Source organism: Mercenaria mercenaria, chromosome 2 (genome assembly GCF_021730395.1).
Source record: "Mercenaria mercenaria strain notata chromosome 2, MADL_Memer_1, whole genome shotgun sequence".
Classification (NCBI taxonomy): Eukaryota; Metazoa; Mollusca; class Bivalvia; order Venerida; family Veneridae; genus Mercenaria; species Mercenaria mercenaria.
The window spans coordinates 22,094,126-22,578,281 of record NC_069362.1 but is presented as its reverse complement, the minus strand read 5'-3'; the positions used below and the strand labels follow the sequence as shown (position 1 = coordinate 22,578,281).

Here is a 484,156-nt window from a genome sequence, read left to right as displayed (position 1 = left end):
ACTTATTGTATCATGGTTTACCTGCAGTGTCATTATAACTGTTAACTTCTATCTGTAATATTCTTCAACTGTGGAAGAGTCGTGGCTATAACCCGTACTCTAACTAAGTTAGAGAAAATGTTTTAGGTCCCGCCTACATATAGAATACTGTAGGGCAATGATAAACTTTCTGAAACCGTTGTTGCACCTCAAAATGGTAGCAACGCATTTTGATAGTCACTACCAAAATTCGGCCGAGTAGTCACTACCAAAATGCGTTACACTCAACGCAATTTGGTAGCTTACAAAATGTAGTACCTAAATGCGTTGGATATGTACACATCAAACGCAAAACGGTATTAATAATAATCTCATGATTTACAAAAAGAATATTTTGTGATGAATGGACAATATTATCTCAAAGAGAGTAACCCTACCTTGACCTTTTGACCTTGAAAATATAACAAGCAAGGACCATTGGAACACACGTGAGAGAGGTCAATACAACTCAATGAGAGATATTGAAGGAACTTGGCACAATTGTTCACCGCAATTATTTGATGCGTCGTTCACATGACCCTGGGACAGGTTTCACAAACGCCCATAAGTAAGTATAGACTGTTTGAGATTAATATTCAGGAGATTCACGAGAAAAGGTCACATAAGACATAAATACATGCAAGGTAGACATGCAACCTTTATCCACCAAAAATCTTTAGACTATTTCAATGTTGTTTAATATAGTGAAATACAATTAAAAAATCCAACCTGGTAGTGAATTTAATTCCGAGGGTTACCGATTAATTTATTCACCGAGAGTTACCGAGGTTGGTCGAGTAAATATCAGGCACTCGTATTTTTGTATACCGGATATAACTTTTTTGCCGGAAATATTTAGCCAAGACCCCCCAAAAACACGCACGGAATTCACCATTTATGTTTATGTGGGATGTTTTAAAAAATATCTAGGTGGAGGACCCACGTGCCATCCTTACATTTATACTTCGTTTTACAGAATTCAACATTTTCGTGCTTTAGAAAATCTCGGTGGATTATCCCTCCGACAACACTAGCACATTAAAACAACAAAACAATACAATGTTATTGTATAGGAAGCGTTGTTTGAGGCCCCTTTCAAACGCTCAGGAATATACATTTTGGTTGTTTTAATACGAAAACTATATCTCGGGAGGGGAACTCCAAACATCCTCCACCTTTTTATGGGAGACATTCCCTTCTTTTATCTCTCTTTTGTGCCTAATTTAAAAATAAGCACAGCCCCTGATGTAGAAAAAACTACCAAAATACGTTCCATTCCATGATCCTTAACACATCATATGTACCCTTGCAACGCATTTTGTCGCTACCAAAACTCGGCCGAATTTTGGTAGTGACTACCAAAATGCGTTGCTACCATTCTGAGGTGTAACAGTCTCTATTTCAGTTAGAGTACGCTTATCTAATATCAAATTTAAGCTGTGTGGTTAGCTTAAAATGGAATGTTAACTTGTCAATCAAAATTAGCCGAATGCCTTGTTCATATTGGCGGACCATGATACAAAACAGAAAGCGTAGGGCCACTCGAATAATGAGGTTATTTCTCGAAGACTACGCAATAAGGACCATACATAAGTATATACAAACTGTTTACTGATTGAAAGTATACACATTTTACACAAATGAAAAACGAAAGAAATCGCAAAAACACAGACAGACTAAACAGATACAAAATATACATAAAGAAGAGACACTACGGTGCATATAACATGTCTACAAGACAGTTTTTTTTTACTTTTATACAGCTGTATTCTTGATAGCAGACAGCTGACTTCAACGACTGCCTATTTCAAATACAGCGGCCGTTTTCGACAGTCTTTGTTTCTCGACCATGCCTATTCAACGGCTAATATACTAAGTACTTTTTCAGGAATAACGTAGAACCCGGAAACTTCACACATGTGTTCCGGAAGGACAAATCTGTTAAACAAGATGAAAAAAGTTTTCATAGGTTGTTCATAAACAAAACAATTTGCGCAAAACTTTGGATTTTTGCTCGATTTTTCAAACTGAAGAAATTGTTAGCGAATATCTCAAAACATAACGATCGTTTTTGACCCAGAAATTGTAAATGTAAGCCATGGTCATTCCTTGACAAAACTGTCAAGTTGATTTGCAAGAATTGGCTTCGTTTTAATAGAAATAAATGAAAAACGTTACCAACCGATTTACAGCTGGGTTACATTTCCAGCTGGGTTACATTTCCAGCGGGCGTCAGGATAGCCGGTTATCCAGTGTGTGTATGGTATCCAAATTCTGTCATTACATACTCACGTGATTATTTGCATATTAAAGGTTGAGTGATACAATCTGCCAAATGATTTGTATCATAAGAAGTTATGTACCTTTTAACTAAGGTTCGACAATACGTGATTCTGATTATCATACTCGAGAATACAATCAGACTTACACTATAGGTTAGTTTAAACATATTCTCAGAAAATAAAGTACAAACACTAATACATATGTCACACTTTGATCAAATTAACACAGGAAAGGATTAGAATGGAAGACAAGTCTTATAGAATTCTTCTCCTTCGCGGACATATCGAGCATATATTTTATGGGACTAGGAACGGAATATAGTCTTAAAACATGAACATAATAAGCTTCATTATCATTGTCCTTTTGGTTTAGGGTCTAAAAGTTGCTATGTTCCTTTCGTCCGTCCGTCCGTCCGCAGTGTCTTGTCCGGGCTCTGATTCTACATGCATAGACTGATTTTTAAGTATTGATTTTTAAACTTCAAACATGTGTAACCGATGATACACGTATTAGTGAGGCCCATTCATTAATGACCACCTCCAATGTCAGTGTAACAAAAAAATCTTTAACACAGAGCTATAAATAAGTATTTTGTGTCAGACTGGCAATTCCTATATGCATAGACAAAATTTCAAATATATTGCGTCGTATAGTAGAACTTTTATTTTCATGCGGTTTTATTTGATAGCTGACTGTGTAAGATCGTAAACAAGCAAAGAAGAGTTCCGATCTACCTTGTTATATGTTGATTAAAGCTACATGTGGCTGCCATGTTAAGAAATAACTGATTAACAGTCATGTGAGATTTTGCAAAGTTCTGCTTATTTAGATCTGAAACAGTCGTTTTCAATCGTTTGCCTCTATACATCAAACAACTTGCAGTTAGTTTTAGACCATGAATAAACTGTTGAAAAAGGTATTTATGAATAAAACAAAATGGCAGATATACATTAGGAGCAGTTAAATAATTATGCATGAGCAAAAAAGATTATGCCCCTATCAAGAACACTTTTCAAAACAAGAACGGGCATTTGAGATTCATTAAAGATACTGAATTCTTCAAACGAAATTCAAAGGACTGTCGACCAGAGCAATCATTTGAACTTGCAAAACCCGAGGTGAAATTACTTTCTGCAGTAGCCCGGAGGCACCTGTAGTGGGTTTCCCTCAATCTCCGTTCGTGTTTTCGCCTTCGCGGTCAGCAAGGCGAAAACGCTAAAACACGATACAAGATCGCGAATACACGATGCGAAAAATATCGCGTTTTCGCGCTATTAATATAATCTCTGGAGAGATCACGGTTACGGGGACCATGACGACGGCTACACTACAGTTCGCGGTAGACGTGAGCGTGGGGGACGTGGCCGTGGACGCGGTCGTGGACAGAGCAGGAACCGTGGCCGATATTAGCTTAATATCGGGTTTTGGAACGTTAAAGGCTGGAACTATGACTGTAATTCAGATAATTTTAAAGTTAGAGCTAACTGTGTTTTATTTAACAATTTTGATATCCTAGGTATTGCTGAATCACATCTTTTGAAACATGACGGTATTCATCTAGACGGCTGTCAGTGGATAGGCTTCAGCACAGCAAATATTCATAAAAATGCCAGAAATGGTTCTGGTGGTGTTGGTTTCTTTTTAAAGAAGACTTTGTATGACACATTTAACATTTCTATAGCTGATAATTCATCAGAAGGTATTCTATGGTTAAAGCTAGCTCACAAGTTTGAGAATTTGACTATTTTTCCATGTGTTTGCTATTTGCCTCCCAAAACTCATCAAGATATTTTGATGTGAATGCGTTTAATGACAAACTTTTGTCTGACGTTTATACTTATCAGTCACAAGGTCAAATTTGTATATTTGGCGATTTTAATAGTCGTGTTGGAGATTTAGACGACAATATAGTAGGTGTTGATAATATTGTAACAAGAGATGTTAAAGATTTTACAGTGAATGCCTACGGAGAAATTTTCATAGACTTTTTGGTCAATTCAAACATGTGTATTTTAAATGGCAGAAATTTTACAAAAAATGATTTTACATCTGTATCTACAAAGGGAGCCTCTGTCGTCGATTATTGCATTGTACCACAGGATGCTTTAAATTTGTATTCTGATTTTTGTGTTACATTAACGTCTGATGTCATGATGAATTGTGGCGGCATCAGTAGTTTGTCACCATCATGTATACCAGACCATTCACTTTTATCATGGAAGCTTTTATGCAATGTTTCTATTATAACCACTCCGAAAGAGGACTTTAGTCAAAACGAGAATGTATATGATAAGTTTGATAGATCATATTTTAACAGTTCTTTTTTGAGCAATCCGGATGTTTTGTCAGAAGTTTATAATACAATTGATAACCTTGAACAGGGTTTGCATTGTCAATTTGATGTAGATATTGCATTTGATAAATGGTGTGATATATTGAAAAATGCTATGTACACAAATATACCATAAAAACGTATTTTAATTGGTAATAGTACAAGAAAACGTCGCCCTGGTAAACCTTGGTGGACAACCACTTTATCTGATTTGTGGTTTAACTTATCTCGTGCAGAAAAATGTTGGCTTGATTGTAATAATAGAGCTGATAAGACTAAGTTGAAAGCTATTTATGTTAAACTTTGAAAGCAGTTTGATACAAAGGTACAAAGGTCAAAGCGACTTTACTGGTACAACATGCAACAGGAATTGTTGGATGAATGTAATGTCGATAAGTCATGTTTTTGGAAGTCAATTGGAAAGATTGGGGTTGGGCATGCTTCTAAAAAAGCTGTTCCTGATGAGGTTGTACTTGATAATGGCGCTATATCATCTGATACTGGTGACGTTTTGCATAAATGGAAAATTGAATTCTGTTCATTGCTTAATAATCCAAATACTGTAAATAGAGATTTGAGTATACTTAATAATGTGTTTGACAATTCGCTTTGTTTTAATAACGATATATCTATTTTTGAAGTGAAAAAGGCAATAGATGCTGGTAAACGGAGAAAAGCTTGTGGGATTGATAGCATCCCTACTGAGGCTTTGCAAAATGATACAGCTGTTGTATTTTTACACGCTTTATTTAACATCTGTTTCAAAACTGGTAAAATTCAAACTATATGGGGTAAGAGTGTTATAAATCCCGTTCCAAAGTCTGCTTCAATGGATCCGAGAAATCCTTTGTCTTATAGAGGTATCTCATTATCTTGCTCTGTATATAAATTATATTGTTATATTTTAAATGATAGGCTTAGTACCTGAGCAGAAAATGAAAATATCGTAGTAGATGAACAGAATGGTTTTAGAAAGAAACGTAGCACCATTGATCATCTTTCAACACTGACAAATATTATTGAGACTAGAAATAAACATAAGCAATCGACATTTTGTGCATTTATCGACTTTAAGAAAGCATATGACTATATAAATCGTGATCTTTTATGGAAAAAATTGTATGATATTGGTATTAAAGGTTATATGTTGAGAGCAGTACAATCACTCTATTCATCTGTATATTCTTGTGTAAGAGTAAACTCTAGACACACAGACTGGTTCACTGTAAGTTCTGGTTTACGTCAGGGTTGTATTTTATCACCCCTATTGTTTAATTTGCACATAAATGACTTGGTCATATATTTAAAATCTTTTGATCTTGGAATAGAAATTGATTCTGAGAAAATTTGTGCATTGTTATATGCAGATGATATTGTTCTGTTGGCTAAAAGTGAAACAGATTTACAGTGTCTTATAAACGCACTGAACGATTGGTGTAACACTACTGATATGTATATTAATTGTGTTAAGAGTCAAATTGTACATTTTCGACACACATCTGTTAGTAAAACAAATGTTATTTTTAAATGTGGTGAAAATGTTTTAAATATTGTAGATAGATATATGTATCTAGGCTTAATGCTGAACGAACATCTAGATTACAATGTAACGGCCAAAATTGTTGCCCAAAGTGCAAGTGGAGCACTAGGCCTTCTCATTGCCAAATGTAAAGCTGTAGGTGGCCTTCCATATAATGTTTTTACTCATCTGTTTGACACAACTGTTTGGCCAACCATAAGTTATGGCTCTGCTATCTGGGGTCATCGTTCCTACTCATGCATAAACGCAGTTCAGTATCGTGCCATGAGGTTCTTTTTGGGTGTGGGTAGATATACGCCAAACGTTGCGGTTGCCGGTGAAATGGGCTGGATAACCCCAGATGTAAGACAGTGGAAATCCATTTCTCTTTATTTGGCTAGAATCTCTTTGATGCCGGATACAAGACTCAATAAACGAATTGCACTTTGGGCCTCAACCAGTGCAACACGATCTTGTAGAAATTGGTTCTATAACGTTTATGATATGCTAAAAAATGGTTTACATGAGTATTGTACTATCATAAATGTAATTCCAAAGCAAACTTTAATAAACAGAATTGAATTACTGTTAATGGATAAATTTAAATCTTCTTGGATTGAGACGGTAAATAGTGTAACAGGTCCTTCAGGTCGGGGCGCAAATAAGTTGCGTACATATCGGCTTTTTAAAACCGAATACGGGACAGAAATGTATTGTCGTCTATCATGTCTCCGCGTCATCGTGCCGCATTTAGCAAGTTCCGTTGTGGTGTGGCGCCGATCCGTATAGAAACTGGGCGTTATGAAGGCTTGGGAGTACATGACCGGAAGTGTCCTTTCTGTGACACTATTGAAGACGAGAGCCATGTATTACTTGACTGTCATATCTATGAAGATATTAGACATGATCTGTTTGAGAAAGCAAGAAATGTGGATGACACTTTTGTAACACTATCAAAATCAGATAAACTGAAGTTTCTATTTTCCAAACCTGAAATGATACGTTTTTGTGCCAAAACCTGCCATAATATTTTACAACGTAGACTTTTATTCATTTGTAAATAATGCTAATAGGCTTTTATTTTGTTCGGATATAAATTCATTTTATCACCGTCTAAGACATAGTTGCTAATCAGTTCATATTCGATCTAATGATAACTGATATTTTAGACCGTTTTTTAGTTACGCGCAATAGTGCCTATATTGTCTTGTCACATTTTATATCTTTGATTCTTAAGTAACTTTTAGTCAGGATTAGCGACTACGTCTTGGTTTATCTTGTAATATATATATTTGTTCCATTTGTGTAAAGTGTATGATTCAAAATGTATTGTAAATGTATACATTTGTGAATGTTTTAATTCTTAAATGAGCCGTGCCATGAGAAAACCAACATAGTGGGTATGCGACCAGCATGGATCCAGACCAGCCTGCGCATCCGCGCAGTCTGGTCAGGATCCATGCTGTTCGCTTTTAAAGCCTATTGGGATTGGAGAAACTGTTAGCGAACAGCATGGATCCTGACCAGACTGCGCGGATGCGCAGGCTGGTCTGGATCCATGCTGGTCGCAAACCCACTATGTTGGTTTTCTCATGGCACGGCTCAAATATAGTCTCGTATACTTCTGATTAGAAGGGTCACATCCATTATATATAATTGTCGATTTGTATGTTACATTTTATGCATGTATGTGAATGAGACTTAAATAAAGATTGAAACCTATAATGTTTTCGCGTTTTTGCCCTACTCACCGCGAAAGCAAAAACACGAAAACATGATGGGAGATCGAGTGCGAAAACACGATATTAATAGCGCGAAAACGCGATATTTTTGGCATCGTGTTTTCGCTTTATCGCATCGTGTTTTCACTTTGTCACATCGTGTTTTCGCGCCAATGCATCGTGTTTTCGCGATTTCGCCCTTAGGACGACAGCGCGAAACCACCATGGCCCTAACAGAACACCGTAGTCCAGTCATAGAACCTTGCTACCGTTAGAGACCAAGATCGGGTACCTTAGAGCACTAAAGGCGAGAGCAGTTCATAGAATGTGATCTGGTAGTGTCATCATATTGCGCATAGCTAGCAGTGCTACGGGCCTCGTTCGAGCCCCAACAACCTGAAGATATACCCGCACTTTACACGGACATAGAAGTTGTGACCACAGTTTAAAACAAAAACCATGTATTTCGAGAAGCTCTAGACAGCATGGTAGGTTAAACATTGATGTAAATACTATGTCGTCCTAAATGGTGGGTACTTACACGTACAAAACGTATACACCATATATGGATGCGTAGGTAGATGTATCCTCTTTATATTTGTACTACTCAAGAGTCAGTAAAATGTCTTTCAAGCTAGTAACATGGAGTAACCAAAACAAACTTATTTATTTAACATTAAAATGTTAAGTTTTGAATTAAGGTAGATCGCAATATATCATACGAATGGTACAGTTTCTCATGTTTTCAGGACATATGGTTGGTTCAAATCACACCAGAGCCAATTTCTAAACCTTGCTTTGTGTGTATGTACGTGTATGTGTGCGTGCGTGCGTTCGTGCGTGCGTGTATGTGTGGTTTGTAGCTTAATTAAAATCTGATTCTTTGAAAATCTACATGGATAACATCTGATTATTTTAATAAGATGGTGTATAGCCTAGACATTTTTGGATACCATTTTTGTTATGAACCTTCAAAACGTTTGATTGTGATAGCATTTCTAATAGATATTAATTTCATTTTGATAAAATGTCTGCTTTTCGTACATGAAAAAGAACCATTTTGATTTATTTTCATCAGACAACACTGAAAGGTATCTATAAACATTTATTTTGACTATAAAAGATTAATATTAAAAAGAAATAGTCACTGCATACGAGTCGTATAATGTCTCGATCTGGTGATATTTTTCTTCAAAATGGGGGTCTGGGAAATTATTGGACTATATTTGGAATTTTACTCATAAAATATATATGTATATACATAGTGCTTTCAATGCGTGTATATATATTTGTTTTGGTTTCTAGATTTTGCTTTACTTGTTATGGATGGAAAACCTTAATAGAAATATGCTTTTCCGTACTTACACGAAAAAGCTCATACCTGTGGGTATTTCCTGAGTAGTAACAAAAAATTGACACGAACATCTTTGGTAGTTTCGAGATTTTGTTCTTTGAAAAAAAAGATGACACTGCCAACTTGGTCATTTCACGATATTTTAGTAAAGAAAATTGCGCGAACAACTTCTGGTTTGTTTCGCAAAATAAGCAAGTTTAAGCAAAAAAAAAATCTACATGTCACCTTTATGCCACCGTACATTCTCGAATTTGAACATATTGGTTTAAAACATACTGATTGAGCATATGACTTAGAGCTAAAAAGTAACGAACGATTGACAAAAGATGTTGTATTTGGCTACATGTACGTTTTCCACAAATTAATATATCGGTAACCGTACTGATGAATTGAGTTCTTGAAAGAATGTAGTAATCGCGGTTGTTCAAATCCTTTGTGAATTTTAACCCGTGGCTTCTGGATCCCCAATGCACCCACTATTCACACTACAAACAGGTAGGTAGGTACCCATTGGTAGTAAAAGTACCGACCTTCCACGAGCTAGATGAATGACTTCCTCGTACGAAATGCGAACACTTCCGGTGCTGGATTTAAGCTTTCGACCTAAACTCTTAGTCTCTTAGGCCCCATTATTCGCACTGACTCGATAAAGAAATGTGTATGTCTTATTGAAGTGTCACAACATCGTTTATGCTCGAGCTATCGGAAAATTAAATCATTCTAATTTGGAAAACAATTATTGAACGACATGACAAGACGTCGCGGTCTGTTATTCCGCGGTAAATTGCCATGAAATGGGTTTTATTCTCGGTTAATTGAAAAGACACAGGCGTAAATAATTTTTCTATTGCCATGTTACTTTGACCTTTCAATTCTCACTTGATTTATTGAAAAGAATAATAATTTTATGAAATATGTATCAAGTTTCAGTGATTGATACCCCTTTGATATGAGAACTGGAATACGCCGTGTCTTTTTGAAGGACCATTGTGCAGTTACACAATTTGGGAGGTCTGTGGTTGAGTCCTGCAAAGGCGGATGATTTCGGGAATGATTCATATCAATTAAATTTCTATTATTATCAATTAAGCTCACTGTTTGTCGAATAGAGATTGATTAATCAGAAAGATTGATTAATGATCGGACTGGTCAGTGAAATAAAGTCGGCCCTCTTGAACAGTTTAAATAAGGTAAACAACTCCGTTTGGTTTGTTAATTACATAGCACAGTAATCCTTCTTAGTTAGTTTGTCGGTAAATACACACCACCGCCGTCAGTTCAGATTTACATAACACATACACTTTAAAGTAAAATTTCAATTTCGAGTCGTTTTAGGATGAACGTTTTATATGCTTACCAAGAATTTCATGTTTTCTGTCCGGAAGTGGAACGATCAATAGTCCTCCCACGTTAACGATTTGTATTTTCATCTGCTTTTAATACAACGAACGTGATTACGTTCCTTGGTCTAAAATGAAACTTTTAATAAGAGCTCATTTAATTTCCTGTTTTACTTACGCCAACATTGAATTTATGTCATATGTCGTTTTTACAATCATTGCTTACAACCATCCATAGACACTTAAGTTGTTGTGTACATACTGTAATATACTTAAATGCCCTTTAACATTGAATTCTCAATTAAGGAGCGTGAAGTAAGGCTTTCGAAACATTAAATACCTAAATTTGAAACATATAAAAAAATCTTCAAAGGTGGTTAAAAATAAAACGTTTTTTCCCATTAATTTGTTGTTTTTGTTTTTCAGTTTCATTTCGTTCAGAAACATCACAGTCGCTAGTGAGTGCACAGGATTTAAACCCAAACTAAGTACTATACTACAATTTGAGAACATTTTATTTTAAATAAACTTTACAAATCCTGTCCCAAAAACCTCAAAATTATTTTTATGGCCTATGCGTTTTGTGTCTCTTATATTTTTTAGAGCCAGTATGTAGCTAGCGTATAGCGCAGGGACTCAATGATCGTATTTTAATGTTTTCATACCTTTAAAACCATACCGCGATAGTTTAATATATTCCTATATCATAGCCGCCAAGGTTTACTATGTTAAAGTAAAGCAATACAATGTCATGTTGAAAACCACCTGTGACAAAAACGTTTGAAAAATTGATTTACGTTGGAATTTTAGCGGACGTTTCTCTTCGATTATATTAATTTGATGGTGTCTTAACGTATTTGATGCATTCTGTATTTAGTTAAAACTGGACTATTTGAGAGGGAGTTAATACTACAGGGTCGGAGAGAGGCTGAAGGTCTACAATGTTTGCATCAATTGAACGATGAAGGTTAAGAAAGAATGAGACTGCCTGGACATTTGGATTTAATTTTATTTATTTTATTACTGGATTTATGCATTTCTTACATACAGGGTAAGTCAAAATCTGCAAAATAGGTAACTATGCCACATATGTATGTATCTATGTATCAGCTTATACATAATGTATTATACCGTTTAAAATGCCCTAACCTATTGAATATAACATCCATTTACATCTTAATAGTTTATAATAATTTCAACGAAATAGTTAAATTAAAGCGGGTTTCAGGTTATGATGACAAGACAAGAACCTTATGTTGTAAAATTTTGAATTTGTTCTTATTAAAGATTTGATGATACAAGAGAGTTGTTACATAAATGAGGGATTGAATTTTCGCACATCTCAACAAATTTTAAGATACATGGTGAAAATCTGCCTCTCTTTAAGTAATTTAAACGTTAATCGGAGAAACAGTTTTAATAATAATAATAAAAAAAACAACAGAAATGTCTTAATAAAATCATTGTCACCCTTGTATTTTATGTAAGTGAGGCGATGCTGGTCTCTAGCAAAAAGTCAAGTCGTGTTTTATTTTCAAAATAATATTTCAATATTCTATTCAAAAGACCTATACTCGTGAAAAATGCAAATTTTTGCTTTGATATAAAGGTAAACATAATATTGGTCGATATGACTGTGCGTGCGTGCTTTCAGCCACAAGGGTTTGAGTGCCTGTGTAATGCAAATAAATCTTCCCAAGACATATTCTTTGTACCAAAAGACCTGTGAAAATTTATTCATTAGGTCTAGCAGCTAATTAGCATATTTTAGCATATTGTTTTGAGCCAAATATCAAAGAAAGATGACACCTCGTTGACCATAAATTGCTACGCCTTACAAAACTATGCAGTCAAGTCTGTGATACATTTATACGGTATTGTTTACAGGTTATGGTTAAAGACATATGCCAAAACGGTGTTATTTTGGACATTTTAGAGCAATGTAACCAATTAATTTCACGTTACGTATGCACGCGACATACTTTTGAAAAAGCTGACATGTCTGTCTCAGTAAATCAGCCTCCAATATCACCCCTGTAGCGTCGTTAAGCACTTGTAATTATCATAAATAAAAAAGGAGCACGCTTTATTCATTATTTTACTTCTGGTGCATTTCTATAAATGCAAATTACTTACATTATTAACAGTTTTTCTCAGCTACTGAGGCGGGTTAATTTATTGCACTTGTAGTGATATAAAGATTTTGTAGCGTCTCATCATTTTAGTGTTACAATATGCAAAGTAAGATTTAAATTTCACTGAGTAGGTTTGAATTCACACAGCGGCAGTTTATCATCCTTTAAGTCAGAGACGCTGCAATCGGATGCATCTTTAACGATGACCGGAATATATTTTTGAATAAAAAAAAACTGTATCTATTTAAGTTAAAAAAGTAGTACGTAACGCAAGTCGCAATACTAAAATAACGTAAGATAAATTGGGCAAAGTTTTTAATGTCTTACTTGTAAAGGCAGAGATAATTTAACAATCTTAATTGCCGATGATATACCATTAATTTATATACTAAATGTATATCTCACATTATGAGTTTAGATTGCCTTGAAGTTAGGCGGTGTCAAAATTGAATAAAGGCATACATGGCTGATATGATCTCAAAACGAATCGTCAAATATATTTTATGGCATACAAAAGGTCCCTTGTTTATGGTACTAATGATTTTAATGGACTTAAGTTCTGCCCAAACTCGGGGTGGTATCATATCTTTTAACATCGTATTTTTCTGCATGGTATTAAAGTTCCCTTCTCGTACAGATCTTGTGGATATGTTACTGACGTGCACCGCTACAATTTCATACACCTTATTTACAGACACATCAAATGCCTCGATAGTGGAAAATCAATGTTTTGAAATCATATTTTAATTGTTTTTTAATGTAATTGATACGCGTTCTGAATGTTGAATGACATTCTACTACGTACGTAAAATTGAACATAGCGTGACTTCTGTGGTTGCACATGATTTTGACAAACAATATTTGAAGTATCTGATTACAATAATAAAAGAGATGTTTCTTCCACTTTGGAATGGTAAATAGCAGAAATCATGAAACAGACTATATCCCGTTTTTCGGACCCTTATAGGTGCTCGGAGACTGTGCTGGCAAACTCCTGCATGGTATATTCAGTTACATAAACCTGAATACCTTATATTAAGTATATAACATAATTGCTGGAACTAAGATATACTGTGATGAAAGAAAGAAAGAAAGACAGGCGGACAGACAGACAGAATACAATACTGTGTACCAGACGGTCATAACCTATAAGTTTCAGGTTATGCTTTTTAATTCATTCCTCGACTCACATCGATAAAGTTATTTCTTTTTTACGCAAGGTTAGTAAAAAAGAATTATTTGACGTGAAAGTTACAACGATTGGACAAGTAATTTCTATGCACAAGTACCTCTCTTTATTATGTTAATAAACGCCTGTTTACAGCGTTCCTTTTGATGATGTTTAATTTCGCGTAAGATTGTGTCCTATCTTTTTCACCATATCTACTTTAAAGAAAGAAAATCACAATAACTAATTTCTTGCCTAGGAGCATATTCAACTTGTATCATTTTCAGGTCATTAATATACATTTGTATAGGTTGTTTTTCGTCATAAATTTACCGCATCTTTGCAGTGTAAATCTCAGAATGTACTTTTATATTTGGCAAGGAGGTAAATATTTGCGTTGTGTATGGTGTGTCAAGAAAATTAGTAAAGTTTTGTGTTTGGCATAGAAAATAAAGTCTGTAGGAAAATCCTTTTGAAACATAGAACGCAATCAAGTTAAATAATAGCAGACTCGGATTTGATTCAGACCGTTCATGAGACGTAATGAAATGTGTAGCCTCCCTCAAATTGAATGGACCAAATGATCCCAAAGTACCAGAAAAAAAATAACAACACTGATACCTTTTCAAAATCTTTTTATTGGAAATATAATAATATTCGAGTTCTGTGAACAAAAACAAGACTTTAAAGGCTACATGTATTTGATGAAAATAAAGCATATTTATATTATACAGTATTAGTGGAATACAACTGTCGAGCCGAAACAAAAATAAAATGATGAACAAATAGTGTACTTTTTATTTATAAGTAAACCTCCCATGGCATTTTTTTTCCAAATTATTAGCATCAGTCAGTTCCATACTAGTTTGTAATTAACAAACATATTCGAGTGCACGAAATACACGTGCACAAATAGACTGGCATCAGTCGTAATGTAAAGCACTTGGCCATAAAATCAATCCTCTTTGACAGCACTTTCTGAAAAAAAATTACAATGGTTTTCTTAGAAAATATTAGTGTCAGTATGAAGAAAAAATAAACTTTATTACAGATAAATTTATCTCAACAGACTTTGTAAGTCTAGTGCACAAAATCGGCATGCTTGGTGTTAAAATGTATGTCAGGTGCATGTGCAAAAAATAAATACTTCGAGATATGCATTAATAAACGCGAAGAAATATACGCATGATTATAATTACGAGAACTTTATTAGACGGCAAAACTCGTATTTCGAATATTAAGAATTGCATGGGATGAGGAATCCTGGTTGAAAGTGGTCTTGAGATTAAATATCAAGACTTGCGGAGAGGGGAAAAGCCTGGGTGGATAGAAAAAGATAGTTCAAATATAATAATGGTGACGTGTACACGGACGTCTTCATAATAGGGCTGAATTGTTCTCTTAAAACATGATTTATTGTGTATAAACATTCAGGTTGCCATTCTATGATTACAACTTTCGTCAGACACTAACATTCTTTCCATATACATGTTTATTTACTTTTATGTTTGATGGATATTAATTAGGCAAAATAAACATCTGCACAAGCGACAAACAATACAAGGCGGTTCTGTTTTCAGTCCTCTCATTTTTTGTGCACGTAATGAGGAAATAATAAATTAACATTTGTAAAATAATGCAAATGAGCGTTTTTAAATCATATTTTCAGTCAGGAATATTTAATAAATCTTTTCTCCATTTAACGCCAAAGTGATTTTCGGAGACATATTTTGGGCTTGTCTACGATTTACGAGCGATTTTATGGTGATGTGCTAGTTTTTTAATGATACCTAATAAAAATGGTGGATTCTCGCCTTCCTCTAAGCAGTTTTCATTTAGTTTTATGTCATTTTTACTTGCTTGCGAATTATCTTTATACTGAAATAAGATTATTAATACTGTCTAAATTGATATTACACTATTCTAAATATACCATTAAGACACTGACTTTGCGCCATCATATTTCTGATGAACATCAATAGATACATTTTGATAGAATATTTGTTTCACTGTTGTTGTTTTTGTCGTGTCATGATTGTGGCGATATATCAAATGAAACGGCGATGGTTTTTTATCTTTAACTTTCCACCGAACCAGTAATTGAGACCATTTTAAGCATTTTCTCTATTTTTATGGCCATTATTCTCAAACAGGATTCAACCATATGTTTATTTTTGAAACTGGAGCAAAATAACGGACATGTACAACTTGCGAAAACTGCAAAATGAAGAATCCACGGCAGTCTTGCCAATGTCAAGTTCAGGTTTATATTTCACATTGTGTTTAAACTTAAGTAAATTATCTTTAAATGGATGTCAATTTACAAAATAAATTACCATATATTTTATGTGAATCTGCGAAAGAAGTCAACAAAAGTTGGGTATGGGTTTTTGGTGAATTCAGGTCGATTTGTCGCTACTTTTCGACATTTTTACACTGTATTAAATTCAGTTCTTTCGCCGTATCATCTTACCCAAACAGATAACAAGTTCCCATTCGTAAACTGATCCGGGTGCCGATGTAATTGTCAAGTTATCATCTGTTATCTTAATACATATTTTGATCCAATTCATCTACCGACGGTAGCAAAGGTACGAACGACTGGAAAATGTCACTTGCAATCACAGGCACCAGTATCGGACCTGGGACAAAGAATATGGCCTTGTTTGTCTACAGTAGACATATGTATCTTTTGTAGGGGGCTCATATTTCAGTACATATTTTTCATTTTGAACTCATTTAGGATGAAAAACAAGGCCATATTCTTTGTCCCAGGTCCGATACTGGTGCCTGTGCTTGCAATATGTGAAACAACTGTAAAAAAATAAATGGTAAGGGTAGATTTCCCTGAAGCAGAGAGCACCCCAAACACAGCTACAGGGCCATGCATCGTAAAGTAGGCCCACAACATACTATGAAGAAACTGTAACGGAAAAATATAGCAGACGGGTTGCTTCAAAAATACAACGACAAGTACATTTTTATAACTAGTATATGCAAAATACCAAATGGGTAAGGGGTAGATAAAGGGGATTGGGGTGTTGGGGAAAATGGAAAAACAACGAGGAATATTCCGCAGAGAAAGTAAAGACATGCAAAACATGTATTCTCTGTAATAGGATACAACACAAAAAATAACTGTTCTTTATTCTATATAAAATTGACATATTTCCAATGACCGCAGCACACATCAGGACCCATTTTAAATGTCTGTAACTTTCATTTTCTTGAAGAATATTGTCAATGTTGAATAAAAATCAAAAGAAAAATGGGGTCATGTTTGATGCAAGAAAAACATTTTCAGTGAAACACACACACTGCAAAATCAGCTAAAAATGAGACCCCAAATTGTTGTGGTGGTGTATGATTTAAGTTTCCATGAAAAATTTTGTCATGCTGTTATTTCATTATGAACATGCTACCTACATGTCATGCATATCTGTCATGTGATTTCAGCAAAACAGTTGCAAAGAAAATAACAGCTCTACAGAGCAAAAAAAAAAGCAGAGTCCGCCTTTATGCGATTTTCCTATTTAGTGTCTGTATGTCTATATTTAATACTACAATACATACATCCATTAAGCTTCTTCTAATTCTATTTTAATAAAAAATTATTTATGCATTTTTTTTTAATTTTTTTTTTGTAAATAAGGAGCAGGGACAAACTGAATTTTCTCCAATACCTGGAGTTCTTACTCGAAGATGCGCCATGTATGTATGCCAAAAGGAACATATTCACTGATAACAACTTTGTCATCAGCCCAATTTCTCCGGTCGTGTAGATAATCTTCGCGGGGTATCATCGCTAATACATCACTCACTTCATTGGATTAAAAAAGAAATTATCATCACTAGAAGAGATTTACTGGATTAGAAACCTCTCGAAATAATTGTAATACGTATTGATAACCAGGAGCAATAACCCTGAAAACGTTTTCTCTGACTAAACTATGGAATGCTGATCTGACGTCACTTCTTTTCTCTCACAGCTCTTGAGTGGCAATATCAAGGGGGGTATTCGATCTACTCCTTACCACCAAAACAAAATGGCGGCCAAAACTGAAAATGTGAGTTTTTCTTACTTTTTATCTTTTTTAAGGATTTCTAGACCATGACACATGGCTATCAACCTGCTCCACTGTTTTTTCAATCTATCGGTACCTTTAACATTGGAAACAGTGCTGTAGTTTGTCTGGAATGCTGGTCATGGGATTTGAATCGATGGAAAATCCTCCGGTAAACACGGGATAAGGAATAGTGCGATTAGCAAAAATGGTCTTTTTTCCTTATAATTCAAATAATTGTGAGCTATTTTTCTGATTAGAAGAAAAGAATCAATATATATTTCCATCATGGTTAGTCTGGAGTCGATTAAAAGTCGTAATTTTAAATTACACAGTTTTTTGTCTGATGGTAAGGAACAGTGTACGAAAATAAGAGGATAAAGTGCAGTTCACTTCTTCAAGCAACTTTTTACTTCGCTCTTTTCAGAGACAATCAAGTAAAATTCTGTTACAATAATATTTTGGTGATCATTTATAAATATCTCTTACTAAATGTAAGATTTAAAAGGTATCCGCCTGTCTATCAGACACGTGATGTACTGAAAGCCAAAAGTTTAGCAAGTATTTAATATAGTATCCCTCGCTAACATTTAAGTATTTATAACTTTCTATTTGGTATAGCGCCCAAAGTCATTAATAACAAGCAATTGCCTTACAAAAATGTTGAAATATTATTTTTTTGTCTTAAAAAACCATTAAAAGTTAAACCTACTTAAAATACAATGTGTTTTACTAAAGATAGTGAAAACTCAGCAACACCACTTAACTTGTTTAGGTGTTATGCATTCTTTGTAATTTTGCGTTAAGATACATTCGTTATGCGACATTTAGGCGCACTAATTCACGATTTTATTGATACAAAGACCAGAAATTATTCGTGGTTGAAGCTATAACTATGTATACGACTTTTCATAATTATGGTTAACTTTTACATTATAAGTTAACGTTGGCTTAGTGTTATTAAGGAATATTACCTCGCGAGTTCGCTAGTAGATTATTGAACGAACATTTAACTGTAACAAAACATATTTAAAAACATTGACAAAAGGCAAATCGCAAACATAATAAGCTCATAAAATCATAGATATACTCTTACGATGCCATTAACATATACATTTGGAAGAGCAATTTGAATATTTTACGTGTCCTGCTTGTATCTTAAGCTGCACTTCAAAAGTAACGTAAGTATCATTGCACATAGGTATGAGAAAAAAAATACATTTAAGTAAGGCTTAATATGTGGCAAATATGATTGTTATTTGCCAATATTATGTATCTTATACCACGAATTTAAGAACATTTAATTATCAAGCTTTTCTTGGAAACATTTATGTCAATCAACAATAACACATATTAAACTTGTCAAAACATAAAACATGCAACTTTACAATAATACTTTTTAACAACAAATACTGTGGTTATACCTTTGTAGTAAAACCGTTGACATATAATCAGCATAATCTTATGCACAATATGACTATACAATCTTGGTTACCATCTGATCAGAAATATGCTGATGGTAACGTATGTATCCCAAATTAACGAATAAATTCATTTTCGGGCATCAAAATTCGTGTTTAAGATTGCCATTAAATTGAAGCCGACCATTGTAAATCAAAAGCACCAAAACTTATTTATTTAAATTAATTATTTCTTACGATTGTCAAATTAATTATTCGTATTTTCAAAGGCGGCTTTGATAACCTCGTTCTCTTGTATATTTGTAAGGTGGCAGCCCTTATAACAAGTGCTTTTATCATTGAATCCACGAATCACACAAGCCCGCCCGCTTAGCTCAGTAGGTAAGAGCGTTGGTCTACGGATCGCGGGGTCGCGAGTTCGATCCTCGGGCGGGGCGTATGTTCTCCGTGACTATTTGATAAACGACATTGTGTCTGAAATCATTAGTCCTCCACCTCTGATCATTCATGTGGGGAAGTTGGCAGTTACTTGCGGAGAACAGGTTTGTACTGGTACAGAATCCAGGAACACTGGTTAGGTTAACTGCCCGCCGTTACATGACTGAAATACTGTTGAAAAACGGCGTTAAAACCAAAACGAAAAACGAAACGAAATGAATCACACAACATTAAGCTGTATATAATGAAATGCACAAAGAAAAAGTACTTATTCTAATATTAAAAGTTAAATGTAACCACAAGTCACCGTGTCAGAACTTTTCCAAATAATGAAGAAAAGACAATTTTATTTGAGTACAACCACATTCATGAACCAAGCACCAACAAAAACCAACAATTCTACATATAAAATTTCATTCAGAGTTAACAGTTCTATTAAATCTGTCTTTACTGTAAAGACTTTTTCAAATATATTAACAGTCTTGTAAAAAATATTTCAAGATATATCACGATTGGAACAAAACTTTATGCCCTTTTACTTGCAGATTTTTACCTTAACAGTAATTAAAGCTAGCTCTTTTACCTTTTAGCTACCAGTTCTACGACAGCGATTCGTATTAAGGTATCGATTTTAATAGAAATGAAAATAAAGTAATATAAGGTGTCATACGTTCTTAGTAAAAACTACAAACACTATCTTTTCGGTTAAGCCTGCGCCCGAACAACCAAAGCCTATTCAACAAACTAAGAAACAGACTCCCGATACTCCGAAAGAAACATGGTACATTTTCACAGGGAATGTATAATGTCATATTATACATTTCTTGTGAAAAGGTACTGTTTTTTTCGAAGTCTCGAAGTCCGTTTCTCGTTTTGTTTTTCTTATTTTCTCTCCTCCTTTTTCTGTTTGCCCAATGATTTAATTAGTAGGGAGGTAATAGTTTCACTGTCTGATTCTCTCTTTTTAAAGTAGCGCACTGTCTTTAGCCTTCTCACATTCTCGATACACCTTTCAGATTTTAGCCCTTGATGTTACAATAATGTAAACCTGATGTGCAACCCACCACGAGTCAACAGTTAGTTATTATTACTGATATAAGCACACATACACCAATAACCTATGTATTGATACATACGTTACCGATCACTGTGCTATGGGTACCACGGGTATGCTGTTTCCATTCATCTGTATTAAAAAAAAAGTTAAACATGTATCTTTATGATAAAAACACTATGACATACGACCAATTCTGTAAACAAAACCTTTTTAACAAGAAATTAATATTAAAGCATATATTATCAGATTTTAAAAATAGAATTTGCATGACGTGTTTTAAACAAAAATAGTGATAAAAACAAAACTTTTTAGCAAATTAAAACGCCTGAGCGTATTATCTTGGAACCCTGACTTCAAAAAATAAAAGAAGCCTCATGTTGTATAAAAAGGACTGTCAGTAATATAGCAGGCATGAAAGGATACATACGTTACCATACGTAACGTATGTATCAATAATTTGTACTGCACATGTGTTTATGGCGTACTCAATATGTACAACAACATAAATTTAATTGAAACAAAAAATATAATTGTCATATAATCACAAATAGGTTTTACTTTAAGCTTCCTATTTAAACCGAACATTACCAGCGGAGCCCATTGAACATTTTCAGAAAAAGAAAACACGTCTTCAAGGACAAATGTGCGACTTTACCTGTGTGAAATCTGCATCTTACGACGTAGACGATACAAACTGATGACACTGTCAATTAAAACTGAGTGACACTTTCTTGTTTATGATATTTTAAATAAGATTGGTAACGTTTGTATCGATCACGTATCATTTTGCCATTTCTTATGCCATTTAAATTAAGAAGGACCTCTGCTTCATAATAGACAAATGATAGATGTATTGAAAATGCATACACTGTTTTGGCATGAAAAAACTACTCTTAGTTCAACATGAACTGCTGTGATTTTCAGTGTCTTAGAATAAAGGTAACGTTTGTATCATAGAAAGTGGAATCTTTACATAAGGAAAGTTTAAGTGAAAAATATATCACTACTAAGTATATCTTGTATCAAATGTTATAACATATAGTTGAAATAAAACTAGAAATAACCTTTAAAGACATAAAAACGCTATTCTTTATATGTCGAGCTCATATATTCATCGTAGGATAGAACCATAACCTAAGTATTCCTTCATCGGCGTCATATCTGTTTTATTGTTTAGGAATCGTAATAACACAAACATACATATTATGATGCAGGTATTAATAATTAGGGAACATGTATTCTTTGCATTTACTAAAAAATCCGTCATTAACTATAAAAGCGGTCAAGCGTTGTGAATTTTTGTATAAAACTTGCGCATGGCGTCAGTAACGTATGTATCATTTTAAATTGTCTTTTGTACATTTTTTGGATTATGGATATGATAAATCCAATTGACATTAGGTAACAAGTATAAACACATATTCATTGGAATTATAGTATGTTTAATTTGCTTCTGGAGCCTATTTTTAAACAACCACGATAAGGAACACTCGATTGTTCGTCATTTACGACTTCTAACGACAGGAGGGTTTACACTATGGTTCATCTACAATATTAGTGTAGTTTAACAGCCAGGGTCACGATTCAGACCTCTTTAATTATTACATGGTAGAGAAATGACAATTGGTTATCTCAGAAACGATGAAAGAAAACTGTAAAATCCGTTTGAAAAAAATTGCACTGCACCTTATCCTCTAATTTTCGCACACTGTTCCTTACCATCGGACAAAAATTGTGTTTTTTTGAAAATACGAACTGTGATCTGCTCAAAATCAACAGTATTAGATAAGTATGTGGAAATATTCCTTCAAGTCAGAAAAATAGCTTACAACCTGCGGTATATTAGGTAAAAAGACCATTTTTGCAAGTCGCACTATTCCTTATCCCGTGTTTACCGGAGAATTTTCCATCGATTCGAATTTCATGACCAGCATTCCAGACAAATTAAAGTGCTGTTTCCAAAGTGAAAGGTATCGGTAGATGGAGAAAACAGTGGAGCAGGTTGATAGACATGTGTTATTGTCTAGATATCCTTGAAAAAGCAAAAAAGTAAGAAAAACTCACATTTTCAGTTTTGGCCGCCATTTTTTTCCATGGTAAGGAGTAGATTGAATAACCCCCTTGATATTCATGAACGTTACCTGGAAAGTAATCCGTTTAATAAAGTTAAATTCCTGGTACACGTAATAATAACAAAATGCGCTACAAGTATTAAATCCACTTAAATTGGACAGAGGACCAAGTTCAACAGGAAAAGTCTCAAAGTGTGCAGCCACGCACGGCGATGTAGACAGAGTATACATGGGTATACATATTTATACACATACTGTCATTTATCTAAGATAAGTATGAAATGATAAAAACAAGAGGGTCATGAAGGCCCTGTATCGCTCACCTGGCCTATTGACTTGAAGATCATCAAGAGTAACATTCTGACCAAGTTTCATTAAGATATGGTCATAAATGTGGCCTCTAGAGTGTTATCTAGCTTTTCCTTTGATTTGACCCAGTGACCTAGTTTTTGACCCGAAATGACCCAGATTCGAACTTCACCCAAAGATCATCAAGATTAAAATTCTGACTAAGTTTCATGAAGATACATCATAAATGTGGCCTCTAGAGTGTCAACAAGCTTTTCATTTGATTTGACCTAGTGACCTAGTTTTGACACCACCTGGCCCAGATTTGAACATGACCTATAGATCATCAAGATTAACATTCTGACCAAGTTTCATTAAGATACGGTCATAAATGTGGCCTCTACAGTGTAAACTAGCTTTTCCTTTGATTTCACCTGGTGACCTAGTTTTTGATCCTACATGACCCAGATTCAAACTGGACCTTAAAATCATCAAGATTAACAATCTGACCAAGTTTCATGAAAATACAGTCATAAATGTGGCCTCTACAGTGTTAACAAGCTTTTAATTCGATTTGACCTGGTGACCTAGTTTTTGACCCCAGATAAACCAAAATCGAACTTATCCAAGATTTTATTAAGGGTAACATTCTAACCAAGTTTCATTAAGATTGGGCCAAAATTGTGACCTCTAGAGTGCTAACAAGCTTTATCTTTAATTTGACCTGGTAACCTAGTTTTTGATCCCAGATGACCCAATATCAAACTCTTTCAAGATTTTATTGAGGGTAACATTGAGGCCAAGTTTCATTAAGATTGGGCCAAAATTGTGACCTCTACAGTGTTAACAAGCTTTTCCTTTGATTTGACCTGATGACCTAGTTTTTGACCCCAGATGACCCAATGTCGAACTCATCCAAGATTTTAATGAGGATAACATTCTCACCAAGTTTCAATAAGATTGCGCCTAAAGTGTGACCTCTAGAGTGTTAACAGTCAAATTGTCGACAATGACGGACGACGACGCATGCTGACGGACGACGGACACAGGGTGATCACAAAAGCTAAAAATACAGATGCACCAAACACACGAAAAAATTAAGAAGAACACTGTGGCCGAGTCCAACATTAATATCGATCGAGTTACATTCCTTAAGGCCCGGTCACACCGACCGAACTTTGTTGGAGCGTTCCTGGAGCGGTGAAAAAATTTCATCACCGCTCGTTACCGTTCACCACCGTTTAACAGAAGTTGGCCCCCGTTAAGGCAACCCCGTATACGCTCGGCCACCGCTAATGGTCCCTCCTACTGCTCCGAAAGTTTTGAGCTGCACAAAATATTGCGAGCGGTGAGGAGCGGGCAATTTTCCGCTCCGCCAAAGTTCACCACTGCTCTAACAACGCCCAGTCAAGTTTGGCACCGCTAGACGCAAGTTCGTGGACGCTTGGGTCCGCTAGGCCAACGCAGAAATCTTGAACGCTGGACCACCGCTGCTTCGCCACCTTTGCCCGGGCGGTGATTAAACGTTGCACAAACTTTGGTGGAGCGGTTGTAAGCATATTACGAGCGGACACAGGATTGCTGGAACGGTGTCGGGCGTTGAAGCAGCGATCCATTGCGGTGATGAACTTTGGTTTGGCGTTGGTATGGAGGTGTCGGAGCGGGACCAGAACTTCACTATCGACTTCTATAAAAAAATCTATCAGATCACTTTACTTTCGTTTTATGAAATTACTGTATTCATTTTTGTTCTTTTTCCTAAATAACAGGACTAGATCTAGATGTGTTACTTTTTAGAACAAGAGACCAGACATATGTCCTGTTTCATTGTGATAGGCATGCTACAAATTGCATACTTCTAAGTTTCATTAACCAAATATTTTACAGCATGATTTATCACCAAGTGTGTTTCAAAATTTACAAAAACTTTATGCCTGATATTAAAGGTTTTATGGAAATAATAAGAAAAATGTCTACACATTTGATCAGGGGATTGATAGAAGTCCCAGAGTCTAGCTTTTCAAATAGTGTATTCTAATTAACATTCTGGGTTCTTTTAACAGTCCTCTTCAAAACATATCTAACAATGTAATTAGCCACTATATTGGCTGTTGCAGGGTTTAAAACAAACATTAACTGACATGAAATCATAGAATAATGATTATTTTTATAGTTTAAAAGATAAGTTCAAGTATAAGCAATTTCATGCAAGTTAACTACTCAAATATTACAAGGTATGAAATCTCAGCAAAGTTCGGAAAATATTGGCACGTCGGTGTCATTTCTGTTTGACAACCAAATTTTATATTGTGACCAATCAGAATAAGTTAAAATTTTACACATGAATTTTATAATTTTTAAAAGTTCCGTTAGGCCTCACCAAATTAAAAAGTTGTTCTTCGGATTTGCCGCTCGTATATTTTCCGAAACACAAAAAAAAATTTATTTTTTTGTTTTTGGTTTGCCCTCGCCTCATTGAAAAAAGTCAATCCAAAATTTTTTGGTGCACTACTTTTTACGGACGTAAAAGTGTATACAGTGTAACTTCCGAAAACCGGACCTTCTGAAAACCGCAAACCTTTGAAAACCGCACGAAACTCAAGGTCCCGTTTTTTTCTGTTCTTATTTCTATATATTTTTAACCTCTGAAAACCGGAACTTCTGAATTCTGAAAACCGGACGATTTTTGAAAGACCGTTTATATTTTAACACTAAAATTGACTTCCGAAAACCAAACAGCAAAATATTTGCCAGATTAAAAGTGTCACCTGTTAATCCAAAAATGCCTATGGCAAGTTGTCAACATGCTTTTTAGCCCACCATCATCAGATGGTGGGCTATTCAAATCACTCTGCGTCTGTGGTCCGACGTCCGTCCTTCCGTCCTTCCGTTAACAATTTCTCGTTATCGCATCTCCTCAGAAACTACCAAGGGGATTTTGACCAAACTTTGTCAGAATGATGTATTGGTACCCTAGTTGTGTCCCCCTGAAAATTAGACTGGTTCAACAATTCATTAGTGAGTTATGGCCCTTTGTTTATTTCTATAATTTACATAGATTTATATAGGGAAAAACTTGAAAATCTTCTTGTCCAAAACCACAGAGCCTAGAGCTTTGATATTTGGTATGAAGCATCATCTAGTGGTCCTCTACCAAAATGATTCAAATTATTTCCCTGGGGTCTAATATGGCCCCGCCCCGGGGGTCACATGGTTTAAATAGACTTATATAGGGAAAAACTTTGAAAAACCTCTTATTCAAAAACACAGGGCCTAGGGCTTTGATATTTTGTATGCGACATTATCTAGTGGTCTTCTACTAAGATTGTTCAAATTATTCCCCTAGGGTCAAATATGGCCCCGCCCCGGGGGTCACATTGTTACCATAGACTTATATAGGGAAAAACTTTGAAAATCTTCTTGTCCAAACCACAAAGCCTAGGGCTTTGGCATTTGTAATGTAGCATCATCTAGTGGTTCTCTACCAAGTTTGTTCAAATCATCCCCTAGGGTCAATTATGGCCCCGCCCTGGGGGTCACATGGTTCATATAGACTTATATAGGGAAAAGCTTTTAAAATCTTCTTGTCAATAACCTACAACATTCAAGTTTGGACCACCTGTATGGTTTTGAGTGGCAAGATGAACCTTGACATGAGTTGACCTTGATTTTGACCTAGTGACCTACTTTCACATTTCTGTAGCTACAGCCTTCAAATTTGGACCACATGCATAGTTTTGTGCACTGAAAAAAACTTCGACCTTGATATTGACCTAGTGACCTACTTTCACATTTTTGAAGGTACAGGGTTCAAATTTGGACCACATGCATAGTTCTGTGTTCCGAAATAAAATTTGACCTTGATTTTGACCTAGTGACCTACTTTCACATTTCTCAAGCTACAGCCTTCAAATTTGGACCACATGCATAGTTTTGTGTTCCGAAATGAAATTTGACCTTCATTTTGACCTAGTGACCTACTTTCACATTTCTCAAGCTACAGCTTTCAAATTTGGACCACATGGATAATTTTGTGTACCGAAACAAACTTTGACCTTTACATTGACCTAGTGACCTACTTTCACATTATTGAAGGTACAGGCCTCAAATTTGGACCACATGCATAGTTCTGTGTTCCAAAATAAAATTTGACCTTGATTTTGACCTAGTTACCTACTTTCACATTTCTCGAGCTACAGTCATCAAATTTGGACCACATGCATAGTTTTGTGTACCGAAATGAACATTGACCTTAAGATTGACCTAGTGACTTACTTTCACATTTCTGTAGGTACAGGCTTCAAATTTAGACGTACATGCATAGGATTGTGTACTGAAGCAAACTTTGACCTTGACATTGACCTAGTGACCTACTTTCACATTTTTGAATATACAGGCTTTAAAGGACCACATGTATAGATTTGTATTCTGAAGTGTAATTTGACCTTGATTTTGACCTAGTGACCTACTTTCACATTTCTAAAGTTACAGCCTTCAAATCTGGACCACTTGCATAGTTTTGTGTACCAAAATATACTTTGACCTTAAGATTGACCTAGTGACCTACTTTCAAATTTATCAAACTACAGCCTTCAAACTTGATGCACGTGCATAGTTTTGTGTACAAAGAACTTTGTCCTTGAAACTGATATAGTGACCTACTTTCACATTTCTCAAGCTACAGGTTTCGAATTTTGACTACATGCACAGTGTTTTGTACGGAAATGAAATTTGACCTTGAGCTAGTCAATAAGTCTTAAAATTTGGAATTCTCAATAATAGCACATTGGTGGGCGCCAAGATCACTCTGTGATCTCTTGTTTGTTTATCTTTTAGCAGCAGTCGTTTGTTTTGACATAATTTGTAATCACAATGATCATTTGATGCAAAAGTTACTTTCATTTGTATTCTATTTATGAAAACGTGATGAATTAAATATCTTACGTGTGAAAAACTTTCTGAGGTTTGAATGAAAGAAAGACCGGTGTTTTAATTGATTTAGTTACATCGATAAAATTAAACTTTTATATACATTATCAACATTAATTAAATATTGACGAACTCAGGACTCAAAGAGATGGTAAAATTAAGTGGAAAATATTTGAGTAAATGCTTTTATTATAGATATGTAGTTTTTTATATTTGTATTTATTATCCTTAATGTTTGTAATTAAATAATTAATCAATCAATTAATTAATTACTATATATTAACTTATAAAGAATAATAATCTCCTTCATCCTACATATAAGAAAATATAACTCTTGTGCACCACGTCCACTTTGTCTACAAATTTTCAAACTTCTGAATTCCGGACACTTCCAAATACCGAACTTTTGGGCTGGTCCGGAGGTCGTTCGGTTTTCGGAAGTTACACTGTAAATGCTTATAATTCCAGTCCCAGATTGTTCTCAAATGGATTTTAATCAAAATAAATACATACTACGCACACATCGTCTATAATAAATCATAACACTTATATTTAGTTGCATTAAAGTTATTTCCCCTTTATGCAGTTATGCCATTTTCTTCAAATGTTTACCAAATTACATGCTACAAAAATCGATTTATTTCATTGAAAACTGGATGAAGAAAAACATACTAATTTATTTGATAACATCAATCTACATCATTTTGGTAAGGGTAAATACTTATTGATGCATGTCACTTATCTGTTTTTTCCTGTCCAAATGATCAGCATTTGCATACGAAAGTTGGTGGGGTAAGGAATTTACATTACGAGTTGTTTATAACAAATTTAATATGTCATGAAAGTTTAAAGTTAGAAAAAGAGCTGTACATAAGACATCATGCTTGACTTTTCTGAATCAGAGCATTGCCAGTAAAAGGGCATGGTTCGCACAGGCCATGAAAATTCCTTGAATTTGATGCCTACTCCTTGAAAACTACTTGAATTTTGTAACAGTCAGAAATTACTTGAAAACTACTTGAATTTAGGAAAAAACGTACAAAAGATGGCAAATATTCCTTAAATTCATCGGGTACGAAGTGAAAACGGACAAACGTTATAAACGGACCAAAATAAACTAAAAAACGACGAAAAGAAACCAACCGTTACTGCCATTAGGGCCTGCCACGGAGCCGGCGATAGTACGGTACGGTACTGTACTTTATGGGTTTTATGCTCTTTCAAGTAATTTTCACACTGTATAATTTATCCGTGATGCGTTGAAGGAGAAAAACATGAGTTCTAAAAGTACAATTGTGTCTTTTCACAAAAGTGGCTTACTGATGACAATTATAAACATTGGCTATGGGAATTCAAAGGCGAAAAACGAAAATGCCTTTGTGTTTTTTTGTGACAAGATAATCGACATTATCAATTTGGTTTGGCCTTACTAATGTTAAGAAGTACATTTTTACCACAGTCATGTACTAATTTTCAGAAAAGTGCTTAAATGTGATTAACCAAGACGAAGGAAAAATGTTATAAAATTTTACTTTAATTAATGCTATTGACAGAAATGAAAGTGTATTTCACGTAAGCTGCTTGAGGTATATAACAAGAGATAATATAAAGAAATCTAGTATTTCCTATCAATAGTGAATCCCCTTAAGCTTTTAAAGATGTATTAATTACAATTTATGTTTACTTTTCTGATTTCCAAATTTATCATTTTGGATATAGCACATCTAGTTATCATAAAGGAAATGCTATTAGCATATCATATCATCTTTATGTACCTGTTTTAATCAACAGGTTATCCCAATATTTAGCTTTATCAAAGGATTCTTCTTTCAAGGCACATAAATATTCTAATTTTCATTGAAATTATCTAATATTTCGAAAACTGCTTATGTCAGGATGAGACAAGACTTTTAAAATTATACAGATTTTTTATGTGATAAAAAATAATCATGTGAAATTTAAACACTACTGATGTTTTTACCCTTGTCTGTAATATGAAGAAGATATATTTTGAAATGAAAAAGGAGAGAATAATAATATTATATTGTATTCTGTTTTAAAAGGACATTATTTTCTATTATGTTGTTTTGTACTTTCCACTGTTCTGACAAACAAATATTCTAAAGGGATGCATTATTGGTTGTTTAGAACTAACAATAGCACATTTTAAGAGAAACTGTTCAGTTATAAATATTGTCAATTTGAATTTGAACATGATAACAGGATTATTTTCCATTTCTGGGAGAAAAAAAACTTCAAACTTTTGCATTTTGTTAAGTGAAATAACTGATATACATAATTTCCAAAGGGCAGTAACTCATATTGACAAAGCATAAAACGTGCATAGGTATTTTGGGTTTAAGGACTGGTCATAACCTAGCTTGTTGTTGTCATTGTATGGGAACGTTTGTAATGATCTTGTTTGCAAATGGCCTGATTTGCATGTATTTGTAGTAAATTGTTAACCACTTATTTAGCATAACCCGTAAGCGAATAGAGAAACACAAAAGCAGAACTATAAAGTCTCTCAAATATTCTCTTCCTACATTGTAAAGCTTGGGTGATAAAAATGTTATTTCTTGCACTGTACATAAATTATTTTCGTATTTTATTCTGAAATCACAAGGGACTGGTTAGTTGAAAAGTAGGTCTTTTCCTAAATTTTATTGATGTACGAAACACCATTGAGGAATAAATTTATACAGAGGATATGAATTTTAAAATCTTCCACTTCGGGGAATCTTTTCTTACTTGATATATTATATTAAAGCTACTCGCCCGCAGTTTTAGTGAATTCTTGCAATATTGAATATGTTCATTTCAACTAAGTTTGGCATAGATCGTATATATGACACCGAAAAATGATAAAGTTGATGAAAATAAAAGTTAGATATTGGTAAAAATGCAAGAAGAATTTATGTAAATTATTTCAAAAGTGTTGCAACCATTTACTACCTTCTGCACAATATTTCTTGTTATTTATAAGAATATCTTATGTCAATATATTTGTACCACTTGTCACTGTCAGAGTACTCATTTTTTATCAATTTTTGAGAGAAATTATTTTTCACCTAAATATGTGGGTTAGTCACTTGAAGCTGAATAAATTAATACAATTAGTTGCAAATTCTGTTTACATCATTGTCACAATTTATGTAGTAATGTAGCAAGATATATCTTATGAACATATTGCCATCTATATATTATCACAGGTATTACCATGTCATTATCTATTGCCATATTTAAATAATATTGAAATAAATCAGATTTCAAATTGTTGCACAGGTGTGTTGAATTTAATTTTTCCATTAAGCAATGATGCTAATAATAATGCACAGTGACTAAACCCTAGTGCTACCACCAAAAAGTGGTGATAGGAAAGGAGCTGTCGGCATTTCCGTGGTGCAGCTATCGCCAGTTTCATATTATGAACAGGTAAGTAAAATTTTCATTTTGTTTTATATTTTATTTGATAGAGCTTATTTCGAAAATTGGAGATTTGGAGATTATGCCGTCTGAAAATACTTTTACTAGAAGTTGACTGTAATTGTGTTAAAATTTCATGTAAATTGGGATGTCAAGAGCACTATGATTTCTTATAGTATGTGTATGCATCGAAATTTAGTTTGAATACAGATAAATTATATTAAAATACACAAACATCCGAATCAGGAGAAATTAGCTCTCAGCACCATAATTTACATGATATTGAAACAGAATTACAAACAACCTGTAGTAAAAGTGTTCTTACATGGAACTACATTCTCAGATTTTCGAAATAAGTTATATCAATAAAGATGTAAGACAGAATGTAAATCCTTTCAATTTGAAAGCACCACGGAAATGTAGACAGCTCCTTTCCTTATCACCACTTTTTAAGGTGGTGGCAATAGGGTTTAGTAGCCATGTAATGGTCAAACTGGTTCTTTGTACCGGTAATGCCACATTATTATGTTTGTTGCGGCTTTTGATATGATGGCAAATTAACAATGCATTTGTGATATTTTTATTTCTCCATATAATTACATGTAATTAAGTTTTGTAATACATTCTACAACACAGTTGTCTACAACACATTGTAAAGGTTATACAGGCATGGGTATGGATATTTAACCTTTATCCTGCTAAATTTCTAAAATGGACTGGTTCATCATTCAGTTTGGGCAGTACCTCTTGTGATTCAAAGGGGTGTTTACTGAAAATTTACTGATTTACTGACTGAATAGGGACACAGGGCACAGTGCAGACTATGATCTGCAGGCTGATCTTGGTCTCCACTGGTCGCAAAGGCAGAATCACTTGCCGCCAGCAGGCTAAAGGTTTAAAAAATTGAAGATGCAAAAATGTTGCTAGACAATAGACAGCTGACTGCAGCACAGTGTGTAGTGAAAACCAAATACTTTTTAGGGGCAGCTTGGACCCCTCTAGATATGTGTATTTTTATCATATTTAAAGAAGGCATGCCCCTGCTAGGTTTCTGGTCAAAAATACTATGCTGAATAATAAAAAATGTTTTAAAACTAAATAAAAAGCTATAACATGAAATTAAGTAAGATTAATTTTTAAACAGCCTGCTGGTTTAGGTATTAAACAAATACGATCAGATCTTCCCACTTGTAAATCAAATTTCACATTGCATTCAAATGTGTATTTATAAAAGGTGTATTGTGATCATTAATATCTTTGTACAAAGAGGGATGATATAAGAAATTTATATATTATGAGCATGAAAAATTGTCAAGTGCAGTACCCCATGGGAAGTTCTGAAATAGCGCTTGTCATTATATAGTTGTTTAACACCATTGTTGCCAAACAAGGACATCCCAAGTCAAAGTTCAGGGCATATTGAGTGTGCATTTGTCAAATATTTAGGCTCTTGAATGTACCAAAACAGGCATTTCATCTTGTCATCAATCCAATTTCAACATTTAAAATATTCTGTGGAGGACATGTTTGCTTTTTACACTTGAATTTTTTTTTCCGCAGGATTAATTTGCACTAAACTGTAATTGATAAACCTGTTTGCAATAAGTTTCCAAGTTTATTTTTGAAATTCAATTTCTTGGTATACATTATTTTATACATAGACATGAGAACAAATTGAGATAATAAAATAAAACACATATGATTATATTTAACCCTTACCCTGCTAAATTTCTATGATGAACTTGTCCAAATTCTTTCAACTTGGACATTACCCTGTTTTAGGGGTGTTTGCCAAAAAGATACTGATTGAATGGCGAACAGTGCAGATCTTGATCAGACTGCACAGATGTGCAGGCTGGTCATGATCTACACTGGTCGCAAAGGCAGAATCAATCGTGTCTAGTGTGATAGGGTTAAGAATGTGAAAGAATGAAATTTTACTTCTCTGCGAATTACTGTTCATTAATTGCTCATTATTCTATATTATTAAAAAAATACTGCTTTTTAGTGATCTGAAACCCAGTCTATACTTAGCTATTTGATTGATCAGACTATTCACACACTTCATACATGAAATGTACATATATGATGTAGGCCTGGTCTAAGACAAATTATTCCCAATATGATTGAAATGATAATTGTGTCGGATTTATGCAGGGGTAGAAGCCATAACAGTGTTGCATATAATTCTTTTTTAGTTTGACTGAAAGCTTTCTGATCTTCTAGGCATAGCTGTTGGCATCACCTTGGTTAAAATTTTGCCTGCAACTTCTTATCTCTGACAGTAATTATTGCATGTACTGAATTGAAACTTCAAATTGTCATCAAATTTGCCGGATTAACCTGGCAAGTTAGATAAACCAAGTTAGATAACTCTTGTTTGAAATTAATTCAAATTATTGGCCTTTTGTGTTCTTTAATATGTTATAATTTGTGTAATATTTTTGAAGTTTTGCCTCGATTAAAAAACAATCTTATTGCAACGGTCATATAAATAAAATAACAGTGTTGTTACATTTATGCTACGAGTGAAATGGTTTATGCCGTAATGCATTGTCACATTAATGCTATTACAGTAAACCTCACTTAGAAGGAACTCGGATATAAGGAACACTCGGTTATAAGGAACACTTTTTCTAGTCCCAAAGTACGAAATTCAATGGAAAACCCCTCAGTTATAGCGAACAGACATAATGAATAAAAATTATTGAAAACCAGAAATAAACAGGAGAATCGCTGATGACGTCAGAGTAACATCGGCATTTTCAGGCGCTTTAATGCGCATGAATAAACACAACTTATTTCATTTCTATGATATTCACGGATACGATAAAAAGAAAATATATAATACCATTAACATTTACCAAATACAAGACGATAGTAGATTTATATTTACTCAAGTTTACGTTCGAGAGCTAAGATCTACATTTATTATATACCTATATAAATTCTGTAAAAAATCGGCTTGTATTTCACAATTAAATATGAAGAGACAGACAAAAATTCTGTATTGTACCTTTTAAATTCCGTATTGTACCTTCCGTATTGCATGCTGCCGGACTATTTTCATTAATATGCATGATCCGACACATTAGTATAAATAGCGCACATGAAAACTTCACTAAGTTTCATTTAATATCGATAAACATCGAAGATTTCGTTCAAGAACAAAACAAGAATCAAAATGGTAAAGGTATATAATAAAAGGGTCATTATAACAGTAGCCAGATCTGGGACTTTGTATTCGGCTCTCGTGGATTTTGCAAGGTCGGATCACACTCGGCGCTTGCGCGCCTCGTGAGAACCGATCTGGCAAAATCCACTCGAGCCGAATACTGCATCCCAGATCAAGCTACTGTTATAATAACCCTATTGTATTAGGTATTTTATGTTGACAATAGTGAACGAAAATCAGTAACGGTCACGGTCATACTGTCCTAAATAAATGTGCTAATTACGCTTCATTAACAATGGCAAACAGTCCAGTTTATCAAATTTCCAATTGTAAAAAGTATAGCAGGTGCTAAAATGGACAATTGCAGAACTATAGGTATAAATTACACTTTAATCCGTATGTATGGCGCTGTTGTCTAGTCGTAATGCACTATATGTCATAAATACCCTACTTTTAGATTTTAATGGGTTGTCTAATTTAACACTTTTGATTTTTGTAATTAAAATTTGAACATTTTTTGTATTAGTATTGATGCCTATTCTCATAACATGCACTCGAGCAAGGTAAGGGGAGTAACTGCAACATATCTCATAGTCATAATGTAGCGCTCTCTAAAAAAAGAAGATAGAAAAAACCGACAAAAAATAAACACAAATTACGGTCATTCTTAACGACGTACATTTTGGTTTAGTTTAGGTTTATTGCCGTGTTTCAACACTATTTCAGTCATAAACATGCAGGCAGTTTACTTTATCATCTCTCCAGGAAAGGACCGGTACTAGACTCGCAACATTGATTCATGGTCGGCCCGGAGTGTGAACACATAGCCCTTTTCAAACGTTAACGTCAGTCAAATAGTGTTCGCTATACAAATTGTGTTCGTTATACAAACCTCGGTTACAAGGAACTAGTACGCTATACGGATATAAGGAACTTCGGTTATAAGGAACAATTTTTAGAGGTCCCAAACTGTTCCTTATAAGCAAGGTTTACTGTATATGATTTGTATTATAAAATTGTGAGTTATGGTAGGAATAAAATAACAATCTTGTTTCATTCATGCAAAGATTGAAATGACCCTGCCATTTTGATATAGTCGTGCTAGGATTTAAATAACAATGACATGAATAAAGTGATGTGTTGTTGCACTTAGTTTTTGTCATGGATTTGTGTGATAATTTTGCAGTTATGCAAAGGTTGTAGAGATAATATATTTGAATGTTTATTCTGTTGCAACTGCATGTTTTGAGTTTCAAAATACAAATGTATCATTAAAACTGATAAACACAAACTTTTATTTTATTGTAATTGTTGCATTTTAAAGCAAAATTTTATGCAAAGTAACAAAGGACAAGATCAAACGTTACATATTCTGTATCATGTGTTTTGCCGCAGTATTTTTGTGGAAGTTGACAGGAGATGACAGGCTATGAATTTCCTTATTCCGTAAATAGCTTCACATTCATCGCAATCATTTTCTTTTGCTGTTACACTCCGTTTAACATTAATATGATGATAGCGCAAGTATCTTATGAATTAGTATTTGTAACTACCACACCAATCATGGTACAATCTCAGATACATAATCAATGTCGCAACAGGGATAATTCTGATCGTAATAAGATAAATTAGTGGACACTGCATGATGCGTCTTTTATAGAGATTTAAAAAATCGGGTTACCAATTAATGTCTCATATTTTGTAGTTGATGAAATTTATGTCCTTGTAATAAATATTTGAGCTGCGCCATGAGAAAACCAACATAGTGGCTTTGCGACAAGCATGGATCCAGACCAGCCTGCGCATCTGCAGTCTGGTCAGGATCCATGCTGTTCGCTTTCAAAGTCTATTGCAATTAGAGAAACTGTTAGCGAACAGCATGGATCCTGACCAGACTGCGCGGATGCGCAGGCTGGTCTGGATCCATGCTGGTTGCAAAGCCACTATGTTGGTTTTCTCATGGCATGGCTGATTTAATATCCTTATATTTTCTGATCAGTAACTGTCAATTTTGGAATATTTGTATCAATGATTATAAACACAGTGTCAAAAGTATGTAATCTTTTATCTGTCCTATTAAATTCTAATTATAAGTTCAGGAAATTGCATTTGAATTTATTGCTGCAAGGACATACTATAGTGCAAAATTTTTTGCCTCTTTTTAAATGAAATACTAACATGAAATATTAAATAATAGTTGTGCAGTTAACAAATTGAAAGAAAACGCCCATGACTTTTAGTACCTACTATTCTTTTTGCACCATAAATTCTTCGATATGCATAAAAAGGCGCCATTAGTGTCATATTTTAATATTTGGATCAGTGGCCTCAAGATTGACAGGCGTGGATCTCCATTGCAAAATGACAATATATACAAAGATCTGTTGAACCAATGTTTTCTTTATCTCCGGTTTCATCATATTAATAGGTAAAATGATAGATCAAAGCTTGGAGCAAGAAATTAGACCATAGCCGCTGACAACCGTGATGAACTGCTTTTAAATGAAGCCCAAATAGGATCAATATTATCATTTCTGGCTTTAATAGATTTTTGAAATTCCACACTCTTGAGTCCAGAAGCTGTCAGGGATAATTTAAGGTGTTTTTTTGTAGTATGACAAAGGCAAAAGAAATGACTCTGAAGAGCATCCTTTTTCATTAAAAAGCCGTTTTAGCCATTTGAGAGAAAATCTATTGGTAATAGAATGGTTTCATTACTGTTTTGTGAAGACTATTATTGCACAGCTTGCTAATGGTTGTGTGCAAGGCAAGGCCAAACATTAAAAAACATTTGTTGTATAGGTTTGTGTCCCATGCAGAAATTTTGTTTGTGAAATTACATTACAACAGTACACACTTATTGAATGGCTTGCTGGTTGATAGTTTTGATTATTGCCTGGGAAACCATTCAATAAGTGGTTTATTACAATACCTAAGAAATAAATTTCCTTTTATTTAATATAAATAGGTAATATATTATACACTCAATGAATGGCTTGCCAGTCAGTAGTTAAAGCTATTGCCCAAGGTTTGAAGGATCAAGGGTCAATAGTTTAAACTGCGGACTGCAAGTCATTTGATTAGAGTTTTTTTGACATGACATCCAAAATTAGTTTTTTCATTATCAAATGTTTGACTAAGTATGTGTTGAATAAAGACTAGTCATATAGCACAAATTATGGACCATGGACTTATATAAGGAGTCATGTGTCAATACAAGCTGTAATTATGCTAGTGTATCCATAATAACACTGACAGTTTTCGTATTTGTACAAACTCTGTTTAGGAAAGTCGGCATGCTTGGTACATTAAAGTAACTGAATGCACACACGACTCTCCGTAAAGTTTGGAGAATGACAAAATAGCATTGTGGAGAGTATAAGTTGCTGAACATCGTTACTGGTCTACTACCTTATTAATTGAAATTAGGATGTTACCTCATAAACATATAAATCAATTAGAATATTTGCATGTTTGGTAAAATTTACAGTCAAAAGCCAAGAGGTGAATGTTTTTTTATGCACTTGTTTATTTCTATGTTTATATTTTTTTAATTATTTTTAGTGAGAATGCTTTTGAATAGTTGAGCGTTGCTCTCCTCCCAACAGCTCTTGTTAAACTAAAAGCGTGCAAATACTAACTTCATTCTTAAAATTTATTTCTTTCTACACAGGAATTTTGTCCACTTTCAAGTGCTCACTGTTTTAATTAGATGTCATTAAAGCTAAATTTTGAATATAATTTCCTTATATTTATCTGTAACATAAATAATCTGTGACAGAAATGGTCATGAACTAGATAATATTTTGTTAAGACTGAAGTTAATTCATGTCACTTATTACTTAAATTGTCTGTGAGTGACATATTAAGGATCTGTGGTGGTCCTGCAGTTCATGGTTTCATTTTGGTCTCTAGAGGACTGGGATTTTTTTAACCAAATTGCTGTATGAATTTTTGAATAAAGATACAGTTTCTTGTAAAACAGTAACAGTCCTCAAGATCTATGTATGAGTCTAAGAAACTACCTAGAATAAATAATTAGTTAGTATTTAATTACAATAAAACATGTATTAAGGAGATAGGAGAACCCCTTAATAAAGACCACAACTAATTATACCCTTTCTTGAAAGGTCAATCTTCTCTTCAAACACAATTTTTCATCTTTATACACATTTTACTCAAAGGGTATAACATGGAAATTTTTCTTTATGTGTATATCTTTGAAAAAGCAGGTTATAGTAAACTGGGTGAGGGAATAGGAGTTGTGTGAGTTTTTGGGGTGGGGGGAAATAAATGGAGTTTTTGAAAGCTTCCAGTATACCACATTATATGAGCCGTGCCATGGGAAAACCAACATAGTGGGTTTGCGACCAGCATGGATCCAGACCAGCCTGCGCATCCGCGCAATATGGTCAGGATCCATGCTGTTCGCTTTCAAAGCCTATTGGAATTAGAGAAATTGTTAGCGAACAGCATGGATCCTGACCAGACTGCGTGGATGCGCAGGCTGGTCTGGATCCATGCTGGTCGCATACCCACTATGTTGGTTTTCCCATGGCGCGGCTCAATTATAGATTTTTGCGGTATTGTATATAAGGTGTCATTCTTTCTATTTTCAGGTGAATGTTTACATAATGGACGAACTTACTTAGTAAGTACCTTTCTGTTATTTTATTTGAATATGTGACTTGTTACACTTGTATAATGTTTGCCACTTTTAGACCTTGCATCTTTTTATTTATTTTTTATTTCCTTGAAAAACTATAAAGTTTTGAGATCATTTCATATATTTGTAATATAGGTGATTCTCTGTCTGAAAGATTGAAAATGGGAGTCTGTTTTGCTGATATGTTGTTATCGCAGATTATTGTATTTTACAAAACATTTAACAGAAACATTTTAAGTGTTAGGAAGACAGAAGAATGTATGAAATGCTATTAAGAATATTCATTTCTAATCATGAATAGGAGGAATTGTGCAATATTTCGTCTCTGCTCCCCGCAACGTACGTTTGTGTTAAATTATGGCGCGTTTAATGTTAATAAATGTCTTCACAGCAGGCTTTCCGGCTTGTTAATTTTCTTAATGAAAATTCTCTTCCATGCTCCAGTAATCTGGACTCTGGTGACCAAGCTCTCATTTATTTTAAAAGCAAAATACGCCCCTCCTTAAGTAACCAGATTATTACATTATGATATTTCATCTAAGCTTCGTATTCTCCAAACTTATCACAAGCTGATGTTTATTTACCCTTTCTATACCTAAATATGTACTGATGCGGATATCTTAACATTTACGTAAAGAGTTTGGTAGTATATTTTATGTTAGAAAATGCTTACATTGTATAATTTTATGCAGTGTTCATGTATTTTAATGAGACATCTCATTTTCATGGATCAGTCATTTCTTTATAGATACCCTAAAGTACTGCCCCTGCGAAATGAAACGTGACTGTTCATTAACAGTGCTTGCATATTTCATGAACAGAGTTCATGAACACTTCATGAATTGTTCGTGAAGATAAAATGGCACAAATTCTTGAAACATTCTTAAATACTGTGTTCATGAAAACAGTGCATGAAAAGTGAAAGATGACTTCAAGAACTAATGTACACGAACAGTTCATGAACTATTCACTTCATGAATAGTTCTTGATATTTTGTTGAACATGAATAGTTCATGAACTTCTTGCTATATGTTTTTATTATGCCATTGAACTAGCAGTGAACCGTTCATGAACACGATTCTTCATTAGTTCATGAACTACCTGTCATGAGTAGTGTATGAAAGATTCAAGAAAATAACATCATGATTGTTCCTTTAACCTTTTATCATGGACAATTCAAGAACTCTGTGTGATCTTAAGTAGTACATGAACTGTTCGTGAACCATTTTTAAGGACAGTTCATGTCCAAAAATTCATGAACACAAATCAAGAACTGTTGAAGGTTAGTTCCAGAACAGTGATGGTTTGAACAGTTTAATGGTTTGAAGTGTTCATGATTTCAAGAACAGTGGACTAAAACTAAAACAGGGTATGAGGATACTGTGTGGTTACTTGGGTTACGTCTTAGTTGTAATTTGCTAGTTGTTCCAAGCAGAGAAATAACTTAAGATGCAGATCCAATAAGGGCTGTATTTTTGATACAGGCCCAAAAGGTGCAGTTAATTGTGATACGGGCCCAAAAGGGATGGTACATTGTGGCACAGACCCAATAAAGGATCTACTGGTAACTTTGGGTGTAGCTCCAATGAGGAAAGTTAGTTATGATACAGGCCCAGATAGGATGGTACATTGTGGCACAGACCCAATAAAGGATCTACTGGTAACTTTGGGTATTGCTCCAATAAGGACAGTTAGTTATGATACAGGCCCAGACGGTACATTGTGGCACAGACCCAATAAAGGATCTACTGGTAACTTTGTGTATAGCTCCAATAAGGGTAGATAATTGTGATATAGGCCCAAAAGGGATGGTACTTCGTGGCACAGACCCAATAAAGTACAGACCCAAAAAGAGCAGTTTCCACTTTGTACCTTTGCTTACGTTGACCAAATGTTGACCAGGGATATTAAGAATACTTTGTTGAAAGGATCATGCAGTGAAACTTTGTTCGCTGGAACTTGATGGGACAATTAAGCAAATTTTGTTTGAGTTATCAGTAGTTCAAGCCATCGAAAGATATACTTCATACAGATATTTTGCCGAGACCTGACGATGAGTTTGGGGGAAGGGTGGTGTACAAATTAACCGAGTTTGAGCGAACAAAGTTTTACTGTATAAAAATCACTATGATATTTAAGAATCAGTCTGATAATGCTCAGTTTGTTTCTAAAACTAAGTTTGGGGCTTAGTAGAGTTTGTGACGGTTGTGATTCATATCAGTTCCGGTGTAAAAACTAGGTACAGTAAAACACCGCTCGCTCGAGGTCGCAAGGGGATGAGCAAAATGCTCGAGTTATCCATGGTTTCGAGCGACCCAAACATTAACCAACATACGAAGAAAACTTAAGTTTCTTGTACCAATTGTCATCGGGACCGAGTAAACGGTGATGCGTAATAATAACATACTTGTGACATTTTCAAAAACAAACGTATCACAAACGTTATCTATTGATGACGTTTCAGTATGTAAATTGTAAATAGCACATGCGAAGAAACAACTAAGAATTTTTTAAAATTATTTTTCATCAACAAGTGCATATCATAATTATCGTCTCAATTTTATGAAACGGCTTAATATTATTTTCTTCATGTGCATGCGAACAACTGCTGATTAAATTACTAAGATCTAAGCAGAAAAGATGCTTTAAGTTATCAGTAATTGATCAATATTTTGTCAATAAAACTTTTCTTTTAGCTTTTATCAATAATTAATCTCATCATAATATCAAATATACCGACAAACAAACATTTAAGATAGTCTGGGAATAGACTACGCAATTCTCACGGTGTGTGAAAATGTTTAATTAACCGATACATTCTGACCGCCGAAGGTGTAAAAAATTTTGACACCTCTGCTCGAGTTAGCCAGAAGCAACAAAGAGTAAATTAATACACAGGGACCAGGTGTCATGCTCGAGCGATCGAGTTATCGATGCTCGACCCAGCCATGGTAATGTCACATAGAAAATAGAAGGAACTCGGCCGGGACCACATGAATTGCTCGAGCGAGCCCGGGTGCTCGAGTCATCGATGCTCGAGCGAGCGGTGTTTCACTGTAACATATTATACAAAAGTTATATTTCCCCCTTGGTTTTACATTTCCCCTTGTAAGATATTAATATTATATATTTTTGTAAAGGTAGTTCAGAACTGTAACAGTTAGATGATAATTATGTAACATCAGCTTCTAACCAAGGTGTGTGGGTATTTTTAGCTTAGTTGGTAAATGTGTTTTTGCAGGTGCAAAGACTCTCACATAATGAGCGAAGAAATTATGAGATTTTCTTTTAAGGCGGCTTTATTTTTTTTATATTTTATGTAACTAATGCGCAAAGCTTGTCAGGCAAACATTTTTGAGGAGGAGATATGATTTGTAATGTAATCTCAGGTATTGCTGGGATTTATCTTGCATCTTAGTATCATTTTATAAAAATGCAGTAAAATTTATGAAAGATGCATGTCAGAAATAATTCTAAATTACAGATAATATGTTGCACTGATGGCTAGACATTTTACATTTTCTGGAATTTCCAGCAGAACACAGTTGTTAGGTTTTCTTTTCTTTTCAGACTCCATAGGGAACTGTTTCACTTGGCTCTCTGGACAGACAGATTGCCTCGTTAAAATATAACTTTACATACTTTATACACCTAATCCATTTTATAATCAAAGCCAAACAATACTTTAACTGTGATAATTAAATATTTAAGAGCTGAAATGCATGCTTTGTTTTGAGGCTAATCCAGAGTAAAGGTTATAAATGCTAGACAACAATGATACAACAGTATATATTGACATGCAAAACTGCAGCCAGGCAATTGGAGTGCATTTTGTTTAAGTATCATGCAATGTTATTATTGTAGGTAACACGGGCTTAACAGATTCTTATGATAACCCACCACAATATGGCAAAGTCTTACGCTTCATAAATTATACACTTGTTTGCACTAGTTGCATATCTTAGGGAGTACTCTGAAATGTTAATTTGTTTTCCATTGCTTTGCATGTTTCTATATAAGATTTTCTTGAAGGTGTCTATGTATTTATTCCTACAGCTTGTAGTCCTTCCTTGATAGCTTCATTACCAGTGTTAAGAGTATTAATTTTGTGGTTCCTTACCCTTCAGGATGCTGCGTGTTATCTCCGAGATGTTTCTTCCGAAGCATGCTGGGTAGAAAAGAAAGTATGACTACAGACCTGCCAGTGCAAATTTTTCTCGCTTTTTAGCTCACCTGTCACAAAGTGACAAGGTGAGCTTTTGTGATCACGCAGCGTCCATCGTCCGTGCGTAAACTTTTGCTTGTGACCACTCTAGAGGTCACATTTTTCATGGGATCTTTATGAAAGTTGGTCAGAAGGTTCATCTTGATGATGTCTAGGTCAAGTTCGAAACTGGGTCATGTGCAGTCCAAAACTAGGTCAGTAGGTCTAAAAATAGAAAATCCTTGTGACCTCTCTAGAGGCCATATTTTTCAATGGATCTTCATGAAAATTGGTCAGAATGTTCACTTGATGATATCTAGGTCAGATTCAAAATTGGGTCACGTGCCATCAGAAACTAGGTCATTAGGTCAAATAATAGAAAAACCTTGTGACCTCTCTAGAGGCAATATTTGTCATGGGATCTGTATGAAAGTTGGTCTGAATATTCATCTTGATGATATCTATGTGAAGTTTGAAACTGGGTCACGTGTGGTCCAAAACTAGGTCAGTAGGTCTAAAAATAGAAAACCCTTGTGACCTCCCTAGAGGCCATATTTTTCAATGAATCTTCATGAAAATTGGTCAGAATGTTCACCTTGATGATATCTAGGTCAAGTTAGAAACTGGGTCACGTGCGGTCAAAAACTAGGTCAGTAGGTCTAAAAATAGAAAAACCTTGTGACCTCCCTAGAGGCCATACTTTTCAATGGATCTTCATGAAAATTGGTCAGAATGTTCACTTTGATAATATCTAGTTCAGGTTTGAAACTGGGTCATGTGCCTTCAAAAACTAGGTCATTAGGTCAGATAATAGAAAAACGTTGTGACCTCTCTAGAGGTGATATTTTTCATGGGATCTGTATGAAAGTTGGTCTGAATATTCATCTTGATGATATCTAGGTCAAGTTCAAAACTCGGTCAACTGTGAACAAAAACTAGGTCAGTAGGTCTATGTTGTCCGTGCGTAAACTTCTGCTTGTGACCACTCGAGTTTAAGATCCAGTCTTGAAATTTGGATGACATGTACAGTTTTACACACCAGTCTCTACTGTCTTTCAGTGACCATAAATGTGACCTACTGATCTACTTTCTAATATTTTAGCATCAGTTTGCCATTTGAAACATGTGGTTAAGTATATTCAGGTGAGCGATTCAGGGTCATCATGACCCTCTTGTTTCAGAATAATAGTCATTAAGTGAAAAGAAGAAATATTTTTCAAGGCATTTGTATGTATATTTGCTAAAAATTAGTAGTAAAAGACCATAGTCAAACATAAAAAAGTGCCTATATATAGCAATTTCATCAATTTCTTCACTCATTTACTTGTTTTAAGTAAATTCTGTCAAGTTACCCAATATCTTCTATACAATATGTTTTAGTCAATGTAATTAATTATTCATAAAATCATTGCTTTTGCACTCAGTTCTATACAGCCTTCAGAAGATTAATGAATTCAAGAAAAATATAAACTCGCTTTTTCTCAGTTCAGTTTATAAACAGAATTGAAGTACTTTATTTCATTTTTTTCTTGTTGATAGACTATTATTCAGGTGTGCTTATTGTAATAAAATTGCGTCTTATATCAGAACTATTTTATCAGGTAAATAAGATAAGATTATGCAATTTTCCTTGAAAAGTTGATGAAAGAAAATGAACACGAATATTGATTGTCTAGCAGGTTGATAAATGTTTGTTCAGCAGGGAGTTCCTGATCACTTTAACATATTTTTCACATCATTTATGATCACTGCATTCCAGAATGCACTTCTTTCATCAGCCAGTAATGTATTCATGCCTAAAAAACAAATATTCACTTCAATGGAAAGTTTAAGTAAGGGTGTGTAAACACTTTGCCGTTAGATTGAAATGTTTACAAAGGACACGTTTTGCATTCATAATGTTCTAATAAGGCCAAGATAGGATTTTAGTACTTTTGAGAAAAAAGATAATTACCACTTATTTGTGATGCATCAAAAATTTACATTTTATCTGTTTTAGGGCAGGCAATTTCCTTTGCAGAGGGTGTTTTCAATTGATTATATATTCACAGATAGTAAATTCTTTTTGTATTAAATGTCTAAAGGTTATGTAATAATCTTTAAAATCCGTTAAAATCTGAGGGATATGCTATAGGTCAAGTTATAGTCGACAAGATGGGGACAGAAGATAAACATTTCTCTTTTTTTGTGGATATTGGTTTTTTTTATCAAAACTGTATTGAATGCCCTATTGCGCATTTGTATAACTTTAATCCAGTTAAGATTTTGAAAACAGTTAGTGACTTTCTTTAATAGCTTAAATTTATAAAAGTGTGGTAATATGTATTTATTTTGGTCTTTAAAAGGGAGATAATTACTGACTCTTATTAGCTTAATGTTTCTTTATCATTTTGCTAGAACTCCGTGATTTATCAATAAATTGAATAAATTGAATATCATATGAGACACATAATTTAAAAATATGTTTAACCCAGGCAATAAGTGATATAGTAAGATAAGTTCTGACTAATATCTGTGCCATGTTGATTACAGTCGCAGTTTGCTGTACACAGTCGACGTTGAGGTTAGGATCCCCAGCACAACTGCAACTACCCGCAGCAAATGAAGTCTTATAATGTATTCTTTCATTTTCACAAATAGGTACAAAAATAAAAACACTATGAAAATTATTGATAAAAATACTGTATTCAGGAAAACTGTGTTTCATCTTTTTCTTGAAATTAAGGCAGATCTGACTATATATGACTGATGTAAATAAGAGAAATACTGGATCAAAAGTACATTTTCCAAGCTGTGTTTATTTCACAAAGAAAGTTCACTTAGTATCAGAGATAAAATGCAACAGTCTTTCCTTTGTAGTGTTATCACTGATTTGATATTCTAATATTTCATGAAGAATGGTAGAAAAATTCTCATTTATCTTCAGTGTTGTTAAAAAATTAGGTAAACTGTGAGTTGATTTTCCTTCAGGCAGCACAAGGTATGTGTGATGTTATACTGTTGTCATTAATTTCATATTTGTGGTAGTTTAGTAGCCTGAAGTGGCCAGAAAGTTGGAGACATGTTTATACATAGGAGGGAAGGGTCACCAGAACTTGGAGATATGTCTATACATACTGGGGAAAGAGTTATGCATACTGGGTGAACTTGGAGATATGTCTATACATACTGGGGAAAGAGTGATGCATACTGGGTGAACTTGGACATATGTCTATACATACTGGGGAAAGAGTTGCCTAGGGAGGGTTGATAGAATATGTCTATATATACTGGGTAATGGTGCCAGACTCTTATGTTCACATGTTGGAAAAAGGTTGCTATAATATTTTGATTTACTACCGGGTACTATTTTTACAGTTTGACACATCCTAATGGGGACTAAATTGTTAAGTCATCATGGTGTGTGTGTGTTTGGGTTCAGCGTCCTTTTCAACAATGTTTTTTTCAGTCATATAAACGACGGTGTCTGCTTGTAGCAGTGAGCACAATACCCAACTTTATAGTGCTGCCTCACTGGAATATCAAGCCGTAGACATGTGACATAATACCCCACCCAGTGACATTATACTGACACCGGGCTGACCAGACCTAGCACTATTCTTTTAATGCTGAGCGCCAAGCGAGGAAGTTACTATTACCATTTTTTACCTTTTTGGTATGACACGGCTGGGGATCGAACCCATGACCTCCCGCACTCTGAGTGGATACTCTACCATGACAAGGCTATCAAGGTGGTATTAAGTCATCATGGTGCAAACTGTCTGTGAAAATTTAATCAAACTTGGTGTAATTTTATTACACTGAATGCCAGAATGTTTTGCATAATGTTACCATCTATTATTTGTCTTGGGTTGGTATTTTAATTTCTTGAAATAAATAACTTTAGTCTGTGCCCAAGAAGATAAGATAATGTCTGTCAAGGAAAAAGGTGAAAAGCTTCATATCCATTAATGATAATTTCAAGGTCTGCAGACAAAACTTCAAAATATTTCTGATATACACAATCATGATTGTATTTCTATCATTTTCCCTCAGTTTTATTTGCAAAATGAAGCTCTATATCTGGTATAGGTTAAGGGATGGTTAAGTCCTTATAACTTTTTCTGTTATAATTGAAAATTTACGGCTGAGTTAAGTTTGTATTAAAATGTTGTTATTCTCAGCATGGGTATCTAATTGACTCTTGACCATCTGTATAGTCATTGCATAACTGACCAGTGAAAAAGACCACAATAGCCATGTCATTTTGTTTGACCATTCTCTGTGATGTAAATGGATTACATTTACAGATGGATCACCACACACATTAAACATGACTGTAGCAGTATGAGGTCTAACATTTGGGTGGACAAGTTGTAACTATGAAATGCTGTTGCAGAGACATTTAATGCCATTTTAATGGATTTATTACCAGTTGAAACTGGACAATTTAGTGACTTTTATGTGAAATTTAAACTTGAACATGCAGAATTTTCATTTTATAGTTTTATTTTGGCTACTTTAATTGCAGTAGCATATGATGCACATGACATTAAACTGAGTCTGAAATGAATAATTGTTTATTTATTATTCTGTCATAATTGTCAAAAAACCTGCTGTTTATCATTTTTCCCCTTTTAGGAATTTGTCCAACAAGATGAGAAATGTTTTGTTAACAGCAGATGTTGTGTTTATGATTTTTGTCAGAGTTTTTGACGTTTGAGCCGCACCATGAGAAAACCAACATAGTGCGTTTGTGACCAGCATGGATCCAGACTAGCCTGCACATCCGTGCAGTCTGGTCAGGATCCATGCTGTTCGCTAACAGTTTCTTTAATTGCAATAGTCTTTGTAAGCAAACAGCACGGATCCTGACCGGAGACTGCGCGGATGCTCAGACTGGTCTGGATCCATGCTGGTCGCAAATGCACTATGTTGGTTTTCTCATGGCGCGGCTTATTTTATATTTTATATTCAGCAATGCTTATTTGTGTAGTCCATAATTCCGTATCAGTTACAAGTCAAATTTGTATTTTGCTGGTTATGGACACTAATACCGTGTTCACACTAGCAGAACGGTTTTATTTTTATTAGGCACTAATTGGCTATAATTGGTATTTGACATTCAAAACCCATCAAAATATAATCTAGTTTGCGTCCACACTAGGCAAAGAAATGTGGTTTAAATATATACATGCAATGTTGGAAGTTAACAAATATCTTGCAATAAGCAAAAAAGGTTACAAAGAATTGAGGCTAACAGAAACAAGAAGGGGTCATCAATATTTAAACTTCTGTGTTCATCTAAGAATTTCTGTTCATTCCATCTATTGTCCATTTTGAGCGTCAGCATGACTCCATATCGCAATTTAATGTTTTTGTTTCAACAACAGTCCAATTACTTTTGCCAGCCACAGCATCAATTGTTTGATACAAAAGAGAAACACGTGGTATTCTTCCTCCAAAAAGTAAGATCTGTGGATTTGGGATTGTAAAACCAGTTATAACCCACATTTGCGTTCACATTTGTAAAATAATGTAGCATTACTTTTTAATGTAGTATTAAAACCACCTCCCGAGGTAGTTTTAATGCTACATTACAGAAACCACTTGACCTTTACAAAATTCACGTTTTACACCACATATAGTGTGGACGCAAACGAGTTTAAAAAATAAACCCAAGTTAATGTAGGATTAAAAACGTAGTCTGAACACGGTATTAGTCTGAATTGATTATTCCCAAATTGGCAATCAGGAAATAGACTAAGTATCAGTCAACATTGACATTTCAAAAATATATTTCTCTTAAAGTACTTAAATTCTTTGTCTTGATCTTTATCAGCAAAAGTCTTGTAATTCAATCTGATTGGTTGGATTTTGGAGAGTCTTCAGTTTTAACCAATCATTTGAGATGTCACTAAAAAAACTGGGAAAAGTCAGTGCCATATAGGTTGATAGGATTATAACATGCCTGCCAAAAGACAGGGTTTTCCCAAACCTTAGGAACAATGGAATGGAAAACCGAGCGCAGCTAGCTACTAGAAAATGTAAGGCATAACAATATAGAGTTTGTGATCCGTCTTCAAATTGTTATAACATTAAGCATACTGTTAGCGTTTGCACTAAATATTCATATTAATTATATACGTTAGTGTAAATCATTCCAAAGTCACACTGCCAAATTTCAAATAATTGACATTTTTTAACATCATTAGTTGTTGAACATGTTTCATTTCATGCATGATACGAGGAATCAAACACATCATGTAAAAATGTTGACACTGGAAGATGTAGCGGCACACCAGAAAGTCATCGGATTCTTAGTTGAATTATGATGATGGAATAACTCCTCGGTATACTCTTGAAGAAGTTGTAACTTGTTGAAAGGCATCAGAAGGTTTCGCGGATACTAGTTTGTAAGTAGCGTCGCAGACTTTCTGCAAGACATTCAGAGATTGTGCCCCTAATTAAGTGACATAAAAAGCTGCAATGATAACAGTATGTGGCAGACATAAGACGGTTGTAAACACTGACGGGCAAATGCGCAAAGTATCTGAAATTACAGGATGCTAAAATTGTATACAACTGTACAGTGACTATACTTTAAATGAACAACAGTTTATTAATGTTGCATGTTCCTTTGAGATGGGTTGCTCTGCCATAGTGAATTTAGCATACAGGGGCTCATATTATGTGCTCTAATTTAACTTCTTGTAGAATCGTAATTCTGATTTTAATGTTCTTTTTATGAGTGTATTCCTAAATGCTGTGTAAAATTACTGTGAAAAACTAGTGATTTGATGTCAGTTATTTTTCATGTTAGTCCCAATACCCGGTATCTATGATTTAATTGGACAGTTAACCCTCGTAAATGCCTTCTTTTATGGGTAAGAAACAAGTTTAAGGTCAGGAGAGTAACTTAGGAACTTCATGGTTCTCTTGCATTATAATTTTTCATTCCTTCTAAACTTAATGTGTCACATTTTTGCCAACTACTGCAAGGACTTTAATGAAATTTGAATATTGATAGATGACAATAAAAGCAAGTATAGAGTGCAAAAGTTACCTTTATCTTGAATAATTACTGATTAACTAAGAACATGGCAGCGTGGGGATATGTCTGTCTCTGAGACTGTTCGCCCAATTACATTTTACAACTCCAATAAGTCTGCTGACAACTCTTGTTTTGATAAGTAATGTTGAAATTGAAACATATCTCATGTTTAATCATTATTTTATCATATTTTCAAAGCGTTAAGGCTTTTATTATAAGCTTATGACGCAAGGAGGATTTATTTTATGTTATTTAATGCAGTAAGTGTAAATATTATTTGATAAGATACTGTCTATATTGGGATATAGGTATAACAAAGTTATTCTTACTTAAAAAATAAGGGGATGGGTGTTGCTTGCTATTGGCAGACACCGCATGTTTAGGACTCTCTGCACAAACATTTGAGAGGTTGGATAAAACAAGTTGTATTGGGTAAAATTGGTGATGGTTTTATTCATGCTAATATTAATCTTTTTCCAAACAGAATGACACACGAAATCAGACTACTCTGAAATAATAACTGCTTTATATTAAAATATACAGATGAACTTTGTTCGCTCAAACTGGATGGGCCAAAAAAATTTTAAAGTAATAAAGCAGTTCGAGCCATCTAGCAGTATACATTTGGATTTTGCCAGGACCTGAGTTTGAACGAAGGGTAGTGGTTGAGTTGTCAGAGTTTGTGTGAACAAAGTTTGTATGTTTTGTCTGTATGAGCGACTTCAAACTTTAAAGCACCAGTTGTTGAAAATGCGAATATGTCCAATACCTATCAGATGGTGAAATTTAAGAGACGTGAGTGTTATCCAATCTACATTTAACCAAGATTTTCACTGCAAGTTAATCTTCATATTTAAAACTTCAGATTTTGGTTTTACAAGCGCATTTCTAACTTGGAAGGCTTAACATGTAATGTTACATATTTTGATGCTTATAATGAAATAAGAGATTTAAGTCCTATGCTGTGCCTACTGGTAGACATACGAAATAGTCTGTAAAATACATGCATTGTTGTTGATCTTGACTTTCTTTTGAAAATTCATAATGTTAGTCTAAAGTGATAACTAGGTAGAATTTTGTAAGTATTTTGAAATGTCTGACATCTTTCCTCTAACTATAGATAGTAGAGACTGACAGTAAAATCATAAAGAAATCTGAAAATAAGTTGTTTTTGTAAAACGTTCAGTTTAAGAATTTAATCAAAAGCTGTATCTCAACATCTTCTCTCAGGTAGGTTGTAACACTATCTGTTAAAACTAGGGAAGCATAAAACCTTAGTGACACCAAGAGGAAATTTATGATGTGTTTTTTAGTTCTTACATGGTTGATGAAACCAGTTGGTCATTCATAAATTGCCGGTGTCAGTCCTTTTTAGGTCAATGTAATGAAGATAAACAAGTTTCGAATTTCAAATTGAATATCTATAATAACAAGTTTATATCAGTTAATTATCATAATTATTTTCGTTTACAAAATTTTGTAGTCTATCATGGCAGATGCTGATGTTTGTGATTGTATCAGTTTGTATATTATATTCTAAGGCTCTAAAGCCCTAATAGTATAGAAACAGTTTGGAATTAAGACCAGAAGAGCCTCGGTCTCCCATGCTGTTGTCATGGTGATTGCCTTTCAAGGTCGTTGACCGCCTTACAGTTGTATATATCCATAATGTAAACTTGAGATGGATGGGTTCAGACAATTCAGACATTTTAACTGATTTGAGTCCGAGATCAAAGGAAGCCTAGAGGTGACTTGTGTTGCGCTCACAAAATAATATTATATATAAAGATCTTGATTTGTCTTGCACACCTTGGAGGATTGTGAAGTTTGACATTTCAACATATTTATGTAGATGTAGATGTAGACAGGCATTTATATACTGTGTCATGCAAAACACATCACATTGCATGGTCACTCAATATATTATAGAACACCATAACTGTACAATAAACTACATCAACGGTCGCTCAATATACTACATAATGGGCACACAATATAATACATTTACCCCTCCATATACTGTTTGGTTGTTCAAATTATACTACATATGCAACTCAATGTAATACATTTATACCACATTATTTTACATTTGCCCCTCCATATGCTGCATTGGTCACTCAGTATAATAAGTTGGTCAGTCAATATGCAACTTCAGTTGCACAATATACTACATTTGTTGTTCAATACATTGGACTGGTCTTACAATAAACTACATTGGTCTCACAGTGTTCGACATTGGTCTCACAATATATATTGCATTGGCCTCATGATATACTATATTGGTGTAACAATATACTACTTTGGTCTCACACATTGGTCTCAAAATATACTACATTGGTCTCACAATATGCTAGATTGGTCTCACAATATTCTAAATTGGTCTTGCAATATACTACATTGGTCTCACAATATAGTACATTGGTCTCACACATTGGTCTCACAATATATTTCATTGGTCTCACAGTGTACTACATTGGTCTCGCAATATTCTACATTGGTCTCACAATATACTACATTGGTCTCACACATTGGTCTCACAATATTCTACATTGGTCTCACAATATACTACATTGGTCTCACAATATTCTACATTGGCCTCACAATATACTACATTGGTCTCACAATATATTACATTGGTCTCACAATATTCTACATTGGTCTCACAATATATTACATTGGTCTCACAATATTCTACATTAGTCTCACAATATTTTACATTGGCCTCACAATATTCTACATTGGTCTCACAAATTATTACATTGGTCTCACAATATTCTACATTAGTCTCACAATATTCTACATTGGTCTCACAATATATTACATTGGTCTCTCAATATTCTACATTGGTCTCACAATATTCTACATTGGTCTCACAATATATTACATTGGTCTCACAATATACTACATTGGTCTCACAATATTCTACATTAGTCTCACAATATTCTACATTGGTCTCACAATATGTTACATTGGTCTCACAATATTCTACATTGGTCTCACAATATTACATTGGTCTCACAATATTCTACATTAGTCTCACAATATACTACATTGGTCTCACAATATATTACATTGGTCTCACAATATATTCTACATTGGTCTCACAATATGTTACATTGGTCTCACAATATTCTACATTGGTCTCACAATATATTACATTGGTCTCACAATATTCTACATTGGTCTCACAATATATTACATTGGTCTCACAATATACTACAGAATATTGGTCTCACAATATTCTACATTGGTCTCACAATATGTTACATTGGTCTCACAATATTCTACATTGGTCTCACAATATATTACATTGGTCTCACAATATTCTACATTAGTCTCACAATATACTACATTGGTCTCACAATATATTACATTGGTCTCACAGTATACTACTTTGGTCTCACAATATATTCTACATTGGTCTCACAATATACTACATTGGTCTCACAATATGCTACATTGGTCTCACACATTGGTGTAACAATATACTACATTGTTCTCACAATATTCTACATTGGTCCCACAATATACTACATTGGTCTCACAACAACTACATTGGTCGCACAATATTCTACATTAGTCTCACAATATACTACACTGGTCTCACACATTGGTCTCAAAATATACTACATTGGTTGTACAATATACTACTTTGATTGCACAATATTACTTCTTTGGATGCACAGTATACTATTTTGGTCGCATTATAAACTACATTGGATGCAAAATATACTGCATACTATTTTGGTCACACAATATACTATATTGTATGCACAATACTCTACAATATTGGACAAACAATATACTACATTGGCCGTCCAATATATTACATTGGCTGCAAAATTGTAATATTCTACATCAATCACTCTATGTACTTCATTAATTTTGTAACCTGTGCTTCTCATTGAAGAGATCGTAGAGATTGCTGCAGTAACTTTGCCATGCAAAGTGCTTTTAATATGTGTTGTGGCTAGTTGAGTTTGAAATGCGTATGATTTAACGTTTTTGCATTGCATTTTCAGTTACATAGTCAACTATTGTGAAGAAATGTTGAATTTATGTTTTTTTTCTGAAAAAGCTTTAACATATTTTTTTTTCGTACTACAAAAGACTTAGTAGAAAAAAATGCACTGAGTTTTCAACAATATCTTCTGCACCTTAAATATCACTTTTATTTTTTATAAACATTATATTTTGTAACAAGCTTGGCATTTCGTGTGTGATCCCTGCAACTTTAACCGGATATAAATGTTTCCTCACCATTGTCTGCGTTTTTTATTTCTGTGTAATAGACAGACCTTGTTAGTGTTTATGACAATGCAATAATAAATTTTAGACACATAACTTTATTAAGACATTTTTAGCATGTTTTCTTCATAAAAATAGTAGTTTTAACTAAGTACATTTTAACAAAAGTTGCTTACAGTGATAACATGGAGATTTTATTTTTATGTGGCAGATTTCTGTTTTATTGTCAGATATTACATTATATTGTCAACGCGAGTAGAGATATTAAAGGGCTCAAAAGGAAACCTTTATTTAAATGTTAATACCCTTAATTGTAAGATTTTAAATTTCTTAAAAGGCAAAAATTGCTCTTACATTTTAATGCATCATGCAGCAAAAAATTTACAGCAGAATCTTCATAGTATGACAACAATTGTTAACTCTGTAGGTTTCTTATTTGGTTTTATGACTGTAATAGTAAGACTGCTGTAGTAGCCCAGTGGTTGCACATTTATTCTTCAGACGAGGGAGGATGTGGGTTTGCTTAACAAATATATGGAAAATATTGGTGCTCAGCATTAAAAGGGTAACTGACTTCAGACTTCTCTGACATACCCTGGTGGCAATGGTTGCCATTAGGAATGAGAGTGATTAATATAAATTGCTTCAGAATCCACCTAAAAATTGATATCACAACATAAACATTTCCGTTAGCAGAATGCCTCTTTAATTGAACTAAATTGCATCAAATAACAGTCATCTATTTTTAAGGGGTCATAATGCCATTACTTGTAATGTGGCTGCCACATTAAATTTTTATTATGAACATAAAATATATTCATATCTTGTTATTCTATATTTGGTAATTGTTATCTCATAATTTGTCATAGATATATTAGCCGCGCCATGACAAAACCAACATAGTGGGTTTGCGACCAGCATGGATCCAGACCAGCCTGCGCATTCGCGCAGTCTGGTCAGGATCCATGCTGTTCACTTTCAAAGTCTATTGCAATTAGAGAAACTGTTAGCGAACAGCACTGATCCTGACCCGACTGCACGGATGCGCAGGCTGGTCTGGATCCTTGCTGGTCGCAAAGCCACTATGTTGATTTTCTCATGGCACGGCTCATATGTTTTAATAGGAAAAATTATCAATCCATTCTTTTTTATTACCTCCCTTTATGACTGACGGTATAAAATCATGTGCAACATTAATTACCATGTATTATGCGTACTCTCTATTGGAAAATTGCTTTATCTGTTTTTAACATAAAATTTAAAGTGCTATGGAGTTTTAAGCTTAATAACTTTAAATGTTGATAATAAAGGACCAGTTTTCTAACGATCGACATCGAGGTTTAACTTACCTGTTAGAAACTTAGGTTTTACTTTAAAAGCTGTTGAAAATGATGTTTACATCAACAAAACAAATAAACATTAAAGAATCTAGAGTAAATACTTTTCTTTTAAATTGCCTTGTTTATTTAAAAGATAAATAGTTTGATCTTAACATTGTATTCAGTCATTGGTATTTTTTTTTTAACAACTGAAAATGAATGTATGGAGCAAAAACTCTGCTTTCTTGTTTTTCTACAATATATAATAGATTCTGAAGTGTTTGTTTAAGAGGTTGAAATAGTTAACTTTCTGTCATTTATACTATAAAAAATGTTTGTTATAAGAAACATATGGAAAATTTAAGAAGAGTATAATTGTCAGACCTTTATCAATTTAGTTTCAGTTTAACGACTTTTGTCACACCAAAGTATCTATTTAACATTAACATTATGGTTTTTAAATGAATTGAAATTCTAAGTGTGTAATTATCACATAGTTTTTTTTATTTGAAGTCGGTGAATTAGCAGAATGTAGGACAATACTGATATTGTACCATGTACACTGGCCGAGTATCTTGTTAAGGGTGATGTATGGTGTCACCGGGTTCAAACAACACTTTTAACAAGTAGCGAAAAATATCCTTTTTAGGAAATAAATGTAGAAAAGATTAAAGCAAAAGATGAGCTATTAAGATAACGGAGTGCCTATTATCTAGTCATATTGGGGTAATTACCGTAAAAATGTCATTTGCTATAGTAAATGATGGAAAAATAGATTTCATGATTTGCAAATTTGGTAATTTTGATTTTTAAAAATGAGTTTTAACCAGGCTGTTAAGTAAATTATAACAAAGCTTGTAAAAAATGGTAAAAATAATATTTGATGGTTTGCATCATCATATTTTCGTTATTTTGAATTTATTTTACTTCTTGATTAGACTCATCATTTTTAGTGATTAAAAAAGCACATGAGTGACTCATAATGAATCTCTCCTGAATCAGTCTTGTATATTAGAAACTTAATGTAAAAGCAAAATTTTAGTGATTTTTTTTTTAAATAACAGTTCAGATAGCATCGAAACATTGAATGATAAGATTTTTGGTGATGAATTATCTCCCTTTAATGGGATTAGGATGTTGAAATATACAGCTCGTCCTACCCTGAGGCAAAATGATCTTAAATACAGATTTATGTTGTAAAAAAAGTTTTACTAAAGTTTTAACCATCCTCTTTTATTTTGCTTTACTTGAAAGCCCTAACATCCATATTTAGATATGACAGATTAAGGATGTACGATCGAATTTTTTCTAACGTTAAGAATTTTTTCATACTCTGTGAGCTTGAAGAACATTATTTTTCAAGACAAACAAAAGAAGAAAAAACATAGGTCACCGAACTCGTTTTAATTTTATAGGGCATTTACTACACCCACTGTTTAAGAATTTCTGAAATTTTGTAAAATTGAAAAAATGGTTGTACTTTATAAAACATATAATATCCCATTTAATGTCATAGGGATTTCATGTCTTACAGGTTAATATGAATACAAGGTGATGTCAGTATTATATAAGCATAAATGTCACAAACAAATCTCTTTCATTTTTACATGTTGACATAATTACCCCACCCACTTTATTTTCAATGGAAAAATATATTTCGATCTACAAAAAAAATTCTGACGGTAAGATTTTAAAAATATTTTGCAGCTTGAATGACGCACAAAAATGCTTTAAAATGGAAAGAAAAAAGGTAGGGGTCACCGTGCATCTAAGAGATTTGTTAAGAAAAAACGGTCAAAAACTGGTGAATTTTGATATTTTGTGTTCTTTTTTATTTAATTAATATTTTCCAGATAAAATAAAGAGATATCTTGAAATTTTTTATTTCAATTATAGCTTATAATTATATGTATCAGTCAGGAAAATATCAAAACGAAACCTGATCTACTTTCATAGATATTTAAAATTACCTACCCCTACCCCGTTGTAAAACTTACGTCAATTTTAGACAAATGCCAGCCAAAAATAAGGGTGAAAATTTTTTTTTCGCAAAAAGCAGAATCTATTTGTTTTAATGGTACTTTATTAGCCATATTTTAATAATTTAGCATTAATTTTCGGCAAAACTTTTGTTGGAAGGCAATATTTAAAGAAACATTTTTCAAAATGGCGGATATCCTGAAAAAAAACGCTCGTACATCCTTAAGCAAGAGTTTCCAATATTTATTTTATCATTTTACAATAATTTTTATTTTTGTTGATGATCTTTTAGATACTAGGTGATGTCTTACATTATGAAGCCAAAAGAATATTTGAGCCGTGCCATGAGAAAATCAACATAGTGGGTTTGCGACCAGCATGGATCCAGACCAGCCTGCGCATCCGCGCAGTCTGGTCAGGCTCCATGCTGTTCGCTTTTATAGCCTATTGGAATTGAAGAAACTGTTAGCGACCAGCATGGATCCTGACCAGACTGCGCAGATGCGCAGGCTGGTCTGGATCCATGCTGGTCGCACACCCGCTATGTTGGTTTTCTCATGGCACGGCTCATTTGAATTATATAGCTTTAAGCTGCAATCCAAAAAATAAGATGTGTGCCACTTTATTTAAATTTCCAAAGCTGAGAGCAACCTCTGTGAATTACAAAAAACGTGCATCAGTATAAATTAAGATTCATGAAAGGTGTTTTGTTACATCCCTTTTTAGCTCACCGTCCGACATCCAAATGTCCGTACGTCCACACTTTTCTTCAAACAACATCTATTCTGAAACCATTTGGTGGAAGTTGATGAAACTTGGCCTGGATGTTCCTTGTGTGGTCCTCTTTGTTCAAACAGTTCTGCTTGGTTGCACATAGGGGCTGTCAGAGCTAAAAAAAGAAAAGTCTCCTACCCCTGCGAGGAATTCAAGAAATAGTTCTTGAACAGTTCTTGAATCTAGTTCTAGAATAGTTCATGAACATTAAATGGCAGTTCTAGAACTTCCAAGTTCTAGAACTTTTCCTAGAACTAAACCTAGTACAAATTCTTGAATTCCTAGTTCTAGAATGACAATTTAATGTTCTTGAACTATCCAAGAACTAGTTCAAGTATTAATTCTGCAATGATCTTGAACAGTTCAAGAACTTCTAGATATGATTACAGAAGTTCGATATAATTGAGTCCATTCCTTTGACTTTTCAAGAATAAATTCAAGAACAAATTCAAGAACTAGTTTAAGAACCCTGTCGAAAATTTCATGAACTGATCTTGGCAGGGGCTACAAACAACATTTTTTTGAAACTACATTACTGTTATTTAGCAGACTGACCATCCTATGAAATCTGTCAACTATAGGTCAAAGTGATGTTCAGTTAGTGGCCAGAGACTGTGATCTGTTTTTAGTCTCAGTCACTGTGAAATGACATTTTACACCCTCAACAAATGACATGAGTAAAACAGTAAACTAGAGTGGGATTGGGGGCATAATAAGAAGTAAACAATAGCTGCATAAAATACAAAACATTAAGTTAAACAATGTATATTTTACTTTAATCTCAAGATTGAAATTCAGATCCTTCAGGGTCGTGAAAACTTGTGACATTTTAAAAGGATTTTATATTTTTTAAAATGAACAATTAATGACAACACCATAATTACTTATCTGATATTCCTTATACTCGTGTTCCTTTTAAACCATTACTTACTGTAGTTGATAAATATTTCCTGCTTATTTGCTGCACAAACGTCTCAAAAATTGCTGAATCACATGTGCAAAAAATTTCCCAGCATGCAATAAAATAATGGAAACTGATCATGTGACATTATGAATTTAATGTTCAAGAACAGTTCAAGAACTTATTTATTATTGTAAAAGGTAATAAACCTAAGTTTTTTGTATAATGAATGAACAGTTCAGAATCTCACAATTGGGTTCAAGAACTGGTACTGAACTAGAAAATTTGTTTTTTTTTTTTTTTTTTTTTTTTTTTTTTTTTTTTTTTTTTTTTTTTTGGTTTTAACGCCGTTTTTCAACAGTATTTCAGTCATGTAACGGCGGGCAGTTAACCTAACCAGTGTTCCTGGATTCTGTACCAGTACAAACCTGTTCTCCGCAAGTAACTGCCAACTTCCCCACATGAATTATCAGAGGTGGAGGACTAATGATTTCAGACACAATGTCGTTTATCAAATAGTCACGGAGAACATACGCCCCGCCCGAGGATCGAACTCGCGACCCCGCGATCCGTAGACCAACGCTCTTACCTACTGAGCTAAGCGGGCGGGCTGAACTAGAAAAAGCTTTTGAATTTTAGTACTTTTAATGAACCTGTGTTCAAGAACAATTTTGGTTGTAGACCAGCAGTAACTGTTCAAGAACTCTGGTAAAGTTCTATAAGTTCTTGAACTTTTGCAGTTTTTGAACCAATGTTCAAGAACCATCATTGTTCTAGAACCACAGTCTAAAAACTGTTCTGCTGGTTCAAGAACAGTTCTATAAGTTCTTCAGAAGTTCTTGAATGTTCAAGAACTTAATACTAGTTCTAGAACATTTTTTACAGGGGTAACAGCATCTCCTCTAACCAGTGTTCTGATTTCAAAATAATTCCACTCAAATGGTCCTTATGTAGCCCTCTGTCAAGATTGTTCAAATTATTACAATTTGTCAAAAAACATGGCCGCCAGGGGGCGTGGTCACTTTTCCCTATATGTATATAGTGGAAACTTTAAAAATCTTCTTGTATGAAACTGCTGGCCCGATTTTTAATGATTTCTCCCGAATGGTCCTTATGTAACCCTCTGCCAAGATTGTTCAAATTACTACAATTCGTCAAAAAACATGGCCGCCAGGGGGCGTGGTCTCTTTTCCCAATATGTATTTAGTGGAGACTTTAAAAATCACAGTTAAGTCATTTGGCTGTGTTTAAAATGTGTCACGGCTTTTGACCTAACATGCTCTTGAAACGGGTCCACTGTATTTTATACCAAAATGGAAATGACAAGATTTATTTATAAAGTAAAAATCAGTATTTTATGGTGTTATTATTTCCTCTGTATAAAATGGATACGAGCTCTGATGAATGAAGAATGATGATTATTATGACAACACACAGTAAAGTCATAAGTTCTAAAAGCTAGAAATTGATAAATCTGATGGTGGTACATCAGTTATAGAAAAATCGCTTTTAATCTTACAAAAATAAGACAAAGAGGTGATAATTTAGCAATAAAGGAACCTATATAGATGATGAATTATAAATATTTGGTATCTTAAAATGAATATTAACATCAGAAATGTGTTTTGATGCATTATTTTATGCAACATTCAACTTATGATATTAAATATGACAGCTGCGAAAGAATTTATGAAATATTTACATGCTGGCGTGCTAATATACAAGTTCTTCTGTATAATAGGTGACATGAAAAATGTTTCTTCATTCATATGTAAACAGGTTGGTATATTGTTGTCAAGGTATTTTTAATCACCAAACCATAACTTGATATGAAAATGACTTTATCCACATTTAGAGCAGAAGAAGTCTTATTTAACCTTTATCTTGCTATATTTCTAAAATGGACTAGTCCGTCATTCAATTTGGGCAGTACCACTTTTTGTGCCACCCCCATGAGTGGTGGGGGCATATAGATTTGGTCTTGTCCGTGTGTCCGTCCGTGCCCGCGAAATGATGGTTAAGTGACTGCATAACGGTACTTTCTCTTTGATGTCATTCATTCCGTTCTGTTTATGTGACCTTTTTCTTTTTATGTGACTGTTAGAACAATAGATTATTAGGATTTAGTTGTTTTTCAACACAAATATGAGTTCCTAAAATTATGATCTTTCTAAGTTGCACAGAGAAGATTTAAAACATATAAATGCTGAAGTTATTAGCAATTGCCATAATGAAAGTCATCGGAGCTATTTGCAATATCCCGCCCTGTTAGCAACCTTATGTCGCAGTTACTACTCTTCAGAAATAAAGATCATACAGTCATGCTTCCCCATGAAACCAAGTCTGAATGAAATGTGTCCCATAAGCCTTGCTTTCATTTTGATGAAGTTATGCCCCTTTTTGTACTTTTTGCCATTCACCTTATCATGATTGCCAGCAAATAAGTACCTCAGTAATTACATATTGCAAATATCACAAATAAATAAAGCTTCAAACACTTCTCCATTACCAGTTGAATGACATAGGATTTATAATAACACTTGCTTTCATTTTGATGAATCCGTGCTGCAAGTGATTGTCAGGAGTAAGTATCTCAGTAACTACACATATTACAATTCAATGAAACTTCACACACTTCTTTGCCATGATCATACCAACTGAAAGGTTTAGGTCCCATAACAGTTACTGTTGCTATCATTTTGATGAAATTATGTTCTTTTTTTGAACTTTGCAATTTTTTTAAAAACTAGATTTCAAGCTTCTTTTCCTTGTGTCTTTCTTATTGTCATTCCCTGGCAGAATGCTGTTCATACATCAGGGTGCCTGTCCATTTGTCGGCATCTCTGGTTATACACTGATACTTAAATCCTGGCTATTTTGGAATAAATGGAATACTTGGAGGATGAAAGACAAATTTTTCTGTTTACAGGAACTTCCTGTTGTTGGGTCTGCTGCAGGCTTAATATATTGCCATGTTTTTAATCCCACACCTTGAGTGGTGGGAGTTATAGAAATAGTCTCAACAATTGTGTCCGCTTCATATGTGTTGGTGCGCCGTAAAACCCAAATAAATAAATTATATAACTTAAAGCCCTTGAAGGATTTTCATGAAACTTTGGTCAAATGATCACCTCATCAAGACGATGTGCAGAACTCATGAGTCAACCGTGTCGGCTCAAGGTAAAGGTCACAGCTCAAGGCCAAAGGTTTGAGCCTTCGATTTTGTGTCCGCTCTGTATCTCCTAAACCCCTTTAAGGATTTTCATGAAACTTTGGTCAAATGATCACCTCATCAAGAGGATGTGCAGAACTCATGAGTCAGCCGTGTCGGCTCAAGGTCAAGGTCACAGCACAAGGTCAACGGTTTGAGGCTTCCATTATGTGTCTGCTCTGTATCCTAAACCCCTTGAAGGATTTTCATGAAACTTGGGTCAAATGATCCCTCATCAAGACGATGTGCATAACTCATGAGTCAGCCATGATGGCTTAAGGTCATTGTCACAACTCGAGGTCAATACTTCCACCCAATACCATCAACCATTTTACTATCCATAACAGTGGCGGGGGATATAGCTATCTTTCAGACTGCCTTGTTTGTTTAGGACTCAATTAATTCACTTTTGATTTATTCATCGCGATTGAGGGTTGAACTTAACGTTGTTGTCTAAGTGACATAAATATATTATAATGCATGTATATTTGGCCTGCGTATTAGACAATTTACATAGTTAAAACTTGGGTGGCCTTTAAACCATATAGATAATGATGAAACATTCAATGACAGGACAGTAGCTGAAAACTTTATATTGTCATGTTTTTGGATCAAAGTTGAGGGGCTTTTACATAACTTTAAAGTGGTATGCCTGCAGAATTTTGTCAATTTTAAATTAATGTGAAACACTCATGGTAGTGTCTTTTTAAAACTCAAATGTAGTTAAAACTTGTAGAAAACCACTCAATCACTGTGGAATAGTATTGTTTTTACAGCTTTTGTCAGATAATATTCTTGGTTAAAATTTCTTTTTGTTTTTAAATGCTAATTTTGTCTACAGACAAGTTGCTTTAATAGGTTTATTAGATGCAGCTGCATACTTGAGAAGTTTTATTTGATCTGCTTAGTAGAGATACCCTTTGTCAAATGATTTAAACACCATAGATAATGAGTAAGTAGACATTTAACTGGATCATGAAGATATTTAATGTAACAAAGTGTCATTAAATTGTTGTGAAGTATCTCAGCTTTATTTTCAGGTAGCTACTTATTTGGAGTCAGAATGACACAGACATATTGACAGCCCAGTGTGGGGTTGGAAGGGTTTAAGTGTTTGCCACTCTGATACTTATAATGCTGGTGAAACAGAGATCATTGGGTCACAGGGGGATGTCCACAAAAGTTGTCCATTTCTTATTCATATTATAAGTACACCAAACTGCCTCACAGTGTTTCTGGGCATAATATATTCAATAAACATCCAGGTTGTCCCAGAAGCTCTGCTGTTATGGCGCTTGAATTACTCAGAATTGCTAAAATTGACAGTTTCAGCTCTCTCAACTAGAGTAGTTCACCAAACATGATCTCAGTATCCATGGGCATTATGTCTCCAACTTGTTCCATAACTGACCAGACAGTCAAAATCACTCTTTAGTTAAAGCCCTCAATTTGCTTAAGAATGCAAAAAGTGACAGTTCACCTGTTGTTCTTATTCAGTGTTCACGAAACTAAGTCAGAAAGTTTATGGGCATATTGTCTTGGCCAAGTTTGATAACCAGTCAAATAGTCTTTGTCACTGTGGAGTTACGGCCCTTGAATTAGTCGATATTGAGAAAATTGACAACTAGTCTGCTCGATAAGTAGAATAGCAGTATTTTAAAAGTCATAGGTAAATTGATGTTATTGGCATATTGTGACAGTTGCACTCTTGTATTGGCACTCGTGTAGGTGCATACCAACAAACAATGTCTTATCTATAATACGGCTAATTTCTGCATTACACAGTGTAAAACTCTTTTTTTTTTTTAAAAAAATCTAACTACGACAAGTTTTTTTTTTCTTTCAATTTTTCATCAAATAACATATGTCATATTATCATCAGTCATCAAATTACAACTATTGCCATAATTAACATCCTTGACTAATAATATATATTGATGTTTGTATGAAACATTTTCCTTTAAAGTGGAAACCACATCTGTCTATCAGATGATTCCCATTGGCACTTTTCGTACTTTCATTATAATTACTAGAACACGCATTCTTCATGCAAAAGAACACGTGCTGCTATAATATTTGTTGCTTATTTGTAACCAGGATGAGTTAAATATCCCAAGGAAAACTGCAATTTTTAAAGTTAATGAAGTAAAGAATCGATATCAATTGAAGGGTGAATTTATCAACTAAAGGAGGAATTTATTGTTTCTTGGCTTGTTGGTGCAGGTCAGAGATCACGTTGCAAATCAATTAGCTCGTTGACATCTAGTTACGAGTAGACACCGTCTGACCGTGTGCCAAGCCATGATACACTCTGCTCTATTGTTTTCATTGAAATAAAGTTTCTTTCATAAAATATGGCTTTATAACATAATTCCAAAAAGCGTAATCTTGGTTTGATCAGATAACGTATCTTATGTTATCAAATCTTAAAGGTTCATTACAGCAGAAAAATATGACCTACGTATTAATTTTAAAGCAAACGGAATGTTTAGTACTAGAATTCCTTCATGTCATAGATTTTTCATTATTTAAGTGAGAAACGAATACCTGTCTGTTTGAAATGTGACTGTGAATAGGGGTGATGTTGGGTTGACGTTGTTGACACATTATCGGACAGATCGTTATCAAACTTGGTACCTCCACTGCTGTTATCTTTGTCATAATCAATACCTGACCACCTAGTTGGATCAAGATTTGTGTACAATGTGTCAAACTGTTGCCAAATATTCTGTTTCTGTTTAATGATCTTAGGCTTTTAAAAAGTATAATGGCAAAAAATATAGGAAGTATTGAAATTATGCTGATGTCACAGATTTTATTTTACATAATTGTATAATATTTGTATTGGCATTGAAACTATTCTATTATACTCTTTATTTATATACCTGTGATAGGATGAACATCAAACAGCTTTTTAACTCACCTGTCACAAAGTGACAAGGTGAGCTTTTGTGATCGTGCGGTGTCCGTCGTCCGTTGTCCGTCCGTTCGTGCGTGCGTCCGTAAACTTTTGCTTGTGACCACTCTAGAGGTCACATTTTTCATGGGATCTTTATGAAAGTTAGTCAGAATGTTCATCTTGATGATATCTAGGTCAAGTTTGAAACTGGGTCACGTGCCATCAAAAAATAGGTCAGTAGGTCTAAAAATAGAAAAACATTGTGACCTCTCTAGAGGCCATATATTTCACAAGATCTTCATGAAAATTGGTCAGAATGTTCACCTTGATGATATCTAGGTCAAGTTCGAAACTGGGTCACATGCCATCAAAAACTAGGTCAGTAGGTCTAAAAATAGAAAAACCTTGTGACCTCTCTAGAGGCCATATATTTCACAAGATCTTCATGGAAATTCATCAGAATGTTCATCTTGATGATATCTAGGTCAAGTTCGAAACTGGGTCATGTGCCTTCAAAAACTAGGTCAGTAGGTCAAATAATAGAAAAACCTTGTGACCTCTCTAGAGGCCATATATTTCACAAGATCTTCGTGAAAATTGGTCAGAATGTTCACCTTGATGATATCTAGGTCAAGTTCGAAACTGGGTCACGTGCCATCAAAAACTAGGTCATTAGGTCAAATAATAGAAAAACCTTGTGACCTCTCTAAAGGCCATATTTTTCATGGGATCTGTATGAAAGTTGGTCTAAATGTTCATCTTGATGATATCTAGGTTAGGTTCAAAATTGGGTCACGTGCGGTCAAAAACTAGGTCAGTAGGTCTAAAAATAGAAAAAAATTGTGACCTCTCTAGAGGCCATATATTTCATAAGATCTTTATGAAAATTGAACAGAATGTTCACCTTGATGATATCTAGGTCAAGTTCGAAAGTGGGTCACGTGCCATCAAAAACTAGGTCAGTAGGTCAAATAATAGAAAAACCTTGTGACCTCTCTGGAGGCCACATTTTTCATGGGATCTGTATGAAAGTTGGTCTGAATGTTTATCTTGATGATATCTAGGTCAAGTTTGAAACTGGGTCACGTGCCATCAAAAACTAGGTCAGTAGGTCAAATAATAGAAAAACATTATGATCTCTCTAAAGGCCATATTTTTCATGGGATCTGTATGAAAATTGGTCTGAATGTTCATCTTGATGATATCTAGGTCAAGTTTGAAACAGGGTCATGTGCGGTCAAAAACTAGGTCAGTAGGTCTAAAAATAGAAAAACCTTGTGACCTCTCTAGAGGCCATACTTATGAATAGATCTCCATAAAAATTGGTCAGAATGTTCACCTTGATGATATCTAGGTCAAGTTTGAAACTGGGTCACGTGCGGTAAAAAACTAGGTCAGTAGGTCAAATAATAAAAAAACCTTATGACCTCTCTAAGAGGCCATACTTTTCATGGGATCTGTATGAAAGTTGGTCTGAATGTTCATCATGATGATATCTAGGTAAATTTCGAAACTGGGTCAACTGCGGTCAAAAACTAGGTCTGTAGGTCTAAAATTATTAAAATCTTTTGACCTCTCTAGAGGCCATATTTTTCAATGGATCTTCATGAAAATTGATCTGAATGTTCGCCTTGATGATATCTAGGTCAATTCCGAAACTGGGTCACGTGCAGTCAAAAACTAGGCCAGTAGGTATAAAAATAGAAAAACCTTGTGACCTCTCTAGAGGCCATATTTTCATGAGATCTTCATGAAAATTAGTGAGAATGTTCACCTTGATGATATCTAGGTAAAGTTCAAAATAGGGTCACGTACCTTCGAAAACTAGGTCAATAGGTCAAATAATACAAAACCTTGTGACCTCTCTAGAGACCATATTTTTCAATGGATCTTCATGAAAATTGGTCAGAATTTTTATCTTGATAATATCTAGGTCAAGTTCAAAACTGGGTCACATGAGCTCAAAAACTAGGTCACTATGTCAAATAATAGAAAAAACGATGTCATACTCAAAACTGGGTCATGTGGGAAGAGGTGAGCGATTCAGGACCATCATGGTCCTCTTGTTTCCAGAATTTTTTATCTCTTTCTTATTTTAAGCTCTCCTGAATTTTGTTCAGGTTGAGCTGTTGGTAAAGGTGGATGGTGTGGCACCCATAATTTGTCCTACATCAACATTTAATACTAAACATCTTCTCCTCTGAAATTTCTCAGGTTAGATAGAATTACACAAATGTTAGTCAGAAGCACCTGACATAGACCTATATCAAGTTTGTTCAAATGATTCAGTTTGGCCCCTTTAATGGGCTGCCAGAGCTAAAAATAGAAAAACCTTTTCTCATGATCCACTTAATGGACCTTTGTCGAACTTTGTATGTAGCATCAGACTGTAAGGTCATCTACTAAATTTATTTATTTGGTGGGCACTGCTTGCTAAAGCTAAATACAGAAATACCTTTAAACAATTTTCACATGAAATGCAGGATCAGACTTCATGAAACTTGGTCTATAGCATCCTTGTAAGGTCTGCTCCTAAATTTGTTCAAACTGGGCCCTTTGAGGGACTGCTTGAATTTCAGCTAAAAAAAGAAATTCCTTTAAACAACATATTCTCATTAACTGCTTCATGAATCTTCATGAAGCTTTGTCTGTATCATCATTATAAGATCCTCTCCCAAATTTGCTCAATTTGAGGCACTTGACTCCCTTTATATGCCACAAGTGTTAAAGACAAAACTTGTAAGACTTCTTCTGATAAACCAGTCTGGATGGATCTTCATCAGACTTGGTCTGTAGCAGATATTTTGGCCCCTTTCAAGATTCACCAGAGCTAAAATAACAGCTCCATATTATGAATAGTTTATCAGTTTCTCTGTTCTAATGCTTATGCATTTTTTGGTCTTCACATCAAAATATAGAAAGAAAAGTCCAATGAACTTTAATGCTTGTAGGATGTTCACCAGATGCAAGCTCAAATGGTCAAGCTCCTCCTCGGGTGAGGGATTTAGGCCCAGCTAGGACACTAAGTCTTGTTTGTTTATGTATTCTTATAAAATCTTTGAGGCTCACTTTGGAGGCATGCAGTGGGTCTATAATACTCTAGATCTAACTGGATACATAATCAATTAATTTTGCAAGCAATCCCAGTCACTTAGGCATCTTTGGCTTCCTGCATGTACATATTTATTTTTCAGTATGCAAAATATAATTCGTAGAAAATGATGTCTTGGAAAGAAAACTTTTATTAGCATTACTACTACATGTATATTGAAAGAACGTGTTTTACTGGTTGCAAGGTTTTGTTTTTTATTTCAAAGCGTTTATGTTCCTGTTCATTTTGTTAATAAAGATATTCTAGTGTTACTTCAAACATTGAATATCAACACTTTTATAATCTTTTTTCTATCTGTAAAGGTATTTAATAGGAAGAATTTTATCCTCTCTATACTGTAGGTCAATTGAAAATACTTGATATTTTGAAATATGAGTCTTGTTTTAATACATAAAACGGTATCAGATTTTATTATTTACTTGTATAATCAGGGATTAAACTTAAGATTGGGGTTTATATAATATGTTTTCAGGGTATAGTGTTTTTATATTAAAGATCGTTTGATTTATAGTTATAAAATACCTATCAAATATCTCATATATTGAAGAGTGTTTCAGTATAGACGTGCAATAAAATATAGATAATCTGATATGCTAGTGAAAGTTGCAGAAACATTTTTATCTTTAATATCAACAAAAAAAAACCCTGTATTATATTAATGTAGAGCCTCAATCAATAACAGGACTGATATTTTTGGTAAAATCTGTATGTTTGGTAAATAGCAGCTTCAAAATGTTATATAATTGAACGATTTGTACAGAGTTATTTCCCTTTAATATAAGGCCACCATTTGCAGAATATAAAATTTAAGGGAATAGAATAATGTTTTTATTATCTGCTTGCCTGATCCCTGAAATATGAATTCAGAATTACTTTCAGAATAAAATTCTTGGATGCTTAAACAGGTACTCCCTCTGCTGTATAGAATCTGTTGCTTGTAAAAAATGTATTATGCATGTATGCCAAACTTGAAAAAATAAACCCATGCAGAAGATAAAAATGCAGATGAGCTATTTGTTATAACAATACTGTAGGTATACCTGCATGTTAGTTTTTGTAGAGCAAAAAAAAATCATGAAAGCATTGATAGAAAACTTCTGTCGGCATGGAGACAGCTGCAAAAATATCCTGCCTGTCTTCATGACTTTCAGTAATCTAGTAATATGTGAAAACAATCCTGATTGTGTAATGAAAGGTAACAAGTTGACATATTTACCTAGATAATAAAATACTGGTGTCTGATACTGAACAAAAAATTACTTCACACTGCAGTATTTATTTATTTTCTTCACAACATTATAACTTTACAGCTGTTTAAAGGCTAATTAAAAGTTTACTGCTTGATTTTTTTTTGCTTTAAAAAGTACTGCATAATAACCTAAGTATCAAAAGTTGAAGAATATGAATGGCTTTAGTATGTTGTTAAACAATACTTGTCAAGCTTTTGAAAAGCTTAGATTATGAATATACTGCTAAGTGATTATTTATTTTTATAGAAAAGCTATTGGCCAGAAACTAGAAGTTACCAGTTGAAAGAAGATTATAGTTTTTAGTTGTATGATAAACAAAGACAAGCTTTCTGAACAATCTTAGAAGAAAATGTATCAGTGTAAGGATCAGAGGTTAATCTTCAATCTTTGATAGAAAAGGTCAGTGCCAAGAATGTGAATTAATGCCCAACATCGAGACTTCACTTTCCGTGCTCAATATCACCTACAAAGCTTTCAAGTGATAGGTGGAGGATTTGTATATTTTAAGGTTGACGATAATTTTAATAAATTAGTTTTTGCATAAAATGTTTAATTATGCATCTGCAGTGATATATTGATAATTTTCATGACATATTTTATCTCTGTAATTTGTTGTAGGTCGTCAATATGGTGTTGAATAATAGTTCCTATAATTTACATGTTTCGTTTGTATTTTAATGTTTTTGAAAAATTATTGCATTCCTTAATTTCATTAGGGAAAGCATATTTAATTTTTGAAAATAATTAAAAATTATTGATGTATAAAATGGAATGTATGAAATTGAAAGGCAGACAGTGAAACTTTTGATGAAAATGGATGAAGAACAGCAAAAATAATGTGTTTATATATCAGATAAGAATTCATTTGGAACTGTCAAGAATGATTTGATCCACTTGTTTTCATGTGTTTTTAGCCATTTTCAACATATGTGCATAAACTGCACTTTTTTTAAAGATTTCTGCATGGCTTAAGCCCTCTACAGACGGTAGGTTTTTGTTGTACAACACCAATTAAATTCAAGATGTACAGCCAAATATTATCGTGTGTATGATGCTATTCCTTGATTTCGTAAATCTTAAGTCTTGACTTACAGATTAGGACATGTTCTATTTCGTAAGTTTTGCCTTACATACCACCCACGTTGACAAGCAACAAATTGGTAAATAATTAGTTGATAAGAGGCAAGTGAATGAAATTCCAGAAACAATTGCCCAAAAAATAAACACAAATCTGAATATGAAATGGCTTCTAATGCATAAAGGAAAAAAGGATGACACTGAAAAGTTAAATGATTTGAGCCGCGCCATGAGAAAACCAACATAGTGCGTTTCCGACCAGCATCCGCGCAGTCTGGTCCATGCTGTTCGCTTACGGTTTCTCTAATTGCAGTTGACTTCGAAAGCAAACATCATTGATCCTGACCAGACTGCGTGGATGCACAGGCTGATATGCATCCATGCTGGTCGCAAAGCAACTATGTTGGTTTTCTCATGGCATGGCTCATTTGTGTCATGCGTAATTAAATTCATGGGACATAAAATGGTGAATATTATTTTTTATTATTAATGGTTACATTCTTTTCAGTACCTGATGCACTATATTTACTAGGTAAATCTCTGTGATTTATATGGGAATGGAATACTGTCTGTATGTGAAAGATGTACACTTTCAAAATTGTACATCTTTGAGATAATTAGTGTTGTACAACAAAAACCTACCGTCTGTAGAGGGCTTTAGCAAACAAATGACAATTTACCTGCAAGAAAAGATGAATTATTGTATTGCTTGGTGAAACTTGTTGATTATGTTTTTTTTTTGCTGGGTTTAACATTGCACCGACACAATTATAGGTCATACGGCGACTTTCCAGCTTTGATGGTTGAGAAAGACCCCAGATGCCCCTCTGTGCATTATTTCAACACGAACAGGCACCTAAGTAGAACCACCGACCTTCTGTAAGCCAGCTGGATAGCTTCCTCACAAGAAGAATTCAATGTCCCGAGTGAGGCTTGAACCCATATCGGCGAGGGGCAAGTGATTCAGTCAGTGACCTTAACTACTGACGGCCACTGAGGCCCCTTGTCGCTTTATCATGGTGGAGCTAATGTAAAGGCTCCATAGACATAGTGTTCTTGGTAAAAAAAAAAATGGAAACTAGACAGTCAGGTTAATTGATGCAAATGCCTCATTATTTTTTTCTGAATTAAGATTTATTTTCATTTTTGAAAATATTAATTACGGTATGGTAAATGCAAAATACGTAGAATTTCAATCTGATGCACTTAACAAACTAAATGGTCACATTTTTATGAAGTACAGTGAAAAAAATATGTTAAATATTCCTGTACTAAATGACAATGTCAGTGTTAACATGACCTCAGTAACAGGTCCCTTGATACAGTGTGACTTTGTCAAATCAATGTCAGAAAGCGTTAACACATTATGTAAAACATGACTGCTCCTTGTCAAACTTGTACAAACACATCCTGAAAAAAGATAGACAAAAAAAGCAAAAGTAAAAAAGCTCCTTTTATCAAATTTTTCTCACATCAGGGGTAAGTCCCATATAGTTCTTGGACAACTTGTGTATGAAAAGAATTGGAACCTCTGTATAATACGTTTGCATGAGGCAACTTACAGAGGCTGAACAGTTTTGATTCCATAAATCATATTTTCATTTCATTGTAAAATGAGATGTGGAACCAAAATTTATACTGTGTTGTGCACTGTGAAACCCAGTATCAGGTAATCATAATTAATATATCACTTTAATATTGTGAGAACATGTAGAACAGTCTCAGGGAGGTAGTATTAGTATTAGTATTGTTGGGAACATATTACAATGGGCCTAAAAGGGACAAAGTGTTTTTTGTAGGGAAAATACATAGGGTGACGAGGTAGTGTTTATCATATGTTGAAAAAACATTATATTATTATTACCAGGTATGTTTACTGTATTAATTAAGAGTGAAAAAATGTGCACAAAACAAAGAAGAAAGCATAATGCTTTTTATAAAGCCCTCTTCATTAGTCAGATTACTAGTTATTGTGTCAGAAAGATAATTTATGTAGGTCCTATTCAATGAATTATGTAAGTGGGATAACATTTTGACTTGCAGTCTTAGAAACATTAATCAAGTCTGTTAATTTCTTATGTAATTTATGGGAACATGTCTTAGTGCGATTTTTTATTGTAAACGAAGCCCTCGGTGTTTAATTAATTACACTACATGCCCTATTTGAAGAAAAAAGTCTGAATATATTTGCTATGTCAAATGTATTAGTCGAATTTGTGTACTAGATGGCTATTGCAAAAACTAAACAAAATAACATAATCTACTTATCTCTGGAATTTACCCTAAAATAAAAAAACATTGTTAATTTAAAATTTAGCTTGATTATTTTCATATGTTCCTATCTGTCTACTTTTAAACATACTGAAAGCCGACTTTGCTTATCAGCATTAAACATCTGAGAGCTGTTCTTTGATATGAACCATTGCCAAATGGCTTTTAAAAACAATTTGTCAATCATTTAAATTGTTCATTGAGGTGGAAGTCAGAGTCGTCAAATTAGTGTAAACTCTGTCAATTGAGCGTATGAAATAAGTATGAGATATGTTTTGCAATATTTTGACAGTCTTTGTTTCATTAATTTATCTGTCTAGGTCTCCATTTAACGGTTGGTTCATGCGTGTATGTCAGAATAAGTAGATTTTTATTTATGTTCACTGTACTTTGAAATCAATTTGTAAAAATGCATTAATGAGAACATGAACTGTCATAGAGAAGACTCTGTTTACAATTGTCCTATTTGTTTTAATTGAATTGATTTGGACTATATTTAAAGTAGGATAAAATGTTAAAGGGGCATGTCTGCAGATGTACTATTTCGTAATACATACCTCTTATAAACAATTAGCAATTATAATATCTATAGAATATAGCAAAAAATCACAAATCAGATTTAAATTGTTTTTTGAAACAGGTAGAGTTTTTCTGTATATTTTAATGATTACATTCTTTTTTTTATGCCCCCGAAGGGAGGCATATAGTTTTTGAACCGTCTGTCGGTCTGTCAGTCTGTCCGCAATTTTCGTGTCCGGTCCATATCTTTGTCATCGATGGATGGGTTTTCAAATAACTTGGCATGAATGTGTACCACAGTAAGACGACGTGTCGCACGAAAGACCCAGGTCCGTAGCTCAAAGGTCAAGGTCACCCTTAGACATTAAAGGATAGTGCATTGATGGGCGTGTCCGGTCCATATCTTTGTCATCGATGGATGGATTTTCAAATAACTTGGCATGAATGTGTATCACAGTAAGACGACGTGTCGCGCGCAAGACCCAGGTCCGTAGCTCAAAGGTCAAGGTCACACTTAGACGTTAAAGGATAGTGCATTGATGGGCGTGTCCGGTCCATATCTTTGTCATCGATGGATGGATTTTCAAATAACTTGGCATGAATGTGTACCACAGTAAGATGACGTGTCGCATGCAAGACCCAGGTCCGTAGCTCAAAGGTCAAGGTCACACTTAGACATTAAAGGTCATTTTTCATGATAGTGCATTGATGGGCGTGTATGGTCCATGTCATTGTCATTCATGCATGGATTTTAAAATAAATACGCATGAATGTGTGACACAGTAAGACGACGTGTCGTGCGCAAGACCCAGCTCCGTAGGTCAAAGGTCCTAAACTCTAACATCGGCCATAACTATTCATTCAAAATGCCATTGGGGGCATGTGTCATCCTATGGAGACAGCTCTTGTTTCTTACAGAAAAGAAGAAAACATTTGCCTAGAACTATATTCATAACTTTGATTAAAACTACTAGCTGGTAGAAGTATTTTTTTCTACATTTTTAAAAATTTGACAGTAAGTAAACTTTGGAGGTAGATGCCCCTTTAAGGATAGAAAGTCAACCTGTGATATACTTGCTTATTTTTTTTTATTAACTTGATTGTTATTATATTTGAAAATATTATTTATTTTTATACAAAGTAAGTCATGCAAAATAAAGATGTTTCTGTCATTTTATTGTTTTTAAATTTCATGTTTTTACACTTAACATTAGATAAAGTCTTGTTAATATATGCACAAACATGCACGGTCTTTTCCCTTTTTCACTTTCACTTTTCTACATGGATGCTTCAATTCCTTTAAGGTCTGACATGTTACAAGAAAAAAGTGTGATTTTTATGTAAATTTACATGTTTAGAATGATCATTTAAATGTTAAACAGATGTTTAAATGAATACAATTGTACAACTGCAATGTTGTCCTTGCATATACAACATGTTTAATTAGAACAAATTAGGTAAGCATTATGTACCATCATATCCTTATATCATTCCCTTTCTTCTCTTGGTATTTTCTCATCTATAAGACTGGTTCATCTATAAGACACGCCTATTATAAGTTTTTCCAATTTTAAGTCATTGCTTTAACTGCACAAGTAGAAGCCAAAATGAAATATATCTCAGACTTACTGGTCATTCCCTGTTTTCTGTTTATTATATAAAAACAGTAATAAATAGTAATTTCTTTAAAATTTATAGTGCAAATTTTAAGATTATCTCTTTGACCGATTTATATTTGAGTAAGTGAGAACGCAGTTACTAGATTTTTTAGGTATCCTTGTAATTTCACTTAAAGTTTAAAAATAATGAAAAGTCAGTTATTTTAATGTGACCAGTACTGTCTTTTGTATAAAATTTATGACCACCTCAGCATAGAAAGTGGGTAACTGTGCATCTTTATACCAGTGCAATATCCCTTTTTAAATGCCCGTCTGACAGGCAGGAGGTATTTTGGGAATGCCCTTGGTGGGTGGGTGGGTGGGCAGCGTCCACAAATTTGTCTGGAGCGTTTTTCTTCATGCATATAGGGATTTTGATGTAACTTGTGGCAAAGGTTTACCATCATGAGACAGAGTGTCCTGCGCAAGAACCAGGTCCCTAGGTCTAAGGTCAAGGTCGCACTTAGAGGTCAAAGGTCAAATTCAATAATGACATTGTCCGGAGCATTTCTTCTTCATGCATGGAATGATTTTGATGTAACTTGGCACAAATGTTCACCACCATGAGATGAAGTGTACTGTGCAAGAACCAGATCCCTAGATACAAGGTCAAGGTCACAGAGGTCAAATGTCAAGTTCAAGAATGACTGTCTGGAGCATTTCTTCTTCAGGCACGGAGGGACTTTGATGTAACTTAGCACAATTGTTCACCATCATAAGACAGTGTCATGTGCAATAACCAGGTCCGTAGGCCTAAGGTCAAGGTCACACTTAAAGGTTTATTTTGAGTTTCTGATGTTTATGGAAAGCAAACCACTTACCTTTGTGGCGCAATTGCACAAAAAAGTAAATAAAAAGTAAAGGATTGAATGCTAGTTGGTCTACATTTATGTGGTTTAGCTACATTGGGATTTCTTATAGAATGTTCTCCAAGAACTGCTAGCATGATTAATGGATTTCCAAGAAGTCCAGATGTCCATATATAACAATTAGTTTTAAATATTTGGTTGTAAGTTTCATACCAGTATTGTTACTGCCTCTATCCCATTTACTAGTATCAAGATGCCAGGACAAGTGAGGTCTGTTTTTTTCCAGGGCTTAATTAATGGGCTTGTATCAGTATTTTAAGGCCAGTTTGTCAAACTAATCAGAAAATTAAAGATCAATTCATTTCAACTTCACTAAACTGTTGTCAAGTATCAAAACTTTTCACACCAAGTTTCAAAGATAACCTTACAAAATTTATCTGAACTTTGATAGCTTTCTTCTACATGATAACTACAGAAGTGAATTCTTTCAAAATGTTATGGGGTAAAGTTCAGATTTAATATCAATTTCACAGTTTGTGTGAAAAATATCTGAAATTGTAACTTGTAAGTTTGTTGTTAAGTTTGGTAAAGATGGGTTGATAAAAAAAGCACCTGCTGTGTTTTAATTTTTCCTCTTGTGGATGAGTGTATAATGTGAAGCTAATGCAGAAGGAGATTACACTGAATGCTGTCCGTGTGTCTGTTTGTCCACCACACTTTTTGTCGATGATAGCTCTGAAATTACCATAAGAAACTAAATAAAACTTGATATATTGAAAGATGGAACTCAAAGGAAGTCAGTAGAGCAGAAGAAATGTATTATGATTAACTAATTATCTTCCTTTTTGTATGACAGTAACTTTGCGCTTCTGAAGGGAATTTGAATTTAATATGTTTCATTTTTCTTCCTTTTCGCATTATAGTCCAATACATGTATAAGGAACCGTGAACAGTGAAAAATTACATATACATTATGATTAACTCTGCAACTGTTGAAGAGAATTTAAAAGAACTTAAATCAATCATAGGCAATGATTCTTGAAATTGCAGGGCAGAATCACTTTAAATACAGAGTCGTTTCAACAATATTGCTTTCATTTTTTTCATGAACTATTTTCAAAGAACAAATTCTTGGGTCTTATTTGCATTCTTTGGTCTTCATTGCAAAATGCATTTTTATGTTATCCTCAAACTGTTCTTAGGTCCTGTTTTCTCGTCCTGTAATGATAAAGTTTAGATTTTCTATAATTGTGTACTCTTAAAAAATTCTTTGCTTCTCACCTTCTAAAGGTTCTTTCTATGTTTTGTTCAAATAATGGTATTAGAAATAAAGAGGAACCCATAACACTTGAGACATTTTCAGTTAAATATTAAAAAAAAGTATTTTATTTCTGAAAAAAAAAAGCTGCTTGCCCACAGTTTGGGTGAAATTTTTCAACATGTTTATTTCCACCAAGTTTGGCATCGAATGTATTTGAGCCATGCCATGAGAAAACCAACATAGTAGCTTTACGACCAGCATGGATCCAGACCAGCCTGCGCATCCGCGCAGTCTGGTCAGGCTCCATGCTGTTCGCTAACAGTTTCTCCAATTCCAATAGGCTTTAAAAGCGAACAGCATGGAGCCTGACCAGACTGCGCGGATGCGCAGGCTGGTCTGGATCCATGCTGGTCGCAAACCCACTATGTTGGTTTTCTCATGGCGCGGCTCATTTGTGACACTGAAAAATGATAAAGTGGTAGAAAATGAAAGACATTGGTAAAAGTGCAAAAAAAATGTAAATTCAAATTATTTCAAAAGCATTGCTGCGAGTCATGGTTTACTACCTTCTACAAAATATTTTTTGTTATTTATATATCTTACAAAACACTTGCTTTAATAAGTTTATACCACTAGTCACTTTCAGAGTACTCAATTTTTATAGATTTTTGAGAGAAATTATTTTTCATCTAAAATGTGTGGGTAGCAAGCTTAACGTCCCTTTAAACTTTCCCTGCTTAACATATGGTCTATTCTTTTGATTTTAGAACATAATTAATGTTTTTATTTTTTTGCTATGTAAACTTCATGTCTAGATGAAGTTTCTTTAATCTTTAAGTATCATTAACTGGATTAACCTTTTAGAGACCTCATATTTGAAGAGTCTCCATTCATTTTAAGTCTGTCCAAAGTGATTCTTTTTATTTAACTTAGTGTATTAGTTTGTTTGTTTAATTATTAGATCCTATTTAATGATAGCTTGTTATTTTTTGTAATTTTTCTTTTGATAGTTTGTTTTTGCATATTTTCTCTAATGGATTTGAAACTGTTTGAATTTTGAAACTCGGCCTGGTTCATTTGTCTAGCGTTTGAATTTTGGTCTATTTTTTGACTTCTGCAAAATGAAAGGAGGAAACTGAAATGAGCCGTGCCATGAGAAAACCAACATAGTGGGTATGCGACCAGCAAGGATCCAGACCAGCCTGCGCATCCGCGCAGTCTGGTCAGGATCCATGCTGTTCGCTTTTAGAGCCTACTGCAATTAGAGAAACCTTTAGTGAACAGCATGGATCCTGACCAGACTGCGCGGATGCGCAGGCTGGTCTGGATCCATGCTGGTCACCAAGCCACTATGTTGATTTTCTGATGGCACGGCTCAAATATCTTTTTCTTTTTTTGTATTAAATTCATGTTACACCTTTTTTGATTAAATTGAATAGCAATCAATTTTAGAGGCAGATTTATAAATTAAAGTTTGTGTAAAGATTTAAGTAGAAGCAAAAATGTTAAAAGCAAACCTTTCAAATGTGAAGTCATCCTTTCATGTCCCGTCTGTTTATTACCATGAAAAGCTGAATATGTGACTTTGATACCAAAGTTAGCTATTAAAAGAAGCATTCAGGTGGCATAAAAATGTTTTATGCATGAATTATGATGTTGTCACGCTGTCAAAAAAGATGTTTCTGACAAAAAATTAGGCCAAAATTTTTGGCAATGACATTGCAGTTATTGGCTCCGGTAGTTTAATCAGCTGTTTACTATATGATTTAGTACAAAAAATGATATGAGGATGATGTAAGATTAAAATGTTTAATTTTTCCCTCCTAAATTGCCCAAATATTGCATTCCAGTCATGTTACCGTAATCGACACGGGAGGTAAAGCCCATGTTGGATTAGGCAATAGATAAACTTGGAGATTATCCTTTCAAAGAGAAAAAAGAATGGAGAGCCTTGCCTGAAGTACATGTATGCTTTAATCCTGTCAGTATTGCAAACTCATAGAAAAAATATCAGTTTTTATTTAAACATCAAAGCAGTACGATTTAATAAATTTATTAACAGGTATGAAATATATCACATAAAAATGGAACACAGGGATTTGTCTCTGTAATCCCACTAATATAGAGCCAAACTGGCCCAGGAATGGGGATAAACAATAGTTGAACTATGTAAAGACAGACACACCTTTAAAATGAAAGTTAATGTAAAATTAAACAGTAAGAATATGAGATTTTGTTATCTGCAGAAATTTATTCTGACAATTTTTGTTGAGCCCCCTTGCGGAAGCGAAGACATAGTTGTCCAGATGGCAATTTAGTGTATGTGCGTGCGTTTGTCCCTGCATCAGTGCATGCATCCGTCCGGATTTGTTAGTCCGGACCATAACTTTGCCATGCATGGAGCAATCTTGTTTATAATTGGCATGAATGTTAACCTCAAACGTAGAGTCACGTGCAAACCTCAGGTTCAAGGTCACAGTTGGAGGTCAAAGTTCATGTTGGACCTTGTCTGGCCCATTACTTGAGGAATCTAGCCTTTGATATTTGGTTTGTAGAGGTGACAATTTTGGCCCAATCTTAATGCAACTTGGTCAGAATGTAAACCTCAATAAAATCTTGGACAAGTTGGATATTGGGTCATCTGGGGTAAACAACTTAGGTAACCAGGTCAAATCAAAGGAAAAGCTTGTTAACACTCTAGAAGTCACATTTATGACTGTATCTTCATGAAACTTGATCAGAATGTTAATCTTGATGATCTCAAATTCCAGTTTGAATCTGGGTCATGTATAGTTAAAAACTAGGTCACTAGGTCAAATCAAAGGAAAAGCTAGTTAACACTCTAGAGGCCACATTTATGATCATATCTTCATGAAACTTGGTCAGAATGATAATCTTGATGATCTGTTGGTCAAGTATAAGTCTGGGTCCGGTGGTCCGGTGGGGTCAAAAACTAGGTCACTAGGTCAATTCAAAAGAAAAGCTTGTTGACTCTAGTCTGATACCATGTTTTATGACTGTGGTGCCAATTACCACAGCCATGGTCAACCATGGTACCGAGGGAAATTATGTGTTTTTACAGTATACAGTATTCTGCAAAATCTGATACCCACAAAAAATTTGATTAAAGCATACACCTACAGGAGAGTGCACCGATGCACTGATGATAAAACACTATTAATGTAATTTCCTCATGGCACAGCTATTATTGTAATAATGTAATTAATGTGTACGATTAAAGAATCATTAAGAATTATCAGTTAGATCTATATATAAGCCAGGAAATGTTATAAAATGAAATGCCACAGTAATAATGTGTTCACATTCTATATATCCTGCCAGTAAATTGCATCTGTACAAGACTTTCACTTAAATAATCATTTGTTGTTTATTTCTTAAAAAGAAAATTACAGTTCTAAGTATCAGTCCTCTAGTACCCAAGGTCTGCCATCTACAGTTTTTAATTTATACTCATACTTTCCATGAACCATTCTGAATGATTCCTCCTAACCTGGTCTGTTGCTTCCTGGTTGGACATCTCTCAGATGTGTCCAATTTTATGTTTTGCTTGTCTGCATTAATTTAAGGGGCCACCAGAGCTAAAAATTGAAGAAAAAACAACATAATTTAAGTGACTTTCTTCTCATTGAACCACTTGAGGGTGCTCTCTGAACCTTCAAAGATTTAGCATTCTTGTATGGAACTTTATGCACATCTCTCCACATGACTGCACTTTTTGGCCATTAGAGCTAAAAGTATAAAAATCTTCAAACAACCGAATCTTCTGAAAGCAGTGTTCTAGTGGTAGCGCTGTCTTTCATTGAAACCAGGGGTAATAATGTCAGTTTGATCCTCTATTTGTCCAACTAAAATTACTAACTCTGGGTTAAGAGTCCCGTGTTATATAGTGGTTTCTTTACACCTAATTTGTATGCCAATCCAGAGAGGGCCACATGTGGTTCTGGGACAACCTGTGTATGAAAAGAACTGGAACCACTGCCTTACCCTTGCATGATCGTAAGAGGCGACTAATAGGGTCTTAACACTTGGTTTTGCTGTAACTGTGATTCCAGCAGGTATGCATATTTTGATTCCATACCTCATGTTTTTATTGCGATGTAAATGAGAATTGTGAAACCAAAACTTGTAGTCCTGTTTGGCGCCATATAACCTATACTGTGTTGGTGCGCTGTAAAACCCAAATAAATAAATAAATAAATAAATAGATCAAGAGAAGCTTCTGGAATGGGAACTTCTACTTTACCTTGCACTATATAATGCCTACAATGTTCTGAAGGAGTTGCCCACTGGGTTATTCATGGTGATTGTAGATAAGCTTAAACAAATATAAATTTTTTCATGAATAGCTTGATGGATGTTCATCAAACTTCAGCAGAATCTTGAAGGCAAAAAGTTTGTCGTATTTGGGTATCTTTATTACCTCCAATTCTAATATTCATACTTCTTTAATAACAGTCATTCATGCAATAAACAACAAAAAACACACTTCGCAATGATTTTGTTGAAATAAAAAAAAATCTCTTGTGTATTTTCTCTTGCCTTAATGGTGGGAATTATTTACAAAGGGAGGGTATATGGTAATATTCTCTATTACTTTCAGTTGAGCAAATACTTCGTTTTGAAGTACATTTTTGTATTTGATCATGGGTAAAATTTCAAATAATGCCTCGATTTTCCACCTGATGTTTGAATTTTTGTGGAACGTTTTTTTGGCGAAGAACATTTAAGAGGGCTTGAGGAACTACTTGTCATTACATACAATGATGTAAGCAAATATTCAGATTTAACCCTTACCCTGCTAAAGTTTTATAATGGCCTGGTCCATCATTCATTTTGGGCAATACTATTTGCTATTCAAAGGGGTGTTTACTGAAAATTTACTGACTGAATAGCGAACAGTGCAGACCATGATCAGACTGCATGGATGTGCAGGCTGACCTTGGTCTGCACTGGTCGCAAAGGCAGAATCACTTGCCGCCAGTAGGCTAAAGGTTAATTTTTCATTTGATATTAAAGTGCAGTCTTAATATTCTAATTATACAGTGCAACTTGGGTAAAATAAAGTCTTACTAATCTCATATTAATTACGGAAATTGAAATTTCATTAAAAATAAATGAAACCAAAATTATTTTATGAGGCATTTATCAGTTTTTATGTGTTTTATGCTAGAATAGGATTAGCCCATGTTCATTTTGTGTTATAACTTATTTGGAATCCCTTGGGATATGTTGGTACTCGCCCTACCGGGCTTGGGGCACCAACCAATCCCTCTGGATTCTGCAGAATGTTATAACACAAGAAAACATGCTTTATCCTTTAACTGTAAAATCAAATTTTTATTAGTAAAAGAAACTTTGAGGAATTAGGAAAATGTGTCCTCTTGGATTCAGTCCACCTTAGAACAAGTAAGAGAACAATTTAAGACTAGAAACATAAATTTCTGCTTTTTTTTTCTGATTGTATTTTTCCAGAATCTTCCTCAAGATTCATCAAAAAAGTATTTTTCCCCGGCATAATAAATAAGGGGGTGCATAGTATATATGGGTGCACATTTATACCGTAAATAGAAGAAAAAAAAACGGTATGGTAGAAATAAATACCCAGGCGAGTGGTTTTTGGCCTATTAATTAAATTTACATTTTCTTCATTAGTTTTAAAATGAGCTTACAATGAACGCGCTTTCAAATTGTTTGAAATTTTATACATTTTAGGACATGCATCATTCTGGTCTATTCAATTGTATGCTCTCAATATATCAGGTGTCTTTGTTTTTACATAAACTAGTGTGAACTAACACTGCAGGCTATAGTGCAGTCTACAATTAACAATTACATGTTCTCAGCGATCAAGCGCATTTCATGAATGAAATTTCTGTTCGTAACTAAAGTTCTTCCTTTCCTTAAACACTTAACTGTTAGATAAAATAAGGCAATTAATTCGGACACACCTGCATAATGCAAATACCTCTTCTTAATAGATTAAAAAGTGCAGAATTAGTTGCAGTTGTTTGCACAATTTTGGGGTGGACAAGTGATGCATTAAATGTGTCTGTGCATTAAACAGTTTATTACAACTGATGCATTGTTTTTTAAATTCCTTTTAAATTCCAGACCATTGAATTGTAAATGCAAGAATGATATCTTACCTGAATAAATAAACAAATGATTTTTTAATACTTGAAAGACCTTGAATTTAAGTTTAAAAAATTGTTTGTTTTCAGTGTATAGAAGATCAAGAATTTAAGTATTCCCTTGGTTTGGCTATTAATTAAGTTCTGTATTATCCTAATTAGGGAGTACTCTCCACCATGTTTCATACAGAGAAGTTGTCCATTACTTGCAGGACTTACAACACTAGGAACATAATGTGAGACTTTCCGAAACCTGCTAATAGCTAGTAGGAGAGGACCTGTTACCATCATTCAGGCGATCCAGACAAGTTCAACTTTTCAAATTTTAATTTTTGTAGGAAAGGAATGTCCAAGGTTTAATCATAGATAATAAATGTCATAATGAAAATAATGTAATGACAATAAGATATTTATTGAAATGTTTCTGCTCATAAGGTGGTTTTATATTTTCTCATAATCATCAATTATGGGATACATGTCCTATAAAAAGGGATTATAATGAATGACATGCAAACTGTTTTTGATATTGTAACATTATATAAATGAAGATTGTTATCTGTACATGTGGTGTAATTGTTCCCAACATACTCAGCTTGCTCATCAAGGAGGCTTGGAGAGGAAATTCTTTGTCAACCGCACAATAGCAACCATCAAGACTATTCACTGCTTCACCACTGTATATGGTGTCGGGTATCAGGTTGGGTTTGTCAGCAGTCTTCACGGTGTCAAATACCTACTCCCATTTATACATACCTTGTGCTAAAACCCAGACAATTATTTATGTCTTCCACACCACTGTGGTGGGAGAAATATTGATTTACTCCTGTGTTTGCCATAAGTCCTCAGCCAAGTTCGATAACTAGCCAAATCGGCCCAGGCACTTTAGAATTATGGCCCTTGAATTATAACCGAAAATTGCTCTGTACACAGATGCCAGTATCCACACTCTAAGTCATGCCAGTATCCGTACTCTAAGTCATTGGTGCATGGTTGACTCGGATACATAACTATTTAGATGATAGGCAGTTGTGGGAGACATGCGCTTTTCTCAACAGCAGTTCTAGTTATGTCTCCCATACCACTGTGCAGTGGGAGACATATTGACTTACTCCTGTCTGTCTGTGTGTATGTCTGTCCGTCCATCTGTCACAAATCTTGTCCACACTCTAAGTCAGCCATTTCTCATCTTCACCAAACTTGAACAAAATGTGTTTGCCAATAAGTCCTCGGCCAAGTTTGATAACTAGCCAAATCGGCCCAGGCACTTCAGAATTATGGCCCTTGAATTACCTATAGACCGCTTACTCCAAAATTTACTGATAGGCCCATAATTATTTGCATTATGGTTCCATAGCTTTTGAAATATTCAAATGGTGATGTCTGCCGACAACATTTACCACACAGGTTGGCATATACTATAGAAACTCTTACTGACATTTTTTTTCACCTTCATTTGACATTGAAGGTACTTATGAATGCTTATCAAGTTAGGAAAATTTAGTATTTAAACATAATTTCATATTTACCTCTTCTGTATGATCTTTAATTTGCATATGATTTATGGTTTCTAGGCAACATTTTTATGATAGGATATATAAATGTGTTTTTGATGTGTGTTTTTTGGCTAAAGATGAAAAAGTTGTAAATTTTGATGTTCTTTTAATGAGATGAAGTAAGTAGAATAATTATATGTGCCTGCAGTTACTTACCTTAGATTTTATGTCATAGTTACCTCCCTTGATATGTTTAGCTAGGGCATTTCATGTCATTTATGAGTTCATATTTTTGGCATGTCATGTCATTTAGGATTTCATATTTCTGGCATCTGGCATGTCATGTCATTTAATAGGAGTTCATATTTCTGGCATTTCATATCATTTAGGAGTTCATATTTCTGGCATTTCATGTCATTTAGGAGTTCATATTTGTGGCATTTCATATCATTTAGGAGTTCATATTTCTTGCATCTGGCATGTCATGTCATTTAATAGGAGTTCATATTTCTGGCATCTGGCATGTCATGTCATTTAATAGGAGTTCATATTTGTGGCATTTCATATCATTTAGGAGTTCATATTTCTGGCATCTGGCATGTCATGTCATTTAATAGGAGTTCATATTTCTGGCATTTCATATCATTTAGGAGTTCATATTTCTGGCATTTCATGTCATTTAGGAGTTCATATTTCTGGCATTTCATGTCATTTAGGATTCCAGGTTTATGATGCTACCTGCCTTGATATTTTGGATTCCATTTTTTTTTTAGATTTGCAGCACTTGTAAACTTAACTTGAAAATTGTTATCTGTCATTTCATAAGTTAATCATAATTGTTGAAATAATTTTTCTTTATAGTAATCAAGCCACTTACAGGTGTACATACCAATGAAAAGTGCTTTCTAAAACAAAGAACCCATTAATACAGAGATAGAATAAACCCAGGTCTGCTATCACAACCTTGACACCATCAGAGCGGCCAACCCATGTCACTTTTTATAGGGAACACATGGGGAAGAATCACTATTCAAGTAACATTTAGTCCTAGAACTTCCTTATTATGCGACAGATTTTAATAAGTTAAAAAGCAATAAAGATAAGAAACAAGTGCTTGCCTTAGCACAAAGTGTCTACCAGACATCCTCAATACTTTTCTCAAACACTTCACCCAGATCCCAGTGTGCAGGTAATCTACACATTTGGTTGTACGATAAACAAACAGGTTAAGTCTTTGAGAAAAGTACTAAGAACCTTTGGCAAACCCTTTATGCAAAAGAAAGCTCTCATTTCCTGTATTGCCGTTTTTGATAAAAATCTGTCAGATTTTATGGAAATTATTAGTAAAAATGTTACCTGAATCGTGCGATTTTCAACACCGAAAAGTCACATGACTTGGTCATCCTGACCAAAAGTCCACTTTAACAAATAGTTTGCCATTCATAATAGCTGTACATGATGGAAGTGCATCAGGGCTAGGATGTTTCATGTCTAGACCATATTCCAGATTATCACAAAAAAAGAATTGGATCTGATAGTGATTAATGGAAAATGCTGTTTTATCTAATGTAGTAGGGCCAAAAAAACACAACATTTGCACAGTTAAAAGTCTGCTGATACCAAGCTAGTTTCGAAACGTTTATTTTGGTGTAAAGTTGTATCACGATCAAAATCTTCTTTGATAGACATTGTTAAGGAATACCTACAGAGCAGATTTAAATTATCAGAAGTACAAAAAATATAAGTGTGAAATTGTTGGTATTTTTTCTCTGATAACATTAAGACGTAGGAATGCAAAGCTGTCATACAGGATCCTTGTAATTGACAGCTGATTGCATATGTTACCATTTTAAGATTTATGTTGAAAGTGTAAATCGGATATTAAAGCCTTGTAACAGGGTAAAATTGCTTTTTCGTGAACCTAGCTGTTCAATTGCCCACTTGATAAGCCTTTGTTAAACAAATATAAATATTGAAAGCCAGTTGAGCTTCTGTGTGAAATTTTGATAGAAGAATTACCTCCCTTTTAGATATAATTACTTCCTAATAGGGATTGACTGGCATAAAGTGTGATAATAGTATTTGAATTATTATGGTAATCCTAATTAAAAACATTTTCATTTGATTCAGTGATCATCATCTTGTATACTTAAAAGGTTGTCACAGTTATCTTCCCTTAGATCAAACGTTATTTTCACAGTTTTCTCCCTTTTTATGAAATGAACATTAAAACATTACCAAGTATTTTGTAAAATTTATAGGAACAGTAGGGGAAACTTTCCGTTTGGGAAATCAATTTATGGTTTTTCCCTACTTCCTGAACGGGAAACTTGTTACTAAATATAGTAACTTGTTTGCCGTTCAGGAAATAAAATCATCAATTTTTGACTTGTTTCCATCAAAAGGCCCCCGGTGCATAAGAGTATACTAAAACGTGGTGTCATATGAATAAAACAAGTAAAAAAAAGAGGTCATTTTACTTCACAAAAGGGAAGCAAGTTACTATATTTAGGATCAAGTTTCCCGTTCAGGAAGTAGGGAAAAACCCAGTGGTGGACTTCCCGATTGGAAAGTTCCCCTACTGACGGAACAGGCATATTTTTTCGCAGCAGTTCTGAAGTTAAAAAGAGTTAAAAGAAAATGAGGTCATTCAAGGTAGTTGATACTAACTGTAAGCTGTTTAAGGCTCACTTTAAGTGAAAAGATATATCCAATCCCTTTAAATACAAGTATGGTATATATTATAGTGTTGATCTATTTTGTTAATATTTTTAGCTCACCTGTCACAAAGTGACAAGGTGAGCTTTTGTGATCGCGTGGTGTCCGTCGTCCGTCCGTCCGTCCGTGCCTGCGAAATGATGGTTAAGTGACTGCATAACGGTACTTTCTCTTTGATGTCATTCATTCCGTTCTGTTTATGTGACCTTTTTCTTTTTATGTGACTGATAGAACAATAGAGAGAACAATGGGGGTGTCACATAAATACCGTTTCGTTAGAACGTCCGTCCGTGTGTCCGTAAACTTTTGCTTGTGACCACTCTAGAGGTCACATTTTTCATGGGATCTTTATGAAAATTGGTCAGAATGTTAATCTTGATGATATCTAGGTCAAGTTTGAAACTGGGTCACGTGCCTTCAAAAACTAGGTCAGTAGGTCTAAAAATAGAAAAACCTTGTGTCCTCTCTAGAGGCCATATATTTCACAAGATCTTCATGAAAATTGGTCAGAATGTTCACCTTTATGATATCTAGGTCAAGTTCGAAACTGGGTCACGTGCAGTCCAAAACTAGGTCAGTAGGTCTAAAAATAGAAAAACCTTGTGACCTCTCTAGAGGCCATATATTTCACAAGATCTTCATGAAAATTGGTCTGAATGTTCATCTTGATGATATCTAGGTCAAGTTCGAAACTGGGTCACCTGTGGTCAAAAACTAGGTCAGTAGGTCAAATAATAGAAAAACCTTGTGACCTCTCTAAAGGCCATATATTTCACAAGATCTTCATGAAAATTGGACGGAATGTTCACCTTGATGATATCTAGGTCAAGTTAGAAAGTGGGTAACGTGCCTTCAAAAACTAGGTCAGTAGGTCAAATAATAGAAAAACTTTGTGACCTCTCTAGAGGCCATATTTTTCATGGGATCTGTATGAAAGTTGGTCTGAATGTTCATCTTGATGATATCTAGGTCAAGATTGAAAGTGGGTCACATGCCATCAAAAACTAGGTCAGTAGGTCAAATAATAGAAAAACCTTGTGACCTCTCTAAAGGCCATATTTTTCATGGGATCTGTCTGAAAATTGGTCTGAATGTTCATCTTGATGATATCTAGGTCGAATTCGAAACAGGGTCATGTGCGGTCCAAAACTAGGTCAGTAGGTCTAAAAATAGAAAAACCTTGTGACCTCTCTAGAGGCTATACTTGTGAATGGATCTCCATAAAAATTGGTCAGAATGTTCACCTTGATGATATCTAGGTCAAGTTTGAAACTGGGTCACATGCCATGAAAAACTAGGTCAGTAGGTCAAATAATAAAAAAAACCTTGTGACCTCTCTAGAGGCCATACTTTTCATGGGATCTGTATGAAAGTTGGTTTGAATGCTCATCTTGATGATCTCTAGGTCAAGTTTGAAACTGGGTCAACTGCGGTCAAAAACTTGGTCAGTAGGTCTATAATTATTAAAATCTTTTGACCTCTCTATAGGCCATGTTTTTCAATGGATCTTCATGAAAATTGGTCAGAATTTTTATCTTGATAATATCTAGGTGAAGTTCAAAACTGGGTCACATGAGCTCAAAAACTAGGTCACTATGTCAAATAATAGAAAAAAAGGTGAGCGATTCAGGACCATCATGGTCCTCTTGTTTGCATATGACAACAGTATATTTTCAGTTGGTAATTTTATGTTAACAAGGACCATCTGGTTGTTGAATTTTTAGAATATTCTCAGCAGATTTGTTGAATTTATTACCTGCTTTATACGCCCGTTTGAAAAACGGGATGTATTATGGGAACGCCCCTGGTGGGCAGGCAGGTGGGCAGTGTCCAAAGACTTTGTCCGGAGCAAATCTTCTTCATGCATGGAGTGATTTTAATAAAACTTGGCACAATTGTTCACCATCATAAGATGGAGTGTCATGTGCAAGAACCAGGTCCTTAGGTCTAAGGTCAAGGTCACACTTAGAGGTCAAAGGTAAAAATTCAAGAATGACTTTGTCCGGAGCATATCTTCTTCATGCATGGAGGGATTTCGATGTAACTTGGCACAATTGTTCATCATCATGAGATGAAGTGTCATGTACAAGAACCAGGTCTCTAAGTCTAAGGTCAAGGTCACACTTAAAGGTCAAAGGTAAAAATTCAAGAATGACTTTGTCCGGAGCATATCTTCTTCATGCATAGAGGGATTTCGATGTAACTTGGCACAATTGTTCATCATCATGAGATGAAGTGTCATGCACAAGAACCAGGTCCCTAGATCTAAGGTCAAGGCCACACTTAAAGGTCAAAGGAGACAAGAATGAAAACTTTGTCCGGAGCATTTCTTCTTCATGCATGGAGGGATTTTGATATAACTTGACACAAATGTTTACCACCTTGAGACGGAGTGTCAAGCACAAGAACTAGGTCCCTAGGTCTAAGGTCAAGGTCACACTTTGAGGCCAAAGCTCAGATACAAGAATGACTGTCCAGAGCATTTCTCCTTCATGCATGGAGGGATTTTGATGTAACTTGGTACAATTGTTCACCATCATGAGAGTGAGTGTCATGTGCAGGTCCCTTCTTTAGAATTACTTCCCTTTGTTGTTGCTATATATAGCTTATATTGTAACTTTTTCATTACTAGTTGTAGAGAAAAATCGAGACCACTTTTCTGTAGTACAACATGCATGTTACATCCAATTATGAAGTGTATTTTGACCTATCTCTACCTGGTAAGGATTTTTGTGTGGACTTGGATTTTTTTTTTTTGAAGATTAACTTCCCTAACTAGTTGTAACTATAAATAACTTATAATTGTAACTTTTTTTATAATTGACCATAGGGAAAAACCAAGACCATTTTTCTATGGTACAACATAGATTTAGGTGTATTTTGAGGTATCTCTGCCTGGTTAGGAGTTTTTTTCGTGGACTTAGAAAAACAAAAGAATTACAATAATTACTACACAACAACAGAATTAAAATTCCTTTCGCAAATACAGGTGCTGTGATGGGCGTATATTGTGATATTCTGGTACTCTTGTTAGGAAAATATGGTTTTTCCATGTTTGAATAAACTATAATGAAAACTTGATAATTGAAAAACTTGAAAATTTAAAGCACAGGAAGGCTAAAAACCAAAAATTATTTAGTGTTTTTCATGTATGAAAGAACTAAATTAGATAAAAACTTGAAAATCATTGCTTAAAATTGGTGTAAGATGGTGACCGTCTGGCGTTTTAATTTATGCAAGAATTGTGTCCCCAGAATTTGTTGAGAATGATTGATATAGGGAAAGTTTGAGTCAGTGTTTAGTTATATCTGGTGTTGTTATTAACAAACACAGCGAGATACCTGTATTAGGAGACCTGGACTTGTTCCGCTTGTCTCAGTTTACCAAACTTAAAGTCCTTATGTCAATCACAGTAGATTTTTCATATGATAGGGGTGTATTAAATTGTAATTTATCAAAAACTAAGTTCAGGTATTTCAGGGTGTTTCAGTACTTTAGTGTAATCTGCAAAAAACATAAATAGACAGTGATCATTTACTTGATTTGTTTTCCATTTTATTACCTGCCATAAAATCACTGATAAATGTTCCAGTGTTAAAAATGTTAGAAATAACATTTGGTTGTTGATGACCTGATATGTACAGGTTATATAAGAGTTTTGACACATTTACTAGTTTCTTTTTTTTTGTGCAAAATTTATTAATATTTACTGAAAATGCTCCATTGTGTCCTTTGAGTGCAAAAAGTGGTTAACTTTAAAGAAAGTTTACAACTTTCCACGCTGAAGTGACAGTTGATGACAGAAAAAGCAGGCCAGTCCTCCACTTGATTTTTAGCTCATCTGATTTTTTGAAAAAAAATGATGAGTTATTGTCATCACTTGAGCGGTTGTCGGCGTCAGCGTCGGCGTCGGCGTCTGCGTCGGCGTTGCCTGGTTAAGTTTTATGTTTAGGTCAGCTTTTTTCCTAAACTATCAAAGCTATTGCTTTGAAACTTGGAATACTTGTTCACCATCATAAGTTGACCCTGTATCTTGCTTTTTGCAAGATTTATGGCCCCTTTTGTACTTAGAAAATATCAGATTTCTTGGTTAAGTTTTATGTTTAGGTCAACTTTTCTCCTAAACTATCAAAGCTATTGCTTTGAAACTTGGAATACTTGTTCACCATCATAAGCAGACCCTGTACGTCAAGAATCATAACTCCATCTTGCTTTTTGCAAGATTTATTGCCCCTTTTGGACTTAGAAAATCAGTTTTCTTGGTTAAGTTTTATGTTTAGGTCAGCTTTTATCCTAAACTATCAAAGCTATTGCTTTAAAACTTGCAACACTTGTTTACCATCATAAGCTGACCCTGTATAGCAAGAAACATAACTCCATCTTGCTTTTTGCAAGATTTATGGCCCCTTTTGTACTTAGAAAATATCAGATTTCTTGGTTAAGTTTTATGTTTAGGTCAACTTTTTTCCTAAACTATCAAAGCTATTGCTTTGAAACTTGCAACACTTGTTCACCATCATAAGTTGACCCTGTATAGCAAGAAACATAACTCCGTCCTGCTTTTTGCAAGATTTATGGCCCCTTTTGGACTTAGAAAATATCAGATTTCTTGGTTAAGTTTTATGTTTAGGTCAACTTTTTCTCTTAAACTATCAAAGCTATTGCTTTGAAACTTGCAACACTTGTTCACCATCATAAGCTGACCCTGTACAGCAAGCAACATAACTCCATCCTGCTTTTTGCAATAATTATTGCCCCTTTTGGACTTAGAAAATCATTTTCTTGGTTGAGTATTATGTTTAAGTCAACTTTTCTCATAAACTATTAAAGCTATTGCTTTAAAACTTGCAACAGTTTTTCACCATCATAAGTGGACACTGTACATCAAGAAACATAACTCTATCCTGCTTTTTGCAAGAATGATGGCCCTTTTTAGACTTAGAAAATCATGGGTAGGACAATATTTCTATTACACAAAAAAAATCAGATGAGCGTCAGCACCCGCAAGGCGGTGCTCTTGTTTTTACTCATTTTAAATAGCACTACCTAACAGTCATATTGTGAATCATATTTCTTTCTCAGCTTTTTTGTTTTTGGCTTTAGAAATCTGGAGTACAATCAGGGTGGAGAAATATTTTGTTGTAAGTTCAGAATAGTGTCATGTTTAATGTCATAAAAGTGTCCTGCCACAATGTTGGTAATCTTTATATTGCTGAGCTTTCAAATTATATTGTTTTTGTTGCTTTCAACATGGAATATTAAAGGCAGTCACCATCAGCCTGTTACTAACTCAGATGACTGGAATTGTTGGAAACAAATAATAGTTTCAATGAAATTACTGTATCTTGTAAGATCATTAAAGATGGTCTACACCAATTTTGTCAGGCCAATGCAGAACTATTGTTCTGATGTAGCAGGAAATTCCAACTCCCTGGTGTGTGTGGGGGGGGGGTAATTTTTTTCTAAGTTTAAACTTACTTCTAGGCAACGTTATTTTGTCTTGAAAGATCAAACATTCCCCTATGCAGCAAGTGGGCATGTACCCCAATCTAATTATTTCAGGACAGTCTAGTCTTTTGTTACATATTCATTGTTAATGGTTTATATAAAATTCCATATAGATACAGTGATAAACTTTCAAATAATTCCCAGGTCTGACATGTGCCATTATCTATTTTATTACACCATGTCTTCAGTATATTAAACCAAGTGCTCAATATTAAAAAAATGAGTAATTGAGTCACACATAGTTCTTTTTCAGTTTTACAAAATAAAACTTGTACATTTTTTTTTTAACAAAATAATAATGGTTCTAGTACTTAAACACTATCATAAATGTCACACTGTTCCAATTTGTGGCAGGTGTCACAGATGTTAGTGTTGATATCATACACAATGTCTCATGAATGTCTTGAGCCTGGCACCATGCCTGAATGTTTCTGGGTTTTGACCTTATAACAAACATTATTAGATCCTCGAAAGGCAGAGGTTATCATAAACACCTGGTTATAATATTATACATAATTTTTATCTCTCTTTTTTATTTCAAAGCATTTTTGTGTATTCAGTTGCATATCGTGATATATTATATCTCAGTGATTTACTGCCTGAGATCTTCTTATTTCCAGATGAACTATGCTGATACTAAAAACTGCAAAAAATAATGTACCATCTTGTACAGTAACAACCTGTCAACATAGATAATTAATATACCATACTGGCATTTATTTATCTACATTTCATGGCTTAGAGCAATTTATGATTTTATACAATTTTTGAATTTTCCCCTTTTTTAAGAGACTAAGATTTGAGTCATTTTAGATTTTTTACTCCTTTTGTAAAATGATTATCTCCCCTGATTTGTGGATGGGGAGTGTGGCAAAGTAAGTTTTTACTCAGACAACAGAGTCCTGTATTAGTTTTGAAAGGTTGGGCAGAGCAGGGTGGGGCTTAGGGTCTGCAGAGAGCTGATTTCGGGTTACTTGCCTCAAACAATAGGAAGTTCATAACCACACAAATACAATTTCCGTAAGAACTTGGCACAAATGTTACATTTTATTTTGTATATTTTTAGAAACACACAGTGTGGCAGCCGGGACCATGTACTGTATGCACATGTGAGGACCCCATAGTTTTGTGTGAAACAATCAGGTGTACAGACCCACTCTGTGACTATGACAAGGTATCTGATGATTTTTCTGCACATTACCAGCAACTTTTTTTATTAGTTTGGGCAATTAAATGAAAAACTAAATGAAAATCCTTGATTAATCAACATATTTCCACAAATTATCTGAAACTAGCAACAATTCTGTATAATTGTCAGCCTGAATGTTTACTCACACTTAATGCTGGTGTTTTACTATTCAAACATTTGGTAGTAGTCTAATGCATATAGTTTTTGAACCGTCTGTCGGTCTGTCAGTCTGTCGGTCTGTCCGCATTTTTCGTGTGAGGTCCATATCTTTGTCATCGATAGATGGATTTTCAAATAACTTGGCATGAATGTGTACCACAGTAAGACGACGTGACGCGCGCAAGACTCAGGTCCGTAGCTCAAAGGTCAAGGTCACACTTTGACATTAAGGGATAGTGCATTGATGGGCGTGTCCGGACCGTATCTTTGTCATCGATAGATGGATTTTCAAATAACTTGGCCTGAATGTGTACCACAGTAAGACGACGTGTCGCGCGCAAGACCCAGGTCCGTAGCTCAAAGGTCAAGGTCACACTTAGACATTAAGGGATAGTGCATTGATGGGCGTGTCTGATCCATATCTTTGTCATCGATGGATGGATTTTCAAATAACTTGGCATGAATGTGTACCACAGTAAGACGACATGTCGCGCACAAGACCCAGGTCCGTAGTTCAAAGGTCAAGGTCACACTTAGACATTAAGGGATAGTGCATTGATGGGCGTGTCCGGTCCATATCTTTGTCATCGATAGATGGATTTTCAAATAACTTGGCATGAATGTGTACCACAGTAAGAAGACGTGTTGCGCGCAAGACCCAGGTCCGTAGCTCAAAGGTCAAGGTCACACTTAGACGTTAAAGGTCATTTTTCTTGATAGTGCATTGATGGGCGTGTCCGGTCCATATCTTTGTCATTCATGCATGGATTTTAAAATAACTACACATGAATGTGTGACACAGTAAGACGATGTGTCGTGTGCAAGACCCAGCTCTGTAGGTCGAAGGTCCTAAACTCTAACATCGGCCATAACTATTCATTTAAAGTGCCATCGGGGGCATGTGTCATCCTATTCAGACAGCTCTTGTTTTAAAATAAAATTCTTAGGCTAGATCCTTTGGACATACAGAACAATGGAAGACTGTCTGTTCAGATGGTAATGAAATGTGCAACTCCTTTCGTGTAATATACCACTGGCTTATGTATCATTTTTACACAATATCAACAACATCAAATTAATAAACTGCCTGCTGATAATGGTTGTGGAAATTTGGAATGTTTCTGTTGTTGTTAGTGAGTATTACAATGAAGGTTGGCATTTTTTTCATGAAACATGAGAATCATGTTGCAAACTTATTTGATTAAAAAGTTTTGTACAACACATCCCAAAATGAATGCCGCTCCTACATGTTTACAAAAAGTCAGTGTCTTCTGTTTCCAAAAATATAGTCCCAAGTAGCCCGTGTGGAAATTTCAATGCATAAGTTGTGCTTATCCAGAGGGCTGTGTACAGTTTTGTGTTTTAATACTCACTTGCAGGGAGAATATCTACAGATTTCTGCAGACAGTTGTTGTCCTGAGTGTGAAGCCAAATTATCATCATGTACATATCAACAACAAAATATACCTGTAAGTATCAGTAATTCATTTGTGTATATTTAAACTTCAAACGTACCTGTAGGTATATGACATTTCAACAACAAAATATACCTATATAAATATAGGTAATAAACTTGTGTATATATCAACTACAAAGGGAACCTGTATATATAAGTCACTCACTTTTTGTCATCTCAACAACAAAATATACCTGTAAGTATAAGTTAGTAAGTAAGTAAATTCTTTATTTATAGTAATTAACTTGTGTGCATTTCAACTTGTTACATATCAACAACAAAATATACCTGTAATTATATGTTACTGTGTTGTGTATGTTTCAAGAACAAAAATACTTGCAAGTATCTATAAGTCACAATATCAAAATATACCATAATATATCTGTTATGTAAAAATGAACAAGCAGCTATGCCTGTTAGTAGTATATTAATAATATAGAGATGTAAGAAACAGAGAACTAAATATGGAACTTGTTTTTTGTACTTCGACAGCATGGTTCTTCTAAATAAGTGGTACTATGACATTCTGATAATTAAGTTTGAGATAAAATTACAGTAAAGGTGTCCAGGGCTGCCAGTCTTGAGCCACTTGTATGATTGAACATTGTTCTGGGTGAAGAATCTTTTCATGTGAGGATGCTTTCCTTTTAGATTGTACAAGTTGATTGTCCTCTATACATGCTCATCTTTGCTTTTATTACCTGCGGCCTTCAGGCCGCAGGTATATTGGAATGCAACAAGTAGTGTAGCACATGGGGAATGGGTGATATCACGTGATTTTTTACCGATATGTGATTGGTTTATCGCTTTTATGGAACGCCATTTTCGCAATATAGCTGGCAAGCTATATGATATGTAGAGAAATGCTTGTGATCTGAATTCCTCATTCATTATTTCATATAATTTATTCAAACTTTCAGGAATGATCAATATTGATACTTAGTTGTGCATATGAGATTTTTTAAATGCTCTTTAATTTCCTAGATTATGGTTCTGTGTTGTTTTGCTCTATATGTCAACAACGTCCAGGTGAAAGCATGAGTCACATTTGTGATAGCTCTAGTAAAGTGTTTCAATAGTCAAGGAATGTGACCAGCTGAGCTAAAAGTTATGTTATACATGAAAGGGAAATATAGTTATTTTTGCTCAAAACAATGACTTTCAGAATTAAGAAATACCAAATAGCTGTAAAAATAAATTTAGATTAGATTAAAAATAGATTATCTCCTGTTGCAATTCTGTGTATTTCATACTTCTTTGGAAATACATATTTCATAGATCTACTTGTACAACATGTAGAATGGAGTTATATTTCCTACATTAAAGCGTAATGGTATGATAAAAAACAAGCTCGCTATTCACCCATAAGTTACTTTTAAGACTATGGTCACACAAACATCAATAACAATTTCTGGTCTGTATAACTTCTGGCTGCAGGAAATCTTTCAACTTGTACTATCTGGATGGATATCTATGGTCTTCCTTCAGCAGTTGGAGAGGAGAATTATGCCAAGATGATGGTAAAACGTAGTTGCATGTCTCTCTAACTTGTTTAGCCAAAGCAGTAGGCAACTTATAATATGAGATATCACATTGTTTCAAGCATATTTTGATACTTTTGTTACCTACTATCATGTATATCAGTGAATATAATTTTCTTGCAGCATAATACAGAGTGGAATCCAGAGCCGTGTGTGAGCTGTCGCTGTAACGACGGGGAAGTCGACTGTGCCAAATTACCATGCCATTCAAAAACATGTAAACCAGGGGAGATTATCCAGAACCTTCCGGGACAATGTTGTCCGCAATGCATTCCTGCAGGCAGTAAGTAGTCTTCGTATTAAGGGGAGTTAATCATTACAGTAAAGAACGGGAGATTATCCACAATCATTTTGACTTTGCACATTCCTATTTCAAAAAGGGAAGTAAACTAAAACTTTCAACAACTTGTTGGGTTTATCCAGAGCCTGTTGTGCTCAGTGCCAGTGCACTCCAGCAGACTAAATATATGAACAAGGGGAATTAATCTGAGAATAAATCAAGGGAGCAAATCCAGATCTTTTCTTAACCAGGGGAGTGAATAAGCAGCATTGAATTAACCAAGGGAGTTAATCCAAAACTTTCATTTAACAAGAGGATAGGATATTATCTGGAGTCTTGTCCACAGAGCTTGATTCCTGCAGGATTTACTTATGCACATGTGAACCTGTGAATCAATAAGATGTTATTTAAGACTTTTTTTTATATGATAGATTGATGCTATAGGGCAATGTTAATTACAATATGCAAGGTTAAAATAAAGTCACTTAATGTCAATGATCTGTGTAAGGTTCAACACCTGAAGCCTTATGGTGACACCTTAATTGTCAAGTTATGACAGACTTGACAATAAATCATAAATAGGAAGAAAAATCATCATTTTTTTAGTCATGTTTATGTCACCAAGTGATGTTAATTTTTCAATTTAATTTTGAATAACAGAGCTTGAAAGTCATGTCTTCAATCAAGCATCATGGCCACCCATAGACTAAGTCATTCATCAGGACTTGATCTACTTGGTAGTATTCAAAAAGGCATTAGGCATTTAATAGTAAATGCATCTCTTTTTTTTCAGTTTAACAGTCTTGTCCACAAAACATGCACTATGTACCTATGTAGGCTGCAATGTTTAGTCTTTTGACCATGTACACATCTGTACATTCTCTGTACTGTTTTGTCCTGTTCTATCCTCTTTGCCTGTCTGAATGTTTTGCTATTAAAATGTAAAGAAATAGTTCCTTTGATGAAACTCCTAGCTTGAAATAATTTACTTTTTGTTTTAAATACTTAATCAGAATATAATGCACATAAAAGAAGAACTGTGAACAAGAACCACAAAGGACAAATGACATCACGTAGGCCTCATATATTGAGAGCAATATTGAAGTGTGCTTAAAAGCTATGAAATGTTAAAAATTTAGAATTTTGAGTGCAGTCAATAAAATTATGAATAATGATAAAAAAGACAATAAAAATCCACAATCGTGTTATCATTATAACCATTTTATCACCTGTGAAAATGTAATATATCTCACTTGGAGGTCTCCTTATTAAAGACCTATGGACTGCAATTAATAAATAACAAATTCAAGTGTGAAAGTCAATTGTTACCATTCACCTCCTTATTGTCAAATTTATGATTGAGTGGGACTGTGAAAAGCACACAAAATAATAAAACAAAAGAAAAGGAGTTTACATTAATAAGCAAATTAAAGATCTCTGAACCAACTTTGATATTGTCGGACAGTTTTGACGGACATTTTCAATAACTTCTGTTCAAGCTTAACCCTTTGATATCTGGTTAAGCGTAAGAATTATTTCAAAGGGTTTATAAGATTTGCCTGCGCTATCAGTTTTCACAAAGTTTGGATATTTTGTATTTTCTGAAGTATAGTCTGTTTGGTAAATTCTTTGTTTTTGTTCATGTATTGGAGTAAATTTGTCTTGTTTAGCTTTGTATCACAAAGTGGCATCTATTCGAAACCACTGATATATTTATGTTCACACCCTCTATGCCTCTTGCACCCGTCAAAGCATTCCAAAGAAAGACGTTATGGCTCTAAGTGGCCTAAATAGTTATATGTCAAAAAGTACGATCCTGCAGATATTTTAATGGTGAAAATATAATAAAAAAACATTTCAAGAGAATCCTGTCAGAATGACCAATTAGTTTATCAGTAAAAACAATCGCTGTTCTGTACTTGTAAGTAAATTGTATTGCCTATAAATTTTTTACAACCTTAATTGTAGGATGATATGAAATATGACCATCAGTGTTTCATTTCTTTTGATAGGTTATTAGATTTTATTGAGTTATAAAGTTACGGATTTTAGTTTCGTGTTAGTTGCATACTTTCGATGTAAATTTAATAGTAGCAGTTTTTGTAAATTAAGAAATAGTTGGTAGTGCAGATTTCTTATCAGAAAATATAAGAACACTTTAATTGTAATTTTTTACGATAAAAAGCATCATAATTAAAATATCGTACTATCTAAATGTGTTCTATATACCTGTATGAGCTCAATAAACTATGTCAATGTGTTGAATAAAGATTTTTTTTTTGAAAACTTTGGTAAGAAAAATATTTGTAGAACTAATAAAAACCCGCCCGCTTAGCTCAGTAGGTAGAGCGTCGGTCTACGGATCGCGGGGTCGTGAGTTCGATCCTCGGGCTGGGCGTATGTTCTCCGTGACTATTTGATAAACGACACTGTGTCTGAAATCATTAGTCCTCCACCTCTGATTCATGTGGGGAAGTTGGCAGTTACTTGCGGAGAACAGGTTTGTACTGGTACAGAATCCAGGAACACTGGTTAGGTTAACTGCCCGCCGTTACATGACTGAAATACTGTTGAAAAACGGCGTTAAACCCAAAACAAACAAACAAAAAAAGAACTAATAAATAAAGAAAAAAATTTTTGAAATATTTCTGGGCCACATTAATATTTCAACAAGCCCTTGCTTGAATACACTACCAAATATAGCGTGTGGTGTAATGTGAAAAAAAATGTAATATTGAACAAACTTACTGCAGAGTGAATATTATAATGGTTTAATTCATATCTGTCAGTAGTTCTACACCTGTGAAAAATATCAAATATATATCACATATATTTTCACTTTGAAATAAGCAAATATAGTTCACTCTAATATTTCAGTTCATACACTAAAATTAAATAATTCATGAAAATATGTATTGATAAACTGTACAGATTAGCTGTTCCTCTCTAGGTTTTAAATATAAAATGACCCCTGCACATTAACTCATGTTCTGAATGGAAATTTATTTCTTAAAACAAAGCTTTGGATAAAAATTTTCTTAATATTTACAAAAAATCCTATGAAAATTGGGTCTGCAGTAAATATGAAAGCATATTTAAAACCCTCATCATGCTAAACATGGCTGATTCTGCCTTCTGTGCAGTCTGATCATGATCTTCACTGTTCGCTATTCAGTCAGTATCTTTTTGGTAAACACTCCTTTTAACAGTAAATGGTACTGCCAAAATTGAAAGATGGACCTGTTCATTATAGAAATTTAGCTGGGTGAGTATTAAATACAGCGTAATAATGGTGAAAATGGAGGCTGTTACTCAAAATGCTCTCTCATCCTTTGTAATAGACATGATATTTTACTTGAACCAATTAAGGCAATTAGGAAGGTGATTTTTTTGTTGCTCTTTTTCACAGTGTATGGTGTTACTGGATAATGGATAAGTTAAATGTTAATGACCCCTAATTATAGAAACCTAGAAGGATAATTGTCTATATACCATGATTGTCTCCAAGTAGCGGGCGGTAAACCAATGCTCCCTGTACTTGTGTGGTAGATGGCTGACAATTTTACAGTAAATTGATATTAATGGGAAATAAATGTTAAAATTATACAGACCTATAATTAAAGAGTAACATCTTTGACTTTTTGACAAATATATTGTGTCAACTGAGTGATGTATAGACACCAAAGATATTCTTGAGTGAAAAGTTCACTTATGCTTTAGTTACTGTCTTTCATTGTTAGTAATTCCGGCTAAATAAAATAAGGGAGTGGTAATAAGAAACCATGAAATGTCATGGAAACAGAAGAAGTCAGTGTCAGTTTTGTAGATTTTTAGTCATAGAGATAAGCATGTTTTCAAATACAGTATAACCTCTGTTAATGGACCTTATGAAGTGCAAATACTCATAATAATATTGAGCCATGCCATGAGAAAACCAACATAGTGGGTTTGCGACCAGCATGGATCCAGACCAGCCTGCGCATTCGCGCAGTCTGGTCAGGATCCATGCTGTTCGCTAACGGTTTATCTAATTGCAGTAGGCTTTAAAAGCGAATAGCATGGATCCTGACCAGACTGCACAGATGTGCAGGCTGGTCTGGATCCATGCTGGTCGCAAAGCCACTATGTTGGTTTTCCCATGGCACGGCTCATATGTCATTTATTTTCTCTAAATCCGGACTAGACTAATCTAACCTCCCCAAAGCAACAGAATCTGTTAAACTATGGAGTTCCAGTCAGTCCATTCTGAAAGTTCTAGTCTTTCCAACCAGAAAATTGCATTTTTAGCTCATCTGATTTTTTGAAAAAAAATGATGAGTTATTGTCATCACTTGAGCGGTTGTCGGCGTCGGCGTCGGCGTCGGCGTTGCCTGGTTAAGTTTTATGTTTAGGTCAGCTTTTCTCCTAAACTATCAAAGCTATTGCTTTGAAACTTGGAATACTTGTTCACCATCATAAGCTGACCCTGTATAGCAACAAACATAACTCCATCTTGCTTTTTGCAAGATTGATGGCCCCTTTTGTACTTAGAAAATATCAGATTTCTTGGTTAAGTTTTATGTTTAGGTCAACTTTTCTCCTAAACTATCAAGCTTTTGCTTTGAAACTTGGGAAATTTACTTGTTCACCATCATAAGCAGACCCTGTACATCAAGAAACATAACTCCATCTGCTTTTTGCAAGAATTATTGCCCCTTTTGGACTTAGAAAATCTTTTCTTGGTTAAGTTTATGTTTAGGTCAGCTTTTATCCTAAACTATCAAAGCTATTCCTTTAAAACTTGCAACACTTGTTCACCATCATAAGCTGACCCTGTACAGCAAGAAACATAACTCCATCCTGCTTTTTGCAAGATTTATGGCCCTTTTGGACTTAGAAAATATCAATTTCTTGTTAAGTTTTATGTTTAGGTCTACTTTTTCTCTTAAACTATCAAAGCTATTGCTTTAAAACTTGCAACTCTTGTTCACCATCATAAGCTGACCCTGTACAGCAAGCAACATAACTCCATCCTGCTTTTTGCAATAATTATTGCCCCTTTTGGACTTAGAAAAATCATTTTCTTGGTTGAATATTATGTTTAAAACAACTTTTCTCATAAACTATCAAAGCTATTGCTTTAAAACTTGCAACAGTTTTTCACCATCATAAGTGGACACTGTACATCAAGAAACATAACTCTATCCTGCTTTTTGCAAGAGTGATGGCCCTTTTTAGACTTAGAAAATCATGGGTAGGACAATATTTCTATTATACAAAAAAAATCAGATGAGCGTCAGCACCCGCAAGGCGGTGCTCTTGTTTCTGACAAGTTCCAGTCTTTCTGACCAGAAAAACCCAGTCTTTCTGACAACCCAAACCAAAATGGCAAGCTTAATTAAGCAGTTGAAATCTTAACAAGTGTGTGGCAAACTTGTTTCAGCTTGGAGCAAGATTGCGATTGGAACCATTGCAAACATTATTGAAGTTTGCGCAAACTAATTTGCACGCTTCCTGCAACCTGTTTAAAATCTTGCAAGGTAACTGTAAGGTTGTGCACACTTGTGATTGGAACCCTAAGTGATCTTAATTGCGACCTTGCAAGTTTGCACAATCATAACAAGATTGCATTAGCTTTTGCAAGCTTTTGCAATCTTGCAAGCTTACTCAGTCATAACAATATTGCAAGCTTTTGTGCAATCTTGCAAGCTTACACAATCATAACAAGATTGCAAGCTTACGCATACTTATACGAATGTGGACAAAAAGACTCTTGAGAGTCGCTTTCAACCTTTTTATGATCCTGTAAGCTTGCAACACTATCTTCATTAACCTTATTTAGGTTTGTGAGTCAGTTTAACAATGAGAGTCAAAAAATTTAATTATATTTGTACTTCCTTTAATTTGACAAGCTTTACAGTTTAAAGCTTTTGCACTTTTAATGAAACAATATTTGTAGTGATCAGTAGATAAAGAATTAAAAATCAGGGACAATATTTCTTAAAACAACGTATTTTGACATAAAAATAATTAATACAGTCGAATACCGTTACCTCGATATCCAAGGGACTGTAAAAATTGCATCGACGTATCCGAAGTTCGACGTAACGATATTGACTATCTGGGACTACTTTGCACTTGTGTCGGACGTCTATATTGTCATAATATCCATTTTTTTAGAGGAAAAAGAAATGATATAAAACGTAAATACGATTTTAATTTCATTGACAAATAAAACAACTTAATTAAATAGTACATACATACATACAACCTTTTAAGTTTTCAAAATATACGTGTAAACATTAGCATTTTTATTCCTTCCTTAAACAAGTCTAAATGCAGTGGTAATGTGCCTAACTGAGTAGTCATTTTGACTGTGCTTCGATAACGAAAATTTGCCAGTTAGATACGCATATTGTTACTCAATCCTAAATGGCAGATTTTTACTCTGTCAAACAGAAAAATATTTCATCCAAATTAATTGTTATATTGGAAAACAGCTTTCCCGCTTGCACGCTGTTTTATAAGACTAATTATTGGGAATTAAATGCAAACTTCCTGACATTTAAGTTGGTTTAAAAATTAAATAACAAACAATACAAACACACAAACTAACTTGATTATGCTTAATACATCGCTGGACAGCAACAGGTTGATGTTCACACCTTACAAATAACATGGATATTTTTGAAAAGCTGTGATATCGACGAAACCAGTTGTAAAAACAGTACATGTAAGTTGATGGGACTGAAAAAATCACATCGAGCTAAACAAAATATCGAGCTAATCTTATCGAGGTAATGATAAATAATTACATTAAAATATATAGGGAAAAATCGGGACCGACTAAAACACATCGTGCTAACCGGAGTATCGAGCTAACCGATATCGAGGTAACGATATTCAACTGTAATTTGTTAAATGTTTTACCTCACTTTTATACATATCAGAGAAAAAGGTTACAGGATCACAAGCTAGCCGCAAGGTTAATTGTATCAAGATCACAGGATGCCCGCTGCAAGCTTGTGAAGCAAGACGTATCCGTAAACTTAATTTCTATGCGAGTAAGATTGCAGTAAGCTTGCGCAAGCATTTGGCAAACTTTTCACAAGCTTGCCCCATGCTTGTATTTTGGTTTGGGTTAACTTGTAGAGGGTGTCCTTTGTTACTCAGAAACTGTTAACATTTTTCTTTATCATTCTAGAAGCATGAACTATAGGATTTTGTTTTACATTTTTCTTTGTTCGAATACAGTATGAAGGGAATAAAATGGTTTTGCTTGAGAAAAATAATGAGGATATTGCATTTGACTTTTTTCCTCAATCTGATAATCCTTGTTCATTTCCCCCTTTAGTTTTTTTTTTTCACCCTTGTGCTAATGCATTTTGCAGGTAATTCATTCACAAGGAGTTAATTAGATTTGAAATGTAGGGGATTTTATCAGCAATGTTATCTTTAGTCTAAAGTGACTCTTATGTAATAAATTATGGAAAAATTTCATCAGTGGAAATCAAAGCTTTCTCCAGACAATTTGGATTAATTTATGTAGATAGTTTTTGCAGATTTATGTTGATTTCATTTTTGGGAAGTCTGCAGAATTCATTAAAATGATAAAGTACACCCCTGTAGTATCTCTTGCAAAATTCAAACTGATGTAGTTTGCTCACTCACAGAGTAAATATTACAGAATTTATTGTTACAATTTATCTTTTTTTACTGGTTCATTGTAATATTGTCTGTTTTACTTTTGACATAAATAGGTTATAGGTATAACTTTTAATGTATATTTGAATATAAAATAAACTGCATGAAATATAATTCAAAATTTGACTTTCTATTGAACTAATTGTTACTCAAATTTGATATCAGTTTCATTTGAGAATGTAAAAACATGACCCTAGCGGGGCTCGAGCCAAACCCCAGGTGCCCCTCCAGTCATTATTTCATCACAGGCTTTCACCTGGTCAGAACCACCGACCTTCCTTAAGCCAGCTGGATGGCTTCCTCACATGCAGAATTCTGCACCCTAAGTGAGGCTGGAACTCACATCGATGAGGTGCATGTGATTTGAAGCCAGCGACCTTAACCACTCAGCCACGAGGCCTCGAATAAACTTCATAGTCAATTTAATACAGTACTGTATATTTTATGGAAACCTTGCAAAGCTTAAATGCATGAGGTCAGTTAGCAGTGAGCAGAAGACAGATGAATTTTAATTAAGTTTCAACAGATATACCTATCTTCAGGATGTGAAACATCTCAATTTAGTAGCAACTACATTAATGTAGGTTACATGTGTGAGTGTAATATTGCATTTTTAGCTCATCTGATTTTTTGAAAAAAAATGATGAGTTATTGTCATCACTTGAGCGGTTGTCGGCGTCGGCGTCGGCGTCGGCGTCGGCGTCTGCGTCGGCGTTGCCTGGTTAAGTTTTATGTTTAGGTCAGCTTTTCTCCTAAACTATCAAAGCTATTGCTTTGAAACTTGGAATACTTGTTCACCATCATAAGCTGACCCTGTATAGCAAGAAACATAACTCCATCTTGCTTTTTGCAAGATTGATGGCCCCTTTTGTACTTAGAAAATATCAGATTTCTTGGTTAAGTTTTATGTTTAGGTCAACTTTTCTCCTAAACTATCAAAACTTTTGCTTTGAAACTTGGAATACTTGTTCACCATCATAAGCAGACCCTGTACATCAAGAAACATAACTCCATCTTGCTTTTTGCAAGAATTATTGCCCCTTTTGGACTTAGAAAATCAGTTTTCTTGGTTAAGTTTTATGTTTAGGTCAGCTTTATCCTAAACTATCAAAGCTATTCCTTTAAAACTTGCAACACTTGTTCACCATCATAAGCTGACCCTGTACAGCAAGAAACATAACTCCATCCTGCTTTTTGCAAGATTTATGGCCCCTTTTGGACTTAGAAAATATCAGATTTCTTGGTTAAGTTTTATGTTTAGGTCAACTTTTTCTCTTAAACTATCAAAGCTATTGCTTTAAAACTTGCAACTCTTGTTCACCATCATAAGCTGACCCTGTACAGCAAGCAACATAACTCCATCCTGCTTTTTGCAATAATTATTGCCCCTTTTGGACTTAGAAAAATGGTTGAATATTATGTTTAAGTCAACTTTTCTCATAAACTATCAAAGCTATTGCTTTAAAACTTGCAACAGTTTTTCACCATCATAAGTGGACACTGTACATCAAGAAACATAACTCTATCCTGCTTTTTGCAAGAGTGATGGCCCTTTTTAGACTTAGAAAATCATGGGTAGGACAATATTTCTTTTACACAAAAAAAATCAGATGAGCGTCAGCACCCGCAAGGCGGTGCTCTTGTTATAAATAAAGATAACTTTATCAATGTTTAACTTCAAAGGGACTTTCATACTGGTTACATACAACTTAATGTAGGTATAAAACTGCAGCAATGAATAATCCTTTTTTTCTCATTTTCATTTGATAAATACCTCTTATATTTGATTTATGCAAGATACTCTTAAAAACTGTCAAAATTGTTGCACGTAAAGTAATAAACGATAATGAAACAAATTTTATGTGGTATTCAATTTGTACTTCAAATTATTGATTACACTGGCTACCTGAAGAATTTGTTTAATTTTAATTTAATGACATGAAATGAAAAATTTTACTAGGAAATTATATACATATTTATGTTTATTGATATCACCTTCTTACCTAATAGTGGTTGTAATAACATTTGAAAGACTGAATTAAAATATCTTCAAATATGATTAACAATTTGCACCAAAAAACTTATTTTTCAAAGATCTTTGAATTGATATCATTGCAAATGAATTTCTTTGATCACAGTAAATAAGGTGCTTAGGTCCCTGTCTGGAAACTGGATGAATTTAGGGAGAGGGTAAAATAAACAGACAGCTGTTGGGTTTACATGTGGGGAAGTTGTCTATTTTTATGGCACGGGAGAGAGACACAGGAACTTAAATATGATAGCTGACTGTTGTTCATAGTTTACTATATCTGTAAGAATAAAAGAAGTTAAAAGACAGCATGGTACTATGAGAAAGAGGAAAAAGGCTTGTTACAAAGAATGTTAATATATATGTTCAATGGAAATAATATTTATAAGCAGATATTTTTAGCTCATCTGATTTTTTGAAAAAAAATGATGAGTTATTGTCATCACTTGAGCGGTTGTCGGCGTCGGCGTCTGCGTCGGCGTTGCCTGGTTAAGTTTTATGTTTAGGTCAGCTTTTCTCCTAAACTATCAAAGCTATTGCTTTGAAACTTACAACACTTGTTCACCATCATAAGCTGACCCTGTATAGCAAGAAACATAACTCCATCTTGCTTTTTGCAAGATTTATGGCCCCTTTTGTACTTAGAAAATATCAGATTTCTTGGTTAAGTTTTATGTTTAGGTCAACTTTTCTCCTAAACTATCAAAGCTATTGCTTTGAAACTTGGAATACTTGTTCACCATCATAAGCAGACCCTGTACATCAAGAAACATAACTCCATCTTCCTTTTTGCAAGATTTATTGCCCCTTTTGGACTTAGAAAATCAGTTTTCTTGGTTAAGTTTTATGTTTAGGTCAGCTTTTATCCAAAACTATCAAAGCTATTGCTTTAAAACTTGCAACACTTGTTCACCATCATAAGTTGACCCTGTACAGCAAGAAACATAACTCTATCCTGCTTTTTGCAAGATTTATGGCCCCTTTTGGACTTAGAAAATATCAGATTTCTTGGTTAAGTTATATGTTTAGGTCAACTTTTTCTCTTAAACTATCAAAGCTATTGCTTTGAAACTTGCAACACTTGTTCACCATCATAAGCTGACCCTGTACAGCAAGAAACATAACTCCATCCTGCTTTTTGCAATAATTATTGCCCCTTTTGGACTTAGAAAATCATTTTCTTGGTTGAGTATTATGTTTAAGTCAACTTTTCTCATAAACTATCAAAGCTATTGCTTTAAAACTTGCAACAGTTTTTCACCATCATAAGTGGACACTGTACATCAAGAAACATAACTCTATCCTGCTTTTTGCAAGAATGATGGCCCTTTTTAGACTTAGAAAATCATGGGTAGGACAATATTTCTATTATACAAAAAAAATCAGATGAGCGTCAGCACCCGCAAGGCGGTGCTCTTGTTATGTCTGTGAGCATATAGCGATTGAATTATCTGTCCATTTGTACATCTGTTTTGAAAAAAGCAGCTCTTTGTTTACAGTTTAAAGGTAATATGCCATGACAATGCCACTATATCTCACATGGTCAGGCGGTCCTCATACCACAGTAAGTTTACAGAGCTCACTCAGAATGAGCCTTGCCAATGGTTAGCTAGTGTTGGAGCTGTTCTCACAAACAGCCAATCAGATACTAGAGTTTAGAAAATGGCCTCCTAACCAAGTTTTATATAACAGCAGGGCCCTGGTTGGGAAGCCAGTGATTTTAGCTCATAAGTCAAAATTAGGGGATGCTACAATAGAAAAAAGCCTCGGATAAATTTTAATTTGTTTCCATCAAGGACATAAATTGACGTCCTTGGTTCCATCCAGAGATAGAAAATCAAATCTGTGTTTAATATCCAGAACTGTTCAGTTAGTTGTTAGAATTATGCTGATTAATGCAGAAAATTATATTACAAATGAGTTGGGTAAGTCTTACAGGATTTTGCCACTTAAATGCTATAAACAATAATATGATTGCAATAAATTCTCCCGGTTGATGGTCTATAAACACATACTGCTATGAAAATGATAATAAAAGATCATGTTTTACAACTGACTGCAAATTAGCATCTGGAAAAGTTTGAATGGAATTTATTGTACAATAGCATGTTAAGTCTATGTTCCATGTAGAACCATCCACAAGCTTTCTTCTTTAGAACATTATACATTGAACATGTAATTCTGGATCTGGTTTGGCAAAATACCATTAATTTACCTAATTGTATTCAATATGCAGGCTCTCTTTCCCTGCACGTTTTGTTGGGGTTCAAGCTAAAGAGTACATTTTGAAACCTTGTTTTTCAGTGGTTTTGAATTAAAGCCCTTTGCCACCAAAACCATTGTTGTTTTTTGGTAATGATAGGCAATATATGAAATACAGATGCCTTTTAGACATTCTGTAACATTTTGTTAGGTATCAGGGCAATGCAGCACTTTGATGAAGTTTAAGTTATGGACAAATATTTTCAGGGCCATGCATGTATGATGGGGAACAGTATCCTGACGGTTCAGACTGGGAGATTTTACCTTGTACAAAATGTGTGTGTGCAGATGGTCAACATTCCTGCTATCCTGTTGATTGCCCACCAGTTGTTTGTGCTGAGGTAGGTACAAAATGTGTACAGATGGTCAACATTCATGCTATCCTGTTGATTGCCCACCAGTTGTTTGTGCTGAGGTAGGTACAAAATGTGTACAGATGGTCAACATTCCTGCTATCCTGTTGATTGCCCACCAGTTGTTTGTGCTGAGGTAGGTACAAAATGTGTACAGATGGTCAACATTCCTGCTATCCTGTTGATTGCCCACCAGTTGTTTGTGCTCAGGAAGGTATAAAATATGTACAACTGGTCAACATTCCTGCTATCCTGTTGGTTGCCCACCAGTTATTCATGCTGAGGTAGGTACAAAATGTGTACAACTGGTCAACATTCCTGCTATCCTGTTGATTGCCTACAGTTGTTTGTGCTGAGGTAAGTGCAAGATGTGTGTTTACAGATGTTCAAAATTCCTTCTATCCTGTAGGTTGTCTACGAGTTGTTTGTTATGCGGTAGGTACAAACTGTGTTCAGATTGTCAACATCTTTGCTATCCTGTTGATTGCCAACCAGTTGTTTGTTTTGAGGAAGATACATGTCGACATTTCTGCTATACTTTTCGATTGTCCGCCACTTGTTTGTGCTAAGGTTGGTACAAAATGCATGTGTACAGATGGTCAGCATTTCTGCTGTCGTATTTGATTGCTCACCAGTTGTTTGTGCTATAGGTTGGTACAAAATGCATGTGTACAGATGGTCAGCATTTCTGCTGTCGTATTTGATTGCTCACCAGTTGTTTGTGCTATAGGTTGGTACAAAATGCATGTGTACAGATGGTCAGCATTTCTGCTGTCGTATTTGATTGCTCACCAGTTGTTTGTGCTATAGTTTGGTACAAAATGCTTGTGTACAGATGGTCAGCATTTCTGCTGTCGTATTTGATTGCTCACCAGTTGTTTGTGCTATAGGTTGGTACAAAATGCATGTGTACAGATGGTCAGCATTTCTGCTGTCGTATTTGATTACTCACTAGTTGTTTGTGCTAAGGTAGGTACAGAATGTATGTGTACAGATGGTCAGCATTTCTGCAATCTTATTTGATTGCTCATGTTATAATTATACACAATCTTTGTGTTCAAATTACTTCTATCCTGTCAAATTTTAACAGTTGTATATTATTGTGTATTATTTGTATAGTTTGATGGTCAGTTTTTCTGCAGTCATGTTAATTTTGACTGCTCAATGGTAGTATTACAACATTCTTACTATTTGTTTTCAATTTTTCAGAATGCTGTGTTGGAGACAGTAGCTGGAACATGTTGCCCTGTATGTCACAGTCTCAATACTACCTGTAGAGAAGGTAGTGTAGAGTATAAGGTATGTTGTTGAAACTGAAGAAAGGTATATCTATTGTTATCCCCCGACGAAAGTTGGAGGGATATAGTTTTGGCGTTGTCCGTCCGTCCTTCCGTCCGTCATTCCGTCCGTCCGTCTATCCTTCCGTCTTTCCGTCCGTCCGTCCGGAGCCATATCTAGGAAATGGTTGGGAATATTTATTTAAAACTTCATATACATGTTCACCACAATGAGTTCTTGCGGCCCGTCAAGTTTCAGTCAGATTGCCCAAGTAACGCCAGAGTTATGGCCCTTAGAAGTTTCTAGTGTTAACTATATAGGGTACTCAATCTGACTAAAGTACATATCCTATAACGCTACGCATAGGATCTGAGAACGACCTATTCATTGCCTCGTTCTGACGACCCTTTCGCTAACCAATCAGAGCCTAACTTACAACATCTTGCAAATCTACCTGTAGCCTTGACTTTTGATATTTACAATTCTTATATCATAATATATCAGATAGCCGGTTAGCTCAGTCGGTAGGCCACTCGCTTTGTAAGATAGGGGTCCGGGGTTCGAGCCCTGGAAATGATTGCACATTTTTCTTACTCTTTGACATTCGAACAAGTCGTCTGATTGGATAAAATAAAAATAGCAATACTGGAAATCCAAAATATACAGAAGACGAATGTGAAGGGGTCGTTTTCAGATCTTCGTTTAGAAGATCAAGTACTTAAGTCAGATTGATAGGGTACTATAAATATGGCAATTTCTGCATCATAACTTTTGATATATTTGACCTAGAACTATGAAACTTAAACAGAATTTAGATCACCATAATGTGGTTGTGTACACACAATTTCATTTGGATTTATATGTAAATTAAGAGTTATTGCCCTTTAATTGTATAAAAATCCACATATTTGTACATAACAAACTTACCATTTGGTAGAATTTCATTAAATTTCTTTCATTCTTTTCCATGAACATTTATTGTAAACATGTGAAGTTGTGTACCCACACCTGGTCACCCCCTTAGCTTGATCATCCCATCCCCCCCCCCCCCCCCCCCCCCAAAAAAAAAAAAAAAAAAAAAAAAAAAAAAAAAAAATCATTCCTTATTTTGGATTTTTTCCAAACAAACTTCATATACATGTTCACCACTATGAGGTTATGGGGCCCATCAAGTTTTAGACAGATTGCCCAAGTAACACCGGAGTTATGACCCTTAGAAGTTTCTAGTGTTAACTATATAGGGTACTATAGATCTATAGATATGCCAATTTCTGCATCATAACTTTTGATATATTTGACCTAGAACTATGAAACTTAAACAGAATTTAGAGCACTATAATGTGGTTGTGCACAGACAATTTTGTACGGATTTCTTTTTGTAACTTCAGAGTTATTGCCCTTTAATTGTCTAAAAATCCACATATTTGTACATAACAAACTTACCATTTGGCAGAATTTCATTAAATTTCTTTCATTCTTTTCTTACATTTATTATAAACATGTGAAGTTGCGCACCCACACCTGGTCACCCACTTGCCTTGGTCACACCCCCTCCCCCTCCCAACCCCCCTCCCAAAAAAATTTTTTTTTCATTTCTTATTTTAGATTTTTTTCAAACCTTCCAAGTTGTACCATTCCCCCACCTTACTTCTCCACCCAGTCATGCCCACCACTGATCATGCATCCTCTGCCTCCCCCCCCTCCAACTTCACCCTTTTACCTTTTTTTTTTTTAAAATTTTTAATTTTCAATCAATATTTATAATCAACATGTGAAATTTTATTTCCTGTCCCATTCCCCTGCACCCCCACCCCCTAAAAAAATAAATAAATATATACATATATCTATATATAGATATATATATTTCCACTCCTTTTTAGCTCATCTGATTTTTTGAAAAAAAATGATGAGTTATTGTCATCACTTGAGCGGTTGTCGGCGTCGGCGTCGGCGTCGGTGTCGGCGTCGGCGTCGGCGTTGCCTGGTTAAGTTTTATGTTTAGGTCAGCTTTTCTCCTAAACTATCAAAGCTATTGCTTTGAAACTTGGAATACTTGTTCACCATCATAAGCTGACCCTGTATAGCAAGAAACATAACTCCATCTTGCTTTTTGCAAGATTTATGGCCCCTTTTGTACTTAGAAAATATCAGATTTCTTGGTTAAGTTTTATGTTTAGGTCAACTTTTCTCCTAAACTATCAAAGCTATTGCTTTGAAACTTGGAATACTTGTTTACAATCATAAGCAGACCATGTACATCAAGAAACATAACTCCATCTTGCTTTTTGCAAGAATTATTGCCCCTTTTGGACTTAGAAAATCAGTTTTCTTGGTTAAGTTTTATGTTTAGGTCAGCTTTTATCCTAAACTATCAAAGCTTTTGCTTTAAAACTTGCAACACTTGTTCACCATCATAAGCTGACCCTGTACATCAAGAAACATAACTCCATTCTGCTTTTTGCAAGATTTATGGCCCCTTTTGGACTTAGAAAATATCAGATTTCTTGGTTAAGTTTTATGTTTAGGTGAACTTTTTCTCTTAAACTATCAAAGCTATTGCTTTGAAACTTGCAACACTTGTTCACCATCATAAGCTGACCCTGTGCAGCAAGCAACATAACTCCATCCTGCTTTTTGCAATAATTATTGCCCCTTTTGGACTTAGAAAATCATTTTCTTGGTTGAGTATTATGTTTAAGTCAACTTTTCTCATAAACTATCAAAGCTATTGCTTTAAAACTTGCAACAGTTTTTCACCATCATAAGTGGACACTGTACATCAAGAAACATAACTCTATCCTGCTTTTTGCAAGAATGATGGCCCTTTTTAGACTTAGAAAATCATGGGTAGGACAATATTTCTATTATACAAAAAAAATCAGATGAGCGTCAGCACCCGCAAGGCGGTGCTCTTGTTTTTTTTTGTTTTAAATGTTCAAACCTTCAACATGTTAAGTTGTGACTGCGCAAACCTTGCCCTCAGCCATGTTCAAGATATCTTACCTGTGTTCTCTTAAGGACATCTGATCTTTTAAGTTCAAATGTACATGTAAAACAGCAACACCTGGTGCCAAACCACTCAAAGACAATATTTCATTCCAGTTAAACTTCAAGCTCATATTTCAATTAACTGCATTTAATTTTAAAAGCTAAGCTTATTACAGTAAGCATATCCCAAATAAAATAAATTCTTTAGTCAGGATCAAAGTATCATACATTTATTATGTACTCTTTAATTAAACGTTTGTTTTCTGTTAAATTGATTTTGACTAATGAAATTATTTGCTTCTTATTAACATCCTTAACTTTTTGCCGGATATATCTTTTTGCCATTCCTCACCACAAACCCTTTTGGCGGGGGATACCAATTCATCAAATTTGCTTGTTTTTTTGCCATTTGATGGCTAGGGTGTCGGTTCAAAGATCCAAAGTTAAATCCTTTAGATGCTGCTACTCAAGAGCCCAGTACTGGAAAAAAAGCTTTGCATGTATTGGTCCTCTACAACTTGCATGTTGGAGAACCCGACTGTCTATTCACAAGGAGCTCAGCTATGTTAGTCATTCATGCCTGTACCTAAAATTACTCTGTCTCTCTGTTATAGGGCTTTCTCTCTGTCTTTTCCTGTGGTTAGATTGCTCTGTATCACTGGTATAGAATGAATTGGCACACTTCAGTGGCTGGCATTGTATGAGTATATGTATTACCAAGTAAAGCACCTTTGAACAAGTACAAGTGTCATATGAGGCAGTGCAGTTATGACCTCTTCTTGAGCCAAACCCTCAAGTCTCACCTTGCATGCCATTAGGTAGAGCATCTGTGAACTGATTATTCTGAATTAGAAATAATATTCTGTTTTGTGTTTATTTCATATTTTGATGAAAACAGTCTTCAGATGAACCAAAGTTCAGATACATACTATGTATTTATTAAATGGATTTATGGAAAACACATATGCTCTTTGACAAAGGAACATTGTGTATTTTAGACTGGTGAGCAGTGGAACAGAGATCCGTGTACGTTATGTGTATGTATAGGTGGTACCGTGGTATGTACAGTGAAAGAATGCATGGACCTCATGATCTGTAGTGGGGTAAGTTAGCTACTGTCCACTCATTAACAACTTGAAAATAGTGTAATTATACATGTTATTTTAGGTAATTATGTAGATAAAGTAAACTTCTTATATTCACAAGTAATTATGAAAAAATATAGTTAAGATTCAGCAGTGGAAATGCATATACTAACTGTTCACAAGCAGGATGAAAACTACAGTAAACTCTGTTCATATGTAACCTTATAAACCAGTATTAATTATTACTGTTCATATTTAAAGGAAAACATTGAAAACACTGTTTACTAATAGTCAAAAAACTGTGTAAAACACTTGTCATTCTTGAGAAACCTTAAAAAACAGCAAAAATACATAAATGTTCACAACCCATAAAAACAGTATCAACACTGGGTTGACCATAACTGTGCTGCATGTACTTACTCTTCACATAAAACAATGTAGGCGCTTTTTTGTCATGTGAAATTGTGTAACTTTTTGATTTGAGTAAATACAAGGAGCTGGTGTAAAAATGAACTTTCTTTGAACAACTGTAACAGTGTAAATCTGTTCATTTAATGAGCAACCCTAACAGTGTAAACATGTACTGTCAACAAGAAACAATAACTTTGTTGAAAGATACTGTTTATAAGCAACCCTAATGTTGTTAACTTATTTTGTTAATGAGTATTCATGACAGTGTTATTATATACTGTTTGTAAGCAACCCTAAACATGTAATGACCATAGGTAGTTCTAATATTATATGTAAGTACTGTTCTTATACAACCCTGTTAGTGTAAACAGGTACTGTTCATAAGCAAGCCTACAGGTCTAAACTTTTTGTTACTGGTAAACCCAAATGGTGTAAAAATAACTGTTCATCACTGTTTTTTGAACACTAAAAACATAAATTCTTCATGAGTTAGAACTGAAAATATTCCATTTTAAACTAAGATGATCAGTCATATATGAGGGAAGGAGGTCTGTTGCAAGATTTGATGTCTAAACACTTCATCTTGATTTATAGGGAATTTAATACTACAATTTTTATTACCCTTTAATTTCATTTATTCTAATAGATCATTATTATGTTCCATAAAACTTGGTAATTTCCGTTATTGATACATTTGATATCATTTCATCATATAGGTACTATAACATTTCAAATTAGAAATGGTAGGTTCTCTAATTAGACATGAAATTGCAAGTAATTTGATTTCAGAGTTTCAGATTTTTAGCTCACCTGTCACAAAGTGACAAGGTGAGCTTTTGTGATCGTGCGGTGTCCGTCGTCCGTCGTCCGTCCGTGCGTCCGTGCGTCCGTCCGTAAACTTTTGCTTGTGACCACTCTAGAGGTCACATTTTTCATGGGATCTTTATGAAAGTTGGTCAGAATGTTCATATTGATGATATCTAGGTCAAGTTCGAAACTGGGTCACGTGCCATCAAAAACTAGGTCAGTAGGTCTAAAAATAGAAAAACCTTGTGACCTCTCTAGAGGCCATATATTTCACAAGAACTTCAAGAAAATTGGTCAGAATGTTCGCCTTGATGATATCTAGGTCAAGTTCGAAACTGGGTCACGTGCCTTCAAAAACTAGGTCAGTAGGTCTAAAAATAGAAAAACCTTGTGACCTCTCTAGAGGCCATATATTTCACAAGATCTTCATGAAAATTGGTCAGAATGTTCACCTTGATGATATCTAGGTCAAGTTCGAAATTGGGTCACGTGCCATCAAAAACTAGGTCAGTAGGTCAAATAATAGAAAAACCTTGTGACCTCTCTAAAGGCCATATTTTTCATGGGATCTGTATGAAAGTTGGTCTGAATGTTCATCTTGATGATATCTAGGTCAAGTTTGAAACTGGGTCACCTGCGGTCAAAAACTAGGTCAGTAGGACTAAAAATAGAAAAACCTTGTGACCTCTCTAGAGGCCATATATTTCATGAGATCTTCATGAAAATTGGTCAGAATGTTCATCTTGATGATATCTAGGTCAAGTTCGAAAGTGGGTCACGTGCCGTCAAAAACTAGGTCAGTAGGTCAAATAATAGAAAAACCTTGTGACCTCTCTAGAGGCCATATTTTTCATGGGATCTGTATGAAAGTTGGTCAGAATGTACATTTTGATGATATCTAGGTCAAGTTCGAAAGTGGGTCACGTGCCATCAAAAACTAGGCCAGTACGTCAAATAAGAGAAAAACCTTGTGACCTCTCTAGAGGCCATATATTTCACAAGATCTTCATGAAAATTGGTCAGAATGTTCATCTTGATGATATCTAGGTCAGGTTCGAAACTGGGTCACCTTCCATCAAAAACTAGGTCAGTAGGTCTAAAAATAGAAAAACCTTGTGACCTCTCTAGAGGCCATATATTTCACAAGATCTTCATGAAAATTGGTCAGAATGTTCACCTTGATGATATTTAGGTCAAGTTCGAAACTGGGTCACGTGCCATCAAAAACTAGGTCAGTAGGTCAAATAATAGAAAAACCTTGTGACCTCTCTAAAGGCCATATTTTTCATGGGATCTGTATGAAAATTGGTCTGAATGATCATCTTGATGATATCTAGGTCAAGTTCGAAACAGGGTCATGTGCGGTCAAAAACTAGGTCAGTAGGTTTAAAAATAGAAAAACCTTGTGACCTCTCTAGGGGCCATACTTGTGAATGGATCTCCATAAAAATTGGTCAGAATGTTCACCTTGATGATATCTAGGTCAAGTTTGAAACTGGGTCATGTGCCTTAAAAAACTAGGTCAGTAGGTCAAATAATAAAAAAACCTTGTGACCTCTCTAGAGGCCATACTTTTCATGGGATCTGTATGAAAGTTGGTCTGAATGTTCATCTTGATGATATCTAGGTCAGGTTTGAAACTGGGTCAACTGCTATCAAAAACTAGGTCAGTAGGTCTAAAATTATTAAAATCTTTTGACCTCTCTAGAGGCCATATTTTTCAATGGATCTTCATGAAAATTGATCTGAATATTCACCTTGATGATATCTAGGTCAGTTTCGAAACTGGGTCAGGTGCGGTCAAAAACTAGGCCAGTAGGTATAAAAATAGAAAAACCTTGTGACCTCTCTAGAGGCCATATTTTTCATGAGATCTTCATGAAAATTAGTGAGAATGTTCACCTTGATGATATCTATGTAAAGTTCAAAACAGGGTCACGTACCTTCGAAAACTAGGTCAATAGGTCAAATAATAGAAAAACCTTGTGACCTCTCTAGAGACCATATTTTTCAATGGATCTTCATGAAAATTGGTCAGAATTTTTATCTTGATAATATCTAGGTCAAGTTCAAAACTGGGTCACATGAGCTCAAAAACTAGGTCACTATGTCAAATAATAGAAAAAACGACGTCATACTCAAAACTGGGTCATGTGGGAAGAGGTGAGCGATTCAGGACCATCATGGTCCTCTTGTTTTAATGTTGAAATTATCTAACAAGGTAGCCATAAAAACTTCTGTGGTAAAAATAATAATAAAATGTAGATTTCTATAACTGATCTGCACTTAAATTTACACATAAAAATTTTGGTGCACAAATTACTAACCTTTAAAGTTAGTTTTTATCTAATTTTCCTTAATCAGATGAGGCAGATCAAACAAATAAATCTGATTTGTAACAAAATTGCATGTCCAATTATTGAGGATAAATGCAAGATATACAATAAGAAATGACTTTACAAAACTGGATAATTTTCTCATAAATTTAGCTTTCATAATTATATGTGATGTTATGAAATGTTTTTGCCAAATATATCACAAATTTCAAATATCACTTTAGCTTGGTGAATATAAACTCTTTATAATTCCAAACATTTTATTTACACCTGACTGGAGAAGAATATTGTTACTGCTGTATTTGGCAACATGAAGCATATAACACCACAGTGTTGAGAGACAAAATTAGTACAACAGGGAGACTGTATCTTGCACAACATATTTTGTCTGGACTCGGTTGCACACGGTAACTCTAATCGCAAAACCTTTGGACAAATTTTTTTGCTGACAAAAACAATAGTCAACAGTCAATAGTCAGGTAAAAACAAAAATCAAAAGCATAGAGAGATCGCGGGTACAATTCTAAAGAGTCAGATCATTTCATGGGTCTTGAGTATCAAAATTCAACTGGCTTCCCATGGGCAATGTTTTGGCATGACATTTTTGTTATACTGAATCTGTTGAAGGTTTCCCCAGCCTCGCAGATGTGACTTCAGCCTTGTACACAATCAATAGTGTTAATAGCTTTTGTTTTGTCACAGTTACAGTAATACACTGTACTAATAAAAACTACATGTATTATTAGCCCACCATCATCAGATGGTGGGCTATTCAAATCACTCTGCGTCTGTGGTCCGTCGTCCTTCCGTCCGTCCGTCCGTCCGTCATTCCGTCCGTCCTTCCGTTAACAATTTCTCGTTATCGCATCTCCTCAGAAACTACCAGGGGGATTTTGACCAAACTTTGTCAGAATGATGTATTGGTACCCTAGTTGTGTCCCCCTGAAAATCAGACTGGTTCAACAAATTTTTAATAAGTTATGGCCCTTTGCTTATTTCTATAATTTACATAGATTTATATAGGGAAAAACTTTGAAAATCTTCTTGCCCCAAACCACAGAGCCTAGGGCTTTGATATTTGGTATGAAGCATCATCTAGTGGTCCTCTACCAATATGATTCAAATTATTTCCCTGGGGTGTAATATGGCCCCCCCGGGGGTCACATGGTTTATATAGACTTATTTAGGGAAAAACTTTGAAAAACCTCTTGTCCAAAACCACAGGGCCTAGGGCTTTGATATTTTGTATGTGACATCATCTAGTGGTCTTCAACTAAGATTGTTCAAATTATCCCCCTAGGGTCAAATATGGCCCCGCCCCGGGAGTCACATGGTTTACATAGACTTATATAGGGAAAAACTTTGAAAATCTTCTTGTCCAAACCACAAAGCCTATGGCTTTGATATTTGTAATGTAGCATCATCTAGTGGTTCTCTACCAAGTTTGTTAAAATTATCCCCCTAAGGTCAAATATGGCCCCGCCCTGGGGGTCACATGGTTCATATAGACTTATATAGGGAAAAGCTTATAAAAACTTCTTGTCAATAACCTACAACATTCAAATTTGGACCACATGTATGGTTTTGAGTGGCAAGATGAACCTTGACATGAGTTGACCTTGATTTTGACCTAGTGACCTACTTTCACATTTCTGTAGCTACAACCTTCAAATTTGGACCACATGCATAGTTTTGTGCACTGAAATAAACTTTGACCTTGACATTGACCTAGTGACCTACTTTCACATTTTTGAAGGTACAGGCTTCAGATTTGGACCACATGCATAGTTCTGTATTCTGAAATAAAATTTGACCTTGATTTTGACCTAGTGACCTACTTTCACATTTCTCAAGCTATAGCCTTCAAATTTGGACCACATGCATGGTTTTGTGTACCGAAACAAACTTTGACCTTTACATTGACCTAGTGACCTACTTTCACATTTTTGAAGGTACAGGCTTCAAATTTGGACCACATGCATAGTTTTGTATTCTGAAATAAAATTTGACCTTGATTTTGACCTAGTGACCTACTTTCACATTTCTCAAGCTACAGCCTTCAAATTTGGACTGCTTGCATAGTTTTGTGTACCAAAATGAACTTTGACCTTAAGATTGACCTAGTGACCTACTTTCAGATTTCTGTAGCTATAGGTATCAAATTTAGACCACATAATTAGGATTGTGTACCGAAACAAACTTTGACCTTGATATTGACCTAGTGACCTACGTTCACATTTTTGAAGGAACAGGCTTCAAATTTGGACCACATGCATAGATTTGTGTTGTGAAGTGAAATTTGACCTTGATTTTGACCTAGTGACCTACTTTCTCATTTCTCAAGCTACAGCCTTCAAATTTGGACCACTTGCATAGTTTTATGTACCGAAATAAACTTTGACCTTAAGATTGACCTAGTGACCTACTTTCAAATTTCTCAAACTACAGTCTTCAAAATTGATGCACATGCATAGTTTTGTGTACAAAGAACTTTGTCCTTGAAATTGATCTAGTGACCTACTTTCACATTTCTCAAGTTACAGCTTTCGAATTTAGACCACATGCACAGTGTTGTGTACGGAAATGAAATTTGACCTTGAGCTAGTCAGTAAGTCTTGAAATTTGGAACACTCAAAAATGACACATTGGTGGGCGCCAAGATCACTCTGTGATCTCTTGTTTCAAATTAAAATGGGTGTATCTCAGTAACCAATAAAGATACTACTAATTTGAAATGTCATTTATGCCATCAGATGGACACATACAATCAGGCTAGATAACTTTTGACTGAATTTATGACAAATTACCTCCCTTTATTTTATGTAAATGAATATACCGCAGCAGCATCAAATGAGATTGGTTTTAAAGGTTATTTAAGCGTTTGAGCCTAGGACCCTCAAACTTGGTATGGAGATTGGCCCTGACTAGTATGTGATCCATAGGTCAGAAGGGACTGTTGCAAGAAAATATTTATCCTGATGATATTTAAAGTGTATGCCTTTGTGATCTGTCAAAACTTGATCTTATCATTAAGAGCAATGGTACTCAGGTGAGCGATATAGAGCCATCATGGCCCTCATGTTATGTTATACTGCAGAAGAGGTAATTATGTGCCTCCAGTAGGGGACTTTGTATTGCATGGCAATACTTCATTTATTAGCCCACCATCATCAGATGGTGGGCTATTCAAATCACTCTGCGTCCGTGGTCCGTCGTCTGTCCGTCCGTCCGTCCGTCATTCTGTCCGTCCTTCCGTTAACAATTTCTCGTTATCGCATCTCCTCAGAAACTACAAGGGGGATTTTGACCAAACTTTGTCAGAATGATGTATTGGTACCCTAGTTGTGTCCCTCTGAAAATCAGACTGGTTCAGCAATTTTTGAATGAGTTATGGCCCTTTGTTTATTTCTATAATTTACATAGATTTATATAGGGAAAAACTTTGAAAATCTTCTTGTCCAAAACCATAGAGCCTAGGGCTTTGATATTTCGTATGAAGCATCATCTAGTGGTCCTCTACCAAGATGATTCAAATTATTTCCCTGGGGTCTAATATGGCCCCGCCCCTGGGGGTCACATGGTTTATATAGACTTATATAGGGAAAAACTTTGAAAAACCTCTTGTTCAAAACCACAGGGCCTAGGGCTTTGATATTTTGTATGTGACATCATCTAGTGGTCTTCTACTAAGATTGTTCAAATTATCCCCCTAGGGTAAAATATGGCCCCGCCCTGGGGGTCATATGGTTTACATAGACTTATATAGGGAAAAACTTTGAAAATCTTCTGGTCCAAACCACAAAGCCTAGGGCTTTGGCATTTGTAATGTAGCATCATCTAGTGGTTCTCTACAAAGCTTGTTCAAATTATCCCCCAAAGGTCAGATATGGCCCCGCCCTGGGGGTCACATGGTTCATATAGACTTGTATATGGAAAAGCTTTTAAAATCTTCTTGTCAATAACTTACAACATTCAGATTTGGACAACATGTATGGTTTTGAGTGACAAGATGAACCTTGACACGAGTTGACCTTGATTTTGACCTAGTGACCTACTTTCACATTTCTGTAGCTACAGCCTTCAAATTTGGACCACATGCATAGTTTTGTGCACTGAAAAAAACTTTGACCTTGACATTGACCTAGTGACCTTCTTTCACATTTTTGAAGGTACAGGCTTCAAATTTGGACCACATGCATAGTTTCGTGTTCTGAAATGAAATTTGACCTTGATTTTGACCTAGTGACCTACTTTCACACTCAAAAATGGCACATTGGTGGGCGCCAAGATCACTCTGTGATCTCTTGTGTTTACTTTTGTTTCTACATGTAGAAACATGTAAAAACACTTGCCTGAAATAAAGAATAATTGGCAGTTTAATGCAGGCTTTGTTGAAAATCTCGATGAGTGAATTTTGACTGCGGGCAAGTGGATTTTTATGTCTCACTAGTCTGTGGACAAGTGAAAAATATTGGGATTTCCACACCCCTAACCACATAGAGACATAAAAGCTCTTTAGCATAGCATACAGGGAAATGAAATAAAAAATGTTTAGCACAGCTTCAAAGCCCTTTATCATTGCTCCGCACAGAGAAATCAAAGCCCTTTATCATTGCTCCATAAAGAGAAATCAAAGCCCTTTAGCATAGCTTCACTTGGAGAAATCAAGGACGTTTAGTTAAGCTCCACAGTCATGGAAATCAAAGCCCACACAGAGACATTAAAGCCCTTTAGCATAGCATACAGAGAAATGAAATAAAAAATCTTTAGACTTTAGCACAGCTTCACATGGAGAAATCAAAGCCCTTTATCATTGCTCCACACAGAGAAATGAAAGCCCTTTCACACAGCTCAACATAGAGAAATCAAAGTCCTTTAGTGTGGCTCCATACAGAGATATCAAAGCCCTTTAGCTTAGCTCCACACAGAGAATTCAAAGCTCTTTAACATTGCTCAACATAGAGAAATCAAAGCCCTTCAATTTAGCTCCATACAGAACATAGAGAAATCAAAGCCTTTTAACTTAGCACCACACAGAGAAAGCAAAGTCCTTTAGCTTAGCTCCACACACAAATCAAAGTCCATTAGCATAGTTCAACATAGAGAAATCAGTGCCCTTTAGTACAATTCCACACAGAGAAAACAAAGTCCCTAAGCTTATCTCCTCACAGAGAGCACAAGTTTACCCATCTAGAAGATTGAGTTTACTACCTGGGCAAGGCATAATAATGTCCATGAGTTTGTCCTCGAAAATTACATTTTTCCATGGAGGATATTTTCAATTGCTTGTGGGGAACAAATTAGTACAGAGTCAAAGAGCACTGGCTAGATTAGCTGGACACTGACTTTGTAGATCTATTATTATTTGTGATCATTAATTATGATAATTTCATAGGTGTATCTAAAGAAATAAAAATGGTGAAAAAAGACTTGTTTCTACAGAACTTAATGGAAATGATGATAAAAATGGTTTTCAACAAACATCAAACAAACAGACAAACAAAATAAAGCTTTTATAAAATTCTATATTCCTTTCAGGGTGAAGTGAGAGTGACAAGACCTGGTGAGTGTTGTCCGGAATGTGTATCGAAATCTGGTGTATGTAGTGATGTAGAACCAGTCCGGTACAGTGGAGATATATGGAACACAACAAGTTGTGATTACTGCATTTGTAACGATGGGGAAGTGCAATGTTATACTGCTGTGTGTGAAAATATTGTCTGCTTTAAGGTAATGTGAAAATATAATGTGAAAATATTACTAACTTGAAAGTAATATGAACGTATAATGTGAAAAAAATGTCTGTGAAAAGATTTGAAATATAATGTGAAATTGCTGATGATTTTTAGGAAATAATAGTATGAATGTGTAGTTGAAAAATATCATATGCTTTAAAGTAATGAGAAATTATAATGTGAAAGTACCATCTGCTTTTAAGTCATGTGAAAAACAATCATTTACTTTAAGGTAATGTTATAATATACAGTGAAAAGATTGTTTGCTTTAATAATATTATTCTTACATATGTCAGGTATTTGTCTGAAAAAACATATCAAAACAGTATCTTGCACTTATCTTGAAATTTCCCTTCTTGCTTGAATATGATTTATATTTATAATTTGGCTACAGGTAACACAAAGCTCAACATAAAATGATTATTTTAAGTCTCTTCTTTATCATACTAGCTGCATGTGAAGCCGAAGTGCCAAAGTAATCACTAGATGAGAGCTTAGGTGACTTTTGGCAGCATCACATATTGTAGTATAGCATTGCATCAGAGGTTAAGAGACTTGACAAAGAAAATTAGTTCTTTCCTTTCCTTGACCTTGTATGTATATATTGTAGGAAGAAGTGCTGGTCCACCTTCCAGGAACATGTTGTCCACAGTGTATCATCCCTCCTTCATGTGAATTTGCTGGACAAGTTTACCCTGTAAGTCTTGTCATTTTAATTTATGTTTCTTGAAAACAAAAAGTATTCTCCTTAAATGCCCCATAGATTTGTCCTCAGTTCATATTGTACACAATCGATATGAAATTGATTTACTACAAGTTATTTTGTGTAATTTGTTCAGGACAGTCACACTAATTGTACTTGTCATTCTAGTTTAGTTAGGGAGTGAATGGAAATTTATTTCATATATAAAGATGGTTGGCCACAGAACCTTATCTTTTGTCTTATATATGTTTTTCTGATGTGTAATGTTTTTAAAATTAATCATAAGGGTTCATGTGTTCAACACTGTTGTAGGATGGTGAGAGATGGATGGCCGATGATTGTTCTGTATGTATTTGTGACTCAGGGAAAACCAGATGTTATACCCAGCATTGTCCAGTCTGTCCAGCAGCAACAAGGTCTATAGCTGAACCAGGAGAGTGCTGTGGTACCTGTCAAAAAGGTAGTCACTACCTTCTAACATCTAAACATACATATTCTCAGTTTTACATATCGCCGAATATAAATGATACAGTTAAAAGCATTCTTATTTTAACTAGGACTTTTTTAAAAGTTTTATATGAGGCTGGGTTGATTTTGTACATTTGACTTGAGAGCAGCTTTAGATATGAAGATATTTAATTTTGATTTAATGATGTTTTCAGCCAAACATTAAGTCTTTACATGTAGAATGTATATGTAGATATAAAATTTAAAATTTATATACCTGTATAAATTCTGTCAAAAATAAAGCTTGCATTTTACAAGGAAATACGAACAGGCTGAAAAAATCCTGTATTGTACCTTCCAAAATCACATATTGTACCTCCCGTTTTGTATGTTGCCGGACTACTTTCATTAATATGCATGAGCTGACACAGTAATATAAATAGTGCACACAAAAACATCACTCATTTCATTTTCACATCAACAAACATTTAAGATTTCATTCGATAACAAATAAACAAACAAAAAGATGGAAGTATTATGATAAAACAGTCTTTACAACAGTAGCTAGATCTGGGATTTTATATTTGGCTCTCTTGGATTTTGCAAGGACGGATCCCACTTGGCGCATGCGTGCCTCGTGAGATCTGATCTGGCAAAATCCACTCAGGCCAAATACAGCATCCCAGATCGAGCCACTGATATAATAACCCTATCATATGATTTCCTTTTTGGAAACAGAAGTGATATTCTTATGCATTGTTATAAGTGTAGACTTCATTTGTATGCAGCTGTGTCTGAAAATTAATTTGTAATTTTCAGTTGAGTGTAGTCCAGAATGTGCAGACTGTCAGCCCTCTGCACCAGACAACTGTACAGTGTGTACCAATACCAAGCTGTTTGTACAAGATGGCCGCTGCTTGCATACTTGTAGAATGGGATTTTACCCTTCACCATCAGGAGTGTGTACACCATGTCACGATACCTGTTACACCTGTGTAGGTGGTACCCAGTATCACTGTGAAATGTGCCAGCCAGGTCTGATGTGGAAGCATGGGGAATGTGTCACACAGTGTGGACTTGGATATTACCTGCAGAATGGTAGATGTCTAGGTAGGTAGAATTGTTTTTATGACTGTAAATACAGTGGGGCCTGATAATGTGACCACTATTTGTTATTGTTAGATGGCTTGAAATACCGTGAAACCTATCTGTAAGAAATACTCATTTGGAAAAAAAATGTCTTTTTAAACAGGTATAATAATATGATTGGCTGGTAATTGGGAAGAGAAAATGGGAGATTTTTGAAGACAGGTTATAGTTCTGGTCTTTATTTGGAGTTGGTTTTAATTTAGAAGTTGTCTGTATTCTGAGGTAGTCTTGAATAGTATTTGTTTGTTTGCAGTAATGAGAGAATTTATTGCATTCTGGTAATATTTTTATTCTATATTGATCAGTATTGATAATAAACATGCAAAATTAAATAGGACAATTATAAATCATTCCACACTTTTTTAGAATGTGCACCATCTTGCAAGAGTTGTAATGGACCTCGTTCTGACCAGTGTATCTCATGCACGAACCCCGCCCAGGTTGTATTTCACGGTGAATGCCTTGACAAATGCCCGGATAACTTCTACATAAGAACTGGAAAATGTATAGGTAATCTTTTATTGTTGGTGTAATCAAGACTAGTTATTTTCTAAAACAGTAATTGAATAAATAAGGTTTACGTCAATAATGTTTAATTTCAAGGCTGCATAGAAAGTTACAACTACTTGCCTATGGCTGAACAGTTTGTAGCCTGCATTTGGACCATTAGTTGTGTATAAGCATACAAGGAGGAACATAAATAGATAGTGACTGGTATGACAAATTTGAAATGTTTAGCAAAAAATTACATTCAGTACAAACAAACAAAAACTAATGCCTGCAGTGTTTAACACTTTTTTTCAGACTTTATGTGTGGACTATATCAATAAATTGTGAGATGGATTGATAAAGTGCTGAACAGTTTAATGTATTTGGCTTAAATGTAGACATTAAACAAGTTTTTTTAAAAGAGAAAGATTGATGAAAATTGTTATAATTGCTTCTGTATATATTAATTGAAAAATGCTGTTTACAGTAAAGATTTTTTTCAATTGGGCCATTTGTTATGGAAATGTGTTATGAATAATTAAGTGTTTTTAAAATGTGCAGGAAATTGAAACTTATCAAAAATGTCAAGCTGATTTTGGTGGCTGTTGTAGTGATAGTATCTGGTGGTTTTTTTAAATTTCACTTACCGGTAGTAAGAATAACAGACATGGTTAATATAGTAAAAATGTACATATACCTAATTGCACTTACGTTTCTTGTGAAAGTAAATAAATTATGTTGAAACTAAGCAGTCATGAATTTATATTTGGGTGTCAGCAGAATTGTATGTATGTAGTAAAACCACAAAGATATAGTCATATTTTGAGGCACCAAATATATATTTCCCTATTTGTGCAAAACAAGCATATCTTTTAAATGTCTATTTGAATGAGCAACTAAGTTCTAATGTCTATTTTTTTGCAGCTTGCCATCCAACATGTAAGACTTGTACACCAGATGGGTCTGCATGTGACTCTTGTTGGCAAGGCGGGTACCTACATCTTGGACAGTGTGTTACCAGGTGCTCTGTTGGTTTCTATGCCAACCAGGATGGGTCATGCTCTCGTAAGTTAATTTTTATGCTCCCGGGTATATAGCAATTGAACTGTACATAGGAACCAGATTGATTACAGTCCACATTAATGACCTGCTTTAGTGTATACTCTCACTCAACAATCCTTGTGGCAAGACCTTAAAACTAACCTATATATATAAATGACCTTGAACCTCATATGACCTTCACAATCAAACTTAAAACCTTAATAAACAACTTTTTATTCCTACAACTCACATAAATGACCTAATTTAGTTAGTACTCACACTCAACAAACCTGGCAAGACCTACAAACTGACCATTATATAAATGGCCTTGACCCTTGCATGACCTTCAACTTCAAACTTAATGAACAACATTTTTGGTCCTACAGCTCACATGGATGACCCAGTTTAGTTCATACTCAACTCAACAAACCTTGTGGCAAAACCTACAAACTTACCAATATAAAGATGACCTTGACCTTGATATGATCTTCACCTTTAAACTTAAAACTTCAAAAAACTTCTGGGTGCATGATTTTGCGTTTTGAAAACGCAGCTCCTTGTATCTTGTGTATTCTATGTATCTTGTTTCAAAAAAATATTTTTAGATTCAAAAGAATTTTACACTTTAGTTCTATTCTGATATAACAGAAGTGGTAGTGAGGCTCGTAACCTTGAGGGTGTAAGTGGAGCTGAATTTTAAAGTGTTCCCAATTTAGTATTTAAAAGGGATGGTCAGAAGTCCAGGAAACAGTAAGAGAAGACTATTAGAGGCTGCACGAATAGTACCTTTTGTCTTTCAAATAAACATTCAACAGAATTCTGTTTGGAAGGGTATTGAAATGCAGATTAATATCCCTGTGGCCATTGAGTCATAACTGTATAGATTATATCAGGATGTATGCTAATTCTGTTTTGATTACAGGGATAAATAGTATTTCTGGAATTGTTTTGTTTAAGATAATTAGAAAATCCCAGACACCATTTTGCTGCACACTAAAACACAATGTTTGTCTCATAAATATAAAAATGATCAAAGAAAGACAATCGCCAATTAATATCAAACCATGTGCCTAATCACATGTTTTCTTTTCATTTTACACATTTTATGGCTCCAGTGAAATTCATTTTTCTATCAGCCCTCGTATATTTATGTATAGTCCAACTTGCTTGAGAGACCATGTCTATTAAGAGACCACTTGCAATAAGAGACCACTTTTTCAGTTCCCAGTTGTGTTGATAAAGAACAAGTTATGTTGTATTAAGAGAACATTTGTCCTTCCCATAGGTGGTCTCTTCATGCAAGTTGTACTGTATTTCATTTACTTGCAACAAATGTTTTGTCTTTATGTATCTGCAGCTTGTCACCCGGCTTGTGAATCATGTAGTGGGGGTTACAGTAAGAATTGTACTTCCTGTTACCCTGGTTCCCGGATCAGTAAGAAGGGCAAATGTAGAAGTCTGTGTGAGAAGGGAAAGTACATGTCTGTAGATGGCACTTGCAAGGGTAATTATGATATTTTAAACAATTAAAATAGGTTTCCAGGTCCAGATCATAAAGAAGGGCAAGTGTATAAGTTTGCTTGATAATATGAAACAAATGAGAAAAATTGATATTCTAAAATACATTCAAATAATCTGTAATTAGATTTGTCAATGTGTCGCAGACGGTTAAAATATTGTGCTTAAATGTTTGAAAAGACTACAGTTGAATGCCATCATCATGTTTTATACCAGACATGAGATCTGAATCTAAAATTTCTCTCTCTGTATTCTTGCGGCCTTCTCTCACCCTGTCCTTGTCAGATGGCTCTACAATATCTGTAGTAAATAGAGGATGAATTTTGCACCTGGAGGGGCTGTGTGTGTATGTAATGCACTTTTGAATGTAGTGTGCTCTATAAAATTTGGAATGATATAACATAATATCAGGAATACAAAAATGTTCAAGGATACTTGAAGACAAACGTTATTGCTGTGCTGTTTTAGATTGTGAGGTAGATTGTTCCGAGTGTCACGAAGCGTGGAATGGTGGAACTTCTATATGTAGTGCTTGTGAAGAACGAGACCTGTTGCCCTCTGGTAGCAAGTGCATTGAAAAATGTGGCCCAGGACAGTTCCAGGAGTTCAAAGTTTGCAAAGGTTAATTATCAGCCCAATTTGTATCTTTAAATTTCAGTTTTTCTATATTTGATAACGTTTTTGATGTGTTAAAATATCAAAATTAAAGTGACTATGTCCACAAGTAAGTGACTTTGTTTTATTTCAACCAATAAAAACATTGAATAGGGAAAGCTTAGTGTAGAATACCATTTTTGTCACAGACAGTAAAATTCTGATTGTTAAAGCCATTCAAAAACTGACTGTTGAACTTAGTAAAAGGAGATATAGATGGTCACTCGGAAGACAACACTTGCACATGTGTACTGGAAGCAGAATCTCCCAAACACTTTGACGAAAGTTTTTTAGAAGACAAAGAGTCACATAAAAATTTGGATATTCAATACAATTTTGCAGTTTCAGTAAAACGTATTTTTACAACTGTATTTTATAATGCAGATTGCGGTGAAAACTGTTTGGCTTGTACTTCTCCAACTGGATGTACCAAATGTGGGGGTAACATGTTGTTATACAAGGGACTGTGTGTGGAACATTGTGCACAGGGTCAGTTTGAAGATGGAACATCATTGTCATGTAAAGGTATGTGTGGATTACATATTGTTATACAAGAGTCTATGTGTGGAACATTGTTCACATGAACAGTTTGAATTATAATGTTGTTTAGGTTTTTAGATGCAGAAAGTTGAATTCCATTTTGAGAGCTGTCACCAGTAATTCAAAACTAGAACAAATGGTTTTTGGTTTGTTCTTGTATATTTCTGTCATAGGCAACCCTTATTCTGCTAAATTTCTATAATGAACTTGTCCATCTTCCAATTTGGACAGTACCATTAACTGTTAAAAGGGGTGCTTACCAAAAAGATACTGACTGAATGGCGAACAGTGAAGATCATGATCAGACTGCATGGCTGTGCAGGCTGATCATGATCTGCACTGGTCTCAAAGGCAAAGTCAATCATGTCCAGCATGATAAGGGTTTCTTTGGTGATGAATGATTTCTGCATTGTATGATGTTTATAACAATGCATGATATGGTTCACAGATTGCAGTAAGGACTGTCTACGGTGTTACAGTGAGGAAGATTGTAGTGTGTGTAACAGTGGGACATTTCTTAAGAACGGTTACTGTGTAACAGAATGTGGGCGAGGCTATATGCCAAACATGGAAACAAAAGAATGCCAACGTTAGTATATTTTAAATGTACCTATATCACCTAATTTGATATACTTTCATTTATTAGTGGTATTACACCTGACACTGGGTTCCTATATCATGGTCTAAAATGTTAATTAAACAAAAAATTGTATTAGCAAATCAAATGGTAAAATAATGGGAAGTTTTGTCATTTTTGATTTTATGGCAGATTGCTTGTAGGATACATGCAGATTATGACTAAGAGATTGGAGGTTTATTAGGACCTGTTAATATGAAAGAATGATTGAAGAAAAAGGTGTATAAAGCTACATACTGTAAGGGAAATTTTGATATGGAGATTGAACTGAACTAACCTTAAATCAAAATTACAGGTAACACTGAAGCCCCAGTGTTTAAGGTACTGAACCATGTACAGGTAGAGGACGGAGGTATTACACCACTACATCTTGGACTCTTCTACATCTCCGACACTGACACAGACCTAGAGAACCTGTATGTTGTCATGGTAACATCACCAACTAATGGAAACCTTGTAAAGGTCATTGAAGGCAAGGATGTAGAGGTCACAGTAGGCGTAAATGTCAGTGTGGCTGACCTGATGATGGGCAAGGTCAGGTTTAGACATCATGCTGGGAAAGCTTTCAAAGGTTAGTTGTCTTGCACGGTTTTAAGTCAGATCTATTGTGATGGCAGTATGATAGTGCCACAAAGCATTGTCTCAGACATGGAGAGCCTTTATTCCTGTGTAGATCCACTGAACGTCCACATGACTTCACATCATGGAATAATTGGACTTCTCCGATACTATTATAATGCATGAATAATATAATTATACCCACTTTGTTTGTTTTTGAAATTAAGAGTTTTAAACTAGCATTAGTTTTGGTAATATTCCAGTTTTATATACACATTTTACCATATTCCAGGAAAAGCAACACTACAAGTGACAGACTCGCAGTTAAATAGTCACCAAGGCTATCTATATTTCAAAGCCATTCTGCCATCAGCTATTGCCATAGCGACCAGGTCATTGCTGATAGCAACAAAGGCTGAGGTGACCTACATTCAGTCTGATGTCCTAGATCTCACTTCTCTTGAAAATCCAGAAAGTGTTAAACTGACTGTTTTGAAAGGTATATAAAGTAGATATTTTACAATAAAAAAAAGATTTGATACTACAAGGGTAGAAAAAAAGTTTAAAAATAGTTACATTTCATATTTTTATGAATATTTGTAAATTACATTGCATAGAACATTGTATTATTCACAACTGTCTGTGAGACTAGTATTAGCAAATATTTCCTCTGAAGAAAAGGCTAGGACATGTCACTTCAGATTTGTTTGCAATTGAATTAACTGTATATGTCATAAAATTAAAGGAAAAGTAAATTTCTGTAAATTTTATTTAATCATTGATGACATGCAAGTTTATTCTTTCTACAAGGAAAACAAACAAGTTATGTCAAACTGTAAACAGTTTAAATTGTTTCATTTCTTTATTTTTAGGTCCAAAAGAGGGTACATTGTACAACAAAAATCTTCGTATACCTATTCGAATGTTCACCCTTAGTGACCTCATGTCAGGGGTCATAGGTTACAAACATAATCCAGAAGGTATGAGTGGACAAGATACTGTACTCCTGCAAGCTTCTGATGGCTTCCACCTGGTCACGTTCCTGTTCTATATAGAAGTCAGGGAAAAGGTACAACCTCTTTTAATTATCAGTTGCAATTTACCAGATTAATGTGCTGTTTGTAAATCACAGGCATTGATGGAAAATTAGACAAAGGTAATAAAACTTGGTGTTTCTTAGTGGGACTGAATGGTTTAGGATATTGACTATTAATTTATTGTTAGGGTGATTTTTTTAAAGTCAGATACCTGAAAGGTGTTTGGTTCTACTATGGTATAGTCATACTTGAATACTCAAATAATGTCTGAAGAAGTTCAAAGATGGGCATTATTCTACATTTTTAATAGGTTTGGCCTTAAACAAAGTGAATAAGAAGGTCCAGATGTACTTTGAAGGTTTTTTGAACTTGGGAAAGTTTAGAAAAGTGTTGTTGATATGAACATTGTTAAAAAGAAGGAAAAGCAAAGAATGGGGGTCCATTTGAAATTCAAACCATACAGAAAAGTTTGGCTTAAATTCCCGTCAAACAGAATTAGAAAATTTAGTTTTGTAAGTAGATTTATTTAAGAGACATTTCAATTTTGTTGTCAAACTTTATTTTTATAGGAAAATCAGGGCCCTGTGTTGATGCACAATAGAGTCGGTCATGTTGTTCTAGGAGAAAAGTTACAGATCTCTCCTGACCTTCTACTGGCCAAGGTCATGACTGGTCATGCTGGTTCCCGGAGAGAGGAAGTTGTTTACACACTGGTTCCCCCTCTCAATAACCCATCAGCTGGTAAGGAAAAAAGCTTATTACTGGTATAGTAATAATAGAAATAATACAGCTGTATGATATTGAGCAACAAAATAACATATTTATACTTCCATTTAATGTATTGTTGTTTTATATATTATCTTAAAGAAAACCTTTAATTTACTTGAAATATATAAGTATTTTAAGCAAGATGAATTAAGTTAGTCATATCATCTTGTTCTTGTGCTAGGTTTAAGAAGCTACCCATTAAATGAATTTGTCCTGTCGGTATAGTCCTTAATTTGCCATATTGGTGACAGTTTGCCCAAAGATTTTGAACTTTTTCCTTTTACCAGTCTTATGACCTCATTGTGAAAAATGTGCAGTTATACCTGTAGAGAATAGGTAATTATGGATCAGAATTGCCATTAAGTAGTTTGATAAAACAAGTTACCTTTTGTGATTTTAAATTAGAGTCAACATTTCAGTCATTATTATGTACTTCCAGTGTAGCAGTCCATAATTTTGTTTTGTTTGTATCTAGGTGAGATAATGATGGTGGTACCGATACCACCAAGTGGGGTCGGACATGGTTGGGAGGACCTTGGAGATGGTAACATGGCTGCCAGGATGACCAGGTTCCTTCAGAGAGATATAGATGAGGGCAGGATCTGGTACAAGAACAAAGGAACAGCAGCACTCACTGATATCATCAGATTTGAGGTAAACATATATTCCTTAAATTGAAAAATATTGTAACTTTTTTTCTGTTTTTTTTTTCTGTACTGTCAGTGACTTATTAGATGCCTGTAGGATTATGGTAAAGATTTCTCACATGGTATGACATAGTAGATTTGGGAGAAGTTCTGTCTTTGAATATATTAGAAACATGTGACGTAGGTAATATATTTTCATGGAAAATATACTGTTACAGAACATAGTATAACAGAAAAGTTTTCTGAAATATAGCCATTTAAACTGAAGAAAAAACATCATAATTCAGACTAATTGGTGCTAATGTATAATACCTTCTCCCCCCCAGATCACATTTTCAGTAGAATATCCAGAGTAGAAAAATGTAAACATTAAATTTATAAAGTTATTTGTTGCCGTAAGCTGTCTTGATAAGAAAATTTGTAGGCTTGAAATGAACTAGACATATGTCAGTGTGAAACTGTCAGAATAAGCATTGTTTGAAATCATAATTAATGGTAAAATAGAAAATTGCCAGTAGTTATTTAAATATCAGTTTTATTGAAAGTTACTATGTTCCCTGTTTCAGGTAGCAGACATGGATTCAGCAGTGGGTACTCTTACAGATCAAACTTTTAAGATCACAGTGAGAGAAAAGAAAAATCCAGGACCCACAACTCATCCAACACTGACTAATGGTGCCACACTAGGAATAAGGGTATTTAAATATTTTAAACAATTTAGGACACAAAGATCATATAGAAATAGTGACATATTATAGATGTATTTTTTCCATATGCAAATAACTCATTCACAGCAATAACTCATTTACATGAAAAGATGTACTGCTCAAGTAAAATGAACACAGTGAATCCTTTTGTATGTTACGTCACTTTTGTTACTTATAGTGCAGAAATAAAGTTTCATTGCACATTTATTTTAATGTATTAAGAATAATTGTTATTTAGAATTCTAGTTTTATATGTTATATATTTTTTAATTTGTGTGAAATTACTGGAATAGAAATATACTCTATACCAGAACATATGTCATACAGATCAGCCTTTTTAAATATGAGCATTTTAGTTGGAGAATGCGTCACATTCAGTGATGGGTCTTTTACAGACTTTTGCCAGATTTAGAAGACTTTTGTAACATTACAATATCATTCATATAATTTCCAGGTGATGGAGAAGCAACTGGTTCCTATCACCAGTGCCAGTCTGAATTTTGTAGACCGGGACACAGGTCCTGCTGGGATTCTCTTTACAATAACTCGGCCATTGAGACCACAAGATGGTATGGTAGAGCATATGGAACGACCTACACAGGCGTTGAAGAGTTTCACTCAAGATGATGTAAACAATAACAGGATTATTTACAGACCACCACAAACTGAACTCGGCTATAGAGAAAGGGAGGTCTTCTTCTATTTCACAGGTTAGTAAAAAGTGAATTTTTGTACATGTAAATTTATATAGTTGATGATGGAAGATGCTGCCTTTCTTTGGGTGAGGTTATTTCTGTTGGCTTCAATTATGTATTTAATTGCTTTTTTAAAAAATAATATATAACATTTTCCCGAAATTGTTTCATGTTAGGAAGTCATTAGAGGTAGATTTTTCTACCCAGGTACACTCAATTGACTGAAATAATGTCAAATAATCTCAGGCATAACTTTCACAGAAGAACATTGCAATGTTATTGAGATATTTTGACAATACCTGTAAATGTTTGCATTTAGCTTTGGAGCAGTATGAATAACCTATATGTTCAAGCATTAGTCTTTCAAGCATTGATGAATATAGCAAGTTAATTTTTGATGACTAGAGCAAGTTAATTTGAAGTAAAACATAATTCGTATCTCGATATTTAACTACTTTTTGCAGTGTCAGATGAAGAGGTGGGTGTACCAGTCCAGGAGCATAAATTCTCCATTATTCTGGTACCAGTCAATGACAAACACCCCAGATTTATGTCATCAACTCCCAGGCTTCGTGTGTCGCAAGGTGGAAACATTCCCGTTGGTCCTTCCGTAGTGGGTGTGACTGATGAAGATACACCCAAGTCTGACCTTACAGTGACCTTGACCAGAGCTCCTCATAATGGCAAACTGGAAAAAGTTGAAAAAGGGCTTAAAGCAACAGTAAGACAAGGTAATAATAATGTTTTCATGCAAACAGCAACCAGCTTATTTTTATGACAAGAAAGGAGTAGCTTTTTATTGATGGCAGTTTATTATTAACAGATATGCGCCTCCTGAATGATATGAATATAAGTTGTAGAAATGCGTCTAAAACATTGCAAACTGAAATTTGTTAATAGATTGATTTTAATCTGAATTGTTGCAGTTGCATTTTATACTGTTTACCTGTCTTTTGGTTCAGGGGATACATTTACCTACTCGGAGATAGAGTTGAACGTGTTCCAGTACCAGCATGATGGCTCTGCGGGCCTATATGATACCATGCAGTTGTCTGTCAGTGATGGAGAGCATTCTACTTCTACCTCCATAGATATCACAGTGATGAGAGTGGACCAGTCTGCTCCATACATGTTGCCGTCTGCTACCTGTAGACTGGTTGTCAGAGAAGGTTTGTACCTTTTATAGATCTGGTACATTTTTAGCTCACCAGTCACAAAGTGACAAGGTGAGCTTTTGTGATTGCGCGGTGTCCGTCGTCCATGCGTGCGTGCGTAAACTTTTGCTTGTGACCACTCTAGAGGTTACATTTTTTATGGGATCTTTATGAAAGTTGGTCAGAATGTTTATCTTGATGATATCTAGGTCAGGTTCGAAACTGGGTCACGTGCGATCAAAAACTAGGTCAGTAGGTCTAAAAATAGAAAAACCTTGTGACCTCCCTAGAGGCCATATTTTTACAATGGATCTTCATGAAAATTGGTCAGAATGTTCACCTTGATGATATCTAGGTCAAGTTCGAAACTGGGTCATTTGCGATCAAAAACTAGGTCAGTAGGTCAAATAACAGAAAAACCTTGTGACCTCTCTAAAGGCCATATTTTTCATGGGATCTGTATGAAAGTTGGTCTGAGTATTCATCTTGATAATATCTAGGTCAGTTTGAAACTGGGTCACGTGCGGTCAAAAACTAGATCAGTAGGTCTAAAAATAGAAAAACTTTGTGACCTCTCCAGAGGCCATATTTGTCAATGGATCTTCATGAAAATTGGTGAGAATGTTCACCATGATGATATCTAGATCAGATTTGAAACTGGGTTAGATGCGGTCAAAAACTAGGTCAGTAGGTCTAAAAATAGAAAAACCTTGTGATCTCTCTAGAGGCAATATTTTTCATGAGATCTTCATGAAAATTGGTGAGAATGTTCACCTTGTTGATATCTAGGTCAAATTCAAAACTGTGTCACGTGCGGTCAAAAACTAGGTCAGTAGATCTAAAAGTTGAAAAACCTTGTGACCTCTCTAGAGGCCATATTTTTCATGAGATCTTCATGAAAATTGGTGAGAATGTTCACCTTGATGATATCTAGGTCAAGTTCAAAACTGGGTCACATGCTTAAAAAAACTAGGTCATTAGTTCAAATAATAGAAAAACCTGTGACCTCTCTAGAGGCCATATTTTTCAATGGATCTTCATGAAAATTGGTCAGAATTTTTATCTTGATGATATCTAGGTCAAGTTCAAAACTGGGTCACATGAGCTCTAAAACTAGGTCACTATGTCAAATAATAGAAAAAGCAATGTCATACTCAAAACTGGGTCATGTTGGGACAGGTGAGCGATTCAGGACCATCATGGTCCTCCTGTCTTGATGATGTACCTGAGTATGCTTGGTATATATCACTTTAACTACATGCAGACTGGTTGCCAGGGAAGGTTTTTATCTTTTGATAACTTTCATATAATGTGGTAGACTAGTTGTGGTATATTGCCCTTTGCTAGTTATAATGGACTTTTGTGTCCATCTTTGAGAAATGAACGGCAAGCAGTCAGCTCCAACACAATGTCATTTGCTCCCTGAGGAGATTTAGAACTTTTTAGCCCACCATCATCAGATGGTGGGCTATTAAAATCACTCTGCGTCCGTGGTCCGTCCGTCCGTCATTCCGTCCGTCCGTCCGACTGTCCGTCCGTCCGTTAACAATTTCTCGTTATCGCATCTCCTCAGAAACTACTGGGGGGATTTTGACCAAACTTTGTCAGAATAATGTATTGGTACCCTAGTTGTGTCCCCCTGAAAATCAGACTGGTTCAACAATTATTGAGTGAGTTATGGCCCTTTGTTTATTTCTATATTTTACATAGATTTATATAGGGAAAAACTTTGAAAACCTTCTTATCCAAAACCACAGAGCCTAGGGCTTTGATATTTGGTTTGAAGCATCATCTAGTGATCCTCTACCAAGATGATTCAAATTATTTCTCTGGGGTCAAATATGGCCCCGCCCTGGGGGTCACATAGTTTACAATGACTTATATAGAGAAAAACTTTGAATAACCCCTTGTCCAAAACCACAGGGCCTAGGGCGTTGATATTTTGTATGTGACATCATCTAGTGGTCTTCAACTAAGATTGTTCATATTATACCCCTAGGGTCAAATATGGCCCCGCCCTGGGGGTCATATGGTTTACATAGACTTACATAAGGAAAAACTTTGAAAATCTTCTTGTCCAAACCACAAAGCCTAAGGCTTTCATACTTGTAATGTAGCATCATCTAGTGGTTCTCTACCAAGTTTGTTCAAATTATCGCCCTAGGGTCAAAAATGGCCCCGCCCCAGGGGTCACATGGTTCATATAGACTTATATAGGGAAAAGCTTTTAAAATGTTTTTGTCAATAACTACAACATTCAAATTTGGACCACATGTATATTTTTGAGTGGCAAGATGAACCTTGACATGAGTTGACCTTGATTTTGACCTAGTGACCTACTTTCACATTTCTGTAGCTACAGCCTTCAAATTTGGACCACATGTATATTTTTGAGTGGCAAGATGAACCTTGACATGAGTTGACCTTGATTTTGACCTAGTGACCTACTTTCACATTTCTGTAGCTACAGCCTTCAAATTTGGACCACGTGCATAGTTTTGTGCACTGGAAAAATCTTTGACCTTGATTTTGACCTAGTGACCTACTTTCACATTTTTGAAGGTACAGGCGCCAAATTTGGACCATATGCATAGTTCCATGTTTCAAAATGAAATTTGACATTGATTTTGACCTAGTGACCTACTTTCACATTTCTCAAGCTACAGCCTTCAAATTTGGACCACATGCATAGTTTTGTGTACCGAAAAAAACTTTGACCTTCACATTGACCTAGTGACCTACTTTCACATTTTTAAGGTACAGGCTTCAAATTTGGACCACATGCATAGTTTTGTATTCTGAAATAAAATTTGACCATGATTTTGACCTAGTGACCTACTTTTACATTTCTCAAGCTACAGCCTTCAAATTTGGACCACTTGCATAGTTTTGTGTACCAAAATGAACTTTGACCTTTACATTGACCTAGTGACCTACTTTCACATTTTTAAGGTACAGGCTTCAAATTTGGACCACATGCATAGTTTTGTATTCCGAAATAAAATTTGACCTTGATTTTGACCTAGTGACCTGCTTTTACATTTCTCAAGCTATAGCCTTCAAATTTGGACCACATGCATAGTTTTGTTTACCGAAATGAACTTTGACCTTTTCATTGACCTAGTGACCTACTTGCACATTTTTGAAGGTACAGGCTTCAAATTTGGACCACATGCATAGTTTTGTATTCCGAAATAGAATTTGACCTTGATTTTGACCTAGTGACCTACTTTTACATTTCTCAAGCTACAGCCTTCAAATTTGGACCACTTGCATAGTTTTATGTACCGAAATGAACTTTGACCTTAAGATTGACCTAGTGACCTACTTTCACATTTCTGTAGCTACAGGCTTCAAATTTGGACCACATGCATAGGATTGTGTACCGAAACAAACTTTGACCTTGACATTGACTTAGTGACCTACTTTCACATTTCTCAAGCTACAGCTTTCGAATTTGGACCACATGCACAGTGTTGTGTACGGAAATGAAATTTGACCTTGAGGTAGTCAGTAAGTCTTGAAATCTGGAACACTCAAAAATGGCACATTGGTGGGCGCCAAGATCACTCTGTGATCTCTTGTTTGACATTGCATTGCTGGAAGCAGATCCTTTTGCTGTGATTTGCTAAACCTTAACCGATGTAATGTGAAATTTACCCCATCCATCATCCACTCCCCTCTGAAATTCTTGCTTATTAACACACACTGAAAATATATCTAACTGTTTTTGACACCTTTGTGTGTCCTTGACCTTTGAGATAGGGACACGAGTCCTGGGCACAAAATCCCATCTCACTTTTAAACTCAAATATATAAGTGAACATAGCAAGTATAATTATAGGGAATTTATTTTACCGATTTTCGTCGCTTTGCGACAAAAATCAGGATCAAGCCCTCTACGGTAACATGCGATATACTGAATGAGATATATACTATCATATTAAAAAACGTGTACTTCCAGCATGTGCACAGAACGTCTTCCTTGTGCCTAATAGGCATCCACATAACTTGTCCGAACTGCAACGTCTTGCACATCAGTACAAATATGGGCAGTATTGTTTTCATTCCAAAATCTACCTTAAAATTGATAGGGAATCAATCCTGTGCGAAGCGACGAAAATGGGAATTGATTCCTCTTCTGTAACATGCGATATACAGAATGAGATATTTACTATTGATTGGAACATTGTGTTCTTCAGTCCATGCCGTCATTAGACAGTTCTTTTCCATTGTTATGGGATGAGTTGAAGTTGGATCGATTCCCGATTGAGGCAGTGCCTTATTTCATATTATAAATGTAATGTGTATACTGTATACTGCATGGGCTCAGTATGTGTTACAAAAATTCTATTTGTGTGTATTTCAGGAACATCTGAGGTTGTAACTAGACAGATCCTTGCCTTTACTGATAGTGATGACGAAGACTTCAGCCTTAATATTATGCTCACCATAGAAACTACTCATGGAAAATTGTTGCTTAGCAACCAGCAGGTCTTGATTAGAGATGTTTTTACACAGACAGACATCAACAACAAACAGCTGAGGTGATATTCTTTATTTGCTATTACATAGATAGCAGTAATTATCAAATGAATGATTATGTAATTTGCCATAATTACAGATATAAAAATTAATCATCTTAAATACCTATTTCTTCTTAAAGTTATCTCATACTAGCTTATTTCAAGTAAAACTAGTTCTGTGGTCTGATGTCAAATACATTTTATAAATCCGTTTTATCATCGTTGAGGTATAGCTGGCCAAGTTTGTGTGCTATTACCCAGTATACATTTTCACAGTGTAAGGTGTTTTGTTTAGGTGCAGTTTCTCATGAAAATTTCAGTTATTAATGCTTCATGTGGAAGAAAAAAAAAGTATCTTGGTGGTATAATTGTGTTTTTATTGCGAATTTAATAATTTATTTTCCAGTTTTCTAGCTGATTCTGAGATAGGTGACAAAGCTGTATCAGAGGTTCTTACCTTCAATGTAACAGATACAAGTGGGAATGTTCTCCCTAGTCAAACTTTGACTGTACTCATTGAACCTGATAATAACCTTCCTCCAAGGGTCAAGGTCATTTCTGGGGTCAAGGTAAGTAAGAGGAAGTTCCTATAGTTGATTGAAAATTTAAACTATCTGAATGACTTTTGGTTTGACAAAATGTTAAAATTACTGGTCGAAAAAAATATATCAATTCATTGCCTTCAAAACCTTTATAATGCTGTTAGCTTTAGGCGTTTAATCATATATTAAGTTTTGATTCAAGTTCAAGTTTTCATCTGTTCACCAATTTTCTTTCAAATCCAGATCACCAGTGGAGTTATACATTAATTTTAGGTGTAAGGTTGTTAATGCTGAATGGCTTGAAATACCATTCCTGTTACACTTACTGTTTAGAAATGTAGCTACAGGAGTTATATTGGTCAGTGTATATGTTACAAGGTTCAAGAAGGAGGACAAGTTACTCTGACCTCAGATAACCTTGAAGTAACTGACCCTGACACTATTTTGGATGACCTCATTATCGTCATAGAAACACAACCAGGATTTGGGGTCATTAAGGACATTGCACCAGGTATTTTTTGCCTTTACTCGTACTTAATTGTTAAAAGAATATGTTATATACTAAATATGTTGAAAGAAGTATGCGCATGCTTTTTGCATTCAGGGATGACTCCAGGGTTGTGGTTTAGATGGCGGTGCAATTTCAAGGGGATAAGGATTTTGAAAAAAAAAAAAGACACAAAAAAAAACAGAAATGGTGTAAATGACCACTTTATTACTGAGAAAGGTGTTACTAGATTGACATTTACAAGATAACTCTCTCAGCTTATCAGGTGTAATACTAGTACAATAGAAATGATGTTAACTATTGAAATGCAAGTGAAAGATTAAATTGAAGAAACTGTATCTTTTAAATCGCCAAACATTTTAAACTTTTCAAAATGTTAAAGCTTTAGGTTAAAGTTTTGTTGTGTAAGATTAGTTGTAGCATGTTAGTGTTTTTTTTTTTTTTTTTTTTTTTTTTTTTTTTTTCAAAAATTCAGAGAGTGAGGGTCAGATGTATTTTATTTTACAGTGGAAGGATCAGAATTATTGGAGGATAGACTGGTTTCCTCATTTCCTGTATCAGATCTCCTCAATAACTATATAATCTATGTCCAGTCTGATAACTTAAACAAGGAACCAATCAGGGATAGCTTCCTGTTTCATATTGAAGATGGGAAGAACAGATCACCATCACAACGTTTCAACATCACAATTAAGGTTTGTGAAAATATATGTCAGTTTGTAATGAAAAAACATAATTATGTCAGTGTTGACTTTGGGGGAAATGCTGACCATCACTAATAGCTCACAAAAACTTGATCTATAAAATAAGTTAAGTTCCCACAGCATAATGGATGTCTATAACTTTGCATCTAACAATATTAAATAGCCCCATACAACTTGCAGTACTGTTCTTTGTGTTTAACTTATCATTCCACTTGTTAGTTTTTTCATCCCATTCTTGTACTGTGTCAGACATTTTAGAATTTTGAAATAACTAGATGACATAAACGCTACATATACACAGTGAAAGACCCAGATAACAGTTTCACTAGTGAACTGTGTGGAGAAGGGAGACATGGAAATTTGGAATCCTTTGATGAAGTTGGCATGGAATTTCAAGGTGTCTGCAAAAATGGCTATTTCCTGGGGACATGAACTTTGGATAACAATTTCAGATATGAAATAAGAAGGAATCTAACTTTTTTGTTTGTATTTAATTTTGTGTATGAACACAACCCTAAACTTAGTCCCCTGTGAATACTAATGATTCTACAGTATTTGCAAACCCGTTTATACAGCTGAACTATGTGCTATTTATTTTGCACAGCTTGTAAATGATGAGGCGCCAAAGGTTGTGACAGAGCAGGTGTTTGTACAGGAAGGCCAGCAGATCCTGGTGACCAATGCCTCTGTATATATCACTGACCTAGATACACCAAATGACCAGATTCTCATATCATTACAGATGCCTCCGGAACATGGTAAAATTTAAAGCCGAATTTATTGAAGTATCAGCATTTAATGACATTTGTCACAGAATGAATTAAACACAAGTTTTTTTTTTTTTGAGCTGTTAATGGTTTTATAATACTTAATATTTGATACGTCCTCTAGAACTATACTATATCGTTTTATTAATGTTAGGTTTTTTGTATTAGGAACTCTGAAAAGGAAAAGTTCAAGGTCACAGTCTGTGATGAGTGCAGTTGTTCTAAAGAAAGATTCTGAATTCACATACAAGGTAAGTTAGTGTTGACCTTCTGTAGTCAGTGATAATCTCAAGTTGAGATCTCTGTCCAACTTACTGTTTGATCCACTTAATCTATAACAGGGTTTTTCATGAATTGCAGCCTTGTTTTGCAAGATATTTAAATAATACATCATCCTAAAGCTCTGTAAGGGTGATTGTAGAACCTTTTTTAAATTCTTAAAATATTTTTAATTATGTTAATTTTATGACCAAAAATGGAGTTTTCCCACAGTAAAAATTGGCAAAACCACAATTAAAAAGGTATATTTTTGTGTAATTTTACAAGATATTTGCATGGAAATTTTATGCCTACAAAGATATCCTAAAAGTTTTGTAACAGTTGATTAACAAATAAAGTCAAAATTTGAAAATGGATAGTATCCCATCCAAACTATTAGTAACCAAGATATTTTTTGAGATTTAAAAAGCAAATTTCCCATTCTTTGACATTTGTATAAGAAAATCTAAGAGGTTCAAACTGACTTTCAAATTAAATTTAGGTGAACGTTTTTTCATTAAGACTGAGTTCAAAGTCTTGAAAATAGTAGGTGTTTTAAATTCATTTTTGTTCAACTTTGAGGTTCTTGGTTTGCAAAAAGGCATGTACAGGTATTAACATAAAATACTGACAGGTTTTCTTAAAGGCATTTTCAGTTGAGACTGAACCCAATTTTTTTATACAAATTTATAGCAAAACTGATGATTTCAGTAATATAATCACTATAAATTGTGCTCATTTTCAACATTGTAGGGCATCTTGGAAGAGTTAATTCTGTATGTACATGATGGTGGGGAAGTAACAGTAGATTCGTTCTCGCTAGCAGTAACCGATGGCAACTTTACTGATACACATAGAGTACCTGTAATTATAGGACTGATAAATGATGAGACACCCAGGGTAACGGTGAATAGAGGTCTGAGGGTCCATGCAGGTAAGATAGGTTTTGTAATGAATTATTTTAGGCTGGAGTTGAAAATTAAGCTTAAGTCGTTACTGAAATATTTAGCAACATTTAAGGGATAACATGGTGTAATAGGCCTCAATTTCACCAAAAGAGTACATACAACTTGATAATGTAAGCTTTAAAAATGTCAAAAGATAGGGGAAAAAAAGGTGCATATTGACAAGTTATATAGTGACAGAAGTTCTTAAAAATTTTCTTTAGGATACCTCCCCTGATAATTTTTTTCATGAATTATCTCCCCTGAAAACTAGAAAAAAATGGTTTTCTCCTTTTCCCTGTGGGGAATTTTAGATTTCTTTTTGGTATTTGTATCAGAATCATATAATGCAGCTTTCTACCACAAAACTTTCTCGAAATTCAAGTTCAGATTCTCATAATCAAAGAAATTATATATTTCCCATAGGTATCAATGTTAACTTCAATACTGATTATCTCCCCAAAAATTGATAAAATTTGAAAAATCTCTCGGTGAAAAGTTTTTAATTTTGAATGTCTTTAAAGTGACCAAATTTCATTTAGATATTACCATCCAGTTACAAGATATGAAATATGGCTATTACACCATGTTATCCTTAAAAGTCAGAGTTAAATCGTAAAATGCCAAAGATATTTATTGTACTTGAATACAAAATACTGTCCTCAATATGATGTCAAGTTTATTAATTGGATATATAGTTCATTGATGTGAATAAAAATACTTCTTTTGAAGGGACAACAACAACTATTAGGCCAGCTGATTTGAGGTCAACGGATGTTGACTCCGATGACTCCTATCTAATATACACTGTGACAAGAGATCCGAGAATTGGCGCTATCTACCTCACTGCCAAGGGCAGGCAACTCCCGGTCACCAGTAGAGGACCAGTCAAAACATTTACACAAGCAGATATTGATAATGGTAATATTTTATTAACTTGACATAATGGTAGATGGCAGAGCATAAGAACCATAATTATTATCATCTCTCTTTTTGAATCTAACTTTCTTTTGCATGAACAATAATTTGAAAACTATTGAAGATAATATGAAACATATGATACAATGATATATAGTAATGAGGTTCTGTGTAGAGCAAAAGAATCATAACCCTTGTCTTGAAAGATTTATTCTTTAGTTATCTCCATTTTGTAATAAATTTCCTTTTTTTGTTAATGATAACTTAAAAACTGTTGAGTATGATGAAACCTGATATAATCGTAGACTGCAATGAGATTGTATGGGGAGTGAATTATCTTATAATGTTGCTTTTAAAATTGTTGCAAACCTAACTTTCTCAATTACTGAATGGAGTTAAAAGTTTGGTCAATAGATGGTAATGAACCATACCTTCTGCTTTAAACCCCCAACTGCCATATAAAAGCCACAAGATGGTGCCGGGGCAGGTTTTTATATAAATTATGCATGTTTTACATCAGAGAGCCCTTTTTCAAAATTTTAAATAAACCACTGAATAAAAAGTTATGAAAAATTGCATAAATACACATTGAAATATTCTTTATCAATTGGTGTTTTTATTTTTTAAAACAAAAAATGTTGAAGTATAGTTTCAAAAAATTATTTAAACCTAACTGCCAAAAATTTGAATTTGCCGGGAGGAGCTAATGAGGTCATGAACCCTAGAGGAATAGAGAATGTAAACAATTCCCACGTGGTTAATTTTATCAACAAACCTGATTGTCAGAAGGCTTCATATGTATCAATGGAATTAACACCTAGCTAGAGTGCATTGCAAAACTTCTCCAGAAAGTAATTTTGAATTTTTAAACCAAATAGAATATCATAGTCATTTCTACAGTTATATTTTTATATGTCATATCATAAAAATGTTTTAAAGAAATAGGGAACTGCTAATTACAGACATACAGTGATAAATATAATTTCAAATAGCTTATCATTTTTATCAGTCCATATCACAGCAGCACTTGCTAATTTGTGTGTATTGTTCTGCATCCCAGACTTAAAGTTTATTATTTCTACATTTATTGCTAGGTTATCTCAATTAATGGACCAGCCAGCAATGACAGAATTTTAGTTAAATGAATGCTTGATTTTGAGTTTCATTGTTAAATTTACATAAACAAGATTAAAAATCAGGAATGCTAGTCCTGACTCAATTTTTCATAGGATTGATACTTATATGGATGCACAATATGGATAATAATAGTTTTTTACCATCAAAACATGCAAACTAGTACAAATTTCTTCTTCAACTGACCATTGTTTACATTTGCCTGTGAATCATTTAAAGTGAGCTATTTTTAGCTAACAGACATGCAGCCTAGAGTAGCGTTGTTATTTGATAGGCTCCTCCTACAAAACTTACTGCCAGGGTAGTAAAAGTTGGGGCTTTAAGCCCTGCTCCACTGTAAAACACTGCATCATGGGGGATATGTCTGCTTCTCAGACTGCTATTGTTAAAGTTTAGACAGTAATTGTTAAAATAATGTTTTATTGCATTGCTAAACATTTTTCTTACTGACTTGTTCTCCATGTTCTCCCAGGAAATGTTGAGTACCGTCATGTTAGAGGTGAGACGACAGGAAACATTGTGTTCAAGTTCACAGTGTCTGACCTGGAAGGAAATGATCTAATTGACCAGGATTTCTACATTACCATATTAGGTAATATACATTATAAGATCAAATTTTATAGCTTGCTGGGTTATTTATCTTAATTGTTCAACAATTTCCTCTTTGTTGTTGCTTAAAAGGTTTATTACCTTTTTTTTTCATCTGCTGATATTGTTTTGTGTGTTGATTATAGATGACCGCTCACCACCACGAGAGTTAGCTAATAAAGAGTTGGTTGTGAAGGAGGGTGGAAAAATGACAGTTACCACAGAGTACTTGTCCTTCACAGACGATGATTCAGAACCCGCTACACTACTCTATATACTGATTGAGAAACCAGATCTTGGACATTTTGAATTAACCAGGAATCCAGGTAATTGTAACTCTGGCAAAATTGTGAAAAAATAATTCCTTTTTAGATTTTACTCCTCAGTAGCAGATCATGACAAAAGGTCATATATGTATACTTACGTATGGTGCCAATTTCAAGCTAATAGACTGATTTCAATACCCATTTGCTTTATGTCTTCAGGTGAGGCAAATTTTTCTGTTGGCATACAGTTTAAAATAGTAAACTAAGTTTTTTCTGTGGATTGTATCCTAATGTTCCCTTTCATTGCTACAATTACATCTAGATAATTTCTGTGGGCAGAAGTCATCATTTAGAATTAACTTTATTTCCAGGTAAAGCAGTCTCGGAGTTTACCCAGTCCGACATTGCTGGCAGTCAAGTTCAGTACGTACACACAAGTGAATCTGAGGAACATCTAGATTCCTGTATGTTCTCCATTTCTGACGGGACCAATGAGGTTATTCGTAAATTCACCATACAGATAAGCCCTGTAGATGACTCAATTCCTGTTGTAACAAAAGGGATTTTAAGGGTCCAAGAAGGGCTCAGGAAACTGATAACAGAGTTTGATCTGAAAGCTTCAGATGAGGATACAAAGGTTTGTTTACGTAAAACATTTCTTTGCTGCATTTTGAAAACACTTTAACTTAAATTTCAACCCATTGTGTACTGTAAAAGCAGAAATTGTAACGAGGATTTAATTTTCATTATATTCGCGAAGCCCTGCATCTCTCGACAATTAATCCTTGCGTAAATATTGACAATTAGTATAATTCATATTCAAATATGATAATATTGTTGCAAATGGAATAATGTACATTACTTCATCTTGTTTCAAGTTGATAGAAATAAAAAAAATTTGCCCTTGTTTAACTTTGATTGTTTCAGTAAAATCTTGCATTGATTATTTGTGTGAACCAAAAGGAAAATGTTATTAGTACGAGGATTCACTGTAAAAAGTCAAGTAGTGTTTTCTTCAGTTTTGTTACCTTAGATAGAACTATTGTAATGTAATGTATGGGCACACATCTAGTGTTTAACATGAAAAATTGTTGTAACATAACATTTTAAAACTCTTTTGAAGGAGGATTCACTTGTTTTCACCATCACAAGACCTCCTCGCCATGGATCTATACAGCATCTGACTGACTCAGATTGGAAAACAACAACAGTTTTCTCCATGACTGAGATCTATGAAAGTCATGTCTGCTACTTACACAATGGAAGGGAGACAACCAAAGACAGCTTTAAGTTTACATTGTCTGATGGCAGTAATGACAGGTTCTCTATGATACCAGGGGATGGGCGTGGTCAGTACACAGTCTCTCAGTCACAACCCCAGGTATGATAATGCTAAAATTTATGAAGAAGTTTTAGAAGTTGATCATTGTTTGTTAAAATTTCATTCTTGGATTTTAATAACTTGTCACTGATTGTAGATGCAGATGGGAAAATCCATTTTGCTTTACCATACCTGAACAGAGTTATTGTCTGAGCAGTTTTTCCCAGAAGCCATATATTCCCATCTACAACCAGATTATTAAACACTGGGCGTTGAATTCTGCATGTGAGGAGGCCATCAGGAAACCATATAGCTGGCTTACTGAAGGTCGGTGGTTCTACCTAGGTGCCCACCCATGATGAAATAATGCTCAGAGGGGCACCAGGGGTCTTCCTCAACCATCAAAGCTGGGAAGCAACCATAAGACCTATGCTTGTGTTGGTGCGATGTTTAACATAACAAAATAAAAATTTCACTTGCATACCATATTTACAAATTACAGTATAAGTAAAGCAAATAAATTACTTTCTTTGTGGAAATGTTTCTTACAGTAGTGTACATAAATAAAGCCTGGGAAATTAAAGTCGTGACATAATGATTCCCCTGTAGATATGCAAAGATAATGTATAGAAAAACCTTACGTAGTTGCTTTAAAATAATTCGTTGTCTTCAGAATCAATTAATAAAGAGAAAGTAGGTCTCTCAGTTCAGTGGCTTGGCATTTGACATATAAGGCCAATGATCTTGGCAGCCATTTAATAAAGACTTCTTGTTTAAAATCAATAGTTCTGTACCATTGTCCCAATTTGAAAAGTTGTCAGTATTTTGCAGAGAACAAGTTAATACTGATAAGTAATGCAGGAACACTCAACTGATTTGCATTATAATAATGAAACTGTGAAAACAAAATAACCACTGAAAGCAAAAAAAAAAGCAACATGAAAACAAGGAATCTGGTGCTTTAAAAACAACTTTCTTACATTCCTTGTTAAAATTTATCCTTCTATTTTATCAGGTGTTTTCTATTGAGATTATTCCCATGGATGATGACAGTCCAGTGATTGAGGTTAACAAAGGTCTGCAGTTCCTAGAGGTACTGGGTTCAAGTTCAGGAAATATCATAACAGCTAATGAACTAAAGGTTACTGACCTAGACACTCCTCCTGACAAACTCAAGTTTGTTGTGCGATCAGTTCCTCAGTTTGGAAGACTGGAAAAAACAACAAACCCAGGAGTTGATGTCCTCACATTTACTCAAGGTAAATAAATTGTACATCGGTATTTGACAGCAAATCTAATCACACAGTTATTGATAAGATTAAATTGATAATATCAAAAAATTACTTTTATGCCCCTGAGCATGTAGCGACTGAACTGTCCATTTGTCCTTCCATCCTTCCATATGAACCAGATTGCCTACAACCCACAAATGAATTTCATATTCAAACTTAATACCTTAACAAACAACATTTTTGGTCATACAGTCCACATAATTGACCCAATTTAGTTCATGCTCCCACTCGGCAAACCTTGTGGCAAGACCTACAAACTAACCTGTATATAGATGACCTTGACCTTCATATGATCTTTACCTTTAGACTTAAAATCTGAAAAAAAACCGACATCTTTGGTCATTCACCCAGTGGCTTGATTTTGCATTTTGGAAATGCAGCTTCTTGTCTCATCTCAAATTATTCCCCCCAACCCCCCATCTAATCTCTCAGCACAAGAATTTGACTTTTAAAATCTAGTAGTTGAATTTTAGCAGCATTCTGCAGATTGTAAACATTTTTCAAAAAATCGATTAATTCAAATAATCACAGATTACTTAGAAGAAATCAGATTTATACTTGTTTTGAAAAAAGTGTTCTATTTGCATAATATCTGCTAATATTTTGTTTTTATTTTACAGAGGACATAGACAATTCAGTGATTAGATATATCCTGACTGCTCAGGGAGCATTTTTTGAGGACAGTTTTATGTTTGACATTTATGACAGCCGACCTAACCGTATCCCTGGTAACACATTTCATCTGACTTGGTCAACTGTAGAATTTGAACAAGCATTGGTCAATGTTACAGAAACTGCTGGGATTGTTCACATTCCTGTTAAAAGAAGGGGCAGTCTGAAACATGTAAGTTTTCTGCATTTTTTAATCAACCTTTGTTACATTGTAGAACTATTCTTACCTTAATAAATGGTTGTTAGGTGTAACACCATTGTTCTATATAATTTTGATTCTGAAATGTCTTAGTAGCACACATTATTGGCCCCCAGTAGGGCACCAAAAAATATGTGAAAATACTTTTTCATTTCAATAAATGAAGCTAATATTAGACCTTTCTAACTTAAACGTAATTACGAAACGGAATACTGAATCCGTAAAATTTTAGGCTAATTTGTGGTCTATGGGAGACAATTTCATCCAATAGTAATGCAATAATATCTCCCTTAGACCATTATTTGCAAATAACATTTACGGATTCAGTAATCCATTTCCGATTTACGTTTACGTTAGAAATGTCTATTTTTATATTGTGAAATTAATTTTGATACTCGTTTGTCAATATCACATCAGAATCTGTTCTCAGGGGTTTTGTCTTATATTTACAGTATTCAATTGTGACTTGTCGCAGTATTTCGGGTACCGCTACCACTAGACAGCAGGGAACAAGGCCAGGACAACAGGATTTTGTTCCACATCTTGGACAGGTAATTTTTCTAATAGCTTTATCACATTAATTATAAATTGTCTTTTAGAATGTAAGCGTCTGTTAATGAAACTTAACAGAAAATAATTTAATGTGCAGTCTTTAAATTTTGTATAGAAGCAAACCAGAAAATGGATGTAGAACACTGACACTTAGTAGTTTGTGAAAGTGGGGACAGAAATTACAAAAGGCAAAATGTATGTCCATTTCTTTTTAGCTAACCTGTCACATAGTGACAAGGTGAGCTTTTGTGATCACCCTTCGTCCGTCGTCAGTCCGTCCGTCCGTGCGTCAACAATTCCTTGTCTGCACGATAGTGGTTTCATTTATGATTTTATTTTAACCAAACTTGCACACAACTTGTATCACCGTAAGGTCACGGTTCCTTTCTTGAACTGGCCAGATCCCATTATGAGTTCCAGAGTTATGGCCCCTGAAAGGGCCAAAATTAGCTATTTTGACCTTGTCTGCACAATAGCAGCTTTATTTATGATTTGATTTTTACCAAACTGGCACACAACTTGTTCCACCACGAGATCTTGATACCTTTCTTGAAGTGGCCAGATTCCTTTATGGGTTCCAGAGTTATGGCCCCTTAAAGGGCCAGAATTAGCTATTTTGACCTGGTCTGCACAATAGCAGCTTCATATATGATTTGAATTTAATCAAACTTGCACACAACTTGTATCACCATAAAATCTTGATTCCTTTCTTAACCTGGCGAGATTCCAATATGGGTTCCAGAGTGATGGCCCCTGAAAGGGCCAAAATTAGCTATTTTGACTTTGTCTGCACAATAGCAGCTTCATTTATGATTTGAATTTAATCAAACTTGCACAAAACTTGTGTCACCATAAGATCTCGATTCCTTTCTTGATCCGACCAGATCCCACAATGGGTTCCAGAGTTATGGCCCCTGAAAGGGCCAAAATTAGCTATTTTGACCTTGTCTGCACAATAGCAGCTTCATTTATGATTTGATTTTAACCAAACTTGCACATAACTTGTATCACCACGAGATCTTACTTCCTTTCTTCAACTGGCCAGATTCCATCATGGGTTTCAGAGTTATGGCCCCTTAAAGGTCCAAAATTGGCTATTTTGGCTTTTACAGCCATATAGAGACTTCATTTATGGTTTTATTTGATACAAACTTCCAAAATATCTTCAACAACAATAAATCTTGGATTCCATGACAAATCAGATCCAGTCGTAGGTTCCAGAGTTATTTTATATCTGATTACCTCCCCTGATTGTAATCAAAATGGATTTATATCAGTAAGTACTTATAGGACTTATTTGAAATTTCATTATTGTTATTAGTTGGACAGAGACAATCAGGGTAGATAACTATGGACTGGTTTTATATCAAAGTACCTCCCTTTATTTCAAATTAAAATTGGTATATCTCCATAACTAATGAAGATACTGATCTGAAATTTCATTTATGTCAACAGCTTTATTTGGCAGATCCTTCTTTTGTTCACTTACAATATTTATTTTTTTAATTGATTCTCTTTTACGTTACTGTAAATAGCTTATTTTTAGTAACTTTTTTATTATTGGCCATAGGGAAAAACCGAGACCACTTTTCTGTGGTACAACATGGATGGTACCTCCAATTTTAAGGTGTATTTTGACATATCTATACCTTGTAAGAATTTTTTTTTCTTTTTGGTTAAATTTCTTCCCTTTGTTGTTCCTGTCCTTTAGACTTTGATATTTTACTGAGGACCTTCTTGTCCTCAAGTGAGCGATATAGGGCCATCATGGCCCTCTTGTTTTCAGTTTTATCCTTGTTGTCAGTAACCCTTTCTGCTACCCTGTCACAAAGAACTTCAGAAAACTTTCAGTCTTATAGTTCAGGTATTTCATGCAAATAGTACAAATATTTCAAGAAAAGATAGAAATTGTTTAAAAAATTTATTGTTTCCATGTGTTTTAGGTTCAGTTTGATGAGTGGCAAGATACTAAAATGTGTACCATAATCATAAATGATGACTCCATATTTGAAGGCCGGGAAACATTCTATGTTGAACTGATCCAGCCTACATTCACTCTGCTAGGAACCAGACAGAAAACTACAGTTACCATAGTTGATATGGAAGATGGTAAGATTATGTTTTTAACATTTCTTCAGACAGATTTGGTCTTAAAACGTGTTTTAAGTGGAACTATTGAAGTTACGTTACTGTCTGAATTTTCTTGAAATCACTAGTACTGTTGATTCTTGATATAGAATAGCCTGAAATTAATTATATGAACCAGGAAAGGCAACAAGCAATTAAAGGCAAGACAGAATGAGTTTGAAGGCAATAAGTAATTATAGCAAAAAGCAAGCAGTTTGAATGCAGCAAGCAAATAAGGGCAACAAGCAAGCAGTTTGAAGGCAACAAGCAATTAAAGGCAACACATCAGCAAAAAGCATGTAGTTGGAAGGCAGCAAGAAGCAAGCAATTTCAAGGCAGCAAGCAACTAAAGGCAACAAGCAAGCAGTTTGAAGGCATCAGTCAACTAAGGCTACAAGCAAGTGGTTTGAAGGCAGTGGAAGCAAGCAGTTTGAAGGCATCAGTCAACTAAAGGCAACAAGCGAGCAGTTTAAAGGCAATGCAAGCAAGCAGTTTGAAGGCATGAAGCAAGTAAAGGCAACAAGCAAGTCTGACAGCAAGACCTTAAAGCATCTCGCCCTAGTGACGCAGACAACTTCTTTCATTTACCATTTTATTTCCTTTTAAAGTAGAATAACCATTTTGCAAGAAAAAAGTGTCACAGATAAAAAAAATTACAAAAAAAATCAGTTCAATATAACACATGATTAACTTTATTTCAGAACCAGTTCTGCAGTTTCAGTACCCAGAATACCATGTAAATGAGAGTGAAAGTTACCTGTCTGCTGCAATTATTAGAACAGGTACAGTTTATCAGTTTTTACCGAGTAAAATATTTTAAGTATTATTTCCCATACCTGCACTGGTAGCTCAGCTTAACAAAGGAAAGGGCTTTTATCAGAAAGATTCACAAGATTTAAGATGTCATAAAGTTTTGTAAAGACAACTTTTACAGAAGATTTTTTGCTTGAAGTTGTTTTACTTGATCTCTGATTAGTGTGAACAAGTTGAAATGGAAGTGGCATGTTATTCAGAAATGTTGATAGTTTAAGGACCCCCATACATTACTGAAATACTGTTGAAAAAATGTATTTTACTAAACCAAACAAGCCAAATTATATGACAAAGTGTATTATGAAGACTGTCAGTGTATTGCATGTAGGAATTTCTTTTGGAGATTTAAGTAATGCAAGTCCCATGAAATACTAAAACAAGCACATATTTATATTGTTGCAATTGTGTTGACTCCTCTGGCTGTGAGTATATTTCTGTTTATATTTCTATTGTTGTGTTTGTATATTACAGGGGATATCAGCAGTACAGTATCCACTATCTGCTACACAAGTTCCCTGACAGCACGAGGCAGTCCCCTTGATAGACTAGACTCTGGCTCTGATTATATATCAAGGGGTAACTCTAACTCATACAGAGTTATCTTTCCTTCAGGAATAACCAAAGCTACATGTGATGTCAAGGTAAGCAGTCTTCAACTAATACCATTGAAATCTACCAGCAGGTTTATACTTTATTCTGTTACACTAAATCCTGGAAAAAGTAAGATTTGATCTAGCGAATCTTGAACACATTGTTTACTTGTACCTTGTCACAGCATGTCTATTCAATTTACAACCCAAGTTAGTCTTGCCCAGTGATTTCTTGAATGACTGTGACACTTTGTGTATTAGATCTCTGGTCCCCCCATAAAAAAATGTTCATAAAAAGCCCGTAAATAGCGACCACCTGGCGACCGCGACCAGCGACCGGCCAAATTGATTCCCAAGGGTCATGTTTGCCCCCAATAACGACCAAGCTGGACCATTCCGGCTTGAAAATATTTGAAATCCGCTGAATTTTCACGACTTTCGCCTTATACCAAACATAATAATTACTGCTTGATTGAAAATTTGCAAGTTTGCAACGGCCGAATTAATACATAGAACATAAAGAATGCAAGAAGCTGTAAAAATACTTTTTATCAGCATGATAATGGCTAACTGAGAAGTGACCCTTCCCCCCGAATAAAGACCACCTGTGAACAAAGACCACTTTTGCTTGTTCCGAAGAGTGGTCTTTATTCACAGGTTTGACTATATTATGATGTGCAAGAGTTAAACTACAATGGAGTCAGGCTGATTGGCTCAGTATTAACGAATCTGAACAATAACTTGAAGTTTATACATCATTTTCATTCTAGCGTACTGGTAGCTGCAAAAACATTAAAATGAAAACTTGGTAATGACCTAGACAACATAAAGGAAAATTTGATGTCATAATGGTTGCTCTCCAGTACATGCTTTAATATCCGTCTTTGTTCAATGACAAATGAATCAAGTTATGTAAAAGCATGTATTTGCCTGTATGTTGTAGATGATAGATGACAGTATAAATGAAGCATCAGAACAGTTTGGACTGGAACTAGCTCTACCATCTTATGGTGCCAAGTTAGGACCAGTCTCTCAGGCTACAGTCATAATTGATGGACCAAATGATGGTAAATGATTCCCTACATTCAGTGATGTTTGTTAACAACAAGCTCAAGACACATTTCAGTATTAATGAGTCAAACTTTTGTAAATTCTTTTCCAGTTTTATGACTGGCTTTTTCCAAAGGCTTTAGTTTGTATCGTGTGCATACACATTGTATGTCTTCAACTTACATATTCATTCAAATGTATTTTTACAATTCATGCCAGACATGCTATCAGAATTTGAGCTCTTGATTTATATTCCAGAATCTGTGATACATTTTTCCCAAACATCGTACAAGTTTGATGAGAATTCAGGGACAGTTGAAGTAGAAATCATACGTGAAGGTTCTGACCTGTCCCATACTTCTACAGTATGGTGTGCAACTCGACTCACCAATCCACCATCTGCAGTGTCAGGACAGGACTATGTTCCAAGTTCAAGCCAGATTACTTTTGGACCTGGACAAAAATCTCAAGTAAATTGATATAAACATTTATACATTAATATTAACATAAAAGAACATAACTACTGTTTTGAAATTGAAGTCAATATAATATTATGCTTTTAGACACAAAGACAAAAAATTAATGTTCTTTGTGCTTTAAAGTCATTTTTAGCTCCACTATTCGGAAAAAAGGGGGGCTATACTACTCGCCCCGGCGTCGGCGTGACCCTTCTTGGTTAAAGTTTTTCGGCAACCTTTGTTTTTCTGTCATATCTTTGTTACTATTGCTTATATCTTACTATAACTTCACATAAACATTGTCCAGTATACAAACAATGTATTGTAGGGGTTGAGCCCATTATACCCAAGGTCAAGGTGACACTTAGGTTATTTTTAAGGTTAAAGTTTTTTGGCAACCTTTGTTTTTCTGTCATATCTTTGTTACTATTGCTTATATCTTACTGTAACTTCACATAAACATTGTCCAGTATGCAAACAAAATATGTACAGGGACTGGACCCATTTTATCCAAGGTCAAGGTCACCAAGGTCTTATACTTAGGGTTAAATTTTTGAGACTTTGTTTTTTGGCAAACTTTGTTTTTTGTATATTTATGTGTTACTATTGCGCTTAAACCTTTATGTGGGTTGCCATTAACCATGTCCAGGCTACCAAGATATATATGCTGGATGTTGTCATTTAAAGTTCAAGGCAAAGGTTATACTTGGAATTATTTTTCATTTAAAATATTTGAAATTTAAATACATATTTTATGTACTTAAAAGATATGGTTACATACCCCATAACTCTAATTGTATTTTTGACAGAATTATGCCCCTTTTGTACTTATATTTTTTTTTTGCAATCTTTGCTTTCTGGATAATACTTTAATGTAATATAAGAGAAAGACTTGAAACTTAAAATGTATCTTTATCTCCATCATCTGCATGTGTGGTAACAATCCCCATAACTCTGATTTGTATTTTTGACCAAATTATGCCAGTTTTACACTTAAATTTTTTGAACAAACTTCATTTTCTGGACATAACTTTGGTACTATATAAGATAATAACTTGAAACTCAAAATATATCTTTACTATCATCATCTGCATTTCTTGTAACAATCCTAATAACTCTAATTTGTGTATTTGATGGAATTATGCCTCTTGGTGTATCTTCCTTTTATAATAGAGGTCTCTTATTCAGACATATATTCATTTTACTGTCAAATCCCCGAATAGTGGAGCGCGCTGTCTTACGGACAGCTCTTGTTATAAGTTTTTAAGTTGTGGAAGCTGCAAAATTTCATAAAAAGGAGATGTTCATTTCTGTAAAACATACAACCTGGTGCTGAATATTACATACATGTTGTATATTTGGATGGTATTGAAGCTTTTATGATGTCTCTATCAAGTCATTTTTAAGGTTTTCTCCATTTTAGCCATAAGTTTTATTTGTTCTGTTTTTAACAGAATTGAAAACAAAAAGAAGAAATTTAAATCTGATTTATTGATTTTTTATATAATATGCATAATTAATCTAAGCTTAAATATCCCATAATGTTTGTGTATGTTACAGAAATGTCACCTGACCTTGCTGGATGATGACCTTGACCCAAAAGTAGAGGGAGATGAAACATTCAGTGTATTCCTGAGTTCTGCAGTGAGCAGTAGCCTTGTTCAACCATTTACAGCAATTATACATATCCTCGATACACAACTAGATGGTAATCTAAAATTTTAAGTGATGTTTTATTGTGGAATCAGTCAAACTGTTTCTTTTAATTAATGAAACATTCATTGCAAAGTTGATAATCACTTATAACAAAAACGAAAGTACCATATATAGAGTGAGAAAGAAATGTTTGTACTGTATAATAATTACTCTGACTTATGTAGGTTGTAATGCCGCTATATGCTGTAGAATGCATTGTAATTTCTTTGTGATTGTACCTCGGAATTTCATATGTCTGTAACTGAAAATGAAAATAAACAAAAATTAATTAATTTACGAATGTTTGATATACAAACGTCTAGGATTATTAACCTTTAGTCTGCTGGCGGCAAGTGATTCTGCCTTTGCGACCAGTGCAGACCAAGATCAGCCTGCACATCCATGCAGTCTGCTCATGGTTTGCACTGTTCGCTATTCAGTCAGTAAATTTTCAGTAAACACCCCTTCGAATAATAAATGGTATTGCCCAAATTGAATGATAGACCAGTCCATTATAGAAATTTAGCAGGGTAAGGGTTAAAGAAAAGTTACTAGATTGCTCAGATGAAACAAATATATCCATTTTTTCTGTTTTAGTGCCAACAATGAGCTTTCAGGAAGAATCATATAAAGTGGATGAGAGTAAACATATATATGATGTTCCAATATATCGATCTGGTGATACGAGTTTCGAATCTTCTGTAATATGTTACACAAGACAAAAAACAGCAGCGGTCATGGTGGATTATATTGAACGGACATTATCAGAAGAGTCAAGAATCGTTTTCAAAGCTGGAGAAAAGGTAGATATTGTCAGATTTTTCTTGACTTGTGAATTTACTTGAGAGCGTAGCTTGCCATTTAAAAATTATTGTGTGATAAAAATTTATATGAGATAAATTACACAGTATTATATGGTAATGGTGCTTTTGATTTGATAAAATAGCTAATACTTTCGGGGCATTTTTGCTTTGGAATTGTAGTATCAGGCACATAGTTTGACTGATAACTGTGGTGCCAGGGTCAATATGGTTTTCATGGTTTTATGTGGTTATTCTCCCACACTTCTAGATGTGTGTAAAGCGGGTTTTTTACATTGAGAATTGATGAAGAAACAGTTGAATTTATTGACTAAAATCAAGAAAGTTTGGCAGTCTGTAGCTTATGTGTTCAGAGAATGAGAATGGTATTTCAAGTTTTTTGTTCAAAACATAGCTTGGTTGAACATAATTTTCTCAGAGTTGTAGAAAAATAGCATTTCAGTAGTTATTTTTCTAATAACAATTGGACAGAAGTTTGAGCTTAATTGAAGATTTGCTCACAGAGAATGAAACTATATGATTTTGTTCCTACCATAGATAAAGAACTGCACAGTTGGTATTGTGGATGATGACATGTTTGAAGATGATGAAATTTTACACCTGAAACTTACACGACCCCTTGGAACAGAAATTGTAGGGGCCAAAATAGGAGACATCAACTCTACAGAAATAACAATCACAAATCTGGATGATGGTAAATTTTTACAGCATAGATGCATTTCTTTTAAAAACACATCTGTTTTCAATTTTTATTGAAATTTACATTGACATTTCAGAGGTTACAGACTCACAGGGCTAGACTGGTTATGATTGTTTACGTCACATTGCTATGTGATATATGTGCTTTTTACTGGACGTTTTCTTCAGTAAAAAATTTGTAAGTGCATGAATAGTTACAAGATTTCCTATTTGTATCGAATTTTGCTGCAAAAATTGATATGATTTGTAAAAACATTTAATTTTTCTAGTTCCAAGGATCCAGTTTGAGAAGTCAGCTTACAGTATACCAGAGCCTAGTGCCAAGGATCAGATTGCCATGGTAACGGTCAAGGTCATTAGACTTGGTGATGCTTCCAAGGTTGCTAATGTCAGATGTAGCACGAGAGATGGGTCCGCCTTCTCCGGAACAGACTATAACCCTAAAAGCCAAATTCTCCAGTTTGCAGAAGGCAAAAAATATTCATATTGAATTTTTAATTTATCAGTATGAAATTTTATTTAAACAGGCCATAAAGATGTGCAGTGTATGTAGTTTCATTACAGTTATGTTGAGCATGATAATTATTCTGACAGATTGAAACTAATGTTTGAAACTAGTTTCTAAAGTCCTTTGACTAAAGAATCTTGACCACAATAGTTTTTACTAGTTTATTTTAGGTCATTTCTCAAAGAGGTTCTACATCTTGTTTAAATCACTCTTTATTACTCATTCCTGATGGTATCCATTGCCATGAAGGTATGAGAGATGCAGTTAAAAGAAAGAATTACAGTATTGTGTATACCAGAAAAATGATCTTTGTTTGCCATTATAATAAAATCCCCAAAATTATGTAGTGTCATTTGTTATTCCTTATAATATTTTATATATATATCTACATGTATATACAGGTGTTAGAAGTTTGGATTTCACCATAGATATCCTGTATAACAGTGATATAGAGTGGCATGAGACATTCAGTATTGTCCTTGGTCCTGGGGATCCTGTTGGAGCAGAACTTGGATCAGTTTCCATGGCAACCATAACCATCCTCGACAATGATGTATCTGGTAGTCTGGTGTTGCCTGCTCCACCAGTGGTAAGATAGTTTCTGTGCTAGTCTGCAAGTTATATTTCTTTTATTCATTACATGTTTTAAGTTTCTTGGATGATCAACTTATTTAAAGATGCTGTGTTATCACTTATTTTCATGGAGGACTATTTTTTTTGTGGATTTCTTTGTTGAGTCAAATCATAAAATGAAATTCCAATGAACATGTAAAATTCCTACTTATGTTTAGAAGTTGAAAGCCATGAATTCATGTCCACATAAATTATTTGTTTCAAATATTTGAAATTTTGTGCCCACGAAATAAAATGAGTTGCAGTATTAGGGAGTTTATACTTTTAGGAATGGGACTTTAAATGTAATAAATATATTTCAATAAATGTCTCAGGTGTCAGAATTCAGAACTCTGAAAAATTTTCTTCAAATATTATGTATCAGAATGAATGAGATACATTTGGCATTTTGACATCAGGAAAGTGTTAACAAAGTTGTCCTCTTGCATTGGTGAAACAGAAGGCTTAATACTTTAACTACTGTAAGTATGAGATATTTGTTGCAGGTTGTATCATTACTGAAGTATGATGATGTAGAAGCTGGAATGAAAATTGACCCTACACCTGGTTATCCTCTAGTCTGTATAACAGTAAGTATATTGACGGAATGGCTCAGCATTGACAGTTTTTGTTTAGCCCTTTCTGTTTCCTGGTTTCATGCCTTACCTGAAAAAAGATCACAACCGTACCATATAATGTAAAGTGCATTGTTAACTGTTGTTGCCTTAATGTTGTCTCAAAAATTAACACTATGTTTGTGGTTCAAGTGAAACTAAATATCACTTGCATTCACATATTTTATGGGTAAAGTTAGTGTGTTGATTCCATTTCATGGGTCTTTGTTTAAAGTATAGTTCAGTTTCTGTAACCAGAAAAATTCAAGTATTCATAATCATTAGCATCTTTTCTTTTCGAGCATGTAGATTCTTACTGTGTACCTTCAACCTTCATTTTCTTCCAGCCCTGCAGCGTGCACCACCCAACCTACAAAATGACACACAGTCTATGTGAAGAGGCCAAGATAAACCAGTCTGCCATGTTTTATAGATGGGAAGTTGCTATTCCTGACATGACTGGAACCAGACCACCATTCATCGAAGTCTCCTACAACACACTCTTTACCAGTGTCAATCACATGGTCCTTGACACAATATATTTCCGCCCAAGTTTCAGAGTTCGCTGCATTGCTCAGCCTCTTGATGGGAGAGGGAACCCTGGGATACCGTTGAAAAGTAACCCTGTTATGATTGGTCGAGACAACGGTATTTGTAAAGCACCAGTATTCTCAGGGCTGCCATATAGTTACCAAGCTCAGTCATTCCATGCCAAACTTGATTATGTTGGTACAGAGGATAAAATGCATCCAAACACTGTACACATTACGATAAAAGTTCCTCATCAAGATGGTATGCTACCTCTTATCTCAACATCACCGATTAGCAACCTTAAATATGTGCTTTCTGAACCAGTTTACAGACAGCAACATATCTGTTCGAACTTAATTACACCAAAAGAAAGAGCTCCACTGTTAAAAGCTGGATTTTTGAATGGACAAGAAAACTTGCCAAAATATTTGTCTGCAGGTTTTGATTATCCCTACCAGTTTGATGATAATCTGCGGGAAAACAAGACATTAATGTTGTACAAGTATTTAGATCTGAAGAAATGTCTGTGGACATTTGAAGCTTGGTACCACATGACTGACCTTGTTGACCTCTGTGGAGGACGTGCAGTGTCGGATTTCCAGGTCAAGGACATAGGGCAGACGTACCTGACAGTGAGGGTACCACTTTATGTGTCATACCTGTATGCTGTGGCTCCCATAGGTAAACTTTTAGTTTTCAATTCTTCTTATACTGTTAAGATATAAGTATTTGTAGGGGACTAATTCTTGTAGATTTCCTGCTTGAGTCAACCCACAAAATTAAATCCCAAATAACAAGTAAAATTTCCATTTATTTTACATGCAAAAGTTGAAATCCACAGAGTCATATCCCCTTGTAATAGCTTTTACGACCAAAACCAAGAATTACATGCCCATGATTTTGCAATAATATTGAAGAATTATTTAAGTATTTCTTTTTTTTAACTCTATTTAGTGTGTTTGCATTTTTTTAAGTTATTTAGATTTTAGAACATGCAGTGTAAATACCAACTATAAATTTAAGACAATATTGGAACATAAATGTTGAAATATTACTGCTGTGTTTACCTGCCAAAATGCTGGTATTAACAGGATCTTGTTACAATGTAAAAAAAGCATAAGTGGTCATTGTTTGTTATTAGCCAAATTTACATCATGAACGACACAGATTTTTTGTGGATATATGTGTATATGGACCAAAAAGTACAAATGTATGTGGTATTTGTTTAATCTATTCTAATCTTACAATAGGCTGGGGTTCATTGGAGCACAGGACTGAACTGGAGTTTTCGTTCTATTATGACACTGTGTTATGGAGGTCAGGGCTGGAGACAGAGGGTGACCTTGGTGGAAGGTTACAGGTCATGAGAATACTGATTGATGATAATGGTAGACTGGTTGTCGACTTTAAAACACAGGCAAAATTTAGAGGTAAAAGTGATATAGTTGATATATAAATTAAAATGGTTAATTACATGACGTACATATACTTACATTAATGGACTTTGAAAGCATTCTGAGGGCTTAGAGCAAAACTGATCTATCTGCTTCTATTTCTATATACAGATAGACCAGTTTCACTCTAAGCCCTCGAATTTTGCTTTATTGAATATAAAGCCAATACAGTTTAACAACATGTATTTTGAGGCTAGTAAAACAACTTTTACTGAACGGTCACAATTTATGTAAATATAAAAACATATACAGACACATTAGTTAGGGAGTTTGAGGCATGCTCAATATAAGAGATAAATGCAGATAATTTTTACAAAAATGTTTCGTGTTGCATCACGTTAAGATTTACTTTTTAAATCTATTTTATCTATTGTGTTGGTACTTCACATAATCCTTGGTGTATTTCAGGGATGTATGTATTAGATCACCACACTTTACCGGGCTACACCAGTCGTTTTGTGTCAGTAGACAAGGACATTTCATTTGACCTTGACCTTTTATGGGGTCAAAACACATTTGATGGACCTCATCAGCTCTGGAGGGCAACAAGTGACTACAGCCTGAAGGTGAGATAGATAATAAACATAAGAAAAATAACTGGTGTTAAAAATTTTCATTAAATTTTGAGTTTTTAAATTTTAAATGTTTGTTGACAGAAATAATGTTAGGAATTCTAGAAGGTGATGAATGATGGCAATAGATTTAGGAAAAGCTGTTTTTAACTGCATTGCTTTTTTGATATTTTTTTTCCTTATCTTTTTTTAACTTTTGTTACAGCTTAAATGATACAAAGCAGATAATTTTTAAAAAAAATTCTAACAGTTAAATTAAAAGTCTCTTTAGCCTATATTATGGGAGGCAGATCTTTCTCAGTTTGAGACATGATTAGGCATTTGTAGCAGTATTTAAGTTCATTTAGTTATCTTCTGGTAAAATGCATTGTCTATATTAATATTTTAGCATCAGTTTTTATGCCCCCAAAGGGAGGCATATAGTTTTTGAACCGTCTGTCGGTCTGTCAGTCTGTCGGTCTGTCCGCAATTTTCGTGTCCGGTCCATATCTTTGTCATCCATGGATGGATTTTCAAATAACTTGGCATGAATGTGTACAACAGTAAGACGACGTGTCGCGCGCAAGACCCAGGTCCGTAGCTCAAAGGCCAAGGTCACACTTAGACGTTAAAGGTCATTTTTCATGATAGTGCATTGATGGGCGTGTCTGGTCCATATCTTTGTCATCCATGGATGGATTTTCAAGTAACTATGCATAAATGTGTGGCACAGTAAGATGACGTGTCGCGCGCAAGACCCAGGTCTGTAGCTCAAAGGACAAGGTCACACTTAGATGTTAAAGGTCATATTTCATGATAGTGCATTGATGGGCGTGTCCGGTCCATATCTTTGTCATTCATGCATGGATTTTAAAATTATTGGGCATGAATGTGTACCACAGTAAGACGACGTGTCGTGCGCAAGACCTAGGTCCGTAGCTCAAAAGTCAAGGTCACACTTAAACGTTAAAGGTCATATTTCATGGTAGTGCAATGATGGGTGTGTCCGGTCCATATCTTTGTCATTCATGCATGGATTTTAAAATAACTACGCATGAATGTGTGGCACAGTAAGACAATGTGTCGCGCACAAGACCTAGGTCGGTAGGTCAAAGGTCCTAAACTCTAACATTGGCCATAACTATTCATTCAAAGTGCCATCGAGGGCATGTGTCATCCTATGGAGACAGCTCTTGTTCTTAATCATTTCAAGGAGATTTGGTACTTGTAGAGTAGCAGCATAATTATATAGATTCTATAATGTAAAACTTAAAATGTAATCAGAATGATCGTTCTTGTTTGGAGCTTAAGTTGTTTTGTGTTTTGAGATGTTGCATTGTTCTAGGATTTGCCAGTAAAACATTAAAATATCGGAGTATATTCTCACGTAACATTCACTAACTGTATTAACCACTAAACTGTGATAATTATGAAATTACATATTATAATCATATTTTGACACATTGCTTCTTAATTTTCATTGCAGAATTATTCCAAAGTAAGCATAATTCCTAAGCCGAATTTTTATACACAGATACTAATAAGAAATGTAATTTTGTATAAAAACTAGTATTTAATCATGAAAATAATTTTGATGGTATTTTTTAGTAATCATAACTTTTAAATTGATATAAATCTTAAGTATACAAGTACTTTCTTTATTTCCAAAGACCTGCCTTTGCTTGAGCTGTTGGCAGACAGAATGCATGTGCATTCAGAGCTGGAATAAATTGCTGGCAACACTAATTACCCAACCCATTCATGCATGTTTCAACCCAGTTGCATCCCAGTCCAGTACTGAAGTACAGAACCAGTTCAGTTTGTTCATTAAACTTCAATACTGTCTACCTGATCTGTAACAGGGATTTTTGTGAATTGCTGCTTTACTTTGCAAGGCCCAGATAAAAACATGTCCATCATTCTAAAGGTCTCAAAAGGTGGTAGAAGGAGTAGGATCACTTTGAATCATTAAAGTGTCTTTAATAAGGTCAATTTTATGACCAAAAATGTATTTTTATACTTCCATCTAAAAGATGGGTCGTATAATGGGATATGGGATTATGGGCAGGTGGGTGGGTGGCATCCACAAACTTTGTTCGGAGCATTTCTTCTTAATGCAAGGAGGGATTTTGATGTAACTTGGCACAAATGTTCACCGTCATGAGATGGAGTGTCATGCACAAGAATCAGGTTCCTAGGTCTAAGGTCAAGGTCACACTTAGAGGTCAAAGGTCAAATTCAAGAATGACTGTCTGGAGCATTTCTTCTTAATGCATGGAGTAACTTGGCACAGTTATTCACCGTCATGAGACAGAGTGTCATGCGCAAGAACCAGGTCCCTAGGTCTAAGGTCAAGGTCAACTTAGAGATCAAAGGTCAGATACAAGAATGACAACTTAACAAGCTCTCGACGGGCGTATTTTGTGACTATGGCACCCTTGTTGACAATAAATTCAAAACTAGTCAAGATATTTTGAAAATTTAAGAAGTTCCTTTCATCAGCTTTAGAGTTCTTTAGAAAAATATATAAAATCAATGGCATCTTCTTACATTTTAAGAGAAATTAAGGAAAATCTTTGTTATGGAAAAGGCAGATCAGACGATAATGAATACTTCTAAGTCAGTCATTGCCACATTCTGCTTCAAATAATTTCTGAGCTCTTGTCCTTCTCAGATATTCTTTGCAATCAAAGACATTTCATTATAAAAGTCCCATAAATCCATAAAGTTTGATTAGAAGGAAGGGTTAACTTGATTATGTAGGGAATATTAATGCTTGAAGCGTAATGTAACATCTTTTATGACAAAGCACATGTTGTATATATGCTCTATAGCTATACATGTACAACACATACATGTGTTAGCCTCAGTAAAGTATGTATTTTATTTGCAGTTTGCAAAGTGTCATTTTGGACTGACTTAAGGTAGTTCTGCACATTTGGATTGAAACCTTTTCTACAATGTAGAACTTGATTAAACTCTGATTTTTCAGAACTTTAGAATATATCTAGAAAATTCAGTAAATAAAAAAGATAGGGTTGTGTGCTTGATTTTTTGCTAGACTGATTTGAAAAATATGGACCTCGTGCAATATTTCATAATGGGAGTCTATGGGAAAATCATAACTTTCATAACATTTTCGCGAATAGAAATTTTTCTAAAATGTAGATTTTGATGAAACATCTCACACTTGTAAATAAAGACATGGCCTATTATTTGATGAAATAAAATGTAAAGGTCCATGTGCTTAAAAAGATATTTGACAATGATTAAAGTGAACCGGACATTTAACACACATTTTAAGACATAATTTTTAATTATTTAATGTGTCATATGTTTTTATACCATATCTTGACTTTAGAAATATAGCAACAGTGCAGTTGTAATAAATTTACTCACAGGTTGCAATTAATTCACAAAATGATTCATTTCGAATCCAGGCTTTATTCTACGTTTTCCAGATATTGATGACGTTATGCCATCACTTCCGGTTTGTCAAACATGCAGAACTACTTTAAGTCTTTTGAATTAGCGAAGTATCTGAATAACATAACTGAAAAAATAATGAAAACATCAAATTCATGCAGAGTAGTAAGTCATACAAACAGAATATTGATACAAGAATTTGGATTGTCCAGAATGATACTGACCAGACAGTAGAAACTAACTACAGTTACTGACCCTGCACTTTTTAATGTTGCTATATTTGTCTGCTATTTATCATTGTATTATTCTTTTAAAAATCAATTTGTTGAAGATAACTGCAGAAGGTTAAAAATCTGTTGACATGCTTGCGGCTTCTAGTCAGAACCAGTTAACTGTTTTACAAAGGATTTTTAAGGAAAAAAGTTACGAGGTCTGAAGTCAGCTACCTGAAAAAGGGCAAGATTCTGCATAGACTGACCTTGGTGGTTGACCAAATAGGGGTTATGTTTAAAATCAGTTGTTGAAACTCCATCTTTCTTTTATTTTCCACATTTATCATGAAAGTCTGTACCTGTTTACTACTGTGACCTGATTATAGGGGTACTGGTATATGAACATTTCAAATGGAATATTGTTATATGAATACTGGTATATGTAAAATTCAAGTTGTGAAGACAGGTCATGTAATGTATATTGTGAAAGGGCTTGTACTTGTACAGGCGTGCACAGGCTGTGTCTGACTTATACATTTTCAGGCAATGTCAATGTTTATATCTCTTTTACAGGACTATACAGGAGAGTATATAGTGGAACTAATACCATGCACCGTACAGTCAACACAGGGATACACTATACATACACCTCCACCATGTACAGCCCACCAACCACTCAGGTAATATCTCTACTCTGCTGATTATTTAATAGTTACACTGACAAATCGGACTACTGGTAATTTTGCAGGCATACAATAATTACCCCCAAATGAATATTGTTTATATTAATCAAATGAATTGTGGTAAATGATATTGTTGACAAGTATAAATAAGGTTAGCAACAACACATGTTAAACCATGTTTTGTAGTTGGAACTTGTAAATTTATGTGTAATCAGTCATTGAATTGTTTAACAGGTTTTTATTACTAAATGTAAGCGTGTAATATATATACCCATATATGTATTGAACTGTCAACATCTCTATTCTCAACCTGTCCATTGAGCAGGTAGGTCACTAAATGTTGTTCGAGTCATTCATGAATGACTTACAAGTATTTTATACCAGCAAAACCTGTATTTATCACACATTTGACATCGCAAGAGTGAAATAAAGCCATTACATAAATTTGATAATACACTAGTGTAATAAAGCTTTGACGTCGATGTTGTTTAATGTTTTGGAGACGAAAACTTGTGACTTTTCAGATTGAATTTATTAAACTTAACTTTCAGGTTTGATGTTCCTATAGCATTCCAGCAGACAAATCGTCCAGTACCACTGGAGTATACTCTAAACACACATTTCCAGATAACCAATAATGAACAGATGTTTGTAATGAATCCATTCACTGACAGTTTTGATATGGAAGACATGGACTCAGACACTCACATAGCTTTCTCCAAAGGTAGGAATCAATGTTAATTAAGATTTAGGACATAAAATTTCATAACAAAGTCAATGCCTCTGTATAATTTATTGTGTGATATATCATGATTCAGATGTAAAGGAATACAGCTTAGAGGGCATCAGCTTGATTGCTTAATAAGTGATGAACTGTGGAATATCAGACAGTAAACTTAAAGGATGTCATATTTCTGGAACTAGTTGATAAAAGATTTCAAGGCATGGTTTTGAAGAAAGTAAAATCCATGGAAATATAAAACAAGAGCACCGCCTTGCGGGTGCAGACGCTCATATGATTTTTTTGTCTCTGTATAATAGAAATATTGTCCTACCCATGATTTTCTAAGTCCAAAAAGGGCCATAATTCTTACAAAAAGCAGGATGGAGTTATGTTTCTTGATATACAGAGTCAGCTTATGATGGTAAACAACTGATGCAAGTTTCAAAGCAATAGCTTTGATAGTTTAGAAGAAAAGTTTACCTAAAAATAAAACTTAACCAAGAAATCAGATATTTTCTAAGTCCAAAAAGGGCCGTAATTCTTACAAAAAGCTGGATGGAGTAATGTTTCTTGCTGTATGTTGTCAGCTTGTGATGATGAACAAGAGTTGCAAGTTATAAAGCAATAGCTTTGATAGTTTAGGAGAAAAGCTGACCTAAACACAAGTTTTAACCAAGAAATCTGATTTTCTAAGTCCAAAAGGGGCCATAATTCTTGCAAAATGCATGATGAAGTTATGTTTCTTGCTGTACAGGGTCAGCTTATGATTGTGAACAAGAGTTGTAAGTTTCAAAGCAAAAACTTTGATAGTTTAGGAGAAAAGTTGACCTAAACATAAAACTTAACCAAGAAATCTGATATTTTCTAAGTCCAAAAGGGGCCATAATTCTTGCAAAAAGCAGGATGGAGTTATGTTTCTTGCTTTACAGGGTAAGCTATTGATGGTGAACAAGTGTTGCAAGTTTCAAAGCAATAGCTTTGATAGTTTAGGAGAAAAGCTGACCTAAACATAAAACTTAACCAGGCAACGCCGACGCCGACACCGATCAAGTGACGACAATAACTCATCATTTTTTTTTCCAAAAATCAGATGAGCTAAAAAGGGCTTGAAGAGTATTTGACTTTGTCTCAAACATTCTGTATGAACCATGAATTGTATCTCAAGATTGTGATGAAAATTTTGTGTGCAACTTTAAAATTGATAATTGCAGGGGATAAAATATATGGCCGTGTACTTTGGAGCCCAGAGCAGAATCTGAAAGATGCTTACACATTACTGCTGGAGAAGGTCTTCATTTGTGCAGGTATTTTCTGTTGAGTGTTTGCAGCAATTATCAAGAGCTGTGAAGACTCACTATTCAGTAGAGATTTTATAAAACATAAACATGTACCTGTGTATAGAAATAGTAGTGCATCTACTAGGAAATTAAGTTGAAATAATTTATAGAACATGTCTCTAAAAGTAAACACATGAGGTTTTAACGGGGCATAAAAATGAACACCAGAAATTCATTAAACAGCAACCTAGAAATAAGTTTGGGATTTTTACATGTCTATAAATGTGTCTCTTTAATCTTTTCTAACTATATTTTACAAGTAATCTATGAATGTGTACAAACTGATTTGAATTGATTTATAATATTGTGAAGACATACTGAATTTGTTTTTCAGGTCGTGATGGCCACGTACCAACATATGATCCTACAGGAACAGTTTACAACAATGGACCCCAGTTTGGCTGTATACAACCTGTACCCGATCTCAAGTATAGATTCCTGATCTTGGTAAGTTTGTCATGCAGTTACTACAATCTTAACTCACATACATGCAACGCAGTTGTAAAGGTGGAACTTTTAAGAACATTTTCATTTACTTTTTAGAAAATTTTCTCTTTCCAGTCTTACTTTATAGCTCACATCTTAAAAGAATTTTAATTTTATATCTGCCATTTTTTTTACGTGCAAGGAACATTTTCCTCCCTTGAGAAAGTTCATATCTGACCCCAGTTTAGTTAATGATAAATTCAGCTTTTTTAAGCTGTATGAGACTCAGGAATTATGGTCACTTTTAGGCAATATCTGGTGCTGATGCCATTATCTGGTGTCCTGAACCATAACCATTTGACGAGTTGACACCTGGACACAAGGCATAGAGAACAGTCACAAAACTGATGAATTTGATTGTAAGCACTGTATTATAACTGATCAAAAGCAAACGTCCTACATCCTAAATGTTTATGTTTTAGACCAGTCTCAAAACTTTTGTCATGCGATTGGCTGTTTCTGGGCAAATTTTTGAAATTGACCAATGACAAAGCAGCATACTGGTCTTCAGATTTGGATCTACAGTCTTGTACTTTTATCCCCTTTTATCACAGTTTGACAGCTTTAACTTGTTACAAGTTTATTCATTCACTATTTTCAGGACCGAGGTGCTCCAGATATTACAAGTAAGGCTTTCCAGGGTGTTCCTTTTGATGCCCAGTTTGTCTCCGAGAACCCAATGTTCTCCAGTCTGTTATCTATACATGGAGTAGATGGGTTTATCATCAGTGTAGATCCACTGTACAAGGTAGAGAATTTCTTAATATGATTCCAACTGTATATATCAAACTAAGAGATTATGTGTAAAAATGAAATACAGTCAGTATATCAAGAGGGAATAAAGAATTCAGCAAAAATTAAAGACTGGTACATGGTACATAGTAGATGCTAGTTTGAACTAATTTTACAGGTGTTTTGCAGAAAACTAAGTCCTTGTTTCAACACTCACATTAAATAGCAACATATTGTTTTCGTAAAGCTGTTTTAAACACACAGAAAGAAGAAAATAAACTTTTATTAAAACTATAATCTTAAAGTAAATTACTTGAAAGTTTGAATAAATTGTCCATTATGAGTTTATATATCTTCATTTATTTTTGTTTTACAGGTGACATCAGGCTTTCAGTGGTATCTGCAAGTCATTTATTCTATTGGACCAACAGATTTCAGACTATTTCGCAGAAAGAGGTCTGCTCTTCTCTCATTAGACAGAAATAAGAGAAGTGTCGCAGAAAATACTCAAATGAAATATGATTGGTTGGAAAACAATAAAAGTAAAAATGGAACCAATATAAAAGTTTTGCATTTAAATAATACTCAGGTACTTCAGAGTACAGACACTGATCACAGAGAAAATTTAACACCAGTTTTATTACCTGTTATAATTGCTGTGATTATTATAGTGGCAGTTATTTTATTTTTCCTCGTTCGTCATAAAAGGAAGAGAAAACGCCACAAACCACAACCACCGAAGAAAAGAAACAATTTAGAACTAGCGCAGCAAAATTCTGTGATTTTTAAAGGTAATCAAAATTTCTCAGTGAGAGCAGGGTCAAGTTTAGAACTCAAGGAGTCTGTGATTTATAAAGGAGATCATGGAAAAACAGCGGTAAGGGTGAAAGATACAAATATCCAGAAAAACAAAAATATTTCCAAAGGGAATGGAACAGAAGTGTGATATTTTTTGTTAATTTCCATTTCTTGTTGTATGTTATCTGTTGGTATGGTTATTTATTTTATGTCAGTAAGCTGTTGTGTATGTGTATATTGGACATGAAAGCAAATAGGCCAGTCTTTAAAATTGTTTTATTATTTGTATGTAAATTATACATTATTGATATTGTCTCCATCGATTTAATTAGCAAATAATTACTTTATTCTTAGAATATCTACCATTGACAGGGACCAATAAAAACAACACAGTATTTAATAGAACTTTTAGTCATTTCAGACAGGTTAAACTGCAATATTTGCTAGGAGGGTGTCACACATCATGTGCTTTAATAATACTGATTTTTTTAAATTTTTGGACAAGACCTGTATTTATCATTATTACATCGAAATAATGCCCTAAACTTTGTAACTGCAAAGTTTTATATTCTGAAGAGTCTTAGGACAAATTTTCGAGAAGATTTTATAGATAAGAAATATGGTTACTGTTTCATGTAAGAACTTGCAAATCATTATTCTTCCAAGGTTAATACTGTCTTGAGAAATATCTAGCCACTTAGCAAGTGTGGTAAATTAAGGAAATTATTTTCATGCCATGGCTTTATGAAAAATAATACTCCCAACTTGCATACAAGAACATCAATGACCATATTTAGAGTGAAGATATTATCCAGCATTGCTTTTAATTGAATGGAAGCAAGCAGAGCATTTAAAAGATTAAAACAGTTCTCTTACAACAGCCAATAGTACTTAAACTGTCATAGAAACTTGATAAAAGTGAGCCCGCCCGCTTGGCTCAATACGGAGAGCGCAGATCAGTGGATCTTGGGGTTGTGAGTTCGAGCCCTGGGCGAAGCGCATGTTCTCCGTGATGATTTGATAAGACATTGTGTCTGAAGTCATTTGTCCTCCACCTCTGATTCATGTGTCACTTGCGGAGAACAGGTTTGTACTGGTACAGAATCCAGGAATACTGGTTAGGTTAACTGCCCGCTATTACATAACTGAAATACTGTTGAAAAACGGCGTTAAACCCAAAACAAACAAATAAACTGATATAAGTGAACCCTCTGATTAAAATGTGAACTTTCTAGAATATAAGCAAACCATCAGCTAATACATTGTTACTCAAACCAAATCAAGACTGATTTAGAAATCCATATAAAGTATTGTATGTGTAATATATAAATTCCATTTTTATCCAAATATGTCCAGCATTGGAAATATTCCTGAAATCATTTTCATTTCAGGATTATTTAAAGTCACCAATTTGCAGTTGGGATAGAAAACGATCTTTAACATGGAATATTATACAGCATAAATATTTTGATCATGATAACAGAAATTAAAGGCAGCATTAAATACATTTTTGTATGTTAATACCATTGGTAGAATCCCCAACCCCCATCATCAGAACAATGCTCCTCTCCTGTCAAAATACTGACACTTAAAAACAGGCATACTGTACATTACAAAAGTTAACATGCCACCAACTTTATTCCTCAGGCCACTTTCAAGAAATAGAGTTACAAGTTTTGAATTTCACTTTGACGAAAAAAGTGTGAAAAAGTTGTCATTCATATCTTTGAAATTACTTTTTTGATAAAGGCTTGGGTATGTTTTGCCTTGTAGTATTTAAAAAATGTCCAAATTATGCAACCACTTAATAGCCAAAATACCAAGTCATTATGTATTTTATTAGCCAAAATACAAGGAAAAATTAATTTATTGATCTACCCAATGGAAAAGGCAATTCTGTTTTAAACTCCTATTTTGTTTTTATTTCTATGTCAATAATAAAGGCATGTATTTGTAAATGATATTGCCTTGTATGTAAATATATTTATTGATACTTTTTTAGAAACAAATAAAGCAGCAAAAAAATCCTAAAAAAATTTTGTTGTCTTGTATGTCCAGCCATTCTACGGACAAGTTTATGTATTGACTGACCACCTCTGTCAAGGCCAACCTTGTCTGTGACAGCCAGCAACACGTAAAATATATTCCTTTTCTGCATCTAGTCAATCTGAGATTCAATTCGTACAAATTTAGGGGTGAGGGTTTGTCAGTAATTGGTAGGACTCACACATTGCTGTGACCTTGATCTACTGTCCACTAAAATCAATTGAGGGGGGTCAACTACTGACCACAAGCAACTGTTTAAAGTGTGATGGTTGAAGACCAAGGTTATCGATCGGAAATCACTTTCAGTTTCGAGGTCATTGTGACCTTTGATGAACTGCCCCTAAAACAACAAGGCCCTGTATTGCTCGCCTGATTTAGTTTTAGTAAAATGTGGTCTTTCGAGTTTTAACAATATCTTTTTTTTTTTCCTATGGTTTTGACCTTGTGCTCTAGTTTTTAACCTAGATAATCCTGTATCTAACTGGACTAGATTTCCTAGAGACAAACATTCTGACAAAGTTTTATGAAAATCAAGTGGAAAGTGTGGCCTCTGGAGTGTAAACGTTTTTCTAAGATTCAACCTAGTTCAAGACCTCAAGTAATCTAGTTTTGAACTTCATCTAGATTTCACAGAGACAAATATTCTGGACACTGATGGTGATCAAACTGAAAATGTGGCCTCAATAGTGTTAACAAGGTCTTTCCATGATTTGACCTAGGGACCCAGTCGGTTTCCAACCTCCTGAAACCTAGTTATAGAGACAAACATTATGACAAAGTTTTTAGAAGATCAAATAGAAAATGTCACTATGACCTTGATCTTTGAAAAACTGACCTGTAAAAGAATGAGGGTCACTTACTGAGCAAAAGCAATCATCTTATGAACTTTGGCTGTTGTAGGCCCAAGCCTTCTTCCAGTTAGGGATCAGGTTAAGTTCTTGTTCTCTCCCCTCTAGCAAATTTTCACTTCATATGCCATTAAAAATAGTAATATTAAAGTCAACTTGTTATAAACTACAAAAAAAGATTAAGGTCACTGTAATTTTGAACTTTATAAAACTGACCCCTTACTCAAGCATTCATCCTATAAAAAACTGAAACTCAAGTGTACACAAATTATTAACTGTAAACTGTTTAGTTGCCATGTCCCAGTGACACTGACATACTGATGCCCATATCATAAGAGGTTATCATCAAAGCAGTGCTTGGGCCTTAAATGGGTAAAGTCGGACCTAAAATCTGTATTAAACAAACAAACAATATTTTAAATATATTATTTATTTTCTGCAAAAACTGAAAGTGTTCATAATTTTCACTCCTCTTCAACATTACTGTAAATTTTTACACAGCTGCAGGTAAAACACAAACAATAACTCTTCGCTGTAGCATTGCCAACACATTTTTGTACAACTTAAACATCCTGCTTTCCTGATGTACAGACAGACTGAAACAACTTTATGCAGCAAGTCTGTATAATACAATGTATCCAAACAGACATGATCCTTTGCTACACTGTTGATGAAGACACACTGTGCTACTAAATGTAAAGCAACTGTCTCAGATATGTTCATTCATCTTCAAAAATGATGTGTCTTTTATCAACATTCTCAATACTGGCTTTCTGGGCTTTCTCTGTCCACTGAAATTGGTAATACAAGATTTTTTTACACATTTTACATTCTAATCATATTTAGATCTAACAGTTAGGCATAGATACAACAGATCAATACTAATCAATTACTAATCATAACTGTATGTATTATAACACCTGTTCATAAATGTGACAGCCACGAGTGAAAATGTAAATTATGGTGTTCACAAGTGAAATATATTTCGATCTTACACTGAAACAAATATTCTTTTTATTTTATGTATTTTCAATGGTTTTAAACAAATTTAATCCATTTTATCCGCGCAGCGTCACATACTTCACTTCAGGACGTCATAATTTCATGACATCATGATATATACATATAGTAGTAAAATTGTCAAATATGTCTCCAGATTTCTTTTAGATTTTATTAAGATGGAACGTATATCTTTATGATCCTGATGTTATTTTTATACATCTATATCTTTACTGAAGTATATTTTGCAAGGAATTTACGATTATGTATAACTTATATTCATTCGCATTCATGTGTAGTTCCATACCAGTGAAAAATAAAAATGTTATTTCTCTGTTTGAAACAGTGAAAATTTCAATTTCATTTCACTCATGAATTTCAGTATTTCAATGAAAAGCATAAAATAAAACATTTTCATACCTTCTCATGTCCTCGTTTTTTGTGTCGGCATTTTGTATTAAACTTGGTTTCTCTGTCTAGTTTAAGTTTATCCCAGTATATCTTCTCCTCTTCTCCTTAAATACAGAAACAGATAGACATTAAAACTCTCTGGGAAAAATATAATACTTTTTCCAAGTGTTTTTCTAAATTCTGAAGAATCAAATTTAAGCTTCTATCACCTTTAAAATGTCACCAGTGGTTACAGTTGGAACTTTCAAATTTTAAAATTATCTTCAATCCTTTGACAGTCAAAGCTTCCACAACAGAATCCCTATGTAATCTTGCAACTTTAAATTTTTCCTAAATCTGATATTTATTCTGTTACACATGACTTGTGAACATTTTCAGTTTATATGTTGTCAACACTAAAAAATATGTACAGATCTGCCTGATAAATTCTTCCATACCCTCTGTCATGCAATATTACTGGATTCTATCTATTTATATTCAAATATTGTCTAGTACTCTATTGGATGCAGATGTATATCCATCTTGGCTAGGAACACCATATTTGGTTTAGTTAGTTAATACATATAGGCTAGTAAATTCTAAAACTTCACTGTACTGAAGCATAAAACACTCCTGCTTTTATACATAAAAATCATACTGTAAAAATTTAATACTGTAAAAGCAGAAATTTTCAAGGTTTAATTTTCGCTATATTCGCAAGGCCCTACATCTTGTGAAAATTAATCCTCGCATAAAGATTCACCATTAGTATAATTCAAATTAATGTAGGATGCCATTTTTACAACTGAGCAAATATTAAACCTTGTGAACATACTCAAAATTTCAAATTTGCGAAATTTTGACCCAGTAAAAGTATGTGCTTTTACAGTGATGGTGTGTTAGGAGTGTGCTATGTCCTAAATGAGTACATATTTACAGTTGTTACCTGTAACAGCACTAAATGTATATCCGGGCACGGTAGCTGCACAGATCTGTTTAGCTGACTCAGCAAGTTCACATCTTATATATCCCTCAGTCTGATCATCTTTTACATCTATATAAGCTATCTTGTATCCCTCTCCAAGACCAGTCTGAAAAATCACTGAGGTTATGTTTGTCACTGGGAATTTAATAGTCACAGTGAAAAACCAATGGCTTTAGGTCCTATTGGGATGAGCAAAATGCTGGAGTTACTGGTGGTTCTGAGGAATCCAAATATAGAGAATATATGGAAAATGACTAGAGACAACATGAATTGCTAGCGAGTCCAGGTGCTTCAGCTATTGATGCTCGAGACAGTGTAGTTATAATAACAACTTGCATGCAAAATTGTAGGAGTTGAAAAAGGCATAATTTGATAAAAACGAAGTTTACCTAAATTGATTATTTCTGTTGGATAGATAACTTGGAAGCACTGTTAAAAGTTTCAATCAAATACAAGTGATGGTAACTCAGATATGGATTTAATAAACAAGAGGGCCAAGATGGCCCTAGGTCGCTCACCTGAGAAACATACCATAACACAACATTTTAAACAGAGTAGTCATGTTTGACCTAGTGATTTCATGGAAAAAAATATTTATTTAGTAAGTATTTTCTTTGATTTGACCTAGTGACCTAGTTTTTGAACCCAGATGACCCATAATCTAACTTGACCTAGATTTCATCAAGGCTATCATTCTGACCAAATCTCATGAAGATCAATTGAAAAATACAGCTTCTATCGCATACACAAGGTTTTTCTTTGATTTGACCTAGTGACCTACTTTTTGACCCAAGATGACCCATTTTCAAATTCAGCCTAGACTTCATTAAGGTTATCATTTTGACTTAATTTCAGGAAGATCAATTGAAAAATACAGCCTCTATCGCATATTCAAGCTTTTCCTTTGATTTGACCTAGTGACCTAGTTTTTGACCCCAGATGACCCATATTCGAACTTGATCTAAATTTCATCAAGGCAATCATTCTGACCAAAATTCATGAAGATTAATTGAAAAGTACAGCCTCTATCGCATACACAAGGTTTTTCTTTGATTTGACCTAGTGACCTAGTTTTTGACCCAAGATGACCCATTTTCAAACTCGGCCTAGATTTCATCAAGGTAATCACACGGGTATGAAACGTTGCCTGCGGCACAAAATGTGCCGCACTGAAATGAAGGCATCGCGCCTCCGGCGGCGCAGGCATTGCACAGGATGTTTACAAAAATAACGAGCAAGGTGAGTAAAATTGAATGTTTTTGGTTATTGTCTTTTTACAGTAAAAACTTTTTAGAAATCGGGGAATGCAGCGGGATGTAGTTATGTCTTGCCGACAAATCCATGCCCAGTTTGTGAAGAAATATGTAATATTGTTATTTTGCGCGTGTTTTTCATTGGATATAGTAATGTGAAAATTACTAAAGCAGTGAATATTCAGAGTCATTTCATATCCTGCTGTAAAAGGAATGATGTATTTCTGTAGTATATTATATAAAGGCATGACATCTGATCGACTGAGATAAGATACATGTGAAGGAAAAGGCATATCCCCACATTCTGCCGACTTTTCAGTCCAGTGCCGCAGGCATCTCGATGGTGCCGCAGACATCGTGAGAGGCGCAGTCATCTTGAATACTATTTTAGTCGGTAGTACGTGTAATTTCGACCTGAAAGATGTATTTAAGTACAAAAATATCAATAACAATGTTGTTCCTCCAGTTATTGTGTAAGACAAATCTTCTCAATCCGAACTTTGTAATATAAATAGCTATTTTAAGAAGTTTGCAATATTTTTTCTTGCTCTTTTGGGGGATGGGACCAGGTGCCTCCCAGTTGAGAAAATCACGTCATTTTATATCGAATTAGGATTATTTTCTCCTGAAAAACAATATTCAATTACCAAACATTCCCATTTGTAACAATTATTGATGCTAAGTTCAAAGCAAGGTATGGAAACTAGCATTTGAGCACAAAAACTGTCATAACTTTTGTCAGTTTTCAACCAATTTTGATGTTTTTGTTTCAGCATCAAGTTTTTATTTTTTACAGCAGAGAGCTTGTATTTTTAGTTCTTTGTTTACAGTTTGGGAGTACTATTTTGATAAGCGATGAGCTGAATTTCGCGCCCCCCCCACCCCCCCCCCCTCCCCCAACCCCCCAGAAAAAAAATGGCGAAATATCACTGTTTTGGGGTTTTCCGAAGACAAAAAAAACGTAAAAACATGAAACTTTCCTTAAAACGATACCGTTCCCAAGTTTTGTGTGGAAAAGAAACAATGAAGTTATCTATAGTTAAATATCTTGTTTATATTTTATTTTCAGATGGATGTACATGCATTCAGTGTATATAAAAAGGAAAAAGAAAATCATTTCACCTTATGATCAGACGAAAATTTTATGTGTACAGTCAGTGCACAGACCTAAATCATAGCTGAACGACTAAGAGTGAGTAAAATACGTTAATATTTTTGTAGAATTTCAGAAATGATTAGAACAAGTTAAGCCCCATTTTGGACATTTTTTTCATTGGTTCTTTTCAACACAAAACTTTGGAACAGTATCGTTTTAAATATTCTTCGTTCGTATGTAAATATCTTGACTTAACAGTGAAATTTGTGCTGATATACTGTTATAGAAAAACATAGCGCGAGATATGCGAGAGAGATTTCATGTTTGTGTGTGTGTGTGCTTTTTTGTTGTTGTTTTTTTTGGTTTTTTTTGCTCACCATTTAATCATTTTTATTATTTTGTTTTTATTTATTTTTATTATTTTTGGAGGGGAGGGGGCGGGGGTGAAATTCAGCTCGCCGCTAATAAAACAGTACGCCTAAACTGTAAAAAACCTCGATGCTAAAACAAAAACATTAAAATTGGTTGAAAAATGGCAAAAATTATGACAGTTTTTGTGCTCGGACGCTGATTTTCATACCATGCTTTGAACTATAATCATCAATAATTGTTACAAATGGGATATTTAGTAATTGAATATTGCTATTTTACGGGAGAAAATGAATCCCAACTTGATACAAAATGACGTGATTTACCCTGGTCCCATTCCCAAACACAACGAGAAAAAATACTGCAAACTTCTTAAAATAGCTATTATATTACAAGTTCGGATTGAGAAGATTTGTCTTACTACTATAATAACTGGAGGAACAACATTGTTATTGATATTATTGTACTTCAATACATATTAGAAGGTCGAAATTACACGTACTACTGACTACAATAGTATTCAAGATGACTGCGCCTCCCGCGATGTCTGCGGCACCATCGAGATGCCTGCAGCACTGGACTGAAAAGTCGGCAGAACGAGGGGATATGCCATTTCCTAGGCATGTATTTTATCTCAATCGATCAGATATCATGTCTTTATATGATATACTGCAGAAATACATCATTTCTTTTCCAGCAGGAGGTGAAATGACTCTGAATATTCACTGCTTTTGTAATTTTCACGTTACTGTATCCGATGAAAAACACGCGCAAAGTAACAATATTACATATTTCTTCTCAAATTGGGCATGGATTTGTCGGCAAGACATAACTACATCCCGCTGCATTCCCCGATTTCTAAAAAGTTTTTACTGTAAAAAGACAATAACCAAAAACATTCAATTTTACTCACCTTGCTCGTTATTTTTGTAAACATCCTGTGCAATGCCTGCGCCGCCGGATGCGCGATCCCTTTATTTCAGTGCGGCACATTTTGTGCCGCAGGCAACGTTTCATATCCGTGAATCATTCTGGCCAAAATTCATGAAGATTAATTGAAAAATACAGCCTCTATCGCATACACAAGGTTTTTCTTTGATTTGACCTAGTGACCTACTTTTTGACCCAAGATGACCTATATTAGAACTTGGCCTAGATTTCATCAAGGTAATCATTCTGACCAAAATTCATGAAGATTAATTGAAAAATACAGCCTCAATCGCATACACAAGGTTTTTCTTTGATTTGACCTAGTGACCTAGTTTTTGACCCCAGATGACCCATACTTGAACTCGGCCTAGATTTCATCAAGGTAATCATTCTAACCAAAATTCATGAAGATTAATTGAAAAATACAGCCTCTATTGCATACACAAGGTTTTTCTTTGATTTGACCTAATGACCTAGTTTTTGACCCCAGATGACCCATTTTCGAACTCGGCCTACATTTCATCAAGGTAATCATTCTGACCAAATTTCATGAAGATTAACTGAAAAAAAAAAAACAGTCTCTATTGCATACACAAGGTTTTTCTTTGATTTGACCTAGTGACCTAGTTTTTGACCCCAGATGACCCATTTTTGAACTCGGCCTAGATTTCATCAAGGTAATCATTCTGACCAATTTTCATGAAGATCAGTTGAAAAATACAGCCTCTATCGCATACACAAGCTAAATGTTGACAGACCGCAGACAGACAACAGACAGACGCCGGACATTGAGCGATCACAAAAACTCACCTGAGCATTGCTCAGGTGAGCTAAAAACAACAACACTTTAACCAAAGTGTCACACAGACATCAACCCTCCAGTAAGTATATTAGCTCTCATTATTCTTCAAATAGTCAAGCTAATAAATCATTCTGAACAGGCACTTTCACCTTAAATCATTCTATCATTCAGCTACATGAATATCATATTCATATTCAGCTTATCAAAACTACAGCTTCAAATTTTGAAAATATGTGTGTTTAAACTAAACTTTATTTTCTTCTGGTAATAACTAAATTCTAACATTTTTGAAAAGTTTGCATGGAATCTTAATTTCCCCTCAATCCTTGGGGATGCAATTCATATCATACTCTACTAGCATCAATAAATTGATACATATGGCATCAATTTAATAATGAATAGATATACATTGTCCATGAAGCTAATTCTTGTAATAACACTATACATATCATACATATGTTAGATAAAATGCACACCTTGAGGTTTTTTCTCTTCATTGGATTATCAGATGAAACTTTAACAACAACATCAGGTTTAAACTCTATCTCCTTCCTTTCTGACTTCTTAACATCATCTGCAAGACAAGGAAATGGAAGACATTTACCTGAAGAACAGATGTTGGAAGAAAAAGATTGTAAGATTCATCAGACAGAGAAAAGAAATATTCATCTGCAAGACAGTGTAAGTGAATATTTATCTTTAAGGCAGAGGAAGAGAACATTTATCTGTATGTGTTTGTTTTGGGTTTAACACCATTTTCCAACAGTATTTCAGTTATGTAATGGCAGACTGTTAACCTAACCAGTGTTCCTGGATTCTGCACCAGTACAAACCTGTTCTCTGCAAGTAACTTCTAACTTCCCCTCATAAATCAGAGGTGGAGGTGGAATAACTTTTGACACAATGTCTTTAATCAAATCCTCACAGAGAACATACGCCTTGCCCGGGATTGAACTCACGACCCCATGGTCCGTAGATCTGTGCTCTCCCTATTGAGCTAAGCATGTGGGCTAACTTTTACCTGTAACACAAAAAGAAATGTAAGATTCTTAAGCTTAAGGGAATATTTTCATCTGTACTAAGAGGAAGGGGAACATTTATCAGAAAATACAGGAAGGGGAGTAATGTTTGTTTTGAAGACTGATGAAAAGTACATTCATTTGTAAGACATAGAAATGGAATTAAATGGTAAAGCAGAGGGAGGAAACAAATCTTGAGACAGGAAAAGGATATATTTACTTGTAAAAAGAAAATTCACTTTTTAAAATTTTTATTTGGTTAAGAATCACATCAGCGTAATATTCATATGGTGACTTTTCCTGCTTTTCATTGTGGAGGAAGAGTCCAGGTGCCCTTAAGAGCACTGTTTCAAGTATGAGCTGGAACCTGGGTGACTACTGACTTTCTGTAAACCAGGTGCATGGCTTCTCCATAGGAAGATATCTAACCACAGGAGAAGTTTCAAACCTATATTGGTCAGGGGTAGGTGATTCAAGGTAAGCAACCTTTACCATGTTGCCATGGAGACCCTGAGAAAGAGATCGTATCATATTAATCTGTTACAAAGGAATACTGAAGATCCTCAATACTTTGCATGTACTGTGCTTCTGTCCAAAGAATTGTAATGGTAGTGCTAAGCATACTGGTCTTTCTCTGGAACCTACTTGTACCTGAACAGTGGTCCCTCAATACTTCCACTTAATACATGCACAGTACATTTTTGCTGGCCTTCAGTGATTCAAACTGAATTAATTTAGACAAACTGTGATATAAATATAGATTACCTTTCTTGCTATGGTCCGTATATTCTCCCAATGTCTTCTTCAGAAGTGCCATACTTGTTTTCTGTAACTTCAAGTATTCATCTCTTAGCTCTAACCATTCTTTTCTGAAAAACAAGCATTTATATATGACCAAGAAAAAGATCAAGCGGAAATGGACAAAAAAGCAATTTCTGCACTATTTTCAAGGATTTTTTTTGGTGATTTTAAACAAATTTTTGCTCAATCAATACTTTTAAGAAATAAAATGTTTACTAACATATATCATAACTGATGCTCAGTTCATTCTGCTATACACACGGAGCTCCAAGTCTATATTGTTTCAAAGTATTTTGCAGAAACATTGCAACTTTAATATTAATCTACCAGTTCCATTGCACTAACATAACATAACTAACATATCTTAAAAAAAACCTTACCAGATCAAATATGTTTTTAAAAGCTTCATAGACCATGCTTACGATTTTACAATATCAACAGCTGCCACAGGAGACAGCTCGCTCAGCTATTCCCATGCTGGATAGTGATATTGGGCACATCTAAGGAAGCCGGACCTATCACTAGCGTGTTTAATGATACTACTGTGGAGACAATAGTTTAAGTCTGAATCAAATATATTCTTTAAAATCAAAGCATTAAATAAATAAGAAAGGGACAAAATTCATAGAACATTTCTGCACGAGTTATGCACACTGTGTGTCTTTTCATGTGGTTAATAATGAGAATTCTAACATGATCAGATTCATTTTCCTATTAAACAAAGAAGGCAGAAAACAGTGAATTATTATACAACAATCACTGTTCTGACGTCACAATTATTACGTCATGGCGTCAAACTGCATAGCGGTGCGCTGGAAAAGAAACTGATTGAAAACGGGCAAATATTTAATGAATGTCGTCAAGGATGTTCTTAAAAATCCTTGGTAATGTGTTAGAATCGAAATAATATATCTCATTTAGTGATCTGCTCTTGAATAAGTCATTGTTTGTCGTTCAGATGCGTATTATTACATCACTCGGGCTGCGCCCTCGTGATATAATTCCTTCGCATCTGAACTCCAAACAATGATTTATTCAACGACAAATCACTGGATGAGATAAATTATTTCTAAAACAACTATCTTACGTTTGAAGCAAATCCATGAAGTAACTACTGAGATGAAGAGGAAGTGTATCAAAACTTTAACAAAGGTGTGGACGTGGAACTGATGCTGGGATGAGTAGGATAGCTCTCTATTCTTTGTATAGTAGATCTAAAAGTTACATTGTGTTGTACATAATGAGACAGGCCCTTTAAACTACTGTCAAAACCAGTTATCATCAACACACAAAAAATTAAAAAGACAAACTTAATAAAAAAAACAACAACATTTTGTAACAATATAAATTCTGGTACAACCTATTCAGAGAGATGAAATCTCTACAGTAAAATATCTAACAACATGAAAAAACAAAAAACAATTACTTGGGAAGCACTCTGAGTTCAGGGAATTCTTTCTCCTTCTTGTCTTTCTTACGTCTAAACCTCTTCCTTTTGTGTGATGTATTTTCCTTATTACGTTGTTCACTTTCTTTTGCACTATTTTCAGTCTTCCTTTCTGTTTTCTCATGTACTCCATTGACACTTTTCTCATCTAATTTTTGTTTCTTTTCCGGAATAATGTCTCCACTTTTATCTAAATCACTTTCACCTTTAGACTCCTCAGAATCAACCGTTTTTGACCTACTTTTCCTTTTACGAGATTTCTTCTTGCCACCTGCAGTTTTGTCATCGGTAAGCTTTGAATCATCTGAAGGAACTTCAAAAGTTACATCAGATTTCCTACGTTTAGTAGGACTAGAATCTGCATTAGCTGCACTATCACTGCCACTGTTTGTTCTACGTCTTTTGTTGGACTTTGTTTCTTTATCTTTGGTCTTTTCAGAGTCTTCTACAGTTTCGGGTTCACCAACAGTATTAACATGTTCTTCATTACCAGTTGAAATCAGATCTTTTGCTTTTTCTTCTGTCTCTGTATAAATGCAGAACACTTTAATGACATACATAAATGGTAACTGTACAGCTTATAAAAAGGTGATAATGATAATATGTTCTTCATAATATATCCTAAATGTTCTTTGAAAATCTTGTATGTTAGAGTTATGAGATAGAAGTATATGTGAGAAATGTAAAGAAATTATTCTGTTTCAGGGGTTGGTGTAAGGGGTGAGTGTGGATGCATATGGGAATGAGGGATACTAACATGAGCTGTCAGTGGACAGCGCGCTCGACTATTCTCAGTGCTTGATAGTATAATATAAGCAATGAGTAAAACTTTAACATTGCAATAAGCATATTCTAAGTCGAAAAGGGGCCATAATTCAGTCAAAATGCTTGATAGAGTTACCTCCTCCTTTTTACAGACTGGGGTCATGATGGTAAACAAGTATGCAAAATATGAAAGCAATACCTCAATGGACTTCGAAAATATTTGGGGTGGTACGCAAACTTTAACATTTGTGTGACGCTCACGCCAGGGCGAGTAGGATAGCTCCCCTATTCTTCGAATAGTCGAGCTAAAAACCAATTATTATTATGTTTAAGACAATACAATGAAACTAAGAAGCAAGAGATAAACTTTTAACCAACACTATTGCAAAGCTTGACCTCAGTGACCTTAAATAAACTAAAGATGTTTGCTCCTCACTAATATCAATCTTTATGCGAGGACTGCTGATTATAGGGACAGTAGTTAAGAAGATATAGTGAAACTGAACAGCTTTCCACAAATCTTTAACCATAGCTTACACCAGCAGCATGGTAAGTACACCAGCCCTTCTTAGTCTTCAAACTGTCCAGCTAAAACCACTCACGTTTTACTTGTTCTTCCGGCAACTTTTTTCTTATTGCATCCATCTGATGGCTAGATTTAGGAAACATTCCTGCTTTGTGAGAAAAATCAGCAGGTGGATTGTTAAGCTCCTGAAAGAAATGCATTGAACAATAGAGTACTGATTTATGTCATATAGCATTTCATACTTCAAACTTAAAACACCAAGCTTTATAAATACTGCAAGTGCACTTCAGCTTTCATGTTTCTTTTCAAGTATTTTTTCTTCAAACATTCAATTCTCTATAGATCAGTAATTTGACTGTAATGCAGTATATTTCTTGGTACTTTTACAATATCAATGAAAAAGATACAGATTTTATGATTCTGTGCCGCTATTTTTGTTTTGTTTGTTTGTTTTGAGTTTAACGCCATTTTTCAACAGTATTTCAGTCATGTAACGGCGGGCAGTTAACCTAACCAGTGTTCCTGGATTCTGTACCAGTACAAACCTGTTCTCCGCAAGTAACTGCCAACTTCCCCACATGAATGATCAGAGGTGGAGGACTAATGATTTCAGACACAATGTCGTTTATCAAATAGTCACAAACATAAGCCCTGCCCGAGGATCGAACTCGCGACCCCGCGATCTGTTGACCAACGCTCTTACCTACTGAGCTAAGCGGGCGGGCTCCGCCGCTATTTTTGTGTTTGTATGTTAATATGGTGGAGACTTATTGTCAATACCTCTTCAGTTATAACCATACAGATCTTTACATAACAACATAATGCAGAATACATAACCTTGGTATAATAGCCTTACCTGACATGCAGCCTGCGCCCCTTCTAAGGTCTCAAACTCAACAAATCCAAACCCTTTAGGGTCACCAGTGCTAGGATATCTTGGTAAACTGATGTATGCCACCTTGCCACATGCAGAGAACAACTTCTTCACCCACTCATGGTCAGCATGATGTGGAATACACTCCTGATTAAGTATGAAAATACTCATCATGTCTTACTACAGTTGGATAATAGCATAGTTTAAACTGATTAAAAGATGCTTTTTACCACTTATATAAACTACCCCCCGATGACTGCTTCCTGAACTTACGATGATCATTTCCTGCCACTAAGTTTGAGACTGTGGACACTGTTATCCAATTTCAATCTACTCAACTGTGACTGTAATTGTGACTCAGATGTTTTACCCTTATACCATTGTGCAGCAAGAAAAGTACAATTCTGTATTACTGAATTCGAAATAGCACATCAGGCAAAGATCCAATAGCATATCTTTTTGAGACTAATATCATTGGAAATGGAAATAAACAGGAAAACTAAAGTGTAGACAACACACCAGCTTACCAGTTACAGTTTACTCAAATACTGTATTTGTATTGCTCTCAGTCAAGATATAACTGGTGCACAACATTTATGTGTAAGCCTACTATAAATGATTCACGAAACATTACAAAGTGTGTAAAAACATACTCCATTTCTTTAGGAAAGAAAGAGACATCAAAGATTTACAGAAAATGTTTCACTTTATTAAGATTTCATCAGTTTTCCATTGACAATATTGAAAATACAGTCAAACTTTGTTGGCTCCAACTTGGGTATTTCAAACACTATCCTTCATTCAAACTCATCACAAGGTCCCAGCAAAATCCAGTTTCAAAGTATATTACTCAATGGCTCAAATTGTTGATAACTCTAACAAATTTTTCTGGTCCCATCAAGATTTAACGAATAAAGTTTAACCGCATAAACTGGTTCACCTTGTTATTGAACAGTAAAAACTTTGGGTGTTTCTGCTACAAATGGAAAACAACCAACGTACGTCTGAGACAGGACACTGACATTGTACCCTTGTATCACTCTGCCTCCCTTAACCTTTACCCTGCTTTTCTCAAATGAACTGGTCCATCATTCAATTTGGACAATACCATTTATCATTTGAAGGGGTGTTCACTGAAAATTTACTGACTGAATAGCGAACAGTGCAGACCATGCTCAGACTGCACGGTCGTGCTGGTCGCAAAGGCGGAATCACTTGCCGCCAACAGGCTAAAGGTTTATCAGTTTCACATATCTTTTTCTAGCTATCAAATTCTTATCACTGAACAATATAAAGTAACAGTACCACATAGACAGTCCTTTCATCCACATTCTCAGGCTCTTTATACGGTGTTACTCTCTTAACATGTGTCTTCTCTGGGTTTAACTGCAGACATATACAAAAAATATCTCATACAACAAGTGCTGTTTATAAATCATTTATGTTTCCAATACAAACTGATTATGCAATTTTAAGTTCTAAGTAAACTGTGATTTTCACGATTGACCCAATGACTCCAGAAACATAAAGAGGCCATTATTATCATTAAAATTTGACAGCTGTTGGTCTAAGTGTTCTCCAAAATACTTTGTTCTTATTGACAAAAGTACTTTTGAAATTCAAGGACTTTTCATGAACTTCAGGTCTGTATTTAGCTATACAAGATTTTCTGTAATCCTGGGGCCAATACAGGCTTTTAAATGACATGATGTGTAACTCTTGCAACACTGATAAAAATGTCATAACAGTCAATGAAACAACAAAACTTGGTAATTTACTTCCAAGCAAGTCAAATCATTTTCCTGTCACATTTTTAATTTTAAAATGATCATATGATAAATTGATCAAACATGTTATTTCACAATGGCCCAGTTATAGATCCTCGATCAGATGGGGTGGAGGGGGAGGGGACGAATTTCACCTGTCGGAGAGACAATGGGGAATGAAAACGCAAGCACTAGCAAAGTTTCTAATCAGCACTGTCCTGAGGGTTGGGAAAACACCTGTTCCACATAAGCAGACATGTAACTTCATTTTTCTTGCCTACAATTACAAATTTTTTAAAGATACTGCAAAATATAAAATTGCACATTTAGTTTACTTCAAAATATGATGTCACAATGTGCACATGTAGTGTGTACTAGGTCTTTTTTGTTGTAATCATATAATTAAAGCAAACTAACTGTGTCATTTTACTTTTAAAAATTATATACCTGTAGAAAGTTTGATTTTTGGTGTAGAGCATCTGCTACCACTTCCACCTTGCCTGTCAACCTCTTTATCTTGTTGAATGTCAGGAAAACATCAAGAGCTATATCTGCAGCCATGAAATTATACAGTCTTACTTATTACGTTTTATAATATTATTTCTAGCATACAGACAGGGTTTTCCAATGTTTTTGCCATTGCTGGAAAATCTTGTCTTACAGCCCATGCCATAATTTATGTATGAATGCCTAAATGAATATGCTACTGTTTAGGCAGTCACAAAGTTCTGCTGAGTTACTGCAAAAGTGTAACCCTCAAGCCAAATATTTCCATCCCCATTTTCAACCAGTGAAAGACTTTTATAATGAATCAGTTAACACTAACTCCTACAAATTAAGTCTAATAACATCTCTTACATTATAAACTAGAGTTGTCACAGGAGTGACAAATTATACCCCCACAATATGGCCTTGTCACAGAACTAAGCCAATGTCAAAGCCGAACTTGCTTGACCTTTGACCTACTGACCTAAAAATCAATAAAGGTCATCTGCTAGTCATGATCAACCTCCCTATGAAGTTTCATGATCCTTGGCCCAAGCATTCTTAAGTTATTGTCCGTAAAAGGTTTAAATGACCTTTGGAACTCAAAATCAATATGGGTCATCTGCTTGACATGACCTACCTCCCGATTAAGTTTCCTGATCCTAGTCGTTCTGAAGTTATTGTCCGAAAACTGTTTAAACCTTGACCTGTGACTTTCTGACCTTAAAATCATTAGGGGTCATCTGCTGGTCATATCCAACCTCCCTATCAATTTTCATGATCCTAGGCCCAAGCGTTCTCAAGTTATCATCCGGAAACCATATAACTGTTCCGAGTCACCGTGACATTGACCTTTGACCTACTGATCTCAAAGTAGAACATGACCTGTATTTCATGATGTTACACCTGTGTACCAAAATTTATGATCCTAGGCCCAAGTGTTCTCAAGTTATCATCCGGAAATCATATAACTGTTCAGAGTCACTGTGACCTTGACCTTTGACCTACAGACCTCAAAGTCAAACTTGACCTGCATTTTATGATGTTACACCTGTGTACCAAAAGTTATGATCCTAGGCCCAAGTGTTCTCAAGTTATCATCCGGAAACTGTTTAACTGACTGTTCAGGGTCACTGTGACCTTGACCTTTTACCTACTGACCCAAAATTCGAACTTGACCTGTATTTTCTGATGTTACACCTGTGTACCAAAAGTTATTTAGATCGGTCAAGCCTTTCACGAGTTATCATCCGGAAACCATGAAAACCAACGGATCGACCGAGCGACCAACCGACTGCCAGGCTCACTCCTATATACCCCCCAAACTTCGTTTTGTGGGGGTATAATAAAATGTTTTGTTTCTGTATTGGTATTGTTTTCAAGATATTTCATCACATTTTCCAACAATGTTATGGTTATGTTGTAGAATATATAAAGTTCACTGATTATTTTGATAAAGGTATTCCAAACACAAATAAGGACATACGCTCATACTTACAACCGTCAGATGTTTCATCTATGGATTTCTTCAGGAATCTGTCCTTGTGTAGATTGGAATCACTGAAGTAAAACTCCATCTGTTTTGAAGAAAATGGTCTTGTTAATAATTTTATAAGGAAACTTTCATTAAGTTTATGAAATTGTTTATTCCTTTTAAGTATGTAATCTTGAAGACTTTCTGACTTAGATTCTAGAAACAGCAAAAAATACCAAATATAAAGTCAGATTGAGACAAAAGATTTTTCTCTATATTCTATATAGCAAAACTATCAAAGGGCCATAACTGTGGTAAAAATAGTCACAGAACAAGGAGCTGCGTTCAATAAACGCTTGATGCCCCCAGTGGCATCCTTGTCAACAGATTTTGCACCCAAGTCCAAAACCAGGTCAAGGTCAAACTGAGGTCAGGTGATGTTTGAAGATGAGGAATGGTCACAGTTTACATCTGTATTAGTATCAATTCATTCTTGTAAGGGGTACTGATGCTAGACGGAACTGTCTCATTTGGTTAACCAAGTGATGGCCAATATAAAGCAACCGAAGTCCAAAATGAGGTCAAGGTCAAGGTCAAACTGAGGTCAGGTGATGTCTGAAGATGAGGAATGGTCATAGGTTACATTTGCATTAGTATCAAGTCATTCTAGTAAGGGGTATTGATGCTAGACGAAAGGATCCCATTTGGTTAACCTCGTATGGACGGACGAACCGCTGAATGGACAGGACAATCACTATATGCCTCCTGGATCAGTAGATGCTAGGGGCATAAAAAATTCCTTCCTTTATGGCCATCTGCACATCTAGCTAAAAATCTTCATCTGTGAAAAAGCTTGAGGTAAATCAGGCTAAAAGTGTGGGAGGAGTTAGACACACAAAATTTCGGGAAATACATTATGTACCTACGTACGGACAGCAGCAACACTATATGCATATAAACGCTATATGCACATAAATGAGTGGCGGTCATAAAAAACGTACTTTTATAATTCACTTTGCCATTTGGTTTGCCATTATGTTTGATAGACTAAAATGTTATTCCCAATATATTTCATATGAAATGGTCAATTTTGAGCTGCCACTCATAGCAGTACAAATCATTATCTTACTTTCAAGAATTATTTTAAAACTTAAATGAGAAATGGACAGATGTAAAGACAGACAGACGTCACCTGGGTGACTCCAATATAGCTCCCATATACTGTGTACCTTGAGGTAAAATATCAGTTAAGAAAGTATTCAAAGATACATAATATGAAAACTGTGACTACATCATTACAATTTACCTGTTCCCTGATCTTTGTGAAAGTTGCTTTCATTCTTCTTCTTGGCTTCTTGCCAGATGTTTTATCAGATTTCTGTACACCTTCTGATTCAGCTTCCATTTTTACAACTAAAATGAAAAGTAAATTTTCCGAATAATTTTTTTTTACAAAATATAGATGATCTGTAACACTTCGGTCATGTTTATAAAATCATGTATAAAGTTCAACAGTGTTACTTATTTAACAGGACTTTGATTATGCCTAAGTCCTTTACCAAAACTTTCTACATTGAAAACAGGGTATCATTTTGTAAACTTAAAGTCAGGGATATGGAACCTGGTTTAAAATATTCATTTCATGATGCCGAGGACTTAGTTTGAAAGCATTTTGTACAATTGTTCCTGAGAAATATGCTAACTGCATAACTTTCACCAAAATTCCTAAGTGAAAAGGTACATAATTTTGCTAAAGTGAAAGCCCAGTGTTATGAAACCTGCCATGTGTGGTCATCTAATGATGCAAAAGATGTGTGTAGAGTTTGAAAATATTTTCCTTGTCTTTTAAAAATTTGGTTATGTAGTTTCTGGAAACAGGCTTTTTATGTTAGGGGCATAGACTTGACAAAATGTATGCCAGAGAGATGAAATCTGCTTTGTGAGATAACTCATGATGCCAAAAACTTGTGTACCTAAAACACAGAGATATGAAATCTGCTTTGTGAGATAATTCATGATGCCAAAAACTTGTGTACCTAAAACATTTCAGCTTCAAAGATGTTTATATGCTGTTACTAATCTTTATGGATGCGACCATCATTAAATAAAAATCGTGCAGTCCAGTTATGATAGCCAGAACAGAGACTTGTAACGATTTTGAAAGCATTCATTCAAGTAGTTTCTGAGAAACCTGCTTACATGCAATTCTTTCACCTTTCACATAGCAATAGCATGTATGTTTACATCATTGGCACGGCAGGAGAAACTGTTAAAATAACTGTTAAAAAAAAAGCTAATATTGTCATTGTCAAATGTATAATCAAATACTGTAAATGTAGTAAAAAGGTTCAATTCTGAAAAAAAAATCGCCTCTTGGGTTTGTTTACATTAATGACCAGTCAGAACAGACATAACATTACCTTATTTCCACATCTACAATTACCTAATTCCCAGTAAGTTTCCTGAATTTTTTTAATTGGTGGTATCTGACGTACAAGGAATGGCCAAGGAGTACCATGCATCATCATCATCTACAAAGTGGGCAAGCTCAACTTAGTCATATTGGAGAGACTGTTTGTTGTATACATCTATTGCCATGTTTAGAGTGATCAGTATCATATCAAAGATCAGTGGACTAATGAGTCGAATCATAGTTCCCTGAGGTGTGGCACTGTTGGGTCCAAGGGCCGTGAAATCTGATCTTGACTTCTTTTTTCTGCTACATGTACAATTTATTTTGCATGGGCACAAAAGTGTCCACGTCCCTGTAAAGAGTTAGACAGGCTGGATGGATGGAGAGACAGATAGATAGACAGAATCCACTCTTTTCTTTTCATTTTTGCTTAATGGTTAGAGACCACCAATTGTTTTTCCACAGACTTACATTGTAACATTATGGCGTGTACGGCCTTCCATACATCGAAACATGTATATCTAATCACAAGTTTTTCAAGAACTATCTTTGTTCTACCAAAATATCGGACGAAAAACATATGAATAGTGATACTTTATTTAAGTAATTTTCGTGTAAATGAGATGACCCCCTGTTTACATCATTGACATGGCTGGAGAAATTCGTTTGATAAAACTTTTTTTCAATACACATAAAATGTAGCAAATTTTGTCAAAATGTATAATAAAATACTGTAAATGCAGTGAAAAAATATCAATTTTGAAAAAATAATCACTTCCTGGGTTTGTTTACATGACTGACCAATCAGAACGCACAGACGTTACCTTATTCCCAGGTATACACTTACCTCATTCCCAGTAAGTTCCCTGTACTTTTTTGAATTGGTGGTCTCTGACCTAATTTCAATTGTAATTTAGATGTTTCATAAAGATCAGAGTAGGAAAATGTATTGTTCTACAAAGATTCGTAAATGCGACCTCAAATTGTTGTTTAGGTACATCAAACAGCTATAAAAATAAATAGATTCGCAACTTAAAAGGCATACAGAGCAAATCTCAACAACATCACATAGCAACTGAATACGATCTCATTTTACCAGTGTATGAAACTGTGAAACAGACAGCAGAAGGATAAAAATTTGTGTAATGAAAAACTTTCTATTAGACCGTTTGTTTATAATGAAAATGGTATTTTTTTAATGTTGCTAGTATTTTCAACACAGGGAAGAAATGGATTTACGATTGGAAGTCTGAGAAATCAACAGTGGTCGTTTGAAAATTGGACACGATTGGTTTATTACGTGACAGCCGTATAGTCAGTGTAATTTTACAGTTTTCATGGGAGTTTAAGGTTTAGGCAAAGCCTCTTGTGTCCCATGTTTCTTAGTTACATTCCAGTGGTGGTCTAATCTTTTTTTGAATGTTTCAACTGTCTGAGCACTTACAACCCTTTCGAGCAATTCATTCCATGCATTTACTATTCTGATGGAGAAAAACTTTTTCCGAAGAAGAGTCCTTTCTTAAGAGTTGGTTTATAGAGCTTGAGTGAATGTCCTCTGGTAGATGAAACTTTTAGGGCCCTCACTCTACTTTGGGGGAAGGGGTCCGCAGCCCTCAGGCGGGGGAATTTTTGAGTCGTTTTAGCCAAAAGGGGGAATTTTTATTGCCTTCAAAGAATAACATACTATGTAAGAACTATAACATGTAAACTATAACTCTCATTACACTAAAGCTGTTTCTTTTTCTCAACATAAAACTGGTAACTGCAATTATATCATGTCAAGATCAGCTTTTCAGGGGTGAAGCTACACTGTTATTAATGCAACTTCCACAAACTTTATCTAAAACAAGTACATTTATCATTACAGATTTTTTAAATCTATTTATATTTTAGTTGTCTAAAAGTGGGTGGGGTTTGGTGCCTTTGCATTTTATTATCGAAAAATGCTTCAAAATAAGGGCTGCTTTTGCAAGAGTGATCACATTTTTCTTAAATTCAGACTTTTAAATGGCTTTTTATTTAGATTGTACTAGAAAAATCTTGTAAGAAATGATAAAAATGTCCGAAAATCACGGTCACGAAAACGGGTGACAAATATGGAAAACGAAAGTAAACAATTAAAATTTGTTTTAAATTTCTTTTTTTCACCATACCTATTCAGTACTTACAATTTCTGCTTATTGAAGCATTTAATTTATTTTGGACCAAACAAAGCCTCGGCAATGATAATAAATTTTCTATAGACCGTAACGGCTGACCGGCTCACGTAATCATATCAAGGAAACAAAATAATGATTTTAATTATCCAATATGTTGTTCTATTTAGTAATAAGATAAGATAATTTTTATTTTTAAGATGGCAAGACACAAGTTGCATACCGCTAATTAACAAGTGGTGCAAAGACGATAATCTAAAGCTGCATTGTTTATCAATTTACTTTTACACATTGATCAGTAAACATCTGATAATGACAGGAATTATCGTACTGAATATAAACCGCGAGATGACCACGTGTCAATTGGCGCGTGGCATGATTGACATCTGTTAGCTGCTAATTATCATTTGACGCTCCGCCTACTGCCATACTTCCGCATATGACGGCAAACAATATTGAAATATTGAAATTGACTGGGATTTTGATTGACAAGGGGCAGAACTTTCAAACTGAGATGCATCAAAGAAAATTTCCGTGAGTCAACCCGACGCACGGAGCATATTTTGTGCGGGTGTAATACGAGTTTTTCTCGAGTTTCGCGGGTTCAAAAACCGGGGACCTCGGGTCAACCGAATGCCCAGTGAGTGGGAAATTTTTTCTCTGGAGGGGGAAAAAAGGATACTATTGGCGGGGGAAGCAGTCGATATTCGGTGGTAAAAACGGCCTATTGAGGGCCCTGACTTTTCAGGATAAAAATTGTATTTACCAGACAAAAAATTGTAGTTTCGGTCAGGTCACCTCTTAAACGCATTTCTTTCAGACTGTACATATTCAATATATTTAATACGGTGATATGTGCCCATGCGAGGTTATTTCCAGTTGCGATTCTGTGTACTTATACTTCTTTGGGTATATGAATCAAAGGACCTTTAACCTAGGATAATTTGCATATGGTATAAAAGCACTGGGCACCGTTTCTTATGTGAAAACCGATGACAAACTGTAACAAAAATAAAATTTGAAGGAATGGGTTGCAAATGTCAATAAGTTCGCATCTATTGTTTAATAATTAAGTATATAGATAATGCTTAGAAAGAGCACCTGTATGTTTTGGTAGAATTTTCTCTTTCCACTGAACTTCAGCTTTTTGGAGAAAATCAATTGTAATCGGTATTGTGATTGGTTAATTTTCGCAGCTCTGGACCAATCAAAACAAGATGTTCTTGAAATGTTCGGCATGGAATCAAATATGGCTACCGAGAAAAGCAAAACTTATTTCGCAATTTGAATAACATGAATTAAAGCAACAAAAATAGTTTGATAGAGAATATTACGTATCGCAGCTTTAGCAAAATGTCTTCACAAGCATTTCGAGGTCCAGAAGAAACTTCTGTAAATCCAGAACTTCAGGTATTGATGCATGCAGTCAGTAGCTGTGCAGGTGTGGCAGTGCAGCAACTTCTGAAGCAAAATCCGGCACTTGTGAAAGAAAAAGGTCAGTATTTTTGTGGAAGAAGATAAGCATTTCCATTCTGGAAAGATAAAGGCAGTACATGGCTCCACAACAAGATACAAGAAACTTTATTTTACGTCGGACATGAAATTAACAAATAACATTAGCTTAAAGCTATTTCCCGACAAACGTATGATATAGTAATAACAAAAATAAAATGAAAAAATAAAACAGCTGTAAAGAGAAAGCAGTCATAAAAGAACAAGGGAAGTAACTCTGTAACAGTACATAAACATTACTGACCTTGTTACTCCCCTTAAAAGCTAAATTAAAACATACATGCTGAAAAGAGGGATACAAAATCAAGCAAAACAAAATTAGTTAATTACAAATAAGTAGATGACATTATGGGTATTGTGGCAAGTGTAAAAACAAAAACCCTATCTAAGTAAATGTCCCAAAAAACTACCGAAAAAAAGTTGTAGATTTGGGAAAAGGGCCTGGAGAGGTCATTCACTCCACCACACCCATATCTGTCATCTACCCTAGGAGAAAAGAAGCACACAAGTTAAAACATAAAAACAAAACAGACAACTTACAGTACATATTTACATAAAATTAACTAAATTAAGACATACTAAGAGAGGAGCACATATTTAATAATAGGCTTTTTAAGCACATGCAGATTATTACTAGGAAAAACTAAGCTAAATCTGTACCATGCAACTAAGAAAAAAAAAAAAAAAAAAAAAAAATGAGGCATGAAGAGTATTATACAGAAGAAAGAAAAAAAAAGAAAAAGTAAAACCTGTGGGAAAGCTGCTGATCTTGACCTAGGCCTAAAAACTGCCATAAAAGTAACTAAATAAAAAACTGATTAGCAAAAATAACACAAAAGTGTGACAGATAAGATGAGATTAAGAACAGATATCTCCTCAAATCAGATTTGCGAAGAACTGATCAGCAACTTTCTCGCAGAGAGTCATGTTTACATAAAATGTGATAACAGCAGCATTTTTAAAACAAAAGCATGATAGAGAAAAAGCAAACAAAAAACAAGCAAGCAAAACAAAAGCAAGCAGGACAACAGCATATACAATAAGCAAACATACAGCATACACTCACTGACACATGGCACATTTACATTTGGGGCCAGTCCAGGTGCGGACCAGTCTGACAAAGTCTTTGTACCTATCTATGGTTCTCATGTCATTTGGCAGACTGTTCCACACCCTGACGGCCTCAAACCTAAATGAGTTTCTTCCATACCTTGTTGTCCTTACTTGTGGCAAATCCACTGGTCCACTCCTAAATAAGAGTAGAAATTGACTCTGGCCAAGCGGAAATTGCTGTACATAGTATGCCTACTTCTTGTCAATTTGATCCTTCCTGTGGTTTAGATCCCTTAGCATTTTCCGAAATAAGGCATGAGACACATCTGACATCAGTCGAGTACCGGTAACATTTGATACGTCAAAGATTTTCCAAAGCGTAAAACGTGAATTTATTACTCGACATGCACAAAAGCAGGTAAATCATCAAACAAAAGTTTTAATTGCCACAGTGTATATTCAACCTTAATTTCACCTAAATTCCCTATTATTTGCCATTAAATCTTCATAGTTTCCGTTTAATTTTTGCCAAACTATCTTCCATGCAACTGGACGCTTGCAGGTGTGTATTGATTTTTCAGCCGGTAGTTGCTTCCTTTCCAGAAACCCTGTATTTTACCGATAGATTCATATTTACTGGTCTGCCATTTTTAATGCAAAATAAGATTAGCGGCCAACGATTTCGCGGGTTGTTGGGTCATGTAATTGGTCGCGCACCAATCTTGATTTTGCTTTGAATCTTACTTAATAATACATTTTATTGCATAATAAACCAACTAATTGTTGTCTTATAGAGGGTCAAACGAAATAAGGCTGCAGTGCCTAAAACTGATTTCTTCATCCAGAAACTAGTAACAGTTGACATGTGTTTTTAAAAAGTTACACTTATCCAGTTTGTACATCGTTATTTTACAATTCTACATACAAGTGGTTTCAAGGTGGAATGAATGAAGTGAACTGTGCTGTAAATACTAATTTTTCACTTTAAACAAGACTTTATACACATACGCAGTCATAGGGTGCGAATTAACAAGAAAGTTCTTTAGTGACCCAGACTGATGACATGATTGGTTCCAGGCATACATAATTTTCATGTTTTATATTGCTTTGTGTTTTAACTTAAGCTATTTATATCTTTGAAGGAATGCCCAAAATATACTTTCAAAACCTGATTTTGACCCTTGCACATGTCTTTGTAAATGGGTATGTGTCACTGTGGAAGGAAGTGTTAAGGGGCTCAAAACTACAGCATAACAGGCTATACAGTTTGTCATGCAGGAAAAATGAGATTTTTGAACCAAAAATATAATATAATTATTCCAGTTAAAATGGAGCTGTGTAGAAGCTGGATAGCAAAAAGATCTAAAACGTTGGCAAAGTTCTAAACTCCCTGTGCTCCATTGTGATAGTTATGTAACAGGCACTGCCTTCCTTAGCCTGGGTTTAGGGGACAAATTTAGTTGGAGACAGAAAACAGTTATACGAGTACGGGGTTCGAATCTGACTCTGAGACTAACTAAGGATCAGACCTATACTAGAAGTGAATGAACAAGTTCCAAAGTAGACATTATATATAATATTTCAACCTGTGTTTTATTCCACTAATTTAAAAATTAATTAACAAATTTTATGTATATGAATCCTACATATATTAAGCGGAAAGTGAGGGAACTCGACGCTTGTGCAGCGAGAGAAGCCAAGGAACCCTCCCAAACAGTCGTCGTTTTCACATTTATGCACATTTTACAGCGTAAAAATAGCTAACAGTTATTTCATTGGTCGCAGCTATAGTATCTAGGCAACTCATTACAAAATAAAGCTTCGTAACTTTCCTTAAGTGCAATTGACCAACCATGCACAAGATGACATAAGTAAGAATAATTGGTTATTAGCAGTACGCATTCCAATCAAATGCCTCATATCAGCAGACGACAATTACAAGACGTCAAATAATAGAACGTTACCCGGTGTAATACAAAATGTGTATGTCATCCGTGCAGGTCATTTACACAGTTGAAGTCTAAAAGATAAAGGTTGGTACCGGGCCTGTTACATTTTAATGCATTATGATCGCATTTACTAGACGCTCGTAATCCAGCACAAGATTCGGCATCATTCCGACATTAACCATTTTTAGCTCGACTATTCGAAGAATAGTCTAGCTATTCTACTCACCCTGGCGTCGGCGTCGGCGTCACACCTTGGTTAAGTTTTTGCATGCAAGTACATACAGCCATCAGTGAAAGGCATATAGCTTTGAAACTTATTTCTTCTTTTTCTAGGTCAATTACCAACCTCTCTGGGTCAAGTCCCATAACTCTGACATGTATTTTGAGCAAATTATGCCCCCTTTTGGACTTAGAAAATTTTGGTTAAAGTTTTACATGCAAGTTACTATCTCCAAAACTAATGCAGATATTGATTTGAAACTTCACATGTGTCTTCGGGGTTATAAAACTAGTTGATAGCAGCAAGTCCCATAACTCTGACTTTCATTTTGGCCAAATTATGCCCCCTTTTGGACTTAGAAAATTCTGGTTAAAGTTTTGCGTGCAAGTACATACAACTATTTCTAAAAGGCATATAGATTTAAAACTTATTTTTTCTTTTTCTAGATCAATTACCAACCTCACTGGGTCAAGTCCCATAACTCTGACATGTTATTTGAGCAAATTATGCCCCTTTTAGACTTAGAAAATTTTGGTTAAAGTTTTACATGCAAGTTACTATCTCCAAAACTAATGCAGATATTGATTTGAAACTTCACATGTGTCTTCGGGGTTATAAAACTAGTTGATAGCAGCAAGTCCCATAACTCTGACTTTCATTTTGGCCAAATTATGCCCCCTTTTGGACTTAGAAAATTCTGGTTAAAGTTTTGCGTGCAAGTACATACAACTATTTCTAAAAGGCATATAGATTTAAAACTTATTTTTTCCTTTTCTAGATCAATTACCAACCTCACTGGGTCAAGTCCCATAACTCTGACATGTTTTTTGAGCAAATTATGCCCCCTTTTAGACTTAGAAAATTTTGGTTAAAGTTTTACATGCAAGTTATTATCTCCAAAAATAATGCAGATATTGATTTGAAACTTCACATGTGTCTTCGGGGTATAAAACTAGTTGATAGGATCAAGTCCCATAACTCTGACTTTCATTTTGGCCAAATTATGCCCCCTTTTGGACTTAGAAAATTCTGGTTGAAGTTTTGCGTGCAAGTACATACAGCTATTACTAAAAGGCATATAGATTTGAAACTTATTTTTTCTTTTTCTAGATCAATTACTAACCTCACTGGATCAAGTCCCAAAACTCTGGCATGTATTTTGGGCAAATTATGCCCCCTTTTGGACTTTGAAAATTCTGGTTAAAGTTTTACATGCAAGTTACTATCTCCAAAACTAATGCAGATATTGAATTGAAACCTCTCATGTGCCTTCGGGGTTATAAAACTAGTTGATAGCAGCAAGTCCCATAACTGATATGCATTTTGGTCAAATTATTCCCCCTTTTGAACTTAAAACTCTTTTGATATTTAACTTTTTTGGGTAATATTTTCCTGCTTCTGGGTCAATATTTCGAATAGTCGAGCTTGGCTGTCTTACGGACAGCTCTTGTTATTGGATATTAGAATAGATGCTGCATGTGAAAAGTTGTTTTCTTTAGTAATTGCAGGATGAGAACAAGTTGTAGCTGGACAATTGAAACATCTAGACAGCTCGTCCTGCAACAGGGCTTTTCATCAGGAAATTGGGGAGAGGCCCTGGCCTTTCAAATTGGGAAATTTATGCGCGATAATTGTCCATTTTGGGATAAAAAGCTTTTCATTGAAAGATGGGTACTAGAATATAAATTTGAAGTATTTTCAGAGTGAATGTTCATCACAGTTAGGCACAGCACTGTAAATAGTGTCGGAAGATGTAGGTACCTCCATGGTGGTAACAGTGTTGGAAATAGTAGCAGCATTAGAATTTAACAGTTTTTTGCACTTGCAAATTTTTGCGATTAAAAAAAATTTCAACTTGCACTTTATCAACTTAAGTCACAATTTTGTACAACGGTTTTGGTCAGAAACAAGGCTCTGTCCTCCACAACACGGTAAATCATGTGTAGTACAAAACACGTTTTTTCCATCAAATATTGTGCGCCTGCATACTTGTAGTTACCATGTTGCGAAATCAAATTTTCAAAATCTGCAAACAGTCCACGCACTATGTAAAAACATCATCAATCAGTATGTACTGTGTGAAACATCATCATTAAATGCGTATTTACAACAGCTCGAAACTGAAAAGAAATTAAAACTGTTGTAATTTCTACTTTAGATTTTGCGAGTTTGGGCAAAAGTCACTCGCATTTTTCAAAATGTACCGTATAGCGGGTTATTTCTGCGGGGGCAATATTTCTGCATTTCTGCGGTCTCTCGGTAGAATCGCAAAAATATTTCCAGCAGAATATTCATCTAGCAAAAATTTAAAACGCAAAAAATCTGCATTTTTTTTATTTCACCAACGTTGTTTCACGCTATGTTATCCGAGGTTATCCGAAGTTCACAATTGCCTGGTCTAATTATTGAAAATTACCGTCGCCATCTAACAATTACCGATAGTGGTATAATCATGATAATTAGGTGTGATGGTCAGTCAAAGTCCTAACTGTTAATCCTTCAGAAAACGTTTTTCTTTTGTGAATGAAATAAACTGAGTGAATTTCACTTGTGGTGTTCTTATTAATCCCTTGTGGCGATCATCTAAACAATTGATACTTTAGTAACCTTTATATAAGTGTAACCGTTATATATATATACCGTATTTTGCAGTTGCTGTTTGTGCAATGATTTATTGTTGTTGGACTTACATTTTTAGCTCATCTGATTTTTTGAAAAAAAATGATGAGTTATTGTCATCACTTGAGCGGTTGTCGGCGTCGGCGTCGGCGTCGGCGTCGGCGTCTGCGTCGGCGTTGCCTGGTTAAGTTTTATGTTTAGGTCAGCTTTTCTCCTAAGCTATCAAAGCTATTGCTTTGAAACTTGGAATACTTGTTCACCATCATAAGCTGACCCTGTATAGCAAGAAACATAACTCCATCTTGCTTTTTGCAAGATTTATGGCCCCTTTTGTACTTAGAAAATATCAGATTTCTTGGTTAAGTTTTATGTTTAGGTCAACTTTTCTTCTAAACTATCAAAGCTATTGCTTTGAAACTTGGAATACTTGTTCACCATCATAAGCAGACCCTGTACATCAAGAAACATAACTCCATCTTGCTTTTTGCAAGATTTATTGCCCCTTTTGGACTTAGAAAATCAGTTTTCTTGGTTAAGTTTTATGTTTAGGTCAGCTTTTATCCTAAACTATCAAAGCTATTGCTTTAAAACTTGCAACACTTGTTCACCATCATAAGTTGACCCTGTATAGCAAGAAACATAACTCCGTCCTGCTTTTTGCAAGATTTATGGCCCCTTTTGGACTTAGAAAATATCAGATTTCTTGGTTAAGTTTTATGTTTAGGTCAACTTTTTCTCTTAAACTATCAAAGCTATTGCTTTGAAACTTGCAACACTTGTTCACCATCATAAGCTGACCCTGTACAGCAAGCAACATAACTCCATCCTGCTTTTTGCAATAATTATTGCCCCTTTTGGACTTAGAAAATCATTTTCTTGGTTGAGTATTATGTTTAAGTCAACTTTTCTCATAAACTATCAAAGCTATTGCTTTAAAACTTGCAACAGTTTTTCACCATCATAAGTGGACACTGTACATCAAAAAACATAACTCTATCCTGCTTTTTGCAAGAATGATGGCCCTTTTTAGACTTAGAAAATCATGGGTAGGACAATATTTCTATTACACAAAAAAAATCAGATGAGCGTCAGCACCCGCAAGGCGGTGCTCTTGTTTCATTTTGCAAATTATTATGTCCTACAATGTGTTCATTAAATACAAAGATACTTTACTGCAGTTAACAGTAATTTAGCTTATTGTTTTCATACGCTATCATTCTCACAACGTCCGATCATGCGAGGAATTACCTCCTCCTTGGCACCGAAAACGCAGAAATTTTTCTTCCATTTTAAGTGAAAACGCAGAAATAAAACACGCAGAAATTTGTTTCACATTTTTTGGGGCCAAAACGCAGAATATTTTGACCGCAGAAATAACCCGCTATACGGTACTCGCTTTTTGCGAGTATGCAAGCTTAAATTCGAACCCTGAGTAGGTACCTCCTCGGTGGTAACATAGTTGGAATCGGTAGGGACCTTCTCAGTGGTAACATAGTTGGAATCGTTAGGGACCTTCTCGGTGGTAACAGTGTTTGAAATAGTACTTGTAGGGACATCCTCAGTGGTTTTTTCTTCAGTGGTATTATTACCGGTACCCTCAATTTTACCTCATAGTGGAAGAAAGACCTCTAACTTTCTTTTGATACTGTCACACGTTTGATAGATTTACTGTAGTATTTCCCGTTATGTGACATTTTGGAAAAAATAATCAACTGAAAGTAAACACTGAAAGACAAATTATTACTGTCCATTCTCGCATATAGGGCACACTTGCTTATAAGACGCACCCCGGCATCAGACATGCTATCTGGGGTCTTTTGCACTGACCCTCATATAAGATGCAGTCATTTTTTGATAGCAACGATGTCAAAAATATTAGAAATGCATTATTTTCTTGAACATTCTGTCTTTTGTGAAAAATAAAATGGTAGAAATCCCCAATTTTTTTTTTGGTTAAAAAAAATGAAGACTTTATTACTAAATTTTAAAATATATAATCAGTTTATACTTGAACTATAATTTTCTGTCATAAACACATATAAATAAATAAGAAACTGTGAATTTTTGTCCACAAATCAGTTGAAATTTTGATGATATTTGCCAGTGTTACTCAACAAAATAAAATAAAGGATTTTAAAATACATTTTTATATATAATAAAATGCATTTGAATAACCAAGATAGAGCGAAATTTTCATAATACGTCTAGAAAAGATTGATGTTATCCACCAAGATTATTTAAGAGTTTGCAGACTTGTTTTATAAAATGTAAAACTACAACAGAATATTTAAAGATCTTTTTTGTATGTAATTAAATACATTTACTTTTCTTGGAAATGGCTTAATTACGTCTTTAAAATGGCCTGCAGGGCTTTTCGTCAGGAAATTGGGAAGAGGCCCAGGCCTTTCAAATTGGGAATTTCATATGCGATAATTGTTCATTTTGGGAATTTTTTTTTTTATTGAAACAGGGTCTTTTTTCCATCTCCAAAATAGGTATGTAACAGAGAACACAATTTGGTGGTTTCCTAATCATAAATGATCTCATTGCTTCCTATTTGTGAAATATAATTGCCAAAAAAAGTATTTTTTTTTTCATTTTGGGAAGTTCCTCTGCCACAGTTTGGAAAAAATGACCTTATTTTCAATTGGGGAGTGGCCAAATATCGGCCTCTGATATATAAGGCTGAAAAGCCCTGGCCTGAAATAGCTTACCGGCTAAAATGAAGCCTACCGAGTTACTATAACCATGAGTCACTGCATTCTTGCCAGCTATTCTATTTTTGCATTATTATGTTGCTTGTAATCTGACATTCTTATGTACGTCATGCGTAAGTTTTGTTGCAAAATAAAAAGGCCTTTATAAATGTAAATAATAGTTAATTGATGTTACTTTCATGATAAAAAAATGTTTTGAAGTTGCTTGGTACATTATTGAGTAGTAAAATTAACTAGTACTTTCCAAGAACACAAGCTATTTTAAAATTCAACTAGCATTTAGCTTGTATGCTTGTCTAAATTTGAACTCTGAAGCATAACATCTTGGTAATTTGTCAAAAGGTAACAATTGAAAATAATTACAGGATGGCATGGACAAACTGCTTTACACAGAGCTTGTCTGTCCGGAGATGGTGCCATGGTACGGCTGTTGCTGGAGTACGGTGCAGACCCAAATGCTACCAACGACTTTTTGGAAACGCCAGTACACTATGCAAGCAAAAGAGGAATTCCTACTTTAGTGCATATCTTGGCACAAGCTGGTGGCAGACTGGATGTAAAAGATAAAAGTGGAAAAACAGCTGTACACAATGCTGCACAAACTGGAAGTGTGTAAGTAGCAGTGTATCTAACCAGTTGGTGAGAGCAACTGATGAATTTAAAGAGCACTTTCTTTAGCTCCACTATTATATTCAAAGAATAGGTAGAGCTATTGCACAAGTTCGCCCATTTGTTGATGTTGGTGTTCAGATTTGGTTAAGTTTTTGTGTATGAGCTGGTATCTCAGTAACCCCTATGGTATGGATTGAAACTTTTACACACTTGTTTATACCCCAGTCACACATACGGCGTGGATAGCTACGGATAGCTACGGATAGAAACGTAGTAAACCGTATCAATCCGTACCTGAGCCGTAAGGATTGGTATGGACTGATACGGATTACTACTTTAAGGTACGGCTCAGGTACGGATTACTCCATTTGTATCCGTGGCTAGACGTAGCTATCAGCGCCGTGTGTGTGACTGGGGTATTACTGTGATGAAGTGACTTGCAGTGCATAGGTTCCATAAATCTATCTTGCTTTTGATTACAAAATTATGCCGCTATTTTCAACTTCGCAGTTTTTGCTAAAGTTTTTTATGTAAGCTGGTATCTCAGTACCATCTTAACCAAACTTCACCAAACATTTGTTCACTATGATGAACTGACATTCAGGGCACAGGTGTCATAATTCTGTTTAGTATTTTTACAAAATTATGCCCTCTTTTCAACTTAGCAATTTTTGGTTTGGCTTTTGTGTTTTAGCTGGTATCTCAATACCAACTGAGGAAATGGATTTAAAAATCACACACTTGTCCACTGTGATGATCTGACATGCATTGCACAGGGTCCATAACTCTGTTTTGCTTGTTTACAAAATTACAATTTTTGACCTAGACATTTTTGGTTAAATTTACTATGGAAGCTGGTATATAAGTACTAGTCTATAATGGGGATGGATTGGAACTTCACACACTTGTCCACTTTGATGAAGTGAAATGGGTTTTACAGGTTCCATAACTCTGTGTTGCTTATTTACAAAATCATGCTCCTTTTTTCAACAGGTCTTCATTCTATTGACTTTCTTTAATGACAAGGCTGTTGAATAGTCAAGTTTATTATATATTTTTCAGTGAACTATCAAAATATTAGAGTGAAATACATAGATTGAGATTTTCACAGTGAAGAATATCAAATATATTGTAAGATTGTTTTATAGCAGGTGAAGTTCTGAACCTGATGTTCTGTTTGACTCGGCTATGCCAGGGGTATGATGCTGACACTTAGTGAAAAATATATACAAAGTTTTTAAAAGTTTGTATTGTAAACATCTAAAAAATATTTCACCTAGACTCATGAAACCATGTACAGTGACGAGTGGGGGTGGGGGGGGGGGGGGGGGCGGGCACTTGTGTCCTATGGACATCCATCTAGTTTTAAACTGGAATCCTTAATCATGTTCCATGATAAAACCTGTATTAGTGACACAAATTCAAAATTGAGATAACAAAAATTAGTTAAATATTCATAAAGAATATTCACTATTTTAAAACTTGCAGTGCTTTATAAAGTAAGTCATTGAATACATTAAGAGGCATGACATAAGGATTTTATATATACACCTCTTTATTTTCATGGTGCATAGTTCCTTTGGAATTTCAGTTGCAGTGATAACACACATAAGATTTATTTGTAAAATGTGGTGGAATTTGTTTGCATTAGATAACTGAATTACAATATACTAGTTTGAACATAAGAAAAACATTGATTTTCCAGAAATTTAACTATTTATCAGGCAAGAATTATAACATGTCACTAGTACAGGTTTTCTCATGGAATGGCCCGTATGTATTATCATATCCTAACCGCCTTATTGTGCTATGAAATAGTACAGATAAACAATCTCGAGAGATCTAACCTGCATATGTTTTTAACCTTTAGCCTGCTGGCGGCAATTGGTTTTGCCTTTGCACCCAGTACAGACCAAGATCTGTGCAAGCTGATCATGGTCTGCACTGTTCCCTGTTCAGTCAGTAAATTTTCAGTGAACACCCCTTTGAATAATAATTGGTACTGCCATAATTGAATGATGGACAGTCCATTTTAGAAATTTAGCAGGGTAAAGGTTAATGATCGCGTTTCAAATACCTGTGCTTTGATCAGCGATTAAATTTCTAGCTCAAGTAAGGTTCTGATTATTTCTGAATGAACAGGAGAAAATGTGATGTACCACCTCATGTTGCCATTACTACAACTGGAAGATTTTGTTTTTCAGGTATATGTTGCAATACCTTGAAGAAAAGGGTTTTGGATTCCGAGATGTTGATAATAGTTTGCAGAGTCCTTTACATTGTGTGTGTTCATTTGGTCATCTTGAAGCCTTTAAGTATCTTCTCAGAAAAGGGGTAATGTTGTCCTATATTTTGTCTTTTAAGATAGTTTAATATGGATGTTTAAGCTATGAAACATTAAAACGTAACGCTCGGGTAAAATTTTTATGCCCCAGGGCATACCATACAGCGATTGAACTGTCTTTTGTTTATTCGTACGAACCAGATTGCCTACAGCCCACATTGATGACTTGATTAATTTCATACTCGCACTTGGCTATCCTTGTGGCAAGCCCTACATACTGACCTATATATAAATGTGTTTTTTTTCCAGGACCTAAAAGGGGCATGGTGCTGTTGGATCAAAATGGCACTAAAAATGACCTTGACACTCGTATGACCATCACATACCAATTTGAAACCTTAATAAGTTAACATTTTTTGTCCTGCGGCCAACATAAATGACCCAATTTAGTTCATACATATACTCGTACTTAACAAACCTTGTGGCAAGACATACAAACTGACCTATATATAGATTACCTTAACCTTCATATGATTTTAACCCTAAAAAAACAACATCTTTTGTCATACACCCTTGGGCATGATTTTGCATTTTAAAAACTCAGCTCCTTGTCTTCTTTTTAGCTCGACTTTTCGAAGAAAAAGTAGAGCTATTGTGTCGCCGTTGGTTAAAGTTTTTGATAAAGTCAAATATCTCTGTTACTATCAAAGCTGTTGACTTGAAACTTAAAATAGTTATTTACTATCAAAGTTTACACCAGGAGAAACAGTCCCCATAACTCTGCTTTGAATTTTGATAGAATTATGCCCCTTTTTAACTTAGAAATTTTCGTTAAAGTTTTTGATAAAGTCAAATATCTCTGTTACTATCAAAGCTATTGACTTGAAACTTAAAATACTTATTTACCATCAAAGTCTAGTGTATGAATTTTTTTTATCCTAAACAGCCTTAGTTTACATGTATTTTAATCTTTTAGATGAAAAAACAAAAAAACAACTATTTTTTATGTTTTTTGGTAATAACAGATAAGTATGGCAGCTATCTTTTCTTCCAAATAGAGAAGTGACCCTAGACAAGGAGATTCCAAAGGTGACACTCCGCTTCATATATGTGTACGAGAAGGGTACGCTCACGGCAGTTGGCTTCTTATCAACTACCTTGGTCTTGAATGTCTACATGTGAAAAATAATCTCGGACAAACTCCACTTGACATCATCAAACAATTTGATACTTCTAAAAAGACAGGGTAAGATATAAGTAAATAATATTTAAAATGCAGGTATTCAGATATCACAAGGTTAGCCTAATTCATCTGTTGCTCTGCTCTTACCTATTTATTAGACTGATACTTTTTATTGCCAGACCAATGCAGACATTCTCAGTTAAACAATTTTCTCAATGTTTTTGGCAAAATCAGGTAATATGACTTATACCAGGTACATATAAATATTGGGAATATTCTGTTTGCAGTTGTCAGCCGTTCTTTTAGTTTCTTGTTGTTGAAAATATCTTATATTATATAGTTTCTTAGGTTCTGTTATGGAGTTGTTTTTGTACTAGATAGGGGAACTTTCCCAACTCCATAAAACAAGATTATAGAAATATCCGTAATCTTGTAGTGAAATATAATTTTATATGCAAGCAGTTTATGACAGTTATGTATAATTACTGAACCAACCTTTCCAAGATATTACAACACTGATTTACCTTTTTCTGAAGCAATAAGGAATAATCATCACTGACTTTATGCTCCTATTTTCTAGTAAAACTGGCATTTTTAGTCGTCTGTATGTATGAACTTTCTCTTTGATGCATTAATTGAAGGATAGACATCTGTCATGATAAATTTCATTCCTTATTTCAGACATTCTCAGCTTTTACCACTTCTTACAGAGCTTTCGAAAATGTCCCAGAATTCCAAAGTACAGGGACCAAATCAGCTGTGGTACTTCCATCTACTGATGCCAACTGTAGTTTATGCTTTTGCTGTATTGCTTGCATTGAATGTTTTCCCGAATTACCAAGGAATTATCTTCGTGCTTGCTTTGGCATACATTATAAAATCTGCCATGAAAGCCTCCCATAGACTTAACCATGTTTCAAGGTAACTTTTATTTCAGAGGACAATGTAGAGCCCTTTATTTTGTATTTAATTATTTAGAAATTGATCTCAATGTTAAAGAAGTTTAAAAGTTTTATTTGCATTGTGAAAAAGCCAGCCAACTAATTAAGTCAAAATGACTTTAACAGTATATATATATAGCTGGTTAGTTTGCATCTGCTGTGATTTTCATATGAAAGTTGTAGTATAGATGCTGTTATTTTAAGGAGGCACTGTACAGTAATGTGATGACAACCATACCATTGTTTATTAACCCATACCCTGCTTAATATCTATAATGAACTTGTCCATCTTTCAATTTTGACAGTACTACTAACTGTTAAAAGAGTAGCTTACCTAAAAGATATTGACTGAATGGCTAACAGTGCAGATCATGATCAGATTGCAGTCTGATCATGATCTACACTGGTCGCAAAGGCAGAATCAGTCATGGCCAGCATGATAAGGGTTAATCTTTTTTCAGAAAGCAAGACTAGTGAACTTATATCTTATAGAACATCTGCATGTTATAAATGTTTTACACTGTGTGTAATGTCTTTGTTTTCAGATGGGCCAATCCATTGTTTGCAGGAACATTCTGTGCTGGCATGCTGCATACCATGCTTGTCTACTACTGGAATATACCAAACTGTATCCTTTCTGTTACCTTTAAAAAAATCCATGGCCTAGTGGTTCAGGTCACTGACTTCAATTCACTTGCCCCTTACCAATGTAGGTTTAAGCCTCACTTAGGACAATCACATAGAATTTTTCATGTGAGAAAGCCATTCAACTGGCTAACAAAAGGTCAGTGGTTCTACCCAAGTGCCACCTAAAATGAAATAATGCCCAGAGGGGTACCTGGGGTCTTCTTCCACAGTGAAAAGCTGGAACATTGCCATATGATCTACAACTCATGTCAGTGTGATGTTAAGCCCAACGAAATAAAAGTGACATGGAGGTATTTGCTATAAACTTTTTCAGATTCGGATGGTAACCACAAAATAAGCACAATTTTTTCCTTATCTTTACATTTGAGATATTTCTTTCTTTCACATCAGCAGTCAGGGGTGTAACTGTTTCAAGTTATCGCAGTTTATAACCCATTTGAGTTATTGCTTATATTTTCATTACTTGTTTCAGTTATCATAAAATATTACAAAGCCCTCCTGTGCCAATTCCTCATTTTGAATGTGACTAATGCAATTATTTCTTGAATCCTTGAACTCTTATCTTTCCAGCTATGCAGTAAAAATTTTTACGCAAGGCTGATAAAGTTTTACGCAAAGGTTTAAAACTATAAAACTCTTAGCATCCCATTATGGCCCTCCTGTACCAATTCCTCATTTTGAATGTGACTAATGCAATTATTTCTTGAATCCTTGAACTCTTATCTTTCCAGCTATGCAGTAAAAAAATTTACGCAAGGCTGATAAAGTTTTACGCAAAAGGTTTAAAACTATAAAACTTTTAGCATCCCATTATACTTTTCAGGTCATGATCAGACTAAAAGAGAATTTGATTAACCACAGATTGCTACTTATTTCACTGTATAGGTCACTTTGTGAGAACAGCAAAAAGACTTTTTTTGAATAACTTACCTGAGTTAACTTGTATTTTATAACTAATACAGGTTACAAAATGCTTGAAAAAATAACTGAAATAGGTTACATAACTTAAAACAGTTACACCCCTGACTGATCAGTGAATTTGGTCCACTGTTGCATACTTTTGAAAGAAATACATCTTTGAGAAAATCTTCAGTGAAAAGCAGCAGTTGGAATAGTAAACATTCTTATGTCACACCACAACACATTCTTTCCATATGTCTCTTTGAGGAATTTTCGTGTTTTTCATATGATAACCTGACATGTGTAAACTCTCATAGTCAGTCAAGCCTTTTGACCTCTGGAATGCTTTGCTTTTGTAGTCATAAGACTCATGCGAATTTGGATGTATCATCCATATGGTATATAGGATTACCTAAGGGAATGCTTTTCGACTTTAAATATTGAAATTTCGAGGTTCATCTGCAGGCATGCCCCTTTAGAGAAGGTATCCATGAATATGTAGTGTATGTTAAATTCTCGTCCCAGTCTTTATCTCACTCTGGATCAAAGAATTCTTTGTAAAGTATGTAATAAATTATAATATTAATTTAATAGACTAATATAAGATTATGTAGATCTGATGTAGCAATGCATATCAGTTACATTATATTTGTTTTGTGGTATCCTCTGTCAAATTCAACCAGTATAATAATAATTATGAAGAATAAGTTGACAATGGAGCAATCTTATAATCTATGACACAAGTCAGATTTAGATTAATGGCCTTAACAACTATTTCAGATTTACCCCACCAAATACTGTTATACATTTCTATTATTTGCAATATATTTCAGCTGTACCTGTATTACAAGTTGATCACAGTAGATCCAGGTAATTGGTCTTTACATTCCTACTGTACTTGTCTCAACATCTCTCAACTTTGGTTTTTTAGACTAAAATTCATGTGAGGAAGCCATCCAGCTGCTTGGCTTGCATAAAGTTGATGGTTAGCCAGGTGCTTGCCTGTACCCAAGATAATGCCAGGATGGGTTCCTGGGGTCTTCCACCATCATTTAAATCTGGAATGTAACCTTATGACTAAATTTGTGTCTGTGCACCTTGAAGCTCAACAAAACATATACAACACAATGATCTGTAGCTGGAGGATTCTTAAGTCAACTGCAAAGGACTTTACAGGATGATTGTGTGTGGTCGGTAAATGACGTCCTTTTATTTGAGGAGTGGGGATCACAGTGACTTTCTAGAAAGTCTAAACACAGTTTTTGATTGCTTTAGTTTACAGCTTTCAATCTTCATAGCAGGACTGTTGTGGTCATTTAATGACCACGACTGCTTTCATGATTATTGTTGAAAATGAAAGGAGTTTTGGATCAATATTTGGAGACCTTCATCCTACAGTTGTCTTCAATGGAAAACACTGTTTTAGGGGCCTTAAGATTAATACCAAGGTCAGAGCATAATTGAGATTAAAATTATATCTCCTGTTGGCAAGCAACTTTTGTCTTTTATTGAATTCTAGAGTAAATATTCACTGTTTTTGAATAAAGTGAGATGGCAAAGTGATTTGTTTTCTGCATGCTTGTTGAAAAAAGGAGACATTTGCATATGAATGGCACATTCTTCATTTGCTTTCAACATGTTAAGATACTGGTAAACTAAGATAAAAAATGTAACACTCCAGGAAAGGAAATTGTAAATTTCTATTTGCCAGGTGTGGTGAAAACTGGAGAATTGAATGAGAAAACAAGACAACCAGTCACACTTAGTGATCTCTGTGATAAAAATTCCACTATGGAATTATTCTGCCATGAATGTGAGGTAAACTATTCATTCATTTTCTTCAGTGGTGTTACTGTAGATTGAGTTTTCCTTTTCATTTCGTGATTTTGTAGACAGGTTACTCATTCTGACTGTTCAGAGCTTTTAAGTAGTACTAGTACTGGTATATACTACCAGAGCCAGTCCTGTGAAATTATCATGAGACTATTAAACTTTGTGTGTAGCTCAGATTGTGAATATTAGCTAAAATACATCCTTCACAAATTTAACCCAATTTACAGTAGAAGGTATTTCACATGCTAGAATGATTATCAAATACTTATTGTATTATGGTATGTCTCCAGACAGCTGCATCTCTCTGAAGTTGTTTCTTGAGACTGAAAAGGTATATGGGAATATTTACCATAAAAGAAGTGACTACTTATATCTTCAGCATTTTTTCAGGCTGCCACTCCTAATGTAGTTTGCATCATAGATAAATTTTAGCACAGGCTGTAACATAAGCTTTATTATTTACTAGAATTACTGAATCAGCAAAAAAAAAATTGATTGGAATTTGACAACTTCATTTTGTGTCTTGATTAATTCTGTTTCATTGTCAAATCATACTGGACATGATTGATTCTGCTTTTGCGACCAGTGTAGATCATGATCAGCCTGCACATCAATGCACTCTGATCATGATCTGCACTGTTCTCCATTTAGTCAGTATATTGTTGGTAAGCACCCCTTCTAATAGTTAATGGTACTGTCCAAATTGAAAGATGGACAAGTTCATTATAGAAATTTAGCAGGTTAAGGGTTAAACAAGGGTTAAACGTTGTTTGAGAAAATAATTGATGAATTCGTTCTTTGTACAAATTCGTATACCTGCATGTTACTGTTTACAGATTGTGAGATCCAAGGTTACGAAGCACTGTAAGCTGTGTGACTTGTGTTATTACAGAATGGACCACCATTGTTTATTCTTACTAAAATGTGTCGCCTATAACAACCACGCTCGTTTTGTCTGGTTCCTTATAGAAACAGCTTTTGTTATGTCGATGTTTGTATTCCAAGCTTATCTGTATGTGAAATCCAAATACCCGGAGAAACCGTACAAGACAATGATACCGGACATGTTCTGGGATGACTGTTGGATACTAAGTATGGTGTTTTTAAACGTAGGCAGCATTATATGGGCAATTTCTTTAATTAAGTACCAGCTAGATGTTGTAGCACGTGGACATACTACGTATTTCCAGCAGAAAATTAGCACGCTGACGGCAGTAGATAAACTATTCAATGTTCTGTATTTTCTACGAGGTAGAGCGGTGTATATTACAGATTTTGAGTTTGATGAGAAAGAGAAACAATATCCGACACAGAAAGGTTATCCAGTACAGCCAGCATACCCGGTCCAAAATGTCTAAATGTTTATTTGTTTAGCTGATAGGTTTTTAATATGTTACATACAGATCAGCTCACACGGAAAACCCACTTTCTGTTATTCCTGGAAGGAAAAGTCGTGCATAGCGAGGAATTCCTCCGAGTACTGCCTTATTCTCACTCTGAGTATTGATTGTTATAGTTTTATTACTTTAGCGGAATTTCATCGAGTCACTCCGAGAAATTACTTGACAGAACTCCGAGTCGAAATTATACAGGTAACACTCTAATGATTTCGAGTATTTTAATGCCACTCCGTGCGACTCTGAGTCTGTAATAAACAACTAATCAGTCATTTCGAGTGACGCGAGATGATTTCACGAAATTCCGAGGCAGTATTCCCTTACCTTGATGGAATTTTTATATAATTAGCTTGTTTTTTTTACTTGATAAAATTTGTGTATTTTGATATTGAAACTGTTTCTGACCACAAGAATTAGATTAAGCAGCATATTTATGTAAAATGGATTAAATTTTTTATCATATAAAATGAAATAAACTTTCAAATGACCGCCGTGTTAAAGAAAAGTGATTTGTTAAGGTAGTTCTGCACGTTAGGATCTAAATTTTTTCTACAATGTAGAATTTGATTAAACTCTGATTTTTCAAAACTTCGGAATATACTAAGAAAATTCAGCAAATAAAAAAGATAGGGTCGTGTGCTTGATTTTTTGCTAGACTGATTTGAAAAATTTCGACCTCACTCAAGTTTTCATAATGCGAGTCTATGGGAAAAACGCAATTTTCAAAACATTTTCGCGAATAGAAATATTTCTACAATGTAGATTTTAATGAAACTTCTCACAGTCATAAATAAACATATGGCCTATAATATGGTGAAATAAGATGTATAGGTCCGTGTGCTTATTTTTGAGATATTTGACTACGATTAAAGAGAACCGCCTATTTCAAGCTGATTTTAAGACATTATTTTGAATTATTTAACGTGTAAGATGTTTTAATATCATATTTTAACTTTAGAAAGATAGTAACAGTGCCATTTTGATACATTTATTCACAGGTTGCCCTTAATTCATAAATTGATTTTCGTTTCCGTACGCCGAATCCAGGCATTATTCTACGTTTTCCGGATAAGTGACGTTACGCCATCACTTCCGGTTTTTCAAACGTGCAGAACTACCTTAAATTCTGATATTGAAATAATTTCAGACTTTGTGATTGAATTTAGAAAATTTAATAAAGTTATGTAAAATGCACTAAATTAAGCATAATTCATATAATTGTTAAGTATGATATTGAAATACTTTCTGACAATGCTTTTTAAATAAGAAATGAATTATGTAAAATGGACTAAATTTAAGAATTACATAAAACTAAACAAACTTTCAGATAACTGGCGTTAAAGAATAGTGATTTGTTAAATATCATATTCAAATAGTTTCTGACAGTGCAAATTAAATTGAACTAAATTAAGAACAATATAAAACTAGATAAACTTTAAGATAATGGCCGTTAAAGAATAGCATTCTTTTTATTGAAAATTATAGGGAAAATGATTAATTTTCATTATGAAAATGGTCTTTCATTTATTCGTTTGGAAGGAATTATAACAAGAGCTGTCAGTGGACAGCGCCCTCGACTATTCTCAGTGCTTGATAGTATAATATAAGCGATGAGTAAAACTTTAACATTACAATAAGCATATTCTATGTCAAAAAGGGGCCATAATTCAGTCAAAATGCTTGATAGAGTTGCCTCCTCCTTATTACAGACTGGGGTCATGATGGTAAGCAAGTATGCAAAATATGAAAGCAATACCTCAATGGACTTTGAAAATATTTGGGGTGGTATGCAAACTTTAACATTTATTCTAAGTTGAAAAGGGGCCATAATTCAGTCAAAATACTTGATAGAATTGCATCCTCCTTTTTACAGACTGGGGTCATGATGGTTAACAGGTATGCAAAATATGAAAGCAATATCTTCATGGACTTTGAAAATATTTGGGGTGGTACGCAAACTTTAACATTCTAAGTCGAAAAGGGGCCATAATTCAGTCAAAATGCTTGATAGAGTTGCCTCCTCCTTTTTACTGGGGTCATGATGGTAAACAAGTATGCAAAATATGAAAGCAATATCTCAATGGACTTTGAAAATATTTGGGGTGGTACGCAAACTTTAACATTTGTGTGCCCACGCTAACGCCGATGCCGGGGCGAGTAGGATAGCTCCCCTATTCTTCGAATAGTCTAGCTAAAAAGGGAAAATAATTGCTGCCGTGTCCACTCAAAAAGTTGTAACATGTTATAAGTGAACAGAAAAATCTGGTTTATTAATCCCCCGCCGTGGCGGAGGGATTATAGGAATGGTCTCCGTCCGTCCGTCCTTCCATCCGTCCTTCCGTCCGTCCTTCCGTCCGTAACAAAATCGTGTCCGGTCCATATCTCCTAAACCCCTCGAAGGATTTTCATGAAACTTGGGTCAAATGATCACCTCATCAAGACGATCTGCAGAACCCATGAGTCAGCCTTGTCGGTTCAAGGTCAAGGTCACAACTCGAGGTCAAACGTTTGAGCCTGCCATTTTGTGTCCGCTCTATATCTCCTAAACCCCTTGAAGGAATTTTATAAAACTTGGGTCAAATGATCACCATATCAAGACGATGTGCAGAACCCATGAGTCAGCCATGCCGGCTCAAGGTCAAGGTCACAACTCAAGGTCAAAGGTTTGAGCCTTCCATTTTGTGTCCGCTCTATATCTCTTAAACCCCTTGAAGGAATTTTTAGCTCATCTGATTTTTTGAAAAAAAATGATGAGTTATTGTCATCACTTGAGCGGTTGTCGGCGTCGGCGTTGGCGTTGCCTGGTTAAGTTTTATGTTTAGGTCAGCTTTTCTCCTAAACTATCAAAGCTATTGCTTTGAAACTTGGAATACTTGTTCACTATCATAAGCTGACCCTGTATAGCAAGAAACATAACTCCATCTTGCTTTTTGCAAGATTTATGGCCCCTTTTGTACTTAGAAAATATCAGATCTCTTGGTTAAGTTTTATGTTTAGGTCAGCTTTTCTCCTAAACTATCAAAGCTATTGCTTTGAAACTTGGAATACTTGTTCACCATCATAAGCAGACCCTGTATATCAAGAAACATAACTCCATCTTGCTTTTTGCAAGATTTATTGCCCCTTTTGGACTTAGAAAATCAGTTTTCTTGGTTAAGTTTTATGTTTAGGTCAGCTTTTATCCTAAACTATCAAAGCTATTGCTTTAAAACTTGCAACACTTGATCACCATCATAAGTTGACCCTGTACAGCAAGAAACATAACTCCATCCTGCTTTTTGCAAGATTTATGGCCCCTTTTGGACTTAGAAAATATCAGATTTCTTGGTTAAGTTTTATGTTTAGGTCAACTTTTTCTCTTAAACTATCAAAGCTATTGCTTTGAAACTTGCAACACTTGTTGACCATCATAAGCTGACCCTGTACAGCAAGCAACATAACTCCATCCTGCTTTTTGCAATAATTATTGCCCCTTTTGGACTTAGAAAATCATTTTCTTGGTTGAGTATTATGTTTAAGTCAACTTTTCTCATAAACTATCAAAGCTATTGCTTTAAAACTTGCAACAGTTTTTCAACATCATAAGTGGACACTGAACATCAAGAAACATAACTCTATCCTGATTTTTGCAAGAATGATGGCCCTTTTTATACTTAGAAAATCATGGGTAGGACAATATTTCTATCACACAAAAAAAAATCAGATGAGCGTCAGCACCCGCAAGGCGCTGCTCTTGTATAAAACTTTGGTCAAATGATCACCTCATCAAGACGATGTGCAGAACCCATGAGTCAGTCATGCCGGCTCAAGGTCAAGGTCACAACTTAGGGTCAAAGGTTTGAACCTTCCATTTTGTGTCCGCTCTATATTTCCTAAATCCCTTGAAGGATTTTCAGACCTTATGAGTCAGCCATGTCGGCTCAAGGTCAAGGTCACAACTGAAGGTCAAAGGTTTGAGCCTTCCATTTCGTGTCCGCTCTATATCTCCTAAACCCCTTGAAGGAATTTTATAAAACTTGGGTCAAATGATTACCTCATCAGAACGATGTGCAGAAATTATGAGTCAACCATGCCAGCTCAAGGTCAAGGTCACAACTAAGGGTCGAAGGTTTGAGCCTTCCATTTTGTGTCCACTCTGTATCTCCTTAACCCCTTGAAGGATTTTCATCAAACTTGGGTCAAATGATCACCTCATCAACAACTCATGAGTCAGCCATGTCAACTCAAGGTCAAGGTCACAACTGAAGGTCAAAGGTTTCAGCTCTGTATCTCCTAAACCCCTTGAAGGATTTTCATGAAACTTTGGTCAAATGATCACCTCATCAAGACGTTGTGCAGAATTCATGAGTCAGCCATGTCAGTTCAAGGTCAAGGTCACAGCTGAAATCAAAGGTTTTACCCTTTCACTATCCATAGCAGTGGCGGGGGATTTAGCTGTCTTTCAGACTGCCTTGTTTTAATGTAAAATAGAAAGATACTATTATAATTATTCATAAATTACTTTGTTTTTTTCGTGTATCACTACATAAAATATAATTATCTTGCTCCATGTAATCTGAAATCTGTCAATGAAGTTACTCGAAGACCCAATTAAATTTGTATAGGTAATTATTCATTCGACTCGGAGTCACTCGAAGAAATTCCGTCAAGTGACTCGCAAACAAAAGAAACCAATACAGGTGTGTATTCCGCTAATTGGATTTCATCTCGAGTTACTCTGAGAATTCCTTCAAGTGACTTCGAATAAATCCTCGAAGTCAGACAGCGAAATTCCTTGACGGAAACTGGCCATCCTCCAAGGATCGAGTAGAATGGGTTTTCCGCGTGAGCTGATCTGTATTTTGGCAGTATTAGAAGGCATATGACATAGAAAAAGTAGGTGGAAAACAGAAAACACATGATATTTAACACTGGATCTTGATAACATGAAAAAGGTTAGGAACAGAAAAATAACGATATAGTAAGGACACTTTGTTACAGAGGATGGTGATTTCCCCGAGTTTGAACTGTTACAAAGTTTTGAAAGTGCTCAAAATCTGTTTGTTATATAAATTAATCATTCCAAAAATATAGGGGAAAAATCTTTTCAATGAATATTTTTCCTAAGAAAAAAAAAACAAACTTTTTCACCTGATAAGATAATGTTATTGTGTTAAGTTAAAAATATATTTGATTGAAGAAATTTTTGAACATATTTATTGTGCATGAGGGACATGCTATAGTTGCTTTTTTGCTAGGCAATTGAAACCCATAATGCTGTAAAATTTTGCCATAAATCCAGTTTACAACCTTTGCTCTGAAATATACTTTTCCCACATTTATAGTTACTGTCTTTGCTGTTTTGAGGGAAGAAAAAGGCAGGCATGGTTTCCATGTTATGGCATTGTATCATACTGTGATAAATATGTAGACATTAGAAAGGATGTTTTTACTTTGGTTTCAAAATTTTCTTTAATGTGAGATTATGTTAAGGTAGTGTGTTACTTTATAATAGACTCAAACCTATTTTTGTGTTAATATAGATATTATAAATATAAAAAGTCAGTAAAAATCCTTGTGTAGCTATGGAATATATTAAAGTGGCATTATGCGCATCTTACTGCACATAGTGTGTTTTGGTGAATGTTTTATAAAAGCATTTTTCGGTTTCTATGCATTTAAATGTGTTAAATTAACGATAATGTTGCATAAGTATTTGAAGTTGATGCTTTAGAAATAAAGAAATTGGCCATATAAAATAATAGTTCTTTTCTTCAGTCTTCTATGCAGTGATCTCCCTTACCTATAGGTACAGATTTCTGAAGTTGAAGGGAAGCAACTCCTGCATGCTGCTTGACCTATCTTAAAAAGACTGCCCGAAGTCAAAATAAGAAAAGCCATATTTGGAAAGTTATTATTTTGTAATGGTAACAGGAAGAATTTGGTATACTGGGTTAAAAGCTATAATTTTCTCCACCCTTTTGACAAACACATCTATTTTAGCTGGATTCTTACTTGAAAAATGCGCATAATTCCACTTTATAGGTATACCTGTATACTGCTTTGTAGATCGTGAGATTACAGAGCTTTGTAAGCCAGTCCAGAATGTATAAATGTTTTATATATTTAGTTTATGTTCTTGTCAATTGAATTTTAATATATATTACACATGAAATATATATATATATATATATATATATATATATATATATAAAAATCACCAAGCCCGTAAATCTGGGCAGATTCTTTTCAATTCCAGTACCGTTAGTCTGCCCACTTTTACGGGTACATCTGCCCACTTCTACGGTCCTTTACGGATTGAATCTAAAGATGAAACGTATATCTGCCCACTTCTACGGTATAGTAAAGTTATATATATATATATATATATATATGTTGTTGTAGCTACTGGCACAGTTTATTTTCATTCCGATTGTTGTTTGTTGTTCCGTTGTTTTGTTTATTTATCTTTTTGTTTACTTTTGTCTTTTTATGCCCCCGAAGGGAGGCATATTAGTTTTCAACTGTCCGTCCGTTAGTCACAACGTTAACTTTTTGCATGAAGGGAACGTTAACTTTTTGCATGAAGGCACTTTACTCGCGAACCACTGCACCCAGGACCTTCAAACTTCACAATCATGCTGATAGTACTTATTGAGTACACCACCCCTACTGACATTTGGGTCACCAGGTCAAAGGTTAAGGTCACCAGGTCAAAGGTCAAGGCGCTGCGGTGGCATTTGTCACCATTAGTGACAGCTCTTTTTAAACACAACTTTGATCTTCATTTGGGATATCTTGCACTTCATATGCCTGATGGAGAATTAGGAAGTTGTAAATTAAATAAATATTATATAAATTGCTACTTGTTAACTGTGGAATGAACTTTTTGAATATCTTTATTCACACAAATTTTTTGAATTGTATATCAGGATCTGACATTAAGAAATAACATCAGAAATGAAAAGGGGCATTAAATATAGCAATGTTGACTAGAGGTTTTGTTCATTGTGTCCGGTCTCTCAGATGATTTACTCCTGCACTTTACATAGGTCTTTGCAATAACTTTAAGTCAGCAAGTTTGTTACCACAGCCCCTTTCACAAAATATGGTAGGTTTGCTCCACCAAACATTGAAAAAGGGTACTAGCAGCTCCCTTGCTTCTCTTGTTCCCTTGTTACCATGGATACGGTCAGAAATGAGGTGTTTGCAGTGATTGATACGAGTTGTAAAATAGAAAAAGTGGAAACTGCACAGGTCACCAAACATAACAAAAATGAAAATGATGAAGACTTAGTTGATTGAACGTGTTCATGTTGAAATGCATACTACTGTCCACACCCTCTAGACCTGGGTTGAGTGGAACTCAACATCTGCACATGTTACGAATACCGAAAATGCAATTAGAGACATCTCAAGATGCGTTCATATAGCAATGTACAGGGAATCTTCCATGACAGAGTACAGTTCTGTGAAAAGCAGCATATTGTACCAGTTCAAAATAATAGGCTTACCCTAAACTAGAAAATAATAGGCAGAACTAAAACTGGAATTTAGGGAGGGAATCAGAGGTTATGGAGTCTGCATATCACAGAAACTGCAAAAAAAAACAAAATTAAAAAACAGGCATCTTGTTCCACAATCTACTCAAAATAGTATAAATTATTACTGGATATTGCCTAAATGACATTTCCACAGCATCTATTCTGTTAAAGAACATATGCAACTTTTGTTCTTCTGTGGGCAGTATATCATAATTATGCAAAACAGCTATAATTTGCTGTGGTGATGCGCATTGTACCTGATAGCATTTTGTCTTTAGGTGTATGTTGATAGATTGTTACTGAAATATTTAGTGGTTATTATATTTTGTAACAAGGACCAAACACATTTACATTTTCCTTCTAGCATATAGATCATGCTTTGAAATGAGACCACTTTCTACCTGTGTAGACATAAAGATGCCTTTTCTCTGATTTGTATTTATGTGTTTGGTTCTGGCTATACACTTTGCTATTTTCTAATGGTATTTCTGTGTTTGATAAATAAAACAAAAACTAATCCAAGTTCTTTTTTATTGTCTCGCCCATTTTTTGTGGGAGCGAGACTAAGTAATCCAAATTATGGCGGCGATGGCAGTAATTAACTATTGGGAATAACTAAACAACTGTATTTCTTTTAAACCTTGTAGGATGTTTTAGAAACTAATTTTACACCCCCATTGTGAGTCCTGGCCCCCTAGTGACCTTGACCTTGAAGAAATAAGCATTTTTAGCTCATCTGATTTTTTGGAAAAAAATGATGAGTTATTGTCATCACTTGATCGGCGTCGGCGTTGGCGTTGCCTGGTTAAGTTTTATGTTAAGGTCAACTTTTCTCCTAAACTATCAAAGATATTGCTTTGAAACTTGCAACACTTGTTCACCATCAAAAGCTGACCCTGCACAGCAAGAAACATAACTCCATCCTGCTTTTTGCAAGAATTATGGCCCCTGTTTGGACTTAGAAAATCATGGGTAGGACAATATTTCTATTATACAAAGACAAAAAAATCAGATGAGCGTCTGCACCCGCAAGGTGGTGCTCTTGTTTAGATTTTTTTTGTCGCCTTTGAAAATTTACAAAAATGACAATATCTCAAAAACTGTTACATATATTGCTTTGAAACACTATGATGGTTCAAAAACTAATTTGACACCTGATGAGTCCTGGCCCCTTAATGACATTGACCTTGAAAAAATCAGCCTTTGAAAATTCACAAAAAATCACAAATTTTCAAGAAATTGTTACAGATATAGCTTTGAAACTTTGGAAGATGGATTTAAAACTCATTTTGCACCTATTTCATAACTCAAAGCTCCAGTGGGTGAGACACTTTCAGGCGGTGGCCATGTATTTTTATTGAACTGGCTCATTTGATGGGCAGCTGGTACTGAAGCATGGACACACCTCCAGATGTATAACACAATATCAAAATTTTCAAAACAGGTAGCAAAATATGTAAGATAACAAAATTCCTTCATCAGTAATTTTGAGTTCTAGAATCCTATTTTACAGTACTGTTTTACTGTTTTATTTGAGTTCTATATTGCATGGCTAAGTTTGTTCTATTTTACAGTTCCTTTTTACTTTTGATTAGAGTTCTATACTGTATGGCTAAGTTCTTTCTATTTTAGAATACTGTTTTACTGTGTGATAGAATTCTATACTGTATGGCTAATTTCCTATTTTAAAGTACCTTTTTACTGCGTGTTGAGTTCTGTAATTGTGTCGATGTGACGTTCCACACCCTCCCTCACTCCCCCCCACTCCCCTAAAAAAAAGAGTTCTATACTACATGGCTAAATTCTTTTTAATTTTACAGTACCGTTATACTGTGTATTAAGAGTTCTACACTGTATGGCTGAATTTCTATTTTGCAGTACCTTTTTACAGTGTGCTTAGAATTCTGTACTGTGTGGCTAAATTCCTTCAATTTTACAGTACCTTTCTGCTATGTGACTGACTTACACAGTAGAGGCCCCATGTGGTTCTGGGACGATCTATGTATAAAAAGAATTGGAACCACTGCCTTACCCTTGCATGATCATAAGAGGCGACTAATAGGGTCTTAACACTTGGTTTTGCTTAACTCTGTGATTCCAGCAGGTATGCAAATTTTGATTCCATACCTCATGTTTTTATTTCGATGTAAATGAGATGTGAAACCAAAATTTGTAGTCCTGTTTGGCGCCATATAACCTATACTGTGTTGGTGTGCCGTAAAACCCAAATAAATAAATAAATAAATACACAGTAAAGGGCTGTTCCCCATGTTTCACCGATTACAGACTGTTTATAACGTTTTGATTTTAGTTTCATCTGCATTTACTAAACAGGAAGGCGTACTCAGTTTTAAAAATAATTGCATGATTTGTGCCTTTCAAGGATCTTTTTCATGACTTTTTCTGTTATATGATCTGGCCACAGCAATGTTTTATTTATATGAGACAGTGCATCCATGACATATAACTACTTCTCACTTGTCTTTGTCAGGATTTTTTTAAAATTCTTATAGATGTTATAATTATGTGGGTTTTTTAGCTCACCTGTCACGAAGTGACAAGGTGAGCTATTGTGACCGCTTGATGTCCATCGTGCGTCGTCCATTGTGCGTCAACAATTTGTAAAAAGATCTTCTTGAAAACCATTGGGCAGAATTTCACCAAACTTCACAGGAATGATCCTTGGGTGGCCCCCTTTCAAAATTTTTCTAAGAATTGAATTCCATGCAGAACTCTGGTTGCCATGGCAACCGAAAGGAAAAACTTTAAAAATCTTCTCCTCAAAAACCAGAAGCCTAGAGCTTAGATATTTGGTGTGAAGCATTGCCTAGTGGACCTCTACCAATTTTGTTCAAATCATGACCCCGGGGTCAAAATTGACCCCGCCCCAGGGGTCATTTGATTTTACATAGGAAAATCTTAAAAAATCTTCTTCTCAAAAACCAGAAGCACTAGAGCTTAGATATTTGGTTTGAAGCATTGCCTAGTGGACCTCTACCAAGTTTGTTCAAATTATGACCCGGGGTCAATTTTTGACCCCGTCCCAGGGGTCACTTGATTTTACATAGGAAAATCTTCAAAGATTTTCTAAAAATAAACCAGAAGGCCTAGAGCATAGATATGTCACATGTAACATTGCCTAGTGGACCTCTACAAATCATGACCCCCGGGGTCAAAATTGACCCCGACCCAGGGATCACTTGATTTTACATAGGAAAATCTTAAAAAATCTTCTTCTCAAAAACCAGAAGTCCTATAGCTTAGATATTTGACCTGTAGCATTGTCTAGTGGACCTCTACTAAAGTTGTTCAAATCATGACCCCGGGATCAAAATTTACCCCGCCCCAGGAGTCACTTGATTTTACATAGGAAAATTTTCAAAATTTTTCTAAAAATAAACCAGAGGGCCTAGTGCTTAGATATTTCACATGTAACATTGCCTAGTAGACCTCTACAACATTTGTTCAAATCATGACCCCCGGGGTCAAAATTGACCCCTCCCCAGAGGTCACTTAATTTTACATAGGAAAATCTTCAAAAATTTTCTAAAAATAAACCAGAAGGCCTAGAGCTTAGATATGTCACATGTAGCATTGCCTAGTGGACCTCTACAAAATTTGTTCAAATCATGACCCCCAGGGTCAAAATGACCCTGCCCCAGGGGTCACTTGATTTTACATAGGAAAATCTTCAAAAATCTTCTTCTCAAAAACCAGAAGCCCTAGAGCTTAGATATTTGACATGTAGCATTGCCCAGTGGACCTCTACTAAAGTTATTCAAATCATGACCCCGGGGTCAAAATTGACCCCGCCCCAGGGGTCACTTGATTTTACATAGGAAAATTTTCAAATTTTTTCTAAAAATAAACCAGAGGGCCTAGTGCTTAGATATTTCACATGTAGCATTGCCTAGTAGACCTCTACAACATTTGTTCAAATCATGACCCCCGGGGTCAAAATTGACTCCTCCCCAGGGGTCACTTCATTTTACAAATGAAAATCTTCAAAAATTTTCTAAAAATAAACCAGAAGGCCTACAGCTTAGATATGTCATATGTAGCATTGCCTAGTGGACCTCTACAAAATTTGTTCAAATCATGACCCCCCGGGGTCACTTGATTTTACATAGGAAAATCTTCAAAAATCTTCTTCTCAAAAACCAGAAGCCCTAGAGCTTAGATATTTGACATGTAGCATTGCCTAGTGGACCTCTACTAAAGTTGTTCAAATCATGACCCCGGGGTCAAAATTGACCCCACCCCAGGGGTCACTTGATTTTACATAGGAAAATTTTCAAAAATTTTCTAAAAATAAACCAGAGGGCCTAGTGCTTAGATATTTCACATGTAGCATTGCCTAGTAGACCTCTACAAAATTTGTTAAAATCATAACCCCCGGGGTCAAAATTGACCCCTCCCCAGGGGTCACTTAATTTTACAAATGAAAATCTTCAAAAAATTTCTAAAAATAAACCAGAAGGCCTAGAGTTTAGATATTTCACTTGTAGCATTGCCTAGTGGACCTCTACAAAAAATTTTCAAATCATGTCCCCCGGGGTTAAAATTGACCCCGCCCCAGGGGTCACTTGATTTTACATAGGAAAATCTTAACAATTTTTCTTAAAAATAAACCAGAAGGCCTAGGTCTTAGATATTTGACATGTAGCATTGCCTAGTAGACTTCTACAAAATTTGTTCAAATCATGACCCCCGGGATCTAATTGACCTCGCCCCATGGGGTTACTTGATTGTACATAGAAAAATCTTCAAAATTATCTAAAAATAAACCCGAAGAGCTTAGATATTTGACATGTAGCATTGCCTAGTGGACCTCTACAAAAAAATTTCAAATCTTGACCCCCCCACTGTCAAATTGACCCAGCCCCAGGGGTACTTTATTTTATGTTACTATAAATAGCTTATTTAGTAACTTCTTTATTATTGGCCGTAGGGAAAAGCCAAGACCACTTTTCTGTGGTACAACATGGATGGTACCGCCAATTTTTAGGTGTATTTTGACAAATCTGTACCTTTAAGAAAATTTCAACTATATTTACTCATAATTCTTTTGATTGATCTTGATTGTGATTTTTTGACCTTCCTGTCCTGAAGTGCAATGATAACAGGTGAGCGATATAGGACCATTATGGCCCTCTTGTTTCATGTAGAGTCTGCTATTGATCTTCTAAGGTTGTTTCAGCTAGGTCTAAGTGGTCAAATTTTGGACCACCACATGGGTTAGTGTGTTATACAGAGTAGCAAACTGAATTTTTTTTAAAATTCTCAAAATATGAAAGGCATAAGTACAAGATATCTTCTATTTTTCCCCTTCAAGAGTTTTTGACGTAAAGTTTTTTGTCCAGTGCATCAGCCAGTATTTTTGTTTATTCCTTTCATTACATTAAGGGTGCTGTATTTAGTATTTGCTTAGCAAGAAATATACTTATTTCACAGAATTTTATGTAGAAAATATTGCCTTTTAGCTCACCTGTCATGAAGTGACAAGGTGAGCAATTGTGACAGCTTTTTGTCCGTCGTGCGTAGTGCGTTGTCCGTCGTGCGTTGTCCATCACGAATTTCTAAAAAAAATCTCTTCTTGAAAACCACTGGGCAGAACTACACCAAACTTCACAGGAATGATCCTTGGGTGGCCCCCTTTCAAAATTATCCAAAGAATTGAATTCCATGCAGAACTCTGGTTGCCATGGCAACCGAAAGGAAAAACTTTATAAATCTTCTTGTCCAAAACCACAGGGCCTAGGGCTTTGATATCTGGTGTGTGACATCATCTAGTGGTCCTCTATTATTCAAATTATCCCCCTAGGGTCAAATATGGTCCCGCCCCGGGGGTCACATGGTTTATATAGACTTATATAGGGAAAACTTTGAAAATCTTCTTGTACAAAACCACATGGCCTAGGGCTTTGATATTTGGTATGTGGCATCATCTAGTGGTCCTCTACCAAGATTGTTCAAATTATCCCACTAGGGTCAAATGTGGCCCCGCCCCGGGGATCCCAGGTTATACATAGACTTATATAGGAAAAAAGTTTAAAAATTTTCTTGTCTGAAACCACAACACTTAAGACCTTTGATATTTGGTTTGTAGCATTGTCTTATGGTCCTCAACTAAAATTGTTCAAATTGTACCCCTTGGGTGAAAAGAGGCCCTGCCCTGGGGGTCCCAAGTTTAATATAGACTTATATAGGAAAAAGCTTTAAAAATCTTCTTGTCTGAAACCGTACGACCTAGTCTTTTGATATTTGGTATGGTGCATTGTCTAGTAGTCCTCTACAAGAATTGTTCAAATTATGCCCCTGGGGTTAAAAGAGGCCATGCCCTGGGGTCACTTAGTTATTATGTGAGTTATATAGGAAAAATACTTAAAAAATCATCTGATCCTATTTCCAAGACTGTTTAATTATAATTACCTGATGACCCCAAGTAATATGAAGTCACTTGACTGTAACCTTGACCTACTGACCTACTTTCATGTTTTTAGCTCACCTGTCACAAAGTGACAAGGTGAGCTTTTGTGATCGCGTGGCGTCCGTCGTCCGTCCGTGCGTGCGTGCGTGCGTAAACTTTTGCTTGTGACCAATCTAGAGGTCACATTTTTCATGGGATCTTTATGAAAGTTGGTCAGAATGTTCATCTTGATGATATCTAGGTCAAGTTCGAAACTGGATCATGTACGGTCAAAAACTTGGTCAGTAGGTCTAAAAATAGAAAAACCTTGTGACCTCTCTAGAGGCCATATTTCTCAATGGATCTTCATGAAATTTGGTCAGAATGTTCACCTTGATGATATCTAGGTCAAGTTTGAAACTGGGTCACGTACGGTCAAATACTAGGTCAGTAGGTCTGAAAATAGAAAAACTTTGTGACCTCTCCAGAGGCCATATTTTTCATGGGATCTTTATGAAAATTAGTCATAATGTTCAACTTGATGATATCTAGGTCAAGTTCGAAACTATGTCACGTGTGGTCAATAACTAGGTCAGTAGATCTAAAAATAGAAAAACCTTGTGACCTCTCTAGAGGCCATATTTTTCAAGAGATCTTCATGGAAATTGGTCAGAATGTTCATATTGATGATATCTAGGTCAAGTTCGAAACTGGGTCATGTGCGGTCAAAAACTAGGTCAGTAGGTCTAAAAATAGAAAAACCTTGTGACGTCTCTTAGAGGCCATATTTCTCAATGGATCTTCATGAAAATTGGTGAGAATGTTCAGCTTGATGATATCTAGGTCAGGTTCGTAACTGGGTCATGTGCGGTCAAAAACTAGGTCAGTAGGTCGAAAAATAGAAAAACCTTGTGACCTCTCTAGAGGCCATATTTTTCATGAGATCTTCATGAAAATTGGTGAGAATGTTCACCTTGATGATATCTAGATCATGTTCAAAAGTGGGTCACGTGCCTTCAAAAACTAGGTCATTAGGTCAAATAATAGAAAAACCTTGTGACCTCTCTAGAGGTCATATTTTTCAATGGATCTTCATGAAAATTGGACAGAATTTTTTATCTTGATGATATCTAGGTCACATGTGCTCAAAAACTAGGTCACTGTGTCAAATAATAGAAATAACAACGTCATACTCAGTTCAACACTGGGTCATGTGGGGATAGGTGAGCGATTCAGGACCATCATTGTCTTCTTGTTTAAGATACAGCCTTGAAATTTTGATGACATACACAGTTTTGCACACAAATCGTAAAACTGAATTTCATTGACCATGAATATGACCTACTGACTTTCCTAATATTTTATCATCAGTTTGACATTTGAAACATGTAGCTCATATTACTCAGGTGAGCGATCCAGGGTCATCATGACCCTCTTGTTTAAAAATCCCTCATTATATGTGGATGGTATGAATAATGATCTGTTCAGACTTCGGTTTCTATTTGTCTGGCTTAGATATTTTTTTAGCAAAATACATACTTGTAAATCCTACAAAAAAGTTGTCAACAATATGTATTGTTGCTTTTTACAAGACAATGATTAAGTAAAATCTATAATAAGATCTGTTGAAAGCATGAAATACAATAAACCAAAATAATAGTAGAGTTGGTCTGATTGAGTGTGTTCATGAGAGGTAACAACACCTTGTAACCCTTAGCGCAAGCTTGAGTGGAATGGAACTCTATTTTACAAATAGATAGACTGAAAGCACTGTATGATGTCAAAGGATCAGAAAATATAACGACTCTGATTCCAAGTATGGAAGGACATTTTATGGCTGCCAAATGGCTTTTAAAGACTGCTGTCTTGATTGTTAATAAGATATACAGGATTAAAACCTCCAATACACGAAGTGACACTTTAAGGTGGTGGAGGTTACCTGTTCAGTAAGTTCTTTCTCTAAAACTGCCTTAATTTGAACCTGGAAGTGATCTCTTTACATTATTGCCCACTATTTTTTTTTATTTCTTTGTATTTATAGACAGTGTTAGGTTATGCATATTGTAAGCCTATACACAAATATATACATGTATATAAAATATTTGAATTAATGTTCTTTATTTTGTAGTTCTTTACATTTAGAATGCTTTTTTGCATAACCAGATGGATTAAAAAGTACTCATTGCTGTTCTTTGTTTGTTTCTAACTTTTGTCCAAACCTAAGAGACATAACATGATTGTAGCAATTTACCAACTGACACTTGTTTGGGTATCACTGTAGTGAATCAGGGAGTATGGAAACAACTTCATTTCTGTTGAGCCCGGCTGACGGTGAGCTAGACATAGTTGTCACAATGGCGGTTCGATGTATGTGCATGTGTCTGTGCATGGATGCGTGCATCCGGATTTGTTTGTCCAGACCATAACATTGACATGCATGGAGCAATCTTGTTTATATTTGGCATGAATGTTAACCTCAGTGAGACGGAGTGTCATGCACAAACTCCAGATTCCTATTTCCAAGGTTAAGGTCTTGGAGGTCAAAGGTCATGTCAGATATTGTCTGGCCCATAACTTTGACATGCATATTTAACTCAATGACACAGAGTGTTATGTGCAAACCCTAGGTTCCTTTCTTAAAGGCCAAGGTCACAGTTAGGGGTCAAAGGGCGGCTCGACATGTTGCCCATGGGCATCTAGTTTTCTTTGTCAGTCATTTTTAGCTGGACTATTCGAAGAATAGTCTAGCTATTCTACTCACCCTGGCGTCGGCGTCGGCGTCGGCGTCGGCGTCGGCGTCACACCTTGGTTAAGTTTTTGCATGCAAGTACATACAGCTATCATTTAAAGGCATATAGCTTTGAAACTTATTTATTCTTTTTCTAGGTCAATTACCAACCTCACTGGGTCAAGTTCCATAACTCTAACATGTATTTTGAGCAAATTATGCCCCCTTTTGGACTTAGAAAATTCTGGTTAAAGTTTTACATGCAAGTTACTATCTCCAAAACTAATGCAGATATTGAATTGAAACTTCACATGTGTCTTCGGGGTTATAAAACTAGTTGATAGCACCAAGTCCCATAACTCTGACCTTCATTTTGGCCAAATTATGCCCCCTTTTGGACTTAGAAAATTCTGGTTAAAGTTTTGCGTGCAAGTACATACAGCTATTACTAAAAGGCATATAGATTTAAAACTTATTTTTTCTTTTTCTAGATCAATTACCTACCTCACTGGGTCAAGTCCCATAACTCTGACATGTATTTTGGCCAAATTATGCCCCCTTTTGGACTTAGAAAATTCTGGTTAAAGTTTTACATGCAAGTTACTATCTCCAAATCTAATGCAGATATTGAATTGAAACTTCACATGTGTCTTCGGGGTTATAAAACTAGTTGATAGCACCAAGTCCCATAACTCTGACCTTTATTTTGGCCAAATTATGCCCCCTTTTTGACTTAGAAAATTCTGGTTAAAGTTTTGCGTGCAAATACATACAGCTATTACTAAAAGGCATATAGATTTGAAACTTATTTTTTCTTTTTCTAGATCAATTACCTACCTCACTGGGTCAAGTCCCATATCTCTGACATGTATTTTGGCCGAATTATGCCCCCTTTTGGACTTAGAAAATCCTGGTTAAAGTTTTACATGCAAGTAACTATCTCCAAAACTACTACAGATATTAAATTGAAACTTCACATGTGTCTTCGGGGTTATAAAACTAGTTGATAGCACCAAGTCCTATAACTCTGACATGTATTTTGGGCAAATTATGCCCCCTTTTGGACTTAGAAAATCCTGGTTAAAGTTTTGCGTGCAAGTACATACAGCTATTACCAAAAGACATATAGCTTTGAAACTTATTTATTCTTTTTCTAGGTCAATTACCAACCTCACTGGGTCAAGTTCCATAACTCTTAACATGTATTTTGAGCAAATTATGCCCCCTTTTGGACTTAGAAAATTCTGGTTAAAGTTTTACATGCAAGTTACTATCCCCAAAACTAATGCAGATATTGAATTGAAACTTAATATGTTTCTTCGGGGTTATAAAACTTGTTGATAGCACCAAGTCCCATAACTCTGATATGTATTTTGGTCAAATTATGTCCCCTTTCGAACTTAAAACTCTTTTGATATTTAACATTTTGGGTAATAATTTCCTGCTTCAGTGACAATATTTCGAATAGTCGAGCTTGGCTGTCTTATGGACAGCTCTTGTTAGCTTAGCTAAACCAAAGGTTCAGGGTGAGCTTTTAGTATAGGTGGATGGTCAGGCATCTGTTGTTCGGTGTCCACAAACAAAAACATCCCCGAAACATCCCAGACTTTGTCAGTAGTATCCTGGCAGTGTCCTCTCAAGTTTGTTTAAATGTTTTGGCTTGAACCCTTTTTTTGGGCCGCTAGAACAAAAAATAGAAAACAACTTTCAAACAATTTCTTCTCATGAACTGCTTTATTGATCGTCATCAAACTTGGTCTGTAGCGGGGTGATTGTCCCCTTTTAGGGGCCTCTGGAGCTAAAATTAGAAATGCCTGTTAACAACTCCTTGATAGGTATTTCTCAACTTGGTCTGTAGCATCTTCCCCAATTTATTATTTTTTATTTGTATATTTATTCTCTCATTTCACGGGCAGCTTGCTCTTAAAATAGAAAAAATAAACAACAACATCAAATGACTTCTCATTTACTGGTTGATGGGTCTTCATCATTATAAGATCCTTCCCCAACTTTGTTCAAATGGGGGTACTTGGCCTCTTTTAGGGGCCACTTACGCTAAAATTAATGTCCCCTCCCAGTTTTCTTCAAGACTGTAGAGTCATTTAGATGTACCTCTCCCAAATTTGTTCAAGTGGGAGCACTAAAAATCATTTTTCTTTTTTTATTGTTGACATGCATGATTCAGTGAGTCATACATATATTCATGGTCAAAGAAGCGAGGTCCAGTGAGCGACTTCGGAACAGTATAGCCTTCTCTTTGAAAAACCGTTTTACCGTAAGAGGCCTCCACGGCTGAGTGGTTAAGGCTGCTGACTTCAAATTACTTGCCCCTCGTCGATGTGGGTTCGAGCCTCACTCGAGGCGTTGAAACCTTCATGTGAGGAAGCCATCCAGCTGGCTTACGGAAGGTCGGTGGCCCTACCTAGGTGCCCGTTTGTGATGAAATAATGCACGGATGCGCACCTGGGTCTTCCTCCACCATCAAAGCTGGAAAATCGCCATAGGACCTGTAATAAATAAAGTTTTACCAGTGTTATTTTTTACAGTTTTAGAAATCCAAAAGGTACCCTTAACTCAGTATCACATAATATGATCAAAACTGAACTGACTAAAAAGTGTTTTTTTTTTTCAATATTCATTTGTAAGTATACCTAACCCAATACAGATAACCCATGATAAACAGATGACAGACTGAAGGATGTATTTGCTATAGGTCAACATAACCAATAAGAAAAGACATGAGCTACAAAGTTCTTGCCTCACCAACAAGGTATTTACTAACAGATTCAACTACTGAGTGCCAAGCATGAGAGCTACCAGTACCATTTGTCATGTCTTGGGTATGAACGAGTCGGGGAAGGAGGCACTCAAACTAGACACTAAACTATTGAGATACTGAGGCGATATAAAGGTTTATAACACTTACAGTTTTGTTTTCAAAACCGGCAGTTACAGATTATGCACAATGATGATGATCTGATGACATGTCTAAAACTCATGAAGTATCAGAGGCTTGTAACAGTCCTTTTGGGTACTTTTTGGTTCTAGGACGACATCTTGTTAACGATTTCCACGTTTTACCGCCACAATTGATACATTAAGAAACCTCAGTATTAAAATAAACGAATAACACTGCATGCAGGAGTTGTCGGAAATGTTCACGACAAGAGTTCGACAAGATAGGCTAGTGGTTTATAAGGCATTTCCCTCGGGGAACGGGAGGTCGAAGGTATGAATTTCATTGTGAACCGTTCCAGTGTGACGGGCTGGTGAGGCGCCAGTTAGTGAAATCATGGTTACCAATTTCCTTACTGCCTGTTGCCTGGCTTTTACCGGTGCTGGAAAAATCCATCTTACACCCTGGGTGTAAGATGACTCTCGTGCTGTAAATGACGTATTACGAACTACGTATTTGTAGAAGATTTATGTAATAATTTATATATTACTTTATAAAACGGAATAAAAATGAAATACCTTGACAGCTCCTCTTTGTTCTTGATAGTATATTTCTCGATTTAAAAAAACGTTATTTTATCAAAAAATTGTATTGTTACTCTGCAACTGATAAAACAAAACCAGAACTTAGCTTTGCCATTTGTCTTTGAAACGTTATGACGTCTTTCCTGTTTACGGACGTTGGTTTCCCGCGCTTTGTTTAAATGCGCTACTTTATAAGAAATAGTTTACAAAAGGAACACGTTCGATTGATTTTACTTTTACAAGTACTTCTTGAGTATGGTATGCAAAAAAGATTCGATCACTGGCTGTAGGTGCATATAGGAATATCTGGCTCTCGGGAAACTGTTTATGCGGTAACTCGGCAGGAGCCTCGTTACCGCCTAAACAGTTACCCGAGAGCCAGATATTCCAATCTGCACCTACAACTAGTGAAAGAATCTTATAGTGTCGAATATAGACGTTGGTTATCTGGGGTTGAAAAATAGGTCACTAGGTCAAATGATACAAAAAACTTGAAACATTGTCATTTGCCTTTACGATATCTAGGTGAAGTTTGAAACTGAGTCATCTGGTATTAAAGAAACAATAACCCTTGGTTAAATTATTGAAAAAATGTTCTTAACTCTCTAGAGGCAGTATCTTCGTCTTGATCGTCATCTGATTTGGTTAGGATTGTCTTATTTACAATGTCTAGGTTAAGTTTTGAGTCATCTGATGTAAAAAAAACTAGATTACAATATCATATATTAAAATACCTTATTTCTATTTTGTGTGCCTTCATGAACTGCATTGCAGTTTCAAGACTGGGTCACCTCTTTAATTGAACTGGGTTACTAGGTCAATTCATTGATAATGATTATTAATACTTAAATCTCGTTTTCACTGGATCTTTATGAAACTTTACATGTCAATCCAGAACTTCTCATGCATGGATTGGTATTCATATAACTTGGCACAATCATACACTTTACAAGACAGCAATGTCATGCCCGTGCAATCCCTACCTCAAAAGCCGAGAATTATGCTGTTCTTAGTCTTCATATAGATTGTACTATGTGTTTATTGGGGGTAGCAAAATTATGATAATAAGCAAAGTTACAGTTGACATACTCTTGAAGCTTTTTTTTTCCGACTAAGTCCTCTTTGTGGTGACATTCACCTCGTCACAAAGAGCAATGAGTGAACAAGGGCCATCACTGCCCACTTTTTATATAGTGTTAAAAAACTACTCTTGTCAAAGTGAGGACATCAAGTCCACCCACTCAACTAATTTCCCGTCTATACAAGGTGGACAAAAATTACGTCTAAAATCGTATTCGTCGATTACTATTCCACTTTTCTTCTAAGGTAATACACAAATAAACAGATTATAAAGCATTTGATGTTTGTGTCTTCTGTTCAATATCAAACTTCTGAAGAGGGTAATTTAAAAAACACAGCAACGTTTTTTCTATAAGTAATTCTCGGAACTAAGCCATACTTACACAGAAGATAGCACAGACCAGGGCCCGTATTCATCAAGTCTGAAACTTAGACTTTAAAACGGCTAATATACATGCAATAAACCATAACTTTGTTTAATATAATAAATTTATGCAGATGAAAATTTGCTGAGCTATCGGTCGCTGCAGAATGCACATGCGCACATGCATGCAAAGTTACTGTCAGATTTGTCATAATTTATCAATGACAGCAAATCTCAATTCTAGTCATTTAGAGTCTAAATTTCTGGCTTAAAACGTTGATAAATTTCGGCCCAGTATCTCAACAGCTATTGTCATTGACTCATTCAAAATTGTTATTATTTACTCGATCGCTCAATAGTTTTGTTAACAATAAACTATATAAAGTTGCGACATAACAGTCATTGATAGCACATAGTGATTTATAACATTTAAAATACAAAACAAAAAGTCTTGGATATAGAATGGATAGAGATAAGCCTGTTTAAAGATGTACTATGCTCATTTTTCAATAAAATATTTTATCATTGCATATCGTTTTATATCTAGAAAATTCCCATAAAACAAAGTTAACTTGCCTAAATAAATAAACCTAGAAACAGACATTCAACGGTAAAAAAATCCCAGTTTTTCAGTGGAATTACATATTTTGCTGTTATATCTTTAAGTGTGTAAATCTAATGAACACTACGGATTATACACACCGACATGTTTAATTTATTTTTACTTCGATACTGTTGTAGTAATTGTTCGTATTTTCAAGTATGAAATTTGGGCATAATATATCTTTAAGATTCCTTAATATAAAAAGTTCAAAAGTTTCGCTGATAAATTCAGTAAGAGAAGTTCTTTCCATGAGTTCGCTGCAATTACTCTTTAACAGCATTTCTTTCCGCAATCATTCATGGAAAATGACGAATTTAGCCTGAAAATAAAGTTGCAGAAGACATGTTACTTTCTATAGTTCGTGCCAAGTAAGACCGCGTCAAGTCGTCAATTTCTGAGAATGTGTAGAACTTTTTATGGATGAGAAGTGTATCTAGACACGTTTATGCTCAGAAACATAATTTTATAAATTTATTCATTCCCATCACCTTCAGAAAATAGAAAACCTCTATTTTTGTTTATTTGAAATAATATTTTCTTACCGACTAATATTTGTCCTGTAGAACCATCCGTTGTTTGTGTGCAGTTAGTGTTACAGAAGTCTTCTGAACAACATGCAAAACACAGGGGCGTAGAACGTCGCAGGCGTTTAGGTAACCCCGACCTTTTCATTGGTGTGCACTGGAAAATTGAAAACAACGCAGAGACTGTCACGGCACTGGAGAACATTTTTTTTATAACGAGTGTAATTTATATATACGGCAAACATAAGCTAAAATAAGCGGTCCCTATAACAATAGTAGTTTAAAAATGTCTTAAAAATTAAAAGTTATAAGGTGCAACATTATCTTTAGACGTGATGTGCCCCCACACTCCCGCTTTGTCCTACATCCCAACATGCGTATTGTAAACTTCCAGGGACCGCTTAAGTGCATTTTCACTTTCAAGACCGAATGATTTTGATAATTAATAGGAGGTCTCGATATCATTACCTGGTGTTTCGGTCAGATTTTGATAGAGACTAGCATTAATTACAGAACTAAAGCTGATGATGATTACCAGTTTGTGTGTGCATCCCATCTTGTAGTGAAAATCCTTACCCCACCTATACTTCTCGATGCTACAAACCTGTTGAACAAAAATGTTGACAGCAAAATACTTATTTCACTAGCACACGTTTCATTCACAATTTTTCTTCTCCTTTACTGGTTTCAAAAGATAAATTCTTGCATACAGGACAAGAATTCTTGATGTTTTCACTGGGACTGCATTTGCTAGGTAGCTATCACGATAACACTGTAAACTTTCCAGGAAATCTGTGCGTTTTCTGTAAACATTATGTACGTAAAACCAGATAAAAATCGAATGCCTTGCTAATTCAATTCCTGTTTGTTCCTTGTAGTTATATTTCTCGATTCCATAAACATTATTTTACGAAAAACGTGTTTTAACTGTAAAACAAAAACGGAACTCGTTAGTGTTTGCCTTTGTAACATAACGCATTTCTTGTTTACGGAGGCAAATTTCCCGCGCTTTGTTTAAGAAAAGTACTATAAAAAGTCACATATATTGTATATTGACCTATTTGTTAAATATGGCATACAAGAAAAATATTATATCAAATCCATATTTACCCTTCAGCCGGATATTCCCATCTGCCCATACAACTATACTGACCTAATAAGTTAAGAGTACAAAACTACGAAAGGAGAGGCCGTGAGTTTAACACCCGCGGCTATGTGTCGCAAATAATTCGTCTTCCGCTTCTTATACTTTGAGAAGACAGGACACACGTTAGTACTATTATTATAGAATGCAGAAAGACTAGTTAGGTAAACTGGCAGTCGTTACTTAGGAAAACTATATTAAGACCCAAATAATGTTTTTGATTATTTATCTTTGTTTACGATATTACCTCGTCGATTCCACACATGGTCACTTTCATACACAGGTCAGTATCATTAAGCACGTGCAGACAGTCGTAACACATTGGACCTCGGTCCAGTCTGTCTGGAAAACCTGCATAAATGACATACTTACATGTGAAATGTAACATAGGTAAAGGTAAATATTATTAACCGTCGCTTTGTGAAACAATGAGAACATAAGGTCCGTAGAGATTTTGAGCCACCCTATTTTAAAATTAGTTATACCTTACCCCTAGCAATTTTCTAATATCCATTTACAGCTGGGTCGACTGAGACAATCATGATTAAGTGCTTTGCCCAAGGGCACACAGCAATGAGAGTAGCCAGGAATCGAACCCGGGACCTTCACCTCCGTAGGAAAGCGTCTTAGCCCTCTCGACCACATACATCTGCACATTTGATTCTGCGACATTAACCCAATGATGTTAATATAATCTACATGTTTTTATATCCTTACAGAAAATACCCAGTTATTTAAATATAACTGGAACATACAAGTAAGAATGTGAAAGACAGAACAAATTATGTGCGTGTCTGATTTTTATTTACATTCCGGCTGCTGAAATAGTCTACAACCGTGACATTGTAATCATTGTAACTTACTGTCGTCACCGCAGCCAACGTTGTTACAGTAATTGCCATCGCAACATTCCAGGCAGACCTTATCAGAAGTAGTAGTAGTCCTATTTTTCAGCTCTTGTAGTAAAAATGCAAAGAATAAATATTAATATTTAACATATAACTTTTTTTTAGTTACCGCAACGCCACACACATTTGAATTTCATTTTTCAAACAACAGCTTCCCTTTTAATTAAGGTGTGTTCGAAAGAGTATACATAAAATCAAGTCTGAGATTTTCTTGTTCGCCGATACATTAACTAAATGTACTATAATATATAACATTTAAAACTCCATAATGTTTTAAATTTTTATCTTAAAAACAGATGAAACAGCTTTCCGAATTTATGTTATGCGTACTTACATGGTTAGAAAATCACTACTTTAAAAGTTTTAACATTGCACATGAACTGTTATAGGAAGTTAATAAAAACAATAGATTCAATAAAACATTCTAGTTTATTCAGCAAACCTTTGACAAATGTTAAAGAAAGTAATCTTCAGAAATAGGATTTAACAAGAAATGAATTTATTTTATGTTCATATCGGAAAATGTGGCAGTCACATTTTAGACAAAGGCATTATGAGCCTTAAAAAATATCATATTTCTTTTTCATCTTGTATTTTAGAATAATTTACGACGGGCGGTCGGAAAATATCTGAACTTTTTAGTCTTCCTCAAAACCGTTCAATATTTTTCAAAAAAATATTTTATTCTTTTTCAAGGTATTCCCCACCTACGTCTGTACACTTTTGCCATCTTCATTGGAGCTTTTGTGTTCCCTCTGCAAACCATAAAGAAGACCGCCTCCTGAAGGACCGATTAACAGCTGAAGTCAAAGCCGCATTGGTCTCAAATTTGTTTCCAACGAGACTTAAACAAATAAAAGTCGCAGGGGACAAGGAGGGTGGGACAACAATTGCCATTTGAAAGAGATGCATCAAGCTGTTCACAAGAAAAAGTCGTTTAAAGGTTTGTTTCTATTTCTTTCTCTGGCGCCCCCTAAAAAGGGCCAAACCAACATTCAAAAAATTCAGAGAGAAGTCAACACCAGGATCCTACAGACCAAGTTTGGTAAAGCTCCATCAAGTGGTTCATGAGAATAATTCATTTAAAATTATTATCTGTTTCTTTCTTTAGCTCTGGCCGTTCTTAATAAGTACTAGACGGAAACATGAACTTGAGTGTGGTCTTTACAAGTTTTGTACAGATAAAGTTAGGTGAATATCCACCAAGTGGTTCATGGGAAGTAGTTTTTTTACTATTTTTAGATCTGGCGTTCCAAAAAAATGGTGCCAAGCGGAACTTTTTGATGTTATACAAAAGATAATAGGTAAGGGTAGATTTCTCGGAAGCACAGAGCACTAAAAACACAGCCCCAGAGCCACGCATTTGCGTAGTAGGCCCACAACAAAAAGAAGCTGTAATGGAAAAATATTTCAGACGGGTTGCTTCAAACATCCAACAAGTACATATTAATTTTTGCTAAATATAGATGGGGGGGGGGGGGGAGGAAATGGTAAGTGGCAAAATGGGGCCGGGGAGGGGGGGGGCGGGAGAGGAACCCGAAGGGGAAAGGTGAACAAGGACGAATATACAAGGGAATGCCATGTTCTTTAATAACAGTCACACTCATGTACCAAAGATAAACACACAGCCACGACCAACTTGATAACATAGAAAAACGAACAAGCAACACATAAGTAAACAGTAGGGCACCGTTAAAGACTCACAAGCATACAAATGCACCCACACAAGTAGGAAAAAACAATCGTGTACCGTCTTAGGATTCCGGCTGCCAAAACAAGAATGATACCGACCAAGTTTGGTGAAAATCCATCGAGTTGTTCACGAGAAGAAGTCGTTCAAAGTTTCTTCTACTTTTAGCTCTGGTGGCCCCTCAAATGCTTCAACCGGAATCATTTGGACAAACTTGAGAGTGGTCAATGCCAGAATGCTACAGACCAAGTTAGTATTAATTTCAGATGAGATTATGCTTAAGTAAAAATGTTGACACAGGACGATGGACGACGGACGTAGTAGGACCATCGGCCGATACTAATATATAGCCCACCATGAGAGCTGTCAAAATTTTGCGTGAAATCTGCCGAGCTGTCGTCTATACACCCAGCCACCACGATTGCTACAAATGACAGAAGTCAGTGATTTTATGCAGTGCCGATTAGCGGATTAAATTTTTGTTATAGATGTGTTATTTACAATTTCTTCAAAATATTATTTAATTAGTTTATATAAATATCGCTGAACTTTATGAAGTTATGTTATACTTCATTAGAAATTATGCAAGATGTAGTTTATATGGAACAGAACAACAAAGATCTCTAGAAAAATAAACCTAGGACATATTGCCTATGTGGGGTTTACACAAAAGAATAAAACAGCAGACGTACGGCAGAGCCCTAGTGGACGGCATTCTACATCGTTACGTTACTTCCGTTTTTGTAACATTGTGCAATAAATGCCGAAAGCTACATCGTATATACACTTGCCTACCAATAAGGCTTGTAATATAAGATGCTATTTTAGCCACTCCGCCAAAAAACAATGATAAATGTCCAATAAGAACAGTCACATTCCCACAACGCATCTTTCTCAAACCGTAATCCAATGGCAGTGTATGAATGGATATATGTATATGACTAACATATCACTTTTTACAACATTTCCTTAATAAAGTAAAACTTTAACTTACGTTTTCGTCCATGCACCCAGATCTGTAAAATGTACCTGACCTGGTTGTAAACCTCTCTGCATAACAGACCTAAAATGGATGCACAAGGATGACGCTTAAATCCTTTGTTTAGATGAAAAAATACTGGTGCATTTTAAGTATGTACGACAACCATGTTACAATTCAGCAGAGTCAAATCAGTGAAAGTCTCTTTCATATTTTAAGACATGGTTTGTCTGTATGATTTGCTCACCTAGAAAAAGCTAATGGGACAGCTGGACTAACGCATAAATTATGTTGAATCTCAGAACATTTGGCAACGAATACCCTCCTAGGATCGATGAGCTAAACGGGCAAGCATTTCTTTACATAATAACCGTCATTTGTGATACATTAGCAACTTTTTCGACCTGACTGTTAACTAATTCCGGACATTTTTTAATTTGATAAAACGTTTCAAAAGTCATTATTTTGTTAAAAAGGAACATATTTTGAGCAACACAAATGTTTTATGTGATTTGTTTAATTTCTGACAAAACTGGTATTTGTTTTTATTCTTTTTTTTTCGAATGCATCTTTAATGCATATTTGGGTATTCTACACAATATTAAAATTACTCATTTCTAATTCATATCATAACACATGTACTATTTATTAGAAAATAACATAGACAATAGTGGAGCGTGTGACTCTACATAGACCACATTAGCAGCACGTCTTAGTTAGATCATTTTTTTTCTTTATAAATAGGTTATTTTCTTCTTTTCTATGCATATAATCAAAAGATAACAAACAATACTGTGTTATTCTTTATTTTTTTATTTGTTATGCCAGTAACATTCTATGTCAAAATACATTAAAATATTAGCAAGATATTAAGAGATGATTCCAAAATGCCAGACTTCATAAATACAATCCAAGGTGTATCCCTTATCACTGTTTTTTAACCTTATCTGTTTAAAGTGCCTGTAAATGCTCTTTCTTCGTTCGTATACAAACATTAAGTTTGTTGGTAGGATTCGGAACATATTTGAACGATTTCAGTTTATTTTACAAGGCAGAACATGTGTAAATAAGCCTTTCGTCGGGATAGCTTTACGTTTGATTAACCTTTTATATTTATAAATCTCGGCACTATTTTTTGTAATTATGCTAGGGTTTCCTGTCTTATTGATAAATGGGTAAAGGTGTGTCACATCATTAATATTCGATAGTTTCGTCATCCTTTGCTTCTTTGTAAAGTGTAAATGCCTCTGTGTGATCCCCGAAAAAAGCATCTCTGGGTTGTAAGGAAGATAGCATATCAAGATGTTCTATAAGAGTCCTCAATTCATTATTTTCTGTTATTTTTTTCTAACTCAGACTCCCAAATAGATATATAGGTGTAACAAAGCTCTTCTATATATTTATGTTGTGTCAAAGTAATGTGGTATAGCTTCTCTATGGTCAGTTTAGTGATAGGATTTACCTTTGAACTTGAATATAGTTTCAGATTGTCATGTCAAAAGTCACCATGAAACTGTAATACGACTTTCTGGTCTCCTGCTCCATAATAATCATCTACCATTACATTTTCACCCCCATTTCTAGTATGAAGTAAAGGAATACACAGAGCATGATACTGGTATTTAACCCACTGTAAAATCTGTCATAAGAGTGGACCTGTTCGGAATTACACGTAAAAAGCGATTACATATATCATTTTTCTTCACTTGTATTTTCTAACAGTTATGGCACGCCTTGTTACATAACGCTTTTCCTTCTGGCATGAGGTGCGGTATACTCGTAATGATACCGTAATAGTTGTTATGGTAGTAGAAATATATTTTCTTTTCAGCATATGAACCAGCGTAGAAATGGTCAGCCGACACGATGTGTATCTGGTATCCGTCCAGGCCTCTTGAAGCTTCTTGACTTCCCGAATACCACAAGGTCCCTTCTCTTTCACACGCACGCACACACGCCATACACATGCAAGGACAAAACAAACAAATAAAGGAACACAGTGGGGCACCGCCTTAGAACGGTCAGTGGCAAAACCACCACTGGGGAGCTTAAACCGGTTTATCGTGCACCTAATTTCACTCTTACCCCACCATGTTCCAAAGTCACAGGACAGTGTAAATAAAAGTTATCCCGCCAGGTGAAACCCTAACATACGCAAAGGCAACAGAAGGCATGTAATGTAAAGCACAAAAATGCTCTTGTACATTTTATATACTACACGCTCTCGCAAACCGAATTAACTGAGAAATATATATCCCATAAGATGTAGCCTTGGGTACATCCCCATTCAAAAGGGGGAATTTTATAATACTAAAATTAAAATGAACCCTCTTGTCATTAATTATGGTATGCATAAAATTGTCGTAATAGAGAGATGTAAATCTAAAAATAAAGCAGTAGTATCCAAGTTGTTAGTTTTATTTAACTGCAGCTCCCGTGGATAAATAGTATCCACCAACTGACCAAAAACGGATTATATATATTAAGTTTATCATCTAGATAGCGTGATGTACTATCAAATGCAGTAATAATGTCTGCCTGTGTATCTGGAAAAAGGCCCAACATAAAATCTTTCATAACAATATAAAAAACAAATCTGCGACAAGGGCTGCGCAATTTGTTTCCATGGGAATACCAATTACTTGTCTGAAAACTGCATTCCCAAACCTGAAGTAAATATTGTTCAATAAAAAGGAAAGGGCTTTACAAATTTCGTCACAGGTCCACATAATATAATTCTTTACAATGCAACTAGTAAAAAATGCTTTGTCGAAATTGCAAGTGAGAAAAGTAGCATTTTCTCTGGCAATGTCTTTTGAATTAGTGCAGTTAGTTTTTCATTTATTAAGTTAAGCATGTCATACGAAATACGTATGAAACATTGTTTTTCTTTAAATGTGTTTTCTCTAAGTCAACATAATGACATCTTTTCTTGCTTTCTCCATTCGACATATCTTCAAACACTAACATTTCGCCAATAGTAAAATCTTCATTTGACTCTCATACTCTGCCTACTTCTGCCATAAAATGCTCAACAAAGTAGGTCTTCTTGCTTAGCACCCCTAGTCAAATCGTCAAAAAATGCGGCCAATATATTTTCTGTCACCTTCTGATTAACTTTGGAATGTAGACGATGTTGTTTTATATTACTTCATGTGCTGTTCATTGATTTTTCGTTATATTGTAAAATTCTCTCGGATCATCGTGTTTAAGCGCTTTGTAGGTAAGTCATCAGTCTTTCCACTGATCTCTTCAACTCTCCACCAACTTGACATTTTTCATACTGATGGCGTTTGTCATATCTTGGCGAATAAACGTTTGGCAACAAACTGTTCAATGTAGATTTTTTGACTGTTGTACGCTTCTGACTGTGGAAAAGCAATAAATAAAAATATGAATGCCAACCTCAAATGTGCGACTCAAAATACTGTAAACTGTGAATTGAAGAGGGACGCCAGTGCTACATGCAACCTGGGAATTTAAATCAAAATGAACAATTAATGATAGCTGATTACGAAAAGAACGCTTTACATATATATCATTTAAACTGTGATACCATATGGTGCCAAAGTCATGTCCATGAAAGTTCCTAGTTGTAAAATAAAGATAAATGATTCCATTAATTTCTTACCCACGACTCTTGCACAGCTACCATTCATGTTTCGTTTTACTGAATTTGACTAAGGGTTACTTCCCTCATCTGTTTGACCGGCCATTTACCAGATAGAAAATATTACAATCCTGTTGAAATGAAACCTGAAACGAAAACGTTTTTTATGGATTGGTACAAAGCCAACAAACATATATCGTTTGATTTTCAGAAGGAAATGTTGTCGGTCAGATGTTGATATTCTTAGACGTTGTTATCTCAAATGTAGGGCTGACCTCCTCAAAGTTTCCCAATATGGTCCATTTAGGAAGAGCATCCCCATTGTCTCCGTCTGTAAAACAGTCTTTACAATAAACTTTCTGAAAGGTTGTTAAAATGTGGGTCTTATCACTGAATATGTAAACACATTTCTTAAAATCAAACAGGAAAAATGTGGTTGGCCAAAATGGTGTAAAACTGAAGAACAAAACGAATGTACATAACGCAGAATTGTGAAAAAAGGATCCAACTTGACTACCATAATATATAGAAAACTCTGAAAATGTGTACTTTGGCTAAACGTTTGGTCAACTGATTCTGGGCATAATGGGTCAGAAATTAAAAATAAAATCAAATTTTCACAACGGCAGTAACCTTTGTGTCTAATGAAATGGTAGTCTAAGAGGTTCGTTAGAAACATAGGAATAAATTTGTAGAACCTCTGAAAAAACCAATGTGGTCATAGTGACTAATACAAAGGATCAAGCTTAACATAAATTATACCTTTTGAAAACACTAGGACCTCACGCGTTGAATGCCGTTACCAATATTAAAAGCAGGAATCTGGACGATTTAGGTGAAATACAAGGAAATCATATCAAAACACCTGTAGCTAGCTGTTAAAAGAGCTATGTATATCAGTGAGGCTGGTAAATAAAGTCACTAAAAATAAAAGGTATTGCTCAGAATTATAAAAACCAAATGTCAAACTTCAAACTTTAAAATTCTTAAGGTATTGTTACTTGTTTATCGAACCAAGTCGTAATGGTGACCGATACTCAAAAAAATGTACAGAGACCGTGATCAAGCTAGACTTCTAACAATGGGTTAAATAAAAAAACAAAGGATTGTGTTTGATAACATGGTGAGAGATGGATGTATATCTTAACCGTAAGGATACTGAGAATGTATCAATATTTTATTGTATTTTGAAATAGACTGGCATTTACACAAAAACAAATAGAATAAGGAACAGTTTAGTATTGTTTTTATATGTTGATTAAATGCCCAGAAAAGAAGAAAATACCCTGTTTAAAGAAGAAAGAAATGATCTGACCTTTCATATGGTACCAGTTTAAGATTGCTGCTGATGTCTTCTGCGTGAGAATCGATCCTCTCAAAATTTCACTCCACCCATTCCAAGATGGCGGTTTTGTATAGAAAAAGAAGGAAAAATGTGGTCTAGGGTGACATACTCAACTACTATTGGCAACTATTAAACTGTGATTGTTTTTGATCAGGCGGAGTGTCCTCCGAGTATTTTATTTTAGTACCTAGCATGCCTTATTGAACTATTACAACAGTTAACTTTATAACGTACCTCGTTAGTAGAACAAGAATGAACAACATCGCATACTTCAAGGCTCGTCATCTCGTTACATTGATAACATTTCTTGTTTTTGATGGTGCCACATCACCTGTGAGGAAAAGAAGAAATGTTATTTGATCACCGATTGTAACATATACTATGTTTACGCATGTATGCTATTTTAAACTATCATATTCAAAGCAATATTAGAAATCTGAACAATGAGAAATCCAATACTGCCGCTATTTTTCGGAAACCACATATGTCAATTTTGTTTACCTTTAAAGGGTTGTTCCGAAAAAAAAAACGAATGAGTAAAATTCCACACGTGTTTTACGTATATGTTAGATAATGATTACATGGGGTTTACCGGGTAGTAACAGCTCAATGACATGCAAACATTATATTTTCGTCGTTATTTTAAATGCAGATAATTAAGTCCCTCCCATAAATAAATTACACGAGGGGTTTTAAGATATGAAATACCAATTTTCCGATTAGTTACCGAGTCCGGTATTGAAATGTTGCAAAACGCTGCCTGCTTGCACTGCGTCATATATTTTTATACCAGAGTCAGGCAGCTATAATAATAGTAAAAGTCACGAAAAAATGGAAATAGCAGTTATGTCTTTTATAAGTTCACCCGTGTAAAGTTCTTATAAAAGGATAGCTTCTCTTGAGTAAATATTATAATTTTGCTTTCACGGAAGTAAATATAATCAGTATACTTTTTAAACAATTTAAGCATGAACTTCTACATTTAACTGTTGTACATGTGTATTAGTTGACAAAAATGTGGCTAGAATCCCCTTCCATAGAATATAATTTATAAGATTTTCGTAGGAAACAAATGTTTTAGGTAAAAAATAACTTAACTTGAGTCAGTTCTTAGCACTCTGGTATGGAAACGTTTATGGGCCTCGCAATGTCATGTTGGATAACGCACATACCTACATATTTACGTGAAAAATCAAAGTATTATCACAACAAGTCAATATATATTATTAAGATATTGCATCATTTTTATTTTGACGATTCTAGATTTACTCCGACTTTATGTATCTTTAATAGTATATACATTTCTATTCAAACAGTTGCGTAGGAAAGGTGTGTTTATTGTAGGTTCAGTAAATAGGCGTGGAGTGTGGGTCTGGTCAAGTCAGATTATAGGATGATTTAATAAACAATGAACATGGAAACAAAACAAAAACGTATCAGTAGTAAAAAATGCGGATTCGCTGTTTATATGCTGTATACTTAGACAACAAATTTTCACTCGGCAGATCATTCACCTTTCAATAAGGGACTCGGTAAAGCTGCTATAGTAATAGCAGGATTAAAGTGTTTTTTTCTTCTGATTTATGGCAATTTCTACGTATCGTGCTACTCGTTGATAGATACTAGTAGTACGAAGCAACGAATAACTGTATCCACAGTCTGGTGTGTTTGTGAACAAATAACATACCACTTGCAAATAAGTACAAATACACCCATAAATCTATTCTGAGAGCACATTTTTCTCCTATCAGGGAAGCAGCAACACAGAAATTCACGGCAGCAGACAAAACAAAATCAAAACAGGCTCACAGTGAAATATCCATAGTCTCAATAATGCTGGCTTATTTTCACAGATATGTCAGATGTTATATATACATTTGTTTTTTCTTTAGATTTCATAAATGAATGTCCAGAAAATTAAGTAAAAAATGATGTTCTTTATAAAGTAGATCCATCACCAGCTGCACTATTTTTTTCATTCGTTGAACAACTTGTTAACTCATCGAGCTCCTAAAAATTGCAAACAAAGTACTGAACTGAAGTCGTTCCTGTTCTGCAGTAACCTAATATCGGCGGTAAACCATGCTCGTAAAAATAGGGTCGGTGCCCCCTTCAAGCAATAATAACAAAATTACGGTTATTCTACTGACTAAAAATTCCAGTAATAAGATTTGTTTGACTGGTATAGTGTGGCAGTCACCAACACCAACTGAAAATGCTCACCAGACCTGTAAACCCAAATTATGAGCAATTGCTACATATATTCGGGGTAAGTCTTGAACTGGCTTTATTAAATAAAAGGGAGTGTTTTATATCGTCATAATATGTCGAGATATCATTAACGTTTGCATGTATCTTGGGAACATTTGATTAGACTTTGTAAAATGAATGCATTTATTTAAATAATATATTGTTGTGGTAATATGTTGATTTCTCGCGAAAATATGTGGATATTTTCGTAAACCCAACACGACATTGCGAGGCCAGTAAACGTTTCCGTACTCTTGGCATGGTACTATTATTTGTCTTAAGATACGTGTCTTATTGGGAAAAAATCGTAAACATTAACTAGATAACAAAATATTTTTTATCTAGCTAATACAAATCTGTTCGCGACCTTAAAAGGGTATCTTACGGTGAAATATGCCATTTGTATATAAAATACACTAGTTTAAAGTATACATGAAGACGTTAAACAGCTCAGTGTAATTTATATCCAGATGGTAACTTACTTCTTAAATGATAAATGTATATCACAATATTTGCATACAAGTTGTAAGAATGAAATACTTGAAATTAATGGATGTTGAGTTTTTAATTTTATTGAGTGTATATCATGGATGTATACGCGAACTGTGAAATTAAAAGAATAAAAATTAGTTACTACCGGGATACTTCATTCCGGCTGGATATCCATAACCACTCCCTGAATTGAAACCATACAGAAGCGCGCCAAAGTTGACCAATTTGTCAATGTGTGTAAGGTTATGAAACCCAGTACTTATATGTGACACAAAAACAACGTACTCATCCAGTGGCTTACTGACTGTGTAATTGTACATGTAAGGTAGTGGTTGTCCATCTAAAAGTATTCCAGTTTTATTTGAGGCCTTGATTATAACCGTTAGATAGTTTTCGAAATTGGAATAAGATGGAGAAATCACAAATATGTATGAAGAAATGTAGTTTTTTAAACCCAGAATAACTGTCATAAATGGTCCACCCTCCTGAGGATCAAATCCTGGTCCAACCCCGTATTGTATCACAGAGAAGTTAAGCGTTCCGTTCGAATATATAACCGTCGGTTCTGATCCAAACTGAAACTGTTCAAAAGTTTTTTGCAGCATGTGCCGGTAAAGTTGTTGACTGCTATTGGTGATAAAAACTTGAACTTCATCCATAGCTTGGATTCGTGCAAAATAACCTGTCCTTGGCGGAATTGGAGGAACAATATATATGTTTGTCCAAGCATTGACCGGAAACATCTGCTCAACAATAAAGTCACAGTCAGCAATATTTGGAGGAATATTTGCACACGAGGTGCCAGATATTACAGTAACTGGCATTGTGGCTGAAATTATTGTTCCTGTAAGGTCAGAGCTATCCACAATTTGAGTGACATCAAATTCGGCGAGATGTACTAGGCCATTACTAGAAACGTCAATTGTTGTGTTTGCAAAAGTAGAAGTTATCATTATTTCAGACTTCTCACTGCTGTCAACTGGCTGAAAAGATCCAGTCATATATGTTTTTCCTAAAGATATTGTAGGCAATGCCATATATGTGTCCGGCGAATGATTAACATAACTTGTGACATAAACAGCGACCAGAGTTGAAGTTTTTATCCAAATGCCTCGTTGTTGTGTGAAAGTGCCCTTCTTTACCAAAGAATGGTCGATTGTTAGTGATGTCAATCCTTTATTTAGTCTTTCAGAACGATTCAAATTTAGAAATGGAACGTGCAACTGCACAGTTCCCTGAGCTTCCGAGGCAATATCTATAGTAATGTTAGGTGTCACTACATTCGGAATCACGCCTAGATAAAATTCGGTTCCATAGTGACCTGTAGTAAAAAAAGACGGAAAGTAAGAATTTCATGTCCATTTCTATTATTTATTTCAGGACAGTCAGTTTATGCTGTAAATCTCAACAATAAATCATGTTTAGAGCTTGGTTCTACCAATATTACTTCATGCGAGTGTAGGTACTTGAACTCGCTTTTTATTACTTCTTTAAAAGTCGTATGTAAAACAATTTTAAAAATACAGTTGCCACAAAAATATCGTTTTCTAAACGAATTTAGACATTTCTACACATACATAAACATACTGGCTCTAACTTTATCAAACCAGGTGGTTCCAACGATGTTTGAGCGGTAAATAGATAAGTATGGAAGAAATGACACATTTCCGGTTTTGAAAGTATGATTTAAAGAAATTACAAGGTCTATCCTTTAGTTAAACAAAATAACATGTGAACGTAGGCTTACTGTATAGTTACGTGCTTTTTGCTTTACTCCTCTAAAAGAATGTGATGTAATTGCTTTCTACGTTATAGATAGAGTTTATGAAGAAAAAGAAACCGATAGGGAGTGACCGACCGAGGTTTCTTTTTCTCCAAGAATTCTCTTCTTGGACTCTATCTGACTTAGTGTGAAATCTACGTTTGACCAGTCAGAATTGCAGTCAGTCGTGTCTACCTTTGACTGACACCTTGAAGTAAGAAAAACGTCACGGCTTTCTTTGACATACGATGAAGGGACAGTCATTGGTACGCATGCGCATTCAGTCGACACTTTTCAGTTTGTAGCGCCGTACTTCGAAAGTTGTTTCTACAGTCACATTGGTCTTCAGGAATAAGAAGCCACATTTTTAAAAAAATGACTCACTCTGATTGGTCAAAAAAGTAAGTTGCACGCTCTTAAAATCAAGTGTTCCTTTCAACTTTGCTTCTAAACTTCACTGTGCATGACGTTAGCCTATATGGAACATTTCCACGTGCCAAAACGGATGTTAATATGATGTAGCAACGAAAAATTAGTGTTATCTATTTACACACGGGTTATGTTTAGTTTGTTGATGCCAGATATGTTTTCATTTTACGTTCGGGTAGAAGGTGCTAAGATTAAATATCCATTGTAACACGACCCGATTCATTTTCCTATTAAACAAAGAGGACTGAAAATTGTTTGTTATTATACATTCTAACACGATCCGATTCATTTTCCTATTAAACGAAGAAGGCAGAAAACAGTGAATTATTATACAACAAATCACTGTACTGACGTCACAATTATTACGTCATGGCGTCAAACGGCATAGCGGCGCGCTGGAAAAGAAACCGATTGAAAACTGGCAAATATTTAATAAATGTCATCAAGGATGTACTTGAAAATCCTTGGTAACGTGTTAGAATCGAAATAATATATCTCATTAAGTGATTTGCTCTTGAATAAATCATTGTTTGTCGTTCAGATGCGTATTATTATATCACTCGTGATTATAATTCCTTCGAATCTGAACTCCAAACAATGATTTATTCAACGACAAATCACTGGATGAGATATATTATTTCTAAAACAATTCATTTTTCTGACGTCACAATTATTACGTCATGGCGTCAAACGGCATAGCGGCGCGCTGGAAAATAAACCAACGGAAAACAGGCAAATATTTGATGGATGTTGTCAAGGATGTACTTAAAAATTCTTTGTAACGTGTTAGAATCGAAATAATATATCTCATTTAGTGATTTGCTCTTGGATAAAATCATTGTTTGTCGTACAGATGCGTATTTTTATTGCCCCCTCGTGATATAATTCCTTCGCATCTGAACTCCAAACAATGATTTTATTCAACGACAAATCAAAAATTAAATATATATTATTTCTTACTTAGTTCCTTTTTAATACAGAACATTCGCCAGAACTAACAAAATAAGTTACTGCCAAACGATTTTGTGAATTTATTGACTAAACGCAAACATGTTCGGTTGGATTTCCTGATAGGCCTACTAAAGAGGCCGGAAGGGTGAAATAGCACTCCTTATATAAGGATTAAGTAAGAGTTCTTCCGAGCAGCATAATGTGGGTTACTAAATTCCAAACACAAACTTTAATATTGTACCCGTGCTGGCCTTATATTTGAATAAATTCAGGTCAAAGGTCATGACCTCTGAAATATAAAGCAGAGATTTTAATAATTTTAAACAATTTTCCATAACCCTTTTTAATCCATGATACGGAAATATTACCGTATCTGAAAATATGAATTAATGTAACCACTACTCTAAGCTACTCTGCATAGATCCGGATTTAAATATTTCATTTAGTTTAGGTTATTTCTATGTCAAATCTTTTTCAATGGCATTCCATATTGATATTTGATTTGATATTTGTCCTTATTTCTTTTTTATATCTATATAAAAGAAATACAAAAAAAAAAAAAAAAAAACAACAAAAAAACAAATCAACATAAGTGGTCAGTGGTATGCATTTAATCTACAGACAAACTAATTTCTTGAACATGTTATAGAAGGCTGATTTATTCGTTTATGAACCGCATAAGAGGATTGATTGCAATATTTGACTCTTTTTAACACAGTGTTGTTTTTTTTTTTTATAAAATTGCCACGGAGAACATACGGCCCGCCCGGGGATCGAATTCATGAACCCGCGATCCGTAGATCTGCGCTATACCTACTGACCTGGCACTGTTTGAATACTACCACTTAAAACGTCAAGGTCTTTTTTTAACATATGACTCTTACACAAAATATTTAATTGTGAATGAACCTTTAAAAATTTATAAGAAATCTAATTTAGTCAGATGAAGATTTCGACAATTAGATTAAGTATCTAAAATAAACTATTTTATCGAAAGATGCGCATTGGATATCTATAAGAAGTAACCCTTTGAATGTGAAGTGTTTCAATAATTACTCGATCCCAGAAAGCAAGGTGTTTGATATATTTCCTCCCTCGGACTGTACAGAAGAGTTTGGATAAACGGCAAATATGCTATGAAACACGGACTCCAAGTCCACCCGCAAGTCCACCTTTTTTCATTTGATTGGTAGAAATCATACTTAAAAAGGTTGAAACGTGTCTTTACCACTCTTTCCGTGTAAAATTCACAACCTGACCTGATAAAGCTATGACAAGTGTGATAAATTTTGTTTGCCACCCGCTTTTGCTTAGTCAGTGTTTTTTTTATTTAAACCTGGCAACTAGCCATATGACAAGGGTGTTAGCAGCAAGTAGGCAAGTATTTAGACGACAGAAGTATATGATATTCATTTGTGTGACAAAATACGATATATTGTGCGTCACTCACTTCTGAATGCTGCCGTGCACTGTATCCAGTACAGGACCTGCAAGGTCGAACAAAACCTCAGTAGCTCATACATGAGAATCTAGATAATTCAACGTAAGTTGTGGTCAAAATATTTTACTTTTATGTCGATTCTTTTGATCTAAATGGAAGAAATTGAGTTTACATAAAAAAGATCAATTTTCGAAACAAATCTTTAAACTACTAGAATCACTTCCCATTCTCTTAAAAACAATATTCGAATCATATTAGGCTAGGAAACGGGGTATTCGAAGCTGTGGTTTAACTGTAGCGGGATCGGTTCCTGTTTTTGCCGCATTCACATTTGAGTAGTTAATACAAAAATCACAATATGTGTAACAGTGAACCTTAAGAAGATTTATTTTAGAATGTGGCTAATTCTACTGGCAGACAAATTATTTTATATGTAGCAAAACACTTACCTTTATAAATACGATATGTATAGGTAAGAAGCCCGGTTATCAGAACGTCTTACCTACTTATTGGCAAATATGTGGGGGTGAAGAAATCTGACCTTCCTAATTAACCATGAAATTGCTGTTGTCAAACAAATTTGTGTCTTAGAGGTAAGCTGAGTGCGAATTACATCATTTATTTTGTCTGTAATTTGGAGCTAAAACAGATGTGAATGTCTAGCAAAATGGCGGACTGTTTTCAGTTTGTTTCAAAGGATTATGTTGAGCAAAGAATTAAAAGAGTCATTTGTTCCACAGCTAGCTCTTATAGTGAAATATTTAATTAAATATTTTCACACTTCATAACATCAGTATGTCACTGCATTCCTGTAAAGTACACCACAAATAAATGAGTCTGATAAATAAATTGCCTTTATCACTTGATTGTGGTCTTATCATGACCTTCCCAATTAAACCTGTCAGTTAAAAATTATGAAATAAGAACCGGGTTCTTACTGAATTTTTGGGGAAACATGAAGAACGCACCATTAAGAAGCAGTTTGCCAATAAATTTATCAAACCGGTCCATAGCTCATTTCCTTTCTTTTCACAGTGCAATATGATGCTTGTATTCCTAATCATGGCCGCATTTCAATGACAGGCGCCGTTGCCCAGTATAAATGTAGTTTACATACTACAGTTTTCAGTTACGACAACTAACATATGCAAGTCGTTAGGCTTATATGTATTCATTTTGGGAAAATGTCAACATATAGCACCTATATATCCTAGACAGGTTTTTGTACTAGGTAACCAATGATGTTCAGCGCATAGTTATAATACTATATTCATGAAGTGATCAACACAATTTATTTATGAATTTTACTTGCCATTCTATATTTATTTGCCAGTGCCTATTCCTAAAAAGGATTGCTAAAGTGGTGATTTTGAAGGTTGAAATGGACTATGTACATACAAATAGTGATGTTTGGCACAGAATGTCGATGTTCGGAAGCTTAATCATGATATATAGTGCAATAACCATTTAAGCACTAATCGAACAAATTTAACTACGATTTCTATAAATTTTGTAAAGAATCATTCTACTTTTGTATAGTAGACGCAACTTGACCGCGATGGTTGACCTTAGGCTGATTATTCATATCGGTTATTTCATTATAGAAATCAAGGGTGTTTAGGGTAGCCGTGTATGTTTATATGGAATTAGTTTGTATACAGTGCAGTATCAAAGTATATATACTTTCATTTGATCAATTAAAACTTTCCAATACACTAATTTATATTTACACAAAATTATATTTCCTTGAGTGAGAATATCTTAATTGTCTCCCTTATCATATTCAGATAAGACAGATAAAAAGAACATTCTGGGAAAACAAAGAACAATACAGACTTTTGAAATAATCGTTACACCCTGTTAATCAGTATTGTGGTAGGACAATAGAATATACTTACATGATGTCTCAAAACTAGATCAATAAACAATGACCCATTAATAAAGTTAAAGGGGGAATGACAGATACATAAAAATAGTTTAAAACTAATACATTGAACCATATTCAAGAAAACGGAATTTAAAAAGTGTCTGGTTAGAAATGGCCGTAAGTGTACATTTTCGCATAGTTTTGTCTCCAGATAATTCAGTTTTAAGCTTGAAAGCAATTAAAAACATTCTGACTAGGTATCAGAAGTAAAGGTAATAGTGTAAACAACGATTTGTGACCTAGTTTCTAACGCCAGTTTACCTAGTTCCATACTTGGCATAGATTTCATAAAGAGAAACATTCTTGCATAAAACTGCTTTTTCATTGGATCTGAGCTTGTTTTGAGGCAGAAAATCATGTATAAAGAAGGCAATTCACGTATTGTTCATTCATGACTTTAAGGCACCCCAATCATTTTGGAGGTATGTGTGTGTGTGGGGGGGGGGGGGGGGGGCACTTAGAGTTGTCCTTGATCGCCTATCTGTCTACCCGTCCGTCTGGTCGTCCATCAGTCCGAATATATGTCATCCATGTTCAAAAAAATATTTTACCCAGGGTCATCAACCTCACGGGATTATCATTCGGTACGGGTAGTTGTGCACTTGATATTTTAATTTAACACAGCCGGACCAGAGTTAAAGTCCATGCATAAAAGAGGCCTAAGTTTGTGTCGCATGTATTTAAAAAAGTATTTGGCCCAGGATTATGAAACATTGTACGAATATCATTCAGCATGTGAAGTTGTACACCAAGAGTTTTGTAAGAAACATCGCTCAGCCAGAATTATGGACTCAGACTTCTAAAATATGTATAAAGAGATAGAAAAGTTTGTGTCGCTAATATCTCATAAAGTATTTGACCCGCAGTTATGAAATAAATTGGAATATTATTCAGCAAGGAAGTTTGTGTCTCAAAAAATATTTGACTTAGCGTCATGTAACATTAGAGGATTATTAAATAGCAAGTTGCGCACCTGGTGTTCTGTTTGGATTTTACACAGCCAGACTAGAATTATGGTTTTTAGCTTACTGTGTGAAATATACACATAGATTGCTTAAAAGTTTGTGTTTCATATATTTAAAAATATTTCACCTAATGTCATGAAACCATGTTAGAATATTATCCAACATGTGATTTTGTGCACCTCAGTTTTTTTTATTTCCTTTTGCAAGATCAGTGATGGTCAGTGACATAGTCAAACATAAAAGTTTGTGTCCCATGTATATCAAAATGTACCTGCCATAGTCATAAAACAGTAGATAATTAATATATTGCATGTGAAGTTGTGCACCTGGTGTTCTCTGGGATTTCACTCACCTAGGTCAGAGCTATGGTCATTCACTTAGTGTAAAATATACATGAAGTGCTTAAAAGTTTGTACTGCATATGTCTTAAAGAAACTCATGGAGTTATGAAACCATGTACTGTGACAGGAGTGAGAGGCAATTGGGTCATATGGAACACATCTATTTATTTTCTTAATGCTGTGCAAGGGCCGAATACTATTTTCCCGCTGATGATACCTGGTATCTGCGCCTTGTTTCTTCCTTAAAAACCGTTTAGTGGCATAAAAGATGCAATTCAATACATAGTAACTTTTGCTATAAGTTAACAACCCAAACGCACTGCCACCATCCCAATAGAGCCACCCTTGTGCTTACTATTTCGAATTCGGCGTTGGGAAAAAGAAGACGATTTAACCGTGAAGGTATTGAACAATATGTAACTTCTGCGATTGTCTACTTTTGGGAAATTCATGGTAGCTCGATATATTTCATGTTCAGCCGTCAGGCTGACACGTATTTCAGTTCCGGTTCCGAATTCGGTGTTTCCTTTTAATTATTTACTGTTATATGCCGCCTTTGCACTTGAACTTTGATTTTCTAACAACTCGAAATTTAAATCAATTTCGTAGATTTAGATTCTCGACCAGGCTTGAAGTTCAGTGCTGGCCTAAAGTCAACAATGAAAATTTGAGTTTCGATTTCGAACTAGTCCCAGATTCGATACAATTTCGAAATTCTGCTTAAATATGGAATTTCAATCCTCGAGTCATCTGAAATCGACTGTAAAGAAAATCAGTTTATGGCACTTCTATTTATTTCAAAGCTCGCATATTTGTTCACTTAAGCGACTGCGAGAAAACCAGGCTTTTACATCAAGGAACTTTAATTCCGTAAGAATTGATGGAACTACACAAGGGTGTTAAAGTATTGCCGATAACGAAGAAAAATCTATACTAATTTAAAAACCGCTTAAAAACATGTACTTTTTCGGCTAGAAAACTAGTAAATATGAAACAACAGCTTCATGAATATGTTTTTGTTTATTTAATCTCATGTAAGCACAAAACAACCACAATACATACGATAATAAAACACAGCATTGCTCTCGGCCATTCTTAAGATCTATAGATCTAGAAACTATGAGACAATAATTATATTTGCAATAAAAAGTGATATTCCGTCTTGGAACGCTATAATTAGAATACATATTAAATTCTTTATCTGTACATATAAAACTACGGGATAAAAAGTTAAGCCCGAACCATCCATCGAGGCTAAATCCACTGGTGAACTGGAGGAGTTTGCTACAGATTCAAATGGGTGGATGAACAGTAACAAACTAAAAATGAATTCCTCAAAAACTGAACATATTGCCTTTGGAAGCGCCCCTCAGTTGAATAAGTTAAACATTCATGAGATAGATATTTGTGGTGATAAAATCAAGAGACAGAGTAACATCAGATATTTGGGGGCCTATTTGGACGAAACTTTAACTTTCAAAGAGCATATAAAAATAAAGTGTAGAACGGCAATGTTGAACTTTTTCCGAATCAAAAACATTCGCAAATATTTGACTCAGGATGCAACTGAAACCTTAGTGCTATCGCTGGTTATTTCGCATTTAGACTACTGTAATGTTATTTTATACGGTATTTCTGATTGTGACATCGCAAAACTGCAACGCATTCAAAATATGTGTGCGAAGTTAGTTCTGAATCGTAGAAGAAGAGGCAGTTCTAAGTAGGCACTCTACGATTTGCACTGGCTGCCGATCAAAGCCAGAATAAACTTTAAGATCTTGACGTACATGTTCAATTGCCATGTTGGAAATGCGCCTGCATATTTGATTGAACTCTTAACACCGAAAATCCCCCAGCGCTCCCTCAGATCCTCGGAGTCATCACTTGACTGTTACACCGTCCCTTTCAACAAGCGAAAAACTTTTAGTGATAGAAGCTTTAGTACTATAGGGCCAAAGTTGTGGAACAATTTACCGCTGAACATCAGACAAAGTTCTTCAATTGACTGCTTTAAGAAAAAGTTGAAAACGCATTTCTTCAGAGACTACTCTGCATTATTCTAAGTTTTGACTGAGTTTTAAAACAGTGATGCTAGTGACAGTGATAGAAATTTAATGTTTGTCTGTGATAATTATATGTTAGTAATATTTTAAAATATAGTATTATATCATTAACTTTAAATTAATAATTGCTATTTTAATTCGTTTTAATTAATCTTATTTGAACTATTTTATATTTAATATTTTATTTCAACTTGTATTGTACAACGCCATTGAATATGTTTTAAATGTAGAAATAGGCGTTTAAGCAAATAAACCAGTTTCAGTTTCAGTTTCAAAAAGTTAGATTTTCTGCTGATCGACTATAATGCGGTTAAGGTTTAGGAGTTTTTCATCAAAACACAGACATATTTGGTAAACACAAAAATATCTTTACCAACAATTTACCTGTCCATTACATTTTCTACCGTAGTGTCCCGTAAGACTGGATACTTAAAATATTCTCAAGAAGTTGTCCCCTTTAAATATAAATGCGATTTGTAAAGACTTAAAAAGAAACAATTGCTGAAAACTTCGTTTAAAGGCACTGAACTGTCCGTAAGTGTGGCCCCTTTATGCAGTCCTTTTCCGGAATTCAATGTATATATCAGTAAATTGACAGGTATAAGAAATGCACTATGTTTACCTTCTTTGTTTGTTTTTTTTATTTATTTTTTTCACATTTAATCAAATAGGAAGTGAGTAGATTAGCAGATCTATTTCCAATCTGACTAAAGTACATATCCTATTACGCTACGCATAGGATCTGAGAACGACCTATTCATAGCCTCGTTCTGACAACCCTTTCGCTAGCCAACCAGGGCTTAGCTTACAACATTTTGCAAATCTACCTGTAGCTTTGACTTTTGATATTTACAATTCTTATGTCGTAATGTGTCAGATAGCCGATTAGCTCAGTCGGTAGCCCGCTTGCTTTGTAAGCGAGGGGTCGCGGGTTCGAATCCTGGAATGTACGCACATTTTCTTACTCTCTGACTTTTAGAACAAGTCGTCTGATTGGTTAAAATAAAAATAGCTATACTGGAAATCCAAAATATACAGAAGACGTATGTGAATGGGTCGTTCTCAGATCTTCGTTTAGAAGATCAAGTACTTAAGTCAGATTGATCTATTTCCTAACTGGTATAAAAACCAAACTGTCAATTAATAGACTGCATAAAAGTCTCAAAATACATTAGCTGATATCTAAATTGTTTACCGATTTATTGCACAAAGTTTCTTACTTTGTGTTTTATGGGGGAGACTTCGATGCGAAAAATGTGTGGGGTTTATTCGGGTGGAGAAATCACTATCGTTTCGTATGCCGTTGCTCGCTCGTGATGCGTAAACGGTTTGGAACTGGATTTTGAAGTAAGGTTTTTCTGAAAGATTAATCTTTTGCCGAAAAGGTGGCCAACCATTGATAAGGAATTATTGTTTTGGAAAAAAAAACAATACGGACCTGGAAGCAATGCACATGTCAATCTGTTCTTGATCACCTTTCTCATGGCTCATTGTCACAGGAGCAATTTTTTTTTTCAAAATGGCTTTTTGTCATTTTTATCCTAAGAAAACATTATAATTGTAGTAAATTTAAGGGCATATGGCTCATGGACCCATACTGTATCCTAGGTACGTTACTACCACCTGTGATTGTAACACGACTGTGAGATTCTACTCTGCTTCTCTTATATACCGACTAAACATTATTTTTTTTCAGTGCTATATGCACTAGTACTAAAAAGTACATCAAATTTTCTGAAACAAACAATTTTTAACTGATGAATATATTTGTTTATAGTTTTACCGTAAGAAAATGTTTCAGCACGGTAAGTTTCAACTTCAACCCCAGTGCCTCTATGTCTGGTCGTGTGTGTAGTTCACTATTTCTGCGTTGTAGGCACCACAAATGTCAACTAGATTCTACTTTGACAGTAAATAAATTATCATTCATGTTCCAATCTTCCAGACTCAAGTGTTTACGTGTTTATATGCCGCCGCAATGTTCTGGCGTGTATGTTTCAGTGCCATCATGTAGGTGACGTGCACTATTTTTAGAAACTGCATAGATGTATATAAACTTTGAATGAAGTATTTACTTCTGATTTCTATATACGACCTAAGATGTTATTGAAAATAACATTGTTACAGCAGTAACTATTTAATACTTTAATTAAAATTTGCTGAATATCGGAAAATTTCGTTTTATGCAACGCATTTCATTCGTGGGGAGGTTTTTATAATAGCATATGGCCAGCCGAATTATATCGTGTATAGTGGACGCAACTTGACCCCGATGGTTGACCTTTGCATTATAATACATAATGAGGCACAACCTATTATTGAAAAGGAGTGTGAGTAAAAACACGAGCTGCACGAGAAAAAGGAAATATAAATTTATGTAAATATAAATTAGTGTATTCATGGTATTGGAAATTTTAACTGATCAAATGTAAGTACATATACCTTGAAACTGCAATGTATACAAACTAATACAGTATAAATATACACGGCTACCCTAAGCACCCTTGATTTCCATAATGAAATAATCGATATGAATAATCAGCCTAAGGTCAACCATCGTGGTCAAGTTGCGACTACTATAAAATGCGAAGAATTTACGTGGTTAGAATCGAAATAATAAATATGTTCCAATAATTTTATCAGTAAATAAAATATGGGCAGTCGTTCGGATGCGAATATTAAATCACTCGTGCTACGCACTCGTGATTTAATTATTACGCATCCGAACTCCTGCCCATATTTTATTAACTGATAAAATATAGGCACATATTTATTATTTCTTAAGTAAAAAATAAAAATCACCGGTAGGGAACCTCTGTATTGCGGTCACTTGTTATATCAACTTTGCAACTTACGGGTTGCATTTTTATAAGAGGTATTAGTTATATAATATTTTAACATTTGTTTCTAAATTGCTTTACTAGACCAAAAGCTATTATGCTATCATTTTGTAGATAGCTTTGTTGTCATTTAAGAAACGTGTGATATCTGACCGGACTGATTTACTACAGACATTACATGAAAATGGGTCGCTATGGCCGAGTGTTTAAGGTCGCCGACTTCACATCACTTGCCCCTCATCGATTGGATTAGAGCCTCACTCGAGACTTGAATTCTTCATGTGAGGAAGCCGGCTGGCTTACGGAAGGTTGGTGGTTCTACCCAGGTGCCCGCTCGAGATGATCAGGATGTTATAACTAGAATTTAGGTAATTACCTAAGTTGAGTATCTGCAAAAGTTCAAGTAGAAACAATCTGTCATAGAACAATGAATAACCTTTGTTTTGAATAGAATTAAACACCCATTGTTAAACATCTCAAAGATATTGCAATATGCTTATATCAACTGAAGAGGATGTTTCCACTGGTAATTGTAAATTAATAAATTTTACCAGTTATATTCCTCTATCCACATTTTGGCTTATTCTATTTCTACAATACTTTCTTTTAGAATCATTTGACTGTTCCACTAAGGCATGTTTAAAGAGTACAAGTTGTAACGCAAGTTCTTCTTAATCTAGGATATAACCTCGATTGTTACCGGAGTCGCAAATGCAATCATAACAATGTACATACTAGACTGTATTCTGTCTAACTGTTTCAACTTAAGATGTCATGTTACTACCAGCTAACATTTTATTTTGATTTTACTATTAAACTTATAAAAGCTGCTTAGACAGTTTGTATTATAGGGTATAACTTTGTCATAGGTAAGGTGATACCTCCACTGTACGAGTTCGATAAGATTACGCATAGTGTAAACCTCAAAATCTGCAATTCTAATCCGAGATCTTTTGGTTATGAATTCGAATGGAAAATATTCAAAGAAAAAATTACGAATGTAAATTACTATCGGGTTATCCATTGGCATATTTACATACATAATATCTTTGTTCGCTGTATCATTATTTCCAACAATATAATTAATCACAGAGGTCATAGACCACCAATTGCTCTTTCTCCTCCATCGAAACAAGTCAAGCGTAATATTTCCATAACTTGCAATTAAGCTGTTCATTTTAAATCCTTGCTGTCTATTAAGCTCATCGGCAGCTTTGAGTACTTTATCATAATCAGTCTCAAGGTAACCAATATCAGCGTCATGATCCCACGGAATGACGTCACAATATCTGTAAGCCCCAAGCGCTGTTCCATAATCTACCCAATAAGTAACATTATATCTCTCCAGAGATAAAGTCACGGTTTTTATCAAAATGCGCAATTTGTTATTTTTCTCCTCGGAAATATCACAAGTGGAAACTTTATTTTTATTTATTCGAATTAACATTGTGAAATTCAATCCAACCAGGGTTAGTAAAACGAGGTTTAGGCGAGTTTGCCGGCCACGAAAAATCCAAGTACATCTCCATTTGCATACATTATGATTGCAGAGCTTAGATCGTATACAATCTAACATAGTTGTAATAGAAAAGAAGTCCAAGATTATCTCGTCTGTCAACACAAGCCAGTTTTTAATTCACTTCCATAAACGCATCATTATTCAAGTCTTATAAAATGTAATGTAATGACTTAGAAAATATCAGATTTCTTGTTTAAATTTTGTGTTTAGGTCAGCTTTTCTCCTAAACATGCAACACTTATTAACCATCAAAAGCTGACTCTGTAAAGCAAGAAACATAACTCCATCCTGCTTTTTGCAAGAATAATTAGCCCTTTTGGACTTAGAAAATATCAGATTTCTTGCTTAAATGTTGCGTTTAGGTCAACTTTGCTCATTAACGGTCAAAGCTATTGCTTTAAAACTTGGAGCAGTTATTCGCCATTTAAAACTGACTCTGCACAGCAAGTATAGTAGCTCTACATTGCTTTTTTTTGCAAGAATAACGACCCCTTTTGAACTTAAAATATCATGGGTATGACAATAATTCTATTATACAGAAACAGAAAAATCAGATGAGCATCTGCACCCGCAAGGCGGTGCTCTTGTTTTATTTCAGCATGCTTTCATGGTAACTTATGTACTTTTGAATGTATATTTACTTTTGAAATAATGTACTGCATAACTCAGGTTTAGTTCGATTTCTTTTTATATTTGTGAGTTCTTATTACACGTCGCTTTTACATAACTTTAATGAATAAAATGCCCCCACCCCCTCCCACAATTTACCACACTTTGAGCAATGACTGTCTACCACTGAGTTCTAGTATATCATGCTTTGTTAAGCGTACGATTTATTTCACAAAATCTACGCTACATTGTAACACTTAAGATTGACAAACTTTTCAAAGTTACACAATGAGAATTAAGTTTCAGTGCTTAGTTAACAAGCATCTCTAGATGACTTTTGAATAATTCTTTATGTAAATTACTTTAAAGTTCATTCTTTCGCCAGATACAGCTTATTGGTACATTCGTTACTTAATTAGATTATGCTCTTTGTTCATTAAAACTCTCTATTGATAGAGAGTGAGTGGCGCAATGGTTAGCAGGTTGGGCTACAACTCCAGCGGTCCGGGTTCGATTCCAGGTCGCGGTTGATATCCCGACTAGTGTTCAGTACTGGTACTGTTTCCAGCACTATCGGCCTAGACTGGATGCTGGGAAGGTAAATATCACACCTGAAGTGGGCTACGCTGGAAATAAGTTGTTTCATCCATTACAGGTTGGGACTTTCGTCCACTACCCTCTTTAAACAAGAAACTTTACCTTTTTTAAAACTTTCATATCAAAACAAGTAAATGTTGTGTTAAATACCGATAACCTAGATGAGTTTTCATATACGGAACGCAGTTAAATAGTTCCGAAAGTTTATATGAACTCATTGCCCTTTGCTGCTATTCTGCCGACTTCACATAAACGAATTATTTGACAATACTGAATATTGTTCTGTAATCATGAGTTTACAAATACATGTACATGTTTAGCGACTCCAACATATAGTCGACATCACCCTTACATAACACAGGTGGCAGTAACGTACCTAGGATACAGTATAGGTCCATGGGCCATATGCACTGACATTTATTACAATTATAATGTTTTCTTAGGAAAAAAATGACAAAAAGCCATTTCGAAAAAAATTTTGCTCCTGTGACAATGAGCCATCTACAAGGTAAGTATGAACAGTTTCACACGTGCATTGCTACCAGGTCCGTATTTTTTTTTCAAAACAATATTTCCTTATCAATGATTGGCCGCCTTTTCGGCAAGAGATTAATCTTTCAGAAAAACCTTACTTCAAAACCCAGTTCCAAACCGTTTACGCATCACGAGCGAGCAACGGCGTACAAAACGATAGTGATTTCTCCACCCGAAAAAATCCCACACATTTTTCGCACCGAAGTCTCCCCCCTAAAACAAATCAAGTACACCTTGTCAGTTGAATTTGGTAAATAATCTTCGTGAGCCATCGCTGCTTGTTTATATTCGGGTACTCTTTGGATTTTATCGCTACGTTTGAAATACGTAAACTGTCTCCGCCAATGAAAACGTTCTTTACAACCACCGTTTTGTCAACGGTAATCATGGCAGGCGAAAGTAATTTTCGAAAGCGAAAAAGTTAAATTGCAAATTTGTAAGTAATTACGAAGAGTTAAACCTGATGTTCGGTCTTGCTAGTTTGCATTTGGCCAATTCTGACCGGTTGTAACGTTATTTTTAACTGGGACGGAGTACTTGATGTGTTTTAGTGGGGAGACTTCGGTGCGAAAAATGTGTGGGATTTTTTCGGGTGGAGAAATCACTATCGTTTTGTACGCCGTTGCTCGCCCGTGATGCGTAAACGGTTTGGAACTGGGTTTTGAAGTAAGGTTTTTCTGAAAGATTAATCTCTTGCCGAAAAGGCGGCCAATCATTGATAAGGAAATATTGTTTTGAAAAAAAAATACGGACCTGGTAGCAATGCACGTGTGAAACTGTTCATATTTACCTTGTAGATGGCTCATTGTCACAGGAGCAAATTTTTTTTCAAAATGGCTTTTTGTCATTTTTTTTTCCTAAGAAAACATTATAATTGTAATAAATTTAAGTGCATATGGCCCATGGACCCATACTGTATCCTAGGAACGTTACTGCCACCTGTGTTACATAATACACATTTCCCCGACGCCACTTAATTATTCACCATTATAAACAATATGACATGTGCAAAGGTCAAGGTCAGATGCACCCAAATTAAGTTTCCCTTTTGTTTGTAGATGAAATCACTTCCCTTTTATATCATATAGTACAATAAATGTGTTTTTCATCAGTTTAGAACTAATTCAACAAGAGGGTCATGATGCCCCTGAATCGCTCACCTGAGTAATATGAGCAACATGTTTCAAATGTCAAACTATTAAGAAAGTCTGTAGGTCACATTCATGGTTAATGCAATTCAGTTTTACGATCGGTGTGCAAAACTGTACATGTCATCCAAATTTCTAGGCTGTATCTTAAACAAGAGGGCCATGAAGGCCCTGTACCGCTCACCTGACCTATTGACCTAAAGATCATCAAGATTAACATTCTGACCAAGTTTCATTAAGATATGGTCATAAATGTGACCTCTAGAGTGTTAACTAGCTTTTCTTTTGATTTGACCCGGTGACTTAGTTTTTGACACCACATTACCCAGATTCGATTCTGACCTAAAGATTATCAAGATTAACATTCTGAGCACGTTTCATGAAGATACAGTCATAAATGTGGCCTCTAGAGAGTAAACAAGCTTTTCCTTTGATTTGACCTGGTGACCTAGTTTTTGACCCCACCTGACCCAGATTTACACTTGACCTAAAGATCATTAAGATTAACATTCTGACCAAGTTTCACTAAGATATGATCATAAATGTGACCTCTAGAGTGTTAAATAGCTTTTCCTTTGATTTGACCTGGTGACCTAGTTTTTAATTCTACATGACCCAGATTCAAACTGGACTTAAAAATCATCAAGATTAATATTCTGACCAAGTTTCATTAAGATATGGTCATAAATGTGGCTTATACAGTGTTAACTAGCTTTTGCTTTGATTTGACCTGGTGACCTAGTTTTTGGCCCCATCCAACCCAGATTTAAACTTCACCTAAAAATTATCAAGATTAACATTCTAACCAAGTTTTATTAAGATATGGTCATAAATATGGCCTCTAAAGTGCTAACTAACTTTTCTTTGATTTGACCCAGTGACCTAGTTTTTGATCCCACATAACCCAGATTTGAACTTGATCTAAAGATCATTAAGATTAACATTCTGACCAAGTTTCACTAAGATATGATCATAAATGTGACCTCTAGAGTGTTAAATAGCTTTTCCTTTGATTTGACCTGGTGACCTAGTTTTTAATTCTACATGACCCAGATTCAAACTGGACTTAAAAATCATCAAGATTAATATTCTGACCAAGTTTCATTAAGATATGGTCATAAATGTGGCTTATACAGTGTTAACTAGCTTTTGCTTTGATTTGACCTGGTGACCTAGTTTTTGGCCCCATCCAACCCAGATTTAAACTTCACCTAAAAATTATCAAGATTAACATTCTAACCAAGTTTTATTAAGTTATGGTCATAAATATGGCCTCTAAAGTGCTAACTTTTCTTTGATTTGACCCAGTGACCTAGTTTTTGACCCCACATAACCCAGATTTGAACTTGATCTAAAGATCATTAAGATTAACATTCTGACCAAGTTTCACTAAGATATGATCATAAATGTGACCTCTAGAGTGTTAAATAGCTTTTCCTTTGATTTGACCTGGTGACCTAGTTTTTAATTCTACATGACCCAGATTCAAACTGGACTTAAAAATCATCAAGATTAATATTCTGACCAAGTTTCATGAAGATATAGTCATAAATGTGGCCTATACAGTGTTAACTAGCTTTTCCTTTGATTTGACCTGGTGACCTAGTTTTTAATCCCAGATAACCCAATATCAAACTCGTCTAAGATTTTATTGAGGGTAACATTCTGACCAAGTTTCATTAAGATTGGGCAAAAACTGTGACCTCTAGAATGTTAACAAGCTTTTCCTTTGGTTTGACCTGGTGACCTAGTTTTTGAACCCAGATGACCCAATATCGAACTCGCCAATATTTTATTGAGGGTAACATTCTGATTAAGTTTCATTAAGATTGGGCCGAAATTGTGACCTCTAGAATGTTACCAAGCTTTTCCTTTGATTTGACCTGGTGACCTAGTTTTTGACTCCAGATGACGGACGACGACGGACGACGGACACAGGACGATCACAAAAGCTCACATTGAGCACTTCGTGCTCAGGTGAGCTAAAAACGAAGGATTGGTACTGAATATTACATTTCCAGAATATGAACACAGACGCAAGTCACAACATTATTGTGCATATAGGTAATATAGCATTGTTATGATTGCAATACAATACGTTAATATGCGGTGTAGATCTGCATTGACCAACACTAGTTTTAACTTTCACTGTTGTTTTATTCATTAGTACCATATAAATATCTTGCATTTCATTTGTTTATCCTTAAATATGATATTATTATAATATTATTTCATTACATTTTTATTCGTTTTTTTCTTACCAATTTGAAAACAAATCACATTCATTCTTTAAAATGCAAATATCAACATCTGAAAGCATTCAGCTATGATAAATTTCCAGACAATTTCAAAGTACATACCTCTTCAAGAATGATATTATATATATAGTTATAATTTATATACATATGGCCATAATAGTACATACCTCTTCATGAATTATATGAAACATATAGTTATCATTTATACACTTATGCCCCCAAAGCTACTTTGAAAAGAAAATACTGTATTAGCATGCGGTTTGTGAAAAATGCCACTAGATGGATGACGTTGGTAACAATATATTCATTTTGTTTAATTTTACCAATCATCTACTTTGATCATCCTTAGTGGCATTTGGTGTAAACGTGCGAAGGGAACTGCATACAAAGACAAAAATAGGTGACATTTAAGGAAATTGCTGTGTACAAGAAGTTTTTCGACTTATCTCATTCTATCTAATTGAATTGTCCTGGCTATAACTCTAAAAGTGCTGAAGAGACTTTATTCAATCTGCATACAAAATCTGAGGACGTTAAGAGACGTTCTTGTGTACAATAACCATAACTTAACATTGTTTTCTTCACAATAACCTTCCTTTAATTAATATTTGTGTTAGGACAACTCCAAAATTATCTAAGGGCTTTTGTTCAGCTTCTTCACATTATGACAAGGTACGTTGAGAGAAAGTGTTGCCATCGTGCTTACTTTTTCCAATTTTCTCCCTTTATCAAATCTGTTTGTCCTGAATATTACAAATGAGAAACGATGTGTGTATAAAGTACATACAGGGATAGATACATTTACTGGAAAAGAAAACAATTCTTATAGGGTCCACAGTTTGTTACTTTTAAATTACCCCCTTTTAATACATTGCATTTTTTTTCCAAGAAATGGTTTAAGAGATTGTTTCTTGAGAACAATTTAAGGAATTGTACACCGAAAGTTGACATTTCATTTCACATAATGAGAGGAGATACAATGTGCAGGAAACTGTCTATACCAGTTTATACCCTTTTTGTTATATTAAGCCAACAAAGCGCTTGACAGTTAATGTTTTTTGTACGTGTCACATTAAGAAATATCTTCCGATAAATGCAATAGAAAGTTAGGCCACAAATTTTACATTAAAATCGTTTCTATTCTGCGGGGTAAAGGTATTCAATTTTATAAACAAGCCTATAACCTGAATCTTTCTAAAGAATATGCGTTTATTTGTATTAAAGACTTATTTCGGATACAAGACGATTGTTCATCATAGAATGAAATAATATACCTTGCCCCTCCGAAAAGAGAAAAGAATAATGTATTGGCATATTTACTGTTCTTTCAAACATTAACGTGATTGAATGGTTTATCAATAAAAGTAAGCATTGTTGTTGTTGATAAATAATACCCTTTTATATGCAAGGTAATGTATCTATTCAGTAGGCAATATGATCATGTTTATTTATATTTCATAGCACTTACTGCGACCTTTGACATATATCTGTGTCATTTAAACTGAGAAGCATCAGTATGATCAAACTGACTGCATTTAAGTTAGTTAGATAAAGGAAATTATCTTAACAAGAAATCAGAACTATTTGGTTTAGTAGTCTCACCCCAAATTAAAACAAGTCAGAGCTGTCCGTAAGACAGCGCGCTCGACTTTCAGTCTCAGTGCTTGACTCTGAATTAGAGCTTTGCCAGTAAAATCTTTATAAAACTTTAATAAAAAAATATAAGTTAAAAAGGGGCATAACTCTGTAGAATTTCAAAACAGAGTTAGTGAATTTGTTTCTCCTGGTGTAGACTTTGACAGTAAATAACTATTTAAAGTTTCAAGTCAATAGCTTTGATAGTAACAGAGATATTTGACTTTATCAAAAAATTTAACCAACGGCGACGCCGACTCCGACGCTGTGGCGAGTGCAATAGCTCTTCTTTTTCTTCGAAAAATCGAGCTAATAAAGCAACGAAAAGAAACATTTAAAACCTTACAACATGTCCTGCCAGATGGTGAACTTGAACGTTATCTCATGATAATATGTATGAAAATGTTACATAAAGATTTACTGGGACGTTTTTGATCTGTAAAATAAAAGCTTTTCTAAAATTGTATATAACTAATATATACTGAACAAGAAACGCGGCAATGCCACGAAACCAGGTTTTCAACACTTTTCATAAGAATAAAAAAGTATACTGAATCACAGTGCACCACTTTAAAGCACAACCCTAACCCTAACCCTAACCTAACCCTAACCCTATTTTTAGTAACAATGACCTTGATCCCAGAAACCCCAAAATCAATCCCAAGCTACAACTTTATATAAGTTTTCTATACACCAAGTTTCATCATGATAGCTCATTCCTAAGTTAAGTTATTGACCGGAAACCCTTTTTCTATTTTAAATAACAGTGACCTTGACCTTGACCCCAGAAACCCCAAAATCAATCCCAACCTTTGTCTTGATATAAGCTACATACATACCAAGTTTTATTCAAATATCTTTACCGAAACAAAAGTTATTGACCGGAAACACCAGTTTGACGCCGCCGCCCGCCCGACCAACGACATACCCCAATCTAATACCTCAGGTTTTCGTTGAAAACCTGGTTAACAAAATAGCTAAGTGCCCCCCTCCCGCCCCCCATATTTGTTTGCTAGTACCCTTAAAAAAATTCATAAATACTTCTTGAAATGTGGTGTACACTCAGAACAATATGTTATTGATAAAATTCTAAAACTTTCAACTGAATCAAAACCCGTCTTCAGCAGGCGCGTAGCTAGGGCATTCTTCATAGTACGCAGAGGTGATGCGTAGGGGTCTTGGTATCCTCCCCATGATTCTTTTTTCATCTGAGAACCGCAAATGGTGCATTTTGGCGTGTATTTGAAGCTAAACATTGCACGAAAACCTTATTCGTTCTTAATCTTTTATATAAAATGTATTATTATACTAGGTATGCGTGTAATACTGCACGTGCAATTTGTGGTTCATTGATCCATGTTATATGTGTGCAGTAGCCTATTCAAAATAGATGGTTGGTGGTAACACACTTTCAAAACATCATTATGATTGGATAACAAGAGATGTTTGTATAAGTATATATTCGAGAATTTTGCCATAACTCCAAACTGAATACTAGTCAACAAAGACATGCTTAGTTTCATGATATTGTTACAAATGTATCAAATAAGAAACTGATGCCTTGCATAGGGAAAATACTTCGGCGAATGTCATCTACGTCTGCATTATGTCAACTTCGTTAAAATGTATTATTATCTTTTCTTCAACTAAAACAGTATTCTGCAAAATATTTCTTACTCCTTTTAGGTCATACCAAATTGATTAATAGTTCTTCGGAAAATTTTCCAAAAAAGTAGGAGCGAGCGAGCGAAATTTTTTTTTCTCAATTTTGATTTTTTCAGAGGCGGGTAGATTTTACATGGAGCGAGCGGGTATTTTTTTCCCCCAGCTTGGACCCTAAAAGGAGGCATAACCAGTTATGATTATACATGAAGTTAACATTTCTTTAAGAATAACATAGAAATCAAACATTTACAGTGTGACTAACACAGTAGATAGCTTTTCTATATGTTTTAAAGACTACATGAATGGTTTTGCAAATAAATTCTTGCCAAAACTCACTGAATCAGTTTGTTTTTATTTTGTATTTATAATTACTAAGGGATTAGTGTCTTATTTTTAATTTTGATTCATTGTTCTACATTAATCTGAAGGCGTGCCCACTTATCGGCAGAGGATGGTGAGGAATATTTAAGACAAAACGGGCACCCAAGTGGATTAACATATCTTCTGAAACCCAGTTAGATGGCTTCGACACATGAGCAACTTTGTGCTCCTAGTGAATCTCCAAACGGTAGAGGTGAGGGGAAAGTAATAAATCACTTGACCAATGAGACCAAACGGAGTGGGCACACAAATACTTCAACATTGCTCGAATCCCATTGTAATAATTTCTTAACAGATCAGGATAGCTTAAGTTTTTGTGGTAGAGGTTCATTTCAGTCAAAAATGATAACAGACGGACAAAAAATTATCCCAACATGGCCACTCTTAAAAGTGTTATTTGTTGTGCTTTGACTGACCAAGAAATTTTGAGTTGGGAAGGTCTGTTTTTTCAGTTTCTTTCTTTCAATCAATTCACAGCCAATTAATATACAAACAGGGAAAATTGGGGTTACAATACGACAGAACTTATCTTTATATCTACACTACTTATTTGAAAAGCTAAACATTTTTTTTAAATTGAATATATGTATTTTGACAGAATATCTGACTACCGTACTAAAGAAGTTACATTTAATGTGATGGATCAGTCAGGATATATGAACAAACTTTTTTTTTAAAGAAAGCACTTTGCTTTGGCTCTAGATCTAACATATTGAACTTAACAACTGATAACAAATAGTTTGAAAACTTTATCGGAACAATATTTCTATGTTTAATCCAAATATTTTAATTGAATCCCTGTGCACGTCTTACAAGTCGGGCCCTGTTCTTTTCACTGTATTCTGTATTGAACAATCGTAGAACGTGCCTACTTCATCACCTACCGGCACATCGAAGGCCAAGTGTTGCATTAGCACAGACACTCCAGATTTAAAACAAATGATGAACAACATCATAATTCCCGACTTATTGAGTTTGAGTCATCGGCTACATGTATTACGAACGCATGAATTCCGACCAATATCACTTTGACGCATTAAAACAGTGATATAATCTGTTTTGCCGTTATCATTCCGGACCGCGTAATAAAAAAAAATTTTTTTCGGAGATTTTTACGTCCGTGCGGGCGGGTGATTTTTTTTCTTTTTCTCGGGAATGAAATCATTGATGCGGTAGTTCCGATGAACGACAAAATCAATTTGGTATGGCCTTAAATTATTTTGCAGTTTGCCGTCGTGATCGTGCGCTTAGCGCTTCATGCATCTCTTTCTGTAAAGCGCGAGATAGCGATGGTGAAGCCATCGTGATTTCGCGCTGAAAACACTTTGCGTATTGTGAAGCGTGAAGTGCGAAATCACGATGGTGAAGCTAAACATCACGGTGGTGAAGCGAAAAAATTCCCCCCCCCCCCCCCCCCCCCCCCCGCAAAAAAACCCCCTCCATTTCGTGCTTTGTCATTTTGATCTCGCACTTTGAGTTTCGCCTTCCCATGACAGAGAAGCGTGAAAGACGAAGCGCGAGATCACAACGGCGAAGTGCGAAACTATGAAAATTTCAGGCTTTAACATAAGCATTGGGCAGATTTCATACCAACAATATTGACTCATAAAACAAGTATTTCAACGTAGCGGGATTGTTGATATAATATTATCTAAACGACATCTAAAACCAAGTATTATACTGAAATCTTGTTTTGATGATTTTTAAAAATCATATAATTTAGTTACATAATACGCATTGAAAATATTAAATCACCAATTATATAGAAAACGCATATGTATCTCACTGTGAACTGGTTGTCAAATACTGTAATATCATATGACTTGTACCGGTGACAATGCGTAAGATATGGATTTCTATTGAATTTTATTTCCTATGGAATAATAGTTGATAATTTCATACACCCGTTACAATAGTTTCGCGCTCAGCTCAAGATAAAGTAAATATTAGGCGAGACAAATTACGTCAGCAGTGTTATACAAAAAGTCATATTCAAAAGCTTTTAGCCTTGAAAATGTAATTTTTTCCGATTTCTCAACCAACCTTTTATTAATTGTTAACACTGTATTATAATTTTGTTATAGAAATTTCCTCCCAGACAGCGTATGATTGTAATATTTCACATGGACACGATTATTACAAAATAAGCAATCAGATAGTAGGATTATGAGATAAATTGCAAAACTGTACCTAAATTGTTATAAAACTACAAAGACAATTGGTGAAATTCAATGCACGTTAAATCAATTAATCACATAAATCAGTTTGCTATAGAAATAATGTCTATAAGAAACAGGTTCGCTTTATTTTTATTACAAACTCAGGTTATAACGAAAACGCTCTTGCTTGTCCCGATGAGTTCGCTAAAACCGGAGTTTACTGTACTTCAAACACAATACGAAGTAAGCAATGATATGAAGCCATCTCCGTTGCATGACACTAGCCAATTAATGGTGTATGATTGCCAGATTTTCACTACGCAGCTGCGTATTTACGTAAAGGGAGCTACGCGCTTGTTCAGATATGACATTCATTCATTTTACGACAGGTCACAAAAAGTAAACAAAAATGTTTACAATTTGCATGTACATACTAAAAACGTATATTGGGAAGATAATGAAATAACTTCGTTTACTTGCCTTTAAAAAAAAAAAAAAAAAAAAGAGTTCATCATTCGTATCATATTTAACCATTCGCAAGAAAAAAATATTACTATGAACAGTTCTTATTCTCACAAATGGTATTCACTTGCACAGCTTTTATGCGTTTTTGTGACTTCTTTACACATGGGGTGAGTTAGTAAATTGAATAAAATTATTTATTATACCTCACATAAATGTCCAATGCCAATTTCCCATTAGTTAAACTTGAATAATATATCATATTCCCCAGTGATTTTATATCACATGCGCAAAATCGTTATTTTCAATTTCTGCGCAGGTGTTTTGATCCATAATTTCATATCACATGCGCAGCAGCGTTATTCTGTTTTCTGCGCATGTGATATTATTTTTTCATATCACCCGTTGAGAGATTGATACTTTCGCATTGATTAAAAGACTGAGTCGATAAATTTTCAGACGAGACGCTTATATAATCATACCTTAGGATTAAATTACCCTTTTCTGGCATGTGCGAACACGGCCGAATTTTCTTTTTTATGCTACGTGCAAAATATTTCGAAAACAAACTTCCATCAAATATCGAATCGAAACTACCAGAATAAGTTTGGAAATTATCTAACTAAGAAAATGAGTGCTCACACTTATATGTTTCGTTTAGAAAAAAGACACTTATCGCCGTTTTTCGAATACTACTGATTGACACAATGTTGAAATATTAGAATATAGAGGTCAGCGATATGTAAACGTCTCGACTAAATCTATCAAAAAGTCTTATTACACAGCAAAGTTGTCACAAGTTATGAGTGCTGACAAGTAAAGAGTCTAATTCTGTCTTCATGTTGGTTAGTAATTACTTTTTAATGTTAAATAAATTATTATGTTGATTTTCCAGTAAATGCTTTAACCCTTATAAGCTTTCGGTATAATAAAATAAATAATGCATTTCTGAGAGGGTGATATAAAAATGTTCACCCCTCGAAATATGAATATAGACCTCGGCTGGCGCCTCGGTCAATATTCATATATATCGCGGTGAACATTTTTCATATCACCCTCTCAGGAATGCAATATTTATATAATGTTAGAGTCACTTAATATTTAAAAATATTTATTATGTTATTAACAACACTTTGTTCTAAAAGTATGCTAAATTTCAAAATTGTATTTACAGCAATTGCAAAGATATTGGAAAATTAGTAAATGCGGTTAGTTATTTTGTTCTGTATATAAACCCTATGACCTTTAACCTTTATATATGCGCATACAATGCGTTTTCGAGTGCGAGTCATAATTTATCAATTGGATACAAGTGTATGGTTTATTCAAACATATAATTGTAAGTCAAATCCTGTATAATGTGAAATTATTCACGAATCATTGCATCAAAGCCGAATATTATGTGAAAATATCAGTTTTAACCCATGACCTTTTGACCTATATATTTTGCATATAATGGTCATATATTTTTGGAGACAGCACCCAGATGAACCAGGGATGTTTAAATTTTAATAAAGTCTTTGTCTCCAAGCATTAACATTCCGGCCCTCATAAACTTTTTTTTCAGAAGCTAAAACCACCAGACTAAAAGGTAAAAAGTAAAGTACTCGCCGTAATCAGTTTGGTACTTTTTAAAGGCAGAACACCTTAAAGGTCAACTACTAAGACCAGAACGAGTATTATATGAAAACAAGAGTTTGTAGCTGAGACTTTCTATTTACTGAAAATATGACCCACTGCATCAGATCAGACCAAGTAGTCATGAATATGTTCAAATATAACCAACAAATAAACAAAAAAAAAGATTGCCAGCTGTGTTTTCCGACTGCTTACGAACACGTCGCGCATCGTCGGATTTTTTCGGAAGAATCCTCCGAAACGAGACTATAATTTATAAATAGATGCAACATATATTATATATGCCCAAACGATAACGTGATTTTTACAAACTTAGCATAGAGAATTCAATATTCTTGTAACTCACAAAAACTTTATGAAAATCGTTTTTTTTTTATGATACAGGTAATATTCGGGAGGACGATTTAGGCCATTTCCGAATAAAAGTGTTTTCACAACTTCGTCTACAAAACTTTTCAGTTAATCTCTCTTCAGTATAGTTTTAAGAATATAAATGAATAACTATCTTACACTGTAGAAACAAAATTTGATTGAAATTTACCTAAATACACTGATTTATGTACATACGACCACATTAATTAAAAAAAAAATACATATTAAATACATTGTCTTGGCCTAATATATGTCACTGTCAATTTAAAACTACAAATTTGTACATCTCATATTTTTCATGCAAATCGTGTAAAACTACCATGATCATGGAAATACAGTTATTGTATCGCGCGTCTTTACACGGATATTCGTTTGAATTAATTTTAAAATCACGTGATCCCGAAGAATTTCCGGCCGATTACGGAAAAGCGATAAACATGAAAGTAGGACAAAATGACCACCCATGTCAGTCTAAGAAAATAAAGAAACAATCATTTGTTTCTCTGCACATGTGTTGATTTCAAGGGAATATTGCACGGCTATCGTAATGTTTAGTAGTATATTTCAAAATGTGTAGTCTTGTTTTAAGATTTATGTATATTCATTTGTCTTTATTTTGCACCTTCAAACTTACTTGAAAGGTTCGACGACGAGTAATTAATTCATATACTCATATACGGGGAACTTGTTAGATATCCTTTGTATATAGTTAGATATGTCAGAATTATTAAACACTTTCTCAAAGTCCCTATGAAGTTTTAATTGCATTTTATCAGCTATGATAGAAAATTTTAGAAATGAGACCGAGAGTTGTAATGCTGACACAGTTCTTGATCTTTTACAAAAAAAATGGGCTTGTATGAAACATGGTTATAACCATCATCAGTTAACACAATTTACAAGCACGCTTACTTGGTATTTGTATCACGGAATGTAGACAAGATATGCTTTCAAAATCTTCGCTGTTTTTCCTAGACAAACTTAATTTTGCAATGTTAGGATATTTAGAAAAAAAAAAAACCATACGTATTAGATAAAAGGAATATCTTTGCAAGATTATTTATGTCATCACATCATGATCAGATGGTTATTGAAACTGGCCGACGTAAAATATAGAAGGAAGACAGCGTAAATGTACTCTTTGTGAAGATATGATGTAGAAAATGAATATCATTTTATTTTAATATGTCCAGTATATAGTGTTAAAGCAGTATTTGATTCCAAGTTATTACAAAAAAAAAAAAAAAAAACAACAACAACAACACCCACACATGATCATTTTTTAAACCGTTATAAACATAGATGTCAATATTTCAAAGAAACTAACTTTATACTGTATTAAAGCTTTCAAACACAGGCAAACTGAAATTAAAGTTTCAGTACATGTAGGAAAATAGTGACCACGCTCCCTGATGGACATGTTTTTTAAGGATCAAAACAATTTGAATAATCTTTGTAAAGGGTCTGAAAGGGCCATTTGTGTGAAAATGTTTAAAACAAGAGCTGTCGGAGGACAGCAACGCTCGACTATTCAACAGCCTTGTCGATTGAATGAATACGAAAGTCGAAAAAGGGGCATAATTTAAAAAAGCAAAATAGGGTTATGGAACCTGCATAGTGCTTATCAGCTCATGACAGTGGACAAGTGTGTGAAGTTTCAATCTATTCCCATTAGTGGGTACTGAGATACCAGCTTACATATAAGAATTTAACGCAAAACTCCTAAGTTTAAAAAGGGGCATAATTTTGTAAAATGCAAAGTTGAGTTATTGACCCTTTGTACTGCATGTCATATCATGACAGTGAACAAGTGTGTGAAGTTTCAATCCTTTCCCATTAGTGGATACTGAGATACCAGCGTACATACAAAAACTTAACCAAACATTTCTATGTTGAAAAAGGGGCATAATTTTGTCAAAAAGCAAAATAAAGTTATGGGACCTGCTTTGTGCAGTAAGATCATGACAGTGAACAAGAGTGTGAAGTTTCAATCCATTCCAATGAGTGAGTACTGAGATACCAGCTTACATACAAAACCTTAACCAAAAAATTCTAAGTCGAAAAGGGGCATAATTTTGTAAAAAAGCAAAATAGAGTTATGGAACCTGTGCAATGTAAGTCAGTTTATCACAGTGAATAAGTGTGTGAAGTTTCAATCCATTCCCACAAGTGGTTACTGAGATACCAGCTTACATACAAAACCTTAACCAAAAATTTCTAAGTAAAAAAAGGGGCATAATTTTGTAAAAAAGCAAACTAGAGTTATGGAACCTGTGCAGTATAAGTCAGTTTATCACAGTGAATAAGTGTGTGAAGTTTCAATCCATTCCCACAAGTGGTTGCTGAGATACCAGCTTACATACAAAAACTTTACCAAATCGTGACGCGGACGCCGACGCGGACGCAGACGCGGACGCGGACGCCGACGCATGGGCGAGTCCAATAGCTCTACTATTCTATGAATAGTCGAGCTAAAAATCGGGCCTGAAGTTTCAACAAGAATTTTTTTAAACTGCTACTATATACATTTAAGGAAAAGTGGCCACACCTGATGTTGGCTATGTTTTATTCGACAAATTGAAATAATTTGAACACACTTGGTACAGAGTCACACAAGGACCATTTGTGTGAAAATATTTTTAAATTTGGCAAGCAGTATCATACAAGAAGATTTTTAAAGTTTCCGCTGTATACATGTAGGAAAAAATGACCACGCCCCCTGGCGGTACTATTTTTTGACATATCGGCTAGACAGTCACATAAGGACCATTTGTGGGACATTATTCTAAAATGGGGCCAACAGTTTCATACAAGAAGATTTTTAAAGTCTCCACTATATACGTATAGGGAAAAGTGACCACATGTTTTTGATAAATCGGAATAATTTGAACAATCTTGGAAAAGGGCTTCATAAGGACCATTTGTATGAAATTATTTAAAATAGGACCTTAAGTTTAAGAGAAGATGTAGTTTGAATAATTTTCTATTTTTAAATCTGACGGCCCATATGTGCAACCTAGCGGAACCGTTTGAATAACTTTGGAAGAAGACCACCCAAGGAACATTCAGGCCAAGTTTCATCAACTTCCACCAAATGGTATCAGAGGAGATGTTATTGAAGAAGAGGGTGAACAGATGGACGGACGTATGGACGGCTGACGTACGGACACCGGACGGTGAGCGATCACAATAGCTGACCGCGAGCACTTCGCGCTCAGGTGAGCTTAAATCATTAATAACATGGCGTTATTCGGAACTCTTTCAAAATTGGACTTGTTCTAATTCCAAAGATCAAAACTGAACTGACATGACTATTTGGTGTTTCATTGGATATTTTAAAATTATAAATAAAAACAACGAACTGTATTTTTTATGGAAAGGTGAATTACAATTGAATGTTTGGCAGGTCTTTTTTGGCTACTCTATTTAGATGTTGAAAAGGTCGATACCCTGATATTTATTTTGATTTTTTTGGTACTCATGGAAAATAAACTTTTAGTAGCATGTAAACCACTTTTGGACTTCTTGCTAGCGCGATTCATGGATTTGCAAGAGGTCCGATTGTGGTTTATGACCACATAAACGCAATAATTCTTAATTATAGGTTAACTTAGGTTTGCAATAATGCTTTTGGTGTGTTATAGTTTTACTCTTTATATGAACTTTGCAATTTATGGATTGGTTTTATTTCAGTTGCATATTTATAAGAAGTGTCAGGCCATTATTTATAAGTGATCCGTGCCATGAGAAAACCAACATATTGCTTTTGCGACCAGCATGGATCCAGACATGCCTGCGCATCCGCACAGTCTAGTCAGGATCTTTACTGTTCGCCAACGGTTTCTCTAACTGCAATTAACTTTGAAAGCGATCAGCATTGATCCTGACTAGATTGCGCAGATGTGCAGGCTGGTCTGGATCCATGCTGGTCGTCACAAATACACTATGTTGGTTTTCTCATTTGCTAGACCAAAAACTATTATTTTGTAGTCAGTTTTATTGTCATGTAAGAAAAGTGTGATACCTGACCAGAACGACTGATTTGCTCCAGACATTCCCTCAACAAGTGAATGGCGATTTCAGCGTGCACATGTAAGAAAGATGTTGTTTGCATGAAGAATGTGTTTTTTGAATTTAAACTGGAACGATATTAATTTGGTGCCGATGGTACACCGAAATGAGTTCATGTAGATACGTAGCCCTTCTATGTGATACAAATGGTTCCATTTATATTTTTATTTCTCAGTTATTATTTTGTTTTGTCTCGAATGCTTCGAGTACAAAAATGGTTAATGTAACTTAATACCCTGTTGAATGTTTGATCCTTGGTGTCTTCAAATTCTCACGTCAGTTGTTCTGTCTTCCATTATCTAGAAATGCTCGAAATGTGAGAGAGAAATTTTACGAGTAATCAGTTGCAAAGATGTAGGAGACGTTATATTACCTACGTCCTATATGTCACATATGTATATATATATCTTATGTGTTTGGAATGCCATGTTTTGTAGTAGATTGTTTCATGTATTTTTTTAAATGTGAATAATTGACAAATGCATTTTACCTTCTGAAATAAAGCACAAATTAAACTTCTTCATGTGGGTCTAGTAATGATCGGTGACCAAAAAAAAAAAAACAGGATAATACAGGTAGAATTTAGGTAATTACCTACGTTGAGTGTCTGCGATAGTTCAAGTAGAACCAATTTGTCTTATAACAATGAATTACCTTTAGAATAGAATTAAACGCCAATTGCAGACTATCTCAAAGACATTGCAGTCTGCTTATAGCACTAGAAGAGGATGTTTCCGCTTGTCATTGTAAATTAATAAATTTTACCAATTGTATTTGTCCATCCACATTTCTAACACAAATTTGTCATGGCTTATTTTATTTCAATAAGAGAACTTTACTTTAATTCAGAATCATTTTTGCTATGTTGAAAGTGTACAAGTTGAATCGCAAGTCATAATCTATTGTTAGTAGAGTCGCAAATGCAATCATTAAGATGTACATACTAGACTGTATTCTGTCTAATTGGTTCAACTTAGATGCCATGTTACTGCCAGCTAACATTTTATTTCAGTTTTACTTTTAAACTTATAAAAGCTGCTGAGACAGTTTGTATTATAGGGTATAACTTTGTCATAGGTTAGGTAATACCGCCACTGTACGAGTTCGGTAAGATTACGCATAGTGTAAACCTCAAAATCTGCAATTCTAATCCGGGATCTTTTAGTTATGAATTCGAATGGAAAATATTCAAAGAAAAAATTACGAAAGTAAATTGCTATTGAGTTATCCCTTGGCATATTTACATACATAATATCACTGTTAGCTGTGTCATTATTTCCAACTATATAATTAATCACAGAGGTCATAGACCACCAATTGCTCTTTCTCCTCCATCGGAACAAGTCAAGCGTAATATTTCCATAACTTGCAATTAAGCTGTTCATTTTAAATCCTTGCTGTCTATTAAGCTCATCGGCAGCTTTGAGTACTTTATCATAATCAGTCTCAAGGTAACCAATATCAGCGTCATGATCCCACGGAATGACGTCACAATATCTGTAAGCCCCGAGGGCTGTTCCATAATCCACCCAATAAGTAACTTTATATCTCTCCAGAGATAAAGTCACGGTTTTTATCAAAATACGCAATTTGTTATTTTTCTCCTCGGAAAAATCACAAGTGGAAACTTTATTCTTATCTATTCGAATTAATATTGTGAAATTCATTCCGACCAAGGTCAGTAGAACGAGTTTTAGACGAGCTTGCCGGCCACGAAAAATCCAAGTACATCTCCTTTTGCATACATTATGATTGCAGAGCTTAGATTGTATACAATCTAACATAATTGTAATAAACAAGAAGTCCAAGATTATCTCGTCTGTCAACACAAGCCAGTTTTTAATTCATTTCCATAAACGCATTATTATTCAAGTCTTATAAAATATAGCCATATCGAGCACATGTTTTGGAACTTTGCTGGTACCCTACACAAAAAATAAGTCCTTGCTTATCATCCTTATTTGCAACACCATTATTACTAAAATGGCAATATTTCCTGCAATATCCCGATTATTTTTATATCTTCACTTCTGGTTCAAAAGCAATTGCGTTTTATAAACCGGACCGAATAAATGCCCTTTTCACCCTTTTAATATTCAATAACAAATGCAATTGATGATGACTGGAGTGCGAATTGAAAAGCTGGATTTATCAATAATCAGTCATCCTATAGACAGTTGAACAAACAATAAAACGTGAGTATACAATATACGTATTGAAAATGTTGATATTGATTCAGTTATTTGATATCTTCAAACAAACTATTAAAAACAGTTTTGTAGACAAAGATATAGCTAACAAAATATAGTGGTTCTTCGTTGGAAATCTCTGTTTATCAGCTGTTTCATAACATGACTGTTTTGAAAGAAAACACATGTATTTGCATCAGAGAACCTTAAACAACATATAATTAAAACAACAGATTGAGATAATTTCAACTCTTGCGTATTTCGAAAAAGATTGAGTTGTCCATTAGCATATTTACATGCGTGATATCATCTGGATGTTATTACCACATCTATGAATTGATTACAACTGTCAAATACCACCATTTATCAAAAAATGCAACGTTTAATGGATCCGAGCCTATTCAACTTGACTTCTAAATTCCACATCGTCGTTTCGAGCGGTATTTGAATAATGAAAGTGCGATAAAGTATTACTAATTATTAAGTTTTCCACGAGTTTCTTTGCGTTCTGATTTGGTAACGAAAACAAAACTATTTGGAATATTTACATAGGTATATAATCAAACCCAGATTATTTCTAAATTTCTTAGATAAGTTATTCAATATCAAATATATTCCGAATGAAGACATACCGACACAGGTCGTAAATTTCAGAATATCTGTGGCCTAAATATCCGTAACTGTACACTTCCTAATTTCGACACTCCCTAATTTCTATAATATATCTCACAAATATTCATCTTTCCTTGTCCTTAATGTATTTCTGTACCTGTAAAGAAGAAATCCCTGATTTCGGAGACAACGATGACTAAAATAGTCTAGAACTGATGTTTTCTCTCTGAAGAATAAACATGGACTGAATTTCTGTTTGTTTGTATATAAGCTTATCGGTAACCCATATGGGCGAGTCATCTGAAGACTATTAGTAATGTTATAAGATACAAAAGAAGCTCAAATTCCAGAAGCTTCTCTGGTTCTTTAGCGTGCCAGGTATAAAGCACCTATACACCACATTTATTCCAATGTAAGTTATTTATAGTCGGAGAAGCCGGGGCTCAGGCAGTGCTACAACTGGTCCACTCCACTGCGTCCGCTGTAAAGTACTGCAAGCTTCCGTCCCGGTTTAATCTCATCCGTCCTCTGCTATAAATATACTGAACAATACAGCTAACCCGCTATTAGTTCTTTTGCCAGTAATTTGAAAATTACTGAACGTACAATTCTGAAATTTAGTCTGCACTTAGAACAATATGCCGTTGATAAATTTTCACAATTTCAAAAAAAAAAAAAAAAAAAAAAAAAAAAAAAAATGAAATTATGCCATCATTTAAATTCGCTCATTTTACGACTTAACCCATAGATCTTTAAAAAGTCACAAAATACACTTTCAATCCGGGATGGTGTCCCACTTTGACGTTTCAGTCCTCGTTGCCTATACGTGATATACTTTTTATATACGTGTTAGTCATTTACACGTATTTTGGAAGGTGGCTTACCGTGGCTTATATGCTTGTGTTTTTGTTAATGACTTTCTGTTAACTGAAATGACATATTCCTATGAAAAATGAAAAAAATCCTTTAAAATAAACGCACTGCGAAAATATAATTAATAAAATTATGTGTAAGCACCCGTAGGCAAAACATTCATGTGGTAAAAATCCATAACTTACGGACGGTTTCAAACAGAAATAGATCGTCACTGTTTATTAATCAATGAATACACTTTAAAGCCAATTACTAGCTAGCTTTGAATATCATGCCGGCTCATCTTCAAAACATGTCAAATTTCAAAGCTACCCGAACATCGAAATTCAAATTTTTAAATTTTTTTATTTAGAAATAGCATTTACTTCCCAGCCAGTCCAATGATAAAAATTCCTATCTTCCAAGAAAAAAAAATCAAAGAGGAATATCCAACAGGGAAGGCTACCTTCTAAAAACAAATCCTTCCAAACCGTAACTCACAAGTAGATGTGCACACGACCAGCACACACACAGGCAAGGCAAAGGTATGAGGACAAAAACAGACAAACAAAAGAACACAGTGGGGTAAAGCCTTGGAGCAGTCAATGGCAAAAAATGCTTTATGGTGTACACCTTACCCCACTCTTTACAGGACAGTGTGTACAATAGTTATCCCCACAAGCTGAATACCAAATACACGCAATGGCTACAGAAGACATGGTTTGCAAAGCACAAAAATGCTACTGTAAATTTATAAACAAAGGAAACTGCTATAATTAAAACGGCATGTATTTAATGCCTTTGCAAAAGACAGAGCTTCAAGAGAACCACACTTAAGGGTACAATGGAACACGCCAGAAGACACTCCTTAAGTCGAATTTTGATCTCTTCTATAATCATTATGCACATTTACTCTACTTAAAAACGTTAATCAATTATCATACCACTCGATCATGTCAATTTCATAAAGCTGTATTACCACATTTTATAAACTGTCTGCTTAGTAAGCGTTAGATCAATATTACTTCTATGTCAGAAGCCAGGATGAACCATAACGTTCGAATGAGTCCAAGGCCACATACCAAAAAAAAAACAAAAAAACAATCAGTCCATCCAACTATTGACACAAGCACATCAGAAGGAGTGCTTCAAATATAGATCTACGCCATACAATTCATTTTTTATCTAGTGGAATATTCAAGCCTATCTTAGTACAATGAAGATTTTTATCCATAAGTAGACGGTTACATTTCTAAATCACACTCCGCGTAATACCTCCTGAAATTAAGGAAAATTTAATATTATTCAAGTAATGACTGTTTTGTGATCAAAATCAACATTCAGGATAATTCAATTTAATTCAGTCGTTCAGAATTTAGGTATTCACCTAAATCGGTTAACTGCTGTAGTTCAAACACAAATCAATTTGTCATAGAAGAATGAATTATCTTTGTTTAGAAGAGAATGAGACTCACACGACAGAAGATCTCAAAGCTGTCACAACTTAAAACTCATAATATCAAACATTATCAGAAAGAGGCTTGTCCGGCTAACATAGCCTAGATCTTTTTGAATAGACATTCTGGTTCCTCCACGTGCACAGTGAAGAGCACAAATAAACGTAGATACCCTAAAGCATCTCAGAAATTTCAAGTGCCAATACCGGTAATCGAACTCCGGACCTCTAATTTGACCGATTAGAGTGTAACAAATAGACCGTTGGACTATGGAAAGCCCACGCGCCATGCTAATTGCCAAATGCCAAATAGTTAATTCTAAATGCTATACACCAAATGCTTTATGCCATGTACTTAATGATAAATGTCAAATGCAAAATGATAAATGCTAATTGTCAAATTCCTTCACTGAATGAGTGAATGATTTTTATTTCATGTTATTCAGTATGGAAGGCCGGTGCGCCATGCTAATTGCTAAATTCTAAATGAAAATTTTTCTAATGCTAAATGCCACTTATTTAATGCTAAATGTCAGATACTAAATACTAAATGCTAAATACATACACCCCAAATTATGTCACATCTTTAATGCTAAATATCAAATGCCAAATGCTTAATATCAAATTGCTAAATGATAAATGGTAACCCTCAAAATTCTTGAACTCAATGAGCTAATGATGTGTATTTTTAAACTAATAAATGTAACTTTTGATAATGTGAAAACATGTAATGTTTTATCAGTCTGGTTCGAAGCAATTAAATGTTCTATCTGTCATAGGAACATGGAACTGAAACTGTTTACTCTACAATGTTTAGGAAAACTTTTGTAATAGGGACAAAGTTATGAAAAAGGCCATTGATTATTTAAATGATGAATTCATCAGTCCTTTATCTAAAAAATGTATTTAGCAATAAGCATTTATCATTATTGGTTTGCATTTCGCAATTAACAGTTAGCATTTTTCGTCTGACAATTACCATTTGACAGTCAATATTTAACAGTAAGCATGCAGCAAATAACATCTGTCATTTCCCATTTAATTAAGCATGGCACACCGGCCTTCCATAGAGCAGTGAAATACAGGAATGCATCACTGAAATAAAAAATGATATTTTCACTGTTTCAAAGCAGTGGAACTTTTCAATGATGAATGAAAAATAACATGAATTAATAAAAATAATCGGAAATTCTTTGCAAAAGATATAGATTTTTATATCTACAAGAATATAAAGATACACGTAAAGTGACTAAATTGAAAGTTACCCAGAGGATGTGGGAGAGGGTGCCTCAGCCATAGAAGTACAAGTGGTGGATTATGGTGACTTTTCAAACCATAATTATTGCATACGACTTGGACTGTAACATCTGAGCACAAACATTTTACATATTGAACACAGGGATAGGACCCTCGGTAATTCGCGCCTCAAAGAGATAGATATTTCACAGGTAGACGGGGATAACCGTTGAAAAACAGGAGAGGCAGAGGGGCTTGCCAGGTTAAAAAAGGAGAGATAGTTTTTTTTAAAACTCAGATCAGTTTATCTTTTTAACAAGTACGAAATTTTAGTTTCTTAAATGGACCAAATGGCGTGTAATGTGTTGCAATATTATATCTTCTATAATTATTGTCTATCTTTATATATTCATTCAATGTTTTAAAATATTTATTGTAAAACAGAGATAATTTTTTCAATGTTTCATATATTTTTTCTATCTTTTGAAATATTTATTGTAAAACTAACGAAAAATCTGCAATGTTACAAAATATTTATTCAATATTTTCAAATTATTTGTTCAATCTACAAAAAAATTGTTCGATGCAACGATTATAATTTTGTATAAAACGTAAATATTCATTCTATCTACTTAAAATATTTTTTCGAAAGAATTTTGGGTAAAGGCATACAGACACTAAATAGAAAAATGGCATAATGGCGGATACAAATAGTCCTCAGTTTTTTTGCTCTGCAGAGCTATTTTCCTTATTTTCTTTGCAATTTTTTTGCTAAAATCACATGACAGATCTATGCTTGACATGTAGGTAGCATTTTCATAATGAAATAACAACATGACAAAATTTTTCATGGAAACGTACATCATACACCACCAGTATAATTTTGGGTCTCATTTTTTTTTAGCTGATTTTGCAGTTTGTGTGTTTGACTGAAATTATTTTTCTTGCATCAAACATGACCCCCACTTTTCTTTTGATTTTTAGTTAGCACTGACACTATTCTTCAAGAAAATGTAAGTTACAGACATTTAAAATGGGTCCTGATGTGTTCTGCGGTCATTGGAAATATGTCAGTTTTATATAGAATAAAGAACAATAACTATTTAGTGTGTTATAACCTAAATTGTTATTTTGCGGACATCCCTATTCTGCGGCCATGCGGCCAAATTTGCGGCCAATCTGCGGCCAACTGTGCGCATTTTATTACAGTTACTTAGTACATGTATTTTATGCTTATCACTGATTTCATCAGTATAAACCGTTAGAGGGTATAGATCATATCACCGAGGACAGAAATATACCAAACAAGAGCTTCGCCTAGTGGGGCAATTTACGCCCGAAATGTTTTTTAGAGGAGGAGGCAAGCACAATTTAAAGAAGAAGCATATTTTAAAATTTTTGGCGGGTCATGTGAGGGATTGGGAGGGGAGGGGAGAAGGGTGTGTGTGCGCGGTACTGGTGACTGGTCAGTTTACTAAAGAGCAAGAAACTAAATGAAAAAATACAGGGTCCGGAAGTGGGAATGGTTTGGGTGTGACAGAATACTAAAGGGCAAGAAGCTAAATGAAAAAGAATAAATAAACAAGAGAAAAATAATTTGTGGGACGGGGCGTGGGGGTGTTGAGAGGGGTTGGGTACAGTGAAAATTGGGGGGCGGGGGGGGGGGGGGGGGGCAGAGGGATTGGGTACAGTGAAAATTGGGGTGGGGATGTAAATGAAAAAAAAGATGTTTCTGTGGGCCGGGGGATGTATAAATGCTCTTGACATTAAAAGTGATGGGTGGATTTGACCTTGCTGTGACCTTTACCTCTGACCTATCACCCTGGTTTCAGCATTCAGCACATCGTCTCATCACCACATACATACACCCCAAATTTGAAGTCAATACCTTGAATGGTTAATAAGTTATTTTCCGGACACGAATTAAAACTTACAAATTTGATCTTTTAGCTCAATTTGTGACATTGACCTTTGATCTTCAGAAGCAGATAAAGTGCTCTGTACATTGTCTTATTGCTACTTACGTACATGCCAAGTTTGAAGTCAATACCTTGCATGGTTATTTAGCTTAGCTCCGGACACGACATATGATGGTTAGTTTTGACCTTTAAGCACAGTTGTGATATTGACCTTTGACCTACATAGCCGTCACAAGTGCCCTGCACATCACCTCATTGCCATCTTCCTATATGCCAAGTCTAAAGTCAATACCTTTATTTATAAAGTTTCGCTTCGGACACGAATTATGACGGGCGGACAGACGGACGAACAAAAAGACGGACGCACGCACCATTACATAATGCGTCCCTTTTTTGCTTATGCTTTCAAAACTGGCGTATTAATAAAATGCGCCGCAGTTGGCCACAGAATGGCCGCAATATAGCAATTTACCCAAAATTCTTTCGAACAAATATTTTAAGCAGATAGAATAGATATTTACTTTTAACTCAAAATTATTATTGTTGCCTCGAACAAAATTTTGTAGGATTGCATAGATATATCAAAATTTTGAATAAATATTTTGGGATATAGAATAATTATTTTTGTTTTACTGAACAAATATTTTTATTTTGCAATAAATATTTTGTAGGATTGAATAAATAATTTGAAAAGATAGAATACATATTTTATCGCATTGCAGATCTTTTTAGTTTTACAATAAATATTTCAAAAGATAGAAAAAATAATATGAATACATTGAAAAAATATTTCGGTTTACAATAAGTATTTTAAGACATTGAATGAATACATAAAGATAGGCAATAATTATAGAACATATAATATTGCAACATTACACGACATACACCTTTCGAGCTCACTTATTTTACACCGTCTGTAAATAGTATTCATAAACGAATAAATTTTAAAAATGCACAAAACCTTAACTTTGATAAATTTCAGTTTAAAGTTAACCCTTATAATGCTGGACACGATTGATTTTTGCCTTTGCGACCAGTGCAGACCAAGTGCAGACCAAGATCAGCCTGCACATCCATGCAGTCTGATCATGGTCTGCACTGTTCGCCATTCAGTCAGTATCCTTTTTTTTGAAATCATCCCTTTTAACAGTTAATGGTACTGTCAAAATTAAAATATGGACACATTTATTATAGTAATTTGGCAGGGTAAGGGTTTAATTTCGTGTATGGACTTAACACTACGTTACACCTTTACTTGCGTAAACATTTATAATGTGGAAACATCTAATCCGACATGGAAGTCCTACTGCCAAAATGAGTCACAAAATGACACTAAATTTGTTGAAAGATATAGCTTTCAGATCAGCAAAATGCGTATAATCAAATTAACTTTTATTATATTTATTGGCCTATATTTATGCATATTAAATTTGAAATTTGTGTGTTCACCAAAGAGCTAATCTCAATGCTTATATATCATCCATTTTGAATTTTGGGCTCAAACTTTAAGAATGTTAAAATAGTCAACAAAAGATACATATTGTCTCGTTTTAGACATAGACAATGTACACCAAATTAACTTCAACATTTCTTACTTTGTAGTAAAGTCTCCCGTCCATGACCTGATTTGGACAAGAAAAACGACATTTAATCAAATTAATGTTCGTATATCTATTAAATGAGATATTTTCCCGGTCCGATAATGAGTGTAAACATTTAGTATTAACCTCATATATCGCATCTAAATCATCGGTAAGTCATCCACTTCATTTTCGTGCATAAATAATTCAAAAATTAAACATTAATAGTTATACGTAGTAGGTATAAATTACCTTGTTAAAATACATAACGAAGGCTAATGGCTATTTAAATGAATCATTCATCCACTGATTTATAGTCTGCCAATATCTCAGGAAATTGTGACCTCTGATAGCTTTTTTTTGATAATGCTCTAATATCAGTTTAAGAGACCAAGCATGAAATTTAAAGGAGGCCGTCACCATCTCGATATAATGAAGTCAAGGTCAACTGAGTTATAATTATGCTACAGACCAAGTCTGACGAAGCTCCACTGAGCGTTTTGTCAGAAGAAGTCGTTTAAAGAAAATTGCCGACATGAAAAGATACAGTGTCGGCAGTTTTCTTTAATCGACACTCCACTCTGCCCTATATCCTTGGCATCTTGGTAATACTTTCGTCCATGTTTGCTGTAAAGGACATTTATCCCATGAACATGTATTTTCGTGGTACAAACTGAAAATAACTGATTTTTAAAAAGCAGTTTCAAGGGAGAGAACACCATGAACCTTGCGGCTTGCGATAACTCTGCATTGAGAGAAACGTTAGATTAATAAAACCAAGATCTTGTTTTGAAACGATAGCGTACCGAAGCTCCTCTGAGACTAAGAATTTGCGACGTCATAACATCGTCCAATAAAATGCTAAATACTATGGCAGCGATATCAATGGACATTTACAATTAAGGTGTCGATAACTGACAACTGTCTGTTCTACCAAACAATACGCCTTCTATCGTTATCCCAAGTGTACTTAATAACATGTCTGATGTCAGAACACCAAGTGCATAGTTTTATGGATACGACTAGACAAGTTGCAAGACAAATAGAAAGTGCCTACCTTTAGTGATATAGGTAAGAGAATGACATACCTAATCTCTAATCTTGTAGGTTAAACAAAAAAAAAAACACGTGTCGCTGACGTTTACAATAATGTCACAATTCTCCTCTCAGTTGTAAGCGTTTAAAAACGCGGACCTTGTTTTAATATGGTGTAGTTTAATGACCATCAATGTTCATTATTTTTTTAATAATTTTGAAAAAAAATATTTCGGAAACTGAAAACCAGCGATTTTGTGCAATTTTTATTTCGAACTTCTTCCATAAGTATCGATAGTTTCACTTGTGCAGAGATGTCTACCAAGTTATCTACGCTACTAGAGTAATTCTTAACTACTGCCAATGAATTCGACAATATCTTGTGCATGAATATTTATGCATGAAATTGTTTACCCTCAGTACAATAGGCCATATATATGAAACAAGTCACATACTGTTATTTTATACACACAACTGTCAAAATTGACGAAACTTCCATTTTGATTATGAATTAATTGACCATATGTGTAAACTTAAGTGAAACTCACAGAATCTAAACATTTTATAAATGTTACATCCTTGTCAAACTGCCTATCCTTTCGCTGCCAACGGAACATTCAAAAGATGCCAAAGTTAGTCGATGATGTCGAAAACCGTTAGAGAATCCTGACGTCAGGGATAACGTTTTGGTTAATTGATGCGTTAATTGAGTTGTTTTTGCATTTGGTAGAATAAAGCTTTTTTATATTGTAAATAAAAAATCATAAAACTGATCATAAGCAGTTACTTGTATATGTTACTTGTATATTTTTGTTACCGTCCTGTCATAATACTAAGTATTGTGTCTAAAGTTCTTGAACGTGTAATTTATGACCAACTGGAGGCTTATCTTGTGCAAAATAGTCTTTTATATCAGTTTCAGTCAGGTTTTAGGCGTGGATTCTCCACTGATACCTGTCTTATTTACTTGACAGATTTCATCCGTCTTCAGATGGATAAAGGTAATCTTGTTGGCATGATCCTACTTGATTTACAGAAGGCGTTCGATACCGTCAACCATTCAATTCTTTTGATGAAATTAAAGGCGATAGGTCTTAACACCCCTTCTGTAACCTGGGTTTCCTCATATCTCACAGATAGGCACCAGCTAGTTGATATTTCTGGTACTATGTCCTCAAAGGCAAATATCACCCGTGGTGTGCCAAAAGGGTCAATATTAGTCCCCTTGCTGTTTTTAATTTATGTCAGTGACATATCAGCAGTAATAAAAAATAAGTTATTACTATATGCAGATGATTTTGCAATTCTTATTTCAGCCAAACAAAAGTCAAATATTGAAAGGCTTCTCAGTCAGAATTAGCAAAGTGTTAGTCAGTGGCTTGCTGGTAATAAACTTTCCCTGCACCTTGGAAAAACTGAGTCCAAACTTTTTGGGTCTAAGCAAAGGTTAAAATCTAACTTCCAACTCGATATTTCCTGCAATGGTCAAACGATTGCTAGCAAGTCATCTGTCAAATATCTTGCTTAACTTTTGAATTCATGGCTAGGGCGGTTATACAAAAGGCCAATGCTAGGTTGAAATGTTTATACAGAGAGAGTGTATTTCTCACTCAGCACACAAAACGACGTCTGGTTATGTCCCTTATACAGTGTCATTTTGACTATGCCCCCTCTGCCTGGTTTAATAGCTTAACTGAAGAGCTAAAACACAAGTTACAGGTTACTCAAAACAAACTAGTCAGATTTATTTTAAATCTTCATCCTAGGTCACACATTGATAAAGATCATTTTAGAAAACCTAACTGGCTTCCAGTGTCTAGCAGAGTCAATCAGAATATCCTATGTAATGTTTTTAAAATTAATGTTAACCAAGCTCCATCCTATATGGGTGAAAGTTTTATTCTAGTTAACCATATGCACAATTATCCTACTAGATTCAGAGTTAATGCCAGCTCTAGAAATACAATTACTAATGGAGATATACCATTTTCTGATAATAAGCGTTTTGCATTTCAAAAAGTTAAAGGTTTTGGAGAAAACTCTTTTGCATACATTGGCTGTTTGAGTCTTTCTTGTTTGCCTGTGATATGTCTTCCTATGTCATACCCTATTATATGCCAAGGACCACAATGGAAATAAGGGATTCTTCTATCTCTTTTTTGTGTCATCCTTTGCTATATAATGTTGATGACATGGTTGTATTTAACATACATTTTGTTAATTGTTGTTTGTATGTTTTATATGATGCCATGAAATTGTACATTGTATACAGAAATAAATCTATCTATCTATGCTTAGCAGTAAATAAATGTGAAAAATAAATAATTCGGCAATTCTAGTTTGCTGGATTTTCAGTCTCACCATGCTGATTCCAATCTCCCATAAATTATATGGAGAATAACATGTTGTTGAATATTCTTGTAACAATTCAAGATCGCGTAAAGTATGATAACATTTTATAGTGATGTTATATATGGCAGTTTTAAAAGACGAAAAAATGAACTTGTGTGAAAATAAATTGTTACTGAAAAGTGAAATGCATGATCCGTTAGTAGTTCAAATGTAATAATTAATTTATGATATTAAACTAGAATTATTTCGCTGCTAACAAGCTCGCGGTATACGGGGATGAAAATTAAAAGACAAGGGTCAACGCTCATATCTGTTCAGTTCGACTTGGAAACTACCAGTTTTTATGAATCAAAAGCAAATCTGTTCTATGGAAGGCCGACGCGCCATGCTAAATGTCAAATGCTAAATAACAAATATTTTGTGCAAAAATCTATTTGCTACATGCTTATTGTCAAATATTCACTGTCAAATGGCTATTGTCAAACGCTAAATGCTAAGTGTTTATTGCGAAATGCAAATCAATAAAAGCTAAATGCTTATAGCTAAGTGATCTTTTAGAATAAATGGCTGATGAATTAATCCTTTACATGTTAATCATTGGCATTTGTTTCATAACTTTGTCATTATTAAAACACGTTTTCTTAAACATTTTAAAGTAAGTGGTTTCAGTCCCATGTTCCTATGTTTGACTGAACATGTTATTGCTACGTATCAGACTGATAGAACATTACACGTTTTCACATAATTAAAAGTAATAGTTATTAGTTTAAAGATACAGATCATTAACTCATTAAGTTAAAGAATTTTGACGATAAATATGTATCATTTAGAAATTTGACATTATGCATTTATCATTTGACATTTATCATTTTACATTTATCATTTAGCATTACATATGTAGCAATTAGCATTAAGTATTTGGCATTTAGCAATAAGTAATTGGCACTTAGCATTGGATATTTTTTATTTAGCATTTGGCAATTAGCATATGGCTCACCTGCCTTCCATTGGTCTGGCTGCGTAATGATTTACAGAGACATACTAGTATTGCCACACTTTACTGCCTTACCAAGAATGCGCCACAACGTCCCAAACCTTTTATCCAAAATATGTCTGTTTTAGCAAGATAAATACCCTTTGAATTTATTTATGCGTTTTTTTTCATATTGATTAAATACCACCTTAAGTATCCATTAAGATTATTTACATGTGCGTTCTACACCATTGTATCATTTATCGCTCTACTAATATGCGTTCGTTTTTCTTTTGCCATTATCGCATGAAATATCATTTAAAACAATAGATGTGACACTCAACATATAACAGCTGCTTAAATATTGCCATCATAATATCAAAGATGATTTACTCAAAAACAGAAAAGTTACTTTCAACCTACGTAAAACTGCACGAAAACATTTTATCTTCAATAGGGTTTAACCCTATTTCTCAAGAACATAATTTCTCATAAAGGCACCTCTGAGGAGCGAATACCTCCCCACAAAGACAATATTTTCTTTCTCATTTGAAGAAATTCATAGTAAAGCAACAACTTTTGTACAACAAATACGCTTCCGTCTTCCAAGTGGTGTTCGCTCTAGAAGTTGCATTGTGATACGGTGTAATGAAAAATATTGTGATGATTGATTGGGTTTAACTCTATTTTTTTCAACTGCATTTTATATACATACGATGTTCAGTTAGCAATTACCACAGTGTTACTGGATTCCTTACCAGAATCTTACGTGTATAGAAATACATGTATAGCAGCTACTGTACATCTAATTCTTATATTCTCTGCAAGTGACTGAAAGAAGTTCACCGCATGAATCAGAGGTGGATGACAAATGACATGATACTGTCAGTATAATTCACCATGTAGAGAGGATCTCGACCTTCAACTTCACGATTTTAAGTACTTTGTTTTTTCCTGTTTAGCAAAGTAGATGACACTATAACAATTGGACATATTTTCCATAAATTTAATCCCAGGATGTTAACTTAAAACTTCCTGATTTTAAGTGTTTTTTCTCGCTGAGCTCAGCAGATGGTTAAGTAGATGACAAACATGTAACAATGAAACAATGAAACATAATCATCATTTTTTTTCAATTTATTTAAAACGGATAAGGCACTCTTTCTTTTGTTACGTTTTCTTTTACACAAGTGTGAAAAAATAGTTCACACTTGAAGAAGCTTGTACGCCTTTTAAAGTAAGAAATGAAAATATTGTTTCTGGAGTTCATGCGAAATGAACGACAGGACATGATCGGAAAATTAACTAGCGCACTTCATGGTTTTGCCCAACATATTTTATTGTTCCGAAAACAGTATTTCTTATTTCTTGCATTTAAATGATATTTCCTGACGATTTGTCATTTCTTGATGGAATGCAACATATTTCGTTTAATAGGCATACACAATTATGGCTAATGCCTTCTCACAAATTAGACAGAAAAAACTACACAGAACACGGATTAAAACTGTACAAATCTCGATAATTTTATCGTTCTAACTCTCATGTTTATACAGCGAAACTTAGTACTACTAAGCGAGGTTTGTATTACTCTGATCATATTAAAGGAGACTGAATGCAAACGTAATAGAGTCATGCAGCAACTACTTTCAATAATAAGTTAATTTATTTATTTATTTGGGTTTTACGGCGCACCAACACAGTATAGGTTATATTGCGCCAAACAGGACTACAAGTTTTAGTTTCACGTCTCATCTACATTGAAATAATCAATAATAAGTGGTCAATATTTGTCACTGGGTGAAATAGCAGATACGTTCAGTATTTCATCATTGATTTAGTAATTAAAACATCAGCAGCATACTCTTTATAACAGTTGTTATCACATAGCTTTTATTTTATTGATTTAAGAAATCCAGGTATGATTATTGAACATTGTATCAATAATTAACAGTTGAGATGTTCATGGAGCATTACTGAAGCGCCTTATCAGTTCTATTGATATTAAGCCACTATTTAAATGTTGACTTCTACTATCGTTCTAATTGAACACGGTGCATTTCCGTTTTGAGAACAAAAATGTATGTAAAATGGTTTTCCACAGATTGTAGATAAACCATTTATAGAAAAAGTTTCCATACAAGTATAAAATATCGAACGTTCTAATCAAACGCTTCTTTTTAATATACACAAGCTCGGTAAGTTTGTTCATCTAAGAACGTGATTCATTTTCCAACTTCGTTTCTAAATATTGTAAGAAACTGTCATTCTAACAACCTCACTTGTCTTCAGTCATTTTTATAAGTACTAAATTTCTACAAATCTTTCAACATCACTTGCCGATTGTCTGTCTCTATGTATCTACTTATAACGACCTTCCTTATTTCAGCACTAATATGAGGATATTCTAACACAAATTTGTCATGGCTTATTTCACAACAATCGTTTCTTAGAGGCTCATTTTACTGTTCCAGAAAGGCATGTTGAAATTGTACAAGTTGTAACGTCAGGTCCTTCACAATCTAGGATACAACCTCGATTGTTAGCAAAGGCGCAAATGCAATCGTAATCATGTACATACTTTGACTGTATCCTGTCTAACTAGCACGTTTCATCACTACCAGCTAACATTTTGTATTAATTTTACTATTAAACTTATAAAAGCTACTGAGACAGTATGTATTATAGGGTATAACTTTGTCATAGGTTAGGAAATACCTCCACTGTACGAGTTCGGTAAGATTACGCGTAGTGTAAACCTCAAAATCTGCAATTCTAATCCGGGATCTTTTGGTTATGAATTCGAATGGAAAATATTCAAAGAAAAAATTACGAATGTAAATTACTATCGAGTTATCCATTGGCATATTTACATACATAATATCCTTGTTATCTGTGTCATTATTTCCAACTATATAATTAATCACAGAGGTCATAGACCACCAATTGCTCTTTCTCCTCCATCGAAACAAGTCAAGCGTAATATTTCCATAACTTGCAATTAAGCTGTTCATTTTAAATCCTTGCTGTCTAGTAACCTCATCGGCAGCTTTGAGTACTTTATCATAATCAGTCTCAAGGTAACCAATATCAGCGTCATGATCCCACGGAATGACGTCACAATATCTGTAAGCCCCAAGCGCTGTTCCATAATCCACCCAGTAAGTAACATTATATCTCTCCAGAGATAAAGTCACGGTTTTTATCAAAATACGCAATTTGTTATTTTTCTCCTCGGAGATATCACAAGTGGAAACTTTATTCTTATTTATTCGAATTAACACTGTGAAATTCAATCCGACCAGTGTTAGTAAAACGAGTTTTAGGCGAGTTTGCCGGCCACAAAAAATCCAAGTACATCTCCATTTGTATACATTATGATTGCAGAGCTTAGATTGTATATAATCTAACATAGTTGTAATAGAAAAGAAGTCCAAGATTATCTCGTCTGTCAACACAAGCCAGTTTTTAATTCACTTCCATAAACGCATCGTTATCCAAGTCTTATAAAATGTAACCACATTAAGCACATACTTTGGCACTTAACTACTGGTATCCTACACAAATGATCTTCCTCAATTTCAACACCATTATAAAAAAAAACAAACTCATTTCCCTGCAATACTGCGAATTGTTATGTGTATATAACGACGAGAAATGTGAACTAAAGTGTGGGTTGCGGGTTTATCAATTTTCCAATATAAAGTAAATAAACTTGAAATACGTGTATAAAACGATTCAGCTTTTTCTGAAATTGTTTTTCGTTCCGTTATCTGATATCTATAAATGAAATATTCAATTTCCACGTGCAAATTGATCAATTCTCCTAACCCATCGAAATATTATTAGTAACATATAGCAAATTCTTTTAAACGAGTCAAATTAACTGTAACAAGTACGGTGCATTTAATTCATCAAGCTGATACTTATTGGTGTGTTCCTTGTGACTACAGTTCACACCCTATAAACGACTGTAGCCCCCCTCTTCCTCTTGCGAGTGATCAAAACAATAAACAGACACGCGAAAGGTAAGAATCGTCTTCAAATTCATTATTTTGCTTTACACTGTATGTGTATTAAAGTTTAACGATAAGTCTAACATAAATATGTGTATATGGCGATATAATAGATGAAACTGACAGGTAATGATTACAAAATGTTGACTGATCACACTCATTGCATGAAAATTCACTCGACCAAGTCACGAAACTGATGAATATCAGGCCAAATTGATTTGTAATCCAATTATCCATGATGCTTTCTGTAATATGTATGCATACTCCATAAATATATGTAAATAAAATGTTTCGTATTTATTGCGTTTCTGAATGAAATTGATTTTTATCTAGTTTGTGTAAAAACACTAACTGTATGCCGACTTGCCAATTTTGATATTTGATCTGAACGCGTATTTGTGAGTGATACTGTATTCCGTCTTGCGAGTACAGCAGGCGATTTATGTCCTTTAAAGGCGTAAATGAAATTTAAAAAAAATGCATACACAATTGTCTCTTTTGATCAGTCGTCATGTTTATAATGTCATTTAATGTCGAACCCCTCGTGCGATGATTGTACTAATCCATTGGGGGTGGGGATGGAGTGTCTGTGGCTCTCTATCCTACTTAATTAAATAATTAATTGAATGTTTCAGCGTTGTTTACATGCAAGTATTCAGTGTTGGTTTTACACACATATGTCACAAACTGATATACGGGCCTCATGTATCTGTAGTGTAAATACAGGTATTGCATCATCTTTTTGTAAATTTTTGAGTTACTGAGGTAAATGTCAGATTTTACGCAATAAATACCTCTCATGTTTTTCTGTATTTCATAACTTAAATTTCCATGTAAATTTTATTAAATTTGGTTCAGTAACAAGAAAGTTGGTATTTTATAAACTTCAGTAATTTATGTTTTTATCCCCAAAACCACTTTAACGGGGCTTAAATTGTAAATTTCAATCCGCGCCAAAGTAGTCATATTTCCCGGCTATATCGTGATTCCCGTAAAAATGCAAATAGTCAGAGTACACGCATAAGCCGTGAGTCCCATGAAATTTAGTATTTGGCGGGACATTACCCTACAAATAGATTGGACTAGATTGCCTAGTGCACACCACTTTCGACATTAGACGAATTTACATCAAATTGATATTATATTCATGCTAGCTTTTGTATTACGTTTATTTCGCATTGCATCATATTAATTTGTGATTGTAGATAATAGCTGCAGTTTATCATTTCCTTATCTATAATTTTTCATCATAAGCTTTTCATATCTTTTCCATACTTTAACTTTAGACTTGGTTAGTAATTTTAGAAATAATGGAAGTAATAAGTGACTGTGACGTATTTTAATCACGTGACGTATGAACTTAGTAGCACATATATTTTGTATAAGTAGCACGTATTATTTATGGGAGCCTACGGAGGTATGGTGTACCCAAAGGAGCAGTTTTATGCCCTTACTTATTTGTTTTGCTATGGTGCTTACCATATGTTATATATTTTAGCTTCTTCCACCAGACGACTTTTACCTGGTGATGCTGTCACGACCCGGAAGTACAATACCCGAGGTTCATTTGTCTTCACTCGCCTAGATGTGATTTTCCCAGCGCAGAGCTTTTGTCCCATGGTTGTGTCGTAAACCGCAAAGACGATGATTTTTGTGATCCACTGAAGTCAGCTCAGGGATGCAATCACCTACCATCATAGGGGGCCAAAACAAAGTCAACGTATTCACGGTTTAAAGGGACTTTACTTGAAGATATGTTGTATTTTTGTGCTAATTAAAGTTCAAAGTTAACGGAAATATCTGTGTCAACGAACAGTCAGTGTTAGAACTTCATAAAAGAGTTACTGAGCTCAGATGTTTTTCTTTTTTTCTTATAATAAGATTTTGTTTTCACTTTTCATTTATTCATTGTAAATAATCATTTTCTGTAAATAAATTTGTAAATATTGTAATGGGTGTTGATTTGTTCTGATAGTTATTGTCCCCGGTAGGTCCATCTTGTCACAACATATACTATCATAAAATACGAATTAGAAACTGAAAGTATAAACAGGATCCCTACTATTTTATGCAAGAAATTAACCGTCGATTCCCTACGGAAATCACGGTTACCTAACGATTTTAAAATAAATATGAGATGAGACAGGAGGGGACTATAGGTTGACCCCCGTCGGCCTGTCCGTCTGCAAAAAAATGATCCTCTGATTTTTAACAAAAACTACATTTTTGTATTTCACCCGCAAGTATCCTGCGAATAAACGTTTAAATAGGAAAGGATAACGAAAACATTACCGGAAAAGTCGATTAAGTCCTACTAGTAATCCAGAGTTACTTCATGGTAAACCAGTCAACATGATTAAAAGTAGTACAACTATTTTGTCCCAATTCCCCCTTCCTCAATAATAACATAAACATGTTATCAAATACCGTGCGCGAGTAGTACAGCCGTCGTGATTACTACCTGTCAAGATTTACTGCTATTTCTCAGGTTAGAAATAATTTACATTTGATAGTGATAATACGTCAGGCAATCTGTCGGATTTGACCTGGTGACCTAGTTTTTGAGCCCAGATGACCCAATATTAAACTCGTCCAAGATTCTATTGATGGTAACATTATGACCAATTTTCATTAAGATTGGACCAATAGTGTGACCTCTCAGTGTTAAGAGTCAAATTGTTGACGATGGACGAGGACGACGGACGACGGACGACGGACACAGGGTGATCACAAAAGCTCACCTTGAGCACTTCTTGCTCAGGTGAGGGAATAAACCCTCATTTTTCCCTCTAATGGCGCTTCTGCTTGTAAAATGGAACTTATTTCATTCGCAGAATGTATTTCAGTAAAATTAGACAAGTTTCGTGTTAAAGTTCGTGTGTTTATGACAAAGACAAAACTAAAATAATGATGTTTACCCTGCGACGCTGTCAAGAAAGCGATCCACAAAGAATTAGTGGATTCAGTCTGGCGCCGTTTCACTCCAAATCACCCCATTCACTGTTCATATTTTCACACCTTATTAACTGCAGTTGCGATTATATACTGGTTTCAATGGTTTGAAATTCTGGAAAGTATAGAACTGTATGCGATACATCGTCTAATTATGGTCTCATGATGGTGAACATTTGTGCCAAGTTATTTCAAAATCCCCTAATGCATAAAGAAGTTACGGCACTGACACAAAAAAAAGCAGACCATGTTTCACCTTTAAGTGTTACTTTAAAAAGAAAAAGGAAAATAATAAAATGGACATTAAGTACATATTTCCGATGTTTGTACGTAATCTTTGAGAGAGGTAGGTGTAATAGCATTGAAGTAATTGCACAATCAAATATATGAGGACACATACAAACAGACCGAACAGACAAACCGCATGTTGACTGCTATATTCCACCCTCCTTCAAACTTTGTTTGCGGGTTATAATTATGAAGAAGTACTACAGGAGCATAGGAAACGCCGATATTTTATAAAGAAGTCACTCACAAACAGGCATACAGTCTTTTTACGAAACTCGCAAGGACTTGTACAGTATTTAAGCAAGCATGCATACAATCAGGAAATAACACCGAATCTTCTTTCATTGACGGTTATAAACAAATTGGAGAATTTATCAATGACTTGATTTAATTTTACCAAACTAGTATTGTTTCTTTATCCATGAAACAGTGACATTTACAGGTAGGTCATTCTTCAAGCAAGAAAATAAGTACTTTTGACGCCGACAATTTACAATTCTGGACAAAATCGGTGATCAATCGAGTTTTTGCTATAATTCTACCTGTCATCAGACTAACACATTATATACAGAAACAAATCATGTTCAGCTTCCAATGAAATGTAAATATACATACCTTCAAAGCAAATCAGTCACTTTAAAATGTTATTTTTTAACTTTTAGCTGTCAGTTTATTGTTTTGATCACTCGCAAGAGGAAGAGGGGGCTACAGTCGTTTATAGGGTGTGCAGTTGTATATCGAATGTTTGTAACAGGGCATACTAATATTATTATTGTGTGAATTACTTACTAACTACTGACTGTCATTTTATATGAAAATTATGTGTAAATGTACTTAAAAATTATCTACTTCAAGTTCTCAAAAACTGAATAGTTTTATATTTTTCAAATACATTTTGTATGTTTACTGTCCCCAGGGAAACATTTTTTCTACGGTTCTAAACTAACATATTGTTAAAACATTTTGCTTTATTGTCATGTTGTTACCATGTTTTAACCTGACTGAAAATAAAAGTATTTGTTGTTGTTGTTGTTGTTGTAAGCCAATTGTTGAAAAGCCCGCCTGCTTAGCTCAGTAGGTAGAGCGTTGGTCTACGGATCGCGGGGTCGTGAGTTCGATCTCCGTGACGATTTGATAAAAGACATTGTGTCTGATATTCGTCCTCCACCTCTGATTCATGTGAGGAAGTTGGCAGTTACTTGCGGAGAACAGGTTTGTACTGGTACAGAATCCAGGAACGCTGGTTAGGTTAACTGTCCGCCGTTACATGACTGAAATACTGTTGAAAAACGGCGTAACACACAAAACAAACAAACAAACACAAACTATTGAAAAATGACAAAGCGAACAAAATAAAGTAAAACAAACAAACAAATAAAAAACAAACAAACACAAACTGTTGAAAAACGACAAAGCGAACAAAATAAAGTGGTTCTTCGTTCGTATGAAAATATTTTAACATCTAAACTGAACAGAACAGAACAGAACATATCTTTATTTTCACCCAGGTATCACACAGAATACAACATGGGGTATAACAAAGAAACATTTGCAAGTTCAACATTGAAATTTTCCAGTACAAGAGAGTGACTAAAAAGAAAAATGTTATTGCTACATATATACTGTATACTATAACAAACCGGAGAGTTAATTACTAAGTACTGACTGTATATGGTACAAGGGGGAGAGACAGCTATTACAGATAGTGAATCTCAGCTACGCTCTTTGGTTTTGACCTTATAACTCGAAAATAGTTCCTTTATTAATTTAGCAACAGTCATTCTAAAAATAAACCGCTATATAAACATTGTATAAGCGGCGCTTGCACAAAATAAACACGCTCCATTCATAAAATATCGTAGTACACACAAATTTCTTAAAATAGTTTCATTGATGTAGATTGTGTAAAATTTATTTATCATCAAGTAGGTTTCATAATAGTACACAGGCTGAAAATAGGACTAATTCCTAGCACGAGAAAGTTATTATTACTTGCAAAATCTGGGTAAAAAAAGAAACTTTCTCTATAATAGATATAATTATGGAAAGGAAGAAAGAACAAATATCTTCCGAGTTAATAAGGTCAAGTTACCGCTGTGATTGTCTAGCGACAAAAATTTCAAGTACATATATAGTGGTATTAGTGCTATACAAAGTAAGATGATAGAATTTACACATTTATAGTGGTATAAGTGATACAATTAGTTGAATTTTTCCATAATTATTTTTAAGAATTTACACAAGTGTTTGAGTGTAATTGTATTCTCAGATGCTAAACACAGCTTCAAAGTTAGATGTGGTGTACCACTTAGTTCTGACGCAGTTAAAAATTGTTCTCTCCGATGAGAGAAAAAATCACATTGGAGCAAATAATGTGACTCAGAACCGACTTGATTTCCACTACAGAGATCACATTTTCTGTTCTCGTATGGAATCGCTTCGTAACGCAGACGTTCAACCGGGAGTTTGAAGTTGGCCGTTCTGTATTTAAACAAGATTAGAGAATCGTTGTTATCTAATATCTTAAAGTAATTCTCGAAAGCATGGGTGTCTTTAAAACTATTATAAGTTCTACCTTTATTAGATTAGAGAAGCTGTGCAAACCAGGTCTGTTTGTATTGATCAATCAGCGTTTGTTTTACTTGTTTATGGATTGATTTACTAATTATGCTATCCTGATTCTGCCATAGGTCTGGTCTACCGACTGAGTTTATGATGCTTTTAACATGAGATGCCCATTTAAAATCTCTATTTGGTTCTTTTATCATATATTGATACAATTGAAAAGATAATTTTGAAACTTTTCCAGTAATTAAACGATTCCAAAACGAAATCATACGCGTTTTAACTATTACGGAAATAGGATATCTCCCGAGTTCGCCCATCAGCATGTACAAGGAGGTTGATTTTCGCGCCTTCGTAATTTTTCGCAGAAACTCGTTATGTACTTTTTCCAAAAGATCTAAATTTTCATAACCAAATATTTCCGATCTATAGGTAAGTATAGGGAGAACTGTGTGATCAAACAACTTTATAACTAAATCGATAGGTAGATCTGTATTATTACACTTTGTGAATAATAGATACATTGCTTAATTAGCCTGTGCGACGACATGTTTTCTGGCTTTTAAGAAAGAACCACTGCTTGAAAAAGTTACTCCTAGATAATGATAGTTATCTGTTATCTCTATATCATTATTACCTAGCTTAAAGTTAAAATTTCTAAGTTGACGTGCTCCAAAGACTACTACTTTCGTTTTGTTTAAGTTAACTTGTAAGTGCCAAGTATTACAGTATGTATTGAAGCAATCTAAGCATTTTTGTAAGTCCGTGGGTGTATTAGATAATAAAACGGTGTCATCTGCGTAGAGTAGAACTAGCAGCTTAAGCCATAGTGTAAAATCTTGTGAGTCATGTAATTCTACTCCAACAGTGCCGTTATTCATTAAATATGATTGCAAATCATTCAAATAAATAGAAAATAGTGCCGGAGATAAATTTTCTCCTTGTCGAACGCCAATTTCAGAAATGAATGGTGCCGAGACAGCACCATTATGAGCCACACATGATTTGATATTCATATACATGTTATTGACGACTCTAAAAAACTTGCCATTTACAGAGTTCTGGAGAAGCTTATGCCACAATCCAACCCTCCAGACCTTATCAAAGGCCTGCGAAAAATCCACAAAGGCACAAAAAAGTTTTTGTTTTTTCTTCCTAAGAATTTCGATTATGGTACTTAAGGCAAACAGATGGTCTGACGTGGAGTAACCCCTTCGGAAGCCAGCCTGGTTTTCATCCAAAATATTATTTTGTTCTAGGTAAGATGTTAACCTTTGATTCAGAACAGAGGTAAAGAGTTTTCCTGAGCAGCTTAAAATTGTTATTGGCCTATAATTACTTGGAAGTTTAGAGTCACCCTTATTTTTAAAAACTGGAATAATAGTGCCTTCTAACTACGAGCTTGGTATAAAACCTGAATCTAAGACGCAATTAAACAATTTCGTATAAACTGGAATGAAAAGATCTTGTGAACTTTTTATGTATTCATTAGTAATACTATCCACTGGACTTGACGCTTTACCATTGTTAAGATTTCTAATACACTTATGAATTTCGTACTCTGTTATAGGAGAATTTAGATACAAATTAGACTCTTCTGAAATGGTAATATTAATATCCAAATTATTTTCGTCGACAATCGTATTTGTGTTAATTGATTTAAAATGTTCATAAAACTCCTCGATACTAGGTGATTGGTTTTGCATCGAACGTGGCTTTAGACTATTTAAGAATTTCCAGTACTTTTTTGGATTTTTTTCGCTTAAGTTTCTCAGTCTCGCCGAATTAGCCGTTTTTTTTTCTCGTTTTATGTAAAAATCCATTGTTCTTTTATAGAGTTTGCTAGCATCACGTAAACGTATCTTGTTATTGTCGTTTTTATTCAAGTAATAGTTATCCCTAGCCTCGTGATAATTCTTTCTCGCTTTGTGGCATTTTGGACCAAACCATGACTTATTTGTAGCATCGTTTTTGAACCGAACTTTTTTGTTTTTGCATGGAAAAGTAATATGGGCTGATTCATGGAATATAGCTTTAAGTCTATCGGTTATATGTTCGATACTTTGTTGTGTATGCGGAGCGGTTTGTAATTCCTGATTTAATAAATCTAAGTGATTTCTATCAATGTTATTTACAAAATTCTCTTTTAAACTGTTGTACCATACTGGTCTAGAGCTATTTGAATAAGAACATTGCTCTTGCAGAATAGTATTTTATGCGCATTTTATTTCCCACGCGAGGGCGCTATGGCCATCATAAAACAGACAATCTGTTTCTGATACTTCAAAATTGCTAAAATACTGGAAGCAGTCCGCAGTTGAAATGACGTAATCAATCACCGATCGATTTCGAAATGTGAATTTTCCACGACCCTTATCACTAAAAAGTCTGCCGTTTAGGATAAATAAGTTATTGTTCCGACAAATTTCAATTAATCGAAAGCCGTGTGTATTTGTTCTGAGATCACATGTACATCGGTCCAATGGTACTGATAAGTTTTCAAGTACAGTAAATTTGTCAAAAAATTCCTGAGTTTCCCCATCAATGTCGAAATGCTCATTCAAAAAATTATCTGACGGTACAAAATCTTTCATTTTAGCTACCCTTGAATTTGTGTCCCCGGCCAGCTGAACAAATTTATACTCACTGCATACTTTAGTAATTTCGTTTTCAAAGTCATTCAAATCATCAGGACTGAAAAACCTAGAATTTTCAGGGGGTAGGTAAATAGAACCGAAAATCAAATCCTCATTCAAATTTGTTAAGTGCTTGTCAATGCACACCCACAATATATATTCAGAGCTGCTTTCTAAAATTTTTGTATAAGGTGCAAGATCGCTACGAACATAAACACCAATACCACCAGATTTCCTAAAATATTTCTGCTTTCTATGTTTAGACAAAAAAACAAAATTATCTATATCGACAATGTCCGTACTATCAATATGAGTTCCTGATACACAGAAAATGTCAAACGAATTCACATAACAGTAAAATCTGGATAGTTTAACCTTTTTTAAAGTCCACTAACGTTAAGACAACCAAATTTGAGACTGTTTATATTTCTTAGTTTATCATTGTCTGACCCCCGATTGGCCTATTTTCTGTAATTTTGGGGGGATGTATTTCCATGGCTTTTACTTGAGTTCACATTTGGCTGATTGTTCCACGGACGCTTAAACGGTGGATTCCTATTACTATCACTGGCACTAGTACGTACTGGCGCATGGTTCCTCGGACCTCGTCGTTTGGGTGAGCGCGATTCTGGCCGCCTTGATGGTCCACGTGCTCCCGGAGACCTCGATGCGCTACGCTCTGTAGATGCACTACTCGACTGGTCACGCACTGGTATTGTATCCTTGCGCGCACGATATTCACGTGATGACCATGGATCAAAACTGGTAAATGTGGGTTTATCAATTACTACTCTATTTTGCTGCATAGCGAGGTACCAGTTGGGGAACATGTCCGCTACCAGTTTACCATCCATTACGAGTTTTGCGGGGTATATGATACTCACACGACTTCCTGGAAATGCACCTCTCAGTTCTTTAAACTTAGGCCACAACTTGCGCCTTGCAATTTCTATTTCGGGAGGAAAGTCACGATTAATATGGAAGTTTGTTCCCTTCAACTTGTTTGCATTTGAAATAACAAATTCAGTGTCCCGCGAATCAAGAAAATACACGATTATCGGTCGGGTGGAGCCTCTTTTAAATCTCCCTAATCTATGCGCTCTTGGAATTGCTGGACACGGCGTGATGCCAAGCTCTTCTTTTAAGGTATTTCCGCAAATTGAAATTAGAAATCCATGTGAAAAATCAGAACCCTTGAAACAGCTTTCGAAATGCAAGGATACAAAACATATATGATAAAAATTGAAAATATATATCTGTAGGTAAACTTGCGAGCATGAAAGCTACGCTGAACCCTATCTCCACAGTGCTTTGGAAGAAAATGAGTGAACATTTTTGGTGCAAAATTTCGGTATCGTATGCAACCTAAATTGTTATAAAACATTTATTTTCAAATCAAAGAAATGCCAAAATAGTGCATACGAGCGTTACTTTTTCAAGAAAATGTCATTAAACATTCTAATGCGCAAAACACGTGCACAGTTTTTCTAAAATATTTCGCCGCCATGTTTTTTTCAAGGAATAAAATATATGATTGTTCTTTTACCTGAGATTCCTTACTGAAATATGTATGTCTCCTTATTCATGGTTAGAGATATCCATTTAGTATAGTTTTTCACTGTCCGATCTCCTTATTCTGTTACCGATCCTTCACATTTGAAGAATAAACGCAATGTGTAATGATAGTTTTTCGCTTTACACACCTCCCTTGGACAAGAAAGCCGTTTCACTTAAAATTTGTATGCATCCGCTGACAAAATATTACTGAAAGATCGAAACTTTTTGTAAAATAAAGTTGAATTTCAATCAGTTTCAAAAACTGGAAATATTACACATTGTGTTGAATTTATAAATAAAACAAAAATCCCCAAAATAAACCATTTTAGATATTTTCCGGGAACTATACGTTTCAGCCAAACAACGCATTTCAAGATGACACAAAACTGATTTCTCTTCGAAAACAATGTCAAAGTTCACCTGAGGAACATTGCTGAAAAAGTAAAAGTGCTTAATTGTTTCAGTTTTACGTCCTGTAGAAAACAATCAACTTTCAACTTTAAATGCATAGATGTTCTATAATTATTCCAATATAAAAAACCGTCCGATCTTTTCCGTGAGAAATAAAACAAAGCAAATTTAACTATTTGTTTACACTTCAACCATGTGAAATTAAAGGCATGTATTATCACGAGACTCCCGTGCATTTTGAACCTCGTGGTAAATAAACTGAATTTACTTTAAAGTATGGTGTCTCAGTTGAGCCAGTTATTTTTTATTTCAGAGAACATACATTAAAGAAGTGCTTATGAGATTATGTATGTGTACGAATATTTACTAGTCTACTTTATATTAACGACGATAGAGAACAAGTGTGCACTCGGCAAATAGCAAGTCTATCATTTTCATGTGTATACTGCATGCAAAAACAGGGCCTTTGCAGAATATACTTTTTATCTTTGCCAAATATTTGCCATAACCTTTGCAGAACAGTTGCAGCACATGATTGCTGAATATATTCCACAGACGAGTAGAAATGGAACGAAACGTGCAACTATTCTGCAAAGCTTTTGCAAGTATACACTACGCACACAGAATGCAAATACTTCGCAAACAATTTACAATTCGCAGCTGAAACTTCGGCAAATAAATCGCAAAGTGATAGCAAAGTAATCGCAAAGTGATAGCAAAGTATTTGCAACTTGCATGCAAATAATATGCAAAGTATTCGCAAATACATAACAAATAGCAAAAAATTAATTTCTGAGGTTCAAAGAAAAGGACCTGTTTAATATCTGAAAAACAAATGTTCACAAAACCATTTGCAGTTTAAATAACTATTAAAAGTCAATCATTGTAGTGATCATTCAGTAACAATAACTAAAATCATGTAATAATGTAATTTTCAACAATTGCTTCAGTAAAAAGTGTTTTTAATATAACTATCATTGATTAACATTACCTTTCCACATGCTGCAATATTCTCTGGTTTGCTTAACAACATGGTATTGCATTATCCTTATTCAACAAAGTTTATATCCAGAAAAAATAATTAGAATATAATAATCTGTTAAACACAAGTTTGCATCACCAAAATATTTCTACTAACTGATGTGTAAACATTTCCTCACAATATTTTCAAAAATCCTTCCATTTGAATATAGAGTTTTTTTTTTTTTTTTTTTTTTAGAGTTTATTCATTCATGCATTGGACCATAGGTCCCTGAGCATACATGCAAACATAAATATATATTTACAAATAGTTACATTGTCAAGTATCAGTTAATTGAATATGATGTAAATATCAGTAGCACATCAATATTAGGAACTGTAATATTATATCATATACATAATAATTCATATATTATGTATCATGTATACAGCGTGAGGAAAGAGAGGTTTTCTATCAATTAAAATAATAACAATATTGATTTCTAATGTCAAAAGCTTTATGTACATACATCGCTAAGTTCTTATTAATATTAACATTTTCTGCAGTCATTAATTCAATAAATCTTGGTATATTTGGTCTTGACCAGTAATATTTCTTGATATATTTTTTTCTCAAATCATTATAAAGTGAGCATTCTAAAATAAAATGAAATTCATCTTCTAAGCTATTACAATAGTGACATTTTCTTTCATTATAAGGGATTGGAACTGGTTTATGCCATCTGCCTGTTTCAATTTCTAGTCTGTGAGATGAAACTCGTAATCGACAAAGTGCATTTCTAAACTTACTTATATTTACTAACTTTAAATATGGTTGAAGCTTGAAACTTGAAAACAAAGCGTAACTTTTTGCTCTTGTTGAATCATTAATATCCGCCCTCCAGTTTTGAATAAATACATCAGTTAATCTAGTTTTTAGTACAGATATAAATGTATCATTATCACCAACTTCCTGAAATAACCACACATCATAAAAGCCAAGGGATTGTAACAGATTTTTCACAGATTTTGCCCATGAGTAACTATTAGGTTTTACTTCTAATTGTCTGCACATCAAATCATAAACAGCCTTTACATATTTTTCATTCTTCATTTGTATAATTTTCAACCAATATTTAATAACACCCATAGCTCTTCTTGTTAGCAGCGATGTCCTACCTAGCTCACCATATATAAAGTTATTTTGTGTTTGGATTTTGACGCCAAGTAATCTTTTACAAAAGCTTAAATGTACCCTTTCTAGCACCATAGATTCGTTTAACCCCCAAATTTCTGACCCATAGTTTAAAATAGGTAAAATTAGCTTATCAAATAATTCCAACTGACTTTTTATTGGCATACCTGGGTACTTAACAAGAGCTGATTTCAGTTTATACATTGCCTTTGTAGCCTGTCCTGCTAATGTATCATATGTCATTTTAAATGAGCCACCAGTGGTAAAAACTATTCCTAAATATGTAAAATTATTGACAATATCTAAAACCTGACCTTTAAACAAAAATTGTAGATCATTTTTTAACTGTCCACCTTTCTTAAATATCATAATTTTTGTCTTTGTTGAATTTACACTTAGTTTCCATCTATCACAATAATCTTCTAACAAAAATAAACCCTTTCTTAGTTCTTCTTCCGATTCTGCCATAATAACTATATCATCAGCATATAAAAGTAGAAACATTTTTAACATTCCAGTATCTATTCCATTAAACCCGTGTATCATAAAGTGTTCTTCAATATCATTCAGATAAATCGAAAATAAAAAAGGAGATAGCGATTCACCCTGTCTTACCCTAGCAAACATGAAAAATCTTCATTGCTTATATTATTATTGTACTTTACTCTTGATCTTACATTGCAATATATAGATTTAACAATATCAAGCATTTTACCTCTAATACCTATTTTTATGAGTTTATACCAAATAATATCTCTCACTAAAAAATCAAAAGCTTTGGTAAAGTCTACAAACACCGCATACATTCTTTTATTATTATTCAATAAATGATTTATAAGGCCATGCAACACAAAAATATTATCGATAGTTCCCATATTTTGTCTAAAACCTGCCTGTGCTTCAATATACACATGATAATATTCAGCCCAAGTATTCAATCTGTTATTTATAACCTTTGTAAATAATTTACCAATTGTACTTAGTAATGTTATACCTCTGTAATTACTAGCTGTATCAATGTCACCTTTTTTATGTAAAGGTACTACAAAACCTTCAGTCCACGCTTCAGGAAAATACCCAGCGTCAAACAATTTGTTAAAAAATGAACATCAGGTCCACCAGATTTGATATAGACCAATCAGAAAACAGAATGGTTAATTATTTCCTGTACCTAGAGCCTTAGTAACCAGGAAAGCAAATTCATCTATGTTAACTATTTGCAAATGCTTTGCTCTTTCATTTGTGTACAAAGTGTTTATTTGCAATACCTTTGCTAACTAAATGAGCTAAGTGTTTGTTTGCAGATGCTTTGCTGTCTTCTAATTTAATAAAGTATTTGTTTGCAAAACCTGTGCAGTCTATAATTCATCTAAGTGTTTATTTGCAAACCCTTTGCTTCAGTATGATACGTTTTGCAGACTGTTTGCAAAAGTCTGATGCAAATACTTTGCAATCACTTGGAATATAGTTTCTGAGAAAACAAATATTTAGAATATATTCTGCAAATACATGTCAAAGGGTTAAATGTGTATGGGGACACTGATCCCAATGTTCGTAATTTTCAGATAAAGAACTCGTTATCCTTGGTTTCGTAGACAGTCTTAGTACTGGACTGCTGTTTCTGCTGTCAACACCGCAGTAATGTAAAGTCAATGTCCATTTCTATGCCGGAATTTCAATGCACATTTATTATCAGTTTAAATCTATGAAAATGTGAAAAAAATATCATTGTTTAACGAAGAACCAAGATGCAGAAAAGTTACTTTTGAGATATTGCTGATTTTAATAATCAGTTTTTCGCGCGAGAAGTTCAACTGATTGCATTTTGTAAAATGTTTCGTAGTTATCTACAACTGTTTACAAATTGTATTACCTCCTAACATATTTGGCTGTACATTTTTTCTGCGATTTATTCTCACTGTGTTTTCAAAAACATGCTGCATTATTCTCATATTGTTTAAAAAGTCGATAGATCAAAATTGGTTAGTTTACGACGCATGAAACATCTAATAAAGAATCACTATACACATCGAACTTGTCCCGGACCAGTATGCGGAAATATTGTGGCCTAATGTTTCAAGATTGTCTAAAAATATTTGCATATATCGTGATAAAGCAAATATTTCGATTGTTTTTATAATTTATAAATATACAATCACGTATGAGTGAGAAAGTTACGTTAAGTAATTTCGGTAGTTACCGGAGGAAGTGCCGAAAATTCCATTTCCACCAAATTTTCCGTGAGATAAGCAGCGCGTAAGTACATAAATTCCACTATCACATGTATAATAAATGAAACCTTTCTTATACCACGTATACTTGACAATCCTTGAAAAGAATTTCGGATCGTTGCCAAATCTTGTTCACATTAAGTCTGAGACTTGTCTTACAATTTTAGGCAGTTTGGTACACCATACGTATAAAAATCATTGTCCCACATTGCACTACTTTTATGTATGCTGAAAATAGCAATATGTACAGATTTATTTTAGTTTTAATACATGAGGTGGTCAGGTTTGAAAACAGATTTTGTAATAAGTTTAGTTCTATTCAGTAAGACAATTCTCCTATGCACTAATTGAAACTTTGAACTAACTTTTGCCATTCATGAATTTTTAATAAAGTATTTTGAAAGGATTTATAAATCTAACCAAAAATTTGGAAAAATACAGGTAAAATATCTTCTTTGTTTATTTACAAATTTTAGTTATACTTTTTATACAGCTACTTTTAGTTCAGATCTTGAAAACTGAGCTGTTTTTGTATTCTGGAACAGCTGCACTTGAAAGCTTTTGTTCACTATATTTTCACACTTCAAATGAAGGTCACTCTAAATTCAAGATGGCGGAAGTACCTTAAGAAATTGGCAATCTGATCGGAACAATTCTCGCCTTGTTGCTCAGAAATGCCCCCAAATATAAGGTTATTTCTCCTGTTGCGGGCCTCCATATCTATGGATTTATATTCAAGCAAGGTCATTCGCTGCTCGTGACCCGAAACTTGTTTGTGTAGATAATGTACTTGATTTTGCAACTCAAAACATTTATCAACTTTATGATTGATTTCATGCATTTCAGAATACAGTTCAGAAAGTTTATTTGAGACCGAAAGTTTATCATAATTTTCAAAATCGTTTTGGCCACTCCTACCACCAGAGCTTATTCTATTACGCTTTTTAGAATTTCCAACCTTTTCCCATTCTGAATCGCCGTCACGCTAAGGCCCATGGAGAAGACATCGTCGCCATTTTTTGATACGTCCAATGCTTCAAATGAATTTTGTGTAGAAATGTCCGGCAAAACGCTTACCATACTGTCTTTATTATATGAAATGTCTCCAGAGGGAATGTTTAAATCAATTTGTACACTCATTTTAAACCATTTTAATCCAGTATTTTGAATATTTTGATAAAATTTCACCACTGTCTAAAATGTCTGACCACCCTCTTGACCGGAACCGGAAAAAAAAAAAAAACAAAAACAAAACAAAAAAAAAACAAAACAAACTGAAGTATATTAAAGATACGAGGGTCTTTTTTGGCTTCTGAAAAGGAGGAAGTTATAAACCATCCATCTTATTCACCTGACTTGAGTCCCTGTGACTTTCTTTTTTTTTCCCAATGCTTAAGAAAATGCTTTCTGGAAAGAAATGTAAGTCCAGAAGTTCTCTTTGCAGCGCCATTTATCCATGTCTCAAACAGATACCAAAAGAAGACTATTTATCTGCTTTTCGCGATTGGGTAAAAAGGTTACAAAATGTGTTTCGGTAAAGGGGAACTACTTTGAAGATTTGTAATAAAAATAATTTTGATAAAATGTAGCACTTAAGAAATCCGAACCCAATGACAGAACTGTTTGCAGGTCCCTAGTATATCTAATGCTTAAGTCGGTCATACCTTGATTTTTTAAAAAACTAAATAGATGTGTCTGACATCACAGTCCTTTTAACGACATATAATTAAAACAATTGAGATAATTTCGACTTTGAGAAACTATATACGTATTTCGACGTAGATTAGTTTCAACATATCTTATTTCAGAAATTCATGAAACATTCAGAAAACATTAGTAAAGGAATTGGTCTTTGTCTCATAAATATTCCTCTTTCCTTGTCCTTGATGTAGTTCAGTATTTGTATTTAAAGAAATCAAAGATTTCGGAGATTAACTAGTTACTAAAGCTTTGTACTCATGTACTTTCCGAAGAACAAACACGATCTAAATTTCTGGTGGTGTTTAGAGTCACACGACACAATCACAAGACATTTTCCACCTTTAGGTGATGGAGGAAGACTCCAAGTGCACGGGCGGGCTGCTGGGTAGAACCAACGACCTTTCGTACACCAGGAGGACTGCTTCCTCATATGAAGAATTTAACACTATAAACGAGGCTTGTTCAATAATCGTAATAATGATCTATACTTTTTTAATAGTTTTATGTATAATCAAATAACAGTGGTTGCACATTTATTATCAAATCGTTAATCACGAAACTGTCATTAAAGATCTAAATTCAGTTTTCTATCTAGCCTTTGAATCTCATGCCAGCTCAACTTCATAATATGTCAAATATAGATTCCAAGCTACCCCGAAGACCTAAATTTAAATTTTCAAAAAGTCTAATTTCAAAATAGCTTTTAATTTAGACCCGGAACATTGATCAAATTTATTATTACCAAAAGTCGAGTTTCGACCTTGTCTTGAACTATCAGCCTGTGTGATGGTCGAAAAGTCGAATATCGATCTAGTATTGAATGTCGATCCGTGATAAAGCTTCAATTGCTGTTATTTTGTCAGGGGTCGAACGTATTTAGGTTCGTTTAAATTTTAAGCGAGAGCAAAAGGTTTCGAAACATAAAATGGCTGACATCAGTATTATAAACAAGATACAAGGTCAGTATTTTTTAAAACAATTATGTTATTTCAACATTATTGCGGTTATTAAAACTGTGCATCGAGTGGACAAATGTTTCAGCTGTGAAATGCTGTTTCTACAAGGAAAAACTATGTCGTATATAAAAATTATAGAGTGTAAACTGATAAATTTCGCTTTCTAGTCAACGAAATGTTTACAAAAAATCAATCATAATGTTAGATCTATTTTGGTCTAGTTATCTTTGCTTTTTATATTTTACAAAATGTTATACTTAACTGGAAGCGTGTGACTTTATTTTATTAATAATAGATGCATTTAGCAGCCGCATCGCCAAAAATATGGTGTATGAATGCACATAAGTTGGATAAACTTAATGTACGCTCAAAATGGTTGGTTTTAGATTAATTGTGTACATATATTTTGCACTAACGGGGTTATTTTTCGAATTGAGAATATATATTTGTTGAGACTCAAATAATATGAGTCTAGTATACCTTTGAAGGTAGATAACAGAATTTCCAAAACCAACTGTATTTTAGGAAAAACCCAAGTACAAATGACAATAAAATTAAAGGCCTTAAAATTGTATACGAATTGATAACATTAAATTTACCAATAATTTTTACCATTTGTATTATCAATTTTAAGGTAAGCGATTAAATTCCAGAATGTACACCGCCAAAATATACCATTTTAGTATAAAAAGCCCGCCATGTGTGTGGACTTAAAATATAAAGAATAGATATGATTGCTGTCTGACTGGCATATATATAAATATATGCAACAGTTTGGCGGACTGATAACCTAACCAGTGTTCCTGAATTCTGTACTATCTGTTCTGTGCACGTAACTATCAATATGGATCACAGGTGGAGGATGAATTAGTTCAGACACAGTGTCTTTTTTATCAAATATATATATTAAACTAAGCTTTTTTCTTGAAGTCAAGCTCTAAGAAATACGGGAGCTAGATATAAAATTTAATTTTTATAGATTCTGCGTCAATATTTAAAACAGTAAACGATATTACCAGATATAAGTTGAAATGTAAATTATTTGCTTGTTATTCCTACAGCTCTATTCGCACTATATCTGCCTCATCAAACCCTATTTTAGGCGTACAGTTATGTTATGGAACCAATAAACGTACTTACACGTTGTGAATGCGTTTTCTGGATATAATGCACAAGTGAGTGTCACGTTTTTGTAATTCATTTTGTCATATAGCTTGTTTGCAGCATTTCTTCACACAGTAATAATCCCTATATGTCATTTAACGGTAATATTTCATGATTTCAGATAGTGTGTCCACGTGTTGTTTACAAACACAACAACTTAGGCGTATTCCTCAGCAACCACTGGCTGAAATTTTGCGATACTTCATAGAAAGCTAGATGTGCATACTATCTTATGTTTTCCACTGAGTTATTGCCCTTTGATTATGTAATATTCTATACTATAGAATTTACAACGCTGTTAGTTTCCCTATTGTTAAACCGGATGTTTTGAATTTTAATATGCATGTGCTTTTTGCGTGTATCAAAAAAAAAAAAAAAAAACAAAACAAAACAAACAAAAACAAAAAAAAAAAAAAAAAAAAACCAAAAAACACCGACTACACCTACATCGAATTAGCATAATATTACAAATGGTATTGCCACAACAAAAACATTTTGATAACACAATTTATTGTACAAAAATGCCTTGTTTTATTCATTATATCTTACCGGATGTTCCGCCTTTTCTCTTAATTTTGATCCGCCCGGAAGCTTTCTCAAGTCTAGATCCACTCATAAAACAATAAAACTTATTCCTTACATTTGAAAAAAATGTAATGTTCGAAGAAGGAGGAATATATTGTTTTGCAGATATCGGTCTGTCTGTCGGTGTGCCGGTTGGTATGTAGAAAAATCGGTTTCTTGTCATTAGTTCAAAGGTCAAGGTCACAGTGGCCCGGAACAGTTAAACGGTTCCGGATGATAACTCAAGAATGCTTGTATCTAAGATCATGAACGTTTATAGAGAGGTTGGTCATGACCAGCAAATGACCCATATTGATTTTGAGGTCAGTAAGTCAAAGGTCAGTGTCACAGTGACACGGAACAGTTAAACGTTTTCCCGGATGATAACTCGAAAACACTTAGCACTAGGATCGTGAAAGTTGTAAGGAGGTTGATCATGACAAGCAAATGACCTCTATAATCTATTGATTCTGAGGTCAGTAGGTCAAATGTCAATGTCATAGTGACACAGAACAGTTAAATCGTTTCCGGACGATAACTTGAGAACACTTGTGCCTAGGAAAACTAAATAGGGAGGTTTATCTTGACCAAGAGATGACCCCTATTGATTTTGAGGTCAGTTTGCCAAAGGTCAAGGTCACACGGACCAAAAACAGTAGAACTTTTTGCAAAATAACTTGTTTGTTTGTTTCTTTGTTTTGGGCTTAACGCCGTTTTTCAACAGTATTTCAGTCATGTAACGGCGGGCAGTTAACCTTACCGGTGTTCCTGGATTCTGCACCAGTACAAACCTGTTCTCCGCAAGTAACTGCCAACTTCCCCACATGAATTATCAGAGGTGGAGGACGAATGATTTCAGACACAATATCTTTTATCAAATCGTCACGGAGAACATACGCCCCACCCGAGGATCGAACTCGCGACCCCGCGATCCGTAGACCAACGCTCTCCCTTCTGAGCTAAGCGGGCGGTGCCAAATAACTAGATTTTATTTATTAATAATAGTATTATTTGGTTTAAGATTATTATTGATATGGAGGTCACTTATGACTGGTAAATGACCCATATTTATTAATTTGAGGTCAGTACTCATAATTTCGGTTCCTTGTGCAGTAATTGAGATGCATCAAGGACGTTCGTGGGGTGGGAGGGGGGAGGCGGGGGCGCATTTCGTGTTTTACGAGCTCTTGTCTTTCATTGTATCTGTCAGAGTATTTTTTCCTCATAAAGCTGTAGTAAATATTTTTCTACGACTTGAATGGTTTTAAGGGACGCTATTGTCACTGAAGTAATTGTGTTTTAAGTAATATACGAGAACTTATTGTCTCGTGTAATTGTAATTATTTTGCAACTGACATGATAGACAAGCGCTAGTTTTGTAATCAAGATCATAAAATAGAAAAAAGTTGTGGAAACGCCACAGATCGCTTAACACGAGAAAAACGAAAATGTTGCAGGCTCGGTTTGATTGAGTCTGTTCATAAACGGAAGTAAATGAAAACTAGGTCACCAGGTCAAATCAAAGGAAAAGCTAGTTAACACGCTACAAGCCACATCTATATAACATCTCTCAATGAAACTTGGTCAGAAAGTTAATCTTGATGATCTTTAGGTCAAGTTCAAATCTAAGTCATCTGGGGGTTGAAAACTAGGTCACCAGGTCAAATCAAAAGAAAAGCTAGTTAACACTCTAGAAGCCATATTTATGACCTATCTTAATGAATTTTGGTCAGAATGTTAATCTTGATGATCTTTAGGTCAAGTTCAAATCTGGGTCATCTGGGGTAAATAACTAGGTCACCAGGTCAAATCAAAGGAAAAGCTTGTTAACACTCTAGAGGCCACATTTATAAATGTGTCTTAATCAGAATGTTAATATTGACACTATTCCTATGAAACTTGGTCAGAATGTTAAACTTGATGATTTAGGCCAAGTTTTAAATCTGGATCATGTGGGGTCAAAACCAAGGTCACCAGGTCATATCAAAGGAAACACTAGTGAACACTCTAGAGGCTACATTTATGACCATATCTTAATGAAACTGTAACATGTGAAGTTGTAAACCCCCACCCTCATCACCACCAACGTTCCAGTTTTTATACTTCATTTACCTGTCTTAAGGACTTTTGTTCTTTCAAGTTCAAATGTAATGAAATTATTTGCTTCTTAGTAACATCCTTAACTTTTTGCTGGATATATATAAGGCTTTAGTAGATCTAAAGAAATTTGTTCAAGCAAGCATCATGGCTCTCTTGTTTTTTATTTTGAGCGATTCAAGCTATGGGAAATTTTGTTTGTATTTTTTAATTAAGTATATTTATACATTTTAAACAGGTATAAAACACTCATAGGGACCTGGTATAAAGGCCCATTAGAAAGACTGTCAAATTCAAATCTGAACATATATTTGACACAATGTACAATCTTTTACATTTGTAATTTTCAAGAAAGCAATACGACCAACTTGATCAATAGACACGTATTTAATTTGACTGTCCTCCATTCAACCCACTTCAGCATTGTAAGGGAAAACTAGACTTCGCGGGGACTTGGGGAGGGGGTTGGGATTTTTCTTGGAGCCAAGGTTTCTGTCTTCGAAAATCAGATTTGAGAATTCTAAGGCCAGGATTTTGGCCTTCTCAAATAAGAAGCAGTCTGACCAAAATTACAGCTCGTAATTTTGAACATTGTCGTATATAATATAATTTTTCATGTCTTTGCTATGTCATTGGTAGGGAGCGAACACAAGACTTCCGGCACTTGAAGCTGGTGCTCCAACACTAGGCTACCGAGGCGGAGAATTGGTGAATAGCTCTGGTGCATTTTGACGTATATTTGGAGATAAAATCCCCCCCTTTTGAAATTATGTAATAATTATTCCTTTGAATGTTTTGCGTAGGCCTGTGCCTAATACATGTATATAGGTAATCACGTGAATAGATATCATATACACACCTGCACAGCTAATCTGACGTTGATTAAAGTAACAATTTTTGAAACAAGTTCTACAGAATATTTTTGATAATAATTGCTTTAAGGTAAAACACAGAAAATATAAGGTAGTTTTTTTTTCTACGATAAGTAAAACATGTACTACTAAGACATGTATATCTTCTGACAGCGGGTCTGTTACCAGGTCTCTCGTGAATTTCAGCTTATAATAAATACTACAAGAGCTGTCCGTAAGACAGCCAATGCTCGCGACTATTCGAATTATTGTCCCAGAAGCAGGAAATATTACCCTAAATTCTAAAATATCTATAGAGTTTCAATCCAGTATCTGCATTAGTTTTGGAGATAGTAACTTGAATGCAAAACTTTAACCAGAAGTTTTAAGTTCAAAAGGGGACATAATTTGACCAAAATGCATGTCAGAGTTATGGGACTTGATGCTATCAACTAGTTTTATAACCCTGAAGACACATGTGAAGTTTCAATTCAATATCTGCATTAGTTTTGGAGATAGTAACTTGCATGTAAAACTTTAACCAGGATTTTCTAAGTCCAAAGGGGGCATAATTTGCCCAAAATACATGTCAGAGTTATGGGACTTGACCCAGTGAGGTTGGTAATTGATCTGAAAAAATAAAAAATAAGTTTCAAATCTATATGCCTTTAAGTAATAGCTGTATGTACTTGCAAGCAAAACTTTAACCAGGATTTTTTAAGTCCAAGAGGGGACATAATTTGGCCAAAATGCAGGTCAGAGTTATAGGACTTGATGCTATAAACTAGTTTTATAACCCCGAAGTCACTTATGAAGTTTCACTTCAATATATGCATTAGTTTTGGAGAAGTAACTTGCATGTAAAACTTTAACCAGGATTTTCTAAGTACAAAAGGGGACATAATTTGCTCAAAATACATGCCAGAGTTATGGGACTTGACCCAGTGAGGTTGGTAATTTACCTAGAAAAAGAAAAAATAAGTTTCAAAGCTATATGCCGTTAAATGATAGCCATATGTACTTGCATGCAAAACTTTAACCAAGGTGTGACGCCGACGCCGACGCCAGGGTGAGTAGAATAGCTAGACTATTCGAAGTCGAGCTAGAGATGTTTTGGGGTCTGAATGTTTGGTTATAGAAATATATCCCTGTTAGTTTTTCGGAGACGCATTGGGCGTGCCCTGAATCAAGTGGTGTATTATATGTGTATAGGCCTACATATCGTGGGTGTAGGAGCATTATCTAAGTTGGGAGCCATCTTGGTAGATAGTTTAGGAGAGAGAGCCATATCCCACATATGGGGTCCTTCCCTGGAATATGTTAGAGTTTTAAGTCGTAATTATCGTTATTTACATATTTTTATTCATGTATTTGAGAATGGTCATGTCAATTTTAGAAGGTGTTGTAATATTCCTTTAGGAGAGTGTGTGTGAGGGGCGAGGAGCGGGATGGGAGGGGAGAGTACCGGATCCTTCCCCAGACAATTTTGAAATTTGTGAACGCCAACTGCTGAATTCTAAAATATTTTAACACTTAAAATGTGATCGTCCGTTACTCTAGGTTTTAGTTAACGACAAATTAGGCTAAAAAATGATACTTTTGAATAAGATTTTTATTATGGTTCGAGACCGTTGTAAGTTGTACCATTGATGGTTTTGAATATTTCTAAAGCCAAATGCTGACTTCCTAGTGAAGTTTAGGATTTTATCAACATGGTCTTATCAATACTAAAGGAATATATATGCATTATACAAAAAAAAAAAAAAAAATTATGGTGTTTTAAAGATGGTGCCCAAACCTTCCTTCTACAACGCCTATGTCTAAAGCAGTGAAAAAAAACCACCATACAACGTTTTCTACTTATCAATGTTTCATTTATCTGATCATCCATACGTTCGGAAATGACACTTAAAACATAAAAAAGTTTTTAAAAGACTTTTGCGTAATTTATTTGTAATCAGACATCATTCTTTAAGGCTATGTTGCTTTAACAAATGCTATGTTGCTTTAAGAAAGGTTACGCAAACTCGAACTGAATTATCATTATAATTATTATTATCATATAAAAGTTTCTATATAAGTTTCTATATCTCTTCTTTACATCTAATTTGTTTAGCGGTAGACTCGTTTATCAGTAACGTTCATTCTATTTATCCAAAACTGTCGTCTGCACAATGACTTCAGTTACAGTGTAAGGATCGCAGTTTGAAGACGGACGCCGGTCCTCCAGATACCCATGACCTTCCTCAGCCACCTGGCGGGGAATTCGGATACTTGCACCACGGTTTGCAATTCCAGCAGAGAAGTCATGGATACTTGAAGTCTCGTGAAGTCCCGTGAGACGTCTCGCGTTGTCTTTGCCCTCTTTAGGATCGTATGCCCGAATATGTCTCACGTGATTTTTCGATAACTTATCAATAGCGGTTTCAATTTCTCTGAAAATGAAATTTGCTTTATTAATTTAGTGCCATATTTAAATAATTTCTGCATATGATAGACATACACTGAGAGAAGTAATTCATTTGTATATTAGTGTACTAACAATACAGCTCAGTACCGCGAGACGTTCTAATAACAACATGATTTATCTCCATTCTTTACCGAGTGACAAACTGGTAAAGCATGCTTCCATTCAGTGCCAGTACTGCGAGAAGTGTTGGTAACAACCTACATTTAGAAACAAGCCTCTATTCAGTACCATGAGACTGTATGGTAAGAAAATGCTTCTCTGTATGCCGAGGGACGAATTCTACCATTATACAATATCAGTCTGTAAATTATCTTCAGTAATAAATACCAGTTTCTTTAATTCAGATGACCTTTTTGAAAATTAGAGGCGATGTTTAGTTGTTTTGTATTTTATCATGATGTAGATTATATTTTTGGGGAAACTACCCAGATAACTACTAAGGTTATATATCAATAAAAGAAACAGATCTTTGTTTCATATGAAATTCAGCCAATTCAGGACCGTATTGGTATACTTTTTAGATTTCCACTCAGACAAATACTAATTTTCAGTATGACAGTTATACATTTGCTTAAAAAATCGAAAAGACAAATGGATGTTGAACATCATGCTACACTCATATTGTCCCATTTCAGAATAAACACGAGCTAAATATCAAATAATTATAAACTGGAGAATCTCTTCTGTCAAGTGTACAACGGAAAGCAATTTCAGATGAAATAAATGTTATTAACGCAAATCCGGCCTTTTTTGAGGATAAAGAGCCGTTTTTCAACAATATTAGGTTACGTAATTACGCAGAGTTAACCCGGCCAGAGTCTATTGATTCCGTACAAGTACTAACTTGTAACTACCAATTTTTCCACATAAATCAGATGTGAAGGCCTACACCTTGTCTAGATAAAACGTTAACATCATATTAGACTGTGGCAAAAAACAAGAGCTGTCCGTAAGACAGCCAATGCTCGACTATTCGAAATAATGTCCCAGAAGCAGGGAAATATACCCAAAATGTTAAAATATCAAAAGAGTTTTAAGTTCAGGAGGGGACATAATTTAACCAAAAAAATGCATGTCAGAGTTATGAGATTTGATGCTATCAACTAGCACAACCCCGAAGGCACATGTGAAGTTTCAACTTAATATCTGCATTTGTTCAGCAGATAGTAACTTGCACGCAAAACTTTAACCAGAGTTTTCTAAGTCCAAAAGGGAGCATGATTTGCCCAAAATACATGCAAGAGTTATGGGACTTGATCAAGTGAGGTCGGTAATTGATCTAGAAAAAAGAAAAATAAGTTTCAAATCTATATGCCTTCTAGTAATAGCTGTATGTACTTGCACGCAAAACTTTAACCAGGATTTTCTAAGTCCAAAACGGGGCATAATTTGGCCAAAATGCAGGTCAGAGTTATGGGACTTGATGCTATCAACAAGTTTTGTAACCCCGAAGACACATGTGAAGTTTCAATTCAATATTTGCATTAGATTTAGAGATAGTAACTTGAATGTAAAACTTTAACCAGGATTTTCAAAGTCCAAAAGGGGGCATAATTTGCTCAAAATACATGTCAGAGTTAAGTAACTTGACCCAGTGAGGTTGGTTATTGACCTAGAAAAAGAAAAAAATAAGTTTCAAAGCTATATGCCTTTAAATGATAGCTGTATGTACTTGCATGCAAAAATTTTAACCAAGGTGTGACGCCGACGCCGACGCCAGGGTGAGTAGAACAGCTAGACTATTCTTTGAATAGTCGAGCTAAAAATGACTACAGTGCCGAGCGGTGGTCTTGTGGATAAGATATCGGCCGCTCAATCCAGGGTCGTGGGTTCGAGCCCCACTAGGGTCACGACCATGACTTCTCAAATGACACCTTTCTGGTTTTTCCAGGAAGCGGACTCGAGAGTGGTTCCAATAAGCTTGGAGCTTTCACCACAATCGAGCTAAAATAAATTAGTATAAACTAAACTACAGTGCCGCTTACTTAATTCCTCCACTCTGCCTCATAGGTAATGTACTGTAGTTACAATGAGCCCCGGCCCCATTCCAATCCCCCTCCATGGGTTTCGGATCTAAAGTTGCGTTAACACCGAAGTCCTCGGCTACTCTGTACAGCAGGTAGCGTCCTATCCATAGGTGATCACCCATCTCTATGCCCTCACATGGTCCCACTTGAAATTCCCACTGAAAATAAATATATATATATCTAATTCGACTATAACGGAAGCAAAAAGCTCACACGGACATCAAAAATTCATTGCTTTGATAGAACAACAAGGTCATGATGACCCAGGATCGCTCACCAGAGTAATATGAGCCACATGTTCAAATAGAAAACTGATAGTAAAATTTTTAGAAAGTGGGCCAGTAGGTCACATTCATGGTCACTGAAAGTCGGTTTTAAGATCGGTGTGCAAAACTGTACATGTCATCAAAATTTCAAGGCTGTATCTAAAAAAAACAAAACAAGAAAGTAGGTCAAGGTAACAGTCAGGTGACCCCTAATCGCTTGGGGTCATCAGGTAATTATAACTGAACAGTCTAGGAAATATGATCCGATAATTTTTGATGTATTTTTCCTTTATAATTCATATAACAAGTGACCCCAGGGCTGGGCCTCTTTCCGCCCGAGGGGCATAATTTGAACAATCTTGTCAGAGATCAGTTAGGAACTGCTACATACCAATATCAAAGACCTAGGCCTTGAACTTTCAGACAAGAAGGTTTTTTCCTATATAAATCTATGTTAAATTTGGGACCCCACAACATGGCCTCTTTTCACCCAAGGGGCATAATTTAAACAATTTTGGTAGAGGAGCACTAGGCAATGCTACAAACCAAATATCAAAAGCATATGCCTTGCAGATTCAGGCAAGAAGATTTAAAAACAATCTTTATAAGTCTATGTAAAATTTGAGACCCCGGGGCAGGGCCTCTCTTTTGGTAATAGTTTGAACAATTGTTGTAGATGACCACAAGACAATGCTACATACCAAATATTGAAAGCCTAGGTCTTGCAGTTTCAGACAAGAAGATTTTTAAAGTTTTTTCCTATATAAATCTATGTTAAAGATGAGACACCCCGGGGCAGGGCCTCCTTTTACCAAGGGTAATAAATTGAACACTCTTCATAGAGAACCATTAGATGATGTCGCATGCCAAATATCAAGGCTATACACCTTGCGGTTATGGACAAGAAGCTTTTAAAATTTTTTCCTTTCGGTTGCCATGAATAATTTTGAAGGGGGACCACCCAAGGTTCATTTCTGTGAAGTTTTGTGTAATTCTGCCTTGTGGTTTTCAAGAAGAAGATATTTTTAAGGAAATATTGAAGGACACACGACGCACGACACACGACGGACATTGAGCGGTCACAAAAGCTCACCATGAGCCTTTGGCTAAGGTGAGCTAAAAACTCGTTGTGGATAGTTTTTGTACAGAATAAAACAATTCTTTGTTAATTTCACAGGGAATAACTCGAAAATTATATCTGGATTTGTAAAACCTGATTACCTGCCCTGGCATTACTTCAGCGTTACACCCAGCTACCTTTACGCCAGCGTACAGACAAGCCCTATAGTGAGCTTCTACAATATCACGGCCGTAGACTTTGTTAGCACCCACACCGCAGTAGTAGGGACCTGGAGAACACAGACAATTTTCTCAGTTACAGATTCATAAAGAGAGTTAATATGCAAGTTAGATATATATAGTTCTTTATATGAATATCCTCCTATTTTGTGTCAAAGTTCGTTCAACAAATCCCTTTTATAGTTTTCGTTTTTATTCCTGGCAACAGAGAAAGTAAAATTAATAAAAGAAGAGAACTGAAAAATCAGGTAAATGTTGAGTTATGTTTTTTGAACATTGCACTTTTAGTAGAGTTATGGTCCGGACAACTTTTAACAATATCGCCTGAGAGGTAGTGGAACTGGGATTAAATCTGCATCAATCAAGGAAACAGAAATTATAGTATGGAACATTCTTTCATTATCATCTTTTAACTCCCTTCGGCAATTTAAAAGGTTCTGTTGGACGGTCCCGTAGATTAAGGAAGATAATTAAACAATATCAAAAAGATTTATGGGTCTTGTACTATTGTACTACTCTATTCACTTCGTCTTATTCCATTTATGTCTAAATTTCGAGTTATGAATACATGTATGTATAGCATATAGTGTATGCGTAATGTTTCATGACCCTATGTCATATATTTTTCGAGATATGTGCGACACTACTTTGATGCCATTTTTATGCATGTTTTTCCTTAAGTCAAGGGTTATAACTCTGGTTTGACAGAGTGATATCTCTAACAAAACCCCAGATGAACCATGTCACATGATGAATAATATTCTTGTAATGTTACATAATATTAGGTCAAATATTTTTTTGAAATACATGCGACACAAACTTAGGCCCTTTGTATACATATTTTGACTAATCCAAGTGCCATAACTTTGGTCTGACTGTGTGAGATCAAAATTAAACCTCTGTTGCACTGAGTAACACTCTTGTGAGGTTTGATGATTCTGGATCAAACACTTTTAAGATATGAAGATATGAACGCCACAATTTCGGACGGACGGACGCACACCACCACGTTTTGGTATTAGGTGGTAATTCCATTGTTTGGAAACAATAGAATAACCGCTTAAGGGGCAAAAGACTTAAGTGGTTACAGAATGAATACAAAGGATTACTATTGTCCTAGGACACACCTCCTACCACCTAAGGCATCGATCGTGTGCTCTGACGGACGGACGAAAAAAAGCAACTCTAAGTGCCCTTCCCCTTCCCCTTGTCCCCCAAAAGAAAAGATGGGGGAGCACAATTAGAATATGAACATGGGTTCAGCGCAACACAGAGCCAAAACTAGAAAATGCTTTTGTAAAAAAGCGCATGTCTCCCCCAATGCAAAGTCCTATAGGCAAGAAGTAAATAGGGGTCAGGAGCGAAAGTCAAAGAGACACTGATGGTTGGCTGCAATAGGGATCATCTACTTGGCATGTCCAGTCATCCCGCTTAATTTCAACACTCTTGGCCTAGTGGTTCTCAAGTCACTGTTCAGGCTCCTGTGACCTTGACCTTTGATCAAGTGACCTCAAAATAAAAAGGGGTCATCTACTCTGCATGTCCAATCATCCTATTAAGTTTCAACATTGTAGGTCAAGTGGTTCTCAAGTTATTTCCAAAAAATGATTTTACATGAACAGGCCACTGTGACCTTGACCTTTAATAGACTGACCCCAAAATCAATATGGGGTCATCTACTCTGCATGTTCAATCATCCTATGAAGTTTCAACATTCTGGGTCAAGTGGTTCTCAAGTTATTGATCGGAAATGGTTATCAATGTTCAGGCCTCTGTGACCTTGACCTTTAACGGAGTGACCTAAAAAACAAAAGGGGTCATCTACTCTGCATGAACAATCATCCTATGAAGTTTCAACATTCTGGGTCGAGAGGTTCTCAAGTTATTAATTGGAAATGGTTTTCCATATTCAGGCCCCTGTGGCCTTGACCTTTAACAGAGTGACCCTAAAATCGTTAGGGGTCATCTACTCTGCATGACCAATCATCCTATGAAGTTTCATCATTCTGGGTCAAGTGGTTCTCATGTTACTGACCGGAAATGGTTTTCAATGTTCAGGCTCCTGTGACCTTGACCTTTCACAGAGTGATCCCAAAATCGTCAGGGGTCATCTACTCTGCATGACCAATCATCCTATTAAGTTTCAACATTCTGGGTCAAGTGGTTCTCAAGTTACTGACCGGAAAGGGTTTTCAATGTTCAGGCCCCTGTGACCTTGACCTTTAATGGAGTGACCCCAAAATCGATAGGGGTCATCTACTTTGCATGTACAATCATCCTATGAAGTTTCAACATTCTGGGTCAAGTGGTTCTCTAGTTATTGATCGGAAATGGTTTTCCATGTTCAGGCCCCTGTGATCTTGACCTTTGATGGAGTGACCCCAAAATCAATAGGGGTCATTTACTCTGCATGACCAATTATCCTATGAAGTTTCAACATTCTGGGTGAAGTGGTTCTCTAGTTATTGATCGGAAATGGTTTTCAATTTTCAGGCCCCTGTGACCTTGACCTTTGACGGAGTGACCCAAAAATCAATAGGGGTCATCTATTCTTCATGACCAATCATCCTATGAAGTTTCAACATTCTGGGTCAAGTGGTTCTCTAGTTATTGATCGGAAATGGTTTTCAATGTTCAGGCCCCTGTGACCTTGACCTTTAATGGAGTGACCCCAAAATCGATAGGGGTCATCTACTTTGCATGTACAATCATCCTATGAAGTTTCAACATTCTGGGTGAAGTGGTTCTCTAGTTATTGATCGGAAGTGGTTTTCCATGTTCAGGCCCCTGTGACCTTGACCTTTGATGGAGTGACCCCAAAATCAATAGGGGTCATCTACTCTTCATGACCAATCATCCTATGAAGTTTCAACATTCTGGGTCAAGTGGTTCTCTAGTTATTGATCGGAATTGGTTTTCAATTTTCAGGCCCCTGTGACCTTGACCTTTGACGGAGTGACCCCAAAATCAATAGGGGTCATCTACTCTTCATGACCAATCATCCTATGAAGTTTCAACATTCTGGGTCAAGTGGTTCTCTAGTTATTGATCGGAAATGGTTTTCAATGTTCAGGCCCCTGTGACCTTGACCTTTGATGGAGTGACCCCAAAAACAATAGGGGTCGTCTACTCCAGCAGCCCTACAACCCTATGAAGTTTGAAGGTTCTAGGTCAAATGGTTCTCCAGTTATTGCTCGGAAATGAAGTGTGACGTACGGACGGACGGACGGAAGGACGGACGGACGGACGGACGGACAGGGCAAAAACAATATGTCTCCTGGGGGAGACATAATAATAAACCACACAATTCTTCGTTTATTAGTCAAAGTGGCAGTTTGGTTTTAGACTAGATAAGATTATGAAAATCTCATCCAGTTCATCTGTCGGTCAAATAGATGAGGGTGACTGAATTTCAACGAATATTTTAACAAATGAATGGGAATATTTTTATTACCCGTAACTTGAGTCGTCCGAGACAGTTTTCTTTCAATGAGTGGGGAGTATGTTACATATTAACAAAGAGATTTCATGATGATATACCTTGAGGACCTGGGTAACCATTCTTTGGCCATCCGAACGGATAGCCATCAAAGTCGAGAAGCGTATATTCTTGTTCTATACCAAACCAGGGATGGGAGTCCTTCGCCGCTTCCATAGCTTTAGCACAGGTCATTCTGTTGTTTGTGTCTGAAAATATTTCCGCATACTAGATTGTTGTTTTAAGTGTAATCAGCATATCTGAGGTAAAAAACCCAAGTGCATCTCTTTAGCAGATGTGTTGGAATGCGAGTTTGTTCTATTCTATATATTCTATACATGATGAAAGAATTTAGAGCCAAACAGTTTGAATAATTCATAAATGTTAAAGTAAAATTATATGGTTCAGTAAAGCGTGTTGTTTTGTCTACATGCTAGTCGCTTATCAAAATTGTCCTAACATCTGAATACGTGGTATAAGTAAAAGCATGTACCAGTATCGAGTTAAACTCGCAAATTAGCTATTCACATACCTGCCGGTTGATTGTTGTACTTGAATACCTCACAAAGCACGAGTTTGTTCTTTCCACGTCTGAATGGATCTCTGAAGATTGCACGTGGATAAATGTACATGTCGGAGTTCGAGCCTTCAGCTTGATATGTACTAGAACCGTCATAGTTCCATACCGGACAATCTGTGAAAATAGACATAATATCATATACATATTACATGATCATAATACAATACATGATTATGTATAGCTAAAACATCACACATTGGTGTATTCTACATTTATTATTCATTTTATTTACAACACAAAACACTACTGTTGATAATGATGATGAGTTAAGTGAAGATGACGACTACGATTATTACTATTAAAATCATCATCGTCATCACCATCATCATTTAACAAGAAGAGTATCATTAAAATTAAACACCATCTGGTTTCGAAAGCATACAAACAGTGTCATCATCATCATCATCATTATCATCATCATCATCAGCAGCAGCAGCAGCAACAGCAGGATGCATATGATAATTATGTTGTTGCTGTATTCCTTTGTGCTTATTAAAAGCTAGAATAAGAAAGAAAGGCAAGTCTCATAGAGTTCAACTTCTCCGACATGAATGACTTTCGCCAAAATTCTGTAATTTTAAAGCTTTCTCAGTTGAGTATTTCTGCAACAACAGTGAGAACACATACTGAATTTAAATTCCGTGAGTATGCTTTCTACAAAAATCTAAAATCATCACTTATCACACAGTCATCATCATTATCATCATCATCGTCTTCATCGTAATCAACATTTTTCTTTGGGACTTAGACCATTATAATTAACAGAATCTTTAGATATGTTACAGTACCTTCCGGTTTTTGTGGCTCAAAGTCTAGTGTTCGACACTTGCTTCTTATTCCCTCTCCAGTACCATCTATCCAGAGGTATTCACACATGACCTTGTCATCGGGCTGGTCCAAAGACATGTAATGTTTTAGAACATTCTTGTCAGTAGACGCTGAGAAACCACGCAAAGCCGCCGCAGTAGACATGTTTATAAGTTATACTGAAAAAGTAGAACATTGCGTGCTGCAGAGCTCATTAATTAAATACCCTACCACATTAATTAACAGTCCCGTATAAATGTATATTCAGTCTTTGTTTTGATAGCGTTATGTTGATGTATTGCAGAAATATTAATAACCGTTTCCTCTAAAATGTATATACATAAAATAGTTAGTCGATCTGGACTTTGGAAAAATGACCTTGAAGAACTTGACCTTGCCCTTGACTCTATGATGAGAAAACTGTACTGACAAGGCACACACAATTTAGCATTTAGTGAGACTAATGATTTTCGGGACACACAGACTGACGGAAAAGGGTATGACTTCTTGCTAAGGATCACAAAAGTCCTCCAACCCCTCTGACAAAGAATGAGAGGTGATTTGGGGCTAAAAAATAACGAGTTTCATTCGCAATAACAATTCGCATTTTAAATTTCAATAGATCAGTGTCTCAAATCATGTGAAATGTTTTCAAAGGCGAACAAATAGATAATTGCGTTAAACTTATATTCTGCAGTTACAGCACGTTTATATGCATTACTTGCGAAAGAAAATAATCGCATTATATATTTTGTAAAACTTCACATCTTTTATTTTCTATATACAGCATGATAACACTCTCTTTATACGAAACAATTGAACGAATATATCCTTCCTTCCAAGTTAAAGGTTCCAAATTGATTTTTGACGACCACAGACACACAAAATGAGTTTTCATTCCTTTCAACACTTTATCTATTTATTTATTCATTTATTTATTTTATTTAACATTTCCATTATCTGTTTATTTATCTATTCAAATGGAACAATTACATATTTAAATAAAAAGGAACACAGAAGTGTTACTAAATAAATTTACCTGAAAATTTCAAGGTAAGAAATGTCCACTCAGATCAAAAATATCTTTTGACGACACAGGTTGTTTACAAACTAAACTTGTTTGCAAAATACGAGCTTCAGGATATATTTATACCATTTGAATGAAAAACAACTACACGGATGGGCGAGCTGTAATGCCCTGTAAAGAATTTGGTGGCCTGTCCGATATGTACTAGACTATACACAGATGAGATAGATATCAGTAATGATTCGTTTAAAATAGGCATTTGCATGTATACGTTGTTTTTAAACGTTTAAGGTTTAACAGTATATGAGCCGTGCCATGAGAAAACCAACATAGTGGGTGTGCGACCAGCATGGATCCAGACCAGCCTGCGCATCCGCGCAGTCTGGTCAGGATCCATGCTGTTCGCTAACAGTTTTTCCAATTCCAATAGGCTTTAAAAGCGAACAGCATGGAGCCTGACCAGACTGCGCGGATGCGCAGGCTGGTCTGGATCCATGCTGGTCGCATACCCACTATGTTGGTTTTCTCATGGCGCGGCTCATATCACAAAATAACAGAAATGTTTAGTAAACGAACAGCATCTTGACAAGTAACTTATCTGTCCAATACATGTTTGATTATTCTGTCCAATAGAGTTGGATGCTTAAAATATTCTAAAGTAGCTGTCCCCCTTTAAAAAGAATGCTATCTGTAAAGAAATAAATGTAAACAATTGTCAAATTTTAAATGTTAAAAATGTTAAGTTTAAACATTGGTACGCTGTTACAAGTGCATCAAAACGAAGACATATAACAGCCTTTTAAAGATGGTGAGTTTTTAAAGGTTCTGAATTGTCCAGAAGTATGGCCCCTTCATGAAGTCCCTTTCCGGAATTCAAAACATGTATGAGTAAATTGACAATGGTTTTGTAGAAAAATATGAAGGTTTTATACGCTGTTAAAATTTCGTGTAAAACTGCTTTCTTTCTATGATTTGATGATGTTCGAACATTTTTCTCCGAAACATGGACCTACCTCTTAAATTAAAATTTTCTTTGCATCCATGCTAACAAGCTTCGGCCCCGGCCTTTTATGTAAATGCTCTGAACAGAATCAGTACAGAATGAAGATTTTCGAATTCCCTTCAGTTAACCTGCACATGATTCAGCCTTTTTGTACACAGCGGATACGTTTTGTTCGATCCCCAATAGAGTTGCAACCATAATTTTGTCAAAATAAAAACCAGTTACTAAGTTAAAACAAGGGGAATAAAACTCCCGTTTGTCCGTTTGACTGGAAACTGTTTTCAGTCATAAGATCACTTTGACCTTGGCGTTCAAGGCAATGTAACCGTAACGATATTCGGCAATTTCCGTACGTTTACATATGAGCCGCACCATGAGAAAACCAACATAGTGCTTTTGTGACCAGCATGGATCCAGACCAGCCTGCGCATCCGCGCAGTCTGGTCAGGATCCATACTATTCGCTTTCAAAGCCTATTGCAATTAGAGAAACCGTTAGCGAACAGCATGGATCCTGACCAGACTGCGCGGATGCGAAGGCTGGTCTGGATTCACGCTGGTCGCAAATGCACTATGTCGGTTTTCTCATGGCGCGGCTCAATTATTCTCTAACGCTATTTCGGCATCCTTTGGTATGTACCAGATAGGTCCTTTAAATGTATTCAAAAATATACCAAATTATTACGTTTTATTCAGTTTCCAGCTTAAATATTATATGAACACAATTATGAAACAAGAGGGTCATGATGACCCTGAATCGCCGCGAGTCACCTGAGTAATATGAGCAACATGTTTCAAATGGTAAACTGACACTAAAATATTAGAAAGTAGGTCAGTAGGTCACATTCATGGGCACTGAAACACAGTTTTAAGATTAGTGAGCGAAACTGTACATGTCATCCAAATTTCAAGGCTGTATCTTAAAAACAAGAAAGTAGGTCAGTATGTCAAGGTCACAGTCAAGTGATCCCTAATTGCTTGGATCATCAGGCAATTATAATTAAACAGTCTAGGAAATATGACCTGATAACTTTTGGAGTATTTTTTCCTATATAACTCATAATTATAACAAGTGACCCCCAGGGCGGAGCCTCTTGTCACCCCAGGGGCATCTTAGAATAAACTTGTTAGAGATCCACCAGGCAATGTTACACACCAAATATCAAATGTCTAGGCCTTGAACTTTCAGACAAGAAGATCTGTAATTATTTTCCTATATAAGACTATGTTAAACTTGGTACCCCCAGGGCAGGACCTCTTTACACCCTAGGGACATAATTTGAACAATTTTGGTAGAGAAACACTAGGAAAGGCAACATACTTAATATCAAAAGCCTAGGCCTTGCAGTTTCAGGCAAGAAGATTTTTAAAGTTTTTTTCCCTATATAAGTCTATGTAAAAGATGAGACCCCATGGGACAGGGCCTCTTTTCATTCAAGGGGCATAATTTGAACAATTTTGGTAGAGGACCACAAGGCAATGCTACATACAAAATATCAAAGGCCTAGGTCATGTGGTTTTAGACAAGAAGTGTTTTTAAAAGTTTTTTAATATATAAGTCTATGTAAAACTTGTGACCCCCGGGGCGGGGCCTCTTTTCAACCCAGGGGCACAATTTGAACAATCTTGATAGAGGACCATAAGATGATGTCACATGCCAAATATCAAGGCTCTACGCCTTGCGGTTTTGGACAAGAAGATTTTTAAAGATTTTCCTTTCGGTTGCCATGGCAACCAGAGTTCTGCATGGAACAATTTTGAAAGGGGACCACCCAAGGATCATTCCTGTGAAGTTTTGTGTAATTCTGCCAAGTGGTTTTCAAGAAATTTTTTTTAGAAAATGTTGACGGACAGACGACAGCGGACGACGGACGACGGACATTGAGCGGTCACAAAAGCTCACCATGAGCCTAAGTGCGAAAGGGTGGTAAAGATGTTAAATTAAACAAGCTTGGTAATACATTTGGATGTTGTAATAAATTAAAAGACTATAGCTCAATACAGATTGACGAACAGACGGATATACATTCGAGGGGAAAAATAAAATTCTTACCTTAAGTGTGTTGTTTTATGCCGTGTTAGACACGCTATAGAATAACTGTATGCTTTTGAATATCCGTCGTGGTAATTTTACATGCTTTGCATGAAATAAAGGAGAAAAACAAATATCTACTTACAAATTGACAGTGTTATATAAGGCCAAGATAATTTGTTTAATGATTATAACATTTATTAAATATTGTGGCAGTAAGCGCAGTACTTGATGAAATAAAGTGAGTTTAGACACACTTAGTTTCTACATTGTAAGATGGTTATTTATCTGTGTTTTTACAACTGTACTGAAAAGAGATTGACTGAATAATTTTTCAGACGAAGTTGTAAAAAAAAAAAAAAAAAAAAAAAAAAAAAAAAAACAAAAACAAAACAAAAAAAAAAAAAAAAAAAAAGGCAAAAAAAAAACAAAACAAAACACACACACATTTATTCAGGGAGGGCCTAAATTGTCCACCTGTCACCTTACCTTCTAGTATGGTATATGTATTTTTTTTAAATCAATTTTATTGTCTTGTTTTATTTTTCGAGACACTGACTGCGACGGACAATTTGCAAATTAATGTTAATAAAGATGACACATGATACTGACATTTGAACCTGACCTCAAGACGAGTGTATTCAGATATTCCGTGTAACACTGTATGCAAATTGGCGAATTTATTAAATTAGCCAAATGGCTGGATAGCTCAATAATCAGGTTTTGAATCTAAACAAAATAGGTTCGATTCTCATGCTTTAGTAAAATTTCTTTAAATAATTACAATTTACATAGGTATCGTTTATGTTTGCAAAAAAAAAAAAAAAAAAAAAAATAGCTTTCAATGATACAGAGGATATTTGTTTGTTTTAGTGTAAGATCGAAATATATTTCACCGAGTGAGCACTATAAGGTTTCGATGGAGGCCTTGAGAAACAAAAATCAAACAAGACCAAATCATAGAAAGAAAGAGTTGTTTGACACGAAAATTGAACAGCATGTAAAACATGTATATTACTTTACGAAACAAGTGTCAGTATACTGATATAAACATTGAATTCCGGAAAAGGGCTGCCTAAAGGGGTTCCACTTCCGGACAGTTAAACGCCTTTAAAAACTCATCATTTTCAAAGAACTTTTACACATGTTTGTTTTGATGCATTTGCAATAGCGTGCGAGTGGTGAAATTTCACGTAACAAGGTGGAACATAGTTTTCAGCAATTGTTTATCTTTATTTCTTTACAAATGGCATTCATTTTCAAAGGGAGACAACTTTTTCTCAAAGATTACTTAAAATTATCGGAAAAAGTTGGGTACGCCTATAGTGCGCAATGGAGATAAAGTACGCAATGGTGCGAAATGGAAGTAAAGTGCGCAATGGAGTCAACTATTGTGATTATTTATTTAAAAGAAATATCATTGGAAGGGTAATTAAATAATAATAATTAAAAAGGAAACACAAACATCAAATAATTTTATATTTTTACATGTTATTCTTATATATTTATACTAAGTTTAAACGTATTTGAATGATATATATGATGTTAAAAATATACAAACATATGAATTTAATAGTTTAATTTCAATTCTTTCTTAAACAATAATAAATTTAATAGAAAATTACATGTTAAACATATAAACGCGCGAATTTGAAACTCATTATAAAAACATGCTAAAAGTCTACTAGTTTAATATCAATTGTAAAATGGAAGAATCATATTTAAAAGGAAAAAAATGGCAACAACATGTAGATCTTAATAATACAGATAAGATAAGAAATATAAAATGATATGTTTAATAACAATAGAATGGTACATATAAACCAAACAAAAAAAATATTTACACACTGCTCAGTAAACCTATGACCCTTTATTTATAATGTGTTAACATTTTTCAGAATTATTTGTACTTGTATATCTACTCTTTTACACATTAAAAGACATTATACAGCGATAATTAGATCAATAAACACGTGCGCTCTTTCTTGATGTTTCCATTATTTCAAACAAGTTTACACAATATTAATCGTTCCTATACAACGACTATACAATAGAATTGATTGATTTTTTAAAGTCGGCAGTTATATCAGGGTTATAAATAATGATAGATATAATTATAATTATGATACATCTATTATTTTATTGCAATAGGATTTTACCGAGAGTAAATAAAATCTTTCAAACGATTTTAAACAGACAACTGTGAGTGTTTTCTAAATATTCATCCAATTATACAGATAAGATAAGAAATATAAAATGATATGTTTAACAACAATAGTATGGTACATATAAACAAAAAATATATATATTATATTTACACACTGCTCAGTAAACCTATGACCCTTTATTTATAATGTGTTAACATTTTTCAGAATAATTTGTACTTGTATATCTAAGAAGGGCGATAATACAATTTGGAACAATAGTAGGATTAGGATATTTAATCTCAAAACTTACTTAATTATTCTTTTATACATTAAAAGACATTATACAGCGATAATTAGATCAATAAACACGTGCGCTCTTTCTTGATGTAACCAATTAAAATAGCGTGAAGTACTTACCAGAGGCGTGATTTAATCAGTTAGCATAGGTGTGATAATCCTGATAATTCAATTATACACCTTAATCAGTCGGCAGCTTATTTTAGATAAAGCAATAAAAGGGTTATTAAAATTCGTTAAAGTTATAATTATGATATATCTATCATTTTATTGCAATATTATTTACCGATAATAAATCAAGTAAAACTATTTTAAACAGAAAATCTGTAGCTGGGAGCATTTTTTTTTTAAAAATCAACTTATCGCTCCTAATAGAATGTTTCCATTGCGCACTTTGCCTCCATTGCGTGTCAGTGATTTAGCACAAATAGCTGTTATGTGCCTATTTTTTTAAAGAATTTTCACGACAATTCCATTATTTCAAACAAGTTTACACAATAATAATCGTTCCTATACAACGACTATACAATAGAATTGATTGAATTTTTTTAAGTCGGCAGTTATATAAGGGTTATTATTAATAATAGGTATTATTATAATTATGATACATCTATCATTTTATTGCAATAGCATTTACCGAGAGTAAATAAAATCTTTCAAACAATTTTAAACAGACAACTGTGAGTATTTTCTAGATATTCATCCAATTATCGCTCCTGAAAAGGTACTTTGCGCACTTCACCTACATTGCGCATAATTTGAATTAGCATAAATATATGCTGCTTATGTGCCATTTTCATTTCTTGGCATTTAACCACGTTTCCATTAACTATAGCCAACAAGTTTACCCAATAATCGACGCTAAAAAAATTGACTCCATTGCGCACTTTACCTCCATTTCGCACCATTGTGCACTTTACTTCCATTGCGCACTATAGGCGTACCGGAAAAAGTTGTTTCCCTTTGAAAATGAATGCCATTTGTACTTAAAATAATCGGGAACAGTTGTCTCCCTTTGAAAATGAATGTCATTTGTAAAGAAATAAAGATAAACAATTGCTGAAAACTGTGTTCCAACTTGTTATGCGAAATTTCACCACTCGCACGCTATTGCAAATGCATCAAAACGAACATGTGTAACTGTTCTTTGAAAATGGTGAGTTTTTAAAGGCGTTTAACTTTCCGGAAGTGGAACCCCTTTAGGCAGCCCTTTTCCGGAATTCAATGTTTATATCAGTATACTGACACTTGTTTCGTAAAGTAATATACATGTTTTACATGCTGTTCAATTTTCATGTCAAACAACTCTTTCTTTCTATGATTTGGTCTTGTTCGATTTTTGTTTCTCAAGGCCTCCATCGAAACCATAATGCAATATGTTCAAGAGTTGCGCAGCCACACTTTGCAAAATCCGCGCGAGTCGAATATAAAATCCCAGATCTAGCTACTATTATAATGACCCCTTTATTATTTACCTCCACCTTTATGTTTGTTATTTTGTTATAACGAAATCATCAATGTTTATCGATGTTAAAATTTCAATAAACTTCGATAATGTGGCAGTTGAGTCCAATAAGTCCAGGGGTGTTCAAAGATTATCCGTCATAGATCTATTGTGTAAAGCAAATATTGGATTAACCTGTATTGGAAAATAAACAGTGTCAATTGGATTTACGTCAACTGCCACATTATCAAAGTTTATTAGTATTTTATAGAACTGAGTATAGTTTTGGCGTGCGCTATTTATAGAACTGTGTCAGGTCATGCAATTAAATTAAATGAAAGTAGTCCGGCATCATACAATACAAAAGGTACAATGCGGAATTTCTTTCTGCCTGTTCGTATTTATTTGTGAAATACAAGCCGTATTTTTTTAGATAATTTATAAAAGTATGTGATAAACGCTGATATCCACAGTAGAACCATTTAAAAACTGTCATCTTACGGTTGTAGAAAGACCGTTGTATTCACGAGACGTCAGACCTAAATGCGCAGTTCGGCAAATGTGTACTATGCATATTGTAACACTCACTTTTCTCAGTGTTTTATGTCGCAAAAACACCGCGATATTTAAACCTTTTAAGGTGTCAGCGACACCCGAGCCAATTAACCGCTTGCCTTGTTTATGAACAAAACATACACAAATGTAATAGGATCTGAATACAGACTATGGTTATAAAACGATTGTTCAAAAAGTGTTTGACTTTGTAATATGATATGTGTTCTGAATACTAAATTCTGGCACACATTTTTCAAAGGTTCGTGTCCTCCATCTAAAATAACAAATATTTCAACAAAAATTTTGGCTTCTATCCTTGCAACTTTAAATACGTAAAAATTAACACAATACGGTATCATGATATATTATACCTGAAAATGAAGAACGGCTATATTTTTTAGTCTTTACCTTGTTCTTCAAACTCATGAACCATGATAAACCTCTGGAATACGACAGCATCTTCTCTTAGACAGTCATGGAACATAATGATACGATCGAAGACCAACCTCTCACCCCGCGTCGATTTTCACGACTCTTATGACATACACATATAAAATGGTTTGCCAATCAATAGTTTTGACTACTCATTGGCAAGTCATTCAATATGATTTTTATTATATTACATCAGAAATAAAATATCATACTTATTTTTATCAAGTTTTAACTGAAGTCCAATAAAATTTCATGCTGAACTATAAAACGGTCAATATCATAAACTATGGACCGGCAATTGAAATATTTTTAAAAGTGTTGTAACACACCAGAAATCTATTTGGTTTCCAAGGGTGAAAACAATAATGTTTATATATTAAGTACCACACATAAAATGTTACATAGTATATACAATATGTATGATGAAATAACTAAAATACAGTAAAGCCAGATAAAGACCTATGAGACACCAAAACATAAAATTGCATCGACTAATTTCATATACATGTATAATAAATTGTATTTTATTCAATTTTGTTAGCAATGGTTTTAACCAATATTTACCCATTTGCCCCATTAAACGGTACCATTCAAGTGAAAAGAGTTGTTTTTTTATGTGAAATTACCCAATATATATAACTGTTTTTGTAATATTACAGAGCGCCGAGGTCACTTAACATTTGGCCAATGCGCCTGGTACTATTCGAGTTAAGTCTCGTTCAACGATGGATCTGAGATTTCGTCTCGAAAACGAGGCAGGTTATGAACTGTAAAATGAGTCGAGTGTAAAATTAATGTATTGCTAGACACTTAGCCTTATTTTGTTTTGTGTATTTTAACGGCTAGGTTGATATTTTGAGAAAAAAATGAAACGCCACAAAATCGTAGGAAAAAACTGTTGTTTTGTGTTTGTGGTGTGCGCGTTTGCGTGCTGTACGTTTCGTTTTGGGGAGGCTGCGTTTTTGGTGCGTGGCATTCCCTGTTTGATACTTATCTTTGTTTTTTTTTTGGATGAAAATTGAACTGCATATAAAACACGTATAATACTGGACAAAACTGTTGCCAATTTACTGGCATATGCATTGGGTTTAAGGAAAGAACTGCATAAAGGGGCCAAACTTTTGGAAAATTCAGCGCCTTTAAAAGCTCACCGTTTTCAAAGCAACTGTTACACATCTTCGTTTTCATGCATTTGCAATAATGTCCCAGAGTTGAATGTCTGACGTAATTTTCAGTAACTTTTATTTCTTTAAAAAGCAATTCAGTTTTAAAGGGGGACAACTTCTTAAATATATTTTAAGTATGCAGTCAGGGGCCTCCGTCACTGGCTTCTAATCACTAACCCCTCACCGATGTGGGTCCGAGCCTCACTTGAGACGTAGAATTCTTCATGTGAGTGAGTACGGAAGGTCGGGGGTTCTACCTAGGTGATAAAATAACTCCCTGCATCTGGGGTCTTCCTCCAAAGTCATCACATGACCTATAAATGTGGTATTGTGACGTTAATGTGTTAGAGCACTAATAGTAATGTTTACAAAATGGTCTTTGCTTGGTATATTCTGAAAGGTAACCATGGTTTGCACTATTTTGCAATTTTTAAATAACTTTTACCGTGACGTTTTTTATAAATTTTGTATATCTTATGGTATCTCCTCAAGCTCAAGTACAGACAAATTTCAAAGTGATGGCCACTATCCAAAATGTTTGCAGATAACTCATTTTACCATTAATTTTATTAAAAGAAACATCAGACTATTGGTAAACAATTATAAAACACAAAATAAAAATGTCAGCATCATTTTTTTCTGTGGTGCCTCAAGTAAACGGATTTAATGAGACAGAATTCATACTTCAACATTGAAAAAATAAGGTCGAATGCTGTGTTTCTGTTTTGAATTTTGCTTACTCCATTTAAAAATAACCTTAGGGCAGACGTAAAACCTACCTAAATTTCTTCCACAATATATAATCTAAGAGTGAAAGCAAAATAGAGAACTTTCACCATATGTAACTCAATATTTTTAAAGATGTGTAACTCTACCCCTTCTGTTTAAGTAGTAAATTCATTTTGAACACCAAGAAATCGCTTATAAGATTCATCGTTTTCCATTTTTGTACAAGAAAACAATAATAAGTCTTGAAAGAAGTAAAAACTTACTAGAAAAAAGGAAAATAAGGAGAAAAAAATTTGGTCCCAATAGGGCTTGAACCTACGCTCCCTAAGAATTGCTGTCAAAGTAGGTTTATGGTAGGAATTGAATACTCTTCAAAAAGGAGGTTCTCTATTAGTGATCTAATACCTTAAGCCCAACATTCGTCATTAGTCATAAGTATCTCGTCGTACTGGACTGTACAGCAAAACATATATTCAACAGGTAGATTGTTGGTAAAATTACTACCAAATAATGTTGTTTTTGTGGTTTGCTGATATACTGCTAAACCTTAAGTTGATTATAGTCAATATCTAGGTCATGGTTTAGGTGAGGTCACGTGAATGCTCGCGAAAGTTTACAAGAAAACAAAACGCAAATGACCAAATTATTTGAAAACAACCCTTGTAAAAAGGTTTTACACCCTTGATACCTACTTTTTCTTAAATCATACATGTTTGGTTTTTAATTTGTTAAAGTACTGTCATTGTAATGTAATGTAATGTATAACTTTGACATATTCGATTACTTTACACTTTGTTAGAAGGCCAAAGGCAACATCTTTGCCGATTTGCCTGATGAATTGAAACTTGAATTGCAGTTAATTACAGCCTCACAGGAAACATTACGGTGAGAGATTATGTCAACATACATATTGTGGTGGGAACCTATGGAGGCTTTAAACTCGTTGCTCTATAGAAACTGAAAATATACGATGAAAACGAATAGATACCATTAAAACTGAAAAGTGGAACCACAAAAAAGGAGAATGGTTCTAGCTGCCTTAAACATTAAAAAGAGACTGTTTCAACCTGACACTAGATTTCGTTGAATACAATTACAAATGATTGTAAATATGAAATGACTATATCATGTATATATCTGTACTGTATTGCTCAATTTGTAAACATATTTTGATAGAGCATTGTGTGTTCAAATGTCTTTTGTCTTTTTACTAGTTTTTCGGTCAGGGATTTTGTTTGTCTACTTAAAGGTCATTGTCCTTTTTCAGTAACATAACACCTAGAACGAAGGTCATGAAATTAACAAAGAGTCGAAATTAAAACATCGGTTAGAGAGGCCGCTTGAGTGTATTTGATTGTACAAACCCCATGCGTGGCGATACTTACAGTTTGTCATGTTAAATGAGGCAATGATTAGTATTGTTATCGTAAGGTCAACGATTTACTGATAAAATCGGGTTATTTCACAGGAGACAATGTCCTCAAAATGTATTTTGATTTTTTTAAGAGAACATTTTGCATATTAGACACATGATTGTCCTTTTTCTAACACATTCTTACAATTTTTTGAGACTATTTAAAACCAGTTAAAAGGAGTTGCATTGCACAATTGCTAATTTGATCGAATACTTGCAAGTATTGTTGCGGTGGCACAGACGGTGGCACAGACACGGTGGCACACACGTATTACTATAAAACATCTATGTCACCTTTTTGTAATCGTAGAAACATATTTCAATGTTCGTATATTCAACATTTTTTCCAAAGTTGGTGGATGATATTGGTCCTATATTTTATCAAACATACATTTCCAGTTAGAAGTCTGTTAAATAAGAAGGTATTGTCTGTAATGCTTTATATATATATTATCCAGTCTAAATGTATTTCTGTAAATATTTCTAAACTTTCCAAATACTTCTTTTCTTTTGCACATCCCTCTGGTAGAATAGTCTGTTTCATTATCTTCAAGCGTCGGTATAGTGATTTGACTAATAAAACACTCGAACGATTAAAAACATCTTCGGCAGATAGATTCGTTGGATCTTCATTTTCGTCTTCGTCGTTTGATACGTTATACTCGCTATCTTCCTCTTCAGAGTCAATGTCTTAAGTACAATCTAATCATTTGCTTTGTTTCCAGCTTCTTTTTTTTTAATTTCGGCTACCGAGGTAACCCATTTATTGTCCCTGTCATAGATGTGCGGGGGTCGGGGATCCATCCCCCATCACATCTTACACAAAGTAACATGATTGCTATTACAACTAAAATATAATCATATTAGCTAATGAACTGTTGTAACAAAATTCTTGGGGATGTTTCTTTTTTTTTTTTTTTTTTTTTTTTTTTTGATAATAGGGACTAATACCTTCTTAATATACAATTTAAGTGAATCTTTATTTAACAACTAAACTATACAAAAATGCATTTACTTAATCTGTTTAATTATGCACTTCATAAAAAGATTATATGCATAATATTAGTTAATTAGTCAAGTTATTTTTTAGATAAAAAAAATTAAATTAAATAACATTTATAATGGTTAAATTTTACATACTGTCTTCCGTTGTCTAGCGATGTAATTTAGACATTTTTGCGTTGGATGATATTTCACTTAAAATATAAAGAGACAAAATCTGCATTTCGAAGATAAAAAGGCCTTTAGTTCGAAACAAAAACGTTTACTTTCTATGTAATTGTAAATATTTTATGTAAAACAAAAAACAACAAGTTTCGGGCGAAGGAGAGTGAAAAATGAAAAACCTGGGTTGGTCTAGACACGTAGAGGGCATCTTATATGTGATACAAAAGAAACATAATGTCAACAGTAAAAGCTTACAAGTATATTCTTTCATATATATTCTATATCGTTTTATAGTGTTTTGGAAGTTATTTAACCTTGTGTTTCACTGAAAGAACTTCAATGTATTACTCTTGGAAAAGATTTATATATTTTCCCCATAGAGTTTCAAATTTAGTCATTTCAAAATTTTTGAAAGCAATATATCTTTCCGCTTTGTAGTAAGAGATCATTTTTCTTTTAAATACATCGATTGATGGCATCTGACCTTGTATTTTGTTATAATATAAGAAGTGTTTGGCCTGCAACAGAATAATGTTAATAGCTACATCGAACTTTCTATTACCGAACAAAATATCTGAAGGATTCCATTCTGCTAAATCAATGTTACATTTATTTCTTATATAATTTAATAGTGTAATAGGGTCCAAGAAAGCTTAGTTATCTCACAGTTCCAGAATAAATGTATTATGGTTTCTTGGAAATTGTTACAAAAAGTACAGCTATCATTAACAGTTATATTCATTTTCTTTAATAAATAGTTTGTGGCTAAATTTCTATGGTTTATCCTATACTGAAACCAAATTAATTTTGGGTCTTTAGTAATTCTAAAAACGATGTCGTATATTGAATAATTAGGTATATTATTAACTTGTAAATTGAGTTACTCATTTTGCCATTTTAGAAATGATTTTGGGTACTCTCCTTTTTTATTTATCTGCTTATAGATTGATCTGCAACCTTTATTATCTTTCTTTAACAAAGCAAGACTTATTGGTATAAGCGGATTGTAGCTTTTTACAGGTAAGTATCCAATACCCTTAACTTCGAGGAAACGCCTGATGGATGCCAAAAGGCCATTGTACTCTAGAAAATTAGTCCTAATGTTATAACTGGAAATAAAGTCGTAATATGTGAAGAAACTTCCTTTGGCATTAATGAGATCGCCTAAAAAATACACACCCTTTGCAAGCCATCTTCTATAACATACACTTGAACCTCCGACCTTAATACCTGGATTATACCACAGATTAACTGCGCTAAATTGGCTACTGCACGTGGGATTTATATTTAACATTAGAGAAAGATAACGAGATAACACATCTTTTCAAAAAGGATTTTGCTCTTGAAGCATCTTTCTTTTTGTATAGTCTGAGCCATATTTATAAATGTCTTGTAAAGCCGGACAAATATATTCAACCAAGTGACTGAATTTATTATTCATGTCTAACAAACGTCTTCACCAAGTGGCTTTTAAACTATGAACAAAAGTCTTAATATCAATCATTTTAAGGCCACCGTATTTGTATTCCTGTGTAATTGTGCTTATTAGAATTATATTATTATTTAGAATTATTCCAAAGAAAATTGAAAAATAACCTTTGCATATTGTTTTTCTTGTGAAGGATTAGGTATTGCTAAGATTAAATGGTTTAGTTTGGCGAGAGCCAATGTTTTTATCACAACAAGTTTTCCTATCGGTGAGATCACTCTTTTTGACAAGCAAGAGAAAAGCTTTTTGATTTCCTCAATTTTAGCATCATAATTAATATTTACCATGTCTGTCAGATTAACAGAGAATTTCACCCCAAGTACGGTAAAAACAGTGTTTTCCCAAGATAAGTTATATTCTGGGCAGAGAACCATTGGACTATACTTTCGTGCTCCAAACCATATAACTTTTGTTTTATCTGTATTTATATTAAGGCCGGAGATTCTGCCATAGAATTTTAAAACTGACATTGTGTTTATTAAAGATTCTCGGGAGCCATCTAAAGTAAGACTTGTGTCATCAGCATACTGAGATATAATATATTCTTTACCGTGTATTTTTATACCTTTTATATTTGGGTTATTTCTTAGTAAAACTGCAAGAATTTCTGCACAAAGAATGAATAGGTAGGGCGACAAAGCATCACCTTGACGTCAGCCTCTTTGCAAGAAGAACCAGTCTGACATATGACCATTAATTATTACACATGATTCAATATTAGTATAAAATAACGAAATCCATTTTCTGACTGATGGACCAAAATTGAAAAATTCGAGAACTTTCGCCATAAAACTCCACGATACTCAAAAGCTGCTGCAAAGTCTATTAGTAGTAGAAGACCAGGGATGTTATATTTTTCTGTAAAAAACAAAATGTCTATTTTTAGTTGCCATCAGCCTGCCTGGCAAAAATCCTGTTTGGTCTTCATTAATAATATTATGCAATATGTTTTTTATTCTAAAGGCTATGGAAGCGGATGCGATTTTGTAGGACACATTTAACAAAGAAATAGGTCGCCAGTTCTTTAAGAGAGATTTATCTTTGTTGCCTTTTGGTATACATGTTATTACTCCTTGCTTCTGTGTGATAGAAAGTTCTCCAACAGAGTATGAATAATTGATAGACCTTAACAAAAATATGCCTATGTCATTCCAGAAAAAAACTTAAAAAACTCTACAGTGAAACCATCATTCCCTGGACTAGTGTTATTGGACATTTTCTTTAAGCTATTTAGCATTTCTAAGTATGTTAATTCTCCCTCGATGGATATTTTTTCGTTTTCGGAAAGTTTTGGAACTTGTATATTATCAAATAAATCATGTAAAGATACATCTTCCGTGTCAGTGACTTTATAAAGTTTTTTTATAATGACGTTTACTTTCTGTCAGTATTTCTTCCTGTGTGTTTAAAATTTTCCTATTTTCCGTTTTTAATGTGTTCATGAACTTAGATACATAATTTCTGTTTTCTAAATTGCAAAAATATTTTGTCGGTTTTTCGCCTTCTTGAATCCATCTAGCTCTGGATCTAACCATAACTCCTTCCATTTTTTTTATTCCTCAAATCTAAAAGTCCCCTCTTTTTACTGTCTAATAAATCATAATTAATAACTGTTTGTTTTTCTATTTTCTCAATTTCTTTCTCAATGGAATTTTCATTACCAATTTCTAATTTCTTTTTATGGGATGCATATGAAATGGATTTTCCTCTAACTGCTAAAAGCAAAGATTCAAAGAACAGCTGATCATTTATGCTAAATGTTAATTCTTGCAAAGTCATTATATGTTTCAAGCGATTTTATTGCATATTGAGATTTAATGGTTTTATAACCTTTTTTATTAGCTCACCTGAGCCAAAGGCTCATTGTGAGCGTTTGTGACCGCTCTATGTCCGTCGTGCGACGTGTGTCGTGTGTCCGTCAACATTTTCTAAAAAATCTTCTTCTTGAAAACCACTGGGCATAATTACACCAAACTTCACAGGAATGATCCTTGGGTGGCTCCCTTTCAAAATTGTTCAAATAATTGAATTCCATGAAGAACTCTGGTTGCCATGGCAACCGAAAGGAAAAACTTTTAAAAATCTTCTTGTCCAAACCACAGGGCCTAGGGCTTTGATATCTGGTGTGTAGCATCATCTAGTGGTCCTCTACCAAAATTGTTCAAATTATCCCCCCCTAGGGTCAAATATGGCCCCGCCCCAGGGGTCACATGGTTTGTATAGACTTATATAGGGAAAACATTGAAAATCTTCTTGTACAAAACCACACGGCCTAGGGCTTTGATATTTGGTATGTAGCATCATCTAGTGGTCCTCTACAAAGATTGTTCAAATTATCCCCCTAGGGTCAAATATGGCTCCGCCCCAGGGGTCACATGGTTTATATAGATTTATATAGGGAAAACTTTGAAAATCTTCTTGTACAAAATCACATGGCCTAGGGCTTTGATATTGGGTATATAGCATCATCTAGTAGTCCTCTACCAAGATTGTTCAAATTATCCCCCTAGGGTCAAATATGGCCCCGCCCAGGGGGTCCCAAGTTTCACATTGACTTATATAGGAAAAAAAGTTTAAAAATCTTCTTGTCTGAAACCACAACACTTAGACCTTTGATATTTGGTTTGTAGCATTGTCTTATGGTCCTCAACCCAAATTGTTCAAATTTTACCCCTTTGTTGAAAAGAGGCCCTGCCCTGGGGGTCCCGAGTTTTATATAGACTTGTATAGGAAAAAGCTTTATAAATCTTCTTGTCAGAAACCATACGACCAAGGCTTTTGATATTTGGTATGATGCATTGTCTAGTAGTCCTCTACCAAAATTGTTCAAATTATGCTCCTGGGTTTAAAAGAGTCCCCGCCCTGGGTTCACTTAGTTATTATGTGAGTTATATAGGAAAAATACTTAAAAAATCATCTGATCTTTTTTCCAAGACTGTTTAATTATAATTACCTGATGACCCCAAGTAATATGATGTCACTTGACTGTGACCTTGACCTACTGACCTATTTTCTTGTTTTTTTAAGAGCCTTGAAACATGTAGCTCATATTACTCAGGTGAACGATCAAGGGTCATCATGACCCTCTTGTTTCACTTACATAAGTGGTGTCCTTTAACAGAGAGTTATTAAATTTACAGTATGATATTCCTTTTTTAAATTTACCAGATTTTAATGATATAAAAACTAAAGAATGGTCTGTCCGATATCCGGGTAATATTTGAGTACTTTCTAAATCTGTAAACAGTGTATCCATTATAAGAAAAAAATCGAGTCTTGCTTTTTTAACTGGATTTCTCCTGAACCATGTATATTCTTTATTTTCTAAGTGATTCTCTCTCCAGCAGTCTATAAGATTAAAATCTGACATTATACTTGTTACTTTATCTCTGGTATTAGAGTTATTTACATTAACATAATTATACGAATCTACTTCCGGGTTAAGAATTAAATTTAAATCTCCCGCCAAAAGGAAAGGAGAATTATTATAACTGGACATTTTATCATACACCTCCTGGTAAAAAAATTGGATTGTCTCTGTTTGGACCATATATGTTTATCAACGTAATATCTTTATCACAAATTTTACAATTTAAGGTTAATAAATTACCTCCCTTATCACGTTCACTTTTAATTAATTTAAAGTCGAAGTTATTGTTTACAAGAGTTGCAACACCCCGAGATTGACTACTGTAACTACTAAAAAAAAAACATTCGTAGCCCCACTGACTTCTTATATATTTTTCTTCCACCTCTGTAAAATGAGTATCTTGCAACATACAAATGGAGTACCTTTTACTTTTTAAGAGATTAAGTACATCTTTCCGTTTATTTTTGTCGCCCATACCCTGAACATTCATTGCTATTATAGAGACAGCATTACTCATTTAACCCTTCATATTTTACACACTACAATTGCAATCTTGGTGGGAATTATACAAAGGATTTACGTTTCTGTATGTAGAAAATCATGTGTAGGACAATATTTCTATAATACAGCGACGTCTGCACCCGCAAGCAGTGCTCTTGTTTTAAAATGGGGATGACTAGTATTTAGTGGTAGTTGAGTAAGATATCCTTTCTAAAAAATGTCCAGTTGTCAAATGAATGAATAAACTCGGTGCTTTTGTTGTGACATTTTCTGCTTTTAGTAAACGCATAATATTAAATCCTGTTAAATAATAAAGCTTTGGCCTCACTGTATATAACATGTAGTACATTTTGTGTAATATTTATTACATACTAAATCCCTCTTGTTATTCAGATTCCGGGTTTAAATGTATATCTAGGTGGAGGACACACGTGCCATCCTCACATTTATACTTCGTTTTACAGAATTCAGCGCTTTCGTGCTTTAAAACATCTCGCTGGACTATCCCTCCGACAACACTAGTACATTAAAACAACAAAACATAGAATATGTTATTGCATAGGAAGCGTCGTTTGAGGCCCTCTTCACACGCTCAGGAATCTACATTTTGGTTGTTTTTATACGAAAACTATCTCGGGAGGGGAACTCCGAACCCCATCTCCCATCATTGTTATAGAAGACATACCCTCCTTTTATCTCTCTCTTTTTTATGTAATGTAAAAATGAGCACAGCCCCTGATGTAGAAAAAACTACCAAAATACGTTCCATTCCATGATCCTTAACACATAACATGTACCCTGGCAACGCATTTTCACACCCGTTAACCGGTTCCGGGCAAAACAGTTCGTGGCGGACAAAACAGTTCACCAATATTTTTGCCGGTATCTGCATTGGGGTAAATATTCTCCATCCAAGGATCGGTTGGTGCAAAATATGTTAAAGATTTTTATTTCTGTAAAAAGTATGAAAGAAGAACATGCCATGTGCTTCCCGTTTAAAGTAACCTATATCTAGTAAGTTAGGACAAGTTAAAAGTGTGATTTTGTTGAACAAATGTTAAAACGAAAGTTTATCGCGGTATATTTAATTCACTTTTCAACTTAGGTCTCTTGAATTAACGCCAACCTTTAAAATAATGTTTGCCCTGAATACTGTCCAATTTTTAAGCGACAAAACGCAATATTCAATGAGTTATAGACATTCAAACATGACATGGTCGAAAATAAGTGTGGCGGCATTGCACAGCTCAAAACTATTTGAGTGGCGAGCAAGAGCAGTCCTGTGTCTTTTTTTTATTTTACTTTAATAAATGGTCTAAATAGTGATATCAAGCTCATAAGTCTTAAAATAATAACGTTTTTAATCAGACAACAGCAATTTACACTAATTTTTATTAACAGACAGATGTAAGTCAAAGCATATATTAATCACACAACCGCCTAACAATCATCAACACATCTTCCTACATTTTTAAATTAAGTTTGCAGTGGTACGATAGTTTGATGTGATACCTTTCCATTTAGGAATATTCCATTTACTTTATTTTATCATTTGTGATATTTCTTTCAGGATCACAATGCATATGTGCCTGTGCTACTACTGCAATGCAATAGCTGACATTTATAGCCAGTTAATTCGGCACCTCTGTAATAGACAGTGCATGACAATTGTATACACTTATAAAATGGCTCAGTGGTTTTGATTATTTACCGACTAGCCATTCAATGAGTGTTTTATTTCATTACTTTAACAAAAAGATTTTCGTGTTGTTTTTCTTCTAGTTGACTATAGCCCAGCAAAATTTATTGTGGAACTATAGACCGGTCAATATAACAAACTATGAACAGGTGATATATAGAAATAGTCATATACATGGAATGACTTTTGTTATTATGTGTATATGTTACAGGTCATTTATTGAACTTCTGATGAATTTACGTTTTGTAGTAATGGACGCAATGAAAGCAATAACTTGATCAATAAGGAGGTCAATAAGTTTCTTTGTTGAATCACTAGTAGGAAATCTATTACCTAGCATATTGATCCAGTAAGTGAATAAAAATTGGGAAAATTTGGCAGATGATGGGATAATTAGACTTGTTAAATTACAAGACTCCTTATACAGATAACCAGTCCATATTTCGAAGAAAAGTCACTAGCTTAGATCAACAGGGAAAGCTATACATCATAAGGTTGTGAGTTTGAGTTTCAGTACCCGGAAGGAACTTTTGTTCTCTGTAACTATTTAACAGAAGACAATGTTCTAAAATCAGATTCATGGGGAAAGGTTGGCAGTACTTTTTGTGGCGAACAGGGTAGTTCCGGTACAAAACACAGGATCACCATACGTTAGGCCCGTCATTGAATAACTGAAATACTGTCGAGAAATGACGCTACACCCGGAACCAACAAATAAACAAACAGTGTTCCGTATTCACTTAAACTTGAAAATCTATTTCTGGTGTCTCTTATAAACTATTTATGGAGTGGTTGCATTCAGACCTCCGGCAAATAGTAATGATTATCCACTAACAAGCCCGAGTTATCCAGTAAATATATGATATTATTAATCGGCATGGCAATAACATGAAAATCCAAAAATATGTTCTTTTTATAAAATACATGTGCTGGTTAAATAGTGCCAACTATGGACTGACGATGTGTATAATCATTATACACATATTTTACATCACTATATACATAAGAATTGCTTCATGTCATCTCCGCTGTATTTTTGAACATTGCTGAGCTAGTACCATTTGTTTTTGTCAGATTACAATGAGTAACAAGCTTGATATCACTATTTAGACCATTCATTAAAGTAAAATAAAAAAGACACAGGACTGCTCTTGCTCGCCACACAAATAATTTTGAGCTGTGCAATGCCGCCACACTTTTTTTAGACCACGTCATGTTTTAATGTCTATAACTCATTGAATATTGCGTTTTGTCGCTTAAAAATTGGACAGTATTCAGGGCAAAAATTGGACAATATTCAGGGCAAACATTATTTTAAAGGTTGACGTTAATACAATAGACCAAAGTTGATAAGTGAATTAAATATACCGCGATAAACTTTCGTTTTCGCATTTTTTCAACAAAATCACACTTTTAACTCGTCCTAACTTACTAGATATAGGTTACTTTTAAACAGGAAGCACATGGCATGTTCTTCGTTCATGCTACTTTTTTCAGAAATAAAAATCTTTAACATATTTTGTACCAACCGATCCTTGGATTGAGAATACTTACCCCAATGCAGACACCGGCAAAAATATCGGTGAACTGTTTTGTCCGCCACGAACTGTCTTGCTCGGAACCGGTTAACGGGTGTGATTTTGTCGTTACCAAAACTCCGCCGAATTTTGGTAGCGACTACCAAAATGCGTTGCTACCATTTTGAGGTGTAACAAGGCTTTTTAACGACACCTCAAGGTACCTTGATGATTTATCAATTCTGTACAATTTATAGTTTTGATAAATAATGAAATGATACAATTTGACAGAGCTTCTGCCACAAATTTAGAAGCGTCATTTTTGGTCTTACTTGTAACAGTTGTTGATGGTTTTTAGTAACATGATTAATTGATAAAAAAGACATTCATTTGTATTGAAATGGTCAATTTTCTCAACCTGGACGGAGATGTCACTGGAGGAATATCATGCAGTGTTAATATCACGACTTGTTTGTTTTGCGAAAGCTTGTTGAAAGTTAAAGGAGTTAAATTTTGGACATTTTTATATTACAAAAAACTTGTTACATCAGGATTCCCGCTATCACAAACTACGGAAGGTTAAACCACGTGTACTTCTGGAACGTAAACTACAGATAACTAAACATTATGCTTATTTTAATCGTTCTACTTTTGTCCTGACCCCAAGTGTTTTTCACCATACCCCCATTTTAATAAATTTCATGGTTGTATTGTTTATATTTTGAAATAATTATGTATGGAACCAGACAACAGTTAGCGAAATTGAACATCACAAGTGTAAACGTTGGTGGGTGTGACGTAAAATGCGTCGATCATGTCAGAGACTTGGGTGTAACTATGACCAATACACTCAACTTTGACCATCACATTCAGAAAAAGTGTCAGATAGCTCATGTGCAGTTACGAAACCTTAGGGCTATACGGAAACATCTAACACAAAAGTCAACTGAACTATTAGTGCATGGATTGGTTCATTCTCACATTGACTTCTGCAACAGTTTATTTACAGAAATTCCAGCCTACCAAATCAACAAACTACAGCGAGTCCAAAATCATGCCGGTAGAGTAGTCAAGAATGCTTCCTATGAACAATCAAGTGCCGAACTTCAGAAAGAACTACACTGGCTTCCAGTTAAGTCTAGTTCCGTGTCATGAATGGTACAGCTCCAGTATATCTGAGGGAAATGTTTGTACCTACTCGACAACGATACAGACTTCGCTCACAAAGTGACACTAACTTTAACATCCGTAGACGGCGAACAAAATTAGCAGACAGATCTATGGCAGTCGTCGGTCCCAAATGATGGAACGATCTACCTAGCTATCTGAAAAACATTCAGTCTGAAGCCAGCTTTAGATCAAAACTGAAAACACATTTATTTAGGCAGTTTCATGAACAATGAGTGTAGTCTTGTTAAATACAAAATATCAGAAGTGGTGTAAATATTTTTAAACATCCCACATAAACATATATGGCGAATTATGTGCGTGTTTTAGGGGTCTGAGATAAATATTTCCGGCAATTTTTTTTCTTTAAATGTGAGGGGTTTCGAGAGTCCACCACAGATATCTTTGAAAAACACGTAAAAGAATGGTTAAATGTGGGCGTGGGCTTACTCGAATAATTTTCCAAAAACTAAATTCTCCGTCGTTAGATTTAGATTTTTATTTTGGTGTATACATGCGGGTGGTATTTTGGGGCCCTCCCCGGACAACGCATGAAAATGGTGGGTTCTGTGTGTTTAGATGGGTAAGAAATATATCATTTACTCATAAATGAAGCTTCCTCCGCAATAAGGTATACAATGTCATATATCTTGGACGCTGGCACCGACGCCACCGAAAGGGTGACAACAGCTCTTCTCTTTGGAAAAAAAGGGAAATAGTTGAGCTAAAAACTCTTTGGAGGTCCTAATGTGATATATGGTTCTCGTTCCAAGTCGCATAAAGTATTTATCCTGAATATTCAGTTATAATAATAAGGCTCATGTTTCCAAGATAGCAACATTTAGTCGAGTAATGGACAGACTCTTAACAAAATATGCCACTGAACCTCAACCTCGAGAAAGTTGTGTCCGGTATACAAAAATACGAGTGCCTGATATTTACTCGACCAACCTCGGTAACTCTCGGTGAATAATTAATCGGTAACCTCGGAATAAAATTCACTACCGGGTTGGATTATTTAATTGTATTTCACTATATTAAACAACATTGAAATATTCTAAAGATTTTTGGCGGACAAAGTTTGCCTGTCTACCTTGCTTCTGCTTTTAAAGGTATTATACAAACCGTCTTATGTGACATTTTCTCGTGAATCTCCTGAATTTTAATCCCAAACAGTCTATACTTACTTATGAGCGTTTGTGAAACCTGTCCCAGGTTTATGCGGACGACGCATCAAATAAATGGTGAACAGTTGTGCCATATTCCTTCAATATCTCTGGATGTATGTCAGAGTTGCATTGACTTCTTTCACGTGTGTTCCAATGGTCCTGCTTGACATAATCTAGGTCTAGGGCCGTTTATTTTCAAGGTCAAAAGGTCAAGGTCGGATGAGCGACTAAGTTCATCATGACTCTCTTTGAAATAATAACGTCCATTCGTCACAAAATATTCTTTTTGCAAATCATGAGATTATTATTAATAGTTTTTTAATACCGTTTTGCGTTGGATGTGTACATATCCAACGCATTTTGGTACTACATTTTTGTAAACTACCAAACTGCGTTGAGTGTAACGCATTTTGGCAGTGACTACCAAAACTCGGCCGAATGCGGACGACGCATCAAATAAATGTGGTGAACAGTTGTGCCATGTTCCTTCAACATCTCTGGATGTATGTCAGAGTTGCATTGACTTCTCTCACGTGTGTTCCAATGGTCCTGCTTGACAGAATCTAGGGCCGTTTATTTTCAAGTTCAAAAGGTCAAGGTCGGATCAGCGACTAAGTTCCATTCATGACAGTATAAAATAGATCAGCAATGAGTGGGACACAGTTATTCCCCATTGAGATACCAATAACTTTCTATATGTTTTACTGCCAAATTTAATGAATATATTATGCAACAAAAACAAACATAATCATAGGTCCACAATGGTATTTGTTTACGACCTCTTTCATTTCATCCTTAATATGAGCATTTTCTCATGCAGATGTTTCTCAGTTAAGTTAAAGCTACCAGATTTTCTTATATGAGATTTTGTGGTACAATCAAACATTTGTAACGCTCAATTTACAGGGTTTTGTTTGATAACACCTTCGGTATTCTTGATGGACCAAAACAGATCTCATATAATTCAGAGCAATACCTCTTCAGCCAAAATAATATTTTGTTAGAAATATTTTGTACCGAGCTTTATACATGTGTGCTTTTGTGTAACTCTGGCAGTAAAGAGTGGGGAGCTTTAACTGATCATCAATACATCAATTCTGACTTTAGAATTGATACACTGATTTGCGTGGTCTTTCACAATACTAGTATTTGTTTTCATATCTATGAAATTGTTTGATGTTTCGTCTGCAAGAGCTAAAATTACACTGAAGCGGTGCACTTATCAATGTTCATAAATTTCGTTGATACGCAACAAATTTTAAGTTTGCCTCAAATTTCAGTTTCAGATAACTGCATCTCAATGGCAAAACAAGCATATATACTGATACAGTGCAAATTGCCTCACCCATCATCTAGAGGTAACGCCCTTTATCCAAATGGTTCAGTGCATTATATACAGTATTTCCTGCGTTATTGATATCTATCTTGCCCTTAACATTATATGCAATGACCGTGAAATTTACCCCTTTCCAAAAAGGTAATAAAATAAATTTGCAAAAGTCGCTGACACGACTTCCCTAAGCTTCAATTACAGTTCAAAACGCAATAAAACATACGGATATAGGGGGTTACCCCTAGCTGTAAGCCATGTTTTAACGGACAATGGGTAACATATTTCATCTTTAGTGACGAATATCTTTTTGTATAAACAATAAGATCAATTTTGTTTAACAAAAGTCTTTCAAAAACTTGCTTAGTTTTAAATGTTTTCTAAATACAATAAAAAGAGATACGTATTTTTGACGATTGCCACGAATGAAATTTCTTAATTTGTTATTTGTCTCATGTTTAGATAAGGAAATCGAAATAGGTCAGCTATGTATAAAATGCCTATAAAATCGTAAAAATGTTTCACCATGATCCATCTAAAACAACAATATATGTCAGGTTTCTTTTTAAAAATGACCTTTCTATGGTAAATAAGCAGCTTATTAAATAAACATAACATGACAGAATGAAATATTTATCGTTCATCGTATTTTGATATCTTTATTGGTATTTCTTTACAGTTTCCTGTGTAACGTGATAAGTTACGCTGTGAATGTACATGTCGTGGTGTATACATTTCAACAAAACATAATTACAGTTTTTATTAAAAGGTCAAGGGCCGAAAAAGTAAGGACGTAAACATTCAATTTGTTCATCACTACTGTGAGCACCGGGTCTCGCTTGATTTGTGAGAAAGTCTTTCAGCTTACATTCAAAAAAAAAAGAAAAAAAATATCCGGCTAGTCATCCCTCGCTTTCTCAATCGCTTTAATTGCTTGTCCAAACAAGGCATTCAATATACTGAAATCATGAAACATAGAATGCAATGATTCAGTGAAACATCTCTAAGTTCGACAATTTGGAATTCCTATTCATAACACCAGATCAAGAGTGGTTCCCCTTAGATAATATTTTCTTTTTAAATAGAAAAGTACCGTGTTTTCCGAAGATAGGTATGCATAAGCAAAAGAAAAAAAAAGAAAAAGAAAATAAAAGCACAAAAAAGCAAAGAAAAAACTGCAACAATGTGGTAAGGAGCACTGCCTGTCGTTGCCTGTCGATTGGGTGTAGATTTGAGTCGAACATTTCTATGCTTCACATTCCTTTATAACATGATTTATAGCTTACTTTTGCTGAGAAATAAACTAAACACCCTTAAAGTACATGTATTATTTGAACATTCCTGAATAACGTAGATAATAGTCACATTTTAAGGTGCTTAACCTTTGCTGGGAAGGTTAATTTGACACATTCTATAAACTTGATAATAATACTGGCTAAATGAAAAATGATATAAAAAAATAAATGTCGAGGGTTTTCGGCTATCTCAATTTACACATCCCTGTCAAATATGCTGTACAATTGAATAAGTTTAGCCGCTTCATATTTTAGTTACTTTTCCTCGCTAGTCTGTAAGAGTGACTAATTACAGCAAGGCGCCTGAAGCGTATTTTGCCTGCTTTGCAAAAATAGCTGCAGTCTTGTGGCGGCTGTAAAAACTCCCTGTACTTAGTCTCCGTGTTGTTACTATCTGGGCCTTTGGCGAATCAATGTTTCTGTGTCAAATGGCTCCTCTTAAGTCGGTGTTACGGGGCGTAGTGATTTTTGCACATTTCATTACCTTTCATGAACTGAGTCTGCTGTTATTTTGCTTAGTTGTATTCTCTGCTCAGAAAGGGTCCTTTTATACATTTTATTATTCCAGACTTCTATACTTCTAGCAAAAACGTGAAACAAGTTTCTGAATCATAAAACAACATGAACCGCAGACACTGAAACGACAAACAAAATACAAATAAAATGATTTACCTTCACCCTGCTCAATTTCTAAAATGAACTGGCTCATCATTCAGTTTGGGCAGTACCATTTATTATTCACTGTAAATTTACTGATTGAACAGCGAGCAGTGCAGACCACGATCAGCCTGCACTCTTGGTCTGCACTGGTCGCAAAGGCCGAATCACTTGCAGCCAACAGACTAATGGTTAATACAATATTATTGAAACAAAAATAGAATTGCTGATAAGTTACAAATGTATAATTCACTACAATGTGATGTACTGAAAAAATGAAGAATGACTGAAAGAAATATAGCATTATACTTCAATGACAAGGACCTGTAAGAAATTTCATTACTTCCAGCCTTAAACATAATTATTCTCACGTTTATATTTCTCGAAATAGACTGGAGTGGAATTTGGAAGCAAATATTCAGTATTGATTACGAATTTTGAAATATCAATATTTAGGAATTTGAAGTCTGGTTATTCGGAAACATGTAATTATGAGGTTGTGTAAGCTATATTTATTCATACAGGTTTTCGTTATAGCTTTTAGTGAAAAGCTAGTATTTGACAACTTTAATATTTTCATATCTCCAACATCGTGACTAGTTTTCTTGTGAAATATACTTTGATCATGATGATTTCGGTAACGTGGTTACAACTGAAGCATTATTAAGTCGTACACTTTACCTGTTCTGGAACCTTGGCAATATCTGTTTGAACTGATAACTGTGATTACGTAGTATTTTATTTTATAGCCATTCACGAACAACTTAAAAGTATTGAAAGAAACGTTAAAAGCCCTTTCGAACAAAGTTTCTTAGGGTCCTTTCCATATTTGAAAGTATGATATAGCAGATTAGTAAGAAGACGATGCTTGGTACACATATATGGTAATTTATTAGGTAAGTTTATTTTACATATCTGCTTAACTCAACATATCAAACATTTTGAAATTGATACAGATGTTTTAAAGCTAATAGATTTTAACCCTTACCCTGCTAAATTTCTATAATGAACTTGTCCATTTTTTAAATTTGGACAGTACCATTTACTATTGAAATACGTGCTTACCAAACACAAACTGACTGAATGGCGAACATTGCAGATCTTGATCAGACTGCACGGATGTGCAGGATGATCATGATCTACACTGGTCGCAAAGGCAAAATCACTCGTGTCTAGCACGATAAGGGTTAAAAGAATTGTCAAAGGATATAGCTTTATTAATTTTAATTAAACTTAATGTGTCATACTATAAGATTTTGTTTTCCTATATTTGGAAAAAGTACACTCGAGTAAGAAACTGTGTACAAATTTAGACGCTTTCATCATTATATACATTCGTTATTCCAGAACTATAGTTAAATTACTAGGCTGAACTGTGTTTATTCAAACACACTGTTCACTGCATCTCATTTTTCGGTAATAAAACCATTCCGGTATAAATCCTAATTATTTTGACTACGCATAATTTCCCAAATGTACCATCAGTTGAAATAAAGAAAAGCGAAAATAATTATTTTATCACATCAATTGCAATTTAACGGATCGCTTTTGTTACTTCGTTCGACAGTGAATATAAATGAGCATTCTCATTCTGATACATAATGCCATAGTTCCCCGGAATTAATTTAGAGAAAATGAAATACAAATATACGCGAGAGAGCCGTTGCCTGTAATTTAGTTCTGCTGATACATAATCATTGTAGCTTCTTCCGTTAGTGGAGTAGGAACGAAAGGGATTGTAGAACATTTTCTTGGGTTTGTCCTCACTTTCATCTTTGGTAAGTATTTTGGTCTGTTATTGCGAATGAACTCACATTCTGTACTAACAATTAACATAACTATTTGCCATATTATTGATTAAAAATAATCAGCGTCTATATGAAGTATGTAGGAAAGAATTTTCGAGTCGACAAAAGATCATATATTCCTATTATCTTGAACGCCAAGTCGACAGACGCTCTGGAAATGACTGGTTATAAATTTGTCGTTGAATCAAACGAGACGAACTAAATACATGTCGGTGAACTGAAAGCAATAAATATTGCGTATAATGCCAGTTCTGCCACTAAAATTAATTAATTTCTACATGCATGCATAGAGGTATTTAAACTCTACTCAGACTCAAAAAGCGAAGAAATGAAAAGTTAATACGCATTTGAAATAGAGGCGGTCATATACACTGGCTATTTTCTGTGTGTTGACATGGCAAAGGAAGTGAAAAGTGAAATACGTGCCTATATCAAAGGGTGTGTTCTGAATAATATACATAATCACTGTAACGTGTCATATATATCACAGTTTGCTGGTAGGTAAAGCAATTATAGTCAGATTTTCATTACCTTTAAGAAGGAACAGTTCGCTATATTCTGATGAAACATTCAGTTCTTAAAAAGGTCTGTGCTAGGTAGATCCTTCATTTACCGACCCTGATCAGAAAGATGCTAGATTACAATGCTACAGAAACCTGCTCAAACAATTTAACCATCTCCTATTAACGGTAACGCATTGGATTTGAAGACAAACTATAGAGGGTCATGTTCAGACGACCTTTCCTCTAGCCAATTAGAGCCTTGCTTTCAACACTTTGAAAGTGGAAGTGGAAGTTAGAAAATCTATATCTAACTTGGGATTCCAGTTTTTGATATGTAATTGTCATGGCTTTATAATTCGTATGGCTGCGCCCCCGCAAAGAAATAAAATGATAAAGCTTCTGGAAACACTCGTGCGTGATTTTTTTCTTGATTTCGCATTTTTCAAGATAGTTTAGAAGCAAAAGTTAATGTCCTTATGTTCAAAAATATAACGAAACTTCAATTCTAAAGAAACATTGTTAAGCCTAAATTGGATTTAGAGACCAGCCTTGTTGAAAAAAATCGTCTGATTTGTTCAAATAAAAATAGATGGGTGGAAATAAAAATAGCAATATTGGAAATTCGATTCTACAGAAAGATGATGCCATCAGATCTAATTTTTAGGAAGATCGATTTCAATTTAAAATATCGACGGTAGAAATTTATCTAACTTACTAACAGGAGATGCAACTTTGGTGTATATGTAGGAATCACAAGGATAATTTGATAACAGGTAATGGAGAAGAAATGAAAAATGTCAGAGAAGCGCCACATTAGTTTTTATACAATTTTCTTTAATTATTATAGCCCAGTTGTGTAGATCCCTTGTCAAACAGGAAAATGTTTTACAACAGTTTCTACAATAACACATTATTTAATTCTGTCATGAAATCCTATATGTAAAAACGCCAGAGTACTGGTTGGAGAGGCATTTTCCTCCTGCATGACAATGCTCCAGCCTATAATTGTTGTGTCGTTTTCAACTTTCTGCACAACGAAATCGTTAAAATACTCCAACACCCACCATATTCTCCAGATTTTAAGTCCATGCGAAAGAAAAGAATGTTGTCTGAGCAACGATATAATGTAATAACAACGTAAAGAATGTTATTTCCGTTTGAGTCTACTGAAAAACGCGTTATTGCGCCTGCGCTTCACAAACGTAAAACTACAATACTACCTCCATGATACCAGGTACAGTGTTACCCGTCTCCAAAACCATTTTGGAAAACTGAAGTGACGAAAATTCTAATATTCTTATATACATTAAATACCACTATTGAGTCATCCGTACTTTTGAGATGAGTTTGTTTATTAACAGCTATCTATCAAGGATGACCAATTATCCCCCCTTCCCTCCCCCCCCACCCCATGACATTCATGACAATTATTTGCTTATACAGTTATAAAACAGACAATACCACGATCGTATTTATTTTTTATATTTTACAGTGCTAAGAAGTGTCTTTTTAAAGATACAGCTTCTATGAAATTGAACGAATTCACACAGCATGAAACTAGAGCAAATTCAAACCCGCTTACAGGGAACAGTTTATGAAATTACATACTATTATATTCTTGTACATTACCCACATGCCCCCTGTTATCTAATCAACGTGGCCTGAAATGTTTCCATAATCAAATCAACATATAAGGGCATAGAACAGAAACATCCTTAATTAAATACAATCACATCGAAAGCACTTAACTAAATATAGAGAACGTTCCGAGAAAACTTGAGCATACCAACTTTCTTATGTTACGCATTCTTATCTTGGAGAACAAATTAAAGACATTGTTTTTATTCAGATCTAAAAACTATATAATCAATACAGTTACTTCCGTCCATGTTGAAGTTAAATGATAACGAAAGTTATTTTGTTAGTATCCAGGAATGCATTATGTTTTGAATTGTAGAAAGTGAATAAAATTTATTAAATAGTTTTTTTTATCGTTATAAGTCCTTTCATGTTACGCCCGAAGGGGGCGTATTATGATATGACACCGCTGCCCGTCTGTCCGTCCGTCCATTAGCAATTTCGTGTCCACTCTGAAACGTTCACCACACCGAGACGAAGTGCAGAGCGCATGTTATGGATGGCTCGCTTCAAGGTCAAAGGTCATACCTTCAGGCTTATATTGCTCCGCATTGCGATGCTCTTGTTGATTCTGTAAACCGAAACTTGCCTGCTAGACACGCGTTAGACTTGTAAGAAAGGAGTAACTATACCCTACGAGGGTACTTCAAAAAGCTCTGTTACTCGACCAAAACTATTGTAAACAAGAAAATCTTCCTAAATAACACATATATCAACAACTTAAAGTATTTTCTCTTAACAAGAATGCATTTTTAAAGACGCGATATCCATTGTCTTAAGGCGCTAGAGTATTTATTTGTATTTATTTATGCAGTCTTTCTTTTGTAACGTCTTACCGTGTGTATTTGAATATTAAACACAGCCTATATTGAATAATTGACTATTCTGTCGAGTAGAACTTTTTAAACAATTTATTGTTTGTTTTAAAATATGCAAGTGCGTTTCAATAATTTTGTACATATTTCTGCTACACAGGTCTTTGCTGCACTTAATACAAAGCGGGTAAGAAATAATCTTTTCTTTAACTGAAATATTTAAGTTTGAAATGTTGCCGCGTCTTCAGAAAGAAGTCTGTATTTTGTGAACGCTTGCCATAAATTTCTGGTTGCGCAAACGCTCTTAGAATAGAAACATTAGGAAAACAGAAAGTAGGAACAAATACGGCAATGTTAAAACTTGTCCAGCTTTCAATTTAGACAGTATAATTAACTGTTAAAAGGGATGCTTACCAAAAAATACTGACTGGCGAACAGCGCAGATCTTTATCAGAAAATTAATCGTTTCCAGCATGATAACAGTTAAAAATCTAGCTACAGTCAGACTACAATTATAAATATCTAATAATGCAAACGGTGAGTTTAATGTCTACAATGGATCTTCAAAAAGTAACTTACTGTCTGCTCCTTAGCGGTAAATACATTTTATTCAGTTTAATTAAAATAATGTCTAAATTCATGGGAGACCTGTTGATATTAATAATGAACATTTTCAAAAAAAAGAAGACAGTTTTAAAACTAAGTAAGGTGGAGATGGATTTCTATTTAGTGAAACCGTCTCCTCCATTTCCCGAAAGTAAATCCGGCTGCTACAGCGGTGTAGGTGGCATAAATGAGATAGTTGTTTAGTCATAAACGGTATCATGAACGCCATGTCTATTATAATTAGTGTCCCGTTATTTTATCATTACTTTCATAGAATAGTGTGTTTATAAGAATTATTGATGGAACCATTTTATGTAGCTTCCCCACAGCTGCTTTTCATTATTTTTATATAACTTTTTCAGAGATAACTGACCCTGAGGAATATAAATTTGCAAGACTAAAATTTAAAAGTTTCGCGTTTTGTGCCGTGTATTATTTCATTCTTTTTTATTCTCTGTAAAAAAGTTAGAGTACGACAGAAAATCCTTAAAGAAGAATTGAATTTACCAAAGGCAAAGAAGCCCTTTCACCAAAGATTTGATAACATTTGCCGAGATTCACAACTGATTACTAATTTCATGAAGGGCTGGATATGTCTCCCCTAGATTGTCTACAACCAGACAAACAATTTCTTAAGCATATCGGAACTAATTAATGTTTAATGCTGGTGTCATTGGTCAAGTCGTAAACCAAAAGATCCACAGGAGGATGCGGAATCTTGATATGTCAGTGTTTGCAAGCAATATTTATGTTGGGAATTAAGATCACAAATCGCCATTATATTTAGATTAAAGAAGTCGCATTGGTACAAAAAAGAAATCAGTGTGATGAATGTCAAATCAATAATCGGTTAGCAGATGCTAGTACTCTGATGTGATAATATGTGTGATAACATATGAGCCGCGCCATGAGAAAACCAACATAGTGGGTTTGCGACCAGCATGGATCCAGACCAGCCTGCGCATCCGCGCAGTCTGGTCAGGATCCATGCTGTTCGCTTTTAAAGCCTATTGGAATTGAAGAAACTATTAGCGAACAGCATGGATCCTGACCAGACTGCGCGGATGCGCAGGCTGGTCTGGATCCATGCTGGTCGCAAACCCACTATGTTGGTTTTCCCATGGCACGGCTCATATCATGTCTTCTTTCATATTGTCCTTTATTTAGAACAAAGTATCCACATTAATGATTTCGCTAAATTATCGTTTATTCTTTGTAACATTCATAATTAATTTTCTCAACTTATCCATCGTTTGGTGATCAATTACTGTAACAATCTTTTTAGATGGTTTATTAATTCATCAAACTTTCAAACAATTTTCTGTGAAATAACTTGGCATACTGATATTTTGTTCATATATGTTAATATTTTAGTACGTGATTTGTTTATGTGAATTAGTGGACGGCTAGTCGGTGGACAATCGGAATTACTAGAATTACTGAATGACTAAATATCACCCATCAGGATATTATGCAGCACAACAATATCTCTGTTTAAATAAATGTGCACCTTACAAGCGTTGCAAACGAAATATGGCGCTGGTGGTATCGTCTGCAAAATTTTTCTTCATTTTTAAGGATATCACGACGATACATCTATAAATATAAAGGTAAATACAGAATTAAACACGATGAAGTTTGAACTTAGCATATCACATTGAAATATCAGTCAATTAACCCTTATCCTGCTAAATTTCTATAATGAACTTGTCCATCTTTCAATCTGGACAGTATCATTAGCTGTTAAAAGGGGTGCTTACCGAAAAGATGCTGACTGAATTGCGAACATATGCAAGCTGATCATGATCTGCACTGGTCCCAAAGGCAGAATCAATCGTGTTCAACATGATACGGGTTAATATAAAAATAGACAATGGTGAATTATTTGTAAAACAATTAAGACATATAATTATCTAACTGTATTTACGCAACATCCAAAGCCCATAAACATTACAATATGCAGAGAAATTGTGTATTTGAGTCTGATAATTGTTTAATACTCAAGTGACTCTTTTCATTAGAAATATGCATTGCTTGATATGTAATTCAGTGTTAAAATAATAAAAGATGAAATCGCATGAAACTTCGACTGTGACCTTTAAATAACATTTTAACTTGATGTATTACTGCTATTTAATTTCTAAATTTGTCTTCTAAACTTGTCTTCTAAAATTGACTTATGGGACATTAAAGGCGTACGCTAGAATTCCCTGTATATGAGATGGGCGAAAATTTTCCCAGTAACAGAATTTCTTTAAACTTTGGATATTGAAGGACAATCAACTAAGACACAAAAATATGCAATAAAAATCATAGGTCACCGGTATCGAAAAAGAGTTATCTGCCCTTGAAAACGTCATTTTTGGGGGAAATGCGTAATAAGTAAAAAGACATTGATTCGCTTCTGTGATGTACTGTATCACCAGATTTATTCATTGGTGTAATATCGTAAATGTTTTTAAATGTACAGTGGTACCGCCATTAATATCGAACTGTTAACCATGTTAAAACAGTTTTTTGTGTGTTTTATTTTATTACGTCCAAAGAAACATCTATGTCGGTACATGTATTGCATAAATTCTTCTTGTTCTTTGTACGGAACTGTTTGTGCTGGATATCTGTCCTTCTGTGTAGTTGTTTCAAAGACAGATTTTATCTCATTTGACAGTTATCTCCTCTGCATTATAAACTTGACAAGCACCTTAAAATCTACAAGTGTCCTTAAGCTGTTGCTTTCCAAAGTATTTATCAATTAACTTCTGTAAAGAGTTCTTCTCTGACAGAAACAGTTGCATGTACTTTTGTTCTGGTAAATAGCGCATGTGTTTATGAATATGTACCTTTTCAGATGAGATGTACAGATCATTGAAGCACTTCTGCACATGGAATGGTCATTGGTACTACAACGAAGAATGTTTGCCATACACTTTTGAGCCTGGTGCACATATTGGTCCATATTTCTACAAGCAAGCTTGATGTTCTTCAGCTCAGCCTGAATTCTAGAGCACAGACTAGTAGCCACTTGCCGGGTATACACAGTGTTATCTTTCCTAGTAGATGACTTTAATTTGACAGCTTTCAAGTGTTTGTGCAAGTTGCGCATATTGTGCATAAAGCACTTGTAGCGAAGAATCTTTGTTTTGGTTTAGGCATTGATATCACGTACCGCTTTAGCAAGTTGGAAACTTCCGTCTGTTGTAATTGTTTGTATACTTTTTTTTGTCGGATATGCTTTTTATTGTTGTCTCTGCTTGATTTATAGATTGCATAGTTCTTTTGGCATTTTTTGCTATTGTGGGAGCAGTTCCTCAATGAGCACAGTTTATTTGCAATTTGGATGTCAATTGGTAAGTGTTTAAGTGTTTTTTTTCTATTACAGGAGCAAAGCACTGTGTAGCTGTCGTCTCGCCAGCTTTCGGACGGGTGGTGTACGAAACATCATATTCAATGTCGAATTCGCCTGATGACTGTGCCAGGTACTCTATCTTTTTAACATACCTCTGGTTTCTTACCAGTTGTTCTTTGTTAAGTGACTGTACTTGATCAGAGACATTGTTGAGTTTTCTTTGCATTCCACGCTTGTTTGGAGCACGGATGTTCAAGCAGGAGAGCACAAGCTGTATGTCATTAAGTCCAAGTTTTGACGTCATCACTGACATGAGTACTGACTTATTGATCGTGCCAGATTTTTGGCCCTGTTTTGTTTTTATGGAATCAAACAGAGGTATATGTCCGGTATCAAAGTAACAATTCTGGCATTTTACCTCCAAAGAAATACATAATCCTTTTCTGTCTACAACAGACGTCATTATATTTGGCTTTTCACACACATGTTTAGATACCAGTTCGAAAGCACTTTTAAGTTTTTATGTTGACGATTATGTTTTCGTTTGAATCCTGTGCTTCGTTTATTCCTTCTTCTCTCTTGTTTGCAGAGTTTGTATGGTAGGATACCAGGTGTTGTACAGCTGGCGGCATTGAGCACATCAGCAGCTACAGACTTTTCCAGCCTTGTAACAGACTTCACTTGTGAGTCTATGCCATGGAAATCTTGAGTTTCAACTTCAGCACTTGAAGCATTTGATGTCTCACTGACAAACTGTCTGCTAACATTGCCATTATGGCCCTTTTTAAACCAATTTTGTCTACTCACTTACTCCTGTTACAACTTTTTCTGGATTTTTTAGGATATTCCTTCATAATTCACTGTGCACTCAACAAAAGCTATTACGAAATGGACAGAAATGTGTTGTTATCATGAAGTGTGGGCTTATCAGCTGGACAAAATGTCATATTTCAGTGAAGCTCATTAATTAGTGTTTTTGTGTTTTTTTAATAGTCTCTGCTGGTAGAAATCTTAGTTCAGCCTGGTTTAAGGATTTGCCTCCCTTGATCTAAATAAAATCTGGAAAGTAGATAGACTTGTTTACTGTGAAAGAATGGGGTTGAATTCTCTGCTTTTTTATTGTTTGTACTTATATGGATTATCTTTTATTATAGTGACATGTGTATGGCATTGATATATACATATAAAATAATATAAATTGTAAACACACGGCCCAACGGGCCTATATGTCACCTATAAGAACTATTTAACAACTGTATGTATAGATGCGCACTTAATTACAGTAACAATATTTCCTGTATATATTATCGAGTTACAGAGGACTTGGCGTGAGGGGTGTTACATATTTCATTACCTGTCACAAGAAAACCGAGTCTGCTATTATTCTGCTTGTTAAGTTCCATGTTCTCATATACATATATGAATGAAAAACTGAATCTTCCACTGATAGGGAAATCGCTCCCGGTGTTATGTTAAAAAGTGAGGTTCTGTAAATTTTGGGACATACCCTAAACTGAGAGTGGGATTAATAATTAATTAATTAAATTAATTGGGCGTGGCAGGATAATTTTCTCACCGTGTCTTATGTGAAAAAAATGTGAACCCGACAAAAAATAACACATATACAGAAGCATGTGGCCGTTGTGAGACAAACAATATGAGATAATTTTATCTCACACATTTATGCGGGATACTAAGGTTGATATGTGTGAAATAGATGTCTTCCTAGTTCTACGATTTAACAAGGAACGTTCAAAAGACTAAGATGTTATCACCACCTCAGAGACTACACCCGATACAATAGGCGTACGTTCATCCCTGGGTCATATATCCATACCTTCACACATAGTCATATGTCGAACCCTTGTATTTATTCAAAACACGGGGAGCCATTGTATCTCATTCCTTGGTAATAAAATCATTCCAGTATAAATCCTAATTATATTGACTACGCTTAATTTCCTAAATGTACCATCAATTTAAATAAAGAAAAGCGAAAATGATTATTTTATTACATCAATTGGCAGCGCATGTACATGAACTTTCTGACAAATGACGCCGAAAAAAAAAAGGAAATAAAATACACACAAGAGAGTCATTGTATGTAATTCAGTTCTACAAGTCTGGGTGCGGATATGAAAATAAATCCATTGTATTAATTCAAATGTTTCTTTAAATCGGAGGTTTGTGTTGCAGGGATTAAAAGTGATTGTTACTGTTAAATATTCTCTGGACTTACCATTCCCTATATTAGCATTCGTAAAAACATTAAAGTACGTAAGAATAGATTTCCGAGCACCATTAGCAAGTTAGTATTATTTATTGATATGAATTTTAAGAACCTTCGCATCGATTGTGACAGGAAAGGCCGTACCGGCGACAGTAACCATCAAAACAAATCAACACCCTTTACAATATTTACAAATTTATTTACATAAGATGATTATTAACAATGAATAGATATGAAAAGAAAAAAAAAACTGATTATAAGAAAGAAAAAAAAAAGAAAGTTCAGTATCTCTAGATACAAAAGTTCTTATAGTCCATTCTAATCTGACGTGACACAGGTCTTTAATGTAATTGTGAACTTTAAGTAGCACAAACAAAACATATCTCAAAATCCAGTCCCTTTAAACCGTGAATACGTTGATTCCGTATTGGCTCGCTATGGTGGTAGGTGCTTGCATCCCTGAGCTGACTTCAGAGGATAACAAAAATCATCGTCTTTGCGGTTTACGGCACAACCATGGGACGAAAGCTCTGCGCTGGGAATATCACATCCAGGCGAGTGAAGACAAGTAAACCTCGGGCATTGCACTTCCGGGTTATGACATCACCAGGTAAAATCGTCTGGCGGAAGAAGCTAAAATATATAACATATGGTAAGCACCATAGCAAAACAAAAAGTCAGGGCATAAAACTGCTCCTTTGGGTACACCATACCTCCGTAGGCTCCCATAAATAATACGTGCTACTTATACAAAATATATGTGCTACTAAGTTCAAACGTCACATGATTAAAATACGTCACTTATTACTTCCATTATTACCAAAATTAATTACTTACTTAAAAGACTAAAGTTAAAGTATGAAAAAGATATGAAAAGTATATGATGAAACATTATAGATACGGATATGATAAACTGCAGCTATTATTTACAACTACAAATTAACAAAATTCAATGTAAATCAAACGTTATATGATAGTTGGCATCCATATAATATCTAATGCCATACACTAAAACGGACATTGTATGTGTATGCAATAGACTGTCACACAATTTCATATTACAATAATATATACATGGTACTAGACTTGCCATATAAATTTATACATAACAATACAATGCAGTAATGGCGTTCCATAATAACGAAATGTTTGACATAAGTTTTTGAAACAAAGTACTTTATAAATATCATGTTACAAATTACATCTTATATAAATGAAACATTTTAGATTCCTCTTTCGAAATAATTTACAAAAGTCTGAAAAATTTAATAAATCATCCTGACATACCGAAACTAGCTAAAATCATATGCCGAAAAGTAAATGTTACAGAATTCTGTAGAATGAACAACAATTTACCCAAAAAAAAATCGTAATGCAAAAATCATACAAAAATCTAACAAATAAATTTCTTACCTCGATCGAGCATAAATTTCTAGCAAGAAAATAATTCAGACATAGATTCGTCTATAATGTCGGAAGGTGGTGTGCGCAAGGCATATCTAGTCCAGTCTATTTAAAGGATAATGTCCCGCCAAATACTAAATTTCATGGGATTCACGGCTAAGCCGTGGACTCCGACTATTGTCATTTTCACGGGATTCACGATATAGCCGGGGAATCTAACTACTTTGGCGCGAATTTAAATTGACAATTTGAGGCCCATTATAGTGGTTTTGGGGATAAAAACATAAATTACTGAAGTTTATAAAATATCAACTTTCTTATTACTGAACAGAATTTAATGAAATTTACATGGAAATTTAAGTTATGAAATACAGAAAAATATGAGAGGTATTTCATGCGTGAAATCTGACATTTACCTCAATAACTCAAAAATTTACAAAAAGATGATGCAATACCTGCATTTACACTACAGATAAAATAAGGCCCGTATGTCAATTTGTGACATCGATTGCATGCTGGTACCTTCGCTGTTATTTTCTACGATATGGTGATTACGATATTCGACATACATGCCAAAATAATATATTTTTAGAAAATATTTCGTCCAAATCGAAACACTTTGATACAGCCGTCTATCTAATGTTATAAAAAAATCTATTTACATCAATATGAATTGAAAAAGTTTTATTTACGAATAAGAATCATCATGATTGCATTAAAGATTTTAGATCCTAAACATTAACGATATTATCTTTAAGTTCCCTGTGAGAGTATTTACCTCTCAAAAGCAAGACTTAATGTTGTTTAATTCAATAAGTCAAGTAACATTTCTATCCTATATTTAATTACATAATTATAACATTTCATATAGAGGAATATTGTGTGGCTGAGGCATAATGATATAGACATCAGTTGTGTTGATTTTCAGACGTAGATGTTTAAACTGTATTTGTTTGTTTTGGGTTTAACGTCGTTTTTCAACAGTATTTCAGTCATGTAACGGCGGGCAGTTAACCTAACTAGTGTTCCTGGATTCTGTACCAGTACAAACCTGTTCTCCGCAAGTTACTGCCAACTTCCCCACATGAATTATAAGAGGTGGCATATATGGCCCGGTGGAGGACGAATGATTTCAGACACAATGTCTGTAGGACCCCCAAATGTTAAAATGGTAACATATGTAAAAATGGTAACAAACGTAAAATAATTTTACTGTATATGTAAAAACTTTCTACAAATGTAAAACCGAGTTGTTACAAATGTAAAAACGTTGCTGGTGGCATATGTAATAAAAAAGCGTCACAAATGTAAAAACAAAATTTTGGTCACATATGTAAAATCAATTTCCTACAAATGTAAAACACAATTTTCGCAGTCACCCTGTGATTTCTTTTGTATTAAGTAGTTTCGCCTTCATAGCCGGAGTGTTCTACACAGTGATATGTGTTCTCGGAGCGTGAGAAGTAAATACGAGTAAAAATTATATACTATGTATATACAGTCAAACCTAAGACCACCTCTGAACAGAGACCACCTGGCTCTAAAGACCACATGCTTTGTTTCCCATTTTAACATTAACAGTGAATTTTAACCTGTGAATAAAGACCACCTCTAAATAAAGACCACATTTTGGCTGTCCCAAGAGTGGTCTTTATGGACAGGTTAGACTGTACGCGCACGTGTGTGTGTAGTAACGGGATTGTCCGTCCCTCAGTTTGTCTGTTCCTTCTGCATAAGAGAAACTATAGAAGGATGAGTACAGGGAAACTGCTTGAGGGAGGGGGTGGGGGGGGGGGGTGCGGAGTAAAGTATACATTTGTGTTTGGTTCAAACTGGAATCTTGAACCATCGAATATATAGACAGGTATTAGAAGAATTGGCCTGCGGAAGATCACTTATTATCAGTTTAATATGTATTATCTAATCTTGCTCCCTTCAAGTTGAGAGTTTTGACGGGATAGAGTCGCAGATGTACATAAATCTGGATTTTTAAGAAGTACCTAGCAAGTCTCAAATATCGTAGTTACACATACACTCAGTTCCAAAAGAAAGTGTGCACTTAGTTTTCTGTTATCTTTTCTCGGTTATTTTCATGAAAACTTATAATGTTTGGTACCAAAATTTAAATCAGTTCGTAAACAAATTGGTGTGCATTTTAGATTTTGAGTTATACCTGAGAGTTAGTGTATGAAAAAATGAAACAAAAACGTCGGGGAATTTTTTGAAATATTTAAACTTAAAAAGTGCACACTTTCTTTTGGAACTGTGTATATACATTTATTTGTAAAAAGATTAAAAAAAACTTGATGTTAAATGACGTAGATTACCCGTGCCTGTATGGAATCACGCAAGAAAGAAAATAAGTAAGCATTGAACTATTTTCAAATCACCAAGTCTCTAACAGTATGGTCTTGTAAATACGGAAACTTCATGTGTGTAACCTGGTGTTATTAGTAGTATATGTCTGACATTATTAAAATACCTGTTTGTTTCACTTCGCATAACAATGGAACATTGTCGCAAAATGGTCGCATACCGTTCAGTCTAACGGTACTGTAAGCTTATCATAGGTTTCTCGTTGTTAACGGTATAAATCAGGTCTTTAAAGACCTGTTTTAGCTTACTTCGCAGGACAAAAGAAAATTGTCGCGTAACAAAGATCATACGGTAAGCTAGTGGTCTATGGCGAAGCACGAAATTCTCGCTTTTTGTGTTCTACTTATGTGTACAAGCGCAGGAAAACAGGGGCCGTATTCACAAAAGGGCTAAGACTAATAATTTGACTTAAGTCTGACCAATTCTCAAAATATCGACTTAATATCGATCTGTCTTAAGTCAAATTTAAGTCAAAAACAAAACTGGCTACCCCCTATGCTATTTTGCAAGGTCGAGTTTTACAAAGAAGACCGGTAATATTTCGTTACAGGTTGAATCCTTTAGATTATATGAGAAATCGGAACTTGCCAAGAGGTACAGACTTTGCCGATGTGCACTTATGTGCAGTATGTGGCTTGTCGAATGTGGACGTTTTTAGGGCTACAGCTAGGTTACACACTCGTAACACAGCTTACCTTTGTTATTTCAAGTTCTATGTAGAATTCGGTATTATGCCACTGGTGGCTTACAAACGGTCATCTTCGATGTTAATAATAAAAGCTAGGCATGTGACTGACATTACGCGAGCATTTGTAAGACTGGGCCGCACGATACATTTTTATATCCCACCATAACAAAAGAACGACGTTTTCACATTTGTCGTTGTCTTGTTCTGTTGTTCTGGTGCCCCTAACAGAACGACGTTTTCCTCTTTTTGCGTTATTTCCCTCATTCTGGTGTCCCCGCCAAAAACGACATAACGAAGAATGCGACGCGACAGAACGAAAGAACGACACTCGTAAACGGCGCCCAAAAACGTCGTCTTGGCGTTCAATCGTTCTGGCGTCTCCACAAGAACGACGGAACGAAACAACGGCAAATATGAAAATATCGTTCTGGCGTAGAGAATACGCAGTATTAGTAAACAAACCTGAATGAAAGAAGTATGGATTCTAAGGGTAAATTATGGCGCCCGCGCCATAACGAAAGAACGACGTTTTCACATTTGTCGTTGTCTCGTTCAGTCGTTCTGGTGCCAGAACAACAGAACGTCAAGACGACGTTTTGAGGGCGCCGTTTATAAGTGTCGTTCTTTCGTTTTGTCGCGTTGCATTCTTCGTTATATCATTTTGGCGGTGGCGCCAGAACGAGGGAATAAAACAACGCCAAAAGATGAAAACGTCGTTCTGGTGGGGGCGCCAGGACGACAGAATGAGACAACGCCAAATGTGAAAGCGTCGTTCTTTCGTTGTGGCGGGGCGCCAGAATAACAGAACGACACTGGTAGAAATCAGCCACCATACTGATAATTATATCTTTCTCTTTTTACAATAATAATAAACATAATGACGTTTATTTTTGTTCTACGAGGATCAAATGTACAGTCAAAGTCTGGTAACTTCGCAATGATTATTTTGACGAGTCCAAACCAGAAGGGTAATCGATTATTTGCATGATTTAAGCAAGCGGACTCGACAAAAATGTAAATATGTTTTGACTGCCTATAATATAAAACAACTAATAAGTGATACAATACATGTAATGACTGTAAAGTATAATGACGGGAGACGTCCGCATAGCTAAATTTTTGACGTCTCTCGAAGTTCTAGTTGCCCATGACCTTTGCGTAACATATAACGAAAAAATAAATTCATCGTTATGCAAAGGACCAACCACATGATCGAAAAGACATATACACTTTCCAACTCACGTGCACGAATATGGCGCGAAAATCTCTTGTCAATCGCATCCTTTCAAGTGCTTCCTAATGTATACGGGGTACACAGATCCGTAACAAACACAGAGTCAATGTAAACATAAGCTGTATTTCACGCCTAAGAAGTAGCATGATCCTTGTGGAGCTGTTTTCCGAAAAAAACATCTATTACCACTACCCCCCCCCCACTCCCCTTCCCCCGCCCAAGCAATTTACCTGTACTCGCCGCTAGGAGCATTGTCTTCTATGTTTTATGCAGAAGGAACATACAAACTGAGGGATGGACAAGCTCATTACTAAACACACGTGCGCTCACTACACATATCACTGTGTAGACCACTACTGATATATAGTTTTTGTTTTAGAAAATAAAAGGCGAAACTATTTCATATAGATGAAATTACAAGTTGACTGCGAAAATTGTGTTTTACATTTGTACGAAACTGTTTTTACATATGTGACCAAAATTTTGTTTTTACATTTGTGACGCCTTTTTATTACATATGTCACCAGCAACGTTTTTACATTTGTAACAACTCGGTTTTACATTTGTAGAAAGTTTTTACCTATACGTTAAAATTATTTTACGTTTGTTACCATTTTTACATATGTGACCATTTTTACATTTGGGGGTCCTACAAATGTCTTTTATCAAACAAGCTTTTTTATATGAACTTTACCTAAATATTATTAGGGCTAACAGTCTGACCAAGTTTGATGATTATTTCACTGAAATGTGGCAACTAGAGTGTAAACAAGCTTTTTTTGTTGATTTGATAGTGTGACCTAGTTCTTAGCCCAAGATAAACAAGTTTCGAACTTGATCTAGATATTATTCAGACAAACATCCTGACCAAGTCTGATGATAATTGCAAAGAAACTATGGCCTCAAGATGGAAAGAATCCTTATCTTTGACTTGACAATGTTACCTAGTTTTTATCCCCAGACCTGAATGTAATGTGAAATCATTAATATTCGTGGGGGACTAATTTTCGTTGATTTCGTGGTTGAGTCAATCCACGAAATTTAATTCCAACAAACAAGTAAAATTCCCAGTCATTTTATATTCAATACTTGAAATCCATGAATCCATATCCCCACGAAAATGCCGTTTTGACCAAAACCACGAAATTTCATGCCCATGTAATTAAATGATGTTACAGTATTTAAAACAGACATTCTTACCATGTTGTTGATTATTGCACTGAAAATGTGGCCTTCTAAAGAATCAATAAGCTTTGTCTTTAATTAGACAGTTTGACCTAGTTTTTCGTCTTAAATGACCCAGTTTCAAACTTGACCTAGATATCATTAAGATATCTTTGAGCTGAGGTAACCCCTGAAACAGCACTGATTTAATGTATGCAAAATAATTATTAAACAGTGCCACCTTGACCTTTACAGATGATGAAATGTAGCATAAATGTCCATAGTACTCTATACCAATTGAGAAAAGTTTAGATTAAAATATCCAGTAGCTGTTTATCAAGTAAATGAAACCATGACCTTCACATATGCCCTGACCCCCAACATGAAAATGCAGAACATTGAGAACCATTGGTGCCAACTGGTTTAAAATTCCTTCTAATGACCAAGGTAATCACGAGATTCAGCTTTGACCCAATACATTCCAAAACAACAGGAGCCATTATTGGCCATTACTTAACCTCCTTGGCAGATCCTAAGACCAATCATTCGTCTGTCTGTCAGAAACCATTTCACAGTCCATGGTCACCTTGTCATCTATTAGTTATGAGCACCCTCTGTACCTTTTTTGATGAAATGCCCATGCAACTACTCTTAAGATATGATATGAATCAGAAACCAATTTAATAAGTCATAAAAAAACTTCAATTTGACAAATGGACCTCAAAACTTGATGGTTATTTAATGTGAATTAAAACCAGTCTCATAATTTCAAGGACCCTTGGCAAAGCTGTTTGTAAGCTATTAAATAAAATTTCTTTTAATGTTCAAGGTCACTGTGACCTTTTTTCACCTTTGAAAACAAATTTAAAAAGAAGCCATATAGTGGTAATAACTGAACTGCATAAGATCCTAGGCCAATATGTTTTTCATTATTGATCAGAGTCCCTTCACTTTATTAGCCTACAGAGAATCCAAGGAGCACAACATTATACACAGTTAAACAGTGAACAAGCTTTACTTGCACTGTTTATTTATACTCTTATGTTTAAGGGGAACACAACCACCTGTCCCAGATCAATTGTAACCCTCTGATAGGCCCTTTCTATGGTTTGGAGCTAAACTAACAAAATTCTTATACAATAACACTTAATAAATCTGATTTATATGGAACAACATAACATTTTTGAAGAACTGTAATAAAAATAAAACTAGAATGTGTCTGTAGGACACAGGGTATGCCCCCCACTGGTACATTTGTAACAAATACGGGGCAATAATTCAAATGTTTGCAGTCTTAAGTGGGTAATATAGCCTCAACAAACATTTTATGAAAAGAATTCATTACTCTAGGCCATTGATTTTTGAGTTATGAGCATTACAAACAAAAATATACTATTTTGGCTATTTCAAGGGTCATAACGCTATGATAAGTGCTACGATTCCCAAGAAGAATGCCAAGTGTGCAAGTTCACATCATGGTAAAGACTCAAATAAGATTTCATGAATTTACATCAAATACTTTTTGAGCTAGGCACATTATTAGGTGAAAATGTGCATTTTTGACTATTTCAGGGGCCATAACTTTAAAAATAGGGGGGGGGGGGGGGGGGGGGGGAGCCAGTCAAAAGTAAGAAGTGTGCAAGTTTATATCATGGCGTATCACAACGTGAAAATGAGCATTTTTAACTATTTCAGGGGCCATAACTCTTGAAATAAAATAGGGAGCGGACTCAGATGAAAAATAGAATGTACCCCAGTTCACATCATGATAAATACTCGTGCACAGTTTAATCAATTTATATCGAAATCGTTTTGAGCTAGGTTCATCACAAGGTGAAAATGTGTATTTTTGACTATTTCAGGGATAATAACTCTGGAAATAGGGGGCGGAGCCAAATGAAAAATAGAATATGAACAAGTTTATATCATGATTAAGACTCATGCAAGATTTCATGAATCTATATTAAATACGTTTTAAGCTAGGCGTGTCACAAGGTGAAATGTGCATATTTTACTATTTCAGGGGCCATAACTGTAAATTGTGGTTGGAGCCAGACTAAAAAGAGGAGGTGCTCAAGTTCATATAATCATGATAAAGACTCATGCAAGGCTTTATCAATTTATATCAAATACTTTTTGAGCTAGGTGTGTCACGAATTTCTGACACACTCGGACAAGACCAAATCTATATGCCTCCCACTATTCATGGGGTGAGGGGGGGGGGGGGGGGGGGGGGGTTGGGGGGGATGGGGGAGGGGGCACAAAAATTATATATATTTCATGGTGTACGTACCTTATTCTATAGTTATAACGACATTCCAGCAGGTAGTGTACAAGTCTGTAGCTGTATCCATTAGTGATGGGCAAATCGGTTAGATTTGCCATCCGATTAATCGGCATAATCGGAAAAAGCAACCGATTCGATTAATCGGATATAATCAGATAATCGGTTATTTTAGTTGCATATCTATAAGTAGCAATGCAACCTCGGCTAGGTGGCTCTGGTGTACTATTTGTCCCGTACTATTTTTGGCTGACCTCATTTTTGGTATCATTTCTTACGGTCGATTTCGGTATTAAAACAAGCAAAAAGCTGGGAACCACTGTGCCATATATGAAGAAAAAAGAAGTCCGCAATGGGAAATGGTACGCCTTTTTAAATTATTGCGCGAAAACATAAACAAAACATTGATTGAAATTTTCATAAGGTCCGGAATTTGTAAAAACGGTGCCTTTCGCGAGAAATTCTGCCTTTGTGAGGTAGTTTGATCATTGTTTTACTTAAAATACCTCTATTATCCAACGTAAACCACCGTAAACTATTACGATTTGGTCATTTTGTGAAGCATGTGCAGAAAGCCACGAACGGCAACTCTTGATTTTCCGAACGTAAAACGCGCACTTTTTCGTACCGGGTACGATAATTGCAAAAACCTTGAATCGATTTTGAGGTATTTTACACCATTCACAATTAGTTGTTAGCGTGTTGTTGATGTTGTACATTCATAAATTACAAAAAGTGAATAGAAATTCTACAAAATAAGTGAGAGTGCAACAAAATGACGCTAGAAATTGCCGACTTGTTTCGTAACCAAAACCTTTCGTACCCAGCTATGTAAAAAAACAACGCCGTAGGTGACAGGAAAACGTTGCTGGCGTTTTTAAAGCTGAGACAGTTTTAGCAATGCATAAATCATGGAAAATTATTCTAAACTCATAAATTTATGGCACATAGATGCTTTATACCATTAATTTTACCATTTTGAGTGAAAATAATGTTGTTTCAAGTCCAGTCAGTGTCACTTAGTGTCAGTGACCCACTTGACTGGAATGGGTCACCTGGGTATCTGATCTGTGCAGCAGGAGTCACTTAATATCTTAGTGACAAGCTTTGATTACTTTTATTTATTTATTTACTTTAAAAGGTTGAACTTGAATTTTGAAAGTACATGGACCCAGACCACAAAACTGTAGATTTTTGCATGTTTCACTTAGCTCTTTGAGCTAGCCCTTGCTTTTGTCATTCACACATAAACTCTCTTGGTATGCTATATCAGGAATCTAGAATGGTCCAATAATGTAGCCGGTTGTGAAACATACTTTCTGAATATAACTAAGTACTAAAGTCCTATCAATGTTCAAGTGTTTGAATCTTCATCTATACTGCTGAATGGTGAAAGGAAAACTTTAGTCTACAAAGATATGTTAGAATCAAAATATAGCATAAGAAGATGAAATATCATGAAGCCATATTAAAATATACTATTATACATAGTTCTCGAGTCATCCGTTACATTTTCCCTGCTGTTCAACTTGTTTAAGTTTAGTTTTAAATTCATGTTACAATGCATGAATTTTTCATCAGTTTCAGACAAAAACCATTGTTGCAGACAAACCTGTGCTAAATACCACCTGAACAGTAGCACCTTTCCAGAAAGACTACTCTAGCAGTCTCCTTGAATATTACTATCCGGTATTTTAAAATATTGTATAATGGAAACAGCATTTGATTTATTTGCAATAAATGGCTCTTTTGATAGTTCCAAGGGTGGTCTTTAAAGACAGGTTTGCATGTAAATACATTGAACAAAATTATATATTTTCTCTCTTTTTTTCTCATGGATAACTACATGAACGGGAACCCTTCTGTACTGCATAGAGGACTTTATACTTGTTTTAGCTGTGAATGTTTCATTAGATTTTTGTACACAAAAATCAACATAGCTATTCATAGCTAGTGGTAAAGTAAATTATGCTTTTTTATGACCCCGGAGGTGGGTGTATTAAAACGCATTGTCTTTATGCGTTGTGTCTGTGCATGTGTGCGTCCGTATCAATTCTTCTCTTAGCTGTAACTCTGCAATCTGCGAAAGGATTTTGAAGTTACTTGGCATAAGTATTCACCATAATGAGACAATGTGTCATGCCCAAGACCCAGACCCCTAGTTTCAAGGTCAATGTCTTACATGGAGGTCAAAGGTTAACAGTGTCTGTTTCGGGTCTGGTCCATAACTCTGCAAACCATTAAGGGATTTTGAAACAACTTGGCATAGATGTTCACTATGACATGTCATGTGCAAGACCCAGACTCTTAGCTCAGCGGTCAAGGTCACACTTAGAGTTTAAAGGTTAACAGGATCTAATTCTTGCCCAGTCCGTAATCTACCATTAATGAAGGATTTTTAAAACTATCTGGTACAAATGTTTCTTACATTGCGATGATGTATCTTGTGCAAGACCAAGACCCATAACTCCAAGGTCAAGGTCACATTTAGAAGGCAATGGTGTTCCTTGTCTGATCCTTAACTTTGCCATTTATCAAAGGGGTTAAAATGATTTGACGCAAATGTTTACAAATTGAGTAGGTGTGTCATGCCTACGACCCGTTTCTCTGGGTTCAAGGTCAAGGTCACGAGATGATGTGTACTTTTTTGCACAGACAACTTATTATTCTTAGGCATGCTTTGAAAACAATTGTCATCCATAGAGACAGCTCTTGTTTTTCATGCATTTGGAATTACATGACTGTTGATGACATACTATTGTGAATAGGCCTATATTTATGACCAGAATCTACACTGATATTACCAAGGAATAACAGAAAAAAGCTTGAGGTTATAGACTTTTGGTGCCTTTTCATACTATAGATACTACTAAAGTCAGTTGCTATTGTTTTTGTGTCAGATTTTTAATAAAATGTCATTTTTTGTTATCAGGTCATTTTTCAGGCTAAAAACTTTAAAAATGGCTTAATGAGCCTTAAAACGCCCATATTTGCATGAACATATATTTTCTTAATTTTATGGTAAATTATTTTTTTTACTTCCATGTTGTTCTTGGGTATATACTCTTACGAAAAAATGTCATTTCAAGTGGAAAAGTCTGATTTATAAAAATGTCTTTGCATTGCTACTATAAGTTCACTTCACAGTGTATGTTTTATATCTGTACTTAACAAATGAACCACACAGAGATTAAATACCATATCTCTATTGTATCCCTTCATAAACACGATTAACTTAACAGCGTAGAAGTAAAATATTTGTGAAGATAGTAAACGTCAAATCAGGTACTCATCTTAATTTCACCAGCATGTTGCAGACAGACGGTATTAATACAGTGATACTGTGTTATTAAAGTAAAAATTATTTGGAGCAAAAAAGTACTAACGATTTATTGATTATTAGTTAACGACTGGAATGTTTTCAATCCCACAAAATTAAAAATTGAAAATACTTTTGCTTGCGTAAGTCTTACGGCATGCTATGCATACTGCCATACTAATGTCCAGAATTTGTGTTGATGGTTTCCCCGGCTTAATTTTGTAAAAGTTATATATCTTCCAAAATCTGGGTGATCATAAATGACCTCGAGTTCTTTCGAGACGTTGGAGGAAGCCATTTTATGCAGTAGAGTAGTTTCCCTTGGCGTAATTGCCTCAAAGAACCGTAAATACCAGAAAGAAAAAGGTGAAACAACTAAATTATCCATTTTAGGGTGCCAAGTAAGTAATCGGTCAGGGAAAAGTGAAGTCGGCGGTCGCGATCATGAATGCCACGCCGACGATTATCCGATTGTCGCCGATTGTCGGCCCATCACTAGTATCCATACTGATGATACTCCACAATCTTTTCAATAATACCTACAATATAATGCAAAAACATATCTGTCACCAAAAAGCGTAACTTGAATATGCCCACAACAGACTCTTGTTCATCAGTTAAATATGCCTCTTACAATTTTTGTTCTAAATTAAAGTTTAACTCTTACCATGCCGGACATGACTGGTTCTTCCTTTGCAACCAATGTAGTTCATGATCAGCCTGCACATCCGTGCAGTCTAATCATGATCTGCACTGTTCGCCATTCTGTCAGTATATTTTTGGTAAGCACCCCTTTTAACAGGTAATGGTACTGTCCAAATTGAAAGATGGTCAAGTTCATATAGAAATTCAGCAGGGTAAGGGTTAAATATTTATTTATTGATGTTATTTCTATTTCAGCAACAATTGTAGATGCAACTGTTACACTGCCAATGTGGGCAGTTCAAAGGTACTCGCTCATTTTTTGCATAAAATAACAGCAAAGTAATTTCTGGTTGTAGAGAACTTACTAATAAATTCAATGGCAATCAAAACATTTTTAGAAGAAATAATTCTTTGTTCCAGTATTGAAGGTCTTTTATGTTTGTATTTTCCTTTTTTCATTGCTCTGTGTATGGTCAGTTGTACAGGAATACATTGCAACACTTTGGTGGGATTCAATCAATTATTGTGTCCATAAACATTGTGTCCTAGTTTCATGAATATACAATGATAACTGTTTGACATTGAAAGCAGAAACACTTTGACGTTACCTGCTCACTCCTTGTGATCATAAGTCAACTATGTTTTACCTGCTCAGCATATAAAAATCACTGCTGATCATTTTAACATAATCAACACTGCTCAAACAATTTGCCTTTCGCCATGCAAAAGACAAAAAGGCATTTTATCCTATAAGATTCTTTCACTGGATCTAGGTGCAGATGGGACTTTCCAGCCTCGAGAGTAACTGTTTAGGAACAAGGCTCTTGCCAAATTACAGCGTAAACAGTTACCCGAGAGCAGGATATTCCCATATGCACCTTCAACCAGTGACAGAAACTTTTTCTTGCATACCATTTTCGAAACAATAATAAAAATAAAATCAATGGAGGGTTTTCTTTTTAGAACTATTTCTTATAGCAGCGTATTTAAACCAACGGCGGGAAACCAATGTCCGTAAATATCATGACGTTTCAGAGACAAATAACAATGTTAAGTTTCGGTTTTGTTTTATCAGTTGCAGCGTAACATTATGAATTTTTGATATAACTTTTTCTTTTAATTGAGAAATGTACTATCAGGAACAAAGAGTTACTGTCAAGGTACTGGACTTTTATTCCGTTTTATTTTTTAAATAAAATATAAATTACTAAATAAATCTTCTGTATAAATGTAGTTCGTTATACGTCATTTACAGCACGAGAGTCATCTTACACCCCGGAGTGTAAGATGGATTTTTCCAGCACCGGTATAAATACCGGAAATCTCTGTCTTGTATGCAAAAACAATTTGTTTTCTACCCAAAAGTAGTACAGACCCCTCAAAAAATTATATTTATCATCGGTAAAGTTCTCTTTCCAATTAATGTTTGTGCATGTGAACAGTAAAATGATTACCTTCAGTTTATATGTCTGTCAAAATAACTCTCCAGTGCCAATCCTATCAAAATAAAAGCAGTTACAACAAGCAAATTAGTTGATTCATCACCTGCCAAATATGATCTACTGTGAATACAGGACAAATACTCCATTTCAACACACAAGTCAACACACAACCAGTTTCCTTATTGTTACATTATTATCTTGCACTTTGTGCTATTCAAAAATATTTGTCTCTACTTCTCCATTTACTTTTTTTACATGTGTGTCCAGAAACAGTAGTTGCGAATCACTTGATTCCAGCGTAAATTGTTTATCTTTGTGTGGGCTGTTAAAAATAGTGTGAAATTTCTGTAGTCTGTTGGTAAAACAATTAATTTCATAAACATTTAAATCATTTACCGCTTCAATCAGGGCTGCAGAAATTGCCCTGCAGTTTCTAGGAAAGGATTTCTTCTTGTCTAATTACCAGGGAAGCATGACTGGCACAGTTTATGTGCCTTATTGCAGTGCCCTTTTATCTTCTTACCCGGCTATCAAGACTTTTGGTTTCGGGAAGTCAATGTGGAATCAGTTAAGATGTTATTTAACATATGTTAATATGTTATATTTGAATTAATTTGTACAATTTTCATAAACATTACATATTGTCAGAGAGGAATTCATCGTTTTTCTCCATATAAAACAAACATGAAGATTATCTTTTTACTTTAATCCGTCTTTTCTTATCTATTTAAATTCAGCAAAATATGAAGTCATAAAACTGGCCTTCAGTTCAGGAAGAAGAACCACAAACAGCAGTACTAAATTCCACATTCGTTGTTGATTTATCAGAAAACAGTATCTCCGATGATTCAACACAATTCAATGCAAAGAACGTTGGTTTTGACTTTATTTTCAGTAGAACAGTGTATGAAATATTCTTTTTTAAGACCAGATGTTTGTGAAGCAGAATTGCTTCGTGATTGCTTTGGTCACCAAATAACAATCTACCTACACACTCGTCCAACAACTCATTTGTATTTGTAACATGTACGGATAAGCTAAAATTTACAGACTGTTTCTCAACACCAAACACTTCCACTGCCTTTAACTTTAAATCACGGTCTGTTTTAATTTCAACTCTGTCCCCATTTAGTGGATCAGGCATCCAGGAGTGAACATCTGACACCTGGCAACACCTCCTCACATACAAGTCAGTATCCATAACAACTTTTCTTTTATTGTAACTTATTTGTGAGGACTCTTTCAGATGTGGAAGATAAAAACAGAAGAGCATTTCTCTGAACTTCCTGGTCTACACAACCCATGGAAACACATTCCCGAACAAAATAGTCTAGACTCATCGATGTATATATAAAATAAGGTGCAAAGCGTGGCATCATTTCATCATCGTCTTGAGCATCAACATAAGATGATACGATTGAAAACAAAAATTCTTCATTTACACTCAGGGACATGCGTTTTATTATGGAAAGGACTAGTTCTTCTGACAAAGTACAAAAATCTTCAGTTACGCTTACTGACTTTTCAAAATTGTTATCAATAAAGTCATAGCAACAGTTTAACAGTTCAATGCGAGCATTGGTACTTGCTACTTTCAAATATTTAAAAACATTAAATACACTTAAATGTGCAATCAAATAGTCATCACATTTAGAGCACAATTCATCAACACCATAGAACACAGCACAGGAAAGAAATGTGTCCACATTGTCTTCATCACATTTAGAGCACAATTCATCAACACCATAGAACACAGCACAGGAAAGAAATGTGTCCACATTGTCTTCAGACAGAGGGCAATCTGTGCCATACATAAACCGTATTACTGCTGTTAAAATTTCATCTTCAAAATCAGAACATTCAACTGCCTTAACTTCTGAATCTTTCGATCACACTCTCCTCAAGCATGCTCGGTAACATCACAATACTCTGCAGCATTGAAGGATGCTTGTAACTTGTGTAGTAAGTCTGCCATTTCAGGACCTGAAACATACCTAAACACGTCAGTAACAACGTTTTGTCCAAACGATTGAGTTTTACTTTCTGCTAATTTGAAGTCCATATTATACTGTTGTTATGGAAACAAAATGACAAAGAAGATGAAATTCAAGATCACTCCTTATGCAAGGCTTCTGAAAATGATGCTATTTCTGAATAACTACTGACTTTCTGTTTTGTTTTCCACTGCTTCTTTGGTACATATTGTTAGCATAATAAACCCATAGACCAGTTTGCAAAAACGCCAGTACATTTTTTACACTTTTGAACCCTTCCTTGGGCGCTCACAAGGCAAAGTCAATCGCAAAAGAGACATTTAGGGGATTGACAAGATTAGCATACATACAATACAACTAACACAACTATATGTATCATAACTGGCAGTGGCTAGGGGTCCGGGATCCTGACCGCTAGTCACTGAGTCTACAAGTCCAGTAATCTGTATGAATACTGAGAATGATATTTACAAATAGAAGACTATGTTTTTTTCTTCTTGGGAATGATGAATTAAAATAATAAACTTATTGTTTTCTTTAGTATTTAAGACATGGATTGTTGAATTCGTTTACTGCTTGAGTAAGTCAATAATGGTGACTGCCAAAATCCCTGTTAAAATTTCATTCCAAAAGAAACAACGTGAATTTCATCAGCTTTATACATAGAAATTTAATACCGGTTCCCTAGCCTATGCACGGTATTTTGGTTAGAGAACTGGTTCCGGATATGTATACATATAGAGCCGGCTAACAAGACCTTTACAGTGCTTTAGGGTATAGCAGATTTTAGAGTATAGAGGAAAGGTTGGTAAATTTTGTATATAGACTTGAACTATTCTATAAATTTTCATTTCATTCTTTTACTGGCATGCACAATAGACATCCTGACATACATTTAAAATGTTTGCTTCTGGTGTTATTTTTCATATGCCAACAAATGAAAATCAAGGCTATCCACTACTGACGTAAGTGTGTATGTTAGAAACGTCAGTGAATGAAAAGAATTTGATAGAAATTTAAAAAGCTTAATGTTTTTGAAAGGAGAATACATTATTTTTCTCATTTATAGTAAAAAGATCTTGAGAAGTTTGTTTAGATGTGGATATTAAACTAATAATGCAAAAAATGACCAAAGCTATCCTGTACACCCTAAATCAGCACATGTAATCAATGGCATGGAGAGAAAATACACTTAACCTTTAGCCTGCTGGCGGCAAGTGATTCTGCCTTTGCGACCAGTGCAGACCAAGATAAGCCTGCACATCCGTGCAGTCTGATCATGGTCTGCACTGTTCGCTATTCAGTCAGTAAATTTTCGTAAACACCTTCAATGTAATGGTACTGTAAATGAATAATGGACCAGTCATTATAGAAATTTAGCAGCTAAAGGTTAAATTTTATTAAGCTGAATGTTTTGAAAAGAATAGCTATTTTCTGGCTGATATACAGGCAAAAACTACTAAATTTCATTTCTTTAAATTGGAATGAAGGAAAAATTAGTTAGCTATCCGCTAATATTTCCTATTGTAGTAATACAACATCTTCTGTACCTGTGCATTCTAAATTTGCTCGTGTAATTAGTCCCTGATCCACGCAAAATCTCTGAAGGAACACAGCTCAAAAAGTGAAAGCAGTGAGCGTCTGTAAAAATAACGTTAGCACCGCTTGGAAACCTAAATATTCCAGTGTAATTAGTCCCCGATCGTTCTAATAGTCCCCGTAATACCGTGGAATCTCCCGACGTATCATTTATGGTGTTACTTCGGTACTATAGAAAAAAGGACGAAGTACGAGTTGTGATTTACCCTTAACTGCACTATTACTCCGAAGAGACCTAATTTGAAGGCGGCATAGTAGAATAGCATTTTCTGCACAGAGAGAAGTATCGCGCTCCGCTTCAATTTTTTATTTAACCAAAGAGCTATAAAGAATTTGTTTATACTTCTTTGATTTGATTTTACAAACAACCGAGGGGGAAAAACACATCATAGTTCGGAGTATTGAAAAAAAAAAACAACAACTAAAAAATAAAACGAGGGAGTTGTATAACATGTATTCTTCGTTTCCTTACCACAATCGACAGAGAACACAGCATAGTTTTGATACTTCGTCGAAAAATCGCGGGGACATGTACAATACCAGTGTTGGTTGTTCTTCGTCTTTTTTTTCTACAATCGGTGAAAAGAACACGACATGGCCTTGAAATTCCTTTTCCCACAATATGGGAAGTAGAACAGCAGCCATATATGATTATATAGGGAAAACTGAATAGTACTCCGGGGGTGAACTACGGCTTTCCATATTTATCAAATCGTCATGGAGAACATACGCCCCGCCCGGGGACCGAATCGTGACCAACGCTCTCTACTGAGCTAAGCGGGCGGGTTGTTTAAACTATAAGAAGATCTAATATGTAAGAAGATCTAATATTCAATACATTGTATATGTGACAGAAGGTTAATCTACCAATGTAAGGAATTCCCCTCACGGGTTGCCATTTGTCAGCCAAATGGGGTTCTATAATGTTTTCGGACATATATCAAGTTTAAAGTTCGATTTTCGTACCCATAGTAACGTGTCTTAGCTCTAAGCTCTGAAAACTGTTTACTGTCTCCATAGCAACCCGTGGCCAGTCTGAGACAACTGGTATCTTACACCGGTAGTTTATGCAGAATCTCTGCGGTTTAACAAAGAGCATTAAACGTGTCAGACACACTAAGACATAATCACTTCAATGGCTGTGACCGAAGTAAAATGCGCACGATGACCTCTGAGTCATATATACATATCTGCACTTATTCAAGATATATATTCACTGTATCTCATTTCACTGTAATAAAACCATTCCAGTATAAATCCTAATTATTTTGACCACGCTTAATTTCCCAGATGTACCATTACTTGAAACAAAGGATAGCGAAACAAAACTTTATCATATCAATTGTTTTCAGATACACCGTTTCACAGCGCATATAAATGAACATTCTGACGCACGATGTCAGACAGTTCAAAGAAAAAAGGAAATAATATACTCACAAGAGAATCGTTGCATGTAGTCCAGTTCTGCAGGTGTGAATGTGGATATGAAAATAAATCCATTGTATTTAATTGAAAGGTTTCTTCAGCTGCTGGTTTTATTATGAAAGGGTAAAGCTGATGGTTATTTAAAAATAAAATCAGGGACTTCTTGAATCATTTGCAAGAAGTCTATTGTGCGTTTATACGGGTATAAACGCACAATAAAATAGCTCTGTATATACACTTTTACAGATGCTTGCTACAAAAAATAAGTGATTTGATTTCCACGAGGATCAGAAATACGAAATAAATGTCAGGATATCGATCTGTTCAATATCTTAACAAAACAGCCAAGAGACCCGCTAATTTTTTATGTTACAGGTGCGGAAAGGATAGCAGTACACCTGCTGTTAGATGGAAGTAATTTCACTATTTGAAATAGGACGAATGTGACAGTTTGAAAATGTTACTTCACACTATACAATGTGTATTTGAGAGATCATACAGTTTTTAAGGCTTTAAATGATATGGTGACCATATTGTTCATGAAGCGGCCTTGGCTTTAATCTCCAGCTAGTTGGGCGGTTTCATCAAAGAAAAATGTCATGATTCGAGTGCGACAGTAAGGGATATATAATTTGACCTCAACAACTCGGTCTAAGGGGCGTTGATATAAGTAAATGACTGGCTTCTTTGGAATTTCGTAGTAATTACAGCAATTAAAGTTACTGAATTATCAGGCATAAAATCATTTTAAAAACTAAAACAAATGTTTTCTGTTTTCATTTACGATGTGTTAGAAATGTATTCATCAGGGAATTAGGCAAAAGGCAAAAGCGTTGCCTTCTTTCAATAGCTGGTTGGTACGTGCGTAAAATATTTTGCAAACCTATCGCAAAATAGATGCGCAGTACGCGTTGCATCACTACATGGTCAATTAACAACGCCTTTATACAGTCATTTGATCGTTATAAAATGTGTTCATTTCAAATTAGTAGCGACTTTGTTGAAATATTAATTAGATCTAGAGCAATTGTACATAAATGCCGTCTCCCGAACGTACACGATTCAGTTTTGAATTCGAAGTTCCAGTTTGTTATGTGCGAACAAAAGTCTGGAATATCTGTTTGAGATGCCATGTATTTTGTAAAATTTCTGTATTTTCCTGAAAATTTATACGTATTTTCTTTACAAGAATTCCCAATTTCTCACTAAGCTGCCAACTTCTGTTTCCGATTGCAAATGCATTTGGTAACAACATACTACAGTGCATTCTGAGAAATATGTAAAAAAGATTTTTAAGAAAAGAAACAAAAGACCTTAATAGTCCCGAAATATGCCGCTATTTCTTACAAAAAATCTTTTGTCAATACATCACTATGTAAAACCCGATATTTACCAGAAGCACGATTATCGTTAAGCATTCGTACACCAGTCATTCGACTGGTAACGTTCGTTATTCTTAAATCGTTAACGAGATGTCGTTACGAAACGACGACTTGTGAATATTCGTTAGAATATCGTACCGCACCAATATAGACATTTCGATTTTTTAAATTTTGCACTTTTTAATTTCAAAGAGTCCGTATACGAGACATATAATGTTACTTCTACACACACCTTCCGTCTGGGATTATACCCGTCTGTTTTGTCCGAAATGTTATTGTAATATTGAACTGTCGTATAGTGTGTGTTTGCACATTAGTGTGCATGTATGCACATGTAATATGAAGTTTGGTCCCTTTAAACCTATTTGTGTCCGTGTGACTTAACTCCTCCCCAACCCAAAAATCTATTTGCTGTAGAATTGTCGCTTTTTGTTTGGTTCATGTATCTTATTTACGTTATTGACGATAATAGTTGCTCTAAAACATTTATGATTTCGTCATTTTTCGAAGTCATTTTGGGCCTAAACCAGCTACTAATAAGAAAATGTATTTCAACATGTGACACAAAGATGATTGTTTTACATATCTGTTTCAATTTATGAACGCCATGGTTATACATTGTACCATTATTTGATAAATATCAAAATATTGCCTTAAGACAAGACATTTGTAGGACTACGTTGAAATGTATGATATAAGACAAATTGATAATAACTTAAATAACACGAATCTTGCGTAATAAATGCGTATGAAAAGAAAAGAAATCTGTTATTTCACCCAACTGTAATTAAATTGGTTTGGATACACGCTGTTTTCCTTTATTTCTTTCAAAATTATATATCAAATGTTTCCATGACTTTAGTAATTAAAGAGACAAAAACGTGTTTGAAATTCAGCTCCTGATAGAAATGTAAATTAAATCAAAACAGTAAAACGTGGTTAAATTAAAAGATTATGTTCGCAAAATATCTAAATTATCATGCTTACGAGAAGTTTGCATGTTATCACATGATGTTGACGGCATCAGATGTATCTTACGTTTGAAAGCGTTTAGTTCAGAAACAGAAAATCTAAATTAAACATGCACAAAGCCATATTAGATACTTTCTAGAAATGATTAGGTGATAATATTTTAATCTTTGCCACTAGTCATCATTACAGCGGCCGTCAAGATTGCAATATTTGCACAACATTGGTAACAGATACCACTAGATTGATTACACAATTTCAGACATATTTTTTTACGTAAATGCTTTGGTTTTATGTTACAGACAATAAAACAAGTATATTCTAGACGTTTTCTTTGAGAATTGATTTTGATATACATGATATTGGACAAAGGATATATACTAACTACTTTCAAAACTAACAAATTAACAAGCAGGCCACGATGGTTCTATACTTATATTGATCATCTGACTCAAATGGGTACTTGATTTCTAGAAAGATGACATCTGTACAATGCAATATGCCAAATATCTAAACTGAAGGAACAGGAATATTTTTATAGCTTTTCCTATAAGTCTCTGTTAAAGTGACCCCCATTAACAGAGACGACAATTTTGAGTAGGGGACTTCTAGAAGATGCCACATAGCAAATGTTTAAGCCTGGATCTTGCAGCTTCAGACAAGAAGAGTTTAAAAGTTTAAAAGTTTTCTTCGATATGTCTATACAACACAAGTGACTCCTGGGCCCTGGAGACATGAATACAATTGGTAGAGGACCAGTAGATCAGCAGACAATGCTACCTGACAAATATCGAAGCTCCAAGGCTCGAGGTTTGAGGTTTTAGGCAAGAAGATTTTTAAAGTTCTTCAGACAAAATCAAGTCATTCCGGACGAGGTAAACCAGCAGTGCAAACATCTAAACTTTAAGCTGTCCAAGTTTAGACAAGAACATTTTTTAAATTTGGACTTATATAAAGGTTATGTAAAACATTCTGGCCAAATTACAACTTCAACTGAATGGTTTTAAGGCAGTCATAGTTACCGGTGTGTTCTAAAACATGGAATTAGACCAAATATATACATTCTGAGTACAGATATAGTCTAATACAAATATTGAGTACAAATATAGATGCATATTTACGGCGAAAATAAATTATGTAACAGTATGTAACTCTTTCATTGATCAATAATTTTCAACAAAAGTGGTTTTAAATTATTATATAATACTTACTCATTTCAACCAACTATTAAATTTATAACATATTCAGGACATTCCAGCCCGGCACACTCCGTACGAAAAGCAGGAAAAGTAGGACTATGTATCAAATGTTCGCGACTTTATCCCCGAGAGGAGTGCATGTTGTCTGAAAGTCATTTGTCAACAACTTCTGGGTCATTTGGAGGTCTTCAGTTACATGCAAAACACATACAGTACTTTTATGTAATCCTCAAACAATGGTTCGGTTTAATGACTGTGGTTGCGTAATTGAAGTAATTGAAATACAGTTTGGGAATGGTTTAATCAAATATTGCCCGATATTTACGTCAGCAGTGTTATTATCAAACGGATTATCTCAACATAGAGGTGTGTCCTCAGTTATTACAACAAGGACTCACTGTACTTGTTATAGGTCTGGCCTAATATGTTACATTGACTATCTAAAATATTGTATTCTACAATCCATTTAAAAAACTGGAAGATTCCTTTGTTGGGGATTTTTCCTACACATTATAACAGAGAATACCTAATACAAATGAAATGAATACCATTAACGTTTTATTGCGGCAAGGTCATTAATACACAAATTGTATGTAAAACATAATTGGCACTTCCTGTAATATGCCTTATTTATAAGTATCATTTGCATTTATTACAAATGTTTAGTTGTAGCAATTATACGTAGAAATTTCATTCTTTTGCAGACAATTATAGTTAAGCTAATCGTCATGAAAGGTATTAGTGACATTAAAGTCATCCCCCTTTGAAAGCTCTTGATACGTCTGCTACAAACCACCAGCCACAAAGTCAGATATTCATATTGCCGCGTGATAATGACGAAATCAATGGACTGAAGGTTATTTCCTAGTAGGTTATATCTTGTTACTTACATATTCTGACTAATGTTTGTCACCTTTTAGGCAAAATAACATTATGTCATCAAAATTAAGTTAAATACTGATTAGACACGTTTTCGATAACGGTCAGTAAGACAGAAATTTTCATGAAACCCATGACACTTCGCTAACAAATCAGTTATCAAGGCTCGTCCATTTCTTCTGTGGCCGAAATCCCCAAGCGTGCTGTTAAAGCCAACGTGGAAAGATACTGCGATAAAGTATACGAAAACTCTGGTAAACACTTATTTTGGTCGTTTAAAAATTCTGGCGAAATCCTGGATAAGTTGAAAATAAATAATTACAAGGTATCTACAGTCAGTACATACGATTTTTCTACTTTGTATACCACTTTACCACATAACTTAATAAATGACAAATTAACTGCCCTAATTCAAAAGACTTTTGCCAGAGAGAATGCTACATTTATCGCTTGCAATTTTGATAAAGCTTTTTTTACTAGCAATATTATTAAACATTATACTATGTGGACCTGTGACGAAGTTTGTAAAGCCCTTTCCTTTTTATTGAACAACATTTACATCAGGTTTGGGAATGCAGTTTTTAGACAAGTTGTTGGTATTCCCATGGGAACAAATTGTGCACCCCTTGTCGCAGATTTGTTTTTATATTGTTATGAAAGAGACTTTATGTTGAGCCTTTCTCCAGATACGCAAGCAGATATTATAACTGCATTTAATAATACATCACGCTATCTGGATGATATTCTTAATATGAATAATCCGTTTTTTGGTCATTTGGTGGGTACTATTTGTCCTAGGGAGCTTCAGTTAATTAAAACTAACAATTCGGATACTGATGCTTCATTTTTAGATTTACATCTCTCTATTTATGACAATATTATACATACCAAAATTTATGACAAGAGGGATGATTTTAATTTTAGTATTGTAAATTTTCCCAATTTGGATGGGGATGTACCTCAGGCTACATCTTATGGGGTATATATTTCTCAATTAATTCGGTTTGCTAGAGCGTGTAGTCATGTCATCTTTCAATGAACGTAATCAATATATTACAAGTAAACTTCTTCAGCAAGGCTACCGTTATTACAAATTGCGTAAATATTTTACTAAATTTTATTATCGTAATTCTGATTTAGTTTTAAAATTCAATAGTAATTTAAAGACACTTCTGCGAGAAGGTATTTCTAAACCCGTTTTTTATGGGGATGTGGTTTACAAACTTCGTAAGATCTTGGGTCATGGTAATTTTCCAAATGTATTTGAAAAGATTATCAAACGTTTTATTAAAGGAGGTTACGACCCAACTGTTTTGAGACATACCGCATGTTTGGTGTTCAACCCGTTTACAGTTGGACACTACACTTCCCTCTTTGATTGCGTCTGACGGAAGAGGGGGAGGACTCTATGATGAGCAGTTTTTAAATCCTACCAGGACTGAACTGTTTTGATATTTGTCTTCTGGCCTGTTTCGTCGGGCCCTTAAGGGTGTTTCTCTTGTTGCTGTTTCTTCTGAAAAGGCATTGAGTACATACTTTTTTGGTTCTTAAGGTTTGCTTTTTATATATTTATACACGAGCATTTTTGTGTTTTACATGCCATGCCTTTTTGTTTCCATTACGTGTGTTAGAGATTCACCTGGAGGGGATTACTTTTATTTACACTGTCCCATGTCTTTGGAACATGGTGGGGGTAAGAGTGAGGTTGGGTGCGCACCATAAACCGGTTTAAGCTCCCCAGTGGTGTTTTTGCCACTGACCGTTCCAAGGCGTGCCCCACTGTGTTCCTTTGTTTGTTCGTTTTGTCCTTGTGTGTTGACTTTGTGTGCGCGCGTGTGTGTATGCTTATGCTCGTCTTGTCCTTATGTGTTGGCTTTGGGTGTGTGTGTGTTGTTCGTTTTGTCCTGATGTGTAAGCTTTGAGTGTGTGTGTGGTGCACGCGTTTACGTGCTGGGGGGTTCGTTTTGAGGAGGCTGCGCTTTTGGTGCGTGGCACTCCCTGTTTGATATTTTTCTTTGTTTTTTTTGTAACTTACGCATAACATAGCAATTTACTATTATAAAGATACATCTAAAATTAATGTATGCACATATTTTGCTAGCAACACATCGACCTAAACATATTTTCAATGTGAAAAATGTATGCAAATTAATATGTCTATAATCTTTGGTGGCTCAGTGTATCTTTATTTTATATAGCCTGCCGACCAAGTCCAATATAGACAAACCGCTGTGAAAATATAACGGTTACATAAGTCAAAAAGTGTATGGTGCACATCAAGCTGTATGAAATAAGGAGATATTTCTAAAGCATCTGTAAAAGAAGATCACTAAACGATGGATTAATTTAGAGACAGCATATGTATGGTAGATAAATACGAAGTGCTGCCAAAGGAATCAAATGGAAGTAGACATCAATTTACCGCACTGGTATAATTATGGTAATCGTCACAGCGTTCAACGTTATAGACTTAACATTGATTACACTCATTTCCTTTTCCAACTTCTGTGAAATCCTTAATCTGAATATGATGGAGATTGGCAATCTATAAGTAATGTCGGATGCATTTGGCATAAACATCAATATTCTGGAATCTCGTATGACATTGTTGATATATGACTTGATCAATAACATAAACGTTTACATCAATTAGTCAATTGATGCGTAAGACTAATTGATATATGGGTTGGCTACAAATCTATGAAAATATATACAGCTCGTCCTATGGCAAAGTTTTCCTCAGTAAAGTAAATAAATAGTGAATCTAGTAAACTATTTCTAAGGTTTATTTTACTCTTTGGAAGTACTTTTAATATCCATCTTTGTACACACATAAGAAATAAGCAATAAAATAGGATAATGAAAAATAGTGTCACGCACGAAAATTAGAAAACTTTTAAAATTGATGCCCTCGCTGATTTATATTTCTTTTTAACAGTATTTTAAAATACTTCGCAATTCTATAACAAACTGGTTAAAATAAATACATGACTAACACATTTTATTTGTATTTGAAGTATTCGTCTTGCCAAGTGCCCCGCCTAATATAGACATTCACCTACATCCATAAAGCTACTTTGCATCAATATATACTTTGTTCTAGAAAACATCTTGCATCTTTAATAAGATACAGAAGTGAGAATAAATGCATCTAAAGAATATGAATTTGTACCATTCAAAAGCTTTCACACTACAAGCATCTTTTAGCATGATTGTCCGTGTTTACATGTGCATCTCTTTTATTGTTGATAAATCGTTCATTTAATTATCATGTTGCTAAAATGGAGAACAGCAACATGACAGATGAACGATATTTAAGATTACAATATATATAATGGTCTAATGATGAATATAAAGGTAAACTGAGAAACCAAACTATATTTAAAGTAGGGTACAGTTTTATGCCGAGTTCATTCTCTTTATATAGACATGTGGAAGAAAAAAACAACTAAGTAATGAAAACACAAGGAAACACACACAACCTTAGCCCATGACATGAAACAGGGAGAGTTTTTGTTCAATTAATTCAATTGATTTGCTTAGGGGAATTAGAATAAAACATGCTTAAAATGTATTGGAGTATAAAAAGAAATTACAAAACTCTAAAATCAGACCATAGGGATTTTCTAGACGGCACAAAAAGAATACGACCTTATGCACATTATTAATTAGGAATTGCTATTTTGCAGATAAATTTGAAGTAATTAAAAACGGCATATATTTTTTTTTGTAAGGTTTAGTTTCAATATTGTCAAATATTTATCCGTTTAGACTGTAAGGATATGCAGAACAGCAAGAAAAGGTATACATTTGGAAAAAGCCAAGCGTTTCGTATAAAAGATAGGTTTTACACGTTTGTCAATGTAATCAATTATTAATCTATGTAATCTATTTTATTTTTTGAATTTAAACACTAGCAGATACACAAACCCTATTCCTAAGGCATAAAGTATGGGTTTTGTTCAATTAGTTTGACTGATTTGCTCAGGAGAACTAGTACGTAAGCATGCCTGAATTATATTACATTCTAGAGCAAAATGATCGCCATACTTTTAAAGTGCTCTCTAGATACCTAAAGTCGGGCTATTGTTTACATGTAGTTTTGAAGGAAAATGAACTTTTGTCAAACACCTAATGCATAAATTACCATTTTCACTAAAACGAATGGTAATACATATTCATACATGTATATTTCTTCTTATATGTTTCTATATTTGTTTCATTTTTTTCAAGTCAATTTCGGAAAAAGAATGCCGATAAATTTGTTCAAAATATTCGCTCTGCAACATATTTTGTTTAAGTTTAAATAGATAAGATGAAGAACGCTTAAATTCTTGAAAGTTATTAGCTCTTTACTGGAAAAATTAACACATAGAAAGAACACAAATGCTTGCAACCTTGATTTCGGCAATTTCTTTCTAATGTAATTAAATCATTCAAAGCGTGCTATTTTCATTACCAATCTTCTAAAATATTCCAATCAATAATTTGTAGACGTTTTGAAGCGTGCCATATGTATTTGAGCCGCACAATGAGAAAACCAACATAATGCATTTGCGACCAGCATAGACCCAGACCAGCCTGCGCATCCGCGCGGTCTGGACATGATCCATGCTGTTCGCTTTCAAAGCCTATTGCAATTAGAGATATCGTTAGCGAACAGCATGTATCCTGACCAGACTGCGCGGATGCGCAGGCTGGTCCCAAATGCACTATGTTGGTTTTCTCATGGTGCGGCTCGTTTGTTTTGCTTCCTTGTTTTGTAAATGTTGATTGCTTTTTCTTCAACGTGGCACTGTAATTACTGTAAATCAGACGGGAATTTTAGTGCTTCTGTTTAAGATAAAACTTGGCATCATGAAGTCTGTTCAATGCTAATAAATAACAGTTTCTCTTTAAAAGCAATAGAGTTAGTTTTACATCGATACTTATAAGGTTTGATATGTACAGCTGGCTACTTGGCATGCAAAACGTAAAAGTAAAACAGAACATTGGTACTCAGCAATTTGATATTATAAAAGCAAATATCGAGAGAACCTGAGTAACTAGAATTTCACTGTTATATACGTTATTTTCTGAAAAGAGATAATTGGTATCATGAAATGAGCCATGCCATGAGAAAACCAACATAATGGCTTTGCGACCAGCATGGATCCAGACCAGCATGCGCATCCGCACAGTCTGGTCAGGATCCATGCTGTTCGCTTTCAAAGCCTATTACAATTAGAGAAACTGTTAGCGAACAGCATGGATCCTGACCAGACTGCGCGGATGCAAAGGCTGGTCTGGATCCATGCTGGTCGCAAAGCCACTATGTTGGTTTTTTCATGGCGCGGCTCAAATATTTCAATGATACCGTATACAATAGTTCAGCTCTGATACGTGCTGACGTGGGAGGGAGGTCATGAAGTGCACGGATTTCATTATCTCACATAAATAGACTCTAGTAAACTAGTTCTGCTCTTATTTTTGCGTATATGATTCGTTAGTATTTTTATAAAAAGTATTTATTTTTAAATGGACATTTCTGTGATGTACATGTCTTTGGTGTCCATAACATGTGAAAGGGATTCACATGGCGGGAAAACTTTTAATTATTCTGTTTTGCAACTTTGGAACATGGTTGTGATTGGAGAAAAGACTTTGTAGAGCTAATCAGTTACAATGACCCAATATTGTTTTTCAACTGTTTATTTAAAGGCGGTGTCCCGCTCTTTTCCTTATCGTTAGTTTTATCCTTGTTGTCTATTGATTTTATTCGGTTTTGTTTTCTTGTGTACAAACCTTATCGGAGCACCGCCACAGGTACACGAGTGTAAGGATTGCGTTGTTTGAATGAGCGGTTCTTTTTGAAATTGTCCATCTATTCTTATCCAAGCCTAGAAACAAATACACCCAAAGAGAAGCACGATGCCAGCGATATTGATAAGAATATTGCTCTACAAACGTGCCAAAATAGCCTACGTTAAAGACGTCTGTTTTATCAGCAGCATTTCGTCAGTTAAAACAGTCTGTGCCGAAGTAATATCTAGCAAGGAAATTACACTGTCTTCCAGTTATGCTTTAAAATGAAAAGAAAACACGATTACATGAATAACTGATGTGATAAGCATTGGGACGAACGAGCTCTCAAATGTGATTACAAATTTTGATGTTTTTTGTAAGCTTTCCATTTTGACAAGACGAACTCTTCTACCAGACTTGTAACAGAATATCAAACATAATGCATTTCTACATTTTTTTGACTATACAGAAATTTATAAATAACGATTGCTTTGGGAATAAAACAAAATCGGAAGGAGTTTTATCATATTAATGTACTTAAATGTTTGAAGAACACACGGGGCCAACTTGTTTGATATCTCTTTGAGTGAGTGAGTGAGTTGGGTTTTACGGCGAATCGACACAAAATGGTCATATATAGCCGAGAAGAAGCCACATTGCAAACGCCAACTGTAAAGCATAAACATTTATATAAAAATGTAAAACATACCTAAAAACATCCATGTGAAAATGTAAAGCACACTGCAAATTGTAATGCATATCTAAAATCATCCATGTAAAAATGTAAAGCATATCTAAAATCAGTTATGTAAAAATGTATATACGTATGTATTAAAATATCAGCTGCAAACATAATAGTGTTGCAAAAGATGTAAAAAATATGAAATGTTGGAATTTTTGATAAATTCCTATCTGCTTTAAAACGATAAAGAATAACACGTCATTGAACAATTGGTTCGAACAATGATAAAAGCAAAAAGGAAAAAAAGATATTCAGACTGTCAGACAAGGAGCACACTAATCAATCTCTAACGCATAATGTTATCCGCCACAAGGAGTTTTCGTTGTCTCCATCAATCGCTCTTGTTTCACCGGTCTCGTCGTGGCCTACTCACATGGCTATGACTTTTATCTAATACGTTTTGTTATAGATATTGACAGAGATGGATCGCTGGATTAGACTTAGCTTTGACAGTGCCTGAATTTCGAACAGCTTTGTGTTATAATGATAATGACAACATACGTTTTCTGGAGTAAAAATGTAGTACTTGTTTTTTTTTTCCAAATTGTCTCTGTAGTACAACGATTGTGCTTCAATTCTCAGATCCATAGATTGTATTTCAAGGTATTCCAAACACTAATTAAGTTTAAATTTCTAGAAATATGAATGAACCGTCTTTCGTCTTGACAGTTTGTAAAGTGAATGTTTAGAACGCACAATTCTCATTATGTCCGATGAAGGGCCTTGCCTCTAAATCTACATCGCGAGATTAAAGTATCTGAACCGGAAATCACTGCCCGTAAAACATGATTCGAAATTAACATAAATATTTTACTGCGTTACACATCCATGGAGGGAAAAGTTCAATTCAATTGTACATGAGTGACATGCTTGCAATTCACTTCATTACTCAGATGTTATTTTTTTGTAAATATACAAAACATAAACAAAACAAAAAACGTTTTTGACAAAAACCTGGAGCGTTTCTAAGGAAAAATATAAAGCATAAACTTGTTTGATAACTGATTGAAACAGCATGTCAAACCTTTACGACCATTCTTCCCTCACTTCATATTCATATTGGTAAGTTGCCATTCTTGTCTTAGCTCGTATACATGGGGTAACATGTTACTTACTTACGCTGAATAGTGATACTCCTGAAACAAACTACTGAGCAAAAAAGTGTTAAAGACAAAACAACATAACACAACTTTTTGTGAAATGAGTTTTAAGCTGATTTTCACTATTCAATTACTTCTTTGTGTAGTTCCTACAAATTAGAATAAAAGGGTTCTGTCTGATATGTTTGCAATTTTGAGAAAACCAACTTTAATGGTTTTGACTTCTGTATCAAATCAGAGAGCTTTGAATATGTAAATAAAATCAAAACCTAAACCTATATTATCAATACTACAGATACACCTTTTATCAGAAACCTTTTTGCTATAAAGTTGACAGTTGAAAGGTATTGTTTAACAAATAGGCCCATATGCTATAAACTACACCACAGCCACTTAGGGTTAGGACGCCTCACCCTCCTCCGACCCTGCCAAATGTTAGCTGGTATTGTTTAGTATTATAAGACGAACTGAGCACAGATGACGATAAAAAGACGTGTTTAGTTACAATTTCAGCATGTTTCAAAATGCACTTTATTTCATCTATGATCGTATTGTAAGCTGCAACACAATATTTTCTTGTTTTCTTTAGCCCTTTGTGTTTTGTTTGCTTCTTGTAACTCGATGGTTCTGTTAACGTACCAGTATGTTGATGCCAAGTTGTTTCTTTTTGGAAAGCATAGAACATTGATCCTTCTGTGGCTTATAAAACAAAAAGATGGACAGTTCACATAAAATGTACCAAAGTGTAGCGCATAAGTATAAGTTGATGCCCTTTGTCGATAGTATTATATAAAAACAGATGACACACATGCACATACTTATTATGAAGTTGAATTTAAGTGTGTTCTATTTTGTCTGATTTGACTTACAAACTGGACTGTTTTGTGTACAATCATCGTTTTCATTCGTAGTTTGAAAGGGCATTAATATATATCAAATATTTCATGTCTATCTCACTTACGCAATGAATAAACAACGGTCACAGTTTTAGGACTGCACTCGTTTTGTCTTTCATATCTTTACGATTTGTATATGTCTTTTACAATCAAATGAGTTCCCTTCCATTTTATTTCCTTTTCGTTAACTGCTTGGCACCTATCTTAAGTTCTTTTATGACGACTCTTTTGTATAACGTAAGTGCTACTTCACTGGCAGGCTTAGACTTACAAAGTCTGTTAAGATCAAGTTATCTGTAATAAATTTTATTCTTTGTTCATACTGACACTGATATTTTCTCAGAAAACCATTTTCTCTCTAGACTCCACTCAAGAGTCAGAGGCAAGATATAATTTGTTTTCAGAATGTGCTATTAGAGGATTAATTTTATAGCCAAGCGCTTTACATTTAATGACTCTAACGACTTCTGCCAGTCTATGGAATGCTTCGCAACGGCATATTTATATAAGGTTTTGTTTCTTGGTGAAAAAAGTTCAAAAGAAAATTGCGTTTAGATATTCTGTAAAACACACACAACCTTAACCCATAACATGAAACAGAGAGAGTTTTTGTTCAATTAATTCAATTGATTTGCTTAGGGGAATTAGAATAAAACATGCTTAAAATGTATTGGAGTATAAAAAGAAATTACAAAAAAGTTTAAAATCAGACCATAGGGATTTTCTAGACGGCACAAAAAGAATACGACCTTATGCACATTATTAATTAGGAATTGCTATTTTGCAGATAAATTTGAAGTGATTAAACCTGGCAAAGTCTTTTTTTTGTAAGGTTTAGTTTCAATATTGTCAAATATGTATCCGTTTAGACTGTAAGCATATGCAGAACAGCAAGAAAAGGTATACATTTGGAAAAAGCCAAGCGTTTCGTATAAAAGATAGGTTTTACACGTTTGTCAATGTAATCAATTATTAATCTATGTAATCCATTTTATCTTTAGCTCACCTGAGCACGAAGTGCTAAAAGGTGAGCTTTTGTGATCACCCTGTGTCCGTCGTCCGTCGTCCGTCGTCCATCTGTCAGTCGTCCGTCGTCAACAATTTGACTGTTAACACTCTAGAGGTAACAATTTTGGCTTAATCTTAATGAAACTTGGTCAGAATATTACCCTCAATAAAATCTTGGATGAGTTTGATATTGGGTCATCTGGGGTCAAAAACTAGGCCACCAGTCAAATCAAAGGAAAAGCTTGTTAACACTCTAGAGGTCACAATTTTGGCCCAATCTTAATGAAACTTAGTCAGTATATTACCCTCAATAAAATCTTGGACGAGTTTGATACTGGGTCATCTCGGGTCAAAAACTAGGTCACCAGGTCAAATCAAAGGAAAAGCTTGTTAAAACTCTAAAGGTCACAGTTTTGGCCCAATCTTAATGAAACTTGGTCAGAATATTACTCTCAATAAAGTCTTAGACAAGTTTGGTATTGGATCATCTGGGGTCAAAAACTAGTTCACCAGGTCAAATAAAAGGAAAGGCTTGTTAACACCCTTGAGGTCAAAATTTTGGCCCAATCTTAATGAAACTTGGTCAGAATGTTACCCTCAATAAAATATTGGATGAGTTAGATATTTGGTCATCTGGAATCAAAAACTAGGTCACCAGGTTAAACCAAAGGAAAAGCTTGTTAACACTCTGAAGGTAACAATTTTGGCCCAATCTTAATGAAACTTAGTCAGAATATTACTCACAATATAACCCTCAATAAAATCTTGGTTGAGTTTGGTATCGGGTCATCTTAAGTCAAACACTAGGTCACCAGGTCAAATCAAAGGAAAGGCTTGTTAACACTCTAGAGGTCACAACTTTGATTCAATCTTAATGAAACTTAGTCAGAATGTTATCCTTTATAAAATCTTGGACAAGTTCGATATTGGACTATCTGGGGTTAAAAACTAAGTCACCAGGTCAAATCAAAGGAAAAGCTTGTTAACACTGTAGAGGCCACATTTATAACTGTATCTTCATGAATCTATGTCAATGTTAATCTTGATAACGTTATTACCGTTCAGAACAGGCTAAACGCAAACTAACAAGACCGAAAATCAGGTTCAATCCTACTTTGTTACTTACAAATTCGCTATTTAACTTTTTTCGCTTTCGCAAATTACCTTCGCCTGCCATGATTATCGATGACAAGACGTTGGTTGTAAAGAACGTTTTCATTGGCGGAGACAGTTTACGTATTTCAAACGTAGCGATAAAATCCGAAGAGTACCCGAATATAAACAAGCAGCGATGGCTCACGAAGATTATTTACCAAATTCAAATTAAATAGCAGCTGGTAAGTAACTAAGTAGAATTGAACTTTATTTTTAGTCTTGTTAGTTTACATTTAGCATGTTCTCAACGGTTATAACGTTATTTTAAACTGGCACGGTGTGCTTGGTGTGTTTTAGGGGGAGACTTCGGTACGAAAAATGTGTGGGATAATTCGGACAGAGAAAACACCACCGTTTCGTACGCCGTTGCTCGCTCGTGATGCGTAAACGGTTTGGAACTAGGCTTTGAAGTAAGGTTTTTCTGAAATATTTTTCTTTTGCCCAAAAGACGGCCAAACATTGATAAGGAAATATTGTTTTGAAAAAAATATACGGACCTGGAAGCAATGCACATGTCAAACTGTTCTTGATCACCTTTAACATGGCTTATTGTCACAGGTGCATTTTTTTTTTCAAAATGGCTTTTTGTCATTTTTCTCCTAAGAAAACATTATAATTGTAATAGATTTAAGTGCATATGGCTCATGGACCCATAATGTATCCTAGGTACGTTACTGCCACCTGTGTAGTAAACTAGATCTGCCATTTTTTGCGCATATGATTCGTTAGTATTTTTATACAATGTAATTATTTTTAAATGGACATTTCTGTGATGTATATGTCTTGAGTGTCCATGATATGTGAAAGGGATTCACATGGCGGGAAAACTTTTAATTATTCTGTTTTGCAACTTTGGAACATGGTTGTGACTGGAAAAAAGACTTTGTAGAGCTAATCAGTCACAATAACCCAATATTGCTTTTCAACTGTCTATTTAAAGGCGGTGTCCCGCTCTTTTTCTTATCGTTAGTTTTGTCCTTGTTGTCTGTTAATTTTATTCGTTTTTGTATTTTAGTGTACAAACCTTATTGGAGCACCTCCGCAGGTACACGAGTGTTAAAGGCTTGCGTTGTTTGAATGAGCGATTCTTTTTGAAATTTGTCCATCTATTCTTATCCAAGCCTAGAAACTTAATAATGAAACAAATACACCCAAAGAGAAGTAGGATGCCAGCGATATTGATAATAAAATTTCTCTACAAACGTGCCAACACGGCCTACGTTAAAGACATCTGTTTATCAGCAACATTTCGTCAGTTATAACAGTCTGTGCCGACGTAATATCTAGCAAGGAAATTGCTCTGTCTTCCAGTTATGCTTTAAAATGAAAAGAAAACACGATTAAATGAATAACTGATTTGATAAGCATTGGGACGAACGAACTCTCAAATGTGATTACACATTTTGATGATTTTTTGTAAGCTTTCCATTTTGAGAAGACGAATAATTCTGCCAGACTTGTAATAGAATATAAAATTAATGCATTTCTACATTTTGTTTGGCTATACAGATGTTTGTAAATAACAATTGCTTTGGGAATAAAACAAAATCGGAAGGTGTTCCATTATATTAATGTACTTAAATGTTTGAAGAACATGCGGGGTCAACTTGTTTGATATTTCTTTGATCAGGTACTCCTCTGGCATATTAACACATTGAATAACACATCATGAAACAATATGTTCAAACAATGATAAAAGCAAAAAGGGAAAAAACGATATTCAGATTGCCAGACAAGAAACACACTAATCAATCTCTAACGCATAATGCTGTCCGTCACAAGGAGTTTTCGTTGTCTCCATCAATCGCTCTTGTTTCACCGGTCTCGTCGTGACCTATTCACATGGCTATTATTTTTATCTCTCGTTTAATTATTGCAAGGAACACGTTTTGTAATAGATATTGACAGAGATGGAGGTATACATCGCTGGATTAAACTTAGCTCTAGGAATGCCCGAATTTCGAACAGCTTTGTGTTTTAATGATAATGACAACATACGTTTTCTGAAGTAAAAATGTAGTACTTGTTCTTTTCCACATTGTCCCTGTAATACCACGATTGTGCTTCAATTCTCAGATCCATTGATTGTATTTCAAGGTATTCCAAATATTAAGTTTAAATTTCTAGAAATATGAATGAACTGTCTTTCGTCTTGACAGTTTGTAAAGTGAATCTATCGAACGCACATTTCTCATTATGTCCGATGAAGGGCCTTGCCTCTAGATGTACATCGCGAGATTAAAGTATCTGAAACCGACATCAATGCCTGTTAAACATGATTCGAAATTAACATAAATATTTTACAGCGTTACACATCCGTATAGGGATAAGTTCAGTTGTACTGACATGACTGACATGCTTGCAATTCACTTCATTACTCAGATGTTATCTTGTCTTAGGTCGTATATATGGGGTAACATGTTACTTACTTACGCTGAATAGTGATACTTCTGAAACAAACTACTGAGGAAAAAAGCGTTAAACACAAAACAACATAACACAACTTTTTGTGAAATGGGTTTTAAGCTGATTTTCACTACATTTAAGTTAAAATTCAATTACTCCTTTGTGTAGTTCCTACAAATTAGAATGAAAAGGTTCTGTCTGATATGTTTGCAATTTTGAGAAAATCAACTTTGATGGTTGTGACTTCTGTATCAAATTAGAGAGATACCATGTTATAAATACATGTATAACAAATATAAGTTACACCAAAAGCTTTGAATATGTAGATAAAATCAAAACCTAAACCAATACACTCAATACTACAGATACCCCCTTTTATCAGAAACCTGTTTGCTATAAAGATGACAGTTGAAAGGTATTGTTTAACAAATAGGTCCATATGCTATAAACTGATTTCAGCCAGTATTGTGTAGTATTATAAGACGAACTGAGCACAGATGACGATAAAAAACGTGTTTTGTTACAATTTCAGCATGTTTTAAAATGCATATTATTTTATCTATGATCGTATTGTAAGTTGCAACACAATATTTTCTTGTTTCCTTAAGCCTTTGTGTTTTGTTTGCTTCTTGTTACTCGATGGTTCTGTTAACGTACCAGTATGTTGATGCAAAGTTGTTCGTTTTTGGAAAGCATAGAACATTGATCCTTCTGTGGCTTATAAAACGAAAAGATGAACAGTTCACATAAAATGTACAAAAGTGTAGCGCATAAGTTAATGCCCTCTGTCGAGAGTATTATATAAGAAGAGAGGACACACATGCACATTCTTATTATGAAGTTGAATTCAAATGTGTTCCATTTTGTCTGATTTGACTTTCAAGCTTTGTGTACAATCATCACACGCAAAGCAACGTTATCATTTATAGTTTGAAAGGGCATCATTATATGTCTATCTAACTTACGTAATGAACAACGGTAACAATTTTAGGACTGCGCTCTTTTTGTGTTTCATTTTTTTACGATTCGTATATGTCTTTTACGATCATTTTATCCATTTTATTTCCTTTTCGTTTACTGCTTGACAACTATCTAAAGCTAAAGTTCTTTTATGACTTTCAGAGTCGACTCTTTTGTGTAACGTAACTGCTACTTCACTGGCATGCTTAGCAACGGCATATTTATATAGGGTTTCTTGACAAAAAAAGTTCAAAAGAAGATTGCATTTAGATATTCTGTATGAAATGTCCGTGGACTAAACTGTTTATCTCGTCTGATTTCCAGGTTAGTTATTTCGATAAGATTGTAAGATTGTAAGAACCATCTTCCCCCCAGACAAATGGTTTGATACTGATGTGGAGTAGTGAGAGAACTGACGCAATTCAGTTCATCAGCAACAGCTAAACAGTCTGCACTGCTTGCATTCCAGTGGCTATTTTGTGTACTATTATCCATTTTTGTTTTAAGTGTTCAACAAACACATCATCTGAACAATTTTTCACTGACAAGTATATTAAACGGGTACGTAATGGTCCAGATTTTTTACCATGTATCACAGACTGAATTTTTAAACTGGTGTTTTGTCTTTCAAAGAAAAGTCCATAACACTCCCTCACCAGCTGATACTCATTAGCATTAAGGACTTGGTCTAACGTAGCATTGATACGTGTTTCTCAATTCCCACCCTCAACACTTCTTTTTTTTGCTTTACCTTTTTACGATTTACAAACTTCCGTTTCATTGTTCATTGTCAAAATTTCTTTTCAAAATAATAGCAATGTTTTTATTTTGGAACTATTTAATGCCTATAATCATAAGAGCGCACTTGAACTACTACACCAAATGTCTCAACACCTATAACTGATATTGTTTAAGTGTTTATATTTCACATTGATCAAACTGCATGGCGGAATAAGGGCCTATCTGTCAAATAGGACTTCAAAGTGGACTCTTCATACCCATTCAGAGTAACATGAACCTATTTGACAAACATTCCCTTTTATTACAAACCTCCATACAACATTTGACTGCTTAATATAATGTTATTAAAAAGCATCAAAGCACTGACATGATATTTTAACCTCTGCTCGATTTATACAGGAAATTTGCCATTTTGTTTAGATGATTATAAACAGTGAGTCATTTTCTGGCTATTCAATGTAATGTACATGCGTTGGGCTATTGTCATAGTTAATTGTGAAATCAAAGTTATTAAATTTGATGTTTCAATAAATTGATATATCCGGAGTAATAGGCAAGACTGAAAATTATGATAGATGGGTTTTCACAACAGTATTAAATTGTGGGAGATAATCCCTCAGCGATGTTTTCTTCTGGTTTCACACAAATTTTCAAAAGAAAATGTATTTCTGTTGCAGACGGAGGGGTGTTTATTGCACTTCATTGTTTTATCTTCAGGCGACTACGTTCAAGGAACGCGTGAATCTCCTTTTGATTGTTTTACCTGTTGCTACGAGTAATGCAATACCGTATCATCAGCTAAAATTAGCAACTAAATGCAGACAGTACAAGAGATGGCAATGAGAGCGTTGATAAAAGTAAGCAGCTCATTGCATTAGGTACCAGAGTTGGTATTATTATTTGGTTGACCCATTATACAATGGCAGTCAAAACGAAACAGGCAAGTGGAAGATTTACCAATTTTCTTACAGCATCACTCAAGAATATTTATTCAGAATACCTGTCAACGCGAGAAAAAACTAATTTGTTATCCGCGTTTATCTTAATTCAGACTAGTTTGTTTTGAATCAATCATTGACCAAATAACGGCGGGCACAGAAATATTCATTACTTCTTGGACGTTTGTTACAAGAACCTCAGTTTCATTCGCTATGGGGCTAATAACAGCAGTCTTGCTTTGAGCCTTTCCATACGAGATAATTAAATGTGCAACACCCTTAACTGTCCCCGGTGGATTTTCTGATAACCAACAGCCTGCTGTTGTGAAAATTAAGACATTGTGTCGGATGTTGGCGTAAATAAGTTTTATATGACGTGAAGTTAAATCTCATTAATTTACATCATTATCGAGCTGTTGTGAAGGATACACACTTGAATAGTTTACTGGTTGACAGTGTTTTATTTACATTTCATTTTAAAAAGAATACTATTTTTTTAAAAATGCACACACTATAAACTCATGTTGATAAAAGTAGGTGATGTTACATGTCATTACGTTAAAACGTCCGGTGTTACAGAATGGTTTACTGCCTTTTTTATATCTAGGGTACAAAATATTTTACATTTATTTTGAGATGCAAATTTTCCAAAACAAACTAATAGTGTGAACTTACTAGATCGCAAAGTTTGTAAATTGCAAACATATGTCAAGTCTAGACGATTCATAGACGTTTGAAAACTGCAAGCGTTACGTCTTCGCTAGACATTTGTTTTAACGAATATTCACTTTAACAAAGTACTAGAAAAATTTGAAACAGGTAAAAATGAACTTCTGGCGAGTAATTGTAAAACACATTTACAATATAGATACATAACATACGCTTATGTTTTCATCAATATCAAATCTGATCTTTCCACACCATATTTATTTCAACTGAGTCGGTTTTTCCAGCTGAAACGGCAGAAACTGACGTTTCTTTCTGCTTCTTTTATTTATAGATAAATGCCCAATCACGACTCATTTTATTGGCATCGAAATTTCGAATTACTTAGTCAAATTTTCGAGTTAAAATCTTGAAATTTTGAGTTACTACGTTAAAATTTCGAGTTACTAAGTCGAAATTTGGAGTAACTTTGTAAAAAAAAAAAAAAAGTACCGATTTGATATTAATAGTTTTACTGACCCTACTTTTTCCTCAATGGTTGCATCACATTTCAATTTACGAGATCATTGCTTAAAGGACTTTTCTTTTATGCCTATTGATGTTGTAAGAAATGACATTGATCGTCTCTGCAAAGAAACAGTGTGGATACATGAACTGAAAACGCTCTATCCAGATGGTTTAAATTCTAAAGTTTTATTTGATATTAGTTGAGCAATCAATTAATTGTATTGATCTACATAATTAGATATGTAATGCCGAGTATATCGTTGTTTTTTCCTATTTCTGTTTTTTATATACATAAGTATAGGAAATTTTGTATAAACACTATCCGACAATTTACTCGGTATGTTTGTTAAATCCGTTTAAAGGAACGTTATTTTTAATTTATTTAACATTGTAAATAATGTAGATCTAAACTTTGTATACATTTTACCGCCTTTTTACGCGACGTTGTTTAACGACGTCACGTCCGTTGTTTTTATTGTTATTCTTCCCTGAGGAAGGCTTAACGCCGAAACGTTGGAAGTTAATAATTATCTATGAACAAACGCTACACGTGTTGTTGTTGATTTTTTTCTTATTTTTTTCTTATTTTTTGAGTAACTTTGTAGAAATTTTGAGTTATTAAGTCGAAATTTCGAGTTACGTATCTCGAAATTTCGAGCTTCTAACTACAATAGTTTGTGTTGATGTATAGATCCTTGCCAAGATTAGGTACCTGGTGTATCCATCGAGTAGCCCTACAGGGTCATATGATTGAGATAACCGGTAAGTGTTTGCTCATAAAAAATATCACTATTTAAACCCTGATTAAGTCTTGAAAGTTTTCGACCTAGTTTGAGCCCATATGGCAAGGAAATATAGACATACTCTACATGAACATGTAGTAATGAGTATGGCCAAGATTGGTTACCTGGGAGATCTAGATTTTGAGGAGAGGTCATAGAACGTGACCGGGGAGTATTCATTCTTAGAATATTTCACCATTTTGACCATATCTGGAAGGTTTTCGACCTAGTTCGAGCCCCTACCACCTGAACATACTATACATGTAAATGAAGGTATATATCCTTGATACTGTTTGTAATCTGGAGTTGCTCTAGAGGCTATGGGGTAGGTCATATATTGATGTATGGTAGTATATGTTCAAGTCGCTTATAGAATGTTGGGTACAATAATATGGATGTGTAAATAGATGATTCCACTTCGAAGAGTCAAAAGTCGTTCATTACTTTTTTGGCCTTTGACAGACGGACAGACGTTCAAGTTTCGCGGATAAAAGGGTCGTGTTAGTATCTCGAAATTTCGAGTTAATAACTAAAACGCATCTGGTACTAATGCTCTTCCGTAGCAAATGCATGAAAACGAACATATGTAACAGTTCTTTGAAAACAGTGAATTTTTATAGGCGTTTAACTGTCCGAAAATGTGACCCATTTATGCATTCAATGTATATATCAGTATAATGACAATTGTTTTGTAGAGTAATATACATGTTTGATATGCTGTTCAATTTTCATGTGAAGCAACCCTTTCTTTTTATGAGTTGGTGTTGTTTGAATTTTTTTTCTCAAAATGCAAGGCTAAGCGTAAATCGAATAACAGATAAATAACGTCGCAGATAAATCTTGTTTTCCTTTATTTATCTCTTACACAAGATAGGAAAGAGAACATAATGCGATTACATATCTCTGTCCACCAGTCTTCAATTAATTAATATTACTTAACGCTTATATCTTTTTTGAGGAATAACAATATTTGTCCGTTTCTCGGTAACATAATACAGACAGAATGTAGTTTTAAAATGAACCTCTTCAGTCTGGAAAAATTTGAATTTTGTTATCTAGCAATAATATAAGATAAAGCAGAGTAGATAGAAACGAATAATAAATATAGATACAACTCAGTTGAAATGTTAACAATTTGTAACATTCAATATAAGCTACGTTCTTTTGTTTGTGTGCAATTCGCATGCCACATTTTCGTCATAGGAAATACAACTAAATATAACCAGTACACATCCGTACCCTGTGACTGCAAACACAGTATTTTTGTGAGACCTATAACAAATATTCACACTTACTTTTGGCCGGTATCTGCCTTAATCTGATGTAAACTGCATAATGGTGGTAGTGGTCGGTAATTTCAAATATCTATTTAAGTAGATCAGGTTTAGTTTTGAGATGTTTTCTAAATAATGTATTGAGCCGTGCCATGGGAAAACCAACATAGTAGCTTTGCGACCAGCATGGATCCAGACCAGCCTGCGCATCCGCGCAGTCTGGTCAGGCTCCATGCTGTTCGCTTTTAAAGCCTATTGGAATTGGAGAAACTGTTAGCGAACAACATGGATCCTGACCAGACTGCGCGGATGCGCAGGCTGGTCTGGATCCATGCTGGTCGCAAACCCACTATGTTGGTTTTCCCATGGCACGGCTCTATCATTTTTCCCAGTTAAAGTGGCATTTTCATGTATTATGTAAGTCAGTTGCTGTTATAATTTCATTGTGTACCTATACTTGACATTTTGGTAGCATTTTCAAATAGACTTTTTGCATTTACAGAAATGTAAATACACCTTATTACTCAAGTGTTCATACCCACATTATAGCTGTCAGTTTGGAAAATATTTCATAGTGTTGACCTGTCAGACAAAAAACTCTCTTAGAAGATACATGACCCCTACCCCTTTCGTGGCCACGAATGAAGAAATTGTTTTTTTTTTTTTCTTAGTTATATCTCGTGACCACGAGATAACATTTTTTGTTTTTCTTTTTTTTTTCTTAGTTATATCTCGTGGCCACGACATAAATTAAAATTTAAAAAAATCTGATGTCCCCTCTATGCTTTCGTAGTTTGTGTTTTTCTTCAAATTAATTTGTTTCTTCTCATATTATGACCAGAGAATGTCTGTACTCGCGATGTCGTGTAAAAGCTTGCATTGTGTTGCATTGTAGAGTTTAAAACAAATTATAATTAGCCTTATATCGTTTTATCTGCTTTTGACATAAGGGGCGCATTATTATTCAACATGTAAATCGAGGTTATATGCAAACAAAAATGTTGACTTGTACAGAGATACATATATTTACCAAATTTGAATACAATTAATAAAGCTTCAAAGAACGACAACGTCGTATTTTTAGTTATTAAGTGTATTAACCAATATGTATGTTTGTGAAATCAAATTATTGTTAATATAATTATAATGAAGAATTTAAGAATGAAATAAAATTTCAAAAGCACTCTAGATTAAGAACTATAAATTTCCAGCATGAAAGGTCTTGCATCTTTCAATTCATTTCGTGAACAAATTCAATTAAATTGTTCTTTTGCGTGGTTGTGTTGATCTTCTTATAGCGTCTTATAATAACTAGAAAGCTGTAACAGGAGAACAAAACAAAATTAATTTGTTATTTTGCAACTGGTGTCATTGGCAAAACGGGTAACTTTGTTAATTTGAATGATGATTTATTACAACACAAATCAGTCAATACATTAAACCATTGGTTGCCAGTTTTAAGAACGTGGATTGATTTTGACCACAAGAACACAGCTCATACACCCTCCTCAGAATGAAACATCTTTTTTCTTTGCCCATCAGTGTAACGAAGATTCAGACAACTATCGTTTTAAGGTAAAACAAATAATTCAGTTGAGAGATATAATCATTTCTCAACCCTCGACGTATGCTGGATAATCGTGGTCGAGCAGTTTCTATATTGGTAAGTAGTAGAAAACACAGAAGAACATCAAAAGAATTACGTTCATTTTATGTATGGAATGGTGATTTGCTTAAACATACTGTCTGGAAGATAATGAAATTTCCACCAATTATTGCTACAAAATGAAAATTGACGCCATAAGAAATGCAAACGATGCCATAAATAACTAAATTAGTTTTTACAACTACACTTACGCACTGGTACCATTGGCATGGTTTTGTGGAAAGTATTTGAGCCGCGCCATGAGAAAACCAACATAGTGGCTTTGCGACCAGCATGGATCCAGACCAGCCTGCGCATCCGCGCAGTCTGGTCAGGATCCATGCTGTTCGCTTACAGTTTCTCCAATTCCAATAGACTTTAAAAGCGAACAGCATGGAGCCTGATTAGACTGCGCGGATGCGCAGGCTGGTCTGGATCCATGCTGGTCGCAAAGCCACTATGTTGGTTTTCTCATGGCATGGCTCATTTGTTAATACAGGTCATAACATAAAAAGGTAACTTACGTGTATTTCTTTTACAAGAAAACATAGTAAGTATTAATGCTTAACTTTATTTTCAAGTTTCTTAAATGTTCACAATGTGCTAAACATTACATTAACAGCAATATGTTCATCCGATTTTTAAATATCTTTCCTATGTTTCAAATCTCAGTAGGTAGAGCGTTGGTCTACGGATCACGGGATCGCGAGTTCGATTCTAGGGCGGGGCGTATGTTCCCTGTGACTATTTGATAAACGACATTGTGTCTGAAATCATTAGTCCTCCACCTCTGATTGGGGAAGTTGGCAGTTACTTGCGGAGAACAGGTTTGTACTGGTACAGAATCCAGGAACACTGGTTAGGTTAACCGCCCGCCGTTACATGACTGAAATACTGTGGAAAAACGGCGTTAAACCCAAAACAAACAAATGTTTCAAAACAAATGTATTCATTTAATAAAAGTCAAGTATATTTGTACATGCGATGATTGCCTTTTAGCTCGACTATTCGAAGAATAGGGGAGCTATCCTACTCGCCCCGGCGTCGGCGTTAGCGTGAGCGTCACACAAATGTTAAAGTTTGCGTTTCACCCCGAATATTTTCAAAGTCCATTGAGATATTGCTTTCATATTTTGCATACTTGTTTACCATTATGACCCCAGTCTGTAAAAGGGAGGAGGCAACTCTATAAAGCATTCTGACTGAATTGAATTATGGCCCCTTTTCGACTTAGAATATGCTTATTGTAATGTTAAAGTTTGCGTACCACCCCAAATATTTTCAAAGTCCATTGAGATATTGCTTTGATATTTTGCATACTTGTTAACCATCATGACCCCAGTCTGTAAAGAGGAGGAGGCAACTCTATCAAGCATTTTGGCTGAATTATGGCCTCTTTTCTACTTAAAATATGCTTACTGTAATGTTAAAGGTTTATTCATAGCTTATATTAAAGCTTAAATTTGAAGACTTTTAAAAAATGCCTTAAAATGCTCTTCTAAGAATCTGCTGGTCCGATTTTGTAATGATGTTTGACAGAACTGATTCATTAGAAACTCATTACTAATACTGTTCAAATTATTCTGATTCTTTAAAACTATTGCCACCAGGGGCACTTCCCTATTTGTATAAATATTTAGTTGGTCAGATTTTGTCAAATGGTCTTTGCGTGAGCTTCTGACATTGCAGAAACTCTTTGGCGCTTTTGATATTATGTTTGGAGATATAAAATTCTTTAATTGAAAATGTTTATATAAACCATTGTCCTTATAAAAATCATGTGCAAGCTCGGGATTTGAACTTATTAGGCAGCAATAGTAATGGCTGCCATATACTCGCCTACATTGTAATTCAAACGTAAGTTTAAGCACAATATTATTATTTGTATTGACGTTCAAACGCGGGCTCCTATTTTCAACTTTCTTTTCGTTCGTTCAGTTTATATTTTACATACGTTTGTTTATTCTCTTGTATGATTGCAGTATTCTTCCCTTCACCACCATTTTTATGCTCGCCGATTTTTCTAACCAATATCCCATTCTCCTTTTTTACCCCCATTCTAATATATTTTATGAAATTAAGATATACTTGATGGTGGGTATAAGACGCAATTCGTCCTCTATATCTTTCCACTACAGTTTACTGTGCTCTACTCTTCCAGGGGGTCCAGTTTCATCTTTCATTTCTTCATCTAAGTTCATCTACATTTCTAAATTATAGTTGGTGTTCGGTTTGAGGAGGATGGGAGGACAACCTCAACTCGGAAATGAGTGCAAGGGGGTCGTCTTCCGTGAAAGTTTGATCCTGTAGTATATTAAGTTTTAAAAGAAACGAAGACAATTCTCTGTCAAAATGTTTTGTTTTATGCCATTTTACCTCAATAAAATGTTATATTCTGAGGAAGTATTTTAACCTAAAATCTTTCAATATAGAACGTTGCTCTCACACTTGCAAAACTTCATAAGTTCATTGGCTATGGTCAAAAGATAACACTACTGTTTAGGCCGATAGGTCAGAGGTAAAAGTCGCAGTCACATTGAACCTGAAAATGATGTGTTCACTCAATGACTTTAACAGTGACCTTGAAACTAAAAATGATTTCCGCTCAGTTACTAAATAAAAAAAGTGGAAAACCACAGGCCCAACACGGCAAAAACTTCTCTGGCATTCTACCGTTAAATTTCATTGGAAGGTTACTATTGGTCAGTGGATGAGATGTACTTGTTTGGTAGATCAGTAGGTGAAAAGTCAAGGTCACAGTGACGTTTAGACTGAAAACTTTTTTAGCTGCGTTAACGTTTTAATAAATTATATAACTTTCGGAATAAATTGAACACTAATGATATTTTCTAAGAACAATAACTTCACCACGGTTAATTGTCACAAAGTGATGCAATTCTGTACTATACTGAATTTAAAAACGGTGCCGAGTCAGTTTTACTATGTTTGATTTTAATAGACCTCAATTCATTTTACACCCGGTTATAAATGTATGAAAAAGATGTTTGTCTATATCCTTTACTGTCTAAACTATAAACCAATCGAAGACGTTTAATTCTATTTTTAATGATCATACAAGAATCATAGATTTTAAATCTGTCTACCTTCATGGTTTCTTTTTCAAATTAAGTGATGCGTTTGCTCAGACTAGTGTGGATTTTACATAAACTGACTTTAGTTGTTTTACGAAAAGGCTTAGTTTCAGAAAGATAGTTTAAACAACAGCATTGCAATATGAAAATGAGATCGTACTAGACAATTATTCACCTTTGTGTTACTAAGTTAAGCTTGTCTAGGAATAAAACCGATAACATCAAAGACAAGTCGTTCTGTCTTGCATTTTGCCTGTGAAGCAGCGTATGGAAGATAATGTAACACAATTAATTTCTCTGTCTGCCAGCCCCAAACTAATTAATGTCCGATCATATTATTGTACTATAACGTTATTAAGGCCTGTATTTATGCTAGGGAATAAGGCTGTCTGAATGTGAATCAATGTTTATTTCTTATTATAGTGATAAAATGACGACGCTTTAAACGAGCGCTGTTAAAATATACAACCTGGCTCTTCAATTTTGTTCTTGTTCAATAAGTAAAACGATACAAGATTATTATAACTACCAAACAGTATGGCGGAATATGGGGCACGAGGTTATTCGGCCAGGTCGGCGTTTGACGTCATAGATTTAATAACAGCAATATCTGCAAGTGTCAATCATTAGGATCATCAAAATCTGTAGTTTCTGCAATAATAGTAAATTACCATAACTTTGTTAATCTGCATTATAACATTCCAGTGGTGTCTGCAGACAAAATGACGTTAAAACATTTCTCTCAGACATACATGCGTGTTCTTGCATACAAGATGTTGCACTAGAAAGTACAAAAAAACTGAACAAACTTTGAATAACACAAATGCCTCTGGAAAGCACCGACAGAATTTTCTTAATTACTACAGATTTCAATAGTTTATGTAGATCTATCATGAAAGTGAACCTACGCACAGCCAACTGTGTTATAAAGAATAATTTTGATAACATGATAAGGTATGTGGCATCAATATATAGCTTATTCAATATATTTGCAGAAGAAAGTTTATCATTCTTATTGATCAGTTAAATGTAAATTTATACTGGCAGACAAGGATGTATGATTGGAATTTGATAGTTTGTTTTTATTAAGGAATATTTTGCATTACATTGTTTATGGTTTCATAATCAAAATGAAAATTTAATCATCATTAAAAAGATCGTAAAGAAAAGCTCGCTGACATCGGTCAGGAAGCTTCACCCCTTGATTAAACAAATGATAAAAAGTGCAAATATTGTGCCAGATATAATTTAGATTTAGGACTTCTGTAGCAATTACATTTTATTGAAAAAATATATAAAATTACCTTTTCGTCACTAGCAGAAGTCTGTTTTATATTAAATTTTTTAACCATCCTAAGGCCTGTATTTAAAGGGAAATCAAAGAAACCCTTGATTTGGAAAAGGTGTGTTAACCGCTAGTTTCTGGCCAAATATTTAACAGCCTTTGTTCAGTGCCATGTAACAAAACAAAATGATGATGTTGCTCTGATAAAGATACTACAGACCAGGCATTTCAAGTCGTCACACATTTTGAATGATAAGCGGAAAGTGTAAATTTACCTGCACTGGGACCGAGCTTTGTATCACTTTATAGTCGTTTCAGGTAATAATTTCCATTGACTGCATCTTAAAATAGAGTTAAACTAAGTCGGTACCAGGGGACGGTGACGGTTGTTGCCAATCGATTGCTCCCATCTAAGTTTGTAAAGATGTAATGCCATTAAAGGTCCCGTAATGTTGCAAGTTGGGATAATAAATTCTATTGACCAGTCGCCAAACGTCCGATCGCTCCACCTCATAGAGCACGTGGTCTGGAAATGCGAAACCTTTGACAAACAAGCTTCAAAATGACGGATACAATAATGCTGAAAATGATGTCCCTTACGATGCTGGCTAATATTTCTTTCCTTACAAAAGATCATTATGGCTTTAAAGTTTGCTTATTAGTCGTATATCGATTCGATGGAATGTTTTCGGGACGGAAATAACACTATTAAGGTTTAAGAGGCTGCGAATATTTGACTTTTGAAGATTGTAAGTCGAAAGTCACATGTTTAGCTAAGGCTCCGCGTTGAGTTGTAGTTTTCCTCACTCTCATATGTTTCTCAAATTCTAAAATATATATTGTATTTTCGTATATGTCTCAAATTCTAATCTCAAATTCTATACTGTATTTTCGTATGTCCTCAAATTCTATACTTCATTTAAATTATATAACGTTTCCAGATGTTACCCGCTCAAAGAAAATACTATAAAAGTGTTGCATATTTAACGCAAAATGAACGTATTGAACAAATTTACGTACGAATTAATATACTTTCTGTCACTTTATTCACATTTCGTTAATTCTTCTAGATTCTTGATATCATTTATTCATTCATTTTAAATTTACTTATGTTAATTCATTCCGTATACAAACGGCTTCTTTTTTTGTGGCTATTAAACGTGCAACTTAAATCCTTTTTAATGAACTTGCTATGTTTTACTTATAGGGGGTAGGTATGGGCAACCGAACAATCACTGGTATTTCAGCGGGATTCACACGAGTCCTGTGCCCAGTTTTGGGATTCTTTGTGACTTTTCAAATGTCTAAAAGCTTAAATCTTCATTATTTCTTCTATAGGTAGAGCAGAACTTTAATATTTTTCGAGAAAAAAAAATAAAACACTAAATTTCTGACAAAAAAGGTTGCCGACCCGATCAGCTTTTTTTATTTGGGCATATAACGCTACTGATTGAACAATACTAAAAAGTCTTGTTCATTCACAAAATCAGTACCTAAATAGTTTATTTGTAATTCAATGATTATATGTTTCAGCTAAATATTTATTCATTACATGTATTTTGTAAATATTCGCCAAATAGCGATTACTTTGAGTGCAGAGTTCACTTTTTATTATGTAATATGGTATACATACATTGATTATGGTGCTACATTTTAATAACTTTTAAATTTGATATAAGTTTTAAGGTCTCAAGTTTATTCATCTTCAGCCACATAGGTGCTTTTTATTGTAAAAAGGCCAAAGTTTGCATGTCTCTCGAGGCTTGCTTTTGGTTAAGGGAAAGAAATAACTTGCACAACTCTAACTTCACTCCAACAGTTTAGCACTAAAAATGAATTTTAACTAGATTTTAAAGACAGATGCTTACTTATCTATTAACCTCGACAATTAGCTTTTCGAAGGAAAATGGCGGTGATAAGTGGTACACACGTGTTTGTTAAATATCGTTATATGATTGGATCATAGATAAGTTTGATTGACAGGCGGCGACTGGTCAATTCATCGTTACTGTATAAAATACTTTACTTTAGCCGGTGTTCAAGTGTGAGAAATTGTTCATGGCAGACCTCTCATGAACAAACTCTATCTGTTATGAATCTGTTATTATTTTCCTGATTGGTTGCGTTCACTGCTTCTAAAGGGTTTTCGTTGTATTCCTGAGTATGTGTTGAGAAGTTGGCGACAAAACAGCTCTGCTTGAAATAAATTGTTCCATCAATTCTAGGAGGGGACTTACGTCGAATACTCACGTTAAACAAGAAACTTCAACTTTTTTTAACTGAACAAATCAAATCATGAGAATTAAGAGAAATCTTTTCGAGAAAGTAACCAGAATTGGGTCTGTCTGACACGTAGAATTCCTATAATCTTCCAAAATTTGTTACATATTACTATATTTGATGTGCCCAAAACGAGCCCCCATTCCAAAGGGAATATGGTTTATATAGGACCGCGGAAAAAATTCGAAGTTTCGAAGTTTTGAAAAAAGTTTGTAGATTAAAATTCGATCCAAACGTGCAGAACTACCTTAATGAAACAAAGATGATCTTCCGAGTGTTGTTCATTTCAATTAATAGCTTTCTTCTGAACTCCTGTTGACGCACTGTTGCAACCTGTTTAATATTGCTCTATTTTGGCGTTCTTGTGTCCGAATATCTAAATAGTATTAAACCGAACTACATTATAATTATGTTTATCTTTTTACATTCTGTCGATGTACATTCTAAATCCTTATATGTTCGCTTCCACGGCTCTGTAACAAGATGGTTTAGTTTTCATGCACTTTGTTCTCTTTGTAGAAGATACATGGTCACAATCATATCACATGTCTGTTATTTTAGTCATCACGGAAACTTTTTATTGCCTTTTTATAGACATTTTAAATTGTGTTAGTGCAGTAGAAAACCATTACTTTTATGTGATAACCGATGACATGACAACATCATGTAAATATAAAGAAGGGTAAACTGTTACAATTTTAATGATATTTAAAGTATCCTGTTTTTTCTGTACAGGGAGTCAGCAGTTTTAGATTCCCTTGTGACGGTTAATGTGTTCAATCGAGTTTAGTACTTACTAGAACACATTAGAAATGCATTTGCTTCCTCTGATGTTTACAAAGTACTCCACGCTGATATATTGTATTATCGTTTTGTCAATGGGACAATCAAATGCATGAATGATGTCGAAGGAAATGATAAATGTGTCTGGCTAATACAATAACATTTTCAACTGAATGAAATACGGAAATTACCTATTGCCTTTTGGTGATATATAGTCTGAGGTCATTCAAAGAAATAGGAAACGTACTTAAAGCAGAGTGATTGAGACATAAATAGAAAGGAATTCTACAGAAACCTTGAGAAGCCAATCATATGATTACGAAGCCGCCGATTACAGAAAAATATCGTTAAATTATTACGCGCCCGAAATCCTGCTTATATTTTATTTACTGAAAAAGGGCACATTTATTATTTTTCAACTGAAAACAATCTATCCCGCTTGAAGTGACAACGCTCAAGGAAAACTTTGAAAACACTAGACCCTGTTTCGATATTTCTTATAAAAAATCTGCAGAAAATGTTCAATGAACCCAGTCAATATCTTTTAAATAGAATTAATTTTGGATGATATCACAGTAGCAATTACAGTGATTAAATATAGTATGTAACTGTACCATGGTCTTTATTATTTGAATTTTAACTCAGTTGAACTTCATGGTTTCTTTTGATTGTTAAAAGTCCATTTTCCTGAGTATTGTAAATGCACGTAGTTGATCGTGAGTATAAGGAAAGAAAAAAAACAACAACATTTATTTGAATTTACATGTATGTATTTAATATTTCCTACTTAGACAAAGGAAACAATACCGGATTTTTTGTAATTGTATCTGTGTACGTTTTACCAGCTCAATTATAATATTGACTGCTTACATATATTTTTTGTTGAAACTGAAACATATGTATATTGTATAAATCAAATTTAATAAATGATTTACTTACCAAAGTTTCATACTATTTGATACTGATAAATTTGAGAAATATGAAGATAAAAAGGAATTGCACATAATCGAATATCTATTTTCTAGTTCACGATGATATTTTTACCGATACTATACAGAATAAAATTGTACCAAAATATCAAAAATACGACAATACAAGAATACCAAGGCATAATGTTGTATGAGTTGAAGTGAAAACTATGTCCGTTATCGTAAGATACGTTTTATCATTTAATAAAGATGTATGATAAACACAATCTAGGGTTTTGCAAAATCCTTTCACATAAGCAACAATTTTAATATTAATATTGCGTATGCGAAGTCTTTAATTCATTTTGTCAATAGACTAAGAGGAATACAGCTTGTAAAACATTTAACTGATATAAAATCAATAACGACGCGGGCAATTATAAAAGTAAGAATTAAAATTTCAATAATAAATACTATGTGTATCGTTGTATCGTTAAAATTTACACAGGTCCCACTCCTTTGTTTTTTTTGTTTTTTTGGTTTTTTTTTGTTTTGGGTTTAACGCCGTTTTTCAACAGTATTTCAGTCATGTAACGGCGGGCGGTTAACCTAACCAGTATTCCTGGATTCTGAACCAGTACAAACCTGTTCTCCGCAAGTAACTGCCAACTTCCCAACATGATTAATCAGAGGTGGAGGACTAATGATTTCAGACACAATGTCGTTTATCAAATAGTCACGGAGAACATAGGATCGAAGGATCGAACTCGCGACCCCGTGATCCGTAGACCAACGCTCTTACCTACTGAGCTAAGCGGGCGGGCTCCCACTCCTTTGAAAAAATAAGTTAACTGTCACAATTAGGGATATCGGCTACATGGAGAAATGGTTTAGATCGAGCCTTAGGTAACGAATTTCCGAGCAAGTTGTCACGGGTGTTAGGACAATTTCTGTGATCTTTATCGGACACGAAAAGAAGCTGACAGAATTGGTATGTATGCCAAATATTAAACTTTTTAATTTAAAAATGACTATCATTAGGTTAATAGAAAATTACATCTATTGTCATGTCGCCTCTCAAATATCATCGATGACTTGACGACCTATTTTTCCATGTCCTATCTTCAGTATGAAAGATCTACATCTTAGAAATATGGGTAATTTGGACATTGACTTTATTGACAATTTGTCTGTGATACAGGCATTTCTTGTACCAGGAAGTTACCAAACATATTTTCAGTTAATGCTAGTGACAGTTCATACCAGACAAATGTTCTCACTGATACTTTACGAGATCCTGTCGAAATCGTTTATTGGCATTTTTGGAATTGTCCATCTCTTGGATGTTTGACATAATAAATCCCGGAGTTATGGCTACCTTCTCTTTTCGTGCAAATATTTTACATCTTGACAGTCGAATTCGTCAGATTTTTAATCTTATACCTTGCCTGCAACTTTCCAACTGCCGTTGAACCGAAAGAAATTTTCTTAAAATAGTGATAGATATTCCAGAGGTTATGACATAGGACGGAGGTGTGTAACAATTTTTAAGAATCATCTAACTCATTTGCGCTTTGAAAACTGCATGTAAGGTAGTATGACAACCTTGACTCTCCTGAGGTAATAATTATAAAGGACTTGTGCCCCTTAATCCCGGGCATCAATCTGTAAAGCATCCAAACGATGATGGAAGCTATACCACTAACCCAAATAACAAAAGTTGTGTATAGATTTCAACAGGATATGGTAAAATATCAGTGAGAGTTACTAGAATCTCAAGGGCGTTTTTTTATGGTTTCGAATAATTATTTATTCTGATTGTTGCTTTGTATAACCGTGTTTTAAATACTCCTTTGCATCTTTAACATAATATATCGAACGTAAACTGAAAAACCACGAACGATCTGTGTGCAACTTACTGATACGTGAAATGTCAGTCTCATGTATCAAATTGTAACATTCACGTCAGATTTCAAATAACTGAAAAGGTCAATCGATTGGACTTCAACAAGGAAAGACATGTATTTCCATATTGGCCGTTAAACATGGCGCAAGCGGTGAGAAATACCTCTATGTTCGTGACTTAAATTTTTGCCAGGTCTATTAATAGTAATGCATAATGACATGATTTTCATTTAATTTATGGGCGGGTGCTAGGGTATTTATATATATATACAGTCAAACCCGGCTGCAGAACCTCCCTTGGGGACTGAAAAATGCCGGTATTTGTGAAAACATATTTTCTCAAGACAGCTGACGTGTGACCATAGTAAGCAGGTTATATTTTTTGGAGGCTGTCTACAGTACGGGTCTGACTGCATAAGAGAGTTCATCGGTTCTAAGACAAAGGTGAATGTACCAAGTAATATAGCAAAAACAAAACAAAATTATGTGGGATAAGGCCGTGACTTTATTGTAAATTTTCAAATGAAAATTATGGCATATTGTAAATATACAGCATGGTATATATGAAAATGATGAGAAAATATGAAAGACAAAGCCCCAGCTAAAATGCCTGGAAGCAACATAGCAGCGCGAAGGTGCAGAAAACTATGAAAATAAGCACAGAACATACCAGACTAATAGGAAATTGTAGGTTCTAGTACTTCGTACTAATGAGAAACGAGGCAAAGATGCCCTCAGAGATCTCTATGACATGAGATGATATATCAACAAAAATATTCTTCCTTGATTAAGTAAATGCGAAATGAAACATAACACCAAGATGAAATAAAATCTGATGTAAGTCAAGAAAGTCTTCAGCAAACAAACGCACAAAAATTTTAAAATATTGAAAAAATTGTTTCAATGTAATATATGAATAAACGGACCGGTGCGAGGGAATGGTTAGAGCAAATTATGCTACAATAATAATATAATCCATCCAAGCGATTGACTGAGCTAACCAGCAGACTGGAAACGTAGGAAAACAGGGGGATTTACATGTCTGTTTCAACATAACCCATGTGTTAGAGGTTTGTAGCAAAGTGATCCACAAATTATAAAAATATGTACGGACCTACGCGTACATTTAACAAATGCAACTTTCGACTGGTCACTAATAATCGTATGGCCGATAAGTTGAACAACCCTGTTTATATAAGACACAGTCAATCCATGGACCAGGTGAATGGCCGACCACATGGTACAAGGCCCCCTCTAGCGGTTAAAGAGCGCCCGCCCAAAAACACCAATAAGAAGAGATGACCAACCGAGCGCGAGGTTGCAGATACGAGAAGGTCAACCTAGACAAGTGAGCTTTTATTTTGATACTGCCGTAGTATACAAGAATAAAATATTTTGTGGATCACTAAATATTGCTCATAACACGGACAAAAATGAAAATGAAACTAGAATTGACTTGAGCCAAACATTTTAATAAAGAAGACTTTCTTTACTGTACCCCGTATAAAGATTACAATTTGTAAGCGCCATTTAAGTCACGACAATAAAATAATTCTAAATTGATGAAATCAGATCAATGCAAATAATGTATGTTTACTAATAAAATCAAGTTTATATACGCATACACGCCTTATTTCTTTCCTTTACTATATAACTAATACCAAACAAACAACTTAAACTGGTTTCAAAGATGGTGGTTAACTACTGTTCATATAACAATCAATATCCCAATAACACAATGCATCAGTAGAACGCCTTCGAAATATATATAGACAGAAATATCATAATTCTTTCCAAATATGCATGTACTTAAGCAATCAATATGCCGAAAGAAACATAAAATATACCGGACTATTTATGAACATATGCAGTAAGACAGAATACAGAATGGACAATTCATATGTAATACGACAAATACTTGTCATGATATCTTAATCTTTACGCATTATTATTATTATAATTATTATTTTTTGTTTTAATTTCATCTAAAAACTACCCAGAAAGACAGGTTAATCGTATGCTGCGAGCCGGCTGCCCCAACCCTAACTCTTTTCTATTTTTTATAATATTTTTATATAAGAGGGGGGAGGTAGGGAGAATCCGAGGCTCTGACCAGCGAAAAGGCCCTCCCCACCCCCTGCTTTCCGAGTATTTACTATCACCAATGTTTCTAGTAGATAAAATAAATGTGCCAAACAGAACAAAAACAACACGAAAAAACTGGGTAATGTTCATGAGCTGTCATCGAATTATAAATCGATGTACAAAACGATGTCCTACAAAAATATTTCAGTTATGTTTGTTTGTTTTTTTTACAGAATAAATGACATTAAGACCATCTACTCATATTTCTGCAAATACAAAGCCAGAATTTGGCGAACCTGCATGCTATCGCTTTGTGTAGTAAACCCGCACTAATTCATGATATCTTCGTGCTTAAATTCAAACCAAATTTAACAAAAAAAAAAAAAACAACAAACAGAGTACCAAAAAGAAAAAGATAGTTACATTCGGAATGAATACATGCAGTTAAAAATCAAGTCCGTTTCATTCAACCGTATTGTTCCATGACGATCAAATGTACCAACAGAAGCATACTAGCAAAATTGAGTTTATACACATACACTGTAAAGAATTTGTTCTCCAATAGCCCATAGATTACAGAAGCGATGTGACATGTTTGGTGCAGCAGTACATCTTGTGGCAGGGTTCAGCAGTATGATTCACCATTGTGACACTAAAACAGATTAAACTTGGCGGCAGAAATATGTTAAAAAACAACAAAGTTACTGTAATGGGAAGGGTGGGAGGGAATTTTTGTAAACGATCTGTCCTCTACGGATTTCCGATAAAGAATGTACTTGTCACTGCACTAAATTTGCCCATGAAAATCCCGTGGGATTAAAACTTGTCAGACTAGTATTTGAACTGATACGACTATAAATACAAATACAGGTGCGGCTTAGCAGTGAGGCGTTATGTTAGACAAGACAATACCCACCAAAATTAAAACAGTTTATTTCATAAGAGAACATAAATTTACTTAATTTATGGGCGGGTGCTAGGGTATTTATATATATATACAGTCAAACCCGGCTGCAGAACCTCCCTTGGGGACTGAAAAATGCCGGTATTTGTGAAAACATATATTTTCTCAAGACAGCTGACGTGTGACCATAGTAAGCAGGTTATATGTTTTGGAGGCTGTCTACAGTACGGGTCTGACTGCATAAGAGAGTTCATCGGTTCTAAGACAAAGGTGAATGTACCAAGTAATATAGCAAAAACAAAACAAAATTATGTGGGATAAGGCCGTGACTTTATTGTAAATTTTCAAATGAAAATTATGGCATATTGTAAATATATAGCATGGTATATATGAAAATGATGAGAAAATATGAAAGACAAAGCTCCAGCTAAAATGCCTGGAAGCAACATAGCAGCGCGAAGGTGCAGAAAACTATGAAAATAAGCACAGAACATACTAGACCTAATAGGAAATTGTAGGTTCTAGTACTTCGCACTAATGAGAAACGAGGCAAAGATGCCCTCACCGATCTCTATGATATAAGATGATAACTATAGATTTCAACTAATGTAATGCATTTTAGATTTTAGTACTAATAAGATTTACAATATGCCATACCGAAATGCACATTACGTGTATTGAGGGCCTCTCAACATTTTATGAAAATAAAATTCGCCAAAACGAGGTATGCAGTGAATACACGTTTACTCAATAGGTACAGCAGGTCATTGACAAACAGTTAAAGTCTAGAGCTGGAAATTCCCTTTTGCTATGTACCTTAATTTTTAAGATGTATCAAAATCTATGAAACTCGCTGCACACTTTACATATTGTATATCTTTAAATGTTACAATGACATTTAGGTACATGTACATATTATCCAATAGTTCGATTACTATAAGCCAGGGTCATCATGAAACCTTTTGCTGAGGTTTCAGTCAAAATGTATTATCTATTTATTTTGAACGAACATCAGACGAACGGACGGACGAATAAGAAACCATTAGCCATAAGACTTTCAATTAGAAGAGTCTTACTGTCACTGACTTGTTACGTCATAAACAGAATATGCTTGAACAGTTTCCTGTGACGTCTTCTTTGCATTCATATTATTGAAATTATTATTCATATAATTATTGTTATTATAATTATTATTATTAACATTATTCTCATAATTGATTCAATTCTGTTTTACACCTATTTTCGATATTTCTTGATTATTTCGTTTTCCATACCAATGCATTTTTATAACTTATTCTTTTACATTCAGGCAGTTAAGTAATGCATGCTACGGACCTAGATAAATCGGATCTAATAAAATTAACCAGGTACAGCAGTTACCTTTCAACACAAGGTGCTCCAATAGCTGCCGACCCCGACCATGCCACGCCGCTCCTGTAGCTAAACTGTTTAAAGACATTAGAAAAGCCGGTTGACGACATTAGTTTTCTGCAGCCCCTTATACCAGAGATTGACCGTGTTAATGCTGGTGTTACAGTTGCTGACGTAATGGATTATCCGCATCAAAGCGTACAGGCTAGAACAGCGTCTAAAAATAATGTGTATGCATTTCATTAGCTTGTAACAAAATTGATAACCCAAATCCATATTTTAGTCATTAAGAAATACATTTAAAGCTGAATATTGTTCAAAATATAACAATAATCTGTATTAATTTGTATAAATCCTTGTATATGATAATCTTTTGCAGAACGGAACCATGCAAAGTATTAGCAGATTCGGTTCGATTAACTTGGTTCATGGGAAATCACTCGTGGCACTCCCAAGTATAGTGTGGCTTATTCCATTAAGCTCAGAATGTTTGTGTTTTTATTTCTATAGCACCGTTCTCCATAAGTTTCGTTGTTTTGCTGGATTTTATTCTTATGTAAAATACTCCCAGAAACAGTAACCAGACTTAAGTATGAAAAGGACATCTTACCTTACTTCGAACATGTCCGCATTATATTGTTTAACAGTTCTGAAAGAGCTTTGTAATTTCATTACAATGAATTAATAATATATCTATAAATCCGTGAATTATTTGATTTAAACATGACGCTTTCGTGCTTTAAGAAATATTTCTACGACTTAGAATTGCGACAGTATGTTATTAATTTTCATAAGCATCACTTACCATTTACTGTTATACATTACAACAGTTGAGATCTAGGTTACCCTGCTGATGTATAAAATGAAAATATATTTTACATTTATTTCGATATCTAACAAACAGCAGCTAACCAATATGTTACATTATGAAAACATCCAATATAGCCTACACGTATCTTTCTTGTCAGCTGTTAATGTTTCATGCCATGGTACGAACCCAACTGGAACGCTCTCTTGCCAGTATAGCTAATCAAGTTAATACAGCCAGTTTCGTTCCTGGACATGTAAAAAGCGTAAGCTTACATTACCTTATTACATACCAGTTTTCATATGTGCAGTCTCTACGAACACTTCAACCATCTGACTGAAATACTGTTGAAAACGGCATGGAACCAATTAATTGTATGTCGCTCCTTTCTCATCGGATCTTTTAAGCCGTAACTAGACTATGCAGCAAGATTTTTATCATTTGAAGCAAGATATCTAAAGTATAATTTTGACAATTGGTAAGAAACAACCAAGTGTATATTTCTATTTGATTTAATGACATAATAGTTTATATTTTTTTTTTGAAATTATATTAGGCTACAAAGCAAAATTCTTTGATTAATCCCAGCGATACTAAATCATGTTACAAAATATTTCCGCAACAATGTACGTTAGAAATGCATAAACCTCAATACACCTCGGGCGAAACCAGTACATGCATATTGTACATATGATTAAAGTCCATAAATAATAATGACCGAGAATAATATACAGGAACTAACGTACTGCATTTTTGCGCATGTACATGCAAACAAAAAAAAAAACGCTCGACCACACCCATGTTTTACCTGTGAGTGTTTGTCAGCTCACTATGTCTGTTAATTTTATTTATTTATTTATTTATTTTTTATATAACTAAAATTCACTTCAGACTGATTCAGTCAGTGATTGAATAAAACCAAATAACCAATATCTTGCTGATTGTACGATGAACACGTGTCTCCATTACTTTCCAGAGGACATATTCAAATGCCGTATAAACAGAAAGTTCAGCAATCAAAATTATAAGCGCAGACATCTAAAGAAAATATATAATGTATACTCATCTCAATTGCGAATTCTCAAAACAGTAGCGCTGCAGTTTTCCGTCGTTATCTTCTTTAAATTTTTGTAAACGATCTGTCCTCTACGGATTTCCGATAAAGAATGTACTTGTCACTGCACTAAATTTGCCCATGAAAATCCCGTGGGATTAAAACTTGTCAGACTAGTATTTGAACTGATACGACTATAAATACAAATACAGGTGCGGATTAGCAGTGAGGCGTTATGTTAGACAAGACGATACCCACCAAAATTAAAACAATTTATTTCATAAGAGAACATAAATTTACAAAATTTTCACTAGTCATTAACTGCTGGTTCTTCAAGGCTTTGAATTACAATTTACACTGATCCAGTCGGCAGCGAAATGATAGCAGACTTATTTGACTTTACTTTTTCTGGAGATATGATTTAATGTGCATTACTTTTCTTAAGGTTTTAGCAGACCTGTAAAATCGGGTAAAACTGATTAAATCATGATTCGAAAGCAACGCTGAAAAAACCAAGTCAAGTAAATAAAAACGAGTTTAATGGGAATAGTTAAAACATTTTTCTCTCAAGAGAGGATTGAAACTTACTTGAGTTACCCGAGTTTAGCCCTAAAAAGCCAATGAGACTCTTACCTAGTGTATTACTTAAATTGCAATATATATAGCTCCAGATAATTGTGTTTATTTACATTATAAACATAATTTTGTCATGGACACTGCGCTATAATGCTTATAATATCATTTGATTAAGTTACTAAACTATTTCATGTAGTGCTTCCATGACGAAATTCATTGAAAACATCTACTGAATTAGATGTATGTTTGAATTTCAAAGCTCGCTTCAAATATGTTAAATGTACATTCAGAAATAGTTCTTAAACGTATTTCAGACTCAATTTCAGAAAATATATGCACTTGTTGAAAAATGTAATTGTCTTTTACATGTATTTCTATTTTCAAACTCAAATATTTTATCTCTGAGTCGTAAGGCGGTGATGAAGCAAACATAACTGGTTGGTACATTATAGTCCTGAAACGCTGCATACAAAAACTAACCAGTCAACCTTGGATCTTTTATCTGAGTTTTACAGCTCATAAACGATTTTGGTAGAGAGTCGTTGAAGAAACATTTTGCTTAAGTAATTTGAAAATGTAATGCCATATACTGAAAACTGGCACTCCACCCAAAACTAAACAGAGGCCCATTTGCTACTGTTCTGCATGTACTTTACGTTATTTTTTTCACCAGAAAAGCAGTGCATACATTCATTTTCTGCAAGTAGAATGTCACCGTTACCTTGTAAGGTGGTAGATGAGAATTTATCAACCTGTAAATTTGCATTTTCTGAAGTTTGCCCTCCAAATTTAATGTGAATAACAGGACAATATTAATGCACTTGCATATTAAGCAATGAGCCATCAAACAACATAGGCATTTTTTAAAATATAAAATAGTGTCAGTTTACATTTCTTCGACACGAGGACATAGATAAATGGATTCAGCAGAAGGCTTCGTTGAATGACGCAGATGCATTTCTAGATATTCATTATATTAGCTCTTACGTCAATGTGATAAATAAAATTATTGTCAGTTTTAAAGTACAAGGAAAAAGTATATATATCAGATTTAAAAAACAACTAGTTTTAATGAAAACCATGTTTTTACTTCCAGTTGCTGAGCTAAACATTTAACCAATGTGTGAGACAGGTTTTTATATCAATACGATCTTTTTCTGATACGTCGTCGGTTTAAATTTGTTCAATCATAAAAATGATGTTTTGGTCACTTTTCGGGGATTTGTTTTAGCGGAAAAGTTAGCATGTGCTAACAGAAAAAAATGCTCGCGCTCATGTGTTGTTAAAACGCTTTTTATTTATTTGCGCGTTCCTTGGCAAAGCCTAAACGTAAAACAATCCTTTAACGGATAATTCAAAAGAAATATATCTAACAACACTGATCTTCCCAGGCATTCAGGAACATCTAATTACTTTGGTGGACAATAGATTAAGTCTTAAGCTAGAACAGCGTTGACGCATGTTTGTTAATTGTTACAACACCTGGGATAGGTTGGCTCCCTCGACCTACCAGCCTCGAGCAACAATAAATCGCCTGGGGATAAAGTGAAAACAAACATGCCTTAAACCTGCATTCAATACTTGAAAGACTTGAAATGACTTTTCAAATAGCTATGACTATTTCTGTTTTGATTTTGGAACTATAACAAAGAAAGATATACATATTATATTACGATCGTTATTAAAAAGTGTAAAAATAAACCTCTATTTTGTAAGACAGAAGAATTTGCTATGTTTCCTGCAGGTCAATAACCATATTCCACAATGACTTGATACCTGTCAAATTCTTTACAAGTCATAAGCTACTGGTCCTTCAAGGTATTACAATACTACAGTTTTATACTGAATCCATCGATAAGGACACACAACATAACCAAGGAAAACATTTGCAGACACAGTTTCATAAGTGCTTTAACAAGAAAGTAAAACTCTTACGTACGTCCTCCCCTAGTATCGGTTTAAGTGGATCTAAAAATAGAATGTTCTCTATGAACTCCAAGGGGCTGAAAAAATGATAAAATCAAAAATATAAATTGTTCATTGTACAGGATTTTTTATCATAGGTGTTATAGGACCAGGCAAAAAAGATATTCTCAGTTATTAGCGGGAGCAACATTTAGAGCCAGAGCTCCACTGCCCTAATATTAATAAGAACTGTTTTATCACAAAACCTATTTTCAATCTACATATAGGAACGCGAACGCCAATAATTTTCCATATTGACATGCAACTTTCATATGATTTCTATGACGTCAATTGTTACGTCATATTGATGTATGTTGACACGATGAAAAATTCATTAACGGCACTATTTTCAACTTTGCCCAGGTTTACTATGATCAAAGAGCAAATTTATACAAGTAAATATTAACAGTAAAGTCAATGTAGCTGAGTAAAACCTTTACTGTGTTTTATTTATCCGAGTAGTAATAAACTGGAAGTAAAGCGGCAGTTTGACGTCATACTTGACGTCATAATGCTTTCTAACCGGTCCACGAGTCAACCGTTGCTTGTTTTAAAATATGTAGAGCTTGACTGTCTTTTCTGTGTTACCGAAAATCAAATCGAGCCATATAGAATATAAGCTTTACCTTGAGAAATATGCACTCGGAATTATATTACGCGACCTTAGCGTAGCAAAACCCATGCATATTTCTCGATAAAATTCTTTTTACCTATAACTATTACCTGATTAATCAGATAAAATGGACAGTACAAGAGGTTAATTTTGTATGAGAAACATTGTTTCGTCAAAATTATACATACCTGGCATTTTAAGATTATGTTAATATTTTGATGTGATAACATTTTTAAAACACCTTCGATATTCCTATTCAACTTTCAGAAAGCACTTGAAACAGCATTTTTGTAGCTTCACAAAGAAGTTTTCAATATACTTTAGACTTAGATAACTTAGAAATCAAATAGCTGTCACAGATTTGTCCAATATAAGATTTTATATAGTTTAAAAGTACGCGGCATTTGTTGCGAGCAATAACGAGCAAATGTTTCCCCAATAAGCGACGATTTATGTAATTTGTTGACGAATGTAATGTTTATTTTCTGGTTTTCAATTTCTTGATGAAATGAAGGAAAAGGCATGCATGATTCAGTCGTTAATAATAGCACTGAAACTCCAAGCAGTAAAACGAAACTGAAAACATTCGCACCTGCACGGGGTTTTGAAAACAAAAAAAAAAACACTGTGTTGTTTAAAAAATGTCTTACCGAAAAGTAGAATTCAATATAAAAACCAAAGACAAATATCAAACAGGGAATGCCACTTACCAAAAACGCAGCCTCCCCAAAACGAAATCCACAGCACACAGACGCGCACACCACAAACACACACACACATACACGCACACACACACAAAGCCAACACAATAGGACAAAACGAACGAACGAACAAACAAAGGAACACAGTGGGGCACCGCCTTGGAACGGTCAGTGGCAAAAACACCACTGGGGAGCTTAAACCGGTTTATGGTGCGCACCCAACCTCACTCTTACCCCAATCATGTTCCAAAGACACGGGACAGTGTAAATAAAAGTTATCCCCTCCAGGTGAATCTCTAACACACGTAATGGAAACAAAAAGGCATGGCATGTAAAACACAAAAATGCTCGTGTATAAATATATAAAAAACAAACCTTTAGAACCAAAAACGTATGTACTCAATGCCTTCCAGAAGACAGAGCAACAAGAGAAACACCCTTAAGTGCCCGACGAAACAGGCCAGAAGACAGATATCAGAACAGTTCAGTCCTGGTAGGATTTAAAAACTGCTCATCACAGAGTCCTCCCCCTCTTCCGTCAGACACAATCAAAGAGGGAAGCGTAGTGTCCAACTGTAAACGGGTTGAACACTAAACATGCGGTATGTCTCAAAACAGTTGGGTCGTAACCTCTTTTTATAAAACGTTTTATAATTTTACCAAATACATTTGGAAAATTACCATGACCCAAGATCTTACGAAGTGTGTAAACCACATCCCCATAAAAAACGGGTTTAGAAATACCTTCTCGCAGAAGTGTCTTTAAATTACTATTGAATTTTAAAACTAAATCAGAATTACGATAGTAAAATTTAGCAAAATATTAACGCAATTTTGTAATAACGGTAGCCTTGCTGTACTTGTAATATATTGATTACGTTCATTGAAATGCTTGACATGACTACACGCTCTAGCAAACCGGATTAATTGAGAAATATGTGACGCACCATGACATTTTGGGTCCAAATTCGGTGTTACGTCATTTGAGAAAACATCGATTAAAGTTACGTCACAAAAACAATGGTGGACGTTACCACGTGTTCGCGGCAATTAATGCATTTCTTGTTTTCAATAATACTCTACCTTGCCACAAGAAAAAATGAAGTGACATTTATAAACATTTCCGTGTTTTGCAATTCCGTTTCTTTAAAAATTTTAAATGATTGATAATTTATCGCCCTTTGAATCGACACGCCATTTGTAAACATCGAAGGTCGCGGAGAAAATCAAACTACCAAAAACAATTATTTGATGATTTATTCCGATTGTATAAAGAATGACAGTTAGCGAACCTCGAGGTAAGTAAGTATTTAAGCGATATATAGTGTTAAAAATATTATTTGAGTTCATATCGTCAGTTTTGTCCGATATCTTTTCCAAAAATAGCCCGGATTTGACACTATTGACAGATTCGAGGTAGATTTAGCGCAGTTCACATTTTATTTACAAGTGTCAATATATTGTAGACTATATTTTATTTACTAAATCTGCCATGAATTCAACTTTTTTGCAAGACAATTACAAGAAGTATTCAGTAGAATCAGTATGCAAGACAATTACATAAGACCTTGTGACTCTGGTGCCAGACAAAATTACAACACTGTCAACAGTCAGTCATAATGTTTAGTTACATATTAAAGTTAAAGCCCTGATCATTTTATAAATATAGCCATGCCATGAAAGTAACTGATTAGGAATACTTGAAACACATTTATTGTCAGCTTCAACCACTAATTTCTTACATGTAATTCAAATCAGTCCATACATAAAACTTCTACAAGGCATAAATATTGTTTTTACTTGGAAAGAGACAGGTCTTTTCCAAAGCTTTTCATGTTAAATTTGCATACTGTTCACTTGGCCATTATTTCTGGATTCCTCACCATTTTGTACTGTTCTTGGGAAGTGACTAAAAACCACTTAGTAAAATAAATAAACTTTAGATACATTTTGTTTTGAAAGCCTTGCCAGGAATTCAAACCTATTACTCTTCTTATAGAAGTCTTTGTGCTCTATGTACTGAGCTAACTGCCCAGGGCATTTTTTATCTTACATTTCAGCCTTTTTCAGTATTTGTTTTTCATTTTACAGATCAACCACTGAGGATTGTTTGGCTTGATGCAATGACCTTAAACAGTTAAAGGATTTTCCAGGAAGGTTTATACACCACAAGCTGGACTCTTTTGGGGTTTGTAAATTTCTTCATGCATTTTTACAGTTACTATACTGCTATTCTAAGAAAGATAAAGACATTAAAGAAACAAACATAAATGATCTATTTTATTCATAACATTTTAAGAGAAAAGATTTTAATTATAGGCCCATTCAACAAATATGTGTTAGTATATTAAGAAGTGAATAAGTAATGATATATAATAATTAAATATATCATGTATGTATGTTTACATTAAGTATGATTGCATGAATTGTAGTCTAGTCTGTCAGAATCTTAGCTAGCTTATTTATTCTTGAAAAGCTACTTTTTCTGCTTGAATATTGTAAGATTCTTGGATGAGTTTATATTTATCAATTCTGCTTTCATTCAGCTTTTAACAAACAGACTCTCTTAAGCTTTAAAAGATGCTTTACAGTCTTATATTCTGTAACATAATACTAATCTTATAATGAAGTTCTAATGTTGTTAAATTTTTGTTTTGCAGTGATGAAAGAACTATGAATATGTGAATGGGAATGAAACAGAAGGAATTAATATGTTCTACTGATCATCCAGCTGAAATCATGCCTATGGAATAGAGTGCATGTCACAAATACTGATATGAGCAAATTTTATAACTCTATACTGCACAAATAAGGTCATGTTTCCTGCCCTCATGGCCTGAAAATATTAAACATTCTAATTCAAATTACAAATGTGTTTCAAGAAAAGTAAAATTTAGTCAACTGAGAAATATTGGGTAAAAGTATTTTATAAGTGTTTTGTTGCAATGACAGCTGTGAAGTTGTTTGAAAAGCACTATCTTAATTGTTCTAACAATACAGAATTTAACTTATGAATTTTCCAAAACTGCATGTATGAAATACTAAGACATGTCTGTTGAATGAATCCCAGTTGTTTCAAAACTACAACATGTGTGACATTTAAAGCATAACCTTTGGATGAAACATTTTTACAATCAAAACTGCCTTGCCAGTGTGAGTGTAGGAAGGATTTCTCAGAAATGGCCATGATAGAAAACTTTCAGTATAGCAGACAATATTTGTTACTGGCTGAATATAATATATTTTATTTCAAGAATTAATCATGTAGATCCGTGGTTATAATTGTGTTAAAAGATATTTTTACATGAACTTTGCAGAAATAGCTATTTTTGTTGCAAAACATTGTGAGTTGCCATGGTAACACAAATTTGACTTAAATTAAGATTTGTTTGATATGTAGACAGCATGTTTCTTGTTTAAATTCTGCTAATCAGACTATGTTCTGCAAGAAAATATCTTTTATGTGTAATCATTGCATCAAAAAACATGTCATAACACAAATATGCCATAAAATGGCAGAGTTATAATGCAGGTAGGCATATCAGAAAAATATGTAAGTCAAATTATATTACATTTGTACATGAAATATGTTGTTATTTTTTTTTTTATAAATGATCATAATTGATCATTTGTGGTGTAAAATAAATGTATACTGAACAGATGCTAAATGAATGTTCTGATTCTTTCTGGAAAATTTACAAAAATACTACTATTTTAAGAAAAAAGTGCATTGTTGCCATGGTAACATTAATTTGACTTTTAAATTAATTTTGATATCATCATATGTAAACAACATCTTTCTTGTTTATATGTTATATTTGTTAAGCTGTATTATGTTAGTGAATATATTTTCATATGTAATAATTGCACCAGCAAAGCACTATGTTATCACATAAGTCTGCCTTAAAATGGCAAGAGTTGTAACTGAGAGAGGTGTATCCGAAAAGTACTATTTCTCAAACAATATTACATTAATTTGCATGGAATGATGTCTCTTACTTTTAAATAAGAAAACAGACAGCTTTTGATGTAAATATATGGAAAAAAAAACACTTCAAACATTCAAAGTATTACAAAGAAATTGACAAAAATTTTAGTATTTTTGTAAGAAAATACCACATTGTTGCCATGGTATTGTTAGTATTTTTGTAAGAAAATACCACATCGTTGCCATGGTAATCATTCACTGATCAGTATATCTAAGTCTTCTAAAATTTTAGCAAACTCACAGTTGATAATAACAATCTAATAATTATATCTTCTTGCCTGATTTTCTTTCTTACTGTTTAATAGATAAGGTGTCTTTAACAATAAGATTAATGTCCTAGTTTTTTGGATGTTGTCTAATTTGATATCAAATAATGTCTGTATTTTGTTCAAAAGTATGTCATAAAACAGTTGTCTGTAAACTGTTTGCACACTAGAAAAAGTTAAGTGAGTATTTATTTCACATCCTATGTAATTTATTGCTAGATTCATCAAGGTACTGTTAAAAAAGAGGTTAAACAACAGTGTTGCTATAGAAACGATTTTTAGAACATAAATGTTTTTTATACTACATGAAAGAAAGAGACAAAAAAAAAACATTCCATTAACTGCATGTTGCTTTTGTTATTTTATCATGTATTTTATCTTGATATCATTTAAATATGGAGTCATTATTAAGATATACTGCCTCAATTTTGATACAGTTAGACAAAAACATGGTGTCCGAAAAGTGGTAATATCTCCATGACAACGGCTGATTTTAGTTGTCAAATTGAAGATTTTTACTCGGAACGGGTCAATGTGTCAGATTAGCCCAAAACCCCATTTTTGACCAAAATTGCATTTGGACCCAAAATCTCATGCTCTGTCACATATATACCCCATAAGATGTAGCCTGAGGTATATCCCCATCCAAATGGGGAAAATTTACAATACTAAAATTAAAATCATCTCTCTTGTCATAAATTTTGGTATGTATAATATTGTCATAAATAGAGAGATGTAAATCTAAAAATGTAGCATCAGTATCCGAACTGTTAGTTTTAATTAACTGAAGCTCCCTAGGATAAATAGTACCCACCAAATGACCAAAGAACTGATGATCCATATTAAGAATATCATCCAGATAGCGTGATGTATTATTAAATGCAGTTATAACATCTGCCTGCGTATCTGGAGAAAGGCTCAACATAAAGCCTCTTTCATAACAATATAAAAACAAATCTGCGACAAGGGGTGCACAATTTGTTCCCATGGGAATACCAACTACTTGTCTAAAAACTGCTTTCCCAAACCTGATGTAAATGTTGTTCAATAAAAAGGAAAGGGCTTTACAAACTTCGTCACAGGTCCACATTGTATAATGTTTAATAATATTGCTAGTAAAAAAAGCTATATCAAGTCTTTTTGATCTATGGAAATTCAACAATGAGTGTTTACTTAAGGTACAAGGTACATCAGCATATTCTCCCAATGCGTTTTGTGCCTGATCAAGACCACCCCCCCCCCCCCCCCCCCCCCCCCAAAAAAAAAAAAAAAAATACAACAAACAAACAAAAAAACAAAAACAAAAAAAAAAAAAAAAAAAACGAAAAAAAAAACCTACAAACAAGCAAACAGCAAAACATCTATATTTCCTACCACTAATCGTGTATGCGACAACCATGCCAGTCTTTAATTTATCCTGCAACAATATGACGACTTTAAACTTATAACTTATCTCTGCAATGAATAATGAATGTCATATTAATAATGGCGTGTTTTAGAGATATTAGATATTTTAGAATTCCCAACCTCATACATTTTTCAAAAAGAACATTCAGTGGTTAATTACGTCATAATAAATTTTCGAAATGTTAGCGTACAGTTATAATAATAGATTATAAAACAAAGAGTAACGGAAGTTTAATTGTTTATAGACTACTCTTCAGTAATATATCATGTAAAAGAAAATATATTAAAAACCTTCTAACAAATTGTTTGATTTATCTTTTAATAAAATGTTCTTTGTATTCACGTAAATATCTATTGATTGTTGCCTGGTGATCTTAATTACTTTTGTTATCGCCAATATTGTTAATTTAATGGCGATGTCTCTTGCAGAAGTTGTAATATGCTTAAAGGGTTAAATTCGTTATTTTAATAATTGATGAAATCGCATAAAACTTTGACTAAAAAACATGAAATTACATGTTAGACTTGATGTAAGGCTGCAAATCTAATTCCAGAAATGTCTAAACATGGTCGCTTAAAGGATAATTTAAAAGTTTTATTGCTTTTACAAATATCTGAAACCCTGTACTTTTAAAGCATGATGCATTCAGATAATTCAGACAAAAGGGATAGAGTTGATTGTGTTTCTTTGCTGGACTGGTTTGCAGAAGAAATGGACCTCAAGCATGTTTTTATGTTGGTCGTATTAATGACATTTTCACGTTTACAAAAAATATCTTACAAAGTATTCAAATAATTCGTCTGTCTAAGCTATTAAAAGAACTTACTATTAATCTTGCGGTTAAATGCAATGCCAATGAATGAAAAGAGTCCCTTTTTTGGCGTGAATATTTTTGTCATTTTTTAATCGCCCTAAGTAAATAATAAAACCAAAAGAGACAATTATTGTCGTTGCATGTTGCACGTTTCTGGTATACTGGAACCAGATTTTAATGATAAATGATGTTAAGCTATCAACTTCTGTAAAGCAGACATGCATTACTCTGCTAAATATTAGTCAGTATCTTTAAATAATTGTTCGGCCAAATGATGTTGAAAACTGACAAAATTTATTATCTGGAAATGCAGGATTTACAATACTTTTCTGCTCTTCTGCAAAGAAGTTTCTGAAAGTCGAAGCAAAAGAGCAATGCAATATCTGTTCACTCCCCTTTGAAAATGGAATAAGAGGTTTGGGTGGGGGTGTCATTAATTGTTCTAAAACACATGAATCTTTACTAATTGTGTAGTGTTATTTTCCAGAGAGAGAGAGAGAGAGAGAGAGAGAGAGAGAGAGAGAGAGAGAGAGGAGGGGGAGAGAGAGAGAGAGAGAGAGAGAGAGAGAGAGAGAGAGAGCAAGCTCTTACAATAATTATCAATTTAATTTGCATGATTTTTGTGTGTTGTTGAGTTGTGACTGACGGCATCACTTCTCAAAGACATTTCTTGCGTGTCTTTAAAATTGCCGTTGATATTTATATTTTCACACTGTGAGAGGTATAGCTCCGATCTACTTGTACATTGTGTATGAATTTTAAATTATTTGCTTAAAACAGCATGAAAATTGTAGTCGCTCTTTGTTCATTATGTCTCCCACCACACAGTGGTGTGGGAGACATATTGATTTACTCCAGTCTGTGTGTGTGTGTTTGTGTGTGTCTGTGTGCCACAAAGCTTGTCCGCACTCTAAGTCAAACATTTCTCATCCGATTTTCACCAAACTTAAAAAAAATGTTTTTGACCATAAGACCTCGGTCAAGTTCGATAACTAGCCAAATCGGTCCAGGCGTCTTGGAGTTATGGCCCTTGAATTACCAAAAATCGGTCTTTTTATTCTTGTCCGCACTCTAATTCGAATATTTCTCATCCAATCTTCATCAAATTTAAACAAAATGTGTTTGACCATGAGACCTCGGCCAAGTTCGATAACTAGCCAGGCATTTTGGAGTTACGGCCCTTGAATTATCGAAAAATTGGCCTTTTTACTCATGTCCGCACTCTTAATCAAACATTTCTCATCCGATCTTCACCAAACTTGAACAAAATGTGTTTGACCATGAGACCTCGACCAAGTTCGATAACTAGCCAAATTGGTTCAGGCATTTTGGAGTTACGGCCCTTGAGTTATCGAAAAATCGGCCTTTTTACTCTTGTCCGCACTCTAAGTCGAACATTTCTCATCCGATCTTCACCAAACTTGAACAAAATGTGTTTGACCATGAGACCTCGGCCAAGTTCGATAACTAGCCAAATCGGTCCAGGCATTTTAGAGTTATGGCCCCTGAATTACCGAAAAAAATCCGTCTGTTTACTCTTGTCCGCTCTCTAAGTCGAACATTTCTCATCCGATCTTCACCAAACTTGAATAAAATGTGTTTGGCCATAAGACCTTATCCAAGTTCGATAACTAGCCAAATCCGCCCAGGCACTTTTGATTTATGGCCCTTGAATTACTGATTGGATGCACTCATCCAGACCATCTAATTGGATCCACTCGTCTAAAACATCTAGAGAAACTAACATTTTTCAGAGGGGCAGTTGTGGGAGACATGCGCTTTTCTCAAAAGCATCTCCAGTTATAGTATATTTCTCGATTCAAATTATTTTACTTAATGAGAATTTCAAAACGTTATACAGCAAAAAATAAAATAAAATGGAACTTTATGTTGTGTGCGTCTTTCTAACGTCACAACGCGTCTGATGTCATGTCTGTTTACGCGCGCCTGTTTCACGCGCTGAGATTAAAATTTGTTGCAAAATGCACATCTCAACGTAATTAAGCATAAAATAAAAAGAAAATTTGTTTGTTTTTCGTGAATATGTAATATATCTCACCTCACCTCGAAGTCAGGTATGTGTTTAAAACAAATTATATAAAGAACGGGGGATATCTATTTCACAGGAAAAATCCCGTACCGAGCTCCTGACACGTATAAAAACGTCCTTAAATCAAACGAAGAATTTGTACTGATTTTACGTAAAGTATCTATATCGCCATAGTATTTCTTTACAAACAAAAGCATAAAGTATTATGATGACACGCAAAACGGATCACAGCACTGCCTGAAATGCACATCATTGATTGATTAATATAACCCCGTAAAATATGAACGATAACATTTCAGCGACATAAAGAAATAAATCTAAAAATTAAATATACCTACAATAGTTCTACAATACAAAAGGATTGTCTCTTCATAAAAAATAAAATGATGCTAGATTCTAATGTGGCTTTAAAACAAATCAAAAATGTTTGTTTTTGATGACCTTAAATCAAGCGAATAAACTTTACGCTCTTAGAGGGGTAATCCAAGCTGTAAATATATTTAAGAAATAATTTATAGCAAGAGAGTGCTTTAACACTACTTATGCACGATGGGCGGTTATACGTGAGACGTAATAATTTCAGCAGCCCGAGCGAAATTATTTGTACGACGTATTAATTCCCGAGCGCGTAAATAGTGTTAAAACACGGTTTTACAATAAATTATTTCGATTCTAATATACCCTTAATCTAAAACAGTATATAAAATATAGTAGCGCTCTTTCTTGGTCGCAACAAAAACATTGACGTCATCGCACGTTAATGTGACGTCATTCTAGCGTAAGAGTGTTTTAACAGAGAAAAGCGTATAAGAATAAAATATAAATGTCCACATACTGTAAAATCTAAACGTTTGCAACACCATAGACACTTGATTCTATTTCTGTTCATACGTAATTATGATAGATTATATAACTTGTGTACTTAAATCATTCACTTTGAAGAAATAAGATGATGTCAAGCAAAGAAAGGTCTGCAAGAGAAAACAAAATATGAATTTTCTATACGGGAATGATCTATTGTTATAAAACATTACTCTTTTCCCAAAAGAAAGAAATTGGAAAAGGTCGGACGGGCATATAACAATAAACCACTTAAAGCTGACATACCGATTAAATGAGATTTCTTAGTTGTTCGGTCAGTAAAGAGAAGACAGGGAATTGAATCTTGAGTCTGAAAGGGCACTAGACAATACTTTTTTTGACACGTAATATGAACTGTTGTAAGGTCAAAACAATTTGACAGCTCTTTTGGATAACAAATTTGAGTTATATTTATATGTGCGAGCTTATAACTCGACATTTCTTGAGTGATTATGATTTGACGTTTTCCTTGTAAGAGGTTTCTGTAATACATTTGCACGGCCATAAGGAGTGGTTAAAAATCCAGGCGCTGTTTACATAGACTCTACAATTGATGTAAAATAGATTTAAACTAAGCATGTTACATGCCGAAACAATACCGTGATAAGTAGCGGTATATGTCTCGACTTACGTTAAAAACTAATTATTGGCTGTGCGCAATGTTTATTTCTTTTACTAACAAAGGTATAATCAAGTAATTTGGTAAAAACAAAATTATAGAATTCAAAATCGGGTCAGGAATATAAGCGATTATTCGTATCTTAGCTATGGTGATGATTATGTTTCGGATGAACGGTTATCAAAATAATTTGGCATGGGTGCTTGACACAGTTGAGCAATATACTTGTTTGCAAAGGCTGGTTTTCTATTTTCTGTGTAAGAACTGATCTTTTGGACAAACATGGAGCACGAGTAACGTGTTAAAGGACAGATTTACGAATGTATTCGATTTCTTATTTGAGGAAAATAACCTGTAAATGTAGATAACTAATATGTTACGTACAATTGATCATGAACAATTGCACTTTTCTGAATGTGTACACAAAGTATTAATAGTAATTAAGCAATGCTGCAGTAGGTTATCAGCATCATATCACTTCTAAAACAGTTTTGTCCTATGAGTTGAAAACTTGAAAAACAGTTTAAAGTTGCACGTCGTAACATTATCATAATTATAAGCGCAATCTCCATTTTGCAAAATTACATTAAGTAGATACAGTTCCTGGTTATCTTTTCCAGTTGATTTTCTCTCTTGACTTTAATTGCATAAACATTGCCATTAAGACGTCGGAATCATTGGAGCCACAAACGGTTCCACTAAACCATATCAAACAATATCCATTACAAGAATATACGATACATCTTGTAGTGTTAGTTTAGCTATAGATTTAAGCGTAAAAAGACAATTTGTCATGAAATAGTCTCATATTTAGGATAAAAAGAGTGGGATTTTTCATGGAATTATATAATTCAACTCTCCAGTCTGTTAAAAAAATGCAGGAAAAAATTGCAGAGCATGTTTTGCCTTTCTTACATGTCCAGGCTTTGTACTAAGAATGTTTGCATTTTTTTGCTAATTTTCCTGACAGAACGGCAGATCTAAGTTCAACATTTCCGGCTCTTGCGGCTCTTATAGTAACGATGCCTTTCAAGACTTGTTTGAATACAGAGCTCTGCAATAAAAATACACAACCATAGAACTAAATGAAAAGGCATTTACTAAAAATATGCATCAGACTTAGGCCAGAATTTATGTTTATGATATTGGTTTGAATCTTATTTTCTGATTATTTCGTCCTCTAGGCATAGTACAACCTATATTTTAACGTATTGATTGACTTCATCATAAATAGGTCTGAAATAACACATCTTACAGTTTCATAGGAGAAAACTCTTTTTAGCTTAGTGATTTTCTATCACAATGAGTTTATGTTTTCTCTAGATTTCGTATTTTCCGATAATAGTTTTAGCGCCTCTTCCTATTCAGAAAAAAGTGCAACATATTGATCAAATTAAGATTACTGTGAATAAGGAATAATTGATTTGATTAAGAACGTTTGTCTTATTTAAACAGAACGCTATAATTTCATTACAGCTAAAGAAATATTCATCTTCGCATATCATATTGAAGCATATAGGAATATTGTTCACTTGTATTGTTAAAATCGCTTTTGGTTTATCGCAAGTGTTTCTTATTTTATCATATAAGGGTATATTCTCTTTCTGGCTCGTCAATCCGGTGCAGAACTAGGCAACTAACAAAGTTGTCGTGAGTTTGATAATGGTCTCCGCGACAGAAGAAAGTTCTTCTAAAGTCAATGTTTTTATTGTTGGCAGCTACTTTCTGAACATTGATCAGGTTAAAAACTGCCAATAAGTTAAATAAGCATTTAATCAAAACAACTGTAACAAAAATACCAGAAATGTACTAAAATATTGTCAGAAATAAGAATAACAAAAGCCAAACAATTATAATTTAAAACAAGTATTTGATCTAATTATATAAGAAATAGAAGCTAGAAATTGTTTTCATATGCAAAGTATTTTCAGTTTAATATGTAAAGTTAAAATAAAGAAAAGTGGAAACTTCACAAGTCGCCCAACACGACAAAAACGAAAATGTTGCCGGCTCGGTTTAATTGAACCTGTTCATGGACGGTAGTGGAAATGCATGCTACCGTCCACGCCCTCTGGCCCCGGGCTGAGCAGAACTCAACATTTACACATGCTAAAAGTACAAAAAGCAATTTAGAGACATCCGCAGATGTAGTCAAACGGCGATGAACATGGAATCTTCAATGATACACGTGTTGAGGCGTGTAATTCCATGAAGAGCGGCGTTTGGTCTCCAGATAAAGTAAAGGGTTTGCCCCAAACGAGAAAACAATGGGCAAAACTAAACAAACTGGAATTTAGAAAGAGGATCTGAGGTTATGGAGCCTGCATATCACAGAAACTGTCAAAAGACAAAATTAAAAAGCAGGCACCATATCCAAGGGGTGATTATACAATACCCAAGGCTATGAAAGCGGGAGTATTGGAACCACCCAGGCCAAAATGGTCATGTCGAGAAACTAAAAAGTACCAATAACACGACATAAAAGTCTAGCTGAACGATCTGAGAAGATCGAAATATAATAGCCCTGATTGAATGTACTGGGAGACTTTTTACGGCCGCCACACGGCACAAACAACGCTGCTGTGATAATAAAATAGAGATAAACAGTTTATAAATTATTAAAAGATCAAAATATACCATTTATTGACATTTCCGTAGAACAATTTCAAAATTTCCAAAATTCTTTAACGACAGAAGCAATAACAACATTTGTCTACATATTTTATTGCAGTCAGGGTGCCGTTCAAACAAGCATTTTCTAGTGGTACAGAAAAAAATAGATTACACGTTAACTTAAAATATGGAAAGTTTTTGTGTTGTCCTTCTAGTATGTAACGTATCACAAATGCATTAGACAAAACAACATGATATCATCGCTTGCTTGTAAATAATTAGAACTGAGGACCCGAAAGAGTCAAAATCCGTAGTCTGAATTTACGCATTTTGAAAAAGAATAATTTTAGAAACACAGATCTGAAAATAATCAGCCACAACAAGTTCAGATAGGCTAAAGGAAATAAATTTATGTTAAACCAAAGAATACTAACCAAGTCATATGTCAAATAAGTGTATTTAATATATTTATGAATCGTCATGTAACTCCGATACAATATTAACATAAGATCGATACTGCATCTGAATCCGACTTCTCTAACATTACTATTAGCTTTTATGATATGGACAGTATTGGGGCTAGAAAATAGAAAGTGATAAATGCTCATTGAATTATTTTAATTTTATACATAAGACAGTATTCGAAATATCCAAATGTACTGCATTTTAGACTTAGCCGTTCGCAAATAATTCTTAGAATGAAAAATTACAACATTTGAAATGTGTACTTTTCTTCAAATGAATATCGTTAATTTGCGAATAAATTAAACGACTTCTAAAGGATTCTGTATTAAGATAAGTGAAACGAATAGATATATCATTGTGGGTATATAGTTATGCCTTGAATAAGATATTCTAGGAGATATTTAACGGTCAAACATGTATTATTGGTCATAATTGGTCATACTAAACTCTTTCGCATACGTGTAAATGTTCGCCCAGGTCCTTTTGTTAAGACCACAGATTTATACCGATTTTTTTAATGGTAGGGTACACACAAACCACAGGTCTTATCTAGAATATTACAGAAAGTTACATTTTAGCAAAATGACAGTGCAGAGCAGAGAACAGAAATGAAGACAGTGCATGAGATGACAATGAATTAATTTAAGGGACATTGTTAGGTCAAAAGGAAGATTTTCGTTTCTCCTTTACTGAAATCTTGTCCTTTGCCACTTTATTTCAAATATTACTGATTTGTTACCTCAGCAGCTGGTGCTGAATACGCCAATGTCTATCACGATAAACTCAGTTCAATATCATGGATGAAACATCACATTTACGCGCGTGAAAGTCATTTTTGTGTGTGACAGAGCTGTATGTTGTGAATCCAGTGATACTGCATGGATGTTCTTATGGTTAGATTTGATAGAGAATGTTTATAAATTGGATTGATTTTATAGTTCTCTCTTAAAAATAAGTATTTTTTGTTTTTGTTTATGAAGCAAAAAAAACAATTAAATAAATGGTTTCGAGTCACAGTTACGAGTAGTTTCTCCTATACTTAATTTACAAAGTTTTGTATGGTAAATTATTCAAACTATTCCAATTATTAGTTTGATCAGGAACCTTTCTCGTATATATCTTGCTAAGACATATCAGAGAAAGTTTAATTAAACACAATTGGATACTCATGAATATTAATAGGTTTTTACAGCTCATTTTTACAAGAAATAAGATGAAGTGTCACTGTAAATGATTGAAAAAGTGGGGTGCAGAAGCATCAAGCTGAGCGTGTAAATTGGACTTCATCCGAAATATGATTGCAATGCCGATCACGTACCCGTCTTCAGTTTCCAGAAAACAATACTGTTGTTTCTGTATTAGTAGGACGGAAAGGTAGGAGTATTATCTCGAAGTTTTCAATTCTATCAGTATTTAAGGTTTTGTTTCCTTTCATCAATATTACCAATATCTTTGTTTCCATACCAATCGCTTGCCAAAAGAATTCCATTCTACGAAATTTAGCCCTTTAAGTGAATTTATAGAAGAAGGATCGATAAAACAGAATATGGAATAAATACCAGGTTAAATAAGGAACATAAGATAATTCAAGTGTTTTTTTTTGTTAGAATCAAAATTCCAATATTCGTAATTAAGCTTTTCGTGCATATTTTTTTGTTTTTTTTTCTAAATGATGTTAGTCCAAACTAAACATTTTAGATTTTAAATTACATTTTAGGATTTAATGACTGTAAACTGCAAAATGAATTGTAGGGCGTTATATATATATATCGAGCGTGAAAAGGTCATACAAAAAGTTAGTCTATTTTAAATTTATTACGACATCCAATCATTTTTACATTATTATTGTATGTTAAGCCGTGCCTGTGCGGGTGTGACACATCAGCTACGGGGTCAGCAGCTCAAAATTCCCAGATAAAGCCTGATTTGGTCATTTGAGCCGTGCCATGAGAAAACCAACATAGTGGGTTTGCGACCAGCATGTATCCAGACCAGCCTGCGCATCCGCGCAGTCTGGTCAGGATCCATGCTGTTCGCTTTCAAACCCTATTGCAATTAGAGAAACCATTAGCGAACAGCATGGATCCTGACCAGACTGCGCGGATGCGCAGGCTGGTCTGGATCCATGCTGGTCGCAAACCCACTATGTTGGTTTTCTCATGGCGCGGCTCATTTCATTTTGGTATACAGATAGTCTCGCATTAGAAATACGTTATCTTCTTACATGTTTCACAGCTAATCCAAAAAGGAATCTATTTCATTTTCGATGGTTAAAGCTTCCGGATAAAATACTTTACGATATCGACAAAATACGGTAAATACGTCTGGCTAATGCAATACCGTTTCTTATATTGAAATTACCTGTTGCTTTTGATACGATCGTTAATGTGATGGCGTATGGGTCTATACATCTGTTTGTCTGTATGTCCGTCATGATTCGTTTTTAGATATTCAGGTATTTACTTGAAACTTGGCTTATGAGTAGATGGCGATGAGACAATGTGCGGAACACAAAACGGGTTCGGTAGATTAAAGGTTAAGGCCACATACTGATGTTAAAGATCAAATCTGACATCATATTTTGAATCCAGAACCTAAGTTAAAATTCATTCAAATGGTTTCGGAACTTTAAAACTATTTAAGGCATTCACTTCAAAATAACGGTAGTCGGAAATAAAACAATAAGACGAGGACATCATCCGGTCGATAGGCCAAATCATAAGTTGATAGGTTTCGTGTACGGAACTTAATAACCATTTAAGGTATTGGCTTCAAACTTGGAATTTAGATAGGTTCTGATGAAACCATGTGTAGGGAACAACACTTCATATCTCCTAACATTTATCCCTACCTCTCCTTCCCCAACAATTATATTTTCATATTTAGGGTCTTGTGTCTCAGTATCTTTTCTCCGCTACTCTACATACCCCCGAATGACCCTTAACCACCCACTTTTCATAAGGAATTTACAATTAGGAAGCTGCACAAACTTATATATCGTTTTAATGGCAAGTAATGGAATCACCAAAGAGCGGTTAGGGAATGGAAATATTTTCTGTCTGAAATGGTATGTTGCTTAACCATATTATCTGCAGAATATATGAAATGTGCGATTTCATTTCATTTTTGTTTTTACTTTGAATTTATCAAAATTGTTGTAACTATGTAATGTTTATTTAAAAAAATGATACAATTACTAAAGTTGTTCTTTAAAATTAATAATACAAGGTAGTTCGTTACAAAATAAACGATAAAATGATTAATTTTCTGCCTCAGCAGCATGAAAGTGTTGTAGGTTCCGGATATTATAAAATTGTCAATAACATCACCCCTATTACTTTTTGACATGTTTGTGAAAATATTAGCTGAAATACCACAAAGAATTCTACCGGTAAATAACGCTGAATAATTAGGCGACCTAGAAACGAAAGATCTTCACATGAGGCAATCTGTTAAGCCTTAAATTTTGTCTACTCTGAGCAATAACGAGTAAAATGTCCCAAATTACTGAAAATTTATGCATTTGCTTGACAGTTAATGAGTTTTTAGTTTTCTATAACAATCATCTCTTATTGCTCGAATAAAATGATTGTTAAAGCATGCATTTTTCTTTAATTAAAACATGGAAACACTAAATTCGACAAAAGTTATGATTTACCTGAGACTAGAGATGTCTTAGATTTTAACAAAATCTTTATTCAGTAGGCTACCAATGTTGACACTTTAAGATAAATAACAGATTTATATGTTTCCAAGAAGTGAATTGTTTAACTGCAATGGCATTCGACAAATAATATTAACATTGTAACAAAACAATAGAAACTTGATTTTTGTTTAGAAAGTGTCTGTTTAGATAGCATAATATTTAATCTGAAAACTGTCAGTCAGTATTATATTTACATTAGTACCATCACAGTGTAATAGATGGTTAATCAATAAACCTGATGTTATATAGATCTAAGACTATTACCAGTCGAAGAATCATCGATAAATAATGACATTTCTCGAACTGCAGACTTAATTCGGCTTACAAACGTTTTTTTTTATATTGAGCAGATAGCATTTTATTCTGTCCATTGGATTGATATTTGATCAGGAATCGCAATTATGATGAAGGGACTCATAAAATCAATCTTCATTATTATGTGGTTAAGTGCGACAAAGCAAAATTAAAAACTCTGTTACAATGTAGGAATGGGTTCGAAAGAGAAATTGTGTATTCTACATATTACATTCTCTCTTGGCACTGCGCCTAACAATCGTAAAAACCATGACAATAAATAGAGTGTATCTGTTTGTTTTAGTGTAAAATCGAAGCAATATTTTCACGAGTGGCGAAATGTAAATTATGGTGCTCAAGAGTGAATTGTTTTATTTCGATCTTACACTGAAACAAACAATTTTCTATTTATTTCATGTATCTTTAATGTTTTTAACCAAATTATATCTAGTTTGTCAGCGCAACTTCACGTGCATCGCATCATGACGTCATAATGCCGTTACGTCAGGATATCTTTGTAGGAAAACTGTAAATAGTTCTATTACGTTTCTTGATTTCTGTCATACTTTATTATGGTATAATGTGTATCATTTATGATCCTGTTAGTATTTCTAATACATCTGTATCTTTACTGAAGTATATTTTGCATGGATAGAATTTTCAATTATTTATAATTAATATTCTTTCGCATTCGTGTGTAGTTCCATACCAATGAGAAATAAAATTATATTTTCACTGTTTGAAACAGTGAAAATATCAATTTTATTTCACTGAAGAGCATAAGATAAAGATATGTTTTAGACGCTTCCATAAAATTCAATTGTAAATAAATTTATAGATGTCAGCGTAAAATACATTTATAATAACACTTCAAACAATTAACCAAAAAACAGGATATAAAGATGTTTCCTGACATTTTTCTTTATAACTCTCTGATGTCAAGTCATGAAACCAAACCATGCAAACAAGATGTATGAACAGTTTTTTGATGATTTTAAACAATTAAAAAGTTAAAATTAATATGTTTTTAAATTACTTTATTTATTGTTTGGCGGTAATTAAAAACTACCTTTATCATCGCCAATTATTAATGCCAATATTGATATGATCAGGCCATTGGATGTTATTAGCTGGAATCTTTTATTTTCTAAAATTTTGTCTGCCGTTGAATATCACCAGTCTTAAAATATTCAGTGAACTGTATTTTAACAGAACAACCAAACATAGAAGCACATTGACACAGTTTATATACTGGTTGTTTTCATAGACACAGAAAACCAATGCTTATCTTTTCGTCTATCCACGATGACAGTAATTTACCTTTTTCGCTGTTTCCTTTTCTTTTTCCTTATGTTAATCATTTTCACGTATGTAGATTAATTAATTCTAAACCAAGCGGCTGAGTAATTTAGCTTATCCTTTGTTTTATGATGTTTCAACCTTTTTTTAACTTTTTAAACATCAAAGGACTTCGGACACTTTCTATATGAATTTGCCTACTCCAAGAGTGAAAAATAAACCACTAAGAAATAAATATTTAATTACATATACCATCAAAATACATATTTGAGATTATTTCTTAAAGTCAAATTTTTCAATATTTGTTTCATAAAATGGTAATTTTTGCTCTAAATAGAATTACGTACCCTGTTATATACATATAAAAGCTATTTTGCTTTAAAGAACATTGTTCCCCCCCGTGCATCAAAACCATATTTGGCCAGCATATGTAGATATTAATTATACACATTTTCTGTGACTATTGTGTTGATGCAAGGGGTGGAGCAGTACTTTTAAACAAAAAATATAACTACAGGGTGTTCCCAAATGTAAAGTAACTAATACTTTTTATATTCACTTTTTAATAATTTGATAGTCACATATTTTTACATCTGTTTGTAACTCAAATACTATACAAATGTTTGAATGGGCACATATAGGCATGTTATACATGTATAGTAGTGAGAAAAGCAAATGCTGTGAATTCATTATTATTCGTTGGGTTAAATTTTCATTGGTTTATCCTGGATGTTTGTTGCAGTAGATTGGTAAATGTGTGCTGTAAAATACTAGCAACACACCAGGTAATCTTCTGCATGCCTATCTCGCGACGCGCACGCCACTAGCGATGAGGATGTAATTTGTTTTCCATTTTGTTTTTATTATTTTTTTGTATTTTTTATATATTTTTCATTTCTTTATTTCTTCATCTTCTTCTGTGCATTTATATTTCTTTCTTTTAGACACATACTACATGTGACACGCATTCATTACTTCATGCTCTTTCTTCAGTAAAAACTGAATTGAAGATTGTTCTTTGCGGCGGACTAGGCCTAAACACAACAAAAAAGAGGCAATATGTGCACAGCAGTTAATCTGATCCTGACTATAGTCTCTCAACAGAAATAACGCTTGACATTGACATGCCTGTGATGTACAGGTCAAGTACAGTAGCTTCTTGGCAGGTCATATCCGTTACGGTTTCAAATTCAGTGTGATGCCACGAAAGTGATGTGTCAAGTCGCTTTCCATGCAGATGGCATATACAAAAACGGCTAGACGCGAAAACGAACTAAACGGTCCAGCCGAGTTTCAGATAGATTTTTTATGCAGGGACCTGCTTCTACTTTAGCCCTACAAATGACACATTTCGAATATGTTTTGCCCACAACTTCAGCCCTGAAAAGACAACATTATCTATAGATGGGTTGTTGTCTGACTTATCCCGATTTAACTTTTTCCGATCCAGCTTCCTTAGGCAAGCCTCAGAAAGAACTGTCATTTCGGATATATTTTTATTACATGTTGAAACGAAATGAGCCGTGCCATGAGAAAACCAACATAGTGGCTTTGCGACCAGCATGGATCCAGACCAGCCATCTGGTCAGGATCCATGCTGTTCGCTTTCAAAGCCTATAGGAATAAGACAAACCGTTAGCGAACAGCATGGATCCTGACTGGACTGCGCAGATGCGCAGGCTGGTCAGGATCCATGCTGGTCGCAATTGTACTATGTTGGTTTTCTCATGGCGCGGCTCAAATATTATCTTTGCCACTGGTACTTATCCCAAGCAATAACCCACCCTACGGTCTTGATAAGATTACTGCCTTTTCTTAGTATTAATGTTATACAGCACACAAATATCTGCCATCACTTATAACAGAGCTATACAGACATGTACATGTACTTAAATAACTACCTGAACCACTGTTATAAAACTGACCGGTCACTTATACATGTATACCTATTCACACATGTAATGCATCAATAACTTTACATTACGAACAGTGTATAGATAAATCAAGTACAGGTTGCTTGCAAAAATATCGTTCTCTTTTTTATTTATTTACAGGATTTTAATCTTAAAATGTTATTTTTTCTTTAAATAAACAGATTTTGTCACTTTTTTCGACTGGAATTCAGATATTTAAAACTTCCGTAAAGTGATGACATTATATTTTTACGGAAATTAAACATTTTATTTTTTCAAGAAAATATACCCTGGCCCAGATAAAATAAGAAAAACATCTTGATAGGAACAGATACAAATAAGTTTCAGCTGTAATAAGTTAACTAATACATTGGTTTATCATTGACTCGAAACTATTTGGGTATTGTTTAAATACTTAAGGAGAAAGTTGCATTAAAATGTAGGCTAGAAGCATATGATAGTGTCCGAAGTCCTTTACATATGTAAAATCTATACATGAAGCCGAGTTGTACTGATGCATTATTGATTTATTTACTTCTGTTGTCCAGATGATCGAGGTAAACGTGGCATCACTTGCAAAATATTACCTCTGTAATCCTTTCTAAGGTACAGTGTATTTTCTCTGTTTTTCCTAGTCAAATATCCTTAGCATTTTCTAAGTAATTTTACAGTTTATGACTGATTGCTATGGTAGGAACCAACCATTTTAGTATGCAACAACTATCCAAGGTGACGGATTGAACTGTCTTTAATTTTTCAACCACTTCTTGACTTGAAGTTGATCTTTTGGTATTAAAGGGTCCAATATTTGACCATCTTTTTTCACTTGAGTTCTTGGCAATAAGCAGATAGACCACATCATGCTTGTAACATCTGAAGAGAATAGCTCTCTCCAAATACAGGAGGAGTAGCAATATTGTCAGCAATTTGTATTCTCTTCAATGTACTCAGGGCCCGCATCAAGACATAACAACCACCTCAGCTAGCACGTAACAATATCTCTTCCGGTGATTGTAATATGCTTTGCGACTATAAGTGCCATTTGAACAATAAGTTGAATGATCTGTATTTTTTTTGGCTGGATAAAAAGTCATATTGGCAAGTTTAGTTCATATGGTGACTTTCCAGGTTTTGATGGTGATGAGGACAGTTTCCCAACTCAGCAGTATTTCAAGTTTGAGCGGGCACAAACCTTATAAAAGCCAACTGATTGGTTTTCTCACATGAAAGAATTCTACATATCAAGTGAAGTTTCGAACCTAGAGCGGTACATGGCGAGTGGGTCGAAGTCAACGGACCAAACCACGGAGGCTGTAAACTTGGAACTTTGATTTTTAACAAAAAATTACATGCATAACACTGAAAATCAATTTCTAATGATGTCTAAACACTGACGCTTATAGCCTTTTAGGACAATGTAAACTTTTTTTTTGTTATAAATACTTATATAGTATATTATTGAAAGAAGTTATAATAATCATATCGTGATGTAAGCAATTAATAGACAGGTATGCTATTTGCCGAAAGGTTATCATACTGGTTGTAGCACTGAATAATAAAGAGATGAATTTGAAGCTTGTAAATGTGTAGATTATAAAATTGTCATTTGCTTCTAGTCATGCAAATTTGTATACATGGTCATTTGCTTCTTCCCTTGCAAAGACGTACAATTTGTAATATTCAACTGATTTCTTTGGAAGGGATATACAACTGGCAAATATATTGTAAAATGATTAGAATTATGCTTATTTGGTTCACAGAGTATCAAGGTTTTGTTTAGTATTACATATACGATTTATGTATTGTAAGACCAATGGAAGGAGTTATATTCTTTTAATCTTGGCCGCTTCTGAACTGAATTAATATAACCCGTTTAACTCCATTTAATATTATCCAAATTTCTATTTCATCTATATGTCATCATGGCATATTTTTATATTTATTACTTTTCATGTTTTTGTCCCACTGATATACTTTGCTAACAGAAAAATCTAATGTACCCATTTAAATTTGATCAAATCCTAAATGATTAGTTCAGATCATGACATTAGCAAAAAATTCAGCCAGAGAAACTGGTTTTAAACAATTAAAATTTCAATCAGATTTCATGATGGCAAAAAGGAAAACGATGTGTTAACATTTTGGGTTTACCAGCTGACTGAGGTATTAAACCCTTTCTACGATATCTATGCCAGAATAAAAGCAAAATATTTACCTGAAATCAGGAAACAGACTTGTGTTTTGTAACGGAAAATATCATTCTGAAAGACTTAGTTATTGGTGTATTTTAAATATTAATGTCATTGCAATACAACAATAATATTGGCAGCAAAACATTTGATAGTTGTCTGCTGAATTAGTTTATAATTCTAAAATCAAGTTATTTTAAATGTTCAGCTACAATAAAGTGAGTGTCAAAATGCACAAACATTTAGATCCAAAATTCTTGCACGAATTTATCGTATTGCAATTACATACTACGACCTGTTTTCTGTTACCGTTTTTGTGAAATTGTAAAATTTAAACTGATTTTCGCAAACTTTGTACAAAATTATATCAAGAAATTTGTATCTTTTATATGTCGAAATTTTATGCAGAAAAAGCAACAACAAAGAAACAAATAAAAAAAAAACGCGGAGGAAACGAAGAAGAATGAAAGCTCACTTTTTTTTCCAGATATAACTAATAGCTTAAATATTTCAATGTAATGAAATTGCATATTTCTACAGATATACACTTGGGCATAGTTATCGATTACCGAAAATGGTTTTAACCAGACAAACGACTGTACAGTTGTCGTTACCACTTAGTGTCTGGTTAATGTCTCAGCAGTAGAAAACGTTTGCGGTATATACGCTATTGGCATTGATGGAGAAACACTAATGCTTTATTAAGACATAAATCTATTTAAACCAACTAAACAGAGAACAGGACATGACTTTCCCTACAATTCCATTGACAACTATGTTATTAGAAACAAGAAATATCTTTAAAAATGATGGTCGGCGAATTGTAATAAGGAAAGAAGTTTATGAATTTTTTATCTAACATTCATCTTTCATCTAACATTTTTCAAATTGCAAAACTAAACACCGCACTTTAACAATTTAAATGGTTCTCTTTTAATTTTTCGCAAAGGTTTCGTAGGGTTGCAATTTTGTTTCGTTTATCCTTAGACGAATAATTACAGCAGTAGTTTGATGAAGATTCATGAAGCGGTTCATAAGATGAGGTCATTAAACGTGTTTATATTTTTAGCTAAATTGGTCCCTATCCCCATTTGTAAAATAGCAGGAGACCTTACGATATTATTACACATCGAGTTTGATAAAAATCCATTACATTTTAGTGGTTAATGCGAAGAAAGGCATATCTACTTTTAGCTATAGTGGTCCCTAATAGGGCCCAAGTTCCTATATAAATAAATTTGGAACAGGACCTTATAATGATGCTCCAGACCAAGTATGACAAAGATCCACCAAGCTGTTCATGAGACGCTGTATAAAGGCATTTCTAGTTTTAGCTCTAGCAGCCCCTAAAATGGGTCAAATGTCCCAGCTGAACAAAGTTGGCTGCAGGCCTAATAAAGATGCTACAAATCAAGTTTGATTAGAATACATGAGAAAAAATCAATTAAACGATTTTTTATTTATTATTTTTATTTATTTCTAAAATAGGCCAACTGATCCCGCTTTAACAAATGCATATTCGCTATTCATGAAACTTTGGACAATGACGTCACACCTATAAAAAAGTGAAGGTCAAGCAAAACATACAATTGTAATTATTTCAATATTTCTGTTTCATAAGCAAAGTTTGACCGTAGTCATATCACATAGATAAACTGTATGCAGCGTACCGTCATTTCAGTGTAATGAGATTCAGTCATTATATAGCATATATATATAATAAAACAGATTTCAACTGAGTTCAATATTTGCATACCATACTAAAGAAAAATATTCATATATAATAAATCAGTTAAATAATTTATAACAAATATATCAAAACAAACATGTACTCATTTTAATATGCAATCTGAATAAGTCACAAAAGCAAGAAACATTTTCATATACAGACAACAATTGTAACAAGGAAAATCTTTAAAAAAGCACTTCTCTACATAAAAGACTCTTATCACACCCTTATTCATGTGATACGCAGACCGTATTCAGCTCTTTCTTTAATTTGATATATGTTGGTATTTGAACAGGTTTTTATCATATTTATTAAACTTACTTATCATTTTGAGATATATCAATATTCTTGCTAAATATACTGAGCCAAAGTTAGCTTTAAAACTGTGAACAGCGTCGTTTAGGATAAACGCTTTGTCTACATTTCACTCAGCGTAACACAATCAACAGAGTGAAAGAAATTGACACTCTCGTCCAATCAGGCAGAGTGTTGCATAAATCTTCCATTTTGATATATTATCTATAATGCGTTATCAAGTAGTTTGATTTGCAAACTGAAGTCACGTGGCATAGGTAACGAAAACGAATTTAGACGGCGTCGCCGAAAAAGGATAAAAGATCGGTACATCAACATAACAGGTTATAATTATAGGATACACCCTTTATCTTTATGTTTTCTCTGTTTATCTTGAAGATACACGAGATGACTAGCAGGGAGATGCATGAATATTGAATACATATATGGTTACTATAGTTTCATTAAAATAAATCTAAAATTTGAATATGAAAGATGCATATCGACCTTTGACATACATTTTTCTGTTATATTTGGTCTGATCTGAATAGTAAGTTATAAAAAGTAAAAAGTCAGATATGTTTCAAATCTAAAACTTTTGTCATTCCTCCAGTATTTGCCTTTAAAACTGAAAGGAACGCTCCTCTGATACGTTACACATGTCTTCCTGAGAATAAAGTAATATTTTTATAGAATATTTTATAAGATACTTAAAACCCCAAAGGCATCTTCATTGGCGATGTTTGGTACAAATACGTGTATCTCATATGACAGTGTTGAGTGGCCGATCAAATGTTGTTACCATGCCATATAATTCATGTGTATTTAAATAGCATAACCGTCATAAAGTCAATAATTTCCCTTCTTCAGCATTCGTACTCAAATGTGTCCCCCGTATTTCACCATTTGCTTCAATATTACCGTCAATAAATCTTCATTAGTTAGCGCGAATGCTGCTCTGAATCATAATTAGAAGTACTCTCCCGATACTTCGGCGTTATGTTGTGTTTTTTCCTCATTTCTCTTATTTCTCAACAAGTAATTCAAGGTTTTGGTGCATGATTCAGTTTTCTTTTGTGTCAGGCTTAATGTTGAACTATTATTAAAGTATATAACATGATTTTCTGAAAGCACAAAATGCAACCAAGCAAAAGCATAGCAAACTCCAATTTGGGCTGATTCTGTGCATGACATGTGATGAATCATTCAAACTCACACTTAAGTGCAGCACTGAAGCGGAACTCCAGTATACATATGTGGTGGACGGATAGCTCAGTGGTTTGCACACTGGCATTCCTATCCTGAGGTCGGGGGTTCGATCCCCGGCAGCTACTCGGGAATTGTTTAGAAACGCTTTTCAGTGTTTCCCACCCAACTAGAGGTGTACTGGTCAGGAACCCAGGCAATCCTTGCGTGTATCAGTGCTATACACTGGGTACGTTAAAGAACCAGGCTGTCTATTCGAAACGAGCTAGGCTAAATTAGCCGGATAAGCCTGTATCTGATTTCTGATCTCTCTGTCGTGGGGGCTTTGTCTCACTCTGTCTCTCTGGTCAGATTGTTCTGTGTCTGTACTAGTAGAGGATGAATTATGCGCCCTGCATATGTGGCTGCATTTGAACTATGTAAATTGCCTTTGAACGTGAAATTGGTCATGAAAAGGGCGCTATATAAATCTGGTATAATAATAATAATAATAATAAATTGAATGTACATGTTGCTTTCTGTAATTTACAAATTGCATTAGTATTTAAAGGTTGACCTAATGAAATAACCACGAAAGTTACTCAAGCATGTTCTTTTGTTTTATTGGCCTTGTCCTCTGTTTTCAGCCTGATTCAAAGACTTGAATTGCTCTCAAGTTTTATTTTAGAAATAATCAAGAATTAAATCAGGATTAAGTGTACGCAAACACGCTTATAATAATGACATTGTATTTTCAAACGTTTGTTGGACACTCTTGTCTTGAAATCTATAAATAATTACCTACGATGCACATCTTTATCATGTTTGCTATCATAATCCTATTCAGATCAAGGAAAACGTAAGATGCAGATATGGCTTTTGATTTAATAAATCTTTTAATACATTTTTGCTATCAATGTTGGACTAAACAGTTGATCATCGTTTAATAAACATAATTTCCTGATCAGTTGTGATAAGCAAATGTGACGTCAAACGTTGAAAAATATTTTTAAAAGAATAGTCTGTTCAGAATCAGGCGTGTAAGTTCTGTAAATACTTTTTATTGCGTACGTATAATCGTACAAAGTATGAACATTTTCACAAGCTGTCATTGAGAACAAAAACAGACAAAAGGACAAAAACAATATCAACAACAAAAAAGAACAACAAAAAAGAAGAAAATACAAACAGAAATTGTCTAAAGCAATATATATACTAGAACGACAAGAGAAGGTACTCTAAACATCACCTTGAGATGTGCGTGTGTGTTTAAATGTTGAATAATAAAATGTTTCCGATCTCTTCGGTGACTGCGTTTTGGCTAGCTGACTATAATAAAAGACATTTGTTAAACACACAGCAGATGATACCTTTTGATCTCAGGTCACTTAAATGTTACACAGCTTGTCTGAAGCTGTTTGTCATACAAAGTGCATAGATACATTTTTTTCCTTAATTTTATCCACTTTTGCTGTCAACTTAATCTGCGATTCGTATTCTGGAATATTTGTGTGCCCTTGGCTGTAAACTGTACATATTTTTCATCGCATTATACAAGGCATGTTGACTAATATGAACGAATAAAAAGGCATCCGTCTAAAATGCTTATATTCTTAAAGGCTGGTAATGCCTTTGTATAAAACATGGCTGCCACGTTTTCCATTATGAACATGAACTATATTAATTTCGTGTTAAATCCTATTTCCGATCAAAATATGTTTTCACTAATATTTGTGAAAGGTTGAAATATTAATGAACGAAATAGAACTAGAGCTAGCGTAATGAATGTAACCCCTGCACGCACTGACACAGTACACTGTATTTGACGCACACAAGATTAATTGCGTAATTATGTGAACTGTAAGTATATATACTCTATGTATTAAAATCCTTGTGCAGGTATAAAATATATAAAAGTTCAATTTCCAAGGAATAACAGCAGTAGACTTTTGAGTTTTTTCAATAATTTTAAATTTTAATAATTAAATTTTTTGAAAAACCTTAGAAGTCTACTGCTGTTATTCCTTGGAAACTGAACTTTTATATACTCTATGTATATATTCTAGTAAGAAAAAAAAAACAAAGTTCCATAGCTCTGCGGAATATTTATCTGGAAAAACCTAACATGCACCATGCACAAGTAAGGTTGATACTGATCACTTGTCTGAAGTTTCATAAAGTTGTTTGCAATGGTTCGGGAGACAAGATTGCATATGTAAACTTTACGTATATAGTATAGTAACAGGACAACAACAACAACAACAACAACAACAAACAGAGAAAAAAAGAAACATCCCGTAACTCTGCGTACAAACTTCTGAAAGAACCTAATATGCACCATGCAAAACTACTGTTGTTACCTATCACATTTGTGAAGTTTCATTTAATTGTGTCAAGGGGATGATGGGAGTTGGTGCTCACAAGATTGTGTCTACGGACGGTCAGACAGACAGACAACCTGAAACCGGTATACTTACCTTACAACTTCGTTATTCGGGGGGGGGGGGGGGGGGGTGGCACAATGATTATATAATCTGTTGTTTATTATCTGCCGTTATGACTCTAAACTGTAAATAGAACTTTTCTAACTGCAAATGTATACATAACGTCTTCTAAGACGTTTTAACATAAATGCCTTATTGAAATTTACGGTTACAAATAAATATTAACTTATAACATCTATAGATCGATTCTGAAAACTTCATGGAAAAATCTACGTAATGCATTTCATTTTTCTGGTATAGTACAATAGTATAGCACTTGTCTACATTCTATAGAATCGTTTTACCAAAACCAAATTTAGCAGATCTCTGCACGAAATGGGAACGATCTTTTGTTAATATAAATGACAGAGTTCCCTCAAACGAATTCAGTCAGGCGGACAAATTACAATCAATTATTTATTACTGGGATACCGATACAGTAATTTTATTTGGTGGTTCGTGTTTATACATACTTCGGCCTATATCAAGAATACAACTAGGTACTTATGTCACAAGCTCTTGGTGATTTAATATCGTTTATACAGAGTTTGCAACGCTAATAGCTCTGGTAAGTAGTTTTGTTAACATTTTGAAACATCCATAATGAATCAGATTAGCCAGCTAGGGCTTACATTGAATGTTTCTAAGGTACGTGTATAGTGCACTCTTTATTACGCACCAGGAAACTGCGTACGAATGTTTTTATCGTAAGAAGTTCTTATGCATTTCGTACGCAGAAAAGCCGTTTCACAAAATTTCTTAAATTTGTAATAATTGCACGAAATTGCCAATGAAAGAAAATATCTGCGAAGTTTAAATAGCATTGTCCTTAATTCATAGTCATTTTCATTTCTGGAGTCCAGGCGTTACTCTTTGTTATCCGGATAAATGATGAGTATTACTTCCGGTTTATCAAAACGTACTGAGCTACCTTAAGCAAGTGTTCGAAACACACTGAACAAAACAGAGCTGTTACGTAATGTTCCATTATGTTAAAACTGCTGTAATGACAGGTAGATGTATTATTGCGCAAGTTATATCTAATGGTGCTTAACATATAACGCCATGAAGACGTTCAATATTAAAAGGACTTATTTCAGCTTGTCTAATTTCATAAAAGAATCTATGAGGTATTATCGTCACTTGATCGTGCGAAAAGGTTTTGTGAAACAGGTCCCAGTTGCATTGTAGGGTCTTATTCATAAATACAATTTACTGCCAAAGCAATATCACAAGATTGACCAATTTCTCCGCTTAAGCGTAAGTGTATAATGGTTGTTAAGCATCTATTGCATTCGATTGCATGTTCCAAAGTTGACTTTATGACATTAAAAAAAACAACAACAACAATATTCAAATCATCACGTTTACATTGCATTAAAACATGATCAGAACTGCAATGTAACGTAACATACATTAATAATTCATTGGAGTTCTCCTTCGATAGGGTGATACATATGACTTGTAAATTCAAAGTTATTTCATGTTTACATTAGAACTTTCCTGTCGGAGAATATGCACTATTATTTATGCCTTCAAGCTATACTGCAGTCTGTTATTAAACGAAACAAAATAATTTACATAAAAACTTAACTATCTCTAACGCTCTTTCAATGTATAATTATATTAAAAGGGTATATGTTCCGTAAATCATCCTCAGAAAGTTTCTTCTGACATTAAGTGCACAACGATTGCCAATAAAACGTTCAAACAATTTGAGCAAGATAGTTTCAACCAAAACATATCGATCAATATCCATTGTAAAAATATACGAAATTTGTACTGACATTTTTGCTTCTATTTACGCTGTAGGAAGACATATATGTCATGAATGTGTTTCATATTTTTATATGAATAGTGGGATTGTTCATGAAGTTATGAAATATACACTACAGATCTGTTCTAGAACGAATCGCAGACCAAAATTTATCATACTTGTCAAAATAATTTCAGAACATTTTGCATCTGCTCATCAATATATTGCTGTTATTCCTTGTTATTCGTTTGACGTTGACGTCACTTCCTTTGTTATGTTTATTTTGAACCCTGAAGAAGGTTGATGTAGCCGAAACGTTGGTTAAAAATAAAGTGACTTGTTTTTAAAAAGTTTTTGTAGTTTTGACTACTTTTAATACTTATATTCTGAATCAACCAGTAGTCATTGGCATCATTTAATGATCCTGCAAAATGAGTAACGAGGAAACAGAAGAATATTACACAAAGAAAATTGAAAAAATGGCGGACTTTTAAATGAGAAAGGCAACACATTTACACTTTCTAGAAAGTTGTATAGCAGATGGAGTTGTACCTAATGGCTTAAAAGTAAAGTTACAAGTGCAAGTTGGTGAAAATAAACGTTTGCAAAAATCGGTTGATAATATTCTATGGAAAACATCAATGGAAATTACAAGAATGGTGGCCGAGGAACATTATCTACAACTTCAAGAATCCAAACCAAAGATGGCAGGATTAGAAGAAAAACTCAAAGCAAAAGTGAAAGATGAAGGTAAACTTAACGTTATTTCACAAGACATATTCTGTAAAACTGAAACAAAGAAGAATCAAATCATACAGAAACAAAACAAGAAGTTAGAGAAACTTAAAGATTCTAGAGGCTGTTTTATTGTTGAGGAAAGCAGTAAGCGCCCAAGCACTTCCGTAAGAGATGGAAAACGTAAACATTTACAGAAGAATAAGATTAACAGTGCAGAAACGAAAATATGCAACAAAATCAACAATAAAAAAAGTTTCAAAAAACTTCCAGAACAACAGAAAGTCTAAAACAAAATGGAGACAAACTCAAAGAAAAACAGGCAAAAAAGATAAACCTAGCTCTTACTAATGTTTCAAAAAACGAGACATCCCCAGGCAACCAAAAGATAATGTATTCGGAGGCCGTCAAAATGGGGGAACAGAAACAACAGAACAAACAACAATAACAACAAAATCAACTGACAAAAACTTTGCAACAGCTGACAAAAGTTCTTCTAAAACTTCAAAGAACAGAAGATTCATTAGAATTACTAACAAACGGAAATGGAGACAACAAAAGAAAATTCAGAAGGAAATCGAAAGGGGTAAGAAAACAGTAATTAACCTTTCGAACAGAAAATTAACCGGCACAGAATATAGACTGCTAGGTAAAGGTTTAAAATATTGTCTTAAACCAAAACATCATCATGTTATTCAGCTGAAACAAGATGTTTTTGAATTCACAAGAAAATTACGCCTTAAAGAATACTTTGCCTCTTTTACTGACTCTGAAATTATAAATAACTCTGTAGATAATAACTTTAATAAGAGAGATAATTCTAAATCTACTATTATACCCCAGTCTGGTAGAGATTCAACCCTTGACTTTTATATAGAGGCAGTTACTAATGAAATTTTACTTAGTGACAAAAAGTACAAATACAGATCAAATTTATCAAAAGAAGAACAAGAAGCGTTAAAACATCTGAGTCAAGATGAAACGATTGTTGTGAAGAAAGCAGACAAAGGTTCCAGTGTTGTTATAATAAACAGAAAGGATTATATTTCCGAGGCTTACAGACAGCTAGAAAACAACAAATATTACAAGAGACTTGATGAAAACCCCCAGAAAGTGTTCAGTAAAGACATACATGATAGTCTTAACAATTTAGAAAATATTAGAGAATCAACTTTAGAAAATCTATACCCCTCAAACGTAGACAGAGTCCCTCAATTTTATATATTACCTAAAATTCATAAAACGTTTGACCCAGATCTACCCCTAGGTTACCCAGGGAGACCTATTATTTCAGGTTGTGGAGCTTTAACTGAAAATATGTCTGCATATGTTGATACAATCTTGAAACCATACATGGAATCTTTACCTTCCTATGTAAAAGAAACTACAGATTTCATCAAAAAGTTACAAAACCTCTCTAGCATAGATAAAGATGCATATCTTGTAACACTGGATATAACATCTTTATACAGTAATATTCCTCATGGTGAGGGCATAGATGCTTGCAAATATTTTATGGAAAATGGTAGTAGATCACAGGATTCTATTAACTCCATTTCTAAAATCATAGAATTAATATTTACAAAAAACCACTTCCAGTTCAATGAAATAAATTACATTCAAAGTTTTTGAACTGCTATGGGAACAAAAATGGCTCCTTGTTTTGCCTCTCTATTTATGGGTAAACTTGAAAAAGAATTTATAGACTCCTGTGATAAGAAACCACTTATCTGGTTACGTTTTTTAGATGATATTTTTTCATCTGGAATCATTCAGAAGAGGACTTATTAGACTTTTTTGACAGATTGAACAGTTTTCATGATACTATAAAATTTACATATTCTTACTCTAAAGATACTGCTACTTTTTTAGATGTTAACATAGAAAAAGATGAAAATGATATCCTGCACACTAGTGTTCATGAAAAAGACACTAACAGTCATCAGTATATAGAATTTTCATCATGTCACCCAGTTTCATGTAAAAAGGGTATTCCCTTTAGCCAGGCTAAGCGCTTTAGGCGTATTACTTCGGATAATACCATTTTTGACAAGGAAATGGACAAGCTCAGAGAATACTTTCAAGCACGTAACTACCCTGAATGTGTTATAAATGAGGCATTAAAGAAGGCCTCTTCTCTATCAATGCAAGATGCTCTTAATTCATGCAGTAGCAAAAACACGGATAAAGTCATTCCTTTTGTATGTACCATCTTTGCCCAATATTGGTAAAATAATAAACCAATATTGGAATTTTTTAAAGTATTCTCAACAAGAGAGTGTTAGACAATTATATGACTATAAACCTATTGTTGCTTACAAAAGACCCAAGAATATTCAAGATGTTTTAGTTCATTCTAGGCTGAGTAAGAAAGACAAAAATTGTAGTGTAAGTAAATGTTATAGACGTCGCTGTACACACTGTATAAATATTAATGAAGATAATTCATTTTCTTGTTCCACCAATTCATCTTGTTATAATGTTAGACATGATCTGTCATGCAATTCAACTGATGTTATTTACTTAATAACATGTAATAAATGTTTTAAACAGTATGTTGGACAAACGCACCAGCAATGTTCACAAAGAATGAATAGTCATAGATTTGATATCAATCATTATCCAGAAACTACTACTAATGTTTCTGAACATTTTAATTCTCAAGGACATACTATCCAGGATTTCTCTTTTATGCCCATTGATAAAGTAACTAATCCTTGGAAAAGGCTTTGCAAGGAGATTTCCTGGATGTACCGTTTGGGCACTGTGTCTCCACAAGGAATGAATTCAAAAATTCTGTATTAATGCCTTTCTGAAATACTTGTTATATATGTATATTTTATTACTTGTATGTATTCCATAATCAGTTTTTACTGGTGCTATTCCTTAATCATTGCACTTATACTGCATTTTTTCGCCAGTTTTTATGTATCATACTATGATCCTGTTTATGATTTTTACGCCAAACTCTTTGTTTAATTTTGACGTTGTCGTCATCGACGTCGTTTGACGTTGACGTCACTTCCTTTGTTATGTTTATTTTGAACCCTGAAGAAGGCTGATGTAGCCGAAACGTTGGTTAAAAATAAAGTGACTTGTTTTTAAAAAGTTTTTATAGTTTTGACTACTTTTAATACTTATAACATCAATATATTGTAAATTGGAGAATAAGTCAAAGGCAGTAACGGTTGACATGTAGTTCGATTTGCACATTTACTGATTGTCATTTTCATATTTGTCAAAGACAGTATATTCTGCAATTAGAAAGGAAGCAAAAGAAGAATTGGTTTAATAAAAGCTGTCACCATCCAATATTTACAGTAATATATGACTCTAGTTGAAAACCGTTTAATTGAAAACTGCACTTCGTAAACTCACTGAATTCGATTGATTAGGCTTGCCCGATTTCATTTGCATGAAACTGGTGGAATTCTATCAATTAAAGACTTTTATATGGCGTTACAATAGAGCATTTTACCTTTAGTTTATACATGATTTATTTAAGGTCGATTGTGCAGGAAGTTCTACACCTTATACCTCATTCCTGATGGAATCCATCGCCACGAGGGCATGAGAGAAGAGGCCCGTTTTCCTTTTAATGCTGAGTGCCATGCAAGGACGCTACAGGTACCATTTTTACGTCTTTGGTATGATGCGGTCAGGGATCGAACCCGCGACCTCCCGCACTCGAAGCGGACGTTCAACCACTAGGCTGTCGAGGCGGTTAAAACCTTTACCTTTGAAGCCAAAGGGTGAAATTGTCTTTTAGAGACTCATTTATTTGTTTATGCAGAATACTACTGGGTCACCTAATCTATACAGAAACACATGCCTGTCAATTAAATTTAGTTTGTCATTTTTAGATTAGGGTATGTGACAGAACAGTCCCACTGGTATGATAATAAATTTTATTTATATATTCAAATTAAATTTAAGGTATCTACCATCGGTTTGATTGAGCCTAACCTGTACAGCAGTGGAACTGCAAGCTACCGTTTACACCCTCTAGTCCCGGTTTGAGCAGAACCTAATATTTTCACAGATGTGGGTTATACAGCAACGTTCATTGGAACACTGAGTGCAATTTCATGAAAAGCGACTTGTGCCCAGTTAAAATGATGGACTAGCCGTTATTAAAAAAGAAAGAAAAACGACAATTACAACAACAAAAAACACAATAACAACAAAATAGTGGGCCAACCTAAACACATTGCAATTTAAATAAGGGATCATAGGTTTTAGTATCTGCATATCACAGAAATGGCCAAAAGACAAAATAAAAAAAGCAGGCAACATATGCATGGGGAGATTAAACAATACACAAAGCTATGAAAGCGGTAAATACTTAACTGTTCCACCGACACAACATAAAATTTAAGGTTGTGCTGAACGATCACAGAAAATTAAAATAAAACAGCCTTGATGGAACTTTAGTTGATATCCCTAAGATAACATAATGATTTGTAATCCGAATACCGTCTATATTACAAACAAATATCATTGCTTTTATACAGATTCCATTGTACCTACGACAGTTTGTTGTTTTTTATTTATTGAATGGAAGGCTCTTAATGGTTTCCAAATGTTAGTGTGAACGAACATGTCCAAAAGTCCCCAGTATAAATGGAATGTTTATTAAGTTTGTAAATCTATTTTAAATCTAGACGATAACTAATTCGTTCTGTTATTATAGTCAAAGGCGGATTGTAGTTGTTATGGATTTCTGTGTATTAAAATCACTTCTGAAATGAATGAAATGAAATGTACCTTTTTAAAGTTACAAGTTTGAATTAAACACTTACAGTAGTTATAAAAAGACTGAAGTATTAAATTTTGCAAGTGGCACTACTATATATTGACATTCCTGAAAAAGTATATATGAAATATATTAGAAGGCTCAACAAAATTATATCAGACTCGATTTGACTGAGATGCACTTTAACGTGAACACAAATTAACTCCAGGATCCAAAGTAAGATCGAGTAATAACACTGCGATCACACTTGCCTAAACAGACAAAACGTATAATCGTCAAGATTCCACATTTAACAGCTAGACATATATCGCCCGCAAATATACGTTACGCGTTTTGGATATGGTCATAAAAGGCAACATGACTAAGACCGTGAATAGATTGACAGTAGACTAATGGACAGGTTGGTTCTCTTTTCTCAGAAAACCGTTTCTGCTGTCTCATATCATGGTTGTAATTTTGTTTAAGATCAGTTCCTCGGTTAATTTGTAACCTAAACGTAACATGAAATGGTGCACAATTCAGATCTTGTTGCACTTAATGTTTAATGCCTTTTGTTACTGAACAGTCATACCATACGAGTAATTTAAAATTAGATGAAGAACAATCAAACGCAGATAAATTGGAGAAATTCTGTTCAGATTAAGGTATAACATATTATTTTGTTGCTACTTTGGTTGATAATGCCTTCAAAATGTAAATGTTCAGGGCAATACTTTCAGGGACTGTAATATAGCTTATTTCAAAACACCACTTAGACGATAAGTAAAATACCATATGTGCAGAATTGATTGAAAATACACTCACACTTACGATTTATAACGTTTGATTATCAAAATTATTTGTTCAAAGAAGAACTGTTCTCTTTCATATCGCGTATAACGGAAAACTTAACTAAACGATACGGGAAACTCTTTGAATATTTATAGGTTTTAAAATTCACGGATCCCTAAAATAGTTATTCACAAAATGAAATCAGACTTTTCTGTACGTTATTAAAAAAGGGACAGACTACACTCAAATGGTTCATGTTAGTGAGACTTCATTTGAAAATAAGCTAAAGCCACACCAATTTTCAGTGTCAGGAACTCAATAAATTATTTAATTGTTGTTTATGTTTTGCCATAACTCACTTTTACTAAATACATGTAATGGCAATAAAAAGAGTTTTATAACATTGTTTTTATACCATGTGATATTTTCCACATCCAGCTTCAAAATAACATTACAATATGTTTTTTTTTTAAGTTAACTAAGGAAAAAAATTGTTTCTGTAGTTATGACAAGCTTAATGTGTATATATTTCTTTCATAGCGATGTGTGTTTTGTTGAGTAAACAACAGTGTTTTCTGTGTGAGCTGTATCAAATATGCATTAAAGTCATTTAAGTGGGGATTGACCCAATAATTCAGCAACTTAAACTTTTCTCAATAATGCATAAAATATCAAAATTGTGGTTTAATTTTAATAGGTAAACTCATTCACCACTTGTAGATTGATGTTATTAATGTGTTACCTAAACCTTGTAGTGTATGAACAACATCCTTTAAATTTAGTTTGTCTTTTTCTAGATATGAAGATTTCTTTACAAGAGAGTGACAGAAGAAAATAAATGAAACAGTGTCTGATATGACATGCAGGGAACACATTAATTCATAGGGCTATTACGGTGGATCACTTTCGTTCAACAGTGTAAAACATAATTTAGTTACAAAAATATACAAAAATAATATAATCAATGAATAGGCATGCATGCCACTGACGAACGTACTTTAGGTTAAGACCGATATTGCTGTATATGGAGTTTGCTTAAAATTGATCCGCATTTCGTCTCAAAGGCATAACGCATCAGCAATTTTAAGTAACTGCCAACCTAAAATAATGAAATTGAAGCTAGGTGATTTGCTGCCGCAATGAATTTAATTTTTCTTTTCAGATTTTGTACTTTCTCGTATCGCCTGCCAATGTATTCGTTTTGCCTTAATTCCATTCAAGAGAAACTGCTATATATTGAGCCAGTCATTTTGAATTAGGAATAATTGATATGATTAAGAAAGTTTTCCGTATTAAAAATGAACACAATAACTTCGTTAGAAATAGTGAAATTAAAGTTTTCTTACACTAAAAGGTAAAACAATATCGTATATTTGATTCCTTTAATTCAATTAGGAGTATTGAGATTAGTACAAACTCAAAACTTCGCAGTTTCTGACAACAGTCCAAACGTATACACGTATATTTGCGCAATAATTCCAAAAACCTATTGATCTTTCTGACCAAGTAGCCCAATACAAAGCTGAACTATTAACTAAGGTGTGGAGAGCTCGATCCATGATCGAGACCTCTTAAGCCAATACTTTCCCCTTCTTATTAACGTATGTAAAATGAAAGCTATTTGCAGAGAACAGATAGATGAAATTTTTGTCAAGGTTAAATAAGAGAACCGTTGATTCCTATAAAGCATTGAACCCATATAACGCAAACAGTCTCAACATCGAGTACTAAATATATTAAAAAGAGCATTTACGGGAACGGCTAAATCAGACAAAGGCCCAAGGACAATAACTTATCGCTTTGTTCAGTTTCCATCTGACTTAACTAAATATTGCTTATCGGAAAGGGATCAGTCATGATCACAGATACTGTGTGCTGAACGAATTTTCATTTCGTTTTATTATTCTTATAAAAAATACGCGTTATAATACCTGTTTAAAATAAATTTTATAAAATACACCTTTGTAGAAATCCGGATATGAAATATAATGTTAAAAAAGTGAAAATTCATTCTTTTGTGATCGAAGATTTTTAGGATATTTGTCCGAATTTTATTTATGTTTATCGTAACGTGTGCTAACCGAAGTCTGTTTTGAAAACAGAAATTGTGCATATTAAACTCCACCATTTAGTGCATTATCTGACAAACAGTATGATGTTTTTAATAATGCGGTCATGAAAACTTTCTATCTAGTTGTAAATCAGTTAAAACCTTTTTTATCATATATATAAAATACGTTAGTTATAACCTTACAAGGATTTGCATCGGAGACTGACCTTCCGTACATGGAGTTTTTAAGAACCTAAATGAAAATCTGAAAACTTATCCATATCTTAATTATCACTCTAGTCTATTGCAATAACAATAAATGCTTTAATCATTTAATTGTGTTTTTAGTGGTTAAACGTTTTATACATTAAAAAGAAATAAATCTACAACGAATGATGAACACATAGTTTTCATTTGATTTTTCATATGACTCGCTTAAAAGCTATAGTGCTAAATGTAATAAATATATATAAAATATATTTATTTTATGCTTTTCAATGAAATACTGAAATTTATCGGTGAAATAAAATTGATATTTTCACTGTTTCAAACAGTGAAAATATCATTTTTATTTTTCACTGGTAGATCTACGGAACTACACTTGAATGTGAAAGAATATGAATTATAGATAATGGAAAATTTCATGAAAAAATACGCCAGTAAAGACATAGATATAAATTAATATTCACTGGATCATGAAGATATACGTTCCATCATTAAATAATCTAAAAGAAGTCTGGAAACGTCATAGGACTATTTGAAAGTTATACGCTATAGATATCGTGACGTCATGAAATTATGACGTCATGATGCGATGCACGTGACGCTGCGCGGGTAAAATTGACATAATTTGTTTAAAACCATTGAAAATACATAAAATAAAAAGAAAATTTGTTTGTTTCAATGTAAGATTGAAATATATTTCACTCGTGAACACAATAATTTACATTTTCACTCGTGGCTGCGCCACTCGTGAAAATATTTAATTATAGTGTTCACTCGGTGAAATATATTTCGATCTTACACTGAAACAAACAAATATCCTCTATATCATTCAGATGGGAACAAAATTATCATTTACAATAATTCACAACATTATTCAAAACATTTGCCCTTTAGTTAAAGACGGTGTTATTCTAATTACATTCTGAATAAAAGCATTTTGCTCAAGTGAGAAAGTAATCGTTTTGTCTTGACTCAGGTAATGTGCCAACGTTGTATATTGTCTTGAAAGATCTTACATTCTCACATGTGTTGTTATTATTAGATGATCCGTTGAACACAACTCCAAGTCACCAGACCAATAGACCACAGGATTACCTTTCATTGCAATAAAGTATGAAGTGAAAAGAAAACTGTGTTATTTAAATGATAATGATTTGCTATAAGATAAAACAACTTTCATGAGATGAAGTATTTTTCCAGCAGTCATGTGACATGAGTATAACCAGTCAAGTTACTTAGTACAATGTACAATAACTACACATGATTTCGTCGCATACTCCTAAGTAAATAAACATAGAATATTAAACTGTTTGAATCTATTTATTTATAATAATTTATTATATTTTATTGTATTTTAGCTATCGGAAAGAAGATAACAAATTGTCTTTGCTGTAGTATCCTAAATATCTGCATGGACTTTGTTGTTCGCAATTTCTTTCGAAATCTGTATTTTCTTCAATATGTAATCTTTGATAACTATGATATAATAGAATATACGTTTTTTTACCAATTACCTACCACAACTGACAGGTCACAACATAAATGCAATAGTACTGTGTAAAACAGATTCTAAAATAACAAAGGCTTGATTCAGATCAAATTGATTTTTCTTTGTTAAATATGCACACGCAAGTGTTATATGTTCTCTTATTATCCAAATTATTAGTTCGAGCATGCACAATTCTCTTAAATATCACCTATTAGAGGAAGCTTAGCTAAATGATATGGGGAAACTTCATTGATATTCATAGGTTTTACACCCATAAATCCTTTCACCTTCCCAAAATAGTAATTGTTCAAGAAATAACTAAAGGTAAAGGTACAGACTAAAATAAACGAGAATAGCAATTTCAAACAGATGGTCGGCGCAATTTGAATAAAACATGTTGCAATTACAAGTTAAGTCGGGCACAGGGTGCAAAGACACATAATTTTAAGTGATTTACAAAGAAAATGAAATTCCATATCTATAGTGTCCTCTGATGCCATACGTTATAAGTCGTTGCGTATTTTATGAACGTTTATGATATGCCAAATGTTTTATGTCCATAAAAATCGTATTCTTGGTTATGTTAACATTTACAAGAGTTGTATGTAAAACATATTGCCTCTGTCATATTTCGTGTAAAGCAATAGAAAATAATATTGTGTTGAAAAACGCACACGCACGGTTCGCTATATTTTGAATACATGTTCTGTGAAAAATAGACGCATTTAAATGATGTTCCGTACTTAATTCAACAAACTCTTTATCAAGTGGTGATCCATACTTTATAATGGTATTAAAACCTGCACATATATTTGTTATTTTCAGTTTCACAATTTATCCATCTATATATGCACGGTGAAGTATGTCTGGGGAAAGAAATATAATGCTAGATAAGATTTAGATAATAGCTAATGAATTTTACGTGAGAATGTTTGAGATAGACGTTAATATTGATTGAATATCAAGGTAAGAAGGATTACAGTGAAATCTCAATATGTGGAGCACACTGTCAAGGCCAGAATGATAAAAATAAAATCATAATATGTGGAATATCAAGGCCAAAATGGTAACTGTGAAGTCACAGTTTGTATAGCACAATATCAAAGCAAGAACGGTAGAGCACACGATCAAGGCAAGGAAAACGGTTTTCCTTTTTCTACTTCAAACATGCTCATATCATTATTTAATCACACAAATAAAATCTGAAAAGTAACTCCCTCGGAAGCACCGAGAACAAAGCAAACAGTTAAAATTGCAGACTCGGTTTGATTGAGTCTGTTCATGAGCAGTAATGGAAAATGCAACACTGCCCACGCCCCCTAGCACAGGCTTAAGCAGTATTCAATCTTCAATTCTAGATGAGTTCAAATCAATGAACCCGAAGGACCAGAAAATATAACAACCCTGAGATGAAGTCGGGGCGACTTTTTACGGCCACCGCACAGCACTTAACACCCGCTGTTGTGAAGTAAATAAAATCTGAATCATGAAAAATACATTAAAGCCAAGTCTGTATTCGAAGTCATGAATAATTATTTGATACATTGTAGTACAAAAAGTTGTTTTAACATAAAATAGATTGTATATAAATAGTACTGTGGGTGAGATGTAGAAAAGTACACACCTAATACATATACAGGTAAGCATGAATTTTAAAAGACTAGACAATTTTTAATAATTTACTTGTGCATGACATTTAACTGCGAATATTTAATGTAGCCCTACAAACACAGTTTTTTTTATATTTTCTGTCAAGTGAAATTCACTTTCAGGGAAAGATGTGCACTGCATATCTTTAAAAATTCTCGTACGATGATAGGAATTATAGGAATAATTCGTTTTTTGTCTCGATTGAGATTATAGATTAATGCACGCTATGCATTTTCTAAAATGTAGAACAAAATCAGGCAATATGAATGTTTGCAACATGTAAGTTGTAGTTTAATTGGCAATTTTCAAAACTTATGCCATATTTCATTTCCGGTTTTAAACCTCTGGAAATGGTAACAAACTCTCACCAAAGGCAGTTCTCCTAGATTAGCATCGCAATACTATCAGGTATACCAGCGTGTCATGTTAAACAAGCAAATCTCAAATTGCAAACTATATGTAGTTTCAAAGGCTAACGTCTATCAGAAATCATACACAAATATAAGATGAAATCATATACGTCAGGATAAAACTACACCTACATGTATATGTTTGCCTTTTTCAAAGTCGATAATTTGGTAACATATATTTTAATGAACGGGTCTTTTTGTTTTGCTTATGTATTTACATCTATGGTGAATAACAACTGCAATTACTGTCTGAAGTTCATTCTGTTGACACGATCGTAGCAATTATAAGAGGAAGGAGATGTTCCAAACCGAAGAATATCCGCGGCAGGAATGTACTTATTTTGTTGTGGTGTAACCTTTTAGATCAATAGCTTCGTTCATATGCAGCAGTCAAATGCTTTCTTTTATTTGTTTATTTTGTTTTCGTTGTATTTACGCTTTACTTAATCTTCCATTTTTGCGTACAGATCCACTAGTATAAAAGAAAAATTTGCAATGAAACAAGATTTTTTTTGTGGGTGCGTTTGTATGCTTCTGAGTCTAAAATGATGCCCTACTGTTTTCTGTGTTACTTGTTCGTTTTTCTATGTTATTTAGTTGGGTGTGGTTATGTGAGTATCTTTGGTACATTAGTGTCTGTGCTATTGTGGTTTACATTGCAGTATGACTGTTATTCAGGAACGTAGCATTCCCATTGCATATGCGTCCTTGTTCAACTTTCACATTCGGGTTCCTCGCCCACCTCCCCCACCCCCGGCCCCATTTTGCCCCTTACCATTTCCTTCCCATCCTTCTATATTTGCCATATTTAATATGTACTTGTCGGATGTTTGAAGCAACCCGTCTGAAATATTTTTCCATTACAGCTTCTTTTTGCTGTGGGCCTGCTTTGCATATGCGTGGCTCTGAGGTTCTGTGCTTCCGAGGAATCTACCCTTACCTGTTATCTTTTGTGTAAATCGGCCTTGGATAGAGAGGTTTAATGTATACAATATTCACTTATTATACATAATATATTCGCTTACCCAATGTACTTGATTAGTCGATTCAGCATATCTTCCATGAATTTTAAGTTTTTGAATGTGTTAACAAAATTTAAATTTATGTAGTATTCTTCAGACCATTTGACAGAAGCATCATTCCTTCGTCTAACCAGGTCGTATATCAATTTCGTGTATATGAGACATTAGCTTCTCATTACATTTAATCTAAACGTGTTCAATGTATTGAAAGTGACAAGAAATTGTGTCTGAACGTGCTTTCTCTAACGCTTCTAATGCCCTTTATATTTAGACTGGGGATATCAAAGAGGTTAGAATACGGGCATCATTTGATCTTAAGCTATAATTAAGACAATATCTAACACATGTGTTATCTTGATTTCTACAAAATAACAGATAATGAGAATTTGTATTTATTTTGAATGTCTTTCTGTTGATTACACATTAGGCAAATGAGAATGACGAAAATTACCTCATTTGATGTGATGTAAAAAAAAAAAAAAAAAAAAAAACAGCTAAATTAAACACAAGCATCAGTATACGAAATTATGTTGCCCAATGGTAATAACTTAATGATTACTTTTATCTATTTATTTATTTATTTGGGTTTTACGGCGCACCAACACAGTATAGGTTATATGGCGCCAAACAGGACTACTTTTAAGCTCAAGAGATCCTATTATCTGTTTTGGAATATTTAAAAACAGTTTTTAGTATTTATATGTATTCAAACATTTTAATTTCAATTTTAAGTTCAGCTCAAGGTATTGTATCTTTCTGTTACGTTTATGAATTGCTTTTTTACATGTTTGATAAACCCAATGTTTTTCATAATAACTTATCAATTACGAATTGGATGACGAACATTAACGAAGTTTTGACATCTTCATCGATCATTTGCACATGTGCTATACTCAAATACAGATTGACTGTGCACAATTACTACTCCTAAGTACACTTAATGATCAGATTTTTCAGATTCTGTTATTCTTGATTGCACGGGTAATTCGTTACTAGACCGGTACTTTTTGGCCTGACAAAAAATCGATAAAAAATCATTAGGGGTAGATTAAACATTATATAATTTTATTACAAGCATTTTTTAATCTTTCATTTGATTATGTTGTTTGCAAAAGTGATTAGATTTAAACGCATATCACATGGTTTAGTACAAAATCGATTCAGTTAATAAGAAGGTCAAATCATAACTAGGGTATGCAAAAGGTCAGTGTCATAACGTACCTATGTCGAGTGATACTGAACGACTAAAAAATTATGTCGGATTATTTTCATGTTTACAGGTGATCCATCACATTTAAGCAAAATTAAACAATATTTTATGCGACGTTAACTCTTTTGTATAGTCTGTCAGAGAGCTCTTTAATCAACATAATGACTATTGACATAGTGTTAGATCCATATGCAGGTATCATTTATTTTCATAACATGTGATTACTACACTCTACCCCTGTAGTATATAAAACTTGGGGCTCCGTAGCCGGGTGGTTAATAAAATCTGGAAAGTAGATCTCTCGGAAGCACCGAGAACAAGGCAAACAGTGAAAATTGCAGACTCGGTTTGATTAAGTCTGTTCATGGGCAGTAATGGAAAATGCAACACAGCCCACGCCCCCTAGCACCGGCTTAAGCAGTATTCAATCTACAAATCTAGATGAGTTGAAATCAATGATCACGCAGGACCAGAAAATATAACAACACTGAGATGAGTGTGTGTGTGTGCGTGTTCCGCTTTAACGACTTTTTCAACAATTTTTCAGTTATATAAACGACGGTCTCTACTTGTAGCAGTGAGCACAATGCCAACCTTTATAGTGCTACCTCACTGGAATATCACGCCGTAGACACGTGACATGATACCCCACCCAGTCACATTATACTGACACCGGGCTGA

The 484,156-nt window shown here is 34.6% G+C and overlaps 5 protein-coding genes and 1 long non-coding RNA gene across 13 annotated transcripts; 2 read left to right on the top strand and 4 right to left on the bottom strand.

Moving 5' to 3' along the window:
* Positions 1 to 11,205: 11,205 nt before the first annotated feature.
* Positions 11,206 to 175,756, top strand: LOC123562027 (extracellular matrix organizing protein FRAS1-like). 4 transcript variants are annotated; one of them, XM_053532182.1, is made up of 62 exons: positions 11,208 to 11,618; positions 39,360 to 39,391; positions 94,870 to 94,977; positions 96,531 to 96,620; positions 98,272 to 98,431; positions 110,610 to 110,743; positions 111,965 to 112,054; positions 116,020 to 116,124; positions 125,199 to 125,390; positions 126,006 to 126,092; positions 126,411 to 126,558; positions 127,365 to 127,655; positions 128,061 to 128,204; positions 129,108 to 129,248; positions 130,582 to 130,728; positions 131,211 to 131,363; positions 131,781 to 131,921; positions 132,385 to 132,525; positions 132,869 to 133,144; positions 133,424 to 133,630; positions 134,004 to 134,200; positions 134,738 to 134,909; positions 135,412 to 135,590; positions 136,150 to 136,278; positions 136,745 to 137,000; positions 137,450 to 137,716; positions 137,948 to 138,154; positions 142,509 to 142,686; positions 143,072 to 143,234; positions 143,586 to 143,718; positions 144,223 to 144,410; positions 145,024 to 145,177; positions 145,355 to 145,437; positions 146,198 to 146,378; positions 147,121 to 147,309; positions 148,913 to 149,032; positions 149,175 to 149,354; positions 149,666 to 149,931; positions 150,418 to 150,675; positions 151,631 to 151,874; positions 152,528 to 152,751; positions 153,231 to 153,329; positions 155,274 to 155,439; positions 156,159 to 156,239; positions 156,742 to 156,911; positions 157,804 to 157,927; positions 158,169 to 158,380; positions 159,929 to 160,076; positions 160,661 to 160,866; positions 161,422 to 161,578; positions 161,853 to 162,053; positions 162,493 to 162,680; positions 163,210 to 163,293; positions 163,665 to 164,529; positions 165,099 to 165,278; positions 165,711 to 165,868; positions 170,065 to 170,171; positions 170,726 to 170,898; positions 172,110 to 172,202; positions 172,570 to 172,682; positions 173,323 to 173,469; positions 173,830 to 175,756. In XM_053532182.1, the coding sequence occupies exons 1-62, from the start codon at positions 11,546 to 11,548 to the stop codon at positions 174,397 to 174,399; spliced, it is 11,070 nt and encodes a 3,689-aa protein (XP_053388157.1). In that variant the 5' UTR covers positions 11,208 to 11,545; the 3' UTR covers positions 174,400 to 175,756. The 4 variants fall into 4 exon arrangements, with proteins under 4 accessions (XP_053388171.1, XP_053388157.1, XP_053388167.1 ...); XM_053532192.1 differs by lacking the exons at positions 11,208 to 11,618; positions 39,360 to 39,391; positions 94,870 to 94,977; positions 96,531 to 96,620 and adding an exon at positions 96,879 to 96,897; XM_053532196.1 differs by lacking the exons at positions 170,065 to 170,171; positions 170,726 to 170,898; positions 172,110 to 172,202; ... (1 more) ...; positions 173,323 to 173,469; positions 173,830 to 175,756 and adding an exon at positions 167,340 to 170,029 and having other exon boundaries at positions 11,206 to 11,618.
* A 1,801-nt stretch (positions 175,757 to 177,557) lies between these two features.
* Positions 177,558 to 198,888, bottom strand: LOC123563483 (la-related protein 7-like). 3 transcript variants are annotated; one of them, XM_045356313.2, is made up of 13 exons: positions 198,798 to 198,888; positions 194,434 to 194,540; positions 193,152 to 193,230; positions 191,615 to 191,718; positions 190,707 to 190,787; positions 189,384 to 189,548; positions 188,604 to 188,712; positions 187,216 to 187,762; positions 185,754 to 185,857; positions 184,446 to 184,543; positions 179,481 to 179,625; positions 178,565 to 178,659; positions 177,558 to 177,936 (listed from the first exon to the last, which is right to left on the bottom strand). In XM_045356313.2, the coding sequence occupies exons 2-13, from the start codon at positions 194,530 to 194,532 to the stop codon at positions 177,865 to 177,867; spliced, it is 1,698 nt and encodes a 565-aa protein (XP_045212248.2). In that variant the 5' UTR covers positions 194,533 to 194,540; positions 198,798 to 198,888; the 3' UTR covers positions 177,558 to 177,864. The 3 variants fall into 3 exon arrangements, with proteins under 3 accessions (XP_045212248.2, XP_053388181.1, XP_045212247.2); XM_053532206.1 differs by lacking the exon at positions 198,798 to 198,888 and adding an exon at positions 197,709 to 197,732; XM_045356312.2 differs by lacking the exon at positions 198,798 to 198,888 and adding an exon at positions 195,571 to 195,670.
* A 30-nt stretch (positions 198,889 to 198,918) lies between these two features.
* Positions 198,919 to 233,683, top strand: LOC123563484 (uncharacterized). Its single transcript, XM_053532213.1, has 10 exons — positions 198,919 to 199,191; positions 208,132 to 208,378; positions 210,583 to 210,712; positions 211,721 to 211,908; positions 212,527 to 212,766; positions 213,332 to 213,414; positions 215,115 to 215,204; positions 216,046 to 216,152; positions 217,004 to 224,027; positions 224,303 to 233,683. Exons 1-9 carry the CDS (start codon positions 199,050 to 199,052, stop codon positions 217,523 to 217,525), a joined length of 1,749 nt encoding a protein of 582 aa, XP_053388188.1. The 5' UTR covers positions 198,919 to 199,049; the 3' UTR covers positions 217,526 to 224,027; positions 224,303 to 233,683.
* A 4,974-nt stretch (positions 233,684 to 238,657) lies between these two features.
* Positions 238,658 to 243,120, bottom strand: LOC123563481 (uncharacterized). 2 transcript variants are annotated; one of them, XR_008367027.1, is made up of 5 exons: positions 242,284 to 243,120; positions 241,668 to 241,771; positions 240,812 to 241,079; positions 240,295 to 240,433; positions 238,658 to 240,071 (listed from the first exon to the last, which is right to left on the bottom strand). It is a non-coding gene; the product is annotated as an uncharacterized LOC123563481 (long non-coding RNA). The 2 variants fall into 2 exon arrangements; XR_008367026.1 differs by having other exon boundaries at positions 238,660 to 240,071; positions 240,812 to 240,880; positions 242,284 to 243,116.
* A 1,066-nt stretch (positions 243,121 to 244,186) lies between these two features.
* On the bottom strand, positions 244,187 to 311,976 carry LOC128546166 (IgGFc-binding protein-like). Its single transcript, XM_053524793.1, has 4 exons — positions 311,628 to 311,976; positions 252,837 to 254,015; positions 250,187 to 250,283; positions 244,187 to 245,081 (listed from the first exon to the last, which is right to left on the bottom strand). The coding sequence occupies exons 1-3, from the start codon at positions 311,974 to 311,976 to the stop codon at positions 250,234 to 250,236; spliced, it is 1,578 nt and encodes a 525-aa protein (XP_053380768.1). The 3' UTR covers positions 244,187 to 245,081; positions 250,187 to 250,233.
* Positions 311,977 to 326,742: 14,766 nt separating this feature from the next.
* Positions 326,743 to 339,967, bottom strand: LOC123562613 (glutamine synthetase-like). 2 transcript variants are annotated; one of them, XM_045355238.2, is made up of 7 exons: positions 339,819 to 339,967; positions 335,718 to 335,915; positions 334,882 to 335,043; positions 334,412 to 334,558; positions 330,794 to 330,921; positions 329,265 to 329,464; positions 326,743 to 327,244 (listed from the first exon to the last, which is right to left on the bottom strand). In XM_045355238.2, exons 2-7 carry the CDS (start codon positions 335,899 to 335,901, stop codon positions 326,956 to 326,958), a joined length of 1,110 nt encoding a protein of 369 aa, XP_045211173.1. In that variant the 5' UTR covers positions 335,902 to 335,915; positions 339,819 to 339,967; the 3' UTR covers positions 326,743 to 326,955. The 2 variants fall into 2 exon arrangements, with proteins under 2 accessions (XP_045211173.1, XP_045211172.1); XM_045355237.2 differs by lacking the exon at positions 339,819 to 339,967 and adding an exon at positions 336,776 to 336,929.
* Between the last annotated feature and the right edge of the window lie 144,189 nt (positions 339,968 to 484,156).

Excerpts from the sequence above, each read along its gene's own strand:
- LOC123563484 (XM_053532213.1), top strand. The coding sequence starts at position 199,050 with ATGTCTTCACAAGCATTTCGAGGTCCAGAAGAAACTTCTGTAAATCCA. Across the intron at positions 199,192-208,131 it reads GGCACTTGTGAAAGAAAAAG|GATGGCATGGACAAACTGCT; the intron begins GTCAGTATTTTT and ends AAATAATTACAG. Across the intron at positions 215,205-216,045 it reads GTTGATCACAGTAGATCCAG|GTGTGGTGAAAACTGGAGAA; the intron begins GTAATTGGTCTT and ends TCTATTTGCCAG.
- LOC123562613 (XM_045355238.2), bottom strand. The coding sequence starts at position 335,901 with ATGTCTACTGCGGCGGCTTTGCGTGGTTTCTCAGCGTCTACTGACAAG. Across the intron at positions 335,044-335,717 it reads TGAGCCACAAAAACCGGAAG|ATTGTCCGGTATGGAACTAT; the intron begins GTACTGTAACAT and ends CTATTTTCACAG. Across the intron at positions 327,245-329,264 it reads AGGCAGAGTGGAGGAATTAA|AGAAATTGAAACCGCTATTG; the intron begins GTAAGCGGCACT and ends TTTCATTTTCAG.
- LOC123562027 (XM_053532182.1), top strand. The coding sequence starts at position 11,546 with ATGAGACTGCCTGGACATTTGGATTTAATTTTATTTATTTTATTACTG. Across the intron at positions 149,355-149,665 it reads TGAATTAACCAGGAATCCAG|GTAAAGCAGTCTCGGAGTTT; the intron begins GTAATTGTAACT and ends CTTTATTTCCAG. Across the intron at positions 158,381-159,928 it reads GACCTGGACAAAAATCTCAA|AAATGTCACCTGACCTTGCT; the intron begins GTAAATTGATAT and ends TGTATGTTACAG.
- LOC128546166 (XM_053524793.1), bottom strand. The coding sequence starts at position 311,976 with ATGGATGGTAAACTGGTAGCGGACATGTTCCCCAACTGGTACCTCGCT. Across the intron at positions 254,016-311,627 it reads TCAGCCAAATGTGAACTCAA|GTCACTATGGAACCGAATTT; the intron begins GTAAAAGCCATG and ends TTTTTACTACAG. Across the intron at positions 250,284-252,836 it reads CGGAATGAAGTATCCCGGTA|GTGATGTGGCACCATCAAAA; the intron begins GTAACTAATTTT and ends TTTTCCTCACAG.
- LOC123563483 (XM_045356312.2), bottom strand. The coding sequence starts at position 195,658 with ATGATGATGATGCATGGTACTCCTTGGCCATTCCTTGTACGTCAGATA. Across the intron at positions 191,719-193,151 it reads AGATGAAACATCTGACGGTT|ATATAGCTCTTGATGTTTTC; the intron begins GTAAGTATGAGC and ends TCATGGCTGCAG. Across the intron at positions 179,626-184,445 it reads TGAAGAGAAAAAACCTCAAG|ACTGGTCTTGGAGAGGGATA; the intron begins GTGTGCATTTTA and ends GTGATTTTTCAG.